At 41.4% G+C, this 563195-nt stretch overlaps 21 protein-coding genes and 1 long non-coding RNA gene across 43 annotated transcripts; 11 read left to right on the top strand and 11 right to left on the bottom strand.

Moving 5' to 3' along the window:
- The first annotated feature begins 20957 nt into the window (after nucleotides 1-20957).
- On the top strand, nucleotides 20958-81688 carry esrrb (estrogen-related receptor beta). 7 transcript variants are annotated; one of them, XM_085931700.1, is made up of 11 exons: nucleotides 20958-21104; nucleotides 33850-34002; nucleotides 34118-34309; nucleotides 37729-37858; nucleotides 48969-49037; nucleotides 55590-55999; nucleotides 61108-61224; nucleotides 66579-66689; nucleotides 67003-67164; nucleotides 74645-74914; nucleotides 77769-81687. In XM_085931700.1, the coding sequence occupies exons 4-11, from the start codon at nucleotides 37779-37781 to the stop codon at nucleotides 78011-78013; spliced, it is 1464 nt and encodes a 487-aa protein (XP_085787826.1). In that variant the 5' UTR covers nucleotides 20958-21104; nucleotides 33850-34002; nucleotides 34118-34309; nucleotides 37729-37778; the 3' UTR covers nucleotides 78014-81687. The 7 variants fall into 7 exon arrangements, with proteins under 7 accessions (XP_085787826.1, XP_085787825.1, XP_085787828.1 ...); XM_085931704.1 differs by lacking the exons at nucleotides 20958-21104; nucleotides 33850-34002; nucleotides 34118-34309; nucleotides 37729-37858 and adding exons at nucleotides 42235-42914; nucleotides 54209-54322; nucleotides 54402-54526; nucleotides 54664-54712 and having other exon boundaries at nucleotides 61108-61233; nucleotides 77769-81688; XM_085931699.1 differs by lacking the exons at nucleotides 20958-21104; nucleotides 34118-34309 and having other exon boundaries at nucleotides 33979-34002; nucleotides 61108-61233; nucleotides 77769-81688.
- Nucleotides 81689-111671: 29983 nt separating this feature from the next.
- Nucleotides 111672-120056, bottom strand: prox2 (prospero homeobox 2). Its single transcript, XM_085932076.1, has 5 exons — nucleotides 120042-120056; nucleotides 117300-118850; nucleotides 115172-115279; nucleotides 113888-114082; nucleotides 111672-112507 (listed from the first exon to the last, which is right to left on the bottom strand). The coding sequence occupies exons 2-5, from the start codon at nucleotides 118818-118820 to the stop codon at nucleotides 112340-112342; spliced, it is 1992 nt and encodes a 663-aa protein (XP_085788202.1). The 5' UTR covers nucleotides 118821-118850; nucleotides 120042-120056; the 3' UTR covers nucleotides 111672-112339.
- An 868-nt stretch (nucleotides 120057-120924) lies between these two features.
- dlst (dihydrolipoamide S-succinyltransferase) lies at nucleotides 120925-126851 on the top strand. Its single transcript, XM_085932608.1, has 15 exons — nucleotides 120925-121062; nucleotides 121834-121864; nucleotides 121946-121985; nucleotides 122261-122322; nucleotides 122508-122582; nucleotides 122660-122715; nucleotides 122944-123052; nucleotides 123216-123392; nucleotides 123513-123589; nucleotides 123682-123779; nucleotides 124792-124922; nucleotides 125183-125256; nucleotides 125350-125433; nucleotides 125688-125855; nucleotides 126252-126851. The coding sequence occupies exons 1-15, from the start codon at nucleotides 121000-121002 to the stop codon at nucleotides 126384-126386; spliced, it is 1380 nt and encodes a 459-aa protein (XP_085788734.1). The 5' UTR covers nucleotides 120925-120999; the 3' UTR covers nucleotides 126387-126851.
- Nucleotides 126852-127676: 825 nt separating this feature from the next.
- rps6kl1 (ribosomal protein S6 kinase-like 1) lies at nucleotides 127677-131314 on the bottom strand. Of its 2 annotated transcripts, none has more exons than XM_085932343.1 (10): nucleotides 131164-131314; nucleotides 130687-130811; nucleotides 130413-130505; nucleotides 130289-130336; nucleotides 130054-130186; nucleotides 128631-129944; nucleotides 128467-128556; nucleotides 128301-128383; nucleotides 128059-128154; nucleotides 127677-127787 (listed from the first exon to the last, which is right to left on the bottom strand). In XM_085932343.1, exons 1-10 carry the CDS (start codon nucleotides 131297-131299, stop codon nucleotides 127677-127679), a joined length of 2229 nt encoding a protein of 742 aa, XP_085788469.1. In that variant the 5' UTR covers nucleotides 131300-131314. The 2 variants fall into 2 exon arrangements, with proteins under 2 accessions (XP_085788469.1, XP_085788470.1); XM_085932344.1 differs by lacking the exon at nucleotides 131164-131314 and adding an exon at nucleotides 130861-130966 and having other exon boundaries at nucleotides 130687-130823.
- A 6025-nt stretch (nucleotides 131315-137339) lies between these two features.
- On the bottom strand, nucleotides 137340-139546 carry LOC147045315 (inactive Rho GTPase-activating protein 11B-like). The gene is made up of 7 exons (XM_085932180.1): nucleotides 139112-139546; nucleotides 138861-138928; nucleotides 138689-138785; nucleotides 138349-138605; nucleotides 138106-138266; nucleotides 137923-138012; nucleotides 137340-137776 (listed from the first exon to the last, which is right to left on the bottom strand). The coding sequence occupies exons 1-7, from the start codon at nucleotides 139235-139237 to the stop codon at nucleotides 137583-137585; spliced, it is 993 nt and encodes a 330-aa protein (XP_085788306.1). The 5' UTR covers nucleotides 139238-139546; the 3' UTR covers nucleotides 137340-137582.
- An 877-nt stretch (nucleotides 139547-140423) lies between these two features.
- Nucleotides 140424-143489, bottom strand: LOC147045314 (actin, alpha cardiac muscle). Of its 2 annotated transcripts, XM_085932521.1 has the most exons (9): nucleotides 143458-143489; nucleotides 142336-142486; nucleotides 142137-142265; nucleotides 141863-141973; nucleotides 141683-141767; nucleotides 141403-141564; nucleotides 141148-141339; nucleotides 140894-141075; nucleotides 140424-140825 (listed from the first exon to the last, which is right to left on the bottom strand). In XM_085932521.1, the coding sequence occupies exons 2-9, from the start codon at nucleotides 142462-142464 to the stop codon at nucleotides 140682-140684; spliced, it is 1134 nt and encodes a 377-aa protein (XP_085788647.1). In that variant the 5' UTR covers nucleotides 142465-142486; nucleotides 143458-143489; the 3' UTR covers nucleotides 140424-140681. The 2 variants fall into 2 exon arrangements, with proteins under 2 accessions (XP_085788647.1, XP_085788646.1); XM_085932520.1 differs by having other exon boundaries at nucleotides 140894-141339.
- Nucleotides 143490-145192: 1703 nt separating this feature from the next.
- Nucleotides 145193-153886, bottom strand: tonsl (tonsoku-like, DNA repair protein). Its single transcript, XM_085932671.1, has 28 exons — nucleotides 153599-153886; nucleotides 153388-153483; nucleotides 152858-153000; nucleotides 152586-152766; nucleotides 152363-152492; nucleotides 152099-152270; nucleotides 151885-151999; nucleotides 151551-151702; nucleotides 151288-151440; nucleotides 151089-151214; nucleotides 150393-150591; nucleotides 150261-150316; nucleotides 150097-150186; nucleotides 149820-149892; nucleotides 149575-149738; nucleotides 149366-149489; nucleotides 149053-149291; nucleotides 148425-148890; nucleotides 148149-148351; nucleotides 147964-148070; nucleotides 147740-147896; nucleotides 147594-147672; nucleotides 147165-147472; nucleotides 146327-146498; nucleotides 146088-146263; nucleotides 145877-145950; nucleotides 145656-145789; nucleotides 145193-145577 (listed from the first exon to the last, which is right to left on the bottom strand). Exons 1-28 carry the CDS (start codon nucleotides 153621-153623, stop codon nucleotides 145378-145380), a joined length of 4314 nt encoding a protein of 1437 aa, XP_085788797.1. The 5' UTR covers nucleotides 153624-153886; the 3' UTR covers nucleotides 145193-145377.
- A 1939-nt stretch (nucleotides 153887-155825) lies between these two features.
- LOC147045312 (gamma-aminobutyric acid receptor subunit rho-1-like) lies at nucleotides 155826-167475 on the top strand. The gene is made up of 10 exons (XM_085931657.1): nucleotides 155826-156201; nucleotides 158997-159047; nucleotides 159417-159523; nucleotides 160524-160591; nucleotides 160656-160879; nucleotides 161300-161382; nucleotides 161582-161722; nucleotides 162137-162289; nucleotides 163745-163941; nucleotides 165287-167475. Exons 1-10 carry the CDS (start codon nucleotides 156092-156094, stop codon nucleotides 165587-165589), a joined length of 1437 nt encoding a protein of 478 aa, XP_085787783.1. The 5' UTR covers nucleotides 155826-156091; the 3' UTR covers nucleotides 165590-167475.
- Nucleotides 167476-178262: 10787 nt separating this feature from the next.
- Nucleotides 178263-179796, top strand: LOC147045311 (cannabinoid receptor type 1B-like). Its single transcript, XM_085931785.1, has one exon. The coding sequence runs from the start codon at nucleotides 178296-178298 to the stop codon at nucleotides 179655-179657; it is 1362 nt and encodes a 453-aa protein (XP_085787911.1). The 5' UTR covers nucleotides 178263-178295; the 3' UTR covers nucleotides 179658-179796.
- A 1967-nt stretch (nucleotides 179797-181763) lies between these two features.
- On the top strand, nucleotides 181764-183907 carry LOC147045310 (akirin-2-like). The gene is made up of 6 exons (XM_085931786.1): nucleotides 181764-181981; nucleotides 182286-182466; nucleotides 182570-182704; nucleotides 182829-182978; nucleotides 183193-183261; nucleotides 183354-183907. Exons 2-6 carry the CDS (start codon nucleotides 182295-182297, stop codon nucleotides 183362-183364), a joined length of 537 nt encoding a protein of 178 aa, XP_085787912.1. The 5' UTR covers nucleotides 181764-181981; nucleotides 182286-182294; the 3' UTR covers nucleotides 183365-183907.
- On the bottom strand, nucleotides 183052-189862 carry orc3 (origin recognition complex, subunit 3). 3 transcript variants are annotated; one of them, XM_085931783.1, is made up of 21 exons: nucleotides 189728-189862; nucleotides 189352-189535; nucleotides 189208-189262; nucleotides 189027-189124; nucleotides 188573-188711; nucleotides 188302-188406; nucleotides 187991-188154; nucleotides 187779-187906; nucleotides 187381-187540; nucleotides 187168-187281; nucleotides 186914-187047; nucleotides 186487-186550; nucleotides 186286-186402; nucleotides 186116-186195; nucleotides 185410-185543; nucleotides 185243-185328; nucleotides 185063-185160; nucleotides 184844-184985; nucleotides 184564-184680; nucleotides 184338-184417; nucleotides 183052-184225 (listed from the first exon to the last, which is right to left on the bottom strand). In XM_085931783.1, exons 2-21 carry the CDS (start codon nucleotides 189373-189375, stop codon nucleotides 184120-184122), a joined length of 2145 nt encoding a protein of 714 aa, XP_085787909.1. In that variant the 5' UTR covers nucleotides 189376-189535; nucleotides 189728-189862; the 3' UTR covers nucleotides 183052-184119. The 3 variants fall into 3 exon arrangements, with proteins under 3 accessions (XP_085787909.1, XP_085787910.1, XP_085787908.1); XM_085931784.1 differs by having other exon boundaries at nucleotides 183053-184258; nucleotides 184321-184417; nucleotides 187779-187909; nucleotides 189728-189860; XM_085931782.1 differs by having other exon boundaries at nucleotides 183056-184225; nucleotides 187779-187909; nucleotides 189728-189859.
- A 368-nt stretch (nucleotides 189863-190230) lies between these two features.
- On the bottom strand, nucleotides 190231-201174 carry znf292a (zinc finger protein 292a). The gene is made up of 8 exons (XM_085932395.1): nucleotides 200966-201174; nucleotides 198764-198918; nucleotides 198018-198096; nucleotides 197719-197854; nucleotides 197447-197649; nucleotides 197104-197240; nucleotides 196850-196991; nucleotides 190231-196769 (listed from the first exon to the last, which is right to left on the bottom strand). Exons 1-8 carry the CDS (start codon nucleotides 201113-201115, stop codon nucleotides 190656-190658), a joined length of 7116 nt encoding a protein of 2371 aa, XP_085788521.1. The 5' UTR covers nucleotides 201116-201174; the 3' UTR covers nucleotides 190231-190655.
- Nucleotides 201175-201676: 502 nt separating this feature from the next.
- cga (glycoprotein hormones, alpha polypeptide) lies at nucleotides 201677-203111 on the bottom strand. Its single transcript, XM_085931168.1, has 4 exons — nucleotides 202800-203111; nucleotides 202593-202704; nucleotides 202292-202476; nucleotides 201677-202105 (listed from the first exon to the last, which is right to left on the bottom strand). Exons 1-4 carry the CDS (start codon nucleotides 202947-202949, stop codon nucleotides 202031-202033), a joined length of 522 nt encoding a protein of 173 aa, XP_085787294.1. The 5' UTR covers nucleotides 202950-203111; the 3' UTR covers nucleotides 201677-202030.
- A 1963-nt stretch (nucleotides 203112-205074) lies between these two features.
- LOC147045306 (heterogeneous nuclear ribonucleoprotein Q) lies at nucleotides 205075-211756 on the top strand. Of its 3 annotated transcripts, XM_085931165.1 has the most exons (12): nucleotides 205075-205298; nucleotides 206830-206989; nucleotides 207760-207878; nucleotides 208151-208258; nucleotides 208386-208499; nucleotides 208596-208772; nucleotides 208923-209058; nucleotides 209165-209370; nucleotides 209442-209591; nucleotides 209668-209789; nucleotides 209887-210212; nucleotides 210325-211756. In XM_085931165.1, the coding sequence occupies exons 2-12, from the start codon at nucleotides 206842-206844 to the stop codon at nucleotides 210351-210353; spliced, it is 1635 nt and encodes a 544-aa protein (XP_085787291.1). In that variant the 5' UTR covers nucleotides 205075-205298; nucleotides 206830-206841; the 3' UTR covers nucleotides 210354-211756. The 3 variants fall into 3 exon arrangements, with proteins under 3 accessions (XP_085787291.1, XP_085787293.1, XP_085787292.1); XM_085931167.1 differs by lacking the exon at nucleotides 206830-206989 and having other exon boundaries at nucleotides 205085-205298; XM_085931166.1 differs by lacking the exons at nucleotides 205075-205298; nucleotides 206830-206989 and adding an exon at nucleotides 207114-207136.
- A 525-nt stretch (nucleotides 211757-212281) lies between these two features.
- snx14 (sorting nexin 14) lies at nucleotides 212282-224957 on the top strand. Of its 3 annotated transcripts, XM_085931164.1 has the most exons (31): nucleotides 212282-212511; nucleotides 212578-212741; nucleotides 212806-212926; nucleotides 213304-213377; nucleotides 213777-213855; nucleotides 213942-213985; nucleotides 214102-214189; nucleotides 214260-214344; nucleotides 214415-214571; nucleotides 214687-214762; nucleotides 214862-214906; nucleotides 215008-215088; nucleotides 215202-215316; nucleotides 215551-215706; nucleotides 215793-215917; nucleotides 216082-216140; nucleotides 216314-216340; nucleotides 217056-217190; nucleotides 218780-218912; nucleotides 219554-219740; nucleotides 220274-220357; nucleotides 220440-220540; nucleotides 221230-221341; nucleotides 221569-221609; nucleotides 222458-222577; nucleotides 222966-223089; nucleotides 223179-223343; nucleotides 223581-223676; nucleotides 223762-223853; nucleotides 224290-224346; nucleotides 224777-224957. In XM_085931164.1, the coding sequence occupies exons 2-31, from the start codon at nucleotides 212605-212607 to the stop codon at nucleotides 224816-224818; spliced, it is 2958 nt and encodes a 985-aa protein (XP_085787290.1). In that variant the 5' UTR covers nucleotides 212282-212511; nucleotides 212578-212604; the 3' UTR covers nucleotides 224819-224957. The 3 variants fall into 3 exon arrangements, with proteins under 3 accessions (XP_085787290.1, XP_085787289.1, XP_085787288.1); XM_085931163.1 differs by lacking the exons at nucleotides 216314-216340; nucleotides 217056-217190 and having other exon boundaries at nucleotides 212283-212511; nucleotides 224780-224957; XM_085931162.1 differs by lacking the exons at nucleotides 216314-216340; nucleotides 217056-217190 and having other exon boundaries at nucleotides 212283-212511.
- Nucleotides 224958-225438: 481 nt separating this feature from the next.
- nt5e (5'-nucleotidase, ecto (CD73)) lies at nucleotides 225439-230140 on the bottom strand. The gene is made up of 9 exons (XM_085931934.1): nucleotides 229767-230140; nucleotides 229459-229681; nucleotides 228531-228719; nucleotides 228195-228392; nucleotides 227950-228104; nucleotides 227712-227820; nucleotides 227444-227593; nucleotides 226998-227198; nucleotides 225439-226205 (listed from the first exon to the last, which is right to left on the bottom strand). The coding sequence occupies exons 1-9, from the start codon at nucleotides 230112-230114 to the stop codon at nucleotides 226045-226047; spliced, it is 1734 nt and encodes a 577-aa protein (XP_085788060.1). The 5' UTR covers nucleotides 230115-230140; the 3' UTR covers nucleotides 225439-226044.
- Nucleotides 230141-239163: 9023 nt separating this feature from the next.
- On the top strand, nucleotides 239164-241858 carry htr1b (5-hydroxytryptamine (serotonin) receptor 1B). Its single transcript, XM_085932717.1, has one exon. The coding sequence runs from the start codon at nucleotides 239419-239421 to the stop codon at nucleotides 240565-240567; it is 1149 nt and encodes a 382-aa protein (XP_085788843.1). The 5' UTR covers nucleotides 239164-239418; the 3' UTR covers nucleotides 240568-241858.
- Nucleotides 241859-252227: 10369 nt separating this feature from the next.
- impg1b (interphotoreceptor matrix proteoglycan 1b) lies at nucleotides 252228-270767 on the top strand. Of its 2 annotated transcripts, none has more exons than XM_085932226.1 (18): nucleotides 252228-252297; nucleotides 255429-255647; nucleotides 256907-257073; nucleotides 257215-257243; nucleotides 257448-257482; nucleotides 257583-257629; nucleotides 257704-257853; nucleotides 258810-258868; nucleotides 259023-259207; nucleotides 259286-259666; nucleotides 259736-261111; nucleotides 261843-261932; nucleotides 265660-265879; nucleotides 266687-266897; nucleotides 267706-267891; nucleotides 267993-268176; nucleotides 268996-269079; nucleotides 270248-270767. In XM_085932226.1, the coding sequence occupies exons 1-18, from the start codon at nucleotides 252228-252230 to the stop codon at nucleotides 270329-270331; spliced, it is 3777 nt and encodes a 1258-aa protein (XP_085788352.1). In that variant the 3' UTR covers nucleotides 270332-270767. The 2 variants fall into 2 exon arrangements, with proteins under 2 accessions (XP_085788352.1, XP_085788351.1); XM_085932225.1 differs by having other exon boundaries at nucleotides 257448-257497.
- Nucleotides 270768-271452: 685 nt separating this feature from the next.
- On the bottom strand, nucleotides 271453-297625 carry LOC147045301 (unconventional myosin-VI-like). Of its 4 annotated transcripts, XM_085932303.1 has the most exons (33): nucleotides 297440-297617; nucleotides 295142-295288; nucleotides 293393-293462; nucleotides 293248-293321; nucleotides 292770-292899; nucleotides 292573-292678; nucleotides 292440-292495; nucleotides 292256-292353; nucleotides 292014-292178; nucleotides 291001-291081; nucleotides 289890-290070; nucleotides 289628-289772; nucleotides 288416-288573; nucleotides 287948-288039; nucleotides 287551-287623; nucleotides 286305-286432; nucleotides 284999-285094; nucleotides 284484-284654; nucleotides 283546-283584; nucleotides 283364-283457; nucleotides 282819-282949; nucleotides 282652-282729; nucleotides 282447-282576; nucleotides 281839-281929; nucleotides 281397-281547; nucleotides 279676-279884; nucleotides 279534-279612; nucleotides 276848-277008; nucleotides 276646-276696; nucleotides 274503-274606; nucleotides 273319-273453; nucleotides 272454-272672; nucleotides 271453-272199 (listed from the first exon to the last, which is right to left on the bottom strand). In XM_085932303.1, the coding sequence occupies exons 2-33, from the start codon at nucleotides 295256-295258 to the stop codon at nucleotides 272000-272002; spliced, it is 3813 nt and encodes a 1270-aa protein (XP_085788429.1). In that variant the 5' UTR covers nucleotides 295259-295288; nucleotides 297440-297617; the 3' UTR covers nucleotides 271453-271999. The 4 variants fall into 4 exon arrangements, with proteins under 4 accessions (XP_085788429.1, XP_085788426.1, XP_085788425.1 ...); XM_085932300.1 differs by lacking the exon at nucleotides 276646-276696 and having other exon boundaries at nucleotides 271454-272199; nucleotides 297553-297625; XM_085932299.1 differs by lacking the exon at nucleotides 276646-276696 and having other exon boundaries at nucleotides 271455-272199.
- A 1466-nt stretch (nucleotides 297626-299091) lies between these two features.
- On the top strand, nucleotides 299092-302525 carry colec11 (collectin sub-family member 11). Of its 2 annotated transcripts, none has more exons than XM_085931964.1 (7): nucleotides 299092-299142; nucleotides 299466-299623; nucleotides 299687-299758; nucleotides 300235-300306; nucleotides 300579-300632; nucleotides 300710-300805; nucleotides 301001-302525. In XM_085931964.1, exons 2-7 carry the CDS (start codon nucleotides 299491-299493, stop codon nucleotides 301390-301392), a joined length of 819 nt encoding a protein of 272 aa, XP_085788090.1. In that variant the 5' UTR covers nucleotides 299092-299142; nucleotides 299466-299490; the 3' UTR covers nucleotides 301393-302525. The 2 variants fall into 2 exon arrangements, with proteins under 2 accessions (XP_085788090.1, XP_085788089.1); XM_085931963.1 differs by having other exon boundaries at nucleotides 300983-302525.
- Nucleotides 302526-312676: 10151 nt separating this feature from the next.
- On the top strand, nucleotides 312677-483193 carry sox11a (SRY-box transcription factor 11a). Of its 3 annotated transcripts, XM_085931494.1 has the most exons (5): nucleotides 312677-312882; nucleotides 374973-375108; nucleotides 413604-413734; nucleotides 437513-437602; nucleotides 479257-483193. In XM_085931494.1, exon 5 carries the CDS (start codon nucleotides 479895-479897, stop codon nucleotides 481047-481049), a length of 1155 nt encoding a protein of 384 aa, XP_085787620.1. In that variant the 5' UTR covers nucleotides 312677-312882; nucleotides 374973-375108; nucleotides 413604-413734; nucleotides 437513-437602; nucleotides 479257-479894; the 3' UTR covers nucleotides 481050-483193. The 3 variants fall into 3 exon arrangements, 2 of the variants coding, with proteins under 2 accessions (XP_085787620.1, XP_085787619.1); XM_085931493.1 differs by lacking the exons at nucleotides 312677-312882; nucleotides 374973-375108; nucleotides 413604-413734 and adding an exon at nucleotides 420311-420706; XR_015068301.1 differs by lacking the exons at nucleotides 374973-375108; nucleotides 413604-413734; nucleotides 437513-437602; nucleotides 479257-483193 and adding an exon at nucleotides 336201-337695.
- On the bottom strand, nucleotides 387388-397403 carry LOC147045299 (uncharacterized). Its single transcript, XR_015068302.1, has 3 exons — nucleotides 397111-397403; nucleotides 395900-396021; nucleotides 387388-387764 (listed from the first exon to the last, which is right to left on the bottom strand). It is a non-coding gene; the product is annotated as an uncharacterized LOC147045299 (long non-coding RNA).
- Nucleotides 483194-563195: the final 80002 nt, after the last annotated feature.

Raw genomic sequence — 563195 nt, 5'->3', positions numbered from 1 at the left:
ATGAACTAGACGCACCCATGTCAGCAACTGTAATTTATTCATCGTGCTTCACGTATATTTCTTGTAGGTCTACTCTACAATGTAATTTTGTTTTGGTTGCCAACGATAGAATGATGGCAAATGAAGTGTAGTATTTAAAAGGGTTTTTGGTTTTGGTAGTTTTTAAGGATTCACGACCACATAAAAATCATCTAATGCCAAAAAACTGGATTTTTCCTTGATGACATTTTGATGTTTAGTGAAGTGTACAGAGGCACAGGTGGATGTTTCTTATTTCCCAAATTCATATACAATTTGAGAACATTAGTTGTTTATGGCCACAGAAGAGTACCAGTTCAATGCCTGGTAGTTGGGGACCACTACGCTAAATCATGTGTGCTGGGGAGGGGGCTGGTGTTGTGGCTGTGTTTTAATTTGTGAGAAGTCTCCAGCAGCAAGACTCAGCAGCATCCAGGCTGGCTCAGCAGGCCCGCAGAGTGTGACACTTCCTGTCCCTGTCTCGTCCTGTAGAGAACCTTGTGACAGCAGCAAGGACCTGGAGCTGAGACACGTCTCCGTTCATCATCACCGCAGCCAAGCACCCTCAGCGGGTAGTGAGACACGTTCGGGGGGGCTACAGGTTAACTGTGTCACACCAGCGTACCCACCCTTCCTCGCCCCATCACCCCCTCTGCCTTTGGCCTTTCTCCAGAGAGCCTGCTCGCTCGGTCTCTCTCGCACGACTCCCTGATGGTTTTTGTTCCTGCGAGCAGACAAATGGAGTTGGGCCTTTTACAAGAGAAAATGCCTTAGCTCGTCTGATCTCACTGCCCTGAGGAGCAGCTCGCCTCGAGAGCCAGTGATTGGAAAATTACAGTGCACTACATATTGTCAGCTTGAACAGTCGAATGAGCAATGGTACATTTTTAGAACGACACCCATCAATATTAGAGTGATTGTTTGGGTTAGTTGTCTCTGATTGCAGCATGTTGCGATACAAATGAAAGTAGAATTAAGATGCTTTGGCAAGAATTTCTGCTCTGTACTATAAGGCCATGGAGGCCAAATATCTCCCTCCCTCCATTTTGTTCCTGCCTTCTAAGACCCCAAGTTCTCAATCAATCAAGATTTCAACATCTTTTTTGCACCTTTTATGTCTTCCCCCCCAAAAAGCACCAAGACTATTTTAAGGAAAGAAATTACAGAAGGTACTGCTATCTGTTTTCAAATGTTGGAAGTAAAAGTCATCAAAAAGAGAAATACCAAGCTGCCAATTTGCACATGAGCAAACTGCTGGTTGTGTTTGGTTGCTGCAGAGAGTGATTTGGTCCTTTTGTGAAAGAATACCTGTTGCCGCTGCTTCACAAGTGGCTTTGTGATAAGTGATTAGAATTGAAGGAGGGGGGGAAAGTAAAAGCGAGGGCCTTGTCAGCACACGCTCTTCAGATTTGAGGTCAGTCTCGCCCCCTGATTGCGTGTTTTTGTGAGGGAGGGGTAAAGAGGCGGGGGAGAGTTTACTGTCGCCTCATCGAAGCCTCCATCATCACCTGCTGAGGCTTGAGCCCCCTCTGTCTGTTTCATCATTCCCCACATCCACCCCTCCATCATCCTCTCTTTTTTTTCTCCCCTTTTCCCCCCCCTCTCACCGACCCCCGCCCGCTCGGCCGGCCGCCCGCTCCTTGGCTCGCACCCCCCTCCATGTTCGCAAATCACTTCTTCCCGTGTCAGCAGGTAAATTGTTTTGTCCTCTCGCTCCCTGCTTTCATTACCTTGTGTAAATTAAGCGATATGTCGTCCACCGGTGCGCGCCGGAGCACTCGCCGCGCCAACGCCAAAATCATGAGATTTGGCATAATAAATGAAGACAAACTGGCAGTAGCAGAGCACCTCTCCATGCGGCTTCGCCTTCATTATTCGCTTAACTTGCCGGAGAAAATGACTTAACCCTGACCCGTGTATTACGTCCCATATTCACTCCAGATAAAAGCCTTTTTACAGCGCACAACAATTTATATTCCAGCAAAGAGGCTGCTTTTCTCTGTCAGTTTTCCAATCTCACCTCCTCAACACACGTCATTAAACTTGTCTTGCCTTCCTGTATTTGTCCATCAGTCCTTCTTTTTACATAAAGTCTGGCAGCATTATTCTGGGATTTGATGGCACCCGCTCATTTTTTTTTCCCCCCCTCTCGGAACGTTTGATTGGAAGAAATATAGCCGGGCCTGGGCTATCTGCTCTCCTCTGTGGAATCATGCACTTGATGAAATAGTGTTCCCCAGCAAGAATAATAAAAACAGACTTGTGCATTACAGGGGGCTCTCAATCTGCCAGCTGGGCTGAGCTGAGCGAAAAAACCCACCCTGCCTCATGACAGATTTTTATAGTTATCCCTGCAGATAAATAGAAACGGGCGACCAGGCTGGGAAAGGCCACTCAGACGCGAGGATAATACGGCCGTGAGGCGTGCTACTGTTACCGGCCGAGACCTCCCGCCCTTTCCTTTTTATCTTTACTATAAGCGCAACTTGAGCAACATCTTAACACCCATTAGACACAATTGAAAGAGTTGTTAATTGTAGAAGGGAAAGTTGAGGTTGTCACCAAGGGTGGGGGCGGAGATCCATTGAGAATGAACTGTACGACATGAAAAGGGTCATTGCGACCAATCCCAGGGTAAAAGGTGCTCGCTCTCCAGAGGTGTCAGCAATAGCAAGCTCACTTTAATACGAAAGGTCAGAGTCACTTTACATTAATGTCTTGCTTTCAGTCGGCACAGTCCGCAGTCAGACGCAATGTTGTGGTTCTCTAGTTTCCACTAGAGCATAGGTGTCAAACTCGAGGCCCAAGGGGCCAGATACGGCCTGCCTTATCATTTTATGTGGGCCCACGAAGACAAATTTTGCAACCACTTTGTGTCATTACCAAAATTACAAATTGTCTTCTCTATTGCTTGCAAAATTTATTACCATTCATCTTTTTAAGAAATTTGAACAGTTTTTACTAGTCTCTGATTTCAAAACTAGTTTTTTATTAGTTTGTTTTGTAGCCTATATTGTATGTAGAAGACGTCTACGATGCGGACCGCGACAAAAACGATTTTCACATCTACATTGTTAGAAGATGTCTAATGAAGATTTTCCAACAAGACACTTGATTATTTCCAAGAAAAATCCTTAAAACTTTATACAAAGATGCCAGAAATCAGTGGGGGATGAAATGGTCCTTTCATTAATTGAGCTATACACCATCGATTATGGATTATACAAGAAGATTTTGCCTGCGTGGATGATAATCAGCCACAAACGGTGCTCATTCTGTGCTAACAGGCCCTGAATAATCAGACAAAATGAACAGGCTAATCAATTTACCTCGAGTGGCTTCAACGTAAGGCCTGGGCAGCTACGGTAATTTTCCCTCCCTCGAACTCCTCCTTTACTTTTATCCATTTTAAATCCATAGCCTTGATACATTGTGGTGTTGTGCTTTCAAAGCTGTTGATTTAATACAAAGTTTAAATACATCAACATTTGAATCTTTTGTTGATCTTAACATTTAGTATTATTCTGACTAATCAAATAAGAATTGACATTTGTGTCAGATCTCCTTATTAGCATACAAAGAACCCCGAGAGAGAAAGTATGCACATAACTTCAGCAGCACCTTTACTTTAAAAAGAGAAAGAATGATATAAACAAAGTAGGTGGGCGAGGGGTGGGGGGGCATCAAGAATCCAACTCATTTTTTTCCCCAGCATGAAAGTTTCCCAAGGTCGTTTGCCGATTCGTGTTAGCACAACAGCAGAATACAAATTTGTTTCCTTGTTCTACAAGTCACGGAGCTTTGAGTCTTTAAGCGATCATTATTACCATACAAATAGACAGATCTATTTAACAAACCCTCTTTTTTATCGCATAACACTTATTCTTTAGCGTTACTCCCTGAAAGGCACTGAAATGCCTCCTCTTTTTTTTTTTTTGAAGAAGGGAAATAGTGCGGCGGTTGATAAAGGCTCAGAGCAATAGAAGAAGCAAGGCTGACATCTTCTTAAGAGATGATAGCAGAGCCAAATCAAATAGGATGGAGCAGTCACTCTTCTCACAGATAGGTAGCTCATTTCTGCTGCCTGAGAGTTTGCATCCCAAGTGGCGCTCTGCCCAGGAAAGATAGCTCACTCTCGCCACATTCATTATTTCATTGCCTGCCTCGTCTTTTCAAGCTTAGATGCTTTCTAGCTTTCTAATGAGTGGAGCCAAATTTGCTCAAGCGCCAATGCCGATCTCGGAATTCTGATTTGGAGACAAAACGTTTTAATCGCAAGGGTTTTTCCCCTTCCGTTTGTTGGCCAAGAGGCAAAAAAAATCAATTATTTCTATTAGACAATGGTGATTGCAAATGAATGGCGGCGTTTTGAAACAAAGGCTCTTATCCAGAGCCCACCCCAAGACCCCACCACCACCTCCCTCTGTGGTATATGTGGTCGGCCTCATAAGCTGTCTGCAAATAGACGACAGCAGCGATACACTTTTTTTTTAATTCATCACAATCTGTGACGATTCGTTATTTATTCTCATTCACTCTAATAACGAACTCGTTCACTTTCCAAACTTTCCCAACGAGCCAAGTCCCCCACAGTACCGTCAACTTTGCACCTGAGGAGCACTTTGCGACGACTCTGTCCGAGCTCCTTCCAAATGCATTAATAAAAAGTAGAGGGCTCATTGAAAGAAGGAATTACACGAAAGATAAAGCACTTTATCACCAGTGAAAGACGAGACAATGGACATTGAGGAATTGGGAAGATGGCAGAAACAATGAATATTAAGTGACCGAGAATCTAAAGCTGCTGACTAAATTGAAACTGTATATCCTGAGGGGGAAAGCTTTCCAAATTGCTAATTACTGCCTCTGAAAGGACTTTGCTTCTGATATGTTTGCTTGTCAAAGGCGCTCGCTTAATGAAGCAGTGGCTCAAGTTTTTGATTTTAATACTTCCACTCTCAGAGCTCTCTCCGGAGCGCCTCCCAGGCCGGAACAATGGAGGGCCCTCGAGTCCGGCTTCCCCCTCAGGGGCCGAGGCGAGGAGGCCCGCGGCTGCGCACTGAGGGAGTAGCTCAACTCGCTGAAATATGGCGGCGACAGATAAGGTGGCGGCGGCGCATAGAGTCTCGCTCCCAGGGGCCCAAGGGGAAATTTGCAGTTATTAGGAGGAAGATGAAAGAGATTAAATGGCTTTTGTACTCATTTTCACACACTTTTCTTTTTGGATTATTTGCCTGTTCGTCAACTCAGAGATGGGGAAAAAGTGCTAAATTACTTTTTTCTCTCCCCCCCCGCTTTCCTCTTATGCTTCACTCAGCAACACATTGGCTTGAAGAGGCAGTGAGCCATGGCTGAGAGATGTCATACATGAGTCCCGCTATTGTTTTAAAAGGTGCTGGGGAAAGAGAATTACTCTAATCTCATAATCTACAACTAATGACACATTTTACATGGTTTGAGACTATGTTATACATGGATCCAGAATCCTGGTGGTGCAGGAACTAAAGAGAATGACAATATCCAGTGTTAATTGTGTGCCTTAAGGGTTAATTTCAGAAGCTTTGGAGACCTCGGCATCTCCAAATATATCTCAGATTGGTTAAATATTTTCATGAGGCAATCTTGTGCAAAAAAAAAAATGTGTGTGTGGGGAACCCCAACAATGCAAGAAGCAGTAAAATAAATTCTGTGATGTGTGACATAGCTTTATTCTCTGTGGTTTGGTGCTCTGTTGAATTCAATGATACGTTTTATGATCTTTGTAAGTATTGGATATATTTTTCCTCCTTTTAAAAGGTGAATATGTTTAAAGGACATGCTGCACAAGTTAGACATATACTGGTCATTTGAATTAGTTGTAAATTAATAGGCAAAATGTATTAACATTACTTGTATTGACTGTACAACAGTAAATTAGAATGCAGGCAGCTTCACAAGAACAGCTTCATAAAATGTGTTTTTGTATGTTTGCATTCACTATCCCGTTGATATGATAGAGCCTTGAGAGAAACATCGAACGTTCCAAATTGTTATCTTTAAGGGCAGACTATTTTGACCCTTGCTAGTGTACTGGAAACTTAGTCCTCTGATTGGCTGAGCAGCAATACAGAAGCGTTTCTGACAGCCAAGTCGAAAACAAAACAAGACGGGCTGCATTCCACTTGGTGAGTGCAAAAACATTATCTAACCCTAACAACCCCCCCATATTATTATTATTATTATTATTGTTATCATCATGATTAATGTCAGTATTATGTCATGTCATTTTAATCAGGTCTGGCCTGTCTCCTGTGTGATTACAGCACCATCATGGATGAGCTGGCACAAGACCTGGCGTCTGCCTTGGAGCAAACCTCAGAGCAATTCAGGGAGCTCTGGGAGGAAATGCTTCTGAGTCCACCAAACAGGAACTGGCAAGTTTGCCAACGCAAAGCCCGCAAGCATCGTCGTAAGTCTTCAGGTCGTGCTCCCAAGCAAAAACCCTGCTGGATGGACACGTCAGAGTCCAACTCAGGAGAAGGTCCTCAAAAGTCTACTCGTTCCATCTCAACAATGTCAGTGGTCAATTTGAGTGACTCTGATGATGTGGCCGCCACCAATGGGACGAGACTGCTTTCCTGGCCTGACTCGGACTCTGTTGCTGGGAATAAACTAGGACAGACCCTCAGGAAAAAGAGGAAGGCCAAACGCATGTCCTCACACATCCCAGTCAGATTACAAAAGAAGTTAAAGGTTTCTGGCAGGGAATTGAAACAGAGGCCTCGGCTGTCCAGGTTGCAGGATCCGTCATCATTGAACAGCGGGTTGAATTTGCAGATTGACGGAGGGAGGCTGATGGGGAGCCAAAGTTGGAAAAGAAAGATCTCATTGGAGTCCGTACAACGCACAGATGAGATCATGTCTGAAAGGTACATATACTTATATAACTCCAAAAGACTCTTCACCTGGTTTTGTACTTATTTTTTTGTTTCTGCTCATAGCAACATATCGTATTATTATACGAAAGCAGCTGTTAAAACAGTTTGGTTCTGTATTCGAATCCAGAGTTACTTCTTGAGCACATTTAGGAATAACAGGTTTGATCAAAGCGATGCACAAAATAAAACATAACGTAAAACAAATTAAACTCGAAATACACAATAGCAGGCGATTCCGTGCACGATTGGGGCACACCCTCGGCAAGAAGTCATTAAAAGCTAAAGTGGGGGCAAGTTTTGCGGTTGGGAGAGTTCACGTCACATTCTGGGGGGCCGCTATCGCACTCCCCGACTCCCCAAGCAGTCAAACTGGCCGTTTGTCAATATTCACTCTGTCCTTAACTAAACCCCTCCCGACCCCTCCGAAAAATGAATCGCAATCACGCTGCTCCACTTTAAAGTATCGAGTTGACATTAAAAATGAATGATGGAGCCTCTTCATCCTCGTCTCCCATAGCTGAAATGATCACCGGGGAGGGATCTTTGATAGTTTTGCCTCCTGGCATCTGCCAGCTCATTATTTCCATTCCAGAAATATTGTCACAAATAAATAAGTGACTTGCTATGCTATTGATTTGTTTTGAGATGACGTCCTTTGGCGGGCTATGTAATTAAAGCAGTGTCAGTATCCCAGCGTTCACTTTCTTGCAAGAATTCTATTTAGTCAAGCCGAATCGCTGCCGAGGTCGACATTAGGCCATCAAATCAAATCTGCATCGAAAGATTTCTTGTGCCTTTGTGAAAATCCGTGATCATATTTAAGTTGAATACTTGTGTAATTCATAATTCAATCAGTGATTGTTTAATAAAAAGAAAATATTCAATTCAATGCAGCTGATACAAAAGGAAAAAAATCCATCCTTCCACCAAATAATTTCCTATATTTAAATATTTTAAAAAATTTCAAATAATATTATTTTAATATTTTCAAATGTATCGTTATTATCAATCTGAAAAGACATTCAAACTGTGCTTATTTATGTATCAAAAGTTCAAGAGTTTGATGTTGTCACTATCTGATCGGTGTCTAAAACATTTTATAGATAAAGTGCTTTTTGGTCGAGCCGTAATGGGACAAGGCACAAGGCTTTACATCTTGTGGTTTAATTCGCGCTGACCTCCCTAGCCCCTAAACGGTACTTGTTTTCTTACTTTATGGAAAAATCAATAGCCGTCTTGACAGAAAACAGCTCCGGAGAAGAAATAAATGGGACCGGCATCGCCCGCTGTCAATCATTTCTCACTTATACAACGCCAAAGCTCTTGATTGCTGCTCAGTAGACTGCCACGCTGATGTGAGGGCCGAGCAGTCTTAATGGCTCCTTCCGGGCGGAGGCCAAGCGTTTGGAAGAACGCTACAAGCGATGAGAGGTTGACAGTGGTACAACAGCAGTATTTATAATCCCTGCAGTGTACGCTCCATCTGATGCCATTGTGAAAACGTCTTTTGAAGCACTCAGATTCCGTTGCTCTCCGTTCATTCCATTAACCTTTGTTGTGCGCTCCCTTCAAACGTGCTTCTCCTCAAGGTCACCCCCCTCCGATGCGCATACAGAGCAGAGCCTTCAGCCACTCAAGTGCGAGGGAAGCAGATGTCGGTAGTTCCGTTTTTTTGGCTCCTTCATTGGAGCGGGTGCAACCTGCTGGGCCATGGGACCACCCGGCACCCCGGCCTCACCTGTGGGTTAGACGCCACACATGATGTGAGCCCAGGTTGACTCCCAACCGGCCGCCGAGAGGGAGCACAACAACACAGCTGTTTGCGTACCCGCTGTGATTTCAATTTGGGGAAACTCCGCAAGGAGTTTGAAAAGCCGTGCGCCGTTTGCTCAAGTTAATTTTCATAAATCTCCGAGTCTAATCCAATTACTGAAGCTCGGGGAAGAAGGGATAACCTTATAATCAGACACCCATGGAAGAGGGCATGGATTTGGGTTGTGGTGGCTTGTTTGAAGAGCCCGCAGATCCATTGTTATCAGCGTTGTGTTCCCTTCTGTCTGCGTCTTCACTTTATTCCTCAGCAGAATGAGCCCAGCTCAATAAATGGCGGCTAGTCCGTAATCTCTGAGCAAACTAGTCGGCCTCTCCCAGGAGTTGAGGATTATATCCTAATGATTAATGCTCATCTGGATACTGTGTTTTTTTGCCTCACTTCTTTGCCTTGTATCGAGACAATAAGGCCATGGGGGGGTTAAGTTAAGCACCAAAACACTGAGATGCCATTTTCTTCTTTGCCCTTGCCTTTGTTGCTTTGTGGACTTAAGGCATTTCAGCTCATTAGGACGTATTTGTTTTTATGAGGCATAATCCGTTACGGAGTCATTTATAACTGGGTGGCTGTCGGTGGATCCTTTTGGATATCCAAGCTGTCTTTAAATGTTTGCCAATTTCACTTTAAAGGTCAAAGAGAGAAAAAAAGGGTTTCTTTTGGTTTTTGAAAAAATGGCTGGGTGAATAATTCATTGAATTAATTAGTCAACACTTAATGGAACACAGTCTCACATGGTCCGCCAAGTGACATCACTTTGAAAGTTTTGAGGTGGATAAAATATCGAATAAGTGGCTCTCATGGGAAAATGTAACGAAGAGCATTTTGTTCATAGGGCATCCTTGCACGAGCTCCTTTCGAATAGTAGTGCTACTGTTCTTCAGCTTCCAGCCAGTGTGATACCTCCAGAGCTGCTCCACAGATGAGCCGTGGCCTGGGGAGTCAGTCTGGAAAGGGCCAGACATGGTCCAGATTCCCCGGAGAGGCCTGCACCCGTTCACATCTGCTTCTTGTGGTGAAGGTGCAGGACCATCTGGACAGGAGGATGTGCAGATTGGACGGGCAGTTTCCCTGATCTTGCCGTTGCTGGCAGGCGTGCGCAATATGGCGATGCAATGTATCAGCACTTATAGGATCCTTAATCCTCGAGTGCTTTGCAAGGCCAGCATTAAAAACAAAATGTTTGTTGGGTTAATTCAAGAGTATCAATATGTCAAGATGTGAGTAAATGAACAACATTTTCAGATGGAAAATCTAGTTTTATTAGCTTCATCGTTAGCACCCCTGATTCCCCCGCATGACCTTGGAGTGTCTGGAGGTCTCAGAGGAAGTCGTCCGAGGTGTGAGTTAGCGAGAGACACCGGGCTTGCCCGGAGGTGCGGCGATGAGCAATCCGGGCAACACGTAGCAGATGTTGGTCAGTCGCCGTGCGTGGAAGCAGATTTTGCATGTGCGGGGGACACCCAGAGGGAGGGGCGGTGAATGCGTTACACTCTGCTGTCATCCTCCACAACAGCAGCCCGATTTAGATTGGAGCTGACAGCGGAGGATATTCAATTAGATTGTGCATGTCACTCGGTAGCTTGGATCAGAGTCGCTGCTTTTGCCTTTGTGTTTGCCATCCCGGCGAGAGATCACATGGCACGCTCTATCTTTTTGTGCCACTTCCATTTATGTCGACCTCCGGCTCCAGACAACTACTTTATTACTGTTATTGATTGCCGTATGTTAAATATTGGCTTGACGGGGCACATGTATATTTCTGGGTTTCTATTCTTCACTTTTCAGATGCTATAATATTGTTTGACCTAAGAACCCTTTTGGTTCAGAAATAGAGATATAAACTGAATCACTGACCCGTAATGTCACAGATGATACCGAAACAGGTCACTGTTCCTATTCATGCAATGTGTTTCTGTTTCCAGTGAAACCAGCAGTGTCTGCAGTAGTGACACGGGCCTTTTCACCAATGATGAAGGCAGACAAGGTACTTAAAAAAAACTTGACATATATTTTAATCAGACAAGCAATTTGAACAGAACCTTGCTCATTTCAAGTCCAGCCAAAAGTGGGCTGTTTTGCACCAACGGGCTGTTTGCTGGGCACCCAGGCGACTCTAATAAGACGTTGTCATGTCGTGTTAATGAGCGCTGAAGCCTTTGCTAATCTCATTAGCCGTGGAGGGGCCAGTCGGCCTCTGATTTAACAGTTGTCACTACACCTTGACTATGAGAGGCATGCTGCCTGTTTCAGCTTTGCTGACTGACAGGTCTTAGAGGAGCCTCCTGTCTGGGGACTAAACTAGTGCTGTCTACTTATAGGAGTAATTATCTCACAAATGCACAAGACTGTTCTATTTGAATCTAGCAACATCTACCGTGTCCTTTTTGCATGTGTGTGCAGGTGATGATGAGCAGAGCGACTGTTTTGTAGAGGCCGATTTGCAGGAGTCTAAGGCCGCGTTTGCTAGCATCTACCCAATCACGATTCCAGAGATGACCACCTCTGGTCCTCGATCAACTTTCTGCAGCCTGCATGGCCAATCCGAGAGGTATGGCATCATTGTTTTGGCTCCCCGAGAAGATTTGGCGTAGCCTGAGTCCGAAAATCCCAAATATATAATTTTGTTGTTGTCCTCAAGAAAAAAAAGCAACATTTACATTGACGATTTCAATGTTAATTAGAATCCTTTGTTTCGTTGTGGTGGAATGTCGTATTGGCAAGTTGTCCGAAAGCTCTCCTATGTTGCGTCTGAGCAACCCAGCAGAATTTAGTCGTTGATGACTCGGTCGAATTCTCTTGCAGGTCTATTGAAGAAACAATTCAGTCTTTTCCAATGGAGCTCGATTTATTGATGAACACAGAGTTCCTTAAATGCATCCATTCCAGTGTCTTGGTCGCTGTTAATTAGTGAAGAATCCACAGTATGTTAACCATGACTTTGTTGTATGGTTTTTCCTCACATTTGAATTAGTAAAAAGAAGAATTATTAATTCTGCATACGGATCGACTTGGCTACTTGGCTTTATATGACTTAAAACATAAAATATATGTAAAATATATACATGATATATAAATGATATATGACTTCAGGTAAATGATTTACAAATAGAAGATTTGAGCTGAAGTAGTAGATGAAGTAGAAGTCTGAAGTCTGAGTTGACATTAGTGAGCTGGAGAGAAACACTTGGATGTATGGACATTTTATTCCAAAAGTTTCAAGGTCAGCATACCAAAAAAAAAACACCCCAGCCTGATATACATGCTAATAAATATCAGGCTGCACAGTTAAAAAAAAATACAAAGTTTCTCCTCAAAATGTTTGTAAAAGCATCACATGGCTCCCAGTCATACCAGGAACTGTTGCATGTGTATGGGGAGTGGGAGAGGAGGGGGGGGGGGCATTGGGAAGCTAGTGGCCCCCTTGGCCTCACAACTGCGGGACTACTGGTCGCCTATTTATGGCGCATTCATAATTTGGTTACACACACACTTTTATATCCCCCCCCCCCCCCTCCGGGGTTATTTCCCAAAGCTCCCCTTGATGAGGGGCAAATACACGAGTGCTATGAAAAGCCCCTGACTTCTTAGAGCGTTCTTCTCCAAACAGATTCTTTCTTCTCCACCTGAAAGGTTCCTTCAGATTCCAGTTTGAGCCATTGTGAATACTAATTTCTGGCCGTTAAAAAGCCCTCATATCCCTGCCATGCTCTCATTTGAATGGCAGACTCAGGGGAGACCTCTTAATTCCTTTATAGTGGGATTCAAGACCCTTCACTTCAAAAAGTAGAAATCATACTCCCAAATGAATGAGGGCGAGGGAGGGATTGGTGAGAGGGGCTTGTGATGTGTCCCGCTGGACGGCGCCGGCCTAAATCAGTCTCCCCTAGCTGCTCCAATCCACTCTCAAGTGGTGACTTCTTCCATCCTCATGACCCAACTCTGTGACCCTCGTTTGCTTTGCCCTTCCCCCCTCGCACACACACAAACAAAACTATGTAGCAAAACTATAATCACAAATGCCCGCTATAAACAAACTCGAAACGACCTCCTTTTTCAAAATTTCATTTCTTTTGAAGATCTTACCCCGGTGCACTTGATGGATTTGTAACCCCCGAGGCCAGAGAGAAAAGTGTTTACCCTCTGGGCCGAGTGTACAAATTAATCTTGTACTGCATCCACGCTGAAACGACATTATATTAATAAAAGCTGTCATCTCCTGTTTGGCGCGCGGTGACGGCAACAATAGGAGATTTGATGTTAAGCGATGAAGGCTGAGATGAGCTGGTGTGCCGCTTATCCTCGCCTCAGAGCGCCACTTGCCTGAAAACGCTGCGTGGGATTGCTGGGTAATGCTCGAGGCCACCTCCCACCTGAGTAGCTTCTCTATATTGACTTATTTCAGCGGCGAGATAAATCATAGTCCCATGCCCCTCCCTTCCCTATTTTCATTTTAATTGTGAGATCTTGGTGTCAGCAGTTAGTATATTGGTGTGAGTGGCCTATTGATTATTGATTTGGAGATATTGATTAGGTTCCCTGGAGACCCTAATCCTTTCTGATTCATTTGAATAGCTCTATTAATCTTGAGATCCTGCTCTCACCTGAAGCGGCGTATACCCTGATGAAAATAGATCGTCATTTTGTAACCACCGCACCTCGCTCCTCTTTTGATTTATTCTTTTTAATTGATATATTTGCTTTTGGATGCCGGCGCCAAAATTGCAATTGACCCGCTGTCACCGATCTTTTAGTCAGCACCCTCGGGGACCACTCCTCCTTTAAGAAGTGTCTCGTATGACCTGAAAACAATCTATCTCACACTTATTTTTTTTGACTGTGTCCTTGTGTCATTGATAGAATTTAGCTGTTGTTTCGTTGCCGGTATGACCAGGAGCTTTTCTAGAAGCCCAGAAGAAGCCAAAAAACGGACAATTGATAATCAGATGTATTGTTAATAAATAATCGTTGTGTGAAAAATAAATAGCAACTTAGCTACCAACAAAATGCGAAAAGCAAAATACACTTGCTCCTCGACCTTGCTGTAGTAAAAAGGAAAGACAGAGGGACATCCCCCCCCCCTCACACATTAACACCAAATGCATCAGGATATTACTTTTTATACCTTGGGCGTGCCTCGTGAAATAATGAGACGTTTAAATAGGGATCGATTTAAGAATTAAAAAGTTAGTTTGTGGAGATTTACTGTTGGGAGTTGACTGGCTGAGCTCTTTATCAGAGGTGCAAATGGCTGGTTATGTGCTGTCCGACAGAGGTACGATTGAGGGATCGATAGGCGCGTGATTTACTAACTGGAGTACAGGTGATCAATAAGTATAAAAGTAAATGAAATATGCATTAGCGGGATTTTATTAGAGCCGGGTAGCAGAGAGAGAATAACGGTCAGGCCATTTGTTTTTATATCTATTGATTATACAACTTAGAGACTCAAAGGGAGCACTTGCACGGCTCTCGACACCACGTGCCTGCGCGCCCGTCACGTGATTTATGTGTGCTGAGGTCATGGAACATGCTGCCTGTTAAAAGGCTGCCCTCATTGTGGCCCATGCCTGGCGGGGATGCTTATGTTGTCATGCGGTCTCAGATGAGCCAAATGGGTTAACGAGAATGTGTGTCAATCTGCCATCGGTCATTTCTATTGGTGTTTTTTTCTATTTTTAGTAAATTTGTTGTTGAGCATTTCCAGGAGTTTTAGATAGTATTCTGTCAGAGAATATGTGATGTTAGCAGTTAGCCAATCAGAGCCCAAAGAATGAAACAGGTCAATTGTTCTTCTGATAATATGTACATTGCCTTTTTGTATTTTAGTCAGTATTTGTTCTCAGAACCGTGCAATATTCAAGTTAAAAGATAAAGAAATAATTAACAAAAACAATCAGTATTCCAATTCGCCTTCTCCACCGCAATTTAGCTTGACAGTGATGTCGCGGGGGTTCACTGTACAATAAACTAATCGCTCATTTTGTGTGGCTGCAGCCACCTCACACTATCCCCCCCCTCCTATACAAAAACATCTATCACAGTTGACCCCCCCCCACCACCACCACTATAACCCACTTGGCCCACCCAACCACCTCCACCACTGATGGAACGGACCTTGACCTTAAGTTTACATCTCTGAAGTCAGGGCTATTAAGGTGGTGGGGGGGCTTTTCTTATTTCAGGTCTGCTGACATATGGCACAAGCGGTGCAGGGCAGGTGTAATTTGTTAATGTGAGCCCTGCACATGTCTACTAGCATCGCTATTCATGGAATATGTTCTCCGTGGTCCCAACATGAGCTAATGAAGACAAATGACACATAATATTTACTTAATGACAGTAAATTGTGACTTACAATTCTGTTTTCTGTAAGCTCCATTTCTTACTAACGTATGAATTTGTTTGTCCCTCAGGCACTCTAACGTCACTCAAGAGCTGACGTGGGAAACGAGAATAAAATGTCTATCGCATTCTCAGGTAACTCTCTACGCACATCGATACACTTGTGGCTTGTTTAACTCTCACTATCAACATTATTGGAGATTAAAACCGGCAGTTGTAACCTTTTACACAGCTCAAAGGAACAATCTAACACTGCATTTAGTCGCCGTTTAGGAGTTGCACTAAAATAGGACTGTCTGATGTCAAAGCTTCAATTTGGAGGTCCATTCAATTGTGTGTAAACCAGTGGACCTGCTTTTTTCATTAGTCTGATGGCTAAGGGTTTGCTGAATCGAATTTAGATTTAGTTTGTCCATCTTTTCTCCCATGTCATCTCTCTGTGCTTCACTCCTAACATTGCTGCTTGTCATTTGAATAAAAAATTTTGGTAGTTCCTTGATTTAGTGAATAGTGCAGACCTCTGATGTTTATTAATACAGCTGCACAGTGCAATGTACCAGGCTCCATCATTCATTTGGATAAAAGAGGTGGAATTTAAAACCAGCCACCGCTTTACTTGGTTACAGATTGCATCCATTTATTGCACTGAGTGATGGAATCGCCAGTGACTCCGTCCTTCACCTCCCGAGTGCTGGCAGAATAATAACAAACAAACAAAATTCACCCCTGCCAATTGACACATATGCAATAGATGAGATTTTATATTTCTATATACTATATGTACATAAATATACATATACTGCATATACATATGCACATATAAAATATGTTTCACGGATATTATGTATGTGTTTATTATGTATTTAAAACTTGAATTACTTGCAAAACACACCTATAGTCAGTGTTAAGGTGTTCTACTAAGTAGTGTGGTCCTGAGTGACACCAGCCCACCCTCACCTCAGCTGTGTTTATAGTGTTTTCCCAATACTTGAGTCTAGTGCCCGCTGTCCACTGTGATTTATCGAGCATCTCATGCTGTCCAATGTCAGTTTCTGCAGCTGCGACTTCTCGGTATAAATCTTCACTTTGGCAGCATGCCGCATGCCGTTGCTTCTCGGGAATCTCGGCACTGACTGCCATAAGATATGCGCTGACAAACCTTCTTGTGCTGTGTTTGTATTTGGATGTTTTCTTTCTGACGTAAATATGAAACAACAACACCTAAACCCGAGTCCTGGTGTTTTTTATTTAACTCGTTTTCATTTAATCAAAATGAACCACCGAGATGCCACAGTTAATTTTCGTGAACACACGATCGTTTTTGTTGTAGGCCACAGGAAGTAGATTGTTCTTTGAGTCAGCGCTTGATTTGAGCGTCTCTAATCAGGAGTGAAAATGGTCTGCGTCCCGAGGTGTCTTCTTGGCCTCTGTGGGGAATTACCTTGGCGGTACCCAGCTGTTGCTTTGTCGTCTTTCTTTACCCTTTTAGCACTTTCATGGGTGTGTTGGAGTTGAATTTGTGGAAGGGGAAGGGTGGAGGGGAAATGAGGGGGTTTGCAGACAACAGAGAAAAAACCTCTAAAAGAGGTATCTGTTTCGATTTGATCACCCCTCCATTTGTCTACCTTAAATTGGCCATTCTCTACTTTTTCGCATCATCAATCAGTCTTCCAACTCAATCCAAAACCTCTTTACCATTTGTAGAACAAAACTTCTGTCAGTGTTTTCTCATGTATTATCCGGAAATATCCATGTGATAATTCACAACCGGTTTATACAAGTGGTTACAAAAGTGGCCTGTTACACAACACCTCTGATATGATTTTTTTCTTTGTGCATCTAGTGTAGTTTTCTAGTTATGTATTTTGACTTCTTCCTTTTCATGCTAGGATAATGGTTTGACTACATGCATGTGAGAAACAATTTTGAGTTTGGAGTGGAGTAATTTGGTTTGACAGAAGTTGTCAGCCTTGGTCACTGAATGTTATTGTTGTATCAAGGGAAGTAGCACGTTTGCCACTTGCCAATCACTTGGTCTTGCCGCCTCTCCTTCCTTTCATGTGTTTCCCTGCCCGAGCCAGACGGCAGCGTGACAGATCACCCGCGTCGCAGGCGCGTGGTGTTCCTACCGGGCGGTCCGGCCTCCTCTCATTAATGCCCAGGCTGGTGCGAGGGCCACGTGGCAGCACAAGACAAATAATGCTTGTGCTCAGCCATCACTTCTGCTGACAGAAATGCAGCCCACCGCACTATTTTGCCCTCGCCGGCTTCCCCTCAGTACCCTGCCCGCGTCCTTCAACACCGCCGATGTCTCTACATGTCTGCAAAGTTTCACGGTGGTTCTGGTTCTGCTGATTAGCCTGCTGCACATCTAGTGATGCAGGCAAATGCAGGTGAACTGGACAATCGTACTAAATAAATATGGTTGATAACTCACACCCGCTCACCAGGCTACTATCCCCGCACATGCTGCAACATTTTGGAACGTATTCCTTTTGGATACTGCCTCTGTCGTTCACAAATTCTTGCCCACCCCCTCCCCTTGTCACCTTTGTGTACAGCCTCATGATGCTGGATTAGAGGTGGATCCCTCCATGCATCGTAACGAGTTCTTGTGTCTTGATATCAGTGACTTGCATCACATCAGCACATTTAAAGCACCTCCGGTTTATAGTCCGGTGCGTCTTATATCTAAACAAAAAAGGATTGTCCCCTTTAGCTGGTGCGGCTTATATTCAGGTGCGATTTATAGTCCAGAAATGACAGTAGTTATTATTCGTTAACTTGGTCTCCACTCACTTTTGTGCAAACCCTCAACCTGGAGGTATGACCACTATAATGTCCTGTTTTTATGAGAGACAAAGCAGAAGAGAGAGAGAAAGACAGAGTGCAAAGGAGAGAAAGAGAGACCCACAGACCGAGGCTTAATCATTAAAGAGCCTTGTTCATTTAAGTGTGGGAATCAGCAAGCCCATGACTGTCAATGTGTAATTAGCTGATTAATAAACAGGGGGAAGGCGAGTGCTCCAGGAAGGCCTGTAATGATTGTTTTTAAAGAGCATCACATGAGAGCTTATTAAGATTGTAAGATGGTTCCATTCAACCTCCCATTATCGCCCACAATAAATGCATGTAGGGTAATTCTCATCCCACGGACAAAAAAGAAATCTTATAATTTCTTCAGTGACCTTGATGTAAAACTAGTTGAGTGTGTAGATAATCTTATTTATTATCCACATTTATCTCTTTAAAGAGTCTAATAATTATACTCACATGCAAAGGGTTAATTGTCTGTTGAATGAGAATCCGTTTTATTATTTTCTCAAATTGTCAACACAACCGGCTGTGTGTATGATCAGGAGTGGAAATTAGTGTCCTCAAAGAAACAGTCAAATAATATTAATTAAAAATATACTCATAATTTATTTTTTTTCAGCTATTTACAGTGCCTCCAAAGTTTTTGGCTTTTATGGCATCAAAAAAAGAATATTTTTTGGATCTCGGAATAATTACGTTGACATATTTTGACCTTGACCTAATTGAAACTTGCATATGTTGTTAAAACTCTTACTGACTGAATTCTCCCAGTCTTGAGTGTGTGCGTAAAATATCTGCTCCATTTTGATTGGCAAGACTTTGTTTCAGCAAAATGTTTGGGTTGAACCGCAGTAACAGTTAGTCATCGTTCCCTCAAGTAATATTAATCAATTATCTTGCCCGGCGGATCGGTTTGGGGGAGAAGTCATCTGGAAAGAGGCACAAGCAAATATAATGGGAGCCAGCACGAGCACATGCCAGTGAACGTTGTAATGCCTAATCCTTTGAGACAGCCCACCGCCACAATGTCACTTCTAGTTGCCTTGTACTCTGCTCTCCGCCTGCTTCACAAATGTCTTGTCTGACCCAAGCTAACTTTATTTTGGGGAGGGAAAAGCGAGATCGGTAAAGATTTATCGCAGTGTAGTAGGGAAGCAGGAAGGCAGGGTAGATTCTGCTGAAATTGGCTCTTTTTTTTGGGGGGGAGACGGAAAGCTTTAAAGACGAGCATCAAGAGAGAATGTTTAAAAAGCGAGTGTCAGGGAGATGTGAATGTGTGATGGATGAAGTTAAAAACAGGCAGCTCCTTACAAAGCCTGACTAGAAAACGGGCTATGGTGTAGATTGGCCTTTTAATAACTGTGAGCACAAGTCATACAGGGCCAAATTGGATTTGGCTCACTTGACCAAAACCTCATTAATATTTAACCTATTAGCAAATGCGTGCTTCAAAGTATTATTTCAACACAGCTAGTAGAGAGCAATGAAATTCATTTTTTTTTGTATGCGAGGCTTTGCATTGAATTGCATTTTCTTTTTATTCCAAATTATGATAAATGCTTTCTCTTTTTTTCTATCTTGACTAACCCTTACGATGACACTGGAGCCATACAGGAAGGTGCGAAAAATCAAGCAGCAGCGGTGCCAGAAACTTTATTCTTGCGCTAATTTTATAACGAGACGATACTTTAAGTGCATAATTCCAATCAGCAGTCCCTTCCAGGTTTATTAAGCACGAGAGATGTAAATGCAATCAAGACCTTGTTAAGGCCTCGCAATGCCCGGTCCTCTTTGCTGGACTGGAGAGTTTGTGGTTCCACACAGAGACCCCCCGCTAAGGGACCATCTTACAATCATGTCCCTTCTTGTGTCACATCATTTGTCAGCAGGGAACTTTCCGCATCCTCCGGTGAGGCTGGGTGGCTTGTCTAGAGCCCATCAGAATGTTGCTGGAGGGGTTGAGAGAGCGCCACACAATGTACAGGCCACCTTTCTTTTTTTTTTTTTTTTTAAACATAGCCGCTCATTAGCACAACACAGAGGGATAGTAGTTCTAGTCCTCGGAGGGCTCCCTCTGTTCTCCTCAGCCAACCTTCCATATTCAAATGTCCCCAAACGTATTTAAGTTCAAGGCCAGCTGCAAATGTGTTTGAACGGTCTGTTTTCTTCCAGCACCGCTGGTTTGTTTCTTCTGGAGCTGCGCGGCCGGCAAATGAGCCCAAAGGAAAGGAGACATTTTACAGAGAGTATCGTTTCCTTGTCTCTCCCTTGGCATCGGATGCATTAAAAGATCAATGTGAGCGTCCGCTGAGAGGAGATGCAGTCAGACTCGGGTAAACAAGCAACATATGTTGAAAAATGTACAGCATAGTCTCCTGCTCCGGAAATCCCCCCTCCTCCCCCTCACAAGCTTTATTAAAAAGAAGAGTTAGCCTTTACTTGAGTGAACATTGACAATTAAAATGAGTTACAAATCCATCCGTGATGGCTTTCCACGAGACAGGGATGACATTTATAAATGCTGTGTTGGCATACTTATGGAAATGGATGCCTTTATGTCGTCCGCCCCTCACAAACGTCACCTTTGACCGTGTAGCATGTTTGATGAAGCCATTAATGTCTGCTATGCATTCACCGGGTTGTGTTCTAAGAGGAGCTTCTCACTCTTATCACTCGGTTTGCTGCCAAGACATCGACCGGGCAGGAAGTGACATCGCTCCAGATAAAGTTCCATTAGTAACAGAAGGGGAATACCTCACCGCCATCATATTAATTAGAAGTCAAAATAACGACCTTATAGGTGAACCATTTGGCCCAAAAATGAATTTCCAGCGGGCGGGAAATGGGGGAAATGGCTTCCATGCAGCCTGTCAATTGCCCTGTTACAGTTAAGGAATTCAGCAGGCTGGTACGGCTCATATTTCATCTCAGGTAAAGATTACCTGTCAGGCCCATGGGAGATGTATTGATCTGTTTTCCTTTTTCCGCCAGCAATCACCTGACAAAGGCACCTAGGAGGCGAGTGAATGAGTGATGCCTGCTCTGTCTGCTCCGCCACCTCCGCCGCGGCTCTTCGTGTCCACCCGCGGGTGGAAGGCTGATGAGGAAGACGAGAGATCACGCTGTCATAAACTCTGTTTGAACTATCTCTTTGTCCCTCCCCTGAGGTCACAGGTCAGGTCAGTGCAAGATTTTGTTCCTCTTTTTTTGGGGGAGCCCCCGTTCTTGTCAGTTTGTTTGGAGGTGTCGTGGCGCTAGAAACACATGCAAACGATGCCCTCCGGTTCCTGCTGACAAATGCATGTTGTGGGTCAGCTGGTTCAACTCACTTTGGATTTCAAAGCGTTTGGCGCCGCTCTCGCTGTGAAATGCAACATTACTGCCGTGTGCTCGCTGGAGTTTTTCCTGTGGCTGCTCCAGCGCAAATCAATATACTTTACATTATCTCCTGCTTTCTTGGCAGCCACAACTATTTATATATTTGCCTTGTTCAATGCAGTGTCTACATCAATATTAAACATTGCAGTGGATAAGTGTGCTATTAATGAAGTGATGCATAATTATTTAATGGAGGACTAGCTCGGAGGACACAACATAACTGTCACAATAAAATGTTTAAACATTTTAATTGACCAAGATTTAAATGTAACCTCCTGATAGCAAGGCTCCTATGCAGTCAGTTTGGTATGGAGTACAAATATCATCTTATCTTATGGGTGCTTATCTTTATATTTAATAGTTGTGAAGGTATATGCCTAATTGCTTTGCAAATAATCCACAGAGGATTACGCCTCCCCTGCACAATTTCACTAGATATTAAAAAAAGATACAACAGTGGTAAAACTCAATCACCCTTAGTGTTAGGTTGAAATAACAAATGATAAATGATCGAATTTACTTTTATGTAGAATTTCCTAGAAAATATTTTGTGTTTCTCCCATCATATCAAAACACCTTGAGAATTCTGCTTGCATCTGGTTCTGGACAAGCACATGGTTGAACTCTCTCGAGTCTGGCCTGGAAGCTCAAACGTTGTGACATCAAACTGGTGGAATTGTCATTATGCTAAAAATGTCCTTTAGGTGGAAAATAATACTCCCAATTTTTGGGCGGCAGTCCCTTTGAATACAAATGGAAGCATCTATTGTCTCCGGACTCGTGAAGATGATCAGTCTATACCCGCTCTGTTCATCTCGCCACTCAATGCCAAAGACGTTTATCTGCACGTTGCCGTGTGCTCACCGGTGGTCCACAGTTAAAAATCACATCATCAGCTGTCTGAGCACCAACAGCCACCTCTCTTCTTCCAGATTGATGGTGGAACGGAGGGAAAAATCAATGGCAACCTCTCGTCACAAAGCGCAAACTCTGTCATGTTGGGGACGTTGCTGTTCCACTCGCTCTTCAATGGCAAATTGAGAGCTGAGCGCAAACTAAGTGACAGATGTGAAAGTGGCGGAGTCTCTCAACATGATGCGTTCACTGTTGGGGGACTCGGGCAGACAAAAGTTTTGGGACATGACACAGCAGTGGCCACGCCCGAAAACTCTCAATCGCTCCATCCTTATCACCACTATAGGTCACAGAAGAAAAAAAACAAAACAAGCATCACTGTGATTTTTTCCCCTGTCTCATTCAGCCACATGCCTCTCACCCTCTAATGGGAAATTCAAATATCACATATCTGCTGAATGCAATATTCACTTAGTGCGAGATAACACACTGCCTGATGTGTCTCATGTATCAGGGTCGGAATAAGCACCGTCTCCCGCCGCAGCATAACCCGATCCCGACACCAGACCTGACAGTGAAATTTGGTTTACAGGCTTATTCGCTTACCCTCTGTACTCAAACATGCCGGCTCGTTTAGTGTGTTGGAGGGAAAGTCAGTGGACTCCAGCGCAGCCTGCCGCTGTGTCTCCTCCGGCATTTTTACGCAAGCACCATCTCTTTTCATTTTGGCTGGCATTCTAATCAGAACGTTACAAGCTTCAGCGGGTGAAGTACGCGGAAAGTTGTGTTTCCTGACAGCCAATAAAAACCTTATAATCTCCTTGATTCAAGTAGCCCATTTAAAAAAAAAATACCAACCAGCACTATCACTCAGACTCCCCCTTCCCTTTTTTCTTTAATGCCCTTTTTTTATTTAATATATAGCCCATGAAAAATGAGAGACTCCCGCTTGGACGTGTAGATATTTTGTTGCTGATGATGCGAGACGAATTTCCATCACAGCTTTGTTTCCAGCGGGTGAGCGGATAATCTTTTACAGTGCAGGGAGGGAGGCCACCTCTCCCATCAATCTCCACGGCTTATAGCTGCTGCCTGCTCGCCCGAGCTGACCAGGAGGCCCGCACGGCACCAAGACGGGCGCTCACTCAGGGTCAACAACCGCTGTTGTGATTTCGGCCTCTTTTCTTATTATTTATTTACTTTTAAATAATAATAATCATTTTAAGTCTTATTTGATTCACTTCCCACTCAATTTTATTCCAAGGAGAAATAATATTCCATTAATTCCCTCCACCGGCAAAACAAAAGGCCACCGGATCATGAGTCTCCGAGCTAAGCCAATTTACATTTAAATTTAAAAGGGAGCTGTAATTAAATCATGTTTGGTTCCATTTACTGAAATATACAGCTGGTGTGAAGAAAATTTAAGGAAGGTTCGCATCTCTCTTGCACTGAAGACGATTCGATTCATTGGCTACGATAATATTCAAGGACTCGATATGGTTTGATTCAGTGAGATTAGGATTTGAATCGACTCAGTTTGAGATGGAATCGTAAATGTTGCATTTCCAATCATCGGCAAAAAAAGACTATTTAATACGATGAAACGATTTGATTCTAGTAATATACTCGGGTCTTTTAATTCAAAACTTAATTTCTGATTCCAAGAGGGAATTTACTTTCCCTACTTTTTCTTTTCAGTTTCCACACCAACCTTTTTAGGCAGCAAACTAGATAGTCTTATATTATTTGCACCCTCTGCTGGCTGCTACTATCACATCAAGTCACTACTACTATACAACATTACCATGGTAAAATGAATTTAGATCAATGAAATTCCCAGGTCATTGACAATTTCTCAAAAATAAATCAATACATTGCTATATCTCGGCAACCCCTAGCACTACCCGTCGTGGCATTTTGACCGTGCACCCCACAGCCCTCATCCCTGCACAGCGTCTCCAATAGAGATGGCCCGCACTGATTGACAATAATGGGAAGTGGCAGAATCGATGGGAAACAAGAGAGTGGGGTGCGTGAAATTCTCCCGGAGCTTCCAGTCACAGACCAAAGGCTCTGACTCGGCTCACTCGTCATCCCTCCAGCGCTGGGATTAAGGCCCGTGACAGCTGGAGCAGCCTGAGAGAAAGACGCCGTGCTCGTCATTGGCCGCTGACAGCTGGGAAACGACGACTTAAACTACATATTTGAGTCGTTACTTGACCGAACCCAACATATACAGTACTGTGAAATACAGCTACGGTATCACTGGGTTACATTCCTGAACCACTCAACACTCACAATAGGCCAATGTCTGCAATACAATAACATATATCTTTTTACCCGCAACTGTAAATTCAGATTTGCCAGTATACGGTAAAAAAAACAATAGCTTAATAATCCGTGATCTAGTTGGGGCAAGAATACATGACCACAATACAACGGATATTGATGAGAAAAATCCTCCTCCATTACGAGATAAGATAAAATTACCCGTCACATGAACATGAGATAGAAAATATCCTGAAAGCAGTGGATGAGCATTTAAGAGAGTGCTTTCAAAAAGTATCGGATTTCTAGGACTAAAATAACCACTCACCTTGTGCACAGGTCCAGGATTGTTTGTGTGTGTCCCATAGCAGGGGCACTTCATTCTCTAATTGATCGGCAAAAGATGCACACGAAGAAGACGTTAGCGCAAAATGAAGTCATAACAGTGGATTGAGACATTTATTAAGTCAGACGAAAGGCCCCTCCGAAACGTTGAGATTGTTTATTGATTTTTGTGTTTTGGCTGGCTGCACAGGAGTAATCGCTCCCCACGTTGCCACAGTGGCCGCACTGCTCCAGTGCATCGCAGCGCTCCTGCGGAGGCTTTCACTTCCTCCAAAAGGATGCAACTTTAACTAGCTGACTTCCACTTCTTGCACCATTTATTTGTCAAAGGCCGCTGATGTTATCTGCGGGCCAATCAGCTGCAAAAGTTGTAAAATGATTTTTATGTGTTGCGGATTTATTAGCTGCTGGTAAAAGGCGAGAATGTGTTTTAACGGGGGGATGACCATAGAGTTCTATGACAAACTTTTTAGTGTGTTTACACAATCCAGTCTATTCATTGTGTGTGTGTATGCGTGTGTGTGTGTATACGTGTGTGTATGTATAATTATAAAGTGGTATAGAAAATGTATTATTTTACGCATCTCATTAACTGCAAACAATAGTTCCTGCAATTTTTCCTTCACTGAGAAGTAATAAAAAATTGCAGCTTCAGCACTGACCTACTGTACACGCATGTGCGTGTGTGCATGTGCGGCCTGGCAAGTGTTAGGCAGAGTTCAAGCCTACCGGTGACATCAATCTGCCTGTTCTTTATTAGACGGAGCAGTGAGGTGTAACTGACTGCATTGTCCACAGATGGACTGGGGCCCATCGCACACGGGACCCTGCCCCCCCCCCCTGACAATACAATCAATAACCACACATTCATTACAGAATCCCTGCCTGCCTTCACCCGCATGTCTGGCCATAAAACTTTCAGCTCTGGCTCGCTGGATCTTGAACTCCTTTTCCCTTGTCCATATTTTAACCATCCCGTCCCTTTCGTGTTTTCTTCAATTTGAGCTTTTAGCTGCAATTATATCAAAGGGCCAAAAAGGTGACAGGGACATCGACTGCGCCACTTCCCCTCGGATGTCTTGGATTCGACTATTCTGCTAGTGCTGCAGCACTCTGCTGTCGCGCTGGACAGTTGCTGGATGACAGTGATCCAGTGTGGAGCCCGGGGCCAATAAATGGTAATGCCCTCCACTTGCTTTCCTCATAAAGCATAATAAAAGGAGGTTATAAATCGTACCAATTAGCTGCGTCCATCAGTCGCCTTAATTGGAGTGTCGTGACTGGCTACGGGATGACCTTGTGCATGCTCCATAGCGCTAAGACAGACGAGAGGGCCAGAGGGGACATCTCTGTGTGTGTGTGCAGGACTCGGCCTTCTTTAAATCAAGTCTCTGTAGCGACTCGTACTGGAAGTTGTATCACGCTAATGGTAATATTGCACAGAAATTATTGTAAAGTAAAATAAATGGCATTATTGTCAAAACAATTCTTTGACCTCATTACGTTTCATGTCTCTCTTCTGTGTCCTCGTGTGGGCTCACCCCCACCCCCCTCAATTCTCCCTCTCAACACCTCCTCTGTGGTCAAACCGGAGACCTCAGCTTCCACGGAAGGAAAATCTCGTGACACCGCCCGCCCTATGAGTGGAAACACTGAATGTGTTTGTCTGTGGCAGGGGGTTTCATGTGCTCCCAGTGATGAGTCTTTACACTCTCACCTCCACATCCCTCCACCTCAGGATTAAGCGGCAAAAAAGTTAGCCAACCAGCTGTCGGAGAAGAGTTTCCTTCCGGCTGACCGAAGGCCGATGACAGTTGTTTCCTTCTTCTCTTCTGGGCCGAAGATAATTCAGTCAACGTGCTTTGAAGTGCAGATAAGTCAGGAAGAGGGGACGGGGCCACCGACTGGAAGGGCAGGACAGGCAAAGAGAAGCAGGTGTATGGAAACTGGAGAGGGACAAGTCAAATCAGACGATTTTCGATATGAGCTCTTAATAGCAGTGCTAATGTTTTTCCCTGGAATCCTTTTAGTGGTCGCAATCAAGGTGACATGATTCGTACTTTACATGTCACATGACCTTTACAGATCTTCAACCATACAAAATAAACTACTCAAATTTCCATTGAGTATTTGGATTCATAATCAATTGAATTTTTGTTTTTCTGGTGAAAAACTGAAAACAAATTCATATACACCAGACGTGAGTGTTGAGTGTGTTTTTTTTTTTAGCTGATTTTTAGTTTTATATCAGATTCTTTACCATTTGTTTTCCATTGTTCCTTTGGGCCTTTTGTTTGTTGGCCTGAATTGGATTTATAATTTGAGAATTTCAGCACCACATATTGCTTTGGGATCTGCTGACATGCATCATCGGTGTAGTTGAAGTTTGGACTAAGTGGGTGGGTTTTTTTTGGTTTTTTTTAATACCTGTGCACTTTCGTTCATCAGCCTTGGATATTAATCTTTCCCTACTTGAGAAATATTGGGACTGAATCTCCAATAAACGTCTCACAGAGTAGCTTTTGTTTTGACTAGACTCTTCCAGGTGTTATGCGGTGCAAAAACCATGAGGCCTTGCGGATCATGGTGAGGTACACACTGAAAGACGTCGGGCGTCCCATCAAAGAATTCATTGATGAACGGACACAAGTGAGACAGAAGGCTGCAGTGTGGACGTGGAAATTTGACACCCTCTGACAGTAGATCCGCAAAGCTCACTCAGAGCGGCGATGACAGAGATGAACTCATTCATGTCGACGAGATAATTCTTGTACTGAGTCATTTTCCTAATCGGAATCTTCCATTCAGCAAACTGAGTGACGATACGAAATTACTACAGAAGCTGTCCCTGTTAAATTTATAAACAAATAACTAACTAATGAAAAGAATAAAAAAGTTAGTGTGGAATGCAAGAAAAATATTTGGCTGTATTGTATTAACCGATTAACTCCTGAATGTCACAGATTAAAAAAAAAGAAGTGTTTTAATGAAATGTAATTTAATTATAACTACGAGTCTCTGAAGTCAGCAGCAGCTGGGTCACGACTAGGCTACATTGATGGCTTCGCATAAGCCTCACCTGTCGGTCGCTAAAGGTCACGTCGGTGTCGATCAAAATGAGACAGCAGTCGCAGCACAAACACTTTCCAATTCTCAAGTTACTTACTGTATGTGTGCATTTTAAAGATTATAAAATATATTATCCAGTGCAGCCAGGAAGAGTCAGTGTGGTTCCACTTAAAGATGATAGAGGCTACTGTGCTCACTCAATTTTTCCATAAATATAAACCAAAAATAATTGAAGCCTTGTTGTAATCGTGAATAGTGAAGATATCAACTTTACGACGAGCCCGGGATGCTTGCTATGCGTGTCAGTGAGGGGAGGGGTCGGGCCCACGAGGGGGAAATGCAGCAGGACCACACGAATACATAAATTTAAGTGGAGAGCTATGAAATGGCAGGTCTAAACCTCCACACACACACGCAATGGAGAGCGGGATTCCTTCACGAAACTGAATTTCGGTCTCATTTAGTCATCCATCGCTAATGCCTCTTCCTTTGCTCCTAATGAAAGCGGCGATAAACGGTGGCGTTCTTTCCACGTGCATATTGGGGGGCTAGCGGGCTGGCATCATTACATTGTTCATCTCATTTCCTTTCTGACGACTGAAAATGGAGAGAGGCTGTGAGTTTATCAGGCAGATAAATGGACAGCCCATTCTCACCGAAGATCTAATCTGTCATGCGTCAAGGCCGGGCTTCACATGCTCGCAGATAATAACCACGTCGAAGGACAATGATGATTTGGACCGGCCCGGCCTTTTGTTTGCCTATAAAAACACGCCACGCTCTCGTTTATTAACCGGACGCAATTAGGACCCAATTATGACCCACTTGACACCAGGTAGGCTCTCGCAAGAGCCGATGTAGGACATTAAAAGGCAAGATGGAACTCCATTACAGCTGACCTTTTGAGATTTCATTCACAATTCAATGAGAACTTCCTTTTGACACTTATTGGCTAAGCCCTTTTCTTCTCTGCCTGTGAAACGGGGTCTCGTGCAGCCTCCAGCTCGTTAATTATGATCTTTATAAATTAAATTAAGAGGATGTCATTGCGTGATTTTTTTTATCTTCTTGTCCTACAGGTTAAAGAGGCGATAAGATACTTATCAGTTTTGGAATGATGGGGAAAATAAATATCGCCGCCTTCCATACTAATTGCAACACGTACCATTTGATTTTCTCTTCTTATATTTGGATAAAATGCGTTGTCTGTTTTTTTAATGTGTTTGGTGCAAATTTTGTTTTTTTTCATGACATGACAACTTTTTCTCATTTCTCATTTCTCTCACTTTTTTCCTATGAGCTTTTAGTCTTCATTTTATTTTGGAACCGTACAACTTTTCCAACCTGCAATACGTTCCTCCCATGACAAATTTCAAAACTTTCAATGTCTTTACCTTACATTGTAATCATTATTTTTTCAAATAATTCAATCTGCACACAAACAACCACTGCATTCATCTCTGCCAGGCCTGTTTCTTGGGTTGACTCCAGGCCATTAAAGCTTCCTGCTCTCATTTTATATCTCCCTCCACGACACACAAACACACACACAAAAACACACACACACCGCGCATGCATTTATTTATCCGTTGGAGTTCCTAATTCAGTTTGACGAATGAGTGACAGCTTGACACTTCATTCGGCAAGATTAATAGAACGACACAATATTTACGTGGCACAGACAGCCAATTATCCCGCCATCTATCATCCAGATTATCTTTCTGATTGAAAACTACTCGTCCATGTAATCGGAATTATTTGGAATTAGAAGGGAATTTATGGCGCCTTGTGTCACTTTTCCAGCACGGTGCTAAATTAGAAATATTAGATACATAAAGGGAGTAGGGGAAATGGCATAAATAGAGGCGCCAAGTTAATGTCACACGTTTATATATGTATTTTTTTCGCTCCCTTTCAGTGCCCCTGCGTGAACCCCATTTTGAGTCACCATTTTATAGGTTTCTCGCGCATATTATTAATGCATAGATTACACTGCATAGTCAGGGAAGACTGCAGCTCGCTGCTTGCGTGTAGGAATTACACGTATTGGTCTCCTGCGTGAGGGATATGTTTGACTGGAAAGCGGTTATTTTAATGAGAAAGCTGCATTAAACTGTAATGGATAGATCTTATCAACAGACAATGTGTTGTGTGTGTGTGTGTGTGTGTGTGTGTGTGTGTGTGTGTGTGTGTGTGTGTGTGTGTGTGTGTGTGTGTGTGTGTGTGTGTGTGTGTGTGTGTGCGCGCGTGTGTGTGTTGTGATCTCATCAAGGCCAAGCTGACATTAGCAGTTTGATGAGTCTTTCTATTCTTTTTTAAACTATGTCGTTTGCATGCAATTCTTCACACTTATGACATATTTCATTTTTCATACGTAATGTCATTGACGCGTAGTTTGGAATCAATATGTTCAACCTCTGAAAGTTTGACAGGTTTTTAAACAGTCACAGAGTAAAATAAAATAGATTTATAATGTAATCTGTTGCTAAATTGGTCCGTTGCTGAATCGGAAATAAATACAGCTGATGTTTGGTGTCGTACAAGAAATGACAGCCAGCCCTTTTCTGTGTTGCTCTGCGGTAATGACATTTGAAAAGTGACATTTTATCCTTTTATCAAATCCAAACAGTCTAAAAGCATCAGACTCTTTCATTGCTTGTTTAAGAAATGGTGAAAATTGCCTCACATACCAACATTGCAGGGACCTTGATTTTATTGGCTAGAGTGCATTCTGACTTGTAAATAGGATTAGGCCATCCCAATATAGTGCCTTGTTTATTTTTATCCTCTTATTAGGACAGTTGGATCCTTAAAGGGTGCCAAAATTATCCTGCAAATTGCTGACAAGGAAAAATGAAAGGTTATTATAAGCAATCTGTCTGCATTGAAGCACAATGTGACTGCTGCGCTTGCTATACCAACGAGGTGACCTCAGTGAGACGGGTGCGGGAGGGGCGGGGGCACCCTGAAAGTCAGAGCAGCGTACAGACGGGACCACCAGGCGTGTGTACACACACAATTCTGAATGTGAAGGTGTAGCGTATATTCTTTATATATTGGGATTATGATATTTATAGAAAATTGATTTTATAATATGTTATTTTCTCCAAGTAGCCATTATTTAATTTTTTGCCTTTACTTTTTTAATGACAAATCAGACCTATTTCCCTCCATTTCTCACCCAACAAAGCCTTATTAGTAACGAATAGAAAGGAAAGCTGGATGTCGGTTCTTCTATCATGCATGGCCACATAGCCATGTTGAATATATATCTCTTGAGTTAGCAGAGTCAGATCAGTATGTGAACTGACTTCACGAACCCCAGGGAGCAAATTAACAGTATCAATCTCTGTGCTTGGCCGTAACCTTTCCCCCATCCTGACTGACATTTGTCTTTTCCTTTGCCTTGGGCTTTCGCGTATGGTGGCCTGCGCATGCAGACTCTGCATATGTTAAAATACAGCCTGCATGAATTATGCCTGTTTATGTTGCCGTGTGATGTGAAAACATCCGCACATATATGCATTTCTGTGTGTGTGTAGCCCAGCTGCCGTATGTTCACTTACTCTCCAGTTGAAGTGAAACTGGGGTCACAATATCGGGTCATAGCAAAGACTCACAACTCTGGGACTGGGAAATAATTAGCTGCCATCTTTTGAGTCATGTTTTCACTGGTTTGATTATTACGAGAATTATATCTCTCAATTTAATATAAAATTGGCATATTTACTTAACAGTGTTTTTAAAAACTTTAGTCTACTACTAAGTATTTTTTTTATTTACTTTCAAAACATGGCATTTTTGCTCTCGAGTCACAAGAATATGACATAAAGCAAAATATAAAACAAAAAGCAATGAACTGCGTTTCCACTTCTCCTTAGCTTCCCCCCTTTGCTCATTTGACGTTCCCGTTTGGATAAGGCGAGATCTCTTAAATATATATGAACACATGAGTGTTAAAGGGACACATAGGATTTCCGTTCCCCGTCCAGGTGAAGTGGCGTGGGAGAAAAGGGGCGGGAATGAGGCAGCGCATATGAACCTTCCAGTTGAGCTGTCATGGCGCTAATGGAGGTAGTGGAGCAGAGGGTCAAGAGTCCTGAGCACCTACACCGAAGATTAATGACCACAGAGCCGAGGGAGGAAAAGACGGGCCCAAACGTTTGGCTACCTTTCAAAAAACCTATCCGACGAAAAAAAAACCACTTTAAGATATTTGCTCTTTGCCAGGAGGCTATAGTGAGCACAATTTGCTCCAAAAATCACTCAAATTGAACTTTTTTGTCATTCAACATCACCTGAAACATTCTCAGTGACAGCAGAAACCTTCATGATTACTTCAGCAGCGTGTAGTGCGAGGAAAAAAAAAAGAATATCATCATTATCTCCACACAAAAGCAGCCCCTTTCGCATTGTTAAAACAATTTGCTGCTTTTTAATATAGGCTGTCAGAGTGGCGTACACAGGTCTGCTTCCAAGAGTTAAGTTGTAGGGTTTTTTTTTTTTTTTTTGCCTGGGGAATCACAGCGGGTACAAAGCTCATTTCCTCATCAAACACAAGACGAGTGATTTGGAATATTTATGAGGCTCCCAATTTAAGTTAAACATTTAACGAGAAAAAAAAGAAAAAAAAAAAGCATCCGATTAATATGAGACAGCGGAAAGGGTTAATGTACCTGTGGGCAACCATGGTTAAAACAATGAAATATGGAATTCTCAAGATAAATTCAAAGAACAGTTCTGATATACATTTCTGACTGTATGGGATATATGATGATAAAATATATTGAAACAAGCTTTTCATGACTGTGACCAGAATACTAATGAGCTATGACGAGACCACCCTTTGAAAAAGTGACTGCATGATCATTTGTGAATAATCTACATACTTATATGAGCGCTTCTGATAAATGAGACATCGGGTTAAACATTGGAAAATAAAAGCACTTGTGCATACAGATCTCGTTAGAGGGCAGAAAAAATGTGACCATCGTGTGATGCGGTTCACCGGTGAGCGACACATTCATCAGAACATTATCGGACTGGCGGCATCAGTTGCGGCTGACTGCAGACACATTAAAACAATCTTCTGCCATTGTTGTGCAGACATCACAGTTAGTCAGCTTGCTTAGGTCAGAGGGCGCGTGTAACACAACGCCGTATTGACTTTATTGATAATCCATGGCTCCCTTTTATTCTTTGCAGAGTCTCGTGCGGTCTCTGTTGCAGCGGATCAACGGGTTTCTGAGGGGGAGGGGTCAGGCCACTTGGCTTTTTCTACTTCCTGGTTAAATAACACTCTAAAACCATCTCTATATTTTTCCTCACACTGAGGAAGAGATTCTGATTTTCTACCAGTGGACCAGTTGACCCACATGTCCTTTGTAAACTTAATGAAGTTCACCCCAGTCACAAGTCAGCTGCTTGAAAAGCTGTGGGCTGAGTGCAGTCCCTTGTGGGACCCCTAAAATCAGCGTGGTGGTCCCAAAAAAGCTTCTGCCGACTTGCATGCTTCTTGTAATTCCAGTGTCCACTTAAAGCATTGAGGTGTTTTTTTGTGAGCTGCAAATGTCAAAACAAATTCACTATTTTCTTGCATTTAATATTAATGCCCCATATTTAAAAAGCGTCCCTGCAATGTAGCAATCCACTTGGTTTGTGTTTTCACCGAGAGCCTTGAGGGAATTGACTGATGCTTCAACCAAAGAGACTCTGCCTCAGGCCATCATATGTTGCCCTCCAAGGTTCCCCACTGGAATTGACAATGTCTATGTTTGTTTGTGAGCGTGTGTGTGAGGGGAGGGGTATGTGGTGAATAAGAATTAGTGTATTAGAAACAACATATGCACACTTAAAGAGTTGCAAGAGTGTCACACATTGCTGTATGTGGTGGGACGCACAATAAATGGTGGTAGATCCCATCTATAACATTAAGTAAATGCTGCCTGATTATTATTACAATGCCTACTTTGTTCATGCAAATGGCTTTCTGCTTTTATCTTGTAGCCCGCAATAAAGATTCGCAAAAGGCAGCCCTCCCACTCGCAGCGGTGTGATCTCATTTTCTCGGCAGATAGGAGCAACGTCAGCCTCCCCTCTGATCCACTTGGCGGGAGGGGTTTGGATGGAGATGTGGTGAACAGTCCTGCTGACCCTTGGGTAAGAGCTTGAGCTGGGGCAAGAGAGTGGCAGTATGGATGACTGAGGCAATAGAAGTGCGATTAGCTGACCTGGTGTTTGAGTTTTGCAAGCTGTCCTATTTTGTGGGTTGCAGATGAGCAAAGGGGGCACGGCAGCCAAAATGGGACTGAATATTGATTGTGCTGCCATTATGAGAACATCACTCCCAAGCTATTTTTACAGCGGATGAAAGGAAGCAAGAGGGCATTGCTGGGGAAGGCAATTCCATCTGTGACGTACTTCAGCTCCTAAAAAAAAAGGTGGAATCCAAGTTGGGAGGGATGAGGTATGGAGGAGAAAGAAAATGCACATGCTGTGATACTTGGTACACCTACACAAACTTTTCAAATCCAATACAGGAGAGTAAATTCGTATTATTGTCTTTGTAGTTATTGATAAATCTCCACACGAGCCACAAAGTAGTTGATATCTAAAATGGTCTTTTTTTTTATTTTCATTTTTCCCTGATGCTCACATTGTGTGATAGTGTGCTATAGTATCGTAATATTGTTCCAAAGTTGGTATTCCGTGCAATATGTACTTAATGAATATACGAGGGAGGGGCTGAGGGCAAAGGGCAGTTTGCTGCGCATCACTGGGCAGCCTCAAAGTAGACCTGATCTCAAAACACACAATCAGTACTGGCCCATACAAATGAGTCATGAATGACAATTTTAAAAAAGAAAAACAAAACATTAGCTTCCAGAAGTCATTATAGATGACACTATGGTGAACACCTGGATGTGGGACAGTCGCTTGTCTCCCCTGTCGAAGCCACGTCAGTCCGACACCAGGAGTCGGGCCGCTGGTCTAGCAGATGGCGGAGAGGTCTTTGAAAAGCCACGGCCCCAAACGAGCCCCGGGCGGCCTCGCGGGCCCACACGTGGCCAAAGCTCCATATGCGCATAAGCAAGGAAGGACATTAAGGGGATAATAGTTAATAGCGAACCAGGTCATTTACTATCATGTGCCTACTTTATGGAGCACAACCGCAAGGCTGAGTGCAGATTCAACTTTTCCATGCCGGATCCACTCATAGACCTTCGCACTCCTGGACAAACATTGCGCAACATTTCAACTAACTTGCTTGTAGTTAGATTGATGAGGAAATACATTTGTGAGAATGTTTATCTTTCAGTCATATGACTGACCATGGAGCACTGCAAAATGTTCCATTCTGCACGTTATCGCCCCTGTCCATTCCTAGAGCAGGGACCATGTGACTTATCACTCCACCCTAGTTTAGTATACAGATGAAGAGATAGTCTCTTTAATATCCAAGAGCCCATTTCATTGTGGTTGGCAGGTACCAGTATGATGACAGCTAAACAAGCCAGCATACAGGACGGAACATGACAGATTCGGCATGTGGACTCAAGCCAGTCATCTCCTGGCTACTGCCCACCAAGCACTTCTAATGTCTCATTATTAAAATAGAAAGCACTCATATTGTTGAGTTGCCTTATTATACATGGAAAATTGAAGAGTCATTAAATTAGTGGAGAAGCATAGTCAGTTCCTCATCCATCCATCCATCCGTCCGTCCATCCATCCATCCATCCATCCATCCATCCATCAAATCACATGTTTAACATTTAACTATGATCGTGCTTTATTCATAATTTGATTCTAGCCGTAGCTTTGTGCATCATACCGTCACCATCTCTAAAATTGGACTTGAAAAAAAAAGCTTCTATTCACAAAGCCCCCCCTTTATTCCTTGTCTGCTGAAATGACATGGTTTTAATCAGCCAATCCACAAAATGTCTGACTGCACCCGAGTCATTAAAAACCACACACACAAACACACACACCTATGCTGCTGACTGCATAGCTATTAGAGAGATGGAAGATGATGGACTAAATGAAGCCATTAGTTACGCAAACCTAATGATCATCTTATTTGTGTGTGTAAACCTGATCCGTTTCCCTTGCTGGAGGCAAATATCTCCTCCCTCAAATGATTTTCAAGAAATTGAGTAAAAACAACAGCGGCATCGACAACAAAAACAACATCAGGGGCCGTAATGAAAGGAGCGCAGGCAAAGGCACTCAGGCGATTGCATCCATTACCCCTCTCCAGTATACGGGCCCCTTCATAGGGATTACCCCTGCTTGCAGAGAGGTTGATTATTAGACGCTCGCAAAGGTTTCGTTTGAATCGCCCCAGTTAAACGAGAAATTGCAGGATGAGGAGAGAGGCTAATAACAGTTATTAACCCCGTGCGGGCGGCGGTGTAAAAAGAGCGCCACAATAACGAGGTGCACCACCAAGGTTTGAGGCGCAGCTAGCACACCCCCGAGGAGAAGCTAACTTATTAAAATAATGAATTAGCCGACCAGATTACTGCAGCCTGCGGCAAAGGCAATTATCCCCCTCCGAATCCCTGGACGGGGCTCCCTAGCGCTACCATAAAACAAGTGCTCGAAAAGCAGGAGCTCTTCCCTCCACACAAATGAATAGGCCGTTAATTAGGAGCTCTCCCGCTGCGGTTAGCCTTCCCACTGCCATAACAGAAGCTACTTCCACGGCAGACGGAGGAGGAGGGGAGGCTTCTCGATGAGCATGCGATTGGGAAAATGTAACGGGGAAAAAAAAAAAAGGACATTTGCAAAGAGACTTGTTGGCGCAACGCCGTGTGAGGCCTCCCAACAGCCAGTTAAACAATTCAAAACTTTTCTCAAATTGTCAAATTGAATTTTGAAAATAATTTTGCATCATCAAAGCAAGCAAACAACTCAACACAGTAAAATATCACCCATAAAGATATCGATTTTTGAAAAAAATATTAACCAAACTGATTTTGTCAGCCTGATAGATGTCATTTTTTGACCTACTCCATTAAGTCATGTAAGTGACTAATTGCCTTGTATACTGCATTTTCTTCCATTTGATGAGTTAATATTTCCTTGTCATCATACCATACCACCTGTTTAACATATCTCAATATAGTCATTTGAAATAGAAAAAAAAAAAACGCACAATGCTAATATCGAGCAAGCCACACGCTCTACGGAGAGATTCCGTCCCGAGAGGATGATTATATAGTCACACAGATATGCAAGACCCGGAACAAGAACATTATGCCAGTGTACTGTATGAATATGCCTGCAAGGCTTGACATGAATGCAATTTCACGTCATTTGAATGCCTTTCATGAGGCAAGGACTCTTTTGAACTCTTTTTAAAAAGCTCATCCACCATGCAAGCTGCCAATGGCCCTGGGTACAGAGGAGTCATGTCGACAGGCCCAATTAATGATGGGCGTCTGAGAGCCAACGAATGAGGAGCTTTGAGAGGATTCCTCCACCTTAAATCCCCCTGTGCTGCTGCTCCCAGACTGCCTGTGAAGAACAATCAAACGGCAGCAACCCCCCTCCTATTTATCACTTTAAGACATTAGCCAGACATGGGCCTGAATATTAACCAGCTCCTTTTCCAGGAGAGTTCCACACCAAAGGCTGCGTGTGGCAACATACATTTTTAATCACAGGGGAGAAGCAGCTAGGCCTCTCGATCCCTCTCATCTGTTTAACTTAACTGTCTTTTCTTTTTTTTTTTTTTTTTAAATCCCTGGGCCTGTGAAAACACAAAACAAACTCATGTCACAGATCCCTTTTTGCTTTCTCATTTTAAGTTTCAATTCTGATTGTATTCCCTTTTCATGGATGTACTTTTCTGGTATTTTGTGTCCCTCTTTGTAGGACAAGTGAGCCAAGGCAGTCAAGCATGATCCCGGGTCCTAATTGGAGTCATGTTCTGCAGGGCCTGGAGCTGCTCTTCTCTCTGCATTGGGCCCGCGTGGTGCTGGGCCTGCGGTGAGAGGAAAAAAAGGTAGGGCACAGGTACCAGGCATGCAGGGAAATGATATGTCCACCCGTCCTCCCTCCAGGCCTTTCCTACTGCGACACATGGCACCTTGCTTATAAGGTCACTTGACTGAAGTGGCACCACACGGGTGATGTGGCCCTTTTTATCAGGGGACACGACTTTTTAAAGAATATAATGGGGACTCTGATTTATTCAGAAGAGGACATGGTTCTCACAAGTCTATGGTGGAAAGAGAGCAACTCAATCCATCCCATCTAGATTCTGTATCACTTGTCCTGATTAGGACTCAAAGTCTATCTCAGCTGACTTTGAGCGAGAGGAGCAGTTTATCCTGGACCGGTAGCCTGTCAGTCACAAACAACAATTCACGTACCGGTCAGACTGGAATGATTCTGGAATGTCGGAGCAAACTGGATCGTAGGAGCTGTTGACGGTGAGACAGACGGGATAGCTACATGATCTACTGTGCCGCACTGCAGCTCGTAAACACTTGAAACCGGTCTTCAGTTTATTATGTATGAAGGCCATCCTACATGATTTAAAATGATCGAGTGTTAAACATTTTACTTTTTTTTTATTTATCAAATAGCCAAATATGCCTTAAAGAATATGAAAAACTCAACTCTAAATGTTTGGGGATGATTTAAAGCATAATGCTTAAATAAAAGGGAAATTTAGATAGCATAGCATAGCGAGATATACAGTAATGATATAATCAAACGATATGACAATAATGATTTCCAAAAACAATGCTGGAGACAGGTAAGCTTCTCCGTCTGATTTACAATTTACAAGTGAAAAAGCTCTCTCAGCAATACCTCTCCGAATTGTCTATTTTTCACTTGTGCAGGTTGCCATTTATTAATCATTGTTTATGGGGAAATTACAGAAATCCGGTAAATGAGATGCGCCATGCATGGGCTGGCAATGCACTGCCAGCATTTATCAATCACACTCTCTTTGTGTTACTAAAGTGAAAACTGAGGAAAGTCATTTGCACCCGATGAAAGTTTTCCTTTGGAAATTTTGCCTTCCATTAAGAACCAAATTAACCACTAGAGCAGTGCTTTTTCTCAAACATACACCCCCCAATGAGCCGCACTCGCTAATGTGTGATTTATTATGTTCTTGCCGTGCTCGTATTACTGCTTCGGCTTGGATTATCCGCTCCAACCGTGAGTACACAGTGTGTGCGCACGTACGTGCGTGTGAAGCACAGACGGCAGCCATCATTCAGTGGTGATGGTCGGCGGTCACACGTGACAGCAGGTGACCAGTGTCAGACAAGAAAGGTCATATGAGGGATGCTTCTGGCTTACACATCTTTAAAAAGCCTGCAGAGTACCACACGCGTTTTTTGTCTGATCAATCTCATTACCTCCCACTGCTCAATTTGAGTAATATTAAAAAATGTTGGTAGACTAAATAAGTGATTGAACGTGGTGATCTCACGGATGACCTGCAGCAAGACTTTCGGACATGTAATGTAGACAGAACGCTTCTCATGCGCCAAATTTAAGCCGCTTCCATTGGTTGGCAAACAAGTCGGCTATGTTCACGCCTACAACGGCGCAAACTCCCCATTCCACCTGTGCTCCCATTGTGCTTTGCACTAGAATTTCACTACACAGGAAATTATAGTTTAAATGTGAAACGATGGAGCTCTTTAACGCCCATGGCTGGTGCAAAGGGCAGTGATAATTCTCTGCAGGTTAAACATCAAGAGCGCCCACCTTTGACATTTGATACCATGTTTTTACCAAAATATCTCTAACTGCCTCAAAGGGTTTTTATTTGTTTTGTTTTACCATTAAGAGGGATAATATCTGTCAGATGGAGATTAGCAATGAAGTTTTACGTCGGCAACCTTTGTACTAGCCCCTCTATTGTGGAAAAAGGGCATTGATAGGAAGGCAGATAGAACAGATCAATAAGAAGTGCAGTTTTCTCCTCAGGCATTCTTTCATATCTCTCCCTTGTTTGTGCTTTCAAGGGGTCGGGGGTAGGGCCCGGTAAAGTGGTAGCGTGGGCGGGCTTTTACTCCCTTTATCAATCGGGATTTTAATTACACACGTCTGGAGCGACAGCTAGATTAGAAACCAATCGACGCTATCGGCCACAAAATCTAATTACTGTTTATTGACAGATAAGGGCAGGCCCCCCTCACTTTTCCAAATAAGATAAACCTCCCCCCCTCGCGCACAATGAAGAGCAGCTCATACTGTCATGAAAGACTCTATGATAAGTAAAGCACCACCAGAGAATTCCTCCATGCTTATATGGAGAGTTGCCTCGAAGGACCTCTCGAACGAATAACGTAAGAGATTGGAGTGACACCTCTTCTTCTTTCCAAAAGAAACAGGGGGTATTCTATTTTCCACATTAATCAATCAAGCCTTCGTGTTGACTAATGAGTGACCTTTAACCTCATAGAGACCATGCGGGTGAACTGCCCCACGTCCCCCCAGAGGACGCTGCGTCTTCGCCCTCTCTCAAAACTCTTGGCCCCGCCCCTTTGCCACCCTTGCCCATATTTACCGCCTCTACAGCCGCTCTTTGCCTTTTCAAGCCGAGAATGGCCCTCAGGTAAATATGGGAGTAAATGATTGGATTATTGTTCTTTCATTTGGCTGTGTAGTAATGGCTGGATTATAAACATTGCAGGATATAGATTTCCTGTCAGATCCTATGAATCAGACATCCTTATCTCATTTCCAGACCGCCGCTCCATCCAGCGTGGCTGTGCACACACACACACTCAGACACACATGCATAGTCGCACACACAATAGCAGATACATGCAGCATGGGATTGAAGCAAGGAGAGAGACGAGGAGAATCGCCACCAAGCTCAACACAGGCATTCCAAAGTCCATTTGAAGATTTCAAAAACCACTTAAGCCCCCTGTCCATATTTGTTAAGCAAGTAATTCTAAGGGTTGTGGTGCATAGAATTCAAAGAGAGAGCAAGGAGGAGCATCAAAGAGCAAGGGAAAGGTAGTAAGATGTCTCCTAAATGAAATTTAGGTCTGTCTTGGATTGAGGGTGGCTGACAGTAGTTGGAATAAGTCAGGGGTGGATCCTATCTTTTGATTTAGTTTGAATCGCAATCACAAGTAAACATGTTTGGGTTTGAATAATGCAGCACTTTTTATTTCAGAACTAGAGATGGATGCATGGTTCCTCCGACGATGGCACATCATATAATTTTTTCCCCCATCCTGTGTTTTTTTCACTACATTACCAACAGTGTAACTCAGTTTGCTGTGTGGAACAGCAACTACTGCAATCCATCAAAAAAAAAAAAAAAAGTCTGCTTACAACGACAAGGCAGCGAACAAAACAACTCACCGAGTGGCTAAAAGTTCTCGAAGTGTGCAATATGGGTGCTTCTTAAGTGATGGGTCCCTGAGAATGAGAGAGTGTGTGTGCTCCTTCATCCTTTCTAATTTGAAAGTGCTCTAGCTTGACTTGTGTCAAAAATGTATTTTTAGAGTACTTCACTTGTTAAGCGTCGGGCCATCAGAGCAAACGGCAGAGAGTGATAATCGCCGTTTGATTGAGGATGACTTTGAAAAAGAGCGCACACACACACACACACACACACACACACACACACACACACACACACACACACACACACACACACACGCACACACCAATACGTTTGAGAGAGACAAGCTTGTGTCACTTGTATTGATTATAACTGCATATACAAGGAACATATAGAAATGTGTTTACAAATTCAAATGGGTTAAATTAATCTACTGTGTTTTTGTGTAAACTCTGATTATACGCCAAACAGAGGGAACTGATCAGGGCCCCTTTGTCGTTCTTTAGCACTAAAGTGCTACGCCATTACATTTATAGATTTTCTATTTGATGGGATAATTTGGTCTTTATATCTCTCTCAAATGAAGTGATCCTCAGTACTCCTAGTGTACAGCGTTTAGTGTCAATGCTCAGGGTCCCATTTTGAAATACAGTTAATTGCTTTTGAAAAGGATCAATGATACTTTTGCGGGTAGCAATATCATTCTTTTAATGCCACTTAATTTGCTCCCTCCGTCAATAGTCTGGAGTCAATTTCTATCTTTCACTGTGAATTAATCTATCATGGACAGTAATTGCATGTTTGTAAGGGAGAAGCTTTTTGTGCTCACAAGTCAGAGCAGTTGAGTGCCCATTGTGTGCCTGCTTGTTGGCACTCTTTTGGCTGTCATTCATCTGCTTTATGAATAACACTGACTTTGGGAGAAAATAAATAAATAAATAAATAAATAAATAAATAAATAAAGTCACCACTGCTGTTGCTCCTCTGTGGCTTTGTTGCGAGAGAGCCCTCCCTCTAGTGGAGATGAGGGCACTATTTACTGCTCCTGCAAGCTGGAGCCCACCACAACTGAGGTCATCGAGGTGCAAACTGTCAGATCTGTGTACTCCTCGAATCTGCACTGCAAATATTTCTTTGATTTATGTTAATTGCATGACTCTTCTATTTAAATTCACTGAAGTTTTTATAGATTACACTTTCAGATAGATAAATAAATAAATAAATAAATAAATAAATAAATAAATAAATAACACGTGACTAGTGGTATGCATATGAATTGGCCCCTGAGCCTTGAGATCCTCACCTGTGCTTTTTTAGAGGAAAAATCTAGTGCTCTCAAAGTTGATCTGGTTTCTTACATTCTTGGCAGTGCATAAGATGCAGTTAAGCTTCATTAATTTTTCCTATGGCATTTTAGTGTTGGCTCTGCAAGCAAAGAAATGGAAATTCCTATTTAACACTGACATCATTTACCTGTTCTGACTCCGTTTCGGGTTGCCAGTGGGGGAGTTTGTTTCACGTGATAAGCGTGCGCCTGAGGCGGAGTTGCCAGTGAGGCTCCGGTGTGTGACCACCAAACGGGGCGTCCTGTACGCGCAGACGAAACATACCAGCCACCGAAACGTCCTGCGCACCACCGCGTCCGAACCTGCAGAGCCAAAGAGAACCGACAAACAAAACTTCCTTGACACGCTTGTCGCTTGGAAAAATGACATGTCATAGAAAGGTACTTGATACGTTCATTTGCACACATTTATGGTGTCTTTTCTCACTTTCAGGTGCAATCTTGTCATTTTTACGCGCTCTGCACTTTCATCCACAGTAATTTAATTGCTTTTATGTCCATAAACTACGCACATTATTAGTTGGATTGGCCTGTATATTGCACGCGCAGTTCTTATTACATTTGCGCACCGTATACTTGCACACTTTTTATTGCCTCAAAAATCGGGTTAGTGGTGTTTTTAAAAATGTTGCATTAACTGTCAGCCAGACAACTAGATACCTGCAGGGACAAATCACAATATAGTTGTGTGTATTTTTCTATTGATGTTAAAAACTACATATTGCCACATATTTCTATTTTTGAATTGGCACATGAAGTCACCTTTACAAGTTGGGGAAAGAACTTTCCCCTCATCTTTCAACACCAATGCACAAACGGATTAAACACAAACTTGAATTACATTCAGATGTCCTCCAGTTGCAATTTAGTATTTTGCATTTTTCCATAGAGGTTAAAGGCTAATAAATATTATTTGCTGTTTAGATAAAGTATATACTATTCCACTAGCAGGACACCTTATTGGAATTGACATGGTTTTTCTTATTTCATATTAATTGAACACTCCACTGTTTCCCTCAATGTGTCATAAGGAATAAACACAGGTCGACTAGATTTAACCTCTGACAAAAGAAACACTTATTTTCAGTTCAAGCGTGTAACGATTCCAACAGATTACATCATCAGCCGCTGTCCTACTCTTGTTACTGCTTTTAACTTTTCATGCTGTGCGATCGAGTGCCGGCCTCACGTGGCTCTATTTCTTATTTCTATCAGATCCTTCTCTGTCAAATCAACTGTCACATGCTGTGATTTTTCATAACAGAGCTGATAAGGAGGAGCGATAGCAGCTTTCAGCGGGGCTTTCATAGCTCACACGGTGTGACACGAGTCAGGATGTCACTTAAAAGATTTGGCAAGCCACATGAAAACATGCAGATGTGAGATTTGTCTCTTGGAGGCAGTCACCAAGGTGAAAGGCAGGGTAGATACCAGGATAATGCCATTGTGCATTGTATCATGACAGTTATCACCATTTCGTCTGATTCCACTCCTTCATGTTTGTTTGACTAACAGCCCAACATAAAACAAAAAAGCAAATCATAATCTTCTTTGCATCCTCCGTTTTATTTCCATCCCACTCTGTAGTGTGGTGTCCTATTGGAGTCTTCCATCTCAGTTTGACAGTGTGTTTATTCCTATCCCAGGAATTCGGCTGACAGGTGCTGGATTTGGCACCTTGCTTAATTGGATTGAATGTATTTAGTCATTTGTTTTTGTCCCCCTTCAAAAAGGGGAGCAGATGCTGTGAAATGAGTGCCACTGTGGAGACACTATTGTTGCACATCAATAGGCCTGTGATGATCAATAGGGATTGCGTGATGTTTTTGCATTGATTATAGAAACGTGAGCCGATGAATGGAACAGGATTCCTCTCCGGGGGTTTACGCTGTTCCTGTTCTGCATCCAGCACAAGCGCCGCATGAAGCCATTTGTCGTCTTTCTACTTCCAAGCCGCTGCCACCTGTCTCGAGACAAACTTTGCACAACTAGAAGCAGTCGGATTCGGGAGAGCTTTTTCGCCGAGTTGCCGCTACTCGTTTTAAGCAAAAGATGCCGTAAGCTCCGCTCTTACAATGTGAGGATACAGTAACACGGCGACACTCGCTGCCTGTGAAATGCTATCTGCATTCTCTGCATTCTTACTGAGCTTGATCAACACGGAAACACAGGCGCTTCTAAAGCCGGGGTTAGGGGAGCAGAGCTGGATTTTCCGCCGCGTTAGAAGACCATGGGCCTCCACACCATGAGTTATGACTTGAGATCATCTCTCGCAGGTGTCGAAAGGTTCACAATGCTATCTCACATGTAACAAGCGCAAATGGAGCTAGCGACACAGCTCAATAAATACATTAACCGTCCTTAGTGGTTTGAAAGCTTTTGAAAGAGAAGTGCTGCGAATGAACTCCACTGTGTCGTGTCGTCTCCATACTGTGGCTTGGGCTGCATTACACTCTTTTGTGTCATTTGGTGACACTTTGGTTAATAAGAATGTTTGATCTGACTTTTTTTTTCCCCCAGATTGATACCAGTACGTGTAATCACCGATACTGATACCAAGCATGATACCACTAGTGCTTTTGATACATAACACCCCTAAAAACATTTCCATTATAAATGAAGCATTCATTCCATCTTCATAAGATCACAAACACACAACATATTTGTTTCAGTGTAACCTCAGGTTTTATTTTGTTACGTGAAGCCATTGTCAAACCGTAACGTTCATAAACTAAAGTACAGTTTCCCAATGAAACAAATAGAAATTCCATTAATCTGTTCCAACTGCTGAACAAGAAATTTCCCTGGAAATGTCACTGGATTTAAAAATAATAATAATAATAATACAACAAACGATCATCATGTTCCTAATTTTACAGCAACCAATGAAAATGCACATACACGTATGTGCAATATGTATGGTACACACTTCATTGCTTTTTTAAAATATGTATCCTGATGTCGATGATATTTGCTGACACTTGCACCTTTTTGCCTGGCTTTATTTTAGAAGTCTTACACAGTTTGAAATGTTCACTTTCTGTTCTGATGTGCGTTGTATCCATGCAATGCGTGAAGAGAGCACGTAAGCATTTTGGATCCCTCCTCCCTGGTGCTGTGCCGGCCCCTCTGTCACTTTAAGTCCTCCCCCTCGGAGCCAGCCAACAGCAGCTGTTCCATATTCATCAAGCCCTTGAGTCTTAAAGAGCCCTATCCCGCCTGTGGAAAGAGTCATTCCTCTCGCTGGCGCTCTCCTGCGCTCTCCATCTCAGTCCTTATCCCGCCACTGCCTGCGCTTCTCTCTCTCTCTCTCTCTCTCTCTCTCTCCCTCTCTCTCTCTCTCTGACTCTCTTTGCCTCTCTTTGCCCTACACACACACATGCGCTCTCCTACAATCAGAGACGCAGTCTTCTTGCCACACATCTCGACATAACAACATACACAACACACATGTCCCCTTCCACATGCGTGCAGCCAGTCAGTCCATCAGAGTCCAACATACCTGCGCAGGCTGGGGGAAGCGCTGCCGGAGGGGCTTTTCGTCTCTGAGGGTGCTCGGCTGTCATTTGGGGCAAGAAGCGGCTCTCAATTGTTTCCTCTTTCCTCTTCCTCTCATTCCTGGAATGCTAAAACTGGACTGATGGACATTTCAGAACTTTGTCTCCCAGACCCTCTCATCTATCATAACCAGTAGGTGCACTCTTTTTCTTCCTTCCCTCTCCTTCACTTTTTCATTTTAACTCCAGCCTGTGAGCTTTATTGCGCTTCAGTTGTTTCACTTTGCCTGCACTTTTGGGTCAATCCCACTTTTTTCTTTTAACACATTAACTTTTCCTGTTCATATATCTTCTTGTTATGATCATGCAGGATGTTTAAGGGACTTTGTATTAAGCAACAGGGCAAGAGAAACTGAATGTGTGTGTAGCACATCATTTTTTTATGACAGGCTTGACTTGTTAAATTCTCACCATCATAGTGTTTTAATTTCTTCAGCCGATGAGTGTGACTCTATGTATATAAATAAATGCAAGAACAATACTTTTGTGTTTTGAGATGAAAGTAAATATATGTACAGTAACAATGGAGAAGATAAATTGCACAGTAAAGGCCAGGACAAAGTAAACGAAAAGACCGAAACGGTGGCTGCCTCCTCTGTCCCAGCAGCGGCACGCAAGACAAGCTGCTACCTCTGCTCAATACTCTGATCCACCTCATTTGACATCGATGCACATATCTCGTAAATGTAAATTAAATATGTGCAACATTTTTTTCCTCTATGTTCAGTACTTAAGGCAAAATTAAATGTAAGTCAAAACAAACAAGACTAAAGAAAAACAATCATTTAATTTACAATAAAGAAAATCTAGTCATGCATTTAAAAACTTTGAAATGATAAAAAAAAAACATAATTTACAGTTTAGTAAAACAACCTGTAAAAAAATTAAGGTACCCTTATTTGAATTGTACCAATTTCTCTGCTAATTCAAATGGAAAAAGTTTGAAGCCAATGTCAATTGTTTCTTTATTCAGTCTATTATTTAGTTTATACATATAGGGTGGAAACATCTTTAAATTAAATAAAAGGGAAATTTAAAAGCTGTGGACTTCTCTTTCCATATATGGTTTACTTTGCTTTAATAACTGCAACTTCTGTAACTTGGGCCAATATTGCAATTGTGCGCAATTATCTTTGTGCCTTTAATGGATGTTCATTTTTCTTGTATTCTACAAACTGTTGAATTATTTATTAAATCTGTGTGTGTGAAACATACCAGATATAATAACTTAAGGCTTAAAAATAACTTTCACAAAACAAAAACAAAAGTGATATTATTTCAAAGCAGCTTTTCAGATTACATATTTTGTCTGAATAACTGTGCTCGTTGATTTAGTGAATTTTGTGCATCTCATTAATTGTATGTAAATTTGGAGGAAGAAAATTTGAGATATTTGCAAAAGAAATATTTTCCCAACTTGCAAGAAGACTGCATTTTAAATGTTTAATGGACAGTTAAAAAAAAAAATCGTTCAACTCAACTTTCTTTCAGATATTTCAAATCAGAACAAAATGTGGCAACTAAATGTGAGCATATTTGTGCAGTTCTTTTAAAAAATATATATATATTTCAATATGAATGATTCTTTTTTTTACTTACATTTTCATTGTGTCACATGGTATGTACTCTCTAAAGCTAAATAAAGAACAAGCATACTGTACTGTAGAAATATTGGGAAACTTGTCCTGAAAAATTTATAATTGGATCCACCCACACAGATACAAAGCCAAAAGAGAGAGTGAAAAAATTGTCCCCTTGTAAATATTAAAATGTCAATAATTTTTCCCCCGTTTTTTTTTTTTTTTTCCGGAAGTCCCAATTTCTTTTTAAGTTATGAAGCAGCCCTCTTCTGTTTTATGTTCATTGGCGTTTAAAACACACACACTTTAGGCTGAACGGGACTTCGATGGTCAGATGAGAGGATTAGTCGCATGGATTCGGTGTCTTTAACACGGTACCATTATAAAAATCACTATAGCATGGCTCTATAGATAGACGTGTGCAGCTCGCCAGTGCCCAAACTGTCAGCAGACAGCAGAATTTTATTTCAGAATAATAGCAACAGAATTTATTTTAAATTATGGTCTACATATTTATTTGTTCTACACCAGACCATTTTTATTTTTCCTGAATTTGCCACTGAGTCAAATATTTCCTTTATGCTAATAGTTGAACGTTGCTGGTGGTTCTTTCAGCCAGTCAGCATGTGACTTCTCTGTGGTCTTAAATGTTCCATCAACACTCTGGCTTTCCTCTAGCTCAACATCACCACTGCTTCAAACCATTAACGGTGCTCTCCAACACAGCCCCCTCATGAAATAAAACTTTTTCCATGTATTTTTTTAGAGAAACAGAAAGAAGTTAGCGCACGTTGATGGATTAGATTTAAATTTATTTGACATTATTCCCAGCTTGTGCAGCATTGGAGACTGCAAACACCCATGCGGGAGTCCATCCGATAGATTGTTATTAGGTTTCAGAAAACAAGGCGAGGGAATTACATTAGTGTATCTTAAGTTAAAAGCTCTTTGCTCTTTGACCAAGTGTTTCATTGTTGTTGGGCTAATCAGATTTCTGCTGTCTTCATGGAGATGCTATCGCAGGGGTAGAGGCAATGGTAGGCAACCAAAGCGACCGCGTACAGACACTATCCAGATGGGATCAGTTTACGATAATTTGGTTTGAGAATACATTACAAGGAGAGGTTCCCGACTGCGAATGGCCACCCCGCTAGGAGACGAGTCTCTGAAGCTGCCGCCTCTGCCGACCGGCCAGCCTTCTCCCACGCCGCCAGCGTTTAGGAGGCATTGCGGCGTCTATGATGTCTATAAATTCAGTTTGTCACCCCATTCTAAATACTTCTTCCTTGTACCAACAGGGCTTTGTTGTCCAATTCATTAGAGAGATTCCTGAGTCCACTGGCCACGCTGGAGCCTTCTCATTTCTGGTATCTAGTATCATTACTTTCAACTGTAAATGTGTCACTCAGATTGAGGTGAAGGGGAGGGGGGGGGGAGTGAGTCCCCAGGACAAATGGGGATGTAGAGTATATTACTCGGTCTCTCTTTTTATGTCAGCACAAAACAATATTTACACAGAAAAGACACGTTCTATTAGATTGGTTCAAATAATTTTTTTCAAAAGTTCCAGACTCAATGATTCGTTATCACGCTGCCATAGTATTTGCCTATGTACCAAAACTACCGAGCATCATCGCACGTGGCCCTACTGATTCCTCTTCCACGGTAACATCGGAGACCTCCGCCGCAGTGCGAGAATCAGTTTAAAAATAACCAAGTCCATTAGTCTAGAAGGATAATGCTAACCTACGTGGGCTCTTATGCCCTTGTGGCAGCCGAGTGCTATCACTGACAGCGTGTCAGCACTTCTTCCTGTTGCTCCAACGGTGAAGGACTCCGCTTCATTTACAGACACATTTTTGCATGCACAAACACACACATTATCCATATGAGTAGAACAACGCAAGAAAAAAATGTGGATGTTAAAATGTGGAAAAGTTAGAAAAACGGTTTGAAAATTCATAAAGTTGCTTTTCACTCGGTAAAAAATGTCTACTCGGTCCCACTTGGTTGGAAAAGTGATGTAAGGGGATAACTATATGGGTGTTTATCAGTGAAGGCTATTGGTATCGAGCGGCCCGTTGTTTGAAGGTTATGTTTCTGAGCAGTAATTGAAATGCAAAATAACATTAGGATCGATGGTTAGCTTTGTTTATTTATGAAATCAATATTGAAACCGTCCGTCACAGCAGCCGCTCCCATTCCTCCTGACAGCTTTGCCAAGTCTTTTTCTGTGTAAGCCGGACCAAACTCGCACCCGTTACAACTTTGACACAAAGCGCTTTTTTATGGGTTTTTTTGGAAAATTGTGAGCGAATGATAGGATTGTGTATGCGCTCAGGCAGACTTTGATAGTGTGGAGAAAAAAAGAGTTGAACAAAAACGGCGGCAATAAAGTGGAATATTTAGGCTTCGGCGTGTCTCATGCCTGTTTTAATTTTTTGTTTTTTTTTTGTTTTATAAATTTGTGGTTTCCGGCCCATTTGTATGCCAGATAGGCTTGAGTTAAAACATCTCCTTAGGATAGCTGCAACAGTGCAATCAAGTGCAATCAAATTGTAACATTGGTTGTTGAACCTGCCCCTCGGAGGCAACCCCCCCCCCCCCCCCCCCCCACACACACACACACACACTATACCCTTTGCCATGAGCGGACACCAGACATGGAGCAACACTGAAATGTATGTTTAGATTGCCCCCTGAAGGAGACACATTAATTCATGAACTATCCCCAAAGTTTAATTATTTCTGAATGGTGTTGTGGCGGACCCGATCATATAAATCAGTAAGGCCCACCCGCCTTTTTATTACCAGCACTATTTATGGGAAATATGCGGCAGCTGGTAGAGATGAGCTTGTAAAAAGCTAGAGGCCATCGCTATGACGATGTCTGCCACAAACATCGTCAAAGCATCAATTAATTTACAGTCATTTGAATAATTTGAAGTCTGACTTGATGCTAGTGTCATTTCCAGACGGATACGCTAATGACTATACTAACAATGCCCTGTATAAATATGGACAAATTCCTGGACTTGTAATATGTTTGCATATATGAGGCCTTTTTGTGTTCAGTTTCACCTTTGATTAGAATTTTAGTTTATGGTGGAGGCAGGACAGGCTCTTTGTTTCAAGCAGGTAGAGTTGACTCCTAAACAAGAACAGCCTATCAGAGGAAGATTAATGAAGCAATTTCATGCATGGCGCTATGCCTCTCTGTCCCCCTGTATGCACGCTCGCTGTCTTAAACCTGCGAGCTACAATGGACAGAAATAGCCTTAAACCTTTTATAATAATATTTCTGTTTGCACCCATGCTAACATATTCAAGTGAAACTGGATAATTTCTCTTGTCATAAGAATATATGTGCGAGTGAGCCGATATCTCGTTAAAAAAAAAAAGCACGTTTAACACACAAAATATTTGACTGTCAAAACGTTTTCCCGCAGCACTACTAGTCAAAAAGTCGAATGATAATTACTTTTTATATTTCATGTTGTTAAATTATACCATGACAATGTCACAGAACAGATGTAATGGGAACTAATCTTTTCAAATGAAAAGACACAATTAGACATTTAATCCCAAATGTACTGCATTGAGGGCTAGACTTATCATAGGCTTCTTTTTTTTCCCATACAGCATGATGAGTTGTTCAATTCTGTGGGGATATCCCCCACTGGGTTCTGAAGAAGATTGTACTTTTTTGCTCTATAAAAATTGAAGTTTAGTCAGACACCAGCCCCCACCCCTACAATATCACCATCACAAGTCATTTGCTTCCATCAACTTCCTGAACTCAGCTTCTTATAAGAACTAGATCTGCCCTGTGCGGCCCAGACGGTTTACGTCAGACGAAAATCAGAGCCTATATGCCAGCAGGATCTCCGCAACAGGAAGGAGAAGGAGGAGGGGGTAGGTGGGAATCAATAGATGTGATCTACAGTACTTCTTGGTCTGGGCTATCATATGGTGCCGCCGGAGCGTGGGGCTCATGGTGTCATAGTGGAGTGAGCTCATTGCTTTATAAAGATGATAGCAGCATTGCCGTGGAGCAGCTAAATATAATCCTGGGTTGGAGACTGAGAGACTTAATTGTTGAGGCTGCGGAGAGCATGTTCCCCACGATGGGAACCAGGCACTAGCCGCCAGCCTATGGACTATTGATTGGGGTCCCTCAATCTCCTTTGGTACCACAAACACTCTAGTCATTCCTATAGTACTTAATTTTCCTCAATGGTTTTCCTCAATGGTTTTTAGTCATTGATAAGGGAGGACCCCCCCCCACACACACACACACACACACACACACACTTATGTCAGAGCAAAACCAAGGATTGAGTCTGCAAAATTAGGGGCCTCATCTCTATAGCTCCAAAGGGGTCCCCGAGGAGTGCAACCACAGCAGACCACTTTACTCCACTGCAATTGCATCTTTCATATTTTGTCTGCAGCAAAAACACACATTTAAATCAACGAGTGCTAAAGGCAATTCAACAGTGGTGGAAAGCACTTGCCATGATGGTCATTAATATGGGACCAGTTAGACAAAAAGAATAGTGGAAAATTATTTTCTATTTAAATCCCTAGGGCTGCTCCAAGACCTTCTGAGGCCCTGGTGCTTATCCTTGTCTATTTACCTCCATGTGAACTTAATCTGACTTTTTCTGGCTGGAAGGTTCTCCCTCAACCTCCTTCAGTCATTGCTTTTCCAATGAGTGTGTTGAAGCGGTAAAAGGTGGTCATAGCCCTTCGAGGAAAGGTCAGGGTGGCGGTTGCCAGAAGGTTTTGACTGTGCTGGAGAGCCTGAGCAAGGCTCAGAGGAGGTATTTCAGAAGCTAATTGAGTTTGTCCTACCTGCGCCTGACTCCGGGACCGGTGGCTTATCAGACCACATCGCCTGGGGCCTTCTAGTCAGATCTGCCCCTACTGGGGCATCTGATATCACCATCACCCTGCCTGCACATGTCAACCCCCCACCTCCACTGCCCATCCGCACTCAGTTTGAGCTAGTAACCTCATCACACCTTGTGATGAGGTTAGTAAATGGACTTAAATTGTGTTTTTGGCATCAGGTGGCATTGATGGCTAAAAAAAAAAAAAAAAAAAAAAAATTGAAGCATTTCACTCATTGTGTGAACTGAGCCTGTGGCGTTGCTTTGTGTGTTTTATATGTGTCATAGGCTACAGTAGAGAATCTCACTCTCCTCCTACAAGGTCTTCGCAGGAATTCTTACAAATTGGCTCAATTAGATCACGGCTGTTCTCGAGACAGTCGTCCGTGTTTTGCTTGCAGGGAAAAGACGTGTTCACTTTCTTTCACAATTTCTCACTTTCTTTCTTGTCCAGGAACGGAGTATGTGAGAAGCATTGTCAGTCATTAAAACAGATAATCCACCAGTAGGATGATATTAAGGATATGGAATATTGTTAGGAGGAATCAGATTAAAACCAAACTGAGGAGTGTGTTAGCACAACCATATTCCTCGACTCAGGAGAATGAAGGAAGGGAACAATTGTATATCTAAGAAGAGCTGGGCTCCGTTGGGCAGACAGGCAATAACAGAATGCGAAATGCTTGTACTGAGCTTGCGGAAGGAAGTAAAACAGAATGATAGATTTCACAGCATGAATATGTCTACAGTAATGTGCACCTGCTAATTAGCATATTAAAATATGAACCCTGCCTATTGTGACTGTCAAAATATTTAGTGTTCATAATTCACGGCACAATGGTATTTATTCATAGATTTTAATGAATAGGCTCCCCATTTGAGATCACGAATATTTATAGATTTTTTTCCCCATACTGTTTGATTAATATCACAGGTTCAAGTGGTTAGTATTCCCTCAGCATCATTAATCAATATATGCAGACTTGTTAAAAACATACGCATAGGAGTGGTATAATGTGTCATCGTAGAATGAGTTAAGGGAATTCCAGCCAGTACATTTATAATAAATGGCCACATTGAGCTGGAGGCGAAACAGTTAAAACACTTATGCAATTATGCTAAGTGTCACCCTCAAGATGGCCTTTGAACCGGGGTTAGGCTTACTCTGAATTTGTGAAATAGAAGCTAAATGGAGCCATCTTGCGTGGCTGCGTTTTAATATATAGCCTTTAATAAGCCAAGTGCAGGTGCCCTATTGTACAGGTGCACATATCCATCTGAAACAGAGAACATAAAGCAGATGAACAGAGCCGTGCATTCATTTACGCAGATGCAATCTGCATTCATTATCAAGAGCGGCAAGTTCTATTTTAGAAAGGCGTGAAATTGATTCACCTTTCAATTTAGGGCTGCAAGGACGCTTAAAAATGGATTTTGTTTTTAAGCAGAAAATATGACGAACACCTATTGGTCTTAAAAAGTATTTGCTTGTGCTTTAAATCAAAGCTAAAAAAGTTTTTGTTTTTTTTCACATCGATATGATGAGAAAAGATGAGCTGGGCTTACCTCTCAAGGTGAATAGTTTTAACATGGCGCATTTTTTATTATTTATTTTCCCACTTAACCTTTTTTTGAATTTCCAGAAGTGGTAGGCACCTGGAGCTCCGATGAATATACATGACAGCAGGGAGAGAAAACCGGGAATGAGATTTAATTTGACACAGTGACCCCCATCTCCACGGGCCCAGGAAGCCAGGGTGAGAAAATAAGGTTGACCCAATGACCCTTGGGCCTGAACCTCTCTGTCACCCACCCTCGCAATTAAATCATCCTCAGAGAGCGAAAGGCGGTTTGGCCAACTGAACGGAGACATAGCCAAGGCCTCAGCAAGAAGCCCTCGTAGACTGACAGCTAACTTCCGAGCAAGGCAGGTTGAGTCCAGCGGTGCTAATGCTATTCCGGTATGTCAAATATGTAAACATTCTTTGGCAATTTGCTGATGGAGTAATGTGCCGAGGCCCGAATTTGACTGCTCTTCGCGTATAGCCCATTGGTCAAATTTGCATAAACCATGTAACACTCAATTTTGTTAATGTAGGAAAGTGAAGGCGACCTTTTACCCCCACCCTGGTTCCTAATGCAAAGAGGTGTGTATGTTTTCAAATGTGTGACCTTGCCATCACCTTAATAAGTCAAAATTTTTCAAAGTTATTTTAATTATATATTTTGCTAAGAGTTGAGCAAAGTTGTTGCATGAAGCCTGTTGTTACTGTGAGCAAGGAATATTTTATAGCGCTTTTTATAAATCCAAAATGTTACACTCACCCTACACACGCGACATCATGGACTGCGTGTACTCCAAAAAATACAGTTATTCGACCGACAGCAGTCAATAAGTTGTCATCGTGTTTCTTTTTGGTTCACCGCTGACTCAAGGAGACAATCCAAGGTCCACTTTGCTTTCTGCTCTGCGAAGCGTGTGTGTAGAGCAGTGGATTTCAAAGTGTGGTGTGCGGGCCTTTCTCTGGTCATATGCAAAATAATCATTGAATATGGTTGCAAGCCTGTAGTTGCATTGAGATGGTTGTATTTGAATTCTGTAATGTCCGATGGTCTATGAGTTCCGATGGTCTACAAATATGACTGCCGGAAGTGTCTGTAAAAAATATCTATAATTTTTCTTCTTCTGTCTCATTATTTGCCCTGTTCTTTCTTTTTTTAACTTTTTAATTTTGTGGTACCCTGTGGTCTTACTTTTTTCCTCCCATTTCACATGACCAAGCTTTTGACAGAGGGACGAAGTGATGAACTCTGATCATCAAGAAAATACTTTTGGTCCGTCATTGTCTGTATTTCTTGGGGACCCTTATTTTAGAGTATAATGTAGGTATTGTAATATCTTGTGACATTGTGACACTCGCTATATTTTGGTCATTCTGCTTCATAATACTATTCTATAAAAACACATAATAGATTGTCTCTCCTCCTACCCCCCCCCCCCTCCCCCTCCCCCCTATTTCTCAGGCTGCTGAATAGAATGGCCGCTGATGATCGGCACCTACCCTCCAGCTGCGGGTCCTACATTAAAACTGAGCCATCCAGTCCGTCCTCGGTCATTGACACAGTCAGCCACCATAGTCCCAGCGGCAACTCTGATGCTAGCGGTGGCTATGTCAACACCATGAACAGCCACTCCAACGGCCTGGACTCTCCACCTATGTTCACTCCCGGCGGGCTCGGAGCCGGCACCTGCCGCAAGCGCTATGACGACTGCTCCAGCACCATCATGGAGGATTCATCCATAAAGTGCGAATACATGTTGAACTCCCTCCCCAAGAGGCTGTGCCTGGTCTGTGGAGATATAGCTTCGGGGTATCACTATGGTGTGGCCTCTTGTGAGGCCTGCAAAGCCTTTTTTAAAAGGACAATACAAGGTATTTTCCTCCTCGTCTTCATCCGACAATACCTCGAACACACTGAATAGATTTTTTTTCCCCACACCAGAAACACATCTCCAACGCATCTCTGATATTACAACACTGACGTATATTCAATCTCAAAGATTCATAGTGTACACTGTTCAAATACACAAATCATCTGTCCGACTCTTCCAACCGCATCCTCCCAATGTTTTCTTTAGGAAAGCTTCGAAGCCTTACCTCGCTTTGTTTACTCCCCTTTAATTGAAAATTAGATTCAAAAGCCCCGCAAGTGTGGCATTTTCACAAATGTTCACAGATGCTAGTCGTAGTTTGCAATTGTTTTGCTTTGCTCGGAAGTTATGGATCTTATGGGTGTAAAGGATAGTCTTGGGAAAACAAAGCTTCAAATTTGCTCTGTGAACCAGTTGTATTTTTATTTTTTTTTACTTCTCTCGATGACACTGTTTAAAGAAAAGGGTTTGAAAAATGCCACGTCGGTGTGTGGTATGTCTAACAGAGAGCCATCTAGACACAACAACTGGTTCATAAATGAAGTGTCATTTTCCCATCACTAATAAAGGGCTCTTGATTACACGGGAAACAAATATTGATCAGCCTGATAAAAATATATGAACAAGCCCATCTACATGTCTAAATCCATTTGTCGTTGAAAACGAAATGAAATAAGTAAAGCCGAAATTGAGGAACATTCATATTTGAGGTAAACGAATGTGACATATGCCACCTAACGCTCCCACCAAATGTTCACCCACATAGAACAGCGTGCATTATGAGTACGCCGCCTGTCTTGATGGGAGCTGTTGGTTTTCGACCTTGCATCCCTATCAGCTTTAGACAGTCTATGTACCTTTTTCAGACAAACAAAAGCATTAGGCCAAATCCGCATGTTTACCATTGCTGCCATCAGCAATCCCGTCTGTTGACAAAAGATGAACATTTTCTCCCAAGTATCACAATGGAACAGAAAAGAGCCATCAGAGAAGAAGATGTCTTAAGTGAAGCACAGGCCCAAACAATTAAGAGGAAGGTACATGGAGAAAGAAATTGAAAGCTCCATACCCCCCCCCCTGACTCCCCCACTTTGCATTGTCGATTTGAAATCCCTCTCTTTCCCTTCTTGGAGGGCTGCCTGTAATGGAGCTAATCTGCCGTCGTTTGTCCGAGCCACAGGAGTTTTGTCAATAACAATCAGCGTTTGGAAAGTGTAATTAAGGCCGAGGCTTTTCATTAGGAAGAAGGGAGGGGGCCGTCTCCAGGGACGGGCATGCCAATTAGAAACTCAGGCACGCGTCGCCGGGTAATTTCAGGGAGAGGAGGGGAAGAAAACCCTGGACTTCTTTAGATTGAAGAGGGACTCTGCTTCTCCTTTCACATGAGAGGAGGAGAGGCTTAATGGCATAATAATCAGACAGGGGTCCCGGGCAGAGAATGCTGGGACGGTTTTAGGGGGAGGTGAAAGCGCACCAAAATGATAATAGAAACACATGCCGTTTAGGTGGAGCAACATGGAAACAGTAAATAGCAGGATGTCGAAAGAACGGGGAGGTGAGGTTGATGAGAACTGATTAATTAAAGGAATAACGAGGCAGTCAAGGTTAGAGTGTGAGACATTCTTTGCTAATGAGAAGAAAACAAAGACTCTCTCTTTTCTAGCTCTTTATCACATTGCTCTGTAGCACTTAGGGCAAATAGCATGATAAATTGGTGGTAACATCCTGACGTACTTTTTTTTTTTTTTTTTTAACTCTCCTTGGACTCTGTTCATTTGCTGACTTTCCTATTAAAAAAATCCTTAGAATTTATCTGGTTGGCAAGATGCAAATATAAATTTTGTACTTTATATCGGCACACACACACACACACACACACACACCATTTTAAGATTTAGTTGCATTTTTTTTTCTTTAGTCATTTTAAGTGCCACTGTAAGAGAGATATTTATTGAACAATATTATTGTAGTTTGTCATTAGACATATAGTGGTGTACTACATCATATTGTAAGGTGTTCATTGTTTGTTGACTAATTTACATATTCAATTAATCTAACAAGATTATGTAAATATTGAGTATTTACTTCAATTCTTGTATTGAATCTTGTTAGATTTTAGAGATGTCTGAAATGTGCATAGTTTAAAATTGTTCATGTATTCATTTTAAAATTATTATTATTATTATTTAACTCCTTATTATACCTTTTTAGCCTCGCTGTCACTCTGCCATCCTCCCAAATAAGCCTCTTAAACTCATCTCTTGATAAAGATATATTAGTCAAGGCCAGACCCAAATTTATATCAACCCGAATCCCTATCCATCCATCCATCCATCCATCCATCCATCCATCCATCCATCCCAGAAGTCCCTCTGTTCTGTGGGTTCTTCTAATCACACTCCCCATGGCTGCACTTCACATGCCCCACCAATCAAAAGCATACCTTTTGAACTATGTTTTCTTCCCATTTTGATTCCAAGTGTAAAACTGGTTGAAAACTAACTGAACTCAGTGACCCTCCTTTATCTGAGCTATAATAGACCTTGACAGTAAGTCTGTAAAAGTCAGTTTAGATTTTGATGAGAAATACTTGCCATTTTACTGTAATTTACTTACAAGACCTGACTTCCCCCTCTATGTCCTGGCATGGGTCCTGAAAAGCCATAAAATAGATTGAGAGATACTTATCAAGAGAAGAAAAAGGGAAATCTTTTTCATCTCCCCTCACTCTATTGGTCTCTGAGCAAAGAATTGCTTCAATGCTCCATTTCAATTGGTGAGATTCAAATATTGTTGAATTGCTACTCAGTATGGACATGTGACTCATTTGACTCAATTAATCAACTGGTCTTTTTGAAATATTATTTCGTTCAGATGAGGGAATCTTTCTCCGATTATTTTGACCACCTGCTGTGATCGTGCTGTTGTCGTGAGCAGAATAATACTGACCAATCATCCGCCGCTCACCAAACAAGGCAGCTGAGCACGATTGAACGGCTGCGCATTGTGCAGGATTCGGCAGCTAATTTCTAGCAGTGGCTGAACGTCAGACATAAGTTACGATTTCACAAAAAAAAAATAGTCTGTTGGCTGTTATACAGTAATAGGTAACTATATTTAATTCTTATTTATTCTTCTTTTTTTTTTTTTTTTCTTTTTTTTTCAATTATTATTTTGTATTTTTTATTTCTTTATTTATTTCATGTGCATTGAAAGCAAAGTGAGGAGAGTGTTATTGCCAACAACCTCTCAAACTATCCACTCTTTGTCCCTTTTGACAGAATATCAGATGCACATGATAGAACATGCGCAAGCTGAGGCACAAGTGTGTGAGAGTGCATTGCTTTCTTTTGTTTTCTAAAGAGTGTGATATCAAAGCGCAGTAGCTCTTTTAGTAAACCACCAGTTGAAGTTTGCACTCATGTTCACTCAAACCCTGACAAAAGGAAGGAGTAGTATGAGGGGAAAAAACAAAACCAGAACGCTAAAATGTCCTCAGGGACACGCAGGGTCAATTGGCTGCATTTCCATGATGATGACATGAAATGAATATAAAAATAGATTGTCTTGGCCGCTTTAGCTGCCAAATGAACACAATCGTGCCATTCAAATTTGGTTACTAATCGGGGGACCTTACTGCATCCTCAAGTAATTGTATTTATTTAATTCTAAACAAAATAACCCTGGGTTTTAAATGTTTCAATGCTTCAGTAACAGACAGTATACATAATTAGAATTGACAGATTAGCTGATTAATTATGATAAAAATACACACACACACACACACACACACACACACTCACAAAATTGGATTCTGCACTGGGCAGCACTGATTGCCTCCTCCCGGCATGTGTGAAAATGAAAAGGATGATTATGGTCTGGTTCTGCTATGACAACAGAGAAAACACAGTGAGGAAAGACAATCAGAGCTCATCAGCCGTTTGCCTCACACCTTTATTTACCCGCAATTCCAAAGAGATGAGTAGAATTAGCATAATGATTTCTAACCCCGATATAAAGAGGAATTTCTAATTATTTATAACATCTTGGGACCCTAGACTTGATCTGTCTAATAATGTTAACATAATTGCATAAGTTGTCAAAGGGTGTTGGAGGGCCAGTAGAGGAACGCCAGTGGAATATTACACAGCTTGTGGGTGGCTAATGTGGGAAGTGCTCATTTTTAAATATTCCCTGTGAAAAATAAGAAGGAAAATATGTTATAGTACATATGTTGCATTTTCAACTTATCCGTATTATTTACAAATTATATTATATATTTATTATATCATTTATACATATGTATTGAAGTGAATAAGAGAAATCTCTAATCCCATCCTGTAAAAAAAAAAAAAATCTTGTGAATCTTGTTTATTTGCTACTCTATAACTTCATGGAAAACTTGCTTGACCAATGTCAAAACCTCCGAAAATGAAAGCCCAGCAAAAATGACGTGATTTATAATACACTGAACCCTTTTATTGAAAATCCTTGAATTTAGTAAAATATAGGGAACCAGACAGAGGCAAAGGATGTCCTGCTGTCCATGTTCGAACTGAGTACAACTATTTTCTTTCTTTTTTTTTTTTTTTTTTTTATTATGGAGCAGTGCAACTCTTTTGAAAAGCACCATCCTGAAATCATATGCCAAAATTGAATAATGTATAAGGCATCTTGCCTGTCCAGTATATAAATCATCAACAATAGCAATTGTAGTAAGAACAGGTTTGGCTCTCCAGGAGTATTATGTAAATTGGTCAGGGGCAGCATGTTTTGGTTCATCTAGCCTGCTATTGAAGCAGCGGTAGGCCCCTCCGAGCACGGGGGGGACATGGCCTGCACCTGGGGCCTGCATAGAATTAACAAGACCTATTTAGTGTTGGAGGAGTAAGGACCACTGTGGGTTTATCTACCACTCTGATATGAGCGATTTTCTCCTTTGTGTCCCAGCAGGATTTTCTTTTTTTTTTTTTTTATTGGACTACACCAGACCCAGTTAATATGTATGAAAAAAAAAATACAAAAATATTTAAATGCACTTAAAATAGTATGAAAATGCCTTCATTGAAAATCACTCCATTAATTCATCTTATTTATTCTTTTTCTTAGGCAACATTGAATACAGCTGTCCTGCCACGAATGAGTGCGAGATCACAAAACGGAGACGCAAATCATGTCAGGCTTGTCGCTTCATGAAATGCCTCAAAGTGGGGATGCTGAAAGAAGGTAAGAAGAGTAAGAGCATTTTTTTCTTCTTACACGCATACATACTGTATAAAGACAATTTGTATGATGGGAACATTTTGTAGCCCTAATCACTTGGTGTAGAAATACAAATACAAACCGCCGGGTGGCCGAGACTGCCGCTGCACCCACACAGCAGTAAATAATAGTCAGTTTAGTTATGCACACAAAAAAAAAATGCTGAATTGCATTAGTTCACCATTCGAGTAAAAGAAATGTAACCGTATTCCGCCTGTAAAATGCACTCACACGGCACAGTGTCAGCTGTCCCCGGCATATTGATCCCTTAAATGTTTTGGGAACATCTCAGGTCTCTTCCTGTGGATGCCTCCTGAGAATTCCCTGAGAATTAAACATGTTTTGGATGGAATGGTCCTGCTGGGTTTGTCGCTCTCCCTAATCTCTAGAAACCCCCATGAGACTCCAAATTGAGGCATTCTGTAAGAGCAGGTGATGTGCTCTTTCTGTGTTGCTCTTTTTATTGCTTGGCTGCTCCTTACAAAATATTTATAGACAATCAATATCGAAAATATAATACATAATAGGTAGCTTTAGATTGAATGAGCCAATGTTGTGTTTTTCAATTCTATTGTTGGAGCAACGGTTTAAAAACCGCTCATGAGGTGTTTTTTTTTTTTTTTTCTGGAATGCTCATGAGTAAATAGTTGAAGAAACTCTTTAGAGTAAGATCGTCCCTCATGGTTATTCAGTAGGTTAAATAGTCTGCCAGACAGAGGCCTTAACAGATACAATTCTGCATAAAATGGCCTACTTTTACGTTCTCTGGCAAACTCGCTCTGTATATATTCTGACATTATTCCTCCCATTATTCACCGAAGAGAGGGATTTATAGATGCATATATATCCAAGCGCCACCTGAAGCCAGAGTCGTAACCTATATGGATCTCTGCACAGAAACCGAATCCCCTGGACTGCATGCGGCCAGATAAAGCCTTAGTGCCAGAAAGACAGAGTAATCGCATTACTATCTGATGAAAAATTTATGCCAATATATCATCTAGGAGACTACAAAAATATGTAGTCATGGCTAGAGATGAATGACCCGTGTCAGGTCCGAGTAAAAAGAGTGTAAAACTCAAATATGCAGACCTTGGCTTCGCCCGAGGTTCTCCCGCAAACTTCGATGCACTGGGCACAATCCGAGAATTAGAATAACACATTTAGATCTGTCATCGTACCGTAACGATTATTGTCGCAGATCTGGTTGCGCGGTGAAAAGCATTATATCACTGCCATCTTTAGCAAAGAGATACCACATCAATTTTACATGCTTAAAAGTGTCAGAGAAACGAAATGGAAATAGAGACACACGCTCAGTTGCCTAGTGTAAGTAAGCTCAATGAAGCCTTCAGCTCAACGCCGTAGTCAGGCCCGAGTGTGGAAACGGCTACCACTCATGTGACCGTGGTTGCCACTTACTTTCATTACGGCAGAAAGGTCACATTGTGTGCCAATGGAAAATCACCTAAGTATAACTTTACAAAGATGTCACACTGCCCCATGACTGTCGAGGATGATTCACAAAAAACAATAACAATTAGTGACGTTATATCAAATCAAGTTTGTTCTCACAATTCAAGTAACAATACTCCTATTCGAATGAAATGTTCGGCTTCTCGACGGAAGGTGGTTTTCAGCAATTTGATTTACAGAGACCTGCTCAGAGCCTGTCTTGGGTCGCTGTACTTTGGCTCTCACTGTATAAAAGAGGAAGTGATCAATAGAAGAATCAGATGTCAGAGGCAACAGGTTTTTCCTCTGATCAATGAAAACGGGTCAGAGCTTAGAGCAAGGGAGAAGACACGATACTATTGAGAGATTATATTGACATCGTTCAGTGACAGTTGCTCTTTGCACCAACTTCCTCTCCCTCTTGCTTACTCACACACAAATCCCGATACGAACTCGGTCAGATACAAAAAAATCGTCTTTGATAGTACGACTGGAGATAGTCCCTCCATCTTCCCAATCCCTAAACGTGACCTGTGAGTCAATAAAAATGTTTAAAATACATAAAATAACATGCTTGTCCCTAATTGATATAAATTTGACCTGGATTTATACGTTCAAATGTTTAATGCTCTTGACACAATTGAGTGTACAGTAGTTGAGTAGTTCATCAGCTACATGAATAAAAAATACGAGAGGCAGTAACAATAATTTGGCAAGTTTTAGTTATTAATGCACTGACTTATTAATGCACAATAACTCAATTTTACTGCTGTTGCATTAATGCAATGTGTGTTAAGTACCAGTCGGTAATTTCAGTCAGCGGTAGGGCCAGCGATGTCAGCTCACCCGGGAGCGTCTAGAGAACCTGTAAATGGACTACGTGACAAGGGTGTCAGCGTGGCAGCCCCTCGGGTCTGAATATGTGGACGGGTCAGTGTGCTTCCTTCTCTCATCACCGCGCGTGATTGAATATGTTGCAACACTCGGACGAGCATGCGACGCTGGCATCGGGGGCCTCTTGGAAATAGTGCTGACGGCAGTTTAGCGGGGCGGCTTCCTTGAAAGGCGAGGTTCACCGTGCCTTGCCATGTGGCCTTCTGATTTTCCCAGCGAAAATAGCGTCTGCCTAAGCCCCCCTTGGCATTGCCAACCATCCCAGACATCCTGACACTTTCCCCAGGGAGAGAGACACAGAACAGGTGAGGGACTCTAAATAAGAGCCCCCTATCATGGCCGTCCACGCAAAGTGAGTGAAGACAGGCTCTTTTGTAGGAGTGTGCTTGGAAGGGGATTATTATTGTTTTTGGAGAGAAAGAGGAGCCGCAGGTCAGCTGGCCTCAGCCCCCACCCTAAGGCCCGTGCTAATCCGTGCACAAATGCCAGCCGCCTTGGCCAAAAGCCCTCTCCCCCAGCTCCCCGCTTTGAAGAGATGATACCCGGCGCTCAACCTCTACTAGCCTCGCCGCGCTGTGTGGCGGCCCATAAAAGAGTGAGATGACTTTAGATGAGGTGGCAGTTAAATCTCTTCGCACATTTATAACACACCTACTGTTTACTATGGAGAGAGTCAGACCACTTACAGCTGAGGGCCACCGAGGGGACATGCGAAGCGCACAAAGGCCCCTATAATGTCCTGTTCATAGTGCCTGGCAGTGAGAACGAATGGATCTGCTCTAGCCGCTTTTAATGGCTCCTCTCGTCTCCGAGGCCCCGTCTCTGACCCTCTTGGACAGTAAAATGAGGCGGGATCGTGCCAAGTTTTAATTCCTGTCAGCATCTGTTAATTATGACCAGGGCTGTTCTAATTAAAAGAGGCACCCACCTAACTTCAAATGCCGGCGGCTGACGCGGACACGTGACTCGACCGGTCGAAAGGATCATAGAGAACGGGAGCGCGGCCACCTGGCAGCGGTCGAGTTCATCGGGTGAGCCGCAAGAAACTGTAGAAAGTGGTGACATCACGTTGGACCATGAGAGGAATTTTCCATGGCTGCGGCGATGGCTGTAATAAACAGCGGCGAGCGGCGTGATATTTTTTTAATGATTCCAAGGACATAGTCAGCTGCTTAAATGCTTAAAAGAAAACGGCTTTTTTTTTTCTTGACTTGAGTGACGTTAAAAGAAAACTGTCAGTGAGTGTGCATGTAAAGTGCAGGTGTAGTTGCCATCAGATTATTCCCTGTGTCTTGCTGGGAAGGATGAGTCTCTGCTGGGAATTGGGGGTAATTAGGTTAGTGGGTTGTCAGTGTCAGGAAATTGAAAGACAATCCTAATCAGATTTGTGTTCCTAGGGAATCAAATAATTTATATAAGTGGAAGAAATCTCTATTTTACAGTTTGATGATAATACACTTTACGACCGAGCCCACCTCGCGTGGCAATATAAGATGAGTGCAGAAAATCAAGAATATATTTTGCATAAATTCACCCTTGAATTCCTTTTTGGTAAATGGCACTTTTGTTTGACATCATCTGATGTTCCCATTTCGTACAACCGCCGCGTGACCGCCAATCGGCGTGCATGGGACACATCCAAACTCATCCTCTCCAAGAGCATTTGCTGATGGCCAAATTGTATTAGGCTCATTTGCGGTGGCCACACAATGCCCAGGTTTGACACTGTCCTCCTTGTTATAAAGTGATGAAATCATCAAGGAAGTGCTCTGGCTCGCGGGTGTTGTTCGCTCCGAGGACGTAGCGGGCTGACAAATTAACTCTTCCCCCCCGCCGCACGCATTTCATTGAGCCTCTTCTCATCCACCCTTTAGTATTAAATTTGTTTGGAGGTTGCTTTATGCAGACGAGGTAAATTGAAGGGATTTTCCCTCTTGACAGGATTAAGATATCAGCCATGTTTAGGCTGGATAGACGCAGTGACAGCCTGCTACAAATATGGGCATGCCGGATAACCGTTTGCATATATTTGCATTGAATAAGTGAATACCTGCCTGGTCATATCAAATAAATAGAACGGCCTAGATTAAGTATGTTAACTATGGAGAAAATGAATAGAACAGAAAAGACATCCAAATAGAAACATTCTTATCAAATAATGAGATAATAAATAACTTATGTTATGATGAGGCCGGCTTGACATTTACAGTATCGGTGTGGAACCCGGACCCCTAGGTGTGGTTGGGGATGATAAGGCTCTCTTGCTGCTCCTCTGAAAGAGGGGTGAAATAAGGGTCTTTTATGAGGAAGCAATACCTAGTTATCTATGTGGAGTATGACAGCGGATGTTTTGTTCGCCGTGTGCGACGGGGGCGGTGGGGTAGGGGGGGGCAGTGCATTTACTCGCTGGCTGCTCACGTTTCTTTTACTGGATCTTAAGGACCACACACACCAGAGATCTCACTCATGCACAAACTAGGAAAGAGCCAATTAGTATGCAGTCTGCTTCACCCAAAAGCTAAATAATTAGAGGACCAGTCTGTGAGATCATTGACCCTGCGTTAAATATTCATATGTTTAGACCTGCTCTGGGCTCAGCTGTATCACAGTAGACCAGCCAGGCATGGACCACATATGGGAAGACGGCCTCTTCTCTGACATATCCACACATGCACACTTTGATTCAGAAGCTATCACTCCCTTTACACCTTGTAAATATTTTTCAAATTAACCATATTTTTACATTTTATATATTTTTATATATATTTTTTAACAATATATATTATGTATTTTTAAAATATTTTTAACAAGATTTTCCGTAAATATTATTCATTATTATATATATATATATATATATATATATATATATATATAATTTTTTTTAATTTTTGTATTTATTTAACAAACGTTTCCGCAAATTTGCTTGATATTGTCTCTCTTGTGCAACCTTCTCAATTTGTCCTCCATAGGGGTTCGTCTGGACCGTGTTCGAGGGGGCAGACAGAAGTACAAGAGGAGGTTGGACACTGAAAACAACCCCTACCTTGGTTTGGCGCTCCCCCCTCCTACCAAGAAGCCTCGTGAGTACTGCTCCGTCACTAGCCCATTGTCTCCCATCTCCGTCGCCCCTCCTCTGCCAGGCAAGCAATCAGGTAAAGGTTGAGCAAACTTTGGAGATAAATAACATTACCTCCCTCTGTCTTATGTTTGGAACTCCAGGACAATATTGCTCCATATTTGCAAACATACATCTCTTATATCGCAAAATAGATTTTTTTTTTCATTTGGCTCCATACAAAATCTATCCCAAGTTGCTCATGGAGATTTTTGGGGGGATAACACATTAAACATCTATTTTGCTTTGTCTGCCCTCCTTTTCTCCTCTACCCTCAGTCACAAAGATAGTATCTCACCTTTTGGTGGCAGAGCCAGAGAAGATCTACGCCATGCCTGACCCCACCATGCCGGAGAGTGACATAAAAGCTCTTACCACACTCTGCGACCTGGCTGACCGCGAGCTGGTCGTTATCATCGGCTGGGCCAAGCACATCCCAGGTATAATCCTTTGTTTTGTTTTGTTTTGAACTCTGCCTTATTTTTCCTATTCTCTTCCTCTCTGTTTTATACGTTATTTATATAACGTGCACATACTCGCACCGATAATTAATGGAAGAATCTCACAACGCCACGGGGCGTGTGGCACAGAGGGGGGTGTGAAATGGACATAGCTGTGCAAGAAACAAATCGATAGAGTGCATCTAAAATCCCGACACTGAATGGAGTTAGGAACATACTGACCTGCTGCCAATGTGTGCTGTAATCACAAGGGAGATGTAGAGTAAAGTTGGGGTCTTGCCCACTCAAACAACACATCATATCACATGCGGACACACACATATGCACACGTGAACGCGCGTTCAGCCGGAGCACACACGCTCGTTGAATTATTGATGGCTATAATCGTGTTTCCTCCTTGCCCCATAGACATTCTGATAGACGAGGTGTTAGGTTATACGAGGCTGTTGAATTAAGGACACGGCTCGCCTCACGTCAGCAGAGATTTTGCTTCCTGTGAGAGTTTTGCTCTGATTTTTGTCATACAACACATTGTTTAGCCCCTCGCTTTTGCCACCAAGGCAGATTCTCCTTGATCTTGAGCTTGACCCTCATAACTCTATGACATCACAGAGGGGGGGGGACAAAATGAATGTAGGCCTTTTTCTGCCACTTCCATATCCACTTTTTAGTAGCACAAAAAAACAAGCACAGCACCGGCCCATACACAAACACCATTGTGCATTATTGTGAAATCAGGCCAAGGGATAATTTTTCAAATCCAGTTCATTCATTTTCATCAAGTCAGCTATGGCAGGTCCGTTTTGTGCTGAAAAGGTCTTTGAGTACTTCTCAGAAGGTTGGGTATTAATCAGGTACAGATCTGATAGTAAGGAGATTAGCCATGGATATGCTCCTGGCCTTAGCCATAGCCCGCCCGTTATGCATCTGAACTGTTTGGATAACTCACCATGCACCGTGCACGCTCAGCACACTGAGAGTTTAACCAAGAAGCTTACTCAGGGCTAGACCTCAGGTGACCTGGTAACACACTCTTATTGTCCAATCCCCAAATATTTCCCAGGCTCAAACATGCATCATATGCTGATTTCTGGACTGTGCTGCATGTATTTAGACTCTAGCCTGATCGGTTCTGTTTAAAAAATAATATTTCCAGAGATGATGTCACACTAAAGTTACTTTTGTGTTCATTTTTTTTCCCTTTCATTGAAGCAAGCAACATTCCTATATTGTATGTAGGTTTAAACCAGGATTTTATGTGACAGTGTTAATTAAAAGAATGTTCTGATAATCAGATTATACAAACACATATTGCGTACTGCGTAGATGCATAATGGTAATGCGATTTGTGTCATTCCAAATGCGGCGGTAATGATCATTTAACCCAAAACCTAAGGCAGTAAGCCAGAGTGTCTTCTGCTAAACAATGTGCAGTACCTGCAGTATTAGACACTTAAGTAGATTACGCTCGTTCGTTTTCAAATACCTCGCTCGCTTCTATTTACTTTTATATCAGTCGCTGTCATTATTTACACACAAATTGGCAAAGTAAAGACGACCGGTAGTTGAGTGCTTCATCTGCCACATTGCTGCCGTCTGTATTAGCACAGTGGGTGTCCTCTGGCTATGAAATAGCAGCATAATTGAGTTGTACATGGCTGAACCTGATCAGAGACGGTTCAATGGTTTTGCCACTCCATGCTCTAACTCTCCATGCACCAAAGCAACCCCAGGGTAGCGTACCAATGCGTTTGCAGTGAGCTGTAGTCTGCTCCGGGACCGAAAAAAAAAAAAGAAAGGGGGCAGGAGGTGGTGATTGCATTCTGATAGATTTCTGAGGCCGTAGGCAATGGAATTAAAAAGATTAACAGTTCATTAGGAACTAGACCACATTGACTAGAGTACTGACAGGACAATATCTAAAGTCCAAATGTAACAATTTAAAATCATGAACACTGTTACTTTCTACTGCGTGCAATATTCTTTTTTTATATTGTTTTAATACAGACGTCAACATGCATTAGAAAAGCTTATTTCCATCAACAAAACAACCCAATATTAAAGCAGGCTGTTATCAACTAGCGCATCACCATTCGGTGTGTATTTGATTAACCGATAATCACTTTGGATATTCTCGTCACCGCTCCAAATAGAAGCATACAGTCGAGTCAAACCCGGCTGTTGCCTAAGGGTGACAAGGTCATTAATAGCCGTGTTTGGGGGGATGCAGACAGATGGCTACTCGCTTCTAAAAGGTGCTAACAATCTTTGACATGCCTAGCAGTCCACCCATCTTGTTCCCTTGCATCCCCATAAAGGTGCATTTCGCTTTGTACAAGTGGTAGCTACTCAATATCTTGGCAGCTACAGTGCAGTTTTAACTACCTTGACATTGCTGTCTTCTTCAGGAGTGACAGTAGGCGAATGTGACCCCTGACCCCTCCCCCCTCTCCCTGAATTCCTTCCCACCCACAGTGGGAATGTCATGTGCTCATATGTAAAAGCCGCTATGCATGCAACATATACAGGAGGGGCTTGTTGTTTGGTGTTTGCCGACTCCCAACCCGGCTTCCGCGGCAGGAGTGTTTTCAGCTGGGAATTCTCGGAAGGCTAAAGGGCCAAGCAAACATTGACACTCGCCTGCAGCCGCTGCCTTGCTCTGACACAATAAAATTTATTTTTGCTCTAGTGTATGACCCAGACAGTATACATTGACATATCAGCCTATTATCTTGAAAAATATTTCCCTCCTCATATTTAATCACGTTAGTAGTAGAATTACACAAAATCCAAATGATTTTGTCTTGTTTACTTTCGCCCTCCTCTATTCGATGTTAGCTAATCGGCTCCTCGTTAGACCGACACGCCTCTGGTATGTTAGTTGTTAACATGTAGACAACAGAGATGTCATGTTATAAGTCGTCGTGTTAGCTTCAGGGCCACCATGATAAACACCAATCCCACCCTTCTCTCCTACAAGGCCTTTGTTTTCTCTTTGCCATTAAATTGCAAAATCTACTTACTGAGTTGCCAGCCTGATCCCACTCAAGCTTTGTAATCTCCTTGTAATAGAGTGTGAATACTGGCCAGCAATAAATCAGCACCTCATCAGTGCACTTTATTAAATATAGACATCAACAGACAGCTCTTAGTATATTCAATTTACTCTCCGACGTAGGCTTCAACACAGGGAGATAAAGATAGATTGAGCAATCGAGTGCAAGCTGAGGCCTGAACCTGAACGGGAAAAGCTACAGGATATTGAGAGGGGACGAAGCATATCAGGGACGGGCAGACAGTCAGGAGGCTCCAGCGCCAGGATGGGGAGGTTTGCCAGGTGGGAAGGGGGAGAGGTTTGTTTCCAGGTTTCTCTGACACATAAGCAGGTGTGCTCCCCCATCTCGATGACAGCTGAACTGGGCGCCCATAAAGTCTTTGTTTCAATCTCACAGTTGAAAATCAAAACTGGACTGCTTTACCTCAAATAGTGGCTTCCGCTCTAATAATCGTGTGGCCCAATTCCATCATTCACTTGAACAAATATGGTCGAGTGCCGTGAAAAAGCCCTTTTTCACATTCATACATTGTTTGCAAAATCATGCGGCAAATGTAATAATCAGACAAAGACAAGTAAAAATGGAATGCTGTTTTTGAATTGATTTTATTTATTAAAGAAAAAAAACTTCAAAGCTAACAATTTCAATCTAATTAGATACAACATGATTTAAGCTTTAGTGTCAACAAGGGAACGCTTGTTGAACATTTACGCGTGTGGACTCTTGATAAAATTATTTCTGTCAACCACCACATTTTATTATCCCCATTGGTATTGATCCAGATGTTGCCATGTTAATTCCGGAAGAATCACGCCCCACACACTGGAATTAGTTCAACATCTCCCGCTGCACTCTGGCAAGATCAGAGCGTTCTGTACAAATCAGAGAAGTGTGTATTGTATTTTAAGTGTCATCTTAAATGGCAAGCTTTGATATTAACTAAGCCTCTCTCGCAGCATGATCCCTCTGCTCAGTTTGAGGATATAGTGGTAGAGAAAAAAAAAAGATGTGCAGAACCTCTGGGGCCCAGTTAGAGGCGGTTTAACTCCAATTGGAGCCCAGAGAGCACTTGCCTTGGCTGAGGTGAGATTGCTGCTGGGCAAAAGTCTTCAGGGCCTGCTTGTCCTTCTGATAGCTGGCTATGATAGATCTGCTTCCGTCCAGCCAGGATGACTGTCTATCTCTCGTTTGCCCCCCCCCCCCCCCCACCCCACCACCACTGCACTCTGGTCGCCTTTCACTTTATGCTCTCGCTCTTTTTCCTTCGTTCTTATCTGCCTCCTCTCTGCCCTGTATCTTCTCCTTTCTTTCATCCTCCACTTCACTCCCTTCCTCTACTACCTTTTTTTTGTTACCATCCCTCACTCGCTCGCTCCTGTCTGTTGTCTGATTGAGGGTGAGTTACGAGGGGGCTGCAGCTGGAGGGGGCCACCATGCCTCGTAATTACATCTCTTTTTATTACCCGCGCTAATGGCCCTCGGGGAGAGGGAAACAATAATAAATTAATCGAATATGAACTCAAGCTCAACAGAAATCTCCAGCATTTCATTTTTAGACCACCCAGTCCTCTGATTAATCTCAGAGAGGTTCGAGATGGCCGTCTGTGGGTTTTGTCACCCCCCCCCCCCCCCCCGTTGAGGCCCACTAGAGAGATAAAGGCAGCGATGATGGTTTTGGAGTCTGTCGTTGCTGCTCTTATCCTCAGGCTTTTGGAGCAAAGATGCCGTTTAACTCTGTCAAACTCGATGGAAGTGAATATGTCAGCGGTGGTTAGTCATCACCATGTTTTACATGCTGTAATCTTGGAAATGAAAATCCCTTTCAGAGCTAAATGCACAAGATAAAGCTGTGCTTTGTTATTACCATTATTATTTTTGGCTGTGTGGGACTTGGAAATGCACTCAGCAGTGGAGTGGAAAAGGGCCTTCAAGTGTGCAGACAGGCCTCTCTGATTTGGTCAATATCGTGTCATGTTTGGTCAAACCCCGCCATCGGCACCGGGCTGGAAATGAAGATGTAAATATTGATATTTCATTAGAGGAAATCACCCACTCCGGCGGCACTTAACCGGGCCACCTTCAGAGCGCGGCGGCCGGAGCGCTTTGTGACCTGCGGAGTCGGGAAGTCACTTCATTACTCGATTAAATTGAGTGGAAAAAGGGAAGGCAATGACACGAGATCCCATTTGCCGCGATAATTTAGGCCCTGAAGAGAACAGATGGAACGGTGGGAAAACACCACCTCTCCATCTCACAACAGCGGATTAAATTTAAGGACTTTTAGCGTCAAAGGTAATTGTAGGCTGCTGGGCTCGGCACGTACGGCTGAGGGCTGCGCGCTGCATCCGAGCAACTCGAAAGCCTCTTCAGCGAGACCCGGACGAGGCCTTCACACGAGCTGTCACATTGGGAGCGCCGTTTTAGTTCCGCTTCAGCCCTCTTTGCCATTAAAAGTCTCCGACAGAGCTTTGCCTGTGATTGTGATGCCAACCTGATGCGGCAATCAACTGTGCCGGGATGACAGTTTCTCTCTGGCCGGTCCACATTCTGTCCGACTTAATGGACACGTATGCAGACAAGGAAATAACACGACAGCATTTTAACATCCCCCCCCCCCCGCCAAATACCTTTTAATGGCGTCGGCTTTTACATACTATGCTTCCACTGATAATAGTGACACGCTTGGAGTGCTTTCAGCAGTTGGTCCGAATTGGCCGGCCCTCCGACCAGTCCTACCGGACTGTTAGCACTCTATTCTACCGACTATTGATTCCCCTTCAAAATGTGAAGGCCCTCACATTCTGATCACAATCTCTTAATTAATGTATCCTGCAGCTCTCCCCCTGCAGTGGTCATCACCACGATAAGGGGAACCACTCTGCCCGGTTCTGGTTCTTTTTCTACTGCTTCCCCATCATGGCTTTTATTTCTGTTTGTGTGTGTGTTCATTGTTGTCTCGGCGGGCAGGAGTAGATAAACACGGGGGCTGACGGTGCCTCCCCCCCCCCACCTCCCCTCCTCTCTCCCAAATGTGATCATTTGTTTTTCAGAGAAAACGCAGGGTATAGATGTGTTGAGCAGGCCGGGTCAATACTGTAATCTATCGCCTTTTAATCACGCAGTGGCAGGTGGCATGGCAACAGCGAACTTGTAAAAGCAATCATGTTAATCATGGGTGGAGCTGGAGAGCCTAATATGCTGTCAGAATGGGCCGCCTGCAGGCACGGGAGGCGGAGGGAGGGAAAGGCTGGCCAGGCATGGGGGGTGGAGCCTTCACAGTTTATTGCTGCCTAGTATCAAGGAAAATAGACATTAAGATCTTTTTCTATATAGACGAGCCTTTTTGGATTTGTCATAGAGCCACTTTCGGTTTTTATGTCATGACTGAGCGGTTTGGTGCACCTTAGTCAATTTGAACTCTGTTGATTCGTCTTGTGACCTTTTGTGGGCAGGCCAGTGTTTCCCGTGCTTCTCTTTTTTCCCCAGGAGGGGATATTTGTTTGTGTAACTTTGTGAAGCTTTACGTGTACCTGCCCCCTCGTCACCTCTTTTTTAGCCCACACACACATGCACGTGTCATGTCCTCAACCTCTGCAACGAGAACGCGTCCCAGCGCTAATCCCCGGCTCACCGGTACAAGTATGACAGGATACAAGGGGTAACCACCTGGCTTTGTGCATCCCAGACCTTTGCACCGATTTACTGTCGTCGCCCGCAGTAAAGCCCACTCAAGCACCCTGACACCTGCTTCAAAGAGGAGCTTCCTGTACGCATTTAAATTGAAGCTTTGTTTTCCAGTGAGTGCTTCCGTGCTCATAACTCATTTTTGATTAGCGATTTCTTTGGAAAAATTATTTCAGTGTTGTGTTTACAGCGACCGTCTTTATATCTGTTAGGCAGCAGAATTGCGCAACATCTCTTTCATCAGTTTCCACAGAACGATGGAGGGATGATAAGTGGGCTCACACAAATGATACGATTTAAAAATGTTGATGCCAGTCTGGATCAAGGTACAAAGCCTGGCTTTTTTTTTTTTTTTTTTTTTTTCTCTTCCACCCCTTCATGTAATTCTGTTACGCTGAGGGTTGTGTTCTCACCTTGTCGCTGTTTATTCGGTAACAAAAAAAACAACAACTCTTCAGCCATTTTCCACAAAACCTTGTTAGGGGCAAAAATAGATTCGATGGTGGCCTGGATCTCTGCTTATATATAAAAAAAAAAACATTTTCTTTATTCATATCTTTGCGCATTATTCTTATGTAAAGATATACTGTGAAGGGGCAATATTATTTGTGTATGCAATTCTCCTGCACACTAAATAGCAGAGGTTGTGTTCCACTGAGCACCATTGTAGGTCAAAAATGTTTCCTTACCTCATATGCTTACCACTTGTGTCCTTCCAGGATTTTCCACTTTGTCTCTGGGTGACCAGATGAGTCTTCTGCAGAGCGCCTGGATGGAGATCCTCATCCTCAGCATCGTGTTCCGTTCGCTGCCGTACGAGGACGAGCTGGTGTACGCCGAGGACTACATCATGGACGAAGAGCACTCACGGCTGACGGGCCTGCTGGACCTCTACGTGTCCATCCTGCAGCTGGTTCGCAAATGCAAGAAGCTCAAAGTGGAGAAGGAGGAGTTTGTCACACTCAAGGCCATCGCTCTCGCCAACTCAGGTGAGTCAGTAACAACACACACACTCGGGAGTTCATTTTTAACAAACCAAATTTAATCTATATTTTGAAAAATGTGTATTTTGCATATATTATTATTATTATTATTATTATGATAACTTAGAATTGCAGTAAATTATTTGTCCATTTTGTCTTGGTGGTTGTTTTATATGTCATGCCACAAGTATTGTTTGATTGCAGACGCACACACACACACACACACACACACACACACACACACATACACTCTCACTCACATGCACTATTTTTAATAGTATTTGTTTATTATAAAATAGTTTTAAAATACAAAAAATATACAGAATAAAATTAGTTTGCAATCATCACATTTTTTAGATTTGACTTTTTCCTTGCATCATCACAAATATGGAAAAGGTCTCATATCCATTAACAAAAAAACTTCCACTACAATATATTTGCAAGCAAGTGTTTGGTAGATTTGATCAATTATATGCTGACCACACAATGAAACTGAGATATTGGCCAATAGTTTCCCAGATGACATTTCTCACTTTTGCTGGAGTTTTAGCGCGTAACCTTTAGTTTGGAGCGTGAGCCGCACAGATAGGGAGAAGATAAGGGCAATGCACGAGAAAGAGGCACGGGGAAGGAAGGAGCTTTTTAATTGAACACCTTCCGAGTTGTGGTATTTCTCCTCTGCTATCTCCATAACAGTAGCTGCAGGGCACAGCAGCCACTGGAGATAAATTTAGCATTTCATTAGGAGCACAGTGGCTGTCAATAAAATGTGTTAAGTCGAATGGAATGAGTATCAGGCCGCGGTAGAGCTCGTTTGTTCCAATGCAAAAGACGTTACGCTGCTATTGACAGGATCCTTTTGAGGAGGCAGGACTTGTTCCCAGACCCCCCCCCCCTTCCCCCTCTGATCAATGCACACCGGGTCACCAGGCCGCTCCCCCCTTGTTTTGTCCAAGCTGAAAAATGAAAATGCTGATGCAAGCTATTTGCTTTGAGACAGCAAAGCGTCGGTCATGAGGTGTGCTCGAGGGGGAAGAGGAGGGCGTCCGCCACGTTAGAACAAGGTCTCTGGGAAATCATTCTCTTGGGAGCCCCCCTGTTTGACAGCTGTGAAAATTCATAGCCATTGATTTTGTAATTAGCAGTTTATCAATCACATCGATGTGGGCTTACTGATGGATTGCAAGGAAATTGTTTCTTCAAAGTTGTTGTTTTTTTAAAGTCCATCCCTCCTCCAAACACAACACACACTGCTTGCATTTTCTTCCCTTGTTAGTGTCTTTTGCCTCCAGCCCCATACATCAACCTGCATTTTTTTATTCTTCCAAGAATGTTCCAATTAAATGTTGACCCCCTCAATAACTAAAGTAGACTTTACCATAAAAGAGTATCCAATTTCATTATTGTTATAACTCCTTTGCTATAAAACAGAACAATGTACTTGATGCATAGTCAGGTAAATGGATAAAGGAAAATCTTTATTTAAGGAGAATTCCTCTAAACTAAAACTCTTAAGTTTGGTTAAGTGGGAAAAAAAATGTTAGTAAAAATACTCATTAGGGTTGTATTTCCTATTTCAGTGTAAATGTAACATAAGATAATTATGTTCGTCTCTCCTCTCCCTCCCCCTGCCTTGTACTTTTCCAAACGACCTACTTCATTTCACCACTGCGGGCTTGAAAGCCGTCAGGGTGAAAAATGTCTCAAGGTTTTGGGAATACGCTAGTTCCAGTCGATGAATACGGGGCCCGCTTAGAAATCTGGTTTGCCTTTTATCGTCCCACGTGGCCAAACGCATGGCGCCAAGGTGAGACGTGTGAGGCGGGCAATGACTCGCCGCCTCTGGGGTGTCAGACTGGTTAGCCAGTGAGAGACGCACCACTACCGAGACTCCCTAAGAGAGGAGGAGGGCTGATAGCAACAGAGCAGAAGGCGACAATGAGCGAGGAACGTGAAACATGAAACTGTAGACTTGTGCTTGAACTCAAGACTACACAAGTGGTCAACTCAGATTTGACCAAATTACATCCAATAAGAATTGAGTCCAAGTTTGGGTGAACATAGCGAAGCCCTGTTTATTGCAGGGGATACGTTTCAAACCCAACCACAATAAGTGAAAATCCACAATTTAGACAGCCCATATATAAAATACTAAATAATTTAACGTTCTAATATTCTAATCTAATAAATCCAATGATATTAAATATAAAAATATTTTACCATCGCACATGCTTAGTCCAAACCAGTTGATGCTGACACTAAAACTGACATAAAACACGAGAGAATTAAAAATGTTCTATTTAAACATCGCAGAGCAATTTTTTAAAGTCTAGTTGAGCACACATTGAAGTCAACATTTTTGAATTATGTATAAAAAGTTTTTCCCTTGTGATATAAAAAGTAAGTTGGCAGGAAAATTAATTGTGTCACATTCATCATAGTCTTGCTTATGGTGCCCCCTTTTTTTTATCTACTAATAATTGTCTGTCTTTCCCAAACGGGCTTTTTAATGTGTGCTATTAGCTCCACGATTCATGCCATTGTTACTGGGGGATAACATTGATTTTCAGTGTGGCTGGTCAAAGGCCGTTTTAATAAGCCGCACGGCACTGCAAAGAGTTGGGAAGGAAATAAATAAAACAAAGCACATGTTGTTGTTGTTTTTATGATCCATTCTTTGTCCTGTCTGCGCTTGAAATATACTGATAACGTGTTCCTCACCTCACCTCACTGCTCTGATAGCACTTCATATCAATCATGAGATTTAATTTCCAAAATTCTACACCCCCTCCCCTTTGTATCAGTGTATTCAAGTGAAGAGCATATTTCTTACTCTTCTTAAATCTTGTCACCCCGATAGACTCCATGCACATAGAGGACATGGAGGCGGTCCAGAAGCTGCAGGACGCTCTGCACGAGGCCCTGCAGGACTTCGAAAGCAGCCAGCACCCGGAGGACCCGCGGCGGGCGGGAAAACTGCTCATGACCCTGCCCTTGCTGCGGCAGACGGCCACCAAGGCTGTGCAGCACTTTTACAGCATCAAGGTGCAGGGCAAGGTGCCCATGCACAAACTGTTCCTGGAGATGCTGGAGGCCAAGGTCTGATTCTAGGAGCTGCTTTAGTGCTGCACAGTGAGACTTTTTGGAAGCAGGATTTAGAAGGTGCTCGGGACGCGGGGGTGGGGGAGACCTCAGCTTGGCGAGGCGGCACTCAGACTGACCTCACTCCTCCTGCAACATTTGGACACCGTGTTTAAAAAAAAAAAAAAAAAAAGCAACCAGAAACTTGGTTATTAATATAAATATAAGAATGATGAAGATTAATGTAAAATATATATACAAAGTACTATGTACAGTAATAATTTCTTTTTGTTAAATGTTGGTGGTCATGCTCCCAGGATCCCTCAGCATCTTCAGAATAAGTAGATGCCAGTAACAAGAAATTCCTTCAATGAATTTATTCTGAAGACGGCAGAGGTGTGTCAACACATCACTTTCATCAATGTGTTTCCATCCGGGACATGTATACGTTGATTACTGGAAAACTGAGTGTACAGTTTGAAGTCTGTTGATATCGGTGGCCATTTTCTCTCACCCTCCATGCGCAGGTGAGGGGAGAAAAAAAAAAAAAAAGAACAGCTTAAATGTGAGCTGTTAACTGCTGACGTCCAAGTTACAGTACCTCTCGAGAGCAGTGTGATCTGATCCGTCTCACAGTGGAAGGCTTGTTTAACCAAACTAGAATAGGCAGTTACACTAGTCGCTAGTCTTCTTCTGTAGTTCAGCAATAAATGACGGTGTGGGAATGCCAGGCTCAACCTTCATTTTTCATTCGCTGCGTTTCAATGCTGCTGTTGCCACAAGGCCGTGCCTGCTTGCTTGCTTACTTCTATCGCACACATACTACTACGATGTTTCTCGTCTATCGTTCTTCACGTTAGCCATCGATTGTGTCCTTTTTAAGCCCGTGGAAATGGGCCGAGCCAACGTAGGTTATAGGTGAAAGCTGATCATCAGTATCAAAGGCTTTCTACAAAGTGGCACTAGTCCAGGAGATTCCATGTTCAAACAATCAGAGGACCATATGTCAAAGCGCTCTATTTTGGAACCCTTTAAGCCCGAGGCGGAGTCATCCCACACACTAGGAGCAAGGTGGCTAGCATCTGCTCGCACCATCTTAGATACCTTCAGTCTTTAAATAGCTGTGTCGGCATTTATAGAGCCTGGACCGGACCTAGGTAAACGGCAGGTGCAAAGGCACTTCACAACGGGTTTATATTTAACCCTGCGGGAGGTTGTTGTCTACATGGGGGCAGGCACGTGGACCGTGTTTTGACCATCATGTTGACACAGTGGTCAGTGGTGGAGCTAGACATTTTTCATTGGGCTGGCCATGGTAAGACCATGACTCACATAGAGGTGGCGGAAAGTTGATACGGACGCATGTGCACACACAAACGAACACATACATTGACACACACACCAGAATGTTACACTCTACTTGCACCTTCAACAATTCAAAAGTTGCCAAGTCAATCTTGTTTCGTGTCCCGTGCACCTGATTCGCTACCTAAGAGCCTACTAGAGGACAAAATGTTCACAGACGCCATTTTGCTCATGAATCTGGCGTAAACTGCCGGCTGATTGACTGCTCATTCATTCAAGTTATATTCGAGAAGCACAAGGACTGGGAAAATATCCAACAATTTCTTAATTTGTAACACACACAAAATTACTAAAGAATTAGCAAACACCAATATCAAATGACCTGGCAACCGAAGACCTGTAAAAGATACAATTATGGTGATTATGCAATACAACCATCAAAGCCTCCACTGGCACCACTGCTATGGAGTCCTCTTATGGAACAGCAGGTAGCCTACCACTTGTGGGATGTGGTTTTAACCACAGTCAGTAACCCGAATCTTCTCCTCCTGCAGAAAGTTGTATTCTGCAGTAATATTCTCTGCCACGGAGCCACATTTGTGACTTATCCTCCAGCCCCACTCACAGTGGCCGGTGCTGTATGACACCATCGCCCAGCAGCTTGCTATGCGGGCGGGATGGCCGAGCTATGCAAGAAACAAAGTGTCAGCATGCGCCAGAGGGTAACAGCAAGCCAACAATGTGTCACTACAAGGTGTGATCCCTGCTGGGAGACAGATCTTAGGCTCTCTTTAACTTCGTGTCCATTACGCCGCCTGTGAGCTCAACTCCTGTCCGTCCAGCTCACTTGTGCGCATTTATACTACTGACAGATTTTATGTGGTGTGATAAAAGGTGGGGCTGTCACAAAAAATATAAGACTTTCATCAAAATAGTGGTGGAAAGTCACCCTTGTGCTCACAATATGAAAGGCCAGCACCTAGGCAGGGTTCACAGAAACCTGGGGTCAATGTTATGATGTCAAACCAGCCACACCAATCAAAAAATAACTCCCAGTTATATTGTAGAGGGACACTGGGCTCTATTTTTGTAAATGATGCATGTAGAAATGTCAGCATACTCTGATTTTTGTTGCGCGAATTTCATCCTGGCACAGGCTGGCACATTCTGAGTTCCATGGACATGTCACATACATTGTATTCATAATAGACACAATAGCGGTCATCAAACCCTCTGAAACAATTTGTTGAATGCATCATTATGATTATTAATTGTTCTATTTTTTTTATTCACCCAGCACACAGCTATAGGCGCAAGAATGATCAGTGTTCCTGTGCTCACACCCACAACGGCGCAAATCGGTTTTTTATAATACACCGACTTGCAAAATTGCGAAATGACCAACACCCAGTCTAATCCACATTGATGCATATTTACGCCGCTCGCTGTGCCAAATTTGTGCTGATTACAAAAATAGAGCCCTGTAAGTCCACTTGCTGTTGTGCAATACAATAGGGACCACTTCTGATTGAGACCGTGCTCCAAGCATGCTTTTACTTATCGTTGATAAGTAACATCCAGAAACCTTTCTAATCACTCACATGTAACCTGTGTATCACATTAAGAACTGTATTTACTTTGCTCCACTGGCAAGAAACTTGTGCTTGTTGAAATGACACTGCATTATACGGAAAATCTTTTTCAAAAAAAAAAAATATATATACTTTTTTAGTGGATGACCATTAGCTGACAAAAAAGGTTCCTTTTTTTTTTTTTTTTTTTTTTCCTGTCCACCTTGTAACGCGGCACTGTTTAACTTCAAAATGTCTTACGGTACAAGCTAAGTGTGTAAATATATCAGTCTTCAGTGCAGTAGGTTGCCGAAGTACCATTGAAAATAAAGTATGCAGCGCCCTGCTGACTACTACCTCATTATCATATTGTCAATATTTCTCTGATTCAACACCCTTTTATCATCTTTACATGTCCGTGACCTAACCTGAGCCATCCATGTTTTTTATCCTTCCTCAGCGCTCCTGCCAAATACTTTTGGAACTGTAATTACGGACTGTCCCATTCATTGTTGACTGATCTGTTTGTAAAGGTAACGCATGCTTCACATTGAACACATCACTGGGTGAGACCCCCTCATTCCCCACTTAGCACCCCACCCATGATGGTTCCCAAGCGGGTATGAGTGATTTTTTTTTGTTCCTCTTTTGAACAGTGTGTCATGATTGTTCTCTCACTGATGGACTGCAGACAGGAGCAAGGCTACTTGACTCCCTGCTCCTGCATTACTGAGTATTTATGGTGTGAAATATATCATTTGCAATGGTGTACATTTGTTCTCTCTGGTCATTCAATCGCCAGTATCTGTGTCCATATTGATTTTCAATAAGGTAAGGGATCAATGGATTAAATATTCTCTAAAATCTGTTTGTAGTCTAATTTGATGTATTACCAACAAATAACGCATTGAGTCACACGTAACACTCGCAAATATGACTGCCAGTTGTGTAAAAAAAATTATATATTTATATTATATATTTATTTTTATATATTTTTTTATTATATTATATTTATTGTTGTTTTTTTTATATATATTTTTGGTATATATTTTTATATGTTTCAAAGGAAAGACGCTCAGACTGTATCGCCACTCTTTGGTGTATTAATTGGGCAAAGAAGGAGAACAAAAAGCAGCCAAGAGCACATCCCTGCAGACCAGACATGGGTGGCAGTAAGTGGCACAAGTCATTTTTATTGCCTCCAAACTATGACCATCAGACAGTTCAGCGGAGGCATCGCAAATGCATCCGTCACAGGAAACACACAGACATGTTAGCTGTGATGATGGTGGGGAGGGGAATGGAGGGGCTGTATTATTTCAGCAAGCTGATATTCCAAGGGAGTTCAAGTATTCCCTTCTCTATATAATTATACGAGCCAATTTCCCTTTTTGAAATAATGTCTCGCTAGCCAATTAATTGTAATAATCTTCAACATGGAAACATCAGTTTAAGGATAAGGGCAAAGACAATGAAGGCCCAAATTTTTTTTCTTTTTTGCGCATGTGGTATGGTGGACCCAAGTTTGTGATGCGAGGTGAAAAGCCGCTATACAGAAAGACAGACAGAAATTACATTTTTTGAGTATTCCTCTTTTCACTCAACCTATTAAGAAATGGAAGATTATCGCATAGCATCATTTTGAGCAAAAGAAAAGACTTGCGCATGCACATTTCTAAAAAATTAAAGTTAAAGCAAGTCAATAAAAATATTAGAAAATTAGATAGAAATAGAATATTACTGTTTGAGACAAAACAAAAGAGAATTAACATTATTTTAAGGATGAAAATGCTCAACCAAAAGATATAATTTTGTCAATGAAAATTCTGCTAGTTTATTAATAACATAATATAAAACGCCATTTACCAGGGCTAATAAAAATTCACAAAAATGTTACGGTAAAACATCCACTCTGCTCCACAGAGCAGCAAAAATACAAACAAAGCATAGAACAAATCATTCACAGTCTTAAATTCTCTCTAAATCCAAACATGCCGATCATCGTAAATATTTATTATTACTAAATTACTATTATCATTAAATAAAAAAAAAAAGCAAAAAGTGAGTGGTGATGCAAAAGATGAACTGTTTTGATACACTTGCTCACAGATACAGTACAGCGAGGCAATCGTTCACCCTTCATTGACAGGTCCAAACACCTCCGGTCAGACCTCCGAAGCCCCTCATCGAAATGCTCCCCGAGCAATGGCTGCCACGACGCCTTAAGTGTGTTTCATTATTCCTGAAGCAACACTGATGATGCTGGGGGAAAGGATTACACGTCAGGGTGAGTGATTGGCTTTGAACAGAGCTGCTGCACACACTTTGTATCAAGACCACGCTCAAATTACACTTAGCTCGAAAAGGGAGCACGCCGAGGCCCAGGAGAGCTGCTGGCACATAAACCAACAGCGGGACACCTTCGCTCTCTCTCATACACCAACACAGAAATTCCCTTTGTTGAAATTCCATGTGACCACACCCTATGACGTCCTCCTTGTTTTTGAGTCTCAGACCCTTCTTTATATTCCGTATTTATTGTTCCATTTGTGAAATTGGAGCCCCCCCCCAGGCTTGATAAACCGGTGGCGATTCAATAACACCACAATCAGTGCTGTCAGACATTACGTCACATAAGTGGCAAATAAAATTATTTCTGTGCATTGTAGAAGAATATCCTTCTCAAGAGAATACAAGGCACACCACCACAGAAAAATATCGCAAAAAAAGAGGATAAACGGTTCAGAAATATAGATGGCTGCATAGATGGGTCTACCTGTTCCTGCACATGAGCGGTGCATCTCACACCTCTGACCCCGCCCACAGCTCCCTCCGGCCGATCGATAGTCTGTCAAAGTGCCTCGCAGGCGCAGCGACTGCAGGCCGTCTGAGATTTCGCCCTCTCATTGTCCATCTTCACTATTTTAAGTGCGTTTATCAGGTTACACGCCGGCTCTCCTCGGCGCTAATGCACAGCTGAGCAACTGTCCTGAAAAACCTAATGAGAGGACCTTTGTCCTGCTCTGCTCAGGAACTTTTACCAAACTCTTATGAGAGCACAAATACAATGAATGAAAATTAATAAGTAGCACTTAAATTCCCCATGTAATCACGTCAAAGGACAGAATAGATGGTTAAAAAAAATAAAATAAAAAAAAATGAAATAGTAGTCGTGTGAGAGCAAAAGTGTGTAGTGTTACCTTCAAAGCATAAGAACAATTAAGGCCTCAGAGAGACTAATGTACTTGGAGAGGTTGCAAAGACTTTCCAACCTTTTTGAGAAATGACTGCTTTTAGGCCTAAAGTGTGTTTGTGCACACTTAGTGTATGTAGAGAGGCCACATACACACACAAAGGTAAACTACATGTGAAGGGTTTTGTTCTTTGCTTTGAGATTTATTTCCTCCTCTGTATCTTTATCTGTAGGATGAAGCTGTGAGGGAGCTGAAATATTTCCAACTATCTCCAGAATGTATCTACCTCCAACCATAGAGAACACTGTGGCGGAAAGTGTGCGAGTATATGTGTGTATTTTGAGGAGGGGTCTTCTCTCACTGTTTTATTGCCTCTGCCATGTATTTACACGTTCTTATGGGCTTTTCCAATTTAAACACTGCTTTGGAAATAATGAAGGGAGATAAGAAACACTGATAAGCGTGGATACGTCCATCAAATGGAGAAAAAGCCTCTAGGCTCATTGCAGCGTTATTACCCAAGACTGAGACAGCACTTTGAACTCCATTATTAGGCTATTGCTTCATCTGAGCGTGCGGCTATCTGATATTTGACGACATTGATGCCTGGAGTTTTTATTACTGTCTCAAGTGCAGTTGTAGTCACAGGTACTTCTGGAGATCGACGGACGATGTGGCTTTTACTGGTGAAAGTTTGGGTTGGTGAAATTCGCATAGGTCAGGAATTAATTACACACAATGAGAGTAATTATTTACAAATCAAAAACACACTGTTCCGAATTTTGTGGGTCATTTAAAATGTTCTTTTTTTTTTAATTACACTACAGTGTATTTCTGATTATTGTTAGCTTAATTGAAAATCAGTAAATTTTAAAATATATAAAATAATTATTTGTTATAAAATTGCCTGATTGACATTAGTTATTTATTAATATTATATTTGTATTTATCATCAGAGCTTTTTTTTGTCATTTTGATTTTAAGTGATCATTGTGGTTTTAAGTTTTATTATTTTTCTTTTCTTCCTTTTAAATAGTTTAGCCTGTTTTGCTGGCATAAAATTCATTCTCATTTATTTTAAAACCGCCGTATTTGCGTAGCCATCGTCTGACCGTCTTCCAGACTCATGATTCAGATCCCTTCATGGCGGGATTTTATCGGGGGCCCAAAGGTGCTGGGAGGAAATGGTCCGGCTCAACTCCGGAGGGAAGCCACAGATGGGCTTGACCTTTTGCAGTGTGTCAAGCAAAGGTTAGAAATCTCCACTGGCCTTAAAACAAATGCACTTGTTCGCCATAATGGAGGAGGCCCCTGCCTCTCGCAGTTAAGACCAGCCGCTTCGGCCCCACGAGAATTCCCACTCATGGAATTCTGTCTACGTGCGCACACATACAGAAACACACGCACGTGCATGCACATGCACACGGTTCGGTTTGATATAAAATTAAGTTGGGTGTTTATTCTTTTTGGAAGCTTTTTTTTTTTTAATCATCACACTCCCTGATGACGCCAGTAAAAATTCTATATTGAAATATATAGCCATCAGTATCTGATCAGGCTGCAAAGAATGCATGAGGGACATCACATCACACATCCCTTATCCTTTTTCCAGATATACTGCACAACTCTCATAAATATTTGCAAGATGTTCTGTCTGTCGGGGGGCCTACAGACATATTGTGCATCATATAACACACGTATGCCCCTGCTCATAATTTATACATTTATATTCATATACACCTGATTTTGTATTTAAAATACGACTCGTAAAGTGTGATTTATGGAAATGGACAGATCGCATGTGATTCCTGAATGAAATTTCATATAGATCAAATGCTTTAGTGTCCCTTCACTCTCCTGCGCAAGGGGAGAGCCTTGACCATGCAGGTAATTTACAATGTTATGAGATGAGTGCAAAACATGCTGTAAATAAATAAGAGCCTACCCATTTCATTTTAGGACAGGGGGAGGTTAGACACGTCCACAGCGCCCCTGCCCACACACACACACACACACACACACACACACACACACACACACACACACACACCCCACCTCTCCTGCACATCGCTGCCCTTTTGAAAGTGCGGCATCCCTTGGCTGGGCGCGTGTGTATATCATCCAGAGGAGGCAAGCACAAATGGGGCAGCAAGCGACACTATGCAGTCCATTTGCTAATTTCAATATGGTGTCCGTCTGTGTGGCTTTGGCCTTGGGCACAGGCGCAGCCCCACGCCAAGCCCCCCGCCGCCCGCCCAGCCCCGCTCTCGTCATTCAACGCTCCCCCATTGGCAAGCCTGCGTGGTGTCCCTTTGACCTTGTTCTCAATCACAAACATACATGCACTCCTATTGACTGTATAAGAAAGCATACACAATTATTTCCGGCATCATTGTTTGGGTGTTCAGAAAGGTCAGTCAGCCAATGTATTCACATCTTGCCACATGCATTCTTAAGCTTAAAATGTGTTTAATGTTGTAAGGGCGGGCATCAGAAATTCTTTTTGTCTTTACCTCAGCACAAGCGGCTGTTAGAAATCCCAATGTGTGTGTGTGTGTGTGTGTGTGTGTGTGTGTGTGTGTGTGTGTGTGTGTGTGTGTGTGTGTGTGTGTGTGTGTGTGTGTGTGTGTGTGTGTGTGTGTGTGTGTGTGTGTGTGTGTGTGTGTGTGTGTGTGTGTGTGTGTGTGTGTGCGTGTGTGCGTGTGTGTAGTGTGTTTACTGGGCTCTGGCAACAACGACATACATGGCAAATGTCACTTTGAATTGCCGTGCTTTGCTCAATAGCCCTGCACACTGATGTGGCAATGATCATTCCCCAGCTGCTCGCTGTAATGGCAAATTGAGTGTGTTTTCTTGCTAATGTTGCTTCTCCTTTGTCACGTCCACCCTCACGTGACAAACACTATGAACATGAAATCACAAAAAATATATATATTTTAAATGATTACATTTATAATTATATTTTAGTATTTGTTATAAATTAATTCCTAACAATCTTAATTTTGTAGCATTCCACTTGACTACATTGCTTCCACACTACATGTCTTTTTTTTTGTTCCAAACAAATTCCAGCCTCTTTGCAATGACAATTTCCACGATTGCAACAAATATTAGTGGTGTAAGTCGGACAATTCCCCACTCAAGGCCCAGGTATCAAATGCTCGGCCGCCATTGCTTTATTTTCTTGTCATTGTTTTGACCTGACGAGGCTGCTCACTGACTGTGCTGCTGTTTCGTTTTTTTTTTTACTAGCCCATGAATTGTGATTAAAACATCTCCCATGAAATGTTTTACAGTTGTTGCACACCGTGCCTCTTTCCACCGCCATGCCTCTCTCTCTCTCTCACCCTCTGCCCTTTCTCCTGCGAATGTGTTGTGGAGGTGTTAGAGAAGCTGAGGGAATAGCTCACCATCCTTTGTGCATTATTGTAATTAGATTTCCCAGGATAGCTCAATTAAGTTATCCTACTCTTGGGACCTGCCGGTTTGTGGTTCTCTCTCAGGGCATCTACTCTGTTAAGTACAGGCAAAAAACATAAATGGACATTTAGATTTTGAGGGAGTGATACTTTCTGTTTGTTTCTCTAACTGTGTTTTTCCTCTCTGCAGAAAGCCAGAGGGCAAAATGAAAGAACCCTCAAGGCAGATGCTGAGAAATGAAGCCTCGTAAAGTAATGCCATCTACTGTATATTATAATGAGAAGAGCTCCACCTATGGATCACTTGTTAAATTGCAACCACACAGAACCAGATCACACACACCCAAGTTGCTCGTACCGCTTGAGCAGGAGGAAAGGTGACTGGTGGGGTCGGCGCCTTGTTCAAGGGCACCTTGACGGAAAACAGGTTAGGAGCTCCCCTTTTTTGTGTGTCCACAGTGGCCTTCAGTTCCATAACCAAAGTTCTAACAGAAGAGATATTTCCCTTAAATGCTATCTCCATTTCCAGGGTTATCATCACATATTTCTCCAATTTGCCAAGGGTGTCAAAAGTCAAGGCCTCGGGTGACCATTTTATTTCACGTGGCCTGCTAAAGTAGGTAAGTCAATATTACCATAACCTATCAATAAGACTTTTTCACCCCAAATTTATTTGAGCTTTTCCACTATTCCTGATATTCTTTGTATTGAATCAAACCTGTGCAGTTATAACATTTTGGGTTCAACCCCCAAACTTTCTTTTTCTAAATTAATTGCATGCAGGCAATTTATATGCAAACAGCAAAATGTATGACAGGGTGGACATTTTTGGCTGGTGTTAGCATTTAATAAGCACACTTTGCAAACTAATTCAATTAGCAAGCTGACTTTGTAAAGTTGAATAAATATATTTCACATTTCTAAAATGCCACATGACAGATTGGACTCATGTAAAATGTTCAATAATTATAAAAATAGAATATATATAATAATATATATACTGTATTTAGAAGATTGTATGGGGGAAAGTTTTATCACGATACCTCATGATTTTAAGGCCTATTTTAATCCAGATAATGGTCTGCCTTTAAGCTTGCTTTCTGTTCATATTGCCATTGTATCAGTCTGATGGATCCTGAGCTAAAAGGCTGAAGTTAAGAATCCGTCCCGAGTGTTGCGTAATTATTTATTTGTCTGAATGGCAACGGCTTGAATACGTTTGAAGGGATTGCACGTCATGTGGTGGTGACAAAAGGAGATTCAGCACTTTTGATGATATGTGGTTACATTACTGCTCTCAAGGCTGGCGCTGAGTTGAAATGCGCCAGTAACATTTCCTTTTATTTATATCCGTAGACCTTGGCTGAAATAAATGAGTTGAGACAAGTGTGAGGGCCCGATGTTACGAACAATTTCCTCCCGACGTGGGGAAACGACATTCAACTCTTTCACTGCCAGCGGCTGACAGGCTGACGCGGGCGTGCAGCGGGAGGCCTCTTAAAAAAGATTCAATGTCGGCATCAATGTGAAAGTCATTGTGTCATTATCTTAAATCTTAACAATGCAGCCGGGATGAGAGTGTGAGAGCCGGGCATATCTGTCAGGGTGGTGTAGGTGATGTTTTATTCTCTGTGTACAGTGAGCCTGAGATTAGCGGTCCCAACCGACGAAGTCATAATTTACTGCCACTTTTAATATTCTGTCATACTTAAATTTTTTATTGCTCACTTTTATGGCCATATCCTTATGTCCCGCGCTTATGAACTTTTCTATGCAAATCACTCACTTGAATCAAAAATAGACGTGGATGATCAAGCAAGTGGAGACATTTTCAAAATGGTCCTCCCGTCTTTTCTTCTCTCAACGTTCTTTCGGCTTCTTTCTGTGTGGTCCGTTGGATGGATGCAGACAGCTGTCGCTATAATATAACCAAAGAAACACTCTCAGAGATTTGGAATTCAATCTGACGTCAACGCGAGAAGAAAAGTGGACTGGAGACATATTTTCTCATTGTATGTAAGCGGTCAAATATTTCAGTGTGAGAACAAACAAATCCTTTGGCTCACCCCAGGCTGTGCACTTGCAGTCACAGGGGACTACTTTCTGCGAGCTGCACATTTCTGCACGCTTCACCTCGCTGTATTTTCACACACTTCTTGTTTATACTTCCTCTGAAGCTTGACAGGCCGGCGGCGGCCGGCGGGGAGGGAATTGAGCGGCAAAGAGGATGAGGTGGAGATTTACGACAGTAAGGAGCTGCCTCTTTGAGGACAATGTTTATGAATGCATTTAGATGTTGTCCTCCGACTTTGTCTGCCGCTGCCGTCTGGAGCGTCACAAAGGCGAGCAAAGGGAGCTGTGCTTTTTAATCTGATGCATGGATCACATACCCAGCCAAGCTTGGGAGGAGGGGGGGGGGGGTACTGCTGGGGGACTGACCAGAGGCATGCAGGACTGGGCTATTGTCCTGGTGCCGTGGCGACTGGGGGCAATCAATATTACATTAGTATGATCGCACTATATGGATACAACCACCGCGGTGACCCCCTTCTTCCCCCAATGGGCTTTTAATGAGAATTATTTGATTGGGAAAGGTGCAGTCTCGAGGGGGGGGGGGGGGGGGCGTTGGATGTGCAGGGGCCTTCTAAAGCGTTCATGAACGGCCCTAATGAGGGTGCCAAATGGAGACATAAAGAGGCAATGGGTACACTTTTCACTTTAGTTTGACATACCGTCGCTGCCTCCTAAAGTCCTTGAGAGGGCATTGGTGGAAGGCGCCACCACGTTTGGAGACTTACTCCTCCTCCTTGGACCCATTTTTGAAGGTATTGACCTTGAGAGGAAAGAGGTAGCAAGGAGGGGAAGATTGGGTAAGAGGTGAGCTGTGGTTCTGTTATTTCTTTTAATCAAAATATTCTGCTCTTTATCGAGCAAACAAGAAAGAAACATAAAAAAAATGCAAAATTATATTGTATGGAAATAATCACAACAGTTCCAGGCCTCATTTTCATCCCATTTGGAGCACACGCAGCATTATTGGATCTCATACAGACACACAAACAAAAGCCTCCCTCCCTTGCCCTGACCCTGATCTGTGTTGGACAAGTTCACCATCTTCCTCTTCCTCAAGTCCCAGTCAATGGGTGTCAATATGTTGGATTGGCCGCTCGACAGCGGCACGAAAGGGAGTCGATGAGAGGCTGATAAGCAGCAAGAGGCTGATTTGTTTTCATAATGACGGCTTAAATGAGAGCGTGGCGGCCCTGTCGTTGACCCCGCATCACCCTAAACAACAAACGTTCATCAATAATGGGAAGGATGCAAACTCTGGATGGACACTTGGTGGCCTTGGAGCCAGTGAGAATATTAGACTTTTAACTCTCTGTTACTTCATGTAAAGCACTTTGTCTGCAACAATGGTTGTTTTGAAGGTGCTCTATAAATAAAGTTGAGTCATTTTTTTAGGTGTTAGGTTTTGTTTGTACTTCCGTCAGTTTTCAGGTTCTCTTTTTATGATCAAACCTTTTTGGTACTTTACTAGTCTGCTTTAGTGTCCTAAATTCCCTTTAATGGATCGTAAAACTATTCCCCCCGCTGATTTCGAAGACATCACCTCCACAAAGTCAAATCACATCTCCTCCATTGTCATTGTTACCTAATTGACTCCTGCTCACAATGTTAATTTTACTATATGTAGATGTATACATGTAAGTGACTGCAGTATAAAACTGTGATATATTGACACGTGTGGCGGACGAGGATAAGAGTGGACTTTTCAATGGATCATTTCCCCCCGTTAACATAAAGATTGTTGCTCCATGTCTTAGGCCACTTTATAGTATGAAAGCAAACAATAGCCTTTTACTAGAGTGCCATCCTCCTCCCCTATGACAGGCTTTTATGGCGTGACAGTTGCACTAAACCTCCGCAATTACTTTTCAATTAGCACGCCGACCATTTCCAACACTGCGGCGCAATTATTTTATAGCTCAGTGTCTTAGCCCATTAATGGTGCTACCAACAGCACGGGAAGTGATAAACCATCTGGCCGGGCTCCCAAAGAGATAGAGCACACTTAATGGAGTGAAAAAGTAAAAGCAATTAATGTCACATTAATATAATGATAATAATGCTTGCACGTACAGCTCCGGCAGGCAGAGCAGGGCCCTGGCACACATTGTTAAACTGGAGAGAGGCCGCGTAGACGATACGCGTACACTCGGTACTATGGAGGATTCACTGCTTCTCCGGCACGCTTCAGCCAAGTGCTAGCAATTAGTTTGATGCTTTTATGTATTTACTATGTGTCTAGGATCACTTTGGAAGTAGCAGGAGGGTGTAAATGTGCTTTGAAAACAGGTTATATGCACATGTTGATTTACGCGACATTACCAAAGCCGATTAGCTTTTAATACAAAAAAGATATTGTTTTTTTATTATGTTTTCTTTTTTTTTTTTATCATATTTTGTGTTGACTTGGAGATTTGTGTTGTGTTAGTTATCTCATTTACATCATACCCTAAGAGCAGTAAGCACATGCATAACATGTTCCCCCTTGTTGTGTGTGATCTCTCATAATTAAAAAAAAATTTGAGTTTGAAAATTAGTGTGGCCCACCCTAGGTGTTTTTGTTGAATTAACCACACAAACTACATTTTGATTTAGCTGTTGTATTTGGTGCCAACAACAGCACATTTAAATGAGTCGTGTTATTTTGACAGAGCCAAATATTATTTCTTGTCACTCAGCAAATGATGCATTCTTTTGCTTTCAATCAGCAAGTCTAGTTGTCAGCATTGTGAGGTGGCGCTTTCTGAAAAGACAGAAGATTTGCCAAATGCTCTTTTAACATTGCAAATACATCACCCATTTCAGCCAATTGAAGACGCCTGCTGTGACTTGTTTAATTTGTTCCGTGTATGAATAAGTGCGCACGGGTGTGTGCGTGCCGGGGCCTGTCCCAGGAGTAGCCCCCGCTGTCCTATATCTCCTGACCCCTCTGTGTTCTCGCCGCCCTACTCTGTTTGTGTTAATTCCTCTACATCTCCAGGGTGGCTTACATTAGAATATCTTAACCAGTGGGCTGCATTAGCATAGCGTGATGGATGCCGCTGAATCTCCATGCCAGATAATGTCCACATTTTGCATTTTAAACTAAGCTACGCAATGGACGTGCTATCCATTTTCACAAGGGGAAATGAGGTCCTGGTGGGAGAGCGCTTGGCACTCTGTCATCCCATGCCAAGCTCCCTGCCCAGGTTTTGTGACACCCCCGGGGCACCATACAGAGACAGGTTGAGGGTCATCGCCTAGTACTGGTCAGCTGTGATGTCACATAAACTTGGGTGTCAGCTCGCGGCTGCTTGTTTGTTCAAAGCGCTCTAAAGTTGGCGATGGAGTGCTTGTTTGGCTTTCTCCTGCAATATTCATGCTTTTCCGGACGTCCACCTGTCTGCGCCGCTCTGCGCGGTACACGCCGGGCTCCCTCTCGCCCAGTTACGTTCAAGTGAAGCGTGATAAATCATGCATAATTTCCATTTTAATCCGTACGGTTCAGCAGATGACTCGTGTGCAGCAGGCCCGCTGCGGCCGTGTGTTGATTTCCGTTGCACGGCTGACACAGTCCTCAGCAGTTGATCAATAGGAATAAATCAGGGGGGGGGGGGGCTTTTATGTGACACCACATAGTTGTACATTTATAAGCCTCTTTATGAGATAAGATCTCAACACTTGAGCTTGTGTCAGACACACCGACACACACACATAGCAGGTACACCATCACAAAAGACCGAGTATTGTAAAAAGGCTACATCTGTCTTTCTTTTTACCAATGAGAAGAATTTAAAAAATGTCTGTAATTGCTCTGCAAATCATTTTTTTGCGATTTCCTTATGAATTTGTTTGCCTTATGCCATTTTTGTCTCCAAAGTCAGTAGTGTCAACAAATTTGAGTATATGAGATATAAATAAATAATAATAAATCATTTTCATCTCAAATTTATGCACATTATATTCTATTCCACTAATATCTTGTTTTGCATCAAATACAGTGAATCACATAATCATTTCCCCACATCAAATGAATGATAGACATCGAGATAAGTCGTCTCCTTGTTTTCTCTTCACACAAGCATGAAAGACATAGCCGTGAAGCCGAGTCATTCTGTAATGTTCTGCTAATTAGGTTTGACTAATTATGATTCTTTTATGTGGCAATATAAGCTTGGAGGTCCCCCCCCCCCTTATCACCATATAGAATCTTGCTACGCTTCATTGATCATGATTGCATACAAAGGACTGCCTTTTCTGTTTATTTTCAAATTAAATATTAGCTCAAAGCACTTTTTTTGTGTGGGGAGGGTGGGAGTAATTACACTGTTACACCTCCCCACCAATTGACCGCTCCAGAATGTGATCAAGTGAGACTTTAATTAGATGCTTGGACATTAGTGTGCATGTGTGTGCATGTGTGCATTTCAGGTTAGGAAAAGCCGGCAGGATGCTTTCAACAGCAGGCACATTGACTGAGCTCCAATTACATCCGCCTTTAAGTAGCAAATTGATTGGGGAAGGGGAGGTTGCCTTTACGAGCTAAGTGTTTCTGAATAGAGCTGCAGCGCATACACCTCCGCTTCTGTCCTTTCTGGTGCCTCATAAAGACAATGCCCGTGGAATGGAGTGTTGAGTCTGTGAAAAGCAGGAGGGATAATATAACAATGTATTGTGGAAAAGACAGGATGTCTCAACAGACAAGGGTGTAGGTGCACGGCAAGGATTGCCTCTGTGCTCTCCTTCTATTTGTCCACAGATGATGGATAGCAACAGTGGGGCGAATAAAACTGAGCATTCCTCATGCTGTCACCATAATGAAACGCCAACATACCGGGATTTGGTCACAATACGGAGTGCAGCACTTCTGAGAGATGCCAGCCCATCATGCCACTTGTCAAAGACTCCATGTATCACCTTGGAGCGGCCCCTTAGAACTTGACTCTTGTCTTTGCTGGGACTTCCCAGTCCAACTCAGCTGGGATGTCACGGCCATTTTATGGCCATTGTTGTGTAGTTGTTGTTGTTATTCCTCTGTAGAGTTGTAATATTATCTGTTTTTTTAGAGCATACTTGGAAATTCCTTGTGAATTTTCCAATTGACTGGCAATGAGTTCAGGATGCAGCTCCTGTGTGTGTGTGTATGTATATCAGTCTTCAATAAGTAGCTCAAAAGTGCCTTTTTGACTGTGGCTCTCCTTTGCCACCAACATCAAGGCTTTACAATAAGTATACTGTAAAGAGCCTTTATAGAAAATGGATGGATGGGCCCCATCCTCTCTGTTGGCTCTCTAGTCAACAATGAAGCACTTGCAGGAGTTGCTGCTGTGCCAAGAGGTAAAAGATCAGCTCTATCTAACAGAGAGTCCTGTGCTCCTGTCAGGAACAGGAACGAGAAGCCTCCTAGAAAACAAGAAACACGGGGAAGGACAGTGTTTCCTGTCTGGGTCTTGAATAGCTGGACAGCATGTTTGTGTCAAGTTCATGATGAGAATATTGTAGTGTGGGGAATGTGTGAAAATGCGCGGTTGGAGGAGGGGAGCTTTTAGGGGCGGGGGGTGCGTTCTTAAAATTAAAAGTTGTAGCCTATTAGTCTGTGTTTGGTAGCTGAGCACGCGCCCATGCCTAGCAAGGCTACTAATAGGAAAAGATGTGTGGAAGTGTATGATTTATGGTTGCACGCAGGCAGGGGTGGAATAATTTGGTGCAGAACGGGTACTTACTGAACGGCAACATCTCGGCTACTTATCCGTACTTTCTGGTGATAAATTAGCTCGTGCTTAAAGTAGCCGGAGACCCATTTTTCATTTTGATTACTACACTTGATATCTCTTTCTTTTTTACTCTCTCTTTGTCAGCCGTGGTTCTTGGCATTTCTGCGTATGGTTTGGCGCATGGTGCTTGTGTGTGTTCAGCCCATCGAGCGGTCTGTAACCCCTCAATGACTGGACCGACACTGTCGAACCCGGCCCACCCCACACCTAGTATGTAAAAACAGCAACTGTATTAATTGCAATAAAAACCCAACATGGCCGCAGCGCTACGGCTTTTTCTTGTTGACCGTGAGCTGTCCTGCTGCCAAGTGAATGGCGGAGCACTGTCAATCAGTGGCCGACCCTTGCTGAGACCTTTCCTGGCTCGGACAAGGTTCCCATTGATCCCCCATCACCCCTCTGACAGGCAGCGGCCTCAGTGGGGAAAATAAGCAGGTGAAATATTAAGTTATAAATCCACTTCCAATCAATGAACAGACCCAGAAGCAACCAGGGATGAGACCCGGTCCCCATGGTAGAGGCCGGACTAGCCAGGGGGTAATGCGATTGAGGTCTGTATATCACCCCAAAGACCTGCAGGCACAGTTGAATCCAAGCCTTTGACGGTGAGGCCTTCACACAGGAAGCCTTGCCAAGTCCTACAATGCAAGCTGGCAGCCTCTGCTATTATCCTTCGCTTGGCAGTGCCACTCGTGCCCGCGGCCAGGCCCAACTGGACACTCTACAGACGGTATAAATAAAACATATGAGAGCTGTAATGAGAAAAAGAGCTGCAGGGCCAGCGCAGTGAGTCCACTTCCACTTGTAAGTAGGGGCAACCATGGAGACTCTCCAAAAAAACAAAAAAGTAGAATGTTGTATCAGCAAATATATCCCTCTTTAAAAAATATATTATAATAATAATAATAATGATAATAATAATAATAATAATAATTGAAGGCAAATTATAACTTCAACACTAAGAAAACTAAGAACACAACCAAGTACAAATAATGGAAGTTAAGAAGCACTCAAAACATTTATTTTGTCAATTGGACAAATGTCATTTTCTTTCATTTTCAATTTCGTTGTTTTATTTATATATTTATTTTTATTTATTTTTTCATGTATTTTTACACTTTGAGATAAAGATAATGACAAATCAAATCTGGAAGGAAGACACCAGAACCAACAGCGCCCCCCTTAGTTATGGACAGGTGTATAGCAACAGCTCATCGATCGCATGTCATGTGTCTCGAGTCCATTGTCCCTCATAGACACATTGAATCGGCAAGGCTCTGCCCCCCTCTGAGGGTCGTCCAGCTTGGCAGGTGTCAGTGGTTATCTTGGCCCGTCTTCTGTGGCTCGGTGATGGCGAACCCTTGGTTGAGGGACCCGCTCCTCCGCCCCCGACCCCTCACTCACGCTTGTGTTCCTGACTGACAGCTATCTTCTAGCTGTGGGACACGCACCCCGGCAACCACCGGCTGATAAAATGTTAATGTAATTAACAGATAATGGCTGTTGTTTTTAGCTGTCAATACTCTGGACCGAGAAGGGATAAAGGATTGGAGCTGCACAAAGTCACATTCAGATATCTGCCAGTCTCTGTAACATTCAATTATTTCACCATCACTACCCCCCTTCTGTCTTCAATTGCTAACTTCCCACTCGAACCTTGGGACCCCTCCACCTTTTGATGGTCTTCGTGGTGCTATTGACAGCATTACCTCTATTCTGATGTTTGGTCCGAACGAGGACTCGCCCAACCCAGCCCATTCAGCCATGTCGTCCTGCTTTCAGATCATAAATCATGTGACTGAGAAAAGCAGCCACGGGGGCTCCTCTCACTTCGGACAGCGTGTCAGACACAGCCAGCCCAGTCTACCGTAAGACAAATGTATTTATGTATTTATTTGTAACCACAAACATGCCTCCTATCAGGACACGGCCAGCGTCGCTTTGGACGTTGGCTGCCTGAGTATTCTGGTATTTTAATAAGTATCAAACCCAAACAAGATTACGCACTTCCAGTTTACAAAATGTCAGTGAAGGCGGCGCTATCACTCATAATAAATGGGCTTATGCAAACAGTGAGGTTTTTGCCCATGCATGAGAGCTTGTTTGGTGTGCACCACAGTGATGCCGTATGCTGATATGCAATTATTCTAAAGAGTATCAAAAGTTCAGGTGTGAGTGTCCCATCTTGCTGTCACAGTGGGAGGATGCTGCGGGCCGCTACAGATTACCTCAGGAATATTCCATGAATAAAACTTGAGATGATAAGGGGGGAGCCTGCAAGTATGATAAAATACATTGCTTAAGGAATAGTCCTTTGTTTATACATATTTTGTTTTTGGTCCGGCTGGCTTTTAAAGCTGATACATGTGATAATTCTATAAAGCCTCAACCTCTATTGGATTTATTCCCAGCAATGTCAGAGTAGCAAATTTGATGATAGAACCTCAAGTGTTTGTGCTGCTGATCCCTAATTAAGACCGTTTGTATGTGCTAATGACACCTAATTATCATTTGTGTGGCACAATTGCTCTCATTGCTATAATTAGAAAAACTCCTTCAATTGTCACAGCGCTTACAAGCAGCTTTCTGCAGTTATTAGTAAAGTGTGCATGCAATGCCATCTAATTGAAGTGTCTATTAAATTGGAGTGTTGCTAGAAACGAAGACCCTTAGAGCTGGGAGCTAAATATGAGCTTTTTTTTGGTCCAGTAATTCAACAAAAGACGGGTGACATCCATCTAACATCAAGCTTTATCTTATAAAAGGCATCTTTTAATGTCATTTACTTTCACTTTCAAAAATCTTTAGATTTTGCTTTAAATTTATATAGGAATCATTTCTTTAATTAATTTATTTCCTTAATTGTCTCTCTTTTGATTAAAATTTTCTATTTTTTTACTATTATTTTCAATTCTGTAACTATAGCAAATTATTAATTGACTGGGAGCTGGATCCACAATTCTGCCTTCAAGGTATGAATTAGATGTACAATAGATAGATCCATGCTCAGCTATCATCTCAATGTATGTCTTCACCTCCCTTCCTCCCTCACCGTCTCATTTCATACCCCAGTCATTACATCTCTCCCCTTACTCCCGTCCTACTACTGAATGGGACCCAATGGCCCTGATTAATCTGCCGTATTTGACTTAACGAGAGGTCATTCACATATCTGATCACAATGGCTGCAGAAATCAATGATAGATGGCCACTTGGCAGGAACATCGAGGTGCTGAGAGAAAAAAAAAATTAAATCTGTTAAGACTTTATAACCGTCCTCTGCAATGTGTACCTCACGTGCCTTATTTTAAACTATACGAAATATCTCTTTGTAGCCGTGAAAATATGCATCAATTTTGCCTCTTCATCTACCAATTGAGGAAAGTCTCTGTTAGTCACGTAGCTGGACGGCTATTTGGATTCCCCCTGCACCTCTGGAAAAAAAAAAGGGATAAGGTGAATGTTATGACTGTGTGTGTTAACACTTCACACACGATAGGTCATTCAACAACAAAGCGCACGGCGAGAAAAAGAGACATACTGTAGCAAAGATGCCCCCCCACACAAAAGCGAAAAGATTATGAATTGATTTCTTCTACGTCTTCCTCGCTGAATGCAGTTATGTGTCTACTTGACCTTTTATGGCGGCCTCCTATCTGCTCAATGGACTTCTGAGTGTTTGACCCTGGCCTTTTCAGCACCATAGGTGTTCTCCATACACAGGCTGTGGTCAAAGCAGAAGTAATTTAAGACTTGCCATCTTGAGACACACCCTTGCTGCTCCAGAACGGCCTTTTTTATGTAGATTGTTTCCCAAATTGACAAACAAGCACAGTGAGACTTGCTTTAAATTCCACCAGACCATGAGATGATGCACAATGACAAGTGTATTTGCTGATCTTGATCCAAATTGCTGTCTCAGGTCCGCTAAGGTCCCTCGCATGTGAACCTGCATCTGTTGCGGATGGGACAGCAGCACAGCAGCCACCCTGTCCTCACGTTTGGCCCGACACCATCCTTGCATTCTCCAGTCTGTCACTTTGCAGCTCCCTGCAAAGTTAATTGTGAACTGGAGTGGCGCTCTGGGGCCCTCTCGCTAAGCAGCCCCTAATGACAGGCGGAGAGACAGCTACACATGTTCGCCGGCTCTCCCACCGGAGGAAGGCTAGATAGCGCTCGTGCACAGACACTGACCTGTCACAAAGCTGTCAGCAGCCAGCCTGTCAGCCTGCACGGCCCAGCACGCAGCCCTCCTATCCCAGGTGCTCGGCTGACAATCTCCGCACCGGCTTCTGTCGGCCGCTCCGCCAAGCCTGCTGCCGACGTAATTCATTAAGGCAGAGCTTTATTTAAAGCAGCCGTGGTCACTTCATTAAAAACATGCCGGACACAAGTAAACAGCACTTTTAATTGCTGTCCAAAGTTGTTTTGACTTGTTTTGTACTCGTAAATAAGGTGAGAATACAATAAAACCTCACGCTTGCTCTTCTCAAAGGTCAGGTTGATATCATTTCGAGAAAATTAGTGGTTGAAGTCTATATTTTGTGGCCAGGATAATATTATATTATTATTATTATTATTATTATTATATATTACTATACCACAGAAGTAAATAAATTCCATATGAATACATTTGAAATAAATAAAAATACACTCAAAATAACACTCTTAGCATATTTAGGGCCTAAAAAACTGTGATTGATTTATAGACCAGGAGCAAAACTTTAAAATTGACATGGTGTGGCACTGAAGCTGTGAAAATTGCTTAAATATCTAAGATCTGGGTCAATTTATTTGAAAATCCAAACAAATCGACCATTGAACAGCCTCCTGTAAGAGACTAAGATAGCAAGTTCCAAGGGGCCAGTGGTACTCACTAGGTGTTCTCTTCACATGACTCCTGAGCTGTGTTTTGTGGTCATGAATGATTCTCCCGGTGGTTTAATGGAGCTCAACGCAGACGTATGGAACACATGTGCTAATATCTCCTCATAGGAGCCCAAATGAGCCATTACAGCAGCTAATCTGACAGGCACACAGCATTCAGTCCCCCATCTGCCAGTCTGAGTGCCGAGAGTCACTATGTGTTCCTTCTGAGTGGCGAGCAGGGATGGACGGGCCAGATGGACGCTCACTTTAGAATCGAGCCATTGACCACGGCTGCGGGAAAGCAGAGGGCGACTTTAAGCTTGGTCACACCGGCAGAAAGCGTGAGGAAGTTTCAACCTGAGCACTCAAAAGAGTTTCTACTTTTTTTTTTTTACCTATGGAAAGAAAACGTGAAGGGAACAAAGGGCCAATCTAGGCTGTCGTCTACCTCTCGGGGAAGAAGACATATAACATTAATGGTATCCGTTAACATCTCCTTAACCCTGATCCCCCCCCCCCCCCCCCCTCTTGGTTGCTGAGCACCTCCCATCCCCTACCTCTCCCCCCCGCAGCCCACTCACGAGCCCACCACGGGTCCCTCTGCCTCCACCCCCTCCGGCTCTGCTCCCTGGGGGCCTGTTTGTTTCCCTGCCAGGGGCACAGGCGGCGGAACACTGATGAGGTGCTCAGGCCACCGTGAAATGCGCCATAACCTGCCAGCGCAGCGGCCTGGTGAGATTGCTGTATTTACTTTTTAATCTGGCCGCCTTAATACATGCGATAAAAACTTTGTCACATTAGATGGTGACAGATGGGCCCGGAGATGTTATTACTGGTTAGGGGAGGCACGGGGGAGAAGGTGTCGGCAGGAGCGGGACCAGGCTAGGGGACCACGGGGCGGTGAGGGGGAGACGAGCAATGCCCCCAATCACGATAATTTTTCATCACCCCAATTACATTGTTGAGTGCGTCGCGGCAGCAGCATGTGCACAAGCGGTCCTTCTGCTGGTAAAATAGCGAGGCAGAGAGACATAAATAAAGATAAAATGAGGTGCCCTAGGTCCTCTATCCTGCTGACTATTCCTCTGCCATCTCTCCCAACTGATGGAGCCCCCCCCCCCCTTTAAATGAAGGCTAAATCTTATTTAGATAAGAGAACTGAACTGCTGCCTGGGATGAGAGCATCATTGTTTGTTACTGATGGCTGGAGAGGTGGGAACGGGGTGTGTTTGTGTGGACATATCCATGCGTATTGTTTGGGAGGGGCTGGGTCCTGCTTGTTTTTATGAAATAAGACAGACTGAACAAAAATGTAAGTAAAGTAGAACAAGCGATGACCTCAAAAATTGATGGAAAAAGCCAGAGAATGAAAAATAAACTTTGATTTTGTTGGAACAACATAATTTGTCAACAAGAATTGTTTTTAGCACATCATTTTTTCCCCTGCATGGTACATATTTAGCCAAAAATAGCTCAATGCTAAAAAAGGACAATTTTGTAAATATTGTTTTCTGAACAGATCGGTGAGGAAAAAAGAAACCACAGGATTATCAGTCAGGAAAATCCTCCGGGACATCCGGGCCTTCGTTGATTTTACCGGTGAGGGACAAAAAAAATCTAGCTTGAAATATTCAAATGAAAATATTCCAATTCCACATGTGTTGTTGTTTGATTGCATGTCTTGGGGAAATCTGCTATAAATCAAGATGAGTCGAGTCGGCTCTTTACAGGGGTGGTTCTCACACTGAGCTCCTTAGACCCATGGGGGTCTGCAAAATAATTTGCAATAAATTGTTATGTGGTATCATTTTAAAAATTACATGGGGACCGGCACGCCAATAAAACAAACACACTAAACTGATTGCTCCGCCCTACCGATGTCACATAAATCTGACTTCTATACATGCTCACAGAAGATATACCTAGTGACAATTGTTAGATATTTCATTTGATTAAATTTAATGTGGTTAGATTACTTTCTATTGAACGGGTCATGAATATTTAGGGTGAAATAAGTAATTCTTCCAGTGAAAAAAAAATGTCTTGTACTTAAAGCACACTCTTACTGTGCAATGACAACATCTACATAATATAAAAAAATGTACACAAATAAAAAATGCTTCAGTTTCTACTTTGATCCTGCATTAAATTCAAAACAAATATTGAAAGCCTTTTGATAATAGCTCATTTTCATCAGAGTGCCTATGCATGAACATAACATCAGGTTGCCTGAAGCCGCTTGAGTTTAGCAACTGTTTTCTTTTTTAATTGTTGTGTAAATTGAATAAGAGTGTTTGCGACTCAAATATTGCAGGTAATGAGTGTTTGCGAGCAGCTGGGAGGCTGCGGGCCTGCACTGCGCATCATTAGGAGCTCAGAGGCTGCCAGGCTCCACGCTAGCGTAAGCCACTAATGAAAAGAATGTAGTCACAGATCTCATTTTTCAGGCAATTCTTGTGTAAACTGGAGATTTTCCAGTGTATGCACAGTGGAACAGGGGCCCCCCACATAAATCACGCAGCCCGGCTGCCGGCATTGCAGGAGAGAGGGGGCACACCCTAACCACACAGACATATGCTGCAAGAACCTGCAAAGCCACAACAAGAGGGAGGAGGGGCTCCTACACCTGTCTTCTCCCACACCACCTTCTTCTCCCCCTCTTCGAGCTCTCTATTCATCTCAGCGTACAGTCCGACGCCCCCCCCCCCCCACACACACACACACACACCCTCGCCGACATCCCCTCCTACCCGCAGGCATGCAAGCCATTGAAATGGGTCATTTTTTAATTAAATACAATATTAATTACTGCGAGCATCATTACCGATATGTGAGATTTGACTAATTAGTGTAATAGTTTTGGAGTCACGCTCATTAAATATGAAAATTACAGCTGTAGAAAGGATTGCTTCTGTGATCAATCTTGTATGGACAGAGAGGAAATGATTTAGAGAAAAGCTTTTATTGTACAATTAACTCCATTACAACCTGCCAGAAAAGAGTAACAAACAAACAAAAAAAAAAAGAGTCCAAGGAATCGGGTCGCCGCTGAGAGTTTGCGGCCGTCGGCTACTTGGCGAGCATTTTCAAAAGTAACAAGATGAGACACTTGCCAAAGCACACAAAACCCTCCAGAGAAGTCTTAGCCTCATCACCCGCTCAATTAAGACAGCTTCTAAATGAAAGACTTGTTGATCTCCTTTATTTGACACCATCATTGTGCTCAAGTTTGGCAGGGAGACACTCAAATTGCAAAACAGGTCACTTGACTCGGTTGTTTTACTTAATATTCAAAACGTAAGATGAAAAGTTTAGAATCAAACTGCCTTCAAATGACTCATTGGGGGGGAAAGTGAAGTTTTAGAAAGGAAAAAGCTGGTTCTCAAATAGCGTATGGATGGTCTCCAAAAATGGTGCTCCACTATTGTGTGCAGCGTGGTCTCTCGCTCTCTCTCTCTCTCCAATGCTCCGGTAAACACATTAGATAGGACCACAGCCAGTGCGCAAGAGTCCAATAGAGCCGCTCTATGTCCTCAGCATGTGAATGGCTAAACATTGAGCGGCCCAAATTGGCCCCCCTTTTAATGCTGGAGAGGTTTTTGTATGTTTAGTATATCAAAGCTGTGAAAATAACCATGTTTGTGTTGCCTCTTCTCTTTCCAGGTGATCTATGGTATCGAGGTCTTCAGAGCGAGTGGAACATCCCGGCTTGGCAACGCCTCGAGTTTACTTTCAGTCGCATGCCACGGCAAAGCAAACAAGAGCCAAACGTGACTATATAGTGATAGAGGAATGCCATCAGGTATCATATAGATGTCCGTCCTTGCCCTTCATTCATTTCGAGAGTTGCAATTAATCATAGTAGGTGAGCAGTTACAAGCCTTATTTGCTGTGTGTATGTTTTAAGTTTATTTTACAATACACATCGAAATCAAAAATCTATATTGGCTTGATACACAAAACATTTTTTAGAGCTTCTCTTGTAGTCAGTAAGTGTATTCTGATTCAACAAATCAAAAGAAAAATAATTTATGAAATGCAACACAAAATTTAAGGTTAAAATATTATTTAATAAGAGAAAACATTGTCCACTTGAATTGTGAATGGAGCTTAAACATGGGCAAAATTCTTTTCGGCTTATGACCTTGTTCCATGACTGCCTTTGTGAATCTGCTTGTATGCAACATAAATATATGAATATATGCAATAATGCTATCTCCAGCCACATACTGGCCCTCAATAATATTGTAATACTAACCTCCAGACTGCATACCTGATAGCCAATACTTTATCACAGCTCTGCCTTTTTTATGGGTCTGGTGTCTCTTTAAAATGATTGCCCCTGTTTTGATCTGATTAATTTTGTGTGAGCACAAACAATTACTTTCCATCTTTATCTGCACAGGGAATCACCCCTTTTTATGGGTATCATTTATTACAAGTGGACAGCTACTTGTTTATTGGAATTTCAAGCAGTCTATCGCACCCGAGATCTCCCATGGTCTATATTTACATTTCAACTTCAGCTAAGCAGGCATGACAAACACACATAGCAAAGGGCCAGCCGCAGTCGCGTCTCATTTGCATACACTTTCCTCTCTTACAGGCCAGACTGAGCATGCAAAAGTTTCTGACATGTGGGCAGAAGGTACAGAGCAGGCAGGGAGAGAGAAAGTGAATGAGTGAGACAGCAAGAGAGGAAGACAGTGGTGGGATGCTGAGAGCAGCTCCACTGAGGATACGTTTCAGCTTTCAGGTGAGAGTGTCCATCATTCAGGCATAGAGGATGAGTTCATGGCCTCTGATATCCATCCATGGAAAGGGGGGTCCTCACATTGAATATATATATGCATTCGTGTGTGTGTGTGTGTGTGTGTGTGTGTGTGTGTGTGTGTGTGTGTGTGTGTGTGTGTGTGTGTGTGTGTGTGTGTGTGTGTGTGTGTGCGTGCGCCATGGCTAGGGCTACTCTTGACAAGCCAACAGCTGTTAATTATGAATTGGCCCGCAGAGTGGGAGACAGGCTAGTGAATATGCAGAGCTAAAGGGGCACGCAGAGCCAATGTAACAAAAGTGTCAGACCCCTACTGCACCTGGAGTGGCAGAGCTTGACCTGAGCGTCAATCATTGAGAAAGGCCAGGCAACATTACAAGGATTGCTTGGATTTGACCCAAAAAGTGTACTTTGACTCTACTTTTATGAAGTACTTATTTGAAATTCCAATGTAAACATGGAATTTATCATGTAAAGGGTTTTTTTGTTTGTTTAAAGGCAATACATTGTTGCATACTAGAAACTACTCGGACAAGATCTCATATTCCCAACTAAAGATGGTTTTTTTTTGGAGAACATGCAACATTTAGCTGGCAATCATTGAAGCACAATTATTTTTTGGTAAACTTCTTCAGATGCCTTTACATCAGCAATACAATATAAGCTAATTACTGTGCACCCGTTATGATGATAAAAATTCTACTAAACTATCTTTGTGGTCACAGGAAGTAAAATCGGATGTGGATTGACAACCAAATATTTTATTTCTCAATCAAAATAGGTCTATATCATTTTTTTTTTTTTCCTGCAACAGGGGCTGAAGGACCATCTGGAGATCCTGAGTATGACCAGTTGTCCGAAAATGTGTCAACCTGTCCACTTACTTGTCCAGGCAAGTGGAAAAACATGCTTATTGTTTTACAAGGGCAACGAGGATGAAGACAGAAGCTGCATTGATTGTATACGTTACCATAAAGAGGCTGGACAAATATAAAAGAGTGCCCTTAATAAGGCAGTTACCTCAGGGATTATTTGCTATCCTTTAAAAGGCCACACTCCGAGTTGCGGTTACCTCAGAGGGCCCCTTAGTGTACACACAGTAGGACCGAGGTTAACTGGGCCTGTGCCCCTAACGCCAGGAACATCAGAAGGAATTATAATTAATTTTCCACTCTTAGGAGCCGCTTTAATTTCCCCCCTGAAGGACTTTTATAAATTTCATCATTAATAAAATCAGACATTCAATTAGAAGCAAAGTCCAGATGTTTCATAACAGCTCTGGTCTGATTGTCCCCCTTTTTTGAACAAAAAAAAAAAAAAAAACTAATTTCATTAATCTAATTGTCATAACTTCAAACATCTCTTAATTAGTTCAAATTAATATGATTAATCACAATCGTGACAAAAAAAAAAACGCATTCAATTACAAGTTTTCAATGGCAAGTGGATGTGTTGGAGGTGATAGGGGCATAAAGGATGAGGGCGGGAAGCATAGCTGGCTCCGGCAAACGGGATTAGCCGCGATTATGCCCATGACTGACAGGTTATCAATCATAGCGTATTTTTAATAAAGGCTGCTTGAACTATACAGAGAGACTGGGGTCTTTCTTGTTTTATTTCTTCCAAATGCTTTGGAACTCCCCTTAGTCCTCGATGAAATATGATCCTCAAGTGCAGGTTATAATGTGACTCATCCATATGCAAATAAATCGATGGCAAAAATTGCATATGTTTATGTGCTTAAATGATATCGCTTTATTTTCATTTGTTTGACTGTCTCCTCCCCCTCTTCGTTCCCCCCGCAACTTCATGTCGCTCTTAACGATGTTTGCTGTTGTCCTCCAATCTGATCAAACAAAGCAGAGCAGCAGAAGCATGTGGCCATTTGTCACACACCACTGTGGCACAAGTTGAGCAGCAGGTTCACCCTCGGGTGTCCTGTGCCAGGAGGGAGCGCTACAGCTGCCAGTCACAGACAGGTTTCATCTTGTCCCATGGACTCCCTCAGGACAGGCCACCCAAATGTCCCCATGCAGCCACTTGGGATTTGGGTTTTGATCCACCCATCTGGACAAGAAGCTGCGTTTAGAAGCGTGCTTAGCTTCGGGCACCCTGAGGAGCAAACTCACCAAACGTGTCTTAAATGACAGTACCGTATTTTCCGGACTATAAGGCGCACCTTCAATGAATGGCCCATTTTAAAACGTTGTCCTTATATAAGGCGCACTGGACTGTAAGGCGCACCATTAATGCATCATGTCAGATGTTTAATCCTAATCAAAGCATTCTCCATTTTATCTTTTTTATTTCAACTTCAGATGCAACAAATTACTTTATAATCACAAAATAATGATCCATAGTCTTTTTGGTTCATGATTCATAGTCTTCAGAGGGCCACTTATGATTGATTTCATGACACAATGCTTCGGGCCAGTTTAAATTTAAGAATTTGGTCCATATATTAGGTGCACTGGACTATAGAGAAAATTTTAGGTTTTTAGGTACGCCTTATAGTCCGGAAAATATGGTACATATGTTATGTCTGTGTGACAGCGCTTATCATGCAGCTCAAGGGCTCCTATCCTTTTACCCAATGCTTATATCTGACACAGCATTGGATCTGATGCATATCTTAGCTGACAGCATAGTTGAAAGCCTGCAGCAATGACAGACATGTAAAAATATAGCTACATTGTATACCCAAGTGTGCCCAGAAAAGTCCACCGAGGATTTTAGGTTGCGTTTGTTGTGCGGCGGCGTGTTTACAGTTGTTGCCAGACCACTGTGATTAGAGATTATTGGACGGCAGGCCGCACTTTTTATTCGGGTTGTTGTGACCACATGGGGCAGCATATGGAGCCATTTCCTCTTCTCTCTCCCCAGGACTTTTTGGACATGTCAGTTTTAGGGCTTAATCATGTGTTTTTCTGCATGAAAGGAGAAGCAGAGAGCCTGTACCAAGCTGTCTTCTCTGTGCCAAGGTGCTCCACCAACCACAGCCAATCAATAGTGGCCGTGGTTTTGTATGTGCATGCAGACATCCAACGTTTATCAAGGACACATTTCGGGCCTATTCTGATCCAGCCCCGGCACGCTAAAGACAATTTCCTTATTGCCCATTTAATTAGAGGGGTGAAAGCTGTCGTGGTGGACAACCAAATCTCAATAGTTCAGCCCTCAGGAAACTCAGGGACAAAAGAGACATTTTTCAAGGTCTAAGCCCACCCTCCCCTCATATAGCCAGTCCCCAGCCACCCTTGAGCGGGAAGCGCAGCCTTCCATGTGCATAAAGTTGAAATAAACTGCAGTCTGTATTTTCATTGGGGAAAGTGAACCCAATTTACACGCTGCTCCATTGGAGATGAGCACTCTAGCGTGCACCTGCAGGTAATCTCACCCAGATTCCCCCTTTGTGTCCCGCATTATTGTTGAAATAAATAACCTTTCACAGCAATCAGCGTGGGGATCTTCACTTAAATTATCGCCGCACAGATAGCTCACTCATGATCTGCTTCTATATCCATTAACTATCTGGGAAAGTGATTTATTGGTGAAGGGTAAGGGAGGAGGGGGGTATGAGGAAGAAAGTGAGGGAGGTATTTTGGTAAGACAATAGTGCCCTCTACTGATTCGGAATCGTCCTGATTCCAGCCGATTGTATATTCAGCCCTGATGCTCTGATCAAGTTTGGGGTATTGGTTCTGTGGCTTATGTAACCATCAGACCATTTATCCCTGTCTTTCCGTCTTCTTTAATTAAATGACTCAATCAAATGGGAATCAGCTTTTTTTTAATGGGTTAAAGGAAAATATGCAGTTTGGAATTTAATCACAAGTAAAGTTGAGTTCTGTTGTACACATGGACCTGGGCATTGTGCCTTTTTTGTGCCAGGGCTACCGTAACTGCCTCCCCCCCATTCACCCCCCATCTCTCCATTGCTCCCCCTCCTCTGCCATCCCTCCTTCCCCACACTCCTGTGATGTGTCGTTACACGCTCGGCTGGCTCCTCTTCCATGACAGACTGTTACTTCCTGGAGCGGAAACGCATTTGATTGTTAACATCTGGGCCATTACAATTGCAAACTAGGGCTCTGTACATCAATCAGGAAGTGATTTCAAAACAAAGAGACCATCCTCCAATCAATCTATTGGGAAGTAGGGGCATTACATGCTCCTGTAATCCCGGCTAATTAGCAGGATAATGGGAATGAGATTTATGAATCTGCTGAGGAGAGTGGAGGTGCGAGGGCACACTCAAATTAGCAGGGATGCATGCCAGGCCAGGCTGCAATAAGAAAAGAGGATGTGCTTTTGCTGTTTCTTATAGCAGAACTGAGATGGGCACCTGCTTGCTTTAAATTAAGATGAAAATCTATCCAACATCAATTTTGTAACAGGTGGCATCATGTTAACTTTTCAAATACATTTAAATGAAATTTTAAAACTATTAAACCATTTGGATTTTGCTCAGATCTGACATTGGAAATTAATGCGTGATTTTATTGTAAAATATACAGAATATACTGTATAGCAGTGTCAATGTGAAAACTAAGCCGTCATGATATCTATTGTTAATGTGAATACAACATTTTGACACTTTGACCTTCGAGTTTTACCCTTGTCTTTAATGCCTCCTACACTTTGAGGTCTCCTCGTAATAGAGCGTGACGAACTACATTTTACTAAATGGCATACAGTACATCACTATGTGCGCGCAAGTTACTGTATCCCAGGAGCGTAGCAGTGTGGTGCCACCCTGCAGCATCTTCCTCCCCAGTGGCCCACGGGCCTGACCTTGCCAACTGGCTGGGGACATCTTCTATTAAAGCCGCGCACTGTGATAAGGCCATTTCTTTTCCTTCAGCATCCCTTTAATGTCATCCCTGAAATATGAAGTCATTAAGCGATATTAAAACAGTGCTGACAAACTAATTAACAGAAGACATTATACGGGATGGGCTCGATTAATCCGCTTTAATTGCTCTTTTAAATGGAGGCTCCAATTAAAATTAATAAAGATTTACTGGTGATCGCACCAAACTATACCAAGAAGTGGTTGTCTGAAGGGCAGTCTAAAGTCAACCTCTCTTATTGTTAAGTTGCTCTCCCCTTGCTCGCTATGCCCCCCCACACACACACACAAAAAAAGCTTGTACACAAGCATGAGCTTGGAGATTAAATAATGTCTCAGACCTCCCAATTGACTGATTCCATTCCTCCGCAGCCTCCTGAGCCGCTTGATCCCGTCTTTATCCTCCCTTGTTAAAGAAGATCCAAAGTCACGGTCAGTTCAATTGCATGGAAAATGCCTCCGCTGATGTATATTTTTTGGAAACTCAACAATACAATCATAATATTCTTTGGGATTATATTTTGAGAGTGGAAGTGTGTGAGATTTAGTATTGATAAAGGGGGTGGATGTAATACTTAAAATATTCGCTAGATGGCGACATTTATCTTTGCTGTGCTCACGTGCAGACAGTCTCATTCATGATTAGACACAAATATATACTTCTCAGAAATCCACTAAATTACTGTGATTTTCTTTTTCAATTTCATCTAGGTCTGTGGCATTTTTCATCTTCATTTCTGAACCAACTTTGCTTTTTAAATCAACCCATTTAAGTGGAAGCCTTGTCAGCCAGAGGCAATTGAACAAGTGAAGGTATTTGTCTTTGTTTTCTTTCATTATATCAGAGGTTACCAAGTCCTATTCTGAAAATGTCACCAGGCAAATTAATTGGAGCAAAGCTCTTTGCTTCAACCGGAGGCATTTAATTGTACTGAGGATGTAAATCAATTTGCTGAAGAAGGCAGCTCTAATTGAAAAGACATGTCTATTAAAAGATTAGTGTCGTTTTTTTGTTTCCTGTCTTTCTCATCAACAAATCCACCTAATGTTTTAATTTCCTTAATGTTATCATTTCTGATGTAATTGGTGCTTGGCTACCTAACAGCTTTTCCAATTAAATGTTTGGTTTGTTACCAACACATTGGCAAGAAAAAATGGCACTTATATATTGTGCTCTGTTGTCTTGTCTCGGGTCACATAACATAAAGGTAACTTTTAGCTTTATGTGACAGAAACGCAATATAAAATCCTCCTTTATAGGCCAGTTAAGGTGAAAAAAGAAATCTCAGTAGTGATGGTATATTGTGATTTCCTAGGAATATTGTAATGCTCACTTGAATGACCCTTGCAGATATTTATAGAAATAATGTGTTGCAGATTCCTAATTTGCTAAATAGTCCGTGAATTAGTTTTAAAAAGGTTGATGACCTTAAAGGCATCAAAAAGCAACGTTTGCAATGTCGTCCAACTTGCACGCATGGTGCACGCTTTTGCAATCAGTGTGCTTTTGAGCGGCCGGGCTGCCTGGAAGAAAGAACCAGTGGGTTTGTGGAATTCTGCTTCGGTGGCACAACTGTGTTATGAGGTCACCTCGGGCATTAGTCACGAGGAGGGAATGCATTGTGGCCGTTTTTTAAGAAAATGGCAGTTGTCGGCATCCGCAGCGGCCACACAATGAATGCAGGCCTTAGAAAGTTGACTTGAATTGACTCTGGTGGACAATGTGAACAGAATAGTTGGGGTCAACGTGGATTAGAGGCACCTTCAGGGCTCACGGGGTGGACACAGTATTTTCATATTTCAACACGTGCAGCTGAAAAGAAAGCGTTTAACGGAATTGATTACCGTGAAAGAATAAAACGTGTTGTCATAATTTAGAGCATCTTTAATTCCATTATTATCCATTACAATGTAGTATATTACTGAAATATCCGGATTGTACTTTACATTTGTTTCCACGTGCACTTTATGTTAAGCAACTGGTGTACAGCAAATTCACAAAACATTATGACACAAAACAGCAAGTGCATTTTTTTTTTCTGTCTCAATACAATACTCTAAATCAAGATAAACTACAAGTTGATTGTAAAGTGATGGGCACAATGAACAAAGAAATAAATTAATTATTGTTTATAATCAAAACTGAAATGTAATTGATTGTTGGTGATGGAGGCCAACAAAGATGCTGTTGATTCAGTCTCAACTATTTTGTGGTCTAAAAAAGAACAACAAATAAAGAAAAACTGAGCTCCGCCCAAGATATGGCACCAAAAAGATTACGTACAATTTTCTAAACAACTACAAACTCAATAACTAATTGTGCGGAGGCAGATTATATAAGTAAACACAAACTGTATAATACACAAATTAATAATTCATATGAACAAGAATATTAACAACCTACCTAGTCATTCAACATAATCCAACAGCTACATTTCACTTCACTAGTAAAAAGCACTACAAGAAATGATCAAAATACGTAAGTGACTAACTTTTCTCATCAGTTCCTGCGTTATATTTGTCATCACATGTTTTTCCGCTTTGGCCTACAAATAAGATGACGTCTTGAACTCGTCTGGGACGTCATTGTCTAGTTTACAGATGACCTTGTAGATGGCCTTTTTCCAGGAGGGGTCCGAGTCTTTGGCCACAGAAATGGCTTTGTAAAACTCATGCAAAGTAATCTCGGCAACCTCCAGGAATTTGTCTGGAACCTGGAAAAGATAGGAAGTGGAGAGACTGAGTGAAGACTGGCGGGCATAGCTACACGGAACACGTTAAAATAGAAGCAAGGCACCTTGGTTGGGATTCGCTAAAGAAGCCCACCTTTTTTTGTTTTCATCACTCATGATAACAAATGCAGTGCAGCAATTCTGCACAACAAAGGCTACCTTAATTAGCCTGACTTGATCTGAGGAGAAAGCTAAACATCAAGCTTTTCTTCAGTTGTTCACTTCAGAAGAGCGTGGCAAAAGTAATCAATTAATCGACTGTTATGAATTCTGAGAAAGGTGTGAAAATTAAATTGTTTAAAAAAATTCTACCACTACTACTACTGCTATTAATAATAATAATGATAATAATTTTTCATTTCAAAATTAATCCTGAAAAAACATGTTCCAGAAGAAAATTTCTGCCTTTAGTAATTTCCTCCTTTTAAATAAAAAATTGCAAGTTAATTGTCAACATATTCAATCAGGAAAACTAAAATTTTAGTCAAATGCTCAATCCCTATTAAGTGTAAGGCAGATATTGTTTGTTTTCTTTTTATTTCCTTTGACGTAGAAACACGGTCATTAAAACTAAATTAGAAAAATTGAAATACTGATAAGACTTTGCTATTCTGCTTGTCAATGATTACTCAGAGTTCATAGAAAGAATTCTAATGCAATTCAATCAACAATAGTATCAGGCACATGAGGTGCAGTCAGAAGAGAGACAACAGCCTCCTTTCCCATCAACCGGTCAGGCGCTCAGCACTAGTTGTTGGCATTAGTTATTTTTCTTTCCCCTCATCTCCTGACACAAAGCATCCCTGGGAAAGGAATGTCTTAGTCCCAAGGTAAAGAAAACGGTCCCATCCCTTTCCCACTGAGTGGCCTTCTGCCTTGCGGTCCGCAGCGTCTTTCTCAGCATTCCGCATCAGTAGCAATCTCACCCTCACTCAGGCGTACGGGCTTCTCTAATCCGGAGTTGTTTTAGCGGGATTTTGCGGCTTCCTCTTCCCACAGAGTGATAAAACATCACTCTGGAGTTTAGATAATGGCGGTGAAGGCTGGCAAGCCACAGGTGCAGTCGGAGGACGTAGGTGAGCCGTGAGTCACATGCGAGGTAATAACTGGAATGCTGATCAAGAGTTTGTCTATCCATTTTCTGGGCTGAACGACTTTGAAAAATAAACTAATACAAAACATTTTCCATTCAATATTGTAATTGTGTATTTTTTAGCAAACACAAACAATAAATTATTCGGTATGACAATATACAAGATTGGATTTATTATACATAAGTGAATATGTGGACTGTACTTCCTAAGATCCAAACTTATCTCGAGAGACATGTATTATAAAAGATGAAATATTGACAGCACTTACATGGAAGTCATTGGCCTTGTTGTAGTGCATGTTGAGTGCACGGAATAGCTCGGAGTCTCTGCTGACTGTGATGTCTTTGACTTCACTGATGCCGTCCACGATGGCTTGGCGAGCAAACTTCTCCATTTGGATGTAGTAGAACTCCCTGAAGTTACTGAACCACTTGATCAGCTGAGATGTGATGCAGCGATTGAACTGGAGACAGTAAGAAAAAAAAAAAATTCAATTAAATCTTAGAAGGCAAAGAATAAAGACAAATTTCAGGATGAAAAATGTTATTATAGACTTCATTTTAATAGAAATGATTAAGCTCCGTGCTTTCAAATCAAATCGGTTTAATGGACTTTGAAGGCTCTCGCAATAATTGACTGCACTAACTTGCGTTTCAGTACCTGTGGGGCAAAATTCCAGCTAATAGTCTGTCAGCCCATTTATACGAGACACAAATTACGCTGATCTTTTCCCATCAATGTCCAGAGTAAAAGAAAACACCTGCCAGGCCTGTGTATTTCTAAACGCAGTCTTGACATTAGTCGTGTTGTTCTATCTTGTCATCCAGAAAGATGAGTGAAAGAGGCGCAGGGGGTGGGGGGGAATGCCTAAGGGCTGGGCAGGCATCAAAGACGCTTCTTCCCACTGGGTATGAACGCGATGTGCTAAGGACAGAAGGAAGCTTCCCTCTCGCTGACTCCAGCTGATAGAATGGAATCAGACATCGGGATTAGGTGCTCTTTTGTTCCGTGCCACTTCCCAGCGCCGGATTGTAAGCAAGGAGGAGACGTTCGCAGGCCGCCGCCACGGCATCCTCCCCCCTGACCCGGGGGTCAACATAGGCAGGGGCCCAGACCGAGAGGATGAGAGGACAGAAGAAGCATTGGGGAGAAGTTTGTTATGCGGCATGCCTGATGTGAAAAAAAATCACGCAAAGACAAAAAGAACGGATGCCGGGCGCTAAGAACAGCTAGAGACACAAGACCGAGGCCAACAGGATGTTGTGTTTAGGCCCAGCAAGTCTCTAATACCAACTCTGTTGACACTCAATGGCAATGAGAGTCCTTTGTCACTCCATTTGCTGACTGGAGTGGCTTTTTTTACACAGAGAATGGCTCTGTATCTCCCTTTGCCCCCCAGGACACACTAGCAGCTCAGCGGCTTTGTTTTTTAAACCCTCTGCGTTTTTGTTTCTCTCCTCCGACACACTGCCGGCCGGCTCTTTTCTGTACCAAACGCATAAGTTGATAGCGGTGGAGTTGGACAAAACAGTTTGATGTTTGGGTATATTACCTTTACATCGGGGAAGAATGTCTTCAGGACATTGGAGCTGGGGTAGCGAGTGTAGAAGAACATCAGTTTGGCTTTCTTCAAGTGACTCGGGGTGAGACCCTCCTGGATGTTCATGATCACGTTAAGGCAAACACAATGAACAAATAAGTCACATGCGGTGCAAGGTGATAGTGGAGTTGAGTATTGTGTTGCATCAATCTTGGGCTAAATTTCATTTGGCTGAAGACTAGCTGGAGTCAATAATGACCCTAACATGTGCTTATTGGCAAAACAGAATTACGAATTAGATTAGGGATTTTTAATTAGCGAGGAAAGCACTTCATGGCTGGCTGTTAAAACCAAAGAGGAGCTGATTTAAAGACAGCATATGTCACACTCTCTTCTTCTCTGTCTTCAGAAAAAAAAGTGGTTTAATTTTACTTCTGAAAACTTATTTCTTCAATTCTTTTTTTGTTTTTTTAGAGCTTTAGATTAAAAAGATATATTTACAACAATTTAATGAGTGCTGATTCTATTTGACTTTTTCCCCTGTGGCAATGAAGACGTTATGGAGCATTTCCTCTGTAGTCCACCATCATGCCTCAGGTCACAAAATTTTCTCATTGGGCCACAACATAATACATTTATTAGAAAAGCCTACCTTTGAAACAGCGATGAAAAATGTATGTGCTATTGTTCAAAGAGTAGCAGGGTCATTAGCGCTCCAAAGCTAAAATAAAAACACATTTTCAAAAATTCTCCCAAGTATAAAAACTAAGACTAAATAATTTCCTCCGTGAAGTATAATAAATGTAATCAAATGCAATCAATGGTCAAAGATATGAATGGAGCATCTTGTCTCACACTGATTTTCTTTCAGTGTTCACACAAGTCCAAGCTGCCGCTGTCATCTTGCACTTTTGTGCAATTGTGTGCATTCTGACAAAGGTACACAATAACATATACTCAAGACAAGAGCTCAAGTGTTATGGTTGGGAGCCACTTGTGGTTTCCACCAGCACTCACATGTGACCTTTTCGATGCACCCCCATTACTATGATGATGGAGAAATAGATCCTGCACCTTTTCAAGTATAAAAAAAAAAAAAAATGATGCTTCCTGAAACAGAACACGATGCTTTCTCAGCCTTTGAAAAATCGGCGTTTGTTCCTGGCAGTTCTTATCAAAGCCTTGTATTCCTTTTTATTTGTCTTTTTGCGGACTTAAAGTCATTACTCTGGTCAGATTAAAGAAGACGCAGTAATTTTCGATAGGAGGGGAACGAGATCAAAGAAATAAATTCTCCTTGAAGTTACTGTCTGTTCTAAAACTGACCAGTGAGTCAAAGCTCCATTATAGTGAGGGGAGCATCAAATCATAAGACGCCACCAAACAGTGTGTCGATACTATAGAATATTGTTTACTGCCTCCCTTTTTTTTTAAGCCACTTTTTTTTTCCAAGTGATGTTGCAATTACCTATGTGAATATTTTTCACTTTATAATCTCTACCTAACAAAACAAATATTTGTGTAGAATTTTCTGTTTCTGTTTTTAAGCAATTGAGCCAAAACACACGAGTTTAGCAATATTTTGTGTGACCTTTTCTGCTGTATCACTGCCCTGGGTGTTTTGCGTCCTTTTTATTTTTGGTAGCCTTTTTTTATTTTTATTTTTTTTAAATCCCCTGTGGGCCACCATAGCTCAAGCTCATGACAGCTTTCGACAAATCGTAATTCTGAAATGACACCAAGTGAAAGAAAAATACCTCAAATAGATATAAATATCCTTCCATCCATTCTCTGGACCACTTATTCTAAAAAAAATATAATAATGTCTTGTAATTTTCCCCATAAATTGACTAAGGTTATTTAATCAAATGTCTGTACCTAATACGATATTGAAGGATTGCTTATCTATGCAAATATCTCTTATTCATCGTTCTACTCCTCAATTCAATTACCATTCATGTAAAAATTCCTTTTAATTCTTTGATATTTTGCCTCTGTGATAGAATCACTCAAAAGATTTTAAAAATATATATGTTTCTGGACTACTTTCCCACTTTGTTTATGTTAACCACATGTTGCATCACGTAAAAAGGTGAAAAGCAAAAATTCTGTCTGAATAACAACTTTGGTGAAAGGATATGTTGAGAGTCATGTAGGGGTTTCGCTCGGCCATATTTTGCAGCTCGCCACACTCGAGCTTGACATGGGGGAGGCAGAGAGTGTCGACCGTCACAGGCCCCAGAGCAGACGGGCGAGGGTGGTGGCTGAGGTGACTGGGTGTCACTTTGGATCTCAATGCGATGGTGTCCCAAGGAAGATCTACTGGATCCGGTGAGGTCCTCTCCATGGAATGGGGCATGCAATGGAGAGCCCCAAAGTTAGAATGCGGCCCATACTTGAGAAGGTGCTCCAGGATTTGACTGTCATGCAGCGGGGCACTGTAGTTGAACTGGAATGGCGTCTGGTGGACCGGATAGGGTCGCTTCACTGCGGAGGCGACTGAGCTTAGAGGTGTCGTCACCGGTTTGCGAACCACTAGAGAGAGCGCCTCTGTCTGGTCTTGATGCGGCTCTGAGTTATCATAATAGTCCAAAGAGTGGGGCTTGGCGGAGCTCTCTTCAGCATGCGGATGTTCCTGCATTGAAGCATCTTGTTGATTCTTTCTGTTATCACTTGAACTGATCTTCACCTCTGGAGATGGACACATTCGCTGTTGAGAGGACACATCAAGTCCTAATGAGGACACGTTTGTCAACACACGGTCCACACAGTCATTCAAAGCTCTGGACAGCTCCTGCTTCAACATTTCACGAAGGTTCTGAGTCTCTCTTTGTTGAGCCGAATGACTGACTACTTTTATTCTGTCGTCACACTCGGAACTCATCCTAATCTTCCTCTCAAAATCTTCAGTGCTCGTGTAGCTGCTTTCCGCCCGAGTGTAAAAATCAGCGGCTGCAGCCGCCTTGTCTTCATGATCTGCACCTTCCTGCTTATAAAGCTGAAGGAATTTTTCCTGGAGTTGACGCAGAAGCTTTTGCATGCTATGGAGCTGCTCTTTCAATTTGTGACACTCCTCATCTTTGGTGTTAGGATCATCATCAGCTTTTCCGCTCGCCGGCCCTCCAATACTGTGCTCCTGATGTTGAGGGAGCCGTTGTTTACGTTTATTTTCCCGGTACGCTTCTCGAAACTCTCTGGTGTCTCGGGAATCAACCTCGGGTCGCTCACTCTCCCCGTTTGGCTTGTTGTTGGGAGAGCCTGCCATCACCCTGATGATGTTCTCCACCCGGGCTCGCTTAGCTTGAAGGTGGTCCGTCGTGGGCGGATCTACATCTGCGCTGTATCTTGTTGACATGTGGCAAGTGGGGGAAGATGCTTCTGTTGTGCTGTCCTTTGACGACACACTGCTGCGGTCCTCCTGTCCAGAGTCAGTGACAGTCGAGTTTGAAATGTAAAAATGGCTTTCATCAAGTGCCCTTTTGCTGTGCATGGTCTTTCGGAGAAGTTGCGATATGATCGAGCCGTTGGGGTATGAGGAAAGTGGCTCATCGTAGATGTTTCTGCGTAAGCAAGGCAGCAGGGGACTGTGTTTGTCATCCTCAAGGCAGCCTTCATTCGAGCTGTGCACACTCTGCTCTTTAGGGCTGAGGTTCATGTTCATTAGGCTCGACACACTTTGTAAAATCACACTCTGAAAAGATGGGGAAGAATTAACACGGGTAAGTAAGTAATTAATAAATGCATTTAAAGTTGTAATGGGAAAAACAATTGTTACACATTAAAAAAAGTCTCAATTTTTCTATGAGCAGGAGTAGAAAAATATTTTAATGATTCATATTTGTACTTATCTTTTTTAAAGGCCAAAAAACAGGTACAGATTTCTTCACCCATAAACAGATGTGTTTTTTTTAATATACAGTCAAATGTAGATACAATTTAGAGGATGACTGTCACACTGTGGAAACCAGAAAATTCTGTGGTATTTGCAACTTGCAAGACAATAAGGAAGCAAAACCTTGATCGGAGGCAATGAGGCTTTCCTCCTTTTGATCTTGTGGTAGAAACAAATAGGGTAAAAGAAAGATTGTACAGATGTAGAAATCATTTAGAAGATGAATTATCAATCTTTTTCTATATCATAAACAAACAAACATGCAATAACTTTCTCTCTTTTTTATTTTCATTGTCTTCACTGGCTTTTATATTTTTTGGGGAGTGCATCTATGTATTTCATGAAATTGATCGTAGACCTTGAGTGCATTCTTAAAAGAAAATGCAAGTGGAATAGATGGTATTTGAAAATTGCCATTTTGATTTGCTAATGTACATTGCACATAATGTTAAGTAAAATTTGCTAATTGATGTGTGCTTTTTTTTAATTCAATCTCTATAATGTTATTTGGACGTGTAGAAAAGTAATTTTTTATGATTCTAAATTCAATTTTTTTTTAAATCTACAATGATGCACATATTGTAGAAAGCAAAACCGTTGAACACCTTGACAGTAAATTTTCTAAAATTTAAAGAGCATGTTAAAATGACCGGTGAGATTTGATTATCAAAACAGTTACTGAATGACTGGCATAAGACGTTTACGTCAAAGTATTCAGTTTAAAAGGTACGGACCTCTGAAACAAGTGTTGAAAACCATCTGTTATATATAAGAATATATTTTATTTATAAAAAAAAAAAAAAAAATTACAAATATTTGTACAAACTAAACACTAAATATGTTTGTGTGTTTGTGAATTTTAAATTTAAACTATCACATGATCAGAGCTTCTAAAATAGAACAACAAAACAATGGAATGGATGGTTTGAACACCACTTGGATTTTAAAGAACAAAAAATGAATGAGTAAAGTGACGGGGATCTCCCTTACCTGTTGCCGGTCTGATGGCCTCACGCTCAATGTGATGTGAGCGATCTAACAGCAGATGCATTGTAGTGCCCTTGGAGGCGTGACCATGAACGCATCACTCACGAGAAAAGTTGAGTGACAGCCCACGCTGGCTCCTCGAACCTGCCAACAAGCATCATGTGGTGCTTGATGAAACTTGTGCATATCCATGTGTACAGTTCTGTAATTCTATTTCTCCAAAAATTGCAGGGGGAAAAATAATGAACATGCAAGAGTGTGTAGCACAGGCGTGCTTAATGCCACTTTGGATTTGACCAGATCATTCGTAAATGAGGTTAGGAAGGGTAGGAAAAGATAATGCATGGTCTTTTTTGGTATTATATTTACGGGATTTTTTATTAATTTTTTTAGCACTTGCATTTCATATGAAACTGTTTATCTTCCTGCACCATATTAATATTATTTAAAACTTTTTTCATTCTAAAAGTGTAAATAATTGACAAATGACTCAATTAAATAAAAAAAAAAAAACAATCACATCAACATTTATGTATTTTATTATGTACATACATCAGCTAAAGTGAAATAGTGCGTGCAGCGTGGGTTCGCTTTCTGCGTTATTATGAATCCCAGTAAGATTCAAGGCAGTAAACGCCACACTGTAATATGATTGGCTGCTGCATCCAGACATGCTCCTCAGGTGAACCATCATCATCATTGCAATGTATCTTATCAATAAAAAAATAAAGAACAGTGAATTGAGAAGCGTTATAATTAATGTGTGCAGGGTTTATTGAGATTCATAATAACACCGCCACACTTAAATTGGATTCTGCCGTTGTGTCAGAAGAGACCATTCTGCGCACCTAACACCCCTATTAATGTAGCGCACTTGGTTTGTCCCGCAGCATTTCCTCCTTTCCGGTCTGACTCTTTGACCCTCTCCCCTCCGCTGACAGGTAGCTGTCACACGGCCAAAATGTTGTCCCGTTCCCGGTGTCTCTCCAGGAATATTGGTCGCTCCCTTTCAGCGATCCGCCAGGTAGGTCAAAAGGCACAAATGTGACTAAAAAAGGCTACTCTTGTTTGCAATCACTTTGGGCGGGCGTTGGTTCAACCTCTGTCATCGTTAGCATAGCTATAGCATTAGTCACAGCATGAGCCTAGCTACTGTAGGCCACGGAACAGGCCGTAACATTGGAAGCCAAGGACAGTATGACACCTTGCCTTTTAAGTATTTTGTGCTCTTCGTGTTACGCCTGTAAACCGTTTTATGCAGGAATGTTGTCAGTATTACCCTAATTGTTTTTTGATCGTAAAATCGTGTGGAAATATTGAAGTTTTACTTTACATTACTCGCTAGCTAGCAGTGACATGCTATCAGTTTTACTTAATGTATGTGATTTTGTCAACTAGATTGAACTTGCTTATTAACTTGACAAACATGCTTGAATATGCATATAATGTAGTATATCATTTCTGAGTGACAGTGTTTCGAAAGTAAAAGTCAGTGTTAAGTGAAGAGGGAAATAAAGCCGGATGTACATAGGTCTTTCAATTGCTTTATTCTTTGGACTCACTGTCACTCGGGTAAGCCACACATACGTTTGCCTGCAAGATCGATTGTGTCAGTGGGAGCATCGTCTAATACTTTTGACCCAGGGTGCTATCCGTTCTTTGCAGAGTGTGTGAATAGGTTTGAAAAGTAGAATTGTTCAGCAAAGAGTTCTTAGTCAGGTTTAATAGAAAAATGACTCATATAATCACGTTTGTTTACTGTAATCTGTATTTATCATCTTTTGTCATTGCATAGGGAAATGTGTTGACTCGCAGAGGTGCAGCAGGTATGTGTCAAGGATATATTTGTGCTTTTGAGTATTGTTTCTTCTGTCAAGTTGTTGATGTCTCTGTCATTTTCTTTGCAGCTATCTCAACTACTTACCCTTTCACTGCCAAGAACACTGTGTAAGAGAGCACCCTGACTTTATTGCATCCATTGAAACCTGTTCCCATTGCGTTTGAGCAATTGTTTGTGAGCCATTTTTAAGTCCTTAACTGTCAAAGTGGGCACATAGCAACAGTTATCATACAATCAAAGTACCCCAAGTCACATCTGTAATTCACGCAGAGCCTCATGGGAATTGTTATTCCAATGGCAATAGGACATTATATGCATGAATTACAGTTGAATTGATAACTATTTATATTGACATGTTTCCATATTATTTTCTCCCCTAAAGAAAATCTGATCCACGCTCCAGTGTCTTCCAAATCCAATACTTCAGGACCTCTCTTGCCTACAGTAGGTCTCATTGTTATATTCTGTACGTGCATGTGTATGGTGCATCTCAAATGAAAGCCCTGTAATAAATAAACTTTCCGACAATATTCAATGCAGCTGCTGCACACTGCACATGTTCTACATGCACAATGTACAACCTGAACCATATTTGAGACAAGAGTTCTAATCTCGTCTTTGTGTTTAAGGAGATGAAGTCCTCACCATAAAGACCCCTGCCTTTGCAGAGTCTGTTACAGAGGGGGACGTGAGGTGGGAAAAAGGTATGCCACTTTATCCTCACCTCAGTACCTTGTATTGCGTCGAGTCTTCATTCCTAAACAAACTTCTCCCACTACAGCTGTGGGGGACACTGTTTCTGAGGATGAAGTGGTGTGTGAAATTGAAACCGATAAGGTAAGCGAGTACAGAGAGACCACGTATCAACTAATGATTATTTTTGTGACTGTTTATTCAGATCTTCTTTCAGCATTTTTATCATCGTTCATGATGAATATTTCTAACAATATATAAGCATACAGTGCATTGGCTTAAAATTGTCTTGGTGACCTCATACTATGGGAGTATTTGATAATAGCTTCAAACATTCAAGAAATAATAGATTTCACCTGCTTTTCTTTCTAGACATCCGTCCAGGTTCCTTCACCCTCTTCCGGGGTGATTGTGGAGCTTTTGGTTCCTGATGGAGGCAAAGTCGAGGGAGGAACGCCCCTCTTCAAGCTTCGAAAAGGCCGTGTGTAGTATATATATTATATTATATATATATATAGTATATATAATTAAAATATCTTGATTATCACTTCTTTGATGCATAGCAGTCAATGGCTTTCAAGAATCAATTGTCACCCAAACTGTCGTGGTATTCAGCTTTATTGTTTTCTTGGTGTCCTCTTTAGCTGGAGGTCCTCAAGCTGCAGAAGCCCCAAAGGCGGAGGCCCCGGCAGCAGCTGCCCCTTCACCACCACCACCTGCTGCTGCACCTCCCCCTCCTACACCCTCTGCTGCTGGCCCCATTCCCACCACCATGCCCCCTGTGCCACCTGTGCCAGAACACCCGATGGATGCCATACCAGGTAATTCTTTCTTCCAGACATCTACACTCTTGACCTTCTAGAATGCTTTTTATGGCTCTGTGGGCAACAGCTCCGGATATCTTGTGATATACACAGTTTCTTCTGGGTCTTTTTCCACAGTGTCAGCCATCAAGCCCACCACCACACCGGCAGCTCCTGTGGATGGAGGAGCAAAAGCAGCTCGCACAGAGAGCAGGGTAAACACTTAAAATAAAACATACAGGGAAACTCTTTGAATGGCTCGTAATTGAGCAAGAACTATTTGCTAAAACCTTTTCTCTGAATTCAGGTTAAGATGAATCGCATGAGACTGAGAATTGCCCAAAGGCTGAAGGAAGCCCAAAACACCTGCGCAATGTTGACAACCTTTAATGAGATTGACATGAGGTAAGAAGTTTATCGGTTTCTAAATGTATGTTTTCATATTCAAGCATTTCAGGTTCACTACCTTTTGTCAGTACAGCCAATATATACCACCACAAATGGTTATAGATTATAATCTGCTCAATAGAAAAAGCTTTTTGAAACCAGATCCCCGTCTGAAACACCGGAATGTAAATATTTGGTCATAAATCCATCTAAAACAAAGATAAGAATTGTTAAAACGGCCATTATTAATTTAAAAGGAAATGTTATTGTCTGCACTCGCCCCCGGTGCTGAAGAGGACACTGAGGATTTCTTTCGCCCGCAAATGCCCGGTGTCAGCTTTCGGCTATTGAAGCTTTTCCATGTATCCTAATCGAATTGACATTGACGATCTGGAGGAAGACTTCCCAGGCTCGGGCTCATCTGGAGCCGAAGGAGGCGGTCGGAGCGCGAGGCGGCAGCATCTACGGGGGCCCGCAGAGACCTGTGCCCTGAGTGGAAGGGCAGCCTCCACTGATATGGGCTTTTATGTCTGCCCAATAAGATTTACACACTCGAGAAAATGAAGATTTTTATCGCTTCTTCTCTCCTTTCTCACAGAGTCTGTGTCTTGGGAGGGGCTAATTGTGTTAGCAGCGAAACCCTAGAGCTTTACAGACAGGAAAACAAACAATTAAAAAGAAAGATAAAAGTGAGCAAAGGTAAAATGATTAGCCGGTCCATCGCAATAGCTTTCCAAAGGGTCATTATCTTGTTTTAAAGCTGCTGAAATAAATACGTTTTGAACTTGTAGCAAATACTAAGCAGCAAGCACCGGCAATAGAAAGTCAATTATTCACCCACATTTCCTGAAGAATTCAAATTGTCACAACCAATAATTTGTCTTCTGTGCTTGGAGCACATCTCGGTCAATTTGAAGATAAGTTTTTATTTTACAGGTTCAATTAAAAACGACATTCATATTTAACAGATTGATTATGTAAAGGCAAAGGTTGTGCTTATTTGCGACTTCTCCTTGCAATTCCCTCCTAGCAACATCTCGGAAATGAGAAAGGCCTACAAGGACGGCTTCCTGAAGAAGCACGACGTCAAGTTGGGCTTCATGTCTGCGTTCGTGAAGGCAGCCGCCTACGCTCTCACTGACCAACCAGTTGTCAATGCTGGTAGGAGCTTCACCACAAGTGCTACCTACACTTTGATTTTATTTGACTCAGTGTCTGCACGGTGGTGTCAAGTTGTCTTTCAGACCCAACCTCAAAACCACCACTAATTTCCACCCAATATATTTTCTGCACTTTTCCATTGCTGACCTACTTAGAGCAACCTCAGTGGTTTGTTGGGTGTCTCCTTTTTTAATAATTGTAATAATCTAAGACCATCCCTGTTTCCAACTTTTTATGTTTGCTCCCTTGTGTTTTCCCAGTCATTGATGACACAACCAAAGAGATTGTGTACAGGGACTATGTAGACATCAGCGTGGCTGTGGCCACGCCAAAGGTAAGCCATTTGTTTTTGTGTGAGCATGCCACGCTCATTGGACGTGTTTAAGAACATACTTGACAAAAGTTTTCCTCGTGACTTCTCCCTCAGGGCCTGGTTGTTCCCGTCATCAGGAATGTGGAAGGAATGAATTTTGCCGACATTGAGAAGACCATCAATATGTTGGGCGAAAAGGTTTGTATTTTTCAAAACTAAAGTGACGAATGCAAATGTGGCTCTTGTGTCTTATCGAACAAAAGATATTTCGACACCCCGCTGTATATTGTTCATAGTTGTAAATTGGACTGACTGGTTTGGTGGTCTATATTGGAAAAAAGTCACCCATTGCAGGACATGGAAGAATGGTGTTGCAAAAGAAGAGAGCATTGTGAAGAATGTGGCGTTGTTGTGATAAAGCTCATCGGAGATGGATGAATATTTGTTTGTAGGCCCGCAAGAACGAGCTGGCCGTCGAAGACATGGACGGAGGGACCTTCACCATCAGCAACGGCGGCGTGTTCGGCTCCATGTTTGGCACACCCATCATCAACCCACCTCAGTCTGCTATCTTGGGCATGCATGGAATATTTGACAGGCCTGTGGCAGTGGCTGGCAAGGTTTGTGTTCTCCATGTGGAACTTCAGCATCTTAGTGTGTGCAAAAAAATATATTTACATGTCTTTCGAAAGATATTTTTTAATATAGTACATCCACAAATGATGTGTGCCTAATATTGTGGCGGATGAATGTAGTGTTTAGGGTACTTTCGGAACGCATTAAGGAGCATGCATGAAATAAGATTTTGGGAAAAAAAACAGAACATCAAGTACTGCAGTACCATCAAGTACCACGGGACGGAGCCTTATTCCACTTTAGTATGAAATTTGACACTTGCTACCAGAATGTAAAACTTAAAATTGATCAGTTTAACACACCGCCCTTAAGTAAACATTGTCATGAGAGTGCACATTTATTTTTTATTTTTTTAATTTGTTATCTTGTGATGGTTTTAGGTGGAGATCCGTCCCATGATGTACGTGGCCCTGACGTACGACCATCGCCTTGTGGACGGAAGAGAGGCCGTCACCTTCCTGCGCAAGATCAAGTCAGTGGTGGAGGACCCCAGGGTGCTGCTCCTTGACATGTGAGCCCCCCCAGTCAGTTCTAAGCCCGACCGCCCCAAGCGACCAGTGGCAACAACCACCCTATGAACATCACTCAAAGGTTTTTTTTTCTTGTTTTTGTTTTTTTTTTGTGCAATATGAGGCTGGCAGCGATAGAAGGGTTTGGTACTATCTGAGAATTCCCGGGTTCTGGTCTTTAGATCAAATAGTATATTCAATCTTGTATGTTCGCCATATGTAATTTTCTACATACAAACATCGTCAAGTTATTACGGAATGACAAATCGAGGTGAAACGTGCGTGGTGAGAGAACATGAATTCATTCAGACGAAGGAACACAATATTATGTCCAAAGTTAAGTCTAATTGGAGAATTGATGATATTTCACAGTAATGTGGAACATTCTCCTTATGCTCTGCTAGATATTTAAGAAAAAAAAGTTTTAATAAAAATATACACGACTTGACTTGCCTTATGTGTTTTTGAGGAACACCTTATTATATTGAAAGTCATTTGGTTCTCACAATCATGAATTTCTACCTAGCAAGAGGTCTATTCAGAGACTGCCATATAGTATAACAATGGCCGTAATATATTGGATGTGAAATATATTGCTTCACTTATATCTTTTTCCATAAGATTAACCAGTTTCATGCATGGTTTTCATGTTCTGGCCATTTGTGATGGGAACACATTGTTTCTGTTGAACAATATGGGTTTCCATCAGGATTTGATAGATCAATGCAGAAAAACCTGTACTGAAAAAGGTGCTGGTTCAGTTTTATCGGAATGGGTTTTTTTTTTTTTTGATAAATTTATTTGTATAATTTTTTTAGATTCTTTTTTTTAACTTAAAACAACGAACAATCACTAACAATCTGCTTTTTTTTTTTTTAACTTAAAAAAGCTGGTCATTTTTTTAAGAAAATAAAAAGCCTCACTAATAATGGTCTTTTTTTTTAAGTAAAAAATAAATAAATAAATAAAAAAAGGCTTTCTAGACATTTTGTTGTAAAAAAATGAAAAAAGCCATGGTCTTTTTTTTTTTTATTTAAAAAAGCCTTACATGATACATTGTCATTTTTTTGACATAGATATATATATTTTTTAAAAAGTCATAACTATCAAAAGTCGGACATATTCTGGTGATGTGTTTTGAAGTGAACTTATAAGTATGTGTGGCTGATGGGACTGCATGTGGTCATCATTCTCCTTATCACTGTCAACTTTCTTTAGATAGCACACACTACCGATTTGGACATGTTCATTTCCAGTGCATCACAGTCGTGCATGTGCAAAGGCGTCTGCCCACAGTTAGCAGCTCAGAGCCTTCCAGGAGACGCTGCTGAAGAAGGGGTGACACTTGATGTCGCTCACCCCTCCACCGCCACACCCCAAACGATAGCCAGCATCAAACTGAAGTAACTGTGGAAGCAGAAGCAAAGGCCTGTAAACAACAGTCAGGAAGGTGGAGGTAGGCGACCCTCTCATTCACCAGGGTGAACCCCAATGTGCAGGCGCCTAGTCGGGGGGCAATAAGTATGCCCACACCTGCTAGGCACCTCAATGTGGGCAACTCCAGAGTAGAGGAAAGTCCAGCCCCTCTCGAGAGGACTGGTAGCGGAACCCAAGCTGTGTATAGTCTGGGATCAGAGGGATATATCGATGCTAAAAAAAATAAATGTGTGTTGCACACCTCAGTGAGCAGGGATGCCGCTGTGGTGCTCAGGTGGTCAGGGATTAGCAGTTGAGTGTGGGAGTTGATTCCTGTTGGGTGGAGCTGCCATACTGGCTGAAGGTGCAGACAGCAAGAAATTACATTAAAAAAAAAAAATTATAAGAATGGCATTTCATCTCCTTAGTAGAAGAGTTGTGCAATATTCAACAGTGGGTGTAAAGGTTAGTGTATGGAAATTTCCTTTTGTAAGTATCACTGACCATTCCTGTGAGAAGTTCAAACAGCAGGGCCCCTAGACTCCACCAATCACAAGCTTCTGTGACTCGGGACACTCCACCAATTTCTGGTGACAAAAGCAGCCATTTATGATTTGGAACAACTATTTTGTCCCAAGTGTTTCTAACAAGACTAGAAGTTAGAACCTACCTGGAGCACAGTACATCTGTTCCATGGCATCACAGTCAATTTCTGACTGAACCTCACTCCATTGTCCAAAAAAAGTCAAGCACACCTTTCCTGTATTGATATGAAACAAATAGCTTTTCAACCAAATCAAACCACCTCCATGCAACGTTCTGCATGAGACTCACCATTGCTGGTCAGTAGAACATTTCTGGGGTTGAGATCCCGACAAATGATGCCCTGCTGATGAAGGCTTTCCAGGGCCAGCAGGATTTGAGCCGCCCACACGCGCACATCGGATTCGGGGAGCCCCCAGCATGTCTGATGGCTGGAGTTATCTGAGGATTTAAGTGGTAAATGAGGTATGTGACACCATCCATCCACCTCAATGATCTGGTCATCTCCTTGCCCCTCCGTCCTCACTGGTGAGCCCTCGGTCCCCTTTTGGGCTCCGAGCAGGCGAGGCGAGTACCAGCTAGAAAAGGATCCCTCTGTGGGCGAAGCCACATTTCCTGGACTGAGCAGCTCACGGGCTTCTTCCACACCGTCTCTCACGTCGACGGAACTCGTTTCCCTCACTGAGAAAGGCCAGGAGCTTCCCGTGTCGGTCCGTGCTTCCCTGTGGTCTGAGAACACGGCTCGGTCTGTGCTCCTGAGAACCACCACTCCATTTTGTTCTTCTAATTTAGGACTGCCGGCTTGCTTCACATCTACATTTGTAACCTCGTCAGTCGGACTTAAAATGGAACTCTGATGAAAGCCCGGGCCATCCCAACATGCTCTTCCGTGAATTTGTGTTTGGCAATGAAGAGGAAGATGTAAAATGGCCGGAGAGGAACTTAAAATATGACTTTTAGTGTTTGGAGAATCTATTTTTATACATGAGGTTTGCTTTTTCAGGTTCAAGTCACTTTCAGTGGCTGCATAGGGGTTGATTTGATCACCTCTGAGTGCTGGATCTGCAGCCTTCCAAGCGACTTCAAAGTCAGAACTGCACTCTATAAGACCAGTTCCAGCTTTACTGTTATTCACTTCCGACATGACGTCCAGAGCTTGACTGACACGAGCACAAGACAGAGGAAGAGTGGGCTTGTCCTGAGCTTGAGTGGAGTGCAAACACAAAGTAGGAGCTGGTGGAATGATACGAGCGCTGACCTGCGATCTGGCGGGACCAGAAAGTAAAGTCGCTCGGTCGAGTTTGCTATAGAACGATGCGGCCGAGCGGGAGTTCTGCAGGCAACCCGTCTCCTCGATGTAGGAGTGAGTCCCGCAGCTGTCCAGACGCCGCTGGGTCTCCTCCCAAGGGTCATCCCCATCCGGGCTGTCGTCAATGAGTTTCTGAGGACCGCTTTGCATGCTGATGCTGCTTTGGTAGTCCGTGCAGATTGCAGATGAGGTGTAGCTGCTTTTCATCTTGTAATGCTGGCCGGATGTGAGGCATTCTGGGTGTTCCTTGGCTCTCTCTTTTCTCAACTTGTGAAGTTTGGAGAAGAGCCTCCCACCTTGGGGAAAGAAGACACAGGATTTGAAGTAAGTGGAATTCACAATTTTTTGGGAAACAAATATTGTAAAATCCTTCAAGCTTGAAGATGTACTTGGTGTCTTTCTTACCTTTAACATGCTCCAGATGGAGGTAAACGGTGTCCTCGCTGACGTAATATCTCAGCAGCTTCACCATGTACGGCACTCCTTGAGGGATGATGGTTGGCTGCTCCCGGCTTTCCCAGCTGGACTTCATCAAACTCTGCAAACGCAAGATATCAGTTTCTCTAGAAGGAAAATGGTGTTGTCTTCAAAAACTGTGTGAGGGGGGGTGACAAAGCATAGCTCAGAAATATACACCCACCTTTACAACAAACGTCTCCTTATTAACCAAGCTTTGGACAACTAGGACCTATGCACGGGAACAAACATTTATTTATTTTGTGTCAGTTAAATGCCCTTTTCAGAAGCACCACAGATTTATTTACCTTATCATTGACGCCGACCACCTTACACATCTCTAAATCTTCCACAGGAGAGCTTAAGTGTCTTACGGGACGGAATCTCAGACTGCTGTAGCCCTGCTGACACAAAGAAATCATCATTTGACACATTTTATGTTTGACTTTCTCTCTTGATATCTTCCTATCTAATAATTCATCTGACATCATCCAATCTTTTGATAGTCATTGTCAGTGAAGCTAGCATTGAAGATAAACGGACCGGAGGAAGTTCCCTCAGAACTTTTTGGTCAATTCATACCCCTAAATGAGAGTTGCCTTTTCCGAGGTTGTCCTGCAGGTGCGTTATGAAGATTTCCTCAGCTCTCTTCAAATACTGAGTCGTCTTCCTCTTCACGGCCTCTCGACGCTCCTTGTTTGGGTCCACTGAAAGACAAACTCAATCTCAAATCTATCATTACCAAAAATACAAGACCTCTGCAATGTAAATTCGTCATGGTGGAAGTTCCGATATTTAACTTCCTATTTTTTATTTTGGTCTGTATGTTTCTGTCACATGCCTTGCGCTGCACAAATACCATTTTTAATGTTTGATGTAACTGTGTATAATATAATAAAATGTGCACTTATAGACAAGTGCATTTTCTTATACCTTCAATGGGTACGAATAACCCAGAATTGGCTCAGTTGCTTTTGGACCCGGTGCTTGACTAATTCTCTATGCCTCACCATTTGGAAAATAATAATAATATGTAGTAATATTAAAAATGATACTTACATTGGACCCCATTTAGTAGTAAATCCACCCCATTCTTATAATAAGCGAAAGCTGCCTCATAGTCCTCGTTGACCTCGCTGTCCAGAGCCATGCGAATCTGCTTAGCTGCTTCCACCAAGTAATCACGCTTCGCCATCTTCACCTTGTTTCGGGACTGTCAAGGTCCAGTCGGGCCTGAGCACAGGTTAAGATGTATTTAGCATTGATTGGAAGATGTTTACTATTTTTGTTTAATTAACCTTTGAACAAGAAGTGAATGTTGAGTCATTCAAAAGTGTTTTAAATTGATTCCTTGTAGGCTCACCTTTGCTTCCTGGTCTCATGAAAAGCAGGACACATCTCTGCTAGGTCTCACTGGGCTCGGCGTGATTCCCCTCCAGTGACTTCGAGATTTAGGCCTTTTTGATCCAGCATGATTGGCTGGAAAAGTGGAAGCAAAGAGTTAAATAGTTGACCGTCATTTAAACAGACAGGAAGTGAATTAAAAAATTGGGGCCTACTATCGTTCCCTTCAGGACAGATGCAGACAGTTCTAAATATTTTAATGTTTTATCATCATTTGTCATTCTACACAACCACAGCGTCAGTGTTTTGCACCTTACAGTATACTGGCTCTAAGAAATACAAATTGGTCTCATAATTAAAACAAAAATACGGCAATATTGAGCCTGGCCATCGATTGCATAATGGTGGTAACACATAGCATTGCTTTTCTCCTAAATCTGCCAACCACAAGCCACACATCCTTCAAGTAGGAGGCGACATCATCATCATCTAGAGATTCCACACCCATCATTTACTCGGCATGCATTGAAGCCTAACCGGTATCTAATCATTACAATCAACAAAAAAGACACCACAGAAAAAAACGATGACAAAGCACAGATAAACTCCATTTACCTTATGCGATGAGGCCGAGCGTGTGCCAGTTAGCAGCATCAGCATCAACCACTATCTTCTACGGAGCAGTGGAGGAGGAGAAACCGCAGGCCTACCCTCCGATTGGCTGAGCGTGATGTCACGCTTGGGTACCACTTTGCACGCAGCCCTCTCTTCCCCCACTCTCATCACGCCAGATGCTGTCTGATTTAAAGAGACAGTGTTGTTTTCTTGAAGGCATTGAATGAGGACTTTGTCATTTTGTACTTTTATGTGCAATCTAAATTGTATTTGGATTCAGTAATAGCATAATCAATAGCGTATGAATCGTAAAATGGTTTATCTCTGTCATATATGTGCCATCCATTTTCAGATTCTAAAGTGATGGGAGATTAGGAGCGAATGAAACTAGGCTGCTCCCTCACTCCCTCACCCCCCAGGGGAGGGCAGGATTACAGAGAGGCAGTGGTAACCCTGTATGACTGACAGGGAGGGAAGGAGGGGGACGCAAGAAGGATGCCTCTTTTCCCCAAAGAAAAGGGCAAGAGCTCTGGTCTATGAACCTAAAAGCTCAGTATTGATTATATTTTGATGACCTCATTATTTTGCAAGTATGATAGAAAAGTGGTTAGCACCACTGGCTGAGCTAGAGAGGGGGCCATAGGGCCACTGATCCCCCCCCCCCAGCACTGAAATATGCTTGGACATATTGACTTCGCGAACGAGTCAATGGGTGAACTGCCTTCCTTCCCGTGCATCAACGGATCAGTCAGTGAATGTGTTGCATCTCCCTCCTGGCGTGAACTATGTAAACCAGAATATAGATTTACGATTTGCCAAGGAAAGAAAGAAATTTAGAAATTTACTTTTGTTATTATTATTAATTATTATTATTATTTTAATAAACATTTATCTTAAACTTGTCTGGTGTTTTATTCCTTGTTTTTTGTTGGTTTTATAATATATATGGCCTGTTATAAGGAACACCTGAAAATGGCGGTGTACCTAATGGAGTGTCCGAGTGACGTCAGAGATCAAACAACCAATCAGAAAGTGGGGGTGAGGGCGGGTGTGGCACTTTTCACTTTCACTTAAACTTTTTCCCTAATGAAGTGATTAGGTACACCTGTGTCAGTATGACGTCACAGCTCAACCAGCCAATCAGAAAGTGGGGGGTTGTTCGGGTGTGGCACTTTTCACTTTCATTTAAATTTTGACCATGATTTTTCCCTAATGAAGTGGCCTGTTATTAGAAACACCTGAAAATGGCGGTGTACCTAATAGAGTGTCCGAGTGACGTCACAGACCAAACAGCCAATCAGAAAGGGGGGTGAGGGCGGGTGTGGCACTTTTCACTTTCACTTAAACTTTTTCCCTAATGAAGTGATTAGGTACACCTGTGTCAGTATGACGTCACAGCTCAACCAGCCAATCAGAAAGTGGGGGGTTGTTTGGGTGTGGCACTTTTCACTTTCATTTAAATTTTGACCATGATTTTTCCCTAATGAAGTGGCCTGTTATTAGAAACACCTGAAAATGGCGGTGTACCTAATAGAGTGTCCGAGTGACGTCACAGACCAAACAGCCAATCAGAAAGTGGGGGTGAGGGCGGGTGTGGCACTTTTCACTTTCACTTAAACTTTTTCCCTAATGAAGTGATTAGGTACACCTGTGTCAGTATGACGTCACAGCTCAACCAGCCAATCAGAAAGTGGGGGGTTGTTTGGGTGTGGCACTTTTCACTTTCATTTAAATTTTGACCATGATTTTTCCCTAATGAAGTGGCCTGTTATTAGAAACACCTGAAAATGGCGGTGTACCTAATAGAGTGTCCGAGTGACGTCACAGACCAAACAGCCAATCAGAAAGTGGGGGTGAGGGCGGGTGGGCACTTTTCACTTTCACTTAAACTTTTTCCCTAATGAAGTGATTAGGTACACCTGTGTCAGTATGACGTCACAGCTCAACCAGCCAATCAGAAAGTGGGGGGTTGTTTGGGTGTGGCACTTTTCACTTTCATTTAAATTTTGACCATGATTTTTCCCTAATGAAGTGGCCTGTTATTAGAAACACCTGAAAATGGCGGTGTACCTAATAGAGTGTCCGAGTGACGTCACAGACCAAACAGCCAATCAGAAAGTGGGGGTGAGGGCGGGTGTGGCACTTTTCACTTTCACTTAAACTTTTTCCCTAATGAAGTGATTAGGTACACCTGTGTCAGTATGACGTCACAGCTCAACCAGCCAATCAAAAAGTGGGGGGTTGTTTGGGTGTGGCACTTTTCACTTTCATTTAAATTTTGACCATGATTTTTCCCTAATGAAGTGGCCTGTTATTAGAAACACCTGAAAATGGCGGTGTACCTAATAGAGTGTCCGAGTGACGTCACAGACCAAACAGCCAATCAGAAAGTGGGGGTGAGGGCGGGTGTGGCACTTTTCACTTTCACTTAAACTTTTTCCCTAATGAAGTGATTAGGTACACCTGTGTCAGTATGACGTCACAGCTCAACCAGCCAATCAGAAAGTGGGGGGTTGTTTGGGTGTGGCACTTTTCACTTTCATTTAAATTTTGACCATGATTTTTCCCTAATGAAGTGGCCTGTTATTAGAAACACCTGAAAATGGCGGTGTACCTAATAGAGTGTCCGAGTGACGTCACAGACCAAACAGCCAATCAGAAAGTGGGGGTGAGGGCAGGTGTGGCACTTTTCACTTTCACTTAAACTTTTTCCCTAATGAAGTGATTAGGTACACCTGTGTCAGTATGACGTCACAGCTCAACCAGCCAATCAGAAAGTGGGGGGTTGTTTGGGTGTGGCACTTTTCACTTTCATTTAAATTTTGACCATGATTTTTCCCTAATGAAGTGGCCTGTTATTAGAAACACCTGAAAATGGCGGTGTACCTAATAGAGTGTCCGAGTGACGTCACAGACCAAACAGCCAATCAGAAAGTGGGGGTGAGGGCGGGTGTGGCACTTTTCACTTTCACTTAAACTTTTTCCCTAATGAAGTGATTAGGTACACCTGTGTCAGTATGACGTCACAGCTCAACCAGCCAATCAGAAAGTGGGGGGTTGTTTGGGTGTGGCACTTTTCACTTTCATTTAAATTTTGACCATGATTTTTCCCTAATGAAGTGGCCTGTTATTAGAAACACCTGAAAATGGCGGTGTACCTAATAGAGTGTCCGAGTGACGTCACAGACCAAACAGCCAATCAGAAAGTGGGGGTGAGGGCGGGTGTGGCACTTTTCACTTTCACTTAAACTTTTTCCCTAATGAAGTGATTAGGTACACCTGTGTCAGTATGACGTCACAGCTCAACCAGCCAATCAGAAAGTGGGGGGTTGTTTGGGTGTGGCACTTTTCACTTTCATTTAAATTTTGACCATGATTTTTCCCTAATGAAGTGGCCTGTTATTAGAAACACCTGAAAATGGCGGTGTACCTAATAGAGTGTCCGAGTGACGTCACAGACCAAACAGCCAATCAGAAAGTGGGGGTGAGGGCAGGTGTGGCACTTTTCACTTTCACTTAAACTTTTTCCCTAATGAAGTGATTAGGTACACCTGTGTCAGTATGACGTCACAGCTCAACCAGCCAATCAGAAAGTGGGGGGTTGTTTGGGTGTGGCACTTTTCACTTTCATTTAAATTTTGACCATGATTTTTCCCTAATGAAGTGGCCTGTTATTAGAAACACCTGAAAATGGCGGTGTACCTAATAGAGTGTCCGAGTGACGTCACAGACCAAACAGCCAATCAGAAAGTGGGGGTGAGGGCGGGTGTGGCACTTTTCACTTTCACTTAAACTTTTTCCCTAATGAAGTGATTAGGTACACCTGTGTCAGTATGACGTCACAGCTCAACCAGCCAATCAGAAAGTGGGGGGTTGTTTGGGTGTGGCACTTTTCACTTTCATTTAAATTTTGACCATGATTTTTCCCTAATGAAGTGGCCTGTTATTAGAAACACCTGAAAATGGCGGTGTACCTAATAGAGTGTCCGAGTGACGTCACAGACCAAACAGCCAATCAGAAAGTGGGGGTGAGGGCGGGTGTGGCACTTTTCACTTTCACTTAAACTTTTTCCCTAATGAAGTGATTAGGTACACCTGTGTCAGTATGACGTCACAGCTCAACCAGCCAATCAGAAAGTGGGGGGTTGTTTGGGTGTGGCACTTTTCACTTTCATTTAAATTTTGACCATGATTTTTCCCTAATGAAGTGGCCTGTTATTAGAAACACCTGAAAATGGCGGTGTACCTAATAGAGTGTCCGAGTGACGTCACAGACCAAACAGCCAATCAGAAAGTGGGGGTGAGGGCGGGTGTGGCACTTTTCACTTTCACTTAAACTTTTTCCCTAATGAAGTGATTAGGTACACCTGTGTCAGTATGACGTCACAGCTCAACCAGCCAATCAGAAAGTGGGGGGTTGTTTGGGTGTGGCACTTTTCACTTTCATTTAAATTTTGACCATGATTTTTCCCTAATGAAGTGGCCTGTTATTAGAAACACCTGAAAATGGCGGTGTACCTAATAGAGTGTCCGAGTGACGTCACAGACCAAACAGCCAATCAGAAAGTGGGGGTGAGGGCGGGTGTGGCACTTTTCACTTTCACTTAAACTTTTTCCCTAATGAAGTGATTAGGTACACCTGTGTCAGTATGACGTCACAGCTCAACCAGCCAATCAGAAAGTGGGGGGTTGTTCGGGTGTGGCACTTTTCACTTTTATTTAAGCTTTGACCATGATTTTTCCCTAATGAAGTGGCCTGTTATAAGGAACACCTGAAAATGGCGGTGTACCTAATGGATTGTCCGAGTGACGTCAGAGATCAAACAACCAATCAGAAAGTGGGGGTGAGGGCGGGTGTGGCACTTTTCATGATTTTTCCGTAATGAAGTGGCCTGTGATTAGGTACATTAGTGATTAGTGTGTCCCAATGACGTCACAGATCAAGCAGCCAATCAGAAAGTTTGATTTCAAGGGGGGGACGATTCGTTGAACGATTCGTTTGAACGAATCTTTTGAGTGAAATGATTCAAAGATTCAGTTCACTTAAAAGAACTGGAATGCACATCACTAGTGCCGTACAAATTTTAACAGGGGGGGGGGGACGTCAGTGCCTCCCCAGTCATGAACCTCAACACGTCTCTGGTTTAGTGGTATAAGTTAACACAAATTGTCCACACTCACACACACGATCCTAATCCAAGGGCCCAATTCGAATTGACTCATGAGTCTTCTGCCATCTAGTGGAAAGACGTTTTGTAAATGAAAAAGCTTCTACGTTCCTTCTTACATGTATTTAATGAATCAAAAACAAACAGAGAAGAACAAGTTGTTTATGACACACAATGCAAATGTATAAAAGTACATACATATGCATATTGATTTTTAAATTACAGATTGTTTTTAAACACATACAAATATTTATTTATATACATAAATACAATCAATGCAAGCCCACAGAAAAGAATGACAATCATGAATACCTCTCCTCTCTGTGAAATCATTCTCACCAGTGACAACATTTACAACATTTGATGTTTCAATAGTATTATTATCTCTGTGTCTACTGATGTATTTGCCATTTGAGTGGTAAGATGGCAAGGTGACATCGAAGGAAACATTTTTGGGCTACAGACCCAGGCCTGCTTTTCTGTCTTGTATTTGTAGCGACGCCATTTCTTCGCTTTGATTGTAGTCACAGCAGTTTTAATCTTATCTGAAACAAAGTCAAACAAAACAAGAAAGGAGATTGATCATTTATATGTCATTTGTGTGTGACTGAGACAAATTCAAATATTCATCACTTTACTATTTAAATGTTGTAACTAATGCAAAGATTTTGGACTATAATTAATATCTTACCTATGACACCACCTGTCATTCCAGAGTTTGTGTCAATCTCATCAAAGTTATTGTGCATAGTCGGCTCGTGTTCCATTTGTGGCAGCATACCTGTGATATGCAGACCAAGCAAAAAAAAATAAAAATAAGATACAGATTAACCGAGGCTGAATAGACAAGTGGTTGAGGTGTGTGCAGTTTTACCCAAGTTGTGAGCGTTCTCTATGAAGCAGTGAATGACAGCCGTCTCCAGTTGGAGATCTTTCTCTGTGTTGCTGTCCATCTTGGTTCTTACTTCAGACTGGAGAAGGGTGGGAGCCAAGACAAGTGACAAGTTACTGATGTTCATCTTATTCTTTGCGCTCCTGGAATGAGACCCAGATGTTAGTTAGCACGTTAAAAGAAAAAGTCCTTCCTGGATCAGGCGAAAGAAAAAGAAGCAAGCACCTTTTGGATACTTTTTGGAGGAAGTTGGCAAAGTGACGCATGACGCTCAGGTTCTTGTCAGGCAGGAGGCAAGAGAGCAGCATGGTGGCAGAGGTGCGGTCCTCCTTGGTGGGGAGCTCCTGGGCCTTGAGAAAGGCCTTTTGCATCTTAATGGGTAGCACAGGTTCTGGCAGTTCATTGAAGAACCGCTTCAGCAAGCCAGCCAGATCGCTGGGACGTGCACCAGACAGGCACTCCTCACCCCTATCCAGTTTTGTCTGGAAGCATGGAAAGAAATCATGTCTGAAAGACCTTTCAAGGGGTCAGCAATACCCAGTTAGAGCAAAGTAGAATCACTTACCAGCAGTACTTTTATATTAGCAAAAGAGCCTGATCTTCTGAACAAGCCCACCATGTCGAGATGCGCCTCCAACATGTTGCATGCATCCACCAGGAAGCTGGAAAAGCAGTCATATATTTAGTCTTGCACTTTGAGCAATATTCAATACATGTAAATGAACGCATCCTCTTACCTAGGGACGCTTCCATACTCCGTCTGAGAACATGGTAACATCTCCAATGGCACCCCAAAGACCTTTGTCTGAGAGCAAATGGGGAGTTGGATGAGAAAGGAAATGTATTGAATTTGTAATGTTCTCAGAAACTTTAACTCACTGTAAATGTTAAAATGACATGTCTACCAAAATAAGTGAAATATTAGATTAGATAGATAGTTTGAGAAACTTTTTTGTTTTTAATGGTCCCTTGTATTGGTCAAACTTACCGAATTTGTCGCTTGTAACTTGTAACTGACGTCTCTTTTCTTCCACTTCTTGATCTTGATCCCATACACTGTTCGAAGATGCTGCACAGCAACTTGACGAATCGCATTTTTCTCCAAGACTGTCATTTTGTCTTCTTATTTGGAAATGATGAAGTCGAAAAAAAGTTCCGAGGAATAAAATCCAACTCACTCGGCGCTCCGATGACAAGATAACAAGTGCCGTTTAACACTGCAATCTAGTTGGTAATTGTTGTTGTCCAGTTGTTAGTTGGTAATCGCAGGAAAAAACGACAAATATTTCAAGATGCCATGCAAATAAAAAGAAGTCTGGTAAGAAACACGTCCATCCGAAAAGGTGTCTGCATCAATCTGCTCCCAGACAGCGTCCAGATTGGCTCCACTGCTGACCTCTTTGATTAACGGCCGGATGAAGCAGTGATTGACGCAATTGACTGGGCCACACCCCCTTTTCTTTCTTCGTCAAAAAAAGTGGTGGTGGTTCTCTTGAAATGGTCAAATGATGACATTAAAAATTTGGTCATTAGGAACAATTTAAGTAAAGATCAGCTGAAGCAGAAGAATCGAGTTTAAATACAGTAGTTTTAACATTTCCTATGGATGCATTAAAATAAACCACCACAAGAGGGCAATACAACCCCTTGTTTATTGTTTTCTAGATTATTCACTTGGACGGTATTTGTTCCATTTGTTTAGGTTTTCCTTAGTGAATAACATTTTCAATGTGTCTCATAGAGTCATAGTTTAACTTTACTAACTTTTATTCACCACGTTATCTCTGTCACTGTAATTTATCACATAAAATACGTAAAAGTCACATGCACACTCACACATGCATAAACACGTGCACACGCGCACACGTGCACACACGTGCACGCACGTGCACACACGTGCACACACATGCACACACATGCACACACATGCACACATGCACACACATACACACATACACACATACACACATACACACTCGCACACTGATACTTTTATGATTTATTTTACTAGACCAGTTTAAAGTGTATTGTTCCAATAAAACTGCATTCTACAATAAAAAAAATGCCAGAGTTGAGTGGGTAAAATACCAAGCAAAAGTACATCCATATTGGTATGTACGTGCTATAATGGTTAAATATTTTCTGTTTCTGAATGCTGATCTTTATTCATTATCTGTGTGTACGCATGGTCCAAGGAGGTTCTCAATTGCACAAATTAAAGTACAAACCTATTGATGAATGGAAGAATCAATCACATGTACATGTAGAAACTAGGAGAAGCATAAATCTGTGCAGACACGTTTGTAGAGAATGAGGCCCAAGGTTGCTTTTTATTATGCCAGGAAGTAACTGGGAATGACAGATGTGTATCACTGTGAATATACAACCATTATTTATCCGTTCCACTTAATCGTTTTTCAATGACAGCGCAAACAGCTTCATTGATCATGTAGCAAGACGACAAATCGGGACTCTCATGAGGGCTTCGTTTTATTACAACAGAATATGTATATACAGGAGACAATAGCGGACAAAGGCGAATGATATTGATTGTGTATTTAGAAACATTTCCTGTGGACAATGGAAGGGCCTGCTTCATCATATTCCTGCTTACTGATCCACATCTGCTGGAAGGTGGACAGGGAAGCCAGGATGGAGCCACCGATCCAGACGGAATATTTCCTCTCAGGTGGGGCAATGATCTACGGTAGGGATAAACATGACATTTAGTAATTTTGCAGCAGAAAAAGAATATTTTTTTTCTTTTTACCTTAATCTTCATGGTGCTTGGAGCCAGAGCTGTAATCTCCTTCTGCATACGGTCAGCAATACCAGGATACATGGTGGTACCACCGGACAGCACATTATTGGCGTAAAGGTCCTTACGGATGTCAATGTCACATTTCATGATGCTGTTGTAGGCGGTCTCATGGATACCAGCGGACTCCATACCTGATAGATGACAATCACAATGTAAGTTAAAAATAAAGAGGGAGAGAATCAAAACGAATGAGAGGAACTCACCAATGAAAGAGGGCTGGAACAGGGTCTCGGGGCAACGGAAACGCTCATTACCAATAGTGATGACTTGTCCGTCGGGGAGCTCGTAGCTTTTTTCCAAGGAGGAGGAGGAGGCAGCGGTGGCCATCTCATTCTCAAAATCAAGAGCCACGTAGCACAGCTTCTCCTTGATGTCACGCACGATCTCACGCTCGGCTAAGGCACGCGGTGATGAAGTTAGGGAATGACACCTATACATGGGCGATTAAGTGGGCTTACCAGTTGTGACAAAGGAGTAGCCACGCTCAGTCAGAATCTTCATCAGGTAATCGGTGAGGTCACGACCAGCCAGATCCAAACGCATGATCGCATGGGGCAGAGCGTAACCCTCATAGATGGGGACGTTGTGGGTCACACCATCGCCAGAGTCCAGCACGATACCTTTGACAAGAAGAAAAGAGAAAGAACGTCATTGAGTCCCAAATAAAAGAATAAAATCAATATTTATCTTTTGAGTGTACCTAATAAAAAGAGACTGGAAATATTGGATTGTACTAACCGGTGGTACGGCCAGAAGCATACAGAGACAGAACAGCCTGGATGGCCACATACATGGCAGGGACGTTGAAGGTCTCAAACATGATCTGCAAAATAAGGCCAGCAGGATGTTCAAATGAGGGAGTACACGTCAAGATAAATCACATATGTAACTTGTGATTTTCAATTTGTCATTTCTCACCTGTGTCATCTTTTCCCTGTTGGCCTTGGGGTTCAGAGGGGCTTCAGTGAGGAGGGTGGGATGCTCCTCAGGGGCTACACGCAGCTCATTGTAGAAGGTGTGGTGCCAGATCTGATTGACAAAAGACAACAACTGCTCTCAGGACTAAAACAACAACCTGGTCCTCGATGTTTGGTTAAAAATAGCTTTGCCGATTGTGCTCGTGTGAAATGTTCCCGATCCAGAAGGTCAGCTGCCACGTATGGCGTCAATGAGTGTCGATGTCTATACACACCTTCTCCATATCATCCCAGTTGGTGATGATGCCATGCTCGATGGGGTACTTGAGGGTTAAGATACCTCTCTTGCTCTGGGCCTCATCACCGACGTAGCTGTCCTTCTGACCCATACCCACCATCACACCCTGTAAAAAGAATCAACATGTTCAACTTGTATCCTTTTTTTTTTTTAATACAAAAAGTAGTCAAGCCAACCTGGTGGCGGGGCCTTCCAACAATGGAAGGGAAGACAGCACGGGGAGCGTCATCTCCGGCAAATCCAGCCTTGACCAAGCCAGAGCCGTTGTCGCACACAAGGGCGGTAGTCTCGTCGTCGTCACACATATTTAGGCTTCACTGGAGTGGTCTGACGTGTTAAGAGAAGAAAGACACTCATTGGATGTGTGGCATGAAGTGACTTTATAGTGACCTGCCGGTGATATCCTAAACTTTTATTAACTTAACAGTGCGACTTCAAAGATCTGACACTGGCATTTATATTTAGGGTGCTAATTAGACATGCCCTTGTACCCTCCAGTATTTTGATCTGGACCTTGTTGTAAAGCAGCAGCTGTGGGTAAAGTATGGTTCAATCTGTTCTTCCATTTCATCCGTCGAGAATTAGCGAGAGTCCTGTAATAATATGTACTGTAGACAATTCGTGTTGGCTGTGTTAATATTAATTAAAAAAAAAAAAATTCTGAAAAATGGGTTAATTAAAGCATCAATATAAATACAATAAAAAATATACAGTAAATTATATTAGTGAAATTACAATTTTTGCCTATTGCATAAAAATTAAGCCTTTTTTTAACCTTCTTCCTTTATGGCCACACCCATCTGTCAGTTTTCCAAAATCCAATAGCCACCCTCGAGCCCCTACTGATACCATATCTCCATGATTGTTCCTAGAAGCTGCTGAGGTAGCACCAAAAAGGGTCATAACAGTGAGAGAGAAAGAGAGACCTATGGTCTATTTTAGGCCTTCACAGTAGTTGACACAAGTGACCTCTCCCGCCTATTTCAGATCTGCCGGCATCCAGCTGTTTCCTCACTTTACCACTTTTGTTTTACTACATCACCCCTGCTACCACTTAACCCTGTTTATGGGTTAACAGGAGCAAGCACAACTCTTTAACAGCGTGCAATGAAATTGGGCACCAAATATTATCGATGTTCATGAGGACATTTCACCATAGCAATCAATTGTTTCAGATAACTAAAATCAAGTAATCCTTTTTGTGGTAATAATGTTTAACAGATGAAATCACATTTTTTCCATGTTTAAAATGAACTTAATGAACACAATAGAAAGAAGACTCCAAGAAGCATACTCACCAAGGTGCACTTGTAGACGGATGCTTCCACTGGGACAAGGACCGAGGCTGAGATGAGTTCCTTATATAAGACCCCTTCAGTCTGTGGCTAGGGGGCGTGTCTGAAAGTCCACACAAGTCCAAATAAGTGCTGCTAGAAAAGAAATGTACAGGCCAGACTGAAGAGTGTTTAGCAAATAGGGATGTGACTGCTACACAGTAAAATTATGTGCAGTTATGATCACAGATATACAAGGCGAGTCCACACACCCTGCAGCAGTTGAACAGAAATCTGAGCAGATTCCTTCACTCATTTGAGAGGGAAACAAGAATATTAGAAGTAAATCTCAATGTATGCATAAACTGTATACAATCTACAATTTATTGCATCAAATTTTATTAAATTATTCACTCTCTTGATTGCAAATGTCATTTAATCTACTGCATAAGAGGTTTTGCATCATAGTTTTTTTTCCAATGTATGATAGTTATTACAGGACGCCAGACGATTTTTTTTTTTTTTTTTTAAACTAGTGGTACAAAGCTCCAGACTAACTTTTCTTATCTATGAGTACAGTTGCAAAAAAATGTTTTTTTAAATTCAAGAATAACAATTACAGACAAAAAATAACAAACTGATCACATATAGTAGATCCAAAAAATTGACTTGCAGTCTCAAATATTAGGAGCAAAATGTCACCATTTATGGGCAGTCTGGCACCCTGCATTGTATACAAGTTGTGATTTATAAATCTAAATTACATCCTATGAAATTAACACGGGAGATCCCTGCTTCAAGTGTTATTTTGAGCCACGGTGTGTAACTTTAGTTCCAAGTCACTCGTTTCATTTCCAACACTCACTCTGATGACCCAGTCAAGGTAGCGCCGCTATTCTCTTGTTAAGGAAATGAAAACATTGCATATGTGTGTGTGAACCATGCGGCTGGTATGTGCGCTGAGCCTCCGCCATGCGCGCAACAGCTGATGGTAAAGCCCGAGTGTGCTCACACTGTGTGTGAGTGGCTGTCAAGAGTTTCAGAGCTGCGCCCTGATTGGCTCAGCTTTCTCCTTCTAGGGTTATGCTCAGCAGCAGAGTCATTGATGAGCAGCCACTGAGGTTCCTGAGCTTCCTGTTGCCAAGATGAGCTCCATATTTGTGCGGCCCACATAACTGATTATTTTCTTTGATGTATAGTGAACCTTATGAGGTAAACTCCTCGCCTCGGGGAATGCCGCAAACATTCCCCGAGTGCAGAAATGTAGCATCAAAGATATAAATCATTCGCTTTGCAAATACTGTACTACAATAGCATGCATCGTCTGTGCGTATATTGTTTTTGTTTCAGTCATTTGAGAGATGGAGACTGAGATATATAATAGTTGGAAGGGGGGGGGGGGGGTATGTGGTAACATTGTTTGGTAGTGACCTCCACCATTCCTTTCCAAACATGTAGAGAAGGTCATTGCAGTGTGACGTGAGCTTTCTCTAGATGGGTAAAAAGGTAGAGTACAATTAATCAGTGCATCCACTGGCTGCCATTCATACAACGCCGCAATAGCTTTGTTTAACAGCCCCGGGATTTTAGACTGAGCAAATTATCATTATTTTAAATTACAATATCATCTTTTTGTGACATTTTAGTAAAGTGGTGTATAATAAATTGTGTAAAGCTAAAGCCACTATTTAGGGACAAGAGGTAAATTGGCATCCCTACATGTTGAATTCATAAATAATTAAACAAATGTGTTCTTACATCATGACAAACTTGATCCTCTTTAATTGTTCTCCTTGTTTTTTTAACAAGTACAAATCTAAAACAAAACATTTATATAAAAAAATACAATCACATAAATAAGTTAAACATGGAAGTAGTCACACAAAAATGAGAATTGTTAGATAAAATATTGCTGCATTCCACTAAATATCTGCTACCGTAAAGTCACGAGGTGGCCGTAGTAGAGAGGAAGCACGCTGCTTTTCGGTCTAAAAAATAACCGTGAGGTTGATGACTGCCCCAGCTTTGCTTTAAAGCCTGCCGGTCCAGCTTGTTGAGTCCTTGAGAGCAAAGACGCAGGTCTTGGACCAATTCTGACAAAGTGTCCAGATCCTCGCTATCCAAAGGCCCTGACACCTGGCAACCTGATGGTGGTGCAACAAATAGAATTAAAGTATCCATACTGGACACACTTTGATTTGGTACAACCATAAAGAAAGTACCTTGAAGGTTTAGTAGCGTCAATGGGCGATGTGCTTCTCGGAGGGCGCTGAGGATGCTGTGGAATCCTACTGAGGTGATGGATGGGTTTCCTGACAGGTCCAACTCTACTAGGTTTGGACATGTAGAGAGACACCTAAAAAGACGACAAGATCATTTTGACAAAGAATACATAGACGTGCATACATCTTTAGACACTTAGTCTTTGCAATGTTGGACAAACCTGGCCATGGTCGCTACACTGATGTCGGTTAAACCATTAGCTGCCAGACTGAGGTGTGTTAGTGAACAGTTCTCCTAAGGACGAAAACATTTTTATTGTACATCATGATCATGTACTTTGTAATACATACAGTCGATAAAAAAATCTGTACATTTATCGGTCCATTCAGGGTGCAGGTTTACCTTATGTTATGACACACTAGTGCTTGTACCTGTGACAGGAGAACAGTGAGGTGTTCCAGCGCTGGGTGATCGGTGGTGCCCCTACGCACAGCCGACAGGTCCAAATGTGTGAGCGTGTGCAGAGGTAGCGTTTTCAGCACAAGCTCAAATCCCGTGGAGCCCAGTGCATTGTGGGAAAGACACACTGAATTCAGGTGGCCTGTGGCTGTGGGAACAATATCAATATAGTCATTTACTGTGTATCAGTTGATAGCACAAATGTTGCCACCTGTTAGAGCGCTGGCGAGAAGCAAGCGATGTTGCTGCAGGAAGCGAGATGTCAGGCAGCAGCCGCGTAGAGACAGCTCAGCCAAGAGCGGGCAGGAGGACAGCAGTGAAGACAGAGCCTCCGATATACTGTCACCCAGCGGGTTCAGGCTGAGGTTCAACTCCTTCAGACACTAGCAGGAAACACAAAGAACAATGTTTTGAAACAGTCACAAGTTTCCAATACATCTATAATGCATTGCTTTTTAAATGCGTGTATGTTATCTTTGGCAAAATTCAGGGTGGATGTAGGTCAAGTTCCCAAAAATGTTCTGGAAAAATATGCCTCAAATGTCAAACAAAACATCGTGTGGGACTGCAAAAAAAAAAAAAAAAATCTCTACCTTGTTGACAAAAGCATCTAAAATTAACTTGTGTGTTTTCTTTTTCTTCTAATTTTATGGTGTCACCCCAAGTGAGGGCGAAGAGGCAAACAAATAACCATAACAAGTAAATAACTTAATTCAATATCAATTACATATTTGTATGTGATTTAGATCAAACATATGATAATAAATAGTACACTCCACTACACAATTGCTTATTGCAGCAATATTCCACTAGGGGACAGCATCATGCTGTTAAGGCTTTATTTTTCTATTTTCATTGTCTGCCAGGCATCTTCACTAGGCAGCTTTACTTAATTTTAGTTTTGTTACACAGTTGTTAAATTCTCTTCATACTTTTATGAAACTGCATCACAGAATAGATTATGTTCAGCTTGAAGTTCTTACTGTATATTTGTTTGAAAAAAAAAAAAAAAAAGTGGGATTCATCACAATCTGGATCAGAGCACTTACTGGAAATGCAGGATGGTTGAGTCCCTCTAAGGCTTTTGCTGCATTCTCAAGCCCCACTCCTGTGACCTGATTGGACGAAATGTCCAGCACACAGAGCCGAGGCATGGTGGCGGCGGTGGCGACCAGCTCGCCGAGGAGCTTATCGTCGAGACGGTTGCCTGACATGCGCAGCTCGGTGAGGCTGTCCTGCAGTTTGAGGGCACGGAGAAGAGCGGCGAGGGATGACGCGGCCAAGCCGAGTCCGCACGCTGACACAGAGGAGCTCCCATCCTGCACCTCGCACAGCCGGCTGACACGCTTGTTTTCCTCTGCGGGGACAAACGCGTTGGTTATTTTATTTCCACCATTTTTATGCTTAAATCTTGTGAGATCAAAAAAATATCTAGAACATATAAGTGAGTTAAAAGCCAACTTTTCATGGTTGCTCACCCACTGCCAGGCTGACGCATGCCTTCTTGTAGCGCTCTTGTAGAGGGGGAAGGTCCCAAGACAACACTTCAGCCAACACCTGCGACATCACTCCTGATCAGTCTTCATGTTGTTAGGACAAAGATGTCCGTGAATGCGGTCCAAACCTCCTCGTTGGTGTGCAGGATAGTCAAAAGAAGGTCGTGCGGGGATAGCAGAGCGCCCTCTTTCTGCAGCGACAGACGAGGTAGCAAGCCACACTTGTGGTAGTAACGTTGCGCTGCCTGGTCACAGAGCCACGAGACCGTGCAAGATTCGGCCTCGCTGCAGTAGATGACAGATTAACATCATGATATAAAATCGACTGAATGTTTTCGTTGTGTCGTCTAACCTTTGCGGAACTGGGATGAGGAAGACGTCGTCCTGAACTCTGACCCTCATCCTTATTGGCGGAGGCAGTGAAATAGGGGTGGAAGGAGCCGGCCTCTGAGTCAGAGGCTGAAAGGAGACAATTTTACACTGAAATACAAAATTTGTAAAGAATAAATACCTGAAAATATATTCTTTTTCTCAGACCTGCATGTGCGTTAGATGAGGTGGCGGAGGAGTCTCAGGTCTCGCTTCGTCATCTGTCAAGGTGGGGCTATGTGACCTGTTGACTTCTCGTCTGCCCAAACGAACCATACCGGGCATTTGAGTCATTTTCACCTGCTGAGGCTTCACGGAGCTGTTTCTTTTCACAGAGGGGCCCTTGTTACTATATGGCACAAGTGTAGAACCTGAAAGAATACAAATAAATCACGTAGAAACTATGGACACAATAAAGAGATAAAATATTTCCTGTGGTCTCACTCCTGTAGGACATCTGAGGGGTTAGCGCTCTTGCAGTTGAAGATACAGTTTTGTCCTCCCATGCTCCATTTTGCTCAAGTCGAAACCTTTTCTTTTTGGGCTGACTTTCTACCAAATCATCCACCAGCCAGTCGTCAGCCAGATAGTCCTCCTCTGCAACCAGAGCAGATTTGCTGCTGGATAAAAGGCCAGGCATGACGGGGGTGTGAGGTTGTGTTGAGCGGCCTTGCAGGAGAGTTTTAGCGCTACCCAGTCCTCGAATGGCGCTTTGGTACTCGTCCTGGGCAAAGACGAAGGAAGCTGGTGGATCTTGTCCGCTTTCCATACTGAGGGTGGTAATTGCCTCTTGATTTGGAGTTGGTTCTTTTTGACATTGAGCTGCTGGGACTGAAAGTCTTTGGCGGACCGGATGTAGGGGACTAACAGGGCTGTCGGAGTCGCTGTCATCTGAAGAGCTGGTCTTATTCTGAAAAGAAATTTCCCCTTTTTAATTCCACTCACAAAAAAAAAAAAAAATCATTTCCTTTCAATTGTCATGTACAGATTATCGGTCACAATAAAGCTGCATGGATAACAAATTGAGGCAGGGTGTTGATAATCATTATATCAATACACCAAGTGTGATTACCCCATAAAGAAGAGCGGCCTCGGTCCCTCTGGCACCGAATCGCTTTGATGAACTGCCGAGCTGCCGTTTCTTGACGCTTGGATAAGCATTGGCTTCTAACCGATTGCTGCTGCTGGGCCAGTCTTGGCTGGAGGCACAACCCCCTTCCGAGGATGAAAGTGGTTCTGAGTTTTCGGCATCAAACAGCTGGCTGTCTTGCAGAGCGTCGAAAGGTTTGGGAGGGGGAGCAGCGACGAGCACTGTGGACGGAAAGGGAATGAAATCTGATTTAAGAAAATGTTTTGGCTGGGTGAAAAAAAAAAAAATGAATTACCTCCTCCTGACATCGCCTTCTTTAGAAGTCGCTCTGTAGCTGCACACTCTTGCTTGGCCTCGTGGTCTAGCTCCTTATTGTATGTCCTCTGCCAATGACGGAGGGTGTCCATTGCAGTATCACCCTGACAGACAAGCAATGGGTCAAGGTTTTATGAAGGTGACTCATATTCACACCGAGACAGCAAGTACAAAAGAATATAAACACACCTTAGCGTTCCGGAGGTTGATGGAAGCCCCTCGTTCCACTAGGAGTCTGGCCACCGGGAAATTGCCGCAGGTCACGGCGTCATGGAGAGGAGTCACGCCCTCACACAAGTTGCCACCCTGGTCGTTTATATTGGCGCCGTGGTCCAGCAGCACGGCCACGATGTCTGGATGAAAATGAAGGAGGCAGAGATGGAGGGCTGGCTATTTTCTCAAAGAAACATATAAACGGGAATTTTATGAGTTACCATAGTGACCATGGTTGCAGGCCTCGTGCAGGGGAGTCCAGCCGCAGTAGTCTCTGGGGTTCACTGGGTGGCCCTGACAGCGGTGGAACAGTTTGTAAAATTCACGGTTTTGTACGTATCTCTGTTTTGAGCTCACGGTATGCATCAACTCTAAAGAAGTAACGCTAAAAATAAATTATGACTCGCAATGTTTTGTTGCTATGGTAACTAAGGTCATGCTATGACTGCATTCATGAAAAATTTATATTTTACATGTTTGAATCTATCTTGGACTCACCTGCTCTACCAGATACTGGACTTGCTTCAAGTTGCCGTCTATGCATGCCCTGTGGAGGGACGTCTCACCCTTCTCATTCCTCTTGTTCCACTACAGAAAGAAACAATGCAGAAGAAATTGATCACTCAAGTTGTGGGAGAGAAATAACGCTTCTTCTCTCTCACCCGTCCTGCTTTCCTCCTTCCGGACACCATCTTGTCATATCCCTCCAGGTCGTCATCTGGAAACAATAGAAAGCATTTAGAGACCAATTTAGGAGTGTTGTGTGGGGGGGGGGGATATCTGAACAGGCCAACCTGAGTCTGAGAGCACAACATCACTATCATCCAGTGGTTCACTGTAGTCCATTTCCTCATCGACATCCTCCTCTCCATCACTCCCATCTGGGGTCCAGCCATTAGAAGCACACAGCTCCAGCAATTTAGCTTCTGTGTCATTTGCGTCTGACGAGCTCTTTCGCTTTTGGGTTGCCAACCATAGCCTCAAAACACGCTTCTGTAAGGGAGGGATGCACATGCACATTTAGAAAAGTGTTCCATGCTGCCCGCAGCGAAACAATTACCAAAATATCAGAAGCAGCTATCAGTGCAAGAGTCTTCAGAAATAAATGTCATCACAAAAAAAGAATTCTGCAAAGGCGCACAATCCTGATGTAAAGGCTCTCTGCTACCATGGGAACACGGATCATAAACTGCAGTTTTTATCGAGGTAGGTGGGATGTCTTTTTCTGTGACTGGACTCATCTTGGCTGTGTTTGAGATGTTACAAGGATGGGCATGGTAACCGATGGTTAAGAATCGATTCAAAAGGCAGAATACGATGAATTATCAATTGATTTAAAGACAGTCCTGGATTAATTCAGTGAAATACTTTACTGTAACCAGTCGATTCAGTGTCTAACATTTTGCGGTCAGCAATGGAAAGTTGATTCAGAGCTAATCAGACATTCCGAGATTCTCCCGCATGAACGCTCCCATCAGAGGCCTACTCACCTGTAACCTGGCCTGCCCACACATGTGAGCGCAACGAAACGCCGTATTGTAGCTGTTGTCCTGATCCTCAGGGGGACTGCCACTCTCCTCCTGTGCCGCTGCGATGTTTAACCAAGTGCTACATTCCTGACACACGCACAGATGAGGGTTGACGTGCGAACGAGAAATTCCCCCCCCCATCAATCGGAAATCGGATTACCTCGGCCGGGCTGCCCTGCCGTAACGCCAGCTCCTGCTTGTAGTGATGCACGGCCTCGCTGTGCCGCCGTAGGTCAGTGAAGGTGGCGGCCAGTGACACGTGGATGACTGCCAACTCGCGTGCGGGCTTCCCTAACTCCTCAGCTCCTTTAAGCTAATTAATTAGCATTCATTTAAAATCCGGATGCATTCATTTAAAAAGTCCATTTAGAGATCACACTTAAAATGTAATTAACTGAAACGTGCAGAAAAAAGAAAAATGACCTGAGCTCGATATGCATCCAGGGCTTTGTGAAAGCAGCCGACCTTGCAGTTGAGATCTCCTAGCTGTTCCGCCAGCCCTATGGCCTCATGGGAGCTTAGTTTTCTGGCTTGATTTTCCCCCAACTCCTCTTCGAGCTTAAAACCCCGGTCGGCTATGGGAGTGATTTTAAAAAAAAAAATAAGTGTCACAAGTCAAGCAACACAGTTAAATGCAATGTATATTGTTAATAGCATTTCGAGAACAGTCAATAAACAAATAATGGCTTGACACTTTTACACTAGTTAAAAATAAATTGAATGTAGTGTATATAAAAAAACAAGTGAGCTCCTTTACCATATTTAAACATTTTCTTCATTGCCTGTTTGTCCTGTTGCTGCTGTGGACCCAACAAGAGGGCTTTTTTAAGGGATCGTCTTGCAGCTACAAAATCACCCAAAGAAAGCTGAACCTGTGTGTGTTAAGAAAATGGAAAAAAAAAAAAAAAGGCAGAAAATTAATTATTTCATTTTAACACCCCCCATCTTATTATCTCTTTTCAAGTTGTCACCTTGCCAATGCAGTGGAAGCACTCGCTTTCGCTAAACTTGTCCTTCATCTTTCGGGCACATTCCTTGGCCTGCTCGAGACAGCGCACCGAGTTGGAGTGCTGGCCATTGCGGAAGAAGATGTTTCCCAGGTTGTAATTTGCCCGATAGAGATCCTCGAGCAGCCCACTCTTCCTTTTTTAAGAGCAAAGGAGAAGAGCGTTAACAGCAAGCACAAAGGCCAAGATAATTGTTGACTGTTGAGATTACACACTCTCAGCTCTTACTCTGCAATGAAGACACTACGTCGGATGAACTCGCTGCAGCGTTCGGGCTCTCCCAGGTGGTCATGAACCAAACCGAGATTGAGAAAAAGTCGAGCCTTCATTTCATGAATCTCTCGCTCTGGTACTGTCCCTTAAAAAAACACACAGGGGCAGGTAAAGGTTACTTTGTTATTAGTATTTTTTTTGTAAACAAAAGGAGCGGAGAGCAGCAGCAAGTTCATACCTTGAAGATCATCTACAATATTGAGGCTCTTTCTGAAAGCATCTTCTGCTTGTTTGAGACTTTTCCTCGATTGGTCAGATTCGAAACAGAAGAGGTAAGTCCGTCCTATCGTGGCGAGCGCCCGTTGCTCCTCTGTGTGATCTCCAACAGAGCGAGCCAAGTCCAGATGAAGGCGCTGATGCTACACAAGACAAAGATACACATAACACATTTGTGTGGTCTAGATATTCTGTTTGCAAGTGAATATTTATATTTAATGTACATGAACTCACTTTAAGTGCAGTCTCGATGTTCCCCAGCTCTGCATAGCACTCTCCGATCTTACGATTTGCCACGGCGCGTCCGATTACGTCGTTTAACACTTCAGACAAAGACAATTCCTGCTGGTGCTCCTCAATAGCAGCTTCATAGTCACCTGGATGAGAGAACCCCCCACACAATCCACACCAAAACAACTAATTGAGCACTGAATTATTAGAAATACATCGTATACTTGATCCAATAATATTTCATACATGAATTTGTACAAAATACAATTCCTCTCAATGAATGCACATGCAGAGATTATACAGATGAATAGGATTTACAAGACGACCCTATTTGCGTAACACAAAGGTGGATATGATTATTATTCTGATTCTTCTTCTTGTTATCATAATTATTAACTAATTAGATTTATAGATCACCTTTACCACCAGCATGCGATGTTTTGAAGACAATTCAACTGAGACGAAACTTTTGCACTCGATATTGTGGTGATTTATATCCGTGAAGCAAGGGTAAAAAGAAATCGAGCACTTACCGTTTCTTGAAAGCAGTTCTCCAAGCTGATTGCAGATGTTAGCCTCTTCTTTTATGTTGTTGCTGTCTTGGGCTTTGCTTTTTGCTTTCTCCAACACTGCACAACAACAATCGCCGCCAATGACAACATCAAGAACGTAACAATCACTGGTGTCAACAATCGCGACGTGGTGAAAAAAGCAAACCAGCAGATCGATCAAGAGAATACTTACACTTTTTCTCCCGTGAAAAATTCATCCTGAACTTCTTCAAGCAAGCCAAGACAGTTACTAACTTGCTAGCAAATGACTGACTGATCTTGGTGGAGCGCGCTCAGCTGTATGTTGCGTCGAAAAAAAACAAATTGTGACTGACTGACAGACAATTTTACGCGTATTTTACATTAAAATACATAGTTGCCGGTAGTTTACATGGCTGATCGCAAACTGGTACTGGTGATCAGAAACATCGCCGTTTGACACGATCATATGTTGCCTCTCTTAGGAAACTTCGCAAAACCCCGCCAGCGCGGTGCTAACCAATCGGATATATATATCAATTCACCCCAAATTTAGACTGTCAGGCAAACTTCTTTTAACTTACTCCCGTGACGTGTTTTTTTAAAAAACCTTCTTAAATAACATTTCAAAATCTGTTTGGTGATAAGCTATCCCAATGGTGCCTTAACCAGAGGTAACATAATTGTAGCTTATGCCTGTAAGTCAAAAATGAGACATATATTATAATTACAATATAATGATTGGCTACCTGGGGACCACATGACACATAACACTTCCTCCCAAAACAACTGTTTTGTTATGATCTGTTATGATCCTCGACAATAGTGACATTTATGTATACATTTATTTTATTTGTATTTTTAGACACAACGTGCGAGCAGCAAACCAAACAAAATCATGTGTGTGATGCAAAGTTAAGAGTCAACTGTCACATCATATTTCACCACTATGATGATCGGGTTTTATGTAATGGTTTATGAAATAATTACCTTTACTGATAAAATTTATTACGAATATAAATAAAACAAATATTTGGGTGAAAGTACAGGAAATATATGTCAACAATCAACATTGAAGGGCAGAATTAGCGCCCTCGTTTGAGCCATTCAGTAATAACATATTAATCTGTTTTTGGCTCAAGGGTCAGATTTGTTATTTTGTTTGTTTGTTTTATTGGACAGATGGGCCAGGCTACTTTTAGATCATGCAAAAGACCATATTAGAATGCATATGTAATAATTGTTTATTGTGATAAAAAAAATAATCCTCATTTTTAAAAAGAAAGTGACCTGTGGCTTGTTCAATCATGGGATTGCCATGGTGAGTCACTCCAATTCAAAATCTGTTTTTTTAATCCAACCATCTATATGGGGAGAAAATAAACGAGAGAAATATGTCATATCTGTGGTGGCAGCGTGGGACACTTTTCAATTAGTCTATCCAGATGCATAACTATGGTCGAATGGGACAATTTCAGTGGATGATAGATCTGAAAAACTGGCACGTACTCAGAATATTTTACCCAAGCCAAAGACATTACCACCCCCCCATACCCTCATAGATGATATCTATTGAACGTGTTGCTGATAGTACGTTTGGTTCTTTTCCTCTTTGACGCAACATCAATGATTTCCAAAAACAATTAGAAATGTGGAATCGTCAGAGCACAGGACACTTTGCCACTTCACTTCCCTCCATTCATCTTAGATAATCGTGAACCCAGAGAAGCAGTGAGCGTTAAATAACAATGTTTTTTTTTTTTTTTTTGGCGTGTTCCTGAGCCAAAATGAGCCCTTTGAGGATGTTCCTTTAATATCCAATTAACTTGTGGAACATTCTAAACAGGTGTTGTTTTTCTTTTAGCATTCCACAGCGTTCTCTGTCTTTTATTTCAGACTCCCTGCTGCTTTATCTCACCTAAATGCCTTCGTTTTGGCTTTGACCTTTGTGTCGTGCAAACAATGACACCGACATCCAATTATGACAGAAACATAAATGGCATTCAGCAGCATTGTTCATTTTCTGGCACATTTTTGTCATGGTGATTAAGTGGTTTACCCAGCCGCTTCAGTTCTGAGGCTGGGGGTTCCAATCTGGGCTCCTGTGTTGAGAATGTATGATCTCGTGTGTTGTTTGAATTGTCCTTTGGCATAGTATAGAAAAAGGATGAATGTGTTTTTTGTCGTGACAGGCTCACAAGGAGTTAAATAGCCGTTCGCATGTAACTCAGGCCACCCCTCCAAAATGCCAGCCTGTGTGAGTCTGCATCTCCAAAGCGTTGACCTTACAAATGAGCACGCTGCATCATTGTGGGAATTGGTTCTTCTGGGCGGCGCAAAGTCGAGTCGAGAGCACACATCAGTGAGTGCAGCAGAGAGGCAGGCACATCCGCCGCTCGCTGCAGGGATCAAATCTGCACCATCTGACGCTCAAGGATTTATGGGTTTAGTCAAAATTGCTTTTCCCACTGTGGAGATTAAGCACCGGAGGACATAGGATGTTTTCCACCCGGGCCGTAGAATAAACCAGTTTGGCTTTGATTTGTTTTGTTTTTTGCTCCTTTTTTTCCCCCTCTCAACGTTGGAGCTCAGGCGCTGGCTGAGGGAATGCCTGAGGAAGTAGTTGGAGCCCAAGAGAGGAGCACGTTCTGACTGTCGGGAGAGAGAGAGAAAGAGAGAGAAGTCCGTTCTCCGGGGAATGTGAGCCATGCGGGTGGATACTGTGCTTGTGTTCTTCATCTTCGCCTGCCTGGCAGGCGCTGCCGGAAAGATGGCTCAGTCTCGGGGTCACAAGCTGGAGACCTTTACACAAAGCAGGTACAAACGTGGGAATGCAAAAAAGCGTGCACGCGTGTGGCTTCAGTCGCTTTTTATTGTGTGTGCTTGAAAAGGAGTTCATCAGGTTAGATTGACAGGATGTGGGGCGGCGTTTCCTGAGTCACCTGTGTGCTACCTCGCCCCTCCCGTTTGGATTTTTTTTTTTTTTTTTCATACAGCAGATTGGAGCACAAGGGAGACCTAAATCCCTACTTCTATTTATGAACCACTGACGAGTTGTTTTGCCCCACAACCGCCGCAGGCGAGCGAAACATTTCGTCACCTGGGGCTGACCATAAAAATGACAATTTAAACTTCTTGTTATCACCCAATGGTTGAAAGTCTTTAGCAAGCGTTTAGACTTTAAATGCTGAGGGGGAAATAGTCACAAATGTGATCGATATTTGCCCCTAAGTGACTTCAAAATCAATAAACCAATCCATCCGCTCATCCGTCCATTTTCTTTACTGCGTGTGTCCTAATTAAGGTTGCTGGGTAGCTGGAGTTTATCCCAGCTGACTTTGGGTAAGAGGCAGGTTACATCCCAAACTGGTTGCCAGCCAATAGCATGGCATACACGGAAAATACTTCCTCATTAATTAATTAGAGTAGCTATCAAAAGCAAAGCAGGGATGGCAAAACTGAAACCGTGCTCACTCAGTCCATCATACAATAATTCAAAACAAAACAGAGCAAGAAATAAAACATCAGAGGAATTGTAATTTAAATATAAATGCAAATGGGCTACTTTAGAATGCCCCCCCTCTCCAAAAAAAGAGAAACCTGTTAATTGAATTGTTGCAAATTTAATTATACATTCGAGACATTTGTTTTTAGCAGAGACACTGCTAAAGGATTCCGTTTCATCATTAATTTATGACTTCATTAAAAAAATAAAAGGTAGTCTATTCCTGAATTAAAAGAGTTGCTATAACTGTAGCACTGGACTGTTTTGATGGTTAAAACGAAAAAAACAATTTGTAGATACAAGCAGCCACCTCGTCCCTTTTGTGATCAGTCTCTTCTTAAATGCCTTCTTGGCTGACTCGTGGCCGCAATGAACTTGTGATTGCTTTTTTGTTCAGGATAATAAGACCATCGCAAAAGTCACAAGTCTATTGACAGCAAAGATCATCGCTCTGTATCGTATAATCCTGCCGCCTTTAGATTCTCTATCATTTGTCCAGATGTTGAGAGCTCAGTGGAGACAAACAGCTAAGCATCATCAGCCAGAACGAACACGCCTCAGGTCATTTGGGCTGCGAGTGTGCACCATTTTGTCGCTAATCATCTCACGGCTGATTGGTGGTTGTCAACTAGAACGGGGAGAACGATCATGGACGCCAACGTGATTGAAAGCAGTAATCCCTGCAAGCGTCCTTGTCGCTTTCTTCTCAAATCCGGAGTCTTACTTTTGTCTTTCGGGCAGCTATTTTGCATTGAGTTTTTTTTTCTCTTTGAAATGTATTGTTGCTTTAACCATGACACTGGTCAAAGCTAATTTTAATCAGAGATGGCTTGATGTGTGTCGAGACATATCTTTACGCTTAATTAAAAATGTCCTTACTCTTTTTCTAGCACGTCAGGTTTTCGAGATATTTTAGTTTGATCTGTAAATGCTTGCAGAAAATAAAAAAATCAGTAATAAGTATGACTAAATATATTTCCATATTAAAGATCATTATTTCACAATCAGCAGTAGAATATGCATGGTTTCACAAAAACATTGGTTTCTGACCAAAAAAAAAAAAAAAATAAAAAAAATGCAAACCACTAATCGGTGGGTGCCAAAGCGGAATGAAGTTTCTCCTTCAGATGCCGCATGTTCTGAAGTTGCGCACGTTTTTCGACTTAAGTACACAATCCTCCCTCCCCATAGTGGTAATCATCTCTTATTTCTTGTCGTCTCCCAGAAGTGTGAAATCACACAAACATGCTGCTGCTGTATTGTGGGTGTGTTGCCTGTTAGATTCCTCGTGGAGAAATCATCCCTGACGTTCACTTGTGCGATTCAAATTGAAAACATGGAGGCTCTTGGAGATTGATTAAGTAGGCCTACAACTGGGTACGCTGCGAGGTAAAGCGGAGTGCAGACAGGCAGTCGGCTGTGCTCTGATGACAGTCCGAGAGGGGATTGGAGCGTCATTTCTGCCAAGAGGATTAGGAACCAGCTGCTGGATGCAAGCAGACGAGTAGCACCCATCGGCCATGTGTGTAGCCAGCACCCATGATTTGCCCTTATTTCCTTCACCTCACTCCCATCTTGTTTTCTTTCTTTGCATCTGCTTCTGTGCCGTCGTCTTTATATTCGTCTGTGCTTGTCAGAGGGATTTGTCTCTGTCTCTCTGTCTGTCACAACATGCTCTACTCCATTAATCCATTTTGGAGGGTTTGGAAACTCATCTTTTTCTCCCTCGTGCCGCATGTGGTCTGACGAAAGCTGGTTAAGCCATGAACGTATTGAAGGCACGCCTCTGGAAGAGTGACATCAGAGAAGACATGCCTTCACTCAACTTGGAAGCAATGATGAGATGATGCCCTCTTGGCCCATGTGCGACTGATGCTGGGATTGAAGTTTACGTGATGTAATCGAGAGCTGCTTAAAGAAATGTGTGCTCTTGTAAGCCTGTTTGAATACGTAGAGTGGATAGAAAAAAAATTGACACACCCGTTCAGGTTTTTGTCAAATACAATTTTTAAAAAAATGATGACATCGGTCAAATTCACCAAAATCAAACTAAAGTCCAGTCTACTTTCTGTCACTCAAATTTTTTTTTTTTTTTTTCAATGATCAGGTCTCGAAGAGAAACGAGAATGGATGAAGATTTAGGTCACAAAACCGGAAGGTGAGGAAATCCACTATTTATTTTGGTATTGCAAGGAGGCATTTTATGTATCTTCATTTTTTTGATAGCGCTAAATGTAAACACTAGAAAAGCATTTCATTACACAGCAATAGGAATAATTATTCGCTCAATTGACTGTTAATAGAGCTGCCATATCCATGCAGACATCCACTATGGCATAACATTATTCTGCTCATTACACTGGAATGAAAACAGTAGTTCAGAGCATTTAGAGATGATGCCATCCCATCCCATCCAAAGTAATAGCAACCACATAACGAGGAACCCATTAATTGATTTCCTTCACAATAAATCAAAGTAATGTAGTCAAATGGCCCATGTCTACTTCAAATATATTTCTTTCCGCAGCCCAATCTACAAAAGAAGCCCTGACTTGACCAAATCTCTGATGACTAAATCAGAGCAGCTTCTCAGGATAGACGACCACGATTTCACCATGAGGCCGGCGTTTGGAGGTCAGCCAAGAGATGTGTTTAATGACTTTTAGCTTTGAGTAGTGCAAAATAAAAAAAAGAAATATTTATGGCTTGCTTGAAGCCGTAAGTGCTGTGCTGTCACTTACTCGGGCCAATTTGTTTTATAAGCTGAGTTTGAGTAGTTTATCAAAGCAGGTATGGCAGCTATGGCAGCCATAGCTGAGTGCTTTGTACTATCTCGTCTCTCCCAGTGCTGACTCTACTGTAGAAAGGGGATTTGAAGAGTTGTTGACTAAAATGTATTTATGGGATAAACATTCACAATCCTATGTGAATGTACACTCAGTAGTCACCTCAATGGTGAGCTCTCACAGAAGAAAATTATTCCTTTACAAAGAAAAAAATGTTCAGTTTAGATTGACACTGGAATGTGTACACAGATCTTTTTTTGTACTAAGTTGCTCCAGAGTAAGTCTCAACAGTCCAAAAAAATGTGTCATGAATTAGAAAAAGTAACATAGTAAGTAAAAGTCACATTTATTTATTTATTTATTTTCTATTTATTTATTTATTTACTTGTTTTTCTATTTATTTATTTGTTTGTTTATTTATTCCCAAAAATTCTATTGTATTTATATTGTTTATATATTTTGTGGATTCTAGCATTTCAGCTTTCAAATAAAAACTACTGTCAGCATGCAGTAGTAGTACTCATCTTATTCAAATATAAATATTATAATACAAATATTTTCCCCGCTTCACACTTCAATTGCACATCCTCTAAAAATGCAACCACAAGCTGAATTTCATCCTGCCGCTGCATCAACTTTGATCCATTATTGCGACCTAATTGTATTCGCGCACTTATCGGAGGATGATGCTGTGGAGTCTCAAAGCGGAAATAGGTCACAGGGACTCTCGAATCCCACAGCCAGACTGATTTGCGTTGACACTAAATATGTTTTGATAAGTGACAATGAAAGTGAAAGCCATCTGTGTGAACTTAGCATCACTGTGTCACTATCATTTTTTACTTCAGGTCCTCCCATTCCAGTCGGAGTAGATGTTCAAGTCGAAAGTTTGGACACCATCTCTGAAGTGGATATGGTGAGCAAAAAAAAAAACTATTGCTTAAGTCACGGGGGCAGCACTTTGACATTTTTCTTTCCAGGACTTCACCATGACACTTTATCTTCGTCACTACTGGAAGGACGAAAGACTGTCATTTCCCAGCACCAACAACCAGAGCATGACTTTTGACAGTCGACTGGTGAAGAAAATTTGGGTCCCGGATATGTTCTTTGTGCATTCCAAGCGCTCTTTCATCCATGATACCACCACCGACAATGTCATGCTGAGGGTTTATCCTGATGGCAACGTGCTGTACAGCCTCAGGTAAACGCAGCGGACGATAAACAGTTTCCTGAGATTTTACATTTAAAGGGAAAAAAAAATCCATCTCTGTCATGTTTGCAATTACCTACACACAAAAAAAATTTTTTATTCATGAACTTTTTTGTGTGAAAGGATGGTCAACTAAATAAAAACTTTCCCCCCGAATCACAGTGGGGAATGAAATTGAATGGGAAATGGAAACTGCAGTATATGAATAAATAAAAGTTGAAGGTTGCTACTGCAAGGGAAGGGCACATTGAATCCATCATTGTGTAAAAACTATAATCACAATATGAGACAAATGTGATATTGTTCAGTTAAACACAATGTGGAGCGACCTCATTTGGAATCATTAAAAAAAAAAATAATAATAATAAAGGGAAGACTTTTGCTCAGTATATAAATATCTTTTTCTTGTAGGGTCACGGTTACCGCCATGTGTAACATGGACCTCAGCCGCTTCCCTTTGGATACCCAGACGTGCTCTCTGGAGATCGAAAGCTGTGAGCAGATTCATCATCGCATCTTTCACATCTTGACAACAACCTCCCAAAGGCTATGCCCACATGAAAAAGAAAAAAAAACCTTTTTAGTTTGTGTTCTGCGGCATCTGATGCCGCCAGACAAAGTGCACAAAAGAAATGTTGATCTAAATGAACGCAGGGTCGATGCTTTCAATTTCTTGCCTGCCCCTTTCCACAGATGCGTACACGGACGACGACTTGATGCTTTACTGGAAGAAAGGCAACGAATCCCTCAACACGGATGACAGAATATCCCTTTCCCAGTTCCTCATCCAGAAATTTCACACCACCACCAAACTGGCTTTCTACAGCAGCACAGGTACCTAATCTCCTTCCTGTGTGTTCAAGTATCCACATGAGAATTCCAGTTCACCTCGTTTAGCTTTCAAAGTCTCTCCTACACTGATCCCCAAGTGTGGGAGAATATTTAAAAACAAATTCCAGCTGGATGAAAACAGTGCAAGCAACAACTATTTAAATTTCACAGATTGAATGAATCAAATGACTTCGAACAACTTGTGCGGCGCTTTGAAGGCCCTGCGGCATTTTTTTTCCGGGCGCTCATCATTTGCCTGCTCACAAGAGCCTCTGAAGTGTTAAAAGGATTTTACGCGCTATCTTCCCTTGCCAGAAATAGCATGAACCTTTCCTTTAGGAGGTTTCATGTCCTATCAACTGCTTGTACACATCATTGTATGTGTGATTGTGTGTGTGTTTGGTTTGTCCTTCACAGGCTGGTACAACCGCTTATACATCCACTTCACCCTGCGTCGCCACATTTTCTTCTTCCTGCTGCAGACCTATTTCCCCGCTACGCTCATGGTCATGTTGTCCTGGGTATCCTTCTGGATCGACCGCAGGGCAGTACCCGCTAGAGTACCCCTAGGTAAGCCCCGCCCCCTTTGAGTTTCTCATCATTTTCTACCCATTATACAGCCATAATGTTCACATGGGAAGACTGAAAGAAAAATGTGCCTATGGCAGTCCTTAGCAGCCTTGATCCACACAAAATACTTTTTTCTTGCTCATTCAGATTTAATTAACACATTAACGGCGTAATAGAAACTGTAATGACAATTAGAGATTGCAATTCCCTTACAAATTGGCACGAGATGCTCTTTCTGACTAAGGGGAAATGAAAAGAAGAAAGCAATGCACGACTTGCACACCACAGTACATCAAATTGTATCATAGCAATCAGTAGATACCAAATCAAATATGCTCCTCTAATCTGATCATCTAGGTTCTATTAGACTTCTCCAATGCTATCTCTTACCGTACTGGCAGTTCCTGAAAGGCCATTGTGGACCTAACAAAAAAGCGAATTCTTCTATATTTGTTCAGGTTTTAGATCGATGTTCTCTCAAGGACGCTGGCTGTCAAATTTCCACACCAAAGCTCCTACTTGAAAACACTCTTAGCTTTCCAAGCACCATAATGAGCGACATTAAAATACAGTTGCGTAATCGAACCATAATTTTCATCAAAAACAAGGTACAGCTAATATTCCAAAAATGAGCTTTTTGTGACCCACTGCAGCATTATGCAAATTTTGAACACTGCGCTGACAAATTGAAAAACAAAAAAATGCACCAAAACATTCATTCACAGGTGTCTAGTCTTTAAAAAATGTCTTTTTTTTTTTTTTTTTAATTAAAGCCAGACCTATAACTGGGGTTACATGGGTTATTTGACATTAGACTACACACTATTATTTTTAATGAGGTAGTACAATTTATATAATCTGGACTCCTGTTTCCATGGCACCGTTTTATTAATCAGAATAACGCTACCCAGAGGAGTAGTGGAGGAAGTTCCCATTGCTCCCGACATGTCGTTTTTCTTTAGACAGCAAACGAGTTGCGACTCAATCAACAGGATCGTTTCCAAGTCACGTCCTCCAAGTTCTCTACTCTCAATTGCTTCAAAACAGAATTAAACAAACAATCGAATAACTATCAGGCCTCTTTGTAATATAAACAGGTTCATTTATCAAGTTGAGAAAGAAGAAAACACTTAGTATTCATGTGCGTAGTGAATTTAAAAAAATAAACTTTTTTTTGGGAATACATGTTTTTCTCCTTTAGCGTCACACATAAAAAGCTGTTTATTTCTAAATGTGACAATCTCAAGCCAAAGGCCCTCCACGGCGGACAGCTGCAGGCAATCTGTGTCCTACATGTTTACTTCTTGTCTGACCTTGCTTTGGAGCACAATCGTGCAAATAATCGTGTCTCACGCCGTTCTGTACCGTTTTCTATTTTTGTGTTTGATTTAACATGGTCTTGTAACTAGACTGAGGGATTTTTTTTTTTTTTGGTGTGTGTGTTTCTCATGGTAGGTATCACCACTGTGCTCACCATGTCCACCATCATCACCGGGGTCAACGCCTCTATGCCGCGAGTGTCCTACATTAAGGCGGTGGACATTTACTTATGGGTCAGCTTTGTCTTTGTCTTCCTGTCGGTGATCGAGTACGCCGCCGTCAATTACCTCTCCACAGTTCAGGAGAGGAAAGAGAGGAAGCTGAGGGAGAGAGTAAGTAATACTCTTTTCACCGTTTGAATTTTTAATGGCGCTTTTAACCTGCACGATGTTGAAAAATGCACTTTCGCATCGTCTCCCGCAACGATTGTCAGTTGCACTGCATTTGAGCAAACAAATTACCCAAGGAAGATTAAAATACTTATATTATCATTGCGTTTAAAGGCCTCGTCTAACAACGGTGGTGCCGAGGGGCGATTTATTTAATCCAACAAGGATAAAATTGTTTCACTTTTAAATCAATGTACTTTTATTTGCGGAACACATGAATAAATACTCTTGCTGCCTGGAGGAGGTTTTGCTATTCCACTGGGTGCAAAAGACCGAGACCAAGAAGAGAATATATAAATATGAAACAGATATTTGGATGAAGCAAAGTCAAATCCCAAGTCATATTTTCCATCTTAAATAGCCTCTGTGACTGGTGAAAATACAAACTAAACCCCACATTACATTTCAAACAGTTCTAAATTGGCACAAGAAAGAAAGATTAATATAATGTATGCATTTTCCCACTGGGAAATAATTGAAGCCTTTATTAGTTGTGCTGGTAGTTTTAAAAGTAATTGTTGACTGTTATAAAAGTGTATGAGGATGTAACCCAAGGGATATCATTAAATTAAAGTAAAATAGAATAAAACTACTCGCTCTTTGATGAGGTGGAGTAAGGATTTCTCTGGCTGACTCAATACATTGTGCTAATTTGTGGTAAAGCTCACATGTGATCTTATAATGAAGATGTCCACCATAAAAAAAAGGAAAGGATGGATATGCCATATTAAAAGGCAGGTCTAAAATTACTACGGGCAAATCTAGTGTGGACGTTCATTTGAAAGACATATTTTTGAAATTGTATCAGTTTAAGTTTCCTTCAGTTTTTTTATCTATGTACTGAAATCATGAAATTCTCTTAAGGGATTGAGTCGTTTGAGTCTGCCATCCAAAATAATCCACTTTACATTATTTACTACAGTTTGAAAACTAATTAAAGCCAAGAGTACCAATTCAACAAATCGTCCGATAAGCATCGTGAAGGGAATTGTAAGGCGGCACACGCGAGAATGAATAATATATGATGTTAATTTGCAGTGACTATTTTCTACATTGCATCAGTGTAAGCCTCTCTCGGGGCCATGGCCAATCAATGCAGGCCTGGAGCTCAACCATTCTATAATATTTCATCTGGCAAATGTGAGGGCATATGGAGCCAAAATCGCCCACATTACCACCGGGAAAGATTTACAGCACAAACAGGATTTCTTAAATATCAGAGGTTATTTATAGCTTTTAGGAGATCAACAAACTAGTAAACTTTTTTTTTTTTGAAAAAATTTCCTAGCTGCCCTGCACTTGCGGCATCGGGAACCCGGACGACATGATGATCGACCCCCAGATCACCGGATACGGCTCCATGGACATCAACACCACGGGGAACTACGGCATGCCGGAGAATGGCGGGCACCAAGATCGAATTCTGGCTCAGGTGGCCCTGAACGATCCACAGCTCACAGGCCAGGTCAAGGCCTCCAGGGGCTACGTGAACATATGGATCGACACACACGCCATAGACAAATACTCCCGGGTGGTCTTTCCCGGAGCTTACATCCTCTTTAACATCATCTACTGGTCCATCTACTCGTAAGGTGTACGCACGAGGAGGAATGTGCGCTGTAGTGCGCTAAGCTGAGAAGAACTGATATGTAAGGACTTAGTGGAAACGCTATCGGGAACGAGGACCGTCGCCTTCTCAACAGAAGCCTCTTAAGACTGGTGACTTGCACTGATTCTGCTCCAAATGTGTGTGTGTGTGCGCGCGTATGTGTATCTGTGTGTCATGCAGTGACTATCGTGGCGTGCATAGAAAGACGTTTGCTGTCGCTCAATATACCGCCTGCTATGAGAGGCGAAAGCAGCACTTTTTCACTCCTTGAAGGATGAAACCACCGCACAAATATGTTTCTTATATATAAGTATTAACTGTTTGGGAGCTTTTTATTTTCATCATAGTCGCTCTGAGGTGTTTTTGCATCAGATGATGTGAAGGGCCTCTTGCTTATTCGCCTTTTTGGGGGCCTCAACATGTCACAAATGTGTGTATGCTGGTGAAAATTGATGTCTTTTAGGGGTTCTCAGCATGACAGCCTGCCACGAGAATGAAATAATAGAAAAAAACGGTCTCCAATTGCAACAGAGCAAACCCAAATCCCCACATCAAAAAAAAAAAAAAAAGCTATCTTCTGCTGAATTCCATCCATCCATTTTCTATAGTGCATGAATACATTCGGGTGAGCTGAAGTCTGTCCCAGCTGACTTTAGACTTCTGGATTGGTTGTCAGTTAATTGTGTGGCACGTATATGGATAATCCACCATTCACATTCCCACCTATGGACAATATCGTCTGCTTGCATGTTTCTGGAGGAAGCATGGGAACGACACACAGGAATTCCTGAGCCGAAATTCAAACACTTGTCAACTAACCATCAAACTCTATGGATCTTTTGGGGGATTCACAATGAAAAATAGATGTGAGGCCCTGTTTATCATTGCTTGTTGCTTCATTTTCTCTTTAGAATTGCATGGCAGGTACAATCAACTACTCTTGCGAGACATCTTTTGGTCCACGCGCCGTAGGTTGCCCACCCCTGAGGAGATCATTGAAAGACACTGCATCAACTCTATTTTCACACTTGCCAATTAGTCACACAACTCTAAACCTCCTCAAGACAATCAGCACGTGAACTATGACTCGATGTACGTTTCCTTGTGTGACTTTCGTATCAGTGCTGTGAAGCTACCGCATTGCATCTTTGTGATTGGACAATGGTTTGTTATAAATTAAAAAAAATTAAAAAAAGACAAAAGAAAAAAAAAAAGCACTGGCTGATGTACCTTATCATTAAAATGACTATTTCTTCATTATTGATACCAGCACAGCTAAAAATACGGCACCACGATGACATTACCAAGAAATGGACATGATCCCTCTGAAATTGATAAAAAGATGAGAATAAAACTGGTCAGGGATGCTGCCAGTACACTAAAAGCAATTGAATTTGCCGCAGTCATTTCTACCCAATAGTGGCTGTTAGATTCGGGTGCCAACAATCTCCCGTTATCGTCATAGTAGGTTTGGCATGCTTCATGATAAATTTCAATACTCGCTTTCTAGGCGATGACCTTCGAGTTTGAATTCATAAGTGAAAAGCATACTCGAGTGACTCGGCCACTGAATAATTTTCAATGTCATTGCCTTCAAGTACAAAAGTGTGGGATGAGAAGCACCGTTCCTGAATAAAAACCATTAAATGAGGAGGCTTGCTCAAATATTTCCAAAGTTTTATGAAGGTAAGGAATCCAACATGCAGTTGAATATCTGTTCTTGATAAGCAGAGAACAAACATGAAAGCAGAAAAACATAAGAAGCAAGCGAATGTGCTGCAGTCTCTGAAAATAGACAGTTTTATTTAAAACTGTTAAATGGCCGCTTTGAGTTCTCTTGATAAAAAGGCTTTTATACCTGAACAATAAAGGCCATGTTTTTGTGAAACCTTTTAAATGAAGCAAAAAGCTCCTTTTGCGTCATTTGGATTCCATTGCAGTGGTAAATAAAAGGAAAATTGTAAAACCTCTTGACTTTTACTTCCTTTGCATAAAACTGCTTCAAATATTTTGTAGTGAGCTGTTATGTTTTGAGATCTCGCCAGTTCTTTTGCAAAATCCTCTCTCACTTGGGTTCAGCAGATGCGGGCTGCACATCTACAGCTGTCATGGCCAGAGCCTTGGCCACCCTCAGGGTGTACATCTGGCCTGGCAAAGACACAGCTGACGTGAAGGAAGGGATGGCATCTAATGGACATTAAGTAAACAGGCAAACAACATGGCTAAAGCAAGAATTATTATACCACCTGCTGCTCTGGCGTACTCCTTGGTGTGATTAAACGTATCTGTGCCAATGTAGAAGAAGGGACGGATTGCCTGGTACCATGAACGTTGCCAAAGTCTGAGGTAGGACAAATGTGTGCATTCACTCATGTCTATCCACAGTGTGGAGGTGGATTAATCGTGTCTTGATGTAGTTGAGGCAAAGTGGAGTGCACGACATGGCTCCAAGCAGCTGAGGCCATGTTGTTTCAGCTCCACTACTTGGATATGAAGCAGTCATTCTTTAAAGTGTGGTATGCGTACAATATGCAGGCTCCCTGTAGTGATGCACAAAAGTATTGCTGAATTAAATGTTTCAACTGCATTATGCCTTAAACTCTTATTTTAATTCAATACAGTTTAAGTACATTTTTAAGTACCAAATTATTCATTATTTTTATATTATTCTTGAAAGTATAATACTTTCCATGGTATTATCCGCTATTATATATGTATATTTAAATATATTATTTACAATTTTAATATTTTAATCATTTACGCAATATTTGTTTTCACCTGAAATAATTTACAATAATTGATCCGTTGAAGGTGAATTCTTCTTATCATTCAAGAAGAGACTACAGCAGCAAAAAAATGAAACCACTGCATTAGTAAGGCGCGCGAACGTGTAACCCTAACATTACAGTCTGTTTATTTTCGGTGTACCCTGAGGGATTTACTACAGCTGCATGCGGTCTCTTCTCTCAAATATTTCTGTTTGAATTGTACGTGTGGAGAATGTAAAACACAGCAGGAGTGAGGAAGAATGGGCTCTATTGGGAGGCTAGCTTCTTCTTTAGAGTTCAATCATGAGATGACAGTCGAGGTTTCCGTGGCAACAATTGAGGAACATTCTTGGACGGTGATGGAAGGACTTCTCTTTGAGCATATTAATATAGTGAATGCAGAACACTCGAGCTAACTCTGTGTTTTATATTTCTGGACGTGTGAAAGTAGTTGAATGTAACAACTGTCAAAGCCAGACAAATAAAAATGTTCAAGAAGTGCAGGAACCCATCCAGAGCATATTTTCAGGATGAGCCCAAATGTCCTGACTCAAACCGCAGATCGTTCTTGTGACCGTCTATGGACGTCTGTTGTCTGAATATGAATATGAAACACGTGCCTCACATCTTCAAAAACACTGCCTTAGTGGGCTAAAAATTGCAGACAAGTGGTGAATCGAGAAAAGTTCTTGAAGTCGAGAAAGAGAAACTCCCACTACAACATTTGGGAAAGTGCCAAGGTTTTTGTTCAGCTTTCCCAAACAACTTGGCCTCAGGGAATGATTGTATTCTTCCCTTGACAGACTCATTTATTAAGTATTGTGGAAATTGGTGGCTCTTTCCAAAAGCACAAAAGTAGAAAACAAGCAGAGGCAGACCTTGGCCGAGGTGATAACTGACAATTTCGATCTAGTCGGTGGTGCATGCACAGGTGTGTTTTGTTTAACACGTTTGAAGAAATGAAAGTGTAAATGTGCAGGTTGCTCTTATGTTTTAATATTAGACAATGATAAAATATTTTCTTCCTCTTGCATGACTGCTACAAATGCTCAAATGGAAAAACTGTCATACGGTATATGTCTACAGTTGAACCTTGTAATGGTTTAAATCAATTTACATGATTTCCTGCAAATTATACAATCAAAGAATCCAAACATTTTCTTGGATGAAAAAATATTCCTATTTTGGTAACAATAGAAAGCATTGAGAAATGGTGGCCCTATAACACACTACCTTTGGAAGTTCTAGTATAAAAATGTCATTGAAATATTAATTAGGGTATAATAATTTTGAAAATCTATTTATTATTTACTATCATCTATTCATTATTCATTCTCGTGGTAAGGTAAAGGAGGATCTGAATATTGCTACAGTGATGTACATGTGATGATGTGCATGAGTTCAATAAAAATGTGTAAATATTTTGTTCTTATTTAAAATGGCATTTTTGTTATGGATCTGAATACAGAGTGTGTTGTTCTTTGCGGGCCTCCAGTAAAAGTGTAGAAAAATAGTGCGGTGCTTCATCATTTAAATTGCCCATCCTTTAGTAAATAAAATGTTCTCTGAAGCATGTGGCCCCATCTGCTGGTGTACTGTGTAAGCTTTCTCATTATAAGCACTGTAACCTATGGAATATTCAACAATTTATCTCCCAATTTCATCCTTAATGGAACATCATTTGGAAACAATCCAAAAACCAAATTCACCATGATAGTTATCAATGACGAAAGTCCACCTAACAGGACAACTGCCAATGTTTGCATGCCGATGTAGGAAACGATGCGCCGCCATTGTTTTAAAAAGGTCAGAGGGAGGTCGCACACGTGATCGGACATGATGACAGGCATGCAAGCCAGGGTGGATCCAACCCACTGGCCATCACTGTGGAAGCACGCTAGAGGGACCCAGACCTCCTTTGTGAAATGGCAGTGAACGTGGATTTGTATGCATACAGATATACATCGTGCTGCAAATGGAACATGCAAATGAGTTGCTGATCCGGAACGAGGTCAATGGAATTAATAAAGACACAACCCGGTGCGTGGGAGTGAGCAAGTGCACTGCGTGTTTGTGTGTGTGCAGGGGGTTAATTGGGAGCGGCTGTCATTCACAAAGGGGGGGACATGTTGAACAGCACTCAGTGAGTCGGCCGTTTGACGTGACCTGTCCGTCAGCGAGGTTTTATGCACCACTGACTATGTCCGTCACTCTCTATTGTGCATTAATTAAATGACATGGAAGGGAATGGGAGTGAGGGGATGGGGTGAGGTGAGGTGGGGGGGAAACCATGAGTCACACCATTGTTTTGGCGGAAGGTTTGCCCAATGGGAAAATGGGCTTGATTACAGATGATTCATTTGTCAGGGGTTGACAAAGATACTCATATACACACACACACACATATACATATATCATTTATTTGTATATTTTATTTTTATTTTATATTTTATTTATATATATTTTTTAATTTTACATTTATATATAATGGGGTTTTTTTTTTCAAGAAACAGTTAACGTCCATTTTGTTCCAAAAGACAGAAAGCTGACAAGATGTTGAGTGATTTTAAACATGACGGTTCTGCCCTGCTGAAGGAAGCTGACACCGTGTCACTTTGAGTCTCCTGTCAGCATCTCACGCTTGGAAAGGGGTACCCTACAAAAATGCATTTCCAATTGCACCCCGAGGTATATGCACGTGTGTGCATGTGTGCCATTGCTGTCTTTGGCATCACATCAGTGCACGCTTGTGTTTTTTGAGCTAGAATATATTAACACCTCGTTCTACATCTTCAGGGGATGAAGTTTGGGAGGGGGGGTGGTCATACTGCGTGAATATTTTCTATTGAAGCATTTCAGTCTCAACTGAATGAAATGATTTGATATGGCTGCAACAGATTCAGAAAAGCTCCACCCTTTCCCATTCAGCATTGTTTCTTTCTGTCTTGTAAGACTTGGTAATTTGCCAAACAAAATCATGATGCCCTGTGTGGTTAAAGTCATTACAATGGAGAGAAAGAGCAAGAGTGGCATTGCCTGGACTTGTAGATTTGGTTAAGGACAATCACCATGCAGCTCAAGCTCACATTGTTGGAAAGCAGCAATTGTCTCTAAAATAAGAAAACCTCGAGTAGCAGAGCAGCCTTACAGGAGATGAACCCTTCCTTTGTTTGACAACCGTGGCAAGGATGCTGTCTGCTCCAATAACATCAACCTTATCATGCAAGCGTGAGAAGGAGGAGGAAAGCCAAGTGTGGTAAGCAGAGTTGACGTTTACCTCAGAGAGAAAATGCACTCTTGGAAGTGCTTGTAGTTTGCAGTGTACAAATCCCGAGAAACCTTTTGAATAATTTTTCATTCGCACGGAAGAACCAACATCACCCACAATAAACATTATCAGTGATTCCGTACCGATTGTGTACAAGTGACAATGACAAATTCTCGCAAGAAAATCACCTCAATCAAATGTCAACAGATAAGACATAAAGTGAATCTTGTATACAATAACACTCATTAAAACGTCAATGCAAATTGAATTGCATGTTGACTGTGTTTGCTAATGATAATTAAAAAAAATTGACACGACGATGAATCAGTGTCGCTGGGTCTTCCACACTGAGAGGAAGAAAGTCAGGGGTGTTAATTGGGAGCAGGAACTCGTGGGTGTCTCCCTTGGGCCTCACTGTTTATCTGCTAATGTGATTGCCACAAATTCACAGCTCCTCCCGAATGAATAATGACAAACATGTTCTGTATTCCTTCCCAGCTACGACTGATGGGAACGATTACAAGAGCCACTCGGTTGGAATGAAGGCAGTTGTGGTGCTTATTGTCTTTTAATGGGTTGCTATGTTGGGGGAGAAATTGAGACGTGTTCATTTAAAGCACAAGTGGCTAGCAGTTCTCCGCCAAACCCGTTCATTTGTGGCCTTTGGATCGCTTCAAAGAGGTCAACTAGCGCCAGAGAACAGATCGTGTCTGACTCGGAAGGCTCCACTGCATTCTAATGACGATATCCAAAAATCTAAACCCAGACTCCCAAAGCTCATAAACATCACAAAAGTAGCAGAAACAGCATCACTTCCACATTCATGCTCCTTGCTCGCATAAAATCAAAGCGAGATTTCTACCACAACGCTTCGGGGAGTCAGAAAGTCGAGAATAATCTGAGAACAAATACATACTGCATTGTGATTTTGAAGAGAACAGGTGTTGCAGCGTGACATGCCATTAATCAATCAGGACTTAACAATGCACTTCTGACTCTGCTGGTCATGGCCCTTTGACCTGATGACAATCTGACAGCGGGGGGGGGGGGGTTTGAACCTGTGCAAAGACAAAGCTGAGGCGCACTAATGAGCTGACGTCTAACCTGGAAACATGGCGTGTTGCACAGCGATGATGTCTGCACGACACAGAGCCCCCCCCCCCCAAAAAAAGCAATATAATTTGGAGTACAACAACAACAAAATTATTTCAATGTACATCTTATGGCTCGAACTATGTTTGAAAGTCCATTCATTAAAAAAAAAGAATTTGATAGAATTTCTTGTCTGCAGAGTTTCAAGACAGGCACACACGGACGCATACTGTGCGTACGCAATGAAGAAAGCAGAAAAATATTCATAACAGTGTCAGGCTGGAATGTGAGGAGCGAAGATAAGAAGTCGTTTCCTCGCGTTGTGATGAGCTGTAATACGGGGCTGAGGCCACAAGGGATAATATCTACCGATTGAAGTTTAGGGCACGTACGAGACGGCCTGTCGTCAGTCATGCCCCAAGCTGAGAAGTGATAAGAAGTGTGTGGATTTGATGAAAAGGTGTGTGTGTGTGTGTGTGTGTGTGTGTGTGTGTGTGTGTGTGTGTGTGTGTGTGTGTGTGTGTGTGTGTGTGTGTGTGTGTGTGTGTGTGTGTGTGTGTGTGTGTGTGTGTGTGTGTTAGTACAGGAATCCACACACTTTGCCAATTTTCTCTCGATGGCTGGCAGCCCGCGGCCTATAGAGATGCAGCCATCTATGTAGTTTCCAGCACAGATGGCTGTGATTGCTTTTTGGAGCGCCATGTTTGAGTCTTACCTGACAAGTATAACAATGAAATACGTCTCTGAGTGTGATTTCCATATACAGACATCATTTTGAATGTTGTTTGGAAAATATAGAAAATAAGGTGGTTTATGTTTGGGTATGTATATTGTGTTTGTTATTCTTGCGTGCAGATTATTGGAATGTGCTTCCGGGAAATAACTAGCATCCAAAAACTAATTTCTCACCACTCAAATATTGTGCGGCTTTGTTTGCCCTCATGTCGTACCCAACTGAGTCTCTACTGTGTAATGAGTCTGGCTCAATTAACTTCTCTCCTTCCAACTTTTGCTCTTGTTATCTAGCCGAGGGAATACTCACAGATTTTCAACATTTTTAAAATGCGCGAGTGGAGAAAAAAAATAATAAATTAAAGCAGGCTATGAAGCGGTTCAGCCAAGAGAAATGTTACAAAAAGAATAAATTGTTGGCAATAAATGTAGACCATTTATTTCATGGAAGAATATTTGGAATTTAGGTTTCAGTGGTCATATTTTGGACATCAGAGTGCGCCAGCAGCATAAACAACATCAACAACACTTAGCATCTGCAGCAACAAAACATTTCTTGTCTCTCTTGAGTTGTAAGCTTATCGCTGTTGCTCAAAAGGCTTTGTCAATACTACTTTTCCTCTCTAGCAATTACCAGCGGAACACTAAGAACCACAATCCCAATGCAATTTTAAAGGCATTGCTGGATCATATTAACACAATTTGGGCAAAGCTCTTGAAAACAAAATCAAGTCGACAATGATGGATGTGTTTTCAAAAGGAAAACAAAAAGGAGAATACTTAAATGTTCTTTCTAAGCATGATTAAATCCACAAATAATGTCTGGGCCAACTATCTATTTAACTGTAGCTGTGTAGCTGGTTAAAAAAAAAAATCCTGCCACAATTTGGCTCCCTGAGACATTTAATATGAGGTAAATAATTTAACACAATCATTTCTTTTCGGTCAATGTTCGTTCAATCACAAAGCTCCACACACAATGGTGAGAGGAAAGTCTGGGGAGTTGAATCCATTTCACATTGTTGTCTCACTGACAAAAAGGAAGGAGTATTTCCAGGTAAAGCCACGGTTGCGTAACTGCAGTCAAACCCATTTGGGTTTCGTGTCAGTCTGGGAAGCTCTACACCTGCGTCCAGGCCAAATGAATTACACTGTGACTCTGGAACGGCGACCCGTCGAGGCCATCGGGGTATGCAAGCCCACGTCTCCACTTGTGCTGACTTTCATCATCATCACATGAGTTGAAAGTTCAATCTTCCTTACAGGCAAACACGGGGATTGTTATGTGGAACTTGAGGGTGGAACTCCTGGTGCTAAATACGTGAGGGGATGCCTGCAGTGCTCATTTGCATAGTGTTCCGCGAGAGAGCATCCACTGAAGCGCACGTTAAGTCTTTGCGATCACCCCTGTAGATAAACTAGATCTTAATGTGACTAAATGGTGCATGAAGGGGATTCTTTCTTCCCACCGGCCACTCTGCCATGTGACGAAATCCACCATACTGCTTGCAGATAGATGGTTGAGTTTATTTCAAATGCATTTCAGTATTGTAAATACAGTACAAAATAATAAGATGCATTCATAAAATATGCGGCGTGATAACTTGCTTGATATGATAAGATTTATAAAAATGGACAAAAATGTTGTTCTTTTTTTCTCTCTATTATTTTTTTTTTTACCGCACTCAAGTTTTGGTGGAGGCCCAATTTCAGCTTTTAAATGCAACTTTCTTTGTAAGTGGGGAGGCAGCAGGTCAGCGTGACAGCATCTTTTTCCTCCTCACACTCCATCCCCTCGTCACGCACACATCAGAGACAGCCCGCCTACCTTAGATGCCTTCTTGTATCTCCCACAGGGAGTGGAAAAAAAACACTGTATTTCCAGAAATGATTTCACATTATCACCCATCTGCAAGAATGATCTTGTGATTGTAACAACATTGGGGAAATATTGAAACAATACTAAAGATCTATGTTTTTTTATTTATTTATTTTCCTGTCCTAAAAATCTGACAAAGCACTCAAACAATGGATCAATATCAAATCAAATGTGTTAGCCTGCAGTTGCAAAGGCAAGTCTGCAAAATCAATTGTGCTAAGCTGCTTGGTGCATTCATGGGCAGAGGCAAACTAAAACTAAAAAAATAATGGTGTCCGCTTCTCATAGTAGTCAATGTAAGAGCATCACAATTTGAGTCTTTTGTCATTTCCCAGACAACATTGTGTTGGAAATATCGTTCCCTGACTGAAATAATAATGCTAATTACTATGATGGCTGTCTGGCCGCTGCTTGTGATTGTGTTGATTTGCAGCATCCTGATTTGTCTATACATAGTCTGAATTAACACAATGCTTCATTTTGACTATTATTATCTATTTTATGTAACAGTACCGCAAGTGGTGGGCAATTCGATAGGTTCACATATGAGGGCATTAATTGTTTAGCCATATTGTTGTGTGGCCAAATGGTATGTACTTTCTGCAATGAGAACCGTGTAATTTGAGCTGTACTCTGCTGGGAGAAAATGGTGGAAATAATTGCCCAGCTGCAAACGACAGGAAAGGAAAGGAAAAGTAGCTCTTGATGTTAACAGCATTCACTAACCTTTTCCTGCAAGAGCCATCATGATATTGTATGTATGGACAATCAAATAAATCTTGACATATTGGCTTGTCGATGAAAGTTACTTATATTTGACTTGTCTGATTATGATCCTAATTAAGTCGTACAAATTCCAATTCATCATTATCCCACCTCAGAGGTTATACTATTGCACATCACACTGCATGATCTTTCTAGTTATTACAAATCTGTCATGTATGAGTTGAAAAATAAAACATTATTTATGAATGATGGTGCAATGCAAAAAGGTACATACACTAAATACTTACACATAATTCACAATATAACGTAGTCTACCATCATTTTTTATTAATAGCATTAATTGTTCGTGTATGTGTGCATGCAGAAGCCTCCCTCTTCATTTATTAATAACGAGGTGGTTTAGGTCGTGAGCCGACTGGAGATATGCGCGCGCATTCAGCTTGCGTGCGCGTGAAACCATGTGACCAAGCGCACGCATGCAAAAAAAAAAAAACAAGAAAAAAAAGACACCCACACTCGCACACACCCACACAACCCCACCGGCTGCTTGCTTTTATTCCTACCGACATCCTCATCTCCTTTATTTTTGCGATTTGAACACAAAAAAAATATTCTAAAACGGGAAGTATCTCTTTTATTTACTTATTTTTTTGGAAGTTTCTGCAACAAAATGAGATGAAGATGCTTGTATAAGTCAGATGCTTTACATCAATGTTGAGTCATGGACAAGCGCCAAGTCAAGGTATGTGGGTGCATGTTGTTTCAATTCACGTTTACATTTTGATTGTTTTAAATGGATGATTATTGAAGTGTTAAGTACTCTTTTGCAATTAGGCATTTAATAAGTCTTTAAACATTAAAACATAAAAATGTAATCAATGCTGCTGCAATTTAAAACATTAGAACATTTGCAATATAGGAAAGAAAATTAAAAGTTAAAATTAACTTCAACCCACAAGGGGATTTTTTTTTTTTAATCTAATTATGTTATTAACAAAACAAAAAAAAACTTGTGTAGCGGGGCAGAAATATAAAGTTCCATGCATAATTTCAAGTCCATACAGCAGCTATGTAATGTTTTTATGTAAAACATGACTGCTACTAATTGAAATTTTTCAAAATCCTAATGGCTGTGTGGACATTTTGACACGTTATTAAACCAATGATTAATCAAATTAAAAAGCCAAATGTTGAATGACCTGTCTTTAATTGATAAGCAAGCCCTGACTGTCCTACATACTTAATGCAGTGATTTCCCCTGAGGCCGCACAACCTTGCCATCAACTGTTCACTTTCTCACTATTGTCTGCTCGGCTGTCAGCTTGCCGATGCACCGATTCACCCCAAGGAAATACAATGACATCATCATCATGCATCTTTGAACACTTAAGCGCATTGCTTTGACTGCCACATTTGCATTCACGAGGAATCAGTCACAAGCTCTTCATTACAGCGACACACTCGAGTGACGTCAAAAACAAAAGATGTAGTAAGGCCATTTGGCAATTTAAGAGGTATCCATTGAATATGTTTATGACCATCGCACTGCATTAAAGTGAGCTATTTTTAATATTTTGACACTTTCACATGGGTCAATAGAATAAAGTAATGTATTATATTAAGAGCACATCTCGGCCTTTGTTCAATCAAACAATAGCTGCACTCTCACATTGACACTGATTGGAAAGAGCACCAAATTTCACGGTTTTTGCCTAAACGCCCGAGGAAAAAGTGATGAAAACATTCTTAATAGAAGTCTAAAATGCCTCTCAGACAATGCCACTCACAATGAACACTATCACAAAGTTTAACCAGTTCTGAAAAAAAGGAAGATTTAGGCTCTCAGTGGTTAATTTTGAATATACTTTTGTTTTAAAAAAAAATTACATATATATATTTTTTAATTTATTAAATTTTGAAATAATCCTGACCGCGTTTTACATTCATATAGTCACCGTATTGGGTCATACACCAATAAAACTTGTTGAAATACTTTGATTCTCGGTGTGATACCAGTGCGACTGCTGGTATGCAAAAAAATGACAAAAAAACAACCCTCAATGTGCTGTTTGTATTATATTTTATTATTATTGAGTGCAGTACATTTGCTAAGTATAGTTCAGTTGCATTTAACTTTAAGATAAACAACCATATTGTCCATATTGCCTTTTTAGACTTTCTGCACACCAGTCCACTGAGCCTCTCTAGCGCCACCTATCAGCCATGAAGCTGCCCCGGCTGTCGGGTGCCACCATGAGTGCACTGACGACAATGGTGCCGTACCTGGGCTCAAACGACGCCATCTACGAGGACAGTTCGGCCAAGTATGGATTCCGCTTGGAAAAAATGCACTCTGCGTCCATTAGTAACACAAACAAGGTCATTTACAGCACCATCGCACCCATTTTCCCCATCAACATGTCAGAATCTCTGCTGACGAATGAGACTGATGGGATGTCGGTGCGGTGCGGGGAGAACTTTGAGGACAACATGGAGTGCTTTATGATCCTGACTCCTGGTCAGCAACTGGCCATTGCCATTTTGGCTCTCACGTTAGGTACGTTCACAGTGTTAGAGAACCTGATGGTTCTGTGCGTCATCTTGCATTCGCAAACTCTACGATCCCGACCGTCCTACCACTTCATAGGAAGCCTGGCCGTGGCGGACCTTATCGGGAGCATCATTTTCGTCTACAGCTTCCTGGACTTTCACGTCCTCCACAGGAAGGACAGCCCTGAGGTATTTCTCTTCAAGTTGGCCGGCGTCATCGCCTCCTTCACCGCCTCCGTGGGGAGCCTCTTCCTCACCGCCATCGACCGCTTCATCTCCATCCACAGGCCCGTGGCGTACAAACGCATTGTGACCAAAACCAAAGCGGTGGTGGCCTTCAGCCTCATGTGGAGCGTGTCCATAGTGTTCTCACTGCTGCCCCTGCTGGGCTGGAACTGCAAGCGCCTCAACTCAGTCTGCTCTGATATTTTTCCCCTCATCGACCAGAGATACTTGATGTTCTGGATCGGGATGACGAGCGTCCTGCTGCTCTTCATCATCTACGCCTACATCTTCATCCTGTGGAAATCGCATCACCACGCTGTGCGCATGCTGAGCCGCACCTCCCAGAGAAGCATCATCGTCTACACAGCCGAGGGCAACAGGGTTCAGACAGTGAGACCCGAGCAAGCCCGCATGGACCTCCGCCTGGCCAAGACCCTCGTGCTCATCTTGGTGGCCCTCATAATCTGCTGGGGGCCGCTACTCGCCATTATGGTTTACGATCTCCTGGGAAAAGTAGACGACTTTATCAAGACCGTGTTCGCCTTCTGCAGCATGCTGTGCTTGCTCAACTCCACCGTCAACCCCGTCATCTACGCCATGAGGAGCAAGGACCTGCGAAGGGCTTTCGTCAACCTCTGCCACCTGTGTCGACGAAGTACGCCTATGGATAACAGCGGGGAGAGCGACTGGAACAGCAGGAGCGTCAGGGCCAAAGATAGCGGAGGCAGCGGTGCCGACAGCCGTGTCAAAGTGGCCAGAGTTTATATTGCTGGTGCGCCAGATCCAACTTCTGGTGCAGATTCAGTGTGAATGTCTTGTGAATATTGTGAATAGGCTGAACCTCCTTGTGCACTTCATTTTGACTGTGGAGCGTGCCAAAGGAGGACCTTGAAGGATTCAGACACTTGAAGATGAACTCTGCAGCTGCCTCCTTAGGTACACCTGAAAATGCGGGCACATTTTTCTTTCCTCCGACCTTGAAAGCTTCTGAAAGAGTCTTATAGAATTCGTTGCAATAATTTAGCACTTATTCTGAAAATTGGTAATTGTACTGGATCTCTTGAGGTTGTGCGGGTGTTCCTTATGAATCATGAAATGTGCTTTGTTGTACACGTTTCAATCTTAAACGTTTTAGGCCATCTTTATTGCTACTACTGCATATCACAGGCGTGGGAAAAGCATTTTCTTGTTAGAAAGCCATTACGTTTTTTATGAAGTCCTCCAAAAGTCATACTAAATTGATGAACAAATGTTTTATTTATCCTCCCATGCATTTTCTATAACCCTTATTCTGTTCAGGGTCAAGGGGAGTTTGGACACTATGCCAGTTTACTTCAGGCAAAAGCCCATTATTTATTTATTTATTTATTTATTTGATATATGCATTCAATATTATGAGCATAAATGTTTTGGTACTCTTAAGTTTTTATTTTTAGAACTGGGTGGCATGCATTATCAGTGCTGTAATGTTTTATGGGCAATAGGTTCCCCACCACAACATACCAATAGCAATAGCAAAAGTGGTGTGTGTGGTGGTAGTACTTTCATAATATTCAGTGGAAAGGTATACTACTAAACCTCTTTATTTGAAAGCAGACGTGGGTGGTTATGTAAGATGTTGTGATGTTTGGCATTTCACCTCTTCTCAGTTGTTTACTGTAGAATTCCTGTATCGTGTGTGTTTTGCGAAGCAAAAAATGCGAAAAATGTTTGGCTTTTTTGACAGCAAAAAATATTTGCAGCTATCACAGGAATGTTCAGTGTGCTTGTAAAACATTGCGTGACAAATTGACACTGCCATATTCATGTCAAGTATACATACTGCCATTCTGTCTTCAGTAAATGCTTATATTTCTGATCATAAAATTGTCACAATAATATGTGATATGTTTATAATAAAACCGTAAAATGCCACCAAACCAGTAGTGGATCAAATTTAGAAATACCACCCATCCTTTAGAAAGTATGAAATTCACAATTACTAAATTCAGCCACAGGTGCCACTCAAAAATTCATACATAGATCTGAAATACCTTTTATGCTGTCTCTCTGCTGTTGTGTGAATGCAAAGTGGTTGCTAGAACTTGGCATGCCTCTAACGAGAATAAATAGTTGGGGTTTCCACACCAACAAAGGCTGCTCTGCAATCAATTCAGCGCCCTGTGAAATGGCTACAATAAATGACAATATACACAAGTATGTCAAAGATGCATTGTGCAGGATTTTGCAACCAAAACATTTTTAAAATAGGCTTTTAATTCCACTATTTGACACACATTTTATAAATAACAGATTAACAGACACACACAATTTCTTAGAGGAAGGCCAAAAAATGGGAAAACCAAGTGCAAGCAAAGAAAGGTGTGCAATTGTGATTTTCCGGCCACGTGGCAATAGCGATTAGAAACTCAATATCGTGTGGAATTTGAAGCGTAAAAATATGATTCAGCAATTTCAAAAACATTATGCAAATCTTGAAACTTCATTTGGGACATATAATGGTAAAGGCCAGTGGGATTAAAAGTTTGAGTCTGAACTATTTTGTTTCTTGGGACAAAATAACTATCTTTTGAATAGAACAGCCAAATATTCAAATATAATCAATGCAGTAAAATTTATTTTCAAAATGATATTCAGTGGAAGAGATGACTTCCCCGTTATTTTATTCATGAATTATATTACACTATATCACAGCATTTAAAATGAATGCATTTTAGTAGTGCAATACTGACCTCTTGTGGCAACAAACACAATTTATTTTTATTTTCCCATCAACGTGGTCCGTCTGCCAGGTGACTTTAAAGCCATTTAGATTATGTGTAAAAACAACCAAAAACACGAACTGTTGGCGTCAGCTCTTATCAGGGCGTCTGTCATTCGCCTTTGTGCTGTCTTTACTATAAGCCCCAGCATGCCTTGCTGTGAGGTCACGGGGACGTCACTAGCCGAGAGGGGGGGGCGATATTCTCGTAACGAAAACAAGCGAGCAGCCGAGCCGCGTCTGCTAAAGCTAGCTCCGCTATCTTTAACGGCAGTCAGCCCGGTGCTGGGCTGCGTGCTCCCTCAACTTTTTATTCAACAACCAACTTTTGAAAGACACTTCAACTACTGTACAAGACACGCTTTTTTAAAAGGTAAGATGTGAAATTTGATCTAGATCCGGGCAGCTAACGCCACCGTTTGCTTTGTTTTCTGTTATTAGTAGCTATCCCTAGGAGCTAACGTTAGCCTGTTAGCACCAGTTTAAAGGCTCAGCTGCGCAACATGATTGTCATGTGCTTGATTTGCGGCGCAATGTGGTTTCAAGCAATAATTTCACGATGACAATAGCAACCTGCGATTGCAAATCCTTAACATTACGACTGTAAACGTCTGAGGATGTCTACTCTTCGTTTGAGGGTTATTTTGACATCTCTTCCTTATTTTTTTTTTTATTAGTTTAAAGCAATGGCGTGCGGAGCTACCCTGAAGAGGACCATGGATTTCGATCCACTCATGAATCCCGCTTCCCCCAAAAGACGAAGATGCATTCCCGTGTCTCAATCGTCGTCCTCCCCCAGGAAGTATCTAAGCTTGGAGCCCTCGCCATTCGGGGAGTCCTCATCTAGACTGAGCGCAGGTAATCTTCCTAGCAAAGTTGAGGACCACGGGCCTTTGCAACCTGTTGTTCAGGCGCATCAAGACAATAATATTTGGTGCTAAACGTCCTTCCCCCCCCCTAGAACAAATCCTCCACAGCATCAAGCAGGAGTACAAACGCATACAAAAGAGGAAGCATCTAGAGGCTGGGGGCTACCAACCCTCAGAGTGCTGCTGCTCTCCAGAATCTCCTCCTCCATCCCAGTCCACAATGTCAGGTTGGTTCTCACAATAGTTTGACTAAAACAATGCCAAAACAGCAGATTGTTAACTTTCTGTAGTTGCTTCTTTTTATACGCTGGTGATTGACTCACTGTGAAGATGCTTGCTTGGTTTTTGCAGTGACGTCTTCTGGAGGCGCTTCCCCGTCGAGGAAGGAGCAACCTCTATTTACCCTCAGACAAGTTGGGATGATCTGTGAACGTCTTCTGAAAGAAAGGGAAGAAAAGGTTCGGGAGGAGTATGAGGAGACCATGACGTCCAAACTGGCAGGTCTGTAAGGAAAAATAAATGTTAATAATCAGACATGATCACGACTTCTTCCTCTGTATTGTTATATTTGATTTTTCTTTTATCTCAGCCTTCACAAGCAATTACTTTGTCACTATGTTGTGCTTTGATGTGTACAAAGAGTCACATTTGTAGACAAATTACAATAGCAAATTCAAAACAGTCTTTAAAACATTTGAATTGTTTGCCTCTGCAGAACAATACGACACCTTTGTGAAGTTCACGCACGACCAGCTCATGCGATTTGGGGAACAACCTGCGAGCTGTAAGTGTGCGCCACGCGTCCTTCCCACATTTCTGTCCTGCAGTCACACATCTGCTTTCTGACTTTTGAGTTCATCTGCCTTTCTTCTCCAGATGTTTCCTGAGCTCACATGGCGACCGTCTCTCACTGCATACGGATCGTGTGACAACTCCAGCAAGGAAAAACAAATATACACACACACACACACACAAAAACACTCATCGTTGTTACGAGATTCAGTTTAGTTTAAATCAAACTTTCTTACTGTGCCATATTTCTGTGGTTGGGCAAATGGTTGTAAACAACCCGGTGCTTCCCGATGTAAGCGCAACCCCCTCCCCTTAACCTTTTCACCTGTGTGGTCGGTCACAGCTGTGTGTGTGCGCCGACAATTCTCACACTTTTTGTGACAATTTCCAGCTTTTACCAGCTTGTTCACTCTTTGGTTTGTTACATGTAAAAATGTTGGAACAGCACTGGGTATGCTGTCAAAAGGAAGCTTAAAGTTGCCCCTCCATTTATTCATTTTTATAATTAAGTAGGCCAAATAGATTATTTTCTTCCCTTCCCTGACCAAGTGTTTTATTTATTTCCCTTTGTTTTACTTGTATAACTTTGAATCCATTATACTTAATCTGAAAAACAATAAAGGACTTTTAATTTTAAAGCATATGGACTTCATTTTTTCCCCCTACATAAAACACAATAAGCTCAAATATTTTGGTATATTTTCCAACCGTGGAGTCATGCCTTCAATATTTTAAGAGGTTAGCACATAATCTAAAATGGCAGGCACTAAAAAAGTTTAATTAATGAGACACAACTACAAATCATTTCATTACATTCCAAATGAATTTCTTTTGGTTTTGGACCAATGGATCAGCATCCTCCCCAAGTCAGTCTGGCCACGTGGTCTGTCTTCTGCTTGGTGGACTTGATAAAGCCTAAAAATTCCAGCTCCGAAACTGCCCTGATAAACCGAGCGCTGGAGAACTGTTAGGGAAGTCTTTCCAGTATCCTGTACCCGGCAAAGATTACTTTAAAACTTTTTTTTTGTTAATCTAAGAACATTACATTTACCTGTTAGAAAAAGATACTGTTTGAGGTCATCCACTTTTCCAAAGTTGTCTGACTCTGGATCGTTCCCCTCGGCTGCAGACACCACAGTTGAGAAGGCCTAAAAACATAAACACTATCACACCACCATCCAAACTACCGTCAAATCCTTGAATCACTAACATCGATCCAGAGAAAACACCATAAAAGATGAGGTTATCGGGGCAAAGTTCAAAGGTGATGAGGCATAAAGACAAGTCAACTCACTTGCAGCCAGTCAAAGAGGTTTATGAGGCGGCCGCTCTCCAGGTGCAGCTTGTACACGATGCAGATGTCAGGCGCCGCATTGGACACGCTCCCATCGTCTGTTTTGAGGCTCTCATTCTGAAACAATAGTTATTTTGAAAGAAGACATTCATGATCGGTCCATCATCATTAAAGTCACGAGATGACCAACAAATCAAATGACTTAAGCTGATTTTTTTTGCCCTCCCCAATATCATCCAAAACAAATATGACGAAGTGCTTAAATGTGACAATGACGTACCAGGAGATAGTAGTAAGGGCTGCTGAGTGCGGTCTGAATGGATGTGCGAGGTGTGGCGTTGAGGTGGCGTCTCACGTTGGACGAGGAGCTGTAGTAGCACACTTCATTCAGCGTCTGAGACTCTGGAGGAGGCAGGTGATTCCTAAGCAAAAAAAAAAAAAGCAAGGAAGAATTGACAAACGGGAAGTTGACAATCAAGACGATCAAGATTTGTCTCACTTTACGAGGTTGTCGATAAATTCAAGGACTTGGTTTCGCAGGATCCCATAGGGACTCTCTTTCTTGGACCTTCTAGACCTGCTCATCTCCAGAAGAGCCTGTTGAGAGCAGGTGAAATATAGCATCAGGCTGGAACAACAAAATTTTGTACCAAGCTTGCCACAGTGGCGAGTTGCTGACCTGCTGCAGCTGGTACAGGTCCTTCTTTTTCTGAAGGTTCTTCACAGGAGCGCTCTCGATGTCACATTGTGCCACCTCACTGGCTTCTGCGTGTAGAAGAAAGGAAGGGATTCTTACTACTGAGGTAGTAATCATCCTAAAAGGGCATTGGCCGTGTTACAACTCACCATCCAACTGCCTAAGTTTGCTGAGCATGTCTTCCAACTCGACAAGGGCGCTCTTCATCATCTTTGAGTTGCTGAGCTGCAGTGTTTCTGTGCATCTTTGGAGCAAAGCGATCAGCTCGTCCTTGGCCATCATTCTGGAGGAGAAACCATAGGAGGCTCACAAAAAAAACCAGCCTGTTTAAATAAATAAAAATCATGCGGTTGGCCACATGAGGGCGCAATATCAACAATTTATGGCCATGATTTAAGCGTAATCTAATAAAAGGGTAATTGAGTTTGAGTTAAAATTAGTGAGACATCCCAGTCATAAATTGAGGACATCCTGTACTTACATCACTCAGTAACGTTTCAGCTTCAGTTGTAATCATAGGTATTGTTGTCATTATTCTGGTCTTCTTTTCAAATTGTAATTTGCATGAGCATCAAGTTCATTAAGCAGATTGGTGTTTACTGATATTGCGTTACAAATACAAGACAGATTTCTAAAGGTGTGGGAATTTTGACACTCCCAATAAAATTGTGACTTTCTGGAAGCTAAAAAACTTCCCCCAAAATATTTAGTGACATCTTTTTTTCCTTTCATATACACAGATGAAATTGGTAATGCCCACGTGTGAGTGTAGATTCTCAATTACAATACAGCCAGTGCTTACATTTTAGCCATTTAAATAGACCAAGACAAGCAAGATTAATTATCCAGGCTTACTTAAGCAGCTTCATGGCTGACTGGTAATCCTCCGTCTCCCAAACACACTTCTCCAGGCAAATTAAATGGAGTTCCCGGATCTGGGGGTAATCCAGTGTTACACAGGCGCATCAATGACAGTTTAGGGGGGAAAGAAAAGGATGCTTTGTCGGGATAAAGGGACTTCTTGCCTGTTTTCCAAGGGGGTAGCGAGGTAGCGATGAGGTCAAAGCGTGAAGACACCTCAGTGTGGGATAATAGTTCTTGTGATATTTATGAAGGTTCTTTATCAGCTTGCGACAAATTTTCTAAAAAATAAAAAATTAAGGTCTCACTCGAGTGTTGATGCCAGCAATGTGTCATGTTGTTTTGAAACTAACGGAACAGTGTACCTTTAAGTGAGCATCATCTTTTAACAGTTCAACTTGTTCTTGGGATTCCTGCTTGTTAACATACCTGAAGAAGAACAGTAACATACGATAGGTGAACAAAAAGTTTGAGTCCCACGTAAACAGGTACAGATAATCTAAAGTAGCACAAATCGGAATTTGAAGGGGGAAAAAAATTGCCACAGTCATGTACGAGACCTCAAGAGTTGGACCTTGGAATGGATTATTTCAATTTCCATTATTTGCGAAAGGTTCCAATATAAAATCAACACTCCAGGAATTAGTCTAAACATCTTGGTAGCCCTTGAAGAGATGGGAATATTTTGTGAAACAGCTTCCCAGAAGAATATTATTTGTATGGTTGAACAACCATGTGCCCCAATACTTTTGTCTATATGGAGTTTTAAACTTTGACCAGTGAGCCATGTACCTGGTGAATGAAGGCAGCTGCCTAATCTTCTCCAGGTCCTCGTGGCTGAGTTGTGTTACGTTTCTAAGTGCTTGCTTCTTCTTGCAGCACAGCACGCTGAGAGGCTGCGAGTGGAAGTGCTCCAGCAGGGCCAGCTTGAGCACAAAGTAGATCACGTTAGTTGGTGGCTGTTTTTACGCAGAGATCCGGCAAAACAATGTAAGTGCCAGTGTAAGGTACTTTTCTTATCAGCAAAGTTGTCATTTGGTAGGTACCTGCACACCCTTGATGAAATTTCGCACAGAGAAGTCATGGTAGAGAAAGAGACCGATCAGCACTTGCATGACTTTGCCAGTCAGCTTAAAAGGGAACTTGGGTGTGAGGATTAACTACGAAATAAAATGCAGCAAAACCAAAACACAATTTTGTCCAAATTAGAATCAAATGTAAATTTTGAGGTCATCTTTGTGCAAAGTGAAAACGTGCACCTTGTCAATGACAGTGGCCAGGTGTTGAGTGCATGACAGCGACTGGAAGAGCTCGATGCATAGCAGCGACGACACTGAGTGGGGCAACATGTGCTGGATGGTGCTCGGAGACGTGGCGATGCCGAAGATGAACATGAGGGGAAGACGCTCGATGTATCGACTGCGGCACAGAAAAAAAAAAAAAATCCGCTGCAGAAAATGATGCTATGAATTACTAAACTGTTAAAATAGTTCAAAAAGGAGGAAGGGCAGAGATTGAAAAAACAATAATCATCTTTTGTACAGGTTTCAAAATCAAAAATTTAACCAAAACCTTTGAATAGTGACAATACACCTTTGCAACGTGTATGATTATGAGTCATTCAAACTGGCAACTCTGCAAAAGAGCTCCAAGTTACCTGCAGATGAGAATGAAGTCCTGAAGAACTTTTGGGTTGAAGGCCTCTAAATCTTTAAAAATAATCACAATGGGGGGATGCTGGTCTTTACTTGGAGAACTGCGCTTTTCCCCAGGGGTGCTGGATTTCTGCTGTAAATAATATATTGATGAGGTTATTTCTTGAAGACACCACAGGAGAAAAAAAAAAGTCACAATGCACCGAGATGCTACCTTTGTTTGTGTGTTGTACCATTCACTGAGCATACTCAGGGAGTAGTGCCAGCCCTTGTGGACAGGAGTCCTGCTCTCCTCTTCCTCCTCTTCTTCATCATCCTCTTCAGCCACTACTGTATCCATCAACCTCTCCAAGACCCTCTTCATTAAGTGCTTCAAAGCTGAAACAGGAGCATATTATTTTGACACTTTAGAAAAAAAAATAAACAAAGGCCAAAAACCTTGTTTCCAAATAAAACCAACCAGCTTTTCATAACAGTGGTAATATTTCTGTATTTGTATTTTAGTTTTTAACTTTCTCCACTTACCTGCACATTCTTTGGCCTGGACAGATGCCACATGAGGAGTGACGGACTGCTGGAGGAGCTCAGACAGGCTCTGGAATGTCATGTCATGGTCTGGCATGTTCACTCCTAGTGACAACGAGAAGATCACAAAAAGTAGAAATTCAATTTACATTTTGCTGTATATACAGTAGTTTGTGTTAGACATCACACACAGAATGAGCTCAAATACATGCAGGCAGGCAAGGAGAGGTGTGTGAGTGAAGGTGCGTGGCATTCATTGCCATGATCATACCGAGCATCAGCGCTGCCGTGGGAATCTCGCTGGCCCTCATTTGAGATGCCCAGTTGCTGCGTTGACGAGTAGAAGAGTACTTGCCGATGAAGTCCAGCAAGCTGTCCAGGACTTGCTTGTTGAGTTCATCCTGCAAAAGCTGACAGTAAACACATTACACATTTTATACAAAGCTTCTGCTCTTATCAGTGTTCCTAATGTACAACGCCGATAGTGAATGAACATCATTTTATGAATCATGGATCATATGAGCTTCTCGGTTCTGGTCATCCTGTGTTTGAGCATGTTCTCGTGTGTGCATGTGTTTTCTCATGCAATGATAGTAATACCATTCTGGCTGATGGAACTAGGGAGCCTAGATTTCTCATTTTTAAACATGCAATGGAAAAGAACAAATGTCAGCGCTTGACAAGCCCATGAAATTCTCAAGTTTACCACTTTTTAAATACTGTACCTCCGTATTTGTTTTAATCTTGTTCCATAGAGCATAAAAAAGTCCGAATCGTACATCACTGGCCTCAGCGCCTTCGCAGCCAAGAGTGAAATACTCGTCTGTAATGGGGAAACATAATTTCAAGAGATAGTGGTAGGCCAAGTACTAAATCTTAAACGTGCCAAGAGAAATCTTACTTTACCTAAACCGAGGGATTTCGTTTTCTTCTTCGTGCTTGGCTTGAAAACAAAACAACCCTAGAAACAAGTGGCGTTTGTGTCAGAAACTACGCAGACAAAAAAAAAATGAAAAAAATACCAACGTTTAGATAAACACGAAATATTACCGTTGATACTGACGACGTGGACATTTCAGAATTTGTCTTTTTAAGCAACCTGTCAGACGGTGAAACGACCCACTGATTCTTAGGTTGTTTTATCAATGAACTACCGAAGTGGCAGTGCCACTGTTACTTCTGTTACTTCCCGCCAGCGTGACGTTACCGGAAAAGGTTGTGTTCAAGGCTCCTCCTACAAAATAAAACAATTACCGAAATTCATACCCGTATTAATCATTGATTAAAATGGCAAAAAACTAAATCAGGCATTAAGTTAACAATTTTAAGTAACACCCATCTAAAATATAAGTAAGGTTGATAATAAATTTCAAAAATTGACTCATCATACAAAGACTTCATTACACATTTGCATTATTGAACATACCTTTGCGCAGTTACTTCCAGTTACTATGCGAAGTCTGCAAACGTGGCCATTCCGAACCTTTAATGAGACAACTTATTTTGTGTTTGAAAATGTCACCCAAAAAATTACATATTCTACTCAGCCACACCCGTCCCCTTCTTTTGCAACCGCATATCACGCCGCAAAACAAAAGTGTGTGTGTATGTTTGAATGCTTGTGTGATGGCAATGCCCATGCCCCTTGTTGATGCTATTAATTTGTCTATAATTATTTTGATGATTTCCTTATTTTTCATGTAGAAATAATACCTTTAAGAATACATTTTGCCACTTGCTAGGTGATGACGAATCACGGCTAAACACTTTTTGGAGTTTAGGAATGTGATGTTCACAAGCTGAGTCATGATTAGTTTAATTTAGGTTGTAAGTAAGTCATCAAAGTTAGGAATAATAAACAATATTAGTAATAAATAGCTAAAGAATATCAACAATATGCCTATGACAACCTAATGTACAAAGACAATCTTTTACAAAAAGAACAGTAACATTTTATTGAACACTTTGTGGAAGACATGTAAATATTACAGATAGGTCTACTAGTGTTGAAAAAGGATGAAATAAATACAAACGAAACATTAAATCCCATAGGGATATATAAAAACATTTGTTTCTTTAAAAGTATCCATTTAGCAAAAAAAACATCTTCAGTACTAAGCATAAATACAAACATGAATCTAAAATCTATGCCCTATGGATTACCTGGTTATTAGGACTAACATACATACTTAAAATCATCCAAGACGTTTAAATTCATGGTGTAGAAAATAGGTCATTTCATCATTAGCTGTGACCATTACCGTTAAAAGTTGGAAATTTGATGCATTGTCAAACCATTCTGCAGCATACTTCTCAAATCCTGAGTGAGACGGAGTTGGAAATAAAACATGGGGCTAAGATCCGCTGTAAAGCCACTTTTTTATCATGACCAAGGGCTTCATGTCTTGTAGCTGCTTAAGCAAAAGATCAGCACCGTTTGAAAACGTTTTATCCATGACTATCTTCACATTGCTCACCGATTTGAGATTATGTGGATTTCTAAAGTCTACGAGTTTCTCACACCATCGGAAGTGATCACTGGTTTTAGTTCTCAGAGCAGTCCTCTGTTTGTGTGTCTGTCGTCTTTTGGACGCCAGCTCGCCGGAAGGCTTATCGTTCAGTTTGCGTTTGCAGGTGTGGGTCGACTCGGAGGTTTCCAAGAATTTCAGAAAAGAGTCCTCCAGTCCCAACGGTTTGAAAGACCCCGCCATAGCGTTCACGTCGTCTTCTGGGTCTTGGGCTACAGGGGTGCCAGGATTGGAATTTTCCCTTGAGCTGCTAACAGTCATACGATTGCGAAGGGTTTGTATCCTCTGGGGACAAGCTGGTGTAGGATTGACAGGTTTTCTGGGACGCCCCCTTTTCACTCCGCCGTCAGTCCCAGTTGACGCTTGAGAATCTCCACTTTCGTCGTCGGAAAGCTTGCCGTCGTCTCGGCTCATTCTTTCGACTATCTCGTCCATGTTCTGTTCAATGGATCTGTCGTTCTCCTCCGACTCGGTCTCATCTGAGGATGTGCATGACGTGCCTTCCGATTTGTCTGCGTCTTTGAATCGGTACTTTTTGCAGAAAATGAACTGGCTCCTCTGGTCTTCGATGTATCTCTCTGTGAGGCCGTGGGTCACGTAATGCTTGAAAATACTTTTTTCCGCTTCTTCGATTGTGTCACAGCCTATTAGCATGCATGGGTACTGCAATGGCCACTTCTTGGTGCACATGGCCGTTGCTTCGTCGTGGGTTTTAAGCGTAGGCTTCCCAAAATTGGTCCAATGTTCAATGGTCTTTCCGTCTTTTTTCTTGACATTTTTCTTCTTCATTTTGAATTTGTTTTCCACATTTTCTTTTCCATTGTTGATCGTCGTGAACAGCCCTATCGATCTATTCCTTCTTCCGTCAGTTGATCTCGGCTCATAAACGTAGTCGTGCTTTTTTATCAGGTGGCGAAGAAGATTGGACTTTGTGGAATAAAAGCGCTCGCACCCTTCGTACTCGCACTTGAACGTGGTGTCGACTGAGCCGCTCTCCGAGACGGCAATTTCTTTGTGGAAACTCTTGATGTGTTCAATGTACTTCTCCACTGAACTGAACGGGAGCTCGCATTCGGGCCGATCGCAGGTGAAAGTTCCTATGGCCATGCAGGCCATCATTGACGTGGCTTTGTCTCGGGTGAATTTGTGAAGCAAAAGGTAGTGTTGCACTAACCTCGTGACTCCCATGAACACCCGTGAACAGTTTTTCACTTGACACCTGACTTCGTGACCTTTGCTTGTGATCATCTCATAGCTTTCTTGGCCATTTGGGACGCTGCTCTTCTCCGGGCTGCATTCTTCTTTGCTTGGGGGCAGGGACGCTTGATGCATGGCCCGGTAGTGGAGGATCAAATTGTGCTGGATGGTAAACGCAGCGGTGCAGCCTTCATGAACACAGCGATACGGTCTGTAGGGATTGAAAGCGTTGTCGGCATCGCACATTTTGAGCCCTGTTCTTTTTTGAAGCTTTTTGTGGATTTCATCTTGAATGGGTGTGTTTTTGGAGCTGCTTGGTTTTTCTGGGGACGATGAAGCAGAACCAGGAGGAAGGTTGAACTTTGGTTCCCGAATTTTGCTGATTGCGTGAAGCTCTTTTGGTTTCATGAGACCACATTTCTCACTTAAACCAAAATTGCGTTGGACATCTGGGCATGTAGCCTCCACTGTCAGCTGCGCTTGGGACATTTTGGGATCAGCCTGCATGCCCTCAACCAACGGCCTGTCATCTAAGGAGCTTTCAGCCGGGGGCAAACACGTGACAGTCGATGCTGCTTGTGGGAAGCCATCATTTATAAGATTTCCTGGTGAAACAATCTGAGGAGCTTCTGGATTGTTTGCATTGTCAGTTTGAGGTTGAATTTCAATGTCAAGGGGCTCTTGTTTGATATACGGAAAGCTAGTTGTGGATTTTGTGGCACCACTGGTGTCAGCCTCAGCCTCACTTGAATGCAAAGAGTTCGATTGGACTAATTGCGGTCTATTTCGAGCACTTATCTTATACTTTAGCGCTTCTGCCTTTGACAATCGATGGACCTTCTCATAGTGAATTCTCAAGCCTGTCGTTCTTGTAAAGGTTTTGGAGCAAATCTGGCAAGTGTACGGAGACAGTTTGGCGGGGCATCGTTTCAGTTCTTCAATCATACCGTTAGAGTAATCGTGCATTTTATTCAAATGTCTGAATAACGCCTCCTTCGTCATGAATGAGTATTCGCAATCTTCTCTGACGCATTTAAAAGGTTTGGGTACTTTTGCTAAAACCTTGTCATCTTTCTTGCTTGGTGCTGGTTTGCTTTTTTTCAGTTCAGAGGTTGTATCACAATGGGCAATACTTGGCTCTAGGGACAGATTACCCCGCATCTTCTCTTGGGCAGCTTCAATTAAATCCAACCTTTGAAAGGCATTGGAGATTTCCATCAAGTGATCCTCCTGATGAGGTTGAGCGGGGGCAGTGTAAGCCGTCCCGGCTGCTTTCTCTTGTTGACTTCCAGGGCCAGCAGCAGCAGCAGAGATGTTTGAAAAGTCGGTTATATTTGTATTTTGAGGTTCTTTTTTCAGTGCCATGGAAGAGTTCAAAGGGGTCAAGCTACTTGGTTCCTGCTGGAAATCACCATTTGACAAGTTAAAAATGGCTCCGTTAGTTTCCGGGACATGCGGGTCATTGAGAAAATCAAGAAAGGATGTCGGCAGATCGGCAGTCAGGTCAATCTCATCTAACGGCCTACACTGCGAGCGTTTGGACAGATGACCACCGAGGGACTTTGTGCTTGTGAATTCTCTGAAGCACCTCCGACAAATGACCTTGCCGTCCTTAATAATAGCTGGCCACTTGGTCCGCTTGCTTATCTTAGTGCGTTTTCCTTTTTGGCCATCAGTATCCTCTTTATCATCAGTAGCTTCACATTCCGTATTAGTACAGTCTGCTTCAAAATGAAAGTCAGTCTGAGCGGTACTGGGTGGGCTAAGCATGCCGTCCACAGCATTGTCAACTTGTTCATATCCAGAAGCTGCCATGTTTTCTGTTTTAATTAATTTCACTGCAGCTTTTGATGTCTCTTGAGCTTCTGGGCTCAGACATTTCATAGAAATATCGACTGGTGAACTCTGAGTCATTGAGTTATCGCTCTGAGCAAACGGAGTGTGGTAACTTCCTTCGGGTAGACTATGAATTGTCGACATGCTGTCCCCATTATCCGACTGTCCTGCCACACTGGTTTTCTTTCCATCCATTGGAACCCCCCTTCCATCGGAAGGCATTAGCCCAAACTGATTGACGCCATTGTGCATCTGCCCTCCGTTGTCGAGCATTAATGAACTGGATAAGTATTGAGACATCAAACTTGAATCTGAAGGAGCGTTGGACCCAGGGGCTACATGTAAAGCTGCCGTCAAGTGCTCTCGCTCAGCTGGGAGTGAAGCCGTGGTTGGATAAGGATCAGGCTGCCAATGTAGATAGTTGCGGGAGGGGCACTCATTCACATTGAAGGCATCTGGGTAACAGCTGTTGAGTTGAGGTGAAGACCACGACTGGGGCATGTCGGGCTGACTGATTTCCTCGGTGTTGTTGGAGCTCTCCCAGGATGGGTACAGTGTAGGATTCACCATTGGAGTGATGGGCACAGGGTCCATTGAGGTGGGATAACACTGAGCAGGTGAGGTTGAACATCCCGCCGTGTAATCGATTTGCTCCATCCCGGGTTTGTTGCATAGAGGTCCGGGCGGATTTGGTGGTTGATTTGGCGGCTGGTTGTTACCGTTGGGAAACTGCCTGCGCACAGCGACTCCAGCTGGTGCCTTTTTTGCTGTGATTCTGGCCACTTTGTTGTATTTCTTGGCCAACTTCCAGTTCTCAAATATTTCAGGATGTTGCTTCTTCACGTGTCTCGACAAACTTTTGTTTGTACTGTAAGCCCTCGTGCACTCATTTTGCGGACAACTATGCAGACCTTCCTCGTTGCTGGATACAGCAGAATTTCCTGAGGGATATCCCTGCAGTGAGGAAGGGATTTCTGTCTTAATTTGGTTCAGAGAAATCATTTCTGGTATCGCTTTCTGAAAGTCATCAGCTTGGATGTTATTTTGCTCAACTGCTTGTTGACTCGCCAGGACATTAGTAGCGCTCGGGACAGGGGGTGGGATGACTTTCGCTTGCTCTGCCATTGCCTGGTGTGCCTGCTGAGCCTCCAGTGCTGCTTTCAAGTCAGCTGGCGCTGAGCACGGGTTTGTTAGTGGAGTGTAGCATTTGTCTGGGTCTTTCAGTTCAACATGTGCCACAGAATTCAACATGTTTTCAATCGAATGTTTCACTCTAACAGGAATGAGGTCTTTAGAAACTTCTGGGGAACTGCATGGAGACGCGTTTGCCTTTGATGCTTCTTTCATAAATGCGTCGGAATTATAATTATTTGTGTCAAGGCAAACAGCAGCAGATTGCATGTCTGCCTGACATGGAATATTCTCCTGCGGCAGTTCGACTTTGGAAAAGACAGGAGTGCTCTCGTTTACAACTACCACATTGTTGACCGCATTGTTGGTGTTGTGAATCTGTTGGTGAGATAAGAACTGACCCTGCGAGTAGAATATTTTGCCGCAGTCATCTGTCGGGCAGGTGTAGGTGAGATAATGCTGAGCTTCGTGATCGTACAAAAGGTAGGCCTCGCTAAAAATCTGCCCACAGTTTGGAAACATACACTGGGCCTTAAATTCTGAGTGTGTTTTCCTATGCATGAGAAGTTCTGAATTGGAATTAAAGTTGGCCTTGCAACCCAATTGTATGCATATGTATGGTTTGCTACCACAATGCATCTGCAAATGATCATTAAGATGTTGAACATTAACAAACTGCCGCCTGCAATACTGGCACACCACTTTTTGTTTCTGTATTTCCAAAAACCTCGTGGCCTCTTCGTCGTCTTTGTGCGATCTAACATGAGCCATTAGGTTGCGGAAAAACTTGAACGCTTTGGAACAATTTTTAACAGGACAGAAGCAGTCTTGACTTATTTGCGTGACGGGCGTCATGTGGTCTACCTTTACTGGTTGGATACTGGTTTGTGAGTCGTTACTGACGGAAGTGTTCATCGTTGTAGGAACGCATTTGATAGTTTTTGATGGACTTTTAGGAGACTGCGGTAGTTTTATCCCCTTTCTAACCGTTTTCATTGCAGCAAGCCGCTCTTTACACGACTGCTTGACGTGTGACGCTACATGTGGCTCTAAAACCTCTTTACTTTCAAAGCTGTCCGCACAAATAGGACATAGATACACCCCGTCTTTAAAATGCTTCTGAGCGTGCCGAACTATTCTGTGACCCAAGAACTCCTTATCACACAGAACACAATACTGCATGTAGGCTCGCCAATTTCGAAAGCGAGCAGATACGAATCCTTGCTCGCGGAGTTTCTTGGCTTCTCTGTTTTTTTCTTTTTCGTCTGTGATTTCATTGAGTTCATTTGTAGTGGTTAACAGGAAGTCCTCCAGGTCTCTATACTCCGGGAGTTTTGCTTGTGTACTTTCCACCTCTTGTTCGTCCGTGTCATTGAGCGTGTCAATGGATGACACGATAGCTGCTTCCTCGCCCATCAGTGCCAAGCAATTGCATTTCAATGTTTTCCAGTCCCAGAACTCTGGATCAAAAGGCCACTGTGTCTTCAAGGCCAGCAGTAATTCACAGCGTAAGGAATTGGGCACCGGCAGACTCCCGTCCTCCTCGGGCTTTTGATCCGGTTCGTTGTACAGTGACTCTACAGCGTAGTAGGAGTCAACAGTAGGTTGGAGGAGGAATTCAGTCAGCTGACATGCACGCTTCACTTCGAGATCAGTCGGCAAGATACAGGAAATAGTCTTGCAGATTGTGGATTTGCTATCCGTATGGTCACTTGAGGTCATTTTTAGAGCCTGAATGCACATTTCCACACAAACTGGAAGCCCCACTTCTCCAACCTGGACACAAACCAGAAAACAAAACAATTGTTGAGGCTTGTTGACATCGGTTCACTTGCTCGATTGGATTTGTCTGTTACCTCGTTCTGGATGACTTTGATAAGGAATAAAATGTGACAGACACTTCTGCAGAGAAGAGCCATCTCTTTACTGTGGCTAAGGAAGGAGTCGGCCGAAGACTCCAAACGCATGAGTAACTTACTCCAAAAAAGCGTCAGTTCCCTGCAAAAAAAGAGAAAAAAAATCTCCCTCAAGTGAATTCTAAACAAATTCTAAACAAGTACTTTACTAAGAGGTTGGACGGGATTCTTACAAAAAAAACAGCCACACTTACCAGGCACAATAAACGTCTCCTTGAAGAAATTGTCGCTTGAGAAAGGCAGAACATAAGCACTGCGCTCCTTTCTCGTCTCCTTCAGACTCCAAGTTACAGATCATTTCCAGAGCATCTTTGCAGTCTATTGATGATATCTATAGAAAGCAGAGAAAACCCAATTTTAGGTGGGATCAATCAGCAACACACTAATATAATTAATTCCTTTCCTCAGGCCCCTCCTGAATTATTATTTTTTGGTATCAAATGACATGGAAACCCAATCGCAGTAAGAAAGTGTATTGTTGATGGTGGGAACTTCAGACTAATCAAAACACAAAATGGTAGTTGACATGCTTCTTACCTCTTCCATGAGCTGCTCCTGACTTTTGCTCATGCAAATACAGAGCAAGTAGGTTTGTTTGAAGTTCCCTTTTCCTTCATATCCTGGGTACTCCGAGCACATCTTTGCAAGGGCGGCGGCTTTATCAACACTCTCCACTTTGATAAGGTGCTTTATGCGCATGCTGAGAAGTGTGGGGCCCTCCAACTCGAGATACTCATGAACTAAAGAATAGGAAAGAAGGTGAGATACGACATATGGAAAACATAGAAAAGTGTGGTGAGGGCAAGAACCTTGCTCAGTTTGAGGGGTGGTGTTGGACAAGATGCTGCTGAGTGTGGTGTTGGACCAGATGCCATCTTGCTGTGCCAGAGCAAAAAGTGGCCGAAGCTGTGCACTCCCACTTTCTTGCAAAAGGCTGTGTGCCAACTGTAACAGAAGGAAAATGAAGGTGTAATTTACTTTTTGGCTGCCCACACATCTACACAAAAAGAATATATCTATCCATGTGTAGTCTCTAGGTCGAGCTCAACTCAATAAGTAACTTCAACACAAAATATCCAAGAAGCTCACTAAGGCTGGGTGTACTGACCTTCATGGAGGACTTAAACTCCTCCCATAAGGCACCTGGGATGTGCTGGGGCAGTAAGAGCACCAGCTCCGCACAGCTCCTGCAAATTCAAACATTCAGAAAACAAATAATGGTTACAAGGACAGCCATCCATTACTACAGTTAAACAGAAAATATGGAGTGAGAACATGAATCAGCATGTGTGAGTACTGACAATACATACTTTATCCTCTATGTGTTAGTTACACATTTAAACTCGCAGTGCATGTCTACATTGCTGAAAACAATCACAAAAAAGTGATTCATGACTGAAGAACAGGTCTCATCAACTTGCAACATGCAAACGAGGCCTGTGGTGAGTGTTTGTTGTCATCTGTTGTGTGCAAGAGTGTGTATATTCGGTGCTACTTTGCATATTATTTCACTCTCCCTGCCAACATTTTTATGTGGATTTTGGCTCGTTTATTTACGTGGATCCACGCCAAAGTCTCCGTCAAACATATTGTCGTTTGTTAAGCGCTTTTTGAATAATAATCCACTTTCCAACATATATGTTCTAATATTTATGTTACGTTATGTAGCCCCATTAATAAGTCAACAAATTTGACTACCACTACTACTGCAAAAGTGTCAATAATTTCAAAACAGCACCATTGTAAAGGCCCCGTTATTGATACGGCTCTTGTATTGGATTTCACTGGATAGTGAATGTGTGCATGTTAGTGTGATAAGAATCAATGAAGAGCGTTTCCACAGCTTATACATACAATGTTAACTTTTCAAGTAGGAGTGGCACATTTTCACATTCGGAGGAGAGACAGGAGGCGGCGTTGGCGAAGCTGAGGATGGCCACTGTGTAGACCTCCAGCAAAGGCAGTGGATCCTCGTCGGTTTTCCAACGGCCGGCATAGTCCACCAGGGCCTGAATAAGAAAAACACAAGACAGTCAGTACAAATCTAGCCATCTCCAGCAAAAAAAAGGTGCATATAAAGTCATGTTGATCTTAGTAGATGATTCCTCACTGTTGATCAGAGAGGTGCCCGGTTTTCGTTTAAATTATATTTCGTGCATTTCTTATCACACTTACTTTGTGGATGGAAAATATTACGAAAAAAAAACCAAGATCCATATTATAATGCCATATAATAAATAACAGTAAGAAAATGTGGGATAAATTGTGGTTCTGTACAATAATACACACACACACACACACACACATATATTTTTGCCATAATAGTGGTTTAACAAAACAATTGTGTTTTTTTCTAGCATTTGAAAGAAAACTACAACAGAACAATTTCAGTTATAAGAAAATTTGAAACCTCATTGTACCCTTTTCCCTTACATTTGCATTCTAAAACTGTGTAGAGTAGAAACATATGGTCAGAGACACCACAATATATCCCCCTTGGCAGCTACCAATTGTGATTGTAAAATGAGTATTCCCCCTCAGAACGATTTTAGACAATAGAAACACACACTATGTTTATGCAAAACCTTTCTGTTTTAACATTTGTTAGTATGTAACAATCTTACAAATGTACTTACTGAAAAGATTAACTCTATCATAAAGAACCAGAATCACTCATTTTAATTTCTGATTAGTACACTTATCTGCAAGAATAAAAATAAATATTGAAGTGATTGGAATTAACTCTACAGTGACTTCTTTAATTATCAGTGGATATAATGCAAAAGAAATATACAGACATTATAATAACACGATGACAAAAAGGCTCCCGTTTAACAATATGATTGCAGTTTGCTATCAATGGTAGCTGTATTTTTAATTAGTTAGGAATTGGTTAAGTGTACTTTATCTAAAAGAGAATAGAATGTGATACATCAGAAATGGAACTTAACAAAAATAAATCAGATTGCATGCACTTTTCAACCCACCCCATAATCAATGTTACAAAAATCATCAACATTATGCACATTTATGATAAGCAATGTGCACGCAAAAGTAGCACAAGGCCTGAAAGAACCGTCCGCTTCATTTTGACGTAAAACGGCGCTTTCATTCTTTTAATTTTTTTTTCACTGTTTGGAAACACAACTCCTTGCCATTAGGTATACACAGGCCGAGCTGCACTCGCCCTTTCACACAAAGAACTTTGTTGTAAGTTGCAGGAAATCCTCAATGGGAGCCTCATCTTTGTTAGTTACCTTACAATGATCAGATCTCGATAGAACGACAAGGCTATCGAACACACGAGCAGACGATATTTATGTGGTCGTGGCAAATAAATAAAAGAAGGGTGGGAGAGTAATGGAGTCGACTGACCACAGCCGCACATTTGCTACGTAAAATACCTCCTAGCTGCAGTCACATCTCTTGCTAATCTGCCTACTTTCAATGAGTATTTCATCTGGTGTGATTAGCTGGGTAAAAATGAATGCATAGGGCCTAAGCTAACACCTTGGCAACACATAATTGATTTTTCCTGCCTGACAAAAGTAGCCCACATCCCCCCAAGCGATCAAAATGCTCACGCAAGCGACAGTGCGCGAGGTGCTGTGTTTATGACGGCTCGATTACACATCTGTTACAAATGTAATAAGCTATAACGAAGCTCTCGCTAACGTAGCTATCTTTTTTTTTTCCACAGCATGACCACTGCACAGGATAGTGGGACCCTGCATACCAGCTAGCAGCATTGATCTCCTGCTAGCAATCTGGCCTGGAAAAACGCGATCACAGTCGGCGCACATGAGCGCGACTTTCAGCCACCAAAATGGCTGGTCTTCGTGCAGAATTATCGGAGTGAAACATTCCCGGAGAAAGGGCGGTAAAGCACGCAGGCCTCCCACTACTGGTCCCCATCTCGGGGGTAGCAGCAAGCTAACAGTGCGGCTAGCGCCTTTAGCTACATTGTTGTAGCCGATGTAGACGGGCATCCTCGGCCAGGAAGGCACAGAAGGGGACGCAGAGCGAACGGAGCTAACTGGGGATGATCGGGCTAACCTGGCAAAACTCCTGGCAGAAAATCAGCGAGGCTTCCAGCGGCGACTTTGTGCTCTCCCTCAGGGCCGCGGTCAAGCCGTGGAAGCGGCCGCGGAGATCGTCGTTCGCTTTCCGTGTGTCATATTCCCTCTCCGTCTCCCCCTCCGCCATCTTCACAACAATCACGACCGCGTAGCGCGTACGCACGCACAGATGTTACGCTGCCAGAATGGCACACGCACGTGCACGTAAGGTTGGGGGAGGGAGGAGGGGGGAGAAGGGGGGAGGGGTCGCTAGTGGGTGGGTCGGAGTCTGTATCAATTGGTGGAGAGTGTGTGTGTGTGTGTGTGTGTGGGGGGTAAATATGCGCGTCTCACATGGACGCACACACGCACTAGAATGTAAACAAAGCGTTCGCGACCTTTTAAGAGCAGAGGTGGTGAAGACTCTTTCATTCAGTACCCCCTCCTGCATTTAAGTGTGAAAAAAAACATCATGCGATGATTGCACATACGTTTAATACGCATGTAGTCCTTCATAAAAGCGTATTATCATCAATAAGATAACATTTGCAAACATCTGCATTTGCTTTAAAAATTGTAAGCGCCAATCCTAATCAATTTACAATTTCATCTACTGCAAAAATAATTCTTCATATATTATGAATAACCTGTCAAAAAATATATCGAGTTTATTGGAGTTTATTTCAGGATCAGGTGTTTATATTTCTTAAATTTATCTTAATTTAAGTCTGCATAACCATTTTGAAAAACAATCCCTTTGTTTTGATAGTCCACATTTCATTTATTTTTTTCCACATTTATCTGCTAAACAATCACTGCACATAACACAAAGCTCACCAAACACAATTTATCAAGATTACATAAACACCAACATCACATACACCGATGACAACATAAATTGTGAGTTCACATTGTTGGAGTACATGACACATCACAGACAAAGGAGCAAAATATGACTTGGCAGGCAGCACGAGAGCATGCATTCCTAAATAGAGTAAAAGGTGTGCACAGAACATAAAATACGCTGCCGTAGAGCAAAACCGGTCCACTCATCTCCCATCAGTCAGATCTTGTGATATATGCAGGTGCCGCAATAGCAGCCTGTGTGGTTTCTCACCACAAAGTTATTCACTTTTACCTGTAAACAAATAAAAAATGAAGTCAAATCTGATGGTTGATTGCTTGATGACCAATGCAGGGTTTAACTTGTCTCTTGACATGAAGGAGACGTGCTAATCGAGTGAGAAATCTTTCTACTTTAAACGATGAATATCTTTCCAATTGATACGATAGTGTAAAAGTCCCAACTTGCACAGTTTATTACCTTGTGGCCGCTGCTCGCTGTGCAACACGTTGCCTCTGAAGTGATATTCTTCGAGTTCATCATAAATTTCTTGATCCGGAGAGGTGTCGGGTAAGCCCTCGAGAAGCAGCAACCCTGACACTGAAAGATTGGCTGGTCCCGTGAGAAAAGTTTGCTCTTTTTCAGTGTGCACTCCTCACATCCTACTGTATGGGAAGGTAAGCAATGTCAGAAGGTTTGGGTTGTGGATTGTTGCAATCAATCCAATCATATCAAGCACAATCTTTATCTCTTTTTTTGTTGAAAAAAAGTTACAACTTACTGTGTGAAAAGTCCAAGTCGGGATATGAATTGGTGATATAGAGAAGAGTCGCCAATAAGAAAACAAGTGGTCCAACTGATTTCACCGATCCCATTATGGTTGCAGTGGCTTCCTAATTGCAAAAAGACAAATACGTTTAATATATCCAGCCGATTTCTAGTTTCTGTCTTGTTCAGGATCACAGTGTAGATACTGCAATTATCCTACCTTTCTCGTTGTTGACGTTTTCCCTTTGAAGTGCCTCTGCTCAGGATGACTTTCCGATAAAGAGCCGTCCCTCGAAAGCAGCTTTATACCTGTGTGCCTGTTTTCCATCACTTCCTGGAGTAAGGGAAACCTGACAACCCTATCTATCATCTCTCTTCACTGTTCATGATGACCTCTTTAATAATCCCTTGGAGGCAGACAAAGATAAAAGCAAACATGAAACGTCAAACTGCTTCTTTCTTCCATGATGGTCGTTGGAATTAATTTCTTTGTTACCTAGTTACTAATGGGTGTTTTTAATTGTCATGTCATGAGAAGTAGCAAGTGAACTGAATGAGATCATTTGCAATACTCAGTTGAATTCTATAAGGCTCACTACAGTTGTAAATGAGAAATAACTGTATGCAAAGAAGTATTTGTATTTTATTTAAAAAAAAACAATACCCAAAAAACAAGACATCAGTAATGATCTCCTTTGAAGACGATGTCACATAGAATCAAGCTAAAAACTCTTAGATGGTCCTCTCTGTACTTAAAGTCAGCTCAAAGGTAAACATTCTTTATCTAACTATTTTTCTTTCATTATTAACATTTCAATCTTTACGCGTTTGCTACTTTTTCAAGGGTGTTTTAGAATGAACATGGTGTTATTGATCCAGTCTGCAAACATAAGTAAAGCACCTGTCTGAAAATGAAGGACAGCTACAGAGGAACCAAGCAAAGCATTCAGTATCTACTTTTATTGGCTTCTTGAAGGAAAAAAAAATGGAATGTTCTGTCATGGCCAACCAAATAAGTTTGATGATTTCAAGCAAGTAAAACTTAATGAATCGAAACATGAAGACAGCAAGAGGAATATGACAGTACTAAACACCATGCCGACCTTGTAGACCTTAAATGATTTCAAATCCACTGTGCTGGTGTTTGAAAGCAAAAACAACAAAAACACTTATCTTTGTGCAAACAACAAAATTAAAGCTGGAAATCTGTACCAATGTTATTTTAGTTTCACAATATATGTATTTTGAAGAGATTTATTTCTCACAATTTACAAATTGCTGTGCTTTTTGGCAATGTTTAAAATGTGGTGCATGGTAAGCTGGAGAAACTTGTTCATAAACAGAAAGAAACCTGATAGTCGTTAAGAGGCCAAATATCTGCCCGCCCCTCCGGTATCTGAAATGTCAAGGATTAATATGAATGTATTTTGTTTCTTGTTCCTAAAGTACCCTCATCCCACACGCTTGGTTGTTGGGGTGATAAATCCCATGGCTTTTAATTCAATTGACGAGGATGAGGAGGACTCATGTTGACACAAATAGATTTATTTGCAAAATTTGTACACAGCTCTTCGGAACCGCACGTTTGATAATTGTCTGATCGCTGCCGTTCTTAAAGACCAAGTACTTATTTACCATGCTTACAATAATCCATACATTTTTTAATTCATTCTTTACCATTATATGGTTTAGATTAAAGGGAGAGATTATATGCATAGAAGGTTTTGCCCTTTCATAACTGCATGAAGGATGGCGTTCACATGCTTTGAAGCCAAGAAACTTTGAGAGGCTTCATTAACAGTAAAAAAAAAAAAAAAAAGTCCTTTGGTGAGTTTGGCCGACAGCTTTGATAATAACTTCTTTAGTAAATATGATGTATTTTTCTGTAGTTCTATTAACAAAACACAAAGTTCAATAAACAACCATTTTCTTTTTGTCTTGAGGGGAAAACAGCCAGTCAACCACAATACCCAAATGAAACCATCTACCACCATATGCCCTAAATAGTAGTGCAAACAAATTGCATCTGCTCAAATAATCCAATTTCTTTCCTTGGCATATGCACCCTTTTTTCTTTTGTCCATGTTGATTTGCGTGAAAGCGATGAGAAGAGTGACACAGTGTGGGTGAAAGGGGAACCTTAAGTCATCACAAAAGGCCTCCACTCCAGGAAACCCATTCCTGCTTTAATAAATACAATTAATAACTTAGTAAAAAGAAAAAAAAAACGCAGATATCCTTAAACAATGTTAGATTTATTTCTATGAACCAAACTAGGTGAAATAAAAATCTGAAGCATAAACTGTTCAGTTGGTCCTTATTATTATTTATTAACGTGTTATTACCACTTATAACCACAGCGCTATTACAGTAAGTGGTAGGTTTAAGACAAAAGAACAAGCACATGAGTAGTGCGATAGTATCCTTGATGTTTGCCACATTTGACGACGGCCTGTGTGCAGCCAGGAGAGAGCTTCTATCGGTCTAGCACTAGTCTACTGTACAAACGCTTACAAGGCAGAGCCCGTGCACAACTCTACAAGAAACCCCATCGACGAGACAAAACTCGAGGCGTGAACGTGGCAGCCATTTTACATCATCAAGAGTGAATGACTGAGGCCGGACCCGTGCCGGGAGTTTTCCACTTTTTCCGTCTTTCAAACATAACCTATATCTTCCAAATTACCCTACACCGTATACGGTGGTGATCCAGCGGCAGGTAGGGTCATTGCTACTCTTCGATTGCGTTATCGTTGCCGGGTTTGTGTGTGAAAAGTCCGACTAGTGCGCTGCTGTTTCAAACAATGTGGAAACTGGTGGTGGCTGGGGACGAGTTCTCTGGACCGGCTTTTTGAAAATGGACTCTTCCTATGTGGCGGCACGTTGGCAGAGCACGCAACTAGCAAGCTAAATCTTTAGCCCAGCATGCTTCTAACAATACAATTCAACTGTACTTCGATATTATCCGAACCAGTGAAATCCGTGCCGACCGTTGCCGATCTAACAATGGCCTCACTGAAATTCCGTTCGAATTAGCATGCTAGCATAAACTAGCCTATTTTGACAGATCATGGAATTGACACGCTCATTGTTATTACATGCTAACTAAAGCTAATTGACTATTTATTACCGATGTTATATTTGTAGATCACGGAAACGGATTGTCATTTAAAGTAGGAATAACAGATGCAATCTCAAATGCTTTACACAAACGTGCTGTGTTATTGTCCAGTAAAGCCACGGCTAGTTAGATTAGCATTAGCCTTGAATACTAGCCCCTAGCCTGATCAACGTGCTCGAGACACTCCTAATCAAACTACTTCAGCACGCCTCGAACTAAATCAAGTTAAACGTTTTGAGGCGTGTGTAACAATTTCACTCTCTTTGGAATTCGTAACTCCAAAATCGACGCGGGAGGGATGAGCACATTTTCTTTGAAAGCACGTGCTTACAGACCTGACAGTATGAAAATCACTTCAAGGCAAATATTCGACAGTCCAATTTAAATGTCTGCATCGGTTGACATTTAAATAGTGTAAGTTTAACGTGATCTTAAAAAAAAAAGTGCACCCAGCAGTTTAAAGAATTTGCGTTGCGGAGTGCTGCAATGTGATTTAAGTGTTGGCCTACCCAAGCTTAGACGGTCAGTACAAGCTAAAGCCAAAAATATGTTTAATTATAGCACCGATGTAGTAGTACTCATAGAATAGCATGGGGCCTAACGCTAAATGATGCGATCTTCACATATAAGTGACAATCACGGAAACTGGAGCACTTGCTGATGGAACGAACACGTGTATCAGCAATCTAGCCTGTGCTGAAGTCAGCACTCAGAAGATACGCTAACATGTAATTTGGAGCCCAGAGCAGGAAAGGTTTCTGCACTAGAAACACTAACTTAGTCCACACTTGACAACGCTTTCTTCACACCGACCTGCAGCAATGTCATGTTATCGATAGCCGTGAAGAATCGCGTGTATGTGAGTTGTCTGTTTAGCGCCCAATATTCGGTCCATGTCCAGTGCCCATGCAGGTTATTTGATACAGTATATATTTGGATAAAGAGTATAGATGTCTGGAGACCACACAGCTCTAATAAATTTAGCACTCCTGTCCTCCGCTATGTACTTCACAGAGAAATGACAAATGTGAAATATCTGCCTGTCAAGTTTGAGACTTACCACTATCCTAAACTCATCCCAAACTATGCCATTGCACCAGAATTAATTTGGCTCATTGCATTTACACAGATTTCTGGGGACATGGCCACAGAACATATTAATGGAAATGGTCCAGAAGAACCAATGGACACCTCTGCTGCAGTTACCCATTCTGAGCACTTCCAGACTTTATTAGAAGCTGGTTTACCACAGAAAGTTGCTGAAAAACTAGATGAAATTTACATAGCAGGTAAGGCACAGTTAACACATTTGCATATGATAATAATATATGCAACCCTTTTGTCGAAAAATCTCTTGCATGTACTGTCACTTCATCACCGCTTTGAGTGGGGGATTGGGATCCTGAAGCAACTTTTTGTGGTTCCTACCAAAATGGGTACTGCAGTGCTACATAATATTAAATTACACATCACAGCAGTGAAAGTGTAAAACTGTGGCAGCATTTGCATTCCCTATATGGTTGCTTGACTGGGTGGAGGTCAACAGAGTTGTTCCCTCCCTGTGGATACTTTATAGCCTATCCAATTTTCTATTCACTTTACCACAATTTCTTTCTTTATTTGAGAAGTTTGAATCAAAAGTTTGCCCTTTTGGTCCGCCACCTCTCTAAATGTACCAGTCAAGCTTTTTTTTCTTTCTTTCCCCCCCTCAATTTGTTTTAAGCCATATTGGTCTGAGGCAGAAACAATGGCAACAGCTGTCTTGAGTGTTTGGCTGCCTAGGACAAGGTGATCATCCCTAATGCACAGTAACTCATTATGAAGTCTTAGTTGCACTGTCACATCTGCTGTGAATAATTCTGCAATATCATGCCATTTGGAAATTAAGGTGCAGCGAATGAGCACAGCTCATCTCTCTTTATGTTAGACCCCTTAACAGAAGTTTGATCATTCTCTGCACAAAAAAAACTGTATGCTCCTTTTCAGTGCCCATGAATATATTGCAAGTTTGGTACTCAGCTCTTTGCCTCTGCGTGTGTTTACTCCACCACTACTGCAGGATTGGTGTCACACAGTGACTTGGATGATCGAGCAATTGAGGCTCTGAAAGAATTCAACGACGAAGGTGCTCTTCAAGTCCTTTTACAATTCAAGGACAGCGACCTTTCACATGTTCAGGTAAGGGAGCAGCAGCCATAATGTTTACTTACATGTCTTTGCCTGAGATAAAATAGACTTAATTCAGAGATTTAAAATGAATGGCTTGATGGCCAATCGATTGATTCTCCAGTGTAGAAAATTTTGGTCAAATGCCCAATCCCTGCCTCACACCATATCAAGATGATGTTGATTTGTCGTGACAAAATCATCTCATTAGGTGCCATTAGCCTCATTTACTGAATGTCATTTTCTTTTTTTGTTTTTGTTTTTTCCCCCCCTCTGTTTTTCAGAACAAAAGTGCCTTTCTTTGTGGCGTGATGAAGACATACAGGCAAAGAGAGAAACAAGGGACCAAAGTGTCGGACACTAACAAAGGACCAGATGAAGCCAAAATCAAAGTGAGAACAAGTTTCAAAAGCGCAGTAAAGTGTAAAGAGTAATAAAAGTGAACAGAATCAGTCTTGTGTTACATTACATTTAATTAAGTCTTGATTTACCCTATAACATCATTGCAACTATTGTCAGGCCTTGCTGGAGAGGACTGGCTACACACTCGATGTCACTACAGGCCAGAGGAAGTACGGCGGTCCGCCACCCGAGTCAGCTCACTCGGGGGCACAGCCGACTGTTGGGACAGAGGTATGAAAAGTTGTTTGATTTATTTGTAGGTTATATATGATTGATGCCACTTTATAATAACGACACTCGCCATGCGAATGTTTCTCCTTCTGCCAGATATTTGTTGGCAAAATCCCCAGAGACCTCTTTGAAGATGAGCTGGTTCCTTTGTTTGAGAAAGCTGGCCCTATCTGGGACTTGCGCCTGATGATGGATCCCCTTAGTGGCCTGAACAGAGGCTACGCCTTTGTCACTTTCTGCACCAAAGAGGCGGCACAGCAGGCTGTCAAACTGGTACGTTGGAACGTTAAGTGAGAGAGTATATGATTTAATGGTGAAGACAATATCAAATATTAAAAATTGTTGTGATGTACCCGCGACATTGCAGAAACATGTCTGTTTAATAGACACGACCGCACTTTTTGTCTTTGTGTTGTCCCGCAGTGCAACAACAATGAAATCCGACCCGGCAAACTAATTGGCGTGTGCATCTCGGTGGCCAATAATCGACTGTTTGTTGGCTCCATCCCCAAGAGTAAAACAAAAGAACAAATTGTTGAAGAATTTGCAAAAGTCACAGGTGAGTTGTTACCGTTTCGCAAAACTACAATTGTGGTTTTCAGTAGCGTAAAGGTGAACCTTGTTGGATCTTGATCTTTCCTTTTCCTGCTTTTTCTGATCCGCAGAGGGTTTAAATGATGTCATACTGTACCACCAACCTGACGACAAGAAGAAGAACCGTGGCTTTTGCTTCTTGGAGTATGAAGACCACAAGACGGCGGCTCAGGCCCGCCGGCGTCTGATGAGCGGGAAGGTTAAGGTCTGGAGCAACGTGGTCACTGTGGAGTGGGCGGATCCCATCGAAGACCCTGACCCAGAGGTCATGGCCAAGGTAAAGCTCGAAGGCTTTTTCTGCTACATTTTACCGATTTATGTCATGATGACATTTGCTTCTGTTGACAGGTGAAAGTGTTGTTTGTGAGGAACCTAGCTAGCTCTGTAACTGAGGAGATTCTTGAAAAGACATTTAGCCAGTTTGGCAAATTGGAGCGTGTGAAGAAATTGAAAGACTACGCATTCGTTCACTTTGAGGAAAGAGATGGTGCTGTTAAGGTATGGAAATAAGAGTGGCTAACCTTGGGACAAGTGGGCTATGGGAACTCATTCTAATTGTTAAACATTTTCGCAGGCTCTTGCTGATCTCAATGGGAAAGATCTGGAAGGAGAGCATATTGAGATCGTCTTTGCCAAGCCTCCAGATCAGAAGAGGAAAGAGCGCAAAGCGCAGAGACAGGCAGCCAAAACACAAATGTAAGAGGAGTAAAAACAGATCTTGTGGTATTAAAGTTGCTTTTAGATGCCCCCCTCCCCCAACACACATGTTTAAACATTTTGTTTCCTTTTCCAGGTATGATGATTACTATTACTATACGCCTTCCCACATGCCGCCACCCACGAGAGGCCGCGGTAGAGGAGGGCGTGGGGGGTACTCTTACCCTCCCGAATATTACAGCTATGAAGACTATTACGATTACTACGGATACGACTACCACAACTACCGGGGTGGCTATGACGACCCCTTCTACAGCTATGACGATTTCCAGGGTTCTGGGAGAGGCCGAGGAGCAAGGGGCGGTATCCGCGGCGGTGTCGGTCAGACCAGGGCCCGTGGCGGCATCACACCAAGGGGCAGATTGAGCTTCTCACAGCGGGGCGGTCCTGGAACAAGCAGAGGTAACTGTAAACGATGCGATTTTAACAATTTGTAACGGAACAATTCTGTCAGATCGCCCAAAGTTTTTGCGTGCTAGCAAACTGAATTTGTCTTCATCTCTGATTGGTCCAGCAGGGAAGCGGGGCCGAGGCCGGTCCTGACCTGTCACTCACAGCGGATACTGACCTTATGTGTGGGGTTACACCATGAGCTGCAAAGGATGATGAAACGACGACGACAACAACAACAAAAAAACGAAAAGAGTGTGACAAAGGTCCAATGATATTCCAGCCTTACAGAAGAAGCATCTCCCCTTCCCCAAGTTTTGTTCTTAGAAGAAACTGCCACCTTAAAAAAAAAAAGAAAAGATGACCGCACGATTATTGTATTTGCCTAAGCCTCTTTCGCCCCTCTATAGCTGTCCCTGATGCAGGGTTCCATTTATTGCCCTAACAATCTCCCCCCATTCCCTGTCCCCGAATACGCCATTCTTAAATAATTATTAATGAATTTGCACTTTTAAGTTTCTTAGGTTTGAAGTGGCTCGAAGGAGCTTGATGCTATTGTATATTTTTGTGCTAATCGCAATTTTTTAATGTTGGAATATCCATGTTAATCGTTTTGATGTGGATGTTTGAGAGAGAACATTTGCAGGTTTTTATTTAGGGTGTACCCACCTGGCATGGATAAGTCAGGCATTCCAGGAAAGTGGTTCTTTTCAGAACTTGTCTTTAAAGGGTTGGTTGACTACCTCAGTACAGAGGACTAAACTACCCGGCCTGTACTGTAAATAGGGAAACTATATTGATGAAAACAGGGCTTGTTCTCGTAAAAAGAAAATATGCACAAGAGCTGTAGCACACAAACAATGTACTTAATGTAATATAGTCATTTTTGCTGCAGCTCTGACACTGCAAACAGTCAAACTGGGCATGCAAAACAATCTCATGAGATGAGAGAGAACAAGCTCTGCTTTTATCCTATTTTAAACTGAATTAGCTGCCTCGCTTCTTCAGAGTATGTAGTTACTGTTTGTATAGTTTTTTTTTGGATAAAATGTTACTTTTGTAAAGGCTTCAATGTCATGGGCATCAGACTGCCTTTGATTTTAACCGATAACAAAAATAAAAGCCCTGCAGTGTCCCTTTTGTGCCACTGTTAATCTGGTGGGTTTGTTTTTCTATTGAAACATCATCAAACATTAACGCCGGACAGGTCCCGTGAACATCTCCTAAACCACTGACTAACAAAATATGTACAAGATACTTGTCATGGTTTTGGTGTGGGATCATCAACGTAACATCTTGGTAGAAGGGATGCTGCAGAGAATACATTCTATTTCCAGGTATAGCTCCAAGGAAACTGTGCTGATCAATTCCAGTTTTCTATACAGTTAACTCCCTCAATGAAATCATAACCACCTTTTGAGAAAAAAAAAGATGTTAGCAGTTTTAAACTATTGTTGGTGGCCAACAACATTTTTGCATTCCTGCAAATAAATTGTTTTATACTGTAAAATGGAGGTGAGTGTAACTTATTTTTGTAATAAAGTTTTTGATTTCTATGTGTGTCTTAAATCATTTGATGAGCAAATGGCCAGTGATGCAATTGAAAAAAATATTGTAGGCCTGCTAATTATACAAATCTTAATATGTAATTGCACGTTTGCATATGTTACTGTGCGCGTTAGTATTCAAGAGCTAAATTCCTTGGAGTTTAAAGATGTCAAATGGGAACTACCTCTGAATTGAACGAGAGCAATGGCGTGGCTAAACGTTTTTTTTTTTTTTTTACAAGTCACTCATTTTACTAGTCGCGTGGCAAACGTTGCTGCGTCTAAAAATCAATTTAGGTTCTCATTCCATCTATATAACGTTGCTCCACAATATTTCCTCAAAATTGCCACGTAGAATTGACAGCTAAACAACACGATTCATCGCCTGCTTTTTGTGCACAAATAAAATAAAAATGGCGACGGTTCAATGTCCAAAGACAGTGACAATATGGTACTGGAAGTGAATTATTCATATATAAAGCGTAGCTTTGTACTTAATGTACTGTGCTGTACATCGAACCGTTTTCTCTTGCAGAGCGGAGATGACATCACGCCGACGCGTAAGCAGCCCCCCACCTCTGTTTGACGGACGCCCCTTTAACGGGCTCAAGTGACAGTACAGAATGGTGGTAGTAGCTAAACAACACCGCTCGATCGGATTGTAAGTTTAATGTTAACGCCTAAACCCTATCCATTAGTGTACGATGTAACATCTGCAAACGACTACACGGAAACGTAACCCACTCCAGCAACCCGATTGACAGGTAAGTTAAAATACACACGGATAGTATAATAATCGCCAGTTTACTGCATGCAATCTTATTTTGCAGTGAATTTGTATGCGTGAGGGATAAACGATGGGATGCATCAGGGTTTGTTTGCAACGCATACGACGAAAAATGAAGCTGGACCTGGTCAGGGATTTGGGCCGACAGTATCCCATATTCTGCTTCCTTTTACTGGTCCTATTACTGTCCACGGTGCTACTAAACAGGTAACAGTACTTGGGCTACATCCGTTCACCGTGGATCCCAATTTGCGCTCCCATTTGAATCCAGGTACATTCACATCATCATGGTGGTCTGGTCTTTTCTCGCTGGTGTGGTTACGTTCTACTGTTCCCTGGGACCAGAGTCTTTGCTACCAAACATCCTGGTCAACATCAAGCCAAAGATAAAGGTAGATGACTAACAGCATAAAGTGCTTAGCTGACATTTGCCTTTATAAAGATGCACTCAGTGTGTAACAGTCCTCAAATTAGTGTAACAGTTCCAAAATGCGCCTCGCTCCATTCAACAGCACTTCCTGTTAAATCCACAGTAAACTTCAGATTTACAGATGCCTTATTGCAGCACCGATTATTTCGTTTTGCCTCCAAAACAGACATTTATTTAGGTGTCATATGAAAAGAAATTTAACGCCAGCGATTGTGTGCCACTATTTTGAGTAAATAATAATATTTCAGTGTTTATAAAAATTGTTTTTAGTCATTTGTTTTGAATACAGTCATGCATTTATGCATGAATTGAATTTTCTCTGTGTTAATTCTTTGACAGTCCTACCAGCAGGAGTTGTTTCCGCTGGGGCACAGCTGTGCTGTTTGTGGCAAGATCAGGTGCAAAAGACACAGGTGAGTTACCAGTATGTTGCACTGTCACTCAAAACTGGAAATGACTTTGATGCATGAATAATTGTGCCCATGATAATATGTAAAAGTGTTTTTCAAACATTATGCTTTTTATCATATTTGTTAGGTTATACTGCCCTCTAGCGGAGGTTTGGGGAGGGGGGCGCTCATAATTTTCCAGCAGAGTAATTAGTATGTTGTCTATTTAAACTGCACTTGGAATACTGTACTAAATTCTTAATTCGATCAAATGCATATATCTGAGAAAATTTTAGCACTTAATATGAAAAATATACAATGAGAAGTAGTAAAATATGTTGCATGACATTTGTAACCATGATATATTGTTTGTCAAATTAATGTAAACGAAGGACCTTCTGTATCTTTGCTCATTCATGTTAGACCTACTTTATTACTGGAAAACTATCAACCATGGCTTGATTTGAAAGTTTCCTCTAAGGTGGATGCTTCTCTTTCAGAGGTAAGATATAAAATTACAATATATTGGATATTGACTAAATATTCCATAAACATATTGTAAATTCCTCTGTTTTTCTCCTCACCTAGATTCTGGAGCTCGTACTTGAAAACTTTGTGTATCCTTGGTATAGGTAGGACATTTTTGTAGTTGTCTGCCTGCTGTACACCCAGTCTTCTATATTTTATAACAATATAAAATGAAGCTTTTGCCATGATATAATACTGTAAGGATTGCTTATCTTTTCAGAGACGTCACAGATGACGAAGCGTTTGTTGATGAGCTGAGGGCGACTTTACGTTTTTTCTCTGCCGTGTTGGTGCGCCGGATCCAGAAGGTTACTAATTACGCTCGAAAATGAAATCCAAAATACATCAAGAATGCTTACGTCATTTTTTTTGTCTCAGGTTGATGTGGCGTCCCTCATCACCCGAAAACTTCTGAAAGCTTCCATGAAGCACATTGAAATAATTGCTAAAGCTCGTCAGAGAGGTACTGTTAATACCATCACCTAGTCCAAATTCATCAAGTAAAAGCTAAATGTTTCTTTTCTGCTCTTCAGTGAAGAATGCAGAGTTCCTTCAACAAGCTGCCCTGGAGGAATATGGTCCTGACCTTCATGTCGCACTCCGCAGTCGCAGAGATGAACTTCTCTACCTTAGGAAGTTGACTGAGATGCTTTTTCCTTACATCCTGCCACCTAAGGCTACAGACTGCAGGTAATTCACCAAATGTACTCTGTTCCATATATTAGTGTCACAACACAATTTTTTTCGAGATAGACATCTTTCAAAACAGACCTTCTTTAATTTTGTGGTCCTTAAACGCAATCAGATCTCTCACTTTGCTGATAAGAGAAGTCCTGGCTGGCTCTGTCTTTCTCCCGTCGATGGACTTCTTGGCCGATCCCGTGAGTATCGTTAGACTGATTCTCAAACCCAAAATTGGATAGAAAGGCCAAAATCTAAAACGTACCACACTAAGTAACATTTGTGTGTTTGCTTTTTAGGACACAGTAAATCATTTGCTTCTGCTCTTCATCAACAATTCTCCGGTAAGAATCCGTTGAAGTGTATTATCGTGTTTGTAGTGCAAAATTAATTATAACTAATTTGTCTGTAAATAATTACATTTGTTTGAACCACCCTATATAAGCCCGAAGAAGCCACAGAGCCAACTTCAATGCTGGTTCCTTTCCTTCAAAAATACTCTGATCCCCGTAGCAGAAAGCCTTCAGTAAGTTCTTTGTGTATCATGACAAAGACAATGAACAGTGCTTTCAATTCCACTTCAACAATTCAATTCAACTTGGATTTGCATTATGCTAAATTTTTTTTCCCACTTGGCAGGTTCTAAAGCTGGAGTTAAAAGAAATCAGAGAGCAGCAAGACCTACTCTTCCGCTTCATGAACTTTTTGAAGCAAGAGGGAGCCGTTCACGTTCTTCAATTCTGCCTTGCAGTCGGTAAGTTCGTCCCATTCCTGTCAAAGTTTGCTTCTGTAAACATACACTGTAATATTTTAATTTATTGAATTTCAAACTATCATTGGAAAGTTGAATTTTCTGTTCAACATTGGTACCTTGCCATCTAGAGGGGTCAAAAATATAACAACTGGTTCATGAAGCAAATTCAAAGCTTCATTTCCCCATCACCTAACCCGTCTGTCATCCGTTACTGTTTCACCTCTAATGTCCCAGAGGAGTTCAACGACAGGATATTGTGCCCCGAACTGCCCGACACAGAGAAGATGATGCTTCACGAGGAGGTGAAGAAGATCTACGAGACCTACTGTTTAGACGAGAGTGTCGACAAGATCCGCTTCGACCCCTTTATTGTGGAGGAGATACGCAACAGTGTGTGACATACTCTTATTTGCATTTGCACCATAAGAGTCACAGTTGGACATAAATCAATTGCTTTATGGTCTGTGCTTTCTCAGTTGCCGAAGGTCCATATGAGGAGGTGGTGAAACTTCAAACAATGAGATGTTTATTTGAAGCGTACGAGCATGTCCTCTCTCTCTTGGAGAACGTTTTCACTCCCATGTTCTGCCACAGTGATGAGGTCAGTACACATACCAAAAAGCATTTATCTACAATCACACAGCCAGGGTGGGCGATATTAAAATATTCTTACGCTATTAAAATGAACCATATCTGCTGTACTATTATATTTATACACTGCATATATTTTTACATATATTTCTTTTTTTTTTTGCTCTTCTGCAGTACTTTCGACAACTTCTAAGGGGGGCTGAATCTCCTGCCAGGAATTCTAAAATGAGCAGGTAAGTGTCATTTGTGTGTGTCTGTGTGCCATCCAAAAGAAAAGGTGCAATGTAGCAGAATTCTGATGGCCATTTCAGAAAAGTGACTTAATGGTTTTTATCTATCTGTCGCGAGGTGGGATGCAAATGTGGCCCCAGGCCCTGCCACTAATTCCTTATGCATATTGTTCCAGAAATAGCATCAGTATGGATGACATCCGGTGAGTACAAGGCATCACTGTCCTGATTGGAACAGTGGCTGGCTGACATGCCATTTTCGCTTGACTCTTCTACACAAGACGATGCTGCCTTTATAACAATTCAATTGTTGCCTGACCTTACAAGGGGAAGCAACTTTGCATGATTGGGATAGTACAATAATGACCTTTTTTTTGCTAATCATACCTCAAAATATTTGAGTCGTTTAGTATTTGTGCTATATTAAGAGTCAATATACTGATTCCGGGATGCACGATTCACAGAACACCCACCTCCAATCATAGTAAAGGTATTAAATGCAGCTTTATGGATTTCATCAGATTTTTCAAGTACATTGTTTGGTTTTCCTTATTTTTAATTGGTTGAGATTTTCACTTTGCTTTGTTCACTCGTGACTTTAAAAAAAAAATCCTGTACCATTGGAATGTGAAATGTCAGCTGTTTGTTGCCTTTGTTTGTTTACTTTGTTACAAAGGCAGTTTTTAGAGCAGAAGAGACACTCACACTGCATTTTAACACAAAAGCATGAAGGAGCCTGAACTAACATCATCACCTACTCAGGCTCTCATTATTCCATTGATTCCATGTCTGGGCTCCTATCGCTATGCTGCGCCATGCTCTGTGTCCATCTTGATTCTATCAACACCATGCTGCCTGCCTTTCTGTGATCCATCCTCTCCCTCCTTTTTGTCCTTGGGGACCCTGTTCTGCTTATAGTTCCTGGGACTGGAGCCCCGAGTCCCCCTCCTCACAGTTCACCGTCTCTGGCAGCTCTTCACCTGCATCTTTTAACTCCTTCCATGCTCAGCCCACGTTAACAACTTTTTCATACCGCCACTCCTTATCACCCAAGTAAGTCAGGGTCCATCCATAGCCCCAGCTCTGGTCCAATGTGATGTCATGCTTTGCTGCCAGCCTGACCCAAACAGTAGCATGCAGCCAACCTCTTTTTTTTATTTGTGTCCTTACCACCAATGTATTTCTATGTACCATAAAGTTAACTCTTGAATATTGGCGCCTTCCCAAAATGATGGCCCAAGTCGTGTTTTGTCCAAAAAATAATAATCTTCACAGTGCTGGCCACCTCTCCTAAAACCGGCCACATCCTGAGCCAATGAAATTATTTCATTCTACCCCTGGAAGTAAACTATTAATTCATATAATATAATCAGTATTTGGTTTAGTTTTTCATTTTTTCTAAAAAAAACAACAACAAAAAAAATCCCCCCAAAAAACGTAGGCCATTATTTTTGGAAAGTCATTGGTCCGACCAAAACAACAACAGTTCCGGCTGTTGGGAAACATCTGTGTTCTGTCTTTGGTGTCAACACTCTAAGGTCACAAATCCCAACTGATGTCCACCAAATGTTACATTTACACCATATTGAGTTTGAAAGGAGATCCAACACATTTTCAGTTCTTTCAGGCCATGATCCTTACCGACACATTGCTGGGCACAGCCTTCAAACTTTTTTAACGTGGATTAATGATTATTTGTTCTGTCCAAGCAAGAACACTATTGATTTTAAACAACCTTTTACCTTTCATGATTGGTTGTGCTGTGTCAAGTAAGAAGCATGCTGATTTGAAAGGATATTTAATCCAATTTCACATCTTTAGGGGGGGACGTTTCTTATCCCCGGCTGGGCTTTTTTAAAAGCTTTTTCTTTATGAGCCCTCTCCAGGGTAGAGTGATAAATTGATCATTTTAACAGTCAGGGTTTTCTTTTTTTTTGTTATCTCAAAGCCCGTTCCCAGTTCATTGTAAATCTAATTCAACCCCCCAGGATGTCTAATCGAGTTGAGATGAAAGGTCATATCATTTGCTACTTGTCGCCTTCATGTTTTAAACAAATCCTCTTGACATTTTCTGAGATTATTGTCCCAGTTCAAAACAAGAAATCTTACTAACATATTTTGAATGACAGCTGAAGTATTTAAATATTACTTGAGGGGCAATTTTCTTGTCATTTCTCTCACCAGTTGGATTTTCCAAGTAATGCTGTAATGGTGTCTATTGGTTTGAAATGATAGTTGAGACACTTATTGATGTTTGTTAGCTCTCTGTCAGCAATCAGTTATTGCCTGTCTGCCCTTTTCTAGTTAGTATCAAGACCTCTGCTCATGAAATTGCTGTACGCTTTATTTGCTTTCGTTCCCATGGTACCCGATTGAGACATTTCATTCCACGAATGTGCTCTGGCTTTGGCTTGGCTTCCTCTGCTTTCCCTTCTCCCTGATGTGCAGTGATGATACACTGCAGTGTGCTGGTCATTCCCTCCCTTGCTATGTGCTTCAATTCCTTCCCTGTCATTTTGCTAAGATGTCTGGGCTTTTTTTCCCCTTTCTCTCTCTCTCTTTCTCTCTCTCTCTCTCTGAAGCCAAGCACGTCTCTTCAATTGAGCATTGTCTAATAAGCCCCTTCCCCCTTTGGCCTGCAGGAGCACGTCAAAGAGAGGCGAGTCCTTTGGGATCAGCCGCATTGGCAGCAAGATCAAGGGTGTTTTCAAGAGCACAACCATGGAGGGAGCCATGCTGCCAGCCTATGGGCTCGTTGAGGGAGAGGACGATTTGGTGAGGCAAAGGCAAACATACACGCTCTAATCTTTGCATAGTTTTGAATAAATTAAAGACAATGTATTCAGACTCATCTCTGTTCAGTGTTATTGTGGTGTGTGTGTGGTGTGTGTGTGTGTGTGTGTATGTATATATATATATATATATATATATATATATATATATATATATATATATATATATATATATATATATATATATATATGCAAAAAAGATGAACAATATTCTGTACTGTCCTGAAATGTACCACACGAGGGCGCTAGTGAGTGAGCAAAGCAAGGTCTCAAATTTATTGTTTTCAAGCGTTTTCCCACCCTCAGTCAGGGCAACTATTATATTATGCATAAAATAAATATTTGTGGTATAGTTTCCTAAACACAATGTATTGGAGCACAGGAATGCTGTACTTATCTTACTTCACTGCTGTTAGGTGGTATCCCATTTTCCTTGTGATTTCCTTTGATGGCCATGAATGCCGACAAAAAGTCCCCAATGTTAGTTCAGGGATTACAGATTAGGAAAAGTGAAAAAAAAGGGTTCGACAGATGTTGGCATGAAATGCATTTTTTAATATTACTTCACACCATGAAGGCTATAATTGAACAGACAGTTCCTTCACTTCTGTCTTTACATTCTAGGTAGAGGAAGCCATGATGGTGCTGGAGGATGACTCCCCGATAGAGGCGGCCTCCACTCCCAGCACCCCACGGAATCTCTCTGCCTGGAGCATCACCATCCCTTACATCGATTTCTACGACGACGACGTGAAGAGGGAGAGAATCCCAGTGTTCTGCATTGATGTGGAGCGGAATGACCGGAAAGCGGGTAAGATAACGTCAACCACTGCGGTACCGCCATTGTTTCAACACAAACTTATATTAAAAAAGATATCTGCTGTCTTGTTTTGTATTCTTACTACTTCACTTAGATAGAGCTCCTAATCACTACCAGATCTCCCAGTTTGACATATACAGTTGCCAATGAATGAGTTTAGGAATGTACCATCATGATACAAAAGGCATTTTGGATTTTAGTGTGGATCAAGCAGACCTGGTTTGCCAGCAGATCCTTCAACATAAGTGACCAGTGACTTCACAAATACTCTCCTCTGGATGACTGGAGAAACAATTCCAACATGCGATTCCCCATTGTCTTGTATAAAGTCTTTCCAGTAAAGAGAAAGCTGTTACAGCTGCAAGGGGAGGGGGACAATTCATTTTAATATTAAATTGTCCATGTTTGTAGCTTGTTGATGTCTTCTAGACTGTGTCTGTGAGATCCCAAAGAGTAGTTGCAAAGCTTATAAAATCCTTGAGTAAATCAGGTCCTCATTGTTTTCTTTTTGTGTTTTACCACAGTGGGTCACGAAACGGAGCACTGGTCTGTATACAGACGATATTTGGAGTTTTACGTTCTTGAGTCAAAGCTAACCGAATTCCACGGTAGGTTTTTGGCGCAGTTACATAACTATTATCATCCTTTAGGAGCCAAGTTCCGATTTGTTTCAAAATTCTAAACCCGCAGGTTCGTTTCCTGACGCACAGCTGCCTTCCAAGAGAATTATCGGCCCTAAAAATTATGAGTTTCTCACATCCAAGAGGGAGGAGTTTCAGGAGTATCTTCAGGTGGGTGACTGATGAATTATATTAGTTGGGGTAAAAAAAAAGCTGATTAAGACCTCCTGAATCTAGCCATATGCTATTTCACAATTCTATTTTGCTCTGAGGCAATTCAATTTGAGCATGACAGGCTAACAATGACATACAAATGTAGAACAGTCATTTGTATTGATTTCACTTGCTTTCATGCAACATACATCTAAATGTATTCGGTACAAATCGTTCCACTCTCCTGTTGTTATATGTGAATAGGATCTTCACTGAGGACCTTCTGACAGTCATACTATCTTGAAAGTCTTGAGCCGCTGAAGACGCCATCATTTCAATAACCTGTGGCACCGTTTGAATTTTTATTAAGTGAGAATGTTCTCTTAGCTACATGGAAATTAGTTTGTCAGCAAAAGAAAAATAAATGATAACAAGCAACACATTAAAATAGGTGATAATTTTCTTTTTGTAAGGAAAAACATTTATATTCCTACACATCTCATGGGCTTTCAGCTGTAGCCTTAGATGAACCAGATAGAAGCAGATGTGTTGGAAAGCAAACAGTTTTTTCCCCATGAAGGGAACAAGTAACGGGCCATCCAATGTTATGCACCCTCAGGAGCTTTTTCTCCCGGGTAATTCAAGCACAAATTGCATCAACATTGGCCTGGTAAGAGTTTGTAACTTTTCTCATGCTTATCGTGCAGAAGCTCCTCCAGCACCCCGAGCTAAGCAACAGCCAACTTCTAGCCGACTTCCTGTCTCCGCACAGTATGGAGTCTCAGTTCCTGGACAAGATGTTGCCTGATGTGAACCTCGGTACAGTATGATTCAAACAGTGTGTCGACACCAGGAAGAGAATGTGACTAAAGTCCGAATGCGATTGCATATTTGAGCAGGCCACTACTATGTGTTGGGAACGCTAAGTGTTTGATCGACCTGACCTTGGCTTTTTGCGGAAAAGTTCTTTTTGGAATCAGACAGTGGCAAACATCACGGCAAGACATGACCATTCATCACTAAGATTAATTATACATGTTTTACAGGGAAAATCATTAAATCCGTTCCCAGCAAACTGATAAAAGAGGTGAGTGATACATTCCTAGTGGAGTATGCATGTGTAATTTGTTCTCATGAGAGTTTAAGGAACAAGGTAGTTAGATGAGAATAATGGCGACAAAAGCACTTTCCCCGTCAATGATTAAGTTATTCCAAAATAGATGCAGTAAATAAAGCACTTAATACCACCTAATATCTGAGAAGTTTGATGGAAAACCGACAATTATTTATTGCACTATTGACTGCATTTAAACTTCATCTTTGCTTCTTTTTTTTTTTAACATTGAATCCATGTCTTTGCATGGTCCGTATTTATCAAGAGGAGTTAATGTTTACACCCAAAAATCCATAAGCACATGGAAATACAAGCTCAACTAGAAACATGAGCTACAAGAGCTTTGTGACACATGGGGAGTGACGGGAAGCAATGCAATCCTTCACCCCCCGAGTCTTACTGCTGCTGTCCTTATATAACCTTGATTGCAATTGCTCACAGGTACGCCTCCAGGTGTAGTCCATGTAACACCTTTCCAAACTCGCTAGCGCATGTAACAGAGTTGACCTGTGATTGGCTTCCCAAATACTTGTAACGTGGGCCAAGACGCCCACCCATTAACTCCCTTTCTGATGCTATGACTCTTTTTATATTTTATATTTATTTTATATTTTATTTTAATATAATACAAATCAATTTATATTTTATTTATTTATACTTTTTTTATTTTAAAAATTTTGCTTGATTATTTATTACCATTAATTTAGTCGCTCATAATCATGCAACCTTTTTCGGGGCACTGGTCAAAAGATGGCTTTTCGTCATATTCACCAGTAACAGGAATTATCCTTTAATTTTTGACTGTTTACTGTGTTCATTAGAAAGGACAGCATCTTGAGCCGTTCATCCAGTCCTACTTCAACTCTTGTGAGTCACCCAAACCTAAACCCAGTCGCCCTGAGCTCACCATCCTGAGCCCCACTTCAGAAAATGATAAAAAGGTTTGACACTTTTGTCTTTCGTTTACCTAACAGTTCAGGTGGAGCCAAAATGCTTTGAGGGAGGATGGCGTAGTCAGGTCCATAAATATTGGGACATTAATACAACTCTCATCTTTTTAGCTTTTAACACCACCACAATGGATTCAAAATAAAACAGACTTTCATCTTTACTTTGATGGGATTTGCATCCAAATTTGGTGAACATTGACAGAATTACAATAGTTTCTATCTATGCCTCTCAATTTCCAAGTGAGCAAATGTAATAGCATGGCCATGGGTGTCACTCATTGTCTAAAAAACACCAACATGCAAATCAGCATTAGTAGGAGGAATTTTTAATTGACTGTTCAGTTGAAGCCACCCAAAAAAATCAGACTCCCTTTTTTAGCTCTTCAACGAACTCTTCAAAAACAATGCCAACCGATCCGAGATGGCCGAAAAGAGGCACAACCAGAACTACTTCATGGAAATCCTCACTGTGGAGGGGGTGTATGACTATTTAATGTATGTCGGTAAGTACAAATATGTCAGAGTGTAAAATCTCAACCATGATATCACGGCAGTTTGACAAATTACGGGGTGCTATCCTGTTGTTTGGCAGGCCGAGTTGTCTTCCACATTCCTGACTGGTTGCACCACCTGTTGATGGGTGGAAGAATTCTGTTCAAGAACACACTTGAGGCCTATACGGATTACTACCTTCAACAAAAACTGAACCAAGTGGTGGAAGAGCATCGGCTGATCTCCCTCATCACCTTGCTAAGAGGTGCGCTACTTTGCCATCTTATACTGTTTGTCAACAACCTAGCCTTAAAGCAACTTATTATCCATGTTCTCCACATACAAGGACATGGAAATGATATGGGATTAAGATTTGATGGCAAAAAAAAACAACCAACAACTCAGTTTCAAGATGGTTGTTGACCCCTGTTGTCGTGTGTATACATTCAAAAGAAGAAGAAGAAAAAAAAAATCACAGATAAATATCTGTTTGCTTCCCTAGATGCTGTTTTTTGTGAGAGCACTCCACCTCGCTCAGCTCAGGATAAGCAGAGGAGAGCAAAAAGGACGTTTGCAGAGATGATGAGATACATTCCTGGTAATTTCCTGTCAGCGTTTTCCCCTCACAAGACACAAAGACGTTTAAAAGGGTGGCTGCCAATTCAAAAAGCGTTTATCTGCAGACCTTCTGGGGAAATGTATCGGCGAAGAGGCTAAGTACGAAGGCATATGTCTCCTCTTTGATGGGCTGCAGCAGCCAGTTGTCAACAAGCAGGTAACAACACTCGCCCACGCCATCGCATGCACGGCTCACGTCCTCTTCTACCGCCTACTCTGCCGCTTAATAGCCTGTCCTGTCAAGGTGAAAAATGGACTTCACTTAGCTGTGGCAAATACTGTGCGGTCGAAGGCCAATGTGGATACGTTTCTATAGAATATAACATCTAAATGTAATGGAGCAAACCGTAATAATCATATTTTAGTGGGAGGTCCAATGTTGAACGCTTCAAGATCAACCAAACAATTTTAGAAAATGATATGAAAGTCAAACAACGGTATTCAAAGCGTCAGTAAATTTTGGAAAGAATTGTTTTCAGCACTGGAAATTCTAGTACTACTTCTTTTGTAGATTTGCATGATATTATGCTTTCTTTTTAAAAATGAAACTTGTGAGTTTGTTTGAATGTTTCTCATATTTTTGTCACCCTCAGCTGACCTATGTTCTTTTGGATATTGCGATTCAAGAACTTTTCCCAGAGCTCAACAAGGTAAAACGTGCTAGTCATAGCCGTGCATTTATTCTCATACATACAGTGCTGAACAAATTTATTACCCTACTACAAGCTTCATGCCACTTTCGTGATAAGCCCAATTATTATTATTTTTTTATTATGATCTAGTTTGTAGTTATTGACTTCCATTTCAGATTTTTTTTTTTTTTTGCTATGATGGGTGGTCTCCAAGCACTGTATACTGACAATATTTTAAAAATCCAAATCCAGCTCTAACACTTGGCATGAAGAATTTAAATTCCTCCCTCTCAAGCTACATCTACGACTTTGGATATTTTTTTCACAAGTAAATAAACATTTCAGTATGCAACTGTATAAAATCAAGTATAAAGTCCTTGAAAATCTTGTGACCTAACTGTCAGAAAGTTGGAAGATGTTAATACTTTCTTTTGTCATATCTTCTCAGCAGGTACAGAAGGAGTCTTCAATCAATGCTCCTTGGATGTAAATTGTAACAACTGACAAAAAGTAACACTTTTCAATGCACGCTTAATGCACTTTGTTCTTGACTGACCTTTGTTTGATTTTCCTATGCTGTAAACTATGTGTACTTTGATATGACAAATAAAATGTGTTGCAATGACAATTGCAAAATGTTGAGTAATTTTTCATCACTGTTTAGCAGAACTGAGTGAGAAACTAAAAAATAGGAACGCTTTGAGATACTATCACCAGTTTAAGAAACATCTCAAATTCTTAATACACTGTCAAAATAGTGGAACAACACTATTCAGACTTCTTATCGTTGACATATTTCACTTTTGCTGTCTTGTTCTCATGACAGTTCAGAAATAATTCTCTTAGAATTTTCTTAGAACTGGAATGTCATTTTTGCAAAGGAGAAAGCTTTAACAGCTCTATCCAAAAATAATCATTTTAACTATTGCAGTACAGGTATCAGATCTGTTAGACACAGTACGGAATATTAAACTAAATTAAACTCCAGTAATCCAAAACTTATATTTGCTGACACAACTGATGTTAATCGTTTATACGCAAATAATTTTCATAATCACGGTGAAACTAAATTGTTATATTTAGAGTAACTAACAAAGCAAAAACATAACATTAAGATCAAATGGCTGTTTATTCATAAAATGTCATTTCAATATTGGCCGTTCTATTTACAGTGATGCTGAAATGAAGACTTTAGAGGTAAACACTATAAAATAGTCGGTTAAAATGGCAAAAACGCCTTGCACATTTTTGGAAAATTGCTTTCAGACAATTGTGCCAATACAATAACACCACACAATGCAGCAAATATTAGAAGTATTAAAATACATAGTGCATAAATGTGCTCAGAGCAAAGCAAAGTCAGAATCAATGAACGAATGCTACAATAACACATTCAAGGCTATGTTAAAATCCATTCAGACTAGTACAATACACAAAGTATCCCTTTGTCCTAATATAACTTTTATTTTACTTTTCTGCAGCACATATTAAGAAGGTGCTAATTAATGTATGTGCAAATTAGTATCAGGCAGGCACTAAAGACGTGTAAAAAAAAATCTCCACAAAAGAACAAACAAAAACCACACCTACTACTTTGAGTATACAAAAAAAACATTACCTTATTGAATATTTTCATATTCACAGGGAATTTCTTGCTGGTCGTTGAATCTCCTCTGAGAAAAAATCTGCAGGGATTTTCTCATCATAGTGTCACAATCAATGTGTCAGCGATAGGCCTAAACTCAACAATAGCAGGGTCAGGCTTTGGGCCAAAAATGCGGCAGAGTTCTTTCTGAACTTGATTCGACCTTCCACGGCTGGGTAGACGTGTTTCATGTCAGAGATGTATTTGGACAAAACTGAAACATCCATATCACCTGGCAAGAAGCAAATAACATTTGATTCATAACTAAAAAGAATTGTATCTTTTACAAAAGAATTTCACTTTTTCAAAGAAGTTTTTTTTAACCCCCTACCAAAGCTAGTATCTTGGTTATATCGGTAGGAAATGAGATAAGTGCTGTGTCATGTATATTCGAGAGAGCGTACATACCACACACATGACGACTGTGCTGGAAATGCTTAAATCATGAGGCAATCCCCCTCCCTCCTCGCAAGCATTCCTAAAGATGCTAGTTTCCTATTAATTGCAGAGTATTTGTTTTGTACAGAATTCAAATAAATTCTATTATACATTTTGAATTAAGTCCCGCTGTGTTGGCCAAACAAAACTTATGTCTGTGCTATTTCTAATCAAAGATGACTTCAAACTTATTAACAGTCTTGCATTTTTACATGGACCATTACTTAGCAGATATTTGAACTTCATTAAAAATTGTAAGCAATTTCGGGGTTTGATGGAACTTCATTCTAAAGCGCTTGCCTTTTAAGTTAAGTTGAATCTGTTGAGGAATAAAAAGCGCCTTTGCAAATTTTCTTTTTTCCAGTGCCAATAACTTAGCTCATTTTCCAGAAAATTTAGAGCTTCCAGATTCACAAGTCATCCTTGCTCTAAATCGCTTCTGTTTGTGGTTTGTAATGGAAAAAAGCTGCAGACTTAAGCTAGTTTGGCTCCTAGCACCCATTTGATAAGTTTGAAGAAAAATGCAGAAGTTATGGTAACGGATGACTGCAGCTAAACTAGGATAAAATGTCGTCGGTTTATCCACCTGTATTATGCTTCAGCATCTCATCCTTGAACATGGCGAAGCCGTCGCCTCCCCCCACCAGGTAGGAAGGCATGACCACAGCGTACGTCTTCTCCAGGTCCAGTGGTTCGTACTTGGGCACTCTGCACCGGGTGCAGAGCACAGATAAGGATACAACTCGCTGGTTTACCGGCTTGGACAGGTCATACTCCACATGGATGCCTATAAATGAAGAAAATGTGACACTTGGTTAAAAAAAAACAAAAAACAAAAAAACACGGAACTGGATTGACATTCATTAGGATTGGAAAAGATTTTTGTCAGCTTGCACAAACAGCAACTAACTATGATAAATTCAAAGCCTAAAATTTCTTTTTTTTGGCAGAATTAACCAAATGTATTCCCTAAAATGATTACCGTCTTAACACCAACAATGTTCAACATTGATATTTGATGAGAAATAGGACCTGACACTTGCAGGAATTCTCCGTGCATGCCCCCATATCTGTGAACGGAGCGTTCAAAAGCCTTTTTCATAGTTGATCCCTTTATCTGAATCAAGTCCACAGTTTGTTGAAATGGTAAGACGGTGAGGATCTCCTCCATTGTTATGCCACCTGAGATTAAAAGGGTCACACAAAAAACACAACACAATTCTAAAAACATACCACAACATGCATATAGACTACTGCGGGAAATGACATGTCAAGAACCGTTGTGTCCTTCTAAGTTTACCATTTTTGTAACGCTCATCTATTGCTGTGCGAATGGCTCCGCTGTTCAAAATGCAAGCGCCCACATGATTCCACTGCGACTCATTTGAGTATTTTAAATTGTGGTAGACCTAACGTCACAAAAAGGAAAGAACAGCGTATACACGCACAGTCAGAAACTGAGGTTAGTTTCAAAGCTCGTGTGCAAAACATGATGTCCCGTGGCTTGTTAGGCTCACAGTTTACAAAAGTCCCATTACCATAGCGTCACAAATCAAGTTTCCAAGGTTGCATTCTCGAAAACGACACTCCTCAAAGGAGCCATTGAGGTACACTAATGTCTGGCCGACATATTTTTTCGAGTACTGTGCCAGCTGCTCTTTCCACTTCTGGACATCAGCAAGGATGTTGGGATCTGAAGGGTGAAAAGATGGAACGGTGTGAATGAGATGTTTTGGTATTTTTAATGTAGACCTAAATGACTGAGTCAATTACTTCGGTTTACCTTGAGGTATGCTACTGTCCAACAGGATCGGGTTTCCAACTGCTTGTACAACATTTCCTGCCTGGTCAAAGGTAACCTTCAAGTAGCCCAGGTATTTTCCAAAAGCATATGCTTGGACCACTGGCACATCTCTGCCATCATCTGACCTCACCATGAACGGGTACGGACCTGCTGGCACTTCAGTAGATGGAGCGGGCCCTACAGGGAGGAACAACATCAATTTTATTCCTTAATGATGGATGGGTCAGTCCAAATAAAGATGTTGATATAGATTGATATCACTATCATGAGATCAATGTTAGCGGTTTGGTTGGTTGAAGACGTACAAATATGTACCAGAGTAAAGAAATGTGTTGGTGTGTCCCCCAATAACTACGTCGATCCCTCTGACTCGTTTAGCAATTTTTTGATCCACGTCAAAGCCGGAGTGCCCCAGGGCGATGATCTTGTTGAAGCCGAGTGTGAGCAGTTTGTCAACTTCCACCTGCAGGGATGTTACCTCATCCTCAAATTTCAAGTGCGGTCCTAATAAGCAAACACAGGAAGAAAGTTCAAGTTTGGGAACTGGTTTGTGCAGCTCTGAATATACAGTGATTAGACAAACAACTCGGGAGCAGTAATTCTATCAAAAAAATAAAAAAAGTTAAAAATAAAAAAAACAAGTCCATTGGGAAATTAAATGATTTTACCATTAAAAATCAATTTCAGTATTTCACAATTATGGTATGAAGGGCCATGTAAATGGAGAAAGAAAAATAAAAAGTATTTACACGAGTGTGCCGAGTGTTATTTCCATCACACCGCTGTAATTAGTTTGTAATTTCAAAGGATGAATAGTTCATTCATTATTTTTTACTTTCATTTAGACATGTTAACTTTAAGCATTTGTAGAGGTGTGGAATGAATCGATTATTTCACAACGAATCGATTTGATCAAATTGACAATCAAATCAATTGGTTGATATTTTAATCATCGAAGAATCGTTTGCAGCCATTGTTTCACTTATTGTTTCCAAATTCTCTGAGCTTATCTTATCAACAGTAATGATTTCATTTCTGATAGCCTTTTTGAAAGTATACCGCGTACTGCTGGTTGCGACCTATATGGTTCTGTTTTCATCCTGTGGTTTGTGAGGCAACTGCGTCTTCCTCTTCTCAATATGGAAAAAAAAAGACTAGAGTGACCTTAAATGGGCAATAAATTGGCTCAACTCACTGTTAACAATTAAAAGTAGAATAAATGGTGAGACTAGAACATTTTTACCTGGCCTCGACAAGATGGGGGTCTCAAAGGTGGTGTAGCCCACCACGGCCACCTTCTCCGTACCCACGCTGAGTACCGCGTGAGGCCGGTAATAGCGGCTGAAGTTGGCTGCAAGAGTCTGGTCCGGTTTGATGTTGGAACTCACCACTGAGCAATTCAGATTTTGCAGGAAAGGGGCGATAAGACCCTCCACTCCATTGTCGAACTCGTGATTCCCAAAAGCCTGTGACGCACACGCGCAAAAAAGTTTTTTTTCCAATCGCAAGACTTGACGTGGCAAACTTTAAAAAAAAAAAAAAAAAACTTACCATCACATCATAACCAAGTTTGTTCATGAAGTAAGCCGCTTCTGCGCCTTTGTAGAAGTTAAACCAAATGGTTCCTTGGAACTGATCTCCGGCGTCCAGTAGCAAGACATTCTTCTCCTCTTTGCGGATTTGGAACACCTTACTGAAGCGTCGCGCCACCCCAGCAAAGCAGCGACTCCCGTCTTGACACTTCCCAGAGTCTACGCTGGTCTCCTCGATGCGCGCGTGGTTGTCGTTGGTGTGCAGGAGCGTCAATTCGAAAGTCGAACCCCGCTGCACAATATCGAACAGCAGCAACAAATAGAAGCAAGCCGAGACCATCCTCGACGACAGACTCATTTTGCGCATGTGTCTGTGTGTGCGTGTGGCGCGCAAAAGGGACAAACAGAAAAGGCGTAGGCTCCCCCTATTTATCTGTGGGTTGAGTGAATACATTGGGTCAGAAGTCATTTTGTTCCTTGGATGGATTTTGATGAGTGATTTCTCCCCCCCCCCCTTTTTTTTTGCATGCACGTCATTAGTAGTCACAGGTTATGGGGTCGCCAACATTTTTGAGCACTATTATTGCATATCAATTAATGCAAAGAGAGAATAGTTTAATACTTGCTCCTGAAATAAATACTTTTATACATATTTATTTTTTATATTCATTTATAAATGGGGCTGTGGCATGGTTAAATGTACATATTGAGGAATTTTCTTTGTTTTATGTTTAGTTTTTACAGTAAACTTCTATTCAGAGTGGCAATAAAATTCTTGATGCAAAATGTCCAAATTTTGTTTGGAATACAAAATCAGACAATATGTAGCAGGAAATTCCAAGATTGTGTCAATGATGTCATGGAATTCAGCTATAGATACTGCTCGTGAGTATGGTATAGCTTATAAGTGTTTTTAAATGCACTGGGTCTGGAAATATGAATACATATTTAAATATATATCTAAAAAATAATATTTCTGAAGTGCTTTATAAACAAAGTTGAGCTGAGTTTTTAATGGAAACAACTTTATTGTTGTATAAGTCAAAGTAGAGCTAGAAGTGTGTTTAAATGCACTTTTGGCTGTATGAATATAATCATAGAAGAAAGATTATTGATATCATATATATCATTTGAGCTTAAATGTATATTTTAAATCAACTGTTGACTAAAAAAAGATTTCTAGAATGGAAAAAAGAATCCACATCCATCTGCCTTCAGATTTTGAAGTAGAAGACAACACTCCAGTCACAAATGAATTGTGTGATAATAACCCAACAAACTACAGGGAAAAACAAACGGCAAGAGCGGGAGCTCAGTTGTCAGAGGGCGAGATGAAAAGCAATAAAAGTTGACAATATAATACTGCACGCAGGAGGTGCGGAACAACGATAAGTGACAAGTGAAAACACTTGTGTGCAATCAAGTTGGCATGCATCAGTGCGCTGAAAGCTTGCTCTTCAATTCTCCAACGAATCACATTGGGAGCAAAAGGCAAGAGTGATAAACTGAAACGTCTTTCTATATTTATATATCAGAAAATGTGCTTATCTTTAAATGCCAAACCACAACATTGTGCACTCATTTTCAATGTATAATTTGCCTTAGTTTCTTCTTGTAAAGAATTCCATAAATATTTTGAAGCCAAGAGACTGAGATTGGAGATCCAGCAAAGAGTTTGATTTTAAAAATACGTCAATTTTTGATCATCTCCCTACAGAGACTGAAAAACTGCAGGCTAACATGGTTTTGTAGAAAAAATATGATAATAATAATAATAATAATACCCAGTGGAGCTGTTTGTTTACCTTATTATAAGAGGGGCGTAATATGAGAAACCTCTTGACATGATGCCCTGTTATTCTTCACCATGGCAACCACAATAATAAATCTTCCAATTTCAATGAGCACCCTTCTGACATTGTCACATATGGAATTCAATGCATAAGAAATGACTGGAGCAAAGGCAGGATCGCTCATATGATGCGGTTGTTGTCAGTAGATGATGCACGGTGCACAGAGACTCTTTTTTACCCAGCAGGCAAGCTGTAGACACACATGGCAGCTTTGTCGTCATGGAGACCTGCAGGCTTTAGTAACTTGTGGGTAAGGAGCCAAAGCCTATTGAGTGGGAGCCGTGCCTCTGTGAAATACCGTGCACAAAAAAAAACAAAAAAGTTGTCATCCACTTCCTCCTTGCGCTGATACATCTTGACAAGCTTTGGAAACCTCCATTTATCTCTCTAAAAACACTTAGCGGTAATCAGTGCGAGAGAGAGAGCATTTACAGCATCATTTCACACTAATGGCTACAAAAAAATTGCAAAGGTCATCACAACGCTATGTGCATTTACAGATGGATCTAACCATTTTCTCAGTCATATTGCATTTCTCAGATTGGAATAAATTTGCTAATTATTCAAGTGCATATCTTAAAACATTTTGTACAAATAGCAAAACATCATGAAAATGCTCTACATAGGTTATGTCAGAATTCTGTGAGGCATTATGTTTTTTTTTTCTTCTCGTGGTATTCATACAAATGTCAATATTATAGGTCTTTAATGTCCGTTTGAGGAATTTGACCTTTTTACGATGATGTGAATCTCAGTGTTTTACTCAATATGTATCGATACAACAAATGTGCTTTAGTTTGTTTTTCAATGTCTTCCCTTAACAGCCCTCATTGATTTAGCTTCTTTTGAAATACTTACTCACGGAAAAAGCCATAAAAAGTGACCTTCCATTGACCTGTTTATTCACATTTGGTGCTAAAGAGATTGATAGTTCACTTGCCAAATTTTAAATTCAAAGCAATGAGCTGCCTGAGGGCATTCTGACAAAGTTGTTTTATGACAAAACACAATCGTTTTAGGTCAAGACTCTTCTTTGCAGTTTGACCACATCTGCGCTATTTTCAACATTCTAACGCCCAGAAAGTAAACGGCAGACAGAAACCAGTGGAAAGCTAGTCTGGCATTTCAAATTTTAGCAACGCCTCACTCAGTGACTCATGAGAAAAACAACTTAAAGTGACGTTTATTCCTTCCGGCCACAGCAGCCCCTTTTGCCCGAAACGTACTGTACTGTTATTTTGGCAACCCATTTTCTCTATATTCAAACCTTGTTAAGTTTTCTCACGGTCTATCATGCTGACAAGCTGCGGGGATAAGGGGATAAGGGGGAATCCCAGAGGTTCAAAGTCCCATACGATTCAGCTCGCAGTCTGCCATGGATGCCAGTTACGTTCCCTTCCGGCCTGTCATGTTTTGATGGAGTCCTATCACTTATCACATTCCTCTGATGGACAACGGGAGCATGTTTGTAGCCTTGTCAGACTGGAGTGAAGCTCCCTTGTGGTTCAAGAGTTGATGTCAGCATTGGGGCTGAGATAGGGAACGGGGGTCAATAAATGCTTGATGACATTCGTTTTAGACAACTAATATACTCATCCATCATTTTGTTCCCAACTATGCAAAACAGCTCACTATGATTGCATTGCTATAAATTGCAAGCTCCCTCCACCCCCGTCCACACAAAAGCATGAAAAGGAATGCCACAGTGGGTAAGTTAAACATACGGTATAGCTTTAGAAAACATCTCGAGGCACTTTTCGACATATGCCTCCCAGACTGTGGCATACATCCAACTTGCCAGAAAAATGGTGGCAAAACAGGATAAAACTTGCGTCAAATACCGCAGAACATGACGCAGCTTGAAAGGACCGTGACAGGGAATGTAAACTTCACGCAAGACCATCTCCAAATTTCCATGTACTACTTTATTTTTCTTTCTATGGTCAACAAGGTTTCTCATTTACTGTCGTGGGCATTTTTTTTTAGCTTTCCGTGCATCACCGCCTGACATTTTTGTCCACCTCATCCCCCAGGGTTGTCTCACAACCACCTAGGTTTATATATATAGTGGCCTAAAATAAGGCCGCTGGGAACATAGTGTAAACGCAAACTAAGCAGCAGCTGGCTGCTGCAGTAAGACTTGTAAACAATTACTGATCCACTCCAGACGTCTGCACACCATTTTCCAAGGAAGCCTTAATAACATTAAGCACGAACATAAATGTACTGTAGCTTATTTTCATTTATTTCCAAACAAGAGTGAGGAACACTTTTGCCATCAGGGGCAATATTAGTTTTGGCAGGACGGGAAAACCCACGCAAGCACAGGGAGATCATCCAAAATCCTCACAGGAAGACCTGATTTGAATCCTAAGCGGCAGAACTGAGGCAAAACGTTTGGATTTTTCTTCTCCGATGTGGACCCCATTTTGGGGGTATTGATGATTTCAAAGGTTTGCTGAGTGGAGACCAACAAGTTCACTTTTCGGGTGTAAATGTTAACCTCAGTTCCACTTTCTTCCCCAGAACTGATGTGTGATTAGCACACGCCTGCACATTAGACGTCAGTCCTCTCGCTAACTGTTAGCACACACCAAGTACACACACGTATGTCATCGGTCGGGGACGTGCAAAATCTGACAGAGTATTCCTGCGGGAGGCTGCGAATCAAATCTCATCTCACGTCGCTCCCATAATTGCGTCTAATTTTGCTCGTACCTCATAGCGAGGTGTCATTTACAATGTTTGCAGCTAGTGCCGTCGGGTAATCTCCCAATAATTGCTGAAAGGAAGCCATCTGTAGTGCTGTGGTTGATTTCTGGGAATGTTGAGAGCTCAAAATGCATAATGCAACCAATTCTGGTTGATTGGCACAATGATATCGGCGCACCGTCACAGCTCCGGCTTTGATAAATCAATTCCGTGCTTTTGCTTCTTTCTCCGTGAAGCATGGCGGGCTTTCAGCTCGTGGAAACAATCAGCAGTTGGTTTCCCATCTGACCATTCTCCTACTAAATGGACACAGTCCTTTCCGCACGTAACACACCCTACCACAGTATCACGGCTCATTTCCCGTCTCGTATTCCCCAAAGGAGGATGAAGTTATGGATCAAGGTCGACTTGTGAGATGTACTTGTGACCTTTCCTCTTATTGAATGGCAGTGAAAGTAACATAAGTGCTAATCTAGGGCAGGCCCAGCAAGGCCTTCTCTGCCAGCCTAAACATTAGAAAATTTACCAACTTTCATTCCGTCATTCATCTATTCGGTCAACTTCAGCACTTTATTTAGATTGTTTATTTTGCCATGTTATCTGATAAATATTGAATATTTCCAGGTGATATAGGCACAGCTGCATGCAGTTTATGGTACTGATAATTTTCATATTTACGATGTGATGGTGGTGGTAGAAGAGGTGGATTAAATTGGTCAAGTGCCCACAGAAAGCAATTTACATACAGAGGGTCGTCTGAAAAGTGGGGCAGAACCGCTTCAAAAAGTGGCACACAAGCGCTCTCTACTCCATCAACATCCCATCTGGAAAATCAGACCCCCAACCTTCATAATAAATCTTGGCCTACATTTGTGCCTGCCGTGGTGGCTGTACAGAGCTCACACTCAAAGACATAATAACATGGCAACCAAAGACAACTTTAAATTCCGTAGGACCTCTAAAGTTGAGTCTTAACTTGCAATTATGTCACGTGGACTTATGCTCATTGAGCATCTGGATCAGCATGGGTGGGTAAATTATTGGGCACATGCAACTTCTTTTAACCTTACCTGTTTCTTAATTTAACTGTTTTTTCTTAAATAAAAATAATTTTGACATTTTCTTTTAGCTCAAATCATTCAATAATTTATTACAATTTATTGCAATACAATATAAATTTATATTTTTATTTATTCTATTAAATCATTGGTTAATTCATTCTCATTAATAATTTCATTGATTTAGCTGGTTTTCCTGGTTGAATAAAAATAATTTTGACATTGTGACAGAACCACTTTTTTTTCTTCCCAGATCGTTCAAAGGTAAACGCGGCTGACCTCGCAGCACAGCGTGGTCACCTCCCCTGTGTCATCTCATTATCGTGTGGATAAGGCGAAGCAGTTTCCTGCTGTGGTGATTTTTAGGGTTAGGGTTAGGTGGAAAGGGAGACATGTGACAACCAGGGGATCTGCCCTCATTTTGGATTTGTCCTATTTGGTACTTAGTCACCAGTGCTGTCCTTTGAAAACCACATGAACTCAAAGATGACCAATGAAAATGAAACAAGTGATATTGTTGTTAGTGTAGTTGAATTGAAGAAATTTCTACTCGATTAATATATTCTAATATACTATATTCTAAAATATATTAATATATTCCATATCGGTTATGACTTGGACATATTTTTGCGAAGCTCCCCGTAGAACTGAGTGAATCTTCTGGGCTGCCTTTTTCTGAAAATGTGTCGGAGTGAGTCGTTCTGAATTTTGGCAACACTGTAACATCACAATGGCGTAGCATACTGTTTAGTTTTCAACGGTATATCATGAAAATATAATCCATTGTCGGGTTTCGAGGAATAACAGATGGCTTGGGGGAGAGGAAGGCAACTCTGGTGCAGATAGAAGCGCAGACTGTTCAGCAAAGTTGTTGACACAGTTTTGGGCTATTTGTGTTGGGCGAGATACACAAATGCACAGACGGATTAAAATAACAAAATAAGTGTATAAAGTGGACTTTGAAATGCTTTTTTTTACTGGGGTAACGACAGCAAGTAAAATACATTTGCTTTGTTCAGCCACCTATCTCTGCCCCAGTTGTCAGGGTGATGAAGTCCATCCATCCATCCATCCATCCATCCATCCATCCATCCATCCATCCATCCATCCATCCATCCATCCATCCATCCATCCATCCATCCATCCATCCATCCATCCATCCATCCATCCATCCATCCATCCATCCATCCAATCATCTGTACCGCTTGTCCCCATGGGGGTCGCAGGGGTAGGGGACACCCTGAACAGGTTGTGATGAAATCCACACTCGAATTTGGCCTCGCAGCAGAAGCGACTGGGCGAGTAGTCGCCCATGCGTTGTAGCCCTCTGAATCGTAATCGAATGGAATCGTAATGTGCCGAGATTCCAGTCCTCCAGTTGAGTCTCGCTTACTTAAAAAGCTATATTTCAGACTCATTGTATTGTGAACCAGCAGAGATTCGCAGCCTGACGGAATCAGCTCTTCATTTATTTTTGGTTCATCAGGTTCACTTTGCAGCAGCTGCGCAGAATATGAACAGGGCTCAAAAAACAGCCAGCTCAGGACTTTGAGTAAAAACATATGGACCACTAACCAAAAAAAAAAAGCCAGGTGGTCAAAAGGGTCTTACCCAATGATTTTTATCATTAAACTATTTATGAAGGTTCAACAGGCCTGGGAAAATCTATGCGGTAAACCCGTACATGACCTTTCAAGTGAAACTGTTAAAGAGGCGTTGGTTTCCATTCATCCATTCACTTTGTATGTTGCTTATCTTGTTCAAGGTCGTGCTTGAATTGATTTTATGCCTCCCTAATCTGGTTGCCAGTCCATCTCAGGTAACATAACGACGGACGACCAATCACACTCACATTCACATTTATAGGCCTGTGTTGCAGATAAGAAGGACAACTTTTGATTTTCGGAGGGCCATTGTGACTATCAAGCCCAAATAAATGTATGAACGTCTCATATTATGTACAATACAGGCTATAGAGCAAATGGACGAATAACTTGTTTTGAAATTAGAGACTAATAAGAACTGTTCAAAATTTTCAAAAGATTAATGGCAATAAAAATAGCTAGAAACGTCTGTATTTTTTTAAAGTGAAGGTGAAGACAATTTGCGATTTTATTATTGACACAAAATTTGTCTTTGTGGGCCCGCAAGCCAGAATTTGACACCACAGTTTTGCATGCTTACTAAGAAAGTTTTCGGATCTCATCACCGTCCTTACCAAGGCGAGCATACCAATGAGAGGGACTAACATGTCAAACTTTGAACTGTGGGAGAAAAGTTAGAGATTGTTAACTGTAAGATAATATTGCTCAGAAAAATCTCAGTGTTCTGGAGGTTTACAGGACTAAAAATAGGCTTTTCAGAGTCAGCGGGAGATAGGATAGATAGGATATGTAGTCTGCGACTGTGGTTTGCCTAAATGCGCCCAGAGATGAGGTGAGATTACACAGAGGGGTGTGCAATGTCTGAGAAAATGTTGCTGCAGTTGCTGAACTGGGTCACATCCAATGAACAGTGATATGAAAAAACATGTTATGAAGACATCTTTGAATGCAAATGAAGTGTCATTGTGAGAGCTTTTGTATAAATTTACCATTTTAAGTCTGTGTTTTCATGGAAATAAAGGAATTAGAGCAAGATGATGGCAGACACAGTGGGACATTGCATGCTTTTGGGTGTCGGAATAAAAGCGTGAAAACGGAGAAAGTGTCTCTGCGTTAGGCCTCGCATTCACGGCAGATTGAGGACTACACTTATGAACTCACAGGAGGGTGCACAAACTGTTTTGCAACTTAACAATGCACAAGGGAGTGCATTCGTATGTAGATATCCAATGCAAATCATCTCTTGCAACCAAGTCTTTGGCTTTCACCGTTTCTGTCTGGGACACTTATCTTCTCATTGACATGCAAACATCGCCCTCTTGTCATCATTCTACACGAGCACCTATTTCCAACATGCTTCCATTAACATATATTTCATTCTCAGCCATTTGGCCGTCTGTTTGCTGATGGCAGCTCTGACTTTTCACTGTGTCTTTTGTAAGACAAAGAACCATTTACCAATCACGTGATTCCGCCGAGACAGGTAAAAAAAAAAAGGGTTAACAACGGTAACAATAAGAATGACAAAGTTTTAATCAAGGAATATCAATCGTTCAAGTTGTATATCGCACACTAAATAGACATTACATTCGGCCGTATTCACGCATGGATGTTAATTTTAAATTGTTTTACTTAAAATAGATAGATAGATATATAGATATATAGATATATAGATAGATAGATAGATAGATAGATAGATAGATAGATAGATAGATAGATAGATAGATAGATAGATAGATAGATAGATAGATAGATAAATAAATCTGCCCACCCAACCAAGCCTGCATCCTTCTGTCCAAACTCTCCAAACCAATAAATTCAGTCAATCATTAAATCAGTCAATTTGACTGTCTGTCCATCCATCAATGCATCCATCCATGTGACTATCACTTATTGTCTGATGTGGAAAAAAACACTGGAGACAATACATCCAGTTAAATCAACTCAACAGGTATTTTCCCTCATCAATAATGAACATGGTTTTAAATCATTCATAATGCCTCTATATGGCTCGACTTAAGCTTTTCATAACGTGCGTACCTGCGACGCGTGATAGGCTTCCCAAAGTGACAAATGATCCACGGGCACTATGACCCAGCAAACAGTCTGGACCATCATGGAGACATCAGTTGATGTCACAGACTGTATAAAAAGCACCACTTCGTGGTTCGCCTCGTCAGTCACCCTCTGCGGGGGTCCGAGCTGGAGGCACGCGTCTGGAGAGCATTTCACCTTCCATGCGGATTATGTCCCTCACGCGTTGGAAGGGCAACAACATCATCACCGTGCGCAGTCACGATGAAGAGTGGTGAACTATCCCCGCAGGGAGTGGATTACAAGTGAAACAATTCGTGCCATGGCGTTAAGGAGGCGACATTCCTCAAATTTTAACCTCAAGTGTGGGACGATGGACAGAATATGAGCCAAGAGTTACTGGAGAAGTGATGGAGGGCGCTGGACAAGTCGAGCTCACCCAGTTGCCGGCAAACGCCTCCAACATCAGCCAGCCTGAGGATGCGTCTGAGGTGGGTTGGAGCGCGCACAGCCTCGCCTACCAGATCACCTTGGCGTCGCTCCTTTCCGCCATCACGTTGGCCATCAGCCTGTCCAACGCCTTCGTCATCGCCACCATCTCCCAGTCCAAGAAGCTCCAGACGCCCGCCAACTTCCTCATCGCCTCATTGGCGGTCACTGACCTGCTGGTGTCCATCCTTGTGATGCCCGTGTGCGTCCTCTACACGGTCACCCACGAGTGGACGCTAGGCCAGGTGGTGTGCGACGTGTGGCTGTCGTCGGACATCACCTGCTGCACGGCGTCTATTCTCCACCTGTGCGTCATCGCCCTGGATCGCTACTGGGCCATCACGGACGCGGTGGAGTACTCCAAAAAGCGCACGCCGGGGCGCGCGGCCGGTATGGTGGCCACCGCCTGGGTGATCGCCATCTCCATCTCGCTTCCGCCGCTCTTCTGGAGGCAGGTCAAGGCGGACGAGTTGACCAGCTGCAGCGTCAACACGGACCACATCTTCTACACCATTTACTCCACCTTCGGCGCCTTTTACATCCCCACCCTACTGCTTATCGTTCTCTACGGGCGCATCTACGTGGAGGCGCGCAAACGCATCCTCAAACAGTCCCCCAAGAAGAAAAAGAGGGCGGCGGGCAAGAGGCTCACTTCGGCGTATTTGACCACGGGCTCCCCGGGCTCTAACGCATCCACTAGCCCCCTGCAGGGCGGAAGACACGACGCGCCGTCCAGCGACACCAACTCGTCCACCAGCGACAACCAGGTGAAGGTGACTCTGTCGGACGCGGCTCTGGAGAAAAAGCGCATTTCAGCGGCAAGGGAGAGGAAAGCCACCAAGACGCTGGGCATCATTCTGGGCGCGTACATTGTGTGCTGGCTGCCCTTCTTCATCTACACGCTGGTGGTGGCCGCATGCGACGCCTGCGTCATCCAAGAGCTCTTTGACTTCTTCACCTGGCTTGGCTATATGAACTCGCTCATCAACCCCATCATATACACCATGTCCAACGAGGACTTCAAGAAAGCTTTCCACAAACTGATTCGCTTCAGATGCTGCAGAGGGTGATCCTTTAATTGATTTTTTTCATGATTACGAATGTGAATAAGCAGATGCCATAAATTACAGTTCAAAGCCATGGCGTGTGGATGTGGAGAAGGTGGGCTATAAAAGGAAATCCACGTATTCTTTATTGTATTGAATATGTCATTGATTGCCTAACCTACAAGGGAAATCTGGATTTAATAATTCAAAATATATATGGACATCATTGCAGGATAACTGCTGTTTTCATGCATAAAAAGAGACAAAAAGGCCAAAAACATGCTCAATCCAATAGATCTGTATATTAAAAAAATCTGCCTTAACAAAAATAATAATGCTCACTTTTGTTAGGATTAATTTAACAGTATTTAAATGAATTGATGAAATGTATTTTTTCCTCAATCTATTTTTTGTTTTTTTAATTCATTATAATCATTTTTATTTATTATTTATTCATTTGTTTATTCATTTTTATTTATTGTCGAATTATTTAACCCCTTAATGGGAAATTTATCATTTATCATTACCACCTTATGTGTAATAATTGTATTTATTTATTTATTATTGAATGCAGTGTGATGGACTAAACTCACACTTGGTTAACTAATTTATTGATACAAAAAAGTCAAAATATTAGAATTACATCCGTCAATAATATACATTTTAGCCCCCCAAAAAGGCAGAATTTTAACTATAGTCTATTGGAGCTCATTAAATCAGAGGTGGCAAACCTGTGACCCGTGGGCCATATGCGGCCCGCAAAAGCTTTCCATTCGATTTGCCATGTCATTCTAAAAACAAACAAAACCTCAGAGGAACTGTCATGAAGCACCTGGAAACATTTGACTCTTAAATGTTCATAATATATCAGAAGAATAAGAATGTTGGACCATTGTATCAAACCCCATCACCAATGGTCCACTTAGAGGAGGTTGTCCACCCCTGCATTCGATGTGCGGTGTATCCTCATCGTAAACTTGTCTCAAGCTTTGCACAGTTGTGAATCAGATGTGTATGTATTTTCAGATCACTTTTGATATCATGCTTCTTATGTTTTCAAATGTCACACAGATAGGCTGTGTGGGCTGCTATAGTGTGTGTCTGCAACGTGATGTCTGACCTACACACACACACACACACACACACACACACACACACACACACACACACACACACACACACACACACACACACACACACACACACACACACACGCACACACACACGCACACACGCACACACACACACACACACACACACGCAAATGGGTGTCATCTCTTTCCTCTCAGAGAGGCTGTGCAATAAAGAAAAGTATTTCAAGTATTTCTTTGGACTGTTTCGTGAATTGCTGTGGGGGCGCAAGAGAGAGAGAGAGAGAGGATGCATTTTACTTTATTTATTTTGACATTGCAATACGTGTGCCATATGCGCTTGGCATGTTAAATATCTCAGTAGCTTGTGGTTTTCACAACCTTGTACTCCAATATGTTGAAGAAACAACAACAACGGGAAGCAAAGTTAGTATATATTTGCTATGGTAGCTACTCACGATGCCAATAGACACACATGCAGACGCACTCACACATACACGTGAAAACACAGACGTGTCATTCGACCGTTGCAAAATTTTTACAAGGCTCATCACGCAGTCACAGTGCATGTGAACCATGAGGAACAGCATTTTGGGATTTTTCCTTAAAGTTCACTCATATATGCATTTTGATACTGGATAGGCTACACAAAGATAGTAAGATTTAATCCCTAGATTATTAAATTTTGAACAAATAAAACCACATACTGTAACCAGCAAACTAAAATTTTCATTGCATTATTGTGAACATTCAATCTTATATAACTTTAATGGTATTATCAGAGATACTGCAGCATGGCGTTTGTAGTATAAAATTGGATATAATAGTCAATAGAGACACTTTATGAATGGACGGTCTGACAAGCACTTTAATTCGTACGTTTACCATAATGTATGCAATTTCAGAATGAATAGCTTTGCACGTCCTTGTTCTTTACATTTACATATTGTTGAACAATACTGACATATTTATTTTCAAGGTTATTCAATGAACTAGTTTGTGCACGATTTTGAAATATATCATCTGCCTCATGGGGTGTTGTTTAAAATTGATATGATAATGTTCAGTATAAGGACATGAAGTAGGGACATAATGTACTGTGAATGTCTGACAAGTTATTCATACTGTATATTGGTTGGGCACATTTTAGAAACACAATGGTGATCATGCACATACATAGCCTGCTCTTTAAATTTATTACTTTATGTTCTAGTTCACCAGCAGCCTGAGTCAGTATAAAGCGTTATAGAAAAGTGATGAACTATGAAAAAGAAAATCTGTGTCATGCGCTGTCATCTGTTTTTCCCAAAATATCTACACTTCAGCCTACAGGATATCCACTTGAAAATTGTACAAGAGGATGTTTGCGTTTGCTTAACTCAGCAGGTCGAGCACAGCACACGAATGCAATTTGCAGTTCATCTGACACAATCAGTATTAGCGACTGGCAATGAAGTTTGGTTTGCATTCCTTTCTAATGTGTTGGGCTAAGTATCTACAGTGATGCCAGGACACAGAAGCCAAAAAGCCACACCAGGAACCGAAATACCTGCTGCTTCTAGTGAAGTCATGAACACCGTAATGGGCGGGCGGGGCTTCAAGGCATGCCAACAATTGGCAAGTAAGGGGGACCCACCACCCCGTGTAATTAGTGTACTTTCCGCCCGGTCTCACTTTTCCAGTCCCAGATTGGCAGACATGACCTTCAGGAACCTTCCTGCGAGCGCCACATAAAAGCTTTATGTGCATGATGAATGAAAGTATTAAAATTTGGGGAATAGGTTCAGAGGGGTTTGTGCCTCACTAGTAACCCTCATGAACTCTAAACAAAACCTAAAACAATTATTTATTGCCTTGAAAATAAATATGTGAAAATATACAAAATAAATACTAAACCTACCTTTCTTACATACAACTCACGTACTGCAGTCCATCCACCTTCATTGGCTTTTGTTGAACAAACACGCCAGATATGATTTTGTGTATTCAAAGAAGTTCTTTGGCTTGTGCATCGTCATCTCCGTCCTCTGTTGACACGGGACAATTGCATCTGTAGAGCAAATACATTAATTACAATGTGCTCATCCTATTAGCCCGACGCGCCGCCTTGCTGCTTTGCATGGACTGAAGGAAGTCGCTGATGTTAACGGCTGGCGAGGCACAACACGTAAATAATGGAGCCATAAACTATGTCCTCCGCTCAATACAGTTTTGGTTAACAGCTTTATCGTTTCACCCGGTGGTGGCTGCGGCGAGACCCGGTGACATTCATCAGGAGAAATTGAAAACACGCCGGCCCATCTGCTATAAATAAATTGCCCCACCAAGGTAAGAACAATTGACCTTGACATGAGGTGGAATAAGTCAGCAGGTTACCTATAAAGCTGACCGAGAGGCTAAGCAAATCGTACAGTTTTGAGCTGTCAAACTAACTTTATCTCATCAATATCATCATTTACTTGCAGTGGATTCAGTCTGCTCAAATTATCGCACATTTTCTCATGATTGATAAAGTCATTTGCACAATTAAGCCATTTTGCATTCATAAATAAAGAATTGTAGAGATCATCATATTTTGTCTCTTTTCTGTTCTTCCTCTCAGGGTGCAAAAGTAACATGTAAGATGGATGACAAACACAATGCACACTTCAGTATATTATTAATCACGTGTATGCTGTGCACGCTTCAATGCTCCACCAAAGGTGCTTTGAAAAGGCCCTTGGCGCCTCACGCTAGCACTACATGTCGCCAATATATGTTCTTCCGCCTGTTCGAATCACACGATTAGTCTCGCTGTATGTGGCTCGCCATAAAGGATTGCAGTCAGAAACAAAAAAAAAAAAAAAAAAAGCTTCACTAACCTTCTTGACAGGCGGTTGCTGATGTTTCCATACCGTTCACGCCGCATCGTAAGGATCTCGCAACTGAAATGCATCTCAGTTAACGACCACTCAGACGCTGAAAGGCATCATGCAACAGAATTACTTGAAGATGTGTGGCCTAGTGGTGAGGAGACATAATGGCCATCTTGAGAGGAAGGAGCAGATCCTTCTTAGCTACTCTGGTCACGCAACTCGAGTCATAATTTTGATATCAATACATTTGTTTTTCATTGCTAACAACAAAAATCTGTTTTATTTAATGTTACTCAATTAAGTTTTATTTTACTTCAAGAATCTGTAACCTACAGATGTTTATTATGAAGATACTGCATACGATTATTTTCTTTCCAACAGATACAAATAGAATTAATATATTTTTCACTGTTTTATTGCATTAATTTAAAAGTATATTTAAAAGGTCATTTGCGTGTTTGACATGCTCCTGGGACTCAACCTGTCTTTTCTCCGAAGGGTTTTGCAGCGAGTAAATATCAGTTCAGTGGGACCTTCAGGGAGCAGGAAAAATATATTAGAGACAAAACAAACAATGAGCTGTCTTGTTCTTTTCTTCCACTGAACGCAGCCCCACTTAGGGGTCAAGCCAACAGTTTCATCTTGAATTTCTTTAAAATGCAGAGGATAGACTCTCCAAGCAAGACGGAAGACAGCGCGTCAAGAACAAACGCCTGGCTTGCCCTCTCTCACACGATAGAATTCGATTTAGATGTGAAAAGTTAAAATGAAGGGAGAACAGGGTAGAAAGCTTCAAAGCGGGTCAACGTCATCACTATTTGCCTGCTGCAATGTACATTCTAATTCCGAGTATGTACTATATGTGCACGATGATCAAAACCAAACACTTGGGCTCGGCGGAGAGCCTAAAGGAATATCAATGAGGACTTTTCAAGCACCTCGAGGCTCCATTTACATATTATCTATTAACCTTTTTTATATTAAGTACGAGAAGGTGCATTGAGACGGAAAGTGGACGAGCGTTTTTGTAATTTCTCAATTTCACATGCAATAACAACACAAAATGTCACAGCGGCTCTTAGCATGAAATTTGCCTGACGCGGGCCTAATTCGGTGCGTTCCTCATCGGCCCCGCCAAGCCTCCAGCTTGTTGTCAACGCACATTTTCCGTGCCGCCCGTTGATGTCAGATGCTTTGACACAGGTTTGGTATTTGGAACAGCTTCAGGGGGAGTTTTACCAAGGATGCAACTATATTTACTCGCATCATCCACTGCGTCAAGATTATTCAGCAGTCCTTTGTTGCTTCCTTTGATTGGAAAAAAACAATGTTGCCTTCTTTGGAACCTCATGTTAACATTTTTTTTTCTTTGCAACTTTGTAACTCATTGTTACTTTTTCAAGGTTCGCTCCGTGTCTGTTTCACTTCATGAAACTAGTTGTCATGGTTACGTTGAAACACGTGCTCACATTGCGACAAAGCAATCAACACTCAGCGAAGAGGGTGGGAAAAAAATCATTTGATTGATGCATGCAGGGCGTGTGAGTCACGAAAAGGCTGCTAATAGCATAAAAAATGATCAAGTTCTTTTCTGCGACAAAGTAATTGCTGAAGGTTTGTTGCTGATGAGAAGTGACAAGCACCCGGTGAGCATCATGACAAAAGTATTGGGACACAAACTGCTTTCTACACGCAGCGTAGCCAACCAAGGTCAAACACAACCTGTTGAAGTTATTCTCATTTTAAAATATTTTTTTCTTTGGAAATGATGCAGCATGAAATAATCAATTCCTTGGTGAGATCGTCATAAATGAACAAAATGATTGCTGCATTTACGTACCTGTGCACATTTTTATTGAAATCCAATTATCGGTTAGTATTTTTTAGAGGCTCTTTTTGGGTCATGATCTGTGTTTTTTGTCAATCTTGTTTTTATTGGATTTACTTTTATCATGTTTTCCCATGTGTCCCTTTTTTATGATGCCTTGTTAAATTTGTGTGCCCACCTGTTTTTGTCAGCCGGGTCCCTTATGTCTACAAATCAGCTCCCTTGATTGTGTCTCATCAATTTGCTTGTATTTAATTCTCCGCTTTCTTTCTGGAATTGATCCAAAGATCCGATCATTGCGTCTGTTGCGTTGGTTCCTGCAGTGACGTCAGTCAGGAACTTCCCGCTCGTCATATTTGTCTCCAGCGTACCTGTGACCCCGATACATTTAAATTTGGATGCATGCTTTTTTTGTATTACACTCAGCAAAATCGTACATCACAGCGCATCGTCACTACATAATCATCTTCAAATTTTATGGGCTGCCACTCACTTTGACCTCTTTGTCAGTGTCCCGTACTCACTCCACTCAATTACTTTCCACATCCTCCCCTTTACGTTTATGTGACTGTTTCAAAACGTCCTGCTTCTCCACTTTTCCTTCCTCAGTTGGCTCATTGTCCTTCACTTGTTTCTTATTATCGCTGCACACATCAGCTTTCCTCTACCCCCCGATCCTGCTTGATGAAATGAACTCTGCCCACTGGGGATATTACATACCGGATAGCACGATTCATGGCTCCATTTTGTCACTACCTGCACCCCGCCGCCTCCTCCTCTTTGTAGAGAAGACTGGAATCCCTCCAGGGGCGAGACGTGAGCATTTCATCCACCTGTGGTCTGTGTTATAAGCGGCGCTGGATATGATTCCCCTCGTGAGCCCAATTTCAGGCTCCCATGCGACGCCTGGGGACCACTTATTTCCTCATCATAAAACATCTCGTCACCGTAGCATCTTAATCAGAGCTTCTTCAGGTGAAATTTCCCCCCATGTTACAGTTAATGTCATCTCGACAATGACAGCTTCAATCTTTCATCTCATCTATCTGCTTGTCTTTCATCAGGTTATCTTGACGTGTGCTCGCATGTTGCTTTGCATTCGTCAAGGAAGCTTGACATACATTACAATGAGCATCTCTCAAATTGATGCTGTTTTGATTTAATTTGGTTTTAGAGGCTTGCTGTGTTTTTCTACGCTCGCGGTACGCGGTGTTGACATCATTGTCCATCTGTCTTAATAGTAGTTGCCAGGCAAACAGATCAGTAGCAACATGCAATCCACGCCAACCGCATGCGTCATCTCAAACTCGCTCCTTGTCAGAGGTCGATTTCTGTCAACGTGCTCGCGTAACGATAATTAGGCCAAATTTGAATATTCTTTTATCTCTTCCAATCAAAGTTAGCAAAGACAGGACTGTCAGATGTCTTTCATCATTATTTGAATCTTGAATCATACCTTTTGTGACAGTTTTTACTTGGTGCAGGGCTATTTTTTTAGGATGATCTATTTTTATGTAAGTTTTTCCTATCTTATTATCTATTACATTAAGGATTTTTTAGCAAAGATTTTTTTGTTTTTATAATTAGATTTGATTGAGTTACTACTATGTAGAGGAGCAGAGAAATCTGATCCATGTTGCCCTGAAACAAGAAACGTACGGTATGTGGTTGCCAGGGGCACGAGGCCATTGGGAATTTTGTGAAAATGTCAGATCTCTATGCGAGCACATTGAATCATGTGTTCTGAAATATTAATGAAAATATTAGATGGAATCCACTTGAATACAAGTATATTAAAGGGCTACCCAATTCTACTGTAGCTACCACAAAACATCTCATATGTGCATGTCCACTAGTTTTTCTTTAACCAAAAGTTTAGAAATAAATAAAGGCCAATTTAAGGGGATCCTATGTGGAAAGACGTCAATAAATACATAAAAATATCATGAGCCACCAATCAAGCTGCCACTCAACCTTTGTAAACGGAAAAACTCTGGTTTGATATTTGCATAATTGTTTCTTTTCAAAGCAACTGGATCGACAGCACGCTGGAACACAACCTTAAGCAAGTCACTCAATCCACTTTGCGTCCTTGTGGCCTTCCAGAAAAGAAGCAGGCCAAGCAGAAGCATTTATAAGACATTTAATTGCCTCCCACTTCCTGATGGTTATCCATTGATACATTCTGCCACTTTTGATACTTATCATCCACTTAACAGGCTACCGGGCCGGGCCGGGCCAGGCCAGGCCGAGCCTTACCACTTGGGGGTCGATTAATCAAACGGCTACTACTCCTATGAGCAGATCTTCATCACAGATTACGGCAGATTAGGACAATCCTCACGTGCAAAGTAAAGCAGCCAAGGTGTCGATGTTGACACTCTGACGCTTCACCTCAAATCATCCAAGAACACACCTGTGACATTTGTGAGAGTAAAATTGAACACAAATGATCATAAAAATGAATAATCCCCAAATGTGCTAGCTGCTCTAGTGCAAGGACAGGAACAGTCTGAGAATAGTCTTGAACCCTGAACCTCAGAATGATGAGGCAGGCCTGATTCCATCATGCATGTAAGATAAATGAAATCAGTTTCAATTAACTAACCCCAAGTTTAATGTTTCCACATTGCGACTCCAGCAACAAATAAATGAAAGGAAATCAATCACACAAACTACCCCCAAAGTGCCCAAAGGCACGCCACCATCACTCTTCTTGGCCCACCATGTGTCTCACTTCTTCTCAGAGTAGAGAAATGCACGCAATAGGTATCGTGCATTGCAGTCTAAAGACAATTTGCCTGTTGGGATAAATGAAGTACACCAAATGGAATACAATCCAAATGCAAAGCTACAGATGAGGGATGTAAGCACTTAGAGGACAATAGCTCGCCGAGGCATTTGCAGCAGTGAAATAAGTCCTCTAAACAGATGGCAAGTGCTCCTTTACTCCCTGCTGCATAATTTAAAGTGACCTCTGTAATTGCACTATGATTCAAGCCATCATCTGCGTGAGAAGGTCAGGCTTGTTGCCATCACATTTTGGTTAAGCATCACACTTGGAACAGTTGATGCTGGTTTAATTGTATTTTTATTTATTTATTTAAATCCGCATGAATACACGCCAATTAGATTCCGTTTATCCACAGCGGATTTAATCACAAACAGCGATGCAGACCGTCACTGTCACTTTTGCACGTAAAGCCCATGGGCCGGGTCGATATCGTTAATCCTCATCTTTGACTTCATCTTGACTCGGACCCTAATCCTGATGGATGAGGGTCACTTTTTTCCACTAACAGGATGATGCATGCTGAGCCGGGAATGATGCGACATCTGACTTCCAGGGAATAATATATAGCAAAGCTGGTTCTGCAAGAATTTGGACATCAACACAGTATCTGAAATACCCAATATATTTAAAATGGATAAATATGTAATTTTTTTGATTTTTTCCCAAATATTTACCTCCCTCCAAAAAATTCAATTCCATGGTATCCAAATATATATCTGAGGAATGTTCAATACCACTTTGGTTTTCAGACCAATACAAGCACTCAACAAGTCACTAATACCAAGAATCGATACCACAAGTACTCAAACATTCCTCCAAAACAAAAAAAATAAAACCTATATATCCCAATTTAGCTATTTTGTAGTTTATTTTATTTTTTACATTTCAAATTGCCTGAACGTATGGCAATTTTCTATTCTTATTTCAAATGATTAGGTCCTGATTTCAAAACTGGCTAAAGAGGTGGCCAATTTGCCTATAAGCTTGAATCTGTATCATTTCTGATACCAGGTATCAGGGGATAGTGAATAATCAACACCCTCCAAAACTGATTATACGGTCATTTATATTCCAGTCCAAACCAGCGGTCCTCAATATGCAGGCTATTTGTGGCCCCTGAACTAGTATGTCCTTTTCTGAGATGGGTACTCTCAAAGTGGTAATATGTTAGCAAGCCCCACTTCTGTCAATGTCTATGTGGTGGGCATCTGCCACGTGGCAGACGCATTTAAATTGAAAAATGTTTTCCTTCACTATGTGCCTTGTTTGGGTCGACACGTGTATATCGGGATCCATCTCCGGGCAAGCAACAGACGCACGCAGACAGCTTGTTACTGGGTCACTGAGTTCACCGCCACTTTCGCTGACATTTTGCCAGGTGGAGGAGTGTAGATTGCACTAAAATGGCACGCTCAGACTTCACTGAATAAAAAGCGGACAGTGAAATTCGACAATTCAAAGCAGAATGGACTGAAAAATTTGCATTCATTCGCCCTTCAACTAGCAGAAGATCAATGTTCTTAATATTCCAGGAGTTTACAGCTGTAAAGATTTCCAATTTGGAATGATATTACCACCTGAAGCATAGAATTTTTGAAGATGCAGTTATTCAAAATTCAGAGGTAAGAAAGAGAGAAGTAAATGCGTCAAATTTTAGTGTCACACAAGACAGCAAGTAGAATCCTTGTCCGATCTATGGCACAAGAGCAAAAAGCAGCTGAGTGCTCACTCGGAGTGGCTTTGAAATTTCCCTGATGCAGAAGCAATAGAACAATGCATGAGTGATGTGATGAGCACAATGGTTGAGGGCAAACAAAAAGAAAAAATGACAGCTACAATTAAGCAAATCCCCCACTCGCATTCCACAACAAGCAGATGCACTGAAGTCTTGACTGCTGAGCAGCTGTGTGATGCAATAAAAATGCATTTTAGTCCCAGTTGTGTTTAGCACTTTTCTCTCACGGTCGAGAAAATCTTTTTTTCAAAATCTAATTTTATTCCTTCTTACATTCAAATCCAAGCACACCACCAATTAAATATTGCTTCACCAAATAACGTGTTGCACCTCAGTCCTCGATTCTTCCAAATTGAGATTAGTGTGTCAGAAAAGTGCCAGGAGGGATTAGGCTGCTCTTGAAGAGGCTTATTTACAGCAGCAATTTGTTAGCAACTAACATGAACGGCTAATCCTCTTCACAGGAGGAGATGAGGGCGGAGACTTGCCACACGGAGACTTCCCGCCCTGATACGTTCCGACGGCAACCGTTGAGGCCGCATGCCAACACGTTTGCGTCACACATTTACGACCGATGATCTTATTTGTGATATTTAAAAGAGAACACAAAAAGCAATACGAAACAATTGGTTGTACTTGAGAGTAGAGATGAGAGGTTGCAAAAAGCAGTCATAGACAACAATATGAAGAACTGACTCTTGACCTGTTCCTGTCAGGGGTCGCCACAGCGTCTCACTTGAATGATTTGTTTATATCTGTCTGAAATTGATCTCATCCCGCAGAGGTTGCAGGATTCATTACCTTCGGGCACACACACAGCCTTCCAATCCACACGTTTGCTTGTGTAAGGATTAAGACTAAAGCTCATTGTGCGCATGCATAAATAGAGGTCTTGTGTGCCACTTTGTCCCACCAGAACCAAGGCGACCCAAAGCAAAGAAGGCGGCGCCATCCAGCAGGTTGTTTGGAAGTGGCCCAAACGTGTGCTCAGCTGACAGAGTCCGTTCGTGTCCAGAAGGCGGCTAACAAGATGAAGCCGGGCGTCCACGTGGCGGATTACGAGCCGCGAGAAGAAGGTAAAGGGATTAGACCCTAAACAGAATCTGCTGTCTTAACCTCATCACTGTTGCCGCTCTGACGGGAAGAGACCCGAGCTCCAGTCGGGATTCCGGGAGTGTCCCACCCTCCTCTTTCTCACCCGCTTCACTCCCTCTGCTCGTCCATCCATGCAGCCGCCTCTACCGGCCACTGGGATCCCACTGAGGCACCCAGTAACTTAGACAACAACAACTTGGACGGCATTCATTCGGATATTTGGACACACTCTGCGAGAAGAGGCATCCGGGACATCTTGTATCAACACCTTGGAATTTAACGCACCATGCTTTTTAAATTAATACTATTCCTCTTCATTTGGTGTCCGCTGGGCCTCCAAGCAAGTCAAGTTAAAGGTAGGAAAACATCCGAGAGCTTGTTTTGGCAGATGGCCATGAAGTATCTTACACAATCTAATGAGATCCAATACAAGAGCTTTCCATAATGATCATGTTTTGATTGTGGACAGTCACAAACGAGATGTAAGTGATGATTGTAATTTTCCAGTCTTAAATTTTGCAGTTTTATCACCATCGGTAACTGTGAGGCACCAGAACTCGTAAATCAACAAAGAAATCTTATGGTTCATATGATTCAGCTCATATGATTTATCAAATAAGGAAAATAGTCCTGTTATACAGATGAGTAGATTTCATATTGATTTCTTTCTTACCAATGTTCTATGGTTCTTATTGCGGTTGTAATTTGCAGCAGTGTAGAACTTGACTGCATCGAATCAAAAGCTCTTTTTCTTATATAGCTCTGATTCAATATCATAAAAAAAAGTGCCTTCGGTGTCTTCATCAGAATCATTCAGTCATCCTGAAAATGTAGAGGAATAATGAAACTCGGCCAATCATACAGTACAATCTTAAAATGTTTCCCTTCATTTCATTAGATTTTTTTTGTCATTGGATGTATGTGATTTTAGCTTGTCCTACACACTGCTTTGCAAAATGAAGTATTTAGATAATAAGTAGTTGAGTGGTCATAATATGCTTTTATTTTTCACATCAACGTCCTTGAGGGAGGAGTCCTTTTATCACGCACAAAGTATTTTCCGAATCATATTGAGCATTTTTTGTGTCCCCCCTCTCGTTAAGAGTTAACCGCCCCTTTAACACACACTATGACGTCAGTGACATTAGGGCCAGTATTTGGTCTTTCTTCAGCTGAGGCTGAAACAGTTGTTTGCATCTCCCGTGCTTGCTTTTGTTTTGTTTTGTTTCTTCTTCTTTTTCTTCTTCAAAGTTGAGCGTAAGGCTGAATAATTGATGATCTGCATTGTTTGAAGAAAGCGTGCAGATGTACCTAATTTACCTAATATTATGATATTCCCAAAGACGTTAGAAGTCCTCCACTGTGGAATGTAATGAGGAACTTTTTATTGAATCCACAAACGCTAGTTGAAACTCACAACTTAGTGTTAGCCATGAACAAAACAGGTGGTTGTGTGTGCGTGGATAGTATAATGTGATAACGTCTGGTGTCTTGATCGGTGTGATGTGCCCGCTTGAGCTCATTACGCTGAAGGAAACAAAAGCCATTCTGTTCCCGGCGTCACAGGACGCTAATCTTTTCTGGCTCGTAACTCCGCCGGGCGGCCTCCTGCGCCTGCGTCGGCCATCAGGGCCTCTCGTCCCTCCTCCCCGGTCTCATCCCCGTGGCTGTGCATGTGCGCAGTAAAACAACACCCCTAAAAAGACCCTCATTTGGAGTTTGTCTTGATAAAAAATTATGTGAAATGAATTTTCGCTTGGAACTGCGGTTGTCATAAAACATCCATCCAACCAACTGTCCTTTCATCTGTTCGTCCATCCATCTGTCAGTACATCCAAAATTAGAGAAAAACTGGAAGAACAAAAAAATACAATAATGTTATGAAAAAATATATATTTTGATTTTTTTTAATTGAAGGCTGTTGTTTTAATGTACTTGATGATTATTTTTTTGTTTTCGTCACATTTTTTATTTATGGGCACAAAAGATTCCGCCCCAGAAATACTCTTAACAAGCACAGAAATGTGACTGATTGTCTCCCCTGACAATTATTATTATTTTTTTCTTTCACATTTTCAGTCTAACGCTATTTTACATTTGGATTTCTGAGTGCATGTTTGTGCAGGGCAAAGTAATCATATTTCTCTATTCCCTTTCACAAAGGTGTCTAATAATGCAGTACAAAACACTGTGCTCGTGTATTGCTAAGACATGAACAAAAGCAAGGTTGAGGGAAGAGACATAATGGGTGTCTTAAAAGTTTTGTTCATTGGCGGCTGTTCCCTGGCGCGACATGTCAAAGGTGCACTATTCGCTTTCTCAACGCTGCACCGCTGCTCTTTAACGTGGAAATCTGAAGGACGTGCTTTGGAGTGTCAATCCTCAAGGCTAACGGAGGAGGAAAACACACCTACGCTGCATCCTTTCTCTTAAAGTCACATACTGAACATTTAACATTTTTATCAGCTTCCCTTTTCACTGTTGGAATTGCCAGTACGGTGCGTCACACTGCGACCTTGACTCCATCATCGCGTCACATCAGTGCACAAACCTTAAGCAGAATAACCATTTTCTATTACAGCAATGCTGTGAACATGGAATTTTCCTATCATTCAAAAACAAGTTCATCACTGCAAATTTTGAAAGCATAAAATATTTTTCAAACCTAAAAACAACAGCCTATCTGGATTTTAAATACACCTGACAATATATATGGCTGTATTTGTTAAACCAGATAGTATCATTTAATTTCCTAGAGGTGTCAATGCAAGTTTTGTGAGGAATTAAATATAACTCAAACAACAACGCATGTGTTCATCTCAGATGTTTGCACAAACACAAACTGAGTGGTCGGTACCGCACGTTGTTTATCCACTGTTTGCACACAGGCGTGCAAGAGTTCATCTCGCTTGCCAGAATTGCAAGAGGGTCACGTTGCAGAATTGATCTCTCATTTTGTTTCTCTCCCAAAAAACAACAAAGAACAACCCCCAAAAATCTTTAGTTTTCTTCAATCTTGTTGATAATCCAGAGGAAGGCCGTTTGTTATTTGGGTCTGACGACTTCTCGTCTGTGTTTGGGGGCTCATAAATCCTGGCTTATTGTCTTAAGAAGCCCTCTGAGGGTTGCCACCTGGCATCACAATGCCGGCTTTTCTTTTCAAACAGCTCTGATGCAATACTGACGAGTGTCGCGGTGGTGTGTGCAACAGCCCCGAATTAGTTTCTCCTGCACTGGGCAATGTGTGGCAACTTGTGCCCACATGGCCGCACGTGTTATTCTTCAAGTTTGTTGGGTTTTCAAATCTTTTTTCAGCACTAGTCCTGCACAAACTAAGCTCTATGCTGTCGAAAGGGTGACATTTGACATTCAACATTATGTCGACTGGCCAGTGAAGAATGAGTGACTTAACTAGTGATATTGGTTGTAATTGACAATTAGAATAGCCAATGTCGAGATATATAAATGCTGTCTATCTTCCTTGCAGACATCCAGCACCACGGTATTGCCGGACTCCGGGATGTTAAGTATCGTCACTTTCTAGAAGCTTCTAGATTGACAAAATACAACAGTAACAAAGCGAGAGCCAGCGAGGAAGGACATCGGAGGAAGAGGTCGACCATTCTCACCACTGGTGTCAAAGTGTGTCCCCAGGAGACCATAAAAGCTGTCATCGGCAGCCATCGAGCATACTATAAGCTCCGAGGTAAATGTGCTAATGCATTTTTTTTCAACTTGCAGTGAATCTAACACACACTTAAATATGTATTTTTTAAAATATATTTTAATAGTATGGATGTATATCCATCATAAGAATAAACTGTGTCTATAAAAAACTATGGGGATCTGTTCACTGGTGGATCTTTGGAAAACTTTTAGCAACTAATCATTTTGCAGATTGCTCTCCTCAGCTGTGTCCCTGCCCTGAGAACTTGATTAATTCCATGATTGGTGTTCTCACAAGTCAGCCTTGTCTTTGAGTTCAATCGTTTTGTCTGGATGGGCTTGTACCTTTCACCGAACACTTCTAAAACTTTTCCATTTCAGAAAAATACAGATGTCAGTTGAATTGTCATGCCTGTCTGATCCGTTTATTCCCTCTATCACAGTTCTCATACAAACACCTGCTAAATATGATTTGAACACAAAAAAAAGATAAAATATCCAAAGAATTAATATGTCAATAAAGATAATAGCAAATGGATATATCATTTTTGGTGAAGACACAAAGAAGCCTTGATAGCCAGCATTTATATGCAAATGTTCTCTGTCCAGAAAATAGATTGCGTTTGATTCAGGTAGTGCATTAAAATGTCCACCTTGCTCTTACAATACAGCAGTTGATAAAGTGCATGACTCCAATGCGTCATTTAAAAAAAAGGACGCAGGATGACTTTGCCGTTGCGGACGTAATCGCTGCATGCAGAAATTAATTTGTCAGAGAATAAAGATGATGTTGGACACTTTGGACCTTGCAGGCACAAGAAAACTCCATTGTGTTTGGGAAATTTATATTCATAAAGATATGCAAATGTGGCAGATTGAAAAAACATGAATAAGTTGACCTTTATTGAAGTGGACCAACTAAATTTAGTATTTTATTTATTTATATTATTGTATTTTATTTGGAGTTATGCTCAAACATTATTAGGAAGTGATCCGGTTTGTACTGTGGATTTACATAATTACGTTGATGCATATATGAATATTTATGAAAATGGAAATATTAATTTAAACTAATTAATTCCACCATACCAAAAATAATGTTTTCCACGCTCCAATTTCCCTATGAAGAAAACTGTAAGCTATGAGAACATTTCATCAGTACACATTTACAGTTGATATTAAGTGTAAATAAAGAGCAGAAAACAGAACTGTGCAATTAAAAACCAAATATGAATGGTAAGGTGCACCGCTTTGTGTCCACTCTTTTTCACAGACCATAATTTGCTCCTTCTTTTCTAGTTTGTCAGGAAGCCATTTGGGAGGCCTTTCGCATTTTTCTGGACCGGGTGCCAAACACTGAGGAGTACCGATCTTGGGTTTACACCTGTCAACATGAAAACCTCTGTATGGACGATCTGGCTCAGAACTTCAGTAGTTCGCAGGAGCATCTGGACATGGTGGCCCGAGTGAGTGCTAATTTGCTTGTATTTATGTCTTAATACATAACAGACAAATTTGACTTTTTTTCATAAACATCAACATTATTCCAAAATGCAGTAAGGATAATAATAGTTTTTAAAAAATTAACAAAAATTTTTGCCTTTCAGAGAGTGGCTGAGCAAGCTGAACTCGAAGGGTAGGTGCAAGCTCAATAGCTTTTTTTTGGGTCTGTGTGCGTAGCCTTTTTTGCCATCCAAACTGTTGTAGTACATTACAGTCAAAGATAAATGAATAAAAAAATGAACAAACTATTTCCAATTTGATTGAAGTTTGTTACCAAACGTGATTCTTTGCCTAATATACGGAGTCACGTTCTAATGACGATTGTCTCAATTGCCAGTGTTGTAGTGGAAACAGCGGCACCAAGGGTGGAATGTGACTTAAAAACAAGTGAGCTGATGATCTACCAATATCGTATGTGTTCAACATTGGGAGACAAACAGTATGCTAATTTGCACATTTCATTTGGTCTCAGGTACCTGGACCCCCCCAGTGATTCTCATTCCAACAGAAGCTGAAGAGGTACTAAAACACAATTTCAGCATCCCATTTTATATGAAAATTGTTGCACTGAATAACGCCTTTGTCTTTGCCAGATAAAAGAAGAGCCGAATATGATAAAAGAAAACTATGGGGAGTACATTGTAGAATTCAACGCGACCATTGTGGAGCCGTCGTACATCGAGCTACTGCATGACCCCCAGGCAGCTGATGCTAATGACATCACCGGAGAAATAACAGACAAGGTACGATCTCGTTCTCATATTTGAAGACGTTTAGTCTCTATATTCAAGTATTTGGATAAGTTGGGTTCTTGAAAGAAACATCAAAATATCCAAACTCTGAAACAGTTAGTCTATCCTATATATATGTCACCTATTCTTTAAGGCTGTGTTGGCCTTGCTTTGTAGACTGTAGCTACTTTATGACCTGGACTGAATCCAAGTGGTTCTTTTACCTTACAGCCACATTGGGACGGACGGTGGAGTGAGTCCACTTTACTCCTGGCCCAAACATAGTCATGAATCAATGTCCACAGGCGGTCCTATAGCGCGCAAGCCAGAAGGTTAGGTGTCGAGCTAATTAGGTGAATAAGTACTCCGGTGTCACCTCATACTCTCAATGGTTAGGGAAGGCTACCATATCTGACGTGATTTATTCCCCTATCAACTCAAATGTTCAGCTTTTGGCAGTGCAGCAACTTCTACTGGACTGTAAACTCATTGCTGTATTTAGGCCACACATCTCTTGGCAAGCCCAGCATTGCTATGGAAATGGAAGTAATCAATTAGAAGCACTGACACGGTAGTGATAGTTCCACGCTGGGAGTTCAGATTTGGGAAGGCAGTAGGGATTATTGGCATTTCTAAACAGATGTGTTTTTAATTGGGTTTTAAATCAGTTGAGTGGCTGAGCGTTGCAGATGTTGTCTGGGATGGAGTTCTAGAGGGTTGGAGGCGAAATGGCAAAGGTGTTGGGGTGTATGATAGGAGGAAGTCCTTTGGCTATTGGAGAGGCGAATATATTGAGATGCGGACTGGTATTTTAGGAAAGGTAGGAGAATTCTTGGGCTATGAGGATAACGCATTTTACCGCAGCTCATATTCAAGAAATTACCAGGCATGGTTGTGTTGGAAATGAAGTTTTAAAAACATACCTTGCTGGGTTGTATTTGAGTTCATGCCTCTTTTTCTTTCGGTAGATACTTCATGCACTTAAAAAAATTGCAGGATTCAAAGAAATTCGCATGTTGGAATTCAGGTGAGTTTACTGTTGTTGAATATTACACAATTGCACACATTTGTTCCTTGAATACTATTTTGTGGTTATGTTATGTTGCCGAGTCGTCAATGTAGTCCATAAACAGTCTGTTACCTTCATGCATCTTTATGACTTGAATTGTTGTGTGAATCAGGTCACAGGATGCCATTCTGCATTATGCTGTGGTCTTTAATGGAGACACGGAACCGAGTGATGAACCGGAACCTCCAGATGGACAGACAAATGTGGATGCTCTTAAACTGAGGCAAATGATAGTGAAAGCTTTACAAAAGGAGCCATCACTTCCTCTGGACATACAGTACCTCACCTTTGAAGTTGGTAAGCATAATTTTCACGCTGCAGGAGCAGAGCTGCTGAGGAGAAAGTCTGATTGATTTTTCTTGTGTTTCTTCTCAGTAACTACTGCTTACCCAGATGCCGCTCTCAGCATGTACACCACTGGGAGCGGGGATGCCATCAAGGTCACTGAAGAGAACATCACACCAAAGTTCTTCCCCACAGTGGCAGCGACAGAAAACACAGTTGAAAGTACCACAATTCAACCTCAAATACACACCTCGGTGCCTTCCTTACTGACCATCCTCCCAGAATCCACCTCTGAACCCACAACCGTTCATGAGGTGCCAGTGGCAGCAGCAGTGGAGGATGCATCCGGAGGTGATCCTTCAGGGGAGATGAGTGACATCATCATGACAGATACAACACCTGAGGCCATCCTAGAACAGGGACAAGAGGCGAGGGTCATTGACACAAGTACAATGGAAGGTAACAGTGGAGGTGAGGCGATGAGGTTATTATTTCTTTTAGGGTAAACATTTCTGAAAGTATTTTTTTTTCTTTTGCAAGAACCTGAAGGGGCAGACACAAGGGAGAATGATTCGCCACCACCAGACTCCAATCCTGAAATGCTGATCATTGATGAAGCTCACCTTTCTGGCACAGAATCTGAGTTGTCACCAGAGGATGTTATCATAGGCATGGAACCAGAGCCTGACATGCAGCCTACACCGTCACCAGAGGGCAAAGATGATGCCCCTATCGAGTTAACCAATGAAGTGACAAGCGTTGTCGCCACCAAAGCCTCCATTGATGTTTCCAGTGTAGCAAACAGCGCCTCTTCCAATGAAGTAGTCAGAAAAATAGTTAATGAAGTTCCCAGTGAAGCCTCTATCAAAATTCCTAATGTTGTCACCAGTGAAATTCCCAGTGAGGCCGCTATCAAAATTACTAATGATGTCGCCAGTGAAATTCCCAGTGAGGCGTCTATCAAAATCTCTAATGATGTCGCCAGTGAAATTCCCAGCGAGGTCCCAACCAACTTCCTACAAGACCCAAGTGACACTTCTAGTGATACCTCCAGTGAAGCTCCAATGGAAGTCCCCAATGATGTGTCCACCAATGTCCCCAGTGAAGCTTCCAGGGAGCTTCCCAACGAAATCTCTACTGAAGCCACCTCTGAAGTATTCAGTGACAGTCCCAGTGACATCACCCACAATATCCCCATTGAATCCACCACTGAAGCTCCCAGTATTGTTCCTAGTGCACCCACCATTGACGTTGTCAGTGAACTCCCAAGTGAAGCCCAAAGTGGGCTCCAAGTCGAAGTCTCCAGTGATGTCTCAACTGAAGCCGCCAGCATGACCCACAATGAAGCTCAGAGTGAAGTCTTCAGTGAAGTACCCAGTGAGACCCACAGTGACACCCCCAGCATTTTTCCCACTGAAGTCCCCAATGAAGTCTCCAGTGAAGGTTCTGTGGAGGTCCCCAGTGCAGCTCCTAAACCAGTCCCCACGGAAGCACTTAGTGTCTCCAGTGAAGTAACAACTGAAACCCCTGGAGAATCCCCTAGCGAACCCCCTACCCCAGTCCCAAGTGAAAGACATGAAGTCGAGTCAAGTGGAATGATCCCAGCTTGGGTGGAGCTTCCTTCAGAAAACTCTAACGTCCAGGACGATGTAGAGTCAAACCAGGGTGGGACAGAAATGACCGAGCCTCTGGAAGAGGACAGCAGTAGTGTTAGATACCCTTCTGAGGCTGACGAGCGGTCCACAGCCGCTCCGGCCTCAAGACAAGCCAGCACTCCTGTGTTGGCCGCGATACAGCAGAGCAGAGAGTTAGTGGTTTTCTTTAGCTTGAGAGTGACAAACATGATGTTTTCTGATGACCTGTTCAACAAGACCTCCCCAGAATATAAATCACTGGAGAACACCTTTCTGGAGCTGGTAGGTACACAAGCTTTTATGCTGGATGTAATGTTGATGCATGCTATTTTGGGGTATTTTCTTTTATGAGTTCATCAGTGTGATGAAAATGTTTGACAAGGTCATTGGCGCATAATATGGACTTTGTAGCTAGCCTTATTCTCACAGCTGCCAATTGAGCCAAACACAACGTAACGGATTGAATTTTTTTTTCCTTGACATATATATTTTTTATATTTATTCAGAAGTTTAATATGGTGGTAAACAAAAGCCAACTTCCGATTTAAGTGTGCTCTTGCCAGCAAATATTGAGCAATGTACCATATCAATGAGTTAGGAGTAGAAACTGCACAATAATCAGAAAGTAACTTTTTATTTTACTTTTTACTTGGTGGCTGCCCCAAGAGTTGTTAAGTTGTGACAATCATTATTTGCTGACTGACGAAGACCCGAGCCAAAGCTAAAAGAAAATAAAGAAGCCAAGCCAATGAATGTATGTGCTAAACACTAACAAAACTTACATAACATTTTCTGATCATTTTGGCAATGACACTAGAGCTGAATAGCAGCAGTGTCCTGGATGGTCTTAAATATGTTAGCTTGGTGATTTTGGGTCACTTTTGTTTTGTCTTCTTATTACAAACTGACATTCCAGCACATTGACTTTTCATTTTAAGGTCAAACAATTACTTACGATCAAGTGTCGAAAAAGGGGAATGAAAAAGTTCTACCAATAATTGTGTTTCACTCAGACTCAACACTCTGGGCCCAGAAAGCCGCCAAATCCTGGAGCATCCAGTAAATCTGGGCCTAGGAGACAGACGACTTTAGCCTCCATACCGGTATTTTTTTCCATATTGGAACTCACTTGTGTGACATCTCAGAGAGAGCGCAAACTTTTCTTACCTAACTACTTTTTAATGCATCTTTCCTAACTCAGTATGACAAACTGAAGCCACACTAACACACTTTTCACTTTTAGACGTCACTATAACTGCCTTTATATTTAGCTTTGGTTGTTTTTGCCTTAAACTGTGTGTTACATATAGCCGGCTGTGAGGAAAATATTACTAAAATGTTTTTAAATTAAAATCACCGCTAATGCTCATTGATTTGCATGCTGTATTGTGATTTTTTTTAACCACTGTAAAAATGAGAAACAAGGACATTTAATTTACATTTCAGATTTATAGGGGGCAGCACATGTTATTGTAAGACAAAATAAGAAGAAATAAATGCTGAATTGGTCCAGAAATCAAAACAATTATTCGGGGTGAGAATACCTAAAGAACATGTAGGTTACTTTTTACATGATATATAAATAATATGTTTAGGCTAAACATAGATAATCCAGTTTTCATTCAACTGTGAGATCAAATAAGCGGATTTTGGACTTTGTTGATATTCTTAAGCCACAATCTCTTGCGTGGAATAAAACTACATTTTATAAATGTGGTGCAGTGCAGTGTAGTTTGTCTTTTTTTGTGAGTAAAACCTGTCTGGATTTGTCCAGTCTCCTAACATGGATGTGTTGGGGCCTTATGTTCTTGTATCAATTTAGTAAAATTTCATACAAATTGTAAATAGTAGACAACTAATTGTGTTGAAATAATTCCTAACCACATAACTATTTTCAAATGATTAAATATTATAGCTCATCCAATATTTGGAGTTGCACATTGCTACTCACATAAATAGTGATTGTCCCTCGAAGACAGTGATGGGCAATTGGAGTCCTCCTGCGTGTTTTATAGGTCTACCTGCAGCAACATACCTGATTCAAATGATCAGGATTGCTATCCAGCTTGTGCACACCTATCTTAATATCTGCCCATTTGAACCAAGTGTGTTGCAACAGGGAAACTCTCCATAATATCAATTTTTATTTGTTGTTGAAAAATGCATAGATACGTACGCATGGAAAAACAGTATTTATAATGAATTGGTGGTTTTAAAAAAAGGTGCTTGAGTTTACAAGTATTAAATTCTCGTAAAAACAATGTTAGCAGTTGTACACATTATACAGTATATGATTATTAGAATAATCCTTAGGAGTGAGGTGGCCCATTTTACATTGGTTTTGGGGTGCTACAGGTGTGTTGTTTGTTGCTGTTTGGGGTTGCTAACCCGGCCCACGCATTATAGTCTGAATCATGAGACCTTGGTCTGCCTTAGTCATTGTGGAGGTTTGTCATTTGTGTATGCTAAGAAGCTTTCTGTTATTCAGGTCAGTTCCTGCCCTACACACACACACATATACACACACACACACACACACATACACACACATGCTATTAAGGGTTTCAAGCTGCTTTGCGCCCTGTGTGGGCATCTGCAAGCATCTACCTTGCGTGTACTTGTTCAGATATGAAAACAAACGAAATGTACATTCTAATGTGAATAAAAGTGAACAATTGCTACTGGTTGAGGTTTTGTTGAATCCCTCTCGTGGGTGAACGTATCTACCCTAGTAACGATCACCAGCACTACTACCAAGCTTAAACCTCAAAGGGCCTCCATTGTAATCTGGTTGGGAAAAGCGGGACGATTGCGTACAATAATTCAAGACGATTGGGAAATGTGGCAACTCGTCTGGTTGGGAGGAAATCAGCGGGCTCTGGGACAAGATGGATTTTCGTGTTTTTGTGAATTCACAAATACCGTGAGAATTCAGCTTGCAGGCAAGGTTACCCAATATTCAGCTAATATTCAAATGGTACGTCTTCAGGCGCTTTGGGCTATTGAGGTTGCACTGTTTGTAGGGTTCAACATTTTGTCATGTTCGAATGCGAAGGAGCAGACATAACATGTAACTGAAGTAGTTTTTTAGCCCGAGGCGAGCCCGCAGGCCAGGGAGCTGATTACTTCCTGATACACTGTCAGTTCACTTATCATTGGAATGAACTGATCCTGTTGACGATGTTGATTTATTTTCCCCACAGAGAAGCAAACCCTTTCCCGTCTGTCTGACATCACATTATCAAATGAAAATGTATTAATTAACAAATGTGGATTAAAAACAAAAAACAAAGCCTCTCCATCTCCAATCTTTAATGGTTGCCCAGACAAAGGTTTGTGCAGTTCTCATCATTCCTTGTTTATAACTTTCTGGAAGCACAAACAATAATGTGGTCAGACGTTTGAGATGGTAAGTATTTACTTACTACCTTTAATCAATGATAGTCCGCTAGAATAGTCCTTTAAATGGGCTATTTGGAAAACGACATTTGAATGTGACATAAAACAGCCCATTTAAATGGTTTTGCCAGACCCCCATTAGAGATGCTGCACACCCAGTCTGACATGTATACATGAAACTTGCCCTTGTTGAACTCCTCCTTGAATGTACTCCTGTACCTACTGGTTTGTGAAGCAACCACTAAAAACTGGACATGGAGGTTGGAATTACTCACAATGATGCGACTTTTGAAAATCAGGTTTCTATTCGCTGTGACGTTTGGCCTTGTGACACCAGAGAAAGGATGTTTCACTGGGAACCAGTAGATACAACTAGCAGTAGTTTACTCCTGCCTAGATGGGATGCGAATGTTGTGCGGTTTTGCGATAAAACCACCACTCTGACCTTCCGCGTGCGAGGTATCCGAGGCACTGATTGGTCTCAAATCGATTGTTTACGGATAATTTGCCATCGACGCTTGGAGAAGAACGGTCAGGAATGGCGGATAACAACCTGCCAGAGACTATTAGCCAAAGGGAAGTAGCTGTCACTAACTCGTCGGTGGACGAGATGTGAAGTAACCCCATCAGAGGCGAGCTCCTTAAGGCCTTCTTATCTCCCCCTTCGCAGCCCCGTCCAGCTAGGGCCTAATCTCCTTTGCTTGGTGTTTACCTTCGTTTGCAGCACGACATGAAGCGGCTGTGGGTTTGGGAGTGCAATCGATGCCCATTGATGCGGGGTCATTACTTGAACCGGTTGAATTCTTGCGCCGTTTCTATAGTCGTAGTATTTTTTTTCTGTCTTCCTCGTCTGAAATAAAAGCAGAGTTTATGGTCTGCAGTGTTGGCTTGTTGTTGCCTTTGCATGCAAGGCCTCGCTTGTTACGCTTGTCTTTTGCTAAGCGGCTGATCCCTCTCACTCTATTTCGTGACTACAATTAGCACATTCTCTGACATACGGAAACCCTAATTTCTCTTCTTGATCTTATTATGCCATGTGCCGTCATGGCGGGATTTCATGCTTGCATTAAAAATTAAACCGCAAACTATTCATAGCGATCGCACAGTAAAATATGACCCGAATAGCTTCTGGATCGGACGATGCGGTGCCAACCACACCAGCGAGACGATTCAAAGTAGATCCTGTTGCTGTGGTCTTCTTCTGAGGGGGGATGTAGATGTTGAATGCGTCTTATCTCCCCAGGATCAAGACACGATTCCTGCTTGCTCTGATCTTACCTTCAAACCCTGATTTAAAAGCCTCTTTTTCACCTTCTCTTGAATACTAACCAAGCTTGTAACCACACATAGAGCTAAGAAAATCAAATCACGCTTCTACTTTTGTGAGAACAAACTTATCAAAAACGAATATGCTTCTCCCTTACGTTCTAGCTTTTACCCTACCTTGAGTCCAATCTGACCGGATTCAAGCAACTGGAAATCCTCAACTTTCGCAATGGCAGTGTGGTGGTGAATAGCAGACTGAAGCTGGAGAAAGAAGTGCCGTACAACGTGACTGAGGCGGTGCATTGTGTTCTGGAAGACTTCTGTAGCGCCACGGCCAAACGTCTTGACATTGAGATTGATAGCCGCTCCCTGGAGATAGAACAAGGTGAGATGTCCTTGCTGATAAAATCTTGACTACACTCCTTGGAAAGAGTATTTTTTTCTTATTATTTTTCTGTTCTTTGAATTGTTCAACCACAAAAAGTAGTCTCTAAGTAAAAGAAAAAGTCTGACAACCCTCAGTGGCATCTCAATGCTGAAATATGAGGAATTAGTTGCAAAATTGCACAGTGCACAAGTCCACCCGATTTTGTGTCAAACTGTAAAACTGGTGTATGAGGCTAATTTATTCTAAGATTCCAAAGGACCTGACTGGGCAAAACGGGAATTCATGTGACTGAAGAATTAGTTAAGAATGAATTAATTTTAATGTTATTTTCACATGTTCGATTAATGCTTGATTGGATGCTTAGTAGACACATTATGGTAATAGATGTGCTAACAATTAGGTGATTGGTGTTACAACTGAGAAAGGTTACAGCTCTCATTTTATTCTTGTATTGACTTCACATTCGATGACGTGGTCAGGAATAGTAATACGAAATTTATAGAGCTTGACTCCTTCTTCTCTAATGAAGTTTATTGAGTTCTGGACTCAAGTCGTATGCTTATTCATGCCACAAGGTCAAAGTCCCCAGGTGTCCCTCCTTCTCGCAACGCAGCATACACGTGATGCATCTTGTTTGCACGCACGAGTTCCCGACTGTATATCTTATTCAAAGTCGACGCTTCGCTGCTCATCAATCAAAGCGCCCTTTCATTCCTCCTCTGAACCTGGAGATGGCGGTCGGTCGGTCAGCCGGCTGTGCACGCCGCGTACATGATAATGTCACACGGCTGCTTTTTTCCGCAGCCGACGAAGCGGACCCGTGCAAGTTCCTGGCCTGTAATGAGTTTTCACGCTGCGTGGCGGACATTTGGAACAACGAGGCCGAGTGTCTGTGCGACCCGGGCTACAGCTCTGTGAATGGCCTTCCGTGTCAGAGCGCATGTGACCTGCAGCCAGACTACTGCCTCAATGGAGGCTTGTGTGAAATTATCCCTGGCCATGGAGCCACATGCAGGTATAGTACACGAAAAACAGCACTAAACAATTGCAGCTCATAAAAGATAATAGACACAAACTTTTTTTAACTGCAGGCTAAAAGCAAACTGTGGCAGGGTTTTTACTTTTTGGACCTGGATTTTACAGTAAAAAAATGTCTGAGCTTCATCTTTTTATGAGGGTTGCAAAAATGGAAAGAAGAGGGACAATTATTGTTCGTAATTGCTGAAACTCATTATTGGGTAAAACAGTAATTGGGGAGGAGGCAGACAGTGGCCCACCACATAAGATAAGGTATTGACCCACACGGGGAAATTCTAGCACAGGGCCCTTTTCCTTTTTTTTCCCCGAGATATATTTTACACAGTAAATATTACAGACCAGTGATTAGTTGAAAAATCAATTTCCCTTGGCTGTCTTTCTGACTTTCAGTTCCTGCTGACACTCTGTTTCTTTTCCTGCACAGCATCGACAGCCATTAGTTTTTAACTCAAACAACGCAACTCATACAGCCAATAACCGAAACAAGATTCCGAGCTATTTTGTTGTCCGTTTCTGTATCTATAAAAAAATATACCCATTTGTTTAGTTTATTGACTTTGAAGATAAATTGGTATTGAATACATATATAATATGCACATACATAATTTCCTCCTAGATTTTAGCACACATGCCAGTATGTATATATTCACCAACATGGCAACCTCTGCATTTACTACATGGCAGTGGGGTGACATATTCACTAAAATGACAACAAAAATATTCACAAAGTGGTTTGTTTTATTTACGCCCGGGTCTAGCTAACCTAGATAATTTCCATGTTCTAGATGCCCTGTAGGCAAATACTGGCACTACCATGGGGACCGCTGCAACGAGCTGGTTTCGGTACCATTCGACCCGTCGCTAATTATAACCTGCCTCGTGGGGAGCCTCTGCCTCGTTTGCGCCATCATCGGTATCCTGGTGTTCATTAACAAGAAGTGCACAGCAACGAGGAAGGCCGTGACTTTGGTGTAAGTCGGAAATGCTTTGGCGTTCTTGTTATTTTTGTCATGTGAGGCTTTTTCAAAATGTCTTTCCAACCCCCCCCCCCCCCCCCCCCTTCCCCCACTAGGCACAGCCTTGCTCCTTATCCCTTTGAAAATACATTGAGGGTCAACCCAGTATATGAGAATGATGATGGCATCTTAAGCCAAGTGTCCACACTGCCGTATCCCACCAGTTCGGCCTCGTCTGGCTCTCATCATTCTGAGCAGGAAGTGTATGCCTCAGTTGAAAACATACATCTCAGTATCGAGGTACATAGTGCTGAGCGGTACAAGCACTTGGACTAACAATCACGCTACTAACCGCTCAAGTAGATGACTCACTGCTCTAACACACTCTTCAGTCATTTGTGGCATCAGAAACTCTGACTTCCACGCAATTGATTTTGAAATAGATTTACCTGTAGGATGGAACGGAAATAGGAATAATGTGTTTTGAGGGTTTTTCTTTTCTTCCTTGGAGGGCTGAGGCCATGGAGGGTCCAGATATATCTCAGGTGGTCAGCAAAATGCTAGATTAATAAATGAATGAACAAACAAACAAACAAACAAACAAACAAACAAACAAACAAATAAGTTTTATGAGTCAAGGATTCCAGCAACAGGTGGAACTGTCACAGTATTAAATTCCAATACATGGTGAGATCTTTAATTCACAAGCTTTTATAGGTCAAACATATCAAAAAAAAAAAAATCAATGTCCAAATATGTTAAGGGATTCTGATTAAAATTTCCTGTTGACCTGAGTATTTTGGAAGAACAGTAATACTGGTTCTACTGTGCTTGCATCAAGTGTGTAAGGATCTTCTCTGCGGACACAAAACACAGATGAGGCTCCCTACAACGTCGGAAAACTTCCAAAGCTGCTGTTCAAAACCCTCCATAGATGACATCTGCTGTGTAGTTATAGCTTTAGGTCAAAATGCTTGTTGCACTGTAGCGCCCGTCACTTTTTATTTACTCTCCATCTGCTTACGTGCTCTCTAGGCGCCACTGCAGGCATGAGAAATTAATGACGCATGCTGTAAACACAGTGGGTGTCCACTTTGTGGGCGTGTGTCTTTCCCACAGATCCCCAGACGACTCTACACCACAAGATCCGAAAAGTTAGTATCGGAGCTGGTGGACTTCCATCAATGCATCCCGCACAATGAGGTGCGAAAAACACACTCTGTCAAATGACACTCGTGGCTAGTAGGATAGAGTAGGAGTGGGAATGAGATGGATTCATGATTAAAAAAATGCTTTGCTCCCTTCAGGTTAAATATGCACTTCATCTTCAAGTATGATGTGAATATTTGATCATGTTTGCATGAAATATTGTACAGGTCTGAGACGCAGGCAAAGGAAAATGTGTTTATAAGCCAGACCCAATCATTCAACAGCAACTGCTAAAATCTAAATGTGCATTAGCAATCTGCTAGATTAATCTCTGATCTTAACGAACCACTTTATGGATGTTTTGAGCAATTTCAGCCTGGCTTGGACATCATTCCACCCCATGAACTGGACTTATAAAAATACAGGCGATTGTTGTCACGTATAGGACTCAGCCAGTACTTGACAGAAATTCCTGCTTAATGATACTGCTGAACTTTTTGAAGGGCTTTTTAACCAGGTTTCTGTAATCCACAATTAGAATATTATGTCTAAATAAAAGCGGGATCAGAAAGAAAACAGAATGACACTTCATAAACCCCCCAAAAATTGGCTAAAAATCTTAATGGCAAACCAAGGTTCAACTTTACAATCATGCATAAAACAGTGAAGTGTTGCAGATAAAGATACAAATTATGGTCAAATTGTGTGGTTTCAGCAGATAAGTTTTATCTGAGTTTTGCAAAAAGCCATAAAAATGATCAAAAATGATTCAACTGATTCTGTTAGTAGAAGACGGGTAATACCTCCCAGAAATTCTCGCTGCTCCTTCAGCTGTCAGCCTCCTCGAAGCCTCCCCGTTGAGTTTTTTTCACCCCTTTTAATCAATTCTGTGGAAAAGTCAAGTTCTTAGTAAAGCCGCCACAGTGTTCCATGGTATATCTAATACCTTAGAAATTCCTTGGTACCTTTCTGCTGATTCATATCTTTTTAAAAATACAATCTCTCTGATGCTTTGGAAACTCTCCGTGGACCCGATGGCTTTTGGAAATGAAAATGTCAGGAAAATCCCACGACAACAGCGGAACTTTGTCTCGGGTTAATCAGAGGGTATGCATCGTGCACAGTTACATAAAACGTGAAAACACTTTTAAAATGATGACATTTCAAGAAGAGTGTGTGGAGTTTTTTTTGTATCTATTGTATCTCCTCTTACATCTCTCAGACGTGGAGGCTGCCAAATGAATACAGAGCGTGTTTTCTTCTGTGGACATCAGACGGCGAAGGCGGTGAGGCCACTATGGTGTGATGGCGCGGTGGCGTCCCTGGGTCACCGTTGCTACGGCAACATAGCGAGCAAAGGATCTTCCCGAAGTCCCCGTAAAGTATTAGGTCATGAATTGTTCATAGTGATGAATGTGTCTTGTTAGACAAAGCGCTATGGATATCCCAATGTATGCGGATTGCCGTTGTTTTCACGTGGAATCGAATATTTATTACATATAATGAATGGTAGGAAAATTGCCTGTATGGCTATTCTTCCCTCACAATGAGGTATTTATTATTTATAGTGACACACCTGGTGGTATTTTACTTTAGACGTTCTTTTTATGCGCAATTGTTGACTCTAAAATTAATAGAGTCAAAAATAATGATATCTTAAAAAAAAGGTTTAGGTGTTTTACACGTTCCTCAACACCTCTCTGTCTGATCATCTTTGTTTTTTTTCTACACATTTTACTATTAAAATAAATAACCAATAAAATGTTTTTTTTTGTTCAATAAGAGCTTTTCTTTTTGTGGCAGCTAAATTTTTTTTCCATTAAGGTTTTTTTTTCCTTATCGGAAACTCAAAACTTTTTTTTTCCCATGAGGGGATGTTTTGAGCGATGCCTTGCCTCAAACAATCCAAAAACACCATGGAGATATCTCCTTTCTTTCCTCCCAATGAGGAAAAAATATCCACTCAAAAATGTCATACCGCAAATAATCATTGGGTATCCTCAAATAGGTAGATATTTATACTCATATAATGGTCTTCTTTTTTCATTTCAGGACAAAAAATATTTCTGTAACCACAGCCATGCCTCAAATAATTGTCATCCTCTGAAATAAAAAAAAAAAGGAAAAAGTAATCTGGATCCCCCCCCAATTTTAGCTGCCTTTCTTCATATAACTGCAGGAAAATAACAATTCCCCTTTGATAAACAACCAGACGGTACACATTTGGCAATTTGTTAATTGAGACAAATGACTGTTTTGATGAGATAATTTACCATGTTTATCTTGTCCCAGCACGTTTAAACGTGCAAGCTGAAGAACCAATTCCTTCGGTGAACCTTTAATCTGCTTTAACGCCACTGATCACCTTGTGAGCGTGCAAGCATCGGATGAACATCGGCCACACATTTCCCTCCGTTTAAAATTATCTGTATGTTAATCTCGTTTACCGCAATGCCCATTAGGACGTCAAGTCCAGTTAAGATTTAGTTGCGCGTAACTGCTGCACGATTCTTCCCACTTTGACCTTGATGAGCGCAGGCGCTACAGGACGAAGAATAAAACGTACGATCAAAAATATAGGGATAATGTATTTTATTCTCTAAAGTGTTGAAGGGCAAATACAAACAGAACGCAAAGATGAAAGACGATGTGTGAGCGTTTTGAAGCAAACAAACACAGCAAACGTGACAAGGAAAAAGGTCTTCCTGCATATCATATGAGCATCGATACAAAAAAGATTAAAGATTGAGATGAAACGATGATCGAAGAACCAACATAAGACGCTTATACGCATGATTAAAACACCAATAATGAATGCACCGCTCATTAAGGTCTCAGGTTGGACTTTTTGGTGAGGTGCAAATTTAAGGCCTCTGAACACAACTTCTACAAACACAGCATTAAAGAAGACTGGAAAAACTGCATCATCTATCTCATCCCGCTCACCTTCTGACAAGTTTAGACTTACACAAGTTCACTTGAGGAGATTCTGCAGCATGGCGGTGGCGTACGTGGGCCGAGCCTGCTTGTTCTCGATGGCTTTCTTCAGGTAATGGATCCCGTCGCAGCGCTCCCAGATTTCCTCAAACTGCCTGGGTAGGATCTCAGCACCCCTCTTCCTGGTCAGACCGGTCTCTTCTAGACTTAGCTCGCACATCTCCATATCATCTTTCCCTGAGGCGGGACACAATTCCACATGGAGAAAATTGCCATTCTCTCAACAAGCAAGAGGAATGTGAAGAAAAGAAAGGAATTGATGGACACATAATGAAATCATGATCACCAGGCTTGAGGATTGGACCCACCACCTTCAAGGTGGAGTCATGCTTTGAAAGAGTATTTGGTTGAACACGTATAAATATAAATCTAAGTATAAATATGAATATAAGTATAAATCTAAGAATAAATATATCCAACTCTTGACTCACCTGCCACCAACACAATGGGCCGTTTGTCCGGGTGCAGCTCCATCTGTCGGGCAATCCAGGGCCCATCAAAGTGGGCGTACCACCAGCCCTTCTTCTTGTTTTGCGGATCCTTGTATTGGTCGGCGGGCCGAATGAAAGGGATGCGGAAATAGCGCTGCTGCCGGTTCATAGCCACTTCCTGGTGTTGGGCCATCATGGTGGGGGTAGGGTTCTGTTGTGCTGTTGAGGGAACGCAAGGCCCAATTTCCAAGACAATTTACTATTTTTGTCCAGCTTTAGCAAAGGTTTTATGATAGTTGGCGGTAATAACCACTGGTTAGACCTTGTTTGGCATCAGTGTCTTTTTAGTGGGCAACAACCATCAAAGGATCAAACATCTCCCCTCCATTTGTGATCAACTTCCACAATCAATTTTTTGTGTGTAAAATACCAAAATGCAGGTCATCACAGTGTGCTTTCATGCATCTAATCAATGTGTGTGTGTGTGTGTGTGTGTGTGTGTGTGTGTGTGTGTGTGTGTGTGTGTGTGTGTGTGTGTGTGTGTGTGTGTGTGTGTGGCACAAAGCAAATCAGTGAGCTGTCACATTAGCGTCTGCTGAATTTGACAAAGCATGACCGGCATCTACTTGTTAATTAGAATAAATATTTTTCAGCACATAGGAGGTGGTTGAAATTTCTGGCCTCTACATTTTGTCGCCTAATTGAATTTTGTCAAGCACAGGCATCTTATTTACAGGCAGGTCATTAATCCCTGCCAATGAATGTGAGGGACGGGAGAGAGGCGGAGAAAATAAAACAAAACCATGCCCACAAAGTATGCAAATGCATTGGAATGAGGACGGAGAGAAATATTCCCCTAACTCACCGTAGTCAGTGATGGATTTGGGAGCTCTCTGATCGCTTCCGTCGTCATTGCGTTTTCTATTCTTGGACTTCCATGCGTGATAGACCTTGAGGCGCCGGTGGAATTCTTCTCTGCAGGCCGCCAACAGGTCGATGTCTGTCCAAGCAGAACAGAAAATTGTACATAAAATAAATAAATAAAAAAAATTACTGAGATTCCTTTTAACTCATTCACTGCCATTAACTGATATAGACATCAACGATCCATTTTAACTGGCAGTGAATGAGGTAATTCAAAGAATTTGAATTAAAGATATTCATCTGTGTAGAGACACTGATCATATTAATGCTTTGTCACGATAATTGTCGACAGTGATGTAATCATTGTTATGATATGGAGTTTAATTGTTTACTGTGCAAATTTTTTGGCCCGCCTCTAGTTTTGTTGTTTTGATGACCCGTTACGCAACAGTCACTTTGAAGTAGTTAAACAACAAATAAAAAGATGGCGGTTTGCTAGCAGAATAAAAGAGCCTGCCAACTAACAAACAGATGGACCAATGAACATAAACATGACATTTGTTAACAGTGAATGGGTCTGCAGTCCACTGAGTGACATTTGAAGTCGATGGGGTCATTAAAGAATTGCTAAAGCAGCAAATGTAATGGAGCATCTCATCTAATAGGCTTTTGCACAGTACTCTATTATGTACCATAAAGGTTATTGAATGGATTAGTCTAACCCAACTTCAAATGAAAATTAACTTTATTCAACTCTTGAAAAGTTGGATGAGAAATCATGAATTGGCCTTCAAAAACAGATTCATGTAAGCAGCAGCGTTACATGAAACGGCTTTCACAGATTATCCAGATGTCCTTGGGATCTCGTAGGAAGTATCTGAGTTGCTTGAGTTAACACTGTCCGCCATAAGGACATAAGCCAGGCAGCCAGTGGAAAATCATCTGATCTGAGGAGAAGTTGGCACAGAATGAGATGGAAGGCAGAGGTCCATCATCTAACATAATGGTGATAACTTCCTTTCTGTGCCACTTAAAAAGTCAGCAGCTGTGGGAGCTGATCCGTCTTTTCATTTGATGGGCATAAGATCACGTACAAACTCAGCTTTTTTTTCTTCTGGAAATGGCTGAGATAAATCCACCAAAGTGTAATTGATACACACAAACATGCAAGCTGGGTTTCCTCACCACAGGAGGTGTTGATAACATCTCGCAGTTCAGCATACTTCCACTTGCTGAGGTCATACTTTTTAACGCCAGCAGCAGCTTTGGTTGCCTGCACTTGAGGGCCCCTGTGGGTGAAGAGCAGGTAATAATGGCCGTGCGTGTGACGCATACAGAGGAAGACAATGACAATGCACAAAAGGTTCACAGTCCACCAATGCTGAGACGATTCTGTAGATCATATTTCACCTTTCACTTCCATTCTTAAAGAACAGCACATACACCAGTGCCTCAATGATTTTAGCAGAAGCACTTAGAGGTATAATTAAGGATTCATTCAGCCATTAAGAGGCAGTACCATTTTTAGACAAAAGCACACAAGAAAGAGGGAAAGTAATATCATTATAAAACAATTGTGACAAGACACTTGCTTTCTATGCCAATAGGAAGCAATTGTGTTTATGTTTTCTCCATTTTAAAGCTTTTATTATTTGGGTTTTAATTAAACTGTGACGTTTTATCTGTTTGCAAATTACGACAACAAGTGTCCTTTTCCAGTCCCTGACTCCTCCCTGACAGTCTCATTGGCCACTTTCCAGAAGTCTGCAGGAGACCAGCCTCCCTGTGACTACAGTCAATGAAAACAGACTTCCCGTAAAGTGTGAGCTAATGTCTCATGTGTTACCTAACGGGCACATTTTAGCCAAGCTTAATGTTTGCTCCAACAACAGAATCCTCATAATGGGTCCTATTAAAAAAAAAAAGAGAGAGAGAAGCTTCTCGCTGCTTCACTCCACATTACAAGCACGTCAGCAGCACTTTGCCCCCTACCTTCGCTGCTGACTAGTTTAGTGTGTTTACAACCGGCTTGACAACATACATCTGCAGGCATTTAGCTGCCTAGATTAATTGATGAATTTTAACGGGCGGAGCAGACCTTCAGACTGTTAACAGCAGGTCAGCTCGAGCCTTCCTGCAGAGTCGCGGCAGGTAATTCAATAATGCTGAGGAATTAAGTCCTCTATTTACAGCTGCTAATGTCTAAGAGAGGATGACGGTTGATCTAATCATGCAGATTACATTTTAGAATTGATGCTGAATAAAAGATTGAAGGGCGGCACAGTGGGAAACTGGTTACCACGTTGCCTCACAGTTCAGAGGTGCAGGATTCGATTCCGGCTCCAGCCTCCCTGTGTGGAGTTTGCATGTTCTTCCTGTGCCTGCATGGGTTGTACTCTGGTTTCAAAGGAGGCCTGGAATCTTACATTTTCTTAATAGCGCCATGTTAGCAGAGGTTTAGCTTGCTTTTGGCCACCAGCTGATGAGCGGCCAGCTTGAAAGCGAAAAGCAGCATGATGGATGATTCAAGTCGGATTTAGACAAGAAGGGGAGGCTCCTTGTGGGGTTAATACAGGACAAAACAGGGTGGGAACTTTCTCAAAATGATACAGAGGAAGGTGGATATATGAGGGTGAATTTATCACAGAGTGGGTATTTTTTTATAGGTTTTAAGCGACTACCTACACACCAGCGTCATGGCACGTCTGTAAATCAAACGTTACGACACAGCGATTTCGGGTTTGCCCAACAGCAGAAATAGCTTACCGTCTGTCCCTCACGTGAACATCTCCAGCAATGATGCCTTGTAAAAGGTTTACCAATTGAAAAGGCTCAATAGGGAGTCGCTTTGCAGTGGAAAATGAACTAGCTGTCCTGTTGCTGTGTCGAAATATCCAAAAAGAACAGCGTGTCCTTTTTGAATGCAATCAACAAAGATTCATGCGAAATTATGATGCAAATCATTTGTTATAAAAAAGTAAACCGGCTCGTATATTGAGTAGCTCCAATTCATCTTCAGAGGACGCCTAAACATCAATGTGTGTGCAAAACAGCAAACTGAGCAAACACTGAGAGCAAATAGCTTGCTGTGCGCCTTTGATCAAACACAAATATCCTCGACACGGAACATCCAGTGATTGTGTCGAATCAAAACCTCTATTGTTGCATTCGATATGTGATTGTGGGTTTGATGGAATGAAACGTTGCTTTGCTGATCTACTCAAAGCAGTTCAGAGATGGATAGAACTACAATGGGGGGTTATGGCACTAAAGTGTGAGGACAAATGACTGATTTTTATGCTACTCTATAATTGAGCTGAGTTCTTACATGGCTCTGGCTGAGGATGCAGAGATAGGAAGATCCGCAAAAGCCTCATCACTATGACAGGACAGAGTAATAGGAGAAGAGCATTACTTGCATACAAAACAGCCAGACAGAAGATTACACACTAGTGCCCAATCACTTCTTTGTAAAAATAATGCAACCATGTGCATTTTCTCTCTCTTTTTTTTTTTTACACATCTAATACCTGCGTAGACTGGGGTCCAGTTGACCATCTTCGGTGATCAGCTCGGCTTCGCTCTGAGCAATCCTCATGGCTAGCTCCCTGTCACGTCTCTCCTGCTCCAGCATGGCAGTGCGCTGGACCTGCTCCTCACGCTCCAGAGCAAACTGGATTTCAAACTCCGCCTGTTAAATCACACACATGCACAAACACACAAAACGCATGTTGGCTTAACACGGATGGGCTCTTCTTTGCTAGAATCTATGCAACAATTCCTGCTGTCTGCTCGAGCCTGATTAAGGCTAATAATCCACTATTAAGAAAGATTTATTGGTCATGTGTCTAGACAATCACAGCAATGCAGTTGGAGTTTTCGCTAGTCTAGACGGGTTCACTGGGAGGGTCCTCAAGGAGTGTGCAGCTTGGGCCTTCAATAACATCAATCATCCCACCATCCCTGAAGTTAGCTACAGTCATTCCACTGCCCAAACAGATCATCATCAGCAGCCTCAACGACTGACTCGTTGGTCTGAAACCAATTGCCATCAAGTGTTTTGACAATCATGTCCTGCCTCCAATCTTTATTCAGCGATATACTGCTGGTTTGTGGAGCCAAAAATGGCCCACAGGTATAAAATCACCCAAAGGTTTGGGATGAAATATATTTTGAACTGTGAAATATTTCGGTCATTTCTACAGTCATTGATGAAGTCCTCGTAGGGTCATTTCCTTTTAAGAGCTTTGAATTGGAATAACCTCCCAGCTAGCGATGTATTATTCATGCTGCCGGATGGTCAGATCAGTAGCAATGACACACAACCAGAGTGAAACATGGGGTGATCTGAGAATTGAGCTGCTCTACAGTCACCGAGCACAAGAAATGTTTTTATGGTTCCCAACAAAGCCGACCGTGGCCCTCGGAAGAGCTATTCCACAGGTTTTGTAATTCTAAAGCGGAGCTAAATCACAAAGCCTCTCTTGCGGTCCTTCCCTGATGACACCACAAAACAAAGATTTAAGTACTGTAGGGGCCAAGATATCATGACGAGTCCTTGATGCAGCAGAAAATAAATGTGAGGGAAGTAACTTTTTCCTTGGAAACTTTGCTGATCGCAAAGTTTGGTAAAAAAGTTGGATGGGACAAATAAATAGAACAAAGACTTGAGTGAGTTAGAACAGACAAAATGAATGGATTTAACGAAAAACACACGGAAGGAGAGCAGATAACATAACAAATGAGAAAACACAATGGGGCTAAACTAGTTTGGTAAGAGGAAAATTGTCAGGGAACTGGCTCATCAATCAAGACCACATAGGAAGCCTTCTGGGAATTGGTCCAAGGTCAGGACCAGGGTAGATCAAGTGGTCACACCGGGAAATGTTACATGGGTAGAAACTCCTAAAATAAAGAGACAATGACGGGATATGAAACTGTCAGGAAGCAATCTGTTTTTTTTGGAATCCATTTTATCTACTATGTTGTGAAAATGATACGGGCAACAGGTGGGATGTCCCAAATTTTTTAAAGGAATGATCTTGCACGGGGTGGTTTCTGGAGCCAATATGAAATGATTATGACTCCAAACACACTATCAACAGAAACCGAGGCAAACAGGTCAAAACACCAAGAGAGTCTGAGAGCTCTCAAGGGGCAAAATTAACCCAGCAGCAAACGCAACTATCCGCTTCTTGCTCCAGTACCCTCATGATAGAAAAAGTTCAAGAGCGCTACAAAATGACCACTAACAAGCCACTCTTGCAAATTTCTGCTCAAACTGTCAAAAACAAAAATGTCCACCATCGGGGCTTGTCCTCACTGCTCAGCATCATATAGCTAAGCAACAAAAATAATTGGCAGATTCACCATTGGAGCTGAGAGTCTGGAGAGGTTAAAGAGTTTATGAACAGATGTGTTGTGAGTCAGAGGTGATTTGGGGAGATACAGCCAAACAAAACTCCAGTGTGACATCATTACATTATTACATTCTCAACTAATTATACTTGCTATTGAAGACCAATTTGAAATAGAAGACTTGGACTGCATTCTTGGACGGAAGTAGCAAACTTGTGCTGACGAACGAAAGCTAAATTGCTTTTATTAGCCTTCTAATGTGACTATAAGATGTAATCCTTTTCCGTATACAGTGTTGAAATTGATTTTATTGAGTTTATCTTTACTGTAGTTGGTTTATGTCCGCTGGGTAAACTTCAATAAGTACCGTTGTCCAAATAAAAAGCTATGAGAGCAATGGGAGTGAACCAAATATAGTTCATTTGTTGCACTGGTTTCAAGCCAGACAGAATTCCCTGGTACACTTTTAATGTAATGTCATTTTAAACTATTATATACGCAGGATCCCTCAAAGGGGAAATTCAATTAGCAACTTTATTTTAGTTGCAAATCAAATGGAGAGATAGCAAATGAGTTGGCTAACCCTTGCATGAGATGAGTTTTGGGGATATGCTTCCCTTAAAATCTCGACCCAGATGCAGTCGCTAACGATTACAGCGGCTATTAAGCACAAAAAATATATTTTCTTTGAAGGGGGTGGTGATAGTGATCTTCCAAAGAGACATGAGTGCAGTCTAGATGAAGTTTTTGACTCAAAAACAAGTTTTGTGAGCTTTTTTCCAGTCGTGCAGTTGCCAACATAAATATGTTGAATACCAATCTGAAAAAACATAAATAACATATGAGCGCTTCCCAGACCTGCAGGACCTTCTCCTCTTGCTCTCTCTTTTTTCTATCCTCCTCTTCCTGCTTCCGCTTCAGCTCCATCTCTGATTTCCTAGAAAGTTAATCCACATTCAGACCAAACCCGAAAGACAGTCGGGAAAGATTTTCCACATACAGTCTTCGTTCCTCTTCCTCTTGCTTGCGTCGTTGTTCTTCCATCTCCCGCCGCTTCCTGTCCTTCTCCATCTCCTCCTCAATGCGCTTCAGCCTCTCAGATTCCTCCTCTTGCTGTTTCTTCTTCTGCATGGAGGACAGCAGCTGCTCTGAACGTTTCACCAACACCTGGTACTCTGTGTCAATCTCCTCCCGGGTCATTATGGAACTCTGTTGGAATGGGGACATGAGGTCACAAGATTGGGGAGCAAGATGAAATATATGGCTGCGTTAGCTCAATTACAATGGGTTCCATTTTTCTGCACAGGAGCCGGGTTCACATATTTATGAATGAAATATATCTGACGCTCATCCCACATATCAGCGGAGCCCGCTATCCGTATATAAACTGTATATCTCTATCATTATCAAATTCACCAGAATCACATTAGATTCCATCGGATTTCTGCCAGTAAATTGTCACTCCGCCAGGCTCATCTTCAGCAACACTCCCACTGCTGAACCAGCACATCTACCTTGGCAGAAGGAAACCGGTCACCCTGAACTGGTCACCAGCCAATTATACTCAATGATTTCCTTTTGGGATTTTTTTTTTATTTTTTTTTATTTTATTTGGCCAGTGTACCAGTGTAGGTGGCAAATGTGCAAAATGATCAATGGAGACGAATAATTGCACAAGAGAAAAAAAACAACAACCATCAAAACATGACCTTTTCAGCGGTAATATAATCGGAATAATCATTTTAATTTAATTTAACATAAAGGTTTGCTCCAACTTTGAATAACTAAATGACGGTATGACCTTTTGTTTGTCGCCATCATTTTGTCATACAGCAAAAAAAAGGATAAAAAAACAAGACATTTACTGACTGGCTACTGAATTTGTCAGACTATTAATGAGTAGAGTAGAGGTCAGTAAGATTCATTAGAGTGAGTTACTAACAGGAACACAAAGACGGAAGGTGACAAGGTCTTGTCTCCAAAGTATGGAGGCCTGAATGACAGGCATTGGCATCCCATGAATTATTCAGTCGGTGACACGGTACTCAGAGCCCTGCGAGTGTTGTCATAGGGCTGCTAATAGGCTAACAAAAAGAAAAAAGGAGGTTGAGAGGCTGACCGAGATGAAGCGGGGGATAGGACGGAAATCACCGCTGCGTCACTGTCAGCCAGGATGCCTCAGGCATCATCACCTCTCATTTATCGTGGCTGCTAATGGTGCATGAGGAGCAACAGTTTGTAGAAAAGAAAACACTTGTGGGCACTGGATGGGATGTAGAATGGCTGGTGATTTGCTGGCCTACAAAAATGTGTTTATTGCACGGGGGCGGACGGGGATTCTGCAAATCAAATTTGATCATTTAAGGAAAAGCCAAGGTAAAGGACATTATTGAAGAGAGCATTACATCCATATGAGCTTATTAAAAATATGGATTGTGAGAGAAAACACAAGGATTGGGAACTTAGCAAGGACCTTTGTGTGCATAAGTGTAAATGTATACATGTTGGCGTAAACACCAAACCTTCCTCTAGCCTGCACCAGATTTAAATCTTACCTCGTGCCAGACTTACCCTGGACACCAAAATAGAGTCCATAAAGTTCAACACTTCAGAGTATACCTGAAGCAAACTCAATCAGCAGCCATAAGCAGCTTTAAAGGGGTCAGTCTTTAAAACTGCACAATAATCCTTGGATGGCGTGAGAGTGTTTGTGATGCTCACCTTTATCTTGACTGCTAGAGAGTCTATACACATTGCCAGCTCTTGGACCAGCTTGGCCATCTCCTGTTTGCCCTCCTTCAGCCCGTTGACCACCTCGTTGAAACGTTCCATGTGCTTCTTCAGGTTTTTCACCTTTACCATACCATCGATGCTGAAATGATATAAAACATTTTTTTTATTAATGGCCAGCTTTTTAAAATGGAATGCAAATGATGTGATTTTGTTTTCTTCAGAAGGAGCAGTAATGAGAGTGTTTTGTGGAACTCAGTGGTGCCATGGTACTTTATTTATTTTTATATCTTAAGTATAGTCTGAATGGAACTGGCCAAGCAAAAATGTCCCCGCTTTGTGTAACCGTGTTGTTTCTGCTCATCGTATAACAATAAACATTGTGTATCCCGAATGACTAAGGTGAGTGTAACATCCAGAGCAAGAGACTCACCGCGGCTTGTGCTTCCGCTTACATAACCACATGCGCACTGTCTTCTGAATCTTAATGCAGGCCAAAGCCCTGTAGCTCATCTTGTTCCTGACTGGTGACAATAGAAAAAGAGAAACACTTTGAATAAATGTGTAACCTAAGTAAATGTGATGTTCTATCACGTAGAAATGTGATACCATCAAACATGTTGTAATGGCTTCTAAAAGCAAATCTCAACCCTGTGGGAAATCCTGTTTTTCTTACATACACAAAAAGAATACCCTGGAATGAATGCAGACTGAAATACAATACAGTCGTTGTATGGTCTGTTATGCAGGAAATGCCTCATCAAGCAGGCAATTTTCTTCCATAATTTAATTGAATGCTTTCAAAACAAAGAGTAGAATGCATGCTGTTAAATGTTAAGACTCCACAAGCGAGCGCAGCGTCAAGTGTTGCAGTGCTAAATGAGAGTAGGCTACAGTTTTCAAATTGCTTCAAGCTGCTTTCCATATTACGAATAAATTCAAGGGTGTGAAGTATGACTTTAATAATGCCATCAGGGCAGAAGAATTTACTGAGGGAAGGAGGTGAATATATAATTGTTTTGCATGGTCGACTGGACCCACGTTTGATCACAGACAGGCTACACCACTGGACCTTCTTCCAATGGCTGCACAACAGCCACTTGTTGACTTTCTTCAACAGCTCTGCCAGGTGATCAGGATCAGACTTCATGATCTGGTCAAACTCAGCAAACTGACAATAGACACTTATTTTTAAATGGACTATTTCAGGGGTATAGTTGTGTTTTGCATCGCATTTTTCGGATACCTTTCCGGGTCGGAAGAATACTCTGGTCAACCCAAATTTAAAGTCATTGTCATTCAGTCCCAGCGCTTTGAACAAAGCCTACGGAATAAAATGTGGAATAGAGTTAACATCAAATTCATGGTCAACAAGTGGGCAGCATAGCAGCGAGGGAAAAAAATGCATTGTACCTTGCAGAATAGTCTCGGATTCAGTCGGGTTAGCTTATCAGGCATGTACTGTTTATACATGTTGTAAAGCTCATGGAAAGGAGCTCTGGAGGGGAAGCCGCCCTGCATCAGGTCGAGCACGGACACCATTCCTGAATTTAAAATATAAAAAAAAAAAAATATCTTGAATGACCAAATTTTGTAGTATTTTATGATCATTGTGAAATATTTGAAAATGCATAAATCATTCTGTGAATCATCACATCTCAGGTATGCATACTTGAGTCTGAGTATTAAGTGCTACAATCATTTTCCACCCACTTTTTTTTTTTTTTTTTTTTTTTAATTTGGCTGGTTCAATTCTTGTCAATATCTCCCGCTGTTTTTACGCTTTCTTCAAGTCTGACAAGCGTTGCTTTTTTTGCAGTCTTTTATTCCAACGAGTCAATTTATCTGCACCATATTGGCAATTAAATGACTCATAGAATCAATTTTGGCTGTTTGTTTAAGTCTGGCTGATTATGTTTCAACACAGCAGTCGGCAGATAGACTTGAAAACATGTTACCTGAGCACTGCAGCTGTGAGAGAATGAGAGCGCCTTCAAATTGGTGGCTGACCATTTTCAGGTTGGGTTTGACACAACGGATAAAACTGGAGCCCTGCACACAACGAGGACCATTAAAAAATATATATCTGCCAGTAGAAATTTGGATTTGAGTCTACTATGCCATGGTGATTAGAACTCACAGTGCTGCGAAGCTTTTCCAGCAGTAAGTTGAGCTGCGTCTGTGAACAGAACCGGACAAGAGTTTTTGTTTGAGGAGGGTGAGATGAAGTGAGCTGGCAACATGAGCTTTGGGCACCAAGCCCCCCCCCCCCTGCAACTCTCTCTGGCCACCAGCACCTTATTGAACGGCATTATCTTTGTGCGAGAGTCCGTGTCTGGTGCATTAGTGATGAAAGCCCTGCAGCAGTCTCAGCAGTGATAAAGTCTGTTGAAAAACACAGCGCGTACCTGACAGGGAAGGGGGGGGGGGGGGGGTTGGGGGGGGGGGTGCTTCCTCTTCTTGAAACAAATAGAAGACATGAACGGTTTGGGTTTGTGGTTCAACAAACACTCTTTTGTGAGTGTCTCATTTCAGGTGTTTGTTTCCAGCCTTCTTTTCAGTTTTTGCCAGCACTGCTCTGTAATAATTGAAGCTGACTTCACTCATCTTTATTCTCTTCCAAACAAAAGAGGCTGAGATGTCGAGAAATCAAAAACTATATTCGTCTGAAGATGCATGAGAAAAAAAGGATCCAGGACTGGAATACGGAACAAATGAAATTGTTAAAGTCAAACATAATTTGTTCTATGACAATGATTTTTATTTTTCTAATTACATAAGGGACTATTGGAGGCGGGGAGGGGTCATCCGTTAAAGCCGATTGGCCGTTAAATCAAATGATTTTATTTCATGGTCTAAAAAGACCCACAATGGTACAGGATTGTTATTTTGTGGCATTCTGATGGCCCAAAAATGTCTAGTACAATTATTGTGATTTTTTCAAAAGTATTTTTTTCCATTCAGCACTTCAGCATTCACACTCACATTCCGCAGAAATTGCAAACATGTAATCCTTTGATATAATTAATTACACAACACTTGTCAACATTGTATGACAAACTCTGATTCATCTCTGACCTTGAATTTATTTCCAACGCTGATGAAGCTGAGTTTTCCCGCCTTGTGTTTAGACTCCTTGTTAGTCGCGGAGGTCTCAAACAGCTCACGAACAAAGTTGTCCTTAGATTCGCACACTAAGCTCTCCAAGGACATATGGAGAGCATCGTTGTTCTTCTCCACAAATCGAGTCTGTTGGCACAAACACGTACAATTGTTATTTCACTTTCTGGGAGAATAAATATGTCAAAAAGCAGAATTTAGTGCTGCCCATAAATAAACACATGTTTTTTTTTTTACAATAGCCATGATGACAGATGATTTTTTTAAGAAGGTCGAGGCTAAAATGAGAAGCTGCAAATTTGACACCCATTTAGCACCTGCTGTAATATTTCATCAACAACGCCGAACTGCGCCGCTCACTGTTAATTTCCCATTGTAATTTTCACCGACACCGTTATCATTGGTTAACGCAGACCTTTAATATTTACGACGGCAACGCTTCTCCATATATTACAGACTGCGGGACAAATTACCGTTTCATAGCAAACAGCTCCGGCAAAATGCCTGATGATAAATCCTTCATCATCCCGGAGATTCCGATGAACCGCCAATTTTGATTTCCTAGGAACCTGAGAGACACGAGAGAGAGAGAGACATCAAATTTTGTGTATTAAAATTGTCGAACCACAAATGTAACGATTGGAATTAGCCATTCCTGTCGATGCAGAAGAACATTTTTGTTTGGTTCAATTGGACTGAAATCAAACAAAAATGCTTTTCATTGTGCTTTGCAAAGCATATTATTAAAAAAAGGCTAATTAGCATTCATTTGACTGCTTGGCAGCTCACATGAATCATGCACATGCATTACAAGGTACACTTGAAGTGCATTATTCATGTATATAATTATCCAATACATCCAAAAGCGAACATACATAATTAGTACTTATAAAAATGGAATACATTTGACTCAGCTAGCTGTGGCTGGCTTTCAAACCACAGGTTGTTGCTTTAAATCCCGAGAAAAGATATCGAGCCCCAAGACGTTCCCTCCATGGCAACATATGCCACCATCATTATTCAGTGGGTGAACGAGGTGACATTAAAAGTGCTTCAAGTACCTTGAAGGCAGAAAAGCAGTAGAAAAGTGAAGCCCATTTCCGAGGCGATGAACCATATTTGGTAACTTAAGTGGGTATTAAAAATCAACTCTTAAAGACTAACTATGCGGTAGAGAAATGCATGATTTCGCCCAGTCAATTCGTAATGAAAAATTCAAAATAAAATATTTTAATGACATATTAGTGAAGGAAATATCTTGCCTTATTTACTGCAGGAAATGACCAAGTGTCTATTGAGGGTAAGGCCTTTCTTTAAAATAATGAGTCATCGTTAGGAACATAAAAATAACTGGAAGGACATCGCTTTCCACCGAACTTAATAGCGTCATTTAAGACCTGAATGGCACACGGTGCGACTTTTCAATTCCTCTGAGAGGCTTTTTATGTATCTGGTACAATAGTGTTTTGATTCTCTGTCCACGAATATCGCTACCTTTTTTTAAGTGAGTATTTCATTAAATTGATTGTAAAAGTTGTCAAGGATACCATGTCAAAGTCATGTTTGCAAGGTGATGGCTGAGGCAAATGAGAGCAACAAAGGCAGAGGGATAAAGCCTATGCGTCAGTCACCTAACGGTTGGAGCACACAGGCCGGTAGAAATGACCATAAAGATGAAACTAATGGAGAGTCGATCCGCTTGCTCACACAAAGGCAGAGAATGACGGTGGAAGACGGCAAGACACGTGTCTGTGTGTGAAAGTAGTTAAGATGTCAAACCGTAAGTCTGAAATGGTCTTTATGCTTGCTATGAACAGCCAGGGCAAAGTGTTGATCGCTGGCCTGAGGTAGACGGTTCTCTTCGTCCAGAATATCCAGAACGCCCACCAGTTTTGCTTCAACCAGGTCTGCAAATGAATCAAGACATCACAAACGTGGTATAATCCGATGAATCCATTCTTCGAAAATGTCCACTCTACATGAATATTCAAAGCACAAAATGTGTTCATCACAATGCTTATTCAATACCATGGCTGCATTATTCATATGGCATACTGTGTTTGGAATATAATCTAATAGCCAAGGACCTCCCGGAAATATTTGCATGAACAAGCACCTGAGCATGAATCCTGAAGACTGATGAGTGAATTAATGCGTAGCCCAAATGGTCATTTGCAAGTCATAAATGTTATTCATGGCTGTCAGTTAACCTCGCACCTGAATAATCACAGCCTTTGAAATACAAATCAAAATGCTTCACCTTGATACAATGACTACTTTTATACTAATATATCGGGGATTTATTTGACATATGGGACAACAAGAAACGAGTGGGTATCATTTCTCCCCGCCTTCATGTGTCACTAAAGAATCCACAAAAGCCACAAAGATTCATTATATGGCCTCCATTCAGACACGCTCGTCAGATAATGAGAAAATCTGATTTTGTAGCAGAGACAGGCACACTTTTGCCACTCTGACAAACACCTGACCAGGAAGAGCCACGCCTGGGTGAAATGATGACATAATTTAAGTATCTGCGGCGTGTGGAGTTCCTCTCCAGACATTCTTTTGGTCTGTGCGTTGCACTTTGCATATCTTAGGCCTCATAAGCATACCTTCATCTTAATGGCGTTCCTGAATGTTACCCGAGTGGCTTATTTTAATGTCAGAAGACCACTAAAGGTTCAGATATACGGTTCAGGTCATGTACTTAATCCTGTAACATGACTGTGATTTATGGCACTAAAAAAAAAAAAAAAAAACAGCACTGCTCTGGACTAGAAGTGGACTTTAAATGACTATTTATTCATTGTACAGAATTTTGGTTTTGCACCATAATTGAAAATTTGATGAATTCTGACTAGTTCATATATGAAAATGTAATCTTTAAAATTAAATCCTGTCAACTTCCTGTCATAGTTGACAGGACTTCCTGCACTGATCATCATTACAGTCCAGCATCTATTATCTAAAGATAGATCCTTTGTTGGATTTGTCTCCCTTGTACCCAAAGTGAACCTACCAATGCAGTCCTGGTTGTCAACATAATGCACTTCGTTCACTCCCAATCCTTCCTTTTGATAGAGTTCTTGTTCCTGCACAAAAAGTTACAAAGTGGTCTGAAATGTATATTAGAAAATGTTGAAAGTGCCTGAAGTAACTTAAAAAAAACTGTACTTCTTTAATTGGAGCCCTTAGAAGAAAATAACATTAAGAGATCACAAGAGAGAAACAAGTCTCATCACATCCCTTGGGAAATTAGCATTCTAATTTCATCGGGAACACGAGGAGACAACTACAGAACAGGAACGATGTCATCCGCAGTGTCCTGCCGCACTTGGAGATTAAATAAGTTGCCACTTTGTGACATGACAGAGGAGGTTTCTCTGAGGATGACTTAATACATGCTGCTTATTTACCTCTTTCAAGATGCGCTCATTGAAGAACTGCTGTAATTTCTCATTGCAGTAATTGATGCAGAACTGCTCAAAGCTGTTGTGTTCAAAGTATTCTGAAAAGAAATACCACAGGACAAATAAACTTCCACGGGACAGCCATGTTGCAATTTATAGACATTTTAATGAATTAGATATCAAATATGGCACCCTGATGAAAATTATAATTTTAATTGATATTATACAGAAGTGAAACATTTTGTCTGCTTTCACACCAGTTAGGAATTTGAAAGTGCTCCTGTAAAGTTAATGAAGGTTTTATGAAGGTGACAGTTTTATTCCCTTTACATTACCAATACTTCCTGTGGGAAATTTGTATTGAAATGAAAAACTCTCTGAAGTCAACCATGTGTCACGGAACAGACTGTGTTTAAATTTAGAGGTTGCATTGAAGTAAAAAACTGCTAGAAACATTCACTGTCTTTGACTTACCAAAGCCAGCAATGTCCAGCACCCCGATGAAGCTTGAGGAGGACTTGAAAGGAAAACACTGGTTGACTCGTTTGACCACATGATCGAAGAGGCGGCTGTACACGGCCTTGGCGAGGGCATCGCGGGCGTTGTTAGCTTGTTCCACCTTTAGAGGCACCCTAGAGGAGCACGTGTGACAGACACATTTCTTAGCCAAAGATGAATAGAAAATGTAGTGTGAACCTTGACCTTCTCTTGACTTTTTAATGGCATTTTAACACATTTTTAAAAATTCATTATTTATCAGGGTTGACTAGGAGGACAAAGTGCATGCCCACAGCGACCTCGAGTTCAACTTGGATATTCCAGTTGGGAGAACTGGGGGGGAATTTAATATAAATATATGTGCCTTTTAGCAATCATGGATGTTTATACATTTTGCTTTTTAAAAATTCAAAATATTCAGTCCACGGTAAAAAATAAAATAAATAGGCACCCTGCCAATTGTTCACTTTCTCCATTTTGGTATAAGTGCTGCAGGTCCTATAAAACACATCCGATGTTAGAGAGATCTGACAAGCATTTTTATCCATGGCAATGTTTCACATCCCCTCTGGAGAGAGACTCAGCCATGAGTGATACAATAACAGCATCCACAGCTTTATACTGCAGTCAAAGTCCCCAAGGCAGCGTGAATCAGTCGGGGCCTTTATGACAAAGGCAGGCCCCGCCTCCACCGTCCAGACAGTAGGGGCCTTTTTATTTTATTTTAATGGCGTTGAAGCCACACTTGCCTTCCTCCTCAGATACCTGCTGCATAATTCATATGGGGGAAACACTTCCAGGCCAGGCCAGCATCTGGCCCTCTTCAAATATTAATCGACCAAGCCCGGTTCGATCACTCAAACACCACATTTCCACTGCATATACATGGGGAGCAATGCCAGTATGGCCTGTAACGTATTCTGCACTGAATAAGTGATACGTGGATAAAATACAAGCAAAACATCTACAGCAGTATGCAATATTTTACGAGTACTCGTGCGCTTGAGAGAAACTCACAAATAGTAATACTTATTTAACAGATTCAATCTATTGACAGTACTTAAAAGAATTTGAGAAAAAAAATTCCTTGACTTCATTCATGAATTTACAATTCTTTCTAACTTTTATTGGCTCTACAATGGACTGACAGCCAAATCCATACATCAAGCACATTGCGTCAGTTCTTACTTGATAACTGTTCCTTTAGCGCCCCCTGCTGTCGTAAGCATGACCCTTGTAGTGAGGCTGACCTTCAAATCATCCTGGTCCAGACCCAGCAGATCAGCACAATACTCCAGAGTCTGTCTGGATTGATTCTTCAGAACACAGCCCCCTATACAATATGGACAAACACACCAGTTATTATCTAATTAATTCATAATTTGATCAAAAATATTTATATATGGCACTACCGTCACATTTAATGGAAAATGAACTCAATCAGTCTAACCTGAGCTACTTCCCGTTTCCTCAAAGTCAATGTTGCCGAGGTGCAGAACCCCAGCAACCACCCTGAACAAGTCCAGCTTCTCCACGTCATCCAAGCCAATCTTCTTCATAGCCACGCACATCCTATTAAAGTCGCCTTGGTCGTCGAGGAGAGGGTCCTTCAACGCGCCCACTTTCACATGCTGCGGGCAGAAGTGGAGGAGAAATTGATTAAAAACTTAGAGGGCCAGTGGTCTTATTATATTTCAATGCTTTCTTCAGCATCCAAAAGCTAATTAGCACAGCAAACACACTCCTTCTAAATGGACATACTGCTCTGAGCTTAAAGTTCACGTAAGAATAATAAAAGAAGCATGCAGTGTGAAATGTGAGGGCTTAATCACATAATTACAATTAACAAGGTCTGCTCTTTGGAGTTAAGTCACCGTAAGGAACAAAAGGTGCATGTTCCTAAATTGATGGATGTAAACATGTAATAAAACCAGAAAAATCAGAATAAGCACCACCCGGCATGCAATTCTCCATGTCTCACGAAAATAACACAGAAACGCTTATCCAACTTTGACAAAAACAATAATAAAATAATAATAAAAAAAAAAAAAAGAGATCACCTTATTGTCCTTTATGTCACAAACATGATGCGGCATGAAAAAATAAAAATTAGCCAACTTTATAAGCAACGGATATGATCACATACTCAATTTTTAAAGAGCAGATTAGGTTTTTAATCATTTCACATTTCATCACTAGACAGGAATGGAATGTTTCTTGGCTCACCATTATAATGTAACTCTTTGTATCATGAAATGAAATGCCCTGTCTGGATTTTCTAACTGGAAGCATTATACCGTGTGTCACATTTTCAATTGTTTCAAGAAATTCATTTCTTGCAGGCTTTAAGTGAACAAAAGCAAGTGTTCCTGTCTGTGTTGTACGTCATTTATCAAATATATACTGAGCAAACATTTTCGCCGTTGCTGCTGATATTTTGCTCTCAGCATTCAAGGCATTCTCACAGTTGTTGGTTAAACATTTTTGAAAGGAAAGTAGACATTGAAAAATCTTTGAAAAGAAAAAAAGTGAATAGACCCAAGCAGTGAAATCGACTTTACCTCGGGACTCTTGCGGTTCTGCATGATTTGCTTATCGGAGTTTGGGCTGGCAAAGTATCTGGTGCAGCCTCGGTTCAAATACTGCAACGTAGAAAGAAAATAATTGCAAACATTCTAACACAATTATCTGTGCTTAATTAAATCTCAACTTAGCTTGAGTGCATTTCATCCTTGTGGGAGAACCTGAGGGAGATATTCCTATTGATTGTCACTATGTGAAAGATTTTCCTTGGCGTCTGTTAATATTGCCTCTCACAGTTGACTGGAGGGCAATAGTGTGAAGTAATTGCCTCCGTTGATGTTTGTGCCACCTTGGGACTACATTTAATGACAAATATCTCAACTAAGAGAATTAGCTACTTGCTGCTGTTGCTCTTGTTATTTTAGCATTCAGAAGAACATGTTGCAGCAGGGATGAGCATGTTTAATTTACAAATCATATTTTGATCCAAATTGGAAAGACTTGGATTAAAATAAAAAAATAGTTAAAATAGACTTGAGGTTGCATAGCGTTGTAGTGATTAGTGTCGCTTAGTTTGAATCTCATCTTGGAAACATTAGTCCTGCTGCCTCCTAGATGATGCTTTTTAATACATTATTTTGGTGTCTGTGTGTGTATATAACTGGACATTCTTCTTTTTATACTTTGTATCACTCTGTCTGTGCATTGAGTCTGTAATAATGCAATTGAATTCATATCACAATATGTAGCAACTCTGCCATCTAGTGGGCTTTTACAGAATTGATGGCCACTCCCATGCAAACAGTCCATTGCTAAATAACAGTATGAACATTAATAAATAGTATTGGGGCCACAAAATGGAAAAACGTTTCTGAATAAAATCCAAACATACATGCTCATCACTTTAAAATATTTTATAAGTATTTCGGTCCTGGAGGGCATGATCCTAATCATTTGAATCAGGTATGTTGCCCTCCAGGACCAGAACTGCCCAAACCTGGCATGAAGTAGAAAGTGACATCATCTTAACGTTACAAGGGAATATACTAACTCTGAAGCTGTCTGGTGACTCGAGATGCAGTTTCTTCTTAATGTCCTCAGATGCTCCGGCACAAAGCCTGTAGAAAATGTGGTAGTTCCTCTCATCGTTACTTTGCATGCAAATCCTCGATTTCTCCAGCAAATAATGGGAGACAAATCCACCCACAACTGCATTCTGGCAATGAAAGAGGGAAGTAATGCAGATTTTATTTTCGGGCTGCATGCGTAATAGCATGAGTAAGATCTCATCACCTTCTCATTGAAATGGATTTCAACAAACTTTCCAAAGCGACTGCTGTTATTATTACGGACTGTCTTGGCGTTTCCGAATGCCTCCAGAAGGGGGTTTGCTAAAGGGTGAAGAAAATACAGTCAAGTTCACACTGAGGTTCTGCAGTACATTGAGTCCTTTAACTTTTTTTAAAAAAATGTTTACCTTCAACAATTCTCTCATCAATATCTTGACCACTTCCATAAGTTGTGGTCAAATATCTACAGGATGGAGATACAATTAAGATGACTTAAACACAGCAGGAACGGTAACGGTGTCTTCTCCTTAAAACTCATACCTGAGAACAAACTTGGTGTTTTCAGTTTTGCCAGCACCCGATTCACCAGAAACGATAATCGACTGACTCATTTTCAGAACCTTCATGTCTCGGTAGGCTTTGTCGGCTAAAGCAAGTGAGAAAAACACATAAGTAAAGTAAGTTAGTCTTATACAAATACACAAATGTTTTTTTTTTTTTAAGTTATGAGCTCTCACCAATTGCATAAACATGGGGTGGCTGCGTCCCCAAAGATTTCCCCTTGTATGACTTGATGGCTTCAGTGCCGTACAGTTTAGGGATGTCATAGTAAGGATTGACAGCTATCAATATATTGGCCACATAAGTCTGTAAAAGAAAACAACAAAAGGCAGATTAGAATCTTTGAGAGACAATGCTGTTAGAGAAGCCACCTTGACTTGTTTCCTTTCCCATTTACGAGCTGACCCTCATTGTTAAGTGAGTGACTTTTATCGGTACTCACTTTGACAGTTACTCTTGACAGTTTGACAGTTACTAACCGGACCTTACCCCGTGGATGTTTTTTTTTCTCCTTAGTCAACAATAGAAACCGTTTTCCTGGCTCTTCCTTCGAACCGTCAATGCGCTCTTGTAATGCAAAAGCTAAAGTGACAGGGTTGCATACGCTCCAATGACGGTAATGTTAATAAGTGTAAAAGCGGAAGGAATACGTACATAGATATGTTCCTTAGTGTATCGCACTTTGACGTTGTTGAGTAGAGTGGCTTCATTCAAATACATGAGGGAGCCTGAAAAAAAACAACAATTATTTCTATTTATATGGAATCAGGTCCAGCACTGGATATCGAGTTTATCTTACAGTTGTCCTCAACATGTTTGTTGACGTCATCTTCTGCTGGAAACACTTGGCTCATCGGCGCAAGGAACGTCTGTAATGAGACGGGTATCAGAATTGATCGATTCATCGTTAAGAATTCGGTCGATATTTATTTATATGATGTTATGTCTGTTACTATTGTCCCTACACACCTTTGGACATTCCCTTTGTGTTTTACAGAAGCAAAAAAAAAAAAGTTTGGAAATGAGGAAAAACTGTGTCAGACTTGTATTCAACTTTGGAGGTTCCACCGTAATTGACGATCAGTTTACCTTTTTATAACATCTTGTCTTGTTTGGTTTATAAATAAGAAAAATTGCTCTCCAGTTCTTGGAGTCGCTAATGACAAACATTCACGAGTTCTGGAAAATGTATCAACATTAAATATCGTCAAAATCTACGACAGGTATGCATAATCATGAATCATTCATCGTGCTTTAATATCACGATAATAGCATCTGGAGGAATACATTAACGGGCATGTGATATTCTCACTCTATTGTGAAGCGTTGATGAAAACAACCTCAATAGAAGAAGCCAGCTGTGAGAGGAACAAGGGCAGACATGGCACCATGATAAATAATTTGGTGCAAAGTGCAACAAGATCCGAACACCTAACTGACTGACTCACTGAGTGAGTGAGCAAATGATGACTGCATTCTGTGCTAATTCAGTGGGAACCAATAAAACCGATGAATTATTAAGATAAGATGGAATCCAAACAATTACGCAGAGGGAACCAATAAAATTGATGCATTATTAAGATAAGATGGAATCCAAACAATTATCCAGTTGGAGTAGCATTCTGTCTTATATGTCGTAAAATGGTACCTTATACATTTAATGACTGATAGTTTAGTCACCGGAACAGATTAATCCTAATTGAATTGATCTCAATGGAAAAGGTTGTTTTGAAAGTTTTACCAGCTGGTGTTGGACCTTGAAGGCAACAAGATTGCAGAGTAAGACAAACGAAAGTTACTTCACGTAGCTCTTTACACACTGTCCACTGATGCACAATTTATTATCACGAAACAGATTGGAAGAATACACAGATCTATAACTCGTCTCCAATCAACCACAATAAAAACCACATGACAGATGTCTACGCAATAAACTTGACAAAGAAGCGGCATCCAAGCTCAGCTCAGCCACTAATGAGCTCAGCACTGTAATAAAGAAAAAGTGTGGGGGAGAGAAATACTCAATGGGCCTTTTATTCCCCAACTGAATGGAACAAAGTTGACGCTTTTGCACCAAAGCATAAACTGATGATGATCATTCATGTTTTACTTAATTCAATGCATTCCAGCTCATTAAAAAAAAACTTATAATTTCCGTCGAGACAGAGCCATTCATGCTTTAAGATTATGTACGTTTTTTTCGTCTGCGGTTGAGATGTTTTTTTTTTTAAATGTTGTTGTAAACACGCAAGACACGTGACGGCTCAGGTGTAACAGGTGGCCTCTTGTCTAATGAGCAGCTCACTTTATAAGCAACACTATCACACACCTGCTGCCTCCGCCTTTACTTATTCATGTCCGTGAAAATTTGCTCTCGCTCGCGTTTCATTTATTAACGTGGTTTTGTTGCCACGATGTGACGTTAGAATTTTATCAAGTGAAATTAATGTACACAATTTGATTAGGATTATTCAATACTGAATGGGTTAATTGTCAATGGCATCACATTTATTCATACGTTGTTTTTTTTTTGTGTGCAATGACCCACCTTGCCCTTCTGGCTCAGCGGTTCTATAGTCAGCGTATCGGCTCCGATGTCGACGATGGTGCCCAGCTGGAACCCGTCTGTGGGGTGAGGGGCCCACACTGGCTTCCCATCCTCCATAGCTTCGCTGCAGTCAGCACGGCCTTGTCACTGAGGGCAAAGACACAAAGTATTCCAATCAATACATTTCAGTAATACATCACATGACCCTACAAACGACTACAATTGGGTAATACGCGTCGAAAGTCTCACCGTCCGTACTGCTAGTGTGAAAGCTTTACATCAACTTCATTAACAGCTCTCGAATGTTAATCCTAAAGCAACTACATCACCAGTACTTAGACCTGACATACTGGAGTATCCAATTAGGTGTGAGATTGTGGTCAAATGTCAAAGGCGATCGCTGTTAGAAAGTGCTGACATAGCCTTCAAACTGAAATTAATTGAGTTGCTTAACTTACTCAGCAGATTCAGTGTGAGCAGTAGTCTATGTGCCCTAAACATTTTGTTCCTTCTTGGAGACCTACTGCAATCTGATTTATAGTCGATCCACATTTATTTTGCCCTTTCTGTTGGACATTTTGCCTAGAGCCTTTAATAGTCTTCTCCAGTAAAGCAAAATGATTGCCTTTGTGGGGTTTTGTATCTGGACAAATGGACTACACACCTCAGAGTTGTTTCTGGGCCTGTCTCAATTAGTTTTATGTCTGTTTAACTTATATTAACATTCAGACACATAATAGGCAAGTCGAACTAATTTAAATGCAGAACTGATTTTTAATTGCTTAACTTTGTTTTATATAAATGTAGCTGCAAGTCAGACCTGATTTCTGCAGATTGAAATAGTAAGTAAAGTTTGAATGCAAATACTTAAATTGACAAAATAACACTATGTAATACGAACCGAATGCATATTATTATTATTTCGATGATCTTCACATTTGTCTTAAGAAGTGACATGCCAGCAGAATCAATAGAACTACAGTGAAGGTCAGTGACCCTTCCAAATTTTCCTCTGGAACAGAGATTACAATTAGATGAAGGGAATGTATCATAAATATGACCTTTGTGTTATCAGAACACCATTATCTGCAAAGTCATGCAATATGAGCAAGGGCGTCAACAAAACAATGTACCAGAACAAGATAAGATTTTTCTCCAGTATGTTATTTTCAACCCAAATTAGATCAAGGCTGGTCTTTCAGATTTTTCACGTGTCTACTTCAAATGCTAAAGTCAATCAGAAAGTAACACATTTATTTATCTTCATTTCTACGACTGGTGAAAAGGTGGGAATAGATGCTGCTGTGTCACTTTTATGTTAAAATAGGAGTGGAATGTGTAAATAACTTACTTCACTTAAATAACACCACATATTAGTTTCTAATAGTGACTTTTTTTTTTTCTTGGTTGCTATCAATAATGCAGAGCTCATGCTAAGAAACATGCAAATAAAGTAGAGTGACCGTCGGCAATTGAACTCAATTACTTGGGTGAAATGTGGGTGTAACTATTGACCAAGTGGCACCATTTTTTTTTCTCAAGTGGAAAAAAAGAAGCATAGTAACATGCAACATTAAAAGGAAGCTGTCAAACAGTCTATGACTTTAAGGAAGGCCTTATTCCTAAAAGTGGCATCTTGAACCAAATGCGTCGGAACTCCGCACACGCCTTAAATCCTCTTAGTATCTGACCCTAATCCAGACAATGGAGGCGAGATAGGGGATGCTTTAAACTTCACAAATAAAATGTCCAATGATTATTTGCGTAAATGCAAATTAGTGTCTGGTGCTGTGATGAAGAGTGGGAAATATGGGAATGAATATAGTGTATGGCAGGAAGACACACTTGTTTCCTGCCTCCTGCTTCCTGTTCCCTGCTGGGCATGGACACATGGAAAATGAATCAGAATGAAAAGACGTGCACATAAGTTTTGCTTTTGTGAGGTGCACATCTTTAAAGTAGAGAAGTCAATGCAAGAAAGAATATTAAAAAAAAGTTATTATTGAATCTTTTTTTAATAAATTCACATTTGTGTGACAATTTTAGAGCACGTCTGTGGGTTTCAAAACATTGATTTTAATGTGACAGATTTAAGGGCACCCCTTATAAGCCCCTCAAATCTTTAGCCGCACCCCTGCGTCGTTATGACGTCACACTAGTTCAAAAGTAGTAGTTTGCGTCAAATCCCAGACTAACAACATAGATTAATTAATAGAAGTGATTTGTTATTTATGCAAGCAATCCGGGTAGTTTCAATAAAAAAAAAAAGTAACTGAGTTTAGAAGAACTGTAGCCTACCTGTTGCTGTGACTATGCTCCAAAGAGTCAATGTGCAATGTGTATCCTCTAAACAGTGGAAATTATGTTTGCAGGGCGCTGATGACTGCAAGTTGTTGCATGCACTCATTCACCTGCTAAAGTGTTTTTCGCCGGGTCCCCCCAGGACTGGCCAAGTCCGGCCTGCAGGCTCAAAGGATGTCAGACAGTGGAGCAGAGAGGAGGAGAGATAGCGGTGCGTTTAAGTGCGGCTCGGAATATTTTGTATCGGGTTGTATGGAGCCTGTATGTGTTTTTTTTTATTTTGCGCCAATTAAAATAATCGGCCAGAACATTGATAGCAACCTTACTGTTGTTGCCACATTCATAATCTTTCAAATGATCATGATTTTTTTTCCAGATTCAAAGAGATTCTTTTTTCTTGGTGCAAGGAACATGGAACAATGAAAATACATTAGTATATGGTATTCATCTTCAAATATGTGAAATGCCTCTTTCTTATTTCATGCCACACATAAGATTTGTATTTGTTGTTTTGCAACATGATATGATTGCTATTAAGAGGTTGATTAGTTTCACTTAAGTCCTCAGGCTAAAACTCACTGTCTGCCACTGGTTCATACTCACAGATCATTTACATTTGGGGGTGTGATGATTTTTGTTGTTGTTGTTTTCACTATCTGAGGTTCAAATATTAACTGAGGGGTGTGCATACCAATAAGATTTTCCATGTTGTTTGTATTAGTCTAAATATCAGATTTTTTTTCATTCCAATGTTTAACCATTTTCTTATAGAACTAGCTGACTATCCCATTTGCCTCATGTAATTTAGCCTATACACTTCAAATTTATAATCTCTTCTGTAAAATACGAACTGGGAGCAAAATTGAAGCACAATTGCAATGAAAAGACGGCAAATGTTGCCTTGAGAGTCATGAATACTTTAACGGTATGTCACCTAAAACCTTTAGGAGGATTTTTGAAGGAGACACTCAATCCACCTTTGAAAGCCACCGCTGGGTTTGTGGATCTAATTCGGATACGTGATACGTCAGGTTTGGCCCGTATCTCATTACTGTGACTGGACAACAGAATAGAGGCACTAGTTTGACCATTTTCAGTTTTAAATTCCACTTTGAATGTTGTAAAACATGACAAGAACATAAGTATTGTAACAGCAGTCAAGTTTCAAATACAGTATTAATATTCACACAAATTCAAATGTATTTTTTTCCTGCATTGTTATATTTGATATATGTTTTTATCAAGTCAATCAATCATAAATTGCAATATTAGAATTTACACGATTGTGTTACTTAAATAGCATAGAATGTGAAAAATTCAAGGCAATATTTAATTTTTTTGGACCCACTTATGTTTACTTGGACAATACCTCCATCAGGTGGACAGACTCGTGACCCTGAGGGAGTTATATAGTTGAAAGTACTGTTGAATCCTTGATATTCTGAAATATACACTTTTTTGGACCGACTAAGTTTTGAGGTTCAGTGACCATATAGTCACCTCCCACGCAACACTCTTCTTGTCAATCACTCTGCAACTTTCCCAGCCAATTATCTGCGGAGCCCAACGTTATCTGTGTTTATGAATGTCCAAACCCCAACATTCCTTTACGCTTGTGCCTGGAACTTCTTCACATCTTTTTAAGCTGACTAATACGCTGCCAAGCTGCTTGTACGCTCTGGAAAAAAACACATCTAAAGGTGAGCCATTTTAAAATTCTCAACAATTACAGTATATGGTAGTAGTGAGATTTTTAATATTTGATATATTCAAGCATTTTTTTTAAATAGCTTAAAATGGTGAGATCTACAATTGGGGTTCACTGTTCACACAATTAGCTACACCAGCACAATCTGGTAATCATATAGTTGTGTTGCATTGTATCATTATAATGTATTTTCTTGAAGACAGATTTTATGGTACACAATCTCTATGACTTAAAGTGCATCATGATAGCTTTTTTTCCGTCTATTAAAAATGTAATAATTTCTGTTTGAATAATTAACACTTCCCACCTTAACAGCCTCCTACATCGTCCATGTACAATTATGAAAGGACAGAAGCACATACAATCATTCCTTGCCATGTATGTAGTGACTTTATTGACATTACCAACATCAGAAGGACAACAGCTACCAGAGGAGACCTGCACTATTCAGATCCTCGTCCCGGGCCTCAAAGGTAAAATGTAAAAGGGTTGACCACATTTTAGTTTGCTTCTTATTATGTTGTTTTTCTCAACAGGAGAACCGGGAGAGAAAGGACCAAAGGGAGCCCCTGGCAGACCAGGAAGAGTGGGCCCACCAGGGCAAATTGGTATAATTTTGCCATTCTAGGAAATATATACGTAATCATTTGATTACATGTAAACACACAAAAATGGGCTAAAGATCACATTGCTTGGGTTGTTGATGTATTGTGTGTAAAGATAATCAGAGCTGGTCAAGTGTTTACATTTGGATGAGAAATGACCCACACAATCCAAAGCAGTAGACATGTTTACTGAAGGCTTTAATGAGAAGTTGACCATGCTCAAGCTCATTACACACGTACAACATTTGTTTGCTTCCATTCCAGGTACGAATAGTCACAGACAGCTAAAAGAAAATGAGGTGATATATCGTAGTGGTTAGGACGTCTTGCCTGTGTGGGTTTTTTCCGAGTACTGAGATAGGCTTGAGCTCACTCGGGATCCAAATGAGTTAGTTATATAGAATTTGGATATGCTATGTACGTATAAGGCAAATGTTTGTAATGAACTAATACATTTTTCTATCGCCCATCAATTTCAGGTCAACCTGGGCTTAAAGGACAGAAAGGTATTATGGGACATTACGGAAAAGTGGGACCTAGTGGAATAAAAGGTCAGTAATTCATACTTCACAAAGTTTATTTCTACTTGAGCCATACTTTACTGTGTGTACTTTGACAATGACAGGGCCACTATCAGCTACTGTAGCAGATGTGCAATTTCACTTTATTTTTGTACGGCCTCATTAAAAGCATATTCCCGGGGTCACATGTGCCCCCCCCCCCCCCTTGGCATCGTACGACCTGAAGGGGGGGTCCGCCCCACTATTTCAGAAAGACTGCTTTAGACAAATAATAATTATATACTTATTATATATATTTACAGGCATAAAGGGAGACATGGGGGATCCAGGACCGAAAGGCCCAGATGGAGAGCCAGGTATCAAATAGTAATTGCCACAGGGTTGGGTGTTTTAAAACCAAATGTTAATAATATATCATAATTGGGCTCATTAGGCATCCCATGTGAATGCTCACCAATAAGAAAGATGATTGGTGAAATGGACATCGTAGTGGCTCAGTTATCTTCAGACTTGAAGTTCATCAAAAATGGTAAGATTTTGCGTTTTCCTGACCTTGAGTTTTGTGTGTACGTGCTTTTGCATATGTGTTTGTATGCACACCGTATTTACCGTTGATCCTGTAAGGTTTCTTTATTACTTCACTAGTCAACAAATGCAGGCCATGTCAAATATGAAACTTATAGAAATACAAGTGCTCATTTTTCAGCACTGCCCTCCCCCGCAGCTGTCGCTGGCATAAAAGAGACAGACGGAAAGGTGTATCTGCTGGTGAAGGAGGAGAAACGTTACTCGGATGCCGAACGCTATTGCCAGATGAGGGGAGGGCATCTAGCCATGCCCAAGGATGAGAACGCCAACACGGCCTTGGCGGTCTACATCACTGAAGCGGGTCTAAGCAGAGTCTATATTGGCGTTCACGACCTGGACGTGGAAGGAGTGTTCACCTACGTGGACCGCTCTCCCATGTCCACCTTCAGTAAATGGAGAAAGGGCGAGCCCAATAATGCTTATGACGATGAGGATTGCGTTGAGATGGTGGCTTCTGGAGAGTGGACGGATGTTGCGTGCCACCCGACGATGTTTTTTGTATGTGAATTTGACAAGGATGTTATCTGAGTGGAAAAAATGGACTACAAGACTTGCATTGTTAAAATGTTGCAAAAACATAACTTTTTTTTGGGTACCACTTAATAATACGGATAAACCTTTGAATGGTATTATAAATTCATTATTTGGTAGTTGGTTAACACATGGTTGATATTTTTTCCAATATAAAATTAAGGAAACAGAAATTACCCATTCCAATGTCAAACCATTTTGTTAACACAAGAACATTGTTAATATTTCTTCACCCATAGGAAATCATTGTCCCATAATAAAAACTTGACATACTGTACAGAAAATGCATGCTCATACAAGTGTAAAAATAACTTATCTGCTTCTTATTTAAAGGCAAGATGTTGTGACAAACAATCATAAAAGAGTAGCTGTTAATATTGAAACCTAAGATGAAACTGTTGGCTCCTTTTAAAACATATTCACTCAGTGATAATTAAAGTCGATATAAAAATGACAACGCTCAAGTTACTAGATTTAAAAATATTGTACCATGTTTTCTAAATATCATTAGTATTTTAAACTTAGAAAATATTTATTTTTCTGATTTTTTGGTTTTTAAATAATATTAATAATAATATGAAGAATAAAAATATACTAACAATTTGACCGTGTATTGATTGCAGAGTGACAAAAACAAGAGGTCACACGCTTTGGTGTGTGTGGGATTTTCTGTTTTAAAGGATATTTTGTTTAGTTGTCTCATTAATAATAATTCATAACACTTTGCATCTCCGTTGCTGCTGTTTTTTTTTAGAGTGGATGTCCCTGCTGAGGTATCCTACTGACCCCTCTAAGAAAAAAATGAATTTGAATATGCATGATGAAGTCCTAATAAAGCACAGATTCACTCCCTTAAGAAATGAATAATTAATGCTAAGATGAATTATGCATTTAATTGACCAAGAACTGTTTGACACAAACTAATTAAAAGCCATTGTTTGTGCAATCTCCTGTTACCTTTATAATAACTATATGTCCTGTTTAAAAACGTATAAACTGTGTGACAAAAAAAAGAGCCATTATCGTAAGATAAAGTAACAATGACCACTTTTAAAGTTCACGCTGTTTCTGTACAAGAAGAGCAAAAGGTTGTGTTTTGATTTACATTCCAAATTATTTGCCACAATAAAAATGCCAAGAAGAAGACATAACATACAATTTTGTTATATTTGTTGTTGTTGGGAATGTTATCACAAACTCAATTTAAGCATAATTCGGCTTCTCGTGACGTGACTTTTTTGCTTGTGTGATACGTGACAAGCGTTTCTAGTGTGTATACCCAGTAATTCGATTAACATTTCCCCACATGTGGTACATATGGACGAGTGCAATTGCAATCCATCACTGTTTGTGGGAGGCACTGACTTACGGTTAGGTTCCACTTTGATGGGTAATCCCAAGAGAGTCAGCTAGGCCTACTTGATCAAATGCGGCGGGACTCGTGCACAGATCAATTGCACCCAAAGCACAACTCCTCGGTGTGAAAAACAAAATACTGCATTCGTATTATGATTAAGTACACAGTGGAGAGTTTGGAATCCATATGAGGTTTGTATGGTGACGAGAACATGTACACTCAGCAGATCTGGGTGTCGCTTGACATGTGATGGTTCTAACTTATAACAGTGAAAGATGACTATGCTGAGGCACATGCCAATTTCTCACACAGAGAAAATTGAGGTATGCATCAATTGACACCTTTCATAATCACAGAGATTTGCAAGACAGTTCATGCATATCATGAAAACATTTTGGCTGCTTTGCATGAGTTCATATTTTGGTTCAATCCACACAAACATGCCTTTATCACGCCGAAACACCCCCACTTAATTAACATAGGTGTCTTCACTTAACGCAGGTGTCTTCACTTAGTCCATAGGTTTCAAACCTAGGCCCGGCCAGCCATGTCGTTCTATATGGCCCGCGAGATCAAATCACGTCAACTCCCATGATTCTTGCTAAAATTTGTACCATACATTTTAATTTGCATAATAATGTTGAGGTTTTGTAAGAATGTTTGTACCCTTTTTACAGTCATTTGAACAATAACTGAAGAAAATGTTAGTTCTGATTCCAAAACTAATAATCCATCTATTTATTGTGTATATTTATTAATACAGGACGATTAAACATTTATTTGGTATCACTGTCAAAGTGGCCCGTGATAAAAATGAGTTTGACGCCCCTGACTTAGACGATCAATCAACATTTTCTGTCATACCAATTAATAAATACAATTAATCAAAACATAAAATAGAAATAAAATATAATTGAGGGCATAGCCCAACACTCAATATTATATATCATAAAATATTCTGCAATCAAGTACAGCATTTCAAAGAGGGTTAAATAGTTTTGTGCCAATAGAAATGAAAGTCTTGCTCTTTCCTGTAGTGCCACTAGGTGAAGACAAAGACAACGATATAGCTGCGGTTAGCCGCCACCAACCTGAGCCTGAGCATAACTCATCCAGCAGACGTGATGGTGCCACATGTGAATTCCCTCAATGATCCCTTATGAATATCTGTAAACACGATGTGACCACTTAACAAGACCCTCAGAGGTGGCTAAAAAAGATCACGGCCCTCCCCGTTTCGATCTGTCACCTGTTATATCGTCCGTTAACGGGGTCATCTCCATCATTAATTTCAGTTTGACCTCGCAAAGCAAAAGCAGTCTGCTTGGAAATGCCTATAAAAAGATGCTTTAAAATGTGCCCACATAGGATGTGTAAAATTTAACCTTGCCTGCAGCGTGTGGGGGGGAACTGCATGTGAGCTGCTCAATTGGACATCTGCAGCAGAGCCGTTACGGGACTGCTCGGTGCAATGATGACATCATCCAGCACACAATGTTCCTGCTGAGCGTACAATGCTGACTTAGTTCTTTCCCGTAATGCACAAATTAAGTATATCTTTTGATAAAGCTCTTTGGCTTCAGTTCTTATCCTTAATCTAACCGATTGCCGTACAATGCAGATGGATAACTCACTGGAAAAACTTCACTGTGTGTTTTTAAGTTAAAAATGAGTCTCATCTTTCAGTCTGGTGGAGAATTGGCCTGCCATTCAGTCACTGAGCATTAGGGTTAATTAGAAATAGGAGCGAACTTCATGATGTGGTTCTGCTAAACAGCGATAAGTGCTGAGCGGCATTAGTGAAACTGCGACTCTTTGCTGATTAAAACGAGTTACTGCGGAAGTTGATTGATTGCGCATCATAATTTGTAAGAATTAAGAGTGGCTTGCCCAATATTTCTTCATAATCGGGCAACATGTTTTATTTAGTATTGCCATACAGCAAGTGAATGCAACATATGAGCAAATTAGAATTCTGCAAATCAAAAACATGATCAAGTGATCGGATTCAGTTGGACAATCTTATGAGATGTAAAAAAAAGAATCGTTTCTAAAGATTTATAACAACATTGGCAGCCAGTGACGCATTGACTTAACAATGCTAGTACTAGTAGTGCCCTGCGGAAAACTTCATCTCCCACTGCTGCCATTGCATTTGCTCCCCAAGGAGCATCGGGCCAAGGAGTGGCTTGTGCTGATACCGCAGCTTGCAAGCTCGCTGGAGGCTGCTGGGCCCACTCGGTCTGGACAACCCACACACACACACCAACTCCAGGCCTCTAGGCTATCATATCACTGTGTCCGCTCGTTGACTCCTCTCCTGTGACGTTAGAGAGGACGAGCGATTACTTGCTACTCAGTCCACCCCTTCAGTATCTCCAGTGTTGCATTTTCTCCCTAATGCTTGGGGCCTCCTGATGCACAATGCTCCCACGGGATATCGTACAGTAGATGTGGATGACCTCAACTTCTCCGTTGCTGCTGTTTCCATCCTGATGGATGCCGTTTGGAATGTAATCTCATCCCGTCCCATGAAGAGACCTAGCAGTGGTAGTGCTAGATAAGTTTCATAAGTAGTTGTTGCAACAGACCCAAAGCGAAATGTAAACATGGAGAGCAGATTGGTGATTTTTTATTTTTTTTGGTGCTTGTGAAGGCAGATTTTGATTTCACTCATGAATTGAGGTTATGAAATTGAATTATCACTTTGTACCACTGTGACGGTGCCACTTACTCTTCTCGTCTTTCATCTCGCCTGCTTGTGGACACAGCATAGGATACAAGCGTGAACTCTATTTCAACCCATCCTTTTCGTCAACGTGCCAAGCAAACTTCACTCCCTTGTTTTCAGCACCCCATGCTGCTCCTCGGCCCACCAGCGGCTGCGTGGAATTCAAAAGAATATCAACAGCGTTGTACATTAAAGAGAGCAAACAAGTGAGTAGTGACAATGCTGCCCCCCCCCCCCAAGACTGGGTTAGTGAGTTTACAAACACTCACTGCCACAAGTGCAGTGCGGCTGAAGCTTGAGATCACTACACCACACTACTCCATGCCCCCCCCCCCCCCCCCCCCCACCCACACACACACACACACACACACACACACCGAGTCCGCACAGGGACGGCGGGCAGTAAAGAGCAATGCGGCTGCAAAGACATTAAGTCTGTGTGTGCTTCTCATTCTCTGTAAGGCAGCTCACCTTTCTACCTACAAGAGAGAGGATGAGGAGAAAATTGCCTTTTCAGGGAAGCTTTAATTCAGATGTGTGCCCTGCTGTCTGAACATCAGTCAGAAAACACACACACACACACACACACACACCACCGTCTGCTTCCTTAAAGCTTGTTTGGATTTTCATTGTTTGATCTGCCATGGAAAATAAGACAAATGCAGTTAGGAATTCATAGATGCCCCCCCCCCCCCCCCCCTTCCCCCGTTTCATCAATAAATGATTAGTTTGCCACACTCCCCGGTGATTGATAGGTTCTGCACATAGGATGTATTGGAAGCAGATGAATTCGATAGAGCAGGAGTCACAGGGGAACCACAAAGCGCATGAAAAATGGAGGTCAGTGGAGAATGTTAAAAAGAGTGTTGGAACAACTTGTGTTTTGTCTTTTTTTTTTTTTTTATTACCAGCAACATATCAATAATGAATCATAGAGAAATGGAAGGACATACTGCATGTCCTAGTCTGTTTTTGTCTGGAATTTGTTTGGTTTCAGATGAGGACCTTGACAACACAGCCAGGGGCCTGGTAAGAAAGATACTGTTGAGAATAAATGATGGAGAGAAGTAAACAACTTTTGCTGTCAGCACTGAGATCATGCCTCAGCAGGAGGAAAGTAGACTACAATGTCACTCAAGCTTTCTCATCTCTTTTTAAATTTATTCGATCACCATGTTGATTTGGTGCACACTTAATGGGAACTTTAGATGAGGGAAAAAAAAAGACTCAATAGACCAATTAGTTTGGGCATTGAAGATATGGCCCATTACATTACATGGGTACATATTCAGTCGTAAGGATTATTTAATCTCTAGTCAATGTGCAGTAAATGTCATTATTTGCATTTTTATCTCTTCTGCATATGAGTCAAATGTCTTTTTTCAACCAGAACAAAACATTTCAAAGTCCAAATAGAAAATGGCTTCCTGCTGTTTGAAATGGGAACAAGCTTTTGGTAAATATTAATAACCAGAACAAGACTTCAAACACTGCCGAGCAGATTTAAATCATAAATGAAGTCAATCAGGCCATTTTGTTGAATATTTATCCAGAAAGGCTTGTTAACTGACTTGCGAGAAAGGGAAAAACAAAACACTCATTTTCCTCTGATGCCGGGAATGAAAATGGTAATCTGTTTTGAATCATACTGACAAAGGGTCATAAAAACATCATAACACAAGGCATTCATGAGGCTGATCACTTGCAATTTTCAAATTTAACATACATAGACCAATTACTAATAGTCTGTATTGGTGTATTTATTTGCCTGATTCTACTAATATGAGGCTGTTGGTTTATGTTTTGTTTTTTTCCCGCCATCTGTGCACAATGAAGCATATGACCACAAATAACACACATTACGTACAGATGTTTTCGTAGTCACTCAAATATTTTAATTGGTTAATATATTATAAGAATTTTTCTACTTGGTGATGTTGTTCACGCTGCAGTATTTTGACTTTAATGTGATGTCTTCTGGTGCAGCACACAGTCAAGTGATTTTAGGTTTTTACGTTTTATGGTCGAATATGCTCCAGTTCAGCATAGAAAATGAAAGAAAATCAATGATGAAGAGTCAAAAATATTTTTACGATGGAAATAGTTTGACCGTGGGACGGACAATTTCTATTCAAGTGTCAGAACAGACTGTTCAAATTTAGAGTCTCAACTTTTCATTTGTTCAGTCTGCCACCGCAATATAAAAATAAATATGAATCACTTCTGGCTTCAATCCGACAGCTGCAGACTCAAGCCATTGAAACAAAATGACTAGAGGCTACTGAAGTAGATTCATGTCCAATAGTGTTTTCTATTAATCAAGCGCAGACAACGAAGAGTTTGTTTACCAGAAAAGCAGTTTGACGTATCTCTACTAGCACTTGCCTCGAGAGCGACCTGTCACTGTCACAAGCCAACCTCAAAGTGAAAGGTCACACTGGCCGGGCCAGTCCCCTTATTTTGTTCTCGGGACCAATCTAAATAAATAAAATGGCCGAACAGCGCCATTGATCTCTGTTGAAGTTGAAGGGGGAAATGGAAAGGGAGAAGACAAGAAAGCCAGTGAGAGATTGAGCATGCACGCTTTCTGAAGAAAGAGGCGGAGGCTGCCAGCCGATGAGGTAATTGTGATTAATCACTTTTCTCAGAGGGTAACATGTCGAACAAAAGGAAAAAGACGCAAAGAGTGCTGATGTTGCAGGTAAAAGTGCACCTGCCCATTGTTCAGATAAATCTTTTAAAACCTTTGCTTTGACAATCAGAGATATGAAAATAATTTTCAGAAACATGACAGTCAATTGTATTCATCAAGTCTTCAAACTAAAGTTCGAAACTTTTCTTTCTTATAAATTGCCCCTTGTCCTTGTTTATTTTTTTAAGAGTTTGTGACAGGAAAACAGCCCAATTTGCAATTATAGTCAACACAAATCCCATATTATAATATTTTTGTGTGCACATAACTGCGCTTTGTTTTGAAGTCTTTCTTTGGTCCTCAAAAAGTCGTTAAAGACAGCGTCATGTAATAACCACAATGTTGCTCAACTCTTGTGTCCTGTGAGACTTTTGCGTCAAGCTTTAAAAACACTTGTGTTATGTGTGTTTATGATCGTACAAGGCTGTTCTCTCTGTGTGGAGCCTGTAATTGAAGTGTGTGCTTTATTATTATTATTATTTTTCTACATTTGCAGTGATAAAGTACAACCAAGCTTTCGACCCGACCAGACGCCTTTGCATGACTGTGTGCCTGGTTGAAATTATGCTCATTTAAATGCACTTATTTCTCTCTGATAATCCTCGAGGGACGGCAATATGCGGCAGCCTAACGTGGAAATGAATGCACACAACAGTTGGCTGATATTACCATTCCCGGCAATTTCATTCGCCTTTGGAATGAGAAGATATTGAGTCTTATTTAAGCAATCAATAACCTTGAACATTCCATTTTAATGAAAACTATAATTCCAAGCGGTGGCAATTACACCGCGGGGGAATGTTTTGGTGTGGCGAAGATTTTGCTGCTGTATGCACTTTTGTAATAAAGATATTCTTATCGGGATAATTATTGACTTCTGGGGGGCCGTTATGACCCCGGCTAAGGACCTCATCAATATCTCCGTTCATTACTTATTGCTTTAAGTCCTGCATGAATGTTGCTGATTCAGATTGGCTATGGAATAATATACTATATCAAACTCGCTTCCTGACACACCACAAGACTTTTTTTTTATACTTGTATGACTGTTCGGATTGTAAAAATGTCATATGTGTAGTGGACCCGCTTGAGCCACCCATCATCAAAAGGGTGAGTAGACAATTTTCATGTTCAATTAAAGTACAGCGGCTAATTTATTTTTTACATTTGTATGGCGGTTCAGAGAATTCAAAAGCATGATAAAATGAAATTGATTCTTTCTTTACCCTTTGAGGCAAAACATAGCGAGGCCGTCTGTTGGTCGGCGATCTCATCATGAAAAGAGCGCCGTGAATATTAATGAGGGATAACTGTGCCGCTATGACTCGTTGACTTGAGATTGAAACCCCATTCCCTCCTACTTGTGAAATTGGACCAGATATTGATGATCACATCCAATTAGGTGATTATATTTTCTGCTGAAGCTTTAAATGATTTATCGTATTTAATTCAGAACTGTGTGTACGGACACAGTCAACTTTTCACTCTATGTGTGTGTGTGTGTGGGGGGGGGGGGGGGGGTGATATTGACCCGTACGGTTGTGGCCAAATAACGAATAATGCAATTCAGCATTCGGGCCTAACTGCCAAGTGGTGATGTCCAATGGGAGAAAACGTGGACAAATTTGTCAAAGTTTTAATCACTCGACTGCCTTTTGTGGGACTTTTTGCCGTCTTTTGTGTTGTGCTGAATGATTTGATGTCTGCTGTGTTTGTTTGTGTGTAGGTGTGTTTTGCTCCACATCACAGCCTTTGAGAAAATATATCGAGGCAGACTTGATCATTTGTTTTGATTTAACCATATTGGCTGATTTATCAAGCAGTCAGCTAAGCATTTTTTCTTAATTAATATTGTTAGAAATGCCAATTCCACCGGGGACGCCTTGATCAATCGTCTTCCTTTCCTTAAGAATTTGGTGATAAAAAATCAAACCGCTATTGACCACACCATTGATCGGCTTCTGTTCCCTCTCCAAAGCGAATCACATCCATTTGTCTCTCAGCTCTTTTCTGTGCTCCTATTCCCCAAAGATCACGTTGGCCGTCGTAGAGGCCGTCGTCTCAGCATGCAAGGTCAACTATAATCAAGTGGAGACAATGTCACTTGCATTTCCACAGACAGCACAAGACGGCTCCTCTGGGTTTCAAGGGCCAACTGCATTATACCATTCAATTACTGCTCATTAGACAATGTACAGCCATTAATCAGGCCGAGATCTTCCGCAGGTCCTCAGTGGGGAATGAGGAAATTCATTCCGACCTCCCGTGACGAGCTTCACTCTATGTTTTCAACTTCTCCGTATCTCAAGAACTAAAAAAAATAAAAAAAAGTGGGCTTTATCTGAGATTTACTGCATATGTGCAAGAGTATTACGAGTCTGATATATCACTAAAAGAGGAGCAAGATGACAGATTTACTGATTAAGACTGCATATGCATTGGATATGACGAGATGATAATATGGAAAAATTGATTTATATCTTCCCAGGAAGCTGTAGAGTGCGAGGTGTCTTCTCACGGAGGCCTTTTTCAAGGGTAGGTGCATCAAAGCGTAAAGCCAGGCTGTAGCTCACCGGTGGCGACCCTCGCATCCTCCCCCCTGCGTAACATCCAGCGCCCATAAAGAGCCTGCTAATACACGGCCCTGCATTAGCAGGTCCTCCCTCGCATTGCATGTCACCACAACTGCAAGCAGCTTTCAACATCTGGGAGAGTTTTAGCACCTGTGCTTTATGGACACCATCTGCTTGAAAGGGATTTTCCGCTTAATCTAAGATGACTTACTTTAGTGTTAAAGGCACCTGTGTGTCAAGGTGTGCCACTCTTTATATTTCTAATGCATCTTGGAATTTTAATAGCCTATATGCAGCATATGTGTTGTGACTACGAGGGAACACCATGGTTCCTTTAGTAGCAATGTGTTTTTTATAAATCTATATTTAGATTTTTTTTTCAATGTATGGTTTATTTTATTGTCTTATCATCAAATTAATTTCATTTAATTTTCATTCATCGTCTTTCCCATCTGTTCTCACAAGGTTGACAGTGGAGCCTATAGCAAGAATCTTCAACTCATCTACCATGAGTAAAAATCCTTGTCAGCCTGAAGTCTTTCCCCGCAGCTAGCCTATGAGTTAGGAATGCTTAAAATGGTTTGTATGTTTTATCAGTTCTTATCATAAATACCGTATTGGCCCGAATATAAGACGACCCCGATTATAAGACGACCCCCTCTTTTTCAAGACTCAAGTTTGAAAAAAGCCTTTGTCTAGACCCCGAATGTAAGCCGACTCCTCTTTTTCAGTTTTATTTCGGTGAAAAAAAACCTCGTCTTCTATTCGGGCCAATACGGTAGTTCCTGCCTTAGTTTTTTAATTCAGGTTCTCATCCTGCTGTATGTTAGCATAACAATTAGCATATTTTTTGGGTATATTGTGAAAATGCAATCCATTCACATTCATATTTACACATATGGACCATTTAGAGACTGGAATTAATTTATTACGGGTGTTTATGAGTTCTCATTCTGCACAATTGATGAGTACAAGGCAAATTATTAAATCTTTTATGACCTCAGTGCTATTTATTAATTCAAATGTTACCATCCAAAGAAGACTGACGTAAATATAATAAGGTCCTTTGTTGTACCAACATGATTTTCGCCCCTTCTTCAATTCTATTCCTAACTGGCTGCAAAACATGGGTCATGAAACCAATTCAGTGGTCCCCCACCATTTTCACTTTCTGAAGAGAGCTGTAGGGATGGGATTTGAATGCCTCTGGGTGGTCATCAATGTCTGTCCTTCATTCAATGGCAAGCGCTGTCATTGCAAAATGAATGAAAATTGCTGCATCTTTTACCATCACAACAGGCTCCAAGCCTAAAGTGTTGTCATTCAAACAAACGTGTGCTTCCATGAATATGCACACCTGTCGAACATTGAACTGACGTGATTTCCTCACATTCTCTGTATATTATTCCCATATTGATGGTAGCAGATATCTGATACACTGCAGTAATAGTCAGTCTTCTGCTACAGAATATCAATAGTCTCCCAATGGGGGTGCATTTGAAATGAATCACAGCATCTTACTGCTTTCTATTCATTTCTCTGTCCCTATCACTTTGTTGTCTCTGTTTATAAATGATTCCGCATCATTCGTGCCTTACAGCCCTCGTATGTGCAGATGACATTAATGAAAAGCATTTGTCAAACCTTCAGTTGGAACACTGGATGTGTGTTCCAAAGCATAATAGGGGCATGTGTGAAATAAATTGTTCAGTTATGCTCTCAATTATATATTGTTTCTATTTTATGTTATTTTATATCGTTTCTATTTAATGTAATTTTTTGTTAATTATATTTATTATTTCTTGGTATGACAGAAAATGTTGAGGCCTTGAGTTTGACACCCCTGTGTTAAATGAAGACACCAGTGTTAATTAAGTGGGCGTGTTAAATAGTGAGCCCTTCTGCGCGCTGCAGCGGTAGTAGTTGCAGTGAGTGGTGTGTCAACAGAGCTGATTGTCCTCTGATTGTCCCCAATCACCGGGCCGCAGACCAGTACCGGTCATTTGGTTCCGGGCCCCACAGAAAAAATAAATAAATGTAGCGACACTTCGGGTGTCATTGTCTCCGATCACACCTAGATGGTACCGGCCCGTTTGAGACACAAGCTCAGAGCTCCCACTAATTCAACTTAACGGTGAGTTTTATTTTTACGTGGTTTATATTTGTTTTTATGCCAGTCATATCATTTTATTTCATTTTATTTACCCCCCACACTTTAAAGGTCGGTCCGTGAAAATATTTCTGACACGCAACTGGTCCATGGTTACAAATGGTTGGGGACCGCTGCTCTACATGTCTTTCATTTTATTTTAATTAAGTACCTGCTGCTGTTTGGCTGCTCTGCCAACATAAATATATTTAAATAATTCACTATTTTTTAATAATTATTTGCTATCTATGTCATTCTCAAAAAACACCATATTGACTATGTTGTATAAAAACTGATAGATGCAACTACAGTATGCTGCATTTGGTTGAGATTCTCCTTCAAAAGTTATTGGCAGCATGCACAATGGCCTTGTAATTTATGAGAGCTGTTAAGGTCTCTGACAGAAGGTGTAAAGCATGTTGAAGGATTGGTCGGATGCGAGATGTGTGCAGTGACGGCATATTGTCCCACCCGTCGAGACTTGCATGGCTCCCTCCGTGGTAGATAAATGACTCCACACAGTCAAATTAAGTTGTTGTAAATCACTTTGCGGACTCTGAACTATTCCTGAGTGATGACCTTTATGCCTGTTTGACTTCGACTCTTATTTGTGTTAATCACATCTGTATAAGACTGACAGTAAATTGGTGCCATATTCACAAAGGTCAGTTTTTGGCAGTATAGCACACGGTGACTAAAGGTTTTGTTGATTCTTTGACTTATGGTAAATAGAAGAATGATTGAAAAGAACAGGATATTACTCGGGTATGCAAAAATTTTTTTATTGACCTTATGATTTAAATGTATAAATTACCAATTTGAAGTCCAACCCAACTCTGCAAAGATTTTCTTACGGTGATGACAATGGAAAATAGTTTTCAATTTCACTCATTCAAAGTATTTGAAAATTATAGATATGTACAAAACATTTTACCAATTACGTCTCCTGGATCTGAATGGAAAGGAGGCTACTGCTCACAATTAGCATAACAAAGTGCCTTTTGAAAGTTGTTCTTTGGTTGTTCCGGGCAAAATTGACAGTTTTTAGTTTCCGACTATAAGTCATTCAAGCATTCATTCAGTCGCACAATAAGAATCATCCATGAGTACAGAATCATGGAAGAAGTATTCCACAGTCAAATAGGATAAAAACATCTGCTTCTCATTCATCGCATTGTAAAATATGGCAGCTCCCACTAACCGTAATCTCACATGGCACAAAACGATAAAATGGGAAAAATCATCATTGTGATGTGAGCGACGCCTCGGTGTGTGATCTGTGCCACGGCCTAGACGACGAGCCTTGTGAAGTGCAACGCTGCCCGGTTACCGCCGGGGCTTTGATTGGCGGTTTGTCGAGCGCCTTGTCGGGCGCTTTGAAGAGCATCTCGAGATGAAAGCCAACCTTGTCCACAGTGTGTCCACTGTAGACCACTGCTGTTGCTTATTTGCTTCAGGCACCATCAAGGGCTTTTTTACTCCACCATACAATGCTTTTTTTTTCTTTTTTTCTTTACTACGGCATTATGTATAATTTATCATACAATTTATCCCAGGAGAGTGACTCTGTTTTCATACAGCGCCTCGACTCTTCTTTCTTCATCTTGTACTATACTGTCTGCAGTCCACTATGGTGTCTTTGTTGTCCGGCAAATAGGCTTTATTATTTGCGGGGTTGTATTGCACAAACATCACCACTCAGTGCTGATCTCCCCACTACCTTTTTCTTCCGTCGATGAGCCAGTATCGCAGTGCCAAGGGCCAGACGTCCTCGTTCGCTACTGTCTCCACAAGCCAGCTGCTCATGTATAAGATGAAAGTGTCACAAAGCAAATAAAAATGTCTTGGCTCCTGACAGGCCTGCTGTGGATATATGGCCTCTTATTTCAGTGAATATATTGAATAATTACGCCTGGTTATAAATATTGCATGGAGCCCCACACTGAGCCCATGCTAAGATGCCTAATTGCGGACTTTAATTATTAAGAGGTGATGGTCCCAAGCAGTTTTTTTGTGAGTTCTGATATATGATTTGGGCTTTTTTTTTTTTTTTTTAAGGGATGAACTATTTTTTTAGGCTTATGTTTAATCAACATACCTCGCGGACACCATATCAGCTCTTGAGAGAGACTCATCTCATCGAAAGGAATTCCATTCTGATTAAATACACTGAATTTAACTAGTAGCTTAATAATATTGAAGAAGAAAATCTTGTAGTCTGTGAGGTGCTTTAAAAAACCTTGCCCCCTTGGAATTTTTGGCATTTGTGAAGCTGCCGATAGGTTGGGCTCAAGTTCCTTTGGAGGACAGGCTTGGACATCAATAAAAATGTAGAGCATATTCAGCTGAATTTGTGTGAGAAATAGCAAATCCAGACTTTTGAAAAGCAACATGCGGCCCATCATACTTTGGAGCTTAATGATCTTAAGTCCAAAATATCCTTCCCTCGAGTGTGCACAGTTCAAAGTTGAAACTCTATGTGGAATGAATAAAACAATCATCTCCCCATGATGTACTTGAAACCCTCAGCTATCTTGCATTATGTATTCCTCCATAAAAGCTAATAGCCATAATGCAGACAATGAGAATCATTGACCCACTTAATCGCAGCTCTGTCAAAGTGTGACAGGCTGAAAGTCATTGCACCACAACAGTGGGTGCAGGACTTGCTCCTACAAAATGCATGCTCGTCTCTCACTCGGTGAGTTGCTTTTCGCAAGCCCGTGCAAACTGTAAATAATTGATCGCTATTGATGTGAGGATCACCTCAAGTGTATCCAGTTGTTTGCTTTAGACGTCTGCCGTGGGGAAGCCAAAGGGGCCCGACCATCTGTCAATAATGCACCGGTCACCGCACTCTTCTCGGACCACCCGAAACGCTCCGGTGAACAGCTGAACAATTGTTCTGCGCGAGATGTTAAATCAGGTCCTATGTGCTGACTAGAGAACGGATCTTGAAGTGCTGCATTATTCTTTCAGGAGAGGTCATCAAAGTAATGGAGTCATTCTCTTTTACACCCTAACATAGTTGTTTTTAAGGTGCCATTCGTAGACACTTTGTTGATTTATGTTTTATGACACACTCCAGAGCAGTTGGAGGCAGTATATTGCTTGATTTGCACATTGGGTGAAAATTCCACATTTGGTTCCATTCGTTCCTCTGCCCATCCATCCATCCATCCATCCATCCATCCATCCATCCATCCATCCATCCATCCATCCATCCATCCATCCATCCATCCATCCATCCATCCATCCATCCATCCATCCATCCATCCATCCATCCATCCATCCATCCATCCATTCCTGCGGTATGATACACATACATTAATTCTTAAATCTCCAAATGTTAACTTTAAAAGATAAATTATTGTGTATTGTGCAAACCAATAACAGATGCCTTTGTAAACTTATTGAGCATATGGGCACTCCAAATTAAATCACAACACACATCTGGAAAAAATGGCCTTGCATCAAAATCCTGTGCTATGAGCCATTATGCTGCATTGTTTCGCAGGTGATCAATTTTTGTTAGTGTCTTGCACAAGGGCACGATGTGGATATATTGGAGGTGTTACTGGAAAAAGTGTCTGTGAATGGTTAAAAAAAAAAGTGATACTAAAATATCAAAGGTAATATTCCAGAAAGGTCCAGCAAGTCTTGATTTCTGCTTTGGGGCACTTGGATAGACAGCCTTTGTTATAAAAAGACCTTCTCGTCAATGACATCATCCAAAAGCACCGGGTGGCCACTTTTCTCTCTCTGCTCGCTCGCTGCCCGCCGTCTCAAGCTAATGGCTGAATGCACAGCTAAAAGCTTTCAGTGTGATAAGGTAATATGGAATGCTGTGTCAGTGGGACCATCTATACTAATCATACAGTGATGAGGAAACGGTCTAAAAATAAAAATAAATGGAGAATGCTAGATTGTATCACCACCGGTTTTGCTGACTGCAGTATTTGGTATTTGTTTACTATTTGACTATTTCAACTGACCTTCCCGGCTGTCCTGTCCACATCAAAATATACTACAATATTAATGGAATACATATATTTTGCAGCTGCAATGCTACATGGCACAATTAAGATAAGCAGTATTGAAAATGGAATGGATGGAATTTGAGAAATATGAATAAAAAGAAAAACATGTCTATATAACTGCGACATTAGCGGCACCTCCCTGACTGCATTTCACCTTGTCCTCACCTATTTGCTCCGATGCTGCTCTTTCTCCCTTCCCACTTGTGTTCTTTATCTATTCCCGGACTTGCTGTCCTCAGTAAGACGGATGTTTGCATTCCCAGGGCAGATGGCCCTGCTGTTCCTCCGTGTACCCGTCCTGCACTTTACAACCGGGCGTGCTTGTTGGCTGTGACGAAGCGCTGCCTGGGGGGGAAATAATTTGTGCACAGTGTGGGCAAACCTCATAGACACAGCGCCTTTTTTTTCCAAATGTGCAGCTAGATTATTCGAACTTTTTTTTTTTACATATATTTCATGACATTATTCCCTTATTTTCGGTGTGACGTTTAAACGTGATCTCTTGAATATAAAAAAAACATATAAAGCCATAAATCGGCACTTTACTCACTGTTCATATAGCCCCCATATGAGGTACAAAATGAAAGTAAGCCTTATTTGACAATTGACTATTCTTTAAATTACCGTATTCAGCTCGAGTGTGCAAATTTACTTATTGACGATGTGTTGTGCAAAAGTGTCTGCCTGTGTCTAGCCTCCAACCATCCAATTTATTTCATTTGAATCTCAGCAAAAAAAATCACATTTTGTGCAATTCAAACATTGTCCCTTAGCTGCTCCCATCAAACGGAATGAATGTATGGCCCCAAAGGTGAGAGCCGTAATTGATTAAAAACCGTACTTTCTGCATGCCTCAGTCTAGTCACACCTAAGGATATGTGGCGCGTGTGTTTTTCCACGTGTGCGTGTGTGTGTATGATGGCAGGACATCAAAGTTGCTTCTGCAGCTCCATTTCATGGTGGCTAATGAAGAAGCTGTGAGTGAGCTTTGAGGTCGTCGTCTGAACATGATGCGCGAGGTCACTTCAAAGGCGGGATAATGACGGATTAAGTTGAAATCGTAGGCGTGCTCCAGTCGCTTTGCATTTTATTAACAAACCATCAGCGTATGATGCGATAAAATGGGCTTGCCTTCATTTCCCTTGTCCGTCCTACTCAGGACAAATCCTCAACATCCTCAGTGAGCTGCTATGGGGCTAAAGTTTTTTTATTTATTTTTATGACTAAAACTTAATTTTTATATCTCTTTAACTTGCGCAGATAGTTTTCTGCACAGTAAAGAAGCAACATTTTCCAACCTTTGAACACGTACAAACCACGAACTCTTTGGCTGCCATCTATCTTGTTCAGATGTGACCTTTGTGAACTTTAACCCCTCAAGTGTGCTTGCCAAGTCCGTGTTTACATGCATGGTAGAGGCACTCGGGGAAAGTCTAATTGCAGCTGGAAAGATTTATCCACTCCCAGACACTCCAGTGGCACTCACATTGTCAACGTGTTCCGCCATCAAGGGGATCATGGGCAGAGCAAATTCTTGTTGGTGCTGAAGAGGCGTAACATCAGCTAACTATAATAAATTTACTTTTACAATTTTTTCATTATTTTTGTATTATTCTTTGTGGATAAGGGACACCCTATATAATCAAATCAGAAAATCAAAAATATATAATAAATTAAAAACGTTTAACAAATCAACCATTATTCTACAAGCAATCAAATTTTTTAACAGCTATCCAAAAATTGAGTGGAAAAATTCAGACCTTTGCTAACTTTAATCAGAAAGGCGGGAGGGGTTGGGTGCTCCAACATGCCCCAATTGACGATGTGTGTTCACCACTTTTATGAAATGCAATACAGTCTCAACTTTACAGGCTTAGAGGTTAGTATAATTCTCATAAAATCTGTTGCCATTACTCTGACTTTACATGTGCATGACCATAACATTTTATCACCCTCATGATGGTGCTGCCGTTCTCCTAATGAATGTTGCTGTTGTCCTCAGCTGAGGGACTGCTGAAGCAATGCTACAATTTTGCTTGACTTTAACTCCTCTGGAGGACAATAGTGTACATGTACATGCAAATGTACTACTTCAGATAAATACAAGAGAGAAGACACATCAGAGGACCATTGGGTTCCTGTCCAGCTCGTGTCCAGAGGGAATCGGCCCAGCCTCATTTGTTGAAGTCTCAGCGGCAGCTTCCTATTTTGCTCGGCTTCCACCGATGTTTAATTGCCCTCATTATGTGATTAACTTGGCAAATTTACCTCTCACCCCTCAGGCGTGAGTCTCACACAGCGGCGGCCCGCAAAAAAAATAAAAATCTCAAAGTCACTCCATCAGCCAAAGAGCAATGTCAGCGCTAAGGGTGTCCTTCAAAATTTGCTGGGAAGTTTTTTTTTTCCCCCCAACAAATTTAACAGCAAGACGGTACAGGATTGTTTTCTCATGATTACTCGTCACTGATCACACATTTTTTCATCACGCCATTGCCATTTCAATGTACGGTGGTCCAGTTTATCGATTAGTTTATTGCAAAATATCGCATGTTATTGTATTGTTTTTTTTTTTCTTTTTTTAAATATTGTCTCCACTACCACTCAACCTACCCATCAAAGCATAGCACGTTTGTCCATGAACCAAGCCTGCAACCCCTTGTCGTGAAATGAGATATAAATCAAATCTATTTTGTAGTAGAAAAAGCTGTTAGTTTTGCAGCAGTGAGCTCATCTTCAGTTCATTTGACAGATCAAGGAGTTGCTATTGGTTCTTGAATCACATTTGAGAAAGTAGAGCTTCAGCAATATAATCCTTAAAATTTAATGTATATAAAAAAAATCACTTTTCATTTTATTGATGTCCTCTGAGAATAGTGTGGAAAATGAAAGAATGATGAAAGATAAAAAACAAAAGAAAATGGCCCCAATGCTAATCTATCTTGTCATGTTTAAAATATTCCTCTTGGCTTTCCCTGCCAGTCACTCGGAATGGTCACTGAAGTGCCAATTTTACCAGACCACTTGCTATTTGCAGGCAAAGTCATAGGTTTTCTTCCTTGTTTAATAGCCAGCGGCGGGAGGTGGGAAAGGGGCAAGGGGAGGGGGGGATGCGCATGTGTCCGTGAGGCTGAGCACGCCAGGCGGTGTGATAAAGGAGAAGTTTACAAATGGGATCCATCATTTTTCATGCACATGGGGTGACATCCCTCCGTCAGCTTATTTCGCTGTGATAGCCCGGTCCCCTGCTTCATTGATATCTGCATTAGGGACCTTTTGTTAAAGGTCTCATCTAAATGCATTGAAAAACACCTTGCTCCTTCTCTTGTGGAGCTCCTATACTGTTAAGTGTGCACATGCATTCAAAGATTTGCAGACTTGGCTTTGTCTACGTTGTGCTTAGCCTTTTGCGGTCAAAATATAGTTGTGTCGCTGCATGTGGAAATAGCAGAAAGAGATTGTGTAAAAACAACAATGGAGCTGGAAATGTGTCAACTGCAGAAATGATGGAAAGTGTTGTAATTTGCAGGTCGTGGATATAGATGCAAAAATAAGTGCTTGTTCTTCATGTCAAAAATGTGTACAAATATGTTTTTATTTATCATGACAAAGATGATTCTGCCTAAGCTTAAATTACAATTAACTCCTCGCTTAACAAAATTATATATTTTTTCATTTTAAATTGGTTCACATGATTGTGATTTGACTCTGGATTTGAGGCTTTTTTTTTTTTTTTGCTAACACTCCCGAGATGCTGCACTAGGCAACCTGAGGGAAAATAAATCTGAATTGTAAACCGCACATGATAAATACAACCTTCGTCTCATTCTGTGTTTGTAATGAAGCCAACAAATAACAAAACGAATTGGCTATGACCTTTTGACCTAGTTTGAAGTATATAGTTTGATGAGCCTTCCGCTTGAGTTGCTTTCAAATTAATATAAATGTGTGTGCGTGCATGCGTGTCTATGCGTGTGTGAAGTTGGCTGCTGTACGCCAATTAGCCAAAACACTTCACAGCCTCTTGATGCCATTCTGCTAAAAACACGACACTTCATTTCTCGCTCTCGTGCGGTCCAACAGTTCAAACCAACCCCACTGTAAATCCCTCGCTACTATTAAGAGGAGTTAATTTGCCATCCGTGTCTATCGCTTTTCAAGGCGCCATCATGTGATGCAACCGAGGTGCCAAGGGGCTAATGTCACTGTCAATCCTCCCCATTCCTCCGGCTACAATCTCATAGCTTAATTTCCACCCCCCCCCAAGCACCCTCTACCTTCAAGAGGTCTCAAATGCATACTTGAATCAAAATTGCCCCAAATTCTCCTGTTGAGTAATTTAATACAGGCTATGAGCAATGTTGCACTTTGGTAGTTCCGAATACATAGTACAGGTGCTCTGAATGAATGATGGACATTTTCAAGAAAAAAATACAGTCAAGTCTAGAAACATTGGGCCCATTTTTGGACCCAGACCAATTCTCTAAAGCAGGGTCTAACTGTGCGCATGAATGGACTTTTCTTTGTTTTGTTATTTTCATAGATGCACACAGATAGACGTGGGAGTGTGCGCCGTTGTGGGAGTGAGCCCAGTCAAATTGCTTCCTGGCCAATGAAAGCGGCGCCTTTCATTCTCTTTAAAATCAGCACAGGAGAAGAATAGAAGCATAAAAACACTTGCTGGAGTCCATACAGGAGAGAAAAAATATAATTGATTTCATGTTGCATGTTGAGGGCCATCACAGAATGGATTGTGCTCGACCATCAGGTTACAGCCGTAATGTTTTTTTCCCCTCGATATAAATCTGTACGTCGAATACTATTTAAAGCCATGCGTCGTGCTCTCTTAAATAAAGCCATCTCCTCTGTTGTCCTTCATCGTGTGAAGCGGAAATGCCAGGGCCAGCTCAAACAGGCCTTCCCAAACGTGCTGAGATTGAATACGAAAGCAGAGCAAAGGGGTCACTGACGAATGGAATTGGGTTTTATGCAGAGTGTGCCTCCGGTACACAACACTCCCAAAGCAAAAGCACAACCCTTAACAGGTTTTTTTTTTGACCCATCATTATTCCTCATAAATCCCCAAACTAGCCAATACCAGCGCCTTTGACAGCATGACTGATGAGTTTGTCATCATGAATGTCAAGAGAAATGGTCTCCTGCACCTTATCGCACCCCCCCCCCTCCTATTTCTCATTGTGAGTGAAAGTTGAGATTGGGGAGGGGGACATGGAGAAAAGACATTGTGATGAGCATCACCCGGTGATAATGAAGGGCATGCCGCTGTACTGTCAAGCCGCCGTGGACAGGCAGGCGGCCAGGGTGGCGGCCAGGGTGGCGGCCTGGGAGGCAGGTATGAGAAGACAAGTCTATTCATGCGTTTATGCGCCCTTATGTCTTTATCTGGAAGCAGGATGAATGAGCATATTCATATATTTACACTATGTCAGAGCCATGATTGCCATATCAACATCTGCCTTCACTCTCGGAGAGAGAAAATGCCAAGAGGTAATCAAGTCAAATGGATCTTCCATGCATCACAAATGGCATACCGAAAATATTTGGGTGATGGCTCCGTGAAATGCTCATTCCTCGATATACGTCATTTCACTCGAGATGCTTCCATTATGTTTGATTTATTCATATGAGCTTTTTTTTTTAAACCACATATAGTGACATCCATAATGGAGAGTGAAAAGGCAAGAAAGCATACATTCTTAATGTTTGTGTTTCCACTCCAAAAGTTTCATTGCTCATTGAACAATTACGGGTTGTCTGCGTGCAATGGACGATTTAACCAATCTTCACTAGTCAAGTAAAAATCCAACTGCAAAGCATCTTCTTGATGAACCTTACTTTCGGAGTCTGAAAGAGAGCCAACGTTTCCACTGAGTGCAACCTTTAGAGTTTTTCATAAGTGGATCCTGGCTGTAACTTGGCATGCAAACCTGCTGGTATACAGTCCAAGGATAATGAGCTTGAACCAGCAGCTCCGAGTCGTAAACTGAATATTCATGATGGCTTTAACAAGCATTTATTGCCTGGTTTTCATCAGAACATGGGCTGGAGAGACCTTTGGCAGTACACTCTCGGGATCCATTCCAAAGAAGAATTGTCATTCGAAAACCACAATGCACTCGGCTGGTCGCCTTCTCAGGCGAAGGGAGAGGTAGTGAGTGAGCCGAAACAGTTAAAGGTCTGCTTCTGTGCTTAGTTGGCTACTAGGATACAAATTAGTGTTCAACTATTTTTAGAAACAAACTCACGAATAGATGTCAAGAATGCAATTTAAAGTTATCTTGGGACTTGTGGAAAAACTGATAACGGTTACACAATCCATGCTCGGGTCACTTGGCTTGGTGCTCCAACTTCTCTTTCAGGAATTATATGTTGCTACTGAGAACATCCCATCCAACAATGCACTAAAGGATTCTGGCAGGAAAAAATGTTGACTGGCTCATATCAAGTTGGCACTACAAAATGTTTATTATTTGTCTAACCACTGAAAACAAGTCATCTTGTCAGCTATTTGGCGTGGAGTTGGACACCGCTCGTTGAGTACCACAACTACGAGCCGTATGATTCTTTCATGAGCCGTCATGGCATCTGCTGGCCTTTCATTGCCGCGCTCTTTGAGCACTTAATCAATAGCTGTCATCTCAAACTCATCCGCTAAAGTGGGCTCCGGTTATTTGTCCGTTCGTGATCCATCTCCATGCTGCTGTTTGAATTTTCATTACGCACTAAAGGGCCTTCTTCACTACCAGAAGACTTAACAGATTGTTTAAGGGCTCTCGATGTATTTTTATTTACACAAGACCTGTGTTATAAAAATCCATACGTGCGCCAGCGGGCAATGCATGGTGGCACGCGAGGGTAAGCTCGACCTGTGTGGAGAATTGGAGGCCTCTGAAAAAAGGCAATTTTAGTGTCTTGCCTTATTATTTGCTAAAGCTTTTTTTTTTTATTGCTGTTGTCCAGCACCTATCTGTCTGTCGAGATGTGCATTTGCTTTGGCTTTAAGGAGTCACCGTAGATAATTTATAGCTTCTCCCTCCTCCTCGGAAAAGTATTTGATAAAGCACTTGTGAGGCTGCCTGGCTGCAGGCTTGTTACGATTCTGTCTGCGTATCGTTTCTAAATCACGTCTTGTGATTGGGAGTCATATCTGCCAGAAAAGACTGATAGTACTCCCGGCGCAACAGTGGAGTGATTTGTAGTTTTGACTTAATCTGAAGTAAACATTGATAATATTGGAAGCACAAAGCCTGTTGTTGTTGTTTTTCCCCCTTCCAGAAACGACTGCACGGCGATCCATGCTTGGAACGTCGTTACGAAAACTGTTTTTGAAAATTGGACTTTAAAGAATTCAGATTGGCAAAGTAATTGGAGGTCAATAGAAAGTAATGCTCCACAACCGAGCCAAGCGCGAGGCAGTGAAAAAAAGGAGGGGGGGGGGGGGCAGCAAAGTGTCAATCAGCAAGCGCTTTGCCCGTATTGCCCCTTAATTTAATCACTGTTTAATTACTGTTGTCCCCTGAGGTCTGCTCTGTGAGCTTCAGTTACTGAGCTCTTTGCCTTCTTCTTCGCCGTCTCTCGGTGACTATTTAGCCCTCGGACACTGTCTCTAAAGCAGGCCGCTTTCTCAGAATCAGCAGCATTTCAACCTAACCTCGGGCTCCCCTTGCGTAAATCTGCTGATGATAATGTCAAGGGCAAGTACATATTTGCATGGGGGTGATGGACACACTTATCGGACGTCATTATATCCGGTCATGCAATGGCAAGAAAAGTTTGGCAATTTCTTGACCACACTGTTTTTCAGTCAGGTTTGTGGTCATCAGTGAAACCACTTCCCGAAGCTGTGGTGAGGTTGACATTGGCTATTTAATACAAGACCCCTTATCTATGGCCAAACACAGTCCATGTTGTGGTTACTCTGGATTACCAAGAGCCCACCACCACAGATACTACACAGAGGTCTACCAGGGGAATAGCTCCCGTTTAGCTTTTAAGCTGCATCAGTCGATACAAATTTAACATGCCAATGATCAGGTGCAGGAGATGCGAGGGTCTCTGGTGCCTTGCATTTATTTTTCCCGCTCTTGGAGACACACGAAGGTGCTCTCCTTGATCAATGAGGATTACATACGGCCAGGAGACAAACGTGTTAAAATGCGATTGGATGTGATTGTCACAGCAACCCTGACTTGATGTCATCAGTTCCTTCCTCCAGTCTCTGAGATATTTTCGAAACAAATGGAAATGTTGGCATGTGTAGGGTGAATTGTGTTCTGACTGACTGATGGATGAGATGCTGTCTCTCAGGAGAGTCCACATTGATGTGTATTGCCAAGGGAGGACAGTTGAGACCATTGTGACTCTTGGGTATTCACATTTGAGTGTTGACAGTTTTATTACGGAAATTTTGTTTGTGCTGGACGGGTAACATTGGGCTGTAACTGTCATAGTCTTCCTCTTCAGCTGCCATCTTGACAGTCAACAACACAAGGCTGCTTCTTCAACCAGCTGATGTTTTGCCCGGCGACCATTTTAACACATTGAAAGGAAGCTCGTTCCGTGACACAGATTAAAACTGTGCTTATATTTTAGCTTTTTATCACACCCTAGGTGTATTTTACTCTTTGGGATGCTTTATATAAAGCTCTAAGGCTAAATTGAAATTGGCTAGAGAATTGTGCCCATTGTAATCCCATGTAAGATGGCTCCGTGGCCTCATTTGTGTCAAGCAGGAGCAGCGAGACCTGTAATGCAATTTATGACCTGCTACCTCTGACATTAATAAAGACGGAACATGTACAGGAAATTAAACTCTCACTTTCCCCTTGTAATGAGATCTTATCCATCACAGTGCTGTTTACTCGTGCAATCAGATAAAAAGGGGTAAATTTGAAGCTCGGTTTCAGCCTTACGCGGGCACTACTACGGCAATTTACTGGCATTACTCTTTAAAATGGATCGAAAAGTGATTGGGATTGAAATAAAGTCTCTATATGTTAATAGGCGTGCTTTAGCTCCCCTGCTGATGCTCGGAATATCAGTGCGGTGTTTTCGTGTTATACATTCCTAATTGCATAGACAGGGCCGTGTAGTGAGCATGTGGAGCTCATCTGTGTGTGCTAGTTGGCCACAAGAGGGGAGTAGCAAGCTGAGGAGACCGCAGAGGGCAGGCCACAACAGGTTTATTCCAGTGCTGGAAAGCTGTAAAGTATATATTAACTAAAAGCTATAATAATCTTGTCTTTCTTTGATATAAATGAGGGGATAGAAAGCACTATGGACAGGGAAGAGGGGAAATGTAATAGTATTGGGTTTTATAGGTAATAAGAGTGAGATGATCAAAGGTTCTCGATACTCAAAAGCAGCAAGGTTGCACTCGAGGGGGAACTGAGTGCTCTCCACGTTGGCGCAGTAAATTGCCAGATCAGCTAATCAGAATTCAACTGGAAGATGTAAGTTTGAGGAGACTAATTGAAGATAGATTTAAGGGGCATCCATCTGGATGTAGCGACCCTCTATTGCTCTTCTTGGCAACTTCTGGTGAATATTAATAATGCTTTTTATATAGTGAGGAAGAGGAAAGGAGGGGGAGTCCAATTGAAACCCCTAAAAAGCATCAAACATGCAGGGTGAAATTACTCAGAGGATCTCTCAAGCAGACCGTCCATTTATGTGCCCTCTTGGTTACATGGAGGGCCATGCACTGATGAAAAAAAAATTAAAAAATAAATATCAGCACCTGCTCATGACCATATGAGCCAATTAAACAAGTATGGCCGTACAGTATGTTACCCTCCTCTAGATGATTAATCTCCGGATGTGTGGTGCTGCTTGACCCGACTGGCATAAGATTGAACATCCCAGGAAAGAAAAACCATCAGGTATAGTTAATGAAGAGTACAGACTGATCAAGAGGTAGGCCAGAATAAATGGAACTGCAGTTTAATGAAGTCTTGGTGATAAGAAAGGTTTAGATTTGCATAAGGCAATTGCAAAGAATTAATGGCATTATGTATGGAATACAGGTATCTTAAAATTGTGTTAAGGATTAGTTGGGTTGTTTTTTCCCAAGGTTACCTTTCATCTATAGAAAAATAAATTGTCATTAAACTTCATTTTAAATTACTTTTTATAAGCACTACTCACAAACATGAACTGTAATATATATATATATATATATATATATATATATATATATATATATATATACACATGGTGTGTGTGTGTGTGTGTGTGTGTGTGTGTGTGTGTGTGTGTGTGTGTGTGTGTGTGTGTGTGTGTGTGCGCGCGCGCGCGCGCGCGCGCATGTAGCTTGTCTGACGTCATGTTGATCTGGAGAGAGATTAAGCGATCTTACACTAAATCACAAGCGCTACTGTGGGTTGGAGCCAAGTTGTGCAATTGATTGCTTTAATACTTGATTCATCATCACTCAATTTGACATATTGCTATACTCACACAGTGAGTCAAATGTAAGGAAAATAACTTCTTTATCCGATGCACATTTTAAGAATGTTAGTACCTGTTTATAAAGTTTCAAGGACATTTATTTCACTTTTTTTTTTGCGAAATCCTGCTCAGTTTGACTATACGGCTTTGAATTATTTCCTCTGTTAAAAGATGGCTTCAAAACACCTCATATGATTGGTGTTTTTAGTTGGATATTCTGCTTTGTGACCCAATGACATCATCAGTTTTTTTTTTATATTCCTTTTCACCATGGCCCTTGATCTGATTGTGAGAACACCGAAGCGAACAACGCTGTCAATATGGCATTCACCAGTGCTGTTATTTCCCTCAGGACTTGCCAACACGCATCTGATGTCATCCTCCTGGGACAATTTCATACAACGGCCCAAGTGGTACAGAACTATTATCATCATTATTTTTTTAGATTAAAAAAAATAAAAAATACATTTGGTAGCTGAAATGAATTACTTGACAATTCAAGAACTTTCATCGACATAAATTGCCCATTACGGCGCCCAGTTTTAAATTGGTTGTGCCCGTCTTCATTGCTGAATTTCCAGTGTTTGATTTACATTTAGGAAATAGTGCCATTAGTCCCCAATAACCATAGCTGCGCTAAAATACTGCGCTATTTTACAAACTGAAGTACCTTTCTCTTACTCCTCAAGGAGACATTTTCACTTCACTGCTTTGATACGCTTGGCTGCTCAGTAGCTGTTGAAGTTTGGGGATGAGGCGGGTGGGGGGGATAAAAATAAATAAAGGCTCCCACCGCAGACAGGTGTCTGATTCTTATTCCCATGGCAAACGTGTGCCACACCTAGATGCAGATTGCCCGTGGAGATCACTGTTGGTGCAAAATGGAGGCGCTGACCCAAACTGGGACCATTTTTGCAGGCCTTCAAATATGATGTGTGCTTGAGGGGAGATGATACAGCAGCGAGGGTACGATTGCTATAATGATAGACTCCTAACCAGACATTTTTCATAAATGGAAACTTCAGAGCTTTGACAAGAATCAAGAATGGGCTCATATGATGTTAGGCAATTTGGAGGGAATGTTTTCTTTGGGGGGAGAAAATTACCATGCTGTGTATACTTTTGCAGAAATCGAGTTCACCTCGGGTGGAATCAATGAAAGTTGGGAATGAGTCCGTTTTGTCTAGGTTTTATTTAACTTTTTCATAGTGGAAAATTTTGCATTTTTTATAGACAGTGTTACAGTAAATCAGAGTTGGCTTGAATGAGGATGTTTGATATGATTTGTACAGCATTGATTCCCCTTCCAATTTTGGTCCAACTCTAAATTGGCCATGCTTTGAGGCACTGGACTGTATGTTCCGATGTATAAAGTCTGTCTTTCAAAGCTTTTTTGTCTCTGGTGTGCAAAATGGGATCGCCTACCTCGGGGTATGATTAGCATGGGAAGTCATTCCACCTATCCTCATGGCCACTGTGATAAAAATATAGGAAAGTGATTAGAAGAGATGTGGGAGGGGGATAGGCTTGATTCATTTATATTTTATGACATATGAAAAAGTAATCTGACCTATAGACGCTATGGCTCACTCTTGATGGGAAAGTAAAGGAGACTACATCTGTTGAAGACTGCTTAATTTCAATGGCAGCACTGCATTATTTACGTTATTAAAAACCACGACGGAACTCATTCAGGAGACACGTGCATTAATCCCAGTTTGGAGATGAAAATAAGGTGACAGCATGGACTCTCGCTCTCTCTCACTCTCTACAGAGCCATCTTCAACCCGGCTGGTTATTCTAGCATATTGTCATGGTTATTGCAACTAGGTCGGGTTGATGGTTTTCCGTCAGTGAATGTGGTCTGAAGTTGAAACTACTGTATGATATTTGATGGACAGTTGTGGTGGGCCAATGGCGATCCTCTGTTACATTTTAGAAACATGTTATTATAACACATTTATTTATTTATTCATTTATTTACTTATTTATGTTTAGCTCCACATTCTTAGCAGTACATGCAAGAGAAAGTGGATAAAGTTAAATCCCATGATTCTGACTTTGTTTACTCCCAATTTTATAATCATCCAAAAAGTATCCCTCATTTGAGCAAAGTAGTGACATTTCAGACTTGGTTTTGTTTTTTTTCCCCACACACAAAAACAAAAGCCAACGAATAATACGACACCATCGAGGGCAGTAGAAGGAAACCAAAACAACTATTAAAAAGACACTTTGATGGTCCACTGCACTAAAGGGAACCACAAAGTCAGGTGATGGCTATATGCCGCTTTGTCATGCCGACGGTCCCATTTAGCCATTATGGGATTGTAGTCCTATAAAATGTTGTTTACAGCTGTTTGTAATGTTACAAGTTCTACCTCTACCTTTTAAATTTTACATTAAGCTGTTGTATAAAATCTGCTCATTCTGAAAAGCTCCATGAAGGTTTTCATACAGAAACAACCGGTCGTACCAGAGACTAACCATTGACCGTCCATTTTATTGCTTGGCGAAGGTGATCACTCCATGTTAGGCAATCATATTTGCGTCAAGGTAAAGCGGGATTCTTGGGTACGTCTACTTATACTAACAACCCCCCTCCAGATTTACATACAAAAACATGACACATTGTCATAGTGACAGTATGCCATCGCGACAATACTTGTATTGTGCCATGTAAGCAATTTTGTACTCGCACGTCGGGGAGTGTGGGGTGATTGTTGTGATGGATCTTCTGTCTTTTGATGAGCATGGTTGTATTTAAACAGCATCATTTTCACTACGTTGGTCCAGCTCCATATTTTCAGGTCAGTCGGGGTTTAATTGTTGGGCCTTAAATATTCATAGGCAGGGTGAGTGGATAAATGAAGGTATAAGCACACTGTAAAATTTTCAATAGGGCAAGTGTCACTGACTTCCCTGGATACAATTTACTGTACACGACGACATTTACTGTAATGCCAATTAATATGTTAAGAGCAGGGAAAGAAAGCCGAATGGCATTTTCCATTTATACATCATGGACTAATCTAGAATGAGATGGATACCATTAAGACGAAAGGTGCACGGCATTAAAAGGAGCACTTTATGTGGGGTCTTTATAAAGGTATGACTCTATGTAATTCTAACATTCAATCTCACCTTTGATGCTTTCATTCATTACTTTATACCTGTGGAAGTAACCATTTCTTTTACAATACCTCCAATGTTGATTCTGCTTGACTTCCAAGTTATTCACATTTTGAGCCAAATGTTTGAATATACATTAAATAGTGTGTTGGGTGGTGTGTAAAATTATTCACTCATCCATTAATTTTTTTATGGTTTAAAGAAGTAGAGTCTTACCTGATTGGAGGGTTGTGTATGTCTGGATTTATTTATTAAGATGACGGCTAAGAAAAACACACTGGAAGAGTTCCTTTGGCAAAATTTGTTGATATCACGCACGGCGATGGTTTCAACTAAATTTTGCTTTTCAAAGATTTTATTGTCTAGTAAACTATAATTAACCATTCTTGGGGCATTCTACTAGATCCACTACAATCTACACTCTTTTGGGGAAGATAAAGGAGTGATTTATTTTTCTATCACCAAGATAGCATTTTCCCCCTTACTATAGTTTGTACACAGACATTTTTTCGAGTCACAATGTGTAACTTAGCAACAACCAAAGCCGATATAATCGCACCCAGCTGTCATCCCCCCTCCACTTACCTCTCTTGCCAAGGTTAGTATCCCCTCAACCTCTACACTTCCATCCTTCTCCTTAATGGCTTATTTGATGATAATTAACCCTGAATCCAACAGAGACGGGCCAGTGAAAGATTGATGGCTTCGTCGGCCCGCAACACCTGTTCTTCCTGCGAGGGCTCCCACTTACCAAACCGTGGCCAAATATGGCTGCCCTTAAGGCCCCCGCATGTTAATGTCAAAGACAAACACAGGTCCTCCCCAGTGTCCTGGGTGCTCTGTATAGGGCAACACTGCGACCACAACCTCTGATTACACTCATTATTCCACTCAAGCCAGGCTATTCTAAGGGGCATCTTACAGTCCCTTTTGTTCCAATTATCTACAGTGGCCCATAAAATGTCCATTCATCTGCTGCCACACACCCTTTGCATACAGATGCCCCGACTCACTGGAGAGCATCTTTCATTAGGCCAGTCCTCTTGTCAGGGAATCCATTTGGGCAAGGGACCAAGTGCACATTTGGGAGCCTGGCGCATGGGAGTCGTATAATTAAGGAGTCATGCGAAACAACTCGAGCGTAATAATGGTCAAAGTTATGCAATTTTCAGGCCACATTGTATTCACCCCCCCCACCACCACCACCACCAAGAACAACAACCCGGCATACACACAACACGCACATAAATATACTCTCTGGTATAGGTGGAATCCTTGTACCTCAGAAATCACATACAACGTAATTTCCGGACTATAAATCGTTACATTTTGCACAAGCTTTGAACCCTGCGACTCATAGTCCGGTGCGGCTTAAATTCAGGTGCGGCTTATAGTCAATAAATAAATAAACAAGTATCAAAGAATGGGGAGATTTTACTTAATTTAATTCTATTTAGTTTAACGATGCAACTCACTAGATGCTCATGACAGTTGAGAACTGAAATATTACATTACTTAATTTTAATTACATTTAGCTTTACTATGCAATTTCTCTGTACACTTGTAAGGCAGTTGAGAACTGGAGGACTGTTTTGTTCGGTCTGTCAGGTTTCACATTACATTATTTCCAATGGGAAAGATGGTTATGAAACTCCAAACTGGAAATTAACCAATGTTATTAGAGGTTCCACTTTAGTGGATATTGTATACCTATGTTGTGGCCGTGGGTGTATTTCTCTTGTGGTGAGTAACTGCTGTGAGAAGCTGGACTTTATGAGAGTGTTGAGAAATGATTCCAGACTTCACACGTGCTCACTATTATACTAAACAGATGTTAATTATTTCCTTTACTCCCCCCAACTTCACAAGAGATGTTCCCCTCTCCTGTCGATGTCGGGGTGAGGCATCCCCCCCGCCGTTTTTGCTGCAGTAGGGGCTTTCGGGAATTGGGGACTAATCCAATGCAGGAAAGTATTTAATTTTTCATAAGCAAAGGAACCTCAGAATGCACACAACTAACAATGCACCCCAAAGCAGATGTAGGGCGTTTTTAATTTATGGAGAATGGAGCGAAATGGGCAGATGGAACAAGAGGAGGTGGAGGCATGCTGAGGGACTCTACTTTTTCTCTCTTCTCACCTCACAAACAAGCAGAGGCTGTGAGCGCATGCCACCGTGCACGCACGCACGCACACACACACTCCCACTCGCTGCTCAAAAGACGGCAACTACTTGCACAAACACACCACCCCCACAAGTTGCGCACTTCCCACTCCCGACGTCTCATCATCACACACTCACAAACAAACACGCCCCCCCTCGTATATTTAAAAACCATTTCGCTTTCAATTGCAACCCCCAAGAAAACACATCCTCTAAATAAAACAGCACCATTCCTCGACCGGACCTGGTGATGAGCGTTCGTAATGAGCGGCCCTGTGTTTTCTCCAGAAAGGAGAGGGGCTTTGTGTGTGGTGGGCCATGTATAGATATGAATATGCATAAGAAGCTGTCAGACAGGCAACAGGCACTGCACATACAGTATATATGATGCCAAAGGTCACCAGAGTGAGGCGTGAGAATTAGCTCTTCGTCGGGCATTTGGAGACACTGAATAAGTGTTTGGAGGGCGTGGGTGGACTGTGAATTATGCTAATGCATGAAAGTAGTCCTTGGCTCACTTTGGAGGACGCTATTGATTGAGAAGTTCAGTCTAGTCGTCTAAAGTAATTTTTTTTCTTAGTTTGAGTTGGCAGAATACCAATGAGATCATTTCATAATGCTTACACGGTGAAATATGGACTGTATTAAAAAATCCTTTATTTAAAAAAAATAATAATAATACTAATTCAAATAGACTGTACCAGCAAAACATGCATATCATGTCAATAGTTTCCTAATAAATATAATGGTACGTTGTAGTTTGTAAAGGGAATGCAGTGTCACATTATGTGAGGAAGGATAGCAAGTGGGACAAAACAGGATGGGGACATAAAAATATCGTGTGCCTTGCCCTGCAACCAATATGTGATTTTAAAAATGTATGTATTTTAGGGCTCCTAAACACAGTTCGACATGCCTTCTCGTCTCCCAAAACAAAATCCATCCCCAAAATGGTGTCTATTTTACTTGGCTCCCACTCTAACAAGAACAACCATCCTCAGCTTGTTAACTATTCATTTGCGGTGACATTAGCCCAGCATTATGTCTCTCCCAAACGCATGTGTCCTCGGGCTTTTGCCCAGACGGCCTCGCTGTCCCGCGGCCTCTCTGCTGTAAATTCCCCACTTAAAATTTCATGATCTCCCGCTCGGCATGATACCACTTCCATCATGAAGGAGTTCTCAAACCTAATAACCGTTTCGACTCTCTGCGAGCCATCAAAAACCTATTTGTTTCAACAAAAGCCTTCTCCCTCCTTCTATACAACGGGTAATAATGCTAGATAGGTTTTAAGGGCAATGAATTGTGGAATTACCATTTTCTGCCCTCTTTGTCTCTGTCTCTTTCTTCCTGTTCTCTCTCTTCTCCAGATCATTATATTAAACACTTAATTATTCATTGGTAATGCCTGTCATGATGAAATATTGTCCTCTGCCAATCGGAATGCATCATACTGCCGAGGCTTCTCTTCCTGAGGTTAATGGCACGGTCCTCACTTGCATTAGCTTGGCTAAATGCAGCACACCTCATAAGTCAAAGTTCCCTAAGTGAGTGGCCAAGTCACCACCCTGATCGCTCGTGGGTCAGTGAGCTCATCCTAAGGAGGACAATTTCACACACACATACACATATAAATGTCCACATCCTATCTTTTATTGTTTCATCTGAAGCACAAGCCGGCAAACCCAAGGCCCATAAGCCATATGTGGCCTGCAAGAGCATTTGATCTGACCCACAATAAATTGTAAAAACAACCTCCGAGTTTAAACTGATATAAAAAGCTTAAAACCTTTAACCCCCAAATGCTCATAATATATAACAACAATACAATGTTGCCTTACTGTATTGACGTATAACCATGATATATTGTTTGAATTTAACTGTGTTTTTACAGCATACAGTATGTTTATTGGTATTACAGCAGCAAGTCTAAATTTAGAGTTTTGACTCCTTCAGTGTAGTACCATGATGTGCCGCTACTAGAAAAGATGCTGCATAGATAAAAGTTAAGAAGAGGCAGAGAAGGTCCCCAAGTAAAACTCCAATAATAGCAGTAATAGAGGTTTCAGACGTTTCAGATAGAATTAAAAAGTATATTGTATTATACAAGTATACAATGTCATGAATTTTAGTCTACATGGATGCTCATTATTGTTTCATAGGCGCTAGCCACTAAAATCTCAGAGATGCACCACAATAAGGCTCATGAAGACTGAAATGTCCTCAAGTATATTGCAGTATTCTAATTCCTATGATGTTGTGCAGACATTCAAAAAGAACTTCAAGTGAAATTCCAATCCACTGTTCCAGGTCCGAGGTCAGACGATACCGACTTGCCTGTGATTGGTGTTTGCCGTCGGGGCTTATAAAGGTGAAGAGTGGATGGATGACTATTCATACGGCATCCTCATGGATGCAGCCTCCATAAATGGCCCCAGCAGAGTCTTATGACTAAATTATGAGCGTGACATTAGTCATTCCATACCACATGTTCAATTTCCCCGACATAAACATTATTAAACAGATTACAGGGGATAGCGTTGACAAGGATCTCGCAGGTTTGATAGGAAGATGCACGGCACTCTCCGTGTGTTAATACACCTCGCCATGCAATCGTTCCTTTGCAAATATGCAGCGTTCACAAAAATGATGGTTTTATGCACTTAAGCAAATTGCAGCTGATTAAATCTTTCTAATCTTGCTAAAATGAAATTCATCTTATCATTGGTTAACAGGGCATTTCATGTAATGGGGTGGAAAAAGTAAACATTTAGCTGTTTGCCAATAAAATGCTGACAAATGAGTAAATCTCACTAGCCGTGCAGCTTTTGTCTACCGCGATTACAATAAATCACATAGAAAATTTATTTTACTTGCAGGGAGGTCAGAATGTTTCAAGCCGGAAAAAACCTGGAAACACAAAAGATTAATTGCTTAACTGAAAGCCAGAATAGGGGATTATTGTAAACTTCTCTTAACATGTCAGCAAATAATAAACAAAATAAGTGTTTAAGAAAAGGCATGTCTGTGTACAGTACTGCCATCTAGAAAGATCAATAAATGCAACAACTGGTTCATGAATCATCTTGAAGCGTCATTTGCTCATCACTACAAATAACGTGGGACCTGAAGCAGATCGGTTACTCACACCCTATGATTAGAGGAGTGGGATAAGAGGGAAAATGTGGATTTTCCTGAAATGTCTACTTTCTGCTGAATTTAAAGTCTACTGTGTCACATTGTACTATTTACATAACTAGTCCAAGCCCATTCCTTTTTACAAGCTCATGCGCCACAATTGTGTTTCTATAAACAACTTATTAGTGAATGACATTTGAAATGCAACACATTGAAGTCCAGAATTTATTTGACCTTCGCATGGCAGTTGACTCCCCTCACTGTCGAGCTCATTAGTGGATCATCTAATCTCATTAGACGATGACGCGCTAAGATGGCACGGCTACAAAGTCCTCCCTCTTTCTCTTTCTCGCTCTCTTTCAGGTTCAGTCCAGACGTATGAACAGGTGTCGGAGCGGCCGGCATTCAAGTCTGCACCCGGCAGTGTCCCCCCGCTCACCCTTCTCCCTTAATTACCGCGGCTTGCAGTATGCTCACTATCTGCTGCCTTTCATGACAGTTGGTGTTTGCAAAGCGGCTTTTATGTTTGTTTTAGCTGATGTTTGCTGCTTATTTAGTCTTTGTCAGAGGAGCAATTTTGCATCTTTATCTGTTGATTCCAACTGCTCTGAGTGCCAGAGAGCCGCTTTAGAAACTTTGGGCAATAATCAGGTGTTGATTTTGTGTTTTCTGTAACTATTTACAAGAAACTTAGTGTGCATAGAGAATGAAATGATGGCCCTACAGCACAGCTGTGAGGATTTGGCTGGTTCCGTCAAGGCCTTGGGCATATAGGCCTAGTCATTTCCATGTTGACAACGGTAGTAATCAAGAATTTTCCTGCTTTAACACGCTAACATTTCATTTCCGTGATATGCGACTTCAGCTTTGTTCCTGAGCCTAATCTCCAAATAACAATGAGCCGCTTTCCTGATAAATCTCATTGACATTCTTCACTCCAAACCTCCACTAACCTCGCTTTCAATCCCATTTGTTACTCTCCCCTGTCCACGTATTTTATTTTTTATTATTCCATGAAGCTCATATTGCATATCATGTGGCGTCATATTTATTGTTGCAGCTTATTTAAATAATCACCGGCATGTCAAGGAACATTATAGCCGCCTGTCAAGGTAATAACACATTGTCAGCGCTGTTGGCAAGCAAATATTAAACCATAGATCAACGTTTAACAATGCATAATGGACTGAATCTGCATGCTCCTGTTTCCATTTCAGTTGGCCCTCGGCTATATTAGAATAATTTAATGCTCCAAATAATATGAAAAAGGTGTTATTATTGCTTTTTTTATGATTAATAGTCGAGGGAATTATAGTTTCGTGTAGTAAGGAATATGAGGTTGTTTGTATGTGACAGTTGTTTGATTGTAATATCCCATGGTAACAAAACCTGGGGAAAAAAGAGAAAACTGTATAACTTGTAAATCTGCCATTTTGTGATTTATTTATAGCCGCATTATGATGGTAAATTGCTATGGTGTTTGTCAGTGTCAAAGTGCATAGTTCATGAGTAGCTTTAATATACAAAATATGTGAACATCCACCTTAAGGATCAATTCTTTATATTTATATTTATAAAAGCAATTTGTTCACAGAAATTTGCTCAATAATGGGGGAAAAACAAGAATCAGAATTCCAACTCCTAAAGTTGTTTGAACTTTGGGGTGAATGTTTGACCAAAATTGCTAGTTTGAATTTTGAGGTACATCTGTGTTGTCTTTTGACAAGCTGACTAATGTAAATCCATTAATTGCTTTTTAAAGCCTTTTATTGTTTCCCTGTTGGGCTTTTTATCTACTTAAATTCCGTTTGCTCGCTAATCGCTGCACTTGTGTGCCGCATGAGATTGGTGAAAGGAGGTGGACAAAAAAAAAAAATATTTTTTTTAGATCCTTTTAAGGGACGCTCCTTCTACGGTTCATCGACATTCATTGCTTGACGTTGCACTGACGGAGCAAATATGCAAGTGCTCTTTGACATTTCTCTGTCTGATTATGCGTGATGGGTGCTAAACCTGCAATGCTAGTCTGAGGGTTCCTCTCATCAGATACTCACTTAAGCAGCGCCTATCATAGCTCGGGGCAGCTCCGGGTGGGTTTGATTAGGCCTCTGTGGACAGCCAGGGTCAAGGAAAGGCTGTCTCCTCAACGAGGAAAGCGGAAACGAGAGATGGATGCGCAAATGAATGGTAACGGAGAATTAGACACGTCGGCCAAGGTCTGCGTTTTCCTGCAATCAGCACGACACCTGGCCTCGTCTTAATTGGTCAGAATACCTCCACCTAATCCTCTTCCTCTGTGTCTGCAGACCTTTGAGCTCAGCGGTGAATGGACAAAAGCCGGCCATGAAGGGGGATGAAAAAGAAGGGGGCCCTAATCCAATTAGATAACTGTTAGAAAGCCCTGAGTTGAGTTTCACATCCCTTTAAAAGTAGACACCACCTTTGACCTCTGTGAATGCTGTCTTGTTAGGAGTCACAGCAGGTCTGTCTGTCCAGAAAGGAATGTGTGTGTGTGTGTGTGTATCATTTTAATGCACGCACGGTAAAATGAGAGGTCCTCTTCTTCATCTCATCCACATCTCCTCCAATGTCTCTGTGGATACTTGCATGATGAAGCTCGTGTTTGTTTTTCAGTTTAAACTTAATTAACTCCTTAATGCGCTTATGTAAACACAACAAAATGTGGGAGCACAACAAAACAACAACAACAACAACAACAACAACACGTGAACTCTACTCCAGCAAATGAAATCACTACGGGGACTCCAACTGATTTATTCATATTTACAGTCCTCCATGCCTTAGGTGATGTTTTTGCCAGTGAACGCATTAATATGAATCACTGCTTGCTTATTTTATTTATATATTTTTTTGCGCATATCATGACGGCTGTGCTTAGCCTCCAACTCCTTTTTTTATTGTGAATGTCAAGAACACATATCAATAGTGCACTCGGATACTGTTGACCCTTTAACGTCTATTGCTGTGAAAGTGCTGCAATTTGGAACTAACCCAATATTTTGTTGAAAAAATATTATTTTAATGTAAAACAAAACTTTATCTTACTTATTTTCTTTGTGATGCTGCCAGAAGAAATGGAGCTCATTGTTGTTCGGTACAACACGAACAAGCGATTCAGTTTCAATTAGAGACATATATATATATTTTTTTACAAAGTAGATATTGGATTACATACACTACACAACACTTCCACGCCTCATTTGAATAAAAATGATTAATATGCAAAAAACACCTTAAGCGGATTACCACTCTACGTCAGTTGGGCATCTTCAAAAGGATAAGTAGTTTTACTCTATATTAGTTTTAATATACAGTAAAGCTTTTATTATGGCCACCGGCTGATCATGGAACAAATGTATTCACTTAAGATGATTGCCTGTCGGAAATAATATATTTTTTTAATTAGAACAACTTAGAAGCCAACCAGCTCGTGCCGCTTCCACGTTGGTAATTTCACTGTATAAAACTTTAAACTTTGTCAAAAAAGTGTGGCCTCAGTGACCGCTCCTTAAATGTTTGCTAAAAGGAGAGAACGACTGGCCCGTCCCCATCATGCCTCAGAATGTCTCTGCATAGTGATCAAACAATGAAATTTAATCAGTAGCCTCCAGTCCACTCCACATAAAAATGTGTTCTCTAATATAAAGTTCATTTCTATGAATATTAAAGCAGCATATCATCTGCTGAATATTTCATTTGATCTCCACCTTTAATAATGCACAATGAGAGATTGTACATTCCCCCACTTTGCCTATATACAACGACTTTGTCCATTTTTGCGTAGTACGTACATCATACGCTGCCTTGCAAGTTAAGCTATCTGTAATAAAGCTATCGTGAAAATGACACGTTCAGTAGCGGATATCACACTGACTGCTTTGGGCGCATAGGCTGTCAGGCTGAAATGGAGTCGATAGGAATGATGGTTTAAGTAAATGTCGAGAGTGAAGCATTGCTTGACATCTGCTCCATCTGGGTAATTATTAGATTTAACTTTTAAATGAGCTGGGAAGTAAGAAAACTTGTTGGCAGTATAGCAGCAGCAGCTTTTTCTCCAAGTAGAGCAAAAATCATTATCTATTGCTTACTCCAATAGAGAACCTCAATCTTAAAAGTTAAAGAAACAAAGATGTTGAACTTAGTTACGTAAGTGACTACATGAGCTCCCTGCAAGGCTTCAAATGCTTATGCAGTTTAATTGTGTGACATTATAAGGATGCAAATGAAGTGTGTAGACATGGCAACCCTGTTAGAAAAAAGGCCCGAGGCTGTCTCCCCTTTGTTTCCTTCCACATCAGCCCTCTTCTAATTATATTATCGCCGTCATTTTAGTTACTTGCCGCGCTCTCGTTCTGTGCACACCCCCACTCCAAATGCTTTTGTATGGCACTGTCATCAAGGTGATAATTGCATTTCAGTCCCCAGTAAGAGACATTCTTAATTATTTCAGCATTAGGCGATAGTTATACAGGCAATTATTGCTTGACTTCACAATTATATACTTTGTTGGATTGTCTTTTATCAGCGGGACACAAAGAGCTTTTTTTTTTGCACCTGTCAAGAGGGGCACCCGTGTTTTTTTTCTTTTTTAATATATATATATATATATATATATATATATATGCAAAAGATAAGTGATGTGACACAGTTTGTATGGATCCATTCAAATGCAAACATTGCATGTTGTGTTGCGGAGCTTTCAAGCAAGCTTTCAAGCCATGAAAAGCATTTTGATTGCTCTCTTTGGACACTGGAGGTCTGTTTCTTTCCCTTTTTCAATTCTTAATACGACATGGAGTAGTTTCAAACCTAAACCTGGTCACTCAATTTAAATTTTGGTAGACATTTTCCTCAAGCAAAACATGTAAATAAAATCACTCGTGAGACATATGGTGAGACTTGATTGCAAATCCATATTTGTAATTGCCTAACAATAGTTAAAAAAAATAAAACCTTGCATTACCATCTGTAATGACTACTAAAGACGATGCTTACTTTATGTTTATTATCTCCATGCCGGTGCTTAAAATGCAGATTCGATAGAATTCATGCCTCAAATGTTTAATTAATACACAGTTGGTTGTCCCATTTGTACTGTTTTAAGTCATTCCCGTAGCAACCGTGGATCCTCCCTGTGACCCTAAACATCCCATGCACATATGATAGGATGCTAATAAGCAATATTCATATTCTTTACGGTTCCTAATTTGTTTCAGGCCTAATTATGCGGCGGCACCCACCTGGCTGCCCCTCACGGTGCCACATTCCGCCTTCTCTAAAGTCTTGGAGCGGGCATCAAAGCCACCTGGTTTTGATGAAATCTTGGCACTGCTCCGTGTTGGCTTCAGTTTAAGCGGGATTAGAGTGTTGCATCTTAGAAAAAGGCTGTGCTCTTCATCTCTGCATAGCATGATAACTGAAAAGTTAGCAGACTACTAATGGGATATTGAGACTTATATGCGACTCCCTAGACATCAAACAGTTGGATTGATAAATTTGGGAATGCTCCAAAATCATCAAAATGGAATGCAATTATGCGTGTTGTGGATATATGTAACTAAATGGTGTCCAGGATTTACTGGTTGAAGGTTTCCTCTCACAAGGCTTTTGGTGCCTCCCTAAGGACTTGGGATGTCATCAATGTCAACATAAAAGTTTTTTTTTTTTGTGGGTGGTGTCAGAGACCCTCATAAGTTTTTATCGCTACTTAGAAGGACCTATATAGTAAAGTGCTGCTTATGCAAACAAGACCAGTCATGGTCCAGTCTTTGGACAGAACAGTTTGCGCTTGCCAGAAGCTAAATTAGGATCAGTTATTAGCAGTCAGCTCACCAGATGTCGACTTCAATAAACACACATTTCATGACGCCTAATGGATTGGACAGAACAGACTAGTGAGGGGTATGGAGCCAATATTTAAATGAAAGTAAATTCACTTCAGCTGTCCGCAGATGTGCGTTTACATTCTCTGCTAACGGCCAATTTATTATAATTCTGTTCTTAATTATTGTCCTGTAACTGCCAAGCTGGGCTGGTCTCTAGCTTTAATATTGATCCATGTGAACAGCACACCGCTGATGCAGCCAAAACAACTTTGTATACTTTAATTACAGGAAATAAAAACACACACACATCCAAACGGCTCTCTGTAAGCACCGACGGACAATAACTGCCTCACGACCGCTCACCATCTCATAAACCAAGCAATATGAAACCACATCTCAACAGAATGCCGCAAAACAAAAAAATACAAAAACAAATGAAAAAAAATCCAGCCAAATGATGACATTTAATCAAAAGTCAATCACACCAAAATCAAGCACACCTCATCTACCACACCCACCACAAGAGTCGTTTTGCATGCAGCAAGATATACATCAAAACAACAATGTGGACACCAAAGATCAAATTACACCTCCCAGTATGAGCTGCATTGATAAGCCTGATGTCACTAGGAATCTAATCAAAATCTAAATTGTGCCCTACTAAAACGGCCCCTTGATTAGTTCTCCAATAAAATCCATTTCCTGCCCCTGTGCCTATTTTAGGCCGTTTATTTCCCCTGTGGTATCAAGCAATAGCCCCTTTCCCAGGACTTCCATCTCCGAAGCCTGCTGTGATGTGTGTCTGTCTTCAGTACTTTACAAGAGCTTGATGCTTCTGTCTGCCCCCCCGACCATTCCAATCATTATACCAGCCCTACTATTAGCTTTTCCAATATTCACTGCTGCCACTACCTTTTGTGTCCACCCTGAGCACGACTAAACAGGCAGCGTTTTTCACAAGATTGCGCTGCCTTTTCCTCCCTTCTGCTCCTCTGCACTGTCTTGAATTGTAGAGTTGTCTTGCAGAGAGCAAAATGGCGCACATGTAATAGGCATCCATTTACTCTTCCTGTCACAAGATGGGATACCATGAATGATTCACCAAAAAAAAAGACGACTTCCTGATTTAAAAAGTTTTTACTTTAAAAATGTGTGAAGACGAGTGTTCTCTCTATTCGCATTTTTAGGGAGATTTAATTTGCTGCCATGAATCATTCAACAAAAAAAAAGATAAAAAAAGGGGGATTTCTTTAAAATTATGGGAAGACGAGTCTTCTCTGTATTCTTTTTTAGGGAAATTTAATTTGCTACCATGAATCATTTGCCAAAAAAAATATGACTTCTTGATTTAAAAAAATAAATAAATAAAAAAGCCATTCCTGACAAAGTAATTCGGTTATTCATTTAATTGCTGATATCTGTTGATTGGGCCTTTAAAATGTCATTCTAATTAATAACCAATTAAAAAAAATAATTATGACACATCAATTTTAAAGATAAAATTCAATTGAACAAAATCCTATACATGCACCTTATCTTCTCCAGTTAGTAAAGGGTTAACTGCCACAAATCCTCCAATCCAGTACAGATGAGCAATTTATCATTGAATGGACAAAAAGATAAATTGTTTACTCATTGTGTTTCAAAAGAGCCTCCATGGGCTAGATCCATCTCAGAGTGACAGTTTGACGTGTGGGCGTAATTATGTGTCACGCATATAAAGTTTACGAAAATAGAAATTGACTATCCTGAGATGTTTTACAGCAGAATTACCTCATTTACTGTATTGACATTATTGACCCCGTTACAGGCCGGCGTAGGGATTCCGGTGACCTCGGCGAGCAAACACACTGGTACCGATCAATACGTCAGAGTTCAGGCGGCTCACGCGCGTCACGTTAATTGCAGACCGAACTCCATTAAAAGTTTCCCAGGCCCAAAAGTCAAACGTCATTTTGGTTGGATATTTGAAGCAGAAGAAAAAAAAATACGAATTTGGACTTTAATTGTAGGTGTGTCCAAGTCAATAAGTCAACCGGTTTGATGTTGTGTTTTTTTTTTCCCATGGGGGAACCGGTGTGTGAGATTAGTCATTGAGGCCTGTAGCAACTACCCAATTCTGGTCATGTGACGTCTTATGTCGACATCTACTCCATCTTTAGGGGTGTCACCTGAGAGTAACACAGTGGGAAAAACACAATTTCAACATTACTCACTCGACCACTCCATCTTTTTTATTTTCTACACTAAGAATACACTCACAGGAATACTTAAGTTAAACTGTACTGTATGTTTTTTTTTTAAAGGGTTCACACACAAGTTTGCCAAAACGATTCCCAAAGCTAAGCTGTTGGAACAGAAATTATCAGAAGTTATCAGAAATTGTAAATTCCAGTCTCCCTGTTGTCATATGAAAAAGTTGGTTTTCAATGTTGTCATCGAAGCGTTATGGAGCTCATTTTTGCACTTATATGACAGTAAAGAAAATTACAGTAAAAGTTTTTATACTGACAGATTGATTGGGATGTGGATAAAAAAAGAAAACAATTCAATATCCACAACTCTACCTTGCATCTTGAATGGGTTTGTGTTCACCCTCGGAAGTTCTACTGTATTCAAAGCACTTTACCCAGACATTTTATGCAAGAACACCTGCCATTATCATTACTCTAATTGCCCATTTTGTCCTTCGAATGAGGGGCAAATTTAGCCTATTGAGTCGCTACCATAGTGTTGATTCAATTCAGTCATGGGTCTTAGAGGAGGTCTGCAGTAATTGCATTCACAAATTGTCACACGCGCACACGCATCACATACTGTGCCGTTACCCCCTGATGGAGGTAGCAATCTAGTGCCATTTCCCCCCACTGTTACCAGTGCATGTATTCTTCCTCCTTTTTTCCCCTTGCAGCAGCCACAGCTCCTTGCTCGTCTCATCAGTCACTTCCTCCACTATCATCCCTTCATTCCTTCCCTTCACAGGTTTTGCCCTCCTCTATATACAAAGATAAAGCAATAATGGGTCTTTTTGTGCTACAGACAGCTACTCAACCTCTGTGATGGCAGCCCGGCCGGCAGATAAACAATTATTTTCCTTTATCGGGAACTAGTTACTGTTATTCTAATGAATGCCCCCCATCACCTTTTGCTTCGCTCGTCTCCGCTCCATCCTACAACTAATTCAACTAAGAGATGTCGCTTGTGCATATGTGAGTGGTGGGATCTAGGGGGGTGGGGGGTGATGTGTTTTGTGTGTTGACAGATAAATGGCTGCACAGTGCAAGTAGATAAAGGGGATGAAGCAGGCGTCGGGATAGGAAGGAGTCCATCTATGACCCCCACCTCTTTCTCTCTCGCTCTCTTTGCTGTCCAATCCAGTGACATGTGGGCCGACACTCTGCCCCACCATGACCCCCACTCCTGCCACCCCTCCTCCTTCTGTAGATATTTTTATTCCTTGGCACCCGTGTATAGATAGGCCATTGGGTTCCTGTCTGCCGAGGCAGCTGGCCGCCATGAAGGATAAGTAGATTCAATCGGGCGTTGCAAATCAACTTTTCCACCAGCATCCTGGGAAGAACTGATAATACCGGTTTCTAATATCGGGACCTGTCTGGCAGAAAGGAAGAGAAAAAGGAAGAGTGCATTGGAGGAAAGAGTGCAATGAACACATTGATTTGATGCAGCTAATAGTTAGTTGATAAGCACCTTGGTGTTGAGTGAAAAAAATGAAAGGTGAACAGCAGAGTGAAACAGATTTGGTCCATCTTTTTTTGGACTCTTTTCCATTACGGTTTGGACATGTATCACAGATATCGGGTTAGCAAGGTGTTCTTTGAGGTGACCAGTCACTGCCAGCTTCCAACCACTGCTCATTTGAACACAGTAATTGAACAAACAGCTTGTTGCTCGTATGAGTATGACCTGACTTGCCAGATGGTTAAGTTTCATAAATCCATCCATTTGGGAAGTTACAGACACTTTAACATATTTCGAGATTCTAAAAGTTAAATTTCACTACAATCAGATATCGTATCCTTTGTAAAAAAAAAAAAAAAAACAATCTGAGGTTTCGGCATTCAGGCTTGCCGTCAGATAGCGCCTATTGAGTCCATCTCGTTTGAGCGAAACGTGACCTTTCCCATTGGTGACGGTGAAACCAATGGCGGTGCTAATGAGACACTGACATGACGTGACAGCCAGGGGTGGCAAGCAATTACTCCACCAAAGAAAACTACAAATGGATGTAGGCAGGAAGAAGCACTCCAATCGCAATACCCACACATAATCTTTCAAACAAAACTCCAAACATCTTTTGAATCTGCTCAAGTTATTTTAAGCGTAGTTCAAGTTTCATACAAAAGAAAATATTGCCACAATGACAACAAGTCTAAATTGAGTTTTGGAAAAGGTTCATCCTGGACACTGATCAGAAAATCAGCAATATTGACGGGTGGAGACACAAGGCCAAAAAACAAGAGTGCCTTTCATGTAATAAATGGTCAAAGTCAGCCTGCTTGTGTTTCAGTCTGCTCCTTAAACCAACAAAGTCACATTCTTGCAGCTTAGTGATTGATGCATCTAAATCTCGATGGAAGTGCCTTGACAGATGCCAGCACAGGTGACTTTCATCAGCATGAACTCAGTCACCCGAGAAGGACTTGCGGGTTTACTTAGACGTCCGGATCTTGGAATGTCTGCTCACCGTGTTGCCTGACGTGACCCATTTATTGACGCTGTCGTCAGCTGACCCGTTTGAAGTCTGGCTTTAGCCTTGAGTAATTTGGACTTGTTGCTGCGGTATTCATAACGGCTGAGAAGGTCTGGAAAAAATGTGCGAAGTAACACAGAATAATTCAACACTGTGTTTTGCTTTTCTGATCATCTTACTGTTGCTAATGAAAAGCGATGCTCATCTGGGGCAGCGTCTCTGATCCACTGTAACATTTCAAGTGAGGTGACTTTGAGGGTAGTGTCAGTAAATCAATTAAGACCTCTGTCGATAAATTACCTGGCAGAAGATAATAAGAAGTCCTGTACGGTGCCACTTCCTATACTCCTGCATTTGACTTTGACAGATTGATGGCAAATGCTATAAACACTGATTTGGTTTGTTCATTTGTTAGTTGTTTCTCCCTCAATATACTCAAGGTCATTAAAATCCCAGTGCTTTGTAATTGATTGATGCTCAGCTGAATTTATGTTGCAATACATGAAGGATGACAGTGAATAATTAGATATTTCTCTTCCCTTTAAATTTACGAGAGATGCTGCTGTAGAGCTAAAATGACAAAGAATAAAATAAATGGGCAGACCTGAAGATGCAGATCCATTTGACATCAGGGTCAGTGCTCTACCAAATTCTACACCAGTGACCAGATCCACATAGTTATTACATCAAAGCAAGTGCATGGAGTATTACAATAATCCAGAGGTAATGTGGGTGTATCACACATGGAATAAAAAAAACGCAGTAGGGAAGTGGGGTCGGGACCTTCTGGCTGCCGCCTGGGTGATAAAAGGAGGATTTGTGCAGAGAACAAAGCGGGAGCGGTGGAGCACCTTGGAGTGACAACGTGTGAACAACAACTAGTATGTATCAAGTCGGTCCGAGACAACTAAAAAGCCACTTGGGAAAAATATAAGGCTGCTTGGTGGAGTAAAAGCAATTGTGAAATTCTTGTCTAGCCATCTTGTAAACATGGCCGCCGTCTATCGCAGAGGACAGAGAATTCCAAAGAAACCTAAACGCTAAAGCTTCGCCTCATTTACTTTGATCATGGACTCTTAGCAAATTAGGATGAAAAATTTTACTTAACATCATAGTTTGACTTTCTTTAGTGGGAATATACGCCGGCTTCCAACGGCATGAATCAAAGGGATAAGAAGGGAGTTATTCCTTTGTTGCAAAGGCCACTTGGTTGAGATTGAGCTCACTGCGATGCCTCCGAGCAGTCGGCGTGCGGCGTTGCTATTGATCTGTCTGTGGAAAGTTTCTGCTGAGTGATTCCTCGGATGAAGCAGCAATGCATTTTTAACGGCTAGCTCGAGTCTAGACTGGACATGTAGCATTTATCTATCCGCGTAAACCTAATTATAGCAATTCCGCAATCGGGGGGAAAAAAATGCTTGACTTTCTTATTGGTGTTTTGAAATGTTTTGGATCTCTTAATTGCTACTCTTACATTCGTGATTGATGGCCAACTCTAATGGGGAAGTGTTGCAGCACTGATGGGAAGCAGAGGTCACTCTAAATTGTTATTTCGAATATAGTGTGCGACACTCTCAATGTTTCCTTCTCCCCCCAGTATTCTCAACAGTCATCCATTGTGGTGCCTATGACAAGAAAATAATATATTTCTTGCAGAGTCTATCAGAGACTTTGAAGGCAGGCAGAAGAGGTGCTAGATCAATATGTTTCAGGCAACTGCGAGTGTTGTTTTTTCTTTTCTTTCCCAGCTGCATTTCCACCTTCCTTTTGAGTTGTTTTGACCTTGATCTCCGAGCAGATACGTTTGCTCCGCTCCCCCCAGCTTTCAGCACTCCGTGATTATCCCGTACGGCAAGAAAGATAACCTGTGTGGTGCGCTCCCCCCCTGCCCGCCCGCCGGCACCGCCTGCACCACCACCCCTTGCTGCTCTTGCCGATCCGCCAGCAGAACAAAAGATGTCACTGCACGGCCATTGCACACCTTCATCCTGAGCGTACCCCTCATTATTTTTATTCCCTTGCTGTTGAACTGTTCAAGTTGATAATTGAATTGAAATGAAGGAAAGGCTAAATGAAAAGTGTTCCTTGGTTACTGCATTGACACAGTTGTTATGGTGATGGTTTTTGTCCTAAAACTACCATGACTGGAATGAAGAAGGTGATATTAGATCAAAATAAATTATTATTTAGAGCAAGGGCTCCTTATTTATGATGCAGTTTTTGTTCTTATAACATTTTGCAAACCCCCTTTTGTCTTAAGTCACATGACTTAGACTTCTTCAAACCAAGGTGACACAGTATAAATTAAATGATTGGCAGTAATAAAAAAAAAAATGAACAGACCACTCTCTTCTTTCATCCGGCATGATTATTGCTGATCAATTTAAATACCGTATTTATGATTCCGTTCCCTATTTTTGACCAAGTAATCTGCCCAGTTTTGGAGTTGCAAATGTATGACGAGATTTCCAAAACATCCAGTCAGGGTCATCCCTAGATGATTGTTCAAAAAGAGTTGCCCGTTGAGGCGTCAGTAGACAGCAACACATGTTGTGACAGTTCACACGGAACGATTCAATCATGCAAATATCAAATGATATGCCACAGCCGGGGAGCATTCCGACTGAAAACAAAATCAGGGGGAATTAGCATTTTTCAGCCGTGCTGCAATCACGGTCGTCTGTGGTCTCTTATGGGGATTTGCAGGCAGGCAGAGCATAAAGCTACAGCCAGAGAGATGTGAAATGGTTTTAGAGCCAATTGTCTCCATGCACTAGTGGCTGCTTTCAACCGACTGCTAAGCCAAGCAAAGGGAATCATCTACACTTAGATTTGGCTGTGCGGCTGACCAACTGGCTGACTGCCTGATGCGTTATGCTTTCAAGGTTGATGGACATATTGGAATATTTTTAAGGCAGAGGTCCCAAATAAGCAGCTGGCTGCCGAGCTATGGATTCTATTATTCTGTTATTAGGAACATTTTTATTTGGATCTACTTTTGTAGTTTAAGCAAAATATAATTGACCAACATTTCAGATTTTTTAATGGATACAAAAAAACTTCATGAGTATGAATTCATTTTTATTCTGATTATTTAAAAATCCACCCATCTGTTGTCACCCTAATTAATGTGGCAGAGTTAAAGCCTACTCTGGATAAGTTTAGGTAAGATGCAACTTCGATTAGATGCCAGGGCACGCGTCAAAAAAACATTCACACTTGACAGTCAATTAAAATATGTTTTTAGAATGCGTAGGAAGAGTAAACCCTTAGAAACACAACAGACTGCATTCATCGCTAAATATTTTTCCCCCAAAATTTGTTTATTTATTTTACAGTCATTGGTGGATGGAAAAATAATTATTTTAGGGTGTTTAATATTCAGATTTTTTTTTCAACATTTTTGTTTCCCCTCATTCCAGAAACTAGAGTACAAATATACAAACAAATAAACGTAAGATCTACCTTGTTTGGTATGCGCATCACTGCTTCGAACAAGTTGTACAAGTAATATCAACAGTATCAGTCCTGTTTAGCACAGACGTGACAACAGCTGCTAGCCATAATGTATTACATTTTCATTATGACCAAAGCAATGTGGCAGGCACATTGCTAGGTGCACTCCTGGTGCACCCCATTTATTCTGAATAAAGAGGTGGCTGCTGCAGTTCAATGACCTCTTATCTGATGCTGTGCGGCTGTCATTGAAGCCATCAGAGTGAAAGGATTAAGCTTGCCTCGTATCGATACGAGTCCTGAATGGACCTAAACGTACTTTGTATACACACTCGCACACAATGCGGTTCGTCCTTCTGAAAAACATTACAAAGGAGTATTAGGTCAAAGCTTCTCGATAGGAAGATATGTTTTCATCTCGGGAGCAGATGAGGGAAAAGAGGAAAGTCAATAGTGTTCCCTCAACTAGATATTAAACAAATCAGCCGTGGACGCCGCTCCATCCCTGGGTGTCGATAATACAATGAGATCATATTAAGTGTCCGCCACACAACATTTACAGCATGTGCTAGGGAAGGGAGGAGTACTTATGGGTGGCTCCATCTCACTGATCACTACTTTTGAAGATCTAAACTCACATTTCACAAATGTTAGAAGAAGGTTAAGAAGATTAAAAGCGACTTGGAGTTCTGTGGAATGACTGTAAGCTCTAATGACCTTCAGAAAGCATCCTTAAACAAAATAGAGCCTCCATGCATGATTTCACCAGCATATTAAATATTTATATGGACGGAAATTCTGATCGCACTTGCACAAGTGACACAATGAACAGTGTGTTTAATCAATTCAAAAGCCAATATTGCTTTCATGACCTAACAACGCAGACGGTCTAATGAATCGAAGCCTCCGGTTGTCTTTTTATTTCAGCATCGATGGTCATAATTACACAAAGGCCTGCTTTTTAAAAGTCCTCCAATGCAAGATTTCATCAGCTCGGACTAAATTACTTTCCTAGCATGCATAATGTATTTTTACTGTCTTTACGCATCTCGCTGAAAGATCCCCAAATTTATGTCAAAGATGTTTTACCAGTGACTGTGGACACTTTATTATTTGAAACCTTGACATTTAAGCAGTTTTAATGTGACATTAGAGGGCGACCTCTAAAATTTTTAAGATGATCTTTTTACAGTTTAGGAATAAAACAGGCACCTACTTGATGACTGAATGGATTGACGTTCGCTTTGAAAATTATTTTTTTGGGGAGGACAGCAAGCTCCTGTAGTTAATCATAACTTGAAGATATCCAAGTAACTGTTTCGTACATGTGACAAGCGGGAGAACTTCATTTTTATTTATTTTTATTTTATTCATTTAGCTTTTTGAGGATTTCTCTTTTATTCAATTGTGTTGGTTATCGGTCCCATACGGGATGTCTGGGATAGAGTCAATCAAACAAACTGTATTAATAACATTCCTAAAAGACCCTCAACTAATTTTTAAAATAGAAAATCGTATACTAGCATGTTTAACTATTCCCGATGTAAATTCTCTGCTACATATTGCTGGCTATTGCTTCTGTGTGAGATTTATCGGTTCAATAAATTCAACGGCAACAAATCTACTGGGTAAAGTTTGTTCAACTTGTAACAACACGGCTGGATTGTTCATCATGTTCCCGTTACCAATCTCTCGCCGTTCATTTAAATAAAAAAATAAAAAAATGTCTCCAAGGGAGAAATATTGACTGTTGGAACCTGATGGTGTCATAACTAATAAGTCAGCATCTTCATTTACCATCTATAATTCACTCCAGCAAGGCACTTACTGTCTTGGAATAAATTGGAATATTTAAGCAAACATATATATGCCTCGTGGCATTTAAATAAGTAATACATCTGCCTCCCAAGTGTTCTCAATTCTGGGTGTGGGGTGGGGGGGGGGCGAGCAAACCCGGTATACAAGTTTGATGCGCCGCTCACCAGAATGAGTGTTTTATTTTTCATGCTTTAACCTTCCATTAGCTATGTTTTGAGTCAGGTTGACACACTTTGAAATACGGCTATTCCAAATGTAGTCAAACTGAACATTTCATTTGGCATGCCTCCAATTCTTTATGCAACCATGCGGATGGACCTTCCTTTCTGCGGGATGTATGCATGCACCTCTGACAAGATTCTGGGAAAGTATAAACGTGTTCAGTGGAAAAGCCTCACTGAACTCTCAAATATGCTTGATAAGTTTTTTTTTTTATCATAGCTGAATTTTTACTCTTACTGGACAGTTCAATACAAGGTTCAAACACAATTAAGTGACAATTTTATAATTTGTATTTACCATCTTTCTTGCTTTATTTTCTTGTTCATGCTGATATAATTTAAGTCTTCACTAAATTAAGTTTTGAGGTTGTACGTGGTTTCAAGGAAAATTATTTTTAACATTTACTTGAAGGTTGACAACAGCTTTAGTCTTTTTTTATTAAACTTCTCATTGATTTTTTTTGTTGATGATTAGCAATAGTAAAAATGCTCAAACACTACCCTAAAGACTCAAGGGGCTTCTTCCACCCTTCCTCCGAGCTCTTAAGTCACTCTCCTGATATATTCACACAGCCGACTCCCCATTTTTTTTTTTAAATGCTAATGACGAGCTGCGCTGAAAGCCTTAAATTGGGCCATGCAATTCAGTCTGTGGTTTGGTGAGGCCTAGCTCATGTTGGAGATGGAGGGGTCCACCCTCCCGCCACCTCCGCCACCACCCCTCGCTTCTTGTCTTTTGTGTGCTCTCAGTAATAGGCACAGATGTTCCTCTTGCCTCACACAAGGCCACTTCCCCCCCCCCCCTAATCGCCACCTTGTATGCGGACGGCTTGCACCTGCCCCAGCAGCTCTCCGTTTTCCTCACCCTCTCACCAACCCCTCCACTCTCCCCCCCCCACCTCTTTCCTTTCCATTACTCCAGCCCCCAAATTTTCGACGCCACTTTTCAGTCACTTGATTGTTTAAACAGTGAATTGAGGCAGACTTGACGAAGGCGAGATCAGGTTGGGTGCACAGCGTTAAAAGGAAAGAGATTTTTTGTCATTTTGGCTGAAAAGAGCTATGTGAGCTTCCCTTCACTCCAGCTGGACAGAATTTGGAACTTAATACCCTTGTAGCAGCCAAACCTCAAAGCTGATGGGGCATTTAGGCTGCCTCACTCCCATTGGACAAGTGGATTCAAGTGTGAAAGGGGGTAAAGTTGTTGCCCGGGTTTAAAAAAATTGGACCAATATGCAGTTTTTTTTCCCGGAATTGCCCCTGTGGTGTTTGGTGATTTACAGTCATCTTCAAATGGGCCTTTCAAACTGAGTGTCCAAATTTGGTCTCTGTAAGGATTTGTCTTGGAGTGGAAAAAAAAAAAAAATCATATTCGGCTTGCTGATGTTTTTACAGCAAAGTAAATCTGATACGTATCTTAACCACCTTGAAATGAAACCACGGCAGGTGCCACTGAAGCCTAATGGTACGTTTTCCGTGAGTTATGCTTGGAAGTTATAGAAAATACCTTTTACCACTGACAATTCTGTAATAGCAGTGAAAAACGGAGTATTCCTTCAAAAAAAGCCGACCCCCCACTCAATATAACACCCAGACGTGATGCCTTAGTAACGGTGGATTTTTTTTTTTTTCAGGAAACAACACTCCCTGTTTGCCCAACTGCTGTATTTAAAAAACTATTCATCATTAGTTTTATTTTGCCAAATATTTGTTACACTCAAAACACAGATAAAAAGGAGATGGGATTTAGCAGCTGAGCATTAAATCAATAGATTGTCTGCTCAGTTTATGTCGCGCTGAGATTTTTTTTTTTGTATGGCCGCTGCTTAGTGTGCCAGAAGCAGGCCAAATAATTGATCATTACCGTGCATGGCACTGTAGCGGAACCAGGGGACTCTGAAATCAATGTCGTTTTTCCTTCTTTGCAACACATTCGTTTTAACGCAATCCCTACCGCCGTCAGGTTTTGGAAGTAACGAATGCTTAGAGAGCAGAATGGAAGAAAGACGTGAGAGTCTTATTTATTCATTTTTTTTCGTTGGGATCAAGCTCACACACCACAGCGAACGCTTTGATGTATTAGACAGGTTTATGGTTCAACAGAGACCTCTTTTAGTGCGCCTCTTCGCTGAGGGCATCATCACCTCATCGTAACTTATTCGAGTCCTTGGGCTCACTTTAGGTTTTTCACTGAAGTTTGACGTCACTTGTGATGTAATGAAACGTTTATATTTTTCACCTACTTCTGAATGAGATAAGCTTGAAATGAGCATTTAGCTGCTCTGTATGATCAGTCAATAGTTTATGGGAGAATTTTGTAGAAAAGGTTTTGAGGTTTAGAAAAATCATTAGAAAACGAAGCTTCAAAATGATTCATGAACTAGTTGTTGTGTTTACTGAGCCTTCGATATGGAACTCTGTTCACCTTAGGACTGAACGTACACTGACTTCTCATTTATTAAACCCCTTTCTTTAAACCATCAATGTCATCTAAAGGAGTCAAAAAACAACCGGTGCATGAAGCAAATTTGAAGCTTTATTTTCCCATCACTAGAAAATATAGCACCTCAGGCATTAAAATGACATCATACTGCAATATGATGTTCATTCGTTGTTATTTTCTGCCAATTGTTCCACAATAATTTCCAACTGCAAAAGTGTAATGCTCACACATATTTTGCCCCAGCACACACGAAGCGGTATGATTATTCAGCCTACCGTGATCTTGTTTGATTGCTTCTCTCAAAGGGCAGAGCCTTGCAGTAGCTCGCGTGCCGCTGGATAATTAGTGTTGTGATACAGGATCACCGCAGGGTCCCCCTGTTTTAGAGAAGCCACAGGCCACTTTGGTCAGTTTGGTTTGATGCACACCAAAGAAATGCGCACTCAATCAAGCACATTATAGTAGCAGGTTGCAGGCCATTTGATCATAAATTTATGCTGGCATATGTAGGACAAGACTTCAGCACTTTTTTCCAGCTGCGGATGACGCAATACAACAAAATAAAATATTTACCTCCAATCCCCCCCCAAAAACACATATATATATATATATATATATATATATATATATATATATATATATATACTTTGAGGATCATGGGGACACATTTGCATGGTGTGATTAGGTGATCGACATAGTCCTCAGACATCCCCGTGTCACAAGGCACTTTTGCAAAGTCTTTGCAGGCTTTAATGAATATCGAGTGTTCTATCTCTTTCTGCCTTCCAATTAATGAATAGATGTTGGTAATTATTTGACCAATGCCTCTCACTCTCACGACACGTCCCATATCCATCACTAAGTTAAAAATAAATTAAAATCAATAATGCCGGCAGACTCTTTGGACAGTGTCAGTGATGCCCATACGGGGACCCGTGCAGGTCTGAATAACAACTATTGATCCTCCTTGAGCAATATTCTCTTTTATCAGCACACACCCCTCTTCTGCATGCAAGATAAGTGTTGCTCTTCTTTCTCACAGTCGCACACATAGGCAAGCATCGACTCAACTGCATCTTGTTTCTTCTTATCGCTCTCAACCATGATAAAGAATGCATAAAGAAAAGCAACAAAGACCAGGAAGTTGCAAGGACAAAAAAAGACCGCTTTGTCACGGAGTCAACACATTTAATACAATTTCTACTACAGACAGCTCCCTCGCTTGTCCCTTGCCCTCTGCCTGCCATGCGCTTGGTGGCCTTTGAGTAAACAATTCCTTGGAAAACAAATGGTTCCCTAAATTGTTGTAAAAAGGAGCCTCGGCGGCGCTGGCGGCTCCAATCCGACCGGAGGCCCCGGGAGCACAGATAACGTGTGTCAGCAAACATTGACTGGGCTTTATCACAATGAGCTTTCTGTGTTGGAGGAGCTAAAGGGCTGGCCAGCTAATCGTCCTCCACAGAGAGAACACATTCCTGCGGGTCAGGGCCTCAGGCTTGTAAGTGTGTGAAGAAAAAAAAAAACTCCTGCTCCCTAAAAACAACGACCACATTACACAGTTTTGAACTATATATACATTAAAACTGCACCATTCTGGCTCCACATTGCTGTTATGTTGTAAACATTCACAATGGTCATATAAAAGTGCATTTTTTTGTTGCCGTTTTTGGGCTCTGTTCTGGTCAAAGACATCTGGTGAAGTACGTACGAAAGTAAAATTTGTACTTGTAATGATTTGTTTAGTCTCATTTGACAAAATACCAGAAATTAGCAACATCTGTCAATATAAGAGACTTTGTGTATCGTGAAGTGAGGGGTCACTCCCGGATGCCTCGGAGCGGGGTGAGAGTTTACAGCCAAGGACATAGCGGGGAATTAAGTTTCACACAGACACGGAAGCTTTTGCTCTCGTTACAAACGACATCGGAAAGGAAGGTGCACTAAAAGCACTCGGGGTGATTCCGCTTGGGCTGAAAGCCTCCCCTGAAGGCATCTTTTCATCTCGGTTCACGACTCCGCAGTTTTGCCCCCTCGTGTCTCTTTAAGTGTTTTCTTCGCAGGCACAGCAGCTCTGAACTGTTGCAAACCTCAGTGCAATAACACCATGTCTTGTCTCCCTGCTGCGGGAGTGGGGGGGTCGTAGAGGGGGTGAGTGAAATCATTTCACTTGCAGTTTCAGGTCACAGCCAACAGATGTCAGCCTTTTCAGTGGATTCAAATCCCTTAGTAAAAAAAAAAAAAAAAAAGAGAAGCGCTCTAAGTGCTTTAAAAACAATTATATATTGTTCTTTATACACAAAAATAATGCCAAAAATATCCACATAATTCTCTACCAAATAATGGGTTTTATTGATTTTTCTGAGAAAATGTAATGTGAATTTTTCAACTTTAAAATACTGTAAAAGCAGATCAAATTGGATCCAAGCATCTTGTAAGAGTCTCCGAATATAAAAGGGTTAGAATTAGTAATGCACACGTTGTGCGCTTGGTCTTAGTTTGGTATGCATCACCTATGTTAATCAGATTTTCAATTGATTATTCAAGGAAAAGTCTCTTTATGCCATGTCCCATGAGGGAGGCCTGACAACAGGGTCAGACAGCATGTACTTCTCCGCACACACCCACCCACGGTGCCTAGGAAGCCTTGTATCCTGCTCTCAGTCTTGAACTCGGACCACGTGGTCGGAAATAACTTCGGCATAATTTATTCCACCTTTCTCTCCCACATGCAAACCAATATAGGAAGTAACATGTCAGTGCTTTGAAATGATTGCCGCTTACTCGTTGGGATGCATAACCCAGCCAGTTTAATCCTGTTTATGTGGCAGGATGAGGATAACTCCTGGGGAATAGCTGCTATCCTTATCATATTTATCCAGTGATGAAAGATTACTGTCCAAATGCGCTTTACTTACACAAGGCATTGCATTGCATTGGTACTGTGAGCTAAGATGCGATTTTGTTTTTCCCCTCCCTTGTCCAAAAAAAAAAAAAACATGAATGAAAATCTAGGAGCTGGCTAATAATAAAAATAATAATAATTCCTGGCAATAGTGATTATTCTAGATCAGCATGTACAGTCTCGAAGGACTAGGGTTCCTATGAATTCCTATGAATATGGACTACACAATCCAAGTCTACTGAAACAGAGACCGTAAATATTGTTTGCTCTAATTTGTAAATGTTCAACATCTTGGCCATAGTTCCAAAATATATTTGGTTCATCACCAAAAAGAACACCATACCTGCAGAGAAATATGTTAGTGGCAGCTCTTGCAAGCCAAACTACCCAGATGCCCTTGAGCAAGAACTTGAGACCCTCCAACCTCTCACGGGTGCACAGCTACAACACCGAGTTGCCAATCATAGTTTAGCAACGGTTATATAAATGCAAAGAATGAATACAATAAATTCCCTCCCGTTCCCTAACGAGTAACACACACATATGTTTCAGTGGTTTGTGTAGCAGCTGTTGGTTTTCTTTCTTGTGAACGTTTAAAAGGTTCCAGCATGGAGTCTTGCAATCACACACACACATACACACCAAGTGTGTTGCTTCCAGGCAAGAGCTTGTCAGAGAATCTAAGAGGCAGGCAGGGAGGCACAAGGTGGGGACCTCTTCAGATGTGGCTGCTATTAACAGCGTTGTGATGTGCTCATGTTTTCGTACCCTCACAAGGCTGCTACTCGGGGCTGTGTGTGAAGCTTGGGACCTCTCTTTGAAGTGAACTTGATCTCTCAGTATACGCTCTTGGTAAATTGCACCTTCTCTTTCTGTCTCTCTCACCAAGATTAGATTTGGGATTTTGAAGGATGCATTGAACGAGGTTTTGACTGATTTAGGCTATGTGTGGTTTTGACAATAAATTAAAAAATAAATAATAATAATAATAATAATAGATAAATAAATAAATTTCACATTGATATTTTAAAACTAATTTCCCATTAAAAAACACTTTTTAACATGTACCACATCAACAGGTATTAACCCAAAGGACTAAGTAACAGAAAAATCTATAGTAAATTGCATATTGTGTTTTCCATCCGTATAGTTAAATCATGTATTTCTGATTATTTATTTTAAACTAGGTACTTGACCAAATTTGTGTTTAATGTAGTAATATTGGTTTTTATCATTTTAAGAGATGTGAAAATATCTGAATATATCTGATATCATCTTGCATCTCTGTTAATAGTGACTCACTGCCAGCATGTATTTCAATCATTGTGTATTTTTCATGTTTGTCTGTAAATTGTGTGTCTTTCTATCTGGATCGTTAGTCTGTCGATAAAGATAATAATAATGGCTAGAGAAGCAACAAAAGGACTGCTCATCAAGCGCCTGTTGTTAAGCACCATAAAAAAAATCTTTTTTGTTTATTCACTCACTGTCTGTCAATAAAGTCACCATAATGGCTGTTGTTTTAAATTACCTTCTTTTTTTTCCTTCTTCTTTTCATTCTACAATGATGTTTACTCCATCAGCTGTCAGCGAACGTGCGCGTGTTCGGTGGAGTGCAGCATTGAACACCTGTGTTTTGCTGTAATGACTTTGATTACACATTTTCTATGGACTGTTGCAGAGGGGCTCCATTTTAAGGCTCCACACATTCTGATTGCCACGGGAAAAAAAAAAAAAGCTTTCCGGAATATATGATTAGGTTGTGTGTCTGTGTCGTTGTGGTAAAACACGATGCATCGGGGACGCTTATTGAACTATGAGAGCCTCTTCTTTCCACGATAGCCACTGGTCTGCATCCAGACGTATGACAATCCCGGAGCCTCATCGCCACTGATGCCTGCTTTCCCAAAAGATGCTTGAAGCTGCCTGATTTGGAACAAATGCACACAAACAGGAACACAAACACACCAGGGGGACCTGGCTGATTATGCGTGTGTTTTTTTTTTTATTTTATTGTCAGGTGTGAAGCTGTGCTGAGGTAGAGCGAGCAACCGTGGGCATCTCCCGGTTCACAACGCTAGTCAGAAAACTGACAAGGCAAAGCTGCTTTTCATTCTGTACCTCAAAGAGCAACCCAACTTTCCTCTCTTTTTCCCGTGGCCTTTATCTTCTCTCTGTGTGTCTTTCCATTGCTCCCCCTTGTCTAGTTAGAGGGCATCTATACCGTTCTCTGTCGACGGGAGAAAGTATTTTATCACTGCCACATATGGAGAAAGGCATTTTCCTCCCAAAGGGAAAGCTGACATACAATTACGATGTTCTGGCAGCCCCAAACATCCTTCACAAAATATATGGCATCCTGTTTTTGACGCATCCGCCTTTATGATGTCCAACGTGGCACAATTGTGTTGAATCTGCTTTTGGGAGTGTTTCCATTTATATCATCAACAGACTGTTTTGAAGTAACTTTTATTTTTGCGGCCATCAACAAAAAACCATTCATACTTCAGGATGTCACAATTATCCAGAGCTGAAATAGTTTTTTGTAATTAGATATATTTCAAGCCCCTCACTTCTAAACATTTTCCGTTTTGATTCCATCATGTGTGTCTTTGCACGCAAAGATCATACAAACACAGCTGGGCTAAAATGCAGACAAATAAGGAAGGAGTAAATGCACAAGATTGCAGATTGCGGCTTCGTGAGATGTCTGGAAGCAGTTTGTTTGGTTGTCATATAAGCTGGCCCCATCAGAGAGTGGGAGAGAGTAAAGTGGGACAGATGTGGATGGAGGAAGCCTGTGTTGCAACTTCCAAACACCTGACCTGATCTTTCATAAAAGAAAGGTGCCCTTTATATCACTTAATATTTATCACCTCCTCCAATGTGGTTTTCAGCAGTTACGCAATACACAATTTGGTCCTGATTCATATTAAGATATGTCAGGCCTTGTCAAAGCTCCGCCCGCTTCTAGCTTCCATTTGGAAGAAAGATCCCACTCATTCCTTTCGAAATTGGATGAAGACAAACCTTCCAAATGTGCTGGTGAAACCAAGGACGACAGTTGGTTTTTAAAGAGGCGTCTGTGAAACATAAAAAAAAAAAAAAAGCCTGGAAAGAGAAGAGCGGGCCGCTTCAAAGTGAAGAGACATAAAAGTGCATTTTGAAGTCTCCGGTTATCAATTCCCGAATCATTGAGGGGGTTGGATCAATAACTGCCCTCTTGAATTTCAGGACAAGCCTTTGAAGTGAGCCGTGGGGTTATAGTAGATGTATAATACAGTGCATTTTGTTTTCCTGGAACTGCTGCTCCACAAACTCAATATCAGTCTTCACCATTTTTTTTTATTCCCTGCTGTCTTCCATGCACATCTAATAAATGTATTTTTCTTTTCTTTGAGTGTTTTTGGTCTGGCTTGAACTTCAATAAAGCCTTGTGAGATCTGAGATTTATTTACAAAAAAAGTTGAAGCAATTTCTTTTTTTAGGTAAACTGCTGTTTGGCTCGATTGGTGTTCAGGCTTTTGCTGGAAGATCTTTCTTTTGTTGTTGCAGCTGACCTTCCTTTTGCGTTTAGAATCTCATAAACATTTACAGTTGGAACCATTATAGTGGTAATCATAGCAATCATTTCTCTTTGCAATTAAAAGTATTGATCATTTGCACGTTGTCACAAAGTCGACTTGACTGTTTTTACTTGCCAACATCTGTGGCAAATAGCGGTCTGAACTTTGGAGGCACTGCATTGAGATAAAAAATGTACTTATACTTGTGTGCGTGACAATTTATGTGATTTGTTACTGTATTTGATTATTTTCTGAATGATCTCTAACAATAATATAGTTTGACGCAAAGTATAGAGACTTTTATGGTCTCTGTCATCCCGAGGTTGAGTCGTCACATCTACTCACCGCTTCTGTCAATGCTTTGCAGATGTTTACTAGGACTGGAGGTCGTCTTGGGGGCATTTAGTTCACTGCACTTTGCTGTCCATACATCTCAGCCACCTTTCAAAGTGTTGTGGACCAAGCCTCTGTGTCCCAGTAGCCCCCGGGTCAACCACAACACTGACTCACTCACTGCTTGTCAGTGTGTCAAGGTGCACGCATCTGTGCGGGGAAAAGAAGGGAAGCTTGATGTGAGGCGGGAGACACGTAAAAAGCCTTGCATGTCTTGAAGATGGTGGTCGAAGATGGTCGGCTAATACATGGTCCACATTATGCTTTGCCTTGAGACAAAGAGCAGTCCAGTGGAAACAAGATGACTCCTCTGGACCTGCTGTCATGTGACATCTTTGTTTACGATACCTGCATGCCTACCACTATAGCTCCTGTCAACAGGAAAATAATAAATCGATATTTTAATTATTACTTTCACTTGCAGATTAATTTATATGAAGCGTGCAAAGGTTTATTTGATTCTTGGGTTATCTTTTGCCATGGTTCCGAGTTTGTTATAGTATTTGGTTGTCTTTATTATTTGTAGTATTTTGAATTTTACCAGCCCAGTTCAGATTAAATCACTACTTTTTAATCAACAAAAGGTGGCTGTCTAAAAAGGTTTATTTACTACATATGAAATGCTAAAATTCTTTTTGGGCTCAAAGTCACAAGATAAATAAAATAAAATTAAATCAGCCCTATCGTGAACAGAGAGTGGGCTCATAAACATAAGAAATGGTTCATAAATCATCTGGAGCCTTCATTTTCCAATCACTAGCTCAATGACAAGATATAGAAATATCGTTCAGTCTGTGGAGGTGTGCATATTTTAAATAACGAATTCTTTGGCTTCTGCGGAGCTCAATGAGATGAAGTTTTGTCTCTATTCAGACTCATTCTGGCTACTACAGCTCTCAGATGAATTCTGCATAAATCAAGCCATTTTCATCCTTACATAATATTATGCCACGCCTTTATGGGTTTAAGCTCTTTCTATAAAAGTCAGTTTCGACTCAGAGCAAAGCACACACTGATGTGTGTGACCACTTGGGACAGATGTAGTGGTGGACATCAATGCATGGCCTCTTTCTATTCGTTTGAGGCTACTGTCCAAACAGGATTAGGAGCAGCTTCCAAGTGTCAAAGCAATTACAACAATGACACCAGGGTGGTTAGTGGGGGGGTTATGGCTGATGCTGTGTTAATGTCTGCAGAGATGAGCGCCTCCTGCCTAACACTTGTCACCGCCCAATTCCCAGCTCCATCTGTTCCCCTCTCGCTAATGCTTCAGATTAGACTCTTTTTACTACAAAAGATGCATCAGTCCATAAAAGTCACGGCAGTTTGAGATGGAAGCTGGAAAAGATTAAAGATGGCCGTTGGTCATCGGCAAGCCTCATTTGTGGTGTAGCGATTATATTCGGAAGGCGCTAAGCTCTTATCTGATGATGTAGATAAATTGATGCTTGCATTAAATTGTGTCTGATGCAATCATAGCTTTTGTGATACAGTATGGCCTTGGCATAAATAGGTATTTTGTTCAGCAACAGGTGGATTTTTTTAGGACCATCATAACTATGAATTACAATAAAATAAAAATAAAATTAAATAAAAGTAAAATTTATATTGTATAATTTTTTACAGGTCAAACTTCAAAACATTTTATAAAATCTTATTTCATAAAATCTAATTGTGATCTAATTGTTACTCATATTGCAAGTTATATTTTCTTTTTTACGTCTTTATATGTAAGTTATACTTTCTTTCTTATAAATTTGCCTGCCTGATGGATGTAAACTGGCTTTTAGCTATAATCCATCATATTTACATTTTGTACTCATGTTCACTATTGTGCGTTGTCCCTAAATAAATAAATAAATAAATAAATAAGCTACCTGATAGTTATTGACAGGAGCATTTTTGATATATTCAGTGGAATAAGAAAGTTTAACAGTTGATGAAAAATGAATTCAGGAAGGAAAAAAAATGAAACAGAAATGAAAGCATATTCTGAACAAATACATCCATAAGCCACTTAGGTAGATAAGCTAACTGGCAAACCTTACTCACTCCTTTTATTATGCCTCACTTGTACTCTGAGGAAAATGGGAAACAGTGCAGATATGACGTCCCCTCTTGATCCCCCTCATTAATCTTAATAAAACAATTGACCCCTGAATGGCTTATTCTTGCCCTAAACCATTAGGCTGCATGACCGAGGCTTTAAATATTAAGCAGGCTTTGTAAAATTTGATAAAATGTTTAGTAAATGGCACAAGACACAGTGCACTCAGGATTCCCCTCTCTTAGCCCCACGTTGTAAACAATATATATGTTTTTATTACCAAGAATGCTGTTTTAAGCAGTATTTGTGGTTGACCTTGATATTAGCTTTTATCTTGTTTGGTTTTAACTTGGCAAATAAGCACCATTAGGGTTTAATCTCCTTCCATTGATTTTGAGAGGTGGGAAAATGGTTAAAAACACGCAATAAAATATAATTGTGATTTTTTTTGCTATTGGTATCATGATGCTTTGATATTGGGAGATAATGGCCGGTCAAATCAATCTTGGGGGTGCCGTTGGTATTTGTTTTTATTAATTTTTAGATACGCACCATTGATGAGTCGTACATTCTTCGACATCAACCAAAGTGAATCTGATTTTGTACCAACCATAATAAATGCTTCTCAATGGATCTTTGAGCATTTTTGGGAAAAGCATGAAGGCTGTGCCAGCAATAACACTTATTTGTTGTCAGTGAGATGCTGTTGTGTGCACCTTTTGGACCTTCATTCAGTGGCAGCGCCTCAAAGCACACTCTGCAATATACAGTAATTTGTCACTGATTAAAATTTGTGCTGAGCTTTGAAGGCTGTACCGATGTTGCGTGCCGGAGTGGTCGTCCTCGTCTGGTAAAAATTGAAAGCCTTTTCATCTCTGAGGGCTTAAAGGGTCAAAGGAACACCAAATAAGCCTCCCCGTTGTGTTGCTTTGCTCCCCCTTCCCTTTCCAGCTTGTAACAAACTGCACCTTTGTCGGATGCAGCCTCTGTCAGGTTGGGGCCGGGGGGGTTGCGGGGGATTGGGGGAGAGCGTTGCCCTCAGGTTGAGGCTTTGGAGACCCTGTCAGCTTCAAAATGGGGTCTGCTTTATTTCACCCCTTGACCTCGGGCCCGAAAAGAGCCACGCAGGAAAAACACAGAGATATATGATACATCAAGGCCTTGTGAAACTCCTCGACTGGGAAATGAGGACGCAGCAAAGTGCAGACTGAGCACAAAATGAATGAGCTTATTGTTGTGACTCTTTTTTCCCCCTTTTACATTGAATCAATGTCACTGAAACAATTTTCAACTTATGTGGCTCCTCTATACACCACAGCCGGTGTGCAGTGTTTTCTATCTTGCCGGCATCTGCAATGAACGTGCGGTTGTCTCTACGCTGTTTACACCTTGTTTACGCTCATTTACAAACTCAGCCAGATAATGAGGCAAATTCATTTGCCAGTTTGCTGAAGCACCCAAGTAAAGATAACGTGTTAGAGGTGTATGAAAAAAGATCATGCTGAATTAAGTTGACAAAACAATTTAACTGTTTTAAAGCATTTACTAGAAGTTGTCAAAATTAAGGCAATTAAATTGTATTAAATTAAACGCTATAATCTTGAACGTATTTTTTCATTAAAAAAAGAATGATGTTGACATTGGGAATCAAATGGAATTTGTATTTGATTTACCAACAATAAATTATGAGTGCATGAAAAACATGCTGATTGTACACCTTTTATACAAAAGTTGATGGTTACAATATTTTCAACGTGTATCTGTATTTTTCATTTTGTTTACATTTCTCTCAGTAGTATGACAAAATATTTATTTATTTATTTATTTATTTACTTATTTATCTATTTATTTATATACTTATTTACATGTGAACATGAACATTTATTAGACGTATTAAAATTTGTGGATTTTGTAAATATTTCACATTTGCTTGCCACATTAGCATGAAATGAATTAGCATGAAATGAATTGATTAACATTGGTGATATTGTTGAATGGTAAATCAATCCAAAGCGGGGCAGGGGGCACAAGCCAGGGGGTGTCCGTGGGGATGCGTTGAGGAAAAAGGCCTCCTTTTGTTTTGTGGGCCAGTCCTTGACCTTGGAAAAGGGGGGTTGTAAGCTTCCAAACTGGGTCCTGGGTGAGAGTACAAAGGGCAAGAGCTTGGGTTCATGGGGTCAGTGTCAGTGCTCAGCGGCATTAATGAGTGACCTTCGTGAAATGCTACAAGAGGACGTGGAGATGAAGGGAGGAGGTGGAAATAAAGAGGTCGGTGTAAGGGATAAAAACTGTAAAGCCCTGGGAGAATCAAGACTGAGACCTGTTTCTCCAAGATAACGGAGATTGGCCTATGAAAATGCATCCATCACAAGGCCACTAAGCTGGAGCCTTCTTTTGTGTGGTCGTATAGACTCTGTTGGCTGAGGCTGTGGGAGGAGGAAGAGGAAGAGGAGAAGGTGGGTGAGATGAAGGCGAAGGGGGATGGGGGATGTCAATCTGTGGAAATGGAAGAACGGACGAGAGCGGAGGCTGGGGTCATTCGGACCAGCCTGGCGTGGACAAGTGAAAAGGAAAAACTCCATTGCCTATTCAACAGGGGGAGATGTTTAAGAAGATAGAGGTCTGCCTATCTCATGACTGACTGACCTGCTGAAGGTTTCTAATTTTCTTTTTTGGAGTCAAGCTCACATCTCAGAAGACAGAATAAGTCCGGATGAGTCAAGGATGGAATAGGTTCAGTCAATTAACCTGATATTTAATTTAAATATTATAGCCATTGTTTCTATTACATAAGGCGACTTCCATGCAAGACTGAAAGTATCTTCAAAAATCATCTGTAATTGTTCAAATCCAAGGTTTGTCTACTTTCTAGTGAGTTGTGTTTGCTTCCAACAATTTCCTGCTCACCACAAAGTTTTCAAGGAGACATTCACCTTGTCCTCTGTGTATGTACTTCATGTTCCGTACCCTGATGTGAGGAGCAGCTTGACACAGACAAGCTCATGTGCATGCGTGTGTGTTGGGGAATCAACCGTTCATGATTATGACTTTTATGCCAAAGTAAAAGTGGCACACGTACGCATTTGAATGAATATGACTGCCTTCAACTTTTTTTTTTTTTTTTGCTTTCTATTTCTTTCCCCTCAGGCCTTTTAATTTCCACCGGTCCTGTGGCTTCCGTCCATCGCACAGACAGATGTGCCATAGGCGCTTTAAAGCGCCGTAATGTATACATTATTCATATCACTCCACAAAAGGTGCTCATTAAACTTTACACGGCCAATGGAGGAGGCAGCGGCGGATTGAAAGTGGCTCCCGCATCACAGATGTCACTGTGGACTGACAGAGAAAGGCAAGCGTTGATTTGAAGATGGCTTTGATTTAACTGCAGCCGTATTCACATTTGGTTTTATCCTTCCTTGCCTCTCACCTCTATCGTCTATTGAGCCTGTTAATGGAATTGAGTTGAAGGGTACGAGGGGGTGTAAATGAAAATCATGTTAAAAAAAATAGACTTAATTTATTGTGGATTATAGCATGCAAATCAATATGGCTGGATAAAGATGCCGCAGTGTTAAATCAGTAAAGGAGGTTGATTGACTGTATTTCGGTGCGCGTCGAATAATTTTTCCATCAAATGCTTATTTTAAATCTGCTTTTTCCCAGCAGTGTTTCTTACAGCACAAACAAGCTGCCACGGATGTCACTCGGGTAGGTAAGACCTACTGTACATGCTTTGCCTTTCCTTTGGCCTTAGTCTCAGCAGAGCATTTATCCCTTAATAATGCATCACTTAGCGCCCCCTCCCTCCTCCTCTATTGCCCATAAAAGGCTTTGGCTGGCAGGTACAGTAAGCATTTGGGACCAACAAAAGCTTGGCGCCGAGCTGAGAAAAACAAGCACGCCGGGGAAACGAGCTGTCATCACAGCGGCGAGGCTCCTCTCGCCACGTGTTCGGCGCTTCTGCTCGCTACCCCCAAGGTCCTCTTGCGCTCATAAATACATAATTACGCCCGCCGCCCACCCGCCCGCCATGATGATTTCTGTTTTCATCAGCTGTCACAAATGACCTGAATTACCCATCACTGTTTGACCCAAATGCAGCCGTCAGATATGTTAATCACAGTTTACGTAACCACTTAGCCCGCTCCCTCCATCGACTTTGTGGGCCTCTGAGCTCGCCACCTTGCACCTGTCACAAGATGGAGCAAACTTATTGAATGTTATACATGACTTGTGTCCCTGAAGACCAGAAGAGAAGACAAGATGATTGGAATGTTAGCTTATCTACAAGTTATTTTACACAACAAAATTGAAGAGCCATACTTGAGCTACCAACAAAATGAAAAGTAGTAGAATTATAAACATTTAAAATATTGACTAGTTTCTTGTCATCAACCACTTAAGTCAAATTCCAATCGATCCCTTTTAGCTTCAGTCTGTTGGTGGTTGACTAAAAGCCTCCACAACCCACTCCAACCTTCCCAGCGTGTTTTAAAGACAAGTGTGTTTGACATTTTGGTGTTTGAACTCATGTAGTTCTTATACTGAAAAGTCTTTGCTTCAGATGCAAGCATGGTTCAGATCACTTTGGCATTTGTAAGTACAATCTGACGATGTGCTTGAATAAATATTACTTACACTGGAGTTCCAGTTATGGAATAATAGTGTTGTGACAAACTGATCTCATGAGAGTTTGATAGGATTCTTTGCCAGAAAAATAAGTTACTATGTGACAAACTGGATTCAATTTTTAGGAATCATTGCAGTTGTGTGATGTTCCACTGAAGCATATTATAACTGATCAGCTCTTACACTGCCCATGAAAGAAGTAATTTGTTCACCTTTTTCCATGTTCTGTGACACTTTCCGACTAGCAATTTTCCACTTTGGGAGATAGAATAGGAGCCATAATCAAGAAGGTCAGGCCAATGTGTTAGGATGTGTTTTTAATGCCGGGACAGGTGTGTGAAGTTTAACACATCCACATGTCAGAGAAGCTATTGTCTCCATCAAGGATGAAATGTGGCCACAAGAGATGGTTTATGGTTTGGTGTAGTTGAATGTTTCTCACCATGTTCATGATTCATTACTTGAGAAGCAGCAATCATTCACTTTGATTGATTGCTGTAAAACCTTGTCGTTATTATGGGGGGGGGCTTAGAATTAAGAAAAAATAATGTGAGTTTTCATCTCTGTTAATTAACCTCAAAGTATCACACTTTTCTACTAATAACAATGCCGAACTTCACATTAATGTAAATAAATACTTATTCAATCTAATTAAAAAAAACTTTTTGTTCTTGTAGCAATAGTCTATGACATTTGCTCAGCGTTGCTAAGTGATCACTTTGTACTCATTGCTCAAGTACATTATGTTTACTCATTTATTGTAAGTGGTTATAATTAGACACATCTCTTTAGCAGCTTAGCGTGAGCAGTTTTTTTTTTATTTATTTATGTATTTATTTATTTTTGCAGTCAGTGGATAAGCGCTACAACAAGTCTGAACAAGGGGCTTTTGCAACGTTATCTCATTAGCGCTACTTATAACAGATATCATCCTGTACACGTGTGTGAGCCGACACGCCGTACCCTGAAGCGCAGGCCTGATAACGTTTCCACACACAGCGGCTAGATTCGGCGCTGCCATCTTCTCTTTGCATTAACAGCGCCCGCAGTCGGCGTCTGCTCTGATCAAAGGGACAAATCTATCCAGGAGCAATCAGGTTGCCAAGCTCTCGTCGAGGCTGCTGACAACTTCAGGCTCTTTGATCAGAAGAGACATCATCCTCAGCACGCCGGCTGCTTGGATGCCTTTGTCTGGGGCCAGGAAATAGGGGACGTGATAGCTCCCTCTCGGTGCTCTCCTTCTTCGCTGCTTTGCCTTTTGGCAGACAGGATGAAAGCTTACCCCAATTATAAGTGAAAACACCCCCGATGAACCGAGTGCTGCTTCTGGGGTGCATTCAGCCTCCGTCAGCCCATATACAGTATGTACTGTATATGTGCGGCTATCTGCCATGCTATAAAACATTGAGTAGTGCCTCCAAGGTTGAAAGGCCTAAAGCTCGTGAAATTCTGCCAACATTTTTGTAAAATGTCTTAAAGTTGAACAAAAGAATAGTTCACTTATCTTCCATGTGTAACCCGATGAGATATTCCAACAAACAAAGCCTTTAAGATGATAGTTTATAATTTTGCATATCAAACAAGGACCAGGTTTTCCAGACTATAAATCGCTACTTTTTGCTCAAACTTTGAACCCTGCGGCTTATAGTCCAGTGCAGCTTATCTATGGATTTTTATGATATTGTATAAAAAGACTCGATGCATGAGTCTTGAAGCTCAATTTCAAACCCTACCACTGTGAGCTAAAGCACTGGAGGTAAAACAACCGATGGTGAATGATGGACAGGTGTGCAGGCATTGTGCTTTTCTGAAGATCACTGATTTACATTCAAGTCACACATACCCACACATGCATACAGACGCGCAGACTCTCCCCAAACACATCTTACGGTTTCACTCGTGTGACTGCAGTTCAAGGTGGACCACCCATCCCTCAGCACCTAATCAAGAAGCAAATGGTTATCTCGCTTCCTAGCTCTTATAGGGGTGAAGCGTTATCGCCGGTTTCTGGTCCAACCTGAGATGGGAATGTAACCCCAAAAGCTACATCAAATCTATACGACTGAGAATGTATGTGAATTAAATAGAATCCTTTCCTCCTGTAGTCAGGTACATTACGTTGACTTGGAGTGACTGTTTCAAAGGTGTCAACAGTGTGAGAAGCATATCAGGTGTCTGTCTTTAAAGCCCATCCTGCTGTCAGTGAAGCTCTTTGGGCAATTACACGTCTGTCAAGTGTCGCCTAGCCGGGCTCTCACTGACAAGGGTTATGTCAAGCAGTCAGCCATTACAGCAACCCAAATGGAGTCTGCATTGTTTGGCGCTCGCAGGAAGTGGCTACGGCACGGAAGAGTGAGCAGAGGCTCTTCGTAGTGTGACTGAGAAATCGAGCTCACGGATAGTTTTGGAGATTGGAAGACGGTTGTGTGTGTGTGGGAGAGAGTGAGGGGTGGTGGAATGGGGTGGGGATGGGGGGGGGGGGGTTTCATCATATTTCTCACAGCTAGAATTGCAGCAAGGGTGATCCCCCCTCAGTGTATTGAGCCTGGAGACTCATCTCGGCAAGTTAAATCTTAGCCCAGGGCACCAGCTTTTGTATTCATGAGTTCCAGTTGACCTGTCTTCAGGCTGTGAAGAGGGTTATGCAAAATGAAAAAGAAAAACAAATATTAATCTAGGGACAGGTCTTCCATTTTATATTGAGTCTTATTGATAGCTATGTAGGTGGATTTTTGTGTGTGTCAAATACAAATAAATAGTATATCATTAAAACAACAGTGTACCCAAATGTGCACACTTCGCTTCGATTAGCCGGGGGGAAGGCCGCGTTCCATCCCTCAAGGGCATAAATGCACTCTTCCACCTATGCAAGTGTAGGAAAATACCAAAATTAAGAAAAATAAATAAAAAATATTGGACTGCACTTTAGATGGACCTCGTGCACATGGACACCAAAATAGGGCCCTGATACTTTTAAGTAAGCTTACTGATTGCAATTTCTTCATCTCCATCCAGGAACGCTGACTCATCATTATTCTTCAATAACCAACAAATCAATATCGTATTTTCCGGACTATAAGGCGCACGAAAAACCTAAAATATTCTCAAAAGCCGACAGTGCGCCTTATAGTCCGGTGCACCTTATATATGGATCAATTTATAAAATTGTTGATACATACTGGTTGTACACAGTGCTCTGCCAAAATTTTCAGTCCGTTTTAGTACAACTCGTAAATTACATTGCGCATCGCTTACCAGCATTACGGCAATCATGGTCAGGGGCCTCACTGAATAGCTGTTGTACCTGTGAGGCTATTTCATTTCAAAATAAACTGCTCTGTTAATGTTTCGAGTAAATTTACGGATCAATATGGAAGGGAATCATAGGTAAACTGTACCAAGGTGTTAGATCGAACTTTAATTAGTTCTAATCATTTTATAAGCCGTCGTTTGAGAAACGCGATTGTTTACACTTTGCTGAGGCTCACGGGAGTTTGCGGGTGGCTGTTGCTATAGTGATAGCTGCCATACGCATGAATTTTAATCAGTTATTTTATAGGATAGTTTGAGTAACGCGATTGTTCACAGAGGGCTAATCGGTGATTGGCTAGTGGATCCATACCAGAACCCGTCAACCGTAGTTTGTTGCAGTATAGCTTCTATTTAATGCGATTTATAATCCGGTGCGCCTTATATATGGACAAAGTTTTAAGATGGGCCGTTCATTGACGGTGCACCTTATAATCCGGTGCGCCTTTTGGTCCGGAAAATACGGTACATCAATTCTCCACCATTCACAAAGTGCTTTGCACCCTCATTGTGTCTTTTCAATGTGTATGACACCCTGACAACATGATCAGATTGTTTTCCAGCACTGTGTACGCTTATAATGCTTTGTTTGCTTTGTCGACTGAATTGTGTATCACAGGTGCTCTGTTTGGAGTTAAAAGCCCTCGCTAGTAAAAGAAGAAGAAAGATTGAATCTGGGTCACTTGAATGCATTCTCGTCCGTCAATGCGCTACATCTCCTCAAGCCCGAGACGTAAGGCACATTGTCAAGTATTAATGAAGAAAGCGTCCCTGTAGGACTGGTGTTTGTCAAACCAAATTACATACATTCAGTTGGAAAGGTGAGGATTAATCTTTCAAATCCCTTCTGGATGTGTAGGATGCCCCGCCACATACGGTCCCGAGCTGGAAATAACTCCCCTGACGCTGACACGAATTGGCTGAGCAGAAGCATTGTGCTGTTATGTATAGCACACTGTACATACTGCATGATGGGATTCTGTGAACGTAGACACACACATGCTGACAGCAAGACACCGCCATTTATGGCAGCTTCTAAATATTTACTGTACACACATACAACAAAAACTGGAGCAGAATGTATCTGAACAATGTTCCAGCTACACTTTGGTGTTGTTTTATTCCGCCAGGGAGTTTGGCACAGATTTGTGTGTGTGTGTGTGTGTGTGCAGAACATAAGTCACAGATTTATTTGAAACTATTTGTTGAAATTTGTTCAACAGATTACAAGGTGACTTATTTCAAGTCTGTTTACTTTGTTTGGAGGAAGCAAGCAACGCTGATAGAAAAAAAAAAGAATGGAAAATGATTTGTAGCAATGGTTGAAGCGCAGTCCCATGTGGTGGGGGTTTGTTGTGGAAAGCAAAAATAATTCTCAGTCAATTAGACACTGTTGATAATGCAGAGAATGGCTGTGTGATGCCTGCTGCTTTATGGCGGGGATTTGGCCTGCCATGGGAAGGAAACATTGGAGGTGGATGTGCACACCCCACCCCACCCCTTCCTCCCATGCTAGTGTCTTGCTGAGATTTAAATAAGCCTCAGATTACTTGAGGGCCTTTAAATGCAAATTTGGGTGAGCGTGCAAAGCCCCTACTGTAAACCTCAACCTTATCATTTGCCTCCCAGATTATGGCCTGTCTGAGATGGGAGGCTGGCTGCAGGCCCCCCAGTAAGCTGCAGGCCAGGGGCCACTCTGGGTAGATAGAGAGAAAGCGCAAGAGAGGGAAGATGGATGGTATGTGTGCCAAGGTCAACGTTGTCTGCACTCCACATGATCAGCCAGCATCGGAAAATTTGAATCGTGGAATTTTATAGTGTGGCGTGTTTGTGTGTCTGTGCACGCTTTGACTGCTTGGTGTTATATCAGGTTGTCTTGTCCTGTTATTTCCTGTTTTATTTTTAATCCCAATTCCCCTCATTCCAGGTCACTTGCCCCTCCTCATGTGGTCACCTGTTCTCAATTATCCTTATGTGTTAAATAGTCTGCGTCTCACCTGTCTTGTGCTGAAGTCTTCCCTTTGTGCGCACTGAAATGGTCACAGCCCATGAAGCATTGCCTTGCTTCACCTTGCTAATCCATCTCTGCGCCAGTCCTCTGTTAACCAGGTCTTGTCAATTGTGCAATAATCAATTAAGAGAATGAAAATAAGTGAGCATAACTACCTTGTATATTGTATATTATGGTGCACAGCTTGCACATGATCGAGTTAGAATAGCAGATGTTGGCCTATTGCCTCCAACGACATTTATGCTTTTGAAAGATGAAAGGCTGCTGGCTTGTCAATGTATTTCTATTTTGAATGGGTCTCATATCATCACTTAATGATTTGAAAAGACTGTTGGGAAAGCAAACCGGAGCCAACAAACCCGTGACCCCTGCTCACTCATTCACTGAGTCAATGTGCTAAACAGACACACGTTCTGTTTTTAGAGGCTTACACTTCTCTCATGGAGCAAATATGAAGTAGATGTAAAGGATATTCTGAAAGAGAGAACCTGATTGTCATATAACTGCATTGGGACATTGTGTAGTATTGAAGCTTTATATAATGGTCGTGGTCACATTAAGAGGTGAATTGAGTATGATAACGTCAATTTCTTTTACAATCTCAAGAGGTCGCTGAATTGCAGCGAGATGCCTCAGTATATGTTTCAGCACTATAAAACTTCATGTCAGGCCAGCCTCGTGTGTTTGTAGCTGAAACATTGCTCATCTGGGTCACACAGCTGGTGACGACAAAGACCTACGCTGTCAAAAAATGCATCACACTTAGGTCAAGGTCACGGTGGGAAATGTTACTGGTGCTTATGGTGGCCACCTTGTTGTGGTAGATGACTCATTCTGTCTACAACACCACCTACCGCCCTGCCAACAAAGTCGCACTCATGCACACAATTAAGCCCCCCCATTCTATATGCGGCCCATCCCCTTGTCATACATCGGCCCTTTCTCCAGGTGTTTACAGAGAATATGGATGAGGTCGAGGACATGAGCCCACTGGAGAGAGAACAGATGTCACATGCTTCTTGCACTACCCTCACAAAAATGTAGTTTGTATGTGTGTTCAAGCAGTGTTGGAGGTGAACGTTAGTCGGCCTTGCCTCTCTCAAGGGAAAGGCTGGAGGGGGGCAATGAAATAATAATCAAAATGATTTACTTATTATTATTGTAAAAGCAAACATATATTGTATTTGTATTTGCTACAACTCTCATGAGAAGACATTGCGCTTCTTTGATGTGTTACAATGCATCTGATATCCACCATAATCAATAATATTGTGCATGCGTACTTCATTTAAATAACTGTCCCGAGAAGGAGTAATGTATCACTAGGGTGGGGGAAGTTATTTTGTGATGTTGCAAGTGACAAGACAAGGTCCTTTGTCATGGCAGCATGTGTGCAGCCATGTATCATTCATGGCTCCGATTGTTGACATTGTTGATTACATGAGCCACATTAATGCCACCGACACAGCTTCAATGCAGATTGCTGGTTGTTTTGCTAGGGTATAATCCTGATTAGAAACATTTTACCTTTGTTATAATTACACGCACAGGGCCCTTAGAGTGTGCTCTCAATTGTCAATGATCTCATTAGACATCTGACTGATAATAAACATATCATGCTCTGGGTTCTACATGGGCTAAAGAGCTACTGGGTTCTTTGAGATGCCTCCTGTGAAAGCCCGAATGAACATATATTTTATGCAATCGGCCTGTCGGATTAGCAGAATATTCTATGGATAAGGTGCTTGGTTAACTGATGCTTTTCTCTTTTTTTATCCAGAGTCTCGTCTACTGAATGTGGTCTGTATTTTGAAGAAGACTTGAGTGGTGTACTAATGCTTACAGGCCATATTTGGCCACGAGGGAATAAGAGACGAGAGGATTTTGGAGGACCATGGAAGTCGCATATGCATGTTGTAAGTACTATAAATGCACACATTGCATGTTTATACAAATATATATGCTGTATGTTCTGTACGTGCATATGCTCAGCAAGCTTTTTAATCAGAGCCAAGGTGTGCTGAGGTTTGCATGTCAGCTATTCATCTTTCATTTGGAGGCGACGTCACGCAAAGGATGAGTGTGCATCCTGTATGTTTGTGCAACCGCAGGATGAGTACATGTTACACAAATGTTCATAATTACACATAGGTTTTGTAGAAGGAAAGTAGTTGGCAGGATGGGAAATGGATTTGAAAGGTCATTACATAAGTCTACAATCAGAGGGTATGCTGGTGATTCAGACGATGGTAAACATGTTGGGAAAATGAGGGGAGGTTTTAGATTTTAGTATTTCCGGTGGTTTAGTCATCACTCGGTGCAAGGTTTATGGGTATGATGGTATACGTATGTGGAAGGACTGGTTTGTGGGGTGAGAGAATTGAAAAGTTTCTGCATGTGGAACCTTTATCCAAAATTCCTTATGGTCATATAATTCAGTTCCAGGAAAATACACTTGTGCAGCTGCACAAATCACAGCGTTTGAATGGTTGTCACGCAAGACTTTATTTTATATATATATATATATATATATATATATATATATATATATATATATATATATATATATATATATATATATATATATATATATATATATATATATATATATATATATATATATATATATCACTTGGGAGCAGCCGGGTACAGACACATGCAGTGAATGAACGGTCAGGAGATTTATTTGTTTGCTGTAATAAGGACTGTAAAACAGTAAGAGCTCTGTGCAGCCTTGCAGCCCCGCCACCCCCCTCCCCTGCCCTATGGGTACAATCAAATGTTGCCAGTAAATCAATAGAGCTGGGAGAGGTTTTTATAACCCAAGTTTAACACCCGGCTCTAAGTGCTCCAGGTGGCAGCTCATTTGTTCATTATCCCAAGTTATCACAATAAACAATGGCAACTCTGATTGGACTGCCCCAGCGACTTCACCAGGGAAGAATTGCAGAGGAAGAAGCTTCACCAAAAGTCCACATGGGCAAGAGAAGGACAATAACAGAAGAGAAGGAAACAAGAGAGAATTGGAATGGAACACCTATTGAAGCACGCAGGCAATGCAGGTTAGAATGAACAGCAGATGAAGTCTTCTGGCTGTCGGGCGACATTCATTCCTAGCATAGGCCTTATCTGAGCCAACAGCAATAAATAGAGACATCAGGAGAACATCTTTTTGCAAGGGATATAATGTTTGCATTTCAATGTTTCTAACCAAACTCTTTGAGAAAGGATTCAGAAATTTGGGTAAGAGAATCTTTGAATCAAGAGAATGCAGTGGGGCAGGCAGACCTGATCACAAAAAGAATCTTAGATTCAATCCTGGATTTTTATATTTTCAATGTAATAAATGGATGGGATGAATACATATTTTCTTTCTCTGCCTCCTCTCATGTCATCATCTGACCAAAACTCTTTTACAAATCTCTCATGTTTAAGATTTAAAAGCTTTCATCAGCTCGCATCGCTTTGATTGATCAACATCCAGTTTTCTTGGTGCCTTGTGGACATACTGTTCCAGAAGCGTATGACGACATAAGACATCTGCTTCGCGCTGATGTCAGCCGTATGTGATCGTCGGAAATAACGTGGCGAAAATCAGCAATCCGTGCGTACTGAAACTCAAGAATCCCACTCACAGGAAGGGGAACACTTTTGCATATGTTTGCCTCATCATAACAAACCATGTTTGACCTGAACTGAGTGCTGTTATGTTTTAAAGTATAGCAGTTCCCAGCATAGTATAGATCAGGTAAAGGCATCAGAAAGAGTTGAAAAGGAGATTGAAGACCCTCCTTGTGCATAGTTTAAGCAGTAAAATAGGCTTACACCTTTGCACATGGCTCTACCCGAGGGTACTTACTGCATAAGATTACATTTTTGTGGTTCCATTGGGAATTGATCCCGAATACCAGAAGGACACCATTTTTTTGTGTGTGAATCTCACGCTAAATACAACCTTATGTTTTTGTCTTGTAATCATTGGGTTTGGTTGTGTAAAAACAATGGTGAAGCAAAATGAGAAAAGATGCAGCTATTCAAATTTGGTGTACTTAATTCATGACTCTTGTACAGGAGCGTGGCAGCTGGAATTTATAATTATGCAACACAACCGCTCTTTTTACCGTGCTACCGGCTTCTGCATAATTTACACGTCTATTAGCTCATCAATTACAGTGTAATTACTTCATTGCACACAGCTAGCTTTTTACTATACAGTACAATAAAGGAAGTGTTCAAGTGAATATGTTCAACATACAAACAAACATCAAAGTAAGTGAACAAATGCTAACTAAAAAAAAAATCTATAGAAAAGGAATAAAAAAATGACCCAATCATATGGAGGGAAATATTTTTAATGGACAACTTCAGATTTGTGGCTCACCTATGCACACCTTTCTAAACCTTCTCACCTCCGTTCACTTTTTTTTTTCTTTTTGGATTAATTAATGACCCTCTCCTTTTTTTTTAGATGCATTATGCATGATAAGAATCACTTTGCAATGGATACAAACCAAAGCGCGGTTGCACGGTTTGGGATGGCAAATCTATTGACTGTCAACAGCAGCTCATTTGGTATGCATTACTTATAAAAGGATAGATTTGTTTCAGTGCAGTGAATACTAACAATCAAAACAACGCAAAGGGAATCAAAGTGCTTATGAGCCATTTTGCATTAGGGCAATATGGTTAGAATTCCAAGCACTTGCAGAAGCGAGATTGATGTGAATTTAGAATCCTATAGGTGCCCATTCCACCTGCTCTCTCTTTAAGTGAAAGCCCCTCTAGATTTCTTTGTAGCAAACATTAATGGCAGTCCCAAGCCAAACCACAGCTTACAAAACACTATTAGGAATAAATCCTGTGAAGGACGTGTCATTATTTCCCCCAAAAGAGTGTATCGAAATAGAAATAATCTGGTTGTGTTGGATTTTGTGTTTTGATCACAATGTATTTTATGGCTTACATTATGTTCCTGTTTCCACTCCATTTGTCCCGCTACGTATTCTAAAAATATTGGCGCACCATGTAAGTGCTGAACATGTTGAAGTCCGTGTATGTTTTCTACAAAATTTTAACGATGTCGTCCTTTTATTGGTATCCGTGGTTCTTCCTAAAACGCTCCATAAATTTATAGGTCTGTAAACATGCAGCTGAAACTTATGCTTCACATTAATCGAAAAAGGTCTACAGTGATTCCATTTATTAGATAAAATAAAAATAGAGGGCTGCATCATCTCTTCAAATTTGCGTGAAACACAAACATTGTGCACACAATGTATCTCGAATAAACAGAGACATCATATATTTGCAGGCCTGCACTTTCCATGATAATCCAGAATCAGCAGTGAGCGGGTTCACACAGCTGTTTGGGCTGCTGCAGGTCACCGCTGTGATAAATCTGGGGGAAGCTAGTCTCTGTAATGAACTCCAGAAGGAGTCCGGGAGTTAAACACTGATGAGCAATGGAAATTGTGGTCAGCTTGAGAGCAGTTTGAACTGTCTAACAGGCGTGGACAAGATGGGAGGAAGGAAACGGCCAAATGTTCCAAGGCTCAGCCACGGGCCTATTTTTGGAGAGGAGGGGAAGAGGAGGCCAGCTGTGCAGGAGTGGAACATTGCATGTGGCTGACTCCTGAAGAAAACTCAGCAGAAGTCTGCAGAGAGATTACTCGCACTGAGGCGCCGTCTACTTAAAAACTTTAATGTTGGGCTTGCCTTTTTGTTTTTGTATGACTGTAGGGAAAAAAAGCAATGCAGCAAGCCACCGTTGCATAACTCTCTGGAGACACTGGTAGAAATCGGGTATTCATTGGATCTCTTTTTCTTCACAAAACCTAACAACCTCTTTAATTTAATCAGCAGTTTTTTACTTTTTGGTTACCCAACGCCGAAAACCCAGCACATCTCTTGGGCATACAAAGATATTCTGCTTTGTATATAAATCTTCTATATTTCCACCAAGAGCTGCGGCTCGGTTTGGTTCGAAGTAGTCTTGTGTTTCCACCATATGGTGTGTAGGCGGGATAGCGGTGGCTGTGTCAGCTATGTAAATAGTGTGACATCATAACAGCATGACTGAGTAAATCACAAATGAACTTAACTCAGAAGGAATGTAGGCTGACATTATCTGGCATGGTCAAATTGCAAACATTTTCGATCCACTCTCAGTCTTTCCAGTCCCTCTATGTCCGTATTTGTCCTTCTTCACACTAATTACTCGAAACTGTGTTTTTATCGTTGACCCATACTATATATATAATTTGATTAGTACAAAAATAAATAAATCTAATAATAATTCTGAATCAGCAAGTTATGGCCAATTAGTTGTATGTATCTATTTGGATCCCTGATTTAAGATTTTCGGGCCATAATAGTAAAAACAATCCAGAGATAAATTCACACATTTCATGGCAACGCAGTAGAATTTTCTAAACATTCCGGGTGGGATTACAGAGCTAATTTCTCAGGCCCAGGACTGAAATGAAAAGTTTTTGAGTAAGATAACCCCCCCCCCCCCCCCCCCCTCCTCAAGGTGCAGATTTATTTGCCCAAAGAATAATGCCTTAAATAATTCTGTACTTGCTGTCTGTGCCCAAATGCCTGCTTGTTCTTATCCTGGCAGGTGTAAGCAAACCCTTGGTCAAGCAAAAGCAAACCAGCTATAAAGGGAGACAGGAAAGGGGGAGATATGGGAGGGGAGGGTGAATATCTTGCTTTTTTTGGGTGGTCTGGAGTAAGTGCTTTCTCACATTTTGTTTTTTCTGCACCACCTTTCACCTTTGAATGATCTTTGATTCCTTCCATTTGTTGGCCACAAAAGATTCTTTGTGAATGTGCAACGGTAATGGTTCCTGTATTGATATGCATAATACACTCCGATGGCTGCAGTTTGGTGCATTCATATTGACAAGCATTCACTGTCATCGCCGCTTATTGTCTCAATAATTGATCGTATTGATCACGGTCAGTGAAAATGAACTCAGAGTAGTTTAAAAGGTGAGAATGTTTTGAGAGAATCAATATGAATCAATAGTCAAAAGGGTGAGACCGTTATTGCCCCGTCGTGTATTGGGTGTCCTCGGCTGTTTCCAGTTTAATTTGGCTTTTATTTGTGTTTTGAGTTCCAAACATTCTTGCCATGAGACTCGTCTGGCTTATGTCTTGACAAAGTAAATAAATCACGCCGTACCTTCGCCAGGCGGGTTGGAATGTCAAAAGTCAGGAGGTCAGCAGAGCCAACAGCCAAATTAGGTTTGAAGACGCCACACACATTTGATTACCAGCTAGCTGTCCAAAATGGCTGGCTGATGAGTTGAGAGATTTGAGAGCAGTTGAGTCACTTTGTGTGAAAGAGTGCAGTGCTATGTGCATTTGACACTGTCACAGTGGGACTACGGCTGGTGAACACTTTTGGCTCTCGGGCAAGAAAGTTCCTGTCACATACATGCAAGCGTTAATTCAATTGATTTCCAACTAGATACTCCCAATTCCCTGACAAAGTGTACGGCGATGTGAAGAAATATTGCCTTAGATTGGATTAGATCGCGTTCCAACATATTCTATTGAATCTGGCATTTTTGTGGCCAACTGTAAACTAGAGTTTAGACCGCCTAAAAGCAGGTCTAACTTGTGGCACAGGTGGTAAAACACAAGTTTTGCTAAATTAACTGAGGCACAGGCAGACGGGTTCTGAGTGGTGCATGTCATGGACAATCCCTCTCAATCATTGTCGAAATACATTTTTGGGGAATTAATTATCATTATCAAATAATAGCAACATTTTTGAACTGCTGATGCACGATCAAGGTGCCAAATCTACTTTTCAGGATTTTTTAAATAGATTTTGTTTTAAATGCACAACCATTACCGTGCTTGATAATATGCTAACCCACAAAATGCTTTTTCATTGCGAGTCATCCTTCGCCTTAAAAAAATTAGGAAAGCAGTCTTAGTTTTCACACATCTTGTTCCAATTTGAGTTTTATTTTTTTCATAAGACCACAAAATTATTTTTTGGAACAAGCTTCTTCTCCAATTATTTTCACTGCCAAAACTTAACGACTTCTGTCTTCTGCTCTCCATAGTAACACAGTACATTTGAGACGTGTTTGGGTCACGGGGTTTAAAAACAGTTAAAATGATTGCTGACAAGTTAAGCAGTTTGCCACTGTTGAAACTTTATGGAGCAGCTATTCAGAGAAAGCCAGGAATGCCATTCCAAACAAATTAGGCTTTAGAAAGCTCAAATGACAGTATTTCTTGTAATTGGAAACGATGAAATGAATGTTTGATATGTGGCTTTCAAGCGGCGCAATGAAGGGAAACTTGTGGTTTTCCTACCTCATCCTGCTCTCATTATAAATCTTCACAATGATTTATAATGTGGCTTTTGGCTGAATAAACAGTTATGATTTGGCGCAACGCAGACACGCAACAAGCTGCCAGCCTTGCTGTATGCAAACCATGGAAATGAGAACACTAAGGATCCTTGCTGGTGGCCATTATGAATGTAAAGTCATGCATTATAGATTTGCAGGTGAATTTATTTATTCTCCCGCAAAAGTCGGAAATGTAAGCTGGGCCTGAATCGATGCAAGCGAGTTCATCTCTGTCCGCCTAATCATTTGCTAATGGCTACTATCAATTGTCGGCCCCTCAGCTTCACCATCCCTGCACTTGCAATTAAAGTCAACAAGCACATACTGTACTGTCGGCTAAAGGTGCTTGAGCGCCGGATTCCGGGTTAATGTATTGATTATCCTCTGCATGGTGAATTGGATTTATTCCGCATCATCAGTCTTGTTTATTTATTTATAAGCCTGCTGTAATTCATCAAAAATGAAAGATTTTCCTTCTTGGTGATGGGTGTGAGCATGGGCTCTCGGGGTAATCAAATGTGTTGTTTGTGTTTTTAACTATAACACGAGTCGAATTTACCGGTGTATGTAATGGAGGTTGTTTTGTTTGTCGCACTGATTTTAAAAGGCATTTGAATATGTGCCTTATTTATTTGCTTGTAAGGAAGCATGCCCTGCACTCACACATCATTGACAAATACAACAGAGTACAAAGGGAATCTTGCTTTTGGAGCAGCATTATTTATTCATGGTGCCCTGGAGTCTTCCTGTCCATTCAGACATCAGGGTAGTGGGTCTGTTTCACTCTTTTATCTTGTTAGGGGAATATATTGACACCAGTTCGACGACATAGTCACATCAGAGTAGAAAGTATTTTTTTTATGTTCATTGTGTTGCATGTTGTTACGGTTGTTTTGGTATAGTGAAACAATAAATACTGTCCTTTTTTTTTCTTTTTACAATATTTCATTAAATCCCATTTTATTACTTTTCTTGAATATGACATTTTTCCACTGGCCTGACAATTCCCAACACTATTGTTTTGTGGAGTTATGCATGTATCATAATGATTACATTCAAGCATATGCAGGAGGTGTCTAGTGAATATTTTATTGGTGTCGCTCGACATAATTCTTCCCGGAGGTCTGATCTCTACTGGTCAGTGCTATTCAAGTCTTGTTAATTATTTCCATCAGTTGCATTTCACAGTCAAACTGTGTAGAACAACCATTGTGCATTTAGTTAAAAAAATCAAATAACAAAATCAAGTCTCCAAATGTTCATTATTCAAAAGACAAACAGCTCCTTATTTTTTGATAGCATCTTGATATAATATTAATATGATGCTTCTCTACGTCGCTGGAAGTAATTCAACGCTTAAGTCGCAGCTGAGCTCCGGGGAGCGTTGCTACTTTATGCACAACACAATGTGTGTGTGTCTTCACTTCTTACTTTGGCATTGATGCACACTAATGTACTCCACCTCCCCTTGGGTGGATCTGTCTGGATCATCTCATCACAATCCCATACATCCATCTCTCCGTCCGATGGTGCATCGCCTGTTATGAAACACTTTTAGCCAAGCGATGCTTCTTTAGATTGCTGCTGGCCAGCATGCGGCCTATTCACCGTAATACAATATTCTCCCTCTAGTATGCACCTGTCTCCCACTGACAAGCGCGCATCATTCTGTAGGGGGGTCAGCGGGGGTCTCCCATCACTGTTCAAGCCTGCCGTGTGACTGACGCAAATCCTATAGAATGGCTCGTTTTCAACTTGAGCATGCATCCCCTCTTGACACTGCCGGCATGCCTGCAGTTTGCCAATAACAATATCACCTATACAATCAATTTCACTGCTGCATTTGAGGTCCCCGTGGAAGCCATTGATCCACGCTTTCATGTCACGCCCTTTCATAAATTGCAACCTTTTTGATATCGGCATGGCCTGATCACCGCGGTGGAGAAGTATGCCCGTGTCGCTCTCAAGTGGGCTGACGATGGAGGCAGCAAGTCCTGAGCAGAGCCGCAGCGGTGTCACAGGTGTCAATACCGCTGCCTCTTATTGACAATCGTGCTCCTGTGGACCCACTGAAATGACATCTTAGATGACTAGACCCCACTTTAATCCTGACCCTAAACCTCATCCCTGAAATATGTAACTGCATGACCCCTCAGAGGGAAATTCATTTTTTTCCCATTTGGAAATCAGAAAGACTTTCAGCGGCGGGCTACACGAAATGGGAAGGTCAGTGGTACACAAAGACTGAGGTACACTTCATAGCATGAGATATATTTTTATGAAGGAAAATGAATAAAAGCAAGTAGGCGACTGGTCAGACAGACTAGAAATGGGCAAAATGATAACTTATTTGAGCAAGAATCCCGTTGATTGTGTGGAATAGATTCTTGATTGTCTTGAGACAAATGAGAGAAATGAAGTCACGACTGGTTGAAACCAACAGAAGTGGTCGGAAGTTTGTGGTCTGAAGGACTTCAACCTCCATCTATGAAAACATCCACCATGGCATCAAATAAAAAACAGGAGTCCATGTAGTAATATAAAATATTTTGGAAAATGAATAGACTAGATTAATTCACCGTCCATGCAAATATTATTGTAGAAAAAAACTGATGTCTGGTTATCATGATTATACTTTGTAGTTGTGTAGTACATTAGAGTGCAATACCCACTGGCGGAGCTTGTTTTTATTTTCTTGGAGGGGTTATGGGTTCGCGCAAGGATATCTAAAAAAAAAAAAAAAAAAAAAAAAAAAAAATTAACACCCTAAACTTTTTTCAGACAACACTAATAAATACGGACAAAAATACGTTCTCTATGATATGTAGATGGGTGGAAATGTGGAAAAACATTTTCAAAAAAAATCAAAACTACCCTATAGTCAATTATTTGACCTGGCACCTGGAGAAAGTCTAAGCATATTTCAGTGCCCTGCAGCCCCCACGGCTGCTTTTCTATCTTTGAAACCCGTAATGACGTTTCTCTACTATCCTAAGCCGTTTGGGTTCACATTGGCTCAGAAGTGATGCTTAAGATGCTTAAAATCATCCATAAACTGCTCATTGTTTTAAGAGGGGCCGGCCACGGTCATTTGATACTGGCACTCGACTGCCTCCTCACCCCTAAGCTATCCTGTTATTTGACTCTGGCGGCACACGCGGGAGCTGTGCGGATGAAATATTGCCATTATAAGGCGAGTACACATTGCTAGTGAGGGATGTGTGCAAAGCCTCCTTTGCCACTAGGGGAAATGTTAAGAGCTCTGACTGAAATCTCATTGTGGGAATAAATGTTGCTAGCCTGCTCTTAACAGTGTCATTTGCCTTTCCTTGACACATGCTCTTTTCTGCACAGGAAACCTCTCATTGAGTTAATTAACATTTGAAGAAATAATGAAAGGGAGACCATTTTTACATGTCCATCAGCGCCTGATGGTTGTGTTCACTTGAAGTGCCATAAGTCGCCTGAACTGACAGCAGATGGTGCTCTTCGGGCACATTCGCTTTGGCCCGCTCCTTTGAGCAATCCATCATCATTCTCCTTCCCTGTCTTTTCCCCTCAAGACCACTGAGAGGGACTCTGGACCACCAGCCTCCTTGCCATCATTTACCTTTGTACAGCGGGAATGTCAGCCTGCACAGCCTTGATTTTTTTATTTTATTTTTTTAATCCGGAGAGCCGGCGGCAGCGAGTCGGCGTACAATTTAGACAGGGATCCACAGGGCGCTTCTTAATGATGTAGTTCACTGATAAACCTGGCAAGACTGGCTGACGGAGAATTGTGTCTGTGTGGAGAGAAAGCCCCCCCCCTCACAAAAAAAAGAGGCACAGTGTATAGGGACTATGAAAAGAAAGCACAGCGAGAGGGCAACCAAAGTTCAACGCTTTAAACTTTCAAACTTGTCTTCAATTCCACAAATGGTTGCGTTATAGAGCGGATGACGAATGGCTTTCCAGGAGAGGAGGCATCACATGAACAATACTTCAAAGTGCTAGGAGCTAACTAAGACACAGAGGATTTGCAAGAAAACAAAAGGAATAATTGCCACTGAAAAACAGGTCGTGTTTTTCTCAGCAAGATTGCGTAGAAGTGTGATGTTGTCAGGATTATCTTGGCATATTAGGACTTCATTCTTATAAACTCAAGCCCTTTTTTGTGGGGTCTCACATTTTCTTACTATGACTTTTTTTGTAGTATTGTGAACCCCGCATTATCTCCAGTTACTGTTTTGTTCCAGTGCTCACTTAGTACTTGTTGAAAAACTCCCCTGAAATCCCAATAGTTCCACCACTGTCATTTCCTGCACAGAGTCTTTATTTCCTAACAGGGGGTCCAATAACCCAGAAATCAATTGGGTGTCTTTTTTATTTTCTCACTGATAATACATGTTGCACATCCCCAGTTCCAGTTGTCAAGCGATCAAATAAACTGGCACGGCTTGTTGTCGAGTAATACACTGGCACACCCTTTTTTTTTTTTAGAAGCAGAGGTTATTTTATTAGCATACTAATTTCTGACACTTTAGGGGGATAGTGAAAGAGGAGCTCATCACTACTACTCCATGAGCTTTCTGAACCATGACAACAATGCAAATATTTTAATAGGCCAGAATTTTCCATGGAGGTGTATTACGGTGATGAGATTAAAACCCGTTTTTTTTTTTTCCGTCCAGTCAGCAAAGCTGTATCGGAGCAGTCGATTAAGATTTGTCGTAATGTGATGGGTTATAGTTTGAAATGATCCTCTGCTCTGCTAAATGTATGACAAGCTACTTCTAAAAGGGTCAGCGCCGTGCCCTTGATCCACCAGAGGCTTTAAATACACATTCTGCTGCTTTCAGCATATGCACTCATTCTCCCCGTCTCCCCCTCTCAAGTGAAACGTCAATGAAGTGGATCTGCAGACACTTTTTTGTACATTTCCCACACAATAGGAATCAATGCACGACTAATTCACATATTCATTAAGAAAATATGTCCGCACTTCCGTACCGGTTTTGAATGAGCTGACAAATTATGCCTTTTCACATTAGTGCTTTGATTGAGCAGCAGCCAGTTGAATTCAGACTTTTGTTCTCTCCCCCCCTCCCTCCCAGTTAATAGTCCTACTTAATACTCATCAATCATTGCTGTCAAAAATATTGATTGCTAGCAAGATTAAATCAGAGTTATTCTACTGCCATGGCTTTTACACTGTATGTGGAAACATTTCTTGGTTTACTAGGAGTGAAAGGCAGTGGATTGTGCTGACATTTAAATACCAGGGTGTTAAATCAATGCTTAAATTGTTAAATCATTTTGAAGAGTATTTTGGTTTTTTTTTTGCACATCTATGTAGTTTTATGATGGAATACTTGTGCATGACTTTTCAATGGGAATATGTCATGGTGTTTTCAAGAAGCCAACCATATGTGGAGGATGTCACGCTGCATGACGACGTGCCTGCATGCAGTGGATGTGTCATGAGTGATGACATCACAGATGCAAATCATTGTGGCATTTTTAAGTGGCTGTAAGGCACTTAAACCTGAATCAATGAATATTGTGTGTTTTATATACACTTGTAGTTAATGCTAATTTGTGTAAAAATATTTTTAAAAAGTGTTATCTATCAAAGCTATGCAGCTCTGCTTATCTTTTACATGGACATTTTCAAAATAGGCAGATAAATGATTTACTTGCTTGATTTATTTCAATTTGATGGGTGGGCAGTTCCTCCAGAGATCCAGCTATGATAAAATCAATTAAACAGTCATTTGCTTTATTGATTTGTTTTTATTGATTTTTTTTTTTATCCGCATATCTACTATCACAGCAAAAGCAAAAATGAGGCATATTTAAAGTCAACAAAGAGTCATATCATCAAATATTTTTATACACCATGTGCCAATGTATTGTTATCAAATGAAATAAGTGTTAATGTTAAGGATTACTAATGCAGGTAATTAGAGAAGCATATTCTATGATAAGAAACATTTTTGCCATGTGAGAGATTCATCACAGGAGACTTATGATAATGTGTAGAGCGAGCCTCATCAGCACCACAGTGTTGAGAGCTAAAATGCCGTCGGACAGGTGCTACGCTGTGTGCCTCAGCGCCCCCAACAGAGTCCGATGGAGTCATGCTCGCCGGAGATGACATCACCAGGTTACGGCTCATCTGACTCATCCTCCTACGACACACGGCTCACCACCTTGGACAGTGAAAATAGAAAAAAAAAAAGAATTAAATTGCGCTAATCATCCTGCTCTGACGGGTGATGCTTTGCTTCAGTGCATCAATAGCTGTTTTATGTAAAACAAGAGTAAGTAGGTAGTTGGAGAAGAAATAAGCAATTCAAGTTGAATAGTCAAGAATAGGGATAAGGCTATTACACTTTTAGTGTGAGGGGGCTGTGACTCAGTGAAGGTCCATGGCTTCCTTGGACGTAAAGCAATGATCTCTTTAATTACCTTGCATAAAAATCCACCATATAATGCACATTCATATGATTGCATTGCAGTGACTGTCTTACACAAGACAACGGGAAATATGACGGCAATGTAAATGGATGGGCTCGTTTTTGTCTCGGTAAAATTAATTTTGCAATTCGTACTATATTTTAGTCGAGGCTGAATCAATTTTTGCCATTACAGTGTCCGCCGCGACATATGGAAACGTAATCTGTCAAGCACATAATAGAAGCTTTCAAAATGGAAGTGAAAGACGGCCACATAAAAGTCAGAACCTGAGATGCAGGTAGGATGACTTTAACAGTAATGTGTTTATAAAAAGATGATGACGCCACGTAAAATCACAATCTGCATTTTATTATTTGATGGTTTCCTGCAGATTTTCTCTCTTGCGAGCACATCTGATAAGTCGGCATTACATCATCCCTTTCCTTCCCGGCAAAGAGCGCCGTGCTGTGATGAGATCACAGCAGCGGCTCCATCACCATCTCATTCCCTTCCTTCCAACCCCGCAGCCACACACACCCACCACTCGTGTCATCCCAGCAGCGCAGCACATTGCCGCGAGACCGAAAAGATTCTTTCTTGACAGTTAGGGAGATGCTGTTTGTCTCTTATAAAATACTCTTCTGCTCGGGTTCATCCACGGGTGAAGACTCTCCATTTCAGGTGTAACAGGAAGAAAATGTCGAACACACCACCATGTACACACATGCAAACCGATAAGTTACAACACTTTGGTGGTGTTTGCAGAATGATCAAAGAGCAAACAAATCATTTTTGGATGAAAAAAAACTTGTTTTCCCCTTCTTTGCTTTTTCAATGACTCAACCTTAGTGCAAACACATAGTCCAACTATACGTTTCCCTTTCAATGGCTCAATAGGCTTGCAGCATTCTGATGGATGCTAACATTGCAATTTGAGTACAAATCTTCAATGTGCCCCGAAATCATAATCACAGAACAACGAACACTCCCCGGTGCACTAATATTTACCTCCAAGTACAAAGGAGGCTGCATTTGTATGGCGCTAATGTAACACAGTGTAATTCATACTAGGATCAAACAAACTGGTTAACTAATTGCTGCAGAGTGGAGTGTAGAAATCATTTCTTCCAGGGTCAAATTATGGTCCATCCGTCTGTCCATCCGTCTGTCCATCCGTCTGTCTGTCCGTCCGTCCGTCCGTCCGTCCGTCCGTCCGTCCATCCATCCATCCATCCATCCATCCATCCATCCATCCATCACTTGGACACATGTTCAGTTGTCATGATGTCATTGTTGTCATGTGGGTTCTGGACTGGCTGCATTCACACACTCTACCCTCTGACTGTCCTCCACAAATCCCACCCACTCCCCTCCACCTCCAATCCAGCTTATCGTGTCTTTGACACCATAATGATGACAAAGACTAACCGGTAAACAGCAGCATTCAGCGCCACAGAGGAGCCTTTTATGGCCCAATGAAAGTGAGGGATGAAGCGAGGCCTGTCAGGGAGGAGAGCTCCAGCAAATCAACGCACAACAGCAAACAGTCAGATGGAGGAGTGGAGATGACCGCTGTGGCGTCACCGCTGAATTGAAGTGTTTGTCAGTCCATCCGTCAGTGTAATGCCGTGCAGCAAATCAGTGAGGCCCGTCTAGCTTTGTCCGTGGTCCGGGTCCCGACAGAACAGAAAATGAGAATTAGTTCTGAGTAGACTACAACAAAACATCAGACTATTTATTAATGTAAGTAAACATATCATGTCTTTAATAGTTTTCCTTTTTTCCCAGTGTTAAAAAAATGTCTCTCAGTATGATGCATTGCAGCGCTCCAGACGGAGTTCTACACAACCACAATAATAAACATTAAAACTCCGAATAACTTAATTTGAAAAGGAACAACTATTGTATTGTACATTATATTGTACAAACGTACCAAATGTTGAGCAAGTTATAGACTTTTTGCCATACGGCCGAACTTTCCATTGCATTAAGTGTGTTGTGTCAAAACAACATCCTGTTTCAATTCAAGTAATTTAAGCGGAAGGTCAAGTCAGATACATTCACGACGCAGAGTCAGATTCCTCATCCTTGCTTGACCAGTATACAAGCAATAGGCAGCACTTAATGTAGTTTTGTATTTTGGACAACTTTCTCCTAGAGGTTCTTTTAAAGTCATTTGCCCAACACAACTCGTACAAACCAAATCCCCAGTTGAAAAATAATGTCTGACATGTCAATTTGGTTCACTTAAAGAACCAAAACACTTGTTTAGCGTTGGGAAAACACAGTGGCTTTAAAGTCTACATTTGACAAATAGCTCTGAGACGCCTTCCTCCTACAGCATGCACTTATTCATGTTCTACCACACGCTGCGCTTTGACTCTGTTGAATTAGTGCGTTTGCCAATTGAGAGGAGCCTAATTAGCTTTACATTGGCTTTGTGTGACTTTTCGGTGCATGCATCAGCCCTGATGTTTTATTAAGCACAAACCTTGGAGACGCGTCAATCAAATGCTAACCCGATTAAAGTGTCACCAGCACTCTAATGGGTACAACTTGAACAAATTTCTGTTATGTGCAAAGGGAGCTGGGGACAGGATGACATCATGCAATCTGACTTGCATACACTGTGCTCAATAACACACAAACACACATACATACATACACAGAGCCATTGAATTTCTCCTGTGCATATTGTCTGAGCTGCTATACTATGGTCACACATAGTTGTTCCCAGCCAACGTTTCTGCTATCTTCAGACTTTTCCATAACCCTTCAAAAATAATAGATAAGAAATAATCACAGTGCTTCGTAGTGATGACAAAATGAAGCTTCAAATTTGCTTCATGAAATAGTTGTAATTTTTGACTGCCTTAGATGGCACTCTGTCTTCATCTTTGAGCTGCAAGAACATTATTTCTTAAACCACACGATTAAACCAACAGAGCTATCTAAAAAAAAATGAAACCAATTCTGGTTATTGCTCCCACAGCTTAAAAACTGTGCGAAGTATGATTCTTAATTTGCTACTCTCAATGTGGTGTTCAGACACAACTTTAATTGTAAATTCTAATGTTTCTTCTTCTATAACCAGCTTTATTTTGCCTCCCTAAATGGAGATGAGGAAAATTGCAAAACATTTTGTCCTCGAATTCCTGATTTCCTTTGAAGCCCAGCAACATGTCTAAATGAAGGCCGTCCAAAAAACTTCAATGGCTTCCTGTTTGCTTGATATTATTTGGTGGTCTTTTTCACATGAGGGTCACATTTTAAAGGGGAAAAAACCTTGACCCGAGATTGGCAGTGTCCCTGAACAGGATTAGTGGTACAGCACATGGAAAGATGGAATATCGAGCAAGATGTTTTAATTCCTTCAAGAGGCTGCATGCTGAGATACAACTAACAACCCCCTGTCAGCACACAACGCACACACACACACACACACACACACACACACACACACACACACACACACACACACACACACACACTCTTGGTGGTTGTGACACAGATGTGTGTGTGTGTATTGCCAAGTGCGAGGGGGCACTGGGTTATCAATGTTAATCACCAGCCAAGCATATGGTCCTCTATCATGGCTTGATTGATCAATATATTGACACGATCGCACCTGCGCAAGATAAATCAGCCGTGAACATGAGCTAGTTGTTCGCGTCATTCAATATACATGAGAGAAGTCGCTCCCTGCGGTATAACTGAGGACAACCTGAAGGTGATGCAGCACGTAGGAGGAGCCTACATGTGTGTCACACACATGCAACACAACAGACAGCTGTGTGGAAATGCATGTTCCCTCTGATGACATCACCATCTTTGGAGAGGTAGCTGCATGGACCATTTTCCATAGGCTGTCCTCTGTTGCTGTGGAGAGACCTCCACCAATCCTCTCCCCTCCCACCTTCACTATATGCCAGCGGCGTCATGAATGATCGGTGACATCGCTTCCTCGGGTCGATCCAAAGACAACATTATGTGACTGCCCCCCCCACCCATCGCACCAACAACACACCTCACATTTTCAATGGCTGTGTTTATGGCTATTTATGGCTCACAGTGTGAGCGGAATGATGAGGCCAGGATGTGACATGTGGCAGCACATCATCTAACAGAGATGTTAACAAAACATTGTAGAATAACCTTTTCATTGCCAAATGTGTGAACACAAACAAGCCAGTGGAGAGGTGTAAGCAGTCAGGACACTGTAAATATTGTGTGTATTACATGCACAGTAAATAATATGAAAATTGTGTCAAAAACAAACACAAGTAGTAATAAAAGCATATATATATATATATATATATATATATATATATATATATATATATATATATATATATATATATATATATATATATATATATATATATATATATATATATATATATATATATATATATATATATATATATATATATATATATATATATATATATATATATATATATAGTGTCGTCTTTTTAGAAGGCACATAGAGTACAGTCTGGTCTAACTGTAGCTTTCTGCTTTCTGTCTCTAATTGAATGTACCTTAGCTTACACAGACAAAGAAATGCTGACAAGACTGTGTAATAGTGGCCTCTCTACAGTCCATGCACAATATATGAATTGTGCATGCTATAAATCCTTGGCTGGTTTGCTCGATATCTCTACCTGACACCAGCTGAGGATCTATACCTATTCTGAAATGACCCCCCCAACCACCCCCCACCCCCTACACCCTCAATAGCCATGTCCCTTGGTGGACATTTAAAGAGACGTGGGCAGCTGAATCATTCTTTCTTCAGGGCTTGCAGAGAAGAAGGAGTTGAAGAGGTCAGCGATATGTGATATTTTCCCACTGCTACGACACTCAGGATGTGTCAGAGCCGCGTGTCATGAAATGACAGCGGAAAGAAAGGCAGACCTGGCGCACAAAGGCCACGCTTCACAGGAAAGCCGGGAGATCAATGCACAGGCCGCCGGTGCGCCGCAAAATGCTGCAGCTTGATGTTGAGATTGACCCAGTTAAGAAAACCCCAAAAGTGGGACAAAAAACACAAAACACTACACCTTACCAAGTACGTACTGCATGTGGTGAACCTTGCTATGCCTGTCATGTTGACGAATGAATCTAAGTAGCTGTCAATTAAGTGAAATCCCATCAGTATGGCAAGTCGAATGATGAGGGACCCACAAAGCAAACGCTTAACAAGCTTACCCACTGAGGAGCATGCTGGGCTTCACACGGGCCATACATCAAACAGACAACATTATCACCCACTCCACCTTTGAAAACTTCTGTGAGATTAATTATCATTAATTAAACAAGTGTTGCATGTTAGACAATGTATCAAATTTGAATTTTGTTCTAATCCATCATCAGTCCGTAGCTAGCAGCGGGGGTCCTGTTTATTCCTTTTTGACATAGCAACATTGTGCCAAATCATCATATTTTTTAAAACATTATTTTTGATAATTAACTGCCCCACGGGGCAGCCAATGATGGTCATTGATAAACAATTTAGTTTCAGCCTTTTGTGAAATTTCCACTTCCTTGCACGTAGATGCTAATTCATTTTTAGAGGACTTCTATTGATCGCTGAATGACATCCTGTAACCTTGCTGAATAAGATGTACATGCCAATTAATTCTATTTGATTAATGCTGTCAAGCATTTTTATAGGTGAATGATCTAATTTCTGACAATCACATTTTTGGTATTTTCTTTAAAAACATAATATAATAAAATATAATAAAATATAATATAATATAATATAATATAATATAATATAATATAATATATAGGTTTCATAATTGTCTTTGTAGACCTACTCGGGTAAAACACATAAAAAGCAACCTTAAGATTTATCAGGTTCATTGAGGGAGTAGCAAAATGACAATCAAAGATTCCAGATGACCTCAGCCTCGAGTCTCTTTTATGCTAAATCATCACTACATGATTGAGAGCAATGGCAGCGGTGAAAGTCAGTAGGCAAGCCTCATTACCTCAATTAATGGCGGTTCTTATTGCATAAGCAAAACTCTTGTGAGGGTAGAAGTCAATACCTTTGTGGTAGTTATGATAATGGCTTCATCGCTAGTCGACAAGTTTGGATCTTGACACGGAAGGACATCACTGCTGCAATCCAGCTAATTAAAATGAGTGAGTCTCAACGACGCAATTAAAACAGGTAAAAGTGTGTCGAGGCCCATGTGTGATTTGTATCATTAATTTTCATTACCACTGTTTATTAACCTTACTATCTGCTGTTAGTCGCCACCGTGTGCGTTTTCCTTCTCCAGAATGCTTTCATCACTGGAAATTCCACAAACGGTCCTGGGAGCTGTAAATGTTGTTAATGCACAGTGCAACCATCATTTACAGCAAAGTGCACAAAACACAGCATCAGCGGGCGATCCGATGAAGGAAATATCATGGCTCTTGATTAAATCTGAAATGAAGTGATATTTCATCGCTTCTTATTAATTAGAAATGAGGCCTTGTGTCGTATCATTATGGCTTTCCCTTACGGCTGAGGCTGTCGTAATCCTTGTTGGTGATATCCGGTAACTTTCCACTTCAGGTGTTGAGTTATTTCGGTAGCGATAGGCGCCATACATGTGCAAATTGACATTCCCGAGCTTTACGGCGCTTACTGATGCGAGAGGGTTTTTTTTTTTTTTTTTGGGCTAATGTGACTGATAAGCGTGATCCTCAAGATGTTGACTCCAAGACACAATAGAAAGGGATCCAAAAGATGCTGCTTGCATTAATCAGGCTATAATAACATTAGGCCATTTCCTTTCTATGCATCTGGGAAATAAAAAGGTTGTTCCATGGTGATTGCGATCAAAGCTTAAAGCAGGAATCCGTGTTAAAGATGCAATGGCAGTATGGATAGTGCCTGATAAGGGATTAAGGACATGATTTCTCATTCCACCTCCAAACATTCTTGGAAATGTCAAGAGGGGATGTGGAGAATAAATACCTTTAGCATGGATATATTGTGAGCAATGCCACCGCAGTCACCTGGCCTTAACTTTGATCAGTCATTTTCAAGTAACGAGATTTCTCTGATTTCATTAAAGAGTCATTTCGCACTTGGAAGCCCAAAGCTTTTTTTTTTTTTGCTGAGATCAATGATCTAATCATGTTAGCGTTAAGCCAATTGGCTTGAAAGTCCTTTGTGATATCCCTTTACTGTTTTAATGACTTATTTGAGATTAAACAGGGTTTTGGATCCAGGGATTAAGGGACACATCTATTGAGGTGGAAAAAGGCTCCTTTTTGTGATGCATAATTTATTGTGACGAAGGACACTCAACACCTACTGGCCAGCGATTAGAATGGCGGCCTCACCACATCAGAAAGCCTTAAAAAAAAAAAAAGGGAACATTTTTCATATACGATGCCATACTGAAATGAGTATGGTCTACATACCAACACAGATAATTCTGGCAAAGGATAAATATTTTCAGTCACGTAGTGAAAAGTGAATGTGCATTCATTAAGAAGGATGATTTGGTGACAAGTCTCAAAAGGGATTATGAAATAATTAGGATTCACATGATCAGGATTTTGGCGGCTGATCATCAAGAAAAAAACATATTGATTCAATCACAAGATGCAAAACCTCGGATCACAGAATTAATTGGTTCTATGAGCCTATTTGTAACGGTCAAAAACCAAGGTAATGTTGGCCACTGAAATCAATGAAAATATTCTCAATCCATCCTAACCAAAAAAGTAAGACTATGCACGTGTACAACTTTCACTCAAAGTATCTTGAAAGTTGCTGAAGTTAGTTGCTAACAAATAAAATCAACAACTCTCACTCTATGTTTGGTGAAAATAACAACAACCAATGGTGGATTTGTGATAAATGACTCACCTCCAGCATTGTTCAAACCATCGATTTGGCAAGTGTTGATGAATCATTAACCAGGGACACTTGATGATCTACCAACTATAGACAGAAAACCCATTGGTGACCACCGTCTGACTCAGCAGGATCTAATTGGAACGGAAAGTTTTGGGTTAGGCTAGGAAGTATCTTACCTAAAGAATGACTTTGCTGTAGCGATTATCGTGTTCTTAGTAAATTGCAAACCAAATTTGCAGATTAATTATTAATAAAATCTATTTTTTTTGTCTTGTATAACCCCATGAGCTCCATGATTGTGATAATGGCTTGCACTTGAGGTTACGAAAATAACCACAATACGACAATAGTCACATCGACCATCGAGTTGGAGTAGCTCAGCAACCATGAAGGCTTAATTATAATTTAGAAAACCACAGCTGAACACTTTCCAGTTACATTCAGTTGCTTATATCCTGATTGCCTTGGCTGTTTTACCAAGAAATACACAAAAAAAGCGCTGTTTTTATTTCCACACAGTAGTAAAACCTCCTCCGGCTGTTCGGTGACGAGCCCGTGAGCGGCAAGAGCTATTTGCTCCTGCTTGAATTTCATGAATAGCAATAACAGTGCTTTGAAAACACATTACCAAAACACAATGAGAGCGTACATTGTTCTTGTAACCTGCAAGGCCATTCGCAAACTCACAACATTGTATACACATACTTAAAACTCTTTTGCTTTTTTGCTTAGTTGCAATACAAAATAAGTTCATTTTTCTCTGGAAAAAAAAAAGGTATAATTGCAATGCAAATTAGTACTTTCCTTTAGTGATATGTTGCGTTTTGACATTTGTTGCACGCTTGTTGTTTGTCATTCAGACTGATTCTCAAGGATTGAATTCTTGAGTATGTAGTGAACACAGTAATGTTGTGATGACAAAATTGTCGTGGTTATACATGAACAACAAACTCAAATAATTCTGATGATTGCAGTTTTTTACACAACTGCAAACATCAAAGTGCAAAAGCTTATCCATGAGAATTGACTGAATTATACAATTTCCAGGAAATTATTTAATTTAAAAATTATCCATTAAAACATATTATTTCATGCTGCTTTCTGTGGTGCACAAACAAAAAATAATAACAGCTTTTTACAAGGCGATCATTTTCCCAGAGGTTGTGGTTAATTCCACTGCTAGGAAATCATTTGCTTGTGTTTGCAATGATGTCACAAACCTTGAAACATCCGACTCGCTGGATGTTTTGCACCACTTTTCCTCCCATCTTGTACTTGATGTTTGTAGATGAATTGCCCTTCTATTAGCCGGAGGATAGCAAAGCTTTCCTTTTATTGCTTTACCTGGTGCCTGTAAAAGCCACTGGAAGGCTGTCAGTGACAAACGGCTGATTCACCCCAGACTAACTAATCCAATGCAACCGAGAATGAGAGCTTCATCTCCTCCAGATAACCTTCTCTTGTAAAACACTGGTAACACAGCGTCTGGTTGCAGGAGAGGAGTGTCATGACTTTACCTTTTCTATTTTGTCAGATTGTTAGGATGAGATTGAAGTATTAAATCCACATAAAATATACTTATTAAAGGGATATGGGACTAAGCAAGTCACATAGACATTGTTATAAAACAGATTCATGCATCCTGCCTCAAAACGTACAAGGACATAACTCCACAAAATGTTGCTGGGTTTGTTTTGAAAAAAATTGGGCAAAAGTAGCCACTTGCTTCATTGTATTGCCTTTGCTTTGGCCACGGTCGTCATGGTAACGTGCACCATACACCGTAAACCAGTGTGTGACAGGTGGATCTTATGCATGCTGTAATTCTTTATCTTTTGTGCAATTTTTTACCAAAGAATGGATAAAAATTGGCGAAAGGATAAACATTTATAGAATGCTCCACTCTAATAAAGGCCTTAGACAATTCTCCAGCAAAACAGACGGTCTCCCCCACCGGTTCTCTTCAAGGTTTTTTCCTTCGTGTTTTTTTTTTTTTTTTTTTGCTTCCTTTGACGAGTGCTTGCTCATGTGCGTACATATATCTATAATATTTAATGTGTGAGGTTTGTGGTGCTTGACCTGCTTAATGTGATGATTTTAAGATAACCTCTGTTGCGATCTACTGCGATATAAATATAATTAACTTAACGCAGTCTCATTGGATGAACAGATAGTCATAATCTACATTGATGGAGAGATGGCTTTTGATACCGTCCGGTATCAAATTCCAGGAACCTGAGTGAGGTACAACGTAAAATAGAAAGGCCCCCTCACGTCTATGGAGGCACGCGTGTGTAACAACTCGGCATAATTAATGATTATATCCCGATTTCCAAATGTCAGCATCAACTCTGATCAACCAGAATGAGCGCCGCAGCAGTTTGACTCCCTCACAGTTATTAATCTCCTCTCAGCGACTCATCTCGCGACTCCCCTCGTTCCGTAATGACACCCCCGTGTTAATTGTGACTGTTTATAAAATGGAGCACTGGAGCCAAGCTGCGCCAATCTCGTCGCCGTCGTTTATGGCGTCTCTGCCCCACTAGCTTCGAAAATCAACTATTGATGTTCCTTATTACATTAGGTGAGGCGCTTGATGGCCGTGCACAGCTGCGGGCCGTTTGTATGGCTGTCCTATTGATCTGATTTACATAAATAGAGACTTTGTTGCTGAGCCGACACACTGTGCGTCTGGAAGTGAACTATTGAATAATTGGGCCATTCTCTGACACTTTCATGAGGTAAATCTAAATGCATCCAGTGACAACTAATCTCCATACATACACACACACCACAGTCTTTACAAAGGCAATTGAAGTGTGTTTTTTATACAGCTCTGTACTGGATCTCTATTGCTAAAGCCTCTTGTCCAATCAGATTCCTCCGACATCATCTCTCTAATACGCATAACCCCTAGAGGTCATATTTGCATGTTAATTGAGAGGATTGCAATGATATTCTGTTATGTATTAAATGGGATTATAGTATAGTGCAACGTCTATGAAAAAGGTCATTTTGGAAGGCTGATATTTGAAATGTTTGGTTTTGGAAAATTTCTCACAGGGGAATCAGATGAAATAGTCATCCTCTTAAAACCTGTATTAAATACATAGTTCTATTAAGATTTAAATATTCATCATCATCATCCTTCATTTGTTTTGCATCGTCTTTTCATATACATGAGCTCTCTGCATAGCGCCACCTCATGGCCATTCACCAATACTCTTGTTTTAGGAGGCAGCGTTAAGATTGACATCACTTTATTGGGTTCTTATGGTCTAGGGATCTGGGGGCCCATGCAGTGATAAAATCACCTCCATTTTTTTTCGCCAGAGAAATCCAACAGTGGTTTGAATCAGTGATGTGGAAACATCAATTAAAACTTGGCAATCATCACTGAATTCGTCATTAGCCCAGAGGTGATGAGGATGCTATGGCTTGAATTCCTGACAAACACACACACTTACACACACATATGCACACACACGTGAAGGGAGCCTGCCGGAATTCTTTAAATGATCTGATCTTCACTTTGAAGGAAATCAGACCCGTGTGCGTTTTTATCAGCTGTCAGAGTTATAGAGATATTTCAGTCGACCGAGCAGGAAATTAGGCTGTTAACTTCCAGCTTTCATCATTTAGTCTCACTTTTCTTATACAGATGCTCCCTTCTATCTTCACCCTATGGCTGAACACTTTGTGTCTGTCCTCTTAGAATGCTTCTCTGTTCTCCGGTTTTTCTCTTCTCTTTCCCATCTGTCATACTTTTCCGTGATTCGGCTTTAGGGTTCAAGCGCAAAATCAATTTGAAGGAGGTCAGCGGGGGTCAGTGGCTGGACCAGAGCCGGAGCAAAAAAAAATAAAAATCAAATTATCATGAAGACAACATATTGGAGCATCTATGACCTAGAAATATGTATGTTGTGCGCATGATGGTGGAGAAGAAACAAATCCCAAGATGTGAGTGAGAAAAGGAAAACAAATTCATTCTAAAGTTACAGAATTGGCTGCAGTGTGAAAGTGCAAGGGCACTTTTGATTGACTGTTGAAAGCTCTACACTGACCCGGTAAGATATATTCCAGTCGCCTGAGGCTTTTGATGGATATTTGTGCTTTGCGAATCTGTATTTGTGTGTATTTTCACTTGCAGAAACTTTAGAGAAGCTTACAAATACTAAAGTACTACCAAGAAAGCAAAAAGGAAAATTCTTGACAGTTAAAGGCAGGACCTCCATGTGATCACATTCATATGCTGTAGCCCCATACCGTGAGTACTGAATGATTTATCCAGTATATGACTTGAACTGTATTGAACTGAACCATCACACAGATTGATCTAGGCTCTTTGAACTATGCTTCAATGAAGATCCTGTTGGACATTTCCTGCTTGAATGGGATTGCATCGTTTGCTATAAATTAACTGGGGATTAGCGAAATTATGATCCAGTAGTTTGAGATGGACCACTCAAATGTCTAATGTCCCCTAGTGACCCAAAAAAGCCCACACCCCTTCAGAATAACTTGTTTATCTTGGATCACTTTGAGAATATGCTCGTTTTGCCTCAGCAACGCTGCCAGGGAAAACAATGCAGCCACTGTTGGGCATAAAGGACAAAGGTCATATTTTCCAGACAGCCTCCAAAGAACCATGACCCCGGTTTCCCCACTTAAAGTAAGCGTGTCTTCAGTTGAGGAACTCTGGGGTCCCACACGGTGTGAGACGTCAATGCAAGGGGAAGGCGCAAATGACAAGGAAAGGCCTGAACTATGTCTGTGCTCTCTAACCTGCCACTGAGTTTTAGAGGTCTTGGCCTGTCTTCCAGTGGATGTGACAAGCCACCAGAGATGGTGCCTTTTGGGCTTGTCACACACAACATATTATTCCACTGTGACAACCTGTCAGCTCAGCGGTAAAGCAACTTTTCTCTGTTTTTACTGCGAATTGGATGGAGGCTGATGTGAGAATACAGTATTGGTTAGCTAATTTTGAAGCTAGAGTAATTCCTATAAAGTGGAGACTGATACTTGTTAGTATATCCTTAGGGATCAATAAATAATCCAACTAAATGGAATCTTAGATTATTTTTCGCGAACATGAAGGCAAGTATAATTGTTTTTGCGAGCTAAAATGGAGGTTCCAACCATAGCTTATGAGGCTATGGTAATTGCTGCAAATTCCTTTGGGATAACTAAATTATTTACCTAAATGGAAGCAAGCGTTATATTGTTGCAAATGATGGAGTATAAGGCCGTTGTAGCTAATATGAGGCTTGATCTAGCTTGACCATTAAGGTCCTCTATTTTTTCTGAACCTGCTGCGTAATCTAAATGTTCTGACCTAAACATTTAGATATCAAGAGCAAACAATTTTTTTAGTCTTCATTATGTCCTGTCTGACATTTGTACATGCAACCTTTCAACCCAAGAATCACTTCCCCTGATATATCCCCAAAAGCTGATGAGGGAACATATTAAATGATTCATGGAAATAGTAGCCGTGAAAACCAGAATATAAGTATCCTCCATCTTGCCACACACTCACTGACCTCATCACCCCCTAGGTATGTTCATTCATGCGGGACATGCCAACATTCCACTTCCCATAGAGAAAGTGCAGTGGCAGCCAGGTAACTTGGATATCATTTTTCCTACATGCTCAGCACATCTTTATCCCACAGGCTTGAATGTACAAATAGATTTCAAATTAGAGCCTGTGCTTTAATTTTCTAATGCACTGACCCGTTCTACAGTGGCGTAATAGCAAGTCCCTGTGTGACAATTAAAATAAATCATGTCTGAACAGAATTCGCTATATGTATTCATGCCTCATCAGTAACTGAATTGACGGGAATGATTTATCCCAGGAAACTTAAATACCAATGCCCACACAGCGTAGTGCTAGCACACTCCACTTTCACACTTTTCAGCACCCCTGTTGTGTGTAATGAAATTGACGCGTCGGTGATGAATGAATGGATGTGGGTAGAAGGACATCACTTGTTTCTGAACACACTGAACCTTGTCAAGAACTAAAAGGAACGCGTCCAAGCACAACTTATTTGAAGTTTAATATCGGGTTGTGTGGACTTTTATTTGCTTCAGCTGTTTTAGGGAAAAGCTTCTCGGGAAAAGTAATGAACCTTTTATGAACTGCAGTAAACTCTCAGAAGGGGGGAAAAAAGGTTTGATATTGTCTGCTATCATCATGTTTTAATGAATGATGGCTATTTGTCAAAACGATTTGAGCTGGAAAAAAAGGTGACATACTTTGAAGTGTGAATGTCATTAGAATGCGGTTCATCGCCAGCTATCAACATGATCCGACTTGAATTCTGAAATCATTCACCCTTTTCATGACTTGGGACATCCCCAACCTCAGCTTCATCCTCATCAAGCCTTGCTTCATCTGCTTTTTTTTTTTTTTTTTTTTTTTTTATTAATCCCGTCTCATTTGAAATTTCAAAACCATCAATGGGAATTATTCAAATCCCCGAGGTATGAAATAGCTGTGAGGGAGCTACGGAAGACACTCATTAACCTCAAATAGAGAGGAGCCCACAGTAAATCTCGATGAATCCTCCCCGTCGTGGAAATCTGATTAGTTACGGTGGCTGTACTTAATCTAAGTTGAAGGTAGAAGTTAATTTAGTCCACTGTATGACATGTAATTTACTGTGTTGTTTTCTTCAACAGCTTTTTAAATATACTATATTCTATGAGAAATCCTATGATGAGGGTTTTCTACAGAGACTTGGTATATATTTTTAAAAAGGCCAACTAAGGTTTATGTTTATAAATTTAGTAGCCAACTGTGCGGTAATAACTACATGCAAAATATACAATAGTTGACTTTCTGCTTGACTGTGTTCATGCTGTCACCAATAGCAGCAACAAAACAATCATTAATCGCGTATGATGTCTTTGTCATGTTACAGTTAAGCCTTAAATCGCGAATGATTGTAAGGGAAGCACTGATTCTTTAAGTTTTGACGCTTAAGAGGATACCTATGGATTTGCTCCCTGGAATCGTGTGTCTTGTTCGGAAGGTTTTGCAGATTACATCACGACTATGATGTTTTCATTGTGGAAAGAATCTTTGGGAAAGAAGGTGGCTGTTGGACTTTTGATTTGTCTGAATTGTTCTCATTAGAAATATTTGAAATCGAGTTAATCCATTTTAAAGCTTGAATTATAAAAGCACAGTATTAACAATTTAGCATAATCTCTCAATGTTTTGAACTTCAGCTTTCAAGTGAGTGTTGCAATGAGCAAATTAATGAAATTTATATATATATTCTTTGTCATATGGCTGGACAGCAGAATTCTCACACAAACTAAAAAATTCAATTTTTTTTCAGGAGAGTCAGACCACATCCAAATTAGATCGACAGCTGCTACTATACATGATTCCACAATTAGTCGTCTAATATGTCCCATTAATGCGGATGCGCCCTCACAGGAGGTGTTCTGCCTTATTTCCCAGAAAACATAGCCTACGTCTGGTGCCGCCGCCATTCTCTTCCATGCAGATGTCAATTAAAGCGTTGGCGGAGCGCACACATCTGCCAGTGTGATGTATCCACCGAAGCATAAATAGCAACCATTAGTTGGCAAGCTCAATCTTTCTCATCATTTCTAGTGTGCAGCAATTAAAGCAACACTGTTATCTTCTGCATTATCTTTAAAGCAGAGATGATAGATAATCCGGGTCACATGATCTCAGCATGTCTTCAGTCAAGGGGAGGGATTTCTTCCTCGGATGTCTACGGTGTTATTTCGCTACAGAGCGGCTTCTCTACTGTTGTCTTGAGAACATCTTGTTATCACATCTTGTGCTCGACCACCTGCTGAGTTCACAGAGCTATCAGCATCCCTCGTGACCTGCGTTTGCCTCTGTGTGCCTCTGCTGGAGACCTTGGATATGTTAAACACCCCCATACTGACAGCCCGAGTTCCCTACACACGACTCCCTCTGAAAATAGTTCATCGGGAGCACTCATTTGTACACACGCACGCCCCCGAACAAAGTTTCCTATGAACGCGGCCTACCTACTGTGAGTTTGTATTGACTTGTCGCGGGGCTGCGGCAGATCACAAGCTGTTTGTCGGAAACAAGGCGCCTCTCTCCACAAGCAACACGCTCTAAGTGTTTGGATTACAGCGGTATACATTTGTATAACGCCTGCGATAATGGGATAAAGCGGCTTCCCTGTGCAAAATCTGTATGGAGAATGGATTATTCCAAAGCTCTGCCTATGGGATGCTGAACCCAGGAGTTATCACAAGCAGTCAGCATCTCAAGTGTGTGCATTGCCTCAGAAAAGCGCTTGTGATGCTGCGTTTCATGTCTGAGTTCAATTCTCCGAGGAGAAAGAAAATGGCCAGGGTAGGCCGCTGTTGTGGATTTTTTTTTTCCGTCCGTAATTACAAAAGAGTTACTCCTTGTTCTATTTCAAATTTGCATTTGCTTTACATTAGGATTGCGTACATGGTTCGGCTTTATTTATCGTTATCTCACCCATGATAGAGGAACCGGCTTAACTTGTTTGTCTGTTTCTCTTGATAGCCATTATAGAAGAAAATTAGACTTCCCGTGCATACAAAAGCAATTACCAGCAATTTCTACACATTTGATCCAAACATGTCACCAATTAGAGGGCCATTTCTGGGTGACTGATAAGACCAATAGCTCTCACATTGAACATCAGAGATGTGGACAGACAGCACGTCCAACTCTATTTTTTTTTATTTACATCTCTGTCCCAAGCACTAGCGCAGCTAATTTCACCCTCAGTAAGGGTGCACGAGTGAAAAACAAATAAAACTGAGCTGATAACATTGCTTTGATACTAACATGGCAGTTACGGTGTCAGGTAAGCAGGATGTTGAGTCTCTCCAGCCTGGATTGTTTTCATGTTCGTGTTGATTGTGGCCGTTTATTATTGTGGACTTTAGAAGTACCAAGGCTACACAGAAAAAGGAAAAACAGCTATTTGTGACCTCATGTAAAGGAATAAAATATGATAACTGCTGTTATTTTTGTATTTAGAAATGAGCCCTTGTAGTTTTCAGGCACAAATAATATTTTGCATTTAATCACTTTGAAATGTTTTTTTTCCAGCAAATTCTGACATTACTCGTCATAATTTATTGTGTCCCTAATAAAGCCTTTGTATATTACAAAGTTTCCGGAACACCTTAATTTGATTTACCCGAACATGAATGATGTCAATTCTCTCATTTCTTTATTGACTCTAATGGTTTTATGCAAGTATTTGCCCTTCCTGTCCGAGTCCTGTGATAAATCTCGGATGACATCTTTGAATCTGTCCTTTCATTAGTCCAAACAAGCTTATCTGCTTAAAGTATTTGGCTTAGACCCCATTCTCACTGAGAAATGACTCACCTCCATATTGCTTGCTTATTCACTCCCAGCAACAATTACGTCACCCCTGTGACTGGCTCGTAGAGATTACAGACTTATTTGTGCAAATCCTCTTTTTACATGACAGCAAATGCTCCGCCAGAGGTCTGTGGATGAGACTTGGAGGAGACAGTCAAAGAACAATGATTCGGGGGACTTTGCAGTAACTCAACTTTAGAGTGGGAGTCAGAGGGTGATTGATTATGAAGATGCTGACATCATACAACTGTACTTAGGTCAGCAGTCAGGAAAATCAGAAGGAAAACAAAAGACAGATTAAAGCTCGGCATCATTTAAGGAGGATTTATGCCGCAGATCTGATTTGGATCTCGGATATATCGGATATCAGATTTCTTGCATTTCTTTCAATTTACACTATCTCAATCCAAACAGTAAGAATCTGAGAAGCAATACTTTAGCTGTGTTCACACAAAATAACCTCTAGTACTTCCATATTGTTGTTTGCACACAGTGTGCAGATGTTATTCACAACACAAAACATACTTGGGATTAAAAAACAAGATTAAAGATGATCTCATCCAGTCCAGCCTGTCAGGGCTACTGTATTGCACAAGGCCCATGATTCTGCCATTCATTTATTTGGGGCGCCATATATACTTGGGAGGAATGGTGCAGGATTGCGAACTCAATCACGGCACTCGGGGGTGTCAACGCACAGGGCGCACCCCGTGAATCACACACTGAAAGGCTATCACCCAAACCTCCAAGGTCCACTGCCAACTCATCAGTCATCGCCGAGCACATCGGGCCGCCGACTGATCAGGCATGCACACTCTCGGGCCACCGGGGACGTTCGCAAACGGAGGGCCATGCCCCCCCCCCTCGCTCTGTCCACACCAATATACGTATTCCAAGGTCTGACTGTGACTTTGCCTTTCAAAATTCTGTCACTCTTCCCAGATTGTGTGTTAAACTGAAGGCCACACGAGCTTGTTTTGTCACTTTGGCTGCCTGCTCAAGATGGATTTTCATACTTTTTATTTATGGCTGTGATGTTTAAAGGTAGCAGCATACTTCAGTGTTTGTCAAATAGCTAAGCCCTTGTTACATACTGAATATGCTGGGGGGGCAATTGTAGTTGTAGTTACTTTACAGTATGTCTCATAATAAAAGGTATGTATGCAAAAATCTAAGACTATCATCACGCCTCCTGCCCCCCCCCCCCCCCCCCAAAAAAAAAAAAAACCTGCCCCTTCTAGCTGGGGTACCCAGCAAATGGTAATAAAAAAACTGATTTATCGATTGTTTAAAAAATATTTGTTAGTTGCAGCCCTACGGGTAGATAGCGCAATGGGCAGACAGGTACCATAATTTCTGGACTATAAACCACACTCAAAAATAAGCCACACTAGCCTAAATTAAGTGGAAATCCTGTTTTGTTCATATATAAGCCACACTGTACTATAAACCGCAGGGTTCAAAGCTTGTGTAAAAAGTAGCGACTTATAGTCCGGAAAATACGGTATATAAATGGTCTCTTGTAAAGAAAAGTAATGGTTAGAACAACCACTAATGTCACAGTAATTGAATTGTGTATGTTTGTTTACATACTGTATACATCATATTATTTTGATTATTTTATTTCTTATGCTCCAACATAGCTGTCATATAATTCAGCTGGTTCTTGTTACGAAGGTGTCTATTTGCAGGGCAGGGAATGAAAGTTCTGCAAAGCAGGTTCCTGCTATCTTAAATATCCACCTTCCAATTTCCTTTTAGAGCATAATTTTACAAGCACTTGGCTCGTAGGTTTCCCCCAGCATTTGTCCAACGTGATGTGAGCAATGTGGCCAAAAAGACAGAAACGCATAAATGAGTGCCAAGAGGCGTGTGCGACATGAGGGATAATGCAAATTTGCATGATTACGTGGACAGATGAGTGATTTACCTGCGCTTGTGCGTGACAGCCATTTGACATGAAAGATGCATGAGGTGGCGACGTGATCCCGTGTTCTTTAACTGTAGTCAACGTTGCTCCCCTATATTTGATGTGGAACCACCAGTACGGGAGACATTAGTTTTGCCCCTATTTTTCATTTTTCAGGTTTAAAGAACAACTGGTGACCAGTCCAGAAGAGAATCTCCCTTTTGCCCAATACAATAATAGAATCGGCTCCATTCCAGCTGACCTAAGATCACCAGGGGGCTCGCTCGTAGACTCGCCCTATAAGTACAAATTTGAAACATAATTAGCTAAACAATCCCATTGCTTGTATAAGTTACATAGGCCAGCACTCCTGATTCTGAAGGCCTTGACAGATTCGATTGACATGGCAGAATACAAAGGCTGAAATCTAATTGGACAGAAAAAAACACACAAATGTACTGAGCTGTGCGGCCAAGAGGAACATTACAAATTGAAGAGAATAGACTGTTGGGAATTCATTAATGCAATTCCATCTTGGAATATCAGATGTACATCATTGTTTCAGAAAGTGTTTGGGTCGACAGAGAAGACCTTGCTGGCGAAGACCGACTATCATATCGGCCCTTGATGCTTGGAACTTAATTGTAAATTGTACCTTGTGGTACCTGCTTTTGTCAACGGAATAGAGCAGCATCATCTTGATCCAAGGAATACAAAACGGAATACTTTATGGAAAGTGGGCCAACATTTTCCAAGCCTCTCTTAAGTTTTCCAATTAGACTTTTCAAAGTATTATCTGTCAAATTCACTTGCTCCATTGGCCCAGCGCACAAGATACACCGCGTCTCTTTTGCTATGCACATTTGGCAAAATCACGCCCAGACTATTAGAAAATAAATGCTATGGCGTTATCCTTCTCCTCAGTCTGATACACCTGTTGGCCAAGCAATCTAACTAAAGCAAACATTATAATAAGCCATTAACATAATGTTTGAATTAAAAATAAAAATAGACAGGATGGAGATAGATTTTTTTTTAAATGTAAGAAGGAGTCAGCGAGTTGTTGGTTTGGGAGGAGAAATATTTGATTAATCTTCTTAACACGTTTCATGTGCAGACTCTTTGAGTTAATTTCAAGGACCATGCCTAAAGCAGATTACCTCCCCATGCTCCTGCACATTTGCTCATGAGTGATTTTGTTTATTCATGTTTTATATTATAATGCTCCTCCTGCCGTCTGCCCGCCACAGAACCACAGCAAAAAATGCAATTTATTTCCCGCTTGTGCACACGATGAAGACAGCTGATAATGTCACCAGAAAATATGAAGACTGCTGGGACGGGACCAAGGAGCATGCTATTTGTGTATGAAATGTTTTGTGCTATTTAAACCAACTCCAATGACACAGATATAGTCTCGGAAAGTTACCCAGGTCTGTCGTTTCGAAGCAGAACTTGTGCGTCTATTTATTGTGGTTTTGATTTACAAACAATATGCACCATCTCCCTGTAGATCTAAATTGACGTGTAATTACAGAGGGTTCATATAAAGGTCAAAAAGGTGATGAAGTTCGCCGACATTGTGCATAGCAGCAATCACACTTAGCATCAGAAGCTTTTATTAAGCTTGCATCTCCCTCGTATGAAACACCACCGACACTGCAATGTTGTGACATATATGACACAGCCTGCTCATATATCATCGTCTCCCTCTTCAGTCCTGCTAATATGGATTTATATGCCGCGCTGACAGTGATAGGACGGCTGACGTAATTGTTTACACGCAGAGGAGGGTGATGACGACCCTCTTTGCCCGCCCCCGATTTATGGCCGACGGGTGCCCATCCTCACTGCTGGTATACATTGCATGGCGTGTCCTTGCTTTATTGATCACACTTCTCACAAGTTCACAACTTCCGTGTTTCTGACCCTTTGACAGGAAAGAGATTTAGCGAAGGGATGAGGTCAACCAGAGGGAGGATGGATGGAGTGTATACAACACAGGTAGTATCGAATGAAATGGTGATGAAAATGGTAGAGCAAGGAAATGGACTGAATGAGAGGGATTTCATCTTTTCACCTTTTGCTCTTCACGCTTTTAAATGCCTTCTAACACTCCCTCAAGCGCTGTGGCCGCGTAAGAACAAGCATCTACAAAGATGGTGTCCACTATATTTCAACGAGATCCTTCCATCACGGTACTTCTTCAAATCTAGGAGACTTTGAATGTCCTTGGGGGATTTACACTAGAGACACATATATGCTCACAAAACCCACAGGGAGGGTGAAAAAGGCAACCAAGACCAGGACACGTGTTCAACCTGCCAGCCCTTAAGGGAGGATAAAACTGAGGCTTTGTGATGTTTATGTCAACCCGTTGTGCAGCCTAATTGGCTTGGTAATCAGGGGATACTATGTACAGTAAACCAGTACATCCTCTATCTATTTATGTGATGCTCAAACACTTTTGTCCTGTGGTCATGTATACTATTCATTGTTAATAACGTGACGGCTTCCTCCTCTGCCGGTGCGCTGTTGGATCGCTCATTAGCGGCATGCAAGGAGCTGCCGCTTCTTGTTGTAAATCCTTTTTAACTCAGCCACACTCTGATAAAACATATCACCATGATAAACTATCACAGTGCAATATTCAATTATTGTTTGTATATTTTTTTAAATCAGAGCCCAATGAAGTAAGATATACCAAATTAAACATGATTATTTTTGTCTGTATTTATTATATTTGGTACTGGGCCTAATGTGTGTAAAGAAATGTAATTGTCTCAATCAAACCAAGTCTATTCAGTAAAATCAAAGCACAGTGATCCAGTGAAGATAAGTATAAATATATTCACTCATGTGGATACTATTTGACAATTATTTGTATTTGCTGTTGTATTTTTTCACCTGATTGGATGACTCCAGAGGACATACTATCACTCATTTTAGGTGTGCATGATCCAAAACTAAAACGGGTCACCAAATTACCCCGATGTTTGTGTGTACCTGCCCAATTATGATTGATCTCTGCAAGAGAAAACAAAGTGGTGCATTTTATTTGCATGTTAAAAGCCACTCAGTCTCCTCACTCCACCCCCCCCCCCCCTCCCTGCCATAATTATCTCCAATGTGAAATGCTATTTAGGTATTCATAATTTATTTCTGTGAGGGGACGGCACAATAGACAAGCTTGGAACATTCTGCCAAGCCTGTCTTTTTTTTTTTTTTTTGATAATTGAAAATCTGATTTGCATGAAGAGAAAATCAAACACTCATTTGCATACATGAGATTATTAGAAGATAACTGCCCGTGTTTGTTGTTCCATATTCGATCCGAGCTTTCGCACATAATTGCTAAACACCGCAAATAGGTCTAAAGTGGAATTCGCCGAGCAACTGGATGTTGTCATATCTGCCCCCAGAAAGTTTCTCTGTGCAATCAGGCATATTTGTTTTGGTTGCACAGCCGCTGATTTCCAAATTAGGAGCCCGAAAAAAAATTCATAGCTTCCAAGCTGGGGACTGGCCAACTTCATAGACTGCAATTGCAGCCCAGCAGGACATTGTAGCGGGAAGCAGATACACAACTCCGACGATGCCAGTGGAAGCTAGTGATCTTTTTTCCTATGTTGTGTACATGAGAGATCAGAGGTGTCCTGTTTCACCTCTGACAAAACAACCCATATATTCTGTCTCTACCCCACCCTCTCTTACCAACACGTCCACAAATGTCTATTCCAGAAGGACACCATTAAAGATGGAGCCTCAGCTTCCCATTTCTGACTTGAAGCTCATTAATGCAGCTTCCAACATGGATGGACACCAGGAGATTTCCTACAACGCCCACACCCACCGACCCTTAATGTTTCCTCCCTTTAACACCCTCCCGAAAAGGAAAACATGATTAATGAGATTTATTTAGCAAGTAAAATTGGCCAGAGCATTACTGGTCATGACTTCTAGTACACAGATGACACTTTTCAGTCCCAAACATTATTAATCAATTGAGACGCAGTAATCTGTTTTCCAATGAGAATGTTTTTTTAAATATCTCTTCGGGGAGTTGCTGTTGATCAAACATGTTGCACACTTACTCACAGACTGTGGAAATGAACACTGTAGTGATTGCTTACTTAATGTACTATCCATTTTCAAATATGAAAGCTGCACTGCATGCACCAAGTGGGATGTCAAATGTTTTTGCTAATGATTGAGTTAAATGAGAAACTGGATGATGATGAAATTAAAGGGCGGGGGAGTAATGATCAGTCACCGTTCTTGAAAGAAATAAGGATTTCTCCTTAGGGTGTGGTTTTGCTGTTCCCAAAGCAGCAATTTTATCAGAACTGGACAGGATTATGCTCATTTAAATGACCAATAGTAGAATCCAGAACCCCACAGTCTTTTTTTTCCCTCAAAGATATATAAGATATATTTATATCCAATATAAAAACACACCCAATTGGCCACACTCACTGTACACAAGATGTGCTTCCCCAGCCGAACAAGTGACGACCTCTATCGAATAGCCGGGAAAGGACAACTGTCAAATTAAATGACATGAGGTATATTTTATTTCTCTGTGTGCTATGTATTTTCGTCTGGGGCTCCGGCGCAGGTAATTGAAAAGCATTGCTCAGCGTAGCGTATGCACTCAGACACGCGATGAGGCCACCATTATGGTTCGGCATGGCCTGCAGGGATGAAGGGATGGAAGGAAGGAAGGATAGAAGGGGCTGTGTGCCATGATAGAAATTTAGATTAACTGAGACCCTCACACTTGGCTCAATGTCAGCTCAGGGAATGGAAAAGCATGTTATCAAACTTCACATACGTACAAACGGGACAAAATTGCTCCTATTTTTACTAGCTGTACTCTTATAAATGATTACCAATTTAATTACAGCAGTTTACGATTGCTTATAGTACACTAGCACTTAAAAAGATTCTCTTTCTTATGCCCTTGTGTGCCGTAAACGGGCAGGGAGCATGAATACTCAGTTCCTCATGTAATAAGCATATAATTAAACCCCTCTGACAATTACATCATGCATTATCAGCCTAAGCCAGATCCATTACTTCTCTTCGATCGATGGCTCGGCCACAATCGGCCTCCTACTCTGACCACACCGGGGACCGGCAACCAGGCAGCTGCAGGCATCTTTGCTATATTGCAGCCCCGGTAAGTGCTGTTCGTGACATCCAACACCGAGGATACTTAGCGCTAGGTATCGAAGGAAGGAGGAAGTGGGAATTAGTCCTGATGAGAATGGCGAGGAAGCAGCAGAGAGTGCATGGTGAGTCATGCTCTGGAGCCTGCAGCGTCATAGAATGCCAATGATAAAATCAGGAAAAAAAACAGCGACTTATATTGTGCAGATATTCTAAATCTCACGCAAAAAAAGCCACACCAGAGACACTTTTCAGCTACATGAGCTCATTTGCCAGAACTCAATGAATGTGGAATATCGCATCAATTAGCTGCGTGACGACATTCACACCAGTATGTTGTGTGATGCACAAAATGCCCGCTTTCAACACTACAGGGTGGGAGAAGTGAGTGTGAGTGTCAAACTTCACACCTGACATAATCTGACGTCAGAAATTCATCCGAGTTAGGAAGTGGTGTCCAATTGGTAACCATGTGATAACCATTTCTGATAATATATTGAATGTTCAGAACATATTTTTGCGAGCACAAACTTGAATTCCCCTGGTTCCTTGTACTAATATTTCACAAAACATACCATACTTCAGAATTAACAATCTGGTAGCAGAGAATGGAATCGAGCCCATTTTTAAAAGTTTCAGCCATCTCAGAATCGTCCTAGAAACAGCGTTGTCCCAGTTTTAGTGTAAGCATTGAGGAATTGAGTTGTTTCTGTAAAAAAAAAAAAAAAAAAAAAAAAAAAAAATGGAGAATGCTCACCTTAAAAAAAAAAATCATTAGTATCTCATCGTCTATGGTTTTATTGGCAGGAAGAAGCATATGCATGCCATCTGCCAGTGTGGTGTGAGAGGCGTATGAGATTATAATTTTTCTGCCAAATCCCCTACTGCCTGTCAGAGGTCTGAGCGGAGCGACCACAGGCCCTGCAAATAGATTAAATCAGCCCAACCTCTTTCTGGCTCCATCTGCTTTCCCCCTCGTTCTCACTGGCCGCCTCTCACCCTGCCCTCTATTCATCTATTCCCCTACTCATCCATCCATTTCATCTTTTTTCACCCCCTCCTCCCTTATACCCTTCTGCTCCGGCTCCTGCTCCTTTTCACCAAAATTATTACATTACACATCCAGGGAGCATCCATTAGCTGGGAACATATTCGGTTGTCCAACCCCCCCCCCCCTTTTCAGTCCCTCCCACTCCTCCATCACCTCTTTTTCTTTTCTCTTTTTGCAGGAATCGGCCGTGGCAATGTTATTTCAGATTATACAGCTGTTAAAGCTCATTCGGAGCGAACAACGGGAGACCGGAAGCAGTGAACCCTTCACAGAGGGAGACGAGTAGGTGTTGATGGAGTTTCCAGACAGGTGAGAATTGGAGAGAAGCTGTGAAGTAGAGGCCTGTGAGATGGAAGGGGAGAGAATAAGGGGGGGGGGGGGGGCTTTAACAGGGGCCTAGAGGGCCGCTTCTGAAGGAGATTTGTTTGGAAGGAGGATGCAAAATAAGAGGAAAAAAAAAAATCCTATTTTACATTTTCATTGAAATTTATGAAAGATTACACTATATGAGATGATTTTTGGGCAAATATATGACTGCACCTCTAGCGCCCTCCCTGTCATTACTCTGGAACAAATGAACTGCACATCAGCAGACATGCCCCCAAAAAGATGTTTGAATGATTGATGAAGATGGGATTCTGTCTTCAACCTCCCCCTCGGACATACCTAATTTCTAGAGACCCACTTGGCCACCCACACGTCTCGTAGGTTGAATGGCAGAACATCGCTCAGCATAATAATAATAATAATAGTGTCCCAATACTTTTGCCTATATACAGTGGTTTCATTTTGTTTGCGCCTCAGCTCTACTCTCCGTATTACTTCCCCTTTCTCCTCCATTTGGACCGTGATTTTCTGTGTGCAGCTCTCTTTGAAATGTATTTTACGCTTGAAACCTTTTTAAAGCTGCGTATGATTAGAAAGTACACCTCGCAAGTAACATCCAGGGCTGCGTCTCAAATGCATTGCGCCTTGTGCACTGCTCTATATTTATATTGAGGTTTCACTTGATGAGACACAGATGGAGTGTGTCAAAGCTGAAAGGGAAGAAAGTATGAAGTATGACTAAGGTTATAATGACGCTGAGCTGAGAGCCAGAAGACAAATACACATTTATTTCTCACTGTTTCCCATTAACTTGAACCATTGAGCCTCAGACCAGGATCACACCAGATCGTTCCCCCTTCGCATGGTTATTAGCGTGCATGTCTACAGTTGTAGTGCAAGCAGGGCTAATATCAAGACTATCACTCACTTCTTTCGTTCCCATCGATCCACCATAATATGTTTAGTTGATCCTGTTCTGAACTCCTTTTAGTCAGCAGACTACGCTGAGCAGTGTCACACCACGTTTGACCAACACCTCCACGCTTGGCCGGCGACTCTAGCTGCATGACAAGCGAAGTCAGGCCAGAGCTACTTTCACACGCAATAATAATAATAACAGAATTGTCATATGTTGCATGATCCTGATCGCATTTTTAATTAATTCACGTTTCAAACGAGATGTAAACCCGTCCGAACAATGTGAGCAGAGCAGCAGGTAAAAACAAAAGTTTACCCCTGACAGCCTATGATCAATATGACCTCTAAAAAAAACACACTGGCATAATCAGTCTCGTTTTAAAATTCTGTCTTCCAGCAGAGGGTGACAGAATAGATTACCATTAACAGCACTCATTCCGACACCTGCACACGACAACTACTGGCTATTACTTTTTATGCCTGATGACAAATAGAGAGCGGAGAACAGACACTGTGCTCATCAAGCACTTTTTCTGATGAATCACTGTTATGTCGGCGGCGATGTCTCCTGTGAGGGAGGCGGCGGTTCGATATTTTCACTCTGTCTCCTCTAAAGCGATTGACAGCTGTCTGTTCCCACAAATCGACTGCAGGGGTGGGGGGGGGGGGTAAACTGACGCGATGAAAGAGGTTGTGTGAGAAACTGTCCTGGCGTGAAGGTCATATGCAGAAATTACATAACCTGCACAGCTGATGCATGTGAGGGTTCTTTTTTTATTTTTTTATTTCTTGTATGACTACTTTTTAGGAGCTACTTAAAGCAGGATGATAGAAGAGTTTTTTTCACATAGAAAGTCATGTAAAATTAATTAATTTGTTCGAGGGTCAAACTGTATTAACTTTTATAACTTTTAATTGTACAAGCTCTGTCAGACAGTGTAAAAAAAACATAATAAGATGACCAATTCTTATATAAGCCAACTCGGCATGTTCTTAACTTTAACTGTGCTTATGAAACACCGACAAACAGGCAGAGGAAGATTATTGTTCATGTTTGGGAGGAGAGTCTCCTCACATATTCCAACTCTGCACTTCTGTACAACCTCTAGATACTATTGTTCACCCCAAAACGTAAAAGCTCAGCTGTATGTGAAAAAAAAAATGATTTCAATTATGGCAGATCCTGTCAACGAGGTATTCCACAGCAAACAAACAACTTGAGCAGAGTCAACACGGTGTCCAACTTGAAATTCCAATCCTGCACCATCGTAAATTTCTAGACGAAACGCCTACTCCTACATTATGCATCAGTCTCCTCCTCGTTTGGCTACAATTGCTCCTGTACATATTGACCCAATACGATTCTAATATATTGCAATGAATGAGAATGAGGCTTCCTGCAAAACAGGATTCCATGAGATGGATCCGCCACATGAACTAATACGGCGACACACAGCGGTGCGACCATGTTGTTCCCCCCTCCACGGGCGAGCAAGCTCTGTCACAAGAGTTTTGAAATCAATCAGACGGTATGAGTTATTCACACAGTCCAACATCAAAAAGGGATTACTTATCTAAGGAACCTTAATTTCCAATCCGTCTGTCAAGTGATCTGAAATATGGAATCTCATTACTTTCAACAAGTGGGGAGGGGGTACAACATAAATCATTTTATTTTCATTTTACACTGACAGAGTCTGTTTAGAAGCGGAGGCACGCCAAAGAAAAGTGGAAGTTGAAGAGTGAAAGTGACAGGTGGAAAACAAGATGGAGAGCTCAGAAGTGACACCTGCAAGGACAAAGATAGAACAACTAATGAATCACCTTAAATAACTGAAAATGCCAGTGTAGGTTCAATTACGAAGACAATCAAAAGACAGGTGATGATTCTCACTCATTATTTGCATTCCCGATTTAAGATCTCAGTTTGGATCAGATTAGTTTGACAATCTCAATATTCACCAAGGAGTTTCTAGAAATTTAACAAATGTCATTGTTTTGGACACGCTGACAACCATTAAAGTACTCAAAGTTGAGTCAAGACTTCAAGACCACTGCAGACAAAGCTATAAGTAAGCATTTATCAAGATGCTGTCCATTTGACGTCGCAACATTTACTTTCTGAAAAAAAATGAGACTAATTGGAGGGCTTCTTTTCTCCTAATTATTCATGTCACCTTGGGAGGGATTGAGGCACAAATTGAGTGTAGGGCCTGTTTAAATCCATCACTGTACCACAGTCTAATAATTCATGTCTATTACAGAGCCTCTAAATTATTCATTTACCAGGATAATGAAAATATGTTAATTAGAGAATTGTATTGGGGGTGGGGCAGTGGGGCAATGCATAACACTCAACCATCAAATTAAGATTAGTAATTAAGAATTAATTTCTGAAGATGACTTATTAGGGCCTGTCAGGTTGTTAAAATATGAGAGGTTTGGTTTGATAAAATCTCCCAAAAAATGTTGATGACATATTTTAAAAGAATATGGTCCTCATGAGTGCATTTAGTAAAAGTTATAACATTTGCTTGTTCAGTACTTGACTTTTTTCAATGACCCAAATAGGCTCGCCCTACAAAATGTCAGCTAAAAATCAGACGCACTTGGTCATGAAAATGTAACGCTAATATATAATGACCGCTTAAGAGAGCCATATTACAATAACTGTCACTAACTATGACTTATCAGCTGATCAACGTGGACCCTCCCTGGCCGTATATAGCGTCAGGCAATGTAGTCTGATAGCAGGGATAGTGCTGACTAATGTCTCTGTGTGCCTGGCCGGTGCCAGAGCTGATGTAACTCTGCCAGGAAGCAGTCTGTTAACAGATATTTGAGTCGCTGGCGCTGCCAAGACTGAATCACTCCATTCTTCAATGGACAATTTTTTAATGTCTGTCCTGTGGAGATTGATTAAATTTCCCGTCAGAATCGAATGAATGACCATTTGCTGTAGCTCAAAGTAAGTGAAACTGGGCCTCGGCCAGCCATCTTGTTTGCCCTTGCTATCAAAAAGTTGTGAAGACCAACCTCTCCACCGACTCATCCTAAAATGTCATTATTGGAAAATAGAACCCTCTTCCAAAAAATGGCAAAAGTATAGTGCAATGGTGAGAAAATTGTTTGAAAATTGCTCCGTGATTATTTCTTGATTTCCCTTTGATTCATATTAAATTGCTTATCATAATTGAGGATATTTATATTTAATTCACTGATATTTACTCGACTCTTAGCTCTAAAATGACTTGATTCCTATCCTCTGCCTTCCAGAAACCCAATTTAAATTTAATGAATCCCTTTGCGCTTGTTCATTTCATTTTAATACAAACACTTCCCCCTGCTGCTGTTCCACAATGATGACCCCAAATGACCCTGACACAAACTCACTGTCTATCTGCGAGTAGATATAAGCCAAAGGGCCTCAACTCTCCATTGACCCCTCGTCCATACTAGGGTGAATTATGGCACCTGAGCAGCACTCTAATGCGGCAGGTCCTGACACGGAGACATGAGTCCAGAAGGGCCGATCCAGGCGGACTAATGATCCAGACGCTGGTAAATGGTGGCCAATGGTTAGAGCAACAAAGTCAGACAGGGAGAAAGAGAGCTTATTAGGGTTGATTGCCTTGTCATAGTCAGGGAAGGACAAGTAGAAATATGTACATAAGAGTTCATTTCTCCTGGGTTTCTGCTTGCCTTCTTCACAGGCTAAGATCAATGTGTTGATTATGGACCGGATCGAGAAGATACCGAGCACTACTGAATCAGACTTTGGCATAATGTCTCATCTTGTTATTTCTTTAGTTCCCCAGTGCTCCCTCCTCTGTGTTCACCCCTCCTCTCCCCTTTCTACCATCTCCTGTCCCTAACTGTCTGGACAGAGGGCATGTGATGACAGAACCATCTACATAGGTAACAACCTTCTCCCGACTTTTGGTTCCCACTAGCTCAGGACTCAACAAATTCCTGGCCATGTCTTTACTCTCTACTTTCACATTCCAGCTCATCAAGAGCTTCACAATGTTTAGCCACACAGGGGTCTGGTTACATTGGACCTCAAGTTGGGGGAAAAAAACCTGTGGGAATGTTTTGAAATCCTGCATCTCATCATTCAGTCCTCCAGATTAATGACTGGGTCTCTTGTTATTTTCAGTCCACCTTTCTTATCTATGCTCGGTACTCTACATTAGCGTTGCTGTCAAAACTATCATGTAATCAGCACATTAGTGCTAATATGTCATTGGAGGAGGCAGTTATTGAGGATTCTTTTACTTTTTCACACAGTAGCATTGTAATGCGTCATTGCTATTTGACAAATGTTCTTTCTCTTATGAGAATTGCTCCAAGCATATTTCCTTTACAAATTAGAACATTAGATGTCCAGAATTAAAATGTATGCAGTATTACCATATGAGGTGAATGGCAGAGAAGTTAGTGAACTCACCAATGATTCTTTTTTTAAAAAGTACCCATGTGACAGAAAAGATCGAAACGGGGGATTTATGATTTTTTTTAGCAAATATTTTTTAGCATATCTTGTCACCCTCAGATAGAGAACAGGTGTTTCTGGCAATCTTCTCCCGACTGAAATATGTTCCTATATTTACATACTGGAGCTTTATATCTGCACTCCAAAAGGGAAAAATGCTGTAATTGTGAGAGTCCGCATAGCAGCAATCATGTTTTATACATGAAGAGAGTATGAATGTCTACAGCTGTCCTAAAGATTTACTCAACTTGTGGTCCCTTCTGACACCACTCTTTTCCAATATTGGACAATTCAGCCATATTTCCTCAGCTTGGGGCGATATTAGCGACAGTGTGACAGGTGATATTATACTAGTACTCTAAAATCAAATTCCATCTTCCCCATCTTTGTTCGCTTTACTAAAGTTCTCTTTATTGAGGCGGAGATAGAAGCACTAGAAGTCTAATTTTAGAGTGTTCAGAGAAAAGGTAGCCATAGATTTCAGCTTTATAGTCAGTGTTTTAGATGCAATCTCCTCCACTCACATACCCCTCCATCCTGTCTGCTTTATGAAATAAGCCTTGCCAAATATGTTGCGTCTCTCCCTCAGCTAATCTCACATCATCGCATCAGGCCTGTTGTATTGATTTCCAGGGGAAAGTAGTCCTAAATTGCTCTTCCTTTTGTCAATCTGGTCCTTGTTACCAGGCAACAGATGACCTAACTCTCTTGAGCTGCCCCCAACAGCCAATACACACACTGTGTTTTTGGCATTTTTGAGCCAATGTTAGAAATGCAATCTATGACTACCTTTCCACCCCCTTTTCTGCACTATGAGACATTGGCATGTGGATATTTACACAACAAATAGATGAATAACTAGTTTTAAAATCAGAGACTAGTAAAAACTTAAAATATTTTAAAAAGATGAATGGTCATAAAATCTGCCAGGAATTTTTTCAATTTTTTTTTAAAAGTGAAGACAATTTGTAATTTTAATATTGATGCATGACACTGATGCTCACATTGTCTTCATGGGCCACATAAAATGATGTAGCGGGCCATATCTGGCCCCCAGGCTTTGCGTTTGACACCCATGTTTTCACCCAATAAGAAATGAACTGGCCAAAATGCAGAGGTAGGTAACTGAGATCCAGGAAGTAAAAACCCTGACACTGTTTGGCTTTAGCTGGGATGAGCTCAAGGAACTGGTTTAGCTTCTGATGGAATAGAAGCACCTTTGGCCTGTTCACTCCCAAACAGCACATCTTTCTGTTGTGCATCTAACAAAAGATAGAAAAGTCTGCCTCTGTGCATAGTTGGACTGCGCTCTGCACTGGATTACAAGATTGTGCCAAGTGACTGACCAGCAACGAATAAGCAATGAAACCAGTAAATTAATATTACTGTATGCAACAATTGATGTGCAAAGCAAACGATGACGAGTGACAATGCCAGATAATCAACCTTTAAAGTGTCTGGAAAAATCAAATTGGATCCATGAAGAGAAAGGCAAACAGGAAGTTGCCAATGTAAGCTTCTTCAACAAGTTGATTGTACAGGTAAGGCTCTGTCTCTGTACCCTGAACTATATTTTATAGTTATGAAATATTTTGAATCAACTCTCTTGGAAAACATTTGTGCCATCTGCCCACAATGTGTTCAGCCTCCCAACTTTGTATAAATGTGTGGTGATAATCTTGGTGTCATTTTGAAGGATTATAAAAATAATGATTCTTTTTTTCATCCTGGTACAGTGTCAGATGTGAAATATATAATTTAATATTTGAGCTTTAGGCCTATTCGTTAATGATAATGTTTGAAGTTCAAGTGATGGCTGTCAGGCTGAATTCTAGTGACAAACCAAGCTCGAGATAAATCGTCAGTGGCTTTTTGGTAGATCAAATATAATTATCCAAACAAAATCCATCATATAAATCACATTTTGGACAATGCTTTTCTCGTTGCTCAACTCGTATCTCATTTGTCACACCTCCGCACTCCTCAAAATTGGACCAAAGGAACTCATTGAAGTAATTTCTCTTTCATTCAAATATTAAATCTCAAAGGCAGCAGATAGATGGACATGCTGGAATGGACACACACACATCCATACGTTCCCGGCTTCGGAAGTCTTTAGGGGGGAGAGGAATTAATTGTGGACCACCTGCTTGTGTCACCTGGGACACATTTCACATTATTGAGCCACATGCGTTTGATTGGACACACATGACAACATCCAGGAAATTGGGCTGGGTGAGCGTTTGCGTTTTTGGCAAGAAAAAAACATGCATGTGTTTGACTGAAGATAAACCCGCTGCCCTTCTTTCTCGTTTTCTGTACAGTCTTCCCTTGTGTCTCTCTTTCTAATAAGTTATTCCAAACCAATGATGGATAGGGATGGCACTTTTAATGAGAAAAAGGCAGACAAAACAGGAAATTAAACAGTAGTCGCCCATATAAATTGCTGTAATAAGCACATCAACATTAAAGGAGTGTAATAAGTTAGACTGCTTTGCTTTATTAAGGTGTGGAGTAGAAAAACAAAATAAAGCAAACTAATGTCTTTGGGCAGCCTTTTATGATGAATATCTCGTTAAGGTTTTGCATCACCATTTTTGGGTGTCATTTTAAAAGACGCAGTGGATTTCACAGTAGTTACCAATTGTCCAGAATGTTTATATATTTAAATCTTGCGATTTTAGTGAGTTGGAAAATGTATTCATGTATGAAGAATACAACTTGATCCCAATCATTGCCCAAAAAAAAAGACTATCTTTTGATTCTCACTGAACTGAAGTCTTGTGCAATGCATCTCATAGGACAGTTCTCTGAAGTTTTATAGAATGCTCGAGGCCCATTTTTCTTCTTAATTTTGGGTTGGATTCCCGAATGAAACACTTGAGATGTTCCAGCATATTTTATCTTCATAGTTAAGAGCTTTGGTGTCGCTTTGGTGACGTCTGATCTTAGCAATGTTAGCTTGATAAACATCACTGCCTTATCTTGAATCTATTTTTCTTACTGTGTTCATTAAATTGTGGCATATGGGATTTTATTTCCCTTTTGTGGGCATATATTCCGGACACCGATCTGAAAAAAAGAAATCCCTCGCCGCCACGTCCTTGCACTGATGAAATTGGCTCTCTTTGGAAAGTAATCCGAATGTGACAGCGGACGTGCACATGCGAATGTGTGTGCGGCGGCGGTAGCCTGAGGCGATGCTCCTCTCTATGTATCTGATCCAGGCCTAATGAAGCTGAAAGCCTGGCAGTTGTGAGGAGCATCTGCAGAGCCACAGAGTGATGGGCATCTCATTCCGCTGCCGTTTCCCAGGGGTGGGGGTGTTTTGCGCACATCTGAGGGCCCTGCTTGCTGTTTGCACGAAGACTGTGCCCCCGTGTGCCCGCACTGCAGAAGGTCACGCCACATACACTGTGGGTGCCATCTGGAAGTGCTTCTTGACAGCCACAGCACCTTCTCATGATGTCCTGGAAACAGTGATGTAACAGTCACTTTGGCAAAATCGGAACATTCTGGTTCAACTCAGTTTACACAGGAGAAAAAAAAAAAAAACAAGAAATTGGCGCTGATGGGCGCTATTTGTGTGCTTCATCTCTGGAGGATTACGCACCAATTAGCCGACCCCAAGTGAAACTCCCTGTGGAGGCCAGCACGAATAAAGCAGTCACGGAACCTTCAGTCATTCAAAACACTTTATGGACTACTTGGCATACTACCAAGCCTGCCAACATCCAATATGTCCCAAAACTGCAAAAGCTTCAGGTGTGATGTTAGGCCACGACACACACACATATGCAAATACATGCCCACACACAGTCTATAAATATTTGAAGATTTAACAGTCCTAGAAATCACAACCATTTATTGTTCATTCTTTGAATGATTTATTTTTGTAAATCCGTCCTAGGCGAACATCTCAATGGCTCATTTACAAGAACCATGTAAATCACAAAGCACATGCACAACTTTTCCTAATATTCTATATCCACCTTAAAATACCTTACATGATAAAGGGCTTCCATTAAAATAGTACATGGAGGTACAGCTGATGCCCCCCCCCCCCCCCCCCCCCCACACACACACACACACACACTCACGCTTCATCGCTACGAATTTATTATTTTATGTCGGGTAGTTCTAGAAATGAATTCAATAACTGTCCGTTATCTTTTTTTTTTTTCATCATAGTAACTATATTTTTTTCCCCTCCTTTGCGTAAGAACATTAAAATGTACATCTGGGCCAATGAAGAAATATTTTCACTCACCGAGTGTAATGAGGAGAGCACAGCTGAGTGAATGTCCGACCATTTGCTTTTCAAGCTACATAAATCCCAGAGCCAGAAGATGCTCCCTGGTAAATGTTACAACATCGCTGGTAAATTAAGAAAAAAGAGCTCAAACTAGTGATGTCATGCTAATAGAAATATACCCTTGACCATTTGTATCGACATTGAGACAAATGTTTGTCAAATTTCTCAAATTTGATCAAATAAAAAAATTTAAAAAAATCTGACGTGACAGGTTCCACTCTTCAAGAAGTAAAATGGTGGTAAAAGGATGGCGGTCTCAACTAAATCCGACAACCATCTTACAAGCAACACTGGAGCTTCAAAACGCCTCACTGTCAGGAATTTTTAAAAGCCGCGTTACTTTCTCAACCCTTATGTCAATTAGTTTCGATCACCTCATCGTAAATCAAATTACCGCCTTGGTGTTGAAGGTGGTATTTGTCAACATTTGCACACTGAATTCATAATCTTGTGCGCTGTGTCTCGTCTCTCTTAAGATTCTGTCGGCGTCTGCTTAGTCTGCAGAAAGCCATTTGGTGTTCTATTTGCCTGCGTGTATCATCCATGGGGTATATTGAATGCATCTGACCCCTCCATCTTTTATGGAACATCTTCTACTTGTTTCTAATTACCTTTGGTTTTATGGTCAGAGCTGTGTCATTCCCCCGCTCAATTTGTTCCTGTGAAATATAGCTTGGCCCTGGGTTCAAGTAGGGGAGAAAACAACAGAGCATTGATTAATCCAGATTCAATCTCTGTTCTCGTATAAGTCTATTCAATGATATCGTTTCACCCAGGGCACGTTCCGCTTGTTTGAAGTTGTGTCCTCGATTTTAATGAATTTCTTTCTATCATCTTTTGCTCCTTGATGGAAGTAAATATTGCAACCGTAGCTCAATCTTTGGGAAAGCTTTGAAATTAGGTGATTTGGTACTGCCCATTGGTGTTGGCAGAGGTGTTTTGAATCCCCAATGGCGTTGCAAAAGTTAAATTATTTTTTATTATGTGTTTTTTATTATATTATTTTTTATTCAATTGTTTTTTATTTTGTTTTACTTTTATTTATTATTTTTGTACAAATTTCTGCAATGTTAAAGCTCATAGAAATCCCACAAGATGATTTTCCACCAAGATGATCCAGCACTTCTGGTATTGTTTAGAGCCAACTTTATTTTATTACCGTTGTTGTTTATGTCATTTGAGTAGTACATATTAGTATAATAAAATGGAAATTAAATGGATAAAATACCATGCAACAGCCAAATTGAACAGGGGACCGTCCATAAAAAATGCAAAGCTAAACCATTTGTGGGAGCAATTTGACTCTGTAAGGTTATCTAACTGCCTTTTGATAGCGCCTCACTTTGCTTTATTAAGGAAGTATCTGTCTTAGCAAGAGCAGTGAAACAATTACCAAGACAATTTCACGGCGAGGGTTTTCTATAATCATCAATGCATGCTGGGAGCCCGTATCAGAGAAAGTTTCATTTGGACCGGAGATAATTCATTTGTACTTTAAAACTTGAAATGCAGCCATTAGGGAGGGACAACACTGGATCGGGGGAAAAGAAGATGTGACAATGAAAATGTGAAAACAGCATGCAAATGGAGGCTTCTGAGTTCAAATGGCTGAGGGAAATATTTTCAACAGTGGACACTCAACTTTGCCAAACATCAGATCTTCTTTGTCCCCTTGCCTTTGGAGCTACATCAGGCTGGAGCCTAGTACCACGCCGAATCAGCTTGGAAGGCTTTTTGGGGCCTTAATCATCTTAGAGTGAAAGTTTTCAAAAACCCTCTTTGGTGACATGCTGCTTGGAGCTGATGCAGCACTTGTTACTCAACTCACACTCAGCAACAACTTCAGACAGTGATGGATCACTTTTTTTTTTACCAGAGATGCTTTGGACTGACTGAAACTCTTCTGGGGATACTGAGGAGGCCTGAATTGAGGTTTTGACCTAAAGTAAAGTCTTTATTATCTAATCTCAGCTCAGAAAGGACAGAGGTAGAGTTTTTAATTTGATTTGATTTCATGTAACATTGACATTTTTACTTGTGACCAGAATATTAGGAAACGTGTCTATTATTTGAAGTCTGCTGCGATTCTAAATCTATTCTAAAGAGATCCACAAAAGCCTGATTTAAAAACAACAACAAAAATATACATCAGCACTATCGTACAAAATCCGCTGATCCTGAACATTACTTGAAGTGAGCACAAGGCGGCATTATATACATCTCAACAAGCTAAGAGGAACCAGAGATGGCCAACATCAGGCCACTTAGTGTAATTTTCATTATGCATGCCGACATCAGGACGTAGTGTTGTTTTGATGAAAACATAATAAGTCATAATGAATGGAAATGCATGTGTTTGCGGGACTAAAATAGCACGTAATAATACGATTACCCCAGACGACGCAGGTATGCCCCCATCTAACGCCACAAACATGAAGGTCTCGCCAGCAAATACTTCCTTGATGTTAGCGTGTAAACAAATTAAATTCATTAAAGGGCTTCAGTCCTGGTAAACAGCCACATGTGTTGCGGGCCATGTAGCGGCGGATTCTCCGCTGGTATAAATAGACTTCAGTTCATTGGACGTAGTCACATTAAAGCCACATAAAGAAGGACGAGCATTACATTTAAATGAGACCGAACGAATTGTACTTTCCTCAATATTTAAGTATATTACATTTAAAGGACCGCTGTTTTAATAATTATTTATGATGAATGGTTTTGGGCCACGCTGTGCTTAGCTATTAAGGGCTAAAACGGAGATGGTACATACACCCACTGGATCCACGGCAATTACTTTGAGACAGATCAGAGGGTGTCGGCATAATGACCGGTTTCTCGGATTCTAATCCCAGTCTTTTTTTTTCCCCCCATTGCTCTGTTCCTCATCCCGCCAGGTCTGGCCTTGTGAATGAAGGGGAAAAAAATAAAGACGAATGCGACTGTCGTGGTCCGAGTTAGGGCTCACACGTGGCTCCCTTGCTTTAGCGAGTACAATTACACACTAAGTTTGATCGTCCCTGATAGACAAAACAGCAGGGGCTCATAAATATGGATAGGGAGTCTGAGAAAATAAATTAACAGGGCCTGGCCTCTCGGCTGCCCCACTTAGACTGTCAATTACGGACCTGACAGGAGCCCCGTGAAAGAGCCACACAAGGATGGCACATACACACTCGCGCACAAACGCTGCCACGCACACACTGAGTCATTAAAGTGTGCATCAGAGACCATTGGGAAGCCATACAGCAGTCACCTGCTTCATTATCAGCAGGCAGAGTTCATGTTTTATGACATGTATCAAGAGCTTAGTACTGCCGAGCTGCTGCACAACATCCAATGGAAGGCTTGGCGTGTAAAAATTCAGTTTGAGTTGTATGAAAACTCAACAAAATAAAAAAAGAGTCAAGTGGCAAAATGGCGAAAACAAAGATCAGGGCTTAGCAATGAGGGTCACAATTTATTCTGTTTAATTTGAATAAATAGTGACAGTGAATTGCATTATGCATTCCAAAAGAGATTAACATATTAGGAGGGCAACGAGCGGAAGGACAAACGGGTAAAGACTACGAGTGCCCTTTTTGGACCATGTCGGCGGCGCACATGCTTTGGGGGATTCATGTTCCATGCAAAAGGTTCAACCATGCAGGTTTGATCACCTCATAAACGCTGCAGAGCCAATTTACAAGGATTTGCGGACAAAACAAGCATAAATTGAGGAGATGAAATAATTTGATGCACAGTTGCCCTTGGCTGTGATTGCTTATGTACTTGATAATATCATCTATTTACTGGCACTTTAACCTCACAGATGCAATGGTGCATGTTTTGGTATATATATTTTTTTATATGGTATTTAAACAAGTAACTCTGCCTGCTGTAGAAATGAGAAGAAAAAAAAAAACGCACTTGCCATTGGCGTAGGGAAGGAGGTCACACCCTCTAGATTTCAGCAAGGCTCAAAAAGAGAGTTAAGTATGTGGTAAATATTGTCATACTTAATTTGGACAAGAGCATATTCTGTAATATTTTTAATGTCTGTAATCTGCCAACAGAAATAAAAGCTTTAAAGAGATATATTGAAAAGCTAGGATGGCCTGCCAATTCCCTACGATCATTAACTCATTGATAATTTTGACAGCAAATTATGCATAATTAACAGCCTGACAATTTTGGGGCAATTTCCCCGATAGCCATCACATTGTTTGGCTGTAAAAAAACACATTTGGAATGACACATTTCTGTTTCTTTATATCAGATTTAGAACTTGGAAAAATGATGGAAGATTAGGATTTTGATGATGTGTACAATATTGATCGCGCCACCTCACATAAGTTGCCATAACAGTATCTTATTGATCAGAATCATTGATGGTATACATGAGGTTTGTCTGCCCTGTGGACAAATTCAATTTTATTGATGTGGGAATGTTGGGACTATCAAGTGCATACCAAACACTACTGCATGTTTATTAATCTTTTTTGTATGGCATACACAAGTGTATATTCTATAAAGTGTGTATTTTAAATCATAGTCTGATCATTTTTTTATCATTGAGTGTGAGAGCCACTGAAAAGAAAAAAAAGTATTATTGTGAGGAAGGAACATTTCAGTAGACACAAAAATAACAGGATGATCTTTATATTAAATTACAACATCAATGTTGCTAAAGGAGACACTGTGTGTTTGAATGGAAAACAGCATAGACACAGTTTGCAGGTGTAACTAGAGGACACATTAGCTCGTAATCTCATTGTAGTGTTTCTTCTTTCATTCACAGTCATTCCAAGAAACAAGAGTAGATTTTAAATCCATCCAAATCTAATTAAAACTCGTACAGAGGACACGTCTGCTTTTTCGACAGTTTGATTTGAAAGATGAGAGGCTCAGGAGAGGAGGAGGCCGGAGGGGATGATGGGGGGGGGCTACTGTAAGCATTTCACAGGAGGCTTCATGCCGTGTTTTGCTTGAGAGGGATGCCTTTTTGTTGTTCCTGGATACGGAGATGCTTTCCTGATAAATGTGAAAATGTGTCAAAACTCAGGAGAGGTGCCAGGGGAAGTAACAGCGGTAAATGTGGGCTACTTGGGCTATGATTACAGCATGTGGGAGTGTCTGTACACTCACTTTTGGTCCACTCGGTGGCTGAATTATATCTTGTTTGCTTGGTTTGTGGTTTGTTTTTTCTGATGCATCGCCCCCAACCACCACAAAAAAGAAACAGAAAAAAACCTAACTTTAGAAATATCAGGTTTCTTAGGGCCTCACAGATTTTCTCAAATGTTCTCAGATGTTAACAAATTTGGTTGATTCAGAAAATGGATGGATGGATGGATGGATGGATGTTTGTAAATGTTTTTGTCACGTCTTGAAGCGGGGGACTCACCAAAGATGGACTTAAGCTGCTTTAGGTTGTCGTCCCACAGACTTTCAAAACGTTACCGTCAATAGATTGCACTAATACAAAACACCCAGCAGAGGTGCTGTTGATTCAGTTCACTCAACTATTTTGATCTTTTAAAAAGTAATGAGAGCACGACAAAGTATTATGTCATCATTGTGAAGAGGTCCACCACGGTACAATTCGCCCAGGAGGCGTTATTGTGCTAGTTAAAATCATCAAAAGTATGAATAGATAATCAGAGTTCATAACAATTAGAGGTTGAACGTTTCATTGATCACTGATAGTTTAAGTACAGCTATTTTAAACGGGATACTCTGTTATTTTATATTTATTGACATCCTTCCAGAGAATAAAAAAAAAAAAATGCAACTTTTGTGCTCGACTCCAGATTCCTTCAAATGGTTCACACTTTGCCGTGAGGTGTTATTGGAGATCAACTCTATATATGGAGAAGATTCTACATTCTACCTCACTACGGGCCAAAAAATAAAATAATAATAAAAATCAATATTTTGTTACCGGCCTCGGACTCAGAGGACCTGCTAATGCCTGAACAGCATTTTTCCAGCACTGTCTAACCCTATCAGATCCTTGCAATTTCCAACTCTGCCTGGCGACAGTGCATGTGCACCCTCTAGCCTCCGCAGCCCGTTGCCCCGATCCCACTCCTCAGCCTCTAGTGGGCCGGCAGCAGCAGCACTGCTGTTAGCATTGTTAATGGCTATTGTTATGAATGAGGACCTCTGCTCCTCTTTCTTCATCGGCGGGCCCCGGGCAGGCAGATGGATAGGCTGCTACTTCTCCACTATCAGGACGGCCCAGACACTGGACGCAGGACTGGCGGAACAAAGTAGGAGAAATGATGCCCCAGTGGGAGGGAATAGGGAGGAGGGGGGAAGCAGGCAGGAGGGGGGAAGAGTGGGGCAAGGGTGGGAAGGGGTGAGGGTGACAGAATAGGAGGGGGCAAGAGACAAGGGTGAAGGAGCAAAGGAGCAATAGAAGAGAGCAGGCGTCTCCTCCCCCTGAATACATTTGGAGCGCCATTGTAAAGCGTGTAAGAGAGGAGTGTGGCTCTTGTCTGTGGCAGAGGCCTGTATTCTCAGCAGCCTGTGGAGAAGAGGGAAAAAAAGGGGAGGGTGAAAAGAGGGCACAAACTACCCCGTTACCGGCCCCCTGCTGTACCCCTCCCTTCTTGCAACACCCCTGCCTGGTGATGAATGGAGGTACTTGGTGAAAGTGAAGCCTGCTGCCGAGCTTTGGCACAGGCTGGGAGGGGAGACCGTTTGGAAGATCACGGGGCAGACGGCGGTCCTGTCGGTATACTGTGGAAGGGAACCAAGAAGCCAAGCCTGCTCTTGGCAAACAAGTATAGAGATGGAGAACAGGGGCAGTGGTCTAAACTTGTGCCCAAAAATATGTTCTTGATTTGCCTCAGATTGATTCAGACTCAGTCCTTTGGTGCACAGTGATTTAATAGATTTTTTTTCGTTTTTTTACTTGACAAGTGGACCCTTGGTCCTGATCAAGAATCAGACCCTTTTTTATTTATTTACTTGAACCTAAATGACTTACTTGTGGGAAAATTAGTAAAGTAATTGTAAAACACAAATATATATTTTGTTTCCTTTTAATTTACCTGGCCAGTATTTGCAAATTAGAAGTTCTGGACATTGACTGAAAGAAATGTTGATATTTGACAACCTTGTGAATCTCTCCAACCAACTCTGAACTAAAGTTACAAAATATAGATCCTCTCTTTTTCCGCCCTCAATGTCTTAATCGAACCTATTCTTAAATAAGAAGTAAACCTTCCTCTAAAGCGTAGTTTGTTGTATTGGGCCAACAAAAAAAAAAAAAAGAGGTGTTTTGAGGAAAGTGGGAGGAGCACTGGAGGGAGCCTGGGGGCTACCCTCAGACCCGGTTCCCCCGGCTTCTCTGGATGGCGGCCATCTGCCACAGCTGCTGCCTGGCTTTAACTGCCACTCTAATTGACAATGAACCCAGAGCCCTGTGATAATTGTGGCTGCTTGGTGACTTGGGCAGGTAATGCCTCCCTTTCAGGATTTATCAGGCCCCATCTGTTCCTCGGGCATGCTGTATGTGTGCAGAAAAGACATCGCCCCCCCCCTCCCTCCCCAAACCCACCCAAACCCCTTCCTACCCAACCTTCAGCATATAACCCTCCCTCTGCCACTCCATCTACCCCTTCTTCTGACCTCCCCTCCCTTCTCCAAGTCTTGCTCTGTCTTCATGTGTCATAGCCAACCAATATCGTTCCTTCCTAACGGCTCTTCCGCCTCCTCCTCTAGTTGCTGAGCAAATATCAGGCTTTTTTTGGAAGGGATGGTGGTGGGGGGGGTTGCTTATTAGAGAATGGCCCCAGGGGTAGTCACACCCACTAGAGGGCACGGCTCCAGAACGAGGATTGTTTGTCCAATCATTAACTAAAAATAAAAGACTCCTTGCAGTTGCTTGGAACTCCCCCATTTCCTATGCGTGGCGGTGTCAGATGATTGTGCAGTCTGTCACGAGCAACTTGAATGAGTGTTACTAGGGGGCGTACGTCATTCTCCATACAAGGCGAGGGTGGTGGGGGGCAATCTCTGCAGCGTTAGCAGGTGCTGCGTCCGATAGTGTTGGCTTATTGCAATGCTCAATCTTGATCACGTCTGTGTGCACGCCACCCCCCACCTTTTCGAATGTCACCGTCAACATCGGCGCACATTTAGCATGTCACAAATGGTAATGCTGATAAATTGAAAGATAATTCTCATATCATTCTTGATGTAGATAATTGACAATTCCAATGTGGCATATGAATGCAAACAAAAACTCCAGGACGTACAGTGCAAGGTTCTCATCTGGGAAGAAAATGACAACAGGTTTTTTTGTCATTGGACACTTGAGCAGTTCATGTAAATATTCGCAATTTGTATGATACAGGTGAAAGTTTTTTTTTTCCTCAGTAACACAAAGTGAAAAACATCATAAAAGTTTTATTTATTGATGTGATAGATTAAATGAATAGTGCACTTATTATTAATTAATTGAATTATTTCATTATTTTTTTCTTTAAAAATGCATTTAGACCTCTGCTGTCTACTGAAATAGAAATAACATCACGGACGAATCACGGCTCATCTGTACTCTGAATTCGGTCATGTGACGTTCGCAAATTGATTTCTAAACTGAATCTCACAGTTGATGGTTTGAATAGCAGGTGTTCATTGACTGTGGCATAGTTTTCCAGTTTTCATTTTTTTTTAAATGATTTGAGTTTGGAGGTTTCTCTACACCGACAGTATTTTTCTTTCCTAGTTTGTGAGGAGAAATCACACTTCGGTGTCAGGCATTGTGAACCCCCCCCTCCACTTGAATTATTAAATCTGGTGCTTTGCCTGATATAAGAGCAATGCAAAAAGTAATAATTATAACAGGATCTGAGATGGAATATCATTTCAAGATCCAGGCAGGAAACGCACGCTACTACGGGTACTGGAATTCGGCCAAGTGCTTTTATCTTTTGCCAGATTAATGTCAGACGCTGGCAGATAACTAGAAAGTATGTCAGATCCACTTTCCAGAAATGGACAGATCTTGGCCATGTGCTGCCTAATTGTGGGCAGTGTGTTACCATCTGTCAGGAAGTGATATAATGTTAAGACAGAGTGATTAGATATGTGACGCGTTTACCATCTAAATGGAGAATATGTATATTTATTTCGAGCGTGTTTCACAGCAATTGCATTATTCAAAAGGCTGAGGTACAATTAAGAAAGCCCATGTGGTAGTTCGAACAACAAAGATATATGAATACCTCAATAGATTATGATCAGTAATGAAAAATATATACCTCTATATTATTTTAATTTTGTAATTATATATATATATATATATATATATATATATATATATATATATATATATATATATATATATATATATATATATATATATATATATATATATATATAATATTTTATTTTTAATATTTATTTTCTTTTATTTTATTTCTTTCACACAAATGTGGTGATAACATTGTTTTAGTGCACTACAAACAGAATATTAAAATGATTGTAGGCTTTAAAGCAGCACTTGGATGAGGATTCTCTCCAAACAGTAGGACTGTGATGATGACACGACGGAGAAGTGGGGAAAATGTCCCATGAAGCCTATGAATATGAAACAGTCCTAAATCAAGACACATATTATTATAATGTGAGCAATTTCAATACTTTGGCTGTGACGAAATGGAAGTAAAAGCAGCTCTACACGAATTGTGAGAATGGAAATACCCGGCAGTAATGCCCCTTTATATCACCCTTTTTTAATGCCTTATCACTTTCGCTGCAGATTTTGGGATTGTCACTCACATGAGCCAATGTAGGCCATAAAAGCCGCCATCCAGCACATTCAGCAAGCAGGTGATAGCAAAACAGCAAGATTTCCGTCTCACCAACACAGTTACACACACACACACACACACTCACACTTTCACAAATGCATCCTGCTGACAACCCACCGCTCCTAATCCTTCCTCATCATGGCTGCCTGAGCCCCCGGGGTTTTCACTCAATCGGTGTGTATGTGCCCCCGGGATAAGATGCTGCCATGTTGCCTCCTCAGGTGCAGGTGTGAATGTGTGGATGTGAGAAAGGGAGGAAAAAAATGATTGTGAGTGAATGATTAAAAACTGGAATTAGCAGGCTAAATGCTTTAAAGTGCCCACCTGCAACCTAATACCTCCTGCGGTCTGTCGACTTTACAATCACGCTTTGCACTAATTCATATGGGTACAGTAGTTTATTGGATTCTAAAAATGTCCTCTGGCAGTAATAATCCAGAACATGTAACCTACATTCTCAATTAAATTTCCAGGGAAACATCCTGGCGCATTAGGTGTTGTCTAAGTGAGTTAAATCTATTTTTTGTTGATCAATGTAACTCTTTTTTTTGTACTGTTAAGAGAAAGGATTTGAAGTCTGTTTTTGTTTTTGTAGATGGCGCAACTTCACTCTTGCATTAAAAACTGTCACTTGATTTTTCTGCCTCATTCAAGAGTTCAATTCATCTCACAACTACTTGTTTACATTTTGTATATTGAATGGCAAAAGGACATTTTGATACTCCATTAGCACGAATATAACAAAGTTTTTCAAATCGCGCAACCTCGGCAACCATGTGCGCAATCACTTCGAGCCGAACAAGCCTAATTAAAGTCAGCCTTCTCCGAGCACTTGGCTTTACATTATAAGTGAGGACAAAGGCAATGACATGATCTTAATCAAAATGACAAGAACATTAAAAATGTAGCATTGCTCTGCACAGGCAAAGATAAGAATTGATTTGGGCTGCTGCTGATGGTTATCACCATTAATTATTGAATTAGTTCTCCATTATCATATTATCATATAAGCACATTGTGGCCTCCTCCAGGGGCGGCTGACGGGGAACATGCCTCTCTGCTAATGTACATTAATGCAACTATCCGACATCGTGCCTTGAGCTAAATTCACATGTACAAGTTCTACATGTAAACAAAACATTTTCTCTCCTTTTCAACTTGCTGTCTGGCTGCGTTGTGAGGAAGGGGTGTGAAAACCAGACCTTCAGCTTTTTTCTGTAACAAGTACAAGACTTGTGTGTGTTGTCAGCCTGTGATCTGATGAGCCGGCGGCCCATCACAAGCACCATGTCCCTTCAGGTGCTTTAATCCGACAGGCAGAGCCCGAGAGACCGAGGGCCGAGACCTGGCTCTCCCTTTGCATTGGCCTCCCAGGGTGGCCCCGCTTAAGGCCGGAGAGATCCCCACTGACCTCCAGGCTACAGAAGCTCTGAGATTAGCAGTGCTCACTAGACGTGGTAGGCTGTCACAGGCCAGTACTGCTGGGACAGACCAGGCTGGATTAGCACAAGGGAGAGGAGATCGACTCTTCATGTACACACAGCTAAGAGAGGAATCAGGATTCTGGTCACTGCCCACAGAGATTGCACGCATGTGGTTGTGTGGGGATGATTAAAGGAGATAAAAGAAAGATTAAAAATGTAATGATAGAGGACAACATGAGATATTTGGCGGCACGTAATTCAGGACCATCTTTTTTAAGCAATGGTAGTTTGTTTTTACTACAAGCTGCTTTATTTTTTTTTCAACACCAGTGACTAAAAAAGTTGTTTAATAAAAGCATGCACATTTTGAAAATGCATTTTTTATTTCTGATGCAATAAATTGAAATCATTTTTTCTTATTTTTTATATTTAGTTGTGTCTAAAAATGTATTTTAAATTCAATTTAACAGCAGCACCTACCAGCCCACAATATTATTGAAAGTCGAGTATTTTGAGGACCGTTAGCAAACGTTTTATCTGATGTCGTTAGTCTGCTATTTGTCGCTTAAGAGACCCCGACACAGTGAAAAGTAGCACTCATTCATTATACACTCACGGCGATGACTCAGACGCTTGCCAAATAAAAAATCTATGCATTAATATTCATAGCTTCATTGGAATTGATTTTCTTTCCGTGTCCCTTCATTCCTTTTTCATTTTTCCTTGATAACATGCAACCTATTTGTAACATTGCATATTTTTTCCCACCAAATGATGATGTTAAGCTTAATGGAACTGGCCATAGCGCTTAGACACATATGGAGTGGCTGTAAACCAGCAGGGATTCCTGAAAACCGTCGGGCAAGCAGGGGCTGCACAAATTCCCTCCAGGGGGTGTAAGATTAAATGTTTAATGGCAGTCTGGTATAAGAACTTTTTTTTTTTTTTTAATGTTGTTACCATCATTTGTACAATAACATGTTTTTGGCCTTGTTTTGATTTTATGCAGAGCAGGTTTGTGGGATGGTGCCTTGACAGAGGAACCAAATTGAGTGTTTTTCTTGTTATGATTTTCTATGATGGTCTCACGCTTATCCTTGGGATCTCATGGATTCATAGCCAGATATATACTTTTAAAATATGAATAACGTTTTCAAAAACACTGAATCAATGAGTCACAGAGAGAAAAGATAGACAGAGGTAAGCATCCATATCAGACTAAACGCTAAATGGCTTCCGATAGCTAGATTCATCAGCAGCTCATCTGTGCTGTAAACACACTAATTGTCTGACGCTTCCTATTTATGCTGTGTCACTTCCAATCGTCTGGTCCTAGCCTTCCTCCCACCAACGGGCCGTGTTTAGAATTTGCGGGTGGTTAACACTCCAAATGTGGCCGCCTGGTTTCCTGCGGGCGTCACTCTGACATCCCGCAAGCGAGGAGGTCAATCAAAGCCTAATTGACTAGATGTGTATGGTGTGAAACTCCCTATTATCCTTTATAGACATCTTGAATTGTGACACATTGGAGTGAATGTTCCAAATAAGATGACTAAGAGGAGCTTGCATGGCCAGTGTTCGAAGAAGCTTGATGCATACAGGCCAATGAGTTAAACTGACTTATTAGTGAACAGACGCTGCAGGTGATGAAGGCCTAGTTATATAAGCTTTCATTTTGCATGCCTTGACTATTCAACCGTCACCAAGTCCTATGAAAAGCAGGCTCAAGGGGGAAGAAAGATGCAGACCGCCACAGGTCTGTAAAAAAAAAAAAAAAAAAAAAAAAGCAAAAAAGCTGGCGGTCACACAGAGGGAGAAACCCTGCAAAGATGAAAGACAACACAATCAATAAGATATATAAGATAATGAATAATGCCCTGGGTATCTCATTAATCGTAACATAGGCCTATTATGCTGAGCACGGGTTTATAAACCTGGGTCACTTTGACATTCTTTATTGAAATATCAGCAAAGGCGAGTGGGGCTAAAACACGCCATTGACTGAAAACTTGCTGTAGCTTCAGCAAAACTTTTGACAGAAGGTCAGAGACTCTCCATGAAGAGCGGTGGCCATATTTGCATGAGGTATGCTATCAATATAGGGGATATATCAATATAAGGTCGCAACATGTAAAAAGTTGGGCTGGCTTTGTATGTAGTGCTCAAGTGTTGGTATATAAATATTTACCTTGATAACTCACAAATTGGAGTCATTGTGATAATTTTTAGACATGAAGTTACTATTTAACATAAATTTTAATTAGTGGGATTTTTTTCCCCCTTCCATGTGTTCATTTTAAGTGTGGCTTAGCACACAATGTATATTCATGTCAGCCGAGCATCAAATGTAGTTTAGTAGTTGTCGTACGTAAAATTATAATGGAAGCCAATAAATGTACTTTGATGTAGATTTTGTGTATCATTTTTGTTTTTTCAGGATGTTTGTTGTCTGGGTCGAGGTGCATTATTATAGACACTGTGATGACATTGGACATTCCGTCATTCCTCCCTTCATGCGTACTAGGAAGAAAATGATAGCTTATCCCTCGATGCCCTTGAAGCAAGGTGTCTCTACATAGTATATCCATCACAATCAACGCCAGATCATTTATATTAAATGCCGTCTCCAGCTCTCTCTCTCTCTTTCTCTCTCTCTCTCTCTCTCTCTCTCTCTCTCTCCCCCTCGTTCTCTACCCCTCCCCTCCCTGCCACATTGTAATATGCCGTTATGAATGGAGGCTGAATTTAAACAGCAATAAACAGCAGCAGTCACATACAACTTGTCCTTCTAATTTACAGCCTGGAGCTGGTCACTGGACTAAGGAAAGAGGAACGAGGGGAGTCCAGATGCATAACCTGCACATTTCTGCCTGATCCCCCGTTGTAGAGGTACCCAAGCCTTTCAGCCATTAACATGCATAAAAAGTCATTAATCAAGACAGCGGTTTACAAAAAATAACACAGCCATTTCTATAAATCCACTGTTGGTTGGGCTTTCTGTTTTGGGATGACATTTTAGCATGAGAAATTGTTCATGGATATGAATACACATCATCAGGTTCATAGTGAATTAATAGAAAGAAAACTAGAAAAAAAATGCACCTACACATCGTTTAAAAATAATGATTAACTAATTAATCAATTTTGTTTAATATCCAAATTAAAATGTAATAGGACATTAGCACCCACTACATACTATTTATTTCTGCGTGGTTTAAAATTCATCTGTCCCTAATGTGTTGTCACTGTGCTGCAGTTCATAATTTGATCATTTTTGTCATTCCTGTGTTAAATCATTTTAATGTGCTATAACCCGTTGTAAGAATGCATTACTAATGTGAGGAATGTGAGCAATAAGATAAGGTTAAAAAATTTAGAGAAAATCCCGTCTCAGACGAGGATCAAGCCTAAAAATGTCACCGGTGATGAATCAGCATTACGAAGCAGGACAGGACTTTGGGTTCAAATCTTTGCATAGTTGCTAAGCACATTTTGCATGTGAGCCAGCCAGCAGCTTAGTGATTACAGGCATGAGGTCACCTTATAAAATGAAGCCGATTTACCTACCTTTCTATTTACACCAAAATCGCAAAATCTTTGCAAATGTCATCTTGTGTCCGAGTGCCAAATGGTGTTTCGGATCGCATTAGTTTCACTGTTGGACAGAGAGAAATGTTTCCTTCATCAGACACTGATGAGTGAGTTCCACGACATTGCCATCCCATGTATATTTTGCATGTTTATACATAGGGTAGCCATCTCATGAATTGGAAATTTTCCATTCGGAGTCTTTCTATGACAAATGGCATTTTGCTTTTTGACTTACAAAGACGGATATGGTGCATACGGTGCCACCGCATAAATAGGCCCTGCCAGACGTGCTTCATCAATAAAACAGGTCGCATATTTTTTTTTCACTTGGCATGTGATTGGTCACTATTGGTTTTATCATGGGATTTGCTGCTTCAACTAGCAAATAGCAAGTGGTGCTTCAGACTGCTGTATAATTGATTGCAACCTGGGCCGTCATCGTCGTGAGCTGTGTGCAGCATAATGCAACGGCAACTGGCTTTGACCTCTTTGCTTCACCTATAGAAATTTCTATGGACGATAAACACAAGAATCGTGTCAGCTGATTAGGGCTCCATTCTGCTGCCAGTGTAAAGGTATTTCATGGAAGTGAGGCAATACTCATTCACATATAGCCAATCTGAATGTGGCCCACACAAGAGTACATGCCAGTGAACACTGAAATGCTTGAATGAAGACAGATAGGATTTTCTGAAATGTAATTCGCTAGAAGCTGCTGGACTCCCATCTTGCTTTTCATATATGATGTCACTTTGTCATCCAACCCGCTCGTGTGATGTGCCCTTGATTTCCCCCCCCCCCCCCCCCCCCCTCCCTCACACACAAAGGGAAATTACCATGGATTCTCAATATGAACCAGACATTCCATGGTCGTGCCTTTGCAGAAGTCCAAATTCAAGGTCTCGGTCACTTTGGCCTCTTTCCCCAATTCACCTGATCAATATGTCATAGAGCACCTCCCAATCAAAGTGAAATACTCAGGACACGCCTCCTAATGGGATATTTGCAGCCGTAAATGTTAAGATTAACGATAACAAATGACCGTGCTGGTCATATGTATGGCCAGGCGCTCTCCCAATGCATGAAATTTTCAGGCTAGCCGCTGCTTGTCTTCAGGTTCATTACCTCCGCATGGGAGGCATAGGTATTGTGGGGGGTGGGGGGTTCAATCATACTACCCATCCATTCCCTATACATGTACACACACGCATCTCACAAACCACCTCCTGTTATAATGAAAACATAGGTTAGGCGCACATTAATCAATGCAGACACCAAGTTCTATGAAATCAAAATAGGCCAAACATCCCCTGAGCATTGATTATTATCGTGACAGGCTAGTGAAATGAAATACAAAAAATATATACACTAGGTGTATTGATTCAAAGATGACTTGCATAGGAAGAAAGAAATGATTTGTGATGGTTTCTTTGAGGTATAAAAAAAAAATAAGTAAACCAGAAAATAGTGTTCAGAAAGGTTACAGCTCATAGAACATATTTTTGACTTGACTTGCCCTACAAAGCAAAAGTTGGGTGAATCATGGAGTCTCACATTTCCAAGCTGAGAACAGACGTTCAGCCCAATAAATAATCACCAGCGGCGAGCCATGTGAGTCTGTTATCGCCGCTGCCTGCAGCCATGATGGGCGCACATGAGAGACTGTACCGGTTGCCCTTTACTGTGGTGCAAATTACATGCAGAAGTGGCATGTCAGACATGTGCGACTGTTGGCCTCTGAATACATATGCAGTAATCAACATTGTTTAAAACGCTCATTTGCATATGCATGCGCCATTAATTTTATGCAGATGAGGCGACTGCACAAGTGTGACTCTCCTTGTAACCCGATAGTATGGCTGTCAGGAGAAGGTTAGCACAGGAGGCAAAGTCATTAGTATATTAGTCCCTCCATATAGATTCAGTCCCTCTCCTGATGATAAATGAACAAGTTGAGCTGACCAACTTTCCAGTGATGTATGTCCTTTTTGTATGCTTTCCCATGCCAAATACAGAACACTGATTTACAAAGAGCCCATAGGGAATGAAAGATAAGACGCTATGCACATTTGTGGCGTAAAACACATTCCCACATTACGGAAGAGCCCAGTTTATCCCTCAAACCATGATAATGTCACTTTTTTCAATTAAGCATGCACCGCATGAGAAGCCCAGTTTATAAATGGTCATTTATTTTCCTTTGCAGAATGAACATCACTGGTTGACGTGATTTGCATTAGAATGTGATTACGGGTGTAGTGGACATATCTCCTTGTAAAATATTCTGCTTCATCCCTGTAATAGCCTCAATCTAAAAAAAAAAATAATAAAAAAAAAAAAAAAGAGAATATCTCGCTGTGCACTAAAAATCCACGGAGAAATTGAAATGCTCCATCAAGTGTGTTTTTAAAAAGCCAAAATATATACAGAGAAAGTACCTCGTTATATCGGGCCAAATATTCTGCTCTGACTTTTTAATGTTAGGGCGATCAAACTCTGTGTGAACTGTATTTGCATAATGCAACAGAGATGCACTACTAGCACAAATACAACACATGATGCACTCTGGTTTTGGGTTGGAGGGAGGTGCTTCACAGATGTGCGTTTGAGGAGTTAGATATACACCCCCCCCTCACACACACACACACATCACATCCCTTGCCACATAAGCCCCCCTTAGTCGATCCTTCCGGAAAAGGGGCCGAGGAAGACTGGCGATGACAGCCATGCTCGGAGGAAGATGGTAACAAGATGTGATGCATAACACATGAGAGGATGGGGTGTCATTACAGGGGGATGAGCAGGCTTCATCAAGCACATCAAAAATGCATTTCAGATGACACCCCGCTTGTGATGCGCTCACTTACAGAGACAATAACAGTTATTATGCTGTGTTGTGTTTATTGGGAATATGGAGGCAGTTTGTGCAAAGCAAAGTACAGATGGCTTATTGGATTTTCATGTGTTGGAAGTTTTTGTGGTTATGAGTTGCAGTGCACAAGTAGGCTATATATAGAATGTATTTATAACTTGCCTACTTGTTGGGGTTTTTTTTTTTCATTATATTTTTAGTTCTAAGTGTGCTGGAAAAAATACATACTTTTCATAAAAGAAAGACTTGTGCTTGTGCATTTATTCGCCATCTCTTAAGAAGGACCTATTTTAGTTCCCCATCTCTGGTATTCCCTTGCTGAACTCTTCGGGGCTACCCAGAAGTCTGCTGCGATGATGCTGGGAAATTAAAGAGAGAAGAACACAAAAACAAAATCTGCTGAGCTCTTAAAAGTTGTAGGGCAATAATGTTTTCCTCCACTTGCCTGTTAGCTAACAAAAATGCTTACATACAATGAGACAAAATACACAAGGGTGATCAATATTTTATGTAACAGTTCAGGCAGTTGTGCAGTGAGGAGAGGTGGTAGGGAGAAGATGAAAAACATTGGATTCATTCATCTTTTTTTTTCCAGATGGTCTAATTCAAGGTCAGTTTGATATACGTACACTTTTGCCTCCCTCTAATCAATCCATTAATTTTTTTGTCACGTTACGGTTCACCATATAAAAAATGACCAATAATTATGGGCAAAGTTTATTCATCCTTTTTTAATTTTCCAATTAACTCTTTCCTGGATGAAATCTAAAACCATTTGAAGGCAGAATCAGTGCTATCAGGTAGGTCAACCCCCCGAGTCACGACTGTCACGATCCACCCTACTCACCATGTCACTGTCCACATTCTCCTTCCCTGCTCAATGTTCCATGACAACAAGGTGAGGTGGACAGCAGAGGTTAGGCAGAACAGCTGCTTCCTGGGTTGGAAATTCCAGCCATTGAGGGCCATCTGTCTATATGTTCACTGATGTATGTGGGAGCCATCTATCAGGCCGCGAGCCCTGCAGCTGCCGGGGCCGTCACAGCCCAGCCTGCCACCCGCCCGCCGCCTGCCTGACTGCCTGCCTGCCTTCTCCCAACCTCAAGCCCAATACAATGAGATCTCCTTCTTCACTTTGTGACACGCAGAATAGGCTGACTTGATTAAGTCCCGGGCTCTCATTATGTTAGGTAGGGGTGTAGAATTTCAATGATAATCCATAATGCATGACCGGGGGTTTTGTTGCCATGGTGACATAAATTCAAGGTTACCAGCGCAGACGCATAATTGGGTGCGCATTGAGCGCTGAAGAGGTGCTGTTAAAATTCCCCTCATGAAAGTGGAGCATCAATCATGCTGTCGCAGATTGCAAAAGTACTCATAATCAGACGAAATGTCAGACAGAGAGAAAACGTCACAGTGGGACACCTCTTCCCACTTTTTGAAAAGTAACCCAAACAAATGTGAATAGGAAACATCTTAACCTGGTAATATAGTCTCTTTCTGATGAAAAGCTTATATTTTGACTTTTTGAAAAGATAAAACTTCTACCACTGCTAAGCTTGTGTGCTTCGACAGTTGAAGAAAATACCAAATATCAAAATTGGGAAAAATAACCAATTACAATGACAAATAATTCATGTAATAATGTCAAATATTTTAAAAATATTATTTCTGCAGTATAATACCTGCGTTTTGCTTACATTTTAACTGTGCGGTGACCACTTTTTGGGGTCCAGTTAAAGAATTTTTGCTAGATTTAAAAATCACCTTCACCTCATCAACTTGTGTATTACACTGCTCCCTGTAATTGGGTTTGTGTTTAACCCCCGCCTCCGTCACGGTTTCATTGGTTCCGGGTTTTAAATGATTTTCAATACATCATTTGATGAAATAGACACCAATTATTATAGGACAACCACTGACCGATCTGATTTCTGTGTGTGATCATCTTAATTTCATTGACTCAATTTTTCACTGCTTTAATGCTTGGCTCTGTGACCGTGTTTCTTTTGCTTTGAAAAAAACATCAGTATTTGGACATAGTGTTTTTTATCAGATCACAACTACATGTTCTATTTTCTTTAATCCCCAGTCTCGTTTTTCTGGCTTAATTTGTAATTAAATCGGTGTCAGTTCATTTGGCTCCTTATCTTGCTCCGCCAGGCAGAGTGATAGCCTCGGTTTGTAAAGTTCCCGCCCCAAATGATGGGAATCAATGCAACCAAGAGCTCAGGACCTGTGTGACAAGCAGAGATTCCAGCTGCGGGCTCATCAGTCCCATTTGAGCTACAGACAAAAGCAAAGAAACATTTGCATCTTATACCCCCCCACCACCACCACCACCACCACCACACCACCTTTGAAATCCTATTGAAAAGCTATACAATTTTTCTTAATGAGTGGGGAGCTCAGATGGGTTCATAAGGGTGGGCAGGAATGGTGTAATCCCCAAATAAATATATTATGAAAACAAGAAAAACAAAAATTTGTCCAACCGAATGTTCAACATCTAATGCTGTAGATGACAGGGAGTCCCATAATAATCACACAATCCTGAAATTCCCCCGTCCATCAATGCAGCACCCACTACGGTTAATAACCATACATCAAATGAGATTCATAAACCATTAAGATGGTGCTTATTATCTCTCGGACGTGCTAGTTCAGGTATTCATGGCCCGGAGGTATGAACCTCCAGACCAATAATCTCTTCCATGTATGCAATATTTCCCTCCTTTTATCACATGAATTATGCTTTGTGTCATAATTTACCGGAACATTTCTCATCCCAAGATTCATACACTGTACTGAATTCATTTTCACTGCTTGCACACTTCACTGCTATCCCATTTTTCTGCAGTGTCGCAACTACAAGGTCAAACATCGCTTGTGGAATGGAATGCGGTTGGTTCATGGTGCTAATCAAGATTTTGCTGCTGGAATTCCAGCAACTATCTTTGGGACAGGTGCATTAAAAATGGATGCTGTTTACTTAAACTCAAATGACAGGCAAGGCTTTTGAAAAGAAAGTGAAGGTCTTCAAGTGTCAAATTGTGAAGGGCCTTCTGACAAAAAGTAGCTCAGAGCAACAGGAGAAACCGTTTTGTTACAGAGTACAAAGAAAAACAGTTTATTAGGAGGAAGACTTTTCAATAAAAAAAGACCTTTTTTTTCCCCAGCCCCAATTTTACCTCCCTACCAAATTTGCCACATATCATTTTGATGAGCACGCAAGATTCAACAGGATTTCTACAAAACATTTTACTCCAATTTTCGTTTTAATGAGCGCTGTCATTCTTGCTCCAGTCACACACAGATGCTGGAGTTCTGTGGAGATCAACACAAGGCTTACCAAGCCAATTAAATTCTATCAGATGTTCACGCCCAACAAGCTCTTTAGCATATGTGCCACCTGTGCAGCACAGTTCTCCACCACGCTTACAGAACCAGTGTTGCGGAACCTCCAAAGTCGGGCACCCGTGTGGTATACAAATATGTATATAAAAATATATATATATTTTTTTCTTTGCTCATTTATATTGTGTACTTTTTAGAAACATCTGTGATGGTTTAGGTCAGTCCAGACGTATTACAGACCAAATGGTGAATCGAATTGTGTAGTAGCCAATGAATACGTCGTCGCGTAGTACAAGAAGGCAGCTCAGTTAGCATCGTACTTCTTGTTTTCCACTTCATTGTCTTACCATTGACTTTACCATTAAGTTAGCACAGGTGAGTGATGGACTGTGGCACATTACGACTTATAACATTCAGGTTACGTAGCCACCGTTGTACGTAAATCGAACACCATCCTCACAGTTTTCTGCTTGAAGTGAGTGTGTTTTGGCCTAATTTACATGTTTGCCTCTCAAATAGTCTTAGCACTTACTGCAATCAGTGACTTGCTCTCTTGTCTTATATGAATTTGTTAGCCTTTGGGATTTGGCGATCCCACTTCTCTGCATGCATATCTATGAGAGTGAAGGAGAGAGGAAGAAGGCAACTTGCTGTCCCCCACATGAACCCCTGATACTGTCCAATATGTTATATTCAGCCATTTTACTTGTCAAATGGTTGATGTGTAGCTCCTATGGAGAACAAACATGAGCAATGAGTAATGCTTTGCTGTGACCTGACCTCTACTCGTATTTATATGCAAGTACATGTTTTGTTTGAATATAAGCAATGTGTAACCAGAGTGACACTGCCTCGGCAGAGTCCCGGCTACCCACCCGGAAAGAAAAATAAATCAATACAAGTGCGATTGGAGAATTAGAAGTAAAGTAGGAAGTTGAGAGAGGGGAGGAAAGTGGGAGGGAACGTAAGGAATATATTGGTCAAGCACACAAGCGTGTCAACAAAGCGATGTAAAGACTTGTCACTCTTGGTCAGCGCGCTTACTGCTCGGCGACTGGCGAGGAATGCGTCGGGTCATTCAGCTCTTTAGAATAGGCAATGCTCCTTTGGCCCTTCCTCCCTGTGCTACACCATTGTATCTGCAAGAACATTGTTCACTAGGTTCTTTTGTGCCTTTGGAGGTCCATTCTCAAGACATGCACCAAGACCCCCTGTGCAGTTCGACCCTTGTCGGTCTTCAAACAGCTGTCCAGGATCAAGCCTGAGACACCCAAAGCCTCGCTCCAATTTGAGCCAATGCATTACAGATGTTTATCCTACAGAGCTTGACTGCAGAATAGATGATAATGCATACTTCTATCTTTTAGCACTGGGGTCTTGGACCAAGTTGATCTTCGCTAAGGATTTCTTCATTCGGCTATTTCCAATGTGATTGAATTGAGCCTAGCTTAGTGGGCCATAATAAGCTCTTCCCAATGCTCCACCGAGCAGATCTCCAATCCGCAAACGGTGACCTCCCCCCATTGTAATGTTTAGAAGGTCAAGGTTGAGGGAGGTCACCGTTTCTGGCTTAGTTAAATTGCCGTGCCCTTTTTTTTGTAATGGATTACCAACTTGGTGATGGGTTCATGCTCGGTGTCACTTTTATCAAGGGCAAGAGAATAATATGAGGACAAGCAAAGGATTTAAGGCTAAATGCAGACAATTCGAGCATCGCAACAGATATCGTACACATACCGCAATGGTGGTGGGATTTGCATAACCTGGTCGGAGGAAGATAGCGTAGGAAAACACTCTCTTGGAGCTGACCGTCTGAAGGATCATTTGAGTGATTTATGCAGGAAATTGTATTTGCGAAGCAAGGGAGATAATTTAATAAAGCAAGGCCTGGCCAAGTCCTTAAGAACAGGGGGGGGGGACTCTTTGCTGAAAAATGATACGGCCGCCCGTCTGAGGGGAGTGCAGATAGTGAAGGCCAATATTTACTGTGGATCTGTGCTCCTTCTATTTCCTGTCTTAGTCTTTAACATTATCTCGTCTTGTTTCCTGAAATATATTATACACATACATATAAATGTTTAATATATGCAAATGTAACCCTCTTTCATTTCCTTTTATGCAAATGTTGTTTCATTATTATTTGCTGGAAAAGGACGAGAATATCAGCGGATCACCGCATGGCTTTAACTATAGCAGTGAATAATCACACAATTACACTGGGAAAGAGAGCTGATAACGTCATGTTCATCACATGCACAGCAATAGTCCTTGACATGTTAGTAGGTACTTTGTTGAAAAGGGAGATTTTTAAAACAGCAGGCAGCAGTAACAAGACAGCAGTCATGGACGATGAGCTGAAAAGTCCTCAGGATCATATAAGGATGTGTTCTAGTGACAAAGTATTTTTGTTAGGGGTTCAAGTAATGGCAACAGGTGGATACAGTTTTGTTGTGGCTTCTGCTAGCCAATGGAAAACTTCCTGTCTCTATACATTATAAATAATAATTGTTCAAAGCAACTTAAGTGAATTTTATTTTTTTTCCCCATGGCACCCGATGATCTCTAACAGGAATCACTGGTACACTTTTGCTTTATTCTGTTGTTGATTGGATATTGATACTTCCCCGCATTGTGTCCTTTCACCACTCAAAAGTTCACACAAGAATCATAAAAAAATTTAACTGTTTTGATATTTTGCTCAAATTCAGCACAAGTCTATGCTATGTGTTCACATAATAGTCAATCAAGCAATTTTTTCTTCCTTTTTGCAAGACGCAAAAATGATTGAACATGTCGGAACATGCTGTGGCTTTCAAAGTTTAAAGTAAAACTGCAATGATGTAAGCCATCATGGAAAAGGAATGCAACAGTAAGGCTACAGGATGTGTACGTCTAACTATTTGACTTGGCTTTTTAAGAGAATGGGGCGGTACGTGACAGCAAATTTGCGAGCGTGTGGTGAAATGTCAAGCTCTTTCAAGCCCACTGGCCAGCGTGGTGCACACAGACGAGTATTATAGAAGTGGGGCAATTGCAGCAAGCCCCTGTTGATGGCCCATAGAGTGCTCCCTATATGCACGCAGAGTCATTGGGCAGATGTGACCTCGTCGGCACACAGAGGCTCTTTGTGTCCATGGGATTTAGAGTCCCCTGGGCCTCCTGACTCTAAACATTAACAGACTTGCTGCAGGAGGAAAGAGAGAGACCCTTACTCAGCTGACATGCAACATTAAACGGGGGCCAAGTCACACGGGGTACTTATACAATATCGTGAAACCTCTTAAATGTACTCGCAAAGGTGCATTTAAGGAGTCCAGCAGTGAAGTAGTTAGTGAAAATGTAGCTGATATTGAAGAAAGGACATATCTACTCACAGTTCCAAGTTCTTACTAACAGTTTTGGCTGTCAAGACTCGAGCATTCCTCAGTTGTCACAGCTTTGCATGACCTCACCAAAATGTGTGCCTATGCAATGATTGTCTCCGAAGATCACAAAATGTTTGTTTCGCCAAGTGCAGCAAATTTGACATGCTACTGTGCTCGCTTAATGCACTCTTCTGCAATCTTGCCAGAAACATCCATATTGGGATCTCATATCAAGTCCAAGTTGAATCCAATGTTGGGTCAGGTGACCCGGCCATCAGCTGGCAGGAAAAGAAAATCAGTACATGCATCCAGCCAAAATGATTAACCAGCTACCAAGAATAAAGACAAGCAATAACCTACAGTCCAGTTGACCCTTGACATGGTTCTAACGCTTACCCACTGGTCAGCACTCGAGCTGCATCTAGAGGAGTGGCACTTCAGGGACAAAGCAGAGGGGACCTTTTAGGGGGCCCACAATGACAGCGGAGGTTGGATGAGGTCAGTAAGGTTTGATACCATCCTATTGAAGCTTTAATTACTCATGGAGAGCTTATAGGGGCCCTCTGTGCATCCACTGTGAAAGGAGTGAACCAGTCGGGGTAATTTATAACTGGCCGGGGTGAGATTACAGGAGCACGATGCCCTTAAAAGCGCGGTATGCGTGGCGTGGCCCCTCTCTTCGGCTCAAGTGGTTCAATAGATGGCAATTGAGCTACTTGGGAGGTGGACCCACGTTCTCATCCAGCTTTTCGTCATGTAACGCTTGCTCGCTCGCTTCGAGATCGCCTCATCTGGGTGCACCGAGGAAGGATATCAATCTTAATGAAGCTGCCAGGCCAGTGTCGTATCAACTTTAGACTACAGGCCTTGATAAGCATACCAATTCGGTTTAACAATAGCTCGGGTAATAACCGAGACAATAAGGTCTCACAAAGGATGGAGTGTGGGGACATCTGAATTTTATGGCTTGTGTCCGTGTTGTTGTGCTTGTGCGTAAATTGTGTTTGAATGTGTGTTCGTCTGTGGTGGAGAAGTAGAAGAGAACATAGAGCTATACAAGTCATGGATGGCACAACATCCAAATCCTGATGTCTGTTTCAGCCACAATGCCAGATCACATACATAATGCATACTTTCAAAGTAATTGAATGTCTGTAGGGTTAACAGGTTACAAAGCGAGCATCAAAGCAAGGTGGAACAGTTAAGAGCCAACACAATCCACCTACTATTCAGTGATTTTTTTTTTGTTCAAGCCCCAACACAAAGCAATACATTGGCCAAACAATAGCTCGGAACTTGAAAAACTTATAATTTGAAGTACACGTGAATCAAGATACCACCGTATGTTGGTTTACAGTCTGGCATTATCTCAGCAACCAGATCGTCTAGAACAGAGGTTCTTATTGGCTGCTTGTGATTTGGAGGGCATTAGAGGACAATGTGTGACTTTGTGTGTCGGCTTCCGTCACGAGGACGAAGCTGAGCGCCGGTGCTCTTTAATTTATTATGGTGGCTTTATGGGGCTTTATCGCTCACATTAGCAACATTACTCGTCACTTTCATCTGCAACGTTTTTCTAGGATTAAAAATTGAGGAGGAGGAGATGGTAACCACAAACTTATTTGAGAGGGAAGGAGGGAGGAGGGGATTTCCATGGCGACTTCCTTGCAAGGGCAGGCAGACATGTGGTTGGATGTTTGATGTCAGCTTGAAGGAATTTGTTTGCACAAATGGCTAATATGTCATTGAGGCCTTTTATTACCTTTCTAATTGTCGACATGGAATTTGGGCTGAGATCACATTTTCTCCATTTGAAACAGCTTTGGTACTCAAGCCGAATTTGAAATCACTCTTGATTCAGGGCTTTACGACACCAAGAAATGTGATGATCCACTTGATTCATTCATCGGATAAAAGCTGACAGACGCCACTGAGCAGACTCGCTCGTCACAGTCGGCTTTTTGAATTGGCGGGCCTTTAATCTCGTTTTTGCAGTTCAAAAGAGCTAATTAAAACGACACACCAGTGCGCTTACATCACAGACCTGGATGTACCCAAGCCTTTATAATCATGACTCCTCTTGCCCCTTATCTGTTTTGACACTGATACAGACATAATAAACACACCCACACGTTGCAGGTAGAAACAATTCACACTTGTATATATGATCAATGAGAGGATGATTGGTGGAGAGGCTGCACGTAGTCTATGGTGAGGCTCAGCTGGACATATGAGATATTTATAGATCCAACCACTCCGCCGATTGATTGTCTGGTGGGTTGTTTCGTATCGATCCCGGGTTGAGGAAACTGCAAACACGCCACAGGTCAGACCGACATCCACACACACACCTTGGGAATCTGGAGGCTGGAAATATTTCATGGACAGGGTGGTGGGAGGCAGCAATACACAAGAGCCCAGACGGTTGAACCTACCTGAGGTCATACAATTCGGAATTAATTCAGGAAAAATACGACATCTCTGAGTGAGATTGCGGTGAACCACTCAAGGTCCCAATGTGTGCTTTTTTTTTTTTTAGCGTTTGGCTATTTTGGACACTTTCTCAAATATGAAACAGCATTACCAATGGATGTTCATGACTTACATACTACACTCATTATAAATCTGTAACTTGTAATTTTTACACTTCGTCCAATTTGTTTGCGCTAGAGACTAGAGACTGGTAGAATTTATCAATTGTAGAATAACTGATTGTTTAGCATGAATCCCTCGTGTTATTTGCTCAATCTAACATTCCTATTAATAGGGCTGTGCTGTACACTAAGTCCGGTCTTGAATCAATGTACTGGATTTCACTAAGAGGCGGCGACCAGCCTATATTTTAGAACGACCTAATTCGTTGCCTAAACAGGCTGCGGTAGAGTGCGTCAAGTCAATACCTCTGCACACCTTTGTCAATTTGCTTTTGTGTTTTAGCAGCATTACTGACTGCTTTTAGAACCCAACAAGCTGAAGTTCCTTTATTTTTTTACAGTTGAAATGTGCATTTTAATGTTCTTTTTTGTGTCTTTAGTGTGCATGAAATACTTTGTCACTGCACTGAACAGCCAGGACAGACGTGTGAACCATTCCTTGAATGAAAAACTCAATTTCCAATTCTAAAATTGTCATCACACATTTCCTCTTTGCCATCACTGGTACCTTCATCACTTATGGAGGTAATCTTTCAGATGCCTACTGAGCTGTCAAATCATGCATAAAAGTGGTTCTGAGCTCAAAAACCTATGAATTTTAGAACTCACCAGGCATTCAACTTTCAAGGTGCTTTAACTATTAATCGATAACCTTTTCTAAATTACAAATCATGGGAATGCATATCTCTAATGTTAATTTTGAAGTAGAGATTTTTTAAAGCGTATCGGTGATAGCTGTCTGAATGGAAAGTGGGGTTCTATTCCTCCCTGTTTTGACACGGGAGTAGGATGATCCAAATAATAATGGCCTATCCGTCTACACAGCGCAGCTAGGCCGAGCTACTCAGCAATTACGAGGAGGTGGAGAAGGAGAGCGTAGGGAGTGAGGCCTGTGTGCCCCCGTTGCTATAATTTAGGGCACTGTTATCCATGCCATCAGTTCAGATTGTAATTCAAGAAGCAACAGTGTGGAGGGCCTGCTCCTTTTTTATGCATGGCCATTATTGGGGGGCTGGGCTGGGGAGGGGTGAGATACAGTAGTGGCTTTTAGCACACGAGAGGCCAGACATAGATTGGCTGTCCAAGTGTTTTACAATTGAATGTGCTAAAGCGCTGCCACCAGCCACACAGGAAGCCAAGCATGCGGGCCCTGATTCAGGATTTTTTTCACTCGCCACCCCTCCAACCCCATCCACCCCTGCTGCTGTCTGTCCTCTACTGCAGGCCTCAGTCATGGCCGGTGAGGACCGGGGCTGTTATCCCCCTCGGTAATTACCACCATTAAAGCTAATCCTGCTCCAATTCAAGCTGCTTTTGTTTTCAGCTTTATCTGCTCAGTTATGGAGACTTTCTCTTTTCAGAGCAGGACACAAAAGACACAGTTTTCAGAGTTGGTAATTATATCTGTTATACCCCCGCTCCCCCTTACTCAAGACATGGTGGACAGGTGTATATGTGCCATCTATCCATCTTCTTTGACCTTTGTCTGCTCTTCATATCTATGAACTGCTTTTCGCCCGTTTCCATTCTGGCCAACAAGAAAGATTAGTGTCACTCTTGGTGCTGGATGAGAGATTAACAAGATGAATCATGAATTTATCAATCTCTGTGACAATACTGCCGCACATGTAATTATTCCAGCACTTATTAGCATGATGGTAATGCGGCCGGCTAATTTTTTGCAGTAATTGCTGCACTATTTTTACGATGCCTTAACTGCTATTAATCACATTGATGATTCGGTAAATGTAGCGCAAAGATTTCTATTCATTTCCATTTCCTCTGACCTATCGCTCAGCAAATCAGCCTCTTATCACACGAATAAAAAGATCATTGTTACATAAAAGAGCCAGCTCCTTCCGTGCACGACATGCTTTAATGGATTTTTTTTTTCCCAAACATAATTTTCTCCAAATCAACTCTATGTCATCATTTTCAATTAGCACCCTCTATGCAGCTGTTAAAATCAGACTTTTTTTTGCGTAATAGTATTCAGCACATCATCGCATTTCGTACACAAACAGAATAACATAATTACAGCGAATCAATCAATCATGACATGTACGACAAAAGGAAGGAACTCAGATGTATCAACCCACACTCCCTTTTTACAAAATACTTATTGGATTATTTGAAATTTAAATATTGAATGTTGACAACTTGTTAATAGTGAATTTAATTCATTGTAATTTAATTCAATTTGTTGTGGGTAAACACGGCACGATACTGGGTATCCATCCAGATCTTTTTTTTTTTTTTACCATCAATATTGAAAGAACGGCTGTTTGTGCACCTCATTTAAATAAATAAATTAATAAATTAATAAATTAATAAATTAATAAAATCCATGAACACAATTGGTGTGACTGTCACCAGGAATCCACACGGCTTTTTTCCGGCATGATATCACGTTGCCGGAGTCACCCACTCACAGCTCAACTTGGCTCCAGATGGTACTTCACTTCCTGGTCCCTAACCTGCTGTGCTGGGACTGTCTCTGATTGGCGAGTCCACCTGCTCCTCTTTCCTCCGCCAGCCAAATGATTGACAAGCACCTTCCCCAAACAGAGGCCCCGATGCTGCCGGCGTTCTGTCGCTGAGTGACAGCCCCCATGGTGTGCGCCTCCTTGCTGACCATTCCGGGCATGACATCATTAGTTTCTCTCTATCAAACAGCTGGTTGGGATTCCTGGTGTTCACTAAATCAGATGTCTGACTCCTCACTGAATGTAAATAACATCAATTAGGTGTCCCGCAAAAAATGCTGTCAGTGGCAGGATGCGTTGCCTGTGTGCCAATGAGGTAAATCAAAGCTCATGTTTATTGATTTAAACCACCAGTAAAATTTACAGTCATTGAGAGTTTAATTTTATTCCCAGGCTACCACTACACCAATCAAACTTAGCAAAATTATAAAACACCATAACACTATGCTGTGATCTCATTTTTAGAACCGTTTTAAGATTTTACCGAGACAATCAAATGATTGTTATAAAATTATTTTCCTACAACTGTTGCACATTGTTGCTTTAAAGTTAGTCATTAATGCTGTTGAAATATTTACCAAAGTTTTGATTTTGTTGACCACTCTTTAAATAAATAAATAAATAAATAAATATACCTGTCATCGTATAACATATTTTTATCAGGAAATGCAGTTCCATTTTTTTTTATTATAAATTTAATAAACACACAAACACAAGTACGGTTAGCTAATGGCAACGTTTCCTCCAGCACCTGCCGGCATCTTTGGGCAATATGCTGGCACAGCACCTTCAGCATTGGAGCCAGTCGTCTTTCAAGCCACAGGCAGTGTTTGCCATTAGGAGCGAGTTTATTTATTTTGCTTTTCAGTTTCTTTCCAGCTTTGCCCCAGTACTCAGTCATAGAATACATCGTGTTGTTTTCGATATTTGAATACCATCAATACAAACTTTTTATATTTTCACTCCCTTTCCGTCTGGCCCTAATATTTCTTTCTCCAGTTTGTTTCTTCAAGGGAGGGCATATAAATAATAAATCTAGCATTTTTGTGAGCCGTCAATTAGCAGGACCTCACACCCACCTTAAAAATGACAAATTATTTCAATTTGCGGCAGCAGCCTTGAGCACTCGAGTGTGTTTGATGCTGTTCCAGTTTCTCTAATTATTTGAAACCACATTGACATGAAGCGACTTTGTTTAATGCTGTTGTCACCTCATTGCAGGCAATTTGTGACCACAAGGCATTTGGATTGTTATGCTGCCGTTGTATATATTTTTCTCAACTGTGAGGAAAAGTGTGTTTCTTATTCTGTGGAGATTAGCCATCTGGCTGTGGGATGCAGGGATCTCTCTGCTTGTTAGTGACTCGCTTTCACAGTTTCTCCCTCCACCGGGCTCAAAGCGTACTGAGTGACACCGCTGCCCACTCACACTGACAAAAATACTCCACTAACTGGATGGCATATGTGAGCCATTCACCGCAGGCCTTGTGCATGTGTGTGCGTGCATGTGCAAAAAGTAAAACGAAAGATGACAAAAAATTGTGGGGTTTTTTGTCCTTTTCCTTCGTCTATGGGAGACGGGGAATTAAAAGAGAAATCGTACAGATGTCTTTCCTCGATAAACTGGATTCTCACGTCAAAGTCCGGGACATCTCTCCCTCTGTGGGTTTGCGTGCCTGAATATTTGTCCAAACTTGGCGCTGAAAGGCGCGAATGGTGAGCACATGTGGGAAAAGGTATGTTGAAATATGTTGGACAAATTGGACTTTGTTAGCCGGTGCCTGCAAAGCTCTGCAGATGGTCTAATTGAAGTTGACACGGCTTTAGGTCTGCGGCTTCCTCTTTGGCTCGCCCTCTATTTATCTTCTTGCTCATGTTAGAGTCATTAGTCATATTGCTCTCATTGTCTTGCGAGGCTGCCAAAAAACATGAATCACATTTTAATAAAGCTTTCATTGTCAGATGACGCCTTATCGGAGTCAAAATAAACTTCTTCTCACAAAGTGGGAAGAGAAGTGTGAAATATCCACAAATACTCATCCAAAGGTACGCGAGTGGAGCACATATCACTGGGATATTGTTTTTTTTTTTGTTACAGGATAACTTGACCATGGATAAAACATTCTAATTTACATGTCAAGATCTAGAGATATTCCCCACATGTGCTCAATCTGATCCCAACCAATATAAAAGATTTGTATTGATAGTTTTTATTCATTTTAGAGCTGTACAATTTCAAACAATTGCACCTTCTAAACTTTTTTTGTAGGTCGTCTGTTACCATTTCACACGATCATTCTTCAGACTGCAGAATTCCACATTGTCAGAAGCTACTAGCATCAGTAGCAAATCAAAACAAACTCTTGAATCAGCAATTCTAGACAGAAACAATAATAACAATAATAATTACAATAATAATAAAATATTGGAATTGAACAACTTTCAACAGGGGGCACCACTTTGCAAAGCCAATGTACTACTAAAGTGAGAAAATGCTCAAAGGGGGCAGCTGGTTCATTCAAACGCGCACGCACACGCACACGCACACACACACACACACACACACACACACACACACACACACACACACACACACACACATTCTGTTAGAAGCTAAAAACAAGAAACCTCTTTGACATTTACGCAGGGCTGCTGCTTCTTTTCAGATGCACTGTGGGGTATGACAATACCCGCTGCAGGAGAGGCATTGAAAAGACTTGTGGGGAGACAGGAAGCCTCTACTAGCACATTGCACCTGGTCCTACCTACACCAGCCACACAAAAACAACCACTTGATTGAGTGAATACTGCGGGACAACAGAGCCAATAAAAGAAATAGAGTGGTGAAACAATGCCAAATGATGTCACCTGGTAGTCAAGCAGACTCCCGGCTCTGCTCGGCCGCCGCTGACCGTTACGAGTCACTTACTCCCTACTTTGTTTGTGCTCCAATTTCCAGCTCTCGCCGTAGCCTACGAATGGCTGGCCGAGGCAATTTTTCAAAACACACTTCACAGATACTACGGGTGCCATGAAAGTCCCCCGGAGGAACATTTGCATGGAGGAGTGTTTATACTTCTCATTGATAGTCCATTTACTCCAGCAAACATCAAAGCGCAGAGTATCAGCTTTGTTGAACGCCATTTACGCTGGCACGCCACGTTTGATGAAACAGACCGAAAGTGGTTCACTCTCGATGCCTCTCCTGCACTCTGAGGAAGCCGCAGAACTGATATGGGCTGCATAAAGATATAATCAAATGAATACAAAATAAGTTAATTTTGACATCTTTGGCTGATTAGGGCTCCCATTTGTTAATATAAGAAGGCTCAAAAGGCCCTTGCTCATGTTCAAGGAACCAATTTCACATAGTGGAACTGCAATGTTGGATTCTTGAAATATAAATGATGGTGATGGAACATATCATTTATTGGAGATAAGTTTGAATATGTTTTTGAATCTTCTTGTAATATACTCGCTTTTCAAATTTTGTGTTGGATGCGACTGTTGTCCATGGATGGTATTTTCTAAAATTCCGGACAGTATGTGTTAGTCCGATTTGATTGATTGGGTTAGGAATCCCGAGAAAACAGAATGCACCATCGATCTGTTATCCAGAGTCGTCACATTTTCAGGTCTGTGCATGGACACAAGGCGGATACAAACCCTCGACAAAAAAACATATATATATATATATATATATATATATATATATATATATATGTGGGATACCACAGGAAGCACACTAAAACAGAATTTGTGGAGCAAAGTGATCCACTTCATGGTACCAGCCTGCGGCCCTGTGGTTGGGAACCACTAGACTAAAACACAGCGACCAAAGTCTGTGTACTCAGGTTGACTGATTCCATGAGTATCGCATAGCCAGCTTAGCTTGTTTCCTGTGTTGCCTCTCCATTTGGTTTCCATTTAACTCACTTCAAAGCCAATAAAAGACTCGTCAATTACCACAAACTGGGAACTTCATATTAGGGAAATAGGCCAATTATATTAAACCTAGCATGCTAGGGGTTAAATAAAAAAAAAAAAAAAAAAGGAGGATGATGATGTATAGAAGCAGGGAGTCGGGTAAAAAGCGGCTGATTTGGGGCTTTCAATCTGCCAGTTAATCTTCAAACAGCAAGCTGGCAGTGTGCTGGTCACTGATAAAAGCTGTTGTGGTCTGTCATCGCACAGCCTTCAATGCTCCTGTCAGGACGTCATTTGGAATCTCGGAAAACGCTAAGGGCAGGTGGAGAAAGGCCACAGAAATAAGATGTGTGTGTGTGCTCACTTCTGCCTTAGTTTAATTCCCTGCAAACCTGCCAGTCTGTATATAAATGCACTGCTTTGGCTTTCACATGTCGGCGGGATGACCCCTGTCCAAGACTTGACCCCCCCCCTCCCTCCCCCTCAACACACACACACTATTTTGTCTCCCAGCATGCACAAACACACACTCAAACAGCCTCACACAAACACACATGCACGTACATGTCGTAAAGTCAAACGCTGATCGTGTGATCATGGGTAATTGTGTGAGGCGAGGCCATAAAGTCCACCCAAAAAGTGTGTGTTAGTGTTTTATTGGAAGGTGTGCTTTTACGTCTGGGGACGGCGGTGCTGAAAGGCGAGACAGGGAGGTATCAAAGAGCTGACTTTGTTGTTTAAGGACAACCCCTCACCCGAACTCCCTTACTGCCACCCCGAGGTGGACCGCTGGTGAAAGACAGTGTTTACTGCCTGCTGACTGACAATGTAAAAGCGCTCCAGCTGAAGAGCTAATTGAATACGGCAGAAAAAGTCACCCCTCCTTGTGTCCGTAGATGACTTCATCATTCATTTTGACACAAGATTATTTGAGATTCATACAGCAGTTTCGGATAACTTCATTCATTCAGCAAACATTATTCCAGACGTGAATTTGTGAAATACGTCTGCTCTTTGACTTCTCTCTGCGGGATCTCCAGATACCTGTAAATTGTGCAAAACTGCTTGTTTGAAGATCGGTTTTCCAGCCATAGAGAAAATCTGACAACTATATTATTGTTGTTGATGAGAAATGAACTGAATAATATTTGTACTGTGGATATATATTTTTAAATTTATTTATTCATTTATTTTATATATATATATATATATATATGTGAACCATATATATATATATATATATATATATATATATATATTGTATTTTATTGTGTGCTCTTTAGACACCCGGAAACTATTTTAAATTGTGAAAAAATGGCTCAATAGGTCTCATTAAAAAAAAAAAAAAAGTGAGGCGAACACCTGTTTGTCATAAGTAATATAACAGAAAGAGTCCAGTTCCCGAGCAGTAACCTGCATAGCAACAACCACTTCCAGGTCTTTGCATCCAATAACAAGTGGTGGCACATCGAGACATGCTGGCATAGCCGAGTGAGTCAGTCGATCTTTCTTTAGGCCTGGAGGTGAACGGGGTCAGTCGCTGCTCACTTCACAAAACCGAGACAAGCAGCACATCTGCTCTGAGGCTGATGCTTGGAATGATAATACCTCCTTCTCCTCTTTCTCCTCTCACTCTCGTTTGCTCCGCTCCCTCCCGCTCGTCCCCTTTTTTTCTTCCCCGTCAATCCGTCTCCCTCCTTCTATCTGGTACTCCCATCATCCGCCACCGCCGCTGTATGGGGCATCGACATTGTGTGGGAGGTGATTATTTGTGATCTGCCGACTCAGACTTGACCTTTTTCGTGTTATCCCTGCGACTGAAACAGACATGCACGGACTCGCCTCCACCCATGTTTCCAATCCGGCCCCTGTTCTCGCTTTGACGATCGGTACAGATCTCGTAGACCGCATGCCTGAAGTAATTAGCCAGCCTCACTTGTAATCCGTGTGGTTTTGTGGCTGTACAATTTTGGGGGGAATACGGTTTTTAATTACAAGTGTGGCTGTTTTAAAGGCTCCATGAAATAAAGAAGTGAACTTAAATTATAGATGTTGCATTGGAAAGCCAATTGGTCTGCTATAAAACAGTCTCTAATATATGTGTACCGTATATACTTTTAATCAGTCACATATTCAGCAAATGAACAGCACGGCGCTCTCTATTTTGTAATTGTAAACATTCTTTGGCTGACAAGTTCAAGTTGTTAGCAATTTACTCTGTTTTTCGTATGGAGCTGCAAACGCGTACCTCGCTCCTGCCACTTCCTCTGAGCTTTGCTGTCACAGCAGTCGCTGTCAGTTTGAGGGCTGCCTACCCCCAAATATAATGGGGTTTTCTCCACTGCCTCCCTTGGGACTGAATGGCGGGGAAGAATTCACTATGGCTCATTTGGAACATCGAAGGGTAGCTCCTTCGTCACTCCAGGCGGGTTTGTAGCTTTTCCGAAAGGAAGTGTTAAGACCGGCGGTAATACCGTGATGGAAAGCAAACACTTAAGCTTTGAATATTGCCTTGCGTGTATTTCAGTAGTGACAGCTGACTCAAATGTTAAAATAGCAAATAAACAGCATGATTAAAATACTTAAGTGAGTTTCTCAACAATAGTGAAAATAAAATATTGTAGATCTTATGCTGGTCTCATCTGGTGTGACTTTCATTCTTGTCCTACTTTCACAAATGTTTTGGACACCTTGCATAGACACACTCCCAAACCACAGGCCTGTGTCTACGCTATGAGAGCTTCTTGTTGCTAGACAGCTGCATGCCTTGGCCTCCTCACAGCGGTAGACTGAGCTCCGACGAGCTTGACAAAGAAGCTTAAAGTCCTCCCTAAGTCTGCAGCCCCTGGGTTGTCTGCATACCCCGAGCCCAGCTTTGGTAAAAGGCCTGAATGCAAGTTAAGCAGCTATGGTTACACCGCGGCAGACCCCCGCCGCCGCACTCACTTGTATTACCATTTTTTTCCCCGAGCTGCTTCAGTCTTATAGCCCGGCAACAGGTTCCTCCGGTGCTCTCCTCTTATTTCATAACACCATGAAAGAGTTGACAGCCATGCTGCTGCTGCTGCCACCGCTGCTGCTGCTGCTCTTGGGGGACGAGGTACAAGGTTAACCCCCTTTGGGAATGTGTGAGTGTGCAGGAGCATGTACGTCTCACACAAATACGGTCATGTTCTTTGACATGAAACTGCATTGTCCCATGTCGTGTTTTCTGAGGAACAAGAATGTTAACAGGTCATTAATTAATTATATATATTATTATCCTCCCCAACTTTAAATGTCACTTATGAAAGTCTTTTGCTACCCGTAGTTGAAACTTGGGACAGATTATTTCTATTTCCTATGGGAAATCCGGCAGACCAACATCCAGGAATGTATTGAGTTCAACCTTAACATAAACAATTTGCATCAACTAGTAACACATACATATAACAGAATGAACTAGCACATGTCTTCAAAAGTCAAAGTAGCAAGAAACTTCTGTGTCTGATTCCCCAAATGAGGAATGCACAGTATCTGAATGTGTGTCTATATTGCACCCATTTTTGTACCTGTGTGTGTTTTTGAACTGTGTGCGTGTGTGGGAGGTGGTATTCAATGTCGGCAGCTGGAAGTACTCAGAGCTAGTGCTCCTGCTGCAAACAGAGAGAGAGAGAGAGAGAGAGAGATTGAAAGCAAGGAGATGCCTGCACAAAAAAGAGAGGCTAAGAGAGGTACCAGCACAAACTCCATCTTTACAGGGGCTGAGCTCTTGCAGAGTGAAAGCCCCTATAGAAAGAAAGCAGAGCTCTCTCAACTCTATACACACACACACACACACACACACACACACACACACACACACTCACACACACTTCTGCAACCGACCACCAAGGCCAGCAGGAGTGCACAGCAGTCCTCCTTAGGAAGGCCTTGTTTGGACTCGCAGCTATGTGCAAAGAATAATAAGAAGCACGACAATGTTGGTCCAGACACGAAACCTCTTATGAGTACACACACACACGGTCTCCCTCGTCTCTTGGACAGATGCTCCCTTTGTGTTAGATTGTACATGAAAGAGGATTAGGCATACCTATGTTATGGTCACTTTTGAGACTCCCACCCCGGGATGTCCAAACACTCCTTGGATAAAAAGATCTTGCGGTTTGGAAATGTCACCGCAGGTATTTTACCCAAGCTCCCCTTGGAATTTATTCAACTTCATATCTGTTTCAGACATCCCATTCTTCTCCTTTTGACTCGAAGGTAATCAAGGGGAACCAAGTCGCTCGGCTTGGCATCGCTACGCTTGCGATTTTCACAGCAAGATGTCCAAAGTTATGGCTCACAGCTGATCTTGTATATTGAACCTGTTGGCACGTTCGAGACTCCCCAGGCGGAGCCACATGTTTCAAAGTTTCAAAGTTAACAGTGAAATGAAATGAACAGGTGTCTCAGGCAATGTTACTGTTTTTCACGGAACTATTATTATTAGTCTCCTCGACTTACAGTCACGTAAAAACAGGTTAGTCTGGCTGTTGGAATTTTAACTTTTCATTGAATACCATTCTTCTACATCACTGTAATGGACACCTGTATTTTGCAAGGAGTTCATACAGTCCTGTGCTTTGTGCTTAGGCACAGGCGACCCCCGGGCGGAGGCCAGCCAAATACAGTATAGAGACAAAGATGGAACATTGTAAGGAGAACCCAAACCATTTGGTTGAATTGTTTCTTAGTCAAATGTGCCAGGTAAATTGCTAGCCTTCATAGAATAAAATCTATAAAATCCAGTCAACTTTGACGGTTCCTTTGTATTATATTTAAAAAAAAAAAGAAAAAAAAAAAGCTAAATGTCAATTACGACTTCTTGAGTTGTAGACTGGGCCAGAAGAAAATCGCACCAACGCGAGTGGCTGTGAGAGCACTCAGTCAGTGGACTTCCTCCATTTCATATGGTGTTCCAATCAAAGTCCATTGACCTGACGGGCTCGCGAGAAATTATCCCAGCGGCTCTACATATGACTCAATCAGTATGGCGGATAGCTTTGTGATGAGCTATACGTCTCAGCCAAATCACCCCCTGGCGACCGCAACAACACGTGGAGCACAAGGTGAAGAGCGATCATGAAATCAGGAACCTGTTGTTTCAAGAGCGTCCTTTGAAATGATGACGTACTCCATAGCTTGGCTCCTACTCTTGAGATACAAGAGATTGTGTTGTTCATGACAACTATATTACAATATCTTCACAATGACATATTGTATAAGCACCACAGGTGACTCTTATTGGATGGTTATTAGACAAGATATGTGGATTATATAAAAAAAATCTGTTCAATGTCCAAACCTTTACTTTTGGCAGAGCAAAACAAAAGAAGCAGAAATTTGAATTTCTTTTCTGGTTTGGAAAACAGACAATCACATGATGATAAATCAAAATTGTAAAGAGATGACAAAATACGAAGTATATTTGTGTGGTAAAATCCACAAACCTTGCTTATCTTATGTAAAATACAATACAACTTTACGTGTACATTACAACAGACTAAAATGAAGACTGTCAGCAAATTTAACTACCAGAAATTAACTTGATTAAATTGCAATTAGAACTTGGTTCCCTGAACGTGCACAGTCGTAAAAACGACTTTTGTGTCACATCGTAGGGACCCACCATGCACTATAAGTCATTTAAATAGATCCCTTTAGTAGTCAATGGTGTATTATAAAATGATGTATTTTTGCTCTTGCAATATGAAAAATATTCAACGTAGTGGCAGTTGAATGCCCATGAATTGCATAACGTCGACAATGAATGATTATTGGACGCCACCACATCAGGCGCAGCCGCATCTGCGACTGTGGGGCTTGAGCACACCAATCACGCATGAGAGACATGCCAGAGGAAGCCCGATACGTCGTGGAAGCCGATGTGGATGGATATACTCGCGTAGAAGCCAAACAGGCCTGAAGCAGCCGCAGCTTTGAGCCCCCGAGTAGTCTGACATCTAAAGGCCCAACCTCTCCTCTTGTAATTGAAAGTGCACTCACCGGCAGAGCAGCGGCGATGTGTATACGTCTGTCTTGCTTGAGAGCGTCTCCCAGAGGGTGTCTACGGGGGCGTTTCATTTTAAAGTTGCTATCTGTCACATGAGCAAACTAATCAGGGAGACGGATGAAAGGTAGGGGGTGGGATGCGATGGGATCAGTTCCTCAGTGATGGCTTCCTCTGATGGCTGGGTGACCTCTCACCTTTGCTGTAGCATTCTGGGTAAGGGCTAAGCCATGTGTGATGATGAAACTGGAGTGCTCCCTCCCGGGGTTCTGATGACATACATCACTTACCTACTTATACGTAAAGTCGTCATGTAGAGATTCGTGGAAATCTACAAACAACTGTTATCTTATTCTTTGAATTTGTTTTTTAATAACCAATCATTGATTTTGGCTAAATTTAGGTGTATTGATGTTGACAGTTGATCATCATTAGGCTGTATAAAGTTCAGAATGTCATACTTACTATTCTTGTCGAATCAATAGGAATCAAGAAAGCAAAGCACGACTCGGATGATGAAAAGGAGACAAAAAAATTGGAGAAAAAAGTTCGGTATGCTTTCAACCTTGATTTTACTGACTTCAATGCAGGCAATTTCATTTGTATTCTTTTTATTCTTGTCCCACATTCTTCTCGGCAAACCATCACTTGAAAAAAAGTTTCCCAAAAAAATTACTGTTTTAAGTTAATCCTTTGAACCCTTAAGGAAGTGAGTCCCAATATTTTAGTTTACATATTCAGTGATTTGTTGATGATGGTTTTTATTAAAATATTTTAACAATCTAAATGATTCTTCTTATGTAGGATCAAAAGTGGTGACACAAATCGCGATTCCCTCTCTCAATGAAAATAGAACAGCAACAGTAGCAGACAACAACTATATTTACTTGTATCGTGTTCCGGCAAGTCCCGCCTGAAAACAAACTCTTTGGATTTGGATAAGGTGTCTGTGTAGAAGAGCAAACAACAGCACCAACTGTCTGGGTCACCAAGTTCAGGAATTTGATCACAGCAGCGTCCCTCCACCACCAGCGGCCGGATGAAGCGCTGTGGCGACTCACTAGTAAAAAAAAAAAAAAAAAAAGAAAAAGAGAAAGAAAAGTTAAAAGAAATCCACTACCCCGCAGAGCACAAAGCACATTTCCACTGCCTTTCTTCTCAGTGTGGATGCAGTGTGAATTTAAAGCTCAGTGGGCTGTTTATGCCTTATTAATTGTTTCTCAGTGATTGTCAACGTAAGCCTGAGCCACCGTTAACTACCTCATAAAACATCCACATGCAACATCTGGGGACGTCAATCTACACAAAACTATGAAAAATACTTTCAGTCGATTCAAAAGGTTTGTTCTTTTGGCACAAGTAACCCCGACAGCTGCTCGGCTCCCCTCACTCGTGTCGGCACATGTCCGCTGTTGGGGACCTGTGCCAAAAAACACCATTGTGTTCAATTATATGACCCTAATTATGTCTGATACACTTGAATCAAATCTAATAATCAATCTTCAATGACATATGCTTAGCCGGGAACCCGTCAAGTGGGCGATAGCTACGGAATACTCACGACTATTCTGAATTTAAAGAGTATATTAAATTAGATTGCCGTAATCAAGTTGAGAATTACCATAAATGTAATTTGGATGTCATCTGAGGCTTACGCACGCAAAGCAGCAACAGCTGTTTGAGAACGTGCGAGGGGGCATAAAGCACGGAGGTGAAATTGAAATGTGATGTCATTAAAGGCTGGCCGGGCAGCACATTATTTACATGATGTAACCTTCCTCTGCCACCATGTGTCACTCGGGACTCCATCTGCTGCCAGCGCAGTGTGACGCCACAATCTCTTCGTGTGCGTGTGTGCGTGTGTGCGTGTGTGCGTGTGTGTGTGTGTGCAGGTAGGTGGGTGTCACTAATATGTGACCCAAGTGATTGACCAAAGCTGTCATCTGTTACCTGTGAAGAATAGGACATCTTAACAAGTGATTATCTAATGCACAGGTTGTGGCTTACTGGAAAGACTCTGTGTTTGTGCAACAGAGATAGATGAATATAGTGTAAAGAGATTTATATTACCATTTTTAATGTTATGTACCAGTTGGTGGATTTTCTATTTGTCCATCAACAGATTGGAGTAGCAACCTTTTTTCTTTAGCAAGATGCTCCATGAATCGTATAGACTTCTTTGATGTTTTTCCCAATTCCTTTCCCGTTCATCCTGCTCCATTCTAAAATCATCTTCAAATGGGTGACTGAATTATGTTATTCCAGAAGGACACCTGCGCAACAGGCCTATCTTGAACTCTCTTCAAGCATGTTGGTATTAATCCAAGTGATTCAAACAGGAACGGTGCAAGTATTTCCAGTCTTTGTTTTATAAAATATTGTCATTGATAGAAATGCTCATTCATTTTTCTCGCTCATCATTTCTGTCATTTTGTCAATTTACTCACAAATGGACTATAAAATCTGAACCTCTTTTAATTAAACAAAAATCTCTTGAAGCCACGACTTATTTTGTTGTGTCAAGACAATTTTTGACATCTAATAGAAGAGCTTTTAATTAATCTGCCTTTCACTATATGTTGGCGTAGAGGGACAACAATACATTTGGAATTAAATACAAGGCGGACTGAAGGCATGTTTTTTTACGTGCTCACGGCAAATGGGCCAATATGTTGGCTGAAAGTAGATTCATCTTTAGAACAGCTGGAAGGAGGTCAAAGTTGTGGCGCAAATGTGATTTTGGTGAATTCTTTTGAGGTTCTGACAGATACTGTACTCTGCAGATGTGTGGTGCATCAAGCTGGGTTCATTCTCAAAATCCATTTCTAACATTTCCAAAATGCTAAGTCCAACTTTGAATTCCAAGCAATTTACTAGTGTCGTGTGAGTTAGAACTTAAAAATAAAAAACTACCTGAAAACACATTGGCAAAAACACCAATCACCTCTTGTCATATAGCTAAAACAACCTCGTTGCACTTGCTCGCATGTTTTGGTGGTTGTCCATGTCACGGCTAGTTCACGTGTTGTTTTGATCCCTGCTGCCAGAGCCCGGTGAGCTCACGCAGACACAGCTGGCTAGGGTGGAGCTGCTATGGGGTGAGTTTGGTGAGTTCTGTAGAGGGGAGGGAGGGGGCGAGCACAGGGAGTTGAAGGACATGGATCCTTGCCAACACATTTCATACATAGTGCATATCTTACAAGTGCAGCTGAGAATTAGAGATAGGGGACCCTCACCCTACTCTGCCCACCCCGCCATCTGCCCGCCTGGGGCTGGGGGCTCTGTGGCTTAGCTTCCACATTAGCAGGCGTGACAGCTCTGCCCTCAATCAACCTCTCATGCACGTACAGACACATGCACACATACACACACCTTTTTTGCTTCTCATCTCTCCTCTCCCCCTCACTATTTTAATGACAGGAGCTGGTTAGTGTGACTTTTTTCCCCCTTAGTGTAAATGAGAAGCCATTACCGTTCTTCCGAGGAATGACGTTGAATTCTTCTCGTGTCTAATCTGGTGCTCACTCTTGGAAAGGATTGTCAACATAAATGCCGCTAAATAAATGTGTAGCAGAGTTTGTCTGAGTGAAGGCTGGATCTAATCTTCGCTAGATGTTCAAGAGGGGAAAAAATAGACAGCTTCACCGGGACTGTTTTCCTTTCATCATTTATCTCCTCCATTTTTGTGCCTCCGTTTCTCCACAGATGTGAACCTCACATCCTGTTCAATGTCCAGCAAAATAAACAGTCAAGCTGGGAATTCTCAGAATCCGTATACTTTGTACATAAAGACAGAACCTCATTCCTCTCGACCTGGTCCGAGGAATTAAAGCTTAAACAGGATACAAGAAAGGAAAAACATGTCTCCCATAAGTCAATGCTTTGGCTCCCCCGTAGTGTCTGTCTTTGGGGTTTTGCAAATATTTAACTTATAAATGCCATTGTCAGACTTTTAGTGGAGCTTTTCAAATGTTTCGAGTTCAACTGTTAAGTTTGTTTCAACCAACAGTTTTCCAATAGTTGATGAGAAACAGTGGTGCATTAAAGTTTAAATTTCCCATCAGTTCTACAATTTGGAGTTGAACCAAATTGAAATGTTTGATAGTTTTCACAATTGTAAAATATTATTAGAAGTAGTATTAGATGAGTTTTTAATTTTTACGTTACTGTTATAATGTTACTGTTATTGATTCTGCGATGGTTGTATGGACTTGGGGTTGATCAAACTCAAAATAACAAATAGCTTTTAGCTTTTTTTGTGAACAAAACAATTTGATTAGGATGTTCTGTGACTGGCACTATTTGAGTCCATCTGTTTTTGCTATTTGCCAAAAAGCCTCACTGAGTGAAAATATAAACCGCTACATTGCAGAGTTACAAGTTGTTGATTCATAAAGTTACAATCAAGTTGAAATCAGACTTTAAACATACAGTTAATAAAGGTTTTGTAATGACAGACTCCGGATCTAATTATACCGAATATAATTGACCTAAATTGGAAATGTTTTGAAAGAAAACCAAATTGAGCTTGGACCAATGTGACAGAACCGATAATGGTTCCAGGTAATCTGTTTTGTATGACTTGAATTCTAAACACAATAACATATTTTATAGTTATAGTTTGTCAATAATTTGAAAAGTATTACATTCAAATTTAGAATATTTGTGCCCTCCTCCAAAAGAACTCCATGTATTATCATCATCGCTAAGATTCAGAGATGATGGTGCACTTCCATCCTCACCGCCTCCTCCATCACCATCTGGTAGTCTCAAGCCTCTGCCAAGGACAAGGGCAGACTGCAGTGTATCATTCACGCCACTGAGAAGGTGATTGACTGCAATCTGCCATCTTTACAGGACTCCCGAGTCATGCTGGGTATATTGTGACCCTTCCGAACTTCAACTTGCAAATCTCCAAGTCCATCAAGCCCAGAAACTCAGCATCTACCAGCTTGTGCCTTTCATAAAAAAATATTTTAAAAAGGGTAACGTAATATTGCCGCAACATAGAATTCCACATACAGATAATCTTATGTATGACCACATGAGCGCTAGCGTCGAGTACGATCTTGAAATTGCATTCAACACAAGTGTACGTTGTAAATGATTGCCAGGTGTTAAATTTTGCACCGCCATTCCGGGTTTCCACTATTTCCTTTCACGCAGACGCCTTCCTGCCTCTGTTAGGTTTCAAGAAATCAGGAAATAGCCAAGTCACCTTCGCACCCTCTGTGCCTTTCACACAGAAGAGTGATACAGAGGAAAATCTCTTTTTCCAGCCTGTGTGAAACTCTACTGTTTCACCAGCATACATTTCTCAAATTATCTTCACTTCATCTGACAAGTGACAAATTCAGATGTTTTTAAAGTGAAAGCTACTTTGTATACGAACAACAGTACCAGATTCTTCTGCGGTGTGTAATCACTGTTTGATTCCTGTTTCCAACCATGAGTCAAGACTGCTTTTGACTTGTGTGCGTTTGAGTGAAACTGTAACGGCGGCAGACCGCTGTTCGCTTCCTTCCCAAGTGCTGGTGAAGAAGCCGTAATAGGAGACTGCTGTTCTTTCCTGTTTCCAACCGCGAGCCAAGACCTTGCTTTAAAAAGCACGATTGTCCGCTAACCTGATGAGAAAGGCTGACTGAAGAACTTTCAAGACACATTACAGCAACTGATACACTCAATGGTTTGTGTCTGTTTGCAGAATGTCTTTTTTTTGTAAGTTTTTACTTTTCTGTCAAATCACTTGGACGTTATTTTAACAAATAGAAAGCCTTTATTAGGAGAAAATCTCTCCCGTGCTCTGTGGTGTAGAAGAATACCCAGCAGTCAACTTCTCAGCTGGTTCTCTGAAGAATTTGGGAGAATGTCAAAGAAAAAATGCTCTGTAATTAGTTGGAAATGACACAAGTCAAGCCTTTGAATGTAGTTGAAATTATTTATTGAAATTATGGCAATTACTAATGTTTTTATGACATTGTCATTGTAGACCGTCATCATGAATGAGAGAGTCAATGAGTGAGAGTGTCAATTTCTTTTTTATCGTCTCTTGCTGGCATCGGAATGATCTTTTTGCAATATAAAGGCTGTTAAACTGCTTTGCTGCTTTTGTTCACACAACAACTAGCGCAAAATGGAAATGTTTGAAAACACAGCCAAATAATATAATGGACCACAAATTATGCATTCAAGTTTTTAAGGTGATACATATAATTAAACGGTTTAATCAAGGAGAGCGCTATATTGAGTTTGATCTCTGGTTGGGTTATTGGAAGGGGGGGGCAATCTTAGCACATAGCACCATGATTATCCTTGCTTCAGTAGAGCTGTCACTCATCCTGCAAAATCTCTCGCTCCATCCACTATCAAGAAAGAACAATGAGTTGAAGTCATCCCAGATTTATAATTAGTCTGGTGTCGACTCCTATTGACATGTCCACTCTCTGATTAAACTATTACCTAAGTGTGATTGAGCGATTGAGTTATAATCTTGAATAAGCCAGAACCGGTTATGGATTCTAATGATGAGCTCATCATTTGCGTAGTGGCTGTGCCAGTTGCAAACCGCCACCTGATATGACGGGATGGTTTTATTTTGGTTGCGGCCTTCACCAAAAACATGATCTATTAAATTAAACCAAGTGAATGAAGATGCATGACAAACTGAATGCTCATGTATGCAAATGCTTTCAAGCGTGCGCCTGCATGCTCTTGACAAGTGCAGCTTCTGGCATGATACACACATACAAGGCACAGACACTTCCTTTCACACATGCACTTGCAAACAAATGCATCTGCCCACCTGCCCACCCAGCACTCCTACACCTCACACATAAACAGCTTGGCATCTGTCACATGGGGTAGTGGGAGTGCGCTCGGAGGGGAGTCTCTCGCTCATACCCGCAAAAACATCCGGACACACCGACACCATCTTGCTGTCTGCACCCGGGGTCCCCTTTTGACCTTTTGACAGGTACACGAAGCATCTCAAAGTGAGAAGGGGAGGCCAAGTCAGAATTGCACCTTAACCGTAGGGAGCTGTCCAACTCTTCGGGGCTCCGTGGGGATGGCGTTGCCTCTCCCAGGAAGCTATAACTCTCCTCTCAGGAACTGAGGTGTGTCTGGCGCTTTATCTACATCTGCCTGCAAGAAACGCAAGAGGACAAGAGGTCAGACAAGAACAGGACCACTTATATCATGTTTTATGTATGATGTTTGGCATGTATTTGAACACTCGCATGTGTCTCAAAGTGATGCAAAAAGGGGAGGAAATATAGGGAGGATTTCAGGGGACCTGCACTTCCTTTGTAAGCAAAGACTATGCGGACATTTAAGTACGTTGCCAAACACATATCGACTGATCAGAGCCGTGCAAAGAAAAGTTAGGTTATTTGTTATTTTATTTTTTACAACGTTCTATTTACACATTAATGATCTAATTTTTATTGAGCTTATATTGAGTATAATATATATATATATATATATATATATATATATATATATATATATATATATATATATATATATATATATTTATAATTAATTATAATTGGAAAAACTACCATTGGAAGACTTTGCATACATAAATGCTCCCCTGATTTAAATTATCATTATCATTAAATATGTCGTTAACGGTTATATAACTGTAACATAACAGCATTTTCCAACATCGTATAACATGGATGTCCTTCAGATGTTTCCCTATCCTATTCCCAATGGTTTCTCAAACTCAGCGCTCAGCCTTCGGCATGTCGAGCGACCCTTGAAATAGCACGCCTAAGGAATATAAACGATCAGCACACACAAAGTCGAGTTAAAAGCTTTTGGCGGTGATCTTCTGAACTTTTGAAACACTCCCAGGCATATAATTAAAAGGTAGTTTCTAATTTCTTGGAGAGTAATTTAGCACCTCAGCTTCATTGTTAAATCGCGGCTGGCGGCATGTAGCCTGGGGAGATGGATAGAATGGATCAGAAAGGGTTGGACAGTCACTGGGTGATTTTGACAATGGTACAGAGGCTATCATCCATCACTCAAGCGTTCGTATGAAAGTTTTGACAGGTAGAGGTCAAAGCAATGTGGCAGGAGCCAACGGAGATGGATGCCTTTAATTTGGGTAATGAAGAGTTAACCATCTTGGGAGAAGAAGAGGAGCGTTAAATAGGGAGAGCCATCCGCCATTAGAAGAAAGTCTTATTTAATTCCTCGGAGCCTAATGAAAGACATGGGAACACAATCCTTGATTGACAACAAGGCCTTCGCCATAATTCCCCGCAGACAGTTCACTTAAGTTCCCTCCCTTGTTAATCTCAAAAATAATGAATTGCAAAACTAAGGTTAAACGTGGCAGCGTGAATTCATTACCGCTAATACATGGGACCATAAGATGATTTACAGTTCGGTCCCCCTCTTTTTTTTCATTAACGGCGAATGGATTTGATTGAGTCGAGATTTTGCTAGGTCGTTCATTCTCTGCATCAATCTCACCAGTTTGGTCATTGTCCTCCTTTTTATCTGACCTCTCGCTTCCAGAATGGAGCAAAGAATGAAAATATGTAGGTGCAGGCAAGCATTATTCCAATTTTTAACGTTTGAACCCGTCTTTATCATGGATATTTAAATTATATTCATCCTGAGCTGTCATTCAACTTCATCCCTGACCCTGGGCTTATTGTGGTTTGGCTTAATGGCTGTGCCTTTAATGCTTTGACCTCTCTGCCCGCACACACCTGCAAAGATTCCCTGCAAATTTGTTCCTTCGAGAATTTGGTTGAGTATTAAAAGGCTATAACGGAAAACCAGTGTCACTACGGCAACAGGAGACCTCTTGTAACATAATCCACAAACCTGACAGACATTTGAACTTGACTGTCTTTTTCTTTCTGAGGTTTAATAACAATTCATCAAAATAAACGGGAATAAAACATATTTGGCCATTTTACAACTGTGCCTGCTCTACCTCACTTATGCCCAGAGGATGTTCATGTTAGACACTGTCATGCAATACAATTATCCCTTTCATGTATTTTTCTGTCTTTATGCATTCATAAACGAATACACAAGACTGTCGGAGTCTCAAGGCTGAGGCAGAAACTCTGAATGACAAGGAGGTTATGGGATCCTAATGACTTGGTTTTAAAGCTAAACCATCTGCTAATTGGGGTGATGTGTCCATCCTGTGCCCCCCCCCCCCTCCCCTCCTTCCTCCTCCACTCTAAAACATGTCTTGCTTGCTTGCAGGGATTAGCTATGATTAAGGTACTGGTCTTTCGGGTGCTTTGAGCAAAACAGTCAGATTATTCCGCTATTGGAAAGACAATGACAGTCAAAGCTCACCGAGGTCATCATGGTATAGCCGAGAGTTAGTTTGAAGCCGGTTATAATTGTCTTGTATGCTTCTGAAAGTTTTCTACATCTATAAATAGATAAATTAAGAAGTATAATGCAGACAGAGCCGCATATAATATTTATGCAGTCATCTTGTTAACTAAAAGTAGTTAAAAAAAATATTGCCTCAAGATGTTTTTCACATTTTCTTGTTAAAAGAAAGATGAGACGCTTCATATAGAAAACACAATTAGGGTGAGGAGAATCATTATGTTGGTGCTAGCAAACTATTTAGTCCACTATCATAGACTGTAATGACTCCCTTCGATTAACAAGATGCTAATTACGTGTTGCTTCCATCCGAGATTTATGTGAAATCTAATATTGTATCCCCAGTGTGTGTTTCAATAGGAGGAACGAGTCACAACACAAACTGATCAAAAGTGCTGAGCCTTGTTCTCTTTTGCTTGTTAGGCCTTGTCGGTTTCACAAGAGCTTCTCATGTATTTTCATTTGCCAACAACGCTATGAGTTTGAAGGGTGCCGGAGAAAGAAAAAAAAAAGTGCACCTTGTTAAAGTGAATCGTCATGTATGCGTGACAGACACTTGTAATGAGATTAGTATCGCTGCACAAATGTTGGAAATAAAATATGAGATAATCCGCCCGGCGCTTACATGGCTGTGTTTATCTTTTCTATGTTTATTTTTTTTTTCACTTTTTTTTTATTTAAAAAACTTTTACTTTTATTTTAATTGACAGAACTGTTTCGCTTCAAAAAAAAAATGTTTTCATACAGTCAAACCTACCTTGCTCATAGAAACACACAAAAAAATATTGATCTTTGACATGCAAACATCAAAGCCTTCTGAAGGAAGCACGAAACTCTGCAACACCCACGTCAGGAAGTGTGATTGCGATGACACATTACCTTCCATTATTGATCCCTAGTTGTTAAATGCTCTGCCATGCACACAGCTTAGCCTCACACTATCCCCCAGTCTCCTCCACTGACCTTTACTGCTAGCTCACAGATAGTGTTAGGCTCGTTCAGAGGATATGGAGGATTTAGCAACAACAAAAAAAAGGGCACATTTATGAAAGTCTTTCTTGAAGCCTGTCGAATATTTCAAGAAGAGACGTGAAGGAAAGGGCAAGAGAGTCAGTTCATAGAAAGACTGATATGGAAGAGAAAATAGTGTGCATTTGTAATTTTGTAGCTACAAAAAAAAGATAGATACTTTTTTTGCTATTTCACTACATTTCAGGAAAGTATTTTTTTTTAAATGCTCTGAACTATTCAACTCTTTAATTCCTTGGCATCAAGGGATACTTTTATTGCTTTGGCCTTGGCATGAAAGCAGATAATTTACAGTAAATCATGGTTGATAGTCCAGAAATGGATAAAAATCTGCAAATGGGTAAATTTGGGAAGACAAGGGTTAAATGTTGTCCTTCTTTAGACAACAAACTTATTCTTGTAAAATGATGTGCGACCACCTCGTCGACTCCTGGTGACTGTTTTCATTCTGACCCACATGACTATGATGATGTTTACAAACTTGGTCCATGTTTACGTGCCGCGCTGCTGGAATGATTATCCTTTAGATCTTTCCCGACTCGCTATTCCTCAACGGGATGGAGCCTTTGAGGGTGACTAATTCCTCCTTGGTTTTAGGTTGTTATTTGTCACCATGTGGTTTGAGGAATTGATTTTCCTCCTCACACTGCGTTGATGAAACCCCTCCAGGGGAGTCCTCTGGGAATTCATCTCGCGCTGATAACTTTGAGCTATCTTATCTGGTCACTGTTCAAACATGACTGAATGCTCAGATTTGCTTCTAGTGTTTGTCTCTTTGTGAGTCGGTTTTGTCTTGTTTTTGTTTTGGAGGGTAAAGCTGGATAAATGCTCCAGATTTGCACGACTGTGTTACAACTTGAAGAAATGTCTTTGACTATTGTTTTGCAAGCTTTATCGTTGCTTCGAGGTTTCTCATTTTAATTAAAAATATATTGTATTGAGCATAATCGGAATGAGTAAAAAAATAAATAAAAAATTAGTTCAGGATGTATATCATAAATGGTGTATCAAGAATACCTTTGCATGGTCATATTTAGCAAATGAGAGATCTTGATCTTACTTTTACTTTCCTCCTACCTGCAGGTTGTGTCCGGTATGTTTTATTGAGTATCAGGTACCTAATCTTCCGTCGTTTTCATGGAAGATAAAAAAAAAAGGTTAACAGGAATCCACTTTGCACAATCATAAACAGAACTCTCCTCCCTCCCATTTTGCAAAGATGTCAAAAGTTCACCTTAACCTTAAAAACAATCCCTGATTTGAATTTGGGCTCACCCCAGCGGCTCATAATGAAGAGGTTCACAGGGCATGGATTCTCAATTTGTCATGCTGCTTTGAACTGTCACTATTCTTAGGATGGTGCAAAGATCATAAACCAGTAAAACTTCAGAGCACAGGATGCGGCTGAGGGTGACTAAGCACAGCCGAGGCCCCCCCACCGCTTCTCCTCGCTAGTCACCGCACACACCGGCCTGCAGTCAACACTATCTTATCTCGGGATAGGGGCAAGCAAGTCTGAGCTAGCCAGCAGGAAAGCAAACGCACGTGGCATTAGCCACAACCTGGCGCTATGTTTCTTGTTAAAGCTTAGTTGTGAAATATGGCAAACAAATCCATTGCAAATCGTTTTTACTTTGAATTCAAATTAATAAGGATACCCGGTAGAGAGAGCGCGGGATTCCACGAAATATCCATTTGGCAAAAACAATTTGAGTGAATGTGTCTGTATGTGTATTTTTTTTAATTATATATCTTTGTTATATATTTTTTCCTTTTGAATTACGTACAAACAAGCTCAGCAACTATTCGCTGCAATTTGTGCTATTACACTTTGAATGAGCGATCCTTCATTAACATTTAAATTATCTTCTTGTAGACTGACACATATTTTATAGACTTGCAAATGAAACTTGTCTTCGTCCCCCACCCCCCAATTGTGTCCTCCAATGTGCGAAAGAGCACAAAACTGGACTGGCAGCCACACGATCCATCAGCATTAGTCGCACACGGTCTCCAGACTAAACACACTCTCATTACGAGGCCTGCAAAGTGCCTGGAGGGCTCTTCCTCTGCAAGTTTATTAACACAAGACACAATGTACAATACAACCTGAGGAGAAGCCGGACTCGGATGGTAAACAACGTTTCCATGTCGCCAGCGGTGCTGCTATATAATTAAAGAATTGAAATGGTCTGGGATGACGCGGCGATATGATTACTAGGGAACATGTACAGTGTAAGCTGCAAGATGATGTCATCCTGTTCTGGCCACTGTGCTTTCTTGGCTTTGTGGGTTTAGGAGCAGAGAAATACAGGAAATATTTATCATGCTTTTTTACAGAGCAGTCAAACACTTGTCACCTTCATAGAGAGACTGGACTTTAAGTGTTATATTCAGTCTCTTTATTTAGTTAAAGATTCACTTGAGTGCCATAATATTTATGTTGGATTTTCTCATGTGTAGTAGTTTAGTTTAGGATATGCTAGAGTTATGGTGCTACCTAAATATAGAAAAACAAAGACAACATTTGTGAAGAGGCTCAATTTTCCTGGTAGGTATCCAATTGGGGGAATTGTGTCTGACTCTTAGTCAAGATGTTCTGGGTTTAACTTTTTGACCAAATTTTGTTGGCCCATTCTAACTTAAAAGCGCTTCCGTCATTGCGTCTATCACTGATCCGTCTGTCCGTCCATCGTTTGTCCTTTGGAAACTGAAAATCGTTCCATCATGTTAGTGTGCCGAAACGGTCCGTTAGACGGACTGAGAGGTTCGTCAGTATTTGACCTAGTTATTGATGGAGACGAACAAAAAAGCACTTCCGTTCGTCCTCAGTCTGTCATTTTTTTAAACTTTCTCATACCTTGTTCGTCATCCGCAAAGTGGCCGTCTATCATATTGACGTACGGATGTACCATTCCTTCACTCGGACAGAATACCTACCTCTGGAAATAACATTTTGATGCGAGTAGCGCTTCCTACGCTCGGGCTGACTACCGAGCAGGGCGAATGCAGAGAAGCTTTGTCGCGAGTCGTTTATTCTTATTGGCTGGCTACGACACTTGCATTCCGCCACGGTGTTCAAGCATCAACTGTTTACATTCACGACAAGCTACTCTACTCTCAAGTATCTGCTAAGCATCAGGCTTTTGAGACACAGAGGCCACATCAAGGAGGTCAACAAAGAACCTGACACCTGGGAGAACCATTTGCATTGAATCGCTGATGCAAAGCGCTAAGAGTGAGGAGTTGGGGGTCGGTGAAGGGAGGATTAAAAATGGCCCAAAGGCTGCAAACACTCAAGTGGTGGAACAACAAGTTCCCCAACTGTTCCTCATTTGTATTATCTGCAAAAAAGGGTGCAAGGGAGACAGCGTGATGTGTAAGAAATGAGATCATAAAGTGACAGGCAAGCAGCGAAGCGGTTCTAGTGACATCTCGAAGACACGGGCAGAGGCTGTGGTGACTGACTGGTGAACTTTAAATCATCACATTTATAAGACCAGATTGGGTTCCTGAAAATGTGCTGTACAGGAGAAGCAATTTACCTTCTGCTGCGGTTTAAATTCTAGAACTTGTTACACAAATTCAAACACAAGGCAAGTGCGAAATTAGTCCACCATGAGAAACGACACTTGATGGTGTGGACAATAAACATTGTAACCTGAGCACACAGGATACCCAAGAATGTGTCTGTCAACTGAAAAGTCAATTTGCGTTTTTATACGCTACCTCCCCTGCTTCTGTACCCCCACTCGCCCATTGTGAGGCCATCAGATAGCGGCTTCCAGAAGTCCACACCTGTCTCAGGGCTATGTAGAGGAGATGGATCCATGCATTTTGAACATCAGATAGCCTCCAGCCAGGGTTAGTATTGATCTAACGCTTCACTGGCCCTTTGTGAGTGCACCAGCTGCTTTCAGGGGGCTTTAAGATAAGCAATGCAAAGAGAATTGTTTTGCTTTTTCCCCTCCCTTCCCTAAAACCCTCTTTCAATGCTTCTACATGAAAACCATCACTTAATTCAACACTCCATCGCTCTAGAATAAAAAGTCCTCTCCCTTGACACGAGGCAGCAAATAAGCATTTAAGCGTCAGCCTTGAGGGGGAGCAATGGGAATGGGGTGTAGCAGAAATCTGACTTGGAGGAAGATTTGCTCAGAAAATTATTCCATACACTGGACTAAAATATTTTTTTCACATCAATTTTGGCATCTGAATCAAAATTTTGGACACGGGATTTTCGTTGGAATGACACCTCAGTATTCCAGAAACTCTTCCTTTCAGTCTGATCGTAGAGGCAGTCAGGTGGGTGAAACCAGGAGGGGGATGGGCTCTGACATGGGTGGGGTTGCCTTGCGAGAGGCAGACATGGCGACCAGCCCCTCCCAAAGATGACTCATAGGGCTGCATGAGCTGACACCACACCTCATTCACAACCAATAATGAGCCATGCTAATGAGCAGCACAGCCACCCTGCATGCTCATCATTAAGCGGGCTGGTGATTCATGTGTCCAGCCTGGAAGCATCATGAAGAGATAAGGCAAGGGAAGCAATCACAAAAGGTCCTTTACTCATTTTGCCTGATCCTTATCTTTTGGTTATTTAATAAGACTGAATTGAACCAGAATGCCCTTGTAACCATGATTTGAACTACCCTTCAAAAAACAAGACATATCTATTTATATAGTGCTTTCACAGCCTTAACAAAGCAGTTTACAAATCATATAACTAATACAGCAGAAAATATCACATTCAATGAAAAATCTGATGAACCTCTACCAGCAGCATCATTATGAATAATGATTCATTGCAGCATTTTCTGTATCCGTGAGGCAGAAACTGAAAACGATCTCAGCATCTTTCTGCCATGATGCAGCCCCCCTTCCATCCATAGGCCACGCCCCTCCCTTGCTATGCTCTCGCTGACTACCTTGGTAGAGACACTCCTAAACCCCAGCTGGGAGAAATAAGGTGGCAGGGTGTATGTGGGGGGGGAGGGTTTCAAAAGGGTAAATGATTGCCCTCTAGGGGACGAAGCAGAGAGAAAAGAGTGGGGCCCGGTGCTGCTGGCTACCACCCAGGGCCTGCAGACACGGGATGGGGGAAGGGTGGGGTACAGAGTAGCCACCTAGATGTTGCTCACTCTTGACACAGCAAATGTCAACAGGTCATATGCATACGTATGGGCAAGGCTTCACGGTTGCATTGATTATTTTTGTTCTTATTCTTTTGTGCTGGATATTCTCCCTTCATGTGGGATGTGTGTTTGAAGTATGATCTTTTTCTAAATTGCTGTTACAATTTACCCCGGACAAGATGCACACCTTTGAGAAGTTTAGCTTTCATCTCGTCAGTCCAGAGACTATTCTCCCTAAAGTCTTGTAAATTATTAGATTTTACCTTGTTTCAAGTCATATACGACAATGACAAAAATTGACTACGATGATGCAAATCCAAATTAGAATTGTCAAACTGGGGTACCATTCTGTGTTTGCATGCTTTAACTCACCACATGCACATTAATCCATATTTAAATCAAAGCACATACTCATTTTTATTTAGTTGACCCATATTCTTACTTAATTAAAATGTGCAAATACAATGTTACATGCAATACTTTTGGGAAAGAGAAAAAAAAAAACGACCTGGAAAGATACTGTACTACTGACCTACTTCTTTCCCTCTGATACAGACGCGCGCACACACATACAAACTCACAAACAGGAAAAGAAACGTCACCAAAATAGATTAGCTGGGACAATAACACTTGGTTAGATGCATCTTAGGGGAGCTGATATCCAAGATAACAAATAACGCTGGGGTTCCGATTTTTTTTTTCGAACTAGCCAGGCGCCTAGACGGGCATTACGCATTCAGCGCATCCAAGCGTCTGCAACAGTGTCCAAGCGCCACCTTCAGTATCCAACCTGAGGGAGAAGAAGCAGAAAAAAAACAAATAATCACATCTCGTTGCTGCACAAACATCTGCATAACCGTTTTATAGATTTACTACTAAATAACTAAAATAAAAAGGTATTCAACCGCACCCCCACCCCACAGACGCACTTTTACGCACACTACACTAGGCTGCACGATGGTCATCTCGTCTGTGCCCAGTCACAGCGTAGCCCCACCAACCCCCACCCCTCTTCTGCTCCTCCTCCCCCTTCTTCTCCTCCTCCTCATCCCCCACTCCGACGGGGAGGACTAAAAGGGTTAAGAGGAGTCTTGGATGGAGTCTGTTGGGCGGAGTGCAAGCGACTTGATTGGACGCCGCACCATGACGCAACGACACGAAAAAAGCCGATAACTAGTTAAGAAGGCAGTTTGGAAGTCTGCAAAAAGAGTGCAGAGCTTGAGACGCGCGCGTTTGGACGCTTTAAAAAGACCGGTGCCCAGACACCAGAGTAAAGGGGAAATAGAGAGGAAAAACAGAGGACGCAGCCGGGGCTGATCAAGTGTTGAGAGACGTTGGGGTGGCACCATGGTGCAACACACCGACAACAGCGAGACGGACGGGAGCATGTCACGAGAGGCGACGGACTCGGAGGAGAGTGAATTTATGGCGTGCAGCCCGGTGGCCATCAACCCGGACTGGTGCAAGACCGCCACGGGCCACATCAAGAGACCCATGAACGCGTTCATGGTGTGGTCCAAGATCGAGCGGAGAAAGATCATGGAGCAGTCACCGGACATGCACAACGCCGAGATCTCCAAGCGGCTCGGCAAGCGGTGGAAGATGCTGAAGGACAGCGAGAAGATCCCCTTCATACGGGAGGCGGAGCGGCTCCGGCTCAAACACATGGCCGACTACCCCGACTACAAGTACAGACCCAAGAAGAAACCAAAGCTCGACAGCTCCAAGTCGGCGCCGTCGCCGGAGAAGTGCGGCAAAATGGCAAAGACCCCAAGCAAGAAGTGCAGCAAGATTAAGACCAAGAACGGTCCCAAGTCCTCGCACGGTTACGCGGACGAGTGCAGCGGGGTGTTCTCGGCTTTCAAGGCGGCCAAAGTGATCAAGAGTGAGCCCAGCGATGAAGAGGAGGACGACGATGACTACGAGGAGGACTACCATATGCACCACCACATGCACCGCCACCACCACCGGGTCGCGGGGATTAAGGAGGAGCGCCTGAGGCCGTACAACGTCGCCAAAGTGCCCGCCAGCCCCACGCTGAGCTCCTCGGCCGAGTCGGAGGGGGCGAGCATGTACGAGGAGCTGCGCGGCTCCGCCGCCAGCACCACCGGCACCACCAACAGACTCTTTTACAACATCAAGAACATTTCCAAGCAGAGCACATTGCACGCTGCTTCCCTCTCACCAGCATCCTCCAGGTCGGTCTCCACGTCCTCCTCCTCTTCTTCCTCATCCAGCAGCTCCTCCTCCGGCGAGGACGCGGACGATTTGCTGTTTGACTTTAGTTTGAATTTCGCCTCCAGCGCCTCTGGCTCGGAGCTGGGCAACCCAAATTCAGGGAACCTGTCGTTGTCCCTTGTGGATAAAGATCTGGACTCGTTCAGCGAGGGCAGCCTGGGCTCTCACTTTGAGTTCCCAGACTATTGCACGCCTGAACTCAGTGAGATGATCGCAGGGGACTGGCTGGAGGCCAACTTTTCAGACCTGGTCTTTACATACTGAGTTAAAAAAAAAAGAAGTAATAATTCAGAGGAGAGAAATTCACTGATGCGTTTGTCCTGATCAAGTTGTCCCTAAAGACCCTGCCTCCCTCCTTTACGGTGGGGAAGGTGGTCCTGTGTTTCAGGACCCAGAGGCAAGGTGAGGTTTGAGATGCTTAAGAAGATGGTAGCAAAAAAAAACTAAAAACATAAAAGCAAACACAAGTCTGCAGACTTTTTTTTTAAAATTATCTGGCAGCATGACAGGGTTTTCTGGATTTTCCCTGCTGCATAGGGGGGAAAACATGACTTCTATGCATCTTATCCTCTTTTTAGACAAACTGCAGGGAGACGAAACTTGTGGACTGACTCGAAACAAATCTGTGAACTGTTCAGGATGTTACTTTATCAGCGAAAAAAAAAAAAAAAACACACGGTTTCTGTAATTTCTAAATCAAATGTTTTTGTTTTTTGTAACCGGTTCCGTTTACCTCCTCCTTGTTTGGATAAATTCGACAAACCTCAGCAGTGTACACACAACACATGGAGGAAACATTTTGATACATGACAGACCTCATCTTTTTAAAAGAAAAAGTAAGATAATATTTTCAGGCATATTTTTGTACAGTCAAAAGGGAATGTTCTTACTGTGCTTTCAGTGAGTTTCAGGCACTTCTTCCCTTTATCCTTTTTTGTTTTGTTTTTACGCATGCAAGGGAGTCCTGGTTTTAAGGATTAAGTTAAATTAAAACTTGCATCAAAAATGCCTTGTGATTTTTCAACTAGGTTTTTTTTGTACAGTTGTAGAGCAGATTTGTTGAGTATTTGTAGACAATACAATGGCGTCATGGGGGATACACATACCTCAGAGCTGGAACTAGTTTCAAGATTGTATATGTACTGTAATATAGTAAAAGTTAGGAGTTTATGTATATCATACTCGTGATATGTGGATGGGTCCCGATCGCAGGTGTGAAACTGGATTTTTTTTTTTGGTATTTTTATGGCACATACTGTTTTTTCGCCCCTCTCATTTTTTGTGCAATATAATACTCTTTAAGAAACAGACCATCAACAATTGTAGCAAGTGATGGGAAAATTTGAACAGACTTGTGCACTGTCGACATCCTCTCATGTTATGATGCTGAAGCCTGTCCGGGCAGACAAAGAATAAAAACAAATCAGCTGGAACTGATGCAAAACAAGTTCATATGGCCTGTGGTGTGATAAATACAAACACATTTTTGAATGTTATTGGAAATATCGGGGTGGGTGGGTGAGGGTGGGGGGGGCAAACCAGTTGACGTGACGATTACTTCTGCAAAAGGGCATGTGTGATACCGTGGTGGTCAAAGCAAGCAAAAAAAAAAAAAAACTACATTCCACACTCCGGTTTCATTAAATGAAACTTTATTTTAAAACTGAAGACTGCCTTCTTTTTTATCATAAACCATAAACCTGTATTTTTTATTTCTTGCACTTAAAAAGCAGTTTATTTTTATGTGAGTCTCATATGAAATCTGTTTGATAAAAAGCAGAACAAATGGTTTTTGGAATATGACTTAATTATATGCCGAGACTTTTTTGTTTTCCTTGTTGGAAGTTCTGGGCAGTAGTTACTTCACATTCCGAGTGTGAACCTGTCATCTTTTTTGGAATAAATAACAACCTACCACCATAGACTGTCCTTTCAGTTTGTGAATATATGTATATGTACACAACTGTGTTATTTGTTTTGAAAAAGGATGTGTTAACAGTATGAGGCCTAGTTTGTATTTAGGCAGATGCTGTGAGAAGTGGATGGGCTCAAAATAACATGTGATTTCACATTTAATAAAAAAAAAAAAGAAACGAAAGAAAAGTGCTTAACTCCAGTCTTGAAACTGATTTACTTCCACAACATGTCCAGTTTAAAGCGGTTGCTGCGCCTTTAAACAATTGAATCGCCCGCTTGCCGGCGCTCAGCAACGCGATTGGTGGGCTCGGTGGTCCCCTTGGAGACGGAGCTGGAAACAGGAGCCGCTTCCCCCACCCTCTTCCCTCCCCTACCCAGCATGTGGGAGCACTCAGTGTGTCTGGCTTCCATTCAGAAAAGTAGCTCCATGCTCAGCGCTGAGCCGCTTGAGAGATGTGCAAAAAAAAAAAGCACCACATCTGACATATGTTTACTCTGAGATAAACATTTGCACTTGTTCCAGGCAGATGTCTTCTAATCTATAAAAATGTGTTGTTAAGAACATAATTCCACTGTGGAAATTCAGTCTAGCGACCTTTTAATTCTTAAAAATATCACTGGGGAGTGTGTCATTTGGAACTAAAGACGATTTAAAACGATTATTCAGTGGACGCCGCACGTGCCATTCAGATTAAATGAATAGCTAAGAGTTGAAATGATATTAAAGGTGAGGGCTGCACTCATAAGAAAAATACACTTAAAATGAAATAAAATAAATATAATAAATAAATATACTATATATATATATATATATATATATATTGAGCTCTAAAGCGGAACATATACTACATATATATATATATATATATATATATATATATATATATATATATATATATATATATATATCTAAAGCGGAACATATACTACATATATATATATATATATATATATATATATATATATATATATATATATATATATATATATATATATATATGTATGTTCCGCTTTAGAGCTCAAAATAAAGATTAGTGACTGTTAAAAGTACCCATACGTCACTTTATGTGCAGAGCCTCCCCCCTTACAGCAAAGACAAATGTTTGAGATGTTGTCATAGGTATAACTTGGGTGTAATTAGAAAACATCTCCTCCAAAAGTGATGTCACAGTACAATGTCAAAGGATGTAAAATGATGAACTTTTAAGTGCTTACATCTTTGCACACGTGCGTCCTCCAGTCTCCTCCGAGGCGTGGCCGAAGAGCTCCGCCTCCAATAGATCATACGAGCCATGCATTTCTGGCTGCTGAGAGATTTGTGTTCATTACGGCAATAGAATCCGATGATTAATATTTGCCATGCATGGCCGCGCAGGTACTGGCCCCCCATTAGGTCGGTTTGCAAATCTGTAATAAAACATTTATCCAGCTATTACTTTAGCTGACCTATTGGTCAAAGTTGCTAATGGGTTCCCGGGCTATTCCCAGCAGAATCTCAACATTGATTTTGTGTTCCTCTGAAATATCTGCTCAGAGCTAATGCCACAGCTACATGTTGAAATGAAATTAGTGACCCGTTGAAATTTCCTTCTATTTCCTGTTTAAATAAATAAAAAGGGTGAATCTGAAATCCTCAAGAGATGCGGCAGTCGATTCATCGGTGGTGACACAAGTAAGTCATTTTCCATTCCATGAGCTTTTAAATCATTCATCTACAAGTCAAAATCAAATGCCAGACATTTGCACAAAAAAACACCAAAAGAACCCAACGTTTAAACATGTTACGACAGCGTCCTCTTTATTATTAAATCTCTTAATAACAAAGCCTGTTATGTATCCCTTGCATCGTCCTACAGCGCCCCTCCTTCTCCCTGCATGCTGACTCTCATCCGGTGAGCTCAGATGCATTACATCATGGCTGAGCTTATGCCACCGTGCAGTAAGATTCCATGTTGTGTCATCGTTGATCTACATCGGCTCAGCCCCCCCCCCCCCTCCCTCAAGAGCTGTCTAATATCGCTATGGGAATACTGCTAGTGCTTTCTTCACGACAATAACAACAGCGCTCACCTAAATTTAAACCTGCTTACTGTCGGTTAATTTACGAGTCGGCAGGATTTATTGTACCCGAGCCTGTTGTCTGCCGTGTCTGTTTGACTGACAGCGGTCCCTTCTGTCCGATGAGTTATACAAGCCTGGAAATATCACTTTAATAGTCTAGTCATGAATCCTGATGAGAAAGGCATGAATGTTTAGCCATCAGACCTTCAAAGTGCCCATTCACCCCCCTCACTGAATTTGTCAGTAAAATTGCCACATTTTAGACCCAGTATCCTCTGCTCTAGTCTTGGCCCTGGGGCGACTCTTCCTGCTGCTGTTGTTGGCTATCCATTTGGTGTGGATGTGCTGGGAGGCAGAGATGAGCGCATCAGCCCCATCTGCTGCATTGGTATCCACTATCCCTTCACATTTGTGGGACGGGGAGGGGGTGGCCAGAACCCAATTCACCACATGGCGCCTGAGCAGCTTGCGAGATTGAGCATGCACATGTGCACGTACATATTGGAAGGGGGTGAAGAAGGGAGAACTGATAGGCTAGTTGGGAATTGGGGGTATTTTTTTATCGGAATTGGTTAAATCAGAGTAAAGTAGTAGACAGAAAAGTAGTACCCCCGAATAGGGTCTACCAATAGAATACACTGGAGCTCAATTTCTAAGGTCCTAAAGTTCGTAGCTCTGGGAAAAGCACCTTATGCATGGCAGGCCAGTAGTTTATGATGTCACTTGGTAAAGCAACTGGTATAATCTCAAACCGTCTTTAAGCAACGTCCGCCAACGAATGGCTTTAGATTTGGACACGGTGGGGCAAAGCAGTGGTAGAGTAAATATTGCTGGATTGTGTTATATTGTATGTACACGCAGTGCTTTGTTCCTTTTGTTTTTGTTGTGGCTTACTCACGTTTGCCCACCACTTCACACACGTCCTGCTTTCACACCCTTTATAGAATTCAATCAGAAATGTTTGCTTTTAGACCCACTATAAAATGGCTTTGACGTTAACCAAATGGCCAACAAGACACTGTTTCAGCAAAAAGCAATATGGACTCTAATGTAGAGAACCTTTTAGTGGGTAAATCCGTTCTCAATGATCTTTTCCCATTTTACAATATTATGAAAATTGTAACCAAGCCCCCTCCCCCCCGTAACCGTAAGTCTTATTATTACAAAAGAATACGTTAGAGAATATTGATCCCAAAGGAAATTTACTGTTTTATGTCTATTTAACAAAATGTTTTATGAGTGGAAGAGCGCTTGTCTATATATGAGCCACCTCTGGATCGTTGATTTTTCTTCCTCATGATCAATAATAAATATACATGTTGGGACTTGCTATTGTGCTTATGTTGACAAAAACTAGCCACGTTTGAATCTACGGTAATCGACTCCCAAAATAACAAAAGTCTCTTCTCAAGCTGCAAGCGAACATTTCCCCATTCCCAATTGTTAACATTGCACTTTCATTATTTACTAACAAGTAGAGAAGTTTAGAGTAGACTCAGCAGGTCGTCGGTGGTTGATTGAAGCGGCGGTATTGTCTCATCGACACAGAAACAAACAGTTCAATCAATCCTCCTCAAATATGTTCTGACATGTGGGAAGATCTCATTGGGATAAGGTCACTTTTTTGTAGGGAGCCGCTGGAGGTCGTGCATCACTCATGTGCATTATCTGTAAGGGGGGACAGGAACCCGGAGGCGCACCTGCTTCTCTTTTCAACTTGGAGTAATCCTATTAATTACACAGAGGCCCTCGGATGACATTCTGCCGATTTGGGGTTGAGAATTGTGTTTGCGCTGCACACTGCGGGAGAAAACAAATAGTTTCTATACCGTTTCATAAATGCCTCAATAATGGGATCAGTGTAATTAGAGGCGTTTTGTAATGACATTTGCTCAGAGAGCAATCATAAAAGTCACTTGGCCTGATTGTGCTCAGTTTGGGATTTGCAGAGCTGTGTTTGCAATTAATTGTGACTGCACATTTGATATTTGTCTGTAGCAGCAGCAACGGGAGCATGGCCTCACTTTTTAATGAGAAAATTGGAAAAACTTGGGTTTTATAATGGAATTAATTTTATGGATTGTGTTGGTGGAAAATCTAAATGATATCATAATCCATCTGAGATTTTTTTGTAGATGATTCATGAAGATTGAAATACAAAGAAGTGCTTCGACGACACATTGGTTCAAGGTTGCAACGGTTTTGGTGTATTTTCTTGTCAACCAGAAATGATCAAAATTTCAAAAACCGGTCTTATCTCAAACCGACTTTGAACGACATCCTCCTACGGCTGTACCGGTTTTGAAGATTCTCAAAATTCTGGTGACTGTTTGGCGAACATTGGCAAACACAACATTCACAACCTACTAAAACACGTAACTTTTTGCAACTCGGGATGGCAGCTTTGATGATTTGATTACTCCCTTGTAAATGTCTATATTTATACTTGGACAGATAACGTATTTGCCAACTAATCAAAGGGACTGTGTAGTACTTTATCACTTCAGTTCAGTGCTCTCATTGCTTGCTGTTGAGGAAAGTCTGTTTGGCTATCTGCCCGGATGCATGGATTTAAGACTAGAGCAATACCTCCTCCCCCGCTTTTGGAACCAAGATTGCGTGAGTGTGTGAGAGAGAGAGAAAGACCGATGCTTGGGTTTTTGTGGGTGTCGTTAGCCTAGCAAGATGCATGGACTAAAAGTAAATCAACAGGCTCTCAACAAAAACTAATGGCTTCATTTGGAGCGTTATGGTCACTGTAGCTATATTGTAAAATCGACTTAAAAGAAGTAAAGTACCTCTCGGCAAGTCCCCATTTTAATGGCACCGGTAACAGACATTCATGACCCCCTACCTGCCACACCAGGATTAAGCAAAGCAGTAATCTAGATTCAAAAGTGCAGCTCAAAGGGAGCCCATGCAATTTCCCCCTAAAGCTAGAGCAAAGCCAGCAGTTGGTCATTCATATGCATCTGAAATCTAATACTCGGCCGCTGTTCCTCCCGCTGTGCAACGCCCTTCTCCCTCCCTCCTTCCCTTCCTGACTCACCAGTGAACTTCTACTCCACCAGGGCAATCTGACCATGCCCCGCCTCAATCTGCAATCTGCAACCCCCTCCCTATCTTTCTATCTTCTTGTAAGTTACCCAGGTGACACCACCAGGGCATCGCCTCACAGTTCAAGCGAATGTTGGGTTTCATCTGGTCGCCTTTGCTGCATCAGTAAATAATTAGCACACAGGAAGCATGGAGTGCTTAACATGGATGTGTCACTTGTTAATTTAGTCAGCAGATGCTGACCTGCATACATCCCTGGAACTCTGTTCATTGACAATATATCTTTGTATATATAATATATTTTTATTATTTTATATATTTTACATAATTTATTTGATATATATATATATATATATATATATATATATATATATATATATATATATATATATATATATATAACACATATATTTTATTATTTTATATATTTTATGTAATTTATATTATACATTAAAAATCAATTACTGTCTTGAAATTCCTTGTCTTTCAAACAAAAACAATGGGTGAGGCCCAGTTTAAAGCATAACCACATTAATATTTAAAGAGTAGTTCTAGTGGCCAACACCAAGTATCTCATTGTGTTAAAAACTTTAAATCATCAGAGAGCGGACATGTTGATTCTAATCCAGCCATTAAGCAATTCTGTAACAAATTATGCCGGAGTGGATGATGGATGGTTGACCTCCCTAATTAGCAAAAGGCAGTAATGCCCTCGAAGGCTTGCATCTGCAAAATGATAAGCGCTGCCAAAAAGTCCATTAACTGCTTGTAGATTTTAATGGATCTCCATCAAGTGTTGCTGCAGAGACAACTTCAGATGCTCCAGGAACGTAATATGTGTACAAATTTGCCAGACAAAGCTTAAGCGGGTGTTTTTACGTGATTGCTTGTAGCCAGCGGGATCACTCGTCTCTTAAAAGATGTGACATGTGGCCTCACTCTTCATCCTTGATACACACAAACACGACCAAGACGGACACTTACCTTGACTCGCTACTTTTTTCCTGACTGGTCAGAGTTATTCATTTGATTGAGCCGGCAGAGAACGAATGTCGGTAGGTCATTACAAATGGCCACAGGCAGTCCAGAGACGTGGGCCTGCTGCTTCTTGATGTTTTGGATGACCTACACTTCTCTCCCTGACATTTTCTTTTATACGGGGTACAATCAAACTTTGGCTCAGTATTCCAGGTTTTCAGAGACATTGAAATATCTTTCAAAGAAATACACAGAATGCAAAGAATTCCAAGTCAGCAAATGTATATCATAGGTTGCATCCCACAACCGTGTAAGATGCTCCTGCTAAACATGCTAAGCTTGTATTAGCCTCAAGCTAACACAAATTTCATCACGCATAAACGAGATGTAACCGGGCGTGATTGAGAATCAGTGGGGTGAAATGACGAGGCAAGAAACGGTGCCACTGTGATTTTGTGAATTATTAGACTCTGTGCTGATTAGTTAATTAGGAAGGCTAATGCAGTAATTAACATGAAGGCCAGTTGGTGCAGCATATTCCTGACTCATACGATCCCATTTATACATATCACTGTGAGCTGCTCGCTCCCTCATTGAAAGTAGTCACTAATATTCTCATTAGGCCGTACTACAGAAACTATACTCCTCTTTAAGTGACGGCTTCAAGCGTGTAATTGCTCGGAGCAATTTTGTCCACGGTCACAGAAACCCACTCACCGCTGAAAAATTAATGACACTAAAAGCCAGTACTGTACCTTGACCAGTTAGATTGTCACTCCATAGAATTTGTCATGACGGAAAAGATTTTTTTGAATGTCACGTTGGCCTCTGGCTCTTAAGCAAAAAAAAAAGAGAAAATGTTAGTCATCCATGTCAGCTTCAATTTGAGTGAGGGACCGAGTGTTTGTCGACAAGACACAAACATAGATGTCAAGAGGTTTGCCGTCCAATAAAATCTCTGAGAACTTGATGGAAAGTGGCAACAAAGATGTGCTTGAATTTGTTTTGGTTTTTTTAAAAAGATACAAACCACTTGCAGGGACACAGTGAGAGATTTAGTTGTCTTGGTACAATTTCGATCACTGGGCTGATCTGTTCCTGTCACCCTTGCACACTGCAGGCGTGTGATTGATATCTATTTCACTAAATTTCTCACTTCAGTGCACCTTAGAAGCCTGTCTAACCTCATCACCCAACTTCAAGCAATTTCCATTGCCTTAGTTAAACATAAGATTATTTACAAGCGCATCCAAAGTTCCTTAAATTAGGGGAAGGGAATCAACGCTATTAAATAATACCCCATAATATTTTGAAAAGCCTCTAAATATGTGACTCAAAAATGTTCATAAACATGATAATATAAATGTATTTTTTTACCTCATACATTGAAAAGAAAAAAATTGTGCCCCATCAAAGTTTAAATTGTTCTTTACAGCACACATTGCCCGGCATCTGCAAAGTCCAATTTGCAGTTGAAAAAGAAAGTGCTGCTTCCTGCAACCTCAATAGTGCCCATAAAATTTATTAGAAATCTACCTGGCCTTGATTTTCCATGGCATACACAACTTTTTTTTTCTTCCAGCATGGCTATGAGCTGCAGTAATTAGATGGACGCCATAAGGCTACTGCCTCGTGACAAGTGATCAACAAACAATGATTTATGGTACCATCTTGTATCAGGGGGATGACCATTGATTTGAACACACAAAGGGAGCACACACATACACACATGCAGACACACGCCACAGATGACCACGCGCATAAATCAAACACAATACGGTTACATTTGCTTGTGTTGTTTTTATGCTGACCTGTCGCTTTTACCTGCCATTCAATTTTAATAAACATCAGTGTTTGACGAGTGAGCCGGCTGGCGCTTTTTTAAGTCCTGTGAACGAATCATCTGCTTCTAACGGTTGTCACTGTCATTCCGCAGATGCTGATTCCACATATTTACTCCATTGATTGTCACAGATGCACGTAAACATGACAGTGTGTTTGTGTTTTAAAGGCTGGTGGGTGTGAGGGCATTCTTGTGATGGTATGCTCAAGTGAATACATCTGCTAATATTATTACGGCGACAGATGCTAGGTCAAATATATGCTCTGAAATCATTGAACGTATTTCCACGTTGAGGACAATGTTCATATAAAATATGCTGAGTTTGAAAAATGATTATTATGTGACCACTCTCATCAGTTGATTGATTTGTCAAAAATTCAGAGTGTCCAAGATATTACCATAATCAGCATCAATCATTAAGCAATGACATAAGCAACCAGGACATGTTCCAAAATATTTTATATTAACTCATTTAAACTTCAGCAGGAAACCTTTGTTGTTTACTGCAAGTATGAGGCAAATGTTAAATGCCCATGAGAGTTTGGACAGTGTGGTGATGAACTCTGCATTATTGTTTTTCCTTACCACAGATTGATCGCCATCGCAGTCAGGTCGATAAATGTCTACACATGACGTTAATAAGGTGACTTGCTTGACTACAGTATGGTAGCATTATGGCGCATAAGTAAGCAAAAAGATAGGTTTGCAATTCTTAGATGATTACAAAAGCCGTCGTTATTTCCATGCCAATTATTCTACTGGTCACTCAAGGAGAAGATACATATAGACTAGCTGCCATTGCATGGGAGTCACCAAGTCGCACTCTCAAAAAAGAAGCTGTACATGGAACCTTCCCTGTTGTAACTTGTGGTGTGGCAGTGGAGTAATTTTGTATGCAGTATTAATTCACCATTAGAGATTCGTGTGTCTCACTCAATCTCACTCGCCCTGAGTCCCTTTCAGCTGCAAGATGATCGAAAGGCCTCCAGTGTCTCCCAGCTCTTGGATAAGCAGTTGTCATCGGAAATATCGATATGTGAATGGGTACAGTTTTATCCATTGATTAAACTCTGAGTGAATGCACAAGCACTCAACTCCCAACTACCCCTCCATTTTTGTGATTTAGGATACATTTATGCAATGATCTCTAAGTGCGATGTCATTCTCACACAGCTTGCCATATTTGTGAGAGCGTAATCGATAGCTTCATTTGATCTTCAATAGATTGGGATGGAGAGTTAAGGTGGCGAGGAAAGCAATGCTTCATGCCGTTGTATAAGGTCAGACCTATGTTTCGCCTGTTCGGTGAATCGGCTCGGAAATAGCCCCATCAACATTGATGAAGCAATGACGAAAAGAAATTACGGTTTGACGGGTCAAAAATTGCCACTTAGATAAAATGAATCAATCGCAAGTGAAATTATATACGGTAGTTAGTAAAATCCTTTCAGTGTCTTGAAACTGTTGCATTGATAACTGAAGGCCAGCTTTTCTACTGCATGGAAAATTGATGAATACTGATTTGGGGGACTGTGTTACCGTAAAAAAGAACGATTGATTTTTATTGAGATGGCATGCCGTGAGAATTTCTAATATTCATGTCACATAATCTGAACCCAGGGGAATAGATGCTTGGGGAAACTACAGGTCATGGTCAAATAGAACTCTTACGATAGAGGCTATCTCATTTAGATGGTCATTAGACATTCAAATGATAATCATCTGCCTGGATCTCAATTAGAGGAAAGCCAATTCTCCCGGTGCTCTGATGGCCTTTCTGAGATCCACCGAGCCGTACCAGGTGTGCCGCTCACGATGGTACCTCAGAGATTTCACGATGTGTGAATGATCTTTATGATGGCAGAGGAAAATGCCATGGGCAAAGTATATTGTTCACGAATGGAGGATGGAAAGGGTAAAACTTGCACGAGTATTTGTGATTTCATTAATTTAGTCAATAATGGATGAAGGCTCCTTTATATTAGTGAGTCTTTATCTGATGTAATTTTACAAGATTTATGCAAAATTACCAAAAATGAAGTCTCGTGAGGTGCATTGCTCCAATATAGTCACTGTTAAAGGTCCAAAATATGTACAACTTTTCAGATATGAACTATTTTCCCCAAATTTGGTCAAACTCCAAATTTTAAGAGAAATTATAAATGACTATGCTTTAAATGATCACAATGCTTGTTTCACTTGCTTATTAGTACACTGCACAAATGGACTCAATTATTGATGAACTGTAAACCAAAACAGACCCAAAGCCATATATGCCCTCCAACGATCCGAAGCATGCGGTTGTCAAGGGCATTCACTTGCTCGGTCCTCAGCCCAAAACAGCAGTGACCGTTGCTCTTAGCATTAACCCCTGCTGAATCCTAGAGGTTAAAATCCCTCTCTTGATTTACAACAGCCAGTACACTCGGGAGGCCATTAAAAAGATGTAAATTTGGACTATTTGTACAGAGAAAGGTGCATGAACCCAGGGACAGACCACCCACTCGCTTTGCCTTCAACAACACTTTCCATGGCTTTGGCTCACAAATCAGAAGTGGGGGAGGAGGGGTGGGGGGTCTTCCATTTCGGGAAGGTCACAGACCTTTTTATCACCTCTTAAAGACACCCGTTGAAGCCATCTCTCATTGGGCACAACTGGATGCTGCACATCCTTTTATTGGATAGCAGTATTTGTTGCCTCGATCCAGTGACACGTGTCTCAGCAATGAAAATGTGCCTGGGACACAAATGTAGATTCAATCAAAAATCTGTTTTAAAAGTCACTTTTGTTGCTGTGCCATGACATCATATCACTAACAAACCAAACATTTGCATTTAGCGCACAAATGGCGCATACACACAAGGTTTGACCAACCTTGACATCTGCCTTTTGGCTCGGAATTTGATGGATGGATTAAATGTCACCTATGCCCTGGGTGATTCTGTCACTCTCTGTATGGCCGTTGTTGTGTATGCGCTGCTGTTGTTTGTTTCTGCCAGACGTTTGCATTGTGTCTGTCAGTCTCGCCTGCCACTCATGCCCTGACGTGCTCTGCTGGATCCTGCAGCATTTGACACCCTCCCAAGAACAACCTACCCCCCACCCACCTCCAATTCCTGTGCAAAGACACGCACACAAATGTATCCACAATTAGCTAAGATAAGCTCGGATTCTGTGACTTCCTGCAGATTCCTCTTTAGATAAGAGCAGAGACATCCCAGTAAAAAAAAAGAAAAAAAAGCTCTCTGGAAGGTGAAGGAAAAGGAGCACACATACAAAAGCTGTTAGGCTATTCAGTTGATGTGATGATGGACCACAACAGCATCCTGTCACGACATATTACTTTCGGTTTTTGCACACTTCTGTAGCAGTATCTGCTAAAACTAATTTATCACACAGCAGGCAGGGGACAGACACCATTATGTCTTGCGGGACATTTCTGATTGTAACAAAACTTACTGTTATGGAAATTTTTGTCTATCCAATGAAGAGGCTACAGAGGAGAATTTGACATCATTAATTCAATACTGTATAGTCTGAAGTATCTTTTGACATTTGGCTCCATTTTTTGTTCCCGTAAATCAATGTTAATGCATTCCTCTTTAATGTCTATGTGAAGACAAAAAGTCAAGATCATAAAGTGGGCAGACAAAAAGATATTCGTCTGAGAGGAACAATATTTTTTACCCAACTTATCTCAGTACTGGCAGAACTTAAGAGATGAAGTGAGCAATATGATCTTGACATCAGAAAAAAAAAAAAAAGTCAGCTGCAATGTGAAAAGTGTCTGCCACCACAGCATCATTAACACCCAGCGGTGCCGGAGGAAGGGAGGGAGAGCAAACGCGGGCCTCCAAGCACTCGGAGCAAAATTGCAAACCCAAGGTTCCTGATACAACCTGTTATTATTTTTGACACAAGCCATTTACAATAGCTATGAAGGTGGCAATGGAAAATGTAATATTGATTGTATGCCCTCAAGGCTTTGCTCCCCTGACTTCTAAAACGTCACACATCTCACATACTGTATAATGGGCATGATATGTTTCTCCCTTATTTTTTATTATTTTTTTGTTTACTCGCCCTCATCTCGACCTCCTTCCAGAATTCCTATTTTAGCATTTATATATATATATATATATATATATATATATATATATATATATATATATATATATATATATATATATATATGCGCACTGGAAGTACTTTGCACTTGTTTCTAAAATGAATGCTTGCGTCCGAGCAAAGCGCTGATTGCTGTGCTAAAAGCTACCCTCGGGAAGACTGCTGTCAAGGAACAATTTATCTCTGGCTTTGGAACATTGCCACACAGTCTCCTGTGATGAGTTAATTGCCACAAACTCCAGCAAAAACATTTGCGGTGTCATAGACTATTTGTGTTTCAGTTGTTGTTTTCATTTGAACATTTCCTCAGTGGAACATCCAACGTTTCATTTTAATCATTTGCAACATCATCCGTGATACTTTTGTCTAGGGCTATTAAATTCTGAATTCAGTTTTCTCATCAAGAAATGTTGCCTGGCCATTCATATTAGGCACCCAGTAAAACACTGATGATGACGTTTTTTTTTTAAATGTTGCAAACTGAGATATTTAATTAAATTCAGGCAGGCTGGACTGCAGGCTGGGCCACTCGGGGGTTGCTTCTGGTCCATCTCTTTTAGTCATTGCCAGGTTTGAGTCCTAAACTAGTGTTTAGAAGGTGTAATGAGCTTGCTTTTTACTGCCTGGGAACACATTAACATGAAAAACTTGACACTGTTGTTCGACCCTAATCAGTCAACAATTTCCTTGTGGCCTTAAAACCTCCCTTCCTGTGAGACTTGGTGCAAAAGGAACTGTCCTCTGAGCTCACTTGTCCGAAGAATTCCCACTAATGATAATAAATATAGAGGCTTTGTGAGACAGTTTCACAATTTGATCATTGGAAAAGGCTGGATGCAAAAAATGAATTTCCATAACATATTTAAAGTTGCCTAAAAATAGGAAATTACAAATTAAAATAAGTCACGCTAATGTTGGTACTATAATAAAGAGCATTTAAGGCATCAAGCATCATTAAGCAAGTCGTAAAAACTAAAGCAGTTTAAATACTACAAGTTGGCTGAAAACTTTTCGTTGGAGCTGATGATTTGTGATAATTAGAAGGCTTTGCAAGTTAAAGGGCTATTTAATTCTTTGGAGTGAAAGACCCTGCCAAAGGAGATTGATTCAGGTCATTTATTATTTAATTCCTCTTTAAAATGACTGAACTCTTGCAAAGGATCTGCAGTGGTTCATGTCGCTCACTAAAATGAGGATAACTGTCTGTCGGGAAAGAATGGTCTCTAAATATTGGAAGAAGTGTTTCAAGTGTTGATGAATATTTAGTGTTCCATGGCTTTCATGTGACTGCCATGATGTGAAGAGGAACTCTTATAATCTCATATCCCCCACCCCCCCACACCTGTCCTCATCAGGTGTCTTCTCTTGTTGCGCCACGATGGCCGTTTCGACGACACGGAGGATTTGATTTGCTCGGAGGCTTCCCATGGCGAGTGGTCCTGGAGGTTTTGATGAAAACTCGAGAAACATTGTGAAAGAAAAGTAGATCAAATCAGCAGCTTCTAAGTGCCGTCCCCCCCTGAGAGAGCTTGTCCGATCACAATGCTTCCCATAAAACAGTGGGAACGCATCCAGCTAGCTTGAAGAGGACCTGCTGAACTGGAGAAGGGAGAGAGAACTCTCTTAGGTTGAATGAGGGCTTTAGTGGTCAAACCTATAGAAGTGGAGGATGGATGGATAGATGGTGGAGAGGGAGTTGGTATGTAGAGAAGAAAAGGAGGGGGCTTGTTGGTCATTATGTGAAGCCCAAGTAGAACAGTAGCCACTCATTCGCCCTCTCCTGAAGGTTCATGTCCCTGCTGTGTTTACCACAGCCCCCCTATGGACTCACTTAAATCAGACAGGAATAAGAAACAAGAGCGCCTCACATATACCTGAGGCTTACCCCCCTATGTCCTCAACTCAGCAAGTCCCCTCAATGGGATGCATTTCCGATGAAGTTCTTTTATGTTTTCATTATTAAGATCTTGTTCGCTAATTGCAAAGAAGGTTTACATGCATATCATACCTGGTGGTTTTTGTCATTTGCCCCAAAAGATGTAGGACATTAACAATTCACTGATTTTACTGCCTCTCGTGAGTGGTGTGTATTTGGAATGTCGTTATAGGAAAGTGGTAATTTCACATTCATTCCCTACAGCGAGCTAATAACTATGTCACACACTGCAGCCTTCTTAGCATCCACAGAATAACTGAACAAACATTTCATTTTATGGAAGTGATCTGATTTAGAGCACACATGAGGATGGAAGCGGCTTGGTTTTTATGGATCTCGAAAGTCTTAGAAAGTAAATTTACGTCTGCTGGTGCTTACATTTTTATTGACAGCGTTATTTTACGACAAGCGTCCTAAATTTTCTTCATTACTTTTACATATGTTTTCGGCTTTGATGACATTTCTTTGATTCACTCACAATTTGATGATGGCTGTTGCGATAGAAACTCGACTTTATGTTCATTGATTGTGTTGGATCAAGTCGAATCATGGCTGACCTTTGAACCTGTGGTCCACTCTTGACTTTCGGCCTCAATGTGCAGCTGTGGGGGAAGAGTTCAGATTCCTCGCCTGGAGGTCAGAGCACCATCAGTCTTCACTGTAAAGAATGCAACACCATTTATAATGAGCGAACAAATGACAATAATAGTTTCTATGCAAATCTCAAAGAGCATCTGTTTATCTTTGTCCGGTGCTTATTTGCTAAGTTTCCCGATCAGTCTTTAAAGTCTCGCTGCATATTTAACCCCTCATGTTTTGTGCATGTAAGATCATTTATCTCCTGCTCGATGAATTATTGTAAAGACCTAGAAAGATTCACAATCTCTGTTGTTGCACTCAGTAATGAGCTTTTAATGGCTTTGACGATCAGAACACATGTTCAAAGAAAGCTGCGGCTTGGTTAGCGTGGTCAGCCTGAGACATATGGCATCCGTGCTACACATCTAAAACTTAACCAGGTGTTGGACTGGAATGCCAAGTACTAATTCTTTTTATTGGCTTACTTCTAATTCCCCCCGGGTTTCATTATGGTCACTGTGGAATGTCAGGCTTCTACACTGTCTAAACTTTAATGATAAGGGTTGAAAAGAGTTATCTCTAAGCCTTTTGGGATAGTTTGGCCACAAGTGGCTGCAGGGCTGTCTGTATTGGAATGTGTTTTGTTGGAGTCTGGGAAAGGAAAATACCTCATAAGTTCCTCCAAGCCTTTGAAATGGTGTTATTTGGGATCGATTCGTAGACCAGTTGGGTAAACCCCAAAGGAACGAACCCCTGCTCATATGCTCCGGGGAAGATTGTTGCTTTTGAAACATGCTGATCCGTCCCAGGCATGTGCTGCTCCACTGAGTTGAAGACGCTGGTTCACTCTGAACTCTTTGCCAATTGATGTCATGGGGGGGAAGCGGAAGGTCTTATTGTTTTTCTCCTTCTGTCCAACTCAACCTATAAACCTTCCATATTTCTCTAAATCATCTTATCAACTTTTCTCTTTTTAGCTTTTCTTTACTGATATAACTTCCAGTCTCTCAATAAGTCGTTGTAAAATCAGCCCTGACATAGACACACTGTAAAAAAAAAAAAAAAATGCAAAGAAAAAGCATCCATGGATGCTCATTAATATCTTCTGTTGTTTTAATTCCATATTGTACAACTTTAAGAACATTACACTTTGCAATTTCTCATGTCCACTTTTAAATTGCGATATGTATTATTCCACTTTCCAATTCTAAGGCTACTCTTTTTGTACTCTAAAGAGGCACATCCTTTTTGACTTTGCCCCCGGCACTTCCAAGCCATGAAATAAAACGCACCTGTGATAAATATTCTTTGCTATTTTCACTCACTGAATCAATTAATTAAATCTACCTAAAATATTTATGCCGCCTGTTAGCGCACAATCCCTAAACAGGGAGATGGATTACAGGTGCTTCCTGTAGGCTAAAAGGGAGAAGGCGGGGGGGCTGATTAAAGAGGAGCATGAAGGCTTTTCTTCCACTTCTCCACCCCACATGGCACTGTTATCACACTCCACTGTTTGTAGAGTTTGACACACCTTTCCTATCCAAAATAGTCCACCGAGGGACATCCCCTTGTGCCGCCAGCGTCGGATCATAGCTTGATGAAAACGAATAACTCATGCTGAGTTATTTCTCCATGAAGGCAAGAAAGAGACAGCTGATGAGGACATGTTTAGACAGTTGCAAGTAGGCAGGGAATTCGTCATACGCTACACACACACACACACGGACTAAGGCCGATTGTCCGTTTGGACACGGCCACGCGTTTTACACAAATGCACTGACACAAAATAGTGGGCAGGGATCTTGAGTCATCCATTACCCCACGCAAATATGTCCACACAGACATACTGACTGACATTCCAAGTCCTCTGCCAGCATGCCAAGGCTTTTTCACTCTCCCTACGCACGCACACACACACACACACACACACACACACACACACACACACACACACACACACACACACACACACACACACACACACACACACACACACACACACACACACAAACACACACATAAATAAGAGCTTGATTGGAAAGCTGTGCCCATTTGACAAATGGTGCAGTGTTCATATTTTGCCTCTAGCACGGCGGTGGTAATGATTCCATAATTGTCCTGAGCGCTCAACACTCACTTCCAATCAGCATCCAGAACGGCGCCGCAGCTGGCTACCCATGCCTCTGTAACCTGAAAAAGAAAAAAAAGAAAAACGAAGGCACACAAGTCAGAAAGTTACCCTTGTGACAGTGGTTAATGTGAGTCATGAGAAGAACGCACTTGTGCACATTGTGTTCATAGCTTGCCTCTATAGTGCTCAAGCATTTGCTATGTGATTTGATGTCATTACCCCGAGAATGCCGGGCGAGATAAATTTGACATATTGACAACGCAGCTGTGTGCCATTGCTATCATGCCTTGACAAGAACCTATTAGGTCAGGGATTGTCAACCGATGGTCCGTGGCAGTATTGCAGGCGGTCCGCGGAATTGGAAATTGAAAATAATTGTGACATTATTTAAAATAAAAGTTTGATTTGATTTATTTTCCAACTAATTTTGTGAACCGTTTACCCATCCAAATGATATCAAATGTAGCTGAGATTGCCAAAATAGACATACAAATGCAAATAAATAGCCTTTATAGGTCCAGTACCGAAATCAGAGTTGCAACATTGAAAAGCATGGTGAGAGATTCCCTCATAAAAACATAATCTCTGTAGTGCAAGCTAATCTTATATAGCAATGAATGTCTCTGGCATCTTGAAAGTTTGCAACGTGCCAACACTTTCCAAGTGACCTTTTCTGAATGTCTGCCAAGAATATCTGAAGTCCTGGCCATGCTGGACACCCTTCCCCATTTCTGGCATGCCTGCTTCCACTTCAGTGTTTCTGCTATTAGCAGTGCCCTCTGCAGGACGCCGGGATTGCATATGATGATGTAAGCATTCCTCTGTGCTGTGCAAAGCGCCTTTGGCGACTAGACCATGCAGGACAGCTTGTTTTTGAAACCATTCCATACTGCTTGCAGCCAAAAAATCCACAAACTTTGATCACTTCCTTTATTATTCATTCAAGAAATATGGAAGCTGCATCATCCGGCGTCACTGTTAAAGAATGCTACTTTTATGAAATATGACCGTCTTGAGGAATTTTGCATAGTTGGCTGTGGGATGTGATGTCATGTTGCTTTTGCATCTTTACCACATTTAAAATGTCAAATTCAAAAGTGATAATTATATTTTTTATATCATGCTCAACAGTCCCAACTGGGCCTTGAAGGTCTAAAATGTGTGTCCCTTCCTTTCCCACTTCTCACTTCTTCCAATTTATTTTGACAGTTCTCCCTTTCCCATTTCCACTCAACTCTTCTCTTTCTCCTTCGTCACCTCTGCCTCTCCCTCTCCTCCTCACATTCACCCCCCCCCCCCCGCCTCTTTTGGAACTGGGAGATCTGGGATGGGCGACGGCAGCAGCTGCAGAAGGAGCAGCTGCTGAGTGTGTGTGCGTGCGCGTGTGTGTGTATACAAGCCACAGCTTGTCCCTTCCACCAGGCTGCTTGAGCCCAGTTTGTCCCAGCAGGGTACCACAAAGCTCGCCAACCAATCAGGGGCCTGTGCATTGATGAAATATACACACACACACACACACACACACACACACACACACACACACACACAAAACACTGACAGACATAAGAACCATATGCACATTTACTATATACGACACAATTTCACACACACATTCATATTCAAATCTTCCACTGTTGAATGAAGAAAAAAAAAAGTTATGACTCTTGGCCAAAAGTATGGAAAAGGTTCTCTAGTTTTATCACAACTTTAATAAGTCATCCTTGTCCTTATGGAGTTTACCGAATCCGATTTGTGTACAATGCAACATTATAAAGAATAATGCAAGGGCATTTTATTAAAAAACAAAAATCACACACAGATGGAAAATAATAATCACACTCTTTGGAAATACCACTGCTGGCTCCCAAGGTTTAGTGCCCGGGGCAATGTCAAGCTCCACTTTTTTCCCGTGTCTGAAGGTGAAGGGAGATCTTCTTATTTGATTGTCAATGGGCAGTCCTCAGAGGCTTTCATCCTGAACACACGTGACAGGCACACGTACTTTCATACAGACTTCTAAGCATGTTTAAAAGCTTTCTCGAGTCGCTGTTGTCTTTGTTTGGATGCTTTAATGAGCGAGAAGCCTGGGGCGATGCTCTTTCGTAGGTAAACAAACAAAGCTGCATGTCTCAGATGGATGATATGTTTTCGCAAAACAGGAGATAGACAGAAACAGAGGACGGTAAAACTGACAGAGGACAAGAGTGAGAAGAGAGATTGGTGCTATTATACAGTTAGCGCTATGAGTTTACCCCAGCTGACGTTAGGTGAGAGGCGGAGCTTATCACACGCCAACATGGAATACATTTCTGAAGCATCTCCTTCCATTCATCCTTTCTTGTGAAAGTCTTTTTCATGCATGCATGCCGATCCTTTTTCCACCTTCCTCTCTGTTCTTCCTGTCACGCTCTAACGCTCATGTGGGAAACACTCGTAATAATCATGTGGTGTTGTGGCCGCAGCCGAGGGTGGGGGAGGTCACGTCTTAGTCAATGCGGGGCGCTGCTCCTCTTGCCTCTGGAAAGCCCAGTTCTTACGTGGCAGCCCGGCCGGATGAACAGCTGGATGCTTGGAGGCCAGTAAGAGCCAGCCCAGAGGTCACAGGGGTCACCGGCATTGAAAACCTTGGCTCCCAGCTCAAAGGTGCAGGGTGAAAGGGGATCGTGCTTCTGAAAGAGAAAAGGAGCTCTTGTTTCCCCCCGTGGCTTACAAAGGACACAGCCAAGCAGTCAGCCAAGAATACTCTGCCAAACAACTAGCCGCTCATGTCATGCGTCTACATTTTCCACATTTCTATGCACGGCAACAGGAATGATTATATTTGAGTTGCAGCAGAGTCATAATATATGGTGTTTATTTTTAATAAACCAGGCAGTGTCTATGCACACCTCTGAAGCCATTACTTGTGACATATAATACTCAGCCGTGGAGTGTTCATCTTTCACATTTATGACGCTCATATAGGTGGGGGGTGGGAGTCAATAACTTTCAGGGTCTTGTGCGGAGCCACTAAGCCCATTCTCTGCTCCTGCCATATCGAAAAAGCAACTTTTTTTTTTTTTTTTGATTAGTAAATAGCCGAGCATGCCCTTCAGGGTACTTCCCAAGACTAGCAAGAACGCAAAGGTTAATCTTCTATTTATTGCCACCGGCAGTCAGACAGATAGTATCTTCTCAAATTCATCGTTCGTAGGATGTTATTGATCGTCTCTTGACATGACATTTTCTTGTTTTCCATGCTACCTGCACAACTATGTTCAGTATGATCTGTTTACCTCATATGGATAATTATTTCCAGGACCCAGAAAGTGAAAAAAAAAATATATATATATATTCAACGTTCAATGTTATCATATGAATTAATTTTAATTTGTATTTCGTTCAAGAAAGACAATGAGATCAACCATCAGACTGGCCAGCTCTCTACTTCCTCTTTTATCACTCTCTTTACGTTCTGCGTCTTGTTTAGATGCTGCTTTGTGATGGAAAATCTATATGGTGCAAGAGGGCAATTTAGGTGGTTTCCAACAGTGGGGCTTTGAAGAACCAGCAGCCGAGGCGAAGCGAGTGACTAACACCTCCGTACTCTGAATCAGTATTGAGGGAGTGTTTCAGATGGCTTTTTTTTTGTGCCCGCTCTTTCACCGGGGATCGGAATGCACTCGTTTTATGTCACACTTCCAGAATGACTGATAACCGTTTGATCCTGGTACGTTTTTACTATTCCTCATCGGAAAAAAAAATGTTTCAGAATCGAAACAAATCAGAGGTCAACCCGCATCCCACAATGCACCGTTGTACCTCCGAAGTGAGTGTGCAACCTTGTGAACTACATAATCTGTCTTTGTTGGGAAAGCCCTAAGAGCAAAAACATTCCCAGCATGATGGTCTTTTGCACACAATTTGAACACATTTCCTTTTTTAGGCCTTTTCTCGTCAGGTCCGCAGCCCTCCTGAGCCTGGAACTCATTCCTATTTAAGATATGGTGCATCAGGCTTAGTGGGCTGCAATTAATTCACTGCCCCCGGGGCCTCTCTGGCTTTGTATGAAGGGTCAGACTAGGTCAGGGCAGATTTTTTTTTTCTGAGCGTAAGCAGGACTAGGTTTGTGTTGAATCAGATGAGACTGGGCTAATTCTCTCCAGCAGCTGGTCCTTTTCACTCACTGTTTACCCTCTAATGCAAAATTGGCCGCTTTGCCTGGCCTGCCTATAAAGAAATCTCTTTACACTTCAGCTGACCAAATTTAACAATCCGCTTAATTAAAAGCAGACAGGATGCCTAATTTTTTTTCAGACCGTATCGATTCAGTCGTGGCTGTTTTGTCCGCGGTAAACAAATGCTCGAGATTGTACTGGATTGAATCTAAATTGAGTTGTGTTGCGTATCTTTAAGCCAAGCCACTTCTTTGGGTTTTCAAGCCCATCATTATCTCTTGTGTCCTTGTACTGCCCCCCTGCCCCCGCCTCGCTCCCACATAGCAGATTCCCTGGTCATTTGGTTACTCTGTGGGTCAGCCAGTGTGCTTTCTGTGACCACCACCTCTGCATGTGGGAGTTGTTTGCCGAATGCTGTGTCATCGCAGCTTTGCAGTCTTGCCCTAGAGCAAGCTAAGTCTAAACACTGCAGTTTGTGGCTGAAAGGCCATCTGTCACGGGGAGGGATTCCGGCTTCTCCTCCCAAAAAAGCATAAACAGGGGCGGGCTGTTAAGCTGTGCTGCAGCTCACTGTCATGGAAATGCCCCCCATCTGAACAAGGCTCCGGCCTTAATCCTTCACCCTCCCATCGCTGCAGCTGCTTTTTGGGCCTCCGTGACGGCCTGTGTATAGTCACTGCCTATTTAGCCGAGAGCGAGCGGCCTTATGAATCACACTAAGAGTGCCGCTCAGCTGTTGGCTGAATGAATGCAAAGTCTCACACCCACCCTTGCACAAAGCGCTATATATTATGTAATGTTCTCTAAATACAGTGGAACCTTCACGATTTTGTTCTCATGTGCAAATATTTGACTATTTCTTCCCCAGCTGCTAGATTCTATGTGACAATCCATTTTCTCAAACCTCTTTTTATCAGTAAGAACATGTGCTGTTTGAGACCACTGAGGACAAGTAGCTAAGAGGCAAAGTGGGAGCCGGAGATCCTGACATTTCATATGTGATTGCAGAGATTTACGTCAGGTAATTATTGCGGCTATGTCTGCCAACCTCGGGAAGATCAATTCTTTCAATCAATTCCACTTTTAAGAGGATGGGCCAGATTACCAGGGCGGCGGGCCTATGTGGATGTGGGCCCCATAATGCTCTTCATAGGTCACTAAAATGTGTGTTAGAAGCTTCGCAAGTATCATTCCTCAGAGATCAGCCATTGCTCTCCCTTGTTGGCCATATTCTTTCTCACATCTCTTCCATATCTGCTCCTTCATTTCTAAAATAACTAATTCATAAAGCCAGTTTTGGAATTATTGGAAAAATCAAGATGGTAATATCGGTATTGGCAATTTAAAATAAATCAATAGCTAAAAATGTATTTTAAATCAATAAAGCAGCATAATTTTTTCCATTGTTTTCATCAACATTCGCTATTGGACTTGCAATACAGTTACGCTGATTGACATAGAGTTGAATATTTATTCATAATTGTCTTTATTTTATTAATTTTGAAATGAAATATTTCGAATGGTTCCCCTACAGCATTGATATCTGTTTTCAATAAGGCCTGCCTGTGTGGCAGCATGCATGTCAAAGTTCAAGTTAATCAAGAAATCTCTTTTTGCCAATCCGATGGAATGCCTCCAGAAAATGCTCACTTTGCAAAAATGTTGCAAAACAGACTGTGTAATGACACATAGGGGAGGGTTGTGTTTATGTGTGTGTTACTCTTAGTCCTTTCTCTGTGACTTGAATCAGATAAGAGTGCGTATGCTAGTGTAGATGGGAAAGCTCAGCCGAAACCTCTGAATTGTTTATTTAGACATAGCAGCAGGCCGGTAAGTCAACAGTAGTAGAACAGCGAATGCTCACTCGCATTAGAGAAACCCGAGACCGCCGACTCAACCTTGTGTCAAGCATCTCCGTACAGGATCTCTGGCCCAAGATCAGTTTTGTGTCTTGGCTTTCTGTGAGTAAAACTACAGCCAATTGGAAGTGACTGCTCTGGTCTCACAACTGGGGCTCTGCTCTGAAAACGTCTGTAAACAAAGACCCTGACTATGGCAGCCTGTCTAGTGTTTCTCGCACCCGAGGGGTGGCGGAAGGTCAGCAGGGCCCTGTCAACAGTGGAAGCTACAACTCACCTCATGCCTTGTTTGAGAAACAAAAGAAGTAAAGAAAACACAAACACACCCACACATATATGTCTCACCCATACATATGTGTATACACATATTTAGGTATATATACGTATATCTATATGTATATACTACGTATATACGTCTATACTAATAACTATTATGGCTTTGCGAAACAGTGCTCTAAATGACTTTACATAACCCCCGAGTCTACTTTAGACCTTTAGGTACTGTTGCGATTTACTCGCGAATTATTTCTAAATGTATTTTTGTATAATGCTTGATTACCTGCGTGTCACAGCCACCAGAATGCTGATGAGCTTTTTTTTTTTTTTCGGTGTTGCATTTGATTCCATTTTTATTCCTTTTTATTCGTTTCCCTGCCATTCCTCAGTCACCGGTGCATACCTCTGAGACATCTGCAGAAAGGTTGGCATTAGCATGTGAAAGGGTTCACGCAGACAATGCTATGCATTATGTATTCACAGCATTTGTATGAAATGCAGCCGCTGTCGTTCTTGCTACTCTGTAATCTGCCGGCAATATTTCAGGCAGAGCGGGGAGAACAAATCTAAAGGAGACACATAGTCTCCTCTACTACAGCGACTGTACCGTCCTTCACATTCATGAATCCCAAGAAACATCAAATGCAAGGAAGTGTCGGATCCGTCAAAGATGTCTCGTAGTGAGACATACCACCAAGGCCGTGTTATTGAAGAGAGAGAGGGTTGTGTGTCTCTGACATTCAACTTAGTATTTGACTCCACAGACTTGATTCCTCGTGTACTAATTTAGACCAAATTTATCCCAATGTGTGGGCTGCAATAGATGAAGGACCAAATCAGATTTGGCTCTGAATGTCCTAACGTCTTTGTAATAATTTTCCGGTAATTACTGAAGTTTTCTTAACATAGAAACAAATATTAAGCTGCCAATGAGAGGCAAGTCAGGGTAAATTTTAACCCTTACTACACCCTTAATACTGTCGGGTTCAAAATTGGACCAGTGCAAGAAATTGGGTCGAATTGACCCGAAAGCAAAGTCCCACAAAACAACTTACTTTGCCTTTTTTACTTTGAGTCCTTTTCTCAATAAGTGATGGATGATTTGGCACGCTCGGCTTTGTGCGTCACAGCCAAATGTGTGTTTGTATGGCTATTAGGGAGGCCCGCTGAGGGATGAATTGCAGGATCTTTTAACATCCCCCACCCCCCCACCCCTCAAAGCTAATAACATAGCACTGTCTCACTTTAGCACACTTTCTGTGGTTAAGACAATTTAGTTTTTGGATGTTTTCCATATTTTTAGTGTGTGTTATTGTACCATGCCAGTTGAGTCTGACATTCAAATTGTATGTACGTTTTAGCTTGTTAAGAGCCATTACAGGACACTCTGTGTTCACAATTTGTCCCCCCATTCCTCATTACCAGAGAGCCGCTTGATGACAACGCCAATATTGATCACAGCTCAGTGATGCGCTGGCAGCCATTGTGTTAACTGGGCCAAGCAAAGGAAAGTTATCTTATGATTACCTCTAGCCCCTCAACCCTCATTTTGTATCATCTTGCATTTTGGATCAAGTGTTAAACCATGTTGCGCTTCCGTGTCCTATGCATTCTATCAATTTGCTTCCCAATTGCTTCCCCTCTGCATCGCCTCCCACCAATGATGCCATCTTTGCTTACTTAAGATGCATTAGATGGCGAATGTGGAGTGTTTCATCAGCTCTTTAGTCAGCAGATAATTGTACATCAGTGTGCCATGAAGAAGATTTAGTCAAGTGGAGAGTTCAACATGTAATCATTATTTTACAAATGATCCTAGTCCATATCATCATAAATCTGCTCCTTCCCCCCAAAAAAAGTTGAGATCCCACATTTAGAGGCTGTCACAACACATGGCTGCAGAGGATAGACATCCTGAACATTATTTTGGACTGTATAATGTAGCTTTAGCTCGGTCTGCATCACTGAAAGCTTAAGTGACAATGACAAAAAGACCAAACCTGGAAAAACAAATGTAAAAATGGAAATAACTGGTGCCTCGCTGCTGGGCCGCTAAGCTCAGATGCTTCTGCAAAGCAAAGTTGCATTCCTTCTGATCAGGTCTGAAATTTAGCGTGTTAGGAGTAACTTTCATCTTTTATCTCCAGTGTGCCCTAAGCTTGTTGGAGGGTACTTTGGCTGCAGCAACAAAAGGAAATGAAGGAAGTTTTGCTGCCGCCTTATCTGGTCTGGGTCAGTTCAGTGATCCCCTGAAAATTAGCCCGGGACCTAGCCTGGCTAAGTTGTTGATTAAATGTTGACAATTTAATTGTCCAGCATCAAAGCTATAAAATGGACACATGCTTGGTAAATCATGTACTCTTTTCAAAATGTCTCTTCAAAATGAGATTTTTTTTTGTTTCAGGTCACATCAAGCTAATTCACTGAAGGCAATGACAGTGTGAATATCTTCCCTAAAATGCTTTTAAATGTTTCAAGAGACTCAAGAAAGGTCCCATGAATCAAGATTCATTTGACCGCTTTTGAATCAAACTGGCTCTGCTTGGGAAATTGGATTCATTACTCCAGCGACTGATAGAATGATTACCTCATGATTGATAGTCTTCCCTCTTCATTTCTTTTCTCTTTGATGCACAGTATTTCATTCTGTTTTCTCCACTATTCCCTCACTCCTTAATGTGATCGTCCCGGAATGATAGCCATATATAATTTTAGAAACATAGAGGTTTTGTTTGTTTTTTTGTTTTGTACAGATTCATTTTGTGGCTTCTAGATTGAAATTTCCATTTTTATTGAGTGCGAGAGAAGTGTTTTATTTTATGTCAGTATACAGAGCTGAGCTAATGTATGATGTTGAAGTGCCATGAAAGCCAGCGAGCCCGTCTTAACGAGGCTTTTCATGGCTAATTAAAGATCCATGCAAGGCAACGCGGGGAACTTTGACGGATCAGTTGCCGACGCTGTTGAATAATGTCGTAGTGCCTATGAAAGCTCGCTCGGAAGCGAGCACGTTTTCAAAGTGGGGGAAACTTCGACCCCCAACAAATAGCGTTAAAGATGATTGATGCATCTGGCAACAATCCATCCCATAATTTCACCTTTTCACCTCGCAGACGCTTCTTGAGACTCATATTAAAGCTTAATTCCGAAGAGACGAAGCGAACACATGTCAGTGAGGCCTGTTGCTTCTTATCTTGCAGCTTCAGCCTGAGCCAAAGATAGACGTCTACCACGCTAGAATGTTTATTTTCCTTGACGATTAGCTCTGATTAAAAGCAGACCGTGACGGCTCACCCCGCCGTATTTGTGCATTTTGTGTTTCCGCATGTGTGTGTTTCTCTGCAGTGCTTCCGTAATCCCTGTATGGGTTGTCATTATTTCATTTCTTTATTTGCACAGGTTTGATTCCCTGAGTGTATTCTCAGCTTTACATTAGCCAACATATTCTGCATCTTTTCTGCCTACGTTATACCCTCCCCTCCCGAGGCGATGCACTCCCCTCTGTCGGAGCTCCAATCCCACCTCAGGGTGTGGGGAATTTTCTTCAGTCACACTTGGCTTGCCAGGTAAACAAGCCTGAATAGGGAGACGTGAGCAGAGTCCATGGGAGCAAATAAAACAAGGGGAGGATGTAAATGGATTTATCACTGAACCGCCTGTTCCGCCTGCAACACCCCCGTCTCAGACAGCCACATCCTTCACCCCCAACCTTTTTCCCTTCTAAACCAGGTAGCCCTCTTTTAATCTGGGATGTCATCTGAACAGTTCACTCTGTTTGAAGAAAACTTTTTTTTAAAGTCAAATGACCAATTGTCTGGACAACACAGCAGAACTAATGCTTAAAGGCAGCTGTCTCAACTCCTGTCCTGCGTCCGACTATAACAGTGCACAACCTTTAAGCCTTTCAGCTCAAACAGACACACTCCCTGCTCTTCTCCTTCCTAAATTATTTGCCACTAATCCAGATCAGAAAGTTAAAAACCAGGTCAAGCGTGAAAGCCTTATGCTGAGTAATGAGAGAGTGACCCGCGTGAGTCTAAGTGTGTATGTCACTGTGTGTATGTGTGAACTCACAAATGGGTGAGAGCGCTCACAGCAGCGAATCCCTATCAAAGCCACCCGAGGCCGTGTTTTCAAAGAAGCCTTTCAATGTGAGGGCAGGAAGAGCAGATTTAAACCAAAACCACTATAAACACAACGTTTTATAACACCCCCCCCCCCTCGCTTTCTGTGCACTGCATAGAGGAAATAAACTCAGGAAACCGGGAAGAGACAGAAAACCAAATTTACGTGGCACTGTTGACAGCACTCAGGTGTGTGCAAAAGCAGAAAATCTATTTCCATCGATCCGAGAAGAGCAAAGCTGAGGCAGAGAGATTGGGTTGTATACTGTGTCGGCTCCTCAAGGGAGCCTTGATCACAGTTATAGCCCCGTGTGGTAATTAAGGCACTTTGACATTTCAGCATTAGCACATGTTCGCTTCTTGGCACCCTGGCAAATCTTTTTCAGACTCCTAAAAAGCATACCTGGGAAAAAATAACCCGTGTTACGGCACTGCTGTTAGGAAGGCGATAGGATACAGGTATGGGCCTTTCAGGCGCAATGCCCGCTATGTCTTTACCGATCCTCAGCGTATTTGTGAGTGCACATTTTTACTGCAGTATTGTTACGACGACGACTGCCGCTGCTCATCGATTGATTCTTCCAAAGCAGCATTATCCGTCCTAATCCCACGTTGTCATTAACGCCCACAGTGTCGTTTGTTATGCATCGATCTATTGAGACATCAATTGACTGGGTATACAAATGATAACCTAATACAAACCTAATGAAACATAGAGAATAAAAGCTGTAAAGCATTCAGTATTTTTTGCTAGGTCATTGTCTTGGTAGTGCAGGGAACTTTCCTTGGCTATCCTGTTTGTCTGTACGCCTCTCCTTGTCTTTGTGGGGCGCTGCTGTTTGTAATGCTAAGGCTGAAGCTGAATGCTCAGACTGCCAGATGCATTATGGCTCAATGCAAAGAGAGCAGAAAACAGACACTGCTCCAGACATTGCCCGAAGCTTTGGATTTGCTGGCTATGCCTGCTTCTTTTCTTGAAACAACCAGTGACATGCAAGAGGAAGGAATACACAGTGTCCTTTCTTATGCTCATGGATATATTCTTAGAAGTGGAGTAATACTCCAAATTTAAATTAGAAAACTGTAAATAGCCTGTGAACATTTTTAAAAACGCAGTTGGCTAATTTTGGAATAGCTTTCGGAATATTTAGTTGCAGTGAATGTATATATATATATATATATATATATATATATATATATATATATATATATATATATATATATATATATATATATATATTATCATCCTTACACTTGCTCTTCCATGAATCACTTTGCAACATCACAACCAACACACTGACCCTGGACGAGCGGTTTGGGTGGCGCGATGGCGGTTACTCCCCACACTAACAGCTCCTCAGTGGGTCGTTGGGTCCTCGTATTCATCACGGATGAAGTCCTAACATAAGGCTCTTTCATATGCTACTGCTGCAAAGCCCCATGTTGTGTCAGTACGGCCAAACCAGCCTTTCCATCACACTGCAAAAATCCCTGCGAGAAAAACCACGCTCTGCAGAATGTTTGAAGCCACGCGGCTTGAAAGTGATCTTTGGAGTGAGCGGGGTCGAATAATTCATGTGGTAAGAGAACAGTCCAGGTCCTAATCAGGGTTCGCACAGCAGGAGTTCTGATTCTAAACCCCCAAACACCATCTCGGCAGCCCTTCTGTCTTAACTTAGAATTCAGAGTCTGCAAAATAAAGTTTACTGATCCACACCACGAAGCACAGTAACAGTTCACATTTAGTTTCGTCTTCCTCCCGAGATTCTCACTGACATCCAATTGCAGTCGGCCACTTAGATTTGGCCCAGCTTTGGATTTCAGTAAGCCTGTAACACTTGGCATATTCACTTGAGCGTTTCATGTGATCTTTTCCGATGAAACCACATCAGAGAAATACTCTTCCCGAACGACACACCTGCTGCTTGCGCTCAGTCATAAAAATAAAATAAAAAGTACTGGAAACACAGTTAAGTTTTTATTCGGAGAGCTTGTTGAAAAGAGTGGGCAGATTTGCATTCCCATTTCTGAGAAATGTGCAATGTGTTTTCAAAGCACTCCTAATTGCTCTCCTTTTCCTGTCCACCACCACACTCTACTCTTTTTCCGGTGTCCTCGACTGCACATATTTCATTCAATTCAAATTGGCCAGCCTGAGGGCGAACCAAACTCCTTCATGAAAGCAAAACATGAACACTTTGCCACTTGTAAATCTCCTTTTTGCCATAAGTGTAGAAGACTGAGAAGTGGCAATTCAGTCGGCCATTTGCAAGACCAAACATGGAGGAGTACGTAGTTGTTGTGGTTCCTCATTAGCTTGGTGCGGCTTTTATCTGGTTAATTACACACATTATCAGGCATTAACACATTCTGCAAGGGTGCCTGACACACTTAGACCTTAAAAGGGCAGAGCTTTAAGTAACCATGTTACTACCAAGAAATAAAGTGCAGTTTGACGAAGCTTGCATTTCCACTTTGGTGACAAAAATGGCGTGCCAACAAGCAGTCAAATAGTTTGGGATCCTTATGACAACGAAATCCAACGCACACCGAAACGTACCTTTCGGCTCGGTAAAAACGAGGCTATGAAGATAACATGAAAGTGATTTTTTTTTCTCCCCCTTGTTGAAATTCCTGTCATTGTTTAATCTCAAGTTTGCCTTTTTTTTTGTGTTTTTTTGTTACCCCCCCTCCCATTTCTCACCTTTATCTATCCTGAGCTCTCTCGCTCTGTCATATGGGACAGCGCCGATCCCTCCCCTTTTTCACTTCTCTTTCTTCTTGCATTCAGCCTCTTCCCTCACTTTTTCCACATCACAATCAATACTCCCCTCCCCCCCTTTTACGAGCGTTTGTGTATATCTTCTGGGCTCGCCTGAGATGCAAATGACACAAGAAAATGATAAAAGTTGCATGTTGGCACCAAAGTAATTAAATATTAAAGACTCTCATACACCCCCCCTTTTTTTTTTTTTTTAGTAGAGGGGATCCCTCTAGATATTGCTTTCACGTTACTGCAATGGAAGCGGATGAAATTTATGAGAGGCTTAATTTAGACTGCTAAGGTTTCATAATATCTTTCTGCCAGTGTATTATATCATAAGAGGGAAAATAAATGAGGTTAAATGGGTTAACTGTAGTGAGCCGAGCTGTTTTGACAGAAGCGTTATTATTCTCTTGTTGATTTATATTTATGACATTTTACGAGAAAGTCTGTTTTAGATCTCTGCGTTTCTTCCAGCTACATTCAATGAAGTCAAGTCCTGTGACTAATTTATCAAATTAAAACACATTTTTTTTAGGGGGTGGTTACATCACTGTTACATACGTTATTCTGATGCAAAGTGTGACCCACTTTCTTGAATTGTATTGTTCTTGGGCCCTTTAACTGTGTGTGTCATAACTGCATCCCAACGTGGGGTATCAGCCATTCTACTCTGCTCATCCGGGCACAGCGGAAAAAAAATGGGGTGGGGGGGCGTAGAAGGAGGAAGAAGAAGGGCTTGTTGCTTTTAATTGAATTGTAAATGGGAACGGAGGAGGAACGGGGCTCCTCTGAGCTGGGACAGACAACAGATGGAAGGCAGGGCTTGCCCTGCAGAGTGAGAGGGGTTAGAGGGGAGATGGGTGGGTTGGGTGGGTGGAGGGCTGATGGATGGATGGGTAGGGGGAAGGGAACAGAAAAAAGGGCCTCGTGGATGAAAATGACATGGATCCATAGCCTCTATGGAACCTAAAAGCCCCCCTTTTTTCAACAGTACTCAGACTGGACATTGCGAGTATAGCGCAGATGTAGTACGATGTAAAACTTATCAAGAACAATCACCATACTGAAATTTCTCCATATTTGGTTTAGAGGTGAGAGAGAGGAAAATTGCCCAGTCTGCCCTCCTCAGGTGAAAAAGGCTGAGGGATTTAGTCACTGCCCCCATCAGACTAGGTCAGAACTACACACACCAATTCTGTACATCTATACTGCACACACACACACACACACACACACACACACACACACACACACACACACACACACACACACACACACACGCACACGCACGCACACGCACATATGCATACGCACACAACAGACCAGTAGGTCAATACAGGCTTTACCCCTTGACTAGATTAAGGGTATTTGGGTTGTTTGTGCATTTGTGATGATAATAACTCCACATGGGGTTGCCTCTGTTTCACAGAACTGATCAGCAGCCAGGTCTTATTGCCACATTGATTTAGCCTTCTTAGTTTAGACATTCCAAGAAAGACTGTGAACCAAAGTTTGGGAATCTATAAAAAATGAAGGAAAATGGCGTTAACATTTTAATACATTTTATTTTGAGTTTTAATTTTACTATAAAGTGGCTAAAATACCATCTAAATATAAACCATTGGTTGTTGAGTTAATAAACAAAATAATAAATGTGACAGTTTGAGGCTGGAACAAATTTTAAACGATTCATTCCCAACTTGGAAGTCAACTAGCATTTTAAGAAAGGTTATTTTTGAATCTGGAAGTTGCATTGCAACACGATTATAGTCTTATACAGCAATTATGGCCAGGTGCAGGGCTCATTAGTCGAGGACAAAATGTGTTCTTCCCGATAAGCATTTTTCATTTAGTTGAGTTGCAATTTCATTTTGTAAAAATATTTCATGCAGGTATATGTCACAATACGATGCCTGTAATGGATATTCCTCATAACCAACCTGGCAGGGATGATGTCACTGAGCTGCATTAGTTAATCTCACTCCTCCCAGACAGCATACTCACAGCCTTGGGGCTCGACTTCACTGCTACATCCATTTGAAGCCAAGGCATGCACTGTTGCTCTCCAATAACTCCGCTCAATTGCCTATCATGCCTCCCCCCAACACCTTGCATTTCAGAGCACCACCGTCCACTGCTGCATTTTTATACTGTTGTTAATCTACAGTCTGCCAAATAATTAACCTGGCTGAGTTATTTATTCCCCAGGTGATATTTTTTCTACCTGTGTGAGGCTGAATGCCACTGGTGGGTACTGCTGGAGGAAATATATATAGTGCTGCTTACAATGACTCAAGCAGGATGAAAACACAATTTTTAATTCAATTATTTTATTTTGATTACAGCTTGAAGTATATTAATAAAAATTACAAGTTATATTTTGTAGGATGAGGAAATGTCTGTGATTGGATGAATAAATCGGGTGACGATGCCAGTGCATCTAAGGACACTTTATCATTATTTTAATTAGCGATGTTCGTTGATAACAATTATCCCAAAAAATGATCAAACTATAAATACGGCCATATTGTGCATATCGCATTTTATACTTTAGGGGTTTACGCATAGCACAAAATCTTGGGCAGGAGAGAAGATTTGTTTGAAGATGTTAAAAATACCCCACCTACTATTTCCACTTATTGAAAACGAGAATACTCTAGGGAGGGATGCTTATAAAGAGCGGGAAAGTGTGGTTGGCGGACTACTTTCAATAGTCGTTCTCTTGTTGCAGTGTTTGGGTGTATGCACCCCCAAACACATATATTGCCTCTCTCACTTGTAAACAGCGCTGGCAAATCCCGCTCCTCGCTGGCTGTGATTATATCCCAGAGAGAGGTAATGTGCTGCCTGGGGTGGAAGGTGCTAGATGGAGGGGACATGAGTGCTTTGGCCTTGAATTTCACCCAGGACTGCCTCCCAATTTCCGTATGCCCATTTCTCACTCTTACCAGAGAGCTGTGGGGTACTAGAAGTGCCGGGCCACAGCGCAGTGAGCTGAGTGTTTGGAATCCACCTTGTTAGACTGAAATGCTCTCATGATTCTCACTCCGTGGCAGTCAGATGAAAATGTAGTCGTTTTAGCTGGAGTGTTTTTAGATGATGTATTTGTGTGAATCTTCTCTGTAGGGATTTAGGTGCTTTCTTGGCATCCACAACTGTATAGAGATGAGGCACAAAAGTAGAAAAATGGTCATAAGCCACATAACGGCGTGAGTCAGTGATTCGCAAGTCAATACCTTGTAGAATTATTAAAAAAATGTCAAACATAAATCATGCTTTGCAGACATAATAAAAAAAAAGTCAATTCTCCTTGGTGAAAAGTATAAGCGTTCCAAAGGCCTTCAAGTGCTATCAAATGACAAGTTGAGAGACATAAAGTGAGTTTTATACAAGCGATCAGCGTTTGGGCAGCTGTTGGAGCTTGTCGACTTTTGCCTTCCCGTAATTATTTTCCACACATGCCATGATAAGCAGATATAGATATGAGGCTTGTTTTTGTATTCATCAGACCTCTTGTGCAAGTCGGAGGATGTGCACGTTCACATTTTACGTGCATGTTTACCTGCTTTCACTTGGTTGGTGTCTGATATGAATGCCGATGATATATGATCGAGAACTGCCTTGAGATAAAAGTCGGTCCGGATCTGATTTGGTTTTAAAAGAGCTTGTCATTGATTAATTGGGGTTGTAAAGGCAGGAAATGACTTTTTTTCTTTATCCTGTGCTTCTTCTGCATCTTCATTCATCACTCATCACAGCCTCTTGACTGAAATGCTTTCGATGTCGACTGTCTTCAACACATCATAGCGGCGGAATCTTATCAGATGTCTGTAAATGCCAGTCGAGCAGATGGCAGTAATATTAAAAAGAGTGTAATTAAAATGGAAAAGGAACGAATCATGCCGGGTGACACCTTCAGATATAAAAGACCTGTGAGTCGGCCACATCGCCTGCCGTCAACCCCCCCCGCGCCCGCTACCACTCTCTACCCCTGGTTCACTCCTCTGTCACCCTCAACACAGGATTGACATTCAGTCGAGGACAACCCTGGCTGGCGGGTAAAAGAAGTGGAATTAATGTGTGAGTTGAAGGGAGAGGAGAGCAAGAGGGCGGGGCCACTGCTTTAGGTGAGGCGGGGTTGCCTGGTGCTCGTGAATGATTGACACAGTTTTTGATAGAGTGCAGACATGGATGACTCACCCTCTCCCTTCCTCCTCCACCATTCATTCTGTTTGGTCGTCCATCGCACCCCACCAATGCTTGCAGGGGTCGCAATCTTCACCCCCCCCTCCTACCCCGCCCTTCTTCTCCTCCCACCCTCTTTTGGCCTTATTGTTTTACATCTCTTCATTCAGTTTTTTATGGCTGCTTCGTCCTCGCGCAGACCTATCTCGCCGCCCCGAATATGGCTTCCTCCTCAAGTTATCGCGGCTATTTATTACTGCCGTGGGTTCACGTCACATTTTTCTGACTTTGGGAAGGTGGTTTTCACATTGGAGCGCCATATAACAAACCTCACATAAACACGTGCTTTCAGTCAGTGAGGAGGCCTCACATCTCTATATTACATCGCAGATTTACAAGGCACTAAAATGCTACATAGCATTTTAATACCTCCCACTTTGACAGCTTCCCTGGATATTACCTTACGAAAAACATCTTCCACTGATTTTTTTTTCACGCCATCCTTTCTGCTGGATCTGTGATTGGTTTTTAGGTGATCCCACACAACCGACGCATGCCCTCGTGCGTGGGTTCTGGGTAAACCACGATTCACTTAGTCATATGCCTCTGATGACATCACGTGAATTCCTAGAGATAGGGGAGTTAGACGCTAACTGACGCTTATCAGATTATGCCGTTTGAAGTTTGCAAGTGAGAGCGAGAGAAAAAGACTCCTATCTACCAGGAGCTGCTGTGAAACAGTTTTCAAAGCTAATGAAGTTTAACACTGTAGCATCAAATGTTCTATTCTCAAAACCCTTCATAAAAATGTTAACAGAACATCACCTCTTTCTTACCTTTTCAGTAAGTCATTTAAAATGATGTGAAGTGTTGCAGTACCTCTGTGAGGCATGTCGGAAAGGGGGGCCGAACACGTTTAAGCTCTTAACCTCCATGGAGCGAGCAGCTGTGGGGCCCAGAGGGTCTGCAGATTCAACAAAAGAGGGCCAGCCAATTAACAAGGCTGGCCTGATGATACAAAAGCGTCTTTTCAAACGTTGAATGTGTTTCTTTAGCCATGGTGAGGAAAGCAAAGATGTGAGGTGACGTACACATAGAAGAATACAGAAGAATCAGAAGCTTCAATGGTTTAAAAGTGAAACTCACAAACAGAAAAGCATCACTTTCACCTTTTTTGTGGAAATTTTGCTTTACCAAATAGGTCCTGTGAATGGTTTGTTAGATTTGCTGGATTTTACAGAGAAGGAGTGTTGTTAGTGGGACCCCAGGTACTTCTGCGCTCATTATGGATCGATCCTCCTGTCTCTTGTGTCAGGTTCTCTGCAGGCCTGATTGAAGTGTTTTCACCCTAGTTTCATGAGTCTGTAGAGAAAAAAAATATCTCTGCCTCTTATTGATTTTAGAGTGTCAAAACCTGAACTTTAAGAGAAGCACAGTACATTCCAAAATGCCTCAAGATGGGCTTAATAGCTATGGGGGGGAAAGCCTTTGGGAAAGTTTTTACCCAGTTTACGCTTTCTGTAATGCTCTCCTTTTTGTCTTTCTCATCAGGATGATTTTTCCCATCCAAAAAGAAGTGGTAGGTGAAGCATATCACCCTGCCAAAATGAGGAAGAAACTGTCAGTTAGGAAAGCATCCCGTCTGGTTTTTTTGGGGATTAGGCTGGTTGGGGAATGCTGTGAATTAATCCCGGGCGTCAGACATCACACCAAAGCCTTGCTTTGGATTAGTATTTGCTTTTGTTTGATTCATTGCGAATTAACCGACATAATCCACCTGGTGTCAGACACAATAATAGTACTCTGACACAGACACGCGATCAGATTTATAGAGCCCATAAAACTCGACCGGCATCAGTTCAGTCAAACTACTGCCTTGTTCCGATCACGTAAATAAAGTTGTATAGATGTTGAAGTTGTGGTTGACAGTGCAGCTACGTCATCATTTCTCCAGCTGAAGTTGCTGGAGAAGCGACAGTCGAGGAGGTAGGCGTGTTGGAAACACCTGCTGGGTTTCCTGGCTCTATTCTCGTCCATCTCTCCTCCATTGTCACGCCCCCATGCCTATCTTGAAGCTGTCAGCACGTCTTCTTTCATCTGCATCTATTTTGTCACCCCCTTCTGCCTCTCTGCCCCCCCCCCCCCCATTGGGTTCATTTTATTCATTCCTTTTCCCTTGTATCCATGCATTGCCCACTCATAGGCTTGACAGCTATTGTGTTCAACAGAACAATGTGAGGCTGGAATTGTTGTGGTTCAGTATGGGCACACTCATCAGTTGATTAATCGTAGCCATCAGTTTTACCAACATACGTAAAGATGCTCAACCCAGACCCGATCAGATGAAGCAAGCCCAGATCTTAACGGTGACCTCACCGGTTTGTATGGTAAGGTACAGGGCATGATGGAAATTCATCTGCCTCACTCCTTAGCCTGATGCAGCCATCACTCTGGAACAGGGTCAATCTGGAATCGTCAGACCACATCAGCTTTTCCTATTTCTCCAGAGCCCAGTCTTTATGGGCCCCTTTGCCCCACTGATAATTGCTTTTCTTATGTCTATGAGTGTTCAAAAATATTTTCCTCCAGTATACGGGGAAAAAAAATTAAGACGTATGTAGTAGTAGAGTCTAAGCTTGCAGATGCAGTGGCAATTCCAACGAGCACTCTATACTCACAGGCCACTCATAGCGCCATCACTCAAACAGGAAGCCAGTAGTCCAGAGCAGTATGACAGATACTTAGTACAGGTCTCGGCGTCATCATGTTTAGACAAGCTCAATACGTTAAGATCCAATAATGTGTGTGTATGCAATATGACCGTGCATGCTGCAGACACGAAGTAGATGCATCAGTCACAAAGGGCACGTGAAGGATGATTGGCTGTCTCCTCTTGTGTTCCAAATGGAGAAACTGTCATAGATTCTTCGATTGATTACACATAGTGCTCATAATCACACACAAAGTCAAGGCAGAAAGTGTTTCTTGACCAGAACACTCAACCACTTATCGTTTATTATAAAGGGCGCACTGAGGAGTCAATATTGAAAGGCATGTCTCATGAAGCCTGAGGAATCTTTGATACAACCATAATGAAAAATTGAACATTATTGACGTTGAATCATTATGCATTTTGCTTATCTCCAGCCGAGGTGTGTATTTGACTGTATTTCTTGTCTGGATGATGAAGCAAGTCAATGATCCATTTAACTCCAATTTCAATGGAATGGAAGAATCACCCTGAATTATTTGAACCCATGAATACATTTGTACATTATACTGTATCTTGATTCTTGAATTGTGTGCTATAACATGTAAAAGGTATGCTAACTACTAGCTCACCATGCTATGACGATAAATCAATTCCAGCAATTATTTAGTACTCATTATATGGAATAATTTATTCTACCCATTCACGATCTCCAGGTGGGATTGTTGCTCCCTCGGCATGCTAGCGAAGCCACTTTTCTCGTGATGGCCTGCGCTCTTCTCTGTGCTCAGATCCATCAGGTCAAACTAAGGACATCTCATCCAACACACCAGATGAATATGTAAGCGCGCCTTCCATCCTGATAAAAGATGAAAGGGAAATTAAATGTGTGCAAAATCAAATCTACAGATCCTCAGATCATAGAGAGATGGTCTTAAAAGAAAATAAAAGCGGACAGTGGTGCAAATAAGTGGAGACACTTTGAAATGCCGAGTAGTTGGTCACTAAGTCAGGTGGTGAGTGTGTCCTCCCCTTGCACAAAAGTGCACCGGGGGCTATATAATGTCAGCCCCCACGTTGTTTTCTAACCCCCGTCTCTGTGTTCTGCCGAGGCAGGTTGCCAGAAGCTTTCAGACTTGGTCGAACAAAATGTATCAGCAGGTTTCCTCAAGTAGCATTCAGCACCTCCACATCTCGCAGACAACCTCCCCATTAGCATATATGTATGAATGTAACATTGTAAAAGGGCACGTTGAAACATGTAATTATTTTTTCTCTCCCCTCCCCGAGATCAAAGCCGAAGCACCGGCGATTACGTAGAGTTAGGGCTCGTCTTTGAAGATGCTCTCAGATTGCTGTTTGGTTGATGTGTAAACAGGGCACGGGAAAACGCCGCTTTGCTAACCTCGCCACAGCGGGTGCACACTCAGAGTGGCTGGTGTGCTTGTTTTTATAGACAGATGCTCTTAGCATGTTATTCTCCAACCCTGACCGATGCAAAGGTTCCTGTCCCTCACTTTCTCTGGAGGCCACCCCCCCACTCCCTTTCTTCCTTCCTTGAACTCTGGTTGTAAAGGACTTTTTTTTTTTTTTGTTTTTTTTTTTTTTTGCGTGATCTGTTTTGGCTATGAAAGGTTCAGCAACGGCAAGAATGCAAGATGAACTGATTGCATTGTTTAGAGAGAGAGAGAGAGAGAGAGAGAGAGAGCGAGAGAGAGAGAGAGAGAGAGAGAGAGAGAGAGAGAGAGAGAGAGAGAGAGAGAGAGAGACCCTAAAACGGTTTCTGCATTAGAAAGCACCCTGTAGGACTCCTTTTTAATTTGCTAGTCCAAACATCATCCTTCATCCCTTTTTTTTCCCCCACCCATGTATTTACAGTACACGGATGACTGAATTACGGCGAATCAAAACCCACGGTCTCGTTTCCTTTGTGTTAGGTTTAGGAGGAACCAAACTCTTTTGGCAACTGGAAGTACAATGCCAAGTCTTCCTAATGTCTTCCAGCTGCAGGAGATAAACTGTAGGAATAATAAGACTGGGTACCAACCTATGTGTTGCTCTGGATTTTACCATGGGATTATGGGATATTATTTTAGAACCTTAGTTGGCTAAACACCTTTTAGTGCTGGATAATAGAAAAATAGCATCTTTGTGAGTTTTAGATGACTTAAGGAAACTCACCAAAATAAAGTTTGGGTAAATTTCCCATCAATAGAGCTGTAGAAATTGATATGTCTGCCTTGTGTGTGACCTCTTAAAAATGTAACACAGCCCAATTCTGCTCTTAACTCATCCACGGTGTTGACACTTGTCAATTTTGAGTTATATCACACAACCTCATTGCTTGTATGTCCCAGATTAGAAAAAGGTGCATACAAAAAAATTCCGTCACAGAAGGCCCAAGATGCGAAGCATTAGCAAATTTACGTCGGGCTGTCTGAAGCAGAAGGGTCAATGCGGTCAGACGGACCACCCAAAAGCTCCGTCATCAAGGGTGAAGACCTGAGAAGGAGGAAAAAGAGGGAAGGAGGTAAAGATGGCGGCTATCCTGTTTCAGGACTGCCCTGCAGAAATGTGCTGAGCTGGCACAAGCATTTTGCATGTGGCGCGTGCACTCAGCTGTGAAGCCACACCTACTGTCAACAGCATGGTGTTGTTCATTATTGCGCGTGCAAGTGTGGCACTTTTTATGAGCCATCAGTGCACACATTAAGGAAAAGTGTTTCTCCGTTGAGCCATTGCGGTGTAAAGCTTCAGTCATTGCCATGCACATAGTTTAAGCTTCATTTTGTCAACACTCCTTGTTTGGGTTATTTGGGTCATCATGACATGACAGAGTAATTGCTTTGCAAGGTTCACCCCCCCCCCCCCCCCCCCACTCCTGTATTTGACAACGTGCCCCATTTGCCGTCTGAGCACTCCGGTCAAGCTGCTTATAAATCTTTCACTAACTTGATTAATTGTCTGAAAAGTGCTCCTCAACCAGGTAAATAAATAATGAGCAAAGTGATGATTTCTATTGTTGGCTAGTCAGCAAAAGTGAATCTGGGAGGTTGACGCGTGAACATGTCTTATGGTTTGTTTGTCAACTTGCCATATGACGAAGAACAGTCTATTTTTCCAGAGGATATTTTGGAAAAGTGTATTTTTCAGATGAATTTTTCAGACTATAAATTGCTTTGAAGAAACTGATCAAGTCAGAATTATAAAGCAAACTTTGACTTTAAAATACTTGGTTGCAAATTATTTTAGTGTGTTCAACTTTTCACTCTTTATTGGTGATTCAGCAATATTTAAGGATAGGTAGGATTCTACTTATATAGCTGTGAGGAGGCTTGTGACCAACTCCCGACAACACAACACCCTGCACAAATAGTGCTGGATTGATGGTTTTCCGAATGGAAGGATTTCAGAAAAGCCCTGTGCTCTACTAGGACAGCAAGGTCTTGAAGTGTGTTTGTGTATGTGTGTGTGTATTTCTTCAGTTTACCTTTCCCTCATGCGTCTCCACTTTAATGGCACCAAAGTAGAAGCAGTAGTCCTCCGCTGGCCAGCATACCAAAGAGGAAGGCCTCACCCTCTGTCTCATACAGTGTCTGCTTGGGTATTACAGCTCAATATGAGCTGTTCTATTTGGCCTGGCTGGGTTTTTAATAAAACCTGACAAGGATTTATCACCTGTTCATGGCTCTATGTGTTGGCCCCACTGTCAGACAGGAGGCAGTGGCGCTTGGAGGCTGTGCAATACGGCACTTCTGTTCTCTTCACCTCATATTAATGTATTTACAAGCGTTTGAGTGACGGTCGCTGATGAAGTGAATACATTAAAGTGGGAAAGGCTGCCGCCTTTTTTTTCCCCTCTATTTCCAAGCTGACTGAGTGAAGTCCCCCGCTGTGAAGTCTTTGTGTGACTTGAGGCATATTTCTGCACAATTGTCTGACCTTCAAATTCAAAAGTTTCATCGATTATATATTGCACTGTATCATCATGTGGACAGTGGCTGTCTCACATCAAAATGTCCTCTCTGAAGTGGTTCCATTATCCTCTTTCCATCTACCCCCCTACTACCTCTCATCATTGCACTCCCCATCCTGCTCTCCACAGCTCCGCCATTTCTCTGCGCACCTCTTACCAGGCATCCCCACTGAGGACTTCCTCTGGACCGTTGCTAGGTGATGTCCCCCTGATTAGCTGGGGAGCAAGTGGGGAGAGAGGAAAGCGAGGGCATACACACATAGTGTGTGCGTGTGTGTGTGTCTGTCTCTTTCACTGCAGTTATCACTAATTGACAGCTGCCGGCCCTCAGGGCTGTATTCCAACCCTTTGCCCCCCCCTCAGTGTAATAGGAGGGCAGGGCTCTGTCGCCCCCCGTAGGAGAGCGAGAGGGCTGAGGGGGGAAAGGTGGGGGCAGCTCAGGCCTAATGGTGGGGCAGCACACTACTGTTTGGATAAGCAAAAAGACGTGGTGAAAGACGGGGGAGAGCCAATGTGAGGCGGATGGGGTGAGAGGTGACAATTAGATGGGGAGTGAGAGATAAGAGAAGGACACGAGGAGGGCAAAGACTCGGACATTGAGAGTAGGGTGGAAAATGTCGAAGATGTGGTAGAGGAGGGTGGAGGGCATCCTGTTTAAAGCGGGGTACCCCCCCCCCCACCTCCCTACACCATCTGGAAGTGTTCCCATACACTGGTCAACCCTCCCCTCTTCAACTGGGACAGTCTGATTACTCAGCTCGCCATCTCACTGGCAATAACACTCAAATAAAAACAAGATTATTGTGATCCTACTTCGGGCACCTTCATTTTATTTCATATCTGAAAAAAGTGAACATTTCATATCTGTTACAGAGTCAAACTGTTGAATTTTTTTTTATATTTATTTATATTTTTTATATTTATTTTTTCATTGCAGCTCCTCCATCACTGCTGAATAATTACACCTGGGAATGAAGTTAATGTGCATACAGGTGATTTTGTGCTGAAGCCTCAAACACACAGCTGTGCTATTCTTCATGACCACAGTCTCAGATTTAGGATCGCAATTAGAACTGTGTCACCGTCACTCCACGTAATCGTGGTGAGTGATTATTTTCACAGGAAGCAAAAATCGAATTACTTTTTGTCCCGTGATAAAACTGCACTGCCTCCGCAGTAATTATTTTCACATTACTGTAATTATTTGAGAGTGAACACAATGGATATTTCCAGCCCCCCCCCCCCAACATCTTGCTCGCAATTCTGTATCAGCTACAACCAGAGTTCTCACACATGCACTCTGTCTCTGTGTCTCCATGCAGACTTTGACATTGCCAAGCAATCAATAGATTCCCCAGCACAGAAATGCATCTCAAGCTGATTATAATGAAGATAGCCGGCCATTTAAAATGCTAATGGACAATTTTGCTTAATAAGAGCCATTCAAGCCAGCAGTTCATTAAAATTTAGAGGTGGAAAAGTCCATTTCAATTAAGTTTCACTCTCTATTTCCCCCAAAGCATTAAGAAGTATAGGATTTTTTTCAAAAAGGTGAAAAAGTCCCAACACTTAATGGTGTAAATAAACTTTACACTAAGAAGCAGTAGCAAGAAATCAACTTTTATTTGTTTCCGTCTTTTGAAAGATCGGTTGTTTTGAGTGTATGTACAGACACAATATTATCTGGAAACAGCATGGATAAATCTACCACAAGTAAAATGAGATTTCTTTTCCTGATGTGTTCTATATTCAAACCCCACTCATCATGCCAGTGAAAACAGGATGAACGTTAGTTGCATCGCAGGAGGGAGAGATGGAAGGTTGAAACCAATAAATTCAACGAGCACATGGACAACTTTGAGCTTTGGCCAAAAAAAATCTCCTAGACCTTTTGGGATACAGCTACACACTGAAGCTGTCTGTATTCTTTGTGTTGGCCAGCAGGGGGCAACTTTAGGGATATCAACCAGTCTGTCTGGTCATCTCAATGGATTTTTGACAGAGTAAAATATTTAATCAGGGAGGACATTTTTTAAACCACGGCAATGTGACCCAGTTTCTGCTCTGCTGGAAATGCAGTTTATCATGTGATGACCCTCATAAAAATACTCATCTTAACCAGTTGGAGTATCTCCAAAAGCTTTGAACAAGCCATTTCACACGGGCATTACCGGAGCATACTTTTCTGTTATTTTGACGGCTGAAGTGTGTTTATTGGGAGAAGCACATCTCCAGCATAGGCTCTTATATGGCATGTCAGCACTCGCTGTGCAATACGATGCCTATATTAGCATAGTGAATGAACAAAACAAAGGCTCCAGCGGTGACGTAAACACAGAGTATTAAAGCTCCTGCAGTTCACCACACGGTCATCCCTTGACTAATTTGACCATGCGAGAAATCAGCTCTCCACTCAATTACAGCATCTGCTTTCCATGCAAAAGTACAAGCGGGGGGTATCATTTACAATGGTAGATTTTCAATTGTGTAAAACCTCTTCAAAGGGTATTTAAATTAGAGGAGTCAGGATCTTGAAAATGGTCTACTTGGTGCAACTATATATGCATAATTTGGATAACTAATCATCTGATGGGATTTCACTACTGATACATGATTTTATCTTCCTATTTTTTTATTTTCCATGTATAGTACAACTGTTGTCTCGGTGCGGCCGAGTAGCACACACACACACACACACACACACACACACACACACACACACACACACACACACACACACAAGGAGGCAGTTAGTGACCTTGTAACCCCGTCGACTGAGAAACAAAGCTGGTCACGATTAAATCAATGCTAGTTGAACCGAGGCCAATGTCTAGTCAAAACATTCTGGCTGGAGATAGCGTGCAATTTAATTATATATGTGTTTATTTGCCTTTAAAGATAAATTGCATCTATAATTACACAGCGTATCAAAAGTAGACTAATGTGATTACGATGAATAAATAGGCTGCGGTTAAGTCAATTTTGAAAAGAAATCTGGCAAACATATTGTCGAGGAATCAGGTTAAAAAGGACTCTGGTTTTTGTAGAAGCAAGCAAATGTACTATCGCAGTGATGTCAAACGTATTTCTGTCACGGGTCGCATCATAGTCATAGTTTGCGTCAAAGGGCCATTAAAATGTTCAACTCAAATAAAAATGAATCGTAATAAAAATTGCTATCAATATCTCTATTTTTTAAAAGTGACAACAATTTGAAATTTTGGAATTGACATATGAATTTGATTTGTGGGCCACCTAAAATGATGTGGCGGGCCGTATCTGGCCCCCGAGCCGTGACTTTGACACCTGTGTACTATCGTATTCAACAATTAAATGGGATCGTAGGTTTGTAAAGAGGGGGATACTTCCCTGGTGTTTATGAAACCTTTGATAGAAGAGAGACTGAACCGAAGGAGACCGAATACATTTTTATATAGCAGGAAATCATAAGAGCAGTTATTTCAGGGCACTTTTGATAGAGCTTTATCCAGCGCAGGCTTTCTCTAAATTCTTCCCGTGTGTGTTTTTATTGGGTCACCGATTATCGCTTGTAAACTATTAAATATTAATCAAGCAGACATACAATTTATGATTCATATAAACCTCCACAGTTGTTTTTTTAGAGGGTAGCACATAGTATAGTCGCTAGTTTTCTGCTTTGTGGGCTTCCATCCATATTGGTTTTCAGGACTTTACATTTAATTTTTGTACTTATAGGAAATTTCAATACCATTTGACCAAGGCAGAATGACTGAGAAAACAGGATAATTGGCTTGAGTGAATGACTTTGAAATGTCAGTCGAAAAGACGATTAATTGCTTGGAATACCAAACACTGGCTGTAATTCACATTTCAACAAGTAAGTTGATTAAAAAAATAGGCCTACATATTGAGAGAGAGGTACCCCCCCCCCCCCCCTTACTCTAAAGCCAAACATCTCTTTCAATTCGCATTTCACGCAGCTCAAGTTAGCCTAAAAGTGTATTATTTTCCAAAATTGCAGCCACTTCCCTAAAATCGTACGCACACCAGGGGCGACAGATTGCGGTACACAATGATAGAAAAATGTGCCAAAATGATCCTCTGCCGCCTCTGTTCTTAGCCAAAAGCTGCTCTGCTTCCGCTCACGTGTTGAAAATGCATTTGTTATCCCCAAATTTCCATTTCAGGGCTGAGGTCCCCGGCATAATCCACTATTTTCTGACCACATGAATAAAGTGTTTCAGACAAGCAATTGGATTTGCATACACACTCACGTTCGCATTCATGCCATACCTGTGTCGCCACACACTAATGAGGCAATTATTCAGAAAGCAGCTCGGCGTGCTTTGTAGGGTGTGATGATGGAATAAATGAGGTGTTAGTTGTTACTAGTTGGAGCGGGTGTTTCCACAGCAGCTGCGAGATGAACAAGGTTTAGTGGACTTAGATAGAGACTCAGACTTTTCCTGGCCGATAAGGACTGGCAGATAAGGACTGTCCGTCCAGACGAACCAAAATACATTCACAATGCTACTCATAACGCATTGTAATGCTTTCAACAGGTGAAAATCAATTCCAGGAACTTTTTCGCCTGTTCAAAGATTTGCTGTCAAATAGATAGTCTTTGTTAGGCAGCATGTTTGTGAATAATGAGCAGCCGTGGAACATTTGGCCCCGATCAATGTGACGGAAAGATGTTCTCTAAAGGACTAATTATGATCTTTTGATTACTGTCTTGGGCAAAACTGCAACAAAAATGTCAATGCGCTATTATGTCCTTTCAGGAAGTAGTGAGGGTTTGTTGGGATGACAAACATAACTTTGGATGACATACCGCAGGTGTGTTTAGCGGCCTTTTGTTTTTTTTTCTGCAAAGTACAAAAAAGAGGCTGGCTTTGCCTCAAGTTGGTTGAGTTAAAGTTACACATTAATATCCACGCATGACCTTTTGGATGAGCTGCAGCATTAGTCTTGTGCGCTCTAACCTGTCCGCCGTGGACATAGAGTAATGTGCCGCTTGACCGCCGAGCTGACCTCTGAAGGCATTAGAATGGAGACCACATGTCTCGACCGTGTCTACCTCCAACGCGATACGCGATAAAGTCTAAAACAAATACAAAGCAAATTTGTTATTGTATGTTGCCTTATCTGCGGCGTGCATACTCTGCTGATGGAATAAGCTGTATCTGCTTTGCTGCAAACGGTGGCGTGCTCATCTGCACGGTAAACACTGGAATATAAAAAAATCTTTCAACCTTCAAATAGCATTGAACTCCACGTTTGTTTTTGTGATGCCCCCACCTCTGCTTGATTGACAAGTTCAAATAACTGGAAGCATTAGCATCTTCATTCCAGGCACTGTCACATTTGCTTAGCGTCTCCTCTTCAAGGATGCGACTAATAAAGGGAAGGTATTCTTGTTACCGAACAAGCCCTCCTTTATAACCTAATTGCTTTTGGTTCAATAGCTTAAAAAGTCATTAATTACAGGGCCAGCTCGTAATGGAGGTTAAGGTGGCTTTTTCAGTAAGGTAATGAGGCAGCATGTATACCAGCCAGGCAGATTTTGAAGCAATAATAGGAGCAGTGAGTACCATTTTTCCATCTTTGCTCAATGGTGGTGCACAGAAAATGGAGGGCTTTTATACTGCCGGAGTTAAAAAAAAAAAAGATCTAAAGAGGTAAAGATAATTGAATTCCAAACAGTGTTATTTGTATAGCTGGCAGCACATTATGGGTGAGCTACAAATGGCCTTAGCCAAATGTGAATGGTAGCAAAATGATATGTAATGTTGTAGCAGAGAATGTAATGTGTTTGGATGTGCAAAGGGGCATGTCCATTCTCATTCTCTTTCCGTCACGGTCACTGTGGTGATGCTGAGGTTGTTTTACGTCATTTGTTTGTTTGTTTGTTTATTTATTTATTTTTTTACTCACCTCACCACACGTTTCTAGTAGCATTATTGATTGAGTAGTTCAAGTTTAAAAGATTATTTTATCCTGTAAGGCTTTTTTTTTTTTTTACCTTCTATCGCATGGACTATTTGCATTTGCTAGCAAACAGCTATTTATGTTCCCCTTATGACCTCTAACCCCTCTTGAGAACCACTGGCATTTCACTGGAGACTTCCATCTTGCCATCTTACAGAGGCTTTGGATGGGACAGTGTGGGCAAAATGTGAAGTGTGGATGCTCGCAGTGGCTGCTCAGTGACTTTGGAAGGGGGCGATTAGATGATTGAGTTCACCTTTAATGACAGTGGAGATAGTCTTTCAGCAAGGGGAAATGCCAGAGCTCAGCAGTTTGTTTTGTGTCACTTTAAGAGCTTCCTGTGCTAGGTTCAGGTTGCCTGGCTCTCTCATTGTCTCGCAGTCACAAAAGGCAGCACAGTGTCGGCTGATCGACAGAGCGCCTCGGCTCGGGCTGTCTCCACCGCGGCAAACCAGACCGTCCCCGAGGGGGTTTTCCTGTCACCTCTTGGAATTTCATGAGAACACGCTCGTGTGGGTGTATCCCATTGCGACATTAATCGCCAAGCACACGTGTCCGAAGGCGGAATGTTGGGGCAATTCAGAATTGGGCAAACTAAGAGGAGCTCAACTTTTATTGGTTTCCAAAGTGTACTGATGAATCAACTAAAACACCTTGACTCGAAGAAAGCTGCCACAACAAGGAAGGTCTATATACAGCTGTCCGGCTTACAAAAACACACATTCTTCATGGTCAGGCTCCAAAAGACACACACGCACAGATGTCCAACAACAATTTCTCCTTCACACTCTTCCCCTCGATCTTTTCCACTTGCTCCCTCTGGCTGTGAACCTGACATCCCTGCTGGCCGTGTCTCTTTGAAGTGGCTTGTTGGAGCAGCTCCCATTACAGAGGCCGGGACCGGCGAAAGGCGATCTGTCTGACTGAGGAGAACGGCCCTGGCCCAGGGGTTAATCAGCAGAGCCAGCACACTGCCCACTCTGTTCACACACGGGCGCAAACACACAGTCCCCGCTCAAATGCAAACACTACTCACTCTGTCCCAACAGTGCAGCTGGGATGGAAGTGACGAGATTTGGAGGTTCAGAATGACATGATGCATAACTGCTTTGAGACTGACAGCTACTGAGACATTTAAGGCAAGAAAACAATTTAGTAGAAGAAGCTCTGTGTCGGGAAGACAACATTGTTCCTCAGTCAATTCAAAATCATTGTAAGCACATCGGTAATTTCAAAATAAAGTTTGCCCAAAAACAAATAGGAAGAAGGTTCATGGATTAGGATTTCATGGTTTGGTAATTTATGACTAAGCTTTCTCAGCAAAAATAATATAAATTATTGAACCAAGTTTTAAATAAATGCAAATTTCTAATCAGGTTAGAATATTAATCCTCCACTCAATATTTTACTAGTTACGTAAATGTCAATATATATCCGCACTTTAGTTTTCTAAAGGGGCAAATATGTATCCAAATAAACCTGCTGAGCATTTTTCAGTCATGCCGTGTATATGCAAGAACAATTCGAGTAAATAGGCGTTTTGAATATACATTAACCCTTAATGAAACCATTAGTTGGGTGCATTTAGCATAGCTATCATGCATGCTCATATTTAGATTGCTTTTATCTTGACTTAATGCTTCACTGGTGTTATTGCGTGGGAGTCATTCCACAAAATAATCAGCAGGCAATAAACTCTGATAAAGTGCAGCAAACAGCAGCCAAACCATCCAATCAGAAAAAGGTGTAAATTAACAATTTTATTTCCTTTTATAAAACTCATTATAAAGTCCCGTGTGGCGTTAGGAGAATAAAGGCCCGGGTGAATCAAAACCAATATATAAAACCTAGTTTTCACTTGTGAAGATTGTTCTGTTTTCTATTCTCAGGAAGGCAGCCTTATCCGTGTCTTCTTAATGATGTTCTAGGAACTCTTCCAGTCCTGATTTACTGTAGCTACTCTTCACAAGCAGAGCATCCAACTAGGTTGCTAATGTTACAGTTTCTGGCCCCAAAAAGCCACCGAAGACCTTCCATGCTGCCAGCAATTTTGCTTTGTATCCGAGAAACATGCCCGTCGGCTCAGCCAAGTTTGTGTCAGTGTGAAACAATCCATAATAAAACAGACTAAATAAAACCCCAATTCTAATCTAAATCACTTTGCTGGAAAAGCCTATTTGTGGCCCACAATCCGCAGATTCCGGATGACTGTAAAGGATCCCTGACAGGCCTGTACTGTACAATCCACTTATCTCTCTTGTAGCATCTGCTTTTGGATATGATGTGTGGACACCATCCAACATGGCAACAGGACAAAGTCAACACTGTAGTTTATGCTCAAGGACATTTGACTTGATCGCCTCTGTCTTTTGTTTACCATTAGCTGAGGCTACAATCATGGCTAATACTCTTAATATTAATATCACTATCAAATATGCGTATTTATCTTAATCTGTGGATATATCCCAATGTATAAAACGACCGGGATTTTAAATACATTTGTTTTCCTCTCTCCATATCAGGGAGGGCTTTGAACTCTCAGGGTGCTCACCTGTTAATCAGAAACATTACACTGCATTGCAATTAGGAATATTTCATTGTTATTAATTTATAATATGTTCTACGCTCACAAGTCTAAACATGGCATTCTGATTAATATTGAATTTGAGGGATGTCAATTAAGTAGCAAAAAATATTGAAATGGAATGAGAGGAACCACTTTCAAGTTTGCTGTGTTCACACCCTCGATGGCTCAAACCTCTCTTCTGTAAAAGTCATTTTTCATTTCTTTATCAAAATGTTCGAAGACTAACATGGGCAGTTGTAATAAATCAGCAGTACCGATCCACATAGCTGTTCATTTCCATAGTGCCGTGTGATTCAAATTCTCTTTGTCTTCATTTCCTGCAGGACGTAAGCCGTGATAAATACAAATTTTATAAGCGTAAAAGTAATTTAGGATAGCTCTATCTGCACGTTTGTTTTGTTTAGCCCTCATTTGCAGTGGGTGTCAACAACATTATGTGGTTCTCGTTTTTACATGTACACATGTGAGATAACTAGCACCTGAAGACAAAGATTCTAATCGCGTCCACTAATCCTGCTCTTTAGCTCCAGCCGCCATCATCATCATCCGTATCACTCCAACCGTGCTATTGCAACGGCAAGCCACTCATGCACCTCATCAACCATCCTCCACAGTCCCTGACAGGTGCCGGCGACGGTAGAGCTTTATACAAGCGATCCCTCAAGCACAAAACTTTAATATTCATGTTGACCGATAAAGGGAATTACTTCTTGATTGCTTGGAGAAACAGCGATACATCTGGCAGATAGCGAAAGCTGCTAGTTTGAGGATTCAGATCATGCTATTTTATTTATTTATTTATTGGGCTAGATTGAACTTTCTGTAGAGGCAAAGTCCATTAATGCGCTCTATCCTTATCTCTCTGGGCACACATTTGCTCCCCTACAAGCTCAAATGTGTCTCACTATCCACATGGCCAATGGGAGGGGGTGTGCAAGATGATGCCAATAAAAACACACTTCACGGTGGTGGTGAGAATTCTATGTGTAATGTTTGATTTACCGAAAAGGCTTTCCTTTGGATGCTTGCTGCTACTAATCATAAAAAATAGTAATAACTTGTATTTATATTGCACATTTGAAGGGAGTCAAGGAGGCGTAAAGAAGTAAAGAAGTTACAGTTGGGCAGTTCATAAATAGAATAAAATCCATATCATCCATCCGTCTGTCCATTCGTAAAGCCGTACAATCCCATCCATCCATCCATCCATCCATCCATCCATCCATCCATCCATCCATCCATCCATCCATCCATCCATCAATATTTTCTGGAGATTATACTCGGCCTCCTTTTTTTGCGTCCAGTCAAATAAACCATGTGTCTAAAAAATGATTACATTCTACCTTAGAGGTTCATTTGTAAAACCCTTGCTCTCTTTTGTCATACTTATTTTAGTTTACTGGCAGAAACTTCGTCTTGGTGTCTTTTGTTGAATACAATCTATTTACGCCTTATCCAAGTCAAATCTTTGACGGGCAATGGTGTGATGAGGCCGCCCGTGTGACTGTCTGACCGGACCTGCAGGGCATTTCCTCCTGACACGTGGCATCTCTGGGTAAAGAATGACCCTAATTTCTGTGGACACGGCATCGTGCCCACTCCCCCAGATCTTGGCGCCCATTCCATTTCATGGTGCATCGCCCCCGCCCGTGATTATGCTGCGCTTTCAGGTGCAGAGGAGGAAATGTTTCATAAAACTGATGTCCCTGTCAGAGGTGTGCCGCTCTCCTTTTCTCTCGCTGCACATGTCACTTGGCTGATTGGCGAATTACCATGCCGATGTGAAGAGCAGCCCCGCCCCCTGCCCCGGGTTCACAGGCCCCTCGTGCCGGCAAATGAGGAGTTGCATATGTTGGGGAGGCGACGCTTTGCTGCTCTCATTTTCATTAGAAAAATAGAAATCAAACGGTTTAAAGCTGGTAAACAGCAACGATGTATAACTTAAATGCCGTTCGGATCAAAGCACACCAAAAAGTAGTCATTACTTTATAGAGCTTTTATTTTACCACTCGGGTCACCCCCGTTACTCAGGGATTAGTTGGATGTTTTTAAACTCAAAATATATATATTAAAAAAAAATAGAATTTGCTACTTTTTCTAAATGCAAGCTAAAGGCTGCATGTACTACATATCAAGGAGAAGCACACAACTTGACTTGGGATCTGTGTAGTAATTAATTAACCATTAGCTGATTCTTTGGTCAGCTGAGATGACTAAATGAAATCTCCTCCGCAGTTCTGCCCACTCACTTCCACTTGAGAGACTTCCGGCTTAATTTAAAATCCAAATTCCCTCTGGAATGAACTAAAAGTAAAACTATAAGCGGATGTTTGTGCAATTACGCACGGCTTCGCCGTGTACTCAGTCTTTATCTGATGATGACGAAAGCGAGTGATGTTTTTCTTGTAGACATGCAATGTACTCAATCAAGGGGGGAAAAAAAAAAGACATTAATTCAAAATACACTTAAGAAGAAGTGAAGAGTTAGTGGTTGATCCTTTTATAAATGAGTGTGAATTTGTTATTTTGTGCAGTCTTGCAATTGTGTGTGACTTGCTAGGATTGTGGGATTTCCTTTGGGTCTGCGTTGGTCTATTCTGGACCAGAGACGCTGGCTCAGTAGACTGGAATCCTTTAGGGCACCGGGGACATCTTGATTCCCTCACTGCCTAAGCGCTCAACTAAATGCCCCTGCATTATTCATGCGTGTATCACTTTATTGCTGTGCAAGGCTTTCACTCAAAGTTTCTGCCGCACCGCTGATAGTAACCACCCTCAAGACTTCTTCCTGACACAACTTCCCCTCGGATCATGTTTTAAGTCTAACAACAAGTCCAAAGAGTTGTTTTGCAACAAGGGGAGCCTGTTACACAGTTTTTACACAAGGCGGCATGTTTAGGAAAAGAAAAAAAAAGTAGAACACATTCAAAGCTTCAGTGTAGGTCACCTACATTTTGTGTTTGGCCTAATTTGCAGGCGTTGTTGTATTGCACAGGAGAAATAGGAAAGTGTTTTCATGCAATTATGATGTAACATAAGTAAGAGCGTTTTGGAAGGATGCTCTTTCTTAGTCATTCTCTAAATGTGTTTTGATTGCGTACAGACAAACGTAATGAGTCACATCTCTTATTTTTTATTTTTTATTCATTATTGGGGGACCTTGTGTAATCATTAGCAATTTGCAGAATGCCCTTTTCTGTTCAATCCTTTGAATTATGATAGGATGAGGTTTGTGTGGAAAAACTCAACTCCATCAGACAGACTTGGAATGGGACACAGACTGGAGCCAGACTTTTTTTTTGTCAAACAGCTGTTACATCTGACCTCACAAATGTTTATTTGGATGAATGGATAAAAATTCCCATAGACAAAAATCTGTCAAACGTCGCCCTAGCATCTGTTCATCAAGAATATATATGCAAGTCGATCCCCAAAAAAAAAATTCAGGTAAATATGAATTTCCTGATTCCTACCCGCCTATTGGGACCCCAATCTGTAAAATGGGAATGAGTTGGTTTCCAATTTCCACCTTCTGTTGATCGACTGCGTTACAATGCAATGTAAATCCAGCGATCAAAAGATCTACTTAATCCACTCTGCTGATCCCTTTGGTGGAAAAACAATGCGCGTGGATCTGTTCCGGTACTATCAACAGATAAACATGCAGGCAAGCAGATGGAGAACAGATCTGACTAGGGTGCCGGACTTTTTGCTGGAGGGAACGCAGTTGAAGATAATGTGCTATGACGTGCCATTTTGATGTGGACTGCTTCAACACAAGACGCTTTAAGCCATGCAGAGAGAAAAATTTGCAAGTTTGCGCTAATTACCTGAGAGAGTCAGACAAGGCAGAGACATATGAAGCTCAGCCAGAAAACCTGCACACCTTCTGACCTGCATCTCACTCTTGCTGCAAGGCTTCGAGCAGCTGAAGTCGTGGTGGCTGACTTTGATGTCTACAAAACTAATTCATTCATCCATCACCACGCTTGGGAGTTTTATTGTCGTCCTACGATGCCGTGAGACATACTGAATGGAAAGTCCCACAAGGAACATGTCTGAGTCATCAAGGTGGTATGGCAGACTTGCAATCAGTTGGAACTTTTCCAAACTGCAATTATCCATTCTCAATGAAGGGATGACAGCAAGACTTATAAAATGACAAATCAATTGTTCACTTCTCCTTATAAATTCCTTCTCCTTGTTTCTATATTTGCTGTGTGTATTCCCTGCAAAATAAAGCAGAGTATTTTTTGCAATGTTCTTTACGGTGGTTAACTCTTTTTTTTTTCTCCACTTCCACAACCGCTAAAAATGTTTTTATTAATTGTTTTCATTTTAAATGTCAACTTGTCAGGTGGTCCTGCTGAACTCTACTCTCTTTCTATAGCTGTCTTGATCGATAAAGCTACCTTTGGCAATGCAACATGTCGCCATGACATTTGGTCAACCGTCTTTTCTTCCCTCACCTTGCTCTCGCTGCTGAATAGGAACATAACAATAAGATTTAGCACTGGATCAATAGCTACACTCCTATGATACATTTACTCACAAAATGAATACTGATGTGTGAAAACAAATACCTGCATAGGGAATTCGTATTCTGGCTTGTGTGTAATAGCTGCGCCAATGATGTTTCATTATGGTTTTTCTGCTTGTGTGTTTTTTCTCTCTCCGTCCATGCAATCAAATTTAGGATATACACGTGATTTAATCAAGGCTATGACAGTAATGTCAAGCCAAACTCTTGTGTGTTTATGAGCAGTACCGTGGGTATGTGGACTCACATCACATGTATCATGCCCGTGAATCCTATGCGATTGTTTGCATTTCATTCAACGGTGTAGGCTTAGTGGGATATGTATAATAAATATGGAAAATGAATTGATCCTTACCACATGTGTTTGCGGGTGTATTGAGTTATGTTCCTGGGTCATGTGCTCATTGTGTTTGTATTGTGTGTGTGAGGAATTACCAGTGGAATATAAATGTGAGGTTTATCTCCATTTTTGAGACTATATACCTGATTTGTTTACTGTAGCCATGGAACACGGAGCGGTAGTAGTAGAAATAGTATGCTTATATTATGTATATGTCCATACATATGCAGGGATATTTATGGATTCAACCCAGAGTTCATTACATATTTGGTCATTTTTACACACTCCAAGGCTTGATTCTTAAATGTTGAGAGAAACTGTAGTAAATAAATTAGACGAGGTGATCATTATTCAAGTCACTAGTGTTTTCGCTGTTTGGATTGGCTCAGTTCTAGATGCCTTGATTTCAATGTGTCCAAATCTTCATACCAAAGAATACAAGTGCAAGTGAAGCCTTTAAAAACTGAATTGGAGATGTGTAAAGGTAGAGAAACTAACTCTGATTAACCGTCCACTATTGTCACAATTGGAAACTGCAAATTTGATTTTATCAAGGTTAGGGTCTGTGATATTCATTCAAAACACACTTGCTCCCTCCCAGCCTCCTGTTGTTAGACAATTAGCTCCTTGGGTTGTGTTTAGTGTTTGTGCTCAAGGCCCCAAGTATTTGACCCCCCCCCCCCCACGTGACTGACACCTCCACTGTTTAAACATCTCACCACGTGTTTCCTTTTTGATCAACGTATGCCATTCTTACTGATTATCCAAATCACTGATGCTTGTCAAAAAATTAATTACCTGGATCGTTGCTCTGCAGATCCTCACACCAGCTGCAGGGGTTCACTAGAGGGACCTCTGCATCCTTGCAGCATTCCCCGCTAATCACCCACAATCCATTTCAAAGTCAACCTGATTGGCCGGCTACCCGAGGAGTAATGTGGAATTAGACTGCATCCTGACAGTAACACTCTTATATTTGCATACAGACACATAGCAGATTAGCTTTCAGGATCCTGCCGATGGGAGGTGAATACCCGCATCAGCGCCAGTCCTAAATGGCAGTTGCATCCTACAGTTTATTAGATAAGTAATAGCGTAAAGTATTGTCCTAAGCGCGCATCCTCGCTGCCTTATTGGGTTTTCTGCACAATGTGTTCATTAACAAGGGTGATGAACATTAAAATGCATACCTTTTCAGGGAATGGGAATGCTACGAAGTGATCCCAAATGAATTACTCTGCACTTGCTTTTTCTGAATCATAAACATTCATATTCGTAATATATTTAGAAAATAAAACATGGCACGCTTGAGATGGGTCCGCCTTCAGGGCGTATCTGCCGATGCAGCTTGCTGTGGGTTGCATACGGGATAAGTAAGCGGCTGTAAAGGCGCCCGCTGTTCTTGGTCTGTCAGTTGTGCTGCGGGGGGTTGCGGCAGGATGACGTCAGGCGGGCTCAAGCACTCACTGACCTCTGTAACAGCGATAGGAGTGCAGTGTGCTCCAGACAGCTTTATAACAGTGCAGGCGGTGTCTTCTAGTGCTGTGGGAGATGCTTTACAAGTACAGCAAGGGATGCAATATAAAAGAGGATTGCAGACAGCTTGCCTGGGGCAGAATTTTCCATTGATTCACGCTTAGTGGTTGTACAAAAATGGAAATGAGAGTGAACTTTATGGAAAAAGAGACAGTGAAATAAAGCCTTAATCTGTTCAGCTCCACCAAGAAAATTATGTATTCATCTGTGTTTGTGTAACCTCTGAGTACAAATACGTATATCAATTCAAATTTATTTTTATTTTTTTTCTCAGAAAATGTATTTTACAATCCACAAAATGGACAGTGGACATTTAGGTTTAAAATAATCCATCATTCATTCTCTGTGTATTTATTATATGTTATTTTATTTTATTATAATTTAGTTATTATAAATTTCTCACCTGGAGGCAAGTAAGAATTTTTTTTTTTTTTTTTTTTTTTTTTGCTGCATCAATGTTATACTTCAGTGACTTTTGTTGCTGTTGTTCAGAGCTAATTCAGTTAATTTTATTAGGGAAAACCGTCTGTAGCAAGGAAAGCCACAAACGTACCCGGAATATAGTACATACTGTACATGCAAGGCCCATACTCGTATTTTTATTACTCAACATTAGATTTTATCTTAGGGCAACGGATGACCTTATCGAGGTTTTTGACACCATCCTCAATAGGCTTTCTAGCCATTCTCATTTCATCTCTTGGTTAGCCCATCTCATTAAGCTCTCTTTCCGTAATTCAGTGTGTCATTTTATAGCCGGCTCAACAATTTAGCCACTTTCCTCTGGCCTCTTTTCCCACCCCAATCCCATTACATAGGGAGAGACTATTAAAATGTATGCTGGCTCATGAACCTCTTCTTTTTATTTACTGTATCCTTAATGATGAACATATTTTGTCCATATTTATGTTTAGTCACACTCAATTCTTCTGAATACATAAACTGTGAATTTGGAAAATAAGAGGTTATTTCTTCTTTTTATTTACTGTATCCTTAATGATGAACATGTTTTGTCCATATTTATGTTTGGTCAAACTCAATTCATCTGAATACATAAACTGTGAATTTGGAAAATAAGAGGTTATTTTGCTGCCAAAGACACTCACAGATGGGCTTGATGGAAGGCAGCCATTTAGTCTTGAGGCCAAATTGTAGCCTCAGTGTCTGATGTTGGATGCTTTGTGATGGTGTGATAGCTTGACCTCTAATTTTGGATCCCCTAGTATTGCGCTATAAATGCTGGAATCACACTTCAGAAGTTCATAGAGTACATACATACCAGTAATATTGCGGAATGGAACCCGGCACCTCTGAACTGTGAGGCGACGTGCAAACCAGTACTCCACCGTTCCGCCATGGACAAATACATCACATTTATTACAATCAATATTTTAGGCAAACCTTCTCATTACCGTTTAGTTGAACTGTTTAATGCTTGAACCGTAGATGAATGTTGAGGACCTTACGTTGTTTTTACCATATGAAAAGCAGCACCTGCCTTAGGATGAAAGCAATCAGGCGAAAACACATTGCCGGTGCCACCGGCTCGCCTTTGTGCTAACCTCATCTAAAAGACCAGATATGCTATAAGACCGTTTGAATCCATGAAAAAGCACCTTGCACTGGAGTGGGAAATTGGCTACAAGTCATTATGCACAAACACCAAATGCCTTGGCATTTTCTGTCCCTGCCAAACAATCACCTCCCTTTCCTATGTCTATTTGCAATTAATGATTGAATTTCAGTCCCCTCCAAAATCCCATTTCTGCTTTGTGTATGTATCCCCAACACACACTGCTAACAGTACACAACATGCATAGCAAAGCTTATCTCCAGCCTTTAGATGGGAGGAGGAGGGGGGGGACTATGGAAACAGTCTTGATTATTTCTCTCCTTCTCCAAAGCACTGCTGTGTGCTTTGGGATTATAGAGGCTTTCTGTGGTGGCTTCACATGCACACTGGCTGGCTGCAAGTGAGAAAAAAGTGCTAGAGAGAAAAAGACTCTTGCTCAATAACACCCTGGTTTACTCCACCTTTTCTCCTCACCCAGTACTAAGCCAGCCCACCCACCCCTCCACACGCAACACACTAGCGAGTCCTTGGAGTATTACATCACACTGATGTAATGTCTAACCAATCACAACACAGTGGCGCTAAAACCTTCCAGGATTAAGTTGGTTGCTCAGACTGGGTAATGAGAGAGAGAGTGGAGGGGCGGTACCAGGTAAACGTTTTCAAGGTCCACAATATTAGAACAAAGTCTTCCTTTCTGGGTGTTTACTCGGTGGGCCAACAGTCATCATTGAGCTGGTCAATTCAAAAGACGCAAATTTGCAACCACAATTTTTTTTTGTTTTTGGTGTGGGGTCTTATGACATAATATCTACCAAATGAGTTTAGTATGTAATACTGATAAGTACGTATATCTGTGTAGATGTCGAGGTTGGAAGCATCCTCTGAGCCCTTTCGGCCCATTAGCTCATCCGGTTGTTGTCATCGGGCCTGACGGTAGATCGAGTGTGTCTGTCATTGTGACTGACGCTGTGTGGTGTCACCTTCTTCCCTCTCAACATGACTTCACACCATATGGACCCTCCCCTTGCTAACATCACTTCCATTGCACCACTCGTACACACACAACTGCATGAAGCCTTCCAGACGGCATCAGACAGTGGCAGTTGGTGATTTTGGATTGTGTTTGTATTTCTGCATGTGGTATATACAGCAACTGCCACACCAGTTCTGCTGTGCAGAATCGATGGGGTGTTTATTTAATATATATAGGTGCAGTAGATACACTGAGAGGAAATGACTGGCTATTGAAGGACAGGAAGCGGAATGCTGAGTTCTGACAAGAAGGCCTCGTGGCGGAAATGATGAATCACTAATGGGATAGCTGTTAGCAGAAAAATGCTCACTTCCAGAATCAATGTTCCATACTGGCCATACTTACAGCATGTGCATTTATCTTGTTCCACGGAACAGTGGTTAAATTGCAGCATTGCCACCATTTCTCACACAATGCGTAAGTTCATACCAAAGATGTCACAGTAAAACCTTTTTTTGATCGGTATCAAGGGGTCTTATGGTTTTCAATTTCTGAACCAATTCTCAACTCACAAGTGTATATTTGCAGATTTGTAGGGGGTTGTTATTCATAAGCGAGGTAACACAAACTGCCGTGTGGCGGAGATTTGTTAGCATCAGTGGTGTCAGCTTTTTCTTCTCGCCAAATCTCAGTGGAGATTGGACACTGGGCAAGCTGCAGCTGGTTTACCTGACACACATTTAAGCAGCTCCTGGGAGAACCCACCCCTGAGGAAGCTGCTGGACTTTGGACTGATCCTTAACACCAACTAACCAAAGCGTTATTTGAGTAACATTTTTGTCCTTGGAGTAAAATAAGTTTCCAAAATACAATTCCCTAATACATCTTTGTGAAACCAGTGGCCCCATCCAATGGGTCAGTGTCGTAAAAGCTCGGAATAATCATATTTTATTCGAGTTTCCTTTGTCGAAGAGAACATCAACGCAGCAGATGTACGCTGTTAAGACGTACGGGAGGGGGTGAGGAGGAGGGTAAGCAATTTCACTCAGACTCTGTAATATGTGAAACTGTAGATTGCAAAACAGGAAAATGAAACTCTCAGATGCATCTCATCAAAAGATACATTCAAGCTTCCCGAGCCCGGCTTTCAAATTTCCCATTCACCGAGGTGACAGAAAGTGGCGTCGACGGCCAGAAACAGGGAGGAAAGATTAATGTAAATCTCCAAATAAGGCATTAATATTTCATTAGTGCCTCTTTTTTTCCCCTCCTCTCTGAGTGACAGAGGAGAGGAGATAGTGGCCGATTTAATGATTTTAGACTCTATTCCTTTCATTCTCTCCAATGTCACTGGCACCCCCCCACCACCCTCCGCCTCGTTTTCCCAGTCAGCAGATGGGCTTAGCCTCATTTTTTTTATGAATCCTTTGCAGAGCCAGCTGCACGTAATTACATTCAATTCAACCTTATCGCTCAAATTAAAAAGATTAGATTATTTGTGAAAGAAGTGTATGCAACTCTGCCACTTTATAGTGAGCTTTACCCTCCCCCCTCACACACAAGTCCTTTACAGATACAATGTCACCATACAATATTATCTTCAAAAAAATGGTTTGATTTAAAAGAAATATCCCACACTCCCATGTTTTTCCATCCGTCTACATACAGGATATGGATACTGTCTGCTTGAGTGTCGATTCAGCGATGAATCAGCAGCAAACAAACTTTTTTAATCTGAGCCCAATTTATTCCACATGAGTATTTATTTCATACTGCTTCCATAATTATTCACATGCAACAGGAATGTATTCTGACTCAGCATAACCAAAGTGTGAAGGCAGCACATTTTTACCAGACGCACGGATATTAATATTTGTGTGTAACACTAATGAATCTCAGCGGACACGCCATCGTTGAATGTGTATGTGAACGCTTTATGTTATATGATATGAATATACAGGCCCATGTATCACTTTGTCTGCCTATTGATCGTCTACTGTAATGCTGTTTGATTAGTCTGGTCTGGCTTCTACAGAAACAGTCGCTGCAGAGCGGGGAATATATTTCAGATTTCCCCCAAAGCCCCCCACGGGGATTAGTTGAGTTGCTATCACCCGGCAGCATTACTAATTGATTGGCTGATTGCAAGCACATTCATTCCAGGTCATGCACTGTGCGTTCATGCCACAAACACTTCACATATTCCTCAGATGTTGCGTAAGGTAACATAGGAGCAGGAGGTTGTATAGATAATGGATATTCCACATGACATGATCGAATATAAATGACGTTTTGACGTTATTTCATCGTTGTCCCTTATCACACCGAGCCGAACGAGAGTAGTATATGACAAGAAAGTTGGTTAGTTTGTGTTTTGTGTTACAGCACCTGCATCGCACGATAAAGAAATATTTTAGGTCACCTAAACATTTATTTATTTAAATATTCATTCATTCATTCCTTTTTAATTAGAAAATGTATTTATTTTCTGTAACAAAAATTTGCTAATGTGCCAACACCAATAGTCCAACCAGCGGGAAATTTAGCATACATGTTACTTCCTGTTTGCCACTTAGAACTTTGCAGGATTACGGGGACAAACTTGGAGAAATTTCTCACCTCACCTCACAAAACCTTTTTGTAGAAGCACTGCTTTGCTCCTATTTGATCACAATTAGGACTCAAAATGTCAGCGGAAAAGATTTTTGTTATCTATATGCCAAAGTATATGCCAGACAAGGGTCCATTGACCCAGTAGAAAGTTTTTTTCCGACAGGAGACAGCTCTTGTGTAATTAAGAGACCTTTTGACGGACGACACTTATAGTTCATGAGGCTTCAGGCGACACTTTTGTCGCTCGTAATCAAAGTCGTTGACTGGACCGAGACACTGTGGAGAAAAGCAAAGATGTTTTGTCCAACGTCGAAATCGATCAGCATAGTTTCACACCAATTAACGGTGTTCTTGCTTGTATTTGACTCAAGTGTTTAATGCGTCTAAACATGGATTGTTAATTAAGCCTCTGCTTCATTTCTGGTATTTCAGCCACTTTGTATCCGCCCTGCTTTTATTACACAATCATTTCAATCCAGGAGACATGATTTAGTTATTAATGATTACACTAGTCACTTTCACAAGGGAAATTGCGAGCAATAGAGGTGACTTTGGCTCTTAAACTGTCACTGGGAAGTCAAATGAAATAAGCTCTTTAATGGCGAAGACATCAGTGTGTTCTGGGTGTACCCACGGCCGCTCGGTTGTGTATGATATACAGTTTATTGATGAGTGGCATATTTCAAAGTGACACCCTTCATTCCATTCTCCACAATGACTATAAAGTGGACATGTTTTACTGCACATTATAATAACTATCATAACGGCAGGATCGAGACTGTGCGGCTGAGCATTAAACCGGAGGTGCCCCTTAATGACTTCAGGAATGAGTGAAGTACATAATTTATAGATTTGTATTTATTTTTTTAAATATTTTTAATTTAATGGATTTTTTTAACATGAGACACAGACATACTTCGGTAGAGTTTTTTTTATGATGCATTGTGAATTTTGATGCTTTTTAATCATTAATTTAGTTCATTTAAATATGATTGATAGTTTGACTATTTTTGAAGTCTAATCAAGTTATTCTGGCCTGTAAGATTATAGAAAAGAAAACAACCCCTGGTTGCTCTAAATTGAGGCAATATTAAATTCACAATGTTAGGATTAGTGTTGTGAGAGCAGGGAGATATATAATGGTGGTGTGGTATAATGTTATAATTCATGCAAACATCCCCAGGCTATTTATACCACACCACTACAATGTAATTGTGGCCAATATTTAATCCAACTAAGAGTTGCAGTGGCAGACGTTCAAGTCTGGTCTGAAATTAATATTTCAGTGGTGTCATGTTGTCGACAAGTGTGACAATTTGTTTGTACTGTTGTGGACAGCTAACCATTGGTTAGGATCAAAAGCAAATGAATGTCTGAATTAATTTGTTTTTTGGAGCACTTGAGCATATTTACTACTTTTTTTTAAAAATCGTTTTAAAATAAAGGTGGCTCAGTAGGTAGGTGGTTAACGTAGTATTCATGGTGATTCCATACTTCTGCTTTAAACACTTTAGAATAGAATGCTCCAACTAAGTAATCACATTTATGTCTAAGATTTGTGTTGCCCATTAGCGTGTGGCCTGTGAGGCATGCCTAACATGAAATTATGCTCTTCACTGGCACAATTGTTTGCATTTTTTTTTGGAAGGGGGGGGGGCACAAAGTAAAGGAATTTCATTACCCCTTGCAAATTGATTGGCTAATGTTTTCTGAAAAATCAATACGACCTCGCTCAGTTTACTAATTGGATTATTTGGTTCTGATCCGTGATCTCCAAACACAAACCTAATATGCATTGTTTATGAAATGAATACCTTGGAAGAAGATGCTACTGTCAAAGTCAAATGTGCCTCTGATGATATTTTTAAAATATTTTTTTGCAAGAGAAACAAAACAAAGCATAATTATAATAATAATGTAGGTTGGCATTTTGGCGAGCTGGCATATGAATCGGTTTAATACTAATCAACCAAGCTTACTTTATTCAGGCTGCTTTGAAGACTGTTTATTAGTCAGGGAATAATAAGTAATCCATGAGTATTAATGATAATGGATAAGACTAATGGCTGATGCCGGCTTTCTCCCACTCTTAAGCACCACACTTCATTAGTGACGGGCAGATTAGTGGCAAGGAGAAAGTGCACAACACACTCCACCTGAGAATCTGCCGACACACACACAGATACACACACACGCACAAACTCCACCCCCCCTCTCCTGTGACAACAAGATGGAACACTGTCAAGCTCATTTGCTCTTCAATAGACTAACCATAATTAAGGGCATCCCGTCCAAGAAGCGGAGGGAAATAAAATGAATCGACATCAAATAAATCATCCGGTAGGCTTGGCTTCTCCCAAGCTTCCAGTCTGATTATGGTATTTTTCACCAATGCTGAAGGTAAACTGAATGTGGGTTTTATATGTGTGTATGGATTTTCATCCCACATCACTAACCGTGACAGCTGAGCCAAGTCGCTTGGCGCAAGTTAATTCCAGCCAGGCCCCGCAATGTCTTTTCACCACACTCATTTATCGTACATTATGTAGATGGTGTATTGCTATCACATCAAGCAAAGAGTGAAGCACTTATAGGAAGGACTTGACAATATAAAGTTCTCCCTGCTGCACTCTAATATGCTCTGTGAAAGTGATGAGAATATGATCATGCATTCCAACAGTGTCCACAATGCACATTGCGCTTTCCAACATTAGGGGTACCTATTTAATCTTATCAGATCCATTTATATGCATTTCATTTTTTTTTATATTTTCAATATGATTTATACCATTTCTCAATCCAGAACTATCCAAATGTTTTCAGTTCGTAATAGATAAAAGACAAGCTAACTGCTGATTTCCTCAAAACTACCCCATTGAGTAGCTGTATTTATATATTACAAAAATGTCTTTAGGGGTTTAAAATAATGCAAAACAATATATATTAATAATAGGAAGACGTATTCGCTATCCATTCAATAGTTCATGCCACCTAATCTCAGATGATTTGTTTCTTAACTGCGTGTCATTTAAAATGTATTTTTAAAAAAATCTATTGAGTTTTTGTGGGGTGCCTTTTGATTGTGCAGGTGGTGTCAACTCCTTCTTTAAGTGTTAAAAGACAAGAGGGGTCTGACACGAGATGTTAGACTGCATGTTGCAGTGAACTGCACAGACAGCAGTGGCGTGTACCGCCTGCAGGGATAAGACTGCGCAGATTCACTTGATTTGACACACTTACAGTAGAACCGACGCCGTACGCACTCTACATCATCACAGCGATTTAGACTCACGATGGCGGTGTAAAACTAAATAAAGTGAATCCTCACACATCAGCAAAGTTAATGTATTGTTGCGCCAAAATTACCAAGTATTTGGACAAGGGCAGATGTGGATTCAGACTCCAAAACAAAAATTTGAAATAAAAAAAACTGTGACACAAAGAAATTTTACTCGAAATGTAGTCTTTATTCACTTCTCCAGATGTTGTAAAATGCTGTTCAAGAGAAATAGAGCAAGGCAGAAGAGTCCTACATAGATTCTGCAGCAGAGAAATTTACATTTGCAATAATGTACATCCGAAGGAAGCGAACACGCATGATCAAAATAAACCACTTGAGAGAAAATGATTCGCCAATGAAATGGCTCTGCCATTATCCACTTTAGTTGTCTTGCTGTAAGTTACTGTAAAAAGCATCTAAAAAGCTTTTTGAAGGCAAGAAAATTGAATATATATACAGTAAAAGGACGAGTGAGTGAGTGGCCTTATCGCAAACAAGTAGACCGTGCTTTTTCCACTTACTAAAGACAAAAGTGAAAGCACACAAGGCGTGTGAAAAACGCCACCGGTCATCATGCTTAAGTCTTTTTTCTTCCTTCGTTTTTTTTCTTCCTCTCCTTTGCTGTCACTACTGTCGCTAAGAAGCAAAGGCGAACCCAAAAGTCTCCATCAACTGTGGCGGACCCGAGGGATGAGGGAGCAATCACATTATATCTGCTGTCACACAAAGTCACTGTCAAGGTGTGCTGCTGGTGGAGGGGAGCAGCAGCACATGTGGCGCCAGAGACCCAGAAATACCTCGGCTTCATCTCGGCCCTGCTGCCCCCCGGCTACAAATGTAGCAAAAGTGAAGGCCACTGATTTCATGCAGACAAGCGCCTCTCTCAAGTTTTTCTTCTTTTTACGTCTGACTGGAGTGACCAATGCAGTTCAGTTCAGGCTCATTCTGTTAGCCAAGAGGCTTTTGTTTTTAACAAAAGGAGCAGGAAACACATAGTTAAACATACTAAGACATAGGTGTCAAAATCAAGGCCTGGGGGACAGATATGGCCCGCCACATCATTTTATGTGGCCCGCAAAGACAAATTATCGACTTCAGGTGTCGATACTAAAATTGCAAATTGTCTTCAATTATAAAAACTACAGATATTGCTAGCAATTTGTATTACCATTTGGTCAATATTTGTAATTGGTAACTGTAATTAAATGTAAATAATTGACTGACTGATCTTGGGTCTATATTTATGATTAAAAAAAAATCTGTGCTGCACTGAACAAAGGTATATACTGTATAGTGACAGATAATACAATGATACTATGTGAAAATAAAAAAGTGCTGATAGTATCAAGATACAGCAATCTGAAAAAAATGCTGGCAATCCAAGAGTTTGGTATAAACATAACACCAAGTGGCTGTGACATGTGACATCTGACACAGCACATTCCCACCAGGTTTTCTAATAAGAGGAAGTGCTTGTTAAACATGAACCACGGCTGATGAAACTGCAGTGCAATGCAGAGGTAGCAGTGAGGAGTAGTGTGTAACACACATATATTTTGCTGACCATGTTATGTGTGTGATAGTGTCTCAGGAGTTGCAGGGAGGGGAAAAAAAAGGAAAAGCTATATTGTGGTGCCTTGCCGTAGATGGAATTGAATGTAAAGCTCTGGAGGAATGTGGTGTCACTTCACTCGTTCAGCCATGTCTGTGAATCAATTCATCACTTTTTTATATCAGTTCTGTCAAGACTCGGGTTGTGTAATATAGGCTCGCTCGGCATGGGGACGTTTGCTTCTCCCCCCCCCCCCCCCCCTCGGTTCGTGGCTGGTTGAGACTAAGAGTGAGAAAAAGATATGAGCAAATAAAATGGTTGCGAGTTCTTCATACCGATCTGTTTGTTTTTTAATAGTTACATTTCAATTCCCTACAAATCTGCAAGACCTTAATGGCGACAAACGTTTTATTTAAACGTACATCTACTATTTGATTTCCATCTTTTTTCACAAATATACAAGCAGTTAACATTCAAGTTAGCGTTTAACTTACTGATTAATTTGGTTAACTTCTCTTTCATTTTGCGGACCAATCTGGCATACTTTGAGTTTCTTAGCATTTAGGTCAACTTTAATATAACTTTTTAAAAATAAATTGATGTGATCTTGGCTAACAAGAGCTGGCTTTTAGATTCCATCTCTATAAATCTGCCAATTTTCCAACCATCCATTTTCTATCCCCCTTATTCTCTTCAGGGTCATATAGATGAGCTGCAGCCAATCCCATTTGAATTTGGGTGAAAAGTAAAAAAACTCACATTAAACGCCTCAAGAATCGCAGGAATTCCAGATCACTATCTCTCTTAATTGGCTTCCTCATCCACTTTGTGCATTTAGGTCGTACATGTTACAGCTGGCTTTAGATTGTTATTCCGCGCGTTAACATCCAACAGTGATTGGCAGTCCAACACGCCCCGAACCTTTGGCTCAGCCTTACTCCCATGGCAGCGGCATCCCCCTATGCACTCCATCATCAGCAAAATGGAATCAGCAAAACATCTCCCCCCCCTCCCCAATTCTTCAGAGAGGCTGTTTCATGTCAGGACTATCAAGTGGAGTGTGTGTCCTTAAGTTTCTCTATATGCTCTTCCAAACAACTAATACATGTTATTTTTTTTCTACATCAACACACAAAAAATAATTTCCATATAAGAGAACTCAATATTAATGTCAACATAAACATCTTTCCCATATTTACACTTCCACTGCACTTATATTACCATCTGTCTTTTCCTCACTTTTACTATCTGGGTTAGATAAACAAGCATATCACGCAAATGCGAAATCCAAAATGTGAAATCCCACAGTGAGCGAGCTGCGACTGGAAACTAAAGTGGATCTCCACATATCCAGATTGAAGTCCATTAGCAGTGAACCGAGAGAACACCCAGCATGACTCTCACCTGCTCGCTTGGAGACCCCCCAAGCAGGCCCCCCATCTCCACTTCCCTCACGCACACACACACGCATGCGTACCTACAGTGACCCTCAACTCTGAACCGAGTACGCTAATAGGATGTGTCGTGCATCTATAAACATGAATTCCATCTACATGTACCCAGACTGAACACGAGTGGATAGGCATGCACAACACAGCAGGCCGTGTCCGTTTTCAATCCATCCAATCAGTCCGTTCCAATGAAGTGTTTGTTTTTTTTCTACCTAAATAGATGCAAAGTGGAAATACATTTGTTTGGCATAGGCAGAGCCTTGGTTTCTTTGGTCAAATTTGATCCTTTATTGAAAGTCAAGACGGTGTTTCCCATTTGCAACATCCTGCTGGTGTCAAATGACAAAGTGGCTAGTGCTGCAGTGTATATTTGTCTCAATAAGGAGGAGGAAGTGAGAATGAGAGAATTCTCAAGCAAGTGCTGTTTGGCTTAATGCGTTCATGTAGGAGAACAAAACAAGAGGAGAACCAAATTAGAGTTTGAGATGGACAGAAGAGATCACCGAGGCCAATAAGTATCCTGATACACTGCTAGATGACACATAAACAACAAAAGAAGAAATACATCAAAATATATTTAGTGTCCAATTGACCTAACATACTTTTTTATCCAGATGTGAGAATGGATCCATGAATGGATTGACCGATAAATTTTAGAAGTATATTTTAAGTCTCCAATTATCATGCTGTTTTTGTTAAACTCTTTAAAAGACCGACTGGTGCATTATATGGCTTTTTTTATTTTTCACAGCAGTGTTTACCTTATTTGTATACGCGATCAATGAAGTTAGACCTTCGAGGTTTGTTCGCAAACATTATCCAACGTATTCATGTTAATGACCGAACGAACCTCGCAGTCACATTGCCATCGCCGCCCGAGTCTCATCAGGCACTTAGCGGCGATAAAGACGAAGCATGGCTCAGCCCTCTCATCTCAAGTTCATCATCATCTAATGCTTGAAATGAATCCAAAGACATGAGGCGCGGAGTGTTGAGCACATTTAGCAAGTTATTCAATTAACTAATGAGAAATGTCTCATTAATAACTGATCAAGGATGGTCATTAAAGTATAATCTAATCGCGACGTCGCCGCGTGTCTCCCGCTCGTTCCCTTAAAAAGTGATCATTAAGACTCCAAAGTGGCAAAGTGCTTGTGGCTTCGTGGCCTCCGCAGCGTTTCATGAGGAACAAAATCAAAGTGCTGCAATTGCTTTTAAGGTGCGGCAAACAATCGAGGCTTCCCGGCTAGTTGCAAGCGGAGCGGCAAGTGTGCTTAATGATCTAGTGTATAGCTACTCCTTTTGTTTTGCATATCTATTTGATATTCATGAAGTGTCCAAGCACACTGCCTTGACATGTGTCTCCATGGTGATAAATTATTGAGAGGTCTTTTGAGTGAGGCGCTTGAAAAGCAGTGTCCATTAATAATGAACCAGTCTGTGTACGCTTATAATTGTGTTATTTTCCCTGGAAAGTTGTGCACCCGTGGTGGCTTTCAAATAAACTTTGCCTTTGATATGTGGACAATGGCCAGCGTTTGTAAGCGCATGTTCTTTAAATGAGGCTATTTGGTGGATTTATCAGTTTACTCTTTGGTGTATTTAGCACATAAAGCACAATGTAGACTTGTAGTTGGCATATAAGAGTGGAACACGAGTTAATTGGAGCCCAACTGACTTTGTGCGAAAGGCAAAGTTTGACAGCAATGAATTAATTTACTTAAACTTTCTCAACTCTACAGGAATAAAAAAAAAATCTATCAACAAGTTTGGGGGATGCTGTGGACACCTCAGGTGTATTTAAGGGGGCCCTTGCCCCAATGTGCCCCCCCACTTACACGCCACTGAGCGGAAGTCCCAGAGATAAACTCTCGGAATTGGAGGATATAAAAGCAAAAGAAATTGGCGCACATGACTGTGAAATAGCACTAGCTTCATCAGACAGAAGTATAAGCCTGTTTGTGACGCGCTGCTCCTGAGCCGCTTGTGTGAGGGGATTGGAGAAGACATGTGTAATGTGTGTGAAAGGATGTCCTGTGGCGCAAAAAGCCGGCATGTCCTCTTCACCGCCATCTTCTCTCTCACCTTGTATGCTTTTCTCTTTTCCTCATGTCTCGTGTTTGGCCTTCAGACTCAGACAAAAACAAGTAAAACATCAGCTCTTTGCCCGACGTCTCCGTCAAGTGCAAACATGCGCCGTCTCAATCTGTCCTCCGTCTTTCTATCCTTTTGCCCTTCTTTTCTCTCATCCTCAGTCAATTATACAGATGTCTAATGTCTTCTCCCGGCTGTAAGGAGAGGACAGAGCATCTATCATACTTTGGGGGGGAGGCAGGGTGCTGCCGATGATGAGGATGGGGGGTGTGGGTGGAACACTCATTCCTCTGGGCTGGAAGGACGCCAGTCGGCTGGGCATCAAACCTTGGCCCTCGGCCCGGCAGCAGGCTTCCACAGCTCCTTCCCCTCCCTGCCAAATCTGGGCCATTTCCATGTGGGCCAACAGTAGGCAGCCCCCTTTTTTTGTTTTGCTGGTTTCTAATCTGTTGTTTGTTCTTGGGAGTGTGTTGCCGATGAGCACTGAAGGAGAGTGGAGAATACATATCACGAATACTAGCAAGTCCTCTGGCGTTATTCTTAATACATGGAATCGGAGATGTGTCCTGGAACTTTTCTGACACACGTATTATACTCAGTAGATAAATGAAACAAAAGGTTAACAAAATCCATAAGTGGTTGTATAAACCTCTCATATTCACCTGAATGCATTACAATTTAAGTGGCACTGTTTAAGAATTCAACAGCTTCCTCTAAAATACCAAATTATTTTGACAGTGAGATATCAACATCCCATAATACCATTTATCCCGGGCCACATTGCAAAACAAGCTGAGCTAGAGAAAACAGGGTGAGCTCAGGTCAGCTGACTGGCTGTCTGCAAAGCTTGTTTTTGTCAGACAACGCTCAATTTCTTTGCCAGGAAGTAGGAATAGAGCAGAAAATAAATGTGACTAAATCTCACCTCGTCAATACCTCAGCCAAGTTGCAGGAGCTGCAAGAGGTAAGGGGGAGTTCATAATCAAAACAGACTCAATATTTCATCACTTCGCAAAGACATTTTTGCCTGTCTGGGCCAATTTTGCTGACGGGAAATCTAAGCCTTCAGAGGGTAGCGTTCTTACAAGTTACTTTTTTCCACACAAAACACCGTCAATCTTTAGGGGCTTGCGATTCTTCGCATATCTTTCTCTTCAACTTAAGTCAAATACAGAATCACAAAGTTACTAAAATGTAAATCCTGCAGCATGCATCATTATACAGTCGAAAATAGCTAAAAAATGGATGACTTGATCAAATTGTGGATTAATTATATTTTCTTTTGCCGCCACAAATAATAATATTTTCCTAAACACACAATGACGCCACTCGCTTTACTGTAACTGTGATCTACGCTGTAGTCCAGATTCCAAAAAGTCAAAGGCTAACAAGTGAAAGGCTAGATTCTGTGTGGGTGAACATAGCAGAGCCAAATCAATACACATGCACACTCTTACCTCGGCCTGCTGGAAACATTGCCGCCGCAAGCTGAGGGTTGAGGTTGTGCGTTTGATGGTGATGCTGATGGTGCTGTTGAGACAGAGCACGCTGGAGGTGGACACAACCCTGTGAAGAGTGCGAAATAACGATCTTGGCATCCCGGCGGTTTAGTTACCCCTGTAACCTCTGTCTACGAGTACTCAACTAGTCTTGTGTGTGTTGTGTGTGCTTGTGTGTGTGCTCAAAGGCATTAGAACGGCAATGGAAGTGCACAGGGAGATGGCAATTCCCATTTGCCAGTCTGACCCACAGGTTAGCCGCTGTACTTCTGCCTGACCAGCTGTAAAATTAGGAGCAAACAAGGTGCTCTTTAAAAACAAGGGCTAGCATCCAAAGCTTCGCCTCTCTGGGGTGAATAATTTATATTAAAAACATCACTCACCAAAGCCCTAAAATATGCCCAGGGCTCTGAAGAGCCCTTGACGTGCCAAGTCTGTGGATGCTTGTTTTAAAATGCATTGACAGCAACGATACTCCTGAAGACACAGCGATGTTTTCACATAGATATTTTGTAATGACTGCTAGAGAAAGTTTAGAAATATAGTTGTTTAGAACTCTTTTCTGGGAACGTCTGCGTCAAAACTCCAAAGTTGGAAATGCGATCAGTCAACACTCCAGGCAGATGATAAAAATATTTCATATATAAATAGTTAAATATTTTTTATTTGTTTTTATATTTGTTCCTTTAATCATAGTGATAAAGGTGGGAATTATTTTCAAATATTTTGTACATTTTATTGATGAAATCCACCAAACCTTATTTCGCCATATGTCTAAATGGGTAAGGGATTTATTCATTTCTTGCTTGATTGAATTATAAATCTAAAAATTAGAAAATCTAAATTCTTGTGTAAACAGGGTTAGATTCAATTTACCAAGTGTATTGGTATATTTATGAATTAGTTTGTAAGTTAGTGACTTAAGCAATTGTGCAATTTGGCTAACACTAACCCATATGGCACTCCATACTTTCTAGTACAAGAAAAGACGTAAATCAGTTCTCATTTCTCCACTCTGGAGAATGCACTTGGAAAAGAGCGAGGGAACGTCTCACAATAATACTTCTTCGTCTACAATATGGCTTTGCCTCTTACAAATGGATGAGGTTTGACTCAGCAAAAGAGCAACTGCAGGAAGATCACAAAGCTTTAGCGAGTCCACAAATGAATCATGCATGAAATATAAACCATCCATTCTGGCCACGGGACATGAGTTAGTGTTGCGCCGCTCGAATGCTATATGAAGCTTTCAGTGGACCGCTAAAATAGGTCAATAGATTGTGTGTACGCCTAATCTCTGATCAGATGGTCTTCTCATCCAGGGCTATTAATGTGCTGATCCACTAATTGGGTGAGCTTGCTCTCTTAATGCAATGGCCTCCTAAATGTGTCCGTCCCAGTAATTTAATAATGGCCATTTCATGCTTCTCTGACTTTTCAAACAGCTTGCTCGGGGCAGCTACGGGGACTGCTTATTGATTGGAACTCCCCGGCCTGGCTGGGCTTGGCTGTGGGTGAGAGAGGCTGAGGAGGTTGCTTCCCAGAGTCCAGATGTACCCCCACCCCCTTTTCCCTCCTCCCAGCGTGCTGCCCATAAACACACAAACAAGTTCAGGCACACAAATGAACAAGTGGCGACATAAAATAGCCGGCAGCGATCAGCGAAGCACTCGGGTGCTTTAAATACAATCCAGCAAAGATGTCACAGAAGGCTAAAATGAAAACATGGGACCACTTCATCAGTTATCTCATTGGGGTTCCTGCATGCACACAGGCCCCGGTTGCTTGTGCACAAGGAGTAATGAGGAGCGGGACGAGGAGGAGAGATAAGAGGAAGAGTGATGGGGGTCATGCGGCAGAGTAGCTGGCAGCCCTTACGGACCTCACATAACCCCCCCACCCCCCCACTCTGACAGGCTGTCCAGGACACAGTTTGTTTGCACAAGGTGATAAATAATTTGGCCTGCGCTGACATGGATTAATGTGGCCCTTATCCCCCTTTTCCTCCCTCTGCGTTTGGTCACACATGTTTGGCCCGTACCAATGGTGAGATACTCAGTAGCAAGACACAACCAACTCCCGTTGAATGTTCTTAAGATCTTAGCTATAGTCGAACTTCTTGTCTCAGATGTTGTGTTGCCTTTATTTCTATTCAGGGCTAATCTTTTCTATCCCCAATCACTATATAGGGATTTGTATCAAGTGGACTAACTATTTAAGGGACCAATAATCCAAGTAATAAACTAAAAAAAACTTTGCTTTCAGTTGATGTATAAAGACATCTTCTTACAGCATGCGTAGGCGATCGGAATCCTGATTTATTTGCGGCCAGCAAACACACATTCTCCCATAATATGAGTGTAGGATTAAATGCTTGCATCATAAACACAGCGTTGACAATGTCTGGCTTATGAGATTTGAGTTGTGTTTGTCTGTTGATCACGCTGGCTAATTAGAAGTAATTGGGATAATTGGAGCGTTCGTAGAGAAACTGATTCGCAGCAAGCGTAGTTCTTTTCGGCCTAATTTGCGGAATGTTCTCGCTCACTTTGGGGCAAAACTGCACAATGCTCAAGCAACTCAGCAAATTAAAGGGTGCTTTTTCTTTTTTGTCTTCACCGAGGTGTTTCTTTTCAAACTACATTATTAGAGGCTCTTTAAAATATCTAAGATGTTTCTTGTTTCAATAATTAAACAGTGCACAGCTAAGGGCTCTCGTTATAACTCTTAATGTGCATGCCCTATGGCCTTTATCTTTGATCTTTCATGCTAGTCGGAGAGCTTTTGCATAATTTTCCAACGTAACAAGAAACACTTGAGCTACGCGTCCTCCCACACACTTTCACCGCTCTCTGCTATGCTATTTTATACAGTAAAACTGAGAATGTTCTCTAAAGTGAGAGAAGCTTGGAAGATGTCTAGATCTGTTGACGCGCAGTTTGTCGGTCAGTCTGGGGCAGATACTCTCAATGGAATGGATGAATGTCCAAAAATTATTTATGATGCTCATCCCTTTTTGACAGCAGTAAAATGACAGGCAGATCAATGAAAAGGCGTGAGCATAAGCAAACAGCACTCATTAGTAAACAGCATGTATCCAGTAGGCACAAGTTCAAGACCAGTTAATGTGGAGGTACATTTTCTTTTTTGGCTAGCAACACGTGTGATTACTTAGTCTGCTTTACAGTACACCACAGGAAGCTCTCTAGTCCGAAACGTGAACCACAAACCGACGTGACACGTCTCCAATCAACACTGATTGACTGCATGTCGTTTGTGATCATTATACAAGACCAGCACACAGAACAGTAGCTTTTCATAACACCTCAATACATTCATTCATGGCACATGCATCTGTAAACCCTTAATTCCTAGTCGTCACACTGACCTTCGTTGGGATCATCAAAAACATTGAACGTAATGGCTTACGTATGGAAATGGTTTGCTTTATGAAAAAAAGACCAAGAGCATAAAAACAACTAAACCAATTAAAGTAATACAAAACAGTACAGCAACAATAGTTAAGGTCAGGGGTGAGATTGAGCCTATTTAAGATGACTTAGGGGGAATGGGTGAGTCAAATTTCATTGTAAACCAACCAGAGGTAAAGTTGGGCAAAAATGGAAGCAGGGATGGTTGCAAAACACACACACAACTAATCCACACAAGTTGTGAATTAGTGACGAGTGAGGACTAAGGAAATGATAAACATCAGAAAAAAAATATTTACTCCAATTTTTCCACATATTTCTCGGGTACACATCATTTAATCTTAGTTCCTATAAATAAAACATGATCTAGCAATGACGTTCAAACAATTTGTATAGTTGCAGAAAATGTTACACTGTATTAATTCCTAACTGCCATGTGTATTAATTTACCATCTGTTTGTTTTTTTATGCATACCGAGTTGCTATGAGAACAGTAAATCTATGGGTCCATAACTGGCAAGAGCTTAATATTAAATAGTTGATAGTTCCCAATAGGATCTTTTTACAGGGTGTCCAGAAGCTCCAGCCATGCTCATAATATACACACATTCTACAAATAACAAATGTATTTACATCATTAGTAGTAACAGTTTGACATCATTGGCGTTCTCCAAGGTTTTGTTGTCTGCATCCCTGTGTCTTTCTTTATCTTTTTCTCTGAGCATTCACGATGAACTGGCTGGTGCTTCGAACAGCAGGCCCACACAGACCAAAGCATTGGCGATGGCGGATTAGTCTGTTGAATAATTCAAAGGCAAATTCCCCATTGAAATGTGTAAAAAGGTCCCTCACCGGGGTTGAAAAACAGAGAATACAGTTGGAACTGACAACAAAGGTTCAACTTCAAAAAAAGCGCCATCACTTTTGGCTCATTTGCATTGCAAGTAACCCATTTTAACATTAGACTATTGTTGTGGCCTGAAGAAATTAATGATGTTAAAATTTTAGTTCTTATTTTGTTGACTGCTATAACACGCAAAGCACATGATTAGAACCACAGGGTGCGTGGAAATTTATTCTCTTTTGCTTGCATTTCTTCCAAGTTTACAGCAACTCTTGTTCAAATAAACACAAGACCTTGACATGTTTCATAGTGTGATGTAACACTGAGCCAAGATCGCAGTAAATAACACCAAAACCTTTTCCGTCTACACGTTGGTATGATCCTTAACGACGTGATAGGACTCATTTGCTAGATATGCAAGACCTCAGAGGTCACATGTAAACAGTTTGATACTACATTTTTATGAACACTATTCTACGCGTGTAAGTAATTGACTTTTTATTTTATCGAGCAACAAAGGCTTTATTCTCTATTAAGAAAGGGACATTGTAGCACCTGCTAACACACATCCCCACAGGAAAACTAAATCCACCAGACCAAGAGTATCACGCAACTATCATATGAAGTCGTCTTCACCCCAGAGAGTTGTTTTGTGTATAGCAGATGTGTTGGAAATAGTGTGTTCTTTGATAAGGACAAGCAGCAGGAAGGAGGAATTTTAATAGAAATCCTATTCGGTAATATTTAATCTCCAAACTGAAAGGTCACCACAAAGTTCAACCAAACTCTTGGGAGCCTTCAACTCAGTGAGTATTTAAAGGACTAACTCCACGAGTTGTTTTTTTGTGTGTGTAAAGCGTGTGTAAAGTAGGGTTTAAACCTAGGGTTAGGGGTTTAAAGTAGGCTTTAACCTAGGGTTAGGGTTTCAAAGTAGGGTTTAAAACTAGGGTTAGGGTTTCAAAGTTGGGTTTAAAACTAGGGTTTCAACATGGGATTTAAACTACAGTTAGGGTTTCAAAGTTGGGTTTAAAACGAGGGTTAGAGGTTCAAAGTAGGATTTAACCTAAGGTTAGGGTATCAAAGTAGGGTTTAAGACTAGGGTTACAAACCAGGCTCAGGCTCTATACTTTTGAAACTTTATCGTGTTTCCACAGTAAAATGTGCTACACAGTGTACATTGACCATGTCTGCCAAATGCCCTCTCTTGTTTCTAAGTTACATCACAGTGTGAGACTTATTAAGGAACACACTTCTGGGCAGAACATAAAGAAGAAAAATCTTAAGTGAGGCCTCTTCAGTGTATCTAGAGACCAAAGGCACCCTTTGAACGGCTCATGGGCAACATAATACTATATGGCCCCTTATGTCCCGTTACATCCTGAGAATTGGCAGACATTGCAAATCATTTCTTATGGAAATATGTAAAGGCACTAAATATAGACGTATGTTGGGCAGCGGCCGCATCATCAAAGCATCACACTCTTGATGCCAGTGGTGGAGTTCAATAAGCTGAAGAGATGAAAGCTAATGAAAGGCAAACATGAGGGGAGAGGGGGAGAAAAAAGAGGGGGGGGGGGGTGAGGGGAAGCTAGACGTGTGAGATGTTGTCTCGTGTGGTCCAATCAAGCCACAGGATATAAGAGCAGTCAATAGAGGAACATGAAAGGGAGATCACTATGGAGGCGGTGTGGTCCGAAGTACAATTTAGCTGCGTTTCGCCTTTTTTTGTCTTATTTGTAAGCACGTGCGCGAGTGTCTGGCCTGCCCATTCATTCGTGTTCCGTAACTACATTTGTAAGCAGCAAAGCATGGCCACCGTCCTCACGGCTACATATTATGCCGCTGCAGCTTCCCACAGAGTCTCATGGGTGCAGTGCACTATGTTCCAATCAAGGCGCCTTAGATCATATACTGTAGCCATCAGCTCTGCTGCACGGCGTGACGGCGTCTGCAAATCAGCCAGACGCGAGGGAAGAATAGACTCATTTGATTTGCACATTACCATTACATCTCTGTCTTTACTGAAGCTAGCATGCTGTGTAATTGTACACCTACTTTTCAAACCTTCACAGCGTGAGTCAACCACTTTGAGACGAGCAATAATGCACCAAAAGGCTCATTAGGTGTTTGCAGACGACCTTACGCGCTTTCTCTCGATGGCTCTCTGCTCGGTGGATCTTAAAGGGGAAAGGGTTCATTAAGTTCTTGCTCATTTAGATCATGTGCAGTTATTTTATGCATACTGCCAACATTGGGGCGAAATCCTCGTACCTCCAAAATCATCACTTGTCAAGAGACCCAAAAAACATAATACTGAAAATGAATGGAACTATTTTGTTTGGCTTTATATTCCTACCAATGTGTTTTATAACCAACAATTTGGAGAATTTGATCATATCTTGTCAAAGTGACTCATTTCCGTGAAGAATGTCTAAGTTTCAAGAAAAACACCCCTGTTATCATTTAATAAGTCATAATATGGATGACATTGTATCAGTTTTCAGTTAGAAAATGGTAGGCTCAGTTTGACCTAATTAAGGTCATCAAATCATCGTAATGCATTAGTGTATAACTAATTGCCTGACTATCCTTATTACTGCTACATGTTTGTAGGTAAGCCCTACTAACTGGCTCCCAGTAAATGCATACATCATTCTCTGCACTCATGACCACACTAATGAAATTAGGCCCTACTTATTTTTATCCTCTATCTCCTGTCTTCCTTGTCTGGTGCCGGGGTCACTTTGTTGGCTGCTTCTGTGAAATGTCTTGGCCTCTAATAGCTTTTATAGTAGATTCAATTGAACTACACTATGTAATTTTACTCATTATGCCTTTAGGATATTTGGAATGCATTTACTCCATTGTAGCTTTCTGTTGACCAGGCCCTCACATGCACGTGTATGTCAAGCTGATTTTACATGACGTCATTCCTGACTAAGTCACATTGTGATAAATAAAAATGCTGAATGATTGTCAATAAAGCTCACTGGAGGCAGCAAGTTAATTTATACAGAATGGCAGTCCTATGACATCATGTACACAGCAGTAACAGTTATCAAACTAAATGTTCATGACAACACAGATTGCCTATTAACGGGAGAATGGCTGTGCTTCATTGTTCTGTTGAAGCATGTGTGAGGATTTGTGAGTTTGTTGGCTCTGATCCAGAGAACCTGTTATTTGGGATGCTATCTCTCCTTCTTCTTCTTCTTCCCCTCTTCTTTGGCTCGCTTCCCCCCAATCAGCCGCCAGGCATTTGAGAGCTGGAGTACTTTAACACATAGTTAAATCCTGAACAGTCCCAAATTCAGGCTGTAGGCTCCAGCTCACGATTGGGATAACAGGAGTGCCATCTGCTGGGCACAACAGCTACTCCCATATATTTACACACACGAGAAAGAGAGAGAGAGAGAGAAGGGAGCGGGAAGAGGAATGATGTCACCCAACAACATTTCGAGTCATCATTCCTGGCACTGAATCCTTCCTGTTAGGAAGCCAGACTGACAGAATGCATGACTCTGAATCGGAAGTAATAACCGATGATGTCATCTTTCGCATTCATCAGTGCATTCATCAATCTTAAATTTTCGTCATCAGTTTTGTAAACACAGTGGATGACTTTCTAGATTCTTGGGAGTTTGGCACTTATTCCCGATCCATATCCTCGTACTGCTTTGTGGAATGGAAACCGAAGCATTTCTGTCACAGGCTACATACAGTCTTGGAACTAAAGCCCTCGGGTGCAGAGGCTCAATGTTTCCTCTCAGCTGAATATTTAACACCTCTACTTCTATTGTTCAAAATTGCTGGACCAATAACAAGCCTTTGCCTTCTTCACCGCTAAAAAAACAACATCTTTGCATCAACTCATAAGCAAGGGAGGTGTCTGTGAGCAGGGACCTATGAGGTTGGGGTGCATCTCCCGGACCCTCATTTAGCTTGTCAAGCTTCCTAGCGAGGGGGATAGTGCGATATTGATCACAACTCGGTGGAGCAGTAATCCCTCAGACTAGATTGATTCCGACTGGTGTTTAGGCCTCACTGCACTGCCCAATCCTCCTCGGATAACCCTTCCTCTATTTGCGTCCCAATCCCTCATCCCCTCCCTTCCACTGCTCATAAAGCATTGATATGCATGATGGAAAAGAGGCCCCATGTAGGAGGGGGTACAGGGAGGATTGGAGCAGTGGGAGTGTTAAGGGTGTTAAGTGTGTGTCTGCTGTTAACCAGGAAGTAGCGGGTCAGGTGACGAGACTGGGCCCTTAGCTGAGTCACACTTCCCGACTCGATCAGCCATTGCTTTTAGCTTGTCCATGTAAAACGTGGTCTGCTACCTGGTCACTAATGGATTTTCATCCATCCATTTTACTATATCGTGTTTGGTATTGTTAAGACCACTGTAAGAAGGAGCCTTGAATCAATGACATGAGCGAGGTTGCCATGGGCGACCGGAGCGGGTTAAGTATTTGAAACGTTAACTGGTGGACCTGTAAAGTTCCCTGGGTCCAGTCAGTATTGCACTTTAGAGGATCCTAAACGTGGGAATTTACCTCGTTTGACTTTGTGGGCCTTACAACTTGAAAGCAATATGTCCACATTTATCTGTGTCGTACCGATTGACTCAGGCTTATCATCGCACATCCCACAAGTCTTTCAAGATCGCCGTGAAGGGTTCTTGGGGCTCTTTACTGAGACCCCGACAGCTGCATTGGGACATGAACCATTCCCACTTTTCACCCTGGCCTGTGCCAAGATGGAGGCTGGCTCCGAACTCACATTGAAGGGTATAAAAGACATAGTAAAGTGTCAAACAATATGCTTATTTGCATAAAGAGACAGATGTTCAGCACAGGTGGGTCACGGGAAGCCGTTTGGCCCTGAGACAAGCATGAGAGCAGCATTACATGTTGACCTTGTCAGAAGATATTCCAAAAGTAACACTGATAACAATGCGTGTTATTAAAATGTACACTCAATGATAATGGTGGCTGGAAAAATACTTTTAAATGTGTTAAATCATTCCAAAGACATAAGTCACATGCTTAAATTGATGGTACCATATGCTAACATGTTGGCAACGTCTGGATGTAATATCATACTATTAAAAAGTAATATTTGATGACATCCTTGACTCATAAAAGCATTTTTTTAAGGGTGTCCAATTTCTTCCTTTCTTCAGCATAATGGTGTTGTAAAACCGAATGTCTACCACAGGACATTTAAGATGCATTTAAAGCAATGCTTAATCCAGATTGCCTTCCTACACGACTTGTTTCAGGCCTTAGTGTGCAGCTGACAGGCAGCTGTGTCCTCAGACGCATGCTCAGGTTGGTTTTAGGAGCTCATAATATTGTCGGCAAGAATGACTATAAACCCCATGTAATATTTTCCTTTTTTCCTGCTCGTATATACTTTCTTATTGGTACCGCT

This window comes from Syngnathus leptorhynchus, chromosome 15 (assembly GCF_054491065.1).
Source record: "Syngnathus leptorhynchus isolate UIUO chromosome 15, UIUO_Slep, whole genome shotgun sequence".
NCBI lineage: Eukaryota > Metazoa > Chordata > Actinopteri > Syngnathiformes > Syngnathidae > Syngnathus > Syngnathus leptorhynchus.
This window is presented reverse-complemented; position numbering and strand designations above follow the sequence as displayed.

Excerpts from the sequence above, each read along its gene's own strand:
- esrrb (XM_085931699.1), top strand. The coding sequence starts at position 37,779 with ATGTTCTGCAGGGCCTGGAGCTGCTCTTCTCTCTGCATTGGGCCCGCG. Across the intron at positions 49,038-55,589 it reads CTGGAGCCTTCTCATTTCTG|GCTGCTGAATAGAATGGCCG; the intron begins GTATCTAGTATC and ends CCTATTTCTCAG. Across the intron at positions 56,000-61,107 it reads TTTTAAAAGGACAATACAAG|GCAACATTGAATACAGCTGT; the intron begins GTATTTTCCTCC and ends TCTTTTTCTTAG.
- prox2 (XM_085932076.1), bottom strand. The coding sequence starts at position 118,820 with ATGAACATGAACCTCAGCCCTAAAGAGCAGAGTGTGCACAGCTCGAAT. Across the intron at positions 115,280-117,299 it reads ACCCCTACATGACTCTCAAC|ATCCAGGAGGGTCTCACCCC; the intron begins ATATCCTTTCAC and ends GTGATCATGAAC. Across the intron at positions 112,508-113,887 it reads ACAAGGCCAATGACTTCCAT|GTTCCAGACAAATTCCTGGA; the intron begins GTAAGTGCTGTC and ends TATCTTTTCCAG.
- dlst (XM_085932608.1), top strand. The coding sequence starts at position 121,000 with ATGTTGTCCCGTTCCCGGTGTCTCTCCAGGAATATTGGTCGCTCCCTT. Across the intron at positions 123,590-123,681 it reads CAGCTCGCACAGAGAGCAGG|GTTAAGATGAATCGCATGAG; the intron begins GTAAACACTTAA and ends CTCTGAATTCAG. Across the intron at positions 125,856-126,251 it reads CTGTGGCAGTGGCTGGCAAG|GTGGAGATCCGTCCCATGAT; the intron begins GTTTGTGTTCTC and ends TGATGGTTTTAG.
- rps6kl1 (XM_085932343.1), bottom strand. The coding sequence starts at position 131,299 with ATGGCGAAGCGTGATTACTTGGTGGAAGCAGCTAAGCAGATTCGCATG. Across the intron at positions 130,337-130,412 it reads TGGTCGGCGTCAATGATAAG|GTCCTAGTTGTCCAAAGCTT; the intron begins GTAAATAAATCT and ends TCCCGTGCATAG. Across the intron at positions 128,384-128,466 it reads ACAGATGTACTGTGCTCCAG|AAATTGGTGGAGTGTCCCGA; the intron begins GTAGGTTCTAAC and ends TTTTGTCACCAG.
- LOC147045315 (XM_085932180.1), bottom strand. The coding sequence starts at position 139,237 with ATGACAGTCTTGGAGAAAAATGCGATTCGTCAAGTTGCTGTGCAGCAT. Across the intron at positions 138,929-139,111 it reads AGTTACAAGCGACAAATTCG|ACAAAGGTCTTTGGGGTGCC; the intron begins GTAAGTTTGACC and ends ATTTGCTCTCAG. Across the intron at positions 137,777-137,922 it reads AATGACAGGTGGTGTCATAG|ATAAGATTAAAACTGCTGTG; the intron begins GTAAGATATTAA and ends ACTTTGTTTCAG.
- LOC147045314 (XM_085932520.1), bottom strand. The coding sequence starts at position 142,464 with ATGTGTGACGACGACGAGACTACCGCCCTTGTGTGCGACAACGGCTCT. Across the intron at positions 141,340-141,402 it reads CTACTCCTTTGTCACAACTG|CCGAGCGTGAGATCGTGCGT; the intron begins GTAAGCCCACTT and ends CGCGTGCCTTAG. Across the intron at positions 140,826-140,893 it reads CAAGCACCATGAAGATTAAG|ATCATTGCCCCACCTGAGAG; the intron begins GTAAAAAGAAAA and ends TCCCTACCGTAG.
- tonsl (XM_085932671.1), bottom strand. The coding sequence starts at position 153,623 with ATGAATTTTTCACGGGAGAAAAAGT. Across the intron at positions 149,893-150,096 it reads TCCAGTATCTGGTAGAGCAG|GGCCACCCAGTGAACCCCAG; the intron begins GTGAGTCCAAGA and ends CACCGCTGTCAG. Across the intron at positions 148,891-149,052 it reads AGGCCGCTCTTCTTTATGGG|AATAAGACCAGCTCTTCAGA; the intron begins GTAATCACACTT and ends ATTTCTTTTCAG.
- LOC147045312 (XM_085931657.1), top strand. The coding sequence starts at position 156,092 with ATGCGGGTGGATACTGTGCTTGTGTTCTTCATCTTCGCCTGCCTGGCA. Across the intron at positions 160,592-160,655 it reads CCATCTCTGAAGTGGATATG|GACTTCACCATGACACTTTA; the intron begins GTGAGCAAAAAA and ends TTTTCTTTCCAG. Across the intron at positions 161,383-161,581 it reads CTCTCTGGAGATCGAAAGCT|ATGCGTACACGGACGACGAC; the intron begins GTGAGCAGATTC and ends CCCTTTCCACAG.
- LOC147045311 (XM_085931785.1), top strand. The coding sequence starts at position 178,296 with ATGAAGCTGCCCCGGCTGTCGGGTGCCACCATGAGTGCACTGACGACA.
- LOC147045310 (XM_085931786.1), top strand. The coding sequence starts at position 182,295 with ATGGCGTGCGGAGCTACCCTGAAGAGGACCATGGATTTCGATCCACTC. Across the intron at positions 182,705-182,828 it reads ATCCCAGTCCACAATGTCAG|TGACGTCTTCTGGAGGCGCT; the intron begins GTTGGTTCTCAC and ends TGGTTTTTGCAG. Across the intron at positions 182,979-183,192 it reads CATGACGTCCAAACTGGCAG|AACAATACGACACCTTTGTG; the intron begins GTCTGTAAGGAA and ends TTGCCTCTGCAG.
- orc3 (XM_085931782.1), bottom strand. The coding sequence starts at position 189,375 with ATGTCCACGTCGTCAGTATCAACG. Across the intron at positions 184,681-184,843 it reads GCCCTTACTACTATCTCCTG|AATGAGAGCCTCAAAACAGA; the intron begins GTACGTCATTGT and ends CTATTGTTTCAG. Across the intron at positions 184,418-184,563 it reads ACCTCTTTGACTGGCTGCAA|GCCTTCTCAACTGTGGTGTC; the intron begins GTGAGTTGACTT and ends TTATGTTTTTAG.
- znf292a (XM_085932395.1), bottom strand. The coding sequence starts at position 201,115 with ATGGCGGAGGGGGAGACGGAGAGGGAATATGACACACGGAAAGCGAAC. Across the intron at positions 197,241-197,446 it reads AGGAGCAGCTCATGGAAGAG|ATATCATCAATAGACTGCAA; the intron begins GTAAGAAGCATG and ends TGCTTTCTATAG. Across the intron at positions 196,770-196,849 it reads TCAAAGTCATCCAGAACGAG|GTTGGAGAAGTGGGGCTTCC; the intron begins GTAACAGACAAA and ends GTTTGTGTCCAG.
- cga (XM_085931168.1), bottom strand. The coding sequence starts at position 202,949 with ATGATAGATAGGGTTGTCAGGTTTCCCTTACTCCAGGAAGTGATGGAA. Across the intron at positions 202,477-202,592 it reads CGACTTGGACTTTTCACACA|TAGGATGTGAGGAGTGCACA; the intron begins GTAAGTTGTAAC and ends CTTCCCATACAG. Across the intron at positions 202,106-202,291 it reads CAGCGAGCAGCGGCCACAAG|GTAAAAGTGAATAACTTTGT; the intron begins GTAATAAACTGT and ends ATTTGTTTACAG.
- LOC147045306 (XM_085931165.1), top strand. The coding sequence starts at position 206,842 with ATGGCCACAGAACATATTAATGGAAATGGTCCAGAAGAACCAATGGAC. Across the intron at positions 207,879-208,150 it reads GCGACCTTTCACATGTTCAG|AACAAAAGTGCCTTTCTTTG; the intron begins GTAAGGGAGCAG and ends TCTGTTTTTCAG. Across the intron at positions 210,213-210,324 it reads CGGTCCTGGAACAAGCAGAG|CAGGGAAGCGGGGCCGAGGC; the intron begins GTAACTGTAAAC and ends TGATTGGTCCAG.
- snx14 (XM_085931164.1), top strand. The coding sequence starts at position 212,605 with ATGGGATGCATCAGGGTTTGTTTGCAACGCATACGACGAAAAATGAAG. Across the intron at positions 214,572-214,686 it reads CCTAAGGCTACAGACTGCAG|ATCTCTCACTTTGCTGATAA; the intron begins GTAATTCACCAA and ends AAACGCAATCAG. Across the intron at positions 218,913-219,553 it reads TTGAGGGAGAGGACGATTTG|GTAGAGGAAGCCATGATGGT; the intron begins GTGAGGCAAAGG and ends TTTACATTCTAG.
- nt5e (XM_085931934.1), bottom strand. The coding sequence starts at position 230,114 with ATGCGCAAAATGAGTCTGTCGTCGAGGATGGTCTCGGCTTGCTTCTAT. Across the intron at positions 229,682-229,766 it reads AACTTGGTTATGATGTGATG|GCTTTTGGGAATCACGAGTT; the intron begins GTAAGTTTTTTT and ends TGTGCGTCACAG. Across the intron at positions 228,393-228,530 it reads CAACACATTTCTTTACTCTG|GGCCCGCTCCATCTACTGAA; the intron begins GTACATATTTGT and ends TCCTCCCTGTAG.
- htr1b (XM_085932717.1), top strand. The coding sequence starts at position 239,419 with ATGGAGGGCGCTGGACAAGTCGAGCTCACCCAGTTGCCGGCAAACGCC.
- impg1b (XM_085932225.1), top strand. The coding sequence starts at position 252,228 with ATGCTTTTTAAATTAATACTATTCCTCTTCATTTGGTGTCCGCTGGGC. Across the intron at positions 257,630-257,703 it reads TTCCAACAGAAGCTGAAGAG|ATAAAAGAAGAGCCGAATAT; the intron begins GTACTAAAACAC and ends TGTCTTTGCCAG. Across the intron at positions 259,208-259,285 it reads GTACCTCACCTTTGAAGTTG|TAACTACTGCTTACCCAGAT; the intron begins GTAAGCATAATT and ends GTTTCTTCTCAG.
- LOC147045301 (XM_085932303.1), bottom strand. The coding sequence starts at position 295,258 with ATGGAGGATGGGAAGCCAGTGTGGGCCCCTCACCCCACAGACGGGTTC. Across the intron at positions 283,585-284,483 it reads GCGTTGGAAATAAATTCAAG|ACGCAGCTCAACTTACTGCT; the intron begins GTCAGAGATGAA and ends TTCTGTTCACAG. Across the intron at positions 277,009-279,533 it reads AAGAGGAGAAGGTCCTGCAG|GCGGAGTTTGAAATCCAGTT; the intron begins GTCTGGGAAGCG and ends GTGATTTAACAG.
- colec11 (XM_085931963.1), top strand. The coding sequence starts at position 299,491 with ATGAAAGGACAGAAGCACATACAATCATTCCTTGCCATGTATGTAGTG. Across the intron at positions 299,624-299,686 it reads CCTCGTCCCGGGCCTCAAAG|GAGAACCGGGAGAGAAAGGA; the intron begins GTAAAATGTAAA and ends TTTTCTCAACAG. Across the intron at positions 300,806-300,982 it reads CTTGAAGTTCATCAAAAATG|CACTGCCCTCCCCCGCAGCT; the intron begins GTAAGATTTTGC and ends CTCATTTTTCAG.
- sox11a (XM_085931494.1), top strand. The coding sequence starts at position 479,895 with ATGGTGCAACACACCGACAACAGCGAGACGGACGGGAGCATGTCACGA.